Genomic DNA, 417,871 nt, shown 5'->3' on the forward strand with positions numbered 1-417,871 from the left:
AGCTTTTTGCCCCTTCCCTTTAGGTCCCTTAATTGAATTATGTCTGGGTTACAAAAACCAAACACTTGGAAAGGCAAACATAACCTCACAAATCATGTCCTATTTATGCCATCACAAGGCACAAACCAGGGAAAGAGGTGGGCAGCAGATCTGTTCCAGTTTTCAAGGTTGCATAAGTATGTAATGGTATAATATAAATACAATTTGCACACATTATTGCAATACGCACAATATGCACATATTATTGCAATATGTAAATATTAAATAAATAGGTCATACAGCGAACATTGAACCATTAAAAACAAAATCACCTTGATAAAATTGCATTTCATTTTTAAACTACAGTCTAGTGAGATAACCAGATTCATTAGCATTGCAAATTTCCCTGTTGGTGATATTGCTAGGACTGCCAGATCTCTGTCCTGAACTTTCAGAATATTGGCCTATTTCTCAAGGAGCATGGGAAGAGTAAAATTTCAAAATGGGCAGCTGGAGGGAAAGGGGGTAGGAATTTACCTATGCCTGAGAGGTTTTTGCCGCTTGGCCCTCCCTTCCATACCCCTCACCCTGCACCCTAAGGCACCAATTCCTGGGCTCTTCCTGTCCCAGCCCAGTGGCCTCTTTCCTTTAGCTTCCAGGCTTTGCTTGCTGTGACCTCAGGAGATCCTGCAACCCTACATATAACTGATTACTAATTTTGTAAAATGTCATTCACTTTAAATGACAAAATTTTATTTAGTTCCTGAGCACAAAAGGCATCAAGAAACATTCTAGTACAGTGGTACCTCGGGTTACATACGCTTCAGGTTACAGACTCCGCTAACCCATAAATATTACCTCAGGTTAAGAACTTTGCTTCAGGATGAGAACAGAAATCGTGCAGCGGCAGCGGGAGACCCCATTAGCTAAAGTGGTGCTTCAGGTTAAGAACGGTTTCAGGTTAAGAACAGACCTTCAGAACGAATTAAGTTCTTAACCCAAGGTACCACTGTACAAAAACCATCTGCATCCATACAAATGTACAGATATAAAATGTACAGACATTGGGGGGGGGGTTGCCTGTGTTAGATCGGTTGAGGTTTGGTGTCATTCCAGTGTGCAATATATTTTTGCAGGTACAAAATTTCCTGTTAATTTAAAAAAATAAATAAAACCACACTGATTTCAATTACAAAACAAAATAGCAAACTGAATGCTGTTGCTGGTCAATTTTGCTTTCTTTACGGAGCCTCTCTCCCTCTCTCTTGTTTTGTACATAGCAGCTTTCAGGTTAATAAACCAATCTTCATTAATAAGTAGAGAAACACAAATGGACAAGATTTTTGAAAACCAAACCAAACCCCAGCTAAATTCTGTTTTGTTCTTTGTGCAGGTAAACCTGCCTCTGCAAACCTTGTTAGTGTGGTAGATCCTACTATGCAAGCAAATACATTTCTAAAGAGAAACAATATTTGGTGTACAGTCCTCTGCATGTTTACTCAGAAGTTCCATTCTGTTTGGTGTGGCTTACTCCTTGGTAAACGTGCATAGTATTAAAACCTTATTTCCAGGAGCATACCTAACGAGACTTGTGAATAGCTGAAATGTGGTTTGTTATTAGCAATACTGCAATACAGTAAATGAGCATTGCCACAAAGAAATAAAAATGGAAAATGGATTGCTAAGGTTTATGATGGATATTCATAAATAACGACCAAGGTATTCATCAGCCACAATGTTTGCCTGGGGTGATGAACTGAACTATTGCGTAGCTTCCATTTTCAGCATCTTTACCTTCACAAAGTGATTTATTGGGAATTGTTTGGGCTATGGTTTTTAGGGGATAACCTTTACGTATGGTAGTGCAGCGCTACATAATTTACTGTTTTGTGTATTTTGCCTATGCTCAGCCTAGAGATGGCGAGATGAACTGTAAAGTTCTATTTCGAAAAGTTTAAATAGAACTGTGAACGACTTCATTCCCTTTTGCCAAAACTCTGGAGGTGGCAGCAGCATCTGGATGGGCCTCTCTACTCGTGATCCAAAGGTGATACCGCTGTCAGGGGCCTGGGCACAATGATAAGCTTCACCTCTAATGAGGCTTCCAATACTCTGAGCTGAGAGTTCTTTCTGACCTTATAGAACCTTGGACATGACATCATCTCATGTTCGGTTTGTGGTACCACATCAAAGCTCCTATTGGATGCATTCGTGCATGTGTGTAACTGCAATTTTAAGGGTTGGGGAGACATAATTGAGCTTGCAATGGGTCAGAGAAATGTGTAAAGACTAGTATTGGTATGAGGAACAAACTGAAATGAAATGCAGTAAGTATGTGTTCTCATTTATGCCGATGAGCTTTCAGTGAGCCCCACAAAAGAAATATTCTTGGGTTTGAATCCAGAGAAGTTTCTTCTGTTGAAGGAATCAAGTTTCTCAGAGGGAGAAAGGTTCTCTGTAGGGGCAAGGTTCTCTGGATTCAACCCTCTGTTGAAAAACACAGTAACTGGAAACCAAAGCTATAAAGTAAATACAAATAACAGATGTCTTGTTGTTCAAACAATTATGTATATTCAAAGTCATAAATCTGAAATATAGCATTTGACAGTATCCCTTTCATATTAATTTAAAATACAAAGAACATTTTTAAAAAAGCATTCTATCCCCAAACCACAGCAAAATAGAAGGGAAAACCAGAGCTAAAATATTAAGTGGATTTCAGTTCAAAATCCATTTTATATTGCACAATCCATGGCAAACAGCATTTCAACTTTTAACATTAAATTTGCAATGCTTCTCAATTCAAAACAATACACCCCTAGCCCTTAAATTATCCGGAGCTTTGGGCTGGGTTGTCACCAATATGCTGATGACACTCAGCTCTATCTGCTGATGGATGGCCACACCGACTCGGCCCCGAACACACTGACCAGATGCTTGGAAGCTGTGGCTGGATGGTTTCGTGGGAGCCGATTGAAATTAAATCCTTCAAAGACAGAGGTCCTATGGCTGGGTCGGGATGGCATGGGGATGAGGGACCAACTCCCTTCTCTTGCGGGGGCCCAATTAGTGCCATTGCCTTCCGTTAAGAGTTTGGGTGTAATCCTTGACGCCTCCCTTTCCATGGAGGCGCAAGTTACAGCAACAGCCAAGGCGACATTTTTCCACCTTCGCCGCATCAAGCAGTTGGTCCCTTACCTTTCCCGCCCCGACCTGGCCACAGTGATCCATGTGACGGTCATCTCCAGGCTTGACTACTGTAATTTGCTCTATGCGGGGCTGCCCTTGAAGCTGTCCCAGAAACTCCAGCGGGTGCAGAATGCTGCAGCGAGGCTCCTCACGGGGTCTCTGCCATGGGAGCATATTCACCCAGTGCTTTTCAAGCTGCACTGGCTCCCGGTGGAGTACAGGATCAGATTTAAGGTGCTGCTTTTGACCTTTAAAGCCCTTCATGGCCTAGGACCCTCATACCTACGGGACTGCCTCTCCCGGTATGCCTCATGGAGAGCCTCAAGGTCCATAAATAGCAACACCCTAGTAGTCCCGGGCCCCAAGGAAGTTAGATTGGCTTCAACCAGAGCCAGGGCCTCTGGCTCTGGTCTGGTGGAACGCTCTGCCTCATGAGACCAGGGCCCTGCAGGATCTGATTTCTTTCCGCAGGGCCTGCAAGACAGAGTTGTTCCGCCTGGCCTTTGGCTTGGAGCCAATTTGATTCCCTCCCTCTCTTTTTCCTTTTCCTTCTCCTCCTGCAATGAGGCTACATTTTAATATTTGAATGTTTCAATATTTTAATGTTGTATTTTTAATTTTCTTTTTAAGTTGTAATCATTTAACTTGTTTTTATTATTGCTTGTAAGCCGCTCTGAGCCCGGCCTTGGCTGGGGAGGGCGGGGTATAAATAAAAATTATTATTATTATTATTATTATTATTAAATAATAACACCATTCAATAATGAAATGGCAAATGCACAATTTATACTCTATTGCTTCTACTTCTTCATTTCCTTCTACATTTTCATCTCAACCGTGTCAGGCATCGCGCAGATCTGTATGTAACTATACCAGCAATATACGTGGGAGGAGGGGAGTTGTATAATGAACACAACCACTGCTTCTCTGTGGCACTGATATAGCCCTGCACAAGTACTTGCATAATGTTGCCGTACAATTTAACTAAGCCACTATTCTTGTATCACACAGCCTTAACTGACAGAACAAATACTGTGCTGTACATAAGGGGATAGAAAAGATGTGAAGTAGGAGAATAGCTGGCAATGTGATATGTACTCGGCTAAAACATATTATGGATGGAGCCAAGCTATTATAGCTGTGCTATAGCAACTTTCATCCCCGGACAATTTAGCTCCTTTCTCCTTTCCCCACCATGAATCATTGAGTTGGATTCAATCTAAATTAGTTGCACATATGTCTAATTGAAAACAGTGTGAAAAGTTAGTAATGACTTAAGTTCCACTGATTTCAGTTTGGAAGCAACTGCAAGTAACTTAGTCTTAATTCATTCCTTTTTTTTAAAGGACTAGACAGGATGCCAAAACATTTACAGATGCAAAAACCTTTTTTTTAATTGGTTGCTCTTTTAATTGAATGCATCTAGAGAGTAAAACAGCTTAAGTCTTTCCTACAGCACATATTGCACGCTTTCTTAAAGTTTCTGCATGGGGAAGAGATACTAGGCTTAACAGATGTGTTAGGCAATCTCAAGTAGGACCCTGTCCTAAATATCCTGGCCGTTGTAACGTGGAAGGTCTTATCTAGATCATACAATAATTGCTTAAGAAAGTACCTCCTCTACTTAGTTTTTTCCACAAATTTCATTACATATCCATAGTTCCCCTATTGTCATAGAAACATTGACCTTGGCACTGCAGTTTAATAGTGTTCAGAAGGAAGTGTCCAAATTTCTCAAAGTTTACTGTGGTCAATAATAAATTCATCAATACTGATTATCTATGGCAGGAATGCCTTCATTCCTATGATAATTCTTGCCAGAAAAAGTTTCAAAAAAAGTTACTTTGGGGGAAAATGGGGTGGGGAGTAGCTTGCTTCTTACAAAAATAGAAGGAAAGCATTTTGTGTTTCCCTAAAAATATCTATGAAATAAAGCAATTTTTAAAGTCTCAAGTTATTCTCACTTATTTTCAGACACAAAATATTTGTAAACTGCAATCCTATACTCACCTGGGAATAAGCACCATTAAATCAATAGAACTTACTTTTTCAGTAGATTTATCTAGGATTCAAACTCAGGCATTTTTTATCTTTTCTATCAGCAGTTCTTATTTGAACTGCTCCTGATACAAGAATAGTTGAAATAATTAACTAGCTGTTATTTCAGTGATTTCCATGTCTGACCAATTTTATTTGTATTGGCATATCTTAAAGCATTCACCACACACTTCCTTCTACTCTTGCAGTTAGGTGGAATTATTACTACACATCTTGTATCCCTATGGTTCATATTCCTGTCTATTGCTGTCATATACGCCAGCCCTAATAATTTTCATCAGTGTATTTGGCCAGCAATGGCAAAATAAAACGCTGGTGCAACTTTTGAGTTTGTTGATTTTAAGCATTCATAGTTTTAGAATTAGGCTAAGGTAGTGTTTGTTGTCCCCCCTTTTGGTAATATTACACAAAGTTTTGTCAGTATGGGAGGTAGCCATGTTGAGTCTTGTTTTTATTCTTCACTTAAAAAAATAGAAACTAAAAATTGTGTCTATAAAAACAAGTGCTTTAAGGAAATATTCTGCAGATATGATTTTCATGGCCATATTATGCACTATTACTGGATAGATTTTTACTAAATTATGAAATGGTAAAACGAATTTAGGAAAAGAAACTCCTTGTGAATATGCTGCGGTTTAAAAGTAAGGTTTCCTTTTACTAATTCCAAAGCTGGCTTCTGCTACATGCATCAGTGGGAAATAGTTAATCTCACTGAAATCAATGCAGGTCACTTCCACACGACACATTTAGGCTTCAAGGACCAATGAAGTTACAAAATGACCTTTACCACAAAGGACCAAGATCAAGCAGGTGAATTTCCTCTTAAGGCACAGATTAATGTAAGCAGACTTTTATGAAGACTGCAAACAAGTTAAATAGGCACGTCATCTAGAGTCCTTTTCCTGCCATGTGTAGTATGTGATCAAACAGCAACAAAATCTGTCTAATCACTTTCTTCCTGCATAGAAAGGTTGACTGGAGTAAATATGTCCATGTTAAAATATACTATGATTTTGCAGAATTGAATTTTAATTTCATTCCTTTTGCAGCATTTTTTTAAAAAAATGAGACGCAGAAGCAGCGACATATAAAAATAGTTATATATATATACGCTTCCAGTGTAGGTTTTCTTCTCATTATGAAAATAGCTAGCACATATGTGTGTGTAGAGAGTCTTATTGGGACCACAGTGAAAACAAAGGGTTAAACCTTACCCCCATTCCATGGTCCTGATCTGTCTCCCTTGCTCTCACCAATATCTACTGGTTAAAGTAAAGAAAACACAATAGGGAACCTGAATAAATCAAAAGAAGATGTCCTGTTTCTTAGCCCTTTTTACAATGCGTATCCGGATTATGAACAATTTTGCATCAAATGCAGCATTGCATAGCTTAGGTTGTTTAAATAAACAAAATGGCTTTTGAACAAGCACCTGCAGTCCAGAATCGTTAGTGTTCCTATGAAAGTTACGTTCCTTTATATCTACACTTACATGTAATCGTGGCTTCAGAATTATTGCATGACTCTTATGAGGGCTCCCAACGCATCTTTGATTTTAGTGCTTATGTGTATATAAATAATAGTGTCTCTTAAAAATATAAATTGAAAACATACAGTATATAAATATTACATTCAAGGATCTGGAAAATCGCTTCCATCGTAGATCACTGGGCGCTGAACAGATAAGTGGTAAAAGACGTTTTTTGAGATAAACCTGTTGGGAAAAAGCAATAGCCGAAACATTAGCTGAGCCTAAACTGTGTGCATGTGTATGCAGACGAAGAAAATGTATACCTATGAACATGCTCAAACTTTATGAGGTATCCAGTGAGAGGAAGCACTGCATTTTGGGAAAAACAGCAGGAGGGAGCAGTAGGAGGATACCAGGTTGCTTTCTATTACGCTCTGTCAACTAATGCAGATGGAAGATAGGGTGTGCTTGCAAGGACAGTACATACATGTGCTAGGTGTGGAAAGTCAAGTTTAAATTGGGCTCTATTTGTGAAATAAAGAAGAAGAAGGCAGGCTGCCCAATTTGGCCCCTTTGGCAGTTTTTGGCTGGCCACCCCCACCCCGCAGTCCCTCACCTGATGTCATATTATGATGTCATGAGTGCACTCCTGATTGTCCCTTTGCAGTGGGACATGCATTTGGCACTGTTTAAAATCTGGTGCTGAATGCAGGCGCCACTGAGATTGGTTCCACTCAGGAGTGCCGTGATCCAAATCCAGCTGCAAGGTGTGGGGATTGCATTCGGCGCTGAATTTGAACCACAAGGGTTCAGAGAGAATAAGGAGCGTGCCTTTTGAATCCCCTTCAGAAACAGAACACACAAAATGCTACAGGAGACAAATGACTGCTCATTCCACTTCATATACTCCAGCTGCACCTACCTAGAAAAAGTGTTGTCAAATATGAGGATGTAGATACCAGTATTTCTGACTTTCACCTGCCCTCTGATGGTTTCCTTATGGGAATTGCACCGGATCATGGGAATAAGAACCTGCAAGAGACACACCGGAACAAAAATTGTCTACAGGAACTTTGCCAAATGAATGGTCAAATGAATAAAGATCTCTTTAAAGGGCATGGTTTATATCAATTAAGTTAATAATTAACAGATTATGTGTATATTTTGCAGCAACTTGATAAAGGAAGTCTTTTGAGACCCTTGAATGGAGGAAACCCCTAACTCTAGATGGTTTATGAACAAGTTAAAAAGCTTTTTGAAAGTCCACGTACACTATGCCAGTTGCTTCACCTCTATCTGTTAACACTATCAAAGAACTCCTAACAGGTTCATAAGACCTGTCTCATGCTCCAGCAAAGCGTGTTTTTCTATATACTTGGTTATTTTACATTTAACAATACTTCCCACCAGTTTTCCTGGGACAGAAGTTAAGCTAACCAGCTTGTAACTTCCAGGACTGTCCCCCTCCCCCAGTTCCCATTGTAAAAATTGGTGTTACATTGGCTACGTTTTAGGTATGAAAGCTGATCTGAGGGGCAAGTTACATATTTTTGTTAGAAATTTTGTTAGCAATTTCACATTTGACATCACCCCTATGAAGAAGTTGCCTTACTTTACACTGATCCAGAGGAGCATCTTCTGATTCTTGGTACACCACGCTGAACGATATGCTTTTGGGGTCTGATGAAAATACCCAGCTTATTGTAAGGCCACTTTCCTCCACAGTGATGGGAATAACGCTGTAAGTATTTGACTTAATGAACAGTTCTCTGTTAGCTTCTCCAAACTTTAGAATTTCCTCTACGGTTAGAGGCAGCCTTAGCCTGAAGAAAACAAACGAACACATGACAGAACTGTATCTGATTGACGACGCACATGACACATGGGCTCTGAGTGTACATGTCCCTTTTGTGCATTCTTTACTGCAGAAACATTTGTGCACTGTGAATCTCAGACTCGAGACCAGTTTTACAATATACAAATCTAAGGGAACCCATTGCGTGTTTCCTTCATGTTTTCTCAGCGAGTCCCACATGATGTGAAAGGAAAACATAATTGTTCTTCATGGTCTCTGTGCAGTTACAAATACTGGGTTGAATTCAACTTACTCAGAGAAGACCCACTGAAATTAATTGATGGGATATACAATCCATGGGATCTATACCTCCACAGAGCAGCATTCAGAAACTTGTGAGTCTGTGAGCCCTGCTCCCAAAAAGGGAAACTTTGTGCCTCTGTGTGGTTCAGGTATGGGGTTAAGGCTCTTTTTAAAGATTTTTTTAAAAAAAAAAACAACCACATGAGCGACAGCAATAAGGGAACTCCCTTTAGAGTTTCAGATTTTTTCACCTCAGAATAATTTTTTTACCTCATATCCAATTCATCTCTCCGTTGGCTTTTTCTTCAAAAAGAGAAAGAAATAGAAAGGAAAGAGGGGACTCCATGCAGCCAAAATCTCTGACACATATATGAGCTTTGCTCACCTGAGCAGAATGTATAGGACTGCACCGCTGATTTTTAAAAAAAATAATTAAAGACTAAACAATGGATTTTGCTTACATCAGTTCTCCTGACTTCAGCAAGCATATCTCTGCATCCTGGGCCATTTGCAAGTCATCGGTCTCATCAAAAGTTGAGGAATTATAGGTGCTGTTTCTGAGGCAAAGGGATAAAGGAGATCATTAAACATTCTTCAAAATGGTACAGAGCAATCTTTAATGTTTATTTAAAAAATTTATGCCCGGACTCAAATATGCAGTAGATTACAATAAATATTTTCAAAGCACAAAACCAAGTTGAATTAAAAATGTATCAAATGACAAACCTAAAAAAAACACACAAGAAAATGGCAATAGCAGAATGTAGCAACAGCTGAGCCAAGTTGAACCTCTCTAAGGAGGAAATTCGATAGCTCCAAAATATATCCAGCTTTCACAACTGAATTTTATGACTTTCTTAAACTGACCTAGACCCCGTCTGGTAGAAAGGATGGCTAGAACTCAACAGTACAATCCTACTGTACAAGTCTACTGAAAAGTAGGTCCACTGAATCCAGTGTAGTTTATTCCCACATGTATAGAATTACATCCATAAAGACAGTGGATCAAACCAAGGTATCTTTGTTAGCTAGACTACAGGGCTGACTAGTTTCTTTGGGGAAATCCTAATGAAAGGAAATAAGCAGTAAAACCTCCCTCCCACCCCTCAGGGGGAAGAGAAACTGATTACAGTGGTACCTCAGATTACATACACTTCAGGTTACAGACTTCGCTAACCCAGAAAGAGTGCTTCAGGTTAAGAACTTGCTTCAGGATGAGAACAGAAATTGTGCTCCAGCGGCGCGACAGCAGCAGGAGGCCCCATTAGCTAAAGTGGTGCTTCAGGTTAAGAACAGTTTCAGGTTAAGTACGGACCTCTGGACCGAATTAAGTACTTAACCTGAGGTACCACTGTATTTAAGGGACAAAGAGCAGTTTATTCATCAGTAATTGCTGCAGTCTGGATCAAGAGAATACAATAATGGTCTGAATTTGCAAAAAGGAAGCATTCAGTTTAAAGGCACAGGAAGCCAGAAACATCTTAGCAGGGCTTTCCCTGTCCACACTAGAAAAACTTATGCTGCAATCCATCCCCACTCCACCACACACAGTGTGGAAGCACCCTGGTAACATTCACTATAGTAATGCAAACTCCTTAATTAACACTGCATAAAACATACTCTCGTAGACAAAAAACTATGGAGTCAAGTGTTAAGACTAAATTCTTTCTTTGCAACACACAGTTGATCTATATTGGCTGTGTAACGAATAGGAAGGAACATGACTTGTTAGTCCCAGGAATACTATACTCCTTGCATAGGACAACTTGAGTTTTTCTGATATCCCATAAAAGCTTTTTATTGCAAAGAGGCTACGGGAAGTTACAGTGTGGTGGTAATTTGTGTTGGTTCTTGTCCACCAGTGTCTGCAGTAATCAAACTATTGTGTTTGGTCACTACTATTTTGAATATTCGTAAGAACGTTTGTGAAATAAATCCATTTCGGGGGGGGGACACTGAGTAAACAATCTGCTTCAATATATTTTAACCCATTTGACTTAAAAAGCAGATTAGCTGTAGCATCACTAGATGGCAGTGGATTACTAAGGTGCCTTAGTTTGCACACTGATATTCACACATTTCCACACTGTGGAACCAATTCTGGCTCCCAACCACATCTCCCTAGTGTGTTTCTGAATGTTTGGGGATGAATATCTCCCCATCATCATTTGTTTGCTGCAACATATGCCCTTACAAGGCTGCAGAACCCACACAAAGTAATCTTCATTAAAATCTTGAATAAACTAGGCTTTCCGGTTCGAACGAAAAACAGACACCCTTCAAGACAGTCAATTTATTGTGTTGCATGGCACTTTATATAGCTGTCAGAACAGCTTCACATAGATTAACTGGTCCATTTACAAATGAAGCCCACACTGCAACCTATTCTACAAACTACAATAAAATGATTTCTTCTAGCCTAATTTTGGCAGGGGGAGCGGATCCTGGCAGCGGGGAGAAGACCTCTATGAGCAGACACATACCTGTGGGCATTTTGGGGACTTTAATGACTTCGCTGTGGTCCTAATCTGGATCACACACCCACACCCCGTGCTAGCAATTTCTATAGGAAAAAGCTCCCATTGAATGGGAGATGATTTTTACATGCCGATTGCCAGCACAGGGGCTATCCAATCTGGATTGGGACCCTCACATGGGATAAAGGGTTAACGTTTTTTGCCCTCATGCCTGAGCACTGATTTACACCCTTTGGGAAACACTGCTCTATATAGCCTCTGGATGTGCAAAGATTCAGTGAGTATTTGATATTGAGCATCAGTATTTGCTATCAGTAAAGAATGCAGTAGCAGTCAATGTTTGACAGCTAGTTTGCAGTGCACTCACATTTTTCACATGTAGCTGGCATGTCAGTACATGACAGCTGACATGAGTCAATTTTGGCAATATTTCCCTCTGTCTGCCTTAATCAGATAATCTGCATGATGTACTCATACTGTGCTTGATGCTGACAGATCTTTGGGGAATGAGCACTAGTAAGGCAGGGACGTGGGTGGCGCTGTGGTCTAAACCACTGAGCCTCTTGGGCTTGCTAATCGGAAGGACGGCGGTTCGAATCCCCATTACAGGATGAGCTCCCGTTGTTCTGTCCCAGCTCCTGCCAACCTAGCAATTTGAAAGCATGCCAGTGCAAGTAGATAAATAGGTACGGCTGCAATGGGAAGGTAAACAGCGTTTCCATGCACTCTGGTTTCTGTCACGGAGTTCCATTGTGCCAGTAGCAGTTCAGTCCTGCTGGCCACATGACCCAGAAAGCTGCCTGCGGACAAACGCCGGCTCCCTTGGCCTGAAAGCGAAATAAGCGCTACAACCCCATAGTTGCCTTTGACTGGACTTTACCGTTCAGGGGTCCTTTACCTTTTTTTTTTTTTTTTACTAGTAAGGCCTTCAAGGTATCTGAACACTTTTTAGTCATTTTGCACACCTTAGCTAAAAAAAGCAAGTTTCAGATGTCAAGACTTAAACAATTTAGAAGAACAGATAACAATCATCTTAGTCTGTGGGTTTTTTGTGGCTTTTACATTTAAAAAAACAGCTGTGTCAAAGGAAACAGATCATATGTGATATGTTTCACTGCAGAAAAGTAGGTCAGCACTATGGTTTATCTTAGGCCTAATCCTGCTTGAGGTAGCAAACCTTTGTCTGGGCTGTATAACTTTAGAGTTCAAATAGCTTGGAATAACTGAACGCTGCTCCATACAAAAATATGTTTTATGCATTTCTTTATCATGTCTTTAATACATAGGCAACTCCCAATTTATGTGGGGGTTATGTTCCGAGGTACTGCATGTGTGAGGGAAATCGCATATATTTGAAAAACCATTGGAAAAGCCTGCAAACACCCTATAAATATCTGGAAACCCCTGAAAACACCTTTAAAAAACAGCAGCAGTTACCAGATGCCAAACTCCACATACCCTCCCACATTTCTCTGATAAATAGGGAAATCCTATTCCATAATCATCATCATAATAATTCTATTATTAATATCCTGCCCATCTGACTGGGTTGCCCCAGTCACTCTGGGTGGCTTCCAACATATATAAAAACATTTAAAAGACATTTTTTAAAAAACTTCCCTATTCAGGGCTGCTTTCAGATGCCTTCTAAAGGTTACTTCTCTCCTTGGCTCAGGAGTCGCATAACTCCATACCCTCCAACATGAAAATAGGGACCCCCTAAGTAAAAGCGGGGCATTCCGGGATCAAATCAGAAACCAGAACAGCTTCTGTAAATCCAGGACCGTCCCTGGAAAATAGGGGCACTTGGGGGGGGGGGTCTGCTCCACCCTCTAAACCTCCTTGCTCAAACATCAACTCTCCATAGGCCTCAATGGTCAGTGCAAGGGCTGGGATTGCACTTGCAAAGGTTCATGGGATTGTTAGGCGTTGTTTTCCCACAATTTTTTTTGCCCTTTCTGGGCTCTACTAGGGCCATTTTTGCAATTTTTAAATTCACTCTCAGGTTCGGCGCAACCAGGCATCAATTGGACGTGCGTAAATGGGGAGTTGTGGGACGCGGGTGGCACTGTGGGTTAAACCACAGAGCCTAGGACTTGCCAATCAGAAGGTCGGCAGTTCGAATCCCCGCAACAGGGTGAGCTCCCATTGCTCGGTCCCTGCTCCTGCCAACCTAGCAGTTCAAAAGCACGTCAAAGTGCAAGTAGATAAATAGGTATCTGGCGGGAAGGTAAACGGCGTTTCTGTGCGTTGCTCTGGTTCGCCAGAAGCAGCTTAGTCAGGAGCAAGGACCCAGCAACGGCAACTCACCCCGTCGTGGGGATTCGAACCACCGACCTCCTGATCGGCAAGTCCTAGGCTCTGTGGTTTAACCCACAGCGCCACCCGCATCCCTTTATTCATTCAGCCGTACCTTTATTCATTCATTTATTTATATGAGAATACCTTGGCAGCGTACATTAAAATATGATGAACCGCAAAAATAAATAAATCAAAATTCAAATAAACTAATCCGTAGCTGGGCTCACACTTCAGGAAAAGCCAGTGTGAGGAAGTTCTAAGCAAGCATTGAAAACCTGACACAGGATGGCAAAATATTGCGCTGCTTCATGTAAAACTTGCCGAGGGCTAATCTGAGCAAACTCATAATTTTATCCTCTACGTCTGGCATTCTACAGCACTAGTAATTTTATTGTTATGGTTCTCTATTTTGTTTGGTATTATATTGCAATATTTTTAATATATTTGTGCAGAGTTTCTTTCTGAACACAGCTCACTGACTGCAATAAAGGGACTGAGGGGTGCAGTCACCTCAGGCAGGTGATTTTGGGTGTCATGAAAGGGCAGCAGATGCTTAGTTATTTATTATTTTATTTTTACTGCCAGGCAGGGGACAAAATAATTGTGGGATTTTTATTTTTATTTTGCCTCAGGTGCCAAAGTGACATCAACTGACCATGCACTGGTCAGCCCTGGTTGCACATATTTTGGGATATAGATCTACATATTAGCTTTATTTTCACCCCTAGTCTGGCAGCATAGGCAATGCTCTCTCTTCTACACTGCTTTGTGGTTTTGTCTGATGTATAAAAGGAAGAAATCGCTGAAAGGAAACTCCAGAGGCGGCAGCTCTAATAAATACGCATAACCACCACTGCCTCGAGCTGACACCTGAATTTGAGTCTCATCTCTTGCACTGACTGCTGCAAGGTATGTAGTTATCTGCTCTTGCCTCAGGTGGAAAACTATCCCATCTTTGTAAACATTAGGTTGTGGCGGGGACCAGTTGGTTCCTCTAGTAAGCCCCTTGAAAGCTAACTTAAGTAGCTTTCAAGTTAGAAATAGGTTAATTTTCTTCACCAAGAGGTTTCTTCTGGGGGCATATATTATTATTCGAGTTTTCCCATCTACCAGAGATTTGTTGTTGTTTAGTCATTTAGTTGTGTCCGACTCTTCGTGACTCCATGGACCAGAGCACGCCAGGCACTCCTGTCCTCCACTGCCTCCCACATTTTGGTCAGACTCATTCTGGTAGCTTCAAGAACACTGTCCAACCATCTCGTCCTCTGTCGTCCCCTTCTCCTTGTGCCCTCCATCTTTCCCAACCTCAGGGTCTTTTCCAGGGAGTCTTCTCTTCTCATGAGGTGGCCAAAGTACTGGAGCCTCAGCTTCAGGATCTGTCCTTCCAGTGAGCACTCAGGGCTGATTTCCTTAAGAATGGAGAGGTTTGATCTTCTTGCAGTCCATGGGACTCTCGACCAGAGATAGGCACAAACAAATCGAGATATTGTTGGTACATTCACTGTCATTGTTTTCAGCCTGCAAATGATATGTAACTGATTACATTTCCACCTCCTTTGCATCTGCTGGAAACCACAGGAGGGGAGAGTTGCCCATGTGCTCAAATCCTGCTTGCAGGTTTCCCACAGGCCACTGTAGTTGGCCACTGTGAGAACAGGATGCTGGAATAGATGGGCATTGGCCTGATCCAGCAGGCTCTTCTTATGTTTCCTTTGCATTGAGATGAATGGGGTGGAATAATGTAATGGCTTTGTGCAAATTATATAAGTTATGTCCTTTTGCCACAACGAACAGCAAGACAAAGAATGTTGTTTCTGGCAAATGACGAACTGCAGCAAAAGGGAAACAGCGTGGCATGCAGCAAATACAGAGTGGAAATGGAAAATGATGCCTTCTTACTTTTTGGACAGTAGATAGTCTGACCTATTTACATAGCTTCCTATTAGCCATGTGACACAATAAGGAAGAACCATGACTACACAAAACAACACAAAATTGCCACTGTTTCCCCCAAACCCCCACAAAATTCTTTCCGTGGGATTGTTTGGCTCTGCTACATTAGATTGCTAGTTTTACTCTTTTAATATGAATATTCTTTTCTGTCGATGAGTCATATTCTAGCTCGATTTGGGAAATGCTGTTTCTTTCAGGGTCCAGGTCAACTTCGTTATCGTGAAAACACAGCTTGTGAAGTACACCCGGATTGTGAAGTACGGCTCTTTAACTCCTTTCACTCAATACTGACATGGGATTGATGGCTGCAGCTGCCTTTTCATGAGTATACTTTCTGGTATTATTTAGTCACAGATAACTTTGTGGTTTTGGTTACAGATAGGTAGCCGTGTTGGTCTGCCATAGTCAAAACAAAAAAAATTCCTTCCAGTAGCACCTTAAAGACCAACTAAGTTAGTTCTTGGTATGAGCTTTCGTGTGCATGCACGCTTCTTCAGACTTCTTCTTCAGAAAAAGCATGCATGCTTTTCCCTGTAAGACCTATTGCAGTCGTTAAGAGTCATCAACACGCTCATCACAGCTATCTGCCAATCACCCATTCCCACCACCCTTCTGAGTAATACCCCTCACCACCTTCTCACTATATAGAAGGGTCTGGTAACTTCTGTTTCAGTGTATCTGAAGAAGTGTGCATGCACACGAAAGCTCATACCAAGAACTAACTTAGTTGGTCTTTAAGGTGCTACTGGAAGGAATTTTGTTTGTTTGTGGTTTTGCTATTACTAGCGTTTGAAAAGCCATTTGAAAAGCACTGTGCTATGAAAGAAATGAAACGCTAAAGCCTTGCCTTGCAATGAGATCCTATCTCTGGTAATTTATTGCCTGTCATCTATACCATCAGCTTCAAGAAAGTGACACACAAGTAAAGAGAAGCTAACATTGAAATGTATTTGTTTATCATTAACTCGCTGGTATCCCAAATGCCACACCAACAAATACAAATTAGAATCATTATCTGGGGCACTGTGTCATGGACTGGTTGGATGCAAAGGAATGGCGGGAGGAACCAGTTGGGGAAACTCCCCCCCCCAAGGGAAGACTCAGAGCCTGGGGATTGGTGGTGGGGCCACAATGACTGGTCAGAGGGAGAAGACTGGGAGGAGGTGGTGTCAGAAGCTGAAGAGCTAACAGGGCTTAGTGAGCTGGGAGAGTCTGTGGGAGAGAGGAGTCCAAAATCAGAGGCAGAAGCTGAAGCAGAGAAGGAGGGAGGCCAAGAGGGAGAGATGAGTTGGGCTGCTGAAGAGCCTTTCTTGCTGCGACAAGCTGTCCTCCTTACTAGACTCCCAGAACCAGATGAGGCAAGAAAAGGGCAGAGAAATTGGCACAGGCTCTGACTGTTTGATTGCTTGGGGGGAAACCCTGAAGAGGAGGGAACTTACACAGCTGTGAGGAGGTAGGGACTTTCCATCTCGGCAACAGATCCATGGGGCAAGACCTTCCAGGGATGAGCTGCTGTTCTCATCAGGCCTGAGACTCCGCCAAGTTTGTTCAGATCATGTCCTTGCTAATAAAGAGTTAGCTCCAACTTGCATAGTGTGATTTACTGCCAGTTTGTTCCTGACACATTACCAGTTAAATCAGGAATGTGGAACCTGTGGCCTTCCAGGTGTTGATGGACTTCAACTCTCATCAGCCCCGGCCAGTGGTCAAGGTTGCAGTCCAGCCATGTCTGGAAGACCACAGAATGCCTGTTCCTGAATTAAATAGTTCCATTCAAATGGTGCAGATGGCCAGTTTACTTATTGACTTGCCACTCCTGCTTGGCAGGAGGGGATTCTGGCAACCCAGTTCCAAACTCCCTTGTGATACTGAGCCTGTGTGGCATCATATGGAGAATAGTAGCTAGAGTAAGATGTTGGGGAGTCAAAGAAAGAACAGCTAAAAGTGCCGGGATGATTGTGATAAAAATGAATTGGAAGAGGCAAAGACGCCATGCAACGTAAGTGGCCTACAGTTTGACTCAATTAATTTTTTTATTTATTCCATTTAGAGCCTGCCTCTCCTCCAAGGAACTCAAGGTGGCATATGTTGTTTCCCCCCTTTGAATTTTATCTTCACAACCCTGTGAGTTAGGTAAGGCTGAGAGATACGGAGTGGTCCAAGAACACCAGTGAGCTTTGGGGCTGAGTGGGGATTTGCACCCAAGTAATGTACCTTGGTCCAGTCCAAAACTTGATCCCCAGTAGATTAAGCATGCTGCCCCAAGAATTTTATTATCAGTGCAGTGTATGTTCTGCAATTTTGCACCAGTGCTGTGCAAGATCAAAATATGGAATCATGTGCAGAATTCAGCATCCTAAGAACCTCTGCATGTTTTGGTTTTTTTTAAATGATACATGAAAGTAGATTAAAAGGATACTGGGAAATGGGATGCATGGCTGAGAGTTCCAGCCCACAAAAGGCAGAATTTCTGCTTCTTACATATCAGTGATATCTCCCTGAGGCTGCTGGCAGTACATTTTGAAAAATAAGCAGTATGTACAAATGTGCACACTTTATACAGTCTTGCTTGGATGTGGTTTTCATTGGTGTATAATTATGGCTGGGTCTTAAAAAGTTTTTAGTGCAGAATGATGTTCATTAATCCCTGCCCACCTGTCAAAATCCTTTGTGCAACTTTGCAAGTTTGCCTCCTGCTCCCTCTGTAAACTCCTAATCTCAGAGGTTTAAAAGGGTAGTGTGGGGAGGCTGGCAAAGGCTTTAAGATAGTCCCTGTGCTCCTGTTTCAGACTGAAATGGCAGTGTGGGGACTGCCTTAAAGCCATTTGCAAAAGTGCTCTTTGAAACAGACCCTTTCACCTTTAAATGAGAAGAGTGGCAGCTGCTTCAAACAGTGCTTTTGCAAAACACTTTAAAGCAGCCTTGGAGACAGAAATGGAAGCATGGGGACTGCCTTCATGTGCTTTGCAAAAGTATTGTTTGAAGCAGCTCACATTTCTGTGTTGGTGACAGCAGGGTGGGTGGGTGAGACTACTCTCCCCCCTGCCCACAATACCACTGATGCCACAACCTGCCTGCTCAAAGAAAAAGAATGAGTTGCTTCAAACAGCATTTTTGCAAACGGCTTTGATCCCTACTCATCAATGATGTCCACAGACCAGAGGTTTCCCACTCCTGGTTTACATGATCACTTTTCTTGGGGTGGAAGAGATTTTTTTTTTAAATCCCCCTACCTTGACAGGTCTTGTGGCCTTCTTAAATTAATTTAAAATTTTGAATTTAGCCCTTGAACAAGTATATCACAAAACAGAGGTTTAAAGCAGCTCAGGGGCTGCTACCTCAAGATAACCAGAGTGTGGAAAACAAGCTGTCTACCTGAATCTTACTGTTGTTGCTAATGACGGTTTTCAATAGACTGTGCTCAATGCTTAATACAGTGGCACCTTGGTTCTCAAACACCTTGCTACTCAAACAACTAGGAACCCAAACACTGCAAACCCAGAAGTGTTCCGGTTTGCAAACTTTTTTTGGAAGCCGAATGTGCTCCGTTTTGAGTGTTACGCTTCCGATTTGAGTACCACACTTCCATTTTGAGTGTTCCGCTGAGGTCTGTCTGTTCTTGCTATTTGTTTTGTGTTTTTGCAACTCTCTTTTTTGTTTTTGTGACTGGGTGGAACCCAGTTCAGCTATTGATTGATTGTGTGTGTGACTGCAGTTTATTGCTTTCACTTTAAGGATCCATGGTCTCGTTAGATAGTAAAATTGATTTTAAATTGTTGTTTTAAGGGTTGTTTTTAAAAGTCTAGAGCAGATTAATCCATTTTGCATTACTTTCTATGGGAAAGCGTGCCTTGGTTTTGGAACGCTTTGGTTTTGGAGCGGACTTTCAGAACGGATTAAGTTTAAGAACCAAGGTACCACTGTACAAACACTTCCAAGAGTTCGAAACTCAGCCCAAGCAACACTGGCTTGAATCTACCGATCTACATCTTACATCTCAAAAGTTAGCTTACATGGGCTTCCTCCCCACACAGTGGTAGATAATGCAAACACAACCGTAGATGGGGGTATATGCAGTACATAATCAGGGCTTATATCATGTCCCTTGTCAATGATTATGTGGTTTCATCACAGAGCAAGTTAAATTTAAGAGTTTTGTAGCAATGTAGAGAGACATTACAATCTACCTACTGAGACAATTTTCAAATGTGTGTGTTTTACAGGTATTTGAGAAAGCAGGCTACATGGCTACCGACGATGATTATTTTGCTGAATACCCCAACACCACATTTCAGAACGATGAAAGCGCACACAAGACGTTTACAGCGTTTAGCAGCGTCTTCCTGGTCTGCATGTATTCATTTGCCTGTATCTTTGGAGTCTCAGGGAACACTTTGGTTCTTATCATTTTCATCTTCTATGAAAAAGTAAAGGTGTTGACGGATGTATTTCTGGTGAGCTTGGCTGTCGCTGACTTGTGTTTTCTTTGCACATTGCCATTCTGGGCTTATTCTGCTGCTAAGGAGTGGATCTTTTACACTTTGCCGTGTCAAATCATCCGAGGCCTCTACACCTTGAATCTGTACGGTTCCATGCTAACCCTCACCTGCTTAACCATTGACAGGTATTTTGCTATCGTCCAAGCCACCAAAGCACACATCAGCCAAGCCAAAAGAATAGTCTGGGGTAAAACGGTTTGCGTTTTGGTTTGGGTGCTTTCCTTGCTATTTGCTTTGCCACAATTTTTATTTAGCACACAAAAGGAGTATAGCAAAAAGGTATGCATTGCGGAATACCCTTCAAATTCTTTGCAGATGCTCACCGAAGCAATTCAAATGACTCTTGGATACTTCTGCCCTATGCTGGTCATGGTTCTTTGCTACTCAATCATCACAAAAACTTTACTCTACGCAAAGGGCTTCCGCAAGCAGAAATCCTTAAAAATAATATTTGCCATCGTCGTGGTGTTCATTTTTACACAGACGCCCTATAACATCTTGAAACTCATTCGTGCTGCGGACCAGAGCGTCATAATGGACAACGGATTCCGGTTTGAATACGCTTTGATCGTAACGGAAGCCATTGCTTATTTCCACAGTTGCCTCAACCCTGTTCTCTATTTCTTTATCGGTTTGAAGTTTAGGAGGAACCTGGTAAAAATCCTTAAAAAGCTTGGATGTGCTAAACATGAACAAACCAGGAAGCCATGCCAAACTACAGATGATGATTGCTCAAAATCCTGCATCGCCACACAGAACGCAGAGGAAACAAGCATGTATCCATTGTAAGAGGATCTTCAAAACCGTGTCTTTTGCTGAGCTTCAGTTTTAGTCGCCCTGGGCATTCGTGCGAGCAAAAGCAACAGGCAGAATCTCCTCAACATAGCTAACCTGTTTGTAAAGTTGGTGAAAGCTTCCCTACAAGCAAACTTTGCAGAATCTCATTGCCACCCTGATTCTTATGCTAGAGGCATCTTATGAGAAGAGACTCATTTCATACAATCCTTAAAAATGTTCCAACATACCTACACTCAATCCCACAGATAATGTATGTTTGTATGCTTGTATATTCGCAATATGTGTGTATTAATGCTGAATTATTTTAATAATAAAAACTTTTCCAAAAAGAAAAAAAGACTCAATTGCGTTAAGGTATACAGCAGCTATAGAAGAGATGCTGAATGGAGTTTAGGTTGTCACTTAGCATTTAACGTTATTTTAAGGAATTCCCAGTGGGAAGCTGCACCCTCTGCTTCCTAGGAAGAACATACTGGTAAGGAGATGGCCCTCTTGTCCCTGGTAAAGGCTTCATTTACTCTGCCCTCTCTGTGTCTCTCCCCCCCCCTTTGCATCATGCTTATTAGATTGTGAGCCAGTGGGCCGGGACTATCTTTTAACCTGTGTACAGCGCTTAGAAAACATTGAGTACTTTATGAATATTTAATCATGATAGTTTGCAATTCAAAGCTGGTCATGAAAGCACAGTTTGAAAAAGCATGAATGGCGGACACACTTTTCACGTGGTTGGCATGCAAGAACTTGCAAACCATGCTTTTACTTGCTTTGGCTCACCATATGAATCTTTCTTTATATAAATAAATATAGATGTTCATGGAGAACAAAAAACACACACAGTGTTTGTGTCTCTTGTCTTTTCTTGTGTCAAGGAGTTCCATAGCTCAGCTTTCTCAAACTAAGAACAAACATTTGCTCTGGAGGCACTGTGACATAACCCCCAATTTTAGGCACAACTTGCTCATCCAGAGGCTTTAAATGTAGAAGGCTTTTTATACTATATTTCACCTTTCCCACTCCCCACAGAACTCTGAAAGTATTTTTTACCCATTTCCTGCAATTTCTTCTTCCATTCCCCTTCCACAATTGTCTTGTACCTTACCCCACCCTCCTCTCCTTTCAACCTTCCTCCCAGGTCCTTTTCCATTCACCTCTTCCTCCTAAAATAGCTTTTCTCTCTAATCCCCTTCCTTTCTATGCCCAGTTAATCATCACCACCTCAGAATATTAGGCTATAATCTCTCTTCCTAATCTCCTTCAGTACCTTCTCTGGCACTTTTCCCTCAGTGCAGAGAAGCCTCTCCCCCTCCCACAAACTCCTCTGTTTCCGGGGCACCTTGACGCAGCCTAGAAGGAGTTGCTAGGGTTGGCATCAGTCTAATCAAAAGGCTACAGCATAGCTATGGGGCAGGGAAGGACAGCCAACTCATGAGGCAACAAGCAGGAAAGTGGCTTGCGGCCCACTGGTAGTCCCCCAGTCTACTGTTTTGAGGAACAGTGAGTTAAAGGGAGGAAAACTTCATGTCCCCTTCTTCCCCCACAGCTCTTTGAACTCCACCAAACACTGGGAGGCATCTCCTAGCCTTCCAGAGGTTTTTTTCCCCAGGGGCCTCAAGTAGTTGCAGAGAAGGGAAGCTTACCTTCAGTGAACTTAACTTAGAATCCAAGCCACAATACAGTAGACCCACTAATTTTCCCTCCAGCCACCAGTCTGAGATTTACCCTTCTTTTGGTTTCTCTGCCCAGTTTTCCTTTTTTATTTTACTCACAAAACTCTCTCTTTTTTAACTTTACTCCAAAACCGAAAAAGAATTACAAACATCAAATTCAAAATCCATATTCGTTTTGTAACATAAGAATATTACATATTTGACTAGATTAAAATATACCTAATTGCTATAGACTTCCCTTTGCTATATATAAATGCAACGCAACTAGAAATATTAGAAATTTTTATAAATTCGCCTATACCCCCCACTCCCCTTCACCCATTTGTGATCTCAATATTTTTTTAAACTTCTATCTTGTTGTGTTGTTGTAGCTTAATAATTATTCAATTGATTCTTTTATTATTTCCTTGCTTACCCCTGCACATTTTACACATTATCTATTAATGTTCCAGTTCTGGAACCATATTTTTTCATGTATTCCTTCACTCCATCCCACTCTTTAATTATTCTCTGTTTTGAATGGCCTCTAATGATTGCCATCAATTTTACCATTTCCACAAATTTTCTCCCCCTTCCAATTCTTCGCGATCAATATTCTGGCCGCTGCTGTTGTGTAAAGGAATACATTTTTCTTATCTCTGGGGATGTCATTAGATATTCTTATCTCTGGGGATGTCATTAGATACCCTGGTAAAAGGCCTGGAAACAATGCCTTATGAGGAACGGCTAAGGGAGCTGGGCATGTTTAGCCTGGAGAAGAGGAGGTTAAGGGGTGATATGATAGCCATGTTCAAATATAGAAAAGGATGTCACATAGAGGAGGGAGAAAGGTTGTTTTCTGCTGCTCCAGAGAAGCGGACACAGAGCAATGGATCCAAACTACAAGAAAAAAGATTCCACCTAAACATTAGGAAGAACATCCTGACAGTAAGAGCTGTTTGACAGTGGAATTTGCTGCCAAGGAGTGTGGTGAAGTCTCCTTCTTTGGAGGTCTTTAAGCAGAGGCTTGACAACCATATGTCAGGAGTGCTCTGATGGTGTTTCCTGCTTGGCAGGGGGTTGGACTCGATGGCCCTTGTGGTCTCTTCCAACTCTATGATTCTATGATTCTGTGATTAGGCCTAACAGAAAAGCCTCTGGCATTTTGATAAACGAAATCTGAAATAGTTTTTTCAGTTCCTCATATACCTCGTTCCGTTTTTATTTTTTTTACAATTTTACATCCCCACCATGTATGATAAAAGGTTGCTTTACTCACAAAACTCATTCAGTCAGCAGTTTTGCCACTGGCATCAAAACTTTGCTCTTTTGGTGTGAGCAAGCAAAAAAGGGAAGGGAGATTTGTGTGAGGCAGACACTTTGGGCAGGAAATGTGTGCTGACAAATGAAACGGCGAACCTGAAGCCTTGTCACTCTTAACCAGAAGTGTCTGTGGCATTCTCATGCCAGCTTCCTGTCTGACATTCAGCAGGCTGCTTCACATTGTGGAAACGAACAAACACTGCAATGCTGGGCACTTTGATACAGTTCTGATATGAGCAAGGCGGACAGGAATTATTAACAGTGTTTACAGCAGGGACTATGACTCCCATCATCCATGACCACTAGCCATGCTGGCAGAGCTGATGGGCCCAACATCTGGAGAGCCACTGGCTCCCCAACCCTGGTTCATAGGATTATAAACCCTGAAGGAATCAATGAGCCATACTAGTTCATACTTCTGTGGGCTACACGTTTAATTTTCCTTACGTAGGGTGAAACTACACGTTACCTTGGCAGAAGGAATGGGACTTGATTACACATGCCAATTCCTGCCTCCAAATGCTACCCCCCCTCAGCCACCCCCACAAGCCTTGATGAGCTCTGGTCTAGTTTATAAGCCTGACTGTGGGGAGGGAAACCTTTAAAACTGGGATTGCTAACCTTGACCGGGCCCATGGGCATATTTGCAAACTGTGGACACTGCTGTGGACACCAAAGGCACACTCCTCATTGCCAGTGGTTAGACTTGAACAAGTGTGTTTTCACTTTCTTCTTGGGTGATCTTCCTCAAGAGTGCAGCTGGGGAGGCAAGAGTTAACCTTCCTTCCCCAGCTACACTCTCCCGTGGACAACGGAGGGCTCTTTACCAGTGGAATAGCATGGGCAGGGCCACAGGGGCAGTTACTGGGGGGTGTAAAACTCTTAGGGGCACAAAATTTTAAAGAAAAAAAATAGTACAGTGGTACCTCAGGTAACATACGCTTCAGGTTACATACGCTTCAGGTTACAGACTCCACTAACCCAGAAATAGTGCTTCAGGTTAATAATAATAATAATAATAATAAATTTTATTTATATCCCGCCCTCCCCAGCCGAAGCCGGGCTCAGGGCGGCTAACACCAATCAAATATTAAACAGTCAAATAATCACACATTCTAAAAATTTCATTATAAAATTAATTAAAGTCAAATTAATGGCAACCGATTAAGCAAAGTTCTGTGCAGGTTGCCAGAAGAGGGAGTCAGGCTGCGCCCTGACCAAAGGCCTGGTGGAACAACTCTGTCTTACAGGCCCTGCGGAAAGATGTCAGATCCCGCAGGGCCCTAGTCTCTTGTGACAGAGCGTTCCACCAGATTGGAGCTGCAGGTTAAGAACTTTGCTTCAGAATGAGAACAGAAATTGTGCTCCGGCAGCGCGGCAGCAGCAGGAGGCCCCATTAGCTAAAGTGGTGCTTCAGGTTAAGAACAGTTTCAGGTTAAGAACGGACCTCCGGAATGAATTAAGTACTTAACCTGAGGTACCACTGTAGTAGTAATAATAAATAAAAAATAGTGCACCCTCTGCCTCACACAGAAAATCTCCCCATGTTCGCATGGGTAGACTGAGGAGAGGATTTGGGTGATGGCTGATTGCTATGGCGCCCTCTGCATAGGTTGAGCTATTGCCCCTTCATTCCAGCCTATCGGATGAGCGGTGCCAAGGATACTTGCCCTGGGCACCAGAAATCCATGCTGCGCCACTGCCCTTTACAAGCCTAATCTACTTTGGAACAGATTGTGTGTGTGTGTGTACACATGTGTATAAATTATGCTTACTCACAGATCGGTTATACCATGGTCCAAAGATTCTTCTTCAGTTTGGCTTTCATTGTGAACTGAGTTGTCTTCCTTTATCTGGCCCACTTCCTCGTCGGTGATTATATCAAACACGGCATCATCTGTGGGTTTAGAGGCTTCATTTGTAACTGTACCACAACAAAGGACACAAAACAAGAAAGTGTTATTATGCTGCATATAAAGTAAGACAATGTAATTTCTCAGTGTTCATTATAGACTTATGGGACTTGAAGAAGAAGAAGAAGAAGAAGAAGAAGAAGAAGAAGAAGAAGAAGAAGAAGAAGAAGAAGAATTAGGGGAGGAGGATTTTGGATTTGATATCCCGCTTTATCACTACCCTAGGGAGTCTCAAAGCAGCTAACATTCTCCTTTTCCTTCCTCCCCCACAACAAACACTCTGTGAGGTGAGTGGGGCTGAGAGACTTCAGAGAAGTGTGACTGGCCCAAGGTCACCCAGCAGCTGCATGTGGAGGAGCGGGGAAGCGAACCTGGTTCCCCAGATTATGAGTCTATCGCTCTTAACCACTACACCACACTGGCTCTCTGGACATCAAGCGCTGCCATCTGTACCAAAGCAGACACAACGATAGAATATGAGCTGAAGTCCACAGCAGATTCTTTTCCAGGAAATTTAATCCCATTTATACACAGGAAGGACTCACCCATAACTCTATGGACCAGGGACAATGGTGAGGCTAGCAGGCTTGATGGTGGTTCTTCTTGGCTTGCATTTGATCCAGAATCAACTGAGATGGCACTTGCCTTTTTAAAGCAAGCCCGGCAACAGCGCTCCTTCTTGCCAGTATGCTCTGACATGGCATAGTTGTTGCAGCAGTAGTAGCAGAAAATGCGCCCACACATTCTAAAAATAATGGAATTTTAAAAGAGAAAAGAAAAGAGTTCTTCATGTCAAAATGAAGGCATTTAAGGGATACAATATCCAACATGCAGAAAGCAACATTCTTCATAATATTGCCAATCTGGATTCCCTTTGAAGTCAATGGAAGAAAACTGTGTTTTATCCAACATTGAGTAAATCCATTGAAATTAACAGACATGACTAATTTAGGCCCATTCATTTTGATGGGTCTACTCTGAGTGTAATGTAATTGGATGCTGAGTTAAATATACACCTGAAAGGCCAACTATATCAACCCATTCCCCAAACCAACAATCCTCTATAAAGTAATTCCTTTATATAACATTGGAGAGAGATTAATGGTGAAGCAAACCAGTGATAATTTGGATTGTCATTTTTTCCAGATTGAGATGGGGTCGAGTCTGGAAAGATCTCCATATCCACACAAACAATGCTTTTGTCCCACAGTCTTCTCAAACAGAAACCACAAATGCATTATGAATGCCAATTAAGGTAGAATTTGCTGTAATTCCAAGTGATGCTCTTTACAATGGCACTATTTAGAAAAGTCACCCCTACAAACTGACCTGCAATGATGGCGGCGATTCATCCAGCCAAATTCTTTCTTACAGTCTAGGCAACAGCTTACTTCCGCATCACCAAGCCATCTTTGTGCTGCAGTGAGTTTCTGCTGGAATTCCAAAGCATCCGACTTCTGCCAAAGGGCATCCTTGTCTCTTTAAAAGGTGTGCATAAAGAACAATTCATCATCTGTGAGTTTAGGTTTTAATAATTTAACCCCAGCCCATCACAGGAAAAACAAATTTCCCCTATTAAGGCAAATATCATTTAAATACAATGGATTCTTAGCTAAAATTCTGGTTGGACGCCATGCTTGTGTGTTTGCAAGCATTCCATATATGACACTGAGCAAGACCATGTGGGTGGGTACAAAAGGAAGACAGCCCATATAAACAAAATATAGCCTCTCAAGACCATTTCCCTCTACTGTTGCTGGCTGTGCTTCAATCTTTCACTTTTATAAGATCTAAATAATAATAATACATTATCTATTGCATTTTATCATGAAGAAACTCTGAAGGTCTGCCAGAGAACTGAAAGGAGGAGGGAGGGTAGCACCGGCAGCCACAAATAATCGCCTGGCTAGCAGATCAAGCCAACATTTGTGAACCCACATGGCAAGCAGTTTTGGAAACTGAGAAGAGTGTCAGAAACAGTTTGTGAAATGGTGTTGGGGTGAGGTGAGAATCAGTTATCTTAAAGTGGTTTTTTTGTTTTAAACAGATGAACCACAGCACTAGAGAGCCAGGGCCATTATGGTTCCTACAATGAGATGGTTTTAAACGTTACAGTTTTAGTAGGAACACAGGGCATGTTAGTAACACGTACCGATAACATGTGAAGTAGACTCATAATTATGATCGAGTAATGATTACAAATGTCAAAAAGGTCAAAATCTCCCATCTTTATACCATTTCAGACCTTTGTTAACAACAATAACAACAACAGAAACAAAAGTGCAACCGCATGCATGTTTACTTGGAATCAAGTCGCACTAGTTTCAATGGGACTTATTTCCAGGAAAGTGGGAATAAATCAGGGAGGGTAAACCTGTAAAGATGAGCAAAAACTACACACATATATGAAAGGGAGACTTATTAAACATGCATTGCTCAAATTTCTTTAGGCCTTCTGTGTTAGATATTGTTTGGGGGGGGGATGTATTTCTCTGTTTAAAATGTCAAGTGTGACCCACAAACCACAGGACTTAACAAGTGCTGAAGTAATTGCAAAATATGTGGTGAAGATGTATCATTAAGAAGCAAGGTGTGATGCCACTGCCGAGAGAACATTACATTGCATAGAATCTACCACAGTTGCACAGGAAACAGAAACAAAGATGGTTCAGTTTGCAAGTAGCCAGTTCTTCTAAATGCCACCAGCAAAGTAACTGAGAACGTAAATGAGTAAAGCTTCTCGGATGGGGTGCACTATTGGCCTCACCACAAACCCTGGGGTCATATTCGTGCTGGAGGTGTGTTGAGCTAGTGATACAAGCAAATTGGCCAGTGCAAAGATTTAGGAGCCGGTGGCCTTAGCTATGCTCCACCATTAGAATCGGAAACCCACAATTTTTTTTTCATGAAACACTAGGGCAGTGGTGGGCCCGTGGTCCTCAGAAGTTGGACCCCTCCAAACCAGCCCCATCTTTCCTGGATGATGTCAGGGGCTGGAAAGTTCAAGTTGCAGCAGTGCCGAATTTAAAAAAGGGGTCACTTTTTGATGCAAAGGACAAATCAGGAGTACACTTCAGAGTGTGCTCCTGACCCTTTCCTTTGAAACTGAGTCACCAGGTGTCGTGGTGATGCTGGGTGATTGACAGAGGGCGGGCCTCGACCACCTGTCAAAATGGCCTGTGGGTTGTCTGTAGGAGCTTTGGATCCAGCCGTTTAGCTGGATCAGATTTGCGGCTCATGCACTAGGGCTTGGTTCTCCAGCTTGCATTTTCCATGGCCCAGACTGCTATTTGATCCATGCGATGGTCATCTCCAGGCTTGACTACTGTAATTCGCTCTATGCGGGGCTGCCCTTGAAGCTGTCCCAGAAACTCCAGCGGGTAGAGAATGCTGCAGCGAGGCTCCTCACGGGGTCTCTGCCATGGGAGCATATTCACCCAGTGCTTTTCAAGCTGCACTGGCTCCCGGTGGAGTACAGGGTCAGATTTAAGGTGCTGCTTTTGACCTTTAAAGCCCTTCACGGCCTAGGACCCTCGTACCTACGGGACCGCCTCTCCTGGTATGCCCCACGGAGAGCCTCAAGGTCCATAAATAACAACACCCTAGTGGTCCCAGGCCCTAAGGAAGTTAGATTGGCTTCAACCAGAGCCAGGGCCTTTTCAACTCTGGCTCCGGCCTGGTGGAACGCTCTGCCTCATGAGACCAGGGCCCTGCAGGATCTGATTTCTTTCCGCAGGGCCTGTAAGACAGAGTTGTTCCGCCTGGCCTTTGGCTTGGAGCCAATTTGATTCCCTCCCTCTCTCTTTTTTTTCTTTCTTTTCCTTCTCCTCCTGCGATGAGGCTACATTTTAATATTTTAATGTTCCATTATTTTAATGTTGTATTTTATTTTTGTTTTTAAGTTGTAATCATTCATCTTGTTTTTATTATTGCTTGTAAGCTGCTCTGAGCCCGGCCTTGGCTGGGGAGGGCGGGGTATAAATAATAAAATTATTATTATTATTATTATTATTTTCTATGGTCACTGCTAGATTTTTTGCAGAGGCTGCAAAGAGCCAGAGGTCTACTGTTCCTGCTGAATTAGTATAGATGTAACACTAGGTATCACTTCACAATACAGTGGTACCGCTACTTACGCGCACCTCTGCTTACGTATACTTCGGGAAACGCACACGGCAAACCCAGAAGTGTTTTTCCGGGTTTCGCCCCATGCGCATGTGCAGAAGTGCTCTACCGCACCGTGCGCATGCACAGAACAGGCACCTCCTATTGCGAAAACCTTGGAATCTGACCAGAACTCCGGAACAGATACCGTCCACAAGCGGAGGTACCATTGTACATAGATGAGCTACCATTAGTGCAATTTTTTACTCCTTTTTTCCCCTTAAATAACAACAAAAAATAGCTTAATAGAAGCCTTAGTCTTAAGAAGATTCCCTACATATTAAAAAAGGTAAAGGACCCCTAGATGTTTAAGTCCAGTCAAAGGCGACTATGGGGTTGTGGTCTCATCTCACTTTCAGGCTGAGGGAGATGACGTTTGCCCACAGCTTTCCAGGTCATGTTGCCAGCATGACTAAACTGCTTCTGGGGCAACGGAACACTGTGACGGAAACCAGAGCGCATGGAAATGCTGTTTCCCTTCCCGCTGCAGTGGTACCTATTCATCTACTTGTACTGGCACGCTTTTGAACTGCTAGGTTGGCAGGAGCTGGGATAAAGCAATGGGAGCTCACTCCATCACGCAGATTTGAACTGCCAACCTTTGGATCGGCAAGCCCAAGAGGCTCAGTGTTTTAGATCACAGCTCCACCTGCGTCCCTTTTTCCTTACATATTAAGGATTGCACAAATGCAGTTAACTTGCACTGTTTTCGTGCAGGCATAGAGAAGCTTGAGCAGCCTCAGGACCATGGGAGTGGAGGGAGACATTTAACTATCCTTCCCTGCGACAACCCCTCTCTGAAACTGCTGTTCGCATTTCGAGGGGAGCACCGATTGTTGCTAAGGGAAGCTTGCCCTGAAATGCAAACAGCAGCTTTGGAGAGCTGATCTTCACTGGATTTTGCCAGGAAACTGAATAGTAGCTTGCATGAAGGTAGGCAATTTATGTTGATTTCCTGAGTTAGTTTCACCTTTGATATTAATGGCGAAATGACAAAGAAATGAGCACATGTATTTCCCCCATCTTCCACTGGAGTGAATGGGGGCATTGGAAGCGTGGGAGCTTCCATCGCCTGCAGAAGATCACTGGATCAGAGACACTGGTTGATCTAAAACTCCACAGGGCATTGATGTGAATGAGGAGCTCCATGCAAATAATCCACTAGCATTTGAGAAGAGCAGGGTAAGCGCCTGCTGCACAATATTCTACACTCACATTGGAACCACATGGCGCTTTGGTTTTTAAAATTCTGTGTCAAAAAATACTAAATCAAATAAATCCTACATGTGAAAGAGGTTTCAATCAACAGGTGACCACAGGTTGGGACATGAGCGCCACCTTGTGGTTTACAGGCAAAAGCGCTGCTTTCAATGTTTTTTCGAAGTCCCTCCCTCCACTGGAACTCAAGTTTCAATTATGGCAAGCCAAAGAAGGGGAAATCAGACACTGCAACAGCAATAGCCAAGGGGACACACACAGATTCTCTCTGCAAATTGCCTGAAGGGTTTTTGGATCCCCTAACTGCTGGTGGTGCCAGCCCTCATTGAGGGTGCAACCTGCAGTATCTTGATAATACTTCCTATCAGTGAATACTTCCTACCAGCACTGCTGCCACCATGTCTCCTGAGCACCTAGGGCTCAAGTAACAACTCTGGCCTTTCTAAAGGTAGAACAGTATCATATCCATATCTTTAACAGCCTTGTGGCTGCAAGGCATTACTCAGTAACAGCGTTTCCTGCCCTGCCAGGAACTGCTGTGATCCAGCAAGTGGGTCTTCATACTGAGTTATGGAGAAGGTCAAAAGTTTGAACCACTGCAGGCCCAAGGAAGCAAAGACCGTTCCTAAATAACATCTTGCTTCCTTGGAGCTGTGGTTGAAGTATTACACTTGGTTAAGGGTTTGGATAGGGACGTGGGTGGTGCTGTGGGTTAAACCACAGAGCCTAGGACTTGCCGATCAGAAGGTCAGTGGTTCAAATCCCCGCGACGGGGTGAGCTCCCGTTGCTCGGTCCCTGCTCCTGCCAACCTAGCAGTTCGAAAGCACGGCAAAGTCCAAGTAGATAAATAGGTAACGCTCCGGCGGGAAGGTAAACGGCATTTCTGTGCGGTCCTCCGGTTCGCCAGAAGCAGCTGAGTAATGCTGACCACATGACCCGGAAGCTGTATGCCGGCTCCCTCGGCTAATAAAGTGAGATGAGCGCCGCAACCCCAGAGACGGCCATGACTGGACCTAATGGTCAGGGGTCCCTTTACCTTTTAAGGGTTTAGAAAGTCTGTCACTTCCAGCATTCCACAAAAGACCATAATCATGATTATCCTAATATCCTAAACACCATTTGCTAAGGAGTAAACCCAACTGAGATCAGTAGGAGTTACTTCTGATTTTGCTTGTTTAGGCTTACACTATATTTTTTTCTTTAGTTCTGCTGCAGAACGTGCCAAGGATCAAAAGACAAGATTTTTCCATCCAGGTTAGAAATATTTAACAATGAGGCTACCAACCTGAGAAGTTCAATTAACCGTTCTTCAAGGAACTGCTTTGTTCTTGTTAGGTCATCGAGTTCAGCCAGTAATTTCCTTTCGTTGCTTTCTTGGTTTGCTCTCGTCTTGCTGAGTTTCTCGCAGTAGTCTTGAATTTGCTCATTTGCTTTGTTGACTTCCATTTGAGCCCTTAAATATATATATATATCTATAATCTTTAACCATTCCTGACCTCAGTCATACCTCAATTAGTACTATGATTAATGTCTTTCCCACATAGCACAGCTATATCACAACACTGTTTCTAGTTTTCCTTCATTCTCAAGCGCATATAATGAATCATTAGAACCATGGCAGGTTTAAAAAAAAATAATGCTAGCTGTGGAGGAGAGAGCTTGTTTTTCATCTGGGGAAAAAAATGTAATTTTCATATATTAGACTTTTTAGATCTGGAGTCTTATTCTTTGTGCTGCAAACCTCAGCTGTTGCTGTGCTGAGGTCTCCTGAAACACCAACAGCCAGCTGTTTGTTGGTGCTAACAGAGAGCCCTGCATTGCATTTTGGAGTCCTGACAATCAGTAGATAGGTGGGCCTCAAAGTGCTATGACATCAGGTGTAGGGCAGGTGAGTGTGGCTTGACCAAAATGGCCTGGTGGGCCAAATGGAAATGTCTGGTGGAGCTAATTGGGCCCATGGGTCAGAGGTTGCCCACCCATGCTGAAAGATAAATCGGTATTACCATACTTTTCTGTGTACAGTGGTACCTCGGGTTAAGTACTTAATTCGTTCCGGAGGTCTGTTCTTAACCTGAAACTGTTCTTAACCTGAAGCATCATTTTAGCTAATGGGGCCTCCTGTTGCCACCGCTGCGCGATTTCTGTTCTTATCCTGAAGCAAAGTTCTTAACCTGAAGCACTATTTCTGGGTTAGCGGAGTGTGTAACCTGAAGCGTATGTAACCTGAAGCGTATGTAACCTGAGGTACCACTGTATTAGACAATGTATAGATGGTATATTACACCAGTGAAATTAGCTAAAATGTATAAGACAAATAATTAATGTTGGAAATGTAAAGAAAAAGAAGGAACATTTTATCATATATGGTGGGAATGTAAAAAAGTAAAGAACTTCTGGGAAATGATATATAATGAGATGAAAAAGATGTTGAAATATACATGTTTTTAAAAAACCAGAAGCATTTTTACTTGGTATTATAGGTCAGGACATTAATAGGCAAGATGTTAAATTGTTTTTATATGCAACAACTGCAGCAAGAGTATTGTTAGCCCAGAAATGGAAACAAAAAGAAATTCCGACGAAAGAAGAATGGCAGACGAAATTAATGGATTATGCAGAATTGGACAAAATGACAGGAAGGATTCGAAACCTGTGGGACCAGAGATTTACAGAAGATTGGAAGAAGTATATGAATTATTTGAAGAGCAACGGTAATCAACAAATTACAAGACGTTTTGTAAGGAGAAATACACAAAGTGTTACAAAGTAGAAAAAGAGAGAGATAAGAAATGCATACTGAGAGATTAGATTGGAAAATTTTCAGACAGGATTGATGGAAGTCAAAAATTTGAATAAGATGTATGTTCAATTACTGTTGAGAATGATATGTTAGAAAAAAAACTAATAAAAATCTATATATATAAAAAAGACAAGGTTTTTTTAACTGTAAAAGAAGGATATAAATTGGGGTGGGGGTGGGTAGTCTTATACACGGATAGTGATTTTTCTGATGCTGGCGATTGGTTGCAGGCATGAGTCGGAGCTTGTCAGCTGTGATTGGGTGGGAGAATGGAGTCTGCTGAGACTGCTGCTGTGGATTGGCTAGCGCTGCGGCAGTTGGGCGTGCAAATGCGGCTACTGTCAGTTCACCGGCAGATGCTCTGTTGCTTCTTCTGCATGTTTTGGTAGCGTTTATCAGCCAGGTGAGTGTTTTCTGGCATCCCCCCTGCAAATACCTGAAAAGCTTTGGGCATTCCCCCCCAAAAAACTCAACAACTTTGGGGGCAATCCTCCCCCCAAAAAGCTGAACAACTCTTGGCCGTCTCCCCCCACTTTCTAAAATTGTAGCCCCCCAAAATAGGGATCATGTTATACAGGGGGGCGGGTAATAGACGGAAAAATACGGTAATATCCTCCCGTACCGATTATGGTGAGGTTGAGGTTAAGCAATAGCAGCTTGCCTAAGGCCACTTAGCGAATTCAGGGCAAAAAGATTTAACGGAGAACTTTCTGATTTGTAGCTTAGCCTCCTATTGGTCACTACGCTACATCAGCTCTCTTTGCAAGATTTAAAACTTTTTATATAAAAAACAACAGGATAAACAAAGTTTCTACCTTTTTAGGTCTTCTTTAAGCTGTGTCACCTCCTCATCTCTTTTTTGCTGGGCTGCTTTGTACTCTGTCACCTGATCCATGGCCAGGTCCAATTCCGTGCACAGATCTCTTTTCACAGCCTAGGAAGATGATTTTAAAAAGGTAAATAACAAAGAGATGTATAGAAGGCTTTTCAGATTCCATTCAAAATCTTTAATAAATTTGCTGAGATCTGCATGGATGTGGTTGCAGGGTATATTCAAAGTGTTAACCTTTTGTTATCACCAAAGCCTTATAGATTTTCTAAGTAACAATTTTCCTGTATTTTCCCCAAATGGCTAGCAAAAGCTATATCTAAGTAACCACAGCTCAGTAATCACCAACAGTGGAAGCAGAAATGCTGTGTAATCCAAGCGCTATAGGTAGAATGCAAACTAATGGACACCCCATGACAGAGCAACATGTTTTTCCAAGTTTTTTTTTAAAGAATTGTTATAGTTTTATGAACTGATAAAGCAATTTTAAAAATACATTCAACACAATATAAAACGATAAAAACTATAACAATTCTTAAAAACAACAACACACTTGTAAAAACGTTGCTTTTTGCCCTTTTAGCTGCAATCAAGTGTACAAAAAGAGTCAAAACACAATTAAAACACAAACTAAAAACTCAATGGGTTGAGTTTGGAAAGCTAAAATCCAGATGGCTATATTCGTGCTGCAGTCTGATTTTCCAGTGTTTGGGCACCTGTTTCAACCAGAGGGCAAAAGGATATCAGCTGGACCCTGGGGTGATGGCAGGGTGATTAATAATAATAATAATAATAATAATAATAATAATAATAATAATAATAATTTATTTATATCCCACCCTCCCCGGCCAAAGCCGGGCTCAGGGCGGCTAACAAAATAAAATAAGACAACATTTTAAAATCATTTCATTAAAAAAAATACTTCAAATCAAATTGATGGCAACCATTGGGTAGAGTTCTGTGAGGATTGCCAAAGGAGGGAGTCAGGCTGTGCCCTGGCCAAAGGCCTGGTGGAACAGCTCTGTCTTGCAGGCCCTGCGGAAAGATGTCAAGTCCCGCAGGGCCCTAGTCTCTTGTGACAGATGATGTTACAGGGTGATCTATATGCATAAGGGAGATGATATGCCAAGTTTTATGCAGCTTGAAAACAGGGTTCAAGGGCATATTATTTGTTTTTAAAAAATATGTATGCAAGCACAGAACATGCTGGCTTGCACCTCTGTATCTTGGCCGTAGCTTCACCCCACCCACTTTTGATGTATTCAGGTTCCTGTCTGTTAAGTGTCGGTGCATATTCACCATTGAAGCACACTGTCAGCCTCAGAGACAGAGTTGCTTCCGTGAGTTTCTTATTTCAATCAGATCATGGACCAACCTGCAGTTCTTTGAGTGCTTCCTTTGCGACATGTGCTTGCTGGCTTTGCTCTTCAACTTCCCGCTTTAATTTTTCGCAGTCTTCACTGAGAGCCTGGCAGGACCCATAAAACACACATCAGCGTTGATTATTATTACTACAGTGGTGCCTTGCAAGACGAAATTAATTCGTTCCGCAAGTTTTTTCGTCTTGCGAGTTTTTCGTCTTGCGAAGCACGGTTTCCCATAGGAATGCATTAAAAATCAATTAATGCGTTCCTATGGAGACCGCTTGCCAGGCTGGCGGTGCGGAGAAGGGCTTTTCTCCCCACCGCAAGCCTTCAGCACAGGTCCGAGAACAGAGGGGAAGGCGCGCAGCGCTTCTCCTCTGTTCCCGGGACTTGCGGTGGGAGGAGGGTTTTTCCTCCCCACCGCCAACATTCAGAACAGCATTCTGAATGTTGGCGGTGGGGAGGAAAGCCCTCCTCCCACCGCAAGCCTTCAGGACAGGTCCGGGAACAGAGGGGAAGGCGCGCAGCGCTTCTCCTCTGTTCCCGGGACTTGCGGTGGGAGGAGGGTTTTTCCTCCCCACTGCCAACATTCAGAACAGCATTCTGAATGTTGGCGGTGGGGAGGAAAGCCCTCCTCCCACCGCAAGCCTTCAGGACAGGTCCGGGAACAGAGGGGAAGGCGCGCAGCGCTTCTCCTCTGTTCCCGGGACTTGCGGTGGGAGGAGGGTTTTTCCTCCCCACTGCCAACATTCAGAACAGCATTCTGAATGTTGGCGGTGGGGAGGAAAGCCCTCCTCCCACCGCAAGCCTTCAGGACAGGTCCGGGAACAGAGGGGAAGGCGCGCAGCGCTTCTCCTCTGTTCCCGGGACTTGCGGTGGGAGGAGGGTTTTTCCTCCCCACCGCCAACATTCAGAACAGCATTCTGAATGTTGGCGGTGGGGAGGAAAGCCCTCCTCCCACCGCAAGCCTTCAGGACAGGTCCGGGAACAGAGGGGAAGGCGCGCAGCGCTTCTCCTCTGTTCCCGGGACTTGCGGTGGGAGGAGGGTTTTTCCTCCCCACCGCCAACATTCAGAACAGCATTCTGAATGTTGGCGGTAGGGAGGAAAGCCCTCCTCCCACCGCAAGCCTTCGGAGGAGGCTGGCGATGGGGCGGAGAGCTCTCCGCCCCATCGCCAGGCTTCGGAGGAGGTCCGAGGACAGTGGGGAAGACGCGCTGCACTTCCCCGCTGTCCCTGGAGATTTCCCTATGGGCTTTCGTCTTGCGAAGGAAGCCCATAGGGAAATTCGTTTTGCGAAGCGCCTCCAAAACGGAAAACCCTTTCGTCTAGCGGGTTTTTCGTCTTGCGAGGCGTTCGTCTTGCGGGGCACCACTGTATTATTTTTAAAAAGAAGTTATCCGTTTGTCAAAACAAAGAGTTACACGGTTCCTCCCCTTCTTAAAGCTACATGCTTTAATAAATCTGAGGTTAACTATCACCCTTTTCAAGTATTCAAAAGCATGTGTGTGTGTGTTTTAGAGGGGGTGCCAAACTGAGCTTCTAAGGATACTCTGCTGAATATGCTTTGATACACAGGTCGCGATCAGGAGCACTGAGAAGACAAGGGTTGATAATGGGGGAGGCGTTTAGACAGATTCAGCCAAAACATGCTGTGAAGTCCTTTTCCAGGCCTTCATGCTAAATGTGCAAACACCAGGAGTGGAGGTGGTGGGGCCAATATGCAGGGATATCTGGTGAGAGATGTATTCCCCCTCCCCACTTTTCTACATACCTCAGGCCCAGTCGCTGTGCCAGCTTGGATCTGGCACAGGGATTGGGCCCAATCTGCCAACCACCCCAAATTTAGCTGCTGTGAGTGACCAGGTTACAGATGCAGCAGTAGCTCTGCCATTCCACAGAGCCTGGGCGGTGGCGGCGACAAATTTAGATTGCAAGTTTTCAATGCTTTTAATTCTTCATTTGAGGATTCTTATAACCATGACACTATAAAACAACCACTAAAGGTAAAGGGACCCCTGACCATTAGGTCCAGTTGTGGCCAACTCTGGGGTTGTGGTGCTCATCTTGCTTTATTGGCCGAGGGAGCCGGCGTACAGCTTCCGGGTCATGTGGCTAGCATGACTAAGCCGCTTCTGGAAAACCAGAGCAGCACACAGAAACACCGTTTACCTTCCTGCTGGAGTGGTACCTATTTATCTACTTGCACTTTGACATGCTTTCGAACTGCTAGGTGGGCAGGAGCAAAGACCGAGCAACGGGAGCTCACCCTGTCGTGGGGATTTGAACCGCCGACCTTCTGATCGGCAAGTCCTAGGCTCTGTGGTTTAACCTACAGCGCCACCTGCGTCCCAATACAACCATTACACAGGTCTAATCAGAAGTGCTTCTGAAATCAACAGGATGCATTCTCAGGAAAGTGTGTGCAGGGTCTTATTTTAGCAAAAAGGACTCATTTACGTTAATTTACCTTAAGTTTTGTTTGGTGGTTTATGATTTCTGTGCTCAGCTGAAACTTGACTGCAGACAGCTCCTCTTTGCTGGTCTCTTGCAGCTTCTGGTGATGTTTCTCTGCCATCTCCAGCTGAGTTTGCAGGCTCGGGAGAGCTGCGTTGCAAACCCTAGACTCTTCCAGTTTGCTTTCCAATTCCTGTTTCTCCTGAGTGAGTCTTGAGAGATCAAGCTGAAGCTCCTCACGTTCTCTGGTGGCTTTATCCTTGGCAGTTCTGAGTTCCTCCATGAGCTGGGACAGTTTCTCTTCTGCCTCTGCCTTTTCAGATGTCAGACTGCAGATCTGAATGCCAAGCTCAGCCATGTCCGTGTTGGTCCTGTGGAGGAGGTCTTTGATCTCCACGTTTTCTGCATTAACTGCTTCCAAACACTGCTTGGCCTTGGACAGCTCCTCTGTGAGGCTCAGCACGTTCTCCTCCAGCTCCACCTTCTGCTGGGCTTCCTGGTCCCTCTTCTTTTGCAGCACTTCCTCTCGTTGGCGACACTGAAGCATTTCCTTCACGTGTTTTCTGTTGAGGACTTCGCCTTGCTCTTTCAGCTGCTGGACCAGGGTCTTTTGCTCGCTCAGAACAGCCCTTCCAACACCCAACTCTTCCTGCAGCTTCTGCTGCTCTGCTGCTGCCTGTCGAAGCTTGGCTTGAAGGTCCACCATTTCCTCCTGAAGTCTCAACACCTCTGCCTGGTTGAGACGCAACTGTTCCTCCGAAAGGGCCAGTCTTGAAGCCAGTTCTTTGGCTTCAATCTCCTGACAAGATGCCTGTTCCAACTGGGCATTCTCCACAGAAGCCTTCTCAGAAACAAGAGACTCAATCACCTTTGTCTGATGGAGGCAAGTTTTTTCTGCGTTTGCCTTTTCTGCCTCCAGGGCTTCCATCTTTTTCCTGCACCTCTCCGACTGTCCTTGTAGCTCCTTGCACTGGCTCTCCAAGTCTTGTAATGCTTCCTCTTTCTCTTTGAGCTGCAACTTCAGAGATCCTTCATATTCCCTTGAGGAGGACAGGCTCTTTTCCACCTGCAGGCCATGCTCTTTGGTGTTCTGGAGCTCTGTTTGCAGCGCAGTTAAGGACTCTTTGGAAGCTTCTTCACTTTTTTTCAGTTCTTGGTAATCAGCCTGCAGGGCATCCAGCTTTTCTCCCAGAACTTGGTTTTGCCTTGTCGCATTCTGCAGGTTTTCATCCAGCAGCTTGTTCTGTCCCCGGAGTTTCTTCTCCTTTTCATCCACGGACACCACAGAATCTTCAATCTGGCTTTGGAGCTGTTTCTCGGAGGCTCTCAGTCTGGCAACCTCAGCCTCCAGAGAAGATTGAGAAGCATCCAACTCTCTTTGCTTCGCTTCTAGCTTCTGATTGGTTTGCTGCAGCTTTGCATTGTGAGACTTGAGCTTCTCGTTTCCTTCAGAGATCATTCTCAGTGAGGAGCTTTGTTCTGTGGCCTGTTCCTCCATTCTTTCTATTGCCTTTCTGAGATGCTCTCTTTCAGAAATAAGTTCTCTCTTTTGCTCTTCTAAGCTCTTCACTGTTTGACTTAGTTTTGAAAGCTGAATTTCCCTAAGTCCAAGTTGCTCCATCGTGTTTTTTACTTCTTCTTCCATTGTTGTTTTTGTAAGCGTGACCAAACCCTCAAGTTTTGTCTTCTCTTTCTTTTCCTCTTCAAGGCTTTTTTCCAAGGATTTTATGGAATCCAACAAACCTTTCAACTGGATTTGAAGATCAGCCACCTCATTGCCCTTTGCTGTTAATGCCTTCTGAAGGTCCGCCATTTTGGTTGCCATAGTTTCCAGATCACCACAAAGTTTTTCAGATTCTTCCTTGCAGTTGACAGTGAGGTTTGTCAGTTTCGATTCAAACTCTTTCTGTGCCTCCTCCTTTAACTGAAGTTGCTCTTCTGTGATCTTAAGCAGAGAAAGGTGTTTATTATTTAACTCCTCAGCATTGGCCTTTGCCTCTTCCGCTTCATTAAGCTTCTTCAGCAAATCCTCAATCTTCAGTGCAGACTCAAACTGACTGGTGGCTTGTTGTGCCTTTTCATTCATTAGAGCACTGGCTTTGGCGACAAGCTCTTCATTCTTCTGCTCTCCTGACTGCAATTTGGCCAGAAGCTCACTGATGTGGACATCCTTCGTGGACACCAAAGCCCTTGCAGCTTCCAGCTCTTGGTTCGAGAGAAGAAGCTTTGAGTCAGAATCCTTTTTCCCAGACTCCAGTTCCTCCAGCCTTGCACAGTATTCTTTTTGCTTCTCAACTGCATTCAGTTCTAATGTCTGCAGGCACTTCTGGAGGTCCTGAATGGTGTCCTGAGTGCAGTGGGAGATCTCACGCTGTTTCTCCACCTCCCCCATCATTTTCGTTAGCCTGGAGTTCTCCTCGCTGATATTCCTGCTCTTCTCTCTTTCTGTTTGCGCTTGCTGCTTCTCAAAGCTGATGGCCGCCTGGAGCTCCTGGTTTTCCTTTTCTAGATGCTGGATCCGATCCTGCAGTTCTTTCTGCCGCAGTTCTGCCTGGTCCAGCTCCACGTGTAGCTCATCAAGGCCCTCAAGAGGCTCAGCAGTTAAAAAGCTATTCCCATTGGGGCTGGAGGGGATCTCTTGGGTCTAAGAAAATCAGAAGAAAAATGGTTTTAGTTAGAAGAAGAGATGCCTCTTTGGTGTATATATAGTATATTCAGCATTTGAAATCCACCTCAGATTAGTATGAAGAAGCCTCTGGCTGGGAAATCATCACAATATACAATTAAACCAAAACAGTAGGGCTATTATTTGCATCAAGTTACAATGGCATGCAGCTAAATGAGGAACACAGAGTGAGTTCCTCTCAGGTGACCAATTAGAAAAATAACATCAAGTGGATTCTACCATAATTTCCGCTTCGTATGTTCAGTCTAATGGTAAGGGGTCATTACACATAAGGAAGACTAACAGTAGCACTATTGCTGCTCTTATAAGGAAATGCTGCTGTGGCGTTTGCCTCCTAGGTGGGTCATAAGGAAAGGGTTAAGTGAGTGTGATGTGATTGGGGAGAGAGAAACTGATAGGAGGAGTTAGAGTCGGTGTCGTGTGGAAGTTAGTTGAGAGTTGGGGAGTTGGAGAAGGAAGAGGGAGGATAAGTCTGTGGGTTAGTCGAGTTGTGTTGTGTTGTGTGGGAGTGAGAGGAATTGTTAGGTGGAGTCTGATAGTTAGTTAGGATAATCAGTTTGAAGTTGTTAGGGATGTATAGGACATTAAAGGAACTAAGATTTAAGTAACTGACAAGAAAAATTAACTGAAACCATAAACTTGTTCATGCCTATAAAAATAAACTTGATTATTTGTTAATGTTAACAACTGTCTGGACTCCGTGTGTACCCAAGAGAAATGGGTTGGTGGCAGCGAAGAGGCAATGACAGTGGTGGCACAGGGATCAATAGACCATCAAACGTCCGGGGACCCCGTGCGATCGCCACAGTTGCACATGTAGTCATTTGTCAATATAATTACCTGCAAATAGCTGCTCACCAAACTACTCATGCTTGAAGTGCGGCTTGGAGGCCTCCACTGGTAAGCTGAGGAGCCAAATGAAGGCAATGTTCTCCTGCAAATGGAAGAGGGTTTTAATTATTTTAGAAAGTAAGAAACCACCGCTGCTACCATGCACATATTTTGAACAGCTTCCTCTCTGAAATTATCTACTAAAAGTACATCCCTCCATTTGCTCTGGCTTGGCATTATTAGCCCCCGTTACAATGTGAGGTGCTGCTTTCTGCCTAGCAGCACTATACATGGAAAATAAAATTTCCTGGACTAAACCATCAAAGCATCAAATTTGTACATACAATAATGGAACAGAGAGGGGCTGACCCTCAAAGTTCCACAAAAGCTGAGCCTGAATGCTCTTCAGAAGCAGGGTAATAATTTGCATTTGCGCTGCTGGTTCCAAACTGCTGGGGAAATCAGAGTTCACATTATAATTTATCCTATTTTTGTGGTGAGGTTTTAAATTGAAGTCCTTGGTGTATAGGGGCATAGAAACGGAGGGTAGATATTGATAAGGGTTCATCCCAAAGGTGCAGATTCCTTTGTGGTCAACTCTTTGGAGACCTCGTGCCAATGGTGGGTGGAAATGTAGGAAAAGGTAGGCAGGGCAACGGCTACATTCTGGCCAAGTGAAAGTCAGCAGTTTCTATACACACAATCTGCCATCCAGGAAAGCAAAAGGCATTACTGCAGTTCAAGGACACAGCCCAGCCAGGCAAAAGCACATGAGGAGGGAAGAGAGCAGGGCCAGTGATTACTGTGGCCCAGAGAGTCACATTCAACCTGCAGACCAGAGGTTCCCATCCCTGATACAGATAAATAAGATGCAATGTGTTGTATGTGGGGCTGCCTTTGAAGACATCTTGGAAACTGCAACTGCTGCACAATTCAGCAGACGGGGCTTTTCCAATGGTGGCCCCCCATTTATGGAAGGCTTTCTCAGGGAGGCATGCCTAGAGTCATCATTCTCTGCTTTGGGGCACCATGCAAAAACATTCTAGGTCTTCCAGGCTTTTGCATATTAATCTCCCGTTTTTCTTTTAGTGGGGTTAAGTTGGATCTGCTCTTTTTTCTTTTTCTTTTTTAGATTATTTTATTCTTGTTTTTCCACTTTTTAAATGTTAATAATGATGTTGATGCTGTTCCAACTTGCAGGACAATGCAATTCATAGTACTTCAATTATACCCCATGTACACAAAGCTATTTATAATGCTTATGAACTATGGCCATACACTGCAAATGGCAACGAAGAGGGACATGTTATCTCTTCCACTGGATAAAATAAATTAACATCAGCATAATGAAGCTTGAAGAGATTTGCTATCTATTAATAAAAGGGAAAAAATGATGGGGAAAATGTGTTGTGACCTTTATTTCCATTAAGAGGAACTTATTCACTGCCCAGGAAGCCCCTCAGAATTAATGCACCTCTTATTCAATTGTCGCAAGTCAGATGACATGAGCAGGAGATGCTATCTCGCTGCAAGAGGTGGATGCAACACACCAAGTTGTATAAATTCATAACCATGATTAAAAAGAGTATCATTAGGTCTAGAAGCAAATCTATTTTCTGCTGTCCTTCTGGTGGTCTCATCTGACATGACACATTAGAAGGACTTCATAGAACATTGATGGGGTGGCAAGGGGATCAGTATAATAGCCACAGTGAAATTTCATCTGACCCACGAATCAAATACTGAAGTTTTAATATATTCTAAAGTCCCAAAATCGAATACTGAAGTTTTAATATATTCTAAAGTCCCCAAATGTTTTATTAAAGCTGTCAGATGGCAATGGTGGTTGCTCGTGAGTAACCAGGCAGGACTCTGTCTTTTACAGGTTTTATTTTGGTGCAAAACTATTTACAGTGCAGAACCACAAGTTCATGTCTGCCTCAATCGCTAGCAGAATCCGAGAGTGGTTCCTTCTGAGTCCTCCCCCAATATAAGAACTTAGTCACCCCCAGCCGTTTCCTTCCTTCTTTGCGTTTCGCCCCTCTGCGCAAGGTGGGCGACGGAAGAGGCGTGTTTCCATCCTGGCCGTCTTGGCCAGGAGCGGTGCTGAGGCTCCCCGCAGCATCCTCTAGCCCTTTCCCCTCCTTTACCTTGGAGGTGTGGCTTTCCCCACCCTCAGACTGAGGAGGGGTGGCGCTGGGGCTCCCAGGAGCATCCTCTGGTCCCTTCCCCTCTTCCCCACTGGAGGCATGGCTTTCTCCACCGCAGGAAGAGGAACTGCTTCGCAAGATTTTTGTTTTTTTTTAATAGAATATTTATTAAGATTTTTTAAAGTATTACAATAAAAATGAAAAAAAAGAAAGGAAAAAAGTAAGACGTTGGACATAACATTATGTTTGCTGACTGGGAACAGTTGTGGACCACCGGTATGAAATTTACGGCATGTAATGCCTTAAGAGAGAATATTATGAAAATGATATACAGGTGGTACATGACCCCAGTCAAGCTCGCAAAAATCTATCATTTGCCCGATAATAAATGTTGGAAATGTAAAGAAACCGAAGGTACATTCTTTCACCTTTGGTGGACGTGCCCAAGGATCAAGGCTTTCTGGGAAATGATCTATAATGAAATGAAAAAGGTATTTAAATATACCTTCCTGAAGAAACCAGATGCCTTCCTTCTGGGCATTGTCGGCCAATTGATGTTAAAGAAGGACAGAACTTTTTTTATGTATGCCACAACAGCAGCAAGAATACTTATTGCAAAGTATTGGAAGACACAAGATCTACCCACTTTGGAAGAATGGCAGAAGGTGATGGACTATATGGGACTGGCAGAAATGACTGGCAGAATCCGAGACCAGGGAGAAGAGTTGGTGGAAGAAGATTGGAAGAAATTTAAAGACTACCTACAGAAATATTGCTTCGCAAGATTTTCGGAGGTGCCCTGTATCTCAACGGCCCCTCCCTTCCCTGTTCCGATGGCAGTCCCCTGACAAAAGCATACAAAGTATAGAAATGTTTCCACCTTAGCAGCTGGTTTGTATTACCTGGCAAAGGTGGGCCATGCTGAGTCTAAGTCATAGCCTCTAGACACCAGATCAAATTGAACCTCTGTGAGTTCGTAGAGGTGACCGACAATATCAGAGCTCATTTTTGAATTCAGGAAGGGACTTCTTGCATAGTACCAGTCACTAAAGAAACAAGGATTGCAGTAAGTAAGCAAAAAGCTCATATTGATAATCGTCAACAAGTTGCAAGAGAATATCAGGGCTACAGCATTGCTGATTATGTATTTCCCCCAAATGCTGTGTGGTTCCATTTTTATCGCAGCTGTTCTACCACAAATGAAAGAGCTGCTCCACAGGGAATCCTTGCATGAGTACACAGCATACAATTCTACAAAACGAGTTGAAATGAAGTCCCAGTGAAAAGGATGGAGGAGACTTCAGGTGAAATCCTAACCTCTCCCTCCACTCTGTGGAGCAGAGGGGTCACGGCTGCATCCGTAACCCTTGCACTCATGGAAGAAGGGGCAGGGGCAGTATGATCGGTCCTGGATCGCACAGCAGCAGTGAGACTGCCTCAGGACCAGCTGATCCTGGCCTGGCTCAACCCCGCCCCATCCTTGGAATGTTGTGTTTGGGGGTTTTCTATTGGCTCCCACTGACAAGGATTCCACCAGCGAGTCACCCTCCTGCACACCTGGAAGCTGGCAGGAGATCAACCAAGCCAGGACCCATCACAGGCTTAATGGAAGACATTTAGACTGTATGCAGCACACTTGCTTGCACGCCCCACATATTTCACACATTCTGTTTACTTCATTCCCCTGGGTGACATTTAGGGAACACAGAGACAGTCTTTTCCCCTTGCATCCTGCAACAATATTTGAGAGATATCAATATTCTTTTCAGTATTGACATCTTTAGTTACTAGGGGCTATAAAAATAAATGTAACCACAACAGATGTTTTGAAGGACATTTCACCGTTGCAAAGTAACAGTGAATGTGTCCAAGATCAGCTCTTTAAAACTAGATGCAAATTTTACTCCCCACCCCCATTAAGAAATACCTCCCCAACGACACGCTCACACCAATAGAGATCCCCAGTCTGTGAGATATGAAATCAACTAACAACTCTCAGTCAATTAACTGGCTAGTTAGAGTCATCAATTTAAACTGGGAAGCACGTTAAAAAACAAACAAACGAATTGTTAACTGGTCTTAATGTCACTTATAAGATGGTGCCCACTTACTGCAATACATCACAAAAAAGGGACTCCCCTTTTAGTGTGAAAGTATTGTTCTGTGTGCAAATTAAAAAAATTAATCAGAGTGAAGCTCAGATTTTTTAAAGCAGGAGACAGTTCTATAATGGATTGCGTCATGAGGTTCGTTTACTTTTGCAAGTTGTGATGATGGCCAGCAGCTTAAATAGCTCTAAAGGGTGGGGGCGGCAGCATACCTCTGAACACCAATCGCTACAGGCATGTGGCTCCACCACCGGGAGACACAGAACCCTGGACTAGATAGGGTGTCAGATCCAGAAGGGCTTGCGTTATGTTAGAGACAATTTCGTCTAAAGACAATGGGTTCATCGTGCACCTGACATAATAGGTGTTGGCCTCCAAAGTTTGTAGCATTTTAAAAAGACTTTATGTCCTTTTCTAAAGCAGGCTTTCAGAGGAATAAGTCATTCTCACATCTGTAATCACTGCTACAATAAAACGGATAACCAAATGATTTTCTCAAAAGTCCCTGGCCACCAGCCAATTAAAACCACACACTTGGTGGTTCCTGTTAATGGTTCACCACTTCCCATTCCCACCGTTGCAATTCCCATTTCCTCTTTTCACCTTCTCGGTTTTCTTAGCAGAACGCAAAGCTACTAATAGAGACAGTTGTTATAAAACCGCTGTAACATTTGGTACATATCCTATAAATAGTGAACAAAACAACAGCAACATTTACCTTGTTACTTTGGTATTCATAAAACACTGCTGCAAAGTGTCTGCAAGCCTTTGGTGCACTAAGGAGTAACGGATAAATGCCCTTCCCTTACCAAGGGATGTTCTCAGCTGGGGGTGGAAAAGACAATCACAGAAAAAAGTGATTATTATTTCATAATGATCAGTAATAATAATACAGTAATAATAATAATAATAATAATAATAATAATAATAATAATAATAATAATAATTTATTTGTACCCTGCCCTCCGCAGCCGGAGCTAGGCTCAGAGCGGCTAACATTATATAAATAATACAATATACATAAAAACAAGCAATCAATCAATTAAAAATGCACCCCAAAATTAATTCAAATAAATTAAAGTTAAAGTTAAAACTGGACAAATGACAATCCTCAGGTTAAAATTGCAAGTGGTTAATATTTGCCAGGACCAACTGTTTCCACTGATGTTATAAGGACCTATGAGTGGCTTCCTTTGCACTTGTTCTTATACAAAGAGAAAATGAGTCAGACTGAACCCTGACCAAAGGCCTGGTGGAACAGCTCAGTCTTGCAGGCCCTGTGGAAGGATGTCAAATCTTGCAGGGTCCTGGTCTCTTGTGAGAGAGCGTTACACCAGGCCAGGGCCACATTCTACCCAGCAAGTGTTTAGCATTAAAAACCAGAAGTCAGCAAGGTAATCTCTAGTCTTACATTGATGGGGCTGGAGTTGTTAGACAATTACGAACCTAGGTTCTTATTTTTTTGCAAGCAAGTGGGGAGCTTGCCTGAAGTCTAGGCCACATCAACATTGTCAAAACCTAACTGAGAAGAGAAAGCACTGGGGTCTCAAATGAAAATTCAGCCTTCTCAGGATATTGGAAAGGTTCTCTCCCACCTCCCCCTGCAACTTAATCCTTGGAGAAGATGGATGAAAATGTTATCTGTAGAAATCATGGTACTTTCACACATCGCCATTCTCCACACGGATCATATCTAAACACCTCTGCATTTTACTCAAGAAGGTCAGGGGAAACATTAGTCACCCATTTCCATGCAGTTCTCCCTTTGCCATTGAAGTGGGAGAGTCTAGTGAAGCTGGGGGTGGTTTTCAAGAGCTATTGGGCCAGATTCAACTAAACAGCCATGGGAGCAGGAGCCAGAACAAAGAGTCCAACTAGTGCAGCGGCAGCCACCACAGAAAAGGCCCATTCTTGTGCTGTGGCCCTTTGGACATCTCGCAGAGGAGGCAAACAGTGAAGGGCCTCAGATGAATATCACAGAATTTGGGTTGGTTCATATTGGGAGAGGCGGTCCTTGAAGTATTGGAAACGTGCATTTTACAAATTTTGCTGCATTAAATGTGCATCCTGTAGTTGACCTCCTTCGTAATGTTTTATTTTGAAATCTTAAGATAAAATTTTAGTTTCCTGTTAATTATGTTGCTCTGAATGTATATTTTATATTTGAGATTTTCCCCCTTAAAAATATAAAGTAGTACAGAAATGAAATTAATAATAATAATAATAAGATTCTTCTAAATACTATGCTCCTCTAGCTCATTATGTTTAACCCTTCTCAACTTGGTTTCACCATGATATTCATCTATTGGACCTTGCAACTCCTGTTTGTATACATGAAATCAAAGATTTACTAGCAGACTTAGCAAACATATCTCTAACCCCCTAAGAAGCATCCTCTTAACTAATCTAATAATAATAATAATAATTTATTATTTATACCCCGCCCATCTGGCTGAGTTTCCCCAGCCACTCTGGGCGGCTCCCAATCAGTGTTAAAAACAGTACAGCATTACATATTAAAAACTTCCCTGAACAGGGCTGCCTTAAGATGTCTTCTGAATGTCAGGTAATTCTTTATCTCTTTGACATCTGATGGGAGGGCGTTCCACAGTGCGGGTGCCACTACCGAGAAGGCCCTCTGTCTGGTTCCCTGTAGCCTCACTTCTCGCAATGAGGGAACCGCCAGAAGGCCCTCGGCGCTGGATCTCAGTGTCCGGGCTGAACTATGGGGGTGGAGACGCTCCTTCAGGTATACAGGACTGAGGCCATTTAGGGCTTTAAAGGTCAGCACCAACACTTTGAATCGTGCTCGGAAACGTACTGGGAGCCAATGCAGATCTCTCAGAACCGGTGTTATGTGGTCCCGGCGGCCACTCCCAGTCACCAGTCTAGCTGCCGCATTCTGGATTAATTGCAGCTTCCGGGTCACCTTCAAAGGTAGCCCCACGTAGAGTGCGTTGCAGTAGTCCAAGCGTGAGATAATCTATCATTTTACAGCAAGCAGCTGTGGGTGACTCTCCATAGACTTGCCACTTATTCTTGCTATCCTTCTCAAATGGCAAAGATGGAGGAACTTTTAAGCTGAAACAAAAGAGTAGCCTAGCTCTGGTAGGCTTCAGGCCTGAAGAACAGAATAGAAATCTACTAACTAATATGGGATGGGTGTATAATGCCACCTACAGGCCTAAGCACTGAGTTTGGAAAAAATCTTGCCTAAATGAAGGTGGGAAGCTGTCAATAAGAATATGGAGAAAGCACTGCAGGAGACTGAATGGGTGGTTCAAGACAGATAATTCTCCTTCAATACAGAAAAAAGAAAGAGTAGGCAAATTCATGAAAGCTCGCTTTATCAAGGGCAGCCACTGCCAACCTTGTGCCCTCCAGATGTTTTGGACAGCACAATCCTGGAATAGATTATTAATCTTTTGTTCTTCTTTTAAACTATAACATCACTATCCCTTGAACTACAATTTGGGGGTCCTCCTCTGTTCCCTCGGCCCTTAAAGCGAGATGAGCGCCGAAACCCCAGAGTCGGTCATGACTGGACCTAATTGTCAGGGGTCCCTTTACTTTTACCTCTGTTAACGAAACTGCTGTAATGTCCCATTCATTGCAATGTCCTTGCTACCTATTGCCAGGTAAGCCTGCTGGGGGGAGATAAGGACAGCTGTCCTTGAGAAGAAAGAACAGCTCAATTCAGTATAATTTTGGGGGGGTTTCTCATCACACTGAAAAATATGCAGGGGCCCTTTTTACTGTCTTTATGGATCGAAAGGTAGCTTCCGAGTTCCATCTCCAGGGTTAAGCTATGGCCTGGACAACATTCGTGCTGATGATAAAAGACTTTTCTATCTCATGAATGTTTGCATAGTAAGTCTTTTACAGATTAGATGTGGCAATCACCGACAGCTCACCCAGGATATCCTCATGTCAAAGGGAGTTAAGCAAGGCTTCTTAATCTGTTCTTAAATGAACTTGAAAATGTCTTAAATGACCAAAACCAAGCAATAGGAAAGCTTCTATTCTATTTTATACCAATGATGCTGTTATTCTTTCCACTCCAAACCCAGGATAAGGCAGCTATTATCTTAAGTTTTCATCTTATTGTAAGCTCAATTGTCCAAAGATCAGCTAGACAATAAAATATTTTAGTATTTTAAAAGAAGTTTTCGCAGTGTAGTTGGGTGTTAAACCACTAAATTATAGAATAGATTAAAATTTCCACTGTTTAGGGGTGGTATTCTTGGGCTACACATAACGCCCTTGCTTCTTAGGAAGCTTCAGTCAGTCATTCTACTACATAGTTTCTTTTACACCAAAGGGGGTCAGTATATTCCTGAGGCTATTCATTGTCAGTGCTCATACAGCAGCTGTGTAAAGGAGCTGAGAAGGGAGTGTCATCAAATTGAAAATGCAACCAAGCTATTTTTTCATGTGTTTCTTTAAATATGCCAAGTTATATTCTTAGAAGCAGGGCAGTGCCCTTTTGAGAGCTTGGTTAGCAGTCTTAAAGCTTTGGCTTAAGATCTTTAAGATGGTAGCAGGGCTGCCTAAGTATTTGCCTGAGGATAGCCACTGTAGACAAAGTCTGTTGTCTCAAAAAGTGTGTTGCGCTGAACTGTGAAACCCTATTCCCTTCTTCAAATGGGATTTGATTCTGCATTAGGCCCAGTGAAGAAAAGCCTCCGGGATATTTCCTTACAACGCCTTTTGGCTCACTCATGCGCAACCTGAACGGGACATCACCCCGTCTCGGGGATTCGAACCGCTGACCTTCTGATCGGCAAGTCCTAGGCTCTGTGGTTTAACCCACAGTGCCACCCGCGTCCCTCTATATAATAGATAGATAAGGGTAAAAGATGCAGTAAATTTAATCTTAAAGATGGAACCCATGGAGGGAGAGAAGCGGTCTAAGGGTTTGAAAGAACTCTGCATCTTAATGTTGGAAATCGTTTTGTTTTATATGTATAAAATCTTTTCAAAAATTCAATATCTATCTATATTAAAAGAGAAATCCTGTGCAAAATGACGGATCTTCAGGAATTGGTGGAAGGCTTCATATTAAGGAGCCTAGATAACAGGACCACTGGCATATACAGCTTCTGCTCCAGCATCACCCATCTAAGTTAGACTGGCCTGTCAGAACGTTATGCTGCATGGCCCCAATGACAGATCCATGCACTTAACTTACTTCTGAAATAGATTTCACAAAGCGTATTCCATCATTGGCTCCTTTAACCTTTGCCAGACAGTCGCAGAAATAATCCCAGTAGTCTTTCCGATTGCCCAGTAAGCTGGACTTTTCTTTCTGGTCAAACTTTGGAAGAGAAAAGGGGAAAGGGTAACTTCAAATGGATGATTTGCCAAAACATTGGTTGCTCTCTTTGTAAGCATTCAGAGAAAAGTGAAGTGTGTTCCCACCAATAACCGCTGGGATTTCTGAACAGACCTAAAAGCCACTGGTTGAATTAACATAGGCTAACACTGCCAATATGAAACGTATGTTTATAAATACTATGGAAACAGACAGTGCAACAAAGCTGTTAGACCTAAAAATGGTTATCCCAGATTCAGCAACTAGTTTAATCAGCATACTGACCAAACTACATGTCATTCTCCTGACTTGAACATCATGGGCAAGCATCATGAACTGGTTTTAGTTGAACAAGCGTAAGATGTTCATTTGTGTCACAGAATTCAATGAAAGACAACACAAATTGTGTCTGAACCAGTTTGCACAGCCCCATTCTGGAGGGTTGCGGGTTTTGTTGGTCATTGCAGAATGCAAGAGAACCCAGGGAATTATTTTTACATACTTAATCCTGTAAATTATTCTGTTTTAATGAACGAGATTTAGAATACATAGCAACATGTATCGTTATGGTTCTAAGGCAAAAGGGTGCACTTTCAAAGACAAGTTACACAATATTCCAATAGTAATAATAATATTAATAATGTTCCTTGACCTTTTAACACATTTTAATATGTAGATTTTCCTTGACCAGTTCCCTGGTTAACAACTCTTAATATGTATTCTGGTTATCAGCCTCTTCATTTAGCTACTTTAAGGGAAAGCTCTCAGGAAATAGTCCGCTTGTAAATGCTAACACTACTTACTTGCAAAAGGTATTCTAACTTGTAGGAAAATTTGTGCAAACTGATAGAGTCATCTGTAATTGGTTCTCCTACTTCTGTAAATTCTTTGTTCAGTTCTGTAACAGCATCTTTAGAGAAAAACACAAAGCACCATTTGTGAATTTAAACAGGAACAATGTGAATAACTGAAACAATAATCTCTTTTATGTCCATCAATATATTTTATGTTTCATACAGCGTCTTACACAGGGTCAAGAGTTCAAGCGACATAAAATGCCACAAATGGAGGAAAAAATACATTGGTCAGGGCAATACTGGTGTGAACTTGGCAAGAGTTGCCTAATAAAGGTTCGGAGAAAGAAGTATTTAACCACAGCTCCTGGTTCAGATGACAAACAAAGCTGTAGCTAACCAAAAGCAGAAATTAACATTTCCAAACTCCTTCTAGCCATGGGACAGGAGAAGTGAGTGAGGACACAAACCCAAGTTTCATTCTGGTTCATTCCCCTTGTGATAACTTAAGATGTCCAAACACAGCCACTGATTTCACCTAGATCACATTGTACCTACATTTTAAGAAGTAACTTTCCCTATGCTCTGGTTTAAGGCTAGAAAGCTGAACAGGGAGTGTGAGAAGTTCCCACTGAAACGTTCCCTTCAGCAGGTCTGAAACGGACCACCTGAGACATCATTGGCATGATTACCGTATTTTTCGCTCTATAACACGCACCAGACCATAACACGCATGTAGTTTTTAGAAGAAAACAAGAAAAAAAAATATTCTAAACGAAACAGTGGATGTATGATTTTTGTGGTTCATGCTGTGGCCACAGACATGTGATCTGACAGTGAGTTTGGAGTAGCCCAATGCAAAAATCCTGAGGATCCATGTGGATCCATGCTTTGTAACCACGTTTTTGCACCACTGCGACCCCAGGCAACAGTGGGTGCGTGATTTTTTTGGTGCAAGATGTAGCCATGGACATGCTATGTGATCTGATGGTGAATTTGGGGTGACCCAGTGCAAAAATCCTGAGGATCCATGTGGATCCGTGCTTTGTAACCACATTTTAAGTGGGGAGGGAAGGAAAAGCACTCAAGGGACAAGGAGCATGTGTAGGGTGTGTGGAGAAGGATGCTGCTAATAATGCTATTTAGCGAGCTGAGTGGGGAGGAGAGAGGGACAGAGAGCCTGCTTGCTTTGAAGGAGCCAACCGGACAGGAGCCGCTTACACTCGTGTAAGCAGCTCCTCTCCTCTCCCGCTTTGCTCCTTTAAAGCAAGCAGGATCTCTGTCCTTCTCTCCTCCCCACTCAGCGGCTGTTCTCCCGCTTTGCTGTTTCAAAGCAAGCCATGGAGGAGGGAAGGAAGGGGAACCATGGATCCTCTGCTCACGACTGCAGCAGATCCCCCCCGCCACCCATAGGCATTCCCTCCATAACACGCACAGACATTTCCCCTTACTTTCTAGGAGGAAAAAAGTAGTGTTATGGTGCAAAAAATACGGTATTTATTATTTCAGAGATGCATATCCTGTCTTTTGCACATGCCTCAAGGCAGTTAACAAAAATGGCAATGTTTTTGATACCACACACAGGCTGCTGAAACCTGAGCGCAATAGCTCCCTGTGCAAATTGTCTCTACACTTAAAAAAACTAGGGTGGAAGAAATGGAGCATTTGTGGTAGCCTGGAGAAAACAGCCAATTTGAATGGCAAGCAATTTCACATGATTCTATGTTTTATTCTGCTTTTATCATTTACCCCGCTTCAATTGCTTTATGCTGTGTAGCTGTCTATAAATTAATTCATTTAACCACAACAATTATTGCCCTCTGTTTCTTGTAGCCTCTGTCCCAACACAACAACATTCCTGTCTCTCTTTTTCCCACAGAAGCACAAATTCACAGCACGATACAACGAATGAGTCAATCACACCCAGGCAGTATTTTACCCTGCAAATCCCGAATAATCCTCTGCAGCTGACTTTCTTCACCACTTCTGGCCATTGCTGAAAGCAAAGGTGCACCACTCGACTCCTCAGCCAGCTATGCAAAGAGGGCAAAATTTGTATGGTTGGTGGGCATTTGGTTAGCAGCTATTAGTTGTCTTCGCAGCATCTGCAAGGGAAGGGAAGAGAAAGATTTCGTATTTACAAATTCTGCTACAGGCAGCTATTATGGTATTTCTGATTTTTAAATCATGATTACTGCACTATACTTTATAACATTTTTGTTGGTCTAATAAAGGTAGTGCCCTCATATGGATCATCAACAATACCTTTATTTTTTCTTATCAGTGGAACAATTTTCTTCCTTCTCTGTTCATTCAGTGGAAATCTAAATTGAGCCACTGCATAGAAGTGAACGTCAAAAGAGAAACAACTCATAGCTCATTCACTTTTAGATTCGATGGTAGTTTTCAGTGTCCCACCCCCATACTCCCTGGAATGTGCCTTCGATGTGTTCAAAGAGGTTGCACTCATAATGGAAAATTTGGGTTTTACAAGGGGCTCCCAAAGTCAGTGATCCACCAGAGGTGAGGTTCATCACCTGCGACACAATCAAAAAGGCCACAGTAGTCAGGTGACTGCTCACATGGCGAGCAGCGGTAGTAGTCAGAAGTATGATAAGTCATGCAATGTTATAGCCACACCAGGAGCTGCCAGATTAAAATTAGAACTTTGCACTTTTTGTTTAAAACTATAAATCAATGCCAACAACTGTAAATATGTGTTTCAGACGATACGGACCACCATCCCAGCAACCACTAAGTTTAATAAATAATAAAATAAAAATACTGTCAGAGGCCATTGATTGTTGTTGTTGTTGCTGCTGCTGCTGTTGTCGTTAAAATTTATGTACCACCCTATACCTGCAGATTTCAGGGCGGTTCACATTAATAAGAGATATGCAGTGTTCGAAACTCCCATTGTTCTAGGCACATTTTGCAACAGGGAATTTCATTAAGGCGAGCAGTTTCAGAGCTCTGGGCGCAGTACTGCACCTAAGATTTCAGAGTAAAACTGCAGAGTGGAAGGAAGGGAAGACCCTTTTTGCTAAAGACTGGAGAAGAGACCCTCTTAAGAATATTAGGGGGGTGAGCAGGGGAAGGACTAGACCATGTGAAAAATGAACATAATATTTTAGCTGCATTCATTGATTTTCAGCTTTGTATTCTTGTTATTTAAAAATGTGCCTAGACTGTTGTTGCACCCGTAACCTCGGTTTCAGCTGCTATTTAGCTCCCAGCTTTCATATCTCAGCTTCTAACACTAGAGCTAGGTGCTTTGTAACTGACCTTAGACAAGTGGCAGATAGAAGAAACAACACCATCTGTCAGAAGCAAGATTTAAATGCATCTCTCCCCCAACTCTTACTACAGAATCACAGTTACTCTTAAAGATAGTGGGGGAGATGTGGGAGCACCCCACTTTAAAAAGGAGAGCACATGGGAAGGAGAGAGAAAGTGACTCACTGGGACTGCTGCCTGGAAGTCACTCAGGACCACTGCTTCCCTCACTTACTTCGAGGCAGCAGACCTGAGCGAGGGAAGGCCAATGTATTTATTTTGTAGCAGCCCGCATAAACGTGGTAAATGTATTCATTGATGCATAGAGACTGCCTGACACTTCCCCTATGACGTTTCTTGCGGAGTTCTCTACTTTAGCCCCCCACTTGTAAAAGTTTACATCCAGCAAAGTTGTCGTAAACCTAAATGCAATTAAAGACAATCAAGCAAAATGTAATTTAAAAAAAATCTAAATCATAAGCAGGCAGTGTAAGTAGCAGATGAAAACACAGCCTAGTTCATGAACAAAATAAATCTCAAAACTCCTTTCTTTAAGGCACATGGTTCACAGCTTGCTTGCATACAGAGGGGTAACACCACCCTCAGAGTTTCACATCACACTATTTCAACCACAATATAGTAACTAGTTGAAACGTGCTTGAAATGTAATTTTAAGATCTGCTTCTGGTACTTTATCTTGCTGTGATCACTTTCCTCAGGAAAAAGAACTTTGTTAAATTCTCAACCACTTCTTGGCTTCCTCCAAAATCACCAACAAAATGTGTTTTTATGGTATCTCAAGTTGGGGATCTGACTCATTTTTACTGAAGGGTGCACCGTTTTTTAGTTTAAGGAGAGAATAAACTCCTGACTGTTAAACCTTTGACACATTAGCAACATTTTTATTCCATCCCCTCTGCTGAGAGATTGTCTTGAACCTTAAAAATGCACCCAACTGGGGCATCTCTTCCATACCACCATTAGCCCTGCTCACTTTTGAAGCCTGGGAAATGGGATGTTTCATCTGTGACAATGGAAAGCCTGAAACTGAGAGGAGCGATAACATCTTGAACCCAGCATCAAGACCTTATATGCACTGCTCAGATAGATAGGAATAAGGTCGCTTTTGCATCTTCAGTCTGCAGCAAAATTCAGCTACATATAAAAGGCAGTTAGCTGGGGGATTTTTGAATTTTTTAAAAAAGAACGCAAACTGCATAGCAAACAGGTGATACAATTCCAGAAGGAAATTATTATACCTGTATTTCAGACGTGAATCTTAAGAATGGTATACATGGAGTTATACAATAACTTCACTGTTTTGGCAGAGGCTAGCAACACCCTGTCATCTGGCAGAAACTAGGCCAGCAGGATTAGTAGGCCGCTGAATGTTTACATGTCAGCATTTTTAAAATCTAACAAGGTGGAACACATTTTTAGACTCACCAGCAGCTTCCCCCAAGTCCTTTCTAACAAATTAATTGCAAAAATCAAAGCTAACTTTCTTTGAAATGAAGACATTTAAGTGGAAATAAAAAAGTTGCTACTTTTTGGCACTTCTCCAAAAAGTAAATAATCCGATGACTAGGAGTTAAAAGTATACAGCTGCTAAGAAACAGAATGACAGCATGACAGAGTCAGTGTGATGTTATGGTTAGAGCACTGGACTTGGACCAGAACCAAATCCTCACTCAAGTTACGAAGCTAACCAGGTTGGGTTTATAGCCCCTGTCTCTCAGCCTAACACTTCTCACAGGGTTGTTGTTAAGAATAAAGGGAGGATCATATGCCCAAACTCCATGCACAAGAGGCAGAAGATAAGTGTAACAATAATCAAATACATGGGGGAAGAAAGCAGAACTTTTGTTTCTGAAGTGGCTGTCTTCAAGAAATTATGTGCGACACAACAGAAAAAATGTGCGACACAACAGCTGGGAAGGAAATGAGATCGAGGTTGCTGAGACAGTGAGCAATGGGAGGCTTACAGAACAGTGGCGTAGTGTGGGGGTGCAGGGGGGGCCGGCCGCAACATCTGGGGGTTAGGGTTAGGGGGCGCAAATCCACGGGTTAGGGGGCGCAAATCCACGGGTTAGGGGGTGCAAATTACTTGCCTTGCCCCGGGTGCTGACAACCCATGCTACGCCACTGTTATAGAATCAGAAATCTTGTGGGAACAGTTGCCATTTTTTGGACCCTTTGAAGCTTAGAATCATGGAATTGCAGAGTTGCAAGGGGATCCTGAGGGAAATCTAGTCCAACCCCCCCGCAATGCAGGGATCTCAACTAAGCTTCTCGACTTACTTCCGAGTTAAGCACATGCACAGGATCAACATGAAACCCAGCCAGATGGGCGGGGTATAAATAATAAAATGATTACTATTATTATTATTATGAAGCCCATTTTGTTTGCTGCTGTCGTTCCTCTACTGTTGATATATTACCATCCAGCCTGCGTTGAGGGGCAGTTTAGGAGAAGTGGACAGCCTTTTTTGGACATTTCGGTTATTGCCCCAGTTGTGGTTTGGGCCTGTTAGCCCACAACAGAAAGGGATGAGCAGCTGATTCTGAGTATTTTATATGCCTGGGGAGCAGGGTGGGCTGGCTGCCAGAGAATGCCTTTAGTTTGCATCTTCTCGTTTGCCCTGCAAAAAAGCAAAACAAAACCAAACCAAAAAAGGCACCTCACCCTGCCCCACACTCTTTGTTTACTGTTTCCTATGACAGATCTCAACGAGACACGAAAAACACTCGTTTTTATTTTTCCACCCTCCTCAGCTGCGCCTGTTAGACAACCTCCTGGATGCTCTCCCACGGGAGTTATAAATAAAAGGCATCGCATCCCCGACCCACTTTGGGAGGGTTAAAACACAATCGAAGTGATTTCGTCGCTAAGAAGATTCTGATTATTATTCTTATTATTTCCACACACACCCCAGGAACTCGAAGTGAAAGGCAGGAAGGCAGATCAGCTGCTTTTAAGATTAAAAAATAAAATAAAAAGAGATGGCGTGAAATTATTGGATTATTTTTTTCCCCCTTTTCACTTCAGCTTATTATCAAAGTGACATCCTTTTCTCGCTAGGGGAGAAGAGACATAAATCTTTCCCAGGAAGCTGGGAAAAGAGCAGCAGCAACAAGTGGAAATAAAAAATAAAAAAAAGTTATTGGTTTTAAAGTTACCCTCACCACCCCACAAAAAAATAATATATACCCTCCTGCGCTGCCCAGTGGGCCTGAGAGCCACTTTTTCCTGACAAGACGCCGGAAATACAAGGGCAGCCAAGGCCGCCTGGGCAAAGGGGAGAGATGCACCGCGACCCTGTCAGAAAGAACAAAGTACGTTACCTCGAACGTAAGGCGGCCATGACATAGGGAGACGCTCCTTGGCGTTTTCCTACAACTCCCATGATTCCCCGGAGGCCTGCAAACTCCCATGATGCCTCTCGGCTGCCCTCCTGTTGTTGTTGTTGTTGTTTTTAATTTAACCCTTTCACCGCATTCGCTGATGTTTATTTATTTTTTCTAACTTTTTTCAATTTTTATTTTCAATGCAAAATTACAACAAAAGTTACAAACATTGAGTCCGAAATAAAGCTATACAAACAGAAAGAAAGAAAGAAAGAAAGAAAGAAAGAAAGAAAGAAAGAAAGAAAGAAAGAAAGAAAGACACACAAAAAAGAAGAAAAAAAGAAGAAAAAGCACACATCTACAAATAAAACCATATCTTCATTCTAATCTAGTCATTACATACATATACACATATTGACTTCCTTCCTTTGTTCTAAGACCTCAAAATTGTTACTCTTTCTAAATTGTTGTGTCTAATGTAGATTACCTCTATCTTTATACTTTTAACATCATTTTTCTTTAACCCTGCAAAGCATCATTCATTACATACCGATATGCTTACTCCAGAACAATGTTTTTTCATATACTCTTTAGCGCATTCCCATTCTTTTAATAATTTCTGGTCCGATTGTCCTCTTATGAATGCTGTGAGCCTTGCCAGATTTATATATTCTGACAACCGTTTATATATTTTTATATATACCTGACAACCAAAGGAAAGTATTCCTTTATGCAATGACAGCTGTCAGGATGCTTATAGCAAAAAACTGGAAAGGGAAAAAATATATATTAATAAAAGAATGGCAAATTAAATTTTGTGAATGCATTCGCTGGTGTTTAATATCCCCCTGCCCTTCCCTCACAGACGAGAGTTTTCGAGACTGTATAGACGGCAATGGAAGGATTTGTTTTTTGCAGTAGTACAGGCTTGCCAGTGCAGCCTTAAACGTTTCTATTCAGTAGCAAGTCACCTTTTGAGTACAGCAGGGCTTTGCTCCCGTTATGATGGCGTAGGGCTGCTTTTGGACTACAACTCCCATCATCCCTAGCTAGTAGGAGTGGTGGTCAGGGATGATGGGAACTGTAGTCCAAAAAACCCCAAAAAACTGCTGGAGACCCAAGTTTGCTAAGCGCTGGCCTATGGGGTTGTAGTCTGAGCTTGGGGCTTTGGGGGACTGAGGGGTAGTGCCAAAGGCTCCACTGAAAATGTTTTGTTTTTATTTTGTAAAATTTATATGCCGCTTGATTATTTATGTTTTTAAAAAACCGCACACACCTCAAAGGGGTTTACAATATGAAACGATAAAATGGAGACAATCCAGTGTCTTACTTTAAAACACACAGAAGTTAAAATACTAAAACAGATTAAAATTACCTAGACTTTGCAAGCATCTGGGTAGGCTTGGACAGCTGTGAGTCCGAAATGACTCCCAGGCTGTGCACATGGTCCTTTAGGGGCACAGTTACCCCATTAACTAACTAATTAATATTAGTTAACATTAACTAACATTAGTCCCATTAAGGACTAGGGCTGCATTGGGCAGCCACTCTGGGAAATGGAAAGCCTGGGGCGGGAAAAGGAGAAAGTAAATGAGTAAAAGGAGTGAGGGACATATCATGGAAGGTCTTCAATCTCTGGAGGAGAATGACCAGAGGAGATGTTGAAAGAAAAAGAATGATAAAAGGTTAAAATTTTTAAAGATAAAAATAAACTGGAAATAAACAGGAGCAGGATAAGAGCGGGAAAATGGTCCATGAATGCGAAAGGAACAGAGATGGGTGGTGGGGACTTTTATTACATTTATATTCCACCTTTCCTTCTCTTGGTTTTATTCTCACAACAACCCTGTGAGGCAGGTTGGACTAAGACCTTCTGACCAGGCCAAGGTGAACATTGTGGCCGACTGGGAATTTGAACTTGGGTCTCCTATTTTGACAGGCTAACGTGCACACACTGGCTTGTGTTATGCGTTGTTACGTAAAATTGTAATCTGCAGGTAAAACTTTGGGAGATGTTTATTTTTTCTATGACTCAACAAAGAGTGTATTTCATTCATCTCTGACTGAGGAACATACATGTAGTTCAGTATAGGCCAGTAATGCATCAAGTTCCATGTCTTGATTGTTCTCTTTTAACCATGCATCTGTGACAGGAATTTTGAGGTCTTAGATATATGGAAATGTTCCTAAATGTACTAACCAAGCACGTACATAGATCAGCACAGGAAGACCAACCTGGAACCATTTTGATTCCTAAACTGAGCAAATGTTTTCTCTACAAGGTCAAAATGGGAAACCTCCCCATTGTCTCTTTCCTCACAAATCCTGTCTGAAGGGCACATTTAAGATGTCAATAGGGTGTGAGCCTGTGACCTGGCCCAGGAACTAAGTATTTATCATTACAAAAGACTGGCCAGGCTACCCAGGCAATCCAATCAAGTAACCTGCCAGACAGGAGAAAAACAACATTCAAATTTCTGTTTTAAGACTGCCTTTTTTGTGATGTAGGTATGATGTATCTGAGGGTTGGTCTTAGGTTACATCCCTTCTGTGATGTATGTATGATGTTTCTGGGGGTGGTCTTGATCTACAGGGTGGGAATTTCAAAAGTCTTTATAAAGCCTTGCGCGCCATTTTTCTGGGTTCCTCCTCTCTCCTGCGGGTGAGGGGAGCACCCTGTTGCAACAGATCAATAAAGATCAAGCTTACTAGCTGCTTTGCTTCTTAATATTCTCTGGTTGGCCTCTGTTATCTTCTCCTACCAATAGGGAACCTATGTAAGGACTCTATATGGGCTCTTGGATACCCCATAAGGGAAAAGGGCAATTTTTGTTTACAACACATAAAGAAAAAATAAAACCTGTCTAACACTTCCCGTGACTTATTCTCACTTTTTGTTGTCCAGTGTAGGGTGTGGGCTGCCCAGTTCTTCTTTTCTTTTGACTTCTCTTTTTCTTTTCTCCCTTTCAGTCATGGCAGTTTCAGGTAAACTTGACGCTATTGTTACTGCTGTTTGGTCAGGATAAGTCCCTCCCGACACCTTCAGAGTTTGTTACTCAAGTTAATAGGACAGCCTTGCGCTTTTCCAAGGTTACTTTCATTGCAAAGCTTTCAGTGAAGGCTGAAGAAGCTTCAGATATACATATGGCTTTTGACATTTGAGGTGTATATTTTTAGCACCCACCTTTGTTCTTTTTAAAGTCTGAATAGTTTTGTTTTGCAAATTTCAGCCAACAGTCACAGATCTCTCTTGTATCATTGCTACAGTATATGCTTGGAAAGAAGTGATAAGCATTAAAATCCAGTTGGGTTGTGGGAAGCTGTGGATTCTCAAGAAAAATGTTTATGAAAACTAGGAACGGAAACCATACGGTATCAAGTTGATAAGATGTACTGTGGTCCCTCACCACACATGCTGGATGTCCTTGACCATCTTAACATCTTGTGGTGAGCAGTCACAGACGTTTGCTTTGCTTTTCAACTAGCAAAAGCAATCCTCAGGTTGTTTACTAGTATTTTCCTGCGTTTAAAACATGTATCCAGAGCTTAAGGAGAAAACTTGTACAGTGGTACCTCGGGTTACATACGCTTCAGGTTACAGACTCCGCTAACCAAAAAATAGTGCTTCAGGTTAAGAACTTTGCTTCAGGATGAGAACAGAAATTGTGCTCTGGCGGCGCGGCAGCAGCAGGAGGCCCCATTAGCTAAAGTGGTGCTTCAGGTTAAGAACAGTTTCAGGTTAAATACGGACCTCTGGAACGAATTAAGTACTTAACCTGAGGTACCACTGTATAACACTCTTTTCATGTACTGCTGCTGTAGGGAATGCACTAGCAAAGCAGACCACTTTGCCCACTGGGGGGGTGGGGTGTTAACTTTGACAGCTGGGCAGGACCGCCCACGTATCAGTCACCTGCCATGATGGCAGATGATTGACAGATGGGTGGTCCTGCCCACCTGTCAAAGTTGGCCTGCAGCGATACTGATCTCATACCCTCCAACATTTCTCCAATGAAAATAGGGATGTCTCATTCCATAATGATAATTTTACTATTTATACCACACACATCTTACTGGGTTGCCCCAGCCACTCCAGAAAGCTTCCAACATGTATAAAACCGTAATAAAAAATTAAACAGTTTTTTTTAAAGCTTACCTATACAGGATTGCCTTCAGGTGGCTTGGGGGAGTTGGTCGGATAACTCCGTACCCTCCAATGTTTTTCCAATGAAAATAGGAACATCCTACCATACCCGCCAACATTTTTCCAATGAAAATAGGGACACCCTAGGGAAAAGTGGGACATTCCAGGATCAAGTCAGAAACCAGGATGGCTTCTCTAAATCAGGGACATCCCTGGAAAATAGGGACACTTGGGAGAGTCTGTGATCTGGCCCAGTGGACAAAAACTGTTCTCCACACCACACCCATTTAGGTCTGGTTTTGGGATGGAATTGGTCTTGGTTGCTTTATGAATTACCTTTGTTGGAAATGTAAACAGGGAGTATGGTCCCAATCCTATTGCTCAATTTCACGGTGGCTTTTGATACCATTGGTACTTTCCTGGATCAGATCTATGGACTGGGAGTTGTGGAGACTGGGCACGGCAAGACTGTTTCAACTTGTGTCTGCAGGGCAGATTTCAGAGAGTAGCATTGGGTGACTGTACCTCAGCAATTATACAGTACAGAGGTACCTCGGGTTACAGACGCTTCAGGTTACAGACTCCGCTAACTCAGAAATAGTGCCTTGGATTAAGAACTTTGCTTCAGGATGAGAACAGAAATTGCGTAGCAGCGGCAGCGGGAGGCCCCATTAGCTAAAGTGGTACCTCAGGTTAAGAACGGTTTCAGGTTAAGAACAGACCTCCAGAACAAATTAAGTTCTTAACCAGAGGTACCACTGTATAGGATACTGCCATAGGATATTGTTTTGTCCAATGCAATTTAGCACCTATATGAAGGCACTGTTAGAAGTAATGAGGAGATTTAGGGGGAGATGTCATAAAGAAGTTGATGGCAGCTCTGTTTCTCAGAGCTAGTTACTTACACCTAGTTACATCTCTGTCAAGGGTTTCTGTGCATGACATGAAGGGGCTGGAACACCAGGTATGTTCATTCCTGGAAAGAAATGACTTGGCCACTGTAACCAATGTACTGATAACCTCCAGGTTTGACTACTGTTATTCACTGTGTGTTGGGCTGCCCTTAAGGTTACCTTGGAGGCTGCAGGTGGTGGAGAACACAGTAGCGAGCTGGGACATCTGGCCATGCACGCAACATCTGAGAGGAAACACCTGCAGTGGCTGAAAGTTTGCTACTGAAGCAGGCTTAAGGTGTTTTTATTAACATACAGTGATACCTCGGGTTAAGTACTTAATTCGTTCCAGAGGTCCGTACTTAACCTGAAACTATACTTAACCTGAAGCACCACTTTAGCTAATGGGGCCTCCTGCTGCTGCCGCGCCGCCGGAGCACGATTTCTGTTCTCATCCTGAAGCAAAGTTCTTAAACTGAAGCACCATTTTTTTTGGTTAGCGGAGTCTGTAACCTGAAGTGTATGTAACCTGAAGCGTATGTAACCCGAGGTACCACTGTATAAAGTTCTAAAGAACTTGGGATCAGATTACCTGAAAGAACACCTTCCTCCACACAGGCCTGCTAGATCACTATGATCTTCTGAGGATTCACTTTTTTGTTTATTGCTACCCTGAACAATTTGGTTATAATCAACAAACCCAGCCACCTCACGGTCCACTTGCAACTTCAGGTCATTTACAAATGTTTAAAAGCACAGGCCCCAATGCCAGTCCTTGGGGGACCCGACTTTTCATATCCCTCCATTGAACTGTTGAGCTACTACACTTCTTCCTGTTCTAGAACCCAGGGCCGGCCTACCCATGAGGCAAGGTCAGAGAACTGCCTCAGGTGGCAGTATCCACAGGGACAGCAGATTCTCCAGGGAATTCATTGTCTGCTACTGCTGCTGTCTTGGGAGGATTAGCCCTAAGATAATTAAACTATTTGGGGACAAAAAAAAAAAAAAGAAAAAATTGTCCAGTAGCACCTTATAGACCAACTAAGTTTGGTCTGGTATAAGCTTTTGTGTGCATGCACAGTTCTGCATATACACACGAAAGCTTATACCAGAACAAACTTAGTTGGTCTATAAGGTGCTACTGGACAATTTTTTATTTTTTTATTTTTACTTTGACTGTGTCAGACCAACACGGCTACCTACCTGAATCTGTTTGGGGATATGTTGACTGGCAGTACCTGTGACCAGAGCCCATGTCCAAGCATAAAATGCCGCTCAAAAACCACATCTTCCGTTTTCAAAAACACTTTATTAGGAACAGGGGAAAAAACAACCCAACACAATGCAATTTTTAAAATAATGCTATTTTCCCTTACTTGTTCATTGTACTTATGGAGTATGCATTTTAAACCCTTTTCATTATGGAAACTGTGAAGGTTAAAATACCTTAAATCGGAACTGAACAGCTTTCTACAATTATCAGACATTCATAATGCAAAAGTACAGATCTTTAATATATATATCTGTTCCAGTAACAAGAAGCCGAAAGCACCAGCCTGAAGATGACGAGTGAGACCTCGTCGAAACGTCGCCTAGACACCCCAACTTTTACACGGGAAGACACCCGAGGACACCAAAACCTGCATTCCTGTACCCGTGAAAATCTACGAAAGCAAATATATATATATATATATATATATATATGAAGGTTTCGTAGCAACTCTATATATGCTGTATCACTGTAGAACTAAACAAGTTTTGAGAGGTTATATTGTGGAAGGGTTTGCCACCATTTCAAGTGAACCCAAAGAGTTCAACCACTGTGCTGCAAATTAGTAGTTGGTTTTCTTAATGGTCAAACCCTTACCCTTACTCTGAATGAAAACTTCAGCCTGCATTTGGAAAACAAAAAACTGCCTTATGCTGAGTTGGACATTCGGTCTTTCTCTTTAGCTCAGCTTTGTCTGCATTAACAGAAAGGACTCCTCCAGACAGTGGTCTTCTTACCAGCCCTGCCTGAAAAAGCCAGGGACTGAACATGAAACCTTTTGCATGTAAAACATTTGCTTCTACTACTGCACTATAGCACTTTTCCTTCAGATTTGTCCATGTATAACAGCACATAGACAAAACTCTGCTCTTCCTAATTTCTGCATGCAAGATTTGAATTCATGTCCGGGAGTTTCCATGTCTTTGTAGCTATGTTGGGTCAAATATGCAATTGCATATGGCTGTTTATTGTGGGATGGGAGCTCCTCGTGTATGCAAGTTTTTGCAGGTTCCTTGGCATCAAAATGGCAACCTGCATCTCCTCCGCACCACTATTTCACCTGGATTTAGCCTTTCTGAGATCCCCCCCCAATTAGTTAAAAAATAGCAACACATGTTGCTGCAACACCCATTCAATATCTTAGCGACATATTTACAATATTTAACCCCCCCCCCATTGTCTGGAAACACCTTGCTTCTAATATCTCAAGTTTTGATTTATCACACGACAATACTTGGATCATTTAAACATTTCAAGGATTAGAGTAATATTTGACTATTTGAAAACAAAAAGACGGTCGATTTATCCTGTATGGAAACAGATTCTTATTTACAGTTCTGAAATTTTTAGCAGAGGTAAAGACGGAGAAAAGACTGGTCCCCAATATTTGTTATTGGCAAAACAGAAGCAATTCCAAGCATGATATTCTCTTCCCTCCTCTGGAGAAGAAGAAGAAGAAGATGTTGCAAATTGACAGTTGTTGTTGTGGTCATTCATCTATTTGTTAGGCTGGCTGGGTCAATGAGACTCTCCCTTTTGCAGGCGGCCTTTGCTTCAGTACATTGATGCATCCTCGTAGGGGCTCATGTGAAAAGAATGAGCTCTGGGGCTGGAAGGTGGGATCCTGCTGTGGCAAGGGGAATAATGCTTGTACAGGAGTTTCAGGTGCCTTCTGAATTTCACTCCGACGAAGACGTAGAGCACCGGGTTGAGGCAGCAGTGGCCATAGGCTATTTTGCGGCTGATGTCGAAAGCAAAGAAAACTTGCCTGTACTGTTCACAGGGTAGGACAATGTACTGCTGAAAGGACAAAACGTACACAGAACCAAGCACGTTATAAGGTGCCCAGCTCAGGAAAAAGACCAGCACTATAGCAAATATGAGCCTTACGGTCCGGTGCCTCCTTTGAGACCGCTGTCGAAGCAGGATCTTCAGCATCCTTATGTAACAAAATGCAATGATCACGAAGGAAAATAAGAAGAAGGCAGATTGCTGGCCCAATTCCACCAGCTTCCAAATAGATTCTCCTTCGTAGTCGCAGTACTGTTTGTCATTGTGAGGTATTACACGGGTAAAAATAATCTCAGGAACCACAACTAACACGCTGCACACCCAAATGGCCAAACTCAACAGTTTTCCGCACCTTTTCGTCTGAGTTCTTAGTGATGACAAGGGATCCACCACAGCCAGGTACCGGAGGACTGTCATTATGGTCAGGAAGATGACACCACCATAGTAGCTGACAGAGAAAATGGCGGTCACAGCTTTGCAGAGGAAATCGCCAAAAATCCATCCGTAATAATTGTACACAATCCAGAAAGGGAGCGTGCAAGAGAAAGTCAAGTCAGTGATGCAAAGGTTCACGATGAAGAGGTTTGTTAAGGAGGTGAGGCTTTCGTATTTCATTACGACGCACAAGACAAGGCTATTTCCTAGCAGGCTGAAGAGAAAAATGAGAGAATACAGGATGCTGGTAAACATATTCGTAATTGTGGAAACAGACCCCATCTCGCACACATTAGACTCGACTGAAGGATAATTTGCTGGATCATAATCTGGGGTTGCCTCAAGCATATAGTCCATCGGTTCCATCTTCTGGATGGGCTTGTCCACTTCTGAAGCTGTGGATAAAAACCCCTCCAAGCAAGGAACTTTCACTGCGGTCAGTGGAAAACTGAAAAAGACATCAGAACACCAGAAACAAATATACAAACTTCAAAACAGGTAGTGAAACTTAATCGGTTCTGCTCTTGTACCAAGTTAGCTGTACTAAATATACCGTATTTTTCGCTCTATAACCCGCACCCGACCATAACACGCACATAGTTTTTAGAGAAGGAAAACAAGAAAAAAATATTCTAAATGAAACAGTGGATGTATGATTTTTGTGGTTCATGCTGTGGCCACAGACATGTGATCTGACAGTGAGTTTGGAGTAGCCCAATGCAAAAATCCTGAGGATCCTTTGTAACCACGTTTTAAGTGGGGAGGGAAGGAAAAGCACTCAAGGGACAAGGAGCATGTGTGGGGTGGGTGGAGAAGGATGCTGCTAATAATGAAGAAGAGGGGTATAAGGGGAGAAGGCTCCTCTCCTCTCCCGCTTTGCTCCTTTAAAGCAAGCAGGCTCTGCTTTTCTCCCTCCTCCCCGCTCATCCCCGGCTTAGCGAGCTGAAAAACTTTGCTGCTATTTAGCTAGCTGAGTGAGGAGAGAGGAGTGTAAGGAGTGTAAGTGTACAAGTGTAAGCGGCTCCTCTCCTCTCCCGCCTTGCTCCTTTAAAGAAGCAGGCTCTCTGTCCCTCTCTCATCCCCACTCAGCGGCTCTTCTCCCGCTTTGCTGTTTCCAGCGGCGTAGCGTGGGTAGTCAGCACCCGGGGCAAGGCAAGTAATTTGCGCCCCCTAACCCGGGGCAAGGCAAGTAATTTGCGCCCCCTAACCCCTAACCTGCCGCCGCTGCCAGCTTCTTCTTGCTGCTGCCTGGTCTGGTCTGGTGTGGTTCTCTCCCGCGTTCAGCGCTGCGCTGGGCGGCCACTGCACTGTCCCTCCCCCAGATAGTCCCTCGCTCTCTCTCCACACCGCACGCTTGGCACCCACCCCTTCCACAGTGGGCGGTGACCCGGCAGCTCGGATCGGATTCGCACAGCCAGCACTGCAGTGAGAGAGAGTGAGTGAGCCAGGTAGGGGCAGAGAGCTGCGAGTGCGAGCGCGCCCCCCCCAGATGTTGCGCCCGGTGCGGCCAGCCCCCCTGCACCCCCCACGCTACGCCACTGCCTGTTTCAAAGCGAGCCATGGAGGAGGGAAGGAAGGTGAACCATGGATCCTCTGCTCACGACTGCAGCAGATCCCCCCCACGACCCGTAGGCATATTAGACTGCCCTGCCCTCACCAGCCCTGAGAGTAGATGTGTGAAAACTGGAGCTGCTATGTCTCTGAGTAAGCCTGTTGCCCAGGCCCCAATGGAGATGACTATAATTAAGTGATGTGTAAATTGTAGGGGGGGATGGTAGTGACCACACTGGAAGCCCCGGTGAGTGGCACCTCCTGGGAGGGGGCAGAGCGCAGACAAAGTAGATGTCAATTCCAGGGAGCCCTGCTAGAATGCATAAGCTTCAGCAATTGCCTGAGAATTCAGGATATTATTGCCTGGTGCTATCTCTGAGTGCCTGTTGTTTTTGTCCATGGAGTTTTCTTGGCAGGGATACTGGAGTGGCTTGCCGGTTCCTGCTCCAGGTGGATCACATTTGGTCAAATCTCTCCACTATGACCTGTCCATCTTGGGTGGCCCTGGACGGCATACCTCATAGCTTCTCTGAGTTATTCAAGCCCCTTCGCTCCAGCAAGGCAGTGATCCATGAAGGGGAAGTGAGAGCTGGACCATAAAGAAGGCTGATCGCCAAAGAATGGATGCTTCTGAATTATGGTGCTGGAGGAGACCCTTGAGAGTCCCATGGACTGCAAGAAGATCAAACCTCTCCATTCTGAAGGAAATCAGCCCTGAGTGCTCACTGGAAGGACAGATCGTGAAGCTGAGGCTCCAATACTTTGGCCACCTCATGAGAAGAGAAGACTCCCTGGAAAAGACCCTGATGTTGGGAAAGATGGAGGGCACAAGGAGAAGGGGATGGCAGAGGATGAGATGGTTGGACAGTGTTCTCGAAGCTACCAGTATGAGTTTGACCAAACTGCGGGGGGCAGTGGAAGACAAGAGTGCCTGGCATGCTCTGGTGCATGGGGTCACGAAGAGTCGGACACGACTAAATGACTAAACAACAACAAACCAAGAGCAACACTTTCCAGAGGCAATTGCTGCTGGTGATGCACATTTTTTGGCCTACCTCCAACCTTGGCCTCCATTCTCACACTCCACCACATGAGGGGTGACTTTGGTTCCTCTCCCCTGTTCTTGTGTGTGTGTTTTTAACATTGCTAATCCTCTTGCTGACATAACATGACATTTGGTCCCAGGAGGACTATCCAAAGACTCAGGCACTAACTGGCATGATCTATGGAGCATCAGAATCACCACCATGAGTCAGTTTAGAAAGAACCGAAGAAGTTAAGAACAGAAACCAATGAAATAGATAGGGCCAAGATAGCTGATTTCAAGATGAGTCAGTTTCAAAGGAATTGAAGAAGTTACAGAAAGCAAGCCACATAACCGCAGAAAATAGAAAGGAACAAGATACAGCACATACAATGCATCCACGAAATGGGGAAACGTATAGTTGTGCATCTGATTGTTTAAAGAAAGGCCTTGTTGTAATAATAATGTTATGAGTTGGGGGTGCTAGACTTGCCCTAAACTCCTGGGACCAGTGGGCGCTAGAATTTAATTAAGATCAGAGCGTCAAAACTGTGCTAGAGCTGTGTGTATTTAAGCTGTGTACAAGATGCTTCTGATCATCATGTTTAAAAAGCTAATTAAGCTAGGATTAGCCTCATGCTGTGAGAATAATAATAGTAATTTATTATTTATACCCCGCCTATCTGGCTGGGTTTCCCCAGCCACTCTGGGCAGCTCCCAACAGAATATTAAAAACACAATAAAACATCAAACATTAAAAACTTCCCTAAACAGGTCTGCCTTCATATGTCTTCTAAAAGTAGGATAGTTGTTTATTTCCTTGAGATCTGATGGGAGAGCGTTCCACAGGGCGGGCGCCACTACCAAGAAAGTTCTCTGCCTGGTTCCCTGTAGCCTCACATCTCGCAAAGAGGGAACCACCAGAAGGCCCTCAGAGCTGGACCTCATTGTCCTGGCTGAACGATGGGGGTGGAGACGCTCCTTCAGGTATACTGGGCTGAGGACGTTTAGGGCTTGAAAGGTCAGCACCAACACATTGAATTGTGCTCGGAAACGTACTAGGAGCCAATGTAGGTCTGACCTTTAAAGCCCTAAACGGCCTCGGTCCAGTATACCTGAAGGAGCGTCTCCACCCCCATCGTTCTGCCTGGACGCTGAGGTCCAGCGCCGAGGGCCTTCTGGCGGTTCCCTCATTGCGAGAAGCAAAGCTACAGGGAACCAGGCAGAGGGCCTTCTCGGTAGTGGCGCCCACCCTGTGGAACGCCCTTCCAGCAGATGTCAAAGCGATAAACAACTACCTGACATTCAGAAGACATCTTAAGGCAGCCCTGTTCAGGGAAGTTTTTAACGTGTGATATTTTACTGTATTTTTGTTTTTTATGGAAGCCGCCCAGAGTGGCTGGGGAGGCCCAGCCAGATGGGCGGGGTATAAATAATAAATTATTATTATTATTATTATTATTATTATTATTATTATTATTATTTCAGGACTGGTGTTATATGGTCTCAGCGGCCACTCCCAGTCATCAGTCTAGCTGTGAGGTGATAGCTTGGGGGTAATGAGCCATTAAGGGTACAAAGCATCAAAGATACTCATGCAACATTTGTTTTCCATGTTGCCTCCCATATTTTTAAAGACCTGACTAGTCTTTTACAGACTTGAAGCTCAGTCTCAGGGGCAGTCTATCCAGCGTTGACTGGCAAATGGCTGTTTCGCTGCTGGTCTGTGGAGTGATTTCACGATGCCCCTATGAGGACCATCCCAAGGCAATTTACTGCCCGAGGCAAAGGAAAAGAGGGCAAATGCTTGCCCTGCATTTGCTGGTTGCTCTGTCTTGCCCTTCCACCCCCTGCACTCCCTGGCATTTGGCCCAAAGGCTGTTGTTTGGCCTACCTGTGCCCACCAGCCCATATACAATGTCAAGCATGGGGCACATAAAGACACAGCTGGGCATAAATTGGGTTTGCAGGCCCTGCCAATCACCTAAGTGGCAGGAACTGCAAAGCTTCCCGGCCAGCGTTTTGGAAGCCCCAGTCACCTACTGATGGCCAAGGCATCTCCGCACAGCACTCTATAAAAACAAGTCACCCAACATCACGTGATGTCATGTGACTGACACCCACCTGTCGAACTTGTCACTGGACGTTGAGGGGGAGGGGAGGAGATGGTGATCCAGTCCTCTGGTCAGTTGCAGTTCTCTGCCCCTACAGCAAGGAAGTCATTTCCTGCCTTAAAAAATAAATATTGCACCAAAGCACAAAACACAAAATAAGAAAGAGATTTTTAAAAAGAACAAGCAAGTTACAGTCTTGCTTGCTGTTGTTCCAAAAAGGAAACAAATACAGAAAAGTCACATTTCAGAAATATCAGCAGCTGGGAGGAATTATTTCAGGAATTGACTGCCTAAAGTACTGGTTTCAGTTTTGCTCTTCATCATAAGAAGCACAAACCACTTTATTCTCGCCCAGCAGAGAGGTTTGTGGAATGAAAATTATAGTCCGAAGCAAACATTTACTTCTGAGTAAACATACTCGTGATGTTGAGCACGGAGAGCGAGACCGCAAGGTTTTTGGGTGACTATATTGCTTTATTACATGTCATGATGCAGAACCACAATTTTAATTTTGCATCCTATTGATTTTATTCATTTACTTACATTATTTATGCCCTGCTTTTTAAGGCGAGCCTCCACAAAGAGGCTTACAATATCTTAATGAATACAAAATATAATTTGTCAGAGCGATCCAATCTTTCAGTCGGGAGCATTAGAGCAAAGTGACAGGTCCAAAGACCTGCCACTCTTGACAAGCAGGGTGCAAGATTGAGGTGGGGTCTGGAGAGAGGAAGAGAAATTCAATTCAGTTGTATCTAAAGACAAAGTCATCTGATTTGCCCTTCCCAAAAGGTATGCAAGTATGCAAAGTATGCAAGTATGCAGTATGCAAACCAAAGCCCAGCCATCTGTCAAAACTAACACTTCAGTACTACATGCTGAAAATGGAAGTAGCATTAAAATGCATTACAGTAGGGAAACATCTAGGCAGAGATGAGCACATTAGGGGAAATTGTATACTGGGGAAAATTCTGTTCCGAATGCTGATGACGTTCCATGATGTGTTGGGGTTTTTTTAAAGCAAACTAATGTGGAAATGGGATGCGGGTGCCACTGTGGGTTAAACTGCAGATCCTAGGACTTGCTGATCAAAAGGCTGGCAGTTCAAATCCCTGCAACGGGGTGAGCTCCTGTTGCTCAGTCCCTGCTCCTGCCAACCTAGCAGTTTGAAAGCATGTCAAAGTGCAAGTAGATAAATAGGTACCGCTCCAGCGGGAAGGTAAACGGCGTTTCCGTGCGCTGCTCTGGTTTGCCAGAAGCGGCTTAGTCATGCTGGCCACATGACCTGGAAGCTGTACGCTGGCTCCCTCGGCCAATAAAGCGAGATGAGCGCCGCAACCCCAGAGTCGGCCACAACTGGAACTAATGGTCAGGGGTCCCTTTACCTTTACCTTTAATGTGGAATGGAGAAACTGAGAAAAATGAAATGGACAGATTCATGCATCCTGGATAGAGATGGCTGATTCCTTCCCACCCTGTTTTGCTACACCAGCTTGGCAAGCATATCAGAGAAACCCAAATTTCAGGCCCCTTTGAGGAGCCATGATGTTTGGGGTCTAGCTCCGTTTTGGGGCTCTCTGGTATAGGTCCCATCAGTAGCTTTCCACATGCAAAGGTCCACCACCATGAGCGTTGATTCTTTTGACCAGCAGAGTCTGGCAAAGAGACACCTATATGCCACCTATGCACACACACACACACACACACACACACACACACACCACCATCGTGGGAACAGGATTGTGCTGTAAGGCACTCTCATTACTGAACAATTTCATAAGAGTAATCCATTTAGAATTACAAAAAAACAACAACTAAGAGGTAGCCGTTAAAAACAAAACCCAGTACACTTTAATAAAAGCAAAATTGAATTTAAAACAGCTGTAAACAGAGCACAGATCTCTAATTAAATGCCGATTGGTATAGCAACATTGTCAAAAAGCCTGTTTAAAAGACAATAGCCCTTGGGTGTCCTTGTTGAGAGAAGAGTGATGAGCATTCAGTGTGGAGCATTCATTAGGTTCAGAAACTGCTACATGCTGGCTGTTTTGCTGGAGAGAGGGGGGCGAGGAACTGAGATCTTTCTCATTGCTTCCTCTGTTGTTTGTAAGCAGCAACATCGGATTGCTTCTAATCTAATGTCTAGTTACGAAATTCTAGCAATATATATATATTATTGTTGTTTAATCATTTAGTCGTGTCCGACTCTTTGTGACCCCATGGACCAGAGCACGCCAGGCACTTCTGTCTTCCACTGCCTCCCGCAGTTTGGTCAAACTCATGCTGGTAGCTTCAAGAACACCGTCCAACCATCTTGTCCTCTGTCGTCCCCTTCTCCTTGTGCCCTCCATCTTTCCCAACATCAGGGTCTTTTCCAGGGAGTCTTCTCTTCTCATGAGGTGGCCAAAGTATTGGAGCCTCAGCTTCAGGATCTGTCCTTTCAGTGAGCACTCAGGACTGATTTCCTTCAGAATGGATACGTTTGATCTTCTTGCAGTCCATGGGACTCTCAAGAGTCTCCTCCAGCACCATAATTCAAAAGCATCAATTCTTCGGTGATCAGCCTTCTTTATGGCCCAGCTCTCACTTCCACACATCACTACTGGGAAAACCATAGCTTTAACTATAAGTGCCTTTGTTGGCAAGGTTATGTCTCTGCTTTTTAAGATGCTGTCTAGGTTTGTCATTGCTTTTCTCCCAAGAAGCAGGGATCTTTTAATTTCATGGCTGCTGTCACCATCTGCGGTGATCATGGAGCCCAAGAAAGTAAAACCTCTCACTGCCTCCATTTCTTCCCCTTCTATTTGCCAGGAGGTGATGGGACCAGTGGCCATGATCTTCGCTGTTTTTTTGATGTTGAGCTTCAAACCATATTTTGTTTCACTCCTCTTTCACCCTCATTAAAAGGTTCTTTAATTCCTCCTCACTTTCTGCCATCAATGTTTTGTCATCTGCATATCTGAGGTTGTTGATATTTCTTCCGGCAATCTTAATTCTGGCTAGGGATTCATCCAGCCCAGCCTTTCGCAATGTGTGTGTGTGTGTGTGTGTGTGTGTGTGTGTATTCTATTGGAGTGCCATAGCAGCTCCAGGGAGCAATTTAAATTCTGAAAATTGCATAGGGAAAAGATGCGGTTGACTTCATTCTCGGAGCTACTCAAAACTGATCAAAATTGGAGAGGCTTTTAAGTGAGAAAAGAAAAGGCAGGAGATCAGTTGATAGTGCTGAGCTGCCCTTCCCAGCACAAGGTAGTGGTGTACAATTTGCATTGTGTTAGCAACTTGGAAAGTTTCTGCACAAGAATCAGCCCATGACAGAATAGTCTCAGGGAAACCTTTCATGGATGTGTTGACATTCCATCACATGCTTTTCAGAAGAGAACTGGAGGAGACTGTGGGCTGCTGCCTTTGGCAATAGTCACACAGGCACGGAATGGAACCCATACATTTGGCAATCTGCTAGTAACCAAAACTCTCTTTGGTGAATGTCAGAGCTAGACTGTCAGCTGCAGACTGAGGTGAGCTAAGGGCTATGGGAGAAAGCCAGGACTGAGGGTGACAACAGGAGGGCAGAATCAAGAAGCAAGACAGATGTCAAGATTGACAAGCAAGCCAGACTTCAGGAAGACCTTAGCCCCCTTCAGCTAGTCAACCTGAACCCACAAGGGCAAAAATTGTGTAAGGCGGGGTATGTGCTGTTCCTTCCCCCCATCCCCACAGGGGGCACACCCTGATGCCCTCATATGTTTACCACAGAGGTGTGAAGGACACTTCCAAACACATTCAGCAAATCAGTAACCCTACTTAGGATGGACTTAGAAGGCCCCTTCAGCATTTGCTACTCAGTAAGAGAAGGTTGGGTTGGAGTGGGTGCACCTGGTACAGAAGGGAATCTTGTGGGTGGGGCCATTGATATGCATCTCAAGCTTCTACAAAATTTTTGCCATTGTGGGTTCGGGTTGAGCTGTTGTTGCCCAAGAAACAGGAAAAAGGAAGCCTCCTTCCTTTCCAGGAGAAGCCAATGACAATTGACTAACTAATGACTCACATATCAGTCCAGGGCCTAAACATCATAAGCTGCCTACGCCGATGCTGCAACAAGCAGTTGAGTGGCCAACTGCGCAGCACCCAAAATTTCCCAGTTTGAGCCCCGACAGCTCTTGTCAGGGAAATAGGGTTTCTACAACTTAATATGGCCTCCTGCCCAACTGATTGCTCACCCTACTATTTCTTTAGGTCCTGAAATGAAGGCTTGAAATAAATTTCCCCAAAGTGTCTGCAAGCAGAAAAGATAGAAGGATCTGTCCATTTCAGTTCTTATTCTTTCAATCTTAAATCCGGTTCTCCATGTCTCTGCAGCAGCTTGCATTAAACAACAACAACTTCATGAAAATTCACCAGTATTTTAGTGTGGATTTTTCCTAATAAACATCTTTTTGTATGCAGTTTTGACGGATGTACACATCTTTGCAAGCATCTCCCCCTTATATAGTGCATTTTCGTATGTTGTTTTCACTAATCTATAAATTTCTTATGCACACTTTCCCTAATATATACATCTTGCAAACATTGGTTGGAGAACTTTATCACAAAGTTTGAATAAGTGTGAATTTTGTAGGATGGCTCCGTTTTGGTTCTCATATTGTTCCGGAAAGTGCAAACTTGATCGATTTGGCTTCACATGCAACTGAATTGAATTTCTCTCTCTCTCCCCCCCCCCATCCCTACTCCTGCTCATGCAAATTTCACACTAAGAAATGAATCCAGAGAAACGATGATTGATTATAGGGGAAATAAATGTCATTGCACTATAGCAAAGCATGTGACAGGAATGGGATTGGGCTATGGCATTAAGGAAATGCTTGCTCAGATGTGACACTGCATTGCATGGTAAACTCTTGGTGGTGTGGGAACTCTATGTGTGCATGTAAATTGGTACATGTACAAGAAGCCTTTGGATCAGAGTCAGGATTTTGGGAAGACTGGGTTTGAGCTGCATTAAAATGATATTTTGAGCAGACTTCATGCTCAGGACCTGCGGATGGGTGCAGATGAACAGGAGAAGTTCACCATCAACATTGCTAAATCATAGACAAGCAGTGAAATAGCAGCGTGTCATTTCCTGGCTCGCCCGTATTGCACAAGAACTCTAGAAGGTGGTGTGTTGCAATATCAGGCCGCATAAACACTGACCCATTTGTAGCACACATGCAGTTTGTTTCAATCTGGAATTGTTCATGCCTGACCCCAGCATTCTGCTTTCAATCTAGATTGATTCTATTTATATATATATATAATTTTTATTAATTTTTCTTTTTTACAATTTAAAGCACTAATTTTTACATCCTTAAAATATCAATGACTTCCCTCCTTCTCTTTCCATGGCTCATTTTACATATCATAAATCCCTGGATATTTTACAGAAACTATGTTGCTGTTTATTCATTTAGTTGTGTCCAACCCTTTGTGAATCCATGGACCGGAGCACGCCAGGCACTCCTGTCTTCCACTGGATTTGATATCCTGCTTTATCACTACCCGAAGGAGTCTCAAAGCATCGCTCTTAACCACTACACCACACTGGCATCCCGCAGTTTGGTCAAACTCATGCTGGTAGCTTTGAGAACGCTGTCCAACCATCTCATCCTTTGTCGTCCCCTTCTCCTTGTGCCACAGAAACTATACCATTCAGCATTCCATTATTACATCCATCATAACTTATTTACACTGTTGAATTTATCTTAATGCTGCCAGCATTTTCAGCTGTACACAGTTATTTCCCATATATTCAAAAAACGTTTTCCAATCTTTTCTAAACGTATTGGGCTAACGAAACATGGGCCACAATAGTGGCATACATAAATAACCTTTTTTGAAACCTGGGAATTTCATTCTGAATTATCCCCAACAGAAAGGACTCTGGCTTTTTGGGGGAAAGTACTTGTAAACATTTTTTTCAATTCACTATGGATCATTTCCCAATACTCTTTTACCCTTTTACAAGCCCACTATGTATGAAGGAACTTTCCCTCAACCTCTTTGCATTTTCAGCACTTATCTGATTCAGTCTTATACACCTTAGCAAGCCTTTTTTCTTTTAAAGAACCCCTGACAGTTAAGTCCAGTAGCGAGTGACTCGGGTTGCGGCGCTCATCTTGCTTTACTGGCTGAGGGAGCCGACGTTTGTCCAAGCCTACTCAGAATTAAATACCATCTGTAAATCATTTTCAAGTAGATCTCCTTCAAAGAATAACATGCTGTGAGCTTCAAATTACTTTTTTCCAGAGTTTTCCTCAGAGGTTAAAATCTATATTGTGACCTATATCTATTGCCCAGTGTGTCGATCTAGATTGATTCTAGAGCTTGCTGTCAACAAGGGTACATGCGGTTAGATTACTTCATATGAAATTTAGAATCCTTCTCTTCGTTAGGTTATCCATGCCTTTTCTTCCCTGTACATGTCCCAGGTGACTGAAGAAAGGAAGTAGTGATTGCAATCTTGGTATATGCTCACCTACATCATCAGCTATCTTCTCCCCAGTTACCTTTCTCATTCCACCTTTCTCCTTGAACCCATGATCTATTTTTTTTTTTTAAAGTTGATCAGTAGGAACAAAGTTAACACTGATGAGCTAATGGTTTATGAATGTTACGATGACCAGACTGGCAGAAACAATAACATCAATACTATGAAATTATTACCTGAATACTCTGGATTCTCTGATTACAATCCAGACAACTGTGTGAGTTAGTTTCATTCACTCTTGACTCACCGGCAACAGGCTAGAAAACCACATTTGAAACTGAGCAGGTTTTCAAAAGGGATTTATGCCATGGCATGGGCTATTAAAACGGGTTGCCAACAATTATACTGGGACTCCTCAAGACCATTTTTAGTTCATCTAAGAAAGGTCTTTTGGTCCTGATCAATGATTTTATATCTTCAGTGAAGGATCAGTGGCGTCTCATGATGCTGCATTGTATCTTATGCATTGTCTTTCCTCTTGCACACAGTAATGTGAGAGCGTCTGGGCTACTATATTTTAGGATGTACTTGCTTATCTGCTACTTTCCAAATCACTATTTTCACCTCCGGTCTCCAGTCAGAGTTTTGCAATTCCACACTTGTGTAATTCGGACAAAGAGTCATTGCAAGACTCCTTTTCCAGATGCTGCTCTTTACCACATGGTCTATGGAAGCTTCTGATGTATTTGAAAAGGCTGGATGTCTACAATGGAGTCCGCTGCTCTGAGGAATCTCCTCCAAAAGATCTACAAAGCACATGCAGGATATTGTGATGTATGGGAGACCTTTGCGAACTCTACCAAAAATGTTCTGGTGATGTCTCAACTGCAAAGCACAATGTGGGGAAGGGCGGAAGAGAAAACATTGGGATGGGATGTTGAGAGCTGAGATAGTGTTGTGCCACAAAGACAGCCTACGCATGAGAATAAGCCTAGACAACACAGATGAGGACAGAAATCCTAGCAGGGAATCACTGGTCCTTAAGAAGGGATAACCAACCTTGGCTTGTAAAGCTAAAGGTAAAGGACCCCTGGACAGTTAAGTCCAGTTGGGACGCAGGTGGCGCTGTGGTCTAAACCACTGAGCCTCTTGGACTTGCAGATCAGAAGGTCGGCGGTTCGAATGCCCGCGATGGAGTGAGCTCCCGTTGCTCTGTCCAACTCCTGCCAACCTAGCAGTTTGAAAGTACACCAGTGCAAGTAGATAAATAGGTACTGCTGTGGCAGGAAGGTAATGGTGTTTCTGTGTGCTCTGGTTTCCATCACAGTGTCCCATTGTGCCAGAAGCGGTTTAGTCATGCTGGCCACATGACCTGGAAAGCTGTCTGTGGACAAACGCCGGCTCCCTCAGCCTGAAAGCGAGATGAGCACCACAACCCCATAGTTGCCTTTGACTGGACTTAACCGTCCAGGGGTCCTTTACCTTGCATAACATGATGAAGATGTCAACCCAGTGTAAAGCAATGTTTTTTAAAAAGTGAATGTAGTGCTAGGAAAATAAAACTACCAACAACATGATGCCATTATAGAAATCTATGCTGTAACTCCACTTGGAATATGGTAGACATTTCTGTCCACCTCACCTCAGAAAAGGTATTTTAGAGCTGGGAAAGGAGTGAGAGGAAATGGCTGTACAGTGGTACCTCAGGTTACATACGCTTCAGGTTACAGACTCCGCTAACCCAGAAATAGTACCTCGGGTTAAGAACTTTGCTTCAAGATGAGAACAGAAATCGCGCGGCGGCACGGCAGCAGGAGGAGGCCCCATTAGCTAAAGTGGTGCTTCAGGTTAAGAACAGTTTCAGGTTAAGAACGGACCTCCAGAATGAATTAAGTATGTAACCAGAGGTACTACTGTACTCTTAACTCCACATTTGGAGAAAGTATGCCTGAGAATTAGAAGTGGGCAGAGCACTATTGCACTCATATCTTGTTTGCAGATTTCCTATAGGCAACCTGGTTGGCCACAGTGAGAAAGAACAGGATGCTGGACTTCATTGACTTTTGGCCAGAACTGGCGGGGCTCTTCTCATGTAATTAACCAGAGTGGACATGCAAGAAGCCAAGGAGGTTCTACCAGGGGCAACTCCTGAGAACTGCTTGGTCAAGGGACAGAGGCTTCTAAGTAGCTTCACTATGGAGGGAAAGCGAGAACTATTTAAATAACTGAACTGCGTATAGATCAAGGGGGACTTGGTTAAATTAAAGCAATTCAATTCAATTCAAGCAGTTCAATTAAAGCAATTTATGTTAATTATAAACGGGACTGCTTCAACCCCATGGGTGCAGCTTGATTCAGCTTCCTTAATACCTTTTTTACAAGCACTTCCCTTTTTGCGCCATTCCTGGGCAGCTATTCGTAAAATTGATAATGCATTTCTTAGAGTGACTTTTCAGAGGTAGGGGAGTTGGCACAATAAACCACGCCTTGGGGTCCCACCCCCCAATTCCTTTTCTTAATCACTGCAGTTCTGAGATGACAATAGATACCTCCAGTACAGGGAGTGGAAACCCAAGGGCTATTCTGTATGAGGGATTTGATAAATAAAAAACCCTGACTCAAGTCAGATCTTCTATGAATGCTTTGCTGACAAGGGGGAAGGACCTTCCTTCTCAAATATTTGAATATTTGAGAATGCAGTCATCTGAGCATCTGAAGATATCAGCATCCCTGTTGTACAAGTTATTTAACATCTCTGTGGGACCATCACTGAGGGGCTTGTGAGGGTGATCTGGGTATACAAATAGATGAATCTGTCTGAATCTACACAAGAAGCTTCACTCAAGCTTCTATTGGATTGGCAGTGGACTTCCGTGAGGCTATCGCATATGCGGAAAAATAGCTTCACCACTAACCACTATGTTGGCGAGCTTGTGGCTATAAAGGCACATTTTTCCATGTGTGGTGGGAGAAAGTAGCATCTAATAATAATAATAATAATAATAATAATAATAATAATAATAATAATAATATTTTATTTATACCCCGCCCTCTCCAGTCGAGGCCGGGCTCAGGGTGGCTAACAACCAATAATAAAAACAAGTTGATTGAAATACAACTTAAAAAAACAAGTTTAAATACAACATTAAAACATTAAAATGCAGCCTCATCACAGGAGGAGAAAGGAAAAAAAGAGGGGGAGGGAATCAAATTGGCTCCAAGCCAAAGGCCAGGCAGAACAACTCTGTCTTACAGGCCCTGTGGAAAGAAATCAGATCCTGCAGGGCCCTGGTCTCATGAGGCAGAGCGTTCCACCAGGCCAGTGTTGAAAAAGCCCTGGCTCTGGTTGAGGCTAATCTGACTTCCTTAGGGCCCGGGACCACTAGGGTGTTGCTGTTTATGGACCTTGAGGTCCTCCATGGGGACCTTAGCAATCAATATTAGCTGATCTCTCAGCCCCACACTCCAGATACAGTATTGGCACACCTAGCCAATGAAAGCAGTTTAAACCCTACTTTTCTCCATGAAAGATTGGTAGCATGGCTGTTAGCTGCAGCCAGACTTGAGATCGCTCAGCACAGGAAAGTCGTCTCCCTCCCCCAGCCCCTCTCATGAAGGGGGTTTAAGAAAGTGTGGGGTCACACCTAACACATCATCAGAGGGTGCATAGCAGGGGTGGTGGCGGCAGGCAATGAAACACGACCCCTTTGACATTATACGGTTCCCTTTCATATGTTCCCTAAACATGACTAGCGCACAACCCAAAACCCCAACAACACACACCGTTTTGTGGTGAGGCAAGCTGGTTAGCGTGTGATTTCCTGCTTCTACAGCCGTATTAGGCACACTTATTGTGGGTCCCTTCAAGAATTTTCCTCTCACTAAAATGTGCATAATTGAGATGGATCTTTTTACCTACCTGCATGGACAATAAATGCTCTACACGGTTGTTAATGGTTTTCTACATTGTTATTTTGCATAACATACTGATTTTTTTATATATATATAGAGAGAAAATCTAATAAGCAATTAAAAAACCTCAAAAAGGAGCTAAGGAGAGAAGCATCCTCTTGCCAGTATGAAGGCTCCATACTGTCCCACCGAGCTTTCATTGATCCCAAAGGGGCATTATATGGCCTAAAAGATAAAGATAAAGGGACCCCTCACCATTAGGTCCAGTTGTGGCCGACTCTGGGGTTGCGGCGCTCACCTTGGCTTACTGGCCAAGGGAGCCAGCGTACAGCTTCCATGTCAAGTGGCCAGCATGACTAAGCCGCTTCTGGCGAACCAGAGCAGCGCACAGAAACACCATTTACCTTCCCACCAGAGCAGTACCTATTTATCTACTTGCACTTGGGTGTGCTTTCGAACTGCTAGGTTGGCAGGAGCAGGGACCGAGCAATGGGAGCTTACCCCGTCGCGGGGATTCGAACTGCCGACCTTCTGATTGGCAAGTTAAACCACAGAACCACCCGCATCCCTATTATATGGCCTAGTACAGCTCAAAGAGATGCATTTGGTGAGCTGCACAAACCTAATATCAGCTGGTAATGAATAATTTTGCAACACTAAAAGCCCAGTTTTTGGTAAAAGGTGAACACATCTCTGGGGCATACAGTTCTATCAGTAGCGCTGAGGAGTGTGGCTGACAGCCAGACCTATGGGTATAGGGTGGTAAAGAAATTATCATCGTCATCGTCATCATCATCTTAGGACAAGTGGTCCCTTAAGAAATCTGGTTCCAAATTGTTTAGAAGTTTAAATGCAAAACCTTGAACTACATTCAGTAACATATCAAAAGACAATGCAGCTCCCTCAGCAAATGTATTTTATTTATCAATAAACACATCAAGGGCACAATAGAGTTGTTTTATCCCAGTTTCTTAATGATGATCATTGACCATGATAACAAAGGTTAGATTTTCAGAGGAAATTTTTCTAAGAAAATGCCTGAGATTTTTCATTTTCTCTCCCCAAAAGAGAAAAGGCCACTTTGCAGAATTTTCTCTTACTACTCTCCACTATTTTTTGTGACAGCAGCCACCCTCCTCCTCTCCTACAAAGCCATGGATTGCTGATTGGTCCAGGGTATTGTTTTTTTATTATTATTTATTTAATTCATACTCAAACAAAGAAAAAAACAGGGCAAGAATACAAACAGAACAGTAATAAAGACAATATTAGACAATATTCCAAATCCTGAAGTCCGTGCAGGCCCGACAGGACGGCTTCTTCTTATTCGCTTCGGCGGCCGGCAGAGGCTGCCCCTCCGCGGGTTTTTCAGCCCCGGCCATCGAGGCGGAGAAGGGGAAAGGGAAAGCAGGCGCCGGTCGGGACGTGCTGGGGCTGGGCGCCGCCATGTTGGGTGCGCGCAAAGCATGCTGGGCCAGAAGGGGGAAAGGAGGCTGAGAGTGGTTGTCAATGGCAACTCCAGTAGGCCGCTTCCCCTTTTCCTGTTTACGCTGCAGTCTTCTTTGGCTTGCCACGCCTGCGGGCTCTCTTCCTGCCAACGCTGCCAATGACAGATCTTAAAATCTTGGTGTCGGTGAGATTCGGAAATCGCAGCACCTTGCGCCTGCTGGAACTCCTGCGCGGAGCGGGTTGTGTCTTGCTCCTTGTGAAGTAGGGCGAAATGTGAGGAGTGTTGCAAGCCGGTGCAGAGGCAGAAGGTCTGGCCGAGATGGTAGAGCACGGCTCCTCTGTCAGGGGTGTCTTCCTAACCCAGTGGAACACCAGTATCATGCGCCTCTTAGATGGGTTGGACATGCTGAAGAAGGTGCCGGAGACCCAAAGACCAGGGTGACTTCAAAGCGGAGGACGCAGCAGGCAGTTCCCTCTCAATGGGGCCAAATCCAAGCAAATGTTAGCTCCAGTCCTGTTAAATCGATCCAGCAATAAGGAACGTTAAATAAGGAATTAATTCCTCAGGCAGTATGAAAAGACTCTACTGTATGTGGCTTTTCAATAGTAGGGAGCTCCCGACTACTGCCACTGTTGACAGCCTGTTGCCCCTTAAATCTGCTTGAATGGGTTATGTCACAATGGTTCCTCAAGCCTTCATCAGGTGTTTGTGAGCATGAAAATGCTGTTAGGAGTTTCAGCAATGAAGGCTCAGGCATAACACACTGTTTGAAAGTCTGAACATTTCCTCTTTTTTTATTTAAGAAAATTTATATGCCATTTTATGATTTATATACAAATTATTAGGAGAGTAAGTTAAAAATATACTGTAGTTTATTCACTTATAGGCTAGTTTACATACTTTATTCCTTCTTATACTTCTATCCCACCTTTCCTCCACAGAGCATATACACTTCTGCCTCCACCTCCTCCATTTTATCCTGACAGCAATATTGTGAGCTAGGGCCATAGCTCAGTGGTAGAACAACTGCTTAGCATGCAGAAGGCATCAGGTCCAGTCCCCAGCATCTCCTGGTGGGACTGGGAGAGATCCTGCCTGAAATCTTCTTTTAAAATTATTATTATTATTATTATTATTATTATTATTATTATTATTATTATTATTTTCATTAAAAATTATTATTTTACAGAATAATAATTATTCTGTAAATATTATTATTTTAATAAAGATTTTCTTATTTTAAATAATAATAATAATAATAATAATAATAATAATAATAATAATAATAATTTATTATTTATACCCCGCCCATCTGGCTGTTTCCCCAGCCACTCTGGGCGGCCCCGATCAAGTGTTAAAAACAGTACAGTGTTAAATATTAAAAACTTCCCTGTACAGGGCTGCCTTCAGATGTATTTTAAAGAAAGGATAGCTGCTTATTTCCTCTACATCTGAAGGGAGGGTGTTCCACAGGGTGGGCGCCACCACCGAGAAGGCCCTCTGTCTGGTTCCCTGTAACCTCACTTCTCGCAATGAGGGAACCGCCAGAAGGCCCTCGGAGCTGGACCTCAGTGTCCGGGCTGAGCGATGGGGGTGGAGACGCTCCTTCAGGTATACAGCACTGAGGCCGTTTAGGGCTTTAAAGGTCAGACCAACACTTTGAATTGTGCTCAGAAACGTACTGGGAGCCAATGCAGATCTCTCAGAACCGGTGTTATGTGGTCCCAGTGGCCACTCCCAGTCACCAGTCTAGCTGTTCGAAGTACATTTAGAACGAGAGGCTGCAGACACAGGACTGCCAGTATTCTCACTTCGCCTTGTATTTCCAGTTCCTGACTCAGCTTCATAGTTTAGTTTCCCCCATCAAACATGTTTGCCAGCCAATGCCTTATTAATCCTAGTTCTATAACTTGAGTGTATTTACATGTATGACACTGAATTGATTCTATGGACTGCAGATTCTTTTCGTTTGCTCGTTTCCTTTGGATTATACGTACAGGCTATAATAACTGCACTTGCTACCATCCACATGAATGTTACAATCATGTATGTTTTTAAAAAATATTTTATATGTAAAAGAAGAAATGGTTTACAATTATTTACATACAAGCTTTTTTTTAACGGAAAAACACATTTGCATGACAATCAGAGCTTGAGACCCTGGAAATTGGCAGAGTCAGTGGAAGTAATTGGGAACACTTCCAGTGCTTAATTACTGCATGATAGCCTGCTATTAAAAGCTTGGGAATACAGCCAAGGACAATGAAAAGTGGCAGTCCTATGCAGAATTAGTATTTATCAATAAACACATCAAAGGCACATTAGAGTTGTTTTATCCCCGTTTCTTAATGATGATCATTGACCATGATAACAAAGCTTAGATTTTCAGAGGAAATTTTCCTAAGAAAATGCCTGAGATTTTTCATTTTCTCTCCCCAAAAGAGAAAAGGCCACTTTGCAGAATTTTCTCTTACTACTCTCTACTATTTTTTGTGACAGCAGCCACCCTCCTCTTCTCCTACAAAGCCATGGAATGCTGATTGGTCCAGGGTATTGCTTTTTTTATTATTCATTTAATTCATACTCAAACAAAGAAATAAACAAGGCAAGAATACAACCAGAACAGTAATAAAGACAATATTAGACAATATTCCAAATCCTGAAGTCCGTGCAGGCCCGAAAGGGCGGCGGCTTCTTATTCGGTTCGGCGGCCAGCAGAGGCTGCCCCTCTGCAGGTTTTTCAGCTCCGGCCGTCGAGGCGGAGAAGGGGAAAGGGAAAGCGGGCGCCAGTCGAGACGTGCTGGGCACCGCCATGTTGGGTGCGTGCAATGGTAACTCCAGTAGGCCGCTTCCCCTTTTCCTGTTTATGCTGGAGTCTTCTTTGGCTTGCCACGCCTGCGGGCTCTCTTCCGGCCAACGCTGCCAATGACAGATCTTAAAATCTTGGTGTCGGTGAGATTCGGAAATCGCAGCACCTTGCGCCTGCTGGACCTCCTGAGTGGAGCGGGTTGTGTCTTGCTCCTCGTGAAGTAGGGCGAAATGTGAGGAGTGTTGCAAGCCGGTGCAGAGGCAGAAGGTCTGGCCAAGATGGTAGAGGACGGCTCCTCTGCCAGGGGCATCTTCCTAACCCAGTGGAACACCAGTATCATACGCCTCTTAGATGGGTTGGACATGCTGAAGAAGGTGCTGGACCAGGGGTGACTTCAAGACCAGGGTGACTTCAAAGCGGAGGACGCAGCAGACAGTTCCCTATCAATGGTGCCAAATCCAAGCAGATGTTAGCTCCAGTCCTGTTAAATCGATCCAGCAATTAGGAACGTTAAATAAGGAATTAATTCCTCAGGCAGTATGAAAAGACTCTATGTGGCTTTTCAATAGCGGGGAGCTCCCAACTACTGCCACTGTTGGCAGCCTGTTGCCCCTTAAATCTGCTTGAATGGGTTATGTCACAATGGTTCCTTAAGCCTTCATCAGGTGTTTGTGAGCATGAAAATGCTGTTAGGAGTTTCAGCAATGAAGGCTCAGGCATAACACACTGTTTGAAAGTCTGAACATTTCCTCTTTTTTTATTTAACAAAAATTATATGCCACTTTAATAATCTATATACAAATTATTAGAAGAGTAAGTTAAAAATATACTGTAGTTTATTCACTTATAGGCTAGTTTACATACTTTATTCCTTCTTATACTTCTATCCCACCTTTCCTCCACAGAGCATATACACTTCTGCCTCCACCTTCTCCATTTTATCCTGACAGCAATATTGTGAGCTAGGGCCATAGCTCAGTGGTAGAACAACTGCTTAGCATGCAGAAGGCATCAGGTTCAGTTCATCTCCTGGTGGGACTGGGAGAGATCCTGCCTGAAATCTTCTTTTAAAATTATTCTTATTATTCCTATTATTCCTATTATTATTATTATTATTATTATTATTATTATTATTATTATTATTATTATTATTTTAATAAAGATTTTCTTATTTTACAGAATAATAATAATAATAGCAATAATAATAATAATAATAATAATAATAATAATAATAATAATAATAATAATAATAATTTATTATTTATACCCCGCCCATCTGGCTGAATTTCCCCAGCCACTCTGGGCGGCCCCAATCAAGTGTTAAAAACAGTAGAGTGTTAAATATTAAAAACTTCCCTGTACAGGGCTGCCTTCATATCTATTTTAAAGAAAGGATAGCTGCTTATTTCCTCCACATCTGAAGGGAGGGTGTTCCACAGGGTGGGCGCCACCACCGAGAAGGCCCTCTGTCTGGTTCCCTGTAACCTCACTTCTCGCAATGAGGGAACCGCCAGAAGGCCCTCGGAGCTGGACCCCAGTGTCCGGGCTGAGCGATGGGGGTGGAGACGGTCCTTCAGGTATACTGGACCGAGGCCGTTTAGGGCTTTAAAGGTCAGCACCAATACTTTGAATTGTGCTCAGAAATGTACTGGGAGCCAATGCAGATCTCTCAGAACCGGTGTTATGTGGTCCCGGTGGCCACTCCCAGTCACCAGTCTAGCTGTTCGAAGTACATTTAGAATGAGAGGCTGCAGACACAGGACTGCCAGTGTTCTCACTTCGCCTTGTATTTCCAGTTCCTGACTCAGCTTCATAGTTTCCCCCATCAAACATGTTTGCCAGCCAATGCCTTATTAATCCTAGTTCTATAACTGAGTGTATTTACATGTATGACACTGAATTGATTCTATGGACTGCAGATACTTTTAGTTTGCTCATTTCCTTTAGATTATACGTACAGGCTATAATAACTGCACTTGTTACCATCCACATGAATGTTACAATCATGTATGTTTTTTAACAATATTTTATATGTAAAAGAAGAAATGGTTTACAATTATTTACATACAAGCTTTATTATTTACAAGCAGAACAGTAATAAAGACAATATTAGACAATATTCCAGCTCCTAAAGTCCGTGCAGGCCCGACAGGGCGGCTTCTTCTTATTTGGTTCGGCGGCCGTCGAGGCTGCCCCTCTGCAGGTTTTTCAGCCCCGGCCATCGAGGCGGAGAAGGGGAAAGGGAAAGCAGGCGCCGGTCGGGACGTGCTGGGGCTGGGCGCCGCCATGTTGGGTGCGCGCAAAGCATGCTGGGCCAGAAGGGGAAAAAGGAGGCTGAGAGTGGTTGTCAATGGCAACTCCAGTAGGCCGCTTCCCCTTTTCCCGTTTACGCTGGAGTCTTCTTTGGCTTGCCACGCCTGCGGGCTCTCTTCCGGCCAACGCTGCCAATGACAGATCTTAAAATCTTGGTGTCGGTGAGATTCGGAAATCGCAGCACCTTGCGCCTGCTGGACCTCCTGAGCGGAGCGGGTTGTGTCTTGCTCCTTGTGAAGTAGGGCGAAATGTGAGGAGTGTTGCAAGCCGGTGCAGAGGCAGAAGGTCTGGCCGAGATGGTAGAGCACGGCTCCTCTGTCAGGGGCGTCTTCCTAACCCAGTGGAACACCAGTATCATACGCCTCTTAGATGGGTTGGACATGCTGAAGAAGGTGCCGGAGACCCAAAGACCAGGGTGACTTCAAAGCGGAGGACGCAGCAGGCAGTTCCCTCTCAATGGGGCCAAATCCAAGCAAATGTTAGCTCCAGTCCTGTTAAATCGATCCAGCAATAAGGAACGTTAAATAAGGAATTAATTCCTCAGGCAGTATGAAAAGACTCTATGTGGCTTTTCAATAGCGGGGAGCTCCCAACTACTGCCACTGTTGACAGCCTGTTGCCCCTTAAATCTGCTTGAATGGGTTATGTCACAATGGTTCCTTAAGCCTTCATCAGGTGTTTGTGAGCATGAAAATGCTGTTGGGAGTTTCAGCAATGAAGGCTCAGGCATAACACACTGTTTGAAAGTCTGAACATTTCCTCTTTTTTTATTTAAGAAAATTTATATGCCATTTTATAATTTATATACAAATTATTAGGAGAGTAAGTTAAAAATATACTGTAGTTTATTCACTTATAGGCTAGTTTACATACTTTATTCCTTCTTATACTTCTATCCCACCTTTCCTCCACAGAGCATATACACCTCTGCCTCCACCTTCTCCATTTTATCCTGACAGCAATATTGTAAGCTAGGGCCATAGCTCAGTGGTAGAACAACTGCTTAGCATGCAGAAGGCATCAGGTTCAGTCCCCAGCATCTCCTGGTGGGACTGGGAGAGATCCTGCCTGAAATATTCTTCTTCTTCTTCTTCTTCTTCTTCTTCTTCTTCTTCCTCTTCTTCTTCTTCTTCTTCTATTAAAGATTTTCTTGTTCTGCATTGGATTAATAATAATAATAATCCTGCTCCCTGATAAAACTTCAACAATAAAGATTGCTTTAAATAAAGAACTGGGATTTTGGAGTTCACCTATTTCAAAGGGCCATCTGTTGGAGTTTGCATGGGCAGCAGGATTTTCCTTGTGTAGCTGGTTGTTGTTGTTTTAATGCCAGGCTGCTTCTAGGTCACTTGGGAGACGCTGTGTCTCCTTGCCCTCTTCCCACCGAGAGCAGGGGTGTTTGGTCCAGTGTGTCATTTCTTAACAAGTGGCTTCCATGTGGGGAAGGACGTTCGTGTGGGTTCTGCTGCAGAGTGTGGGCAGGCAGCAGGAGAGATCAGGCGGGAAAGCCACTTTGAGAAGGAGCAGCTTGCACCCTGCACCCAAAGGCACCCCACCCTTAACTTCTCCTGGGAAGATACAGTCAGCCCAGGACATCCATATTCTCTCCTCCTAGGCCTTTTCACTGCTTCTCCTTCTTGCTACCCAACCTCTTTCTTCCTGCCTCTGCTCATCCAACACCCCACCCCCTGACAGTCCTGGATCACTCTGGGTCACCTCACCTGACCCACAGCAATCCGGGGCTGCCTCCATCTGATTCAGGTGAACCATGAATCCCCCAGAATAGGCCCCATTCAGTTCTGGATTCAGCCCAGTCTGGTGCGCAACCCCCATGTATACCTTACTAGTGAGATAAATATTTGCATCCAGCCATCTGTTATATGACAGGCACTGAAACTGCCTTGTCTCCCTGTACAGTGGTACCTCGGGTTACATACGCTTCAGGTTACAGACTCCGCTAACCCAGAAATAGTGCTTCAGGTTAAAAACTTTGCTTCAGGATGAGAACAGAAATTGTGGTCCAACGACTGGTTCAAGTCCTACCTTCCAGGGCAGGAGAAAACAAGCTTCTTTCCTCTTCCATATGACAGCCCTTGAAATATCTGAAGATAGCTATCATATCTCCTCTAAGTTTCCAAAAGGCGGTGCTTTTGGTGGAGGTGCCAGTACTCGTCTCTTGATAGAAGCTCATGTTCAGTTCTGATAAATTACATCAAATTCTATTGTCTCTGAAAACCAAAACACTTTTCAAACCATTCACCAGGTTAATCGACATGGAGAAAGAAATCCCGTTTCAACTTTTCCCACTAATGAAGTCAAAGAAGATATTTGGCCACAAGGATATGGACAGCTCACAACGGTCTGATAGCTTATGTCAGAAATGAAAGCATGTTGTGGTTGATTGATTAAATTTCTTTCTTATTTATTAAGATACTCCTTGATCGGAGTAGACTATAATGGTTTTCTTTGCTTGTTTAATTACCGGTATATGCTCCTAACAAGCAGAAAGCTGAATTCTTCAAAACTATAGAAGAGAAACTCTTTGATATTTGATGGCAAATTAATAATGATGGGTGACTTTAAGGGTGTGGTGTCCCTAGATTTAGACTGATCTATAATAAAATCAGACTCTAAAGAAGGGAAACTACCTAATGCTTTTTTCGACATGGTGGCCAACATGGATCTAACTGATATTTGGTGTCTCAGACACCCACTGGTCTGGGAATCCACTTTTTTCTCAAACGCAACAATTCTTCAAGTAGAATAGAGTTGTAATGGGCTTTGAAAGACCTGACAACTAGAGTAAAAAAGGTTGAGATCCAACCAAGGACGTTATCAGATCTCAATGGTATTCTGATGACCATGGCAAGCTAAATGATGTGATACTACATCATATAGAAATTGTTAATAAGGGAATATGTTCCCTACAAGAATTTTTCAACCTCAACCTTAATAAAGGAACAGATCTAAACATGGTTTGGGATGCCAGTAAGGCGGTAATGAGAGGTTTTTTAATCAAACAAAGTGCATGCATATACACCCACACCCACCTCCACACACCACAGAGGCTTGAATTTTGCTAGTCCAAAGATGGAAAATGAGCGAGATCCCTAGTAAAGAAGACTGGCAATTTAAGATGATAGAATTTGCAGAAGCAGCAGGTTTAACATAGAATAAGAGGGCAAGAAGAATCTTTATTCAAAGAAGAGTGGAAATTTTTTACTGAATATTTAGAAAACAATTGTGTACAATTGAAAACGCTGGCAGTGTTTAGATAAATTCAACAGTATGGTAAATATTTGAAGGATGTAAAATGGAGAAATTATTAGATTTGCTATAGTAAAATATGCAGGAATGATGATAAGTAAAATGAACCATGAAAGGGGAAGGAGGGAAGTCAATTGTTACATCATATTATGTAAAATGTTTATTTTGACTGAACAAATTAATAAAAATTGTTGTTTTTTTAATGCTAAATAATTTTATTTCATTTTTAACGGGGATAGGGAAGGTATGTATGTAGGAAGACACTCTCGGGAGATTTATGCCTTTACAAAATGAAAAACGTACATTTGTGGCAGTTTTTTTTACAAACTGTGATGGGTTAAGGGGCTGCTTGTGCGTAAATGGCTGAGTTCTTAAATCCTGCAATCAGTTTCTAAACTCTCCCCGTCCGCGGAGCCATGGGCGCATGGCTACCTCAATCGCTGGCAGAATCCGTCAGTGGGCGCTTCCGGAATTTGCGCCAACATAGGAGTTCCTTAACGGAAACTCTCCTTTTGGAACCTCTGCGTGACAGTTCCCTGCGCGGAGTGGGCGTCCCCAGCGGAGGTCCTGAAACCTCTCCGCTGTTCTCACTGGAAGTATCTTGGAGCCATCCCTCCGACTGAGTTTCTGCGGGAACTCTCTCTCTCCTCCTGCTGGTTCCTTCCTGAGCATCCGAGGGTCTCCTAGCCTCCTTGAGCCCTTCCACCACCTGACTCTCCGATGGCAGTTCCCTGACACAAACCAATTCAACATATTCCACTGGTGAGAGCAGATACCTCAGTCAACAATTTAGCTGCTGCATTCTGCACAGACTGAAGCTTCTGAATTTAAGCCAAGGGAAACCTCACATAGAGAGCATTGCAGTAACCCAGCCTTGAGATCACCGATGCCAAGACTGCACTTGCCATGCTTGCCTCAGCTTTGGGAGCAAGCAATTTTCCACCAAGTGAAAGGGAAAATAGTTAACCCTCAGGAAAATTGCCCCCATCTTCTTCCCTCCCCAGAACGGAATTTCATTTCATTTTTTTTAAAAGCTCCTGCTCATTTGTTTATATAAAACTTTATTCTATCATCAAACCAAATCTCAATAAGGTCAGTAAGTGGACAGAAGATCCTGACTAGAATATAAACAATCTCTGGCCAGGGAGTTTGCAGAGTAAAATATACAGGATACAAATGAAGGACTAACTGTGGACTGGCAGACTTGCAGAAGAGAACCAATTGACCTCTGGAGAATCAGGAAACATTACAAATAGACAGTAAGGCACAAAGGTTGGCAAGGAAGGAAGGAAGGAAGGAAAGAAGGAAGGAAGGAAGGAAGGAAGGAAGGAAGGAAGGAAGGAAGGAAGGAAGGAAGGAAGGAAGGGAGGGAGGGGGCTGGCTTATGGCAGAGGAGACCAGACAAAGTAACATGTCCACTAAGTGGGAAGTAGCGATGGAAGAGCTGGCTGCATTTCCATGAACGTTTGAGTCTAAGCTCTAGGTACTATCAGTATTGCCAGAACTAAGTATTGGTACAGAAGCCCCACAGCCATCAATGTATTTAAGATTATTCGTCCTGTCTTAAAAAGCTTAGGGTATGTAAAAGTCAGGCACTGAAAGATTGGCTTATAGCACATCCCTGTTATTCTCCTAGAAGTATACAGTATTTGCTTCTGGTAGAGGTCTAAGTTTGAATTTTCACAGAAAATTTAACATTTCCATTCGGTGCACTAAAAATATGGTGGAAGAGAACACTAAAAAACACTTACTGTCTATGAGAAGAGGAGCAGCCTCCAGCCAAAAACAGATATAAAACCCAGCACGGAATTTCAGAGGTAGTGTGATTCTCCTCAGAAACCTGTGCTGGAATCCAGTGGTGGAGAAAAATAGGGTTGCCATACACCTAGGGATTCCTGGACATGTCCTCTTTTGGGGGTCCTACACGCCCATGCAGAGGAAATTTTTTCTTCCTCTGTCGTCCCCTTCTCCTTGTGCCCTCCATCTTTCCCAACATCAGAGTCTTTTCCAGGGAGTCTTCTCTTCTCATGAGGTGGCCAAAGTATTGGAGCCTTTGGAGAAGGAGACGACAGAGGATGAAATGGTTGGACAGTGTTCTCGAAGCAACAAACATGAGTCTGACCAAACTGTGGGAGGCAGTGGAAGACAGGAGTGCCTGGCGTGCTCTGGTCCATGGGGTCACGAAGAGTCGGACACAACTAAACGACTAAACAACAACAACAACAACATCCATATTAAAACTGTATTTTAGTGGGGAATGGCAAACCACAACATATCCAGTTTACTACATGCTACAGTTTGTAGTATCAGCATCTCTGCAGATTTTGGACAATGTCACGGGTCATTTTAAAGGACATATAGGTGCATTTTTGATCACTGAGGTCAAGGCAGAAAACAACCCTGTAATCATGCTGTAGTCTACATTGTTCAATTTCTTGTGAAAGATGACTAAGGGCCTCACCCAGAAGAGTTTTGCAGAAGGATATCATTGCAAATAGAACTCAGATCCTGAGTGTGGCAGCAATTGTCACTGGGCTGTTTTAAAGGCCATTGTGCAAGATTTGGGCTTGACTTTTTAACCTTATCCACAAAAGAAGTGAAACATCTATCTTTGATGTTTCCCCCACTGTCATAATAAAAACTCCCCTGGCTGGACATACATATATATGCATGCAATTGTTTATTTGAGTATTTGCTCACTGAAAGTTACACTATGGACTCAGCTACATTCGTCAAGAAATAGCATTTTGAATGCGTTATAAACATGCAACACCAGATGGCGCTATAGAGCACAAAACGTTTCTATGCGATTTTACATAGTGCTTTTTTCCCTTTTGTTATAATAATTTAATTTATCAGTTATTTATAGCATCCCCCCCTCCCGTGTGTAGATCCACCATTAGTTTGTTTAAGGGGCACATGACCTAGAGGTTAAGAGAAAAGTCATACGCAGAGGACAATGAGTTGTATTATCCAAAACAGAAGTGTGCGTTTGCTTTGCATCCCTACAATCTTGGGTTCAGTCCCAGGCAGCTCTGCCTAGGGCAGGGAGACCCCCTTGCTTGACATGCTGGAGAGGTGCTGCCAGTCATTGCATGCAAACGATAAACCAGTATCAGGCAGCTTCCAGTCTTTCTAAATCTGAATTCTACCATTAGGTTTTGATGAGTATAAATGCAGGTATGTTTTCTTAAGCAATAATATTTTTAATGTGTGCACACATTTTCAGTTCCCTGTTTTTTCAAATCTAACAACGATATTGACAATATAAGCAAATCAATTAGCGGCTAACTACGCGGTTTTATATTATAAAAATGTCCTAGGTGTGTCGGGGATTGAACTTGAACCCTTCCAACTGCAACGTATGTGCTCAACCGTGTGCCCAAATCCTCTCTATCCCTTCTGCTGTATCTGTTGTCACTCATGTTAGACATAAGCCTGATTGTTTTACTGAAGCTGGTAAACCTGGTTGGGTTGTCCACATGGGAATGTTTGTGTGCCTCCTCCTCGAGATGTCCGGAGGGTGGCATCACGAGAACTGGGCCTTCTCTGCAGTAGCTCCCCATCTGTGGGATGCTCTCCCCGGGGAAGTTCTCCTGGTGCCTTCATTATTACACACCTTTAGGCGGCAGGCAAAAATGTTCCTTTTTAACTGGGCCTTTGGTTGATCCGTTTTTATTATTGTCAGGGGTTCAGAAGCAGAGGCACAGGGGAAAGAGGAAGCGGAGAGCGAAGGAGAACAATCCGAGGGCAGCGTAGGTGAAGATGACAGTGGGGGAAGAGAGTCCATGAGTCTGTCCAGTGATTCGGAAGATTCCCAGAAGGGAGCACCGCTAGCCAGAGCAAGGGGGGTCCCGGGAGGGACGCACCAGAAGCAAGGGACCAGCGGTGACTCCCAAAGCAGCAGCTGGAGATCGGGACCAGTTTCCCCACCAGAGCGTAGCGGGGGGGAAGAGTCCCATGTGTCAGGACCGGCTTTCCCTCCAGGGGAAAGAGAAGATGAGTCAGGGCTGACCACGCCCCTATCGCTGAGTGAGGGAACAGAGGGGAAGTCAGATCCAGCGAGCCCCCCCGAAGGGGGAAGCAGTGACAGAAGCAGCGTAACGGTCAGGAGGAAAGTTGCCGGCTGGGCGCGCATGCCAAGTTCAAATGCACAGGTGCGCGGGACAGCTGGGAGCGAGGATTGGGAGCCAGGTCCTAAAGCACGCCGGAGGCAGGGGGAAGAATCCGGGGACTCTTCAGCATCAGAAGAGTCCAGAAAGGGCAACACCCCGGCGGGCAGACGGACCCAGAGGAGAAAGGAGCAAAGGAGGAGGTGGAGCAAGGCTAGGGTCTTGAACTGGTGTCTGGGGGAAGGAGATTCAGACGGAGCTTCAGCGGTCTAGGGTTGAGACGTAGAGCTGCGCGCCGCGGCTTTGGAATGGAAACTGAACCTTAATAAAGACTTTTGTATATAACAAGAACTGGCGTTGGTCCTCTGTGAGCTGGGACCTTGGGCAGCTCTGACAATTATGTATTTTGTAGATTTATATCTTGCTTTTATTCTGTGAACCGCCCTGAGGCCCCTGGGTAAAGGGTGTTATATAAATTCAATAAACAAAAAGCAAAAAACAATAATGTTCCTGTTTAAGGAGAAGACAGGATCAGTTTGCAAAAGGAATGTTTTAAACTTGATTGGATTGAGGCATTCACAAAGTAAAGGAATGATTGAACTCTGATTAATAAGAATACAGAATAAGAATAATAAGAACACAGAGGCTTAAACCAGCAAGACTCTGGAAAGGGTGCGTATAATATTCTCTCTGTGCCTCTAGCCCCCTCGGCCCAGGTCCTTTTATTCACAAAAGAACTTTTTACAGAGTGTTCGAAAGAACCAATCAGATTTCTTCTGAGCATTTCAACAAACCCACGTGGGGAGAAGTTAAACCACCAAAACTAATTAACAGAACTACAAAGGAGTCCATTTGGCAACCCCGGAGGTGATAAACAAGCAATATACATGATAAGCCCCTTCATGGATCACTGCCTTGCCGTGGCGAAGGTGGCTTGATTAACTCAGAGAAGCTATGAACTATGCCGAGCAGGGCACCCAAGATGAACAGGTCATAGTGGAGAGTTTTGACCAAACGTGATCCACCTGGAGGAGGAACCGGCAAGCCACTCCAGTATCCCTGCCAAGAAAACTCCATGGACAAAGACAATAGGCATATAAAAGTTATGACTCCTAGAACTCCCAGAAGTGCAAGCTGGATTTCGAAGGGGCAGAGGAACCAGAGACCAAATTGCAAACATGCGCTGGATTATGGAGAAAGCTAGAGAGTTCCAGAAAGACATCTACTTCTGCTTCATTGACTATGCAAAAGCCTTTGACTGTGTCAACCACAGCAAACTATGGCAAGTTCTTAAAGAAATGGGAGTGGCCTGATCACCTCATCTGTCTCCTGAGAAATCTCTATGTGGGACAAGAAGCTACAGTTAGAACTGGATATGGAACAACTGATTGGTTCAAAATTGGGAAAGGAGTACGACAAGGCTGTATATTGTCTCCCTGCTTATTTAACTTATATGAAGAATTCATGCGAAAGGCGGGGCTGGATGAATCTGAAGCCGGAATTAAGATTGCCGGAAGAAATATCAACAACCTCAGATATGCAGATGACACAACCTTGATGGCAGAAAGTGAGGAGGAATTAAAGAACCTTTTAATGAGGGTGAAAGATGAGAGCGCAAAATATGGTCTGAAGCTCAACATCAAAAAAACGAAGATCATGGCCACTGGTCCCATCACCTCCTGGCAAAGAGAAGGGGAAGAAATGGAGGCAGTGAGAGATTTTACTTTCTTGGGCTCCATGATCACTGCAGATGGTGACAGCAGTCACGAAATTAAAAGACGCCTGCTCCTTGGGAGAAAGGTGATGGCAAACCTAGACAGCGTCTTAAAAAGCAGAGACATCATCTTGCCAACAAAGGTATAGTTAAAGCCATGGTTTTCCCAGTAGTGATGTATGGAAGTGAGAGCTGGACCATCAAGAAGGCTGATCGCTGAAGAATTGATGCTTTTGAATTATGGTGCTGGAGGAGACTCTTGAGAGTCCCATGGACTGCAAGAAGATCAAACGTATCCATTCTTAAGGAAGTCAGCCCTGAGTGCTCACTGGAAGGACAGATCGTGAAGCTGAGGCTCCAATACTTTGGCCACCTCATGAGAAGAGAAGACTCCCTGGAAAAGACCCTGATGTTGGGAAAGATGGAGGGCACAAGGAGAAGGGGAGGACAGAGGGCGAGATGGTTGGACAGTGTTCTCAAAGCTACAAACACAAGTCTGACCAAACTGCGGGAGGCAGTGGAAGACAGGAGTGCCTGGCGTGCTCTGGTCCATGGGGTCACAAAGAGTCGGACACAACAACATACATGATAAGGAAGATGGCCAGGAGGAGAACAATCATTATCACCTTCATGTGAGATCTGTTTCCTGGCCCTAAGATTAACACCCTAGGATTAACATATTAGAAAGCTACTTCAAAGAAGCTTGCCCACTATCTTTCATGACCCAGGAGCTTGCCTGGCGAAGCAACTGGGCTGTGTCAGTGACTTGTGAAGAGAGAGAAATGGGCAGTAGAGGAAATGGCCAGAGATGCAGAGGGTTGTGGGATTTGATCAGAAATTGTTGTCAATGTATCAAACCCAGTCAACACAATGCATTCATCGTGGACACAATGGCTTGATGCATATTTTATAACTCCTCATTGTAATGCCATCTGATCCCACACTCTGGATATTTGCACTCCTACATTGGATTATTCATTATTTAGAATCCCAAAGGCTCCCTGTGTAGCAACTAAAACAAGGCAGTCCCTACCTGCAAGCATACAATCTTAATAATGATAATAATAATAAGAAAAAAGATACACAAGGGGGAACGGATGGGAGGGAAGATGACAAACTCAAACTTGACTCTACCAATTCTTAAACTGTTGTTCTTCTAATGGCCAACTGGCACAATTCAGAAGCAGGAGGTGTGTGATACAGCTGGTCTTTGGGCAAAGCTGATGGCACAAGACCTGCATAATATTAACACAGGTTATCCACACCTGGATCAAACCTCATCTCTTGGCAGTTTCCATGAACACGGCGACTGAAAGCGATATGCAATGGTCCTTCAGTGAGGTCATTTTCAGAAAACGAGACATTTTTCACTCACTTCTTACTAAGCATTCATTTTCAGCATAGGAAAGGATAAATCCTTTCAAAATCTAGGCACAGAATCTTGCTTTGTCGCAAAATCAGTGACTTTCTTCTCATCAGCGTGAAACACAGATTGGTGAGTATTCGTTTTTTCTGTTAGTATCAGGTGGCGCTGTGGGTTAAAGCCTCAGCGCCTAGGACTTGCTGATCGAAAGGTCGGCGGTTTGAATCCCTGCTGCGGGGTGCGCTCCCGCTGCTCGGTCCCAGCGCCTGCCAACCTAGCAGTTCGAAAGCACCTCCGGGTGCAAGTAGATAAATAGGGACCGCTTACCAGCGGGAAGGTAAACGGCGTTTCCGTGTGCAGCTCTGGCTCGCCAGAGCAGCGATGTCACACTGGGCATGTGACCCGGAAGTGTCTCCGGACAGCGCTGGCCCCTGGCCTCTTAAGTGAGATGGGCGCACAATCCCAGAGTCTGTCAAGACTGGCCCGTACGGGCAGGTGTACCTTTACCTTTACCTTTACTATCACCATTAAATGTATAAAGAATAGTAAATGTATGATCAAGAAATATCTCAGAAAGAGTCATTTGTGTGCTAACCCAAAAGAATCTTTATTTGAATACAGTATCAGTGGAAAAACTCATTTGGATCTGGGATTAGGAGGGGGCTTGAGGAAAATACAACTGATTAACAAGTGTTTGACATGTCTAGTATGTCATATTTCATTTCCTGCCCCAGAATCTACTAATCTTATCTATCTCTAATTCTATCTGTATATCATCTGTATACAGTATCTAATTCTATCTGTATCAACATCTACATCTCTAACTCAAAATGAGCATAGATTTTATAGAGTCTCTCAAATGCTACATTCTATAGTTCAAAGGGAGTAAGTTTATTGAGAAGGTCCTTAAATGATGTGATTTATATTTTGAATCAATACAGTTCCCCTAGAATAAGTTGGGCTCCATATGTCCTATATATTTAAAACAGTATTACACCACTTTAAACAATATCCTCACACTCCCTATCTTTGTCACATTCTGAGCTCTCACCCTCATGACAGGACAAAGAAAAGGGGCCACCAATTGAAGTTTTCTAATTTCCCCCCGTCCATGGTCCTGTCCTTTGCTTGCCAACATGCAGAAGCTGTGGCAAAGGAATTGGGGGAGTGGGTTTGAGGTGAAAAGCGAATCTGAAGGTTACTGGACTGCAGAGCCGAAATCGCCTAAGGGGGTGTGATGGTAAGGAAAAGGTCCCACGTGCCCTATGAAAAACAAAAGGAGCAGAGGACAGCGAGGAATGGAAAGTTTGTTCTAGCTCTCAGCTTGTCCCTTTGGTTGAGACTGAGGGACTCATCTTCACCCTTGGAAAGTGGCATAGCAAGGGTTGCTGGCATCTGGGGTATGCAACCTGCCTGCCTGCGCAGAGGGGAGCCTGACCAGCTGACGTGGCCCTTGGTGAGGCCCGCAGAGAGGAGCACTGGCAAGGCTGCACTCAGGGGTTGCCCCTTGCCTGCCCCCTCCATCTGTGCCTGCTCACCTTGGGTCTGGGCTGCTCCTGCCGCTTTCCAGGGAGTTCATCGCACCAGGAAGGGACCAAGCGCCTCTGTGGTTGACGGCCTTTGCCAGTGATACAGCGGTGAGGCCAGACCAGCAGGCAAGCGCGGGGCTTGCTGGGATGTGACTGGGCAGCAGTGGCGGCCCCTTAACAGGTTGTGCAACCCAGGAGGAGAGGCACGAGAATCAGCCCCACCCGAAATGCGCACAAAGCAACCACCCCTCTCATACCCCCCACACTACGCCAATGGTGTAGATAATAGCTAACTAGGTAGACCAATGTTCTGATTCAGTAAAAGGCGATTTCCCAGGTACCAGTGAAGACATTCAGGAGAAGAAGGTGGCCAGATTATTAGAACATTATTCAGTAAGACCACAATTTATTCACATCTGACTTGTGCACTTTCAGTTTTACATACATTGCATGGGGTGGAAAATGGGCAGGGAAAAATAATTTTGGCAATCCCACCCACCACAGACTATGTGTGATTTTGACTGTACAGTTGTACCTTGGAAGTCGAACTGAATCCGTTCCGGAAGTCCATTCGACTTCCAAAATGTTTGGAAACCAAAGCACAGCTTCTGATGGGCTGCAGGAAGCTCCTGCAACCCATCGGAAGTCCCAATGGATGTTCGGCTTCCAAAAGAACGTTCGAAAACCGGAACGCTCACTTCTGAATTTTGATCGCTCGGGAGCCAATTTGTTTGGGAGCCAAGGCATTTGAGATTCAAGGTACGACTGAATGTGACTATATAGTCACATGTATTTGACTATATTATGGTTTTCGGTGCAACCCCCAAAATGTAATCCTCATGTAAACTGGGGGATTACTGTATGCCTATATTTTAAAATCAGTTTATTCCATATCTCTCACTCCTTTAACCTTTGTTGTTAATACCTAGCCTGTTAGGCTTCATATTGATTGTCTTCAGCAGACTAAATACTCAAGATCATCACTTATTAAAATACATAGTTACATATTTTATTGTTGTTTCTTGTATCATGTAGGTATTTCTTATTCCTTGACTGAGAAGATGAACAATTCTTCCATGATGCCAGATTATGGGATAACAACAACTTTTGACTATAATATTGAGGCAGGCCTAGTCTACAGCCATGCTGTGGAAGCATTTGCAACTAATTTTCTGCCACCGTTTTACTCTTTGGTGTTCATATTTGGCCTGTTGGGCAACTCACTGGTGGTGCTGATCCTGATCAGATACAAGAAGCTCAAGAGCATGACTGATATCTACCTGCTCAATTTAGCCATCTCGGACTTGCTTGTCATCATCTCACTCCCATTTTGGGCTTATTATGCAGGGCACGAGTGGATATTTGGAGATGCAATGTGCAAAATTCTCTTTTGGATCTATTACATAGGTTTCTACTGCGGAAGTTTTTTCATAATCCTTTTGACTATCGATAGATACCTGGCCATCATCCACGCAGTGTTCGCATTAAAAGCCAGGACGATCACCTATGGCACCCTCACAAGCGTCGTCACTTGGGTGGTGGTCTTATTAGCCTCTGTGCCAGAATTTGTATTTCACCATGCTCAAAAGGCAAATGAGTCATACGAATGTACCATTCATTATCCCTCAGAAAATGAAAAAGTATGGAAGCAATTTCTAACTTTAATGAAGTTCATTTTAGGCCTAGCCATTCCTGCAGTCATTATTATCTTCTGTTACCTGCGGATTATCATGATTTTGATTAAGGGTAGAAATCAGAGAAAGCAGAAGGCTGTCAAGCTTATTGCTGTGATCATGATTGTTTATTTCCTCTTCTGGATGCCATACAACACCACTCTTTTGTTGCAGACCTTTCAGGATTCATTTTTTTCATCTAACTCAGAGAATAATATTGAGAACAAGTTATTTGTAGCCATTTCTGTGACAGAGACAATTGCTGCGATCCACTGTTGTATCAACCCTGTGATCTATGCCTTTGTGGGGGGGAAATTTAGGAAACATCTCTCCACCTTTTTCCAAAAGTGTATGTTCCTCCTCTCTATAAGATCTGCCCAGGCCAGGCTCACCCTAACTTAGAAAGGTCTACTTCCTACACAACTGCAACAGATGAAATTTCTATGGGTTTGTGAAGTGATTTCCAGTTGTGTTTGTATGTCTTTTCCTTCCTAACTATTTAGTTGGTATATCTGGGAGAAGTATGTTACCCTTCCAAGTGGGAGAGGAAAACGATAACCTGTGTCCTTAGATTATTGGTCTATTAACCCAGTATTGTCTACTTGGATAAGCAGCAATTGATCATGGACTCCAGGCTGAGTTTTTCTTAAGTCCTGCTACCAGAAGGCCCTATAAGGGAAGATGTCAAGGACTGAAGTTGGAACCTTCTGCATGGAAAGCACCATTGAGTTCAATGGAACTTTCTCCCAGTTCACCTTGTATATAACTGTAGTCATGCTGATCCTAATAAATTCTGTATAGTGCCACTTTTGGGAGAGTGTATTTTATTAGGGATTAACACAGCTGTCTGGCTTTTTGCACCCTCCTTTGGAAGTGTATTTCTAGGGAATGTCATGATGAGCTCTTTTTCACACTGCTTGCAACCATGGTTTTTAAAATATTTATATTTTATTGAAAACTTTCAGTAGAGAAATAAAGTAAACATTTTTGAGGAAAAGCCAACACAACGCAAAACAAAGAGAAAAGTACTTGAAACTGTGGTACAATACAGTAGGTAAGTATTACCAAAGCTTTTTTTTTTCAGGCGGAACATTCCAGAACTCGATTCCAGCACACCTCAGGTGGGCGCCATTGCTATTGTAACAGAATGAGGGAGGAATTCATGTTGAGTTCCGGCATCTCTTTTTCTAGAAAAAGAGCACTGAGGTATAAACTTATTAAAAAGTCATTATGATTTTTATAAAGCAATCCAAATGCCATTAAAGGTAAAGGACCCCTGGACAGTTAGGTCCAGTCAAAGGCGACTGTGGGATTGCAGCGTTCATCTTGCTTTCAGGCTGAGGGAGCCGGCATTTGTTCACAGACAGCTTTCTGGGTCATGTGGCCAGCCCGACAAACTGCTTCTGGTGCAATAGGACACTGTGACGAGTGCCAGAGCGCATGAAACACCATTTGCCTTCCTGACACAGTATTGCCTATTTATCTCTTTGCCCTGGTGTGCTTTCAAAATGCTAGGTTGGCAGAAGCTGGGATGGAGCAACAGAAGCTCACCCCGACACACGGATTTGAACCGCCAACCTTCTGATCGGCAAGCCCAAGAGGCTCAGTGGTTTAGACCACAGCACCACCCATGTCCAGATGTCGTTATACTTATCCTTACACAATCTACATCTAAAAGCAATCTGTTTTTATGTTGCAAGTGTAGTTATATATTCTGTCCATCGTTCAAAGGCAGCCATGGTATTATCTTTCCAGAATGTCAATCTAAGTCTTTTAGCAGAAGTAAGGGCACAAAGACTCTGTTTTTGTTGACCTGCCATCAAACCACATACAGGCAACCTATGATTTGCCTGGGGGTTGTGTTCTGGGTGATTGCGTGTGTTGACAGAGCATGCAAATGCCCGCTCTGCCATGCCCCCGTATACAGTGGTACCTCTGGTTACAGATGCTTCAGGTTACAGACGCTTCAGGTTACAGACTCCGCTAACCCAGAAATAGTACCTCGGGTGTAGTGGTTAAGAGCGATAGACTCGTAATCTGGTGAACCGGGTTCGCCTCTCCTCTCCTCCACATGCAGCTGCTGGGTGACCTTGAGCTAGTCACACTTCTCTGAAGTCTCTCAGCCCCACTCACCTCACAGAGTGTTTGTTGTGGGGGAGAAAGGGAAAGGAGAATGTTAGCCGCTTTGAGACTCCTTCGGGTAGTGATAAAGCGGGATATCAAATCCAAACTCTTCTTCTTCTTCTTCTTCTTCTCCCTCCGTCATAGGAGCACCCCACCTGTGTTGCTGTTCCAGCACAGTCCACTCTGCACGATCGAGAAATTCCTCAACTTGCCTTAGAGCTCAAAATGTGGCCACGCAGGCCTCAAGTTGCTGTACCTTCTCTTCCAGCAAGGCAACCAGTTTGCAGTTGCTATGGTTATAGTTTTGCATGTTCTCAAGCTGGATGACAAACACGGCACAGGTGTTGCAAGTCACAGCAGCAGCAGCTCCCTCGCCCTCCATATCTCTTGGTCCTATGCACACTGTGAGGACTATACAGCTGCAAATAACATGTTTAAAGTGTGTTTTTAGTGCAATATACAAAGTGATGGTGATGATGGGTCTTATGGAAAATTCAATGTATTTTAAAAAACGCTTTAAAAAAGCATTTTCAGAACGTGTTTTTTTTAATGTGTATAGATTCCACCTGAGACAGCACTCTGGGCCTCCTCCACTAAGCGCCCTTGCAAATGTCCTTGTTTATGAGTCCTGTTCACAAGCTCCTCCCCCTCTGACCATGTGCTCTAGCAGAGCATGCAGCCACTCCCACAAACTGTCAATCAAGTCTCCAAACAGCTCAGACAAACTACCAGCCTTAATCCAAAAGACACACGCTCACTCTCTTCATTCTTGTCCACAAGTCCCTTGCAAATGCCCATGCTTACAAGTGCCGTTCACAAATGATCAGTTGCATACATATATGTGTATATCTAGCCTGAGGAGTTTGCAATTCTATTCTGACAGTGGGGAAAACATCGAAGACAGAAAATTAATGTCTGTTGTGGATAAAGGTTAAAGAGGTTAAGCCAAAAGCTTGCACCATGGCAGTTTAAGTGAGCCAGTAACAATTGCTGCACCACTCAAGTTCTGAGTCCAATAGGTTTCCGCAAAAGTCTTTCCTGGGTGGTGCCCTTAGTCATCTTTCAACAGAAATTGAATAATGTCGAGTACAGCATGTTGACAGGGTTGTTTTCTGCCTTGACCTCAGTGACCAAAATTGCATCTATATGTCCTTTACAAATGATGGGTGACGTCTTGGAAATCTGCAGAGATGTGGATATTTCCAGCTATAGCACCTATTAAACTGGATATAACTCTGATTTGCCATTTCCCCAGGAAAATACAGTTTTAATATGGATAGGACTTAAAGATAATAATAATAATAGAATCCTGTCTTTATCTTACCATGTCATTATCTCGCGGGGAAACCACATGTGTAAGGGAGTTACAGCAGTCACATTAAAAAAACACAACAACTAAAGTTTTGGGAAGATGCAGTTGTGAATGGAGGAGCTTCTGATGGGTGGAGAGAGAGGCAGCAGGATTCTTTGCCTTTCCCCTTCCGACTACTTTTTCTGCTCCATCAATCACCAACTACATTCTCTCCTGGTTGGATTCTAGGGCAGGTTCATGAGAATAAGCCTTGCTCGGAGTTTTGACCTTGCCGTTCCCCTTGTCAAACAAGAAAACACTAATCATGGTTTGATGTACCTTAATGGCTTAAGATCTCTTCTCCAAAGAAGCCAAAAGTTTAGGAATATGAGCAGTTCCATTGAATTTTGTGGTGCTTTACATGGAGAAATTCCAACTTCACATCTTCATTTATAGGGCCATATTTTTACTTTAGGGAACATGGCAACCCTATGAATGGGGATTCAAACCCTGCTCTCCCAGTTCCTCGTCCAACACTCTAACCTTTGCTATACACTGGCTAGTTGCTGATATCGCCTTCTTTTGGGTTACAGGTAAGTAGCCGTGTTGGTCTGCCGTAGTCGGGGAAAAAATCCTTCCAGTAGCACCTTAAAGGCAAAGGTAAAGGGACCCCTGACCATTAGGTCCAGTCGTGGCTGACTCTGGCATTGCAGCGCTCATCTCGCTTTATTGGCCGAGGGAGCCGGCCAGCATGACTAAGCCACTTCTGGCGAACCAGAGCAGCGCATGGAAATGCCGTTTACCTTCCCGCTGGAGTGGTACCTATTTATCTACTTGCACTTTGACGTGTTTCGAACTGCTAGGTTGGCAGGAGCTGGGACCGAGCAACGGAAACTCACTCTTGTCACAGGGATTTGAACCGCCGACCTTCTGATCGGCAAGTCCTAGGCTCTGTGGTTTAACCCACAGCGCCACCCACGTCTTTTTCCTGTAAGACCAATTGCAGTCGTTAACAGTCGTCAACAGGTTTACCATACCTATCAGCCAATCACCCATTCCCACCACCCTTCTGAGTAATACCCCTCCCCACCCTCACACTATATCTAAGGGTCTGGTGGCTTCTGTTTCAGTGTATTTGAAGAAGTGTGCATGCACACGGAAGTTCATACCAATAACAAACTTAGTTGGTCTCTAAGGTGCTACTGGAAGGAATTTTTTATTTTGTTTCGACTTCTTTTGAGTGACTGCTGTTGGAATACTGGATAAATCTGATTGCATAGCTATTTAAGTATTATGGACACACAGCAAGGAAAAAAGTGGTCCTGCTGCTGTTCCTACGGTCATTTTAAACTAGGCAGTTTCTTGCACCAACTTCACTAGCCTATGGTAGGGAATACATTTATGAAATGGGATGTCTTTGTCACGCTTAGTATTGCAGTATTTGCCACGGTGGGTGGTGTTCAAGTGAAGAGTCATTTTCAGAAAAAGAGACATTATTCTTTCACTTGTTGCTAAACAGTCAGTGGTGGAACTGTGTACTCTAATTCAGGAAATGATACGCTCCTTTGAAATCTAGGCACAGAATCTTGCTTTGTCACAAAACCCGTGATTTTCTCATCAACAAGAAGAACAGATTGGTGAGTATTCATATTTCTATTATTATGTGTTATCGATACACAGCTCATAAATAAACTTTATTTGGAGTCAAAAACTTACTTGGACTAGGAGGAGACTTGACTATTTATTTTTTTAAAATCACAATTTCATGCCCTGCTCTGGAAAGTACCGATATTATCTATGTCTCAAAGAGAGCATGTATAGAATCAGTAAGAAGCGACCTCAGCATAGTTCACAGAAAATGGGCTTATTGATTAGGTCCTTATATAATGCAACTTATATTTTAAACCAATACAGTTCTGGTGGAATAAGTTGGGCTTCATTTGCTTTGTATATATAAAACAGTATTATGCCACTTTAAAGAGTCACGGCTACCCCCCAAAGTTCCCTGGAAACTGTAGTTTGTTAAAGGTGCCGACGGTTGTTAGGAGGCTCCTGTTCTCCTGACAGTGCTATAGTTTCCAGAGATCCCTCTCACAGAGCTACAATTCCTGGAGTGGTTTAATAATCAATTCTTCTTCCCAGGGTTTTCTGGAACCTATAGCACTGTCAGGGAAACGGGGTCTCATAACAACTGTCAGCATTCTTAAAAAACTACCATTCCCAGAATTCCTATTGTTGTTGCTGCTGCTGCTATAGCATCCTTCATCTGAAGATCACAGGGTGGTTTACAGCATAAAGTTTACAGCATAAAGTAGTACGATACTTCTTTAAATGCATAGTGCAGAAGTGGCCTTGCTTTAAATTTATCACATTTTATAGCCATTCGGTGACTTTGAAGGGAGTATTATAAGATCAAGTGCATATCAAACCCCAGTTCTAAACATAGTTACTTGTTGGAAGTGTGTGCTAAAGTGTGCTAAAGTGTCGCAGAAATTCATCTTCATTCTCAGCTTCTCCACATCCCTTAATTTTGTTGCGCTGTGAGCTCTCCCACTCAAGACAGGACAAAGAGAGAGAATCATCCTGGTGATCTGGAGAAGGATGGGACCTACAGTGAAGGTTTTTGACAATGGTCCTGCCCTTTGCTTGCCAGGATTAGCATGCTGTGGAGATGGCTTCAGGGCAGAAGTTGGTGGCGGTGAAAAAAGGAATTGGAGGTTGCTGAACTGGGAGACACAAGCAAGGGTGGTCAAGGGTTAGGCAAGGTTAGGTCCCAAGTGCCGTATGAGAAAGAGAAGCGGTGAGGAACTTCCCATCTTCAGTCACAGCTACTCTCACCAACTGACTGGGCCCCTTCCCCCTGTGAGGAAGACTAGGAGGAACATCAGTCCTAGGGGTGATGGTATCAACTGTGAGAAAAAGTTTGCCAATTCCAGCTAGCTCCCAGAAGACCACACCCTGTAAGACTAATAGCTTCTGTCTTTGCTTCCGCCACTTCCTGGAAGGTTGGGTTGCCACACAATTTCTCAGGGACCAAGAAGCCCTGTCCTGTTTTTCTGAAATATGCACAACCCATTTATATCCAAGCTGATCATTCCAAGAATCTTGTAACATCAAGAATTCGGTTTCTGAATCTGCCTGTTTTCTTATTCCTTTCCCATCCCCTTTTCCTTTCATGTTGTGCCTTCTTAGATTTTTAAGCTTGAAGGCAGAACAGTGTTATTTTTATTCACCCATAAGCTACACTGGGATCCTATCTGGCTCAAAACAGGGGTATAAGTCTTCTGAATCAATCAGGATACCCTTTGTGTCCCGCCAACAACACTTCACCACCCTTCACTAGTTCATCATAATGAGTTATTAAGACAACAGATTGCATTGAACCAGCATGTTGAGTCTTTGTTGGTGAGACTGCAAGCTCCAGAGCAGTTTCTCTTACCCATTTTTGGAACTGTAGGTACAATTCACTACATTTCTGCAATAGTTTGAATTGGGTTTTTTAAAAGTTCTCACTAAAATTATTAAACACCTTAGTCCTTCTTTCTTTTATTACACACGTTCTGCATGCAATTTGACCTAATATACACATATCTGCAAGGAATTTTGCTTAATACAAAGCATTTTGTGTATTGTTGTCAATAATATCTGGATTTCTATGCACACTGTCTCCTAACATGTGCCCACATCTCTTGACTGAAGAACTGCATTGCAAAATGTGGGACAGTGTTCATTTTGAAGGAGACCTGTGTTTCAGTTCATGCATTATTTTGAGAAGTCTGAATCAAGGCGGTTTGCAAACCAATTCCCATACCCACCCCCACTGTGCCTGGTGGGTGGCAAACCTCAGGGTCTTGTGTTTCCCATCAGTTTTGGAACCTGGAATATAAACTATTACAGCTTGGAATCTAGCATGCTACAAGCATAGCCAAAATATCTCCGACAAACACAAGCAGGTTTAAATCTCATCAAGTTTGCAGAAGTTGCAGATTGAAGTGATATTTGATAATATTATGGGCTGGTTAGAGTCAACAGCTTGTGGCTCGTATTGCTGGGAGGAAAGCCCCAGACCTTCATCCTGAAATGCAAATATTTGTTAACTTAAGATAAAAACAGAAAGGAAGGCCTATTTTTAAGTTCTTTTTGCATGAACATTTGAATGGAAAGGGTGTGGTCTGCTGTGTACCCTTCTGCCTCACTGGAAAGGGTGTATTGTTGTTGTTTTGCTATAGCTAGCCAAAGACTAATAGGGTGAGTGCTTCACTTCTATGTGTAGGGGAGCTGAATTCAAAGTCCTGTTGACCCAGAAATACTATTTTCTGGGCTAAGAGTGGATTTTAAGACTGGAACCCTAGATTGCGCTGCAAGCATGGAGCTCCCAGATCTGTGTTTGCTGCCAGGTATTGATTTGAAAATCTGGGAGAAGTACAGAGGAAAAGGAAGGGTTTGACTGATGGATGTGCGCCATCAAGACATTCAGATCACACATACACTCACCACATGTGCATATTCACCACACACGGAGCACACACAAACAAGCAGAGAACTCACATATTGTCACACAGGCATAGACAGCCACGAACACACACAAAAGCAAAACAAAACAGGAAGAAACCCTTCCCACTCCAGTGATGGGGTGATGCTGATATTGCTTTTTTTCTTTTCTTTGCACAAATCTTTCACATTGGGAGATAAAGAATCTTGTGCATTAAAGATAATCTGTGCTCATTACAGTATCGCTATACGCGATCTTGCTTTAAATCCTGTTTGCTCTTGCGAAACCTTTGGGGCCTTCATACAGCTTCATTTCCTATCAGTGCAAATCCTATACCTTTAGGGTGAGAACCTGCAACTTGTCGTCCCGCAGATGTTCAGGGTGGAGGGAGCTGCCCCACGTTGGTGGTGCTATAGAACGAGTGCCCTTTCAGACAGCAGTAATAGGGTAACATTGGGGAAGCGTCAGGGGAAAAAATGAATGAAGTACACTGATGTGTTGACAGTCCACCACGAATGCACTATTATTGTGCCAATGACACGTTGCAGAATTCATCCACAAAACCACCAGTCTGGAGCTGCCCAATGCTGTGAGGGCTAGCAGGCAACTTTGTCTGGCTCAGCGGGCTGGATCTGGCTTGCCGAACACAGTCTACGCATTCCTGTCCTACACCCAGACTTGGACCAAAGTCTCCCCTTCCCTGCCATTCCACAGAAACTGCTGGATGTACATGAAGGACTTGTAGCCAACTTGTTTTTAGAACTCTTGCTCCTCCTATAGACACCCAACTTTTTATCATTTCTTACAGTTGGCAGCCGAGAAAACCGAATCAGCAGCATTGAGCATTTCCCGAACAGCTGCTCTAAGATTTGCACAGCTCACGACAGTGATTTGGAATTGCAAGGGAAATAAACTGACTGTTTCAATAGTCAGGAGAGGTTTGGGTAATCAAAGTCCTTGAATTCTCACCTCCTGTGCTGGATTTTACCAATTGCAGGGTAAGTGATACTAACATTTTACTCAGAAGCTACATGCCTTGGCTATCACAAAAGCCAGATACCACGATACAGAACTCTGAATGAAGGAAGGAAACAGGTCCCAAATCTAGAGACACTTTTCCAGGAGAAAGCCCAACATTGAATTCAATGGGACTTATGGACACATATTGGTTTACCCAGTCCTATAGACACCCAACTTTTTATCATTTCTTACAGTTGGTGGCCGAGAAAACAGAACGATACTAACATTTTACCTATATCGTGTTATCGTGTTTTTAATATTCTGTTGGGAGCCGCCCAGAGTGGGGTATAAATAAATAAATTAGTAGTAGTAGTAGTAGTAGTTACATGCCTTGGCTATCACAAAAGCCAGATACCACTATACAGAACTCCGAGTGAATGAAGGAAACAGGTCCCAACCCTATAGATATTTATCCAGGAGAAAGCCCAGCACTGAATTCAAATTTCCAGTGTTATATCTCCCATGCCATATGGCAGAAATGAAGCTCCGTAGTAGGCCATTTGCTTTAGAGGCAGAAGTTCCCTGTTTCCATCCCTGATCACTTCAGATAGAAAAGACTCCTGCCTGAATCCTTTGAGAGCTCTTACGGTTGGATAGACCAATGATCAAATTCAGTATAGGGCAGTTTCCTGGCTAACAGTGAAGACATTCCGGGGGAGAAGCTGGTCAGACAGACATTTAGAGGATTTTATGCCAATATCTTAACATGAGTTTATTCTCCATATTTTGCCACTGCTTTACTCTTTATTGTTTGCATTTAGCCTGCCGGACAATACAGTGGTACCTCGGGTTACATACACTTCAGGTTACAGACTCCGCTAACCCAAAAATATTACCTCGGGTTAAGAACTTTGCTTCAGGATGAGAACAGAAATCGCACGGCAGCAGTGCAGCAGCAGGAGGCCCCATTAGCTAAAGTGGTGCTTCAGGTTAAGAACAGTTTCAGGTTAAGAACAGACCCCCGGAACAAATTAAGTAAGTAACCAGAGATACCACTGTATACCGATCCTCATCAACAGACTATATATTTAGCATTATAACTGATTAAAATACTTGGTTTAATTGTCATTGTTGTTTCTTATTTCATGTATATAGATTCCTCATATTCAGTGACAGAGAAGATGGATGATTATTCCACGATGCCAGATTATGGGATAACAACAACTTTTGACTATGCGGGTCTAGAACAGCCAGTCACTGACAAAAATGTGAAAGGATTCACCTCTTACTTTGTGCCACCGCTTTACTCTTTGGTGTTCATATTTGGCCTGCTGGGCAACGCACTGGTGGTGCTGATCCTCATCAGATATAAGAAGCTCAAGAGCATGACTGATATCTACCTGCTCAATTTAGCCATCTCGGACCTGCTTTTCATCATCTCACTCCCATTTTGGGCTCATTATGCGACCCGTGAGTGGTTTGTATTTGGAAATACAATGTGCAAAATTCTCTCGGGGGTCTATTGTGTAGGCTTTTACAGCGGAAGTTTTTTTATCATCCTTTTGACTATCGATAGATACCTGGCCATCGTCCACGCAGTGTTCGCATTAAAAGCCAGGACGATCACCTATGGCACCCTCACAAGCGTCGTCACGTGGGTTGTGGCCTTATTCGCCTCTGTGCCAGAATTTGTATTTCACCATGTTCAAAAGGCAAATGAGTCATACGAATGTACCATTCATTATCCCTTAGAAAATGAAAATGTATGGAAGCAATTTCTAACTTTAATGAAGTTCATTTTGGGCCTAGCCATTCCTGCAGTCATTATTATCTTCTGTTACCTGCGGATTATCATGATTTTGATTAAGGGTAGAAATCAGAGAAAGCAGAAGGCTTTCAAGCTTATTGCTGTGATCATGGTTGTTTTTTTCCTCTTCTGGATGCCATACAACATTGCCCTCTTGCTGCGGACCTTTCAAGATTCATTTTTTTCATTTAACTCAGAGAATAATATTGAGGGCAAGGTAGCTTTCGGTGTTGAAGTCACAAGAGTAATTGCTCTGATTCACTGTTGCATCAACCCTGTGATTTATGCCTTTCTGGGCGAAAAATTTCGGAAATATACCTCTATATTTTTCCAAAAGTGCTTGTTAGCGCCTCTCTGTAGGCTCTGCCCAGGTCGCAATTATCCTATTTTGGAACGGTCTACTTCCTCCTATATAAGTTCAACAGAACATGAAATTTCTATTGGTTTGTGAAGTGGTTTCCTGTTGTCTTTGTCCATCTTTTCTTTCTAAACACTTGGTTAGGATTGCCATATGTCCAGGATTTCCAGGACATTGCCAGAAGATAATAATAATAATAATAAATTTTATTTATATCCCGCCCTCCCCAGCCGAAGCCGGGCTCAGGGCTGCTAACAACAATAAAATAATACAACATTCTAAAATCATTCATTATAAAATCAAATCAAATTGTTGGCAACCATTGGGCTAGAGTTCTGTGAAGACTGCCAAAGGAGTGAGTGGAACAGCTCTGTCTTGCAGCCCCTGCGGAAAGATGTCAAGTCCCACAAGGCCCTAGTCTCTTCTGACAGAGCGTTCCACCAGATTGGAGCCACAGCCAAAAAAGCCCTGGCTCTAGTTGAGGCCAGCCTAACCTCTCTGTGGCCTGGGACCTTCAAAATGTTTTTGTTTGAAGACCGTAAGTTCCTCTGTGGGACATACCAGGAGAGGCGGTCCAGTAGGTACGAGGGTCCTAGGCCGTATAGATAGCAGTGTCCAGGAAGAAATCGCTTAAATGTCCAGGCAAATCCATACGTATGGCAATTCATGTCGGAAGTCTAGTTTGGGGCAAGTTTTCTTAAAGCTGCTTCTTCGTTTTTGAGATTTTGCAAAAGCTCAACAACTCTTGCGTCTGGATTTTCACATTTTGAAATATGCCAATCCTATGTTGGTATATCTGACCCAAGTATGTCAGACTGCTAAGGGGAAGATGAAGATCTGGTGAGACATATTTTGATGTACTACAATTCCTGTTATGATAGGTGGTGAAAAACTGCTCACGCAAATTGTTGAAAAATCCTGAGCTTGTAGAAATAAATGCCGAACTCTCGCTTTGGAAGTCAGTTGTATCAGGAAAGTGAAGACAATTCCTATCAAATTTCTCTCAATAGGAGATGCAGAAATGGATCATGAAGCCCAGGATGTTAATGAGTTATCTCTGCCATTATCTGGTCTTCCAATATAGGTAAAGGTAAAGGGAGCCCTGACCATTAGGCCCAGTCGTGGCACTCATCTGGGGTTGTGGCACTCATCTCGCTTTATTGGCCAAGGGACCGGCGTACAGCTTCCGGGTCATGTGGCCAGCATGACTAAGCCCCTTCTGGCGAACCAAAGCAGTGCACGGAAACACCGTTCACCTTCCCGCTGGAGCGGTACCTATTTATCTACTTGCACTTTGAGGTGCTTTCGAACTGCTAGGTTGGCAGGAGCAGGGACTGAGCAATGGGAGCTCACCCCGTCGCAGGGATTTGAACCGCCGACCTTCTGATCGGCAAGTCCTAGGCTCTGTGGTTTAACCCACAGTGCCACCTGTGTCCCTCTTCCAATATAGGGAGACATTAAGTCCTGGACAGGTTCATATGGACATCTGAAGCAGCCTAACTGGACCAGAACATTGGTCCATTATTAACCCAATACCTGCATAGGCTGCAGCTGATGCAGGACTTCAGGCTGAGTTTTTCTCAAGTCCTGCTACCAGAAGGCCCTATAAGGGAAGATGTCAAGGACTGAAGTTAGAACATTTAAGCACCACCAAATTCAATGGAACCTCCTCCCAGTTCACTCTGTATATAACTGCAGTCACGCTGATTCTAATAAATTCTGTATTATGCCACCTTTGGGAGAGTGTATATTATTTTATAATAGATCAGCACAGGAGCTGTTTGTCATCCTGGGGTTTTGGGAAATGTCATCATGGGCTCCTGTACCACCTACACCTCTGTCAGGTGCTGCTCATATTCCTAAACTTTTGGCTTCTTTGGAGAAGAGATCTTAAGCCATTAAGGTATATCAAACCATGATTAGTGTTTTCTTGTTTGACAAAGGGAACGGCAAGGTCAAAACTCTGAGCAAGGCTTATTCTCATGAACCTGCCCTGGAATCCAACCAGGAGAGAATGTAGTTGGGGATAGATGGAGCAGAAAAAGTAGTTGGAAGGGGGAAAGGCAAAGAATCCTGCTGCCTCTCTCTCCACCCATCAGAAGCTCCTCCATTCACAACTGCATCTTCCCAAAACTTTAGTTGTTGTTGTTGTTTTAATGTGACTGCTGTAACTCCCTTACACAGTTGGTTACCCGCGAGATAATGACATGGTAAGATAAAGACAGGATTCTATTATTATTATTTTTAAGTCCTATCCATATTAAAACTGTATTTTCCTGGGGGAATGGCAAATCAGAGTTATATCCAGTTTAATAGGTGCTATAGTTGGAAATATCCACATCTCTGCAGATTTCAAGGATGTCACCCATCATTTGTAAAGGACATATAGATGCAATTTTGGTCACTGAGGTCAAGGCAGAAAACAACCCTGTCAACATGCTGTACTTGACATTATTCAATTTCTGTTGAAAGATGACTAAGGGCACCACCCAGGAAAGACTTTTGCGGAAGCCTATTGGACTCAGATAGTCCTTCTCCCAGAACTTGCTCCAAGTACCGTGATGCCCAGGATGATCAATAGTTCCTCTGTTACCTGATCTTCTGCCAGAGGGAGACATTAAGCCCTGGATAGGTGCATATGAACATTCGAAGCTACCATTGGTAGTGTTAGATTCTGGGTACATTAACCCAATATTGTCTACTTGGATAAGCAGCAACTGATCCTGGACTTCAGGCTGAGTTTTTCTCAAGTCCTGCTAGCAGAAGGCCCTATAAGGGAAGATGTCAAGGACTGAAGTTGGAACCTTCTGCATGCAAAGCACCATTGAGTTCAATGGAACTTACTCCTCCTTTACTCTATATACAACTGCAGCCATGCTGACCCTAATAAATTGTGTACTGTGCTATCTTTGGGAGAGTCTGCATTATTTCACAATGCATTAATACAGCTGTTTGCCTTTTTACACCTTTAGAAGACACCTGAAGGCAGCCCTGTATAGAGAAGTTTTTTTAAAAAATAATAATGTGTTATTATTTTTTTATATAGTTTGGAAGATGCCTAGAGTGGCTTGGGCAACCCAGTCAGATGGATGGGGTATAAACAGTAAAATTATTATTATTATTATTATGGAATTGGACATCCCTATTTTCATCAGATAGATGTTGGAGAGTATGATGACCTATGAAGAAATGTTGCAGCATTTGGGGATTTTTAGTTTAGAGCAGTGATTCCCAACCTTTTTTTGGCCATGGCCCACCTAAGCATCTGTCAGGAGTCCAGGTTCCCAGCTTGATAACACAGTAAGCATAGCTAATAAAAAGGAGGATTTATTGCAAAAACAAACAGATGGCTCTGGACAGCTCTGACAAAGCCGCCGGCATCATTATTCAAGATGACCCCTCTGAAGACCCCTTCTGAGTTTTGCAAAATATATTGAACTTGCATATCTTACATCTTTTGTTTTGCTTCTTGTCTAACAGCCCTCCCCTTAGCCGACTCTTAGGAGGGACTGGATCAGCTCCAATCTTTTCCTGTTCTGACAGACTACTTCCTTCTCTGTTCCCGCCTGTTGGAACTTCCCGAGAACTTTGGCTGGGTTCCCTCCCCCTCTCAGTCATTCCCTTATCATCCAGCATTCCAAGGGGTGGGGGAGTTGGCACTAGCCAATGCTCAGCCTGCATAAGAGTTAACTCTCTCTGTACCTGGCTGCTTTCTTCAGTTGGCTGCAAACCTTCACTGGGAGCTGTCTCATTCATGACGGCATCTGTAAAATCCTGGTGTGCCCCTCCCCGGTGACATATAATTCTTATTATTCAAAAAGTGAACTCCTATTCATGTGGAGGAAGCCTAAAAGACCATTAGTTGTTAATAACTCATTCTCGAATTGCTCCCCTTAAAAATCAAATTGCCCCCCCTGTGCGTCGTGTGCCCCATGTTGGGAACCAAAGGTTTAGAGGAAGGCAAGTAAGATAGAAGAGGAGACATGACTGTCAGAGACATGGCCGGCAGAGAGGACTCAGCAGAGGGGGAGGAAGAGGCAGAGGAAAACAGGAACTTGGTTCATTCACACCACGAAAGTGAGATAAGCCCTTCTCACTCTGGATTGCTGCCTGTAAGTTTTCGCAGCAGCACAGAGATGAGGGAGCAGGATGCAGGTGGTCGTAGGAGGGAGGTGTGACCAATTTGGGTGGTCCATCCCTGCCACTTAATGGATCCTCCCTGCAAGCGATTAGAACCAGAAAGTAAGACCAGCAGGAAGTGGGGACGGGCTTGGTGTATATCTGGCCTTGGGAAGGGCCAGAAGCCAATCGAGACAACTGACTCCGACGGTGAGGTATGAGTTGTGGGAAGCTCGGATTGCTGAAAGCCCGTTGTTGATAAATAAACCTCAACTAGTCAAACTGCCGGTGTGTCGTGTCTTGTGTGGGAGAAGTGCTAAACCTGACATGAAGACAAGTAGAAAGAGAAAGGTTTCTCTCCGTTTCTCATAGTAAGAGAACTCGTGGATGTCAAATGGAGCAGAATGTTTGAAGATTCGGGACAGATGAAATAAAGCACTTCTTCGTGAGGTGTGTAGTTAAATCATGGAACACATTCCTGCAGGAGGCAGTGATGGCCACCAAATTCATGGAGAGGGCTATTGAAGGCTACTAGCCAAGTGGCTATGCTCTGTCTCCACAGTTAGAGGAAGCAATGCTTCTCAATCCCAGTTTCAGGGAACGGCAAGGGGTGAGGAGAGTGCTTTGGTGCTTCATCCAACCAAGTCTCCGTTATACATGGCAGGTCAAGTCCTCCATCCACGATCAAGTCATGGATGGCAGTGGTCTTATTGACCTAGCATTGCACAGCAACACATTCAGGTCATGTGGGTTTCCCTTGTTGATTCCAGTATCCATCCGGTCAAGACTAGACCCGGAGGCAGGGATAGTCTTCAAACAATGACTAAGCCTGCCTCCTTGGTAATGACATGGTCTGGTCTTAGCGTAACTCCTCCTCCTGCCCATGATCACTGAGATTGGATGTCCCAGTGCATTCCCCCCTGTGGAACTTGCGCCAGCCATTCTATTGGCTGGGGCCCACTCCCAGGCAGCCCTGATCCCGCCTCTTAAAAACAAAATGCAAACTATACAACAACCAATAAAACAATAAAAATAAACAGCAGTTATGCTAAAACCAATCCCCAACCAGACATCCATCTCACCCACCCCAAAAGAGTAAAAAGGGGGGAAAATAAGAAAAAACTTAAAGTGCCACCGACTGCTTAAGGACATTTTAAAACACATAAAATCCCGTATAAACAGTCCTGTGATACTTCATTTGATTGCTTTTGGTATTTTTGCGATTCAGCCTAAACAGCAACTCAAAATTGTGCAACGAAAGTCTAGTAAGATACTTTGCAGTTTTCAAAATCCTCTGCAGGGGTACGGAAACAGATGTTGCTGACCAGACAAATCATTACTGTTAGAATAAGGGAACTATTTCTTGATTTTAAGGAGTCACGTTTGTCCACTAGAAATTTGCAGAACAAACTTTTCTACCCACAGGAAAGGGCTGTTTGTTTCTGGTTTCTACAACGTGCCTGTTCAAAATAATCCAGCTTTCACCATCCTATCTTAAAGGCAAGCACCTTTGTAAATTGGTGAGTTAATCTGAGTAATGCAGGGGGGGGGGTTGCATTGGTGTGAATTTTGTGCCTGGCTTTGTACGTTTCCTCCTTCCTTCCCCACCTTTTCTTCTCTTTGTATTTTGTCCTTTTCAATTGTAAGCTTGAGGATTGTGATGGTGTTATTTTAATCTACCTGTAAACCATTTTGGGAGCCTCTAGTTTGAAGAGGTGATGGTATAAATCTTCTGAATCAATCAGTACATCCCTTGTGTCCCCACCGAAACATTTCATGACTCTTGGCTAGTTCATAATAATGAGTGACTAAGATAACAAATTGCATTGAACCAGCATGTTGTATCTTTGCAGCTAAGACTGCAACCTCCAGAGGAGTTTCTCCTACTCATTTTTGGAACTGTAAGTACAATTCACTACATTTCTGCATCAGCTTGTAATTTTTTTCAAACACGTTCTCATTAAAATTCTCAAACACCTCCGTCCTTCTTTCTTTTACACGTTCTGCATGCATGACCTAACTTCCTGACATTAGCAAGCAATTTTAGCTTAATATTATGCATTTTGTATATTATTGTCACAAATATATGAATTTGCACACACATAGTCTCCTAACGGGACGCGGGTGGCGCTGTGGGTTAAAGCCTCAGCGCCTAGGGCTTGCCGATCGAAAGGTCGGCGGTTCGAATCCCCGCGGCGGGGTGCGCTCCCGCTGCTCGGTCCCAGCGCCTGCCAACCTAGCAGTTCGAAAGCACCCTCGGGTGCAAGTAGATAAATAGGGACCGCTTACTAGCGGGAAGGTAAACGGCGTTTCCGTGTGCAGCTCTGGCTCGCCAGAGCAGCGATGTCACGCTGGCCACGTGACCCGGAAGTGTCTTCAGACAGCGCTGGCCCCTGGCCTCTTGAGTGAGATGGGCGCACAACCCCAGAGTCTGGCAAGACTGGCCCGTACGGGCAGGGGTACCTCTACCTTTACTAGTCTCCTAACATGGGACACGGGTGGCGCTGTGGGTTAAACCACAGAGCCCAGGACTTGCCAATCAGAAGGTCGGCGGTTCGAATCCCCGCGATGGGGTGAGCTCCCGTTGCTCAGTCCCTGCTCCTGCCCACCTAGCAGTTCAAAAGCACGTCAAAGTGCAAGTAGATAAATAGGTACCAATATGGCGGGAAGGTAAACGGCGTTTCTGTGCGCTGCTCTGGTTTCACCAGAAGTGGCTTGGTCATGCTGACCACATGACCCAGAAGCTGTACGCTGGCTCCCTCGGCCAGTAAAGCAAGATGAGCACTGCAACCCCAGAGTCGGCCACGACTGGACCTAATGGTCAGGGGCCCCTTTAGCTTTACCTTTAGTCTCCTAACATATGCCTTTTGCCCACGTTTTTTGATTGGAGAACTGCATTGCAAACTTTGGAAAAGTGTGAATTTTGAAGGAGACCTGCATTTCAGCTCATGCATTATTTTGGGAAGTCTGAATCACAATGGTTTGCAAACTCAACCAATTTTCTCCCCCATCCGTTTTGTGGGTGGCAAACCTCAGCACCTTGTATTTTTCATCAGTTTGGGAATCTGGAATATATAATATTACAGTTTGGAACATCAAAATATCAAAAATATTCAAAACAGCCAAAATATCACTGACAAACACAAGCAGGTTTAAATCTCATCAGTTTTGCAGAAGATCTAGATGGGGGAAATGTATTAATATGAATGTCTGCTAGTTGGAGTCAACTGGAATTGTTTGTGGCTCTTATTGTTGGAAGGAAAGCCCTAGAGGCCTAGACCTTCGTCCTGAAATGCAGATATTTGTTAACTGAACAGAGAAGGACAGAAAGGAAGACCTATTTTTAAGATACTTCTGCATGATCTTTTGAAAGGAGGGGCAGGAAAAGGAAATTAACCCTGTGGTACAGTCTACTGAGCAGCCATCTGCCAGACTGGAAAAGGGGCACATTTTAGCCTGCCCTGCAATCAAGACTCCAATTGATCAGTCAAGCTAGCAAGCAGTTTGGCAGATGTTCTGCTGGCATTGTTTTCTATAACTAATAGGGTGAGTGCTTCAAAGTACCATGGTTTTATTTGAATTGACTTCCTTCATCTCATTCAGTCCTTTATTGCGCGTTGGGGGTGAAAGAATCTGTCGGTTTTGGTTTCTCAGTTATTCAGTCCTAGATGCAGTTCTTCTTTGTGATTAAAAACAAAACCAATCCTCGTGAAAATTCTTCAGAATTTTAGTGCGAATTCCTCCTAACAAACCATTAATTTTTTTACAATCAGTTTTGAATAACATACACATTTTTGCAAGCATTTTCCCCGTTTTGTAACTAGTTCAACAAACGTGTTTGTTTTTATAGGCACTTTCCCCCGATTTATGCATTTTTATTAGTATTGTTTGGCTGAAGAACTGCATCACAAAAATTCAAATATGTGGATTTTGAAGGCTGGAAGATTTTCGGTTCTCGTAATGTTTTGGAAAGTGTGAATTTGATAATTTCTGCTTTAAATGGAAACCAAATAAAATTTACCCTTCATCCCTAATTGCGATGAAGCCCAATTTGGAATGCCCAGTGGTATTACATATGGCTGCATGTGGATGTAACTTGTCCTATCTATCTCATGGGATAGTTGCACAAATAAAAGGAACAAGAATGGTGGAGCATACTGCTTAACCAAGAGGATGGGAACTCTGTCAACCTCCTAAATTAGCTTTGAGTGTGGGAATCAATATCCTTTAGAGCTAAGTCTGGTTAGTGTTAGAATGATGGCTTTCTCAGTTGTGGTTCCAATGAAATAAGGTCAGGAAAGCAATGAAATCTTAATAGGCAGCCCTATTTGGGAAAGTTTTTAATACTTGATGTTTTACTATGTTTTTATATATGCTGTAAGCCGCTCAGAGTGGCTGCGGAAACCCAGCCAGATGGGTGGGGTATAAATAATAAAATTATTATTAAAAATTATTAGTAGTGATTTTGCCAAGTCCTTGAGCCCTAGTCTGCTGGGGCTGCAATGACTTTTGGCCAGGGATGGGGAAAGTGGCCTCCCATTTCCCCAGACATTTGGCCAAGTTGGCTGGGGCAGGTGGAAGTTGACATTCAATAACATCTGGAGAGCTAACCAGCCACTCCAGTTTTGGATATTTCCTCCCACTTTTGTTATGATGAGGCTTTGTCGACGCAATTCCCAGCCTTGTATTTTTGCTGTGCATCCCACCTTCGTGACTTCCTTAGTGAAATGCAGGATGAACATCGTAACATAAATCAATACTGTATGATAAAGCTGTGGCTGCAGACCTCAGTGTGACAGCAGAAAACCCCTGGGAATTTCTTCTTCTTTGCTAGAACTCCGCATCTCTAATTCTAGACTGAGTGAAGCTTTTTTGGTTCAGCTGCAATGGCAGGCAGCGATAATATAGTAGCATTGGGGAAGGATCAGGGAACAACTGATAAAAGACACTGATGTGTTGACAGTCCACCACGAATGCACTATTATTGTGCCAATGACATGTTGCAGAATTAATCCACAAAACCACCAGTCTGGAGCTGGCTAAAGCTACGAGGGCGACTTTGTCTGGTTTGGTGGGCTGGATCTGGCTTGGCGAACACAGTCTACACATTCCTGTCGTACACCCAGACTTGGACCAAAGTCTCCCCTTCCCTGCCATTCCACGGAAACTGCTGGATATACATGAAGGACTTGCAGCCAGCCTGTTTTTAGAACTCCTGCTCCTCCTGTAGACAACCAACTTTTTATCATTTCTTACAGCTGGCGGCCGAGAAAACAGAATCAGCAGCATTGAGCATCTGCTCTAAGATTTGCACAGCTCACGACAGTGATTTGGAATTGCAAGGGAAATAAACTGGCTGTTTCAATAGTCAGGAGAGGTTTGGGTAATCCACGTCCTTGAATTCTCACCTCCTGTGCTGGATTTTACCAATTGCAGGGTAAGTGATACTAACATTTTACTTAGAAGCTACATGCCTTGGCTACCACAAAAGCCAGATACCACTATTCAGAACTCTGAATGAATGAGGGAAACAGGTCCTAATTCTATAGACACTTTTCCAGGAGAAAGCCCAGCATTGAATTGATTCTAGGGGATTTGCTGCTCAGACAGCCATTTAGAAAGTTTTATGCCAGTATCTTCACATGAGTTTATTCCCCATCTTTTGTCACTGCTTTAATATTTATCATTTATATTTAGTCTGCTGGACGATACACTAATCCACAGCAATAAACCACATATTTAGCATTATCACGGATTAAAATACATGGTTTAATTCTTAACATCAGTGCATTCCCCATTTTCTGTCACTGCTTTAATCTTTGTTGTTTATATTTGGCTATATACTGATCCTCATCAGCAGACTAAATATTCAATATTATCATTCATCAAAAATACATTATTTTGCTGTTTTATTTCATTGTTGTTTCTTATATCATCTACATAGATTCTTCATATTCTGTGACAAGCAAGATGGACAATTTTTCCATGATGCCAGATGATGAAACAACTTTTGACTATGGTCCGGATACATCCCCAGTTCACAGCGAGAAGGGGAAAACATTTGCGTCTAATTTTGTGCCACCGCTCTACTCTCTGGTGTTCATATTTGGCCTGCTGGGCAACGCACTGGTGGTGCTGATCCTCATCAGATATAAGAAGCTCAAGAACATGACCGATATCTACCTGCTCAATTTAGCCATCTCAGACTTGCTTTTTATCTTCTCGCTCCCATTTTGGGCTTATTATGCAGCCCGCGAGTGGGTATTTGGAGACGCAATGTGCAAAATTCTCTCTGGGGTCTATTGTGTAGGCTTCTACAGCGGAAGTTTTTTTATCATCCTTTTGACAATTGATAGATACCTAGCCATCGTCCACGCAGTGTTCGCTTTAAAAGCCAGGACGATCACCTATGGCACCCTCACAAGTGTCGTCACGTGGGTTGTGGCCTTATTCGCCTCGGTGCCAGAATTTGTATTTCACCATGTTCAAAAGGAATCAGGGAAGCACAAATGTACCATTCATTATCCTTCAAAACATGAAAATGATTGGAAGCAATTTTTAACTTTAATGAGGGTTGTCTTGGGCCTAGCACTTCCCGCAGTCATCATTGTCTTCTGTTACATGCAGATTATAAAGATTTTGATTAAGGGTAGAAATGAGAGAAAGCAGAAGGCTGTCAAGCTTATTTCTGTCATCATGATTGTTTACTTCCTTTTATGGATGCCATACAACATCACCCTTTTGTTGCAGACCTATCAAGATTCAATTTTCTCATGTGGCTTAAAAAATGATTGTGAGGGAAAGTTATCTGTAGCCATTGGGGTGACAGAGATCATTGCGATGATCCACTGTTGCATCAACCCTGGGATCTATGCCTTTGTGGGGGAGAAATTTAGGAAATATCTCTCTATTTTTTCCCAGAGGTGTATGTTAGCTCTTCTCTGCACAGGTCGTGGTCACCCTAGTTTAGACCGGTCTACTTCGTCCTATACCAGTTCAACAGAACATGACCTTTCTGTTGGTTTGTGAAGTGATTTCCAGTTTTATTTGCAAATAGTTTCGTTGGTATGTCTGGGAGAAGTATGCCAGACTGCTAAGGGGGAGAGAGAAATGATGGCCTATGATCTTTAGAAGGACACCATTTCATCGCCCCTTCCCACTTAGAAATCTCATGGGGGAAGGAAGCAGGCAGATTTGGTGAGACACATTCTGGTCTCACTATTATAGGTGTTGCATAACCACTCACACAAATGACTGAAAAGATTGTGCATGTATAAATAGAAACCAGTTGTGTTTGGAAGGTGAAGACACTTCATATAGGACTTCTTTCAATATGAGATACAGAATCTGATCCAAGGACCATGAAGCACAGGATGTTAATTAAATACCTCCATCAACATTTGGTCTTCCTTGGTAGGTTCATATGAGCATTTGAAGCTGTCTTAGGTGATCCATTAACCCATTACTTTCTACTTAGATAGGCAGCAGTTGATCCAGGGCTTCAGATTGTGTTTTTCTGCTACCATAGGATCATTTAACTGAAGTGAAGCTGGAACTTCCTCCATGTTAAGCACCACCAAATTCAATGGAACCAACTCCCAGTGAACTCTGTATACAACTGCAGTCATGCTGATCCTAATAAATTTTGTATTATGCCACCTTTGGGAGAGTGTATATTATTTTATAATAGACCAACACTGTTGCTTGCCTGTTTGGAATCCTCCTTGGGAGTGGGATTACAGGGAACGGCATGATGAGATCCTGTACTTCCTATACCACTGTCTGTCACTACTCGTACTTCTAAACTTTTGGCTCCTTTGGAGAACAGATCTTAAGCCATTAAGGTACATCAAACCATTATTTACTTCTTCTTGTCTGACAAAGGGTATGAGAAGGTCAGTACCCTGCACAAAATGTAAACAGAGAATCCTTTGCATTGGTCCAGGAACAAGCTCCAATCCTACTTGCTAGATGTATGCCTTCTGCGTGCAGTTCAAGTAGTGGATGGAGGGGAATATTCTTCCACCAGTTCTACTGAAGGAATGGGTTTCTGTGCAGTCAGTCTGAAACGGGACCCAAAATCCACATTTTTCCTTCTCCAAGGGAGCATTTCTAAAATGCATTAACTTAAGCTCTTGAGTCAATGTATAAACAGAAAGCCAGCTGTATAAACAAGTACTCAAAGCCCTCTCCTTTATCAGTCCGTGACGGCAATGGATGGCCTTGACAGTTCTGAGTAGAGCAGGGATGGCATGTCTGGGTCTTATCTTACATCCTGACCACAAAGACGCACAGACTTTGCCAGGTCTGACAAGAGACCCGGGAACGGTGCCAGGAGTGCTCTTAGAGTTGGTGACCTCCTGCCCCAAGATAAGAGTATAGGAACAGGAACAACCTTTTATGGTCAAGAGGGCCGGAACAGGAACAACTGTTTATGGTCATGGATGTCAACTTACGTGTATAAGCTGACGTGGTTGGATTCCTGGGAAGGGGGGAGAGGGTGCCTGGAAGATTGAGACCTGTTCCACTTTTCTCTGCTTTCACATATGAAGATACAGTACATACTCGTAGACCATGTAGTTCAGCATCCTGTTCTCATAGAATCATGGAATTGGAAGGGAACCTGAGGATCATCTAGACCAACCCACTGCAATGCAGCAATATCCCCCTAATAGGGATTGAACCTGAGACTTTGGCCTTATCAGCATCATGCCTTACCCAACTGAGCTATCCAGCAAATTATGCAGTCGAGTTTCCTGCATTTGGAAAAATCACAGGGGTCAGCATACCTGGAGTGCGATGAATGAGCCTTACCCTGGAAGAACCACCTTCATGTGCAAACTGTCTGCATGAAATGTTTAGTTTCCTTGTTTAAAACATTTCCGTAGCATCCTTCAATTAAATAGTTTTTAAATATTTAATTTAGATCCTGCCCCATGTCATGAAGGAACGCATAAATCCAAGAACCATGCAGGTGGGATGAAAGCCATTTGTTGTGTGAGTCCTGTGTGGTATTATTACTCAGGTTTTGATATTTGGGAGCTTTCACCTGTGACATGGGATCCCCTGCTGGTTAGAGAGGCATAGATGAATTGGGCCCAAGTCACCACCTCATACGTGGTAACTACAGAGCCAGCCCAAGACATTTTGCCACCTGAGGCGAACCACAAAATGGTACACACACCCTGCCAGGGAAGAAGGAACAAGGGGAATTAAAGATCTACCTTGGGTTCAAAAGTGGGAGGAGACCACCAGTGCCTCCTACTTGCCAAGAGGCTGCTATAGAGGCAGCAGAGGTGGTCTCTAAGGTGCATTCTGCAGCCGTTGCTACCCCTGTGGCGGCAGCAGTGGGGTGTGCATTTCTTGGGAGGTCAGATCTGCTGCCCCTGTGGATCCCGCCACCCGAGGCAGCCATCCCACCTTGCTTCATAGGTGGGCTGGCCCTGGGTAACTGAGCTTCTCTTCTGAAGATCTCTGCTGCCTAATGGTGATGCTTTTATACAGGGAGAGTCTTTTAAAAGAGACCCCATGAAACATGTGTACTCTGTATCTACGGAGCCTCTTTTAAAGGACCCGCCCTGTATATGAGGATCTCCTAGTGAAGGGCCATTAGACTATTGTTCTCTATATGATCCCAAAAACTGTTTGAGGCATTTTCTCCTCTCTCATATGTTATGCCCAAACCCCTTCCTTACAGGGGGGAGGGAGGTTTTTACACCAGCCAGAAGAACAAGGCTTTTTCTGCTTGCTTAGATGTTACAGTAAAAATGGGCCTCTCTCTCTCTGGAATGTCTGGCTTAGGCAGGTAGAAGATAAGAGCAAAGTTGAATGGGTGTTGTTGTAACCCCAGACAGGGGGAGGCTGAAAAGGAGGAGGCAAACTGAAAAGGAGGAGGGTAACACAAGAACAGTGGCGTAGCGTGGGTTGTCAGCACCCGGGGCAAGGCAAGTAATTTGCGCCCCCTAACCAGTGGATTTTAGTAGGGGCAGAGAGCTGCGAGTGCGAGCGCGCCCCCCCAGATGTTGCACCCGGTGCGGCCGGCCCCCCTGCACCCCCCACGCTACGCCACTGCACAAGAAACAAAGCCCCATCTTATTGCTATTAGTGTAAATCACATGTTTTACATGTGAACACATGTCTATGCATTCTAAGGGGTATAAAAAGTGGGCGCACCCTTACTGGGCTGTGCAGGTTGCGAGCTTATCGCTCTGTACCTTTGTTCTGGATATTTCAAATAAAACCCTGTTAATAACCTGCAAGGACGTTTTGCAGCTTTGTGTGAATCTATGCTTCGGGGACCCAATAGCAGATATGGAACAGGTCCAACACTAGGTTTAGGCTTATTAATTTTTTTAAGACAAGCAACTCACTGAAAGACCATGTTGAAAGAATCATCCTCAATCTGGGCGACCCAGAGATGTTGCTGAAGTTTGGGGCCTCTGGTTTAGTGAGCACTTCTTGCATATTAAGCTTATACTTCATGGATTACTGAGACTCTTATATGAAGACACTGGGCCAGACGACACGGGGAGTGTTTGTTGTTGTTTTTTAAGTGGGTTAAATGAACAACCACATGTTCATGTTCACTTCTGGTTCAGGAGTGATATCCTTATCAGAATCCGCTGAGTGAGAAACCTTTTAACAGAACCCCTTAAAGTGAGCACTTGTCAGACAACCTTTCAAGGCAGGCAGTTTTGAAGACCACCTCGGAAATACTTTGTGAACAGTCCTGTGAGTTGATGGGAATGGATTTTTGGCAATTATTTGATTTGGCAACATAAACTGTAACTCAAAATTGTGCAATGAAAGTCTAGCAAGATGCTGTACTTCAGTTTTCAAAACCATCTGTAGTAGTACAGAAATAGCTTTTGCTGACCAAATGATTCCTGTTAGAAGGGAACTAGTCTTGATTTTGAGCAGCAATGTTTGGTGGCTAGAAATTTGCAGAACAATTCCTTCTTCACAGAGAAAAGGGCTATTTCTTACTTTCTGCTTTTTACAATGTTCCTGTTCCAAAGAATCTAGCTGTCGCCACCATCTTTTAAAAGCAAGCAACTTTGTAGATTGGTAAGTTAATTTAAGGGGGGGAGCACATGCCTTTATGTGAATAAACAGTGAAAAAGTCAACATAGATAGGAATGCTGCACGAATTTCTAAGCCTGTAAATTGACCAAGATGTAAAATATGTGAATATTGATATTAATGAACCAGTTAAAACTTTCCTGTTATGTTCATATTGTTCAGAACACTGGAATTCCATAGTCAGTTTTTGTAATCAAAGTCCTTTAATTTTCACATCCATTGCTAGATTTTACCAATGGTGCTAACATTTAAACTAATATACATGCCTTGGCTGCTTTTAATTGACACAAAAAATCGGGTCAATTAAAAACCTGCTTTTAATTGACCCAAATATCACTTTCCAGTACTCTTGAATGTGCAGATGAAGCTAAAGCTCCAATCCTATAGCCAGTTACCCATGCGTAAGCCCCACTGAATTCAATGTATATGTACAGGATTGCCCAGTGAATGTACAACTTGCCCCAGTTGGAGCTGATCCATTTACACAATTTCAGTGATGTGAAAGCAGAGTTTTGAAATTAGTATCAGCCTAGATCTTAAAACACTATCCGGAGGAAATGAATATGAAGGCGGAGTATTTTGAAAGTCGATCAGAGTTTTGTTTGTTTTGTTTTTAAAGTAAAGTAATATTCTGGATAGGTTAGCCAAAGTCTAATGAAAGCAGGACTTCTGCACTTTAATAGTCGTGTAAATGACCCTGAATATTAATTTATTAATTAATAAAATGTATACATCACTTGGTTGCAAAAAACAAACAAAAAGAAAACCAACACTCAAAGTGGTTTTGTATTATTAATATGAGGTTTTATAATACAAAAAGGAGTAAAGGACCCCTGGACGGTTAAGTCCAGTCAAAGGCAACTTTAAAAGTTACTGAAATGTGGTGTCCACTATTTGTGGTTTAGCAGCTGTGCCGGACATACAGTATCTATAATAAAACATGCCCTTGTTTTTAAATCTTTGAGACATATTTCTCCTTTTTGTTCTGCACTTCTGGGTACTTCCTTTTTCATGTTGTTTTCTCATTTCTGTAGTATCGTTTGTTGCCAAAGGCAACTGACATGCTGTAAAATGGCTGTTTTAACCATGTTTACTCAGAAGTTAATCCCACTGAATTCAGTGAGGCTTTCTCCCTGGTAAGTAGGGTTAGGATTTCAACCTTAACCTGCTTCCTGTTGTGAATTTTTAACTCATTATCGCTCCTTTCACTTGGTTAGAAGTGATCACTTTGCTATCTGCATATTTTGTTACTACTCCTTAAAGTCGTCTATTTCCCCCCAAAGTGGGAAGAACCAGCTGGATTCAACTGCCTATTTTTGACCACCCAAAGTCTTCATTTTCAATTAAATTTTAAATCCCTCTCAACATCAAACCATCCTTTTCTGCTGCCTAGCAGCATCTCTGCCCAATTGGCAGCATCTCTGATGTATTTCAGGCAGGATTCTCTCTCAACCCTGCCTGGAGACACCAGCGACTGAACCCGAGACCTTCTCCATGCAAAACCGATGCTGTAACACTGAGTTTTGGCCCTTCCAGAACTTTATACTGAACTACAATCCTAACCCCATTTATCTGGGAGTAAACACAGGTGGCGCTGTGGGTTAAACCACAGAGCCTAGGACTTGCCGATCAGAAAGTCAGCGGTTCGAATCCCCGTGACGGGGTGAGCTCCCTGCCAACCTAGCAGTTCGAAAACACGTCAAAGTGCAAGTAGATAAATAGGTATCACTCCGGCGGGAAGGTAAACGGCGTTTCCGTGAGCTGCTCTGGTTCGCCAGAAGCGGCTTAGTCATGCTGGCCACATAAAGCGAGATGAGCGCCGCAACCCCAGAGTCGGTCACGACTGGACCTAATGGTCAGGGGTCCCTTTACCTTTACCTTAAACCCCACTGAATTCAGTGGGAGCTACTTCTGAGCAGATAGTTTGGTTTGTAGCCATAGAAGGCTTTGGTGATGTGCTCTTAAAGTCACTTCATTCCTTTTGTTTTTAAGGTGTCATAAGAGTCTTCTGTTTGTGCAGAAGACTAACTGAGTGATCTGTTTGTTTATGCTGGAAGGGAACCCGAAGGAATGCAGTTGATTTGCAAATATCTGTTGGTGATTTTTGTGTCTATTGTGTGCTACACAAAAGAGAACATATATTTCTGCATGAACAAAAGACAAAATGGTACACAGACTTGTGCAATTGGAGGTTAACAGAAAATACCAGTTGAAAGTGGGAATGAATGGCAGAATGGATTGAGGTGTGTTTGAACATCGCTAACCAATAAAGACATTCAGTGGGAGAAGGTGGTCAGAAACACAATCAGAGCATTATAGGCAAATATGTTAACATCTGCAGGGCTCTGTCTCGGGTTTGCTGTTGTTCAACATCATTATAAACAACTTGGATGATGGTGTTCAGGGGATTCTTATCAAATTTGCAGATGACACCAAACTGGAAGGGGTAGGCAATGCCGCAGAAGATAGAAGTATATTTCAAGCTGACCTAAGCAGATTGGAGAACTGGGCTAAAACTAACAAAACAAATATCAAGAGGGTCAAATGTATGGTTCTAATCTTAGGCAGGAAGAACCAGCCACACAAATATAAGATGGGAGACACCTGGCTTGCCAGGAGCACATATGAAAAGGATCAAGGGTCTTAGTAGATCACAAGCTTAACACGAGTCTAGAGTGTGATGCAGCAGCAAAAAAAAAAAGCTAATGCTATTCTAGGCTGCATCAAAAGAAGTCTAAAGTCCAGAGGCTAGGAACCAAACCAATGCATTCAAGTTAAAAGGACAGGACATTTCAACTAAACACCAGAGAGTTTACTGACAGCGTGAGCTGTTTGACAGTGGAACAGGCTCTGAGAGATAGTGGTCTCTCCTTCTGTGGAGATTTTCAAGGAGAGGTTGACATGTGTGATCTAGTTGAGATTCCTGCATTGCAGAGGGTTTGACTATATGCCTCTATGATTCTATGATCCATTTCCCCCTCCCAGTTTTTTGTGTGTTTCTTTACGCTTATTCTTTATTCTTAATATTTAGACTGTCCGCCAATATCTTGAATCTCATAAGCAGACTTGTTTGCCAGTATCTTGATTCTCATAAGCAGACTGAATATTCAACATTAGCAATAGTTTTTTTAAATAAATAAATTATATGTTACAATAAAGTTTCATGCTGATATCCTATATGATGTATGTGAATTCTTTATTCTCAGGGAGGAAGATGGACGATTATATTGATTTGCCAGAAGATTATTATCTAACCACATCTTATTACTATGATACAGACGTAGCCCCAGTCCGCATCATGGCGGGGGAATCATTTGCGTCTTATGTTGTGCCACCGCTTTACTCTCTTGTGTTCATATTTGGCCTGTTGGGCAACTCACTGGTGCTGCTGATTCTCATCAGATACAAGAAGCTCAAGAACATGACCGATATCTACCTGCTCAATTTAGCCATCTCGGACTTGCTTTTTATCTTCTCGCTCCCATTTTGGGCTCATTACGCAGCCCGCCAGTGGGTATTTGGAGACGCAATGTGCAAAATTCTCTCTGGGGTCTATTGTGTAGGCTTCTACAGCGGAAGTTTTTTTATCATCCTTTTGACAATTGATAGATACCTAGCCATCGTCCACGCCGTGTTCGCATTAAAAGCCAGGACAATCACCTATGGCACCTTCACAAGCGTCGTCACTTGGGTTGTGGCCTTATTCGCCTCGGTGCCAGAATTTGTATTTCACCATGTTCAAACGGAATCTGGGAAGCACACATGTACCATTCATTATCCTTCAAAACATGAAAATGATTGGAAGCAATTTTTAACTTTAATGAGGGTTGTCTTGGGCCTAGCTCTTCCCGCAGTCATCATTGTCTTCTGTTACATGCAGATTATAAAGATTTTGATTAAGGGTAGAAATGAGAGAAAGCAGAAGGCTGTCAAGCTTATTTCTGTCATCATGATTGTTTACTTCCTTTTATGGATGCCATACAACATCACACTTTTGTTACAGACCTATCAAGATTCAATTTTCTCATGTGGCTTAAAAAATGATTGTGAGGGAAAGTTATCTGTAGCCATTGCTGTGACAGAGATCATTGCGATGATCCACTGTTGCATCAACCCTGTGATCTATGCCTTTGTGGGGGAGAAATTTAGGAAATATATCTCTATTTTTTCCCAGAGGTGTATGTTAGCTGTTCTCTGTACAGGTCGTGATCACCCTAGTTTAGACCGGTCTACTTCCTCCTACATGAGTACGACAGAACATGACATTTCTGTTGGTTTGTAAAGTGATTTCCAGTTGTGTGCTCTTTTAGTTTGTGTGCCTCTGTTTAGTTGTCATGCCTAAGGAGCAGGGGACTATCATGATGAACTCCTGCACATTAAAATTTATAAATATACTACTGCCAGGCTAGGCATGGTCAAATCTGTCAGTTTTCAATTTAAGCAAGTTTCTGATTTTTCCATTGTTATGTTTTGTTCTCTACATTTCCACAGCAGTTTGTGATTTTTAAAAAAATATAATTTCACCAGCATTTCCACTAATATCTTTTCTGTGCCATTTCTCCTAGCATAAACATTTTTGCAAATTGATTTTCTGTAATAGAATGCACTTTCATATGCCATTTTCACTAATGTGTGCATTCTAATGGACATTTTACATCCTAGCCTATGCATTTTTGTATGCATTAATTGGCCGAAGAAGTGAACTGCAAAATTTGGAAAAATGCACCTTTTCAAGGGTCTTGGTTCTTTCATTGCATTTGAAAGAACAAATTAAGTAGCCTTGTCCGAAAATGTGAACTGAATCTAATTTCTCCCCAATCCTTACAGATAGCACAGATCTGGGGAAATGTTTTGTTAGATTAGAAGAAATTAAAATTAAAATGCTGGTGGATTTTCTGGAGAAAATATATGCTGCGGGGAAGACTGTCTCACAAACCCGCAGATCGTCCGTGATCTGTCAGCTTGCATCAAGGTGCGAGTGGCAGGGATGCTGGGTCTAAGGGCAAAGAGCAACTGGCACTCTCCAAAGCGACTCCTACATGTAAGAGACACCTGTTTTTCATAATTATAAGATTGGGTGTGGGGGGGGGGACCAGGCATGTTCCAGATGGAGGAGAAAAAAGAAAAAAACCCTGCTAAATTATACAGTCGTTGGATGTTGAATTTCAGACTTTGAACAGACTCTCATCTTAAAACGTGGATTAAGGAGGTGAGCAACCACTATCTTTCCACACTTGCTATATTACATCATGATTTGGCGAAGCTCAGCCAGAAAGAATTTAATTACTTGAACGAAACACAAGAGGCGGAAATTATAACTGAATGCATGATATACAGCCCTCAAAAACTCTAAGAGAAGTTGGCAAAACCAGATGCAGTGGGTTGTCAGCACCCGGGGCAAGGCAAGTAATTTGCACCCCCTAACCCATGGATTTGCGCCCCCTAACCCGTGGATTTGCGCCCCCTAACCCTAAGCCCCAGATGTTGCGCCCGGTGCGGCCGGCCCCCCCTGCACCCCCCACACTACGCCACTGACCAGATGGAAACAAAATGGCGATCATTATTGCGCTTTTACAAAAAAAAGGGGGATTCTTATGGAAAAGAGCTCCTTTGGACTTAGGGTGTACTGTATTTCGTTCCAAAAGACATCTGCTTGTATAGATTATTTTTATGAATTATTGTGGACAGAAATTGTTGACAGAAAGACGGAGAGCGCTGGATCCCTGCCAGCTCTTCTAGGGCCCAGAAGAGTTTGGGGTGTGTGTGTCCTGTTGTTCTTGGAGGAATTTAAGTAATTTTCATATAATATGCAGCTGGGAAGCACGTCTCCCAATACAGCAATATATACAGACATATACGGACATCAGCTCATTAAAAGACATCGGGGGAGAAATTGTTGATTGGCCATTTATAAACTTTACCTTTGGAATGAAGCCCGGTGTCTTTAATGAGAACTTGACTAACAAAAGAGTGATAAGAGGACTGAATACCAAATAACTGGACAGTGAATAAGATGATGTAAAAAATGCCTATTGTGGGTTAACTTTGCTACAGAAGATGCGAGCCACAGAAGATGCGAGCCACAGAAACAACAGCTGATTAGACTGAGAATAAAAATGGATAATATTAGTTTTGAATTTGAAAAATACTGAAAATGCAGAGACATGAATGAGGATGATTATCTCTAGACATCTGTAACATGGGAAGTCCCAATAAATTTTTGATAATTGGAATATATAATTGGTGTATTGTTATTATTGTAATTTGGATTGATTTGCTTTAATTTGTCATTAATTGGAAGATTGTTATTGAAAATGAATATTTTTTTTAACAAAATAAAATATATGCTGTGAACTGATGTAGAAATGTGGACAGATGAGAAATGAGAAAAATGAGAAAATGGGGAAAAATTTGCACTTACCTTTTAAAGTGGTATCATTTCTATTCCCTCTCGCTTCAATATTTGCATGTTACAGTGTGCTGTTGTCATTATTCATCTACTGTGCCTTAAAAATGCCTTTTTTTAAAAAAAAATGCACTTTCTTCTACTGCAAAGATCTTCCCTTTGTGAAAGATCTGGAATAGATTCTCAATATTTTTATTTTTTTGGCATGTACAATCCCACTTTCTATGTGGAAGGGGTAGGGGTTGATGGGCATGGTTTTGGAGACACCTGTTTTGTGCCACTTCCATTTGACTGGTGCAAGCTGTCAGTATGTGAGCTATTTAGTTCAGAGGAGAGTTCAGGGATGAGCTGTAGTGGGCTATGGGGTTTCATGGAGACTTCAAGAGGCAAGCTCAGATGTAACTTAGTGTCAGTAGTTATCTAAATGTGCAGTGTCATTCCTGTGCATTAAAAACAACAACACAATGACCGCTCCCCGCTTAAAACGGGGGGTGGGGCACCCTTTGCGTGGACGCGTGCAGCCCCTAGATCTGGAGCGGCTCCAACAGCATAGGCTTGGCTTTGCCTTCCCTCAGGTGGGATACCTGGAGGTCTCCGCCTACCTCAGTCAGTTGTCCAATCCCACCTGGGGGAAGCGTTGCCAAGGAGACCAGGCCAGGTAGGGGAGGGATTACCTGCCCACACAACAGAGGGAGGATCTTACATGGGAATCCTCACTTGGCTCCAGAGCCAAGATGTAACTTAGTGTCAGTAGTTATCTAAATGTGCAGTGTCATTCCTGTGCATTAAAAACAACAACACAAAACTAACACATGTTGTTGATATCCATTTGTCTCCATTGCTGGGGGTGAAGTCAAACCACTGTGTTCACACCATCCAGGTGACCCCCCCTGGGGTGCAAGCCTGGGCAGTGTGTATGGAAGTTCTGGGTTGCCCGGATGACAAGACCCCTCTCTTGGCCTTGCTGATATGGTCCAAAGAAGAGCAATGTATTTAGCACCAGCTTAGCTGCAGGACTTGTCAGAAGAAGGTGTACAAAGCACCATCCAACCATCATTGGGACTCCACTCTGGATTTGTGTAGGGTTTACTCCTTAGACCTTTGTTCTCCCGAACGTATCCTGCAAAGCAGCGGAAGTTTAGGATCAGAGCTTTTCGCCTAACCTCTTCTAATCTCCTATACTTCCAAATGGTTAGAATTCTGGAATACTAGGCTTCCTGTACTGCCCTCACTCCCACAAAAGGGCTATCTCAGCATACATCCTCGTGACTAACATCTACTGGCTAGAGGAACAGGAGGGTACATAAGGGATGTGACCATAGCAACAGGACTTTTCTCAAATTGGGCACCACCCACCATTAATCTGGAAGTGGGGAAAAACAGAATCGGCTCCAAAATCACTCTTTAAAAGGTGGGATCAAAAAGCAACTGTGCCAGTATACATGGTAAGGGTGGAAAGCCCTGAGAGAACCTAAAACGCCAGAGATTCACACTTCTCTAGCTACTTAGAGATGCAGTCATACTGCTGAAGCTTGGGGCATTTGGTCAAGTGAGTACTTGCTGTGCATTAAGGCAGGGCCGGAGGAAGGGGGGTTGAGTGGGTGAGGGCCACCTGGGGTGTCACCACTGAGGGGGGAGACAAAATGCCAGGTGGCACTAGTTATGTACTGAAGTTCTCACCCTGGGCCAGCAGGGGGATACTGTAGATAGTTATGCAAATAAGGGATCGAAAGTGACGTTCAGTGATTGGATAGTTGTTACAGTAACGTTGTACTGGAGCTCTATATAAGCAGGCTGACTGAACCCTTCAGTTCAGTTCTGTCCTGGCCTGTGAATAAACAAGAGCTGTTTGAAGAATCGCTGTGTCGTCTGATATGTTCACCCACAACTTAACAGCACTCACCGCCCCTGAGCCACACGTCCAGGCGGTCCGCCCTCTGCCTCCCCCCCAGCTGTAGGGCGGCTGAGTGGGAGGAGGCAGGCAGACTCCAGAGGCCCCGCGGTGCGCCCTGCCCCTATGTGCAGCTCGCCCTGCCCTGGGTGCACCACTCCAGGTGCCTGAGCAACCTTCCTCCGCCGCTGCATTAAGGCCAGCCTTCAAGGACTTCTGAGACTCTTGCATGAACATTGGGCAAGGCAGCTCTGAAGACCGCCTCGGAAGTCTTATATAAGCAGCTCTGCAAGTTCTTTGGAGTGTGTTAAATGAACAACCAGATGCTGATGATACCATTATCAGTAATCCACAGAGTGAAAAACCCTTAAATGGAACCCATTTCCTATGTGAAAAAAATATGTGGTTTCATAAAGACATTGAACAGCAAAATTGATAGATGAAGATTTTTCTTCGTTGTATTTTTGTGTTTTACAGCATGGGCTGTAATCCAAGTTTGTGCAATTGAAGTCCGCGGAGGAGTAAGATGCACTGCAGTTTTTAAAATCCTCTGCTGAGTTTTGCTAGCCTGCTAAACAATTATTTTTAGAAGGAGGGAACTGTTTCTTTATCTTTTTTTTTTTAAGAAAGGAGAAACATTTGTTCACTATAAATTTGCAGAACAAGTATTTCTTCACACAGGAAGGTGTTTTTTTTTACAACGTGCCTGATCACCAGCATCACTGAAAAGCAAGCAATTGTAAATTGGTAAGTAAATTTAAGTTGGGGGGGTTTGCATTTATATATATTAATTATAAGCAAAAAAAGAGTTAACAATGATTAGGAATGATGCATGAAAGTAACCTACCTGGATGTAAAAAAGGCAGTTATTACAAACCCTGAAAACTGACGATTAATATTGATGACCCTTTCTTTACGTTCATATTGTTCAGAAAAAAAGCCATAAAGACCGAATTGGGTTTTTCTGCCATTTAAAAAAATTATCTTTGGCTAGATGCAGTTAATAGTTTTTCAGTAGCTTGAATGCGATATGAAAGAGCTATTGTTTCTTGTTTCTTCTCTGCAGTGAGGTATCCAATCAGATAGTTGTCCCAAATTTTGACAAGAGAATACGCAAGGCTGTGGGCGGTTGCTCCCCAGGCAAAAATAGCAAAATTCTTTCCTCTTTAAATCTTGGGTGTCATTTATTCACGTGCATATGCAGACTGAGGGCCATTTCACAACAAAATTTAAAAATTCCTTCCAGTAGCACCTTAGAGACCAACTAAGTTTGTTATACACTGAAACAGAAGTGTATCTGAAGAAGTGTGAATGCACATGAAAGCTCATACCAATAACAAACTTAGTTGGGTCTCAAAGGTGCTACTGGAAGGAATTTTTTTATTTTGTTTCGACTACAGCAGACCAACACAGCTACCTACCTGTAACTACTCCGATGTGAGTAATACTGCAAAAAATGTGCATCTAATAGTGTACAACTTTCTTGGTTATCATAGCAGGCTGCCGCAGGTACATGCCTTTCACATGACGGTGTAAATATGGACCACGTGCTATTTTCTGATATTTTGTTAATAGGGAAGTTTGCTGTTTAACTGTGTGTCATTTTAAATGCATGGTACGATAACGATTTTGAATGAAAAAGAGGAGTCTTACTATTGGATCAGCAAAATGCCCATCACTTTGGGCACCAGAGGAGAGACCTGAATGTTGCCGGGAAACCTGTGGACATCTATGCGCTCCACTTGTGGGCACATCTCCCCATGGAATTCGTGCTAGGAAGGGCAGGCTATTCGGCAAGCAGATTTTGCCCTCGCTCCAACAACGCCCCCTAAAATGTTGCAGGGTTTTCCCATAGGAATGAATGGCTACTATCTGTTTAAGTGGAATAAATTAAAGGGAAGCCATAGCTATCTGCTCCCTGCACCTCGGCATCCTAGCCTTCAGGGGAAATGACTGTAGCTCAGAGAGTGTGTGTCTGTTTTCCATGTAAAAGGTCCCAGGTCTGATCTCTGGCATCTCTGGTTGGTGATGGAAATAACCCTTTATGAAAACCCTGTCAGTGTAGTACTGAACTAGATAGTATTTGTTTGTGTAGTACTGAACTAGATAGTATTAATGGTCTGATTTGGCATTAGGAAGCTTCCTTTTTCATTTTTTTTAAATTCAAAATTATAACAAGACATATTATCCAAAAACATATCATCCTTGTTTTCCCCCCCCCATTTTTCCTCCCTCCCCCTCCCACACAAACCCCCCACCCCACCCCCCGACTTCCCTCAGTTCCAGTCTTTGGTTTCTCTGAGACTGCTGTTTTCTGCATGTTACAAAGTTGTATAGATCCTCAAACTATTTAGCTGATATTATCAATAAAAGGTTTGTGAATGTTTATTCAAAACCTGCCAAGCAGTCCAGTTCGCTTTGTTGCGTCTTCAGATACTTTGTAAAGGATTCCCATTCATCCTTAAAGTCACAGTTATCCTTGTCCTGTAGCTTATATGTCAGTTTTGCCAGTTCTGCATAGTCCATCAATTTTTCTTGCCATGATTCTTTAGTTGGGGTTTCTTCAGTCTTCCATCCTTATGATACCAGAACTCTCGCGGCCGTTGTCGCATACATGAAGATGTTTTTCAACTTTTTTGACAGGTCTTTCCCCACAATCCCCAACAAAAATGCCTCGGGTTTTTAAACAAATGTTAAATGGAACATTTTCTTCAATTTGTTGTATATCGTTTCCCAAATTTTTAAAATTACCTTACAATCCCACCACATATGATAAAATGTCCCCTCCTTTTCCTTACACTTCCAACATATCTTTGAACTAGTTTTGTACATTTTCCCTAACTGCATTGGAGCATTAGGAAGCTTCCTATACTCTCATCAAAGCCTTCATTTACACAGGCTTCATAGCTCCATCCTGGGTTTTCCAATCCTGCTTTGGTGCTGTTTTTCTAGAAAAGTTGGTGCCAGAACTCACCACGAACTTCTCCCGTGTTCTCTTAGAATGGCAACGGCACCCACCTGAGAGGTGCCAGAGCTGAGATCCGATGAGCTGGCTGAAAAAGGAAAAGCCCTGGTTCTAGCATTGGTTATTTAGAATGAGCGTGAGCTATGAGCCACGGTCTTCCCAGTCACACCCCAACTTTAAAGCTGCTACATGTCTATCAAGCACAACGCTAACTCAGTGTTCAAAGACAGAGGTGAGAAAGTGGAATGATTTAGTTGCAAACCAGGCATAGCTGTCAAATTTCCCCTTTTCTTGAGAGGAATCCTATTCAGAATAAGGGAATTTCCCTTAAAAAAGGGGAAAAGTTAACAGCTATGAAACCAGGCCGCATCCAGTTCACCTTTGGGTCCATTCACCACAGTGCTTGAAGTGGGAAGAAAAAGAGGGTGTGTTAGTATTTTGTCTGCTTTTCGTTTCGTTCTGTTTTTGATCTGTTTGGAAAGAATTAGGGTGGCATCCCACTCCGTGCCAACCAACTGTGAGCACTGCATTTAAGGAAAGGGGTCAGGAGTGTCTCACCCATTATATCTCAAACGCAATGCACTTATTGCTATTCTCTTTCTAGCCAACTCTATGGTTATGAACTCTATGGTCCATAACATGATGACAATCATTGGGCCAAGCATACTAGAGTGGAGGCCCCAGAAGGAAGCCCCACTGAGTTCAAACATGTATTAGAACTGGTCGGCTTCTGACTGTTCTAAGAAAGGGTTTACTAGGTCTATGTACTAAGTAAAGGTAAAGGTAAAGGGACCCCTGACCATTAAGTCCCATTACAGATGACTCTGGGGTTGCGGTGCTCATCTCGTTTTACTGGCCGAGGGAGCCGGCGTTTGTCCGCAGACAGCTTCCAGGTCATGTGGCCAGCAGGACTAAGCCGCTTCTGGTGAAGCATAGCAGCGCACGGAAACGCCGTTTACCTTCCTGCTGGAACGATACCTATTTATCTACTTGCACTTGACGTGCTTTCGAACTGCTAGGTTGGCAGGAGCTCACCCCGTCGTGGGGATTCGAACCGCCGACCTTCTGATCGGCAAGCCCTAGGCTCTGTGGTTTAGACCACAGCGCCACCCGCGTCCCTTATGTACTAAGTATGCATGGTAAAATCAGCAGCCTCTTTGCTAAAAAAGAAAGGGGTGGGTGACAGATTTTATACCATTGCTGTCACCATTATAAAGTGAAAACAAACACAACGCGGTTAGAACGTGGTGCTGATAATGCCAAGGTTTCAGGTTCAATCCTCATATTGGACAGCTGCATATTCCTGCACTGCAGGGGGTTAGACTAGATGATCCTCAGGGTCCCTTCCAACTCTACAATTCTATGCTTCTAACAAATGCTGCTAAAACACAAGGCCTGTTTTGCAATTGGAAATACTCGAAAACAAGCCTCTCAGCCTCGCTGAAAATGTTGCCTTCCTCCCTACGGAAATCTGAAATATCATCCTTGCAAAAGCACCATTATCTTTGAGTCACAGCTTCTCTAACCAACCCCACCCTGTGTTCTGTGATATGGAGATAACGAGGTATCTTACACAGTTGTGAGGAAGATTACGTGTGTGTGTGTGTGTGTGTGTGTGTGTGTGTGTGTGTGTGTGTGTAACACTTTCAATACCCTCACTTGCTGTAACTGCAATATCTATTGAATATTTATTGCTATTTACTTTGCCCTGGTTACTTCAGGTTGAAAATTCTACATTGTGTACACTGAATATTCTAGTTACACTGTTGAGATTCTCCTAGAGGAAAGGTGGCCAGCATATACCTTCAGTTTTGAAAGTGTACAAAGCCAAAATAGTTACCAAGATTAGGTGCAGACTTCTGCTTTGGATACTGGGGATTAATGAATCCCTGCGGGGAAAGATCTTTTGTATCCCATATATGCAGCTAATGAAATTGGTAGCAAGCATTTGTTCTTTGGAAACAATGGTACAGTCTCTTTCAATGGGTTATTGGCACCACCAATATCTATCCCCCTTAGATTTGGGCTATGAATCCCTGGCTTTGCTTGATGATGATTCCTCCTGGCTCAAGCTAGTTAACAGCCATGTTAACACTATCAGCTGTTGACCACCCCATCTTCTGCCGCTTTGGTTAGAAAAACCAGCTGCCTGCATTAAAGAAAGACTTCTGGATCTTAGCTTGCAAAATTAATTTGCTCTGGCAAATGAGGTTTGCCCACCTCTATACATCAAACCTAGACAGCATCTTAAAAAGCAGAGACATCACCTTGCCAACAAAGGCCCGTATAGTTAAAGCTATGGTTTTCCCAGTAGTGATGTATGGAAGTGAGAGCTGGACCATAAAGAAGGCTGATTGCTGAAGAATTGATGCTTTTGAATTATGGTGCTGGAGGAGACTCTTGAGAGTCCCATGGACTGCAAGAAGATCAAACCTATCCATTCTGAAGGAAATCAGCCCTGAGTGCTCACTGGAAGGACAGATCCTGAAGCTGAGGCTCCAATACCTCATGAGAAGAGAAGACTCCCTGGAAAAGACCCTGATGTTGGGAAAGATGGAGGGCACAAGGAGAAGGGGATGACAGAGGACGAGATGGTTGGACAGTGTTCTTGAAGCTACCAGCATGAGTTTGGCCAAACTGCGGGAGGCAGTGGAAGACAGGAGTGCCTGGTATGCTCTGGTCCATGGGGTCACGAAGAGTCAGACACGACTAAATGACTAAACAACAACAACATACATTGAATGCAACCTAGCATTAATTATTTGCATGACTGGTGTTTAGCAACATTAAATATTCCTAGAGAGAGTCTAGTCAGTGGCTATGCTCAATGTTTTGTCTTCAGCATTTATGGAAGGTTGATGCACTTGTCTATCTTGGCACATGAGTTTGCAAAAGCGGGTCAGTCAAAATTTTAGCATGTGTTATTAATTAATTAACAGGAAACTCTGGGAACTGCAGTTCTGGAAGTAGGGATGGAATGGTCTGTGTGTGTGTGTGTGTGTGTGTGTGTGTGTGTGTGTACCTAACTGATAATTCTTTGCATACTCATTAAACTACTGTTCCCATGAATCTTTGCAGAACACCATCACAGTTAAACTGGTATAGAGGCCATTATCAGGAGGCGTTTTGCTGATCATTTCCTTGGGAAAATGTATGTGCACAGACATGAAGGCAATTTAAACTATTACGTTCAATCCATTCCTGACACAGAAAGACATCTTTCCCATAGAAAGCATATGCATTTTAAGAGTGGAAATGTAACCATTGGAACAGTTGCTCCATGGCTGTTTACGTGGCTAGGATTGCACCATAAATCTTCAGTTAAATTATTGCAACAGTGCCTTCTTTCTGATTTTGTTAGTTCATTTCTGTAGCCTCACTGTGCCATCTTTTCACAAGAATTCATTATTCATGCTCATGTAGGATGCACTGCACAAACATCTCTTTTTGAAAGTTATAAAGGTACAGTCTACCAACCAAGAACAACACTTCCAATAATAATAATAATTAATAATAATTATTATTTATTATTTATACCCCGCCCATCTGGCTGGGTTTCCCCAGCCACTCTGGGCGGCTTCCAACAGAATATTAAAATACAATAGTCTATTAAACATTAAAGCTTCCCTAAACAGGGCTGCCTTCAGATGTCTTCTAAAAGCCTAGTAGTTGTTTTTCTCCTTGACATCTGGTGGGAGGGCGTTCCACAGGGCGGGTGCCACTACGAAGAAGGCCCTCTGCCTGCTTCCCTGTAACTTGGCTTCTCGCAGTGAGGGAACTGTCAGAAGGCCCTTGGCACTGGAGCTCAGTGTCCAGGCAGAACGATAGGGGTGGAGACGCTCCTTCTGGTATACTGGACCAAGGCCATTTAGGGCTTTAAAGGTCAGCACCAACACTTTGAATTGTGCTCGGAAACGTACTGGGAGCCAGTGTAGGTCTTTCAAGACTGGTGTTATGTGGGCTTGGCGGCCGCTCCCAGTCACCAGTCTAGCTACCGCATTCTGGATTAGTTGTAGTTTCTGGCTCAGCTTCAAAGGTAGCTCCATGTAGAGCGCATTGCAGTAGCCCAAGCAGGAGATAACTAAAGCATGCACCACTCTGGCAAGACAGTCCACGGGCAGGTAGGGCCTCAGAATTGACCGGTGCCTCCATGGACAGCTGTGAGTCCAAAATGACTCCCAGGCTGCGCACCTGGTCCTTCAGGGGCACAGTTCCCCCATTCAGGACTCAGGACCGGGGAGTCCTCCACACCTGCCCGCCTCCTGTCCCCCCAAAAACAGTACTTCTGTCTTGTCAGGAGTCAACCTCAATCCGTTAGTCGCCATCCATCCTCCGACCGCCTCCAGACACTCACACAGGACCTTCACTGCCTTCACTGGTTCTGATTTGAAAGAGAGGTAGAGCTGGGTATCATCTGCATACTGATGAACACCCAGCTTCCAAGAGTTTTAGGGCTGCTTCAGAAATTATCTAGGTAACAAATGAGCATGTCCTGATGAGTATGTTCTACAGCAGGGATGATAAACCTATGAGCCACATTTGCACCTAGCAAATGTGCCTGTCCTGATATGAGGACATTCTGTAACAGAGATGGTGAATCTCTGACCCTCCAGATGTTGTTGTACTGCAGCACCCAAGCCTTCATCATGCCAGCTGAAGATGATGAGTCAACAACCTCTGGAGGCACAGAGGTTTCCCATCAGCGTGGTGTAGGAAGCCATGACCAATTGTTTATTCCTGTGCCATGGAGTTGCAGGAAACATTTATTTCCAAACACAAATAGTAGGGCAAAGAACTGCAAAAAGTATTTCGGGAGTCCTAAGGAGGTTGAGATTTGGCTTCCATCAGCAGCCCTTTGTGCAACGTGGCAAAGTGCTCTTGAAACCAAGTCAGTTCTTTCTCTTGCTGCTGATTTTTAACTAAAGCAGCCTCGGGAAACTTTTAAAGTTCGAATTAAGGGGCACCTTGATTTGTTTAACTCAAAATTCACACACACCAGCTTTCCCCCCCCGTGTGTAGGGCAGGAAAGTAAAAACTAAAAAGTAAGGGGAAATGTGTGTGTGTCTTATGGGGTGAATGCAGGCTGCGCAGCGCTCCCTCTCGCTGTTCTAGCTTCTGGCTTAGCCGTGCGAAGCCTCCTCAGGGCAGTGGGAGCCTTCATCCTGCTGCCCTGAGGCTTCACACAGCTATCCCAAGAACCCAGAACAGCCTTCATCCCGGGCTGCCCTTTCCCTCCCCAGGGAAAAGCCTGCAAGTGCCGCACACATGCTCCACGCGGCTCGTGAAAGGGAGCGCTGAGCAGAGCCTGGGATGCATACCGGTTATGCTCAGCGCTCCCTTTAAAGAATTTTTTTTTCTTGCATTCATCCTCTAAGAACTTGGTGCGTCTTATGGTCAGGAGCGAAAAAATATGGCAGTTGGGTGGGGAACAGATTATTTTATTTAATAACATTGATTTACTGGCTTGGTTGTAGAAGGGTTAAGTAGCCCCTATCTCTACCATTCTTTACTCAAACCAGCTGTAAGGCAGGGTGGGGTTCAGGCTGGCTCTGCTCTAGGAATGAACACAAGAGTTCTAAAGCTGCTTTGGCAAGGAACTAGCAGAAACTGAGCCCTTGTATAGTGGCTGGCGGCCCCTATGCCGCAAGATGCTGCTTGACTTCTAGGGGGTCCAGCCTTCTCCAGTAATCTCCTACTGAGACGGACTTCTTCCGCAGTGGATCCCTCCCAGATGGGTGGGGAAGCAATGGCTCTGCACATTCATCTGGTGCAGTGGTTCTCGGGCTGCTCCTGTGTGTTAGAATCATAGAATCATAGAGTTGGAAGAGACCACAAGGGCCATCGAGTCCAACCCCCTGCCAAGCAGGAAACACCATCAAAGCACTCCTGACATATGGTTGTCAAGCCTCTGCTTAAAGACCTCCAAAGAAGGAGACTCCACCACACTCCTTGGCAGCAAATTCCACTGTCGAACAGCTCTTGCTGTCAGGATGTTCTTCCTAAAGTTTAGGTGGAATCTTCTTTCTTGTAGTTTGGATCCATTGCTCCGTGTCCGCTTCTCTGGAGCAGCAGAAAACAACCTTTCTCCCTCCTCTATGTGACATCCTTTTATATATTTGAACATGGCTATCATATCACCCCTTAACCTCCTCTTCTCCAGGCTAAACATGCCCAGCTCCCTTAGCCATTCCTCATAAGGCATCGTTTCCAGGCCTTTGACCATTTTGGTTGCCCTCCTCTGGACACGTTCCAGTTTGTCAGTGTCCTTCTTGAACTGTGGTGCCCAGAACTGGACACAGTACTCCAGGTGAGGTCTGACCAGAGCAGAATACAGTGGCACTATTACTTCCCTTGATCTAGATGCTATACTCCTATTGATGCAGCCCAGAATTGCAGTGTTGCCACCCTGCTTTCAGGGTTGGAGTGTTCACTTTCATCACCCAGTGAACAGGCACCTGACTCTTGCTTCCTGACGCACACTAGCTGGTCAGACCAATGCCGGCAGCAGCAACTGCTTGCAAGCTAAGGAAAGGCGGCATGACGACAGAGAAATGGGTGGAGGGACAGAGGGAAAAGGCCTGAGGTGTTGTTCGGAGGAAATCTGAAAGTGTGACAAACCGTTAATCTGTGACCAACATAACATTTGTAAGCTTTTTTAAAAAAAATATTTTGCATTTTAGCTATTATTATCTGAACTTCGACTAACGTTAAACTATTTGTGTGTTCCCTATAGAAACAGTATTTTTTTAAAATGCCACAGGTAGTTTAAATGCTTTATTTTTCTTGTGTGACCAACATAACAGTTTCGCAAAATGGATCATTTATCTGTAACTTGGCTCATTGTTTTCTCTAAACATATGAATAAAACACTTCACCTGCAGCAATAAGAGCATATGCTTCATTATGGATTATCTGAAAAACATATGTGATGAACAGACAACGTTAGTCGGTTTTAAAGAGGCTTTGTGATAGTTAAAGGTGTATTGTAAAAAGAAATAGAGATGAAAGGATAATATTAATTGGCAATATATCGAAAATGCATAACAAATAGAAAATATGGATGATTGGTGGAGGAGCTGGTGGAAGTACAAAAACTGGAAATTTGAGAACATGGTTGTGTTGATCAATTTGTAAAAGAAAATTTAATAAAAACTTATTATAAAAAAGAGCATATGCTTCATTACTTACAGTAATGTTTATTGGAAACAGTAGGAAAAAAGGTTTCCTGGCAAATGACCTGCAGCCATCAGAACAGGACAATTCACTGCTGGGCACCCACAAACAAATGCCTCCAAATTAAGTGCAGAGGACATTTAGCTATGTATTCACAAGCTGAAGTCAGCATCAAGTCCAAGTTGGAAGTGCTAATGGGAATTTACACTTAACCATGGGCATCACCCTTATGAGTTGTTTCGTTTCAAGCCAGCATCATTTGCAGGGCAGGCAAAAGTCCCTTTTTAAGCAGAGGATTTTACACTAATCAACATCATAGCATATCGCCTGGTGAACAATTTTTATTTTCCATTTCCCAGTCTCAAACTCTGCAGAGTTCCCAGGCGACACCAGAACTTCAGTGGCCATTTCTGCTTCTTTCAGGGGTGATCACATTGCCCACTGGGACATTATTCCCCGTGTTTGTACTGTTTTGCTTTAAATGGTGTTAAAAAGTAATTTACACCTTGTGTTCAAGACTGCCTTCAACCTTTTGCAGGGTTGTAACTGTTCCCAGAGGCAAGGCGAGAAACCTTCAGCTGGAGGTGAGTACTTGTATTTCTAGGTCAATAGTGTCGAACTTCTGCCCTTTGGGCCAACCTGGGCCTACCAGGCTTCTCCATTTGGTCTGTCAGGCCATTTGGGGCAAGCCAGAGCCACCTGCACTACACCTGATGTCATAAAAGGTAAAGGGACCCCTGACCATTAGGCCCAGTCGTGGCCGACTCTGGGGTTGCGGTGCTCATCTCGCTTTGTTAGCCGAGGGAGCCGGCATACAGCTTCCGGGTCATGTGGCCAGCATGACAAAGCCGCTTCTGGCAAACCAGAGCAGCGCATGGAAACGCCGTTTACCTTCCCGCCGGAGCAGTACCTATTTATCTACTTGCACTTTGAAGTTCTTTCGAACTGCTAGGTTGGCAGGAGCAGGGACCGAGCAACGGGAGCTCACCCCGTCATGGGGATTCAAACCACCGACCTTCTGATCGGCAAGTCCTAGGCCCTGTGGTTTAACCCACAGTGCCACCCCTTACCTGATGTCATACTGGTAAGGAAAAAGCTTGACCAGAAGGGCACAGCTTGCCCAAAGCCACTCTGTGCCGCTCCCAACAACCAGCCAAGCCTTTGGGGACCCAGCGCTAAGCACATTTGCTCTCCCTGGAGGACTTAGGACTTTCAAATTTCAGTGGCGCCCTGTGCAATGCCAAAATTCGGTGCTCCCTGCCTCACACCTTCCGTTCTAAGTCATTGTTGTGCCCCCCTTCCAGCTTGGTGCTCATTGTGGGCAAAGTGGTTGCACTCCCTTATATTCACCTCTGGGAGATGGATGCTTCTGAGGTCATGGGCAGCAACACAGAGGAGGAATTAAGAAACGGGGAAATGGAGTAAGCAAAAAAAGGGTGATGCGGCAAACACACGTTACAAGGCATGTAAGCGATTAAAAAACCACTTTTCGCATCACCATCGATTACCGTCTTTTTCGCCCCATAGGACGCGCTTTTTCCCCTCCAAAAATGTGTGCGTCCTATAGGGTGAATGCAGGCTTTCGCTGAAGCCTGGAGAGCGAGAGGCATCGGTGCGCACCGACCCCTCTCGCTCTCCAGGCTTCAGGAAGCTATGCGCAAGCCTTGCAAGCCCGGCGGGAGGTCCCGCGGGTTCACAAGGCTTGCGGGCAGCAGCCTGCAGCCCGAAGCAGAGGGAGCCCTCCGGAGGGCGCCCCGTGCTTCGGGTGGGTGTCCGCAAGCCTTGTGCACAAGACTTGGGGCAGCAGCCGCGGCTGGGAAGGGGGAATTTTTTAAAAAATTCATTCCCCCCCAAAAAAAAACCTGAGGTGTGCCCTACAGGATGAAAAATACGGTACTTGATTTTAGTTCCAGAAAAATAACATATCACCTAGTGACAGTAGAAATGTTGTGTGGTTCCTACCCAAAAAATGAAGGAAGGAGCAAACCACAAGGCAAAGCTTGAGATAGTGTGTGGTTAAGCCCTCTGTCCTTCGACCACATTCAAGCTTGAAAAATGTAACTATAGCTCCTCCAAATGGCAAGAAAAGTAGTTGCAATGTAGACTCTTCCGTTTCTACACGGCTGACTACTAAAGAAATCCTCAGCGAAATTTTGCCCAGTGACATACTGTACACATTTACTAACACTCTTTGTCAGGGAGTGGGGTGGGAGGAGACAACACTTTTCACAAGATAACCATTTCATGTTGATTTTTCTGAGCTTAGTTACAGCTACTGGGCATCCAACAGTTTCTTCACGTTTTGTTAAGATATCTTTCTGGGCTGTACAAAATTTTGGTCAACATCCAAGGGTGATTTCATATGGCCATCTTTTTTGAGTGACTTTAATGAAAATGAAACTACTATATACTAACAATGGTGAAGATGCTTTCATACGGCCTCTTTCATTTTGGATACAGTACGACACTTTATTCAACAGAGGATGCTCATTTGTTAAACTGTAAGTGATCGATGTGGAGTGATGCGATGGGTTTCTAAGGTTTACAGTAGACTACCTCTAATTTCTCTCTCACTTCACGATTGTAATTATGTACAAAATATATGTACTGTGCAATGTGGGATTCAGAATGTGCTGAAACAGTATAAACAGTATAATGGAAAGAATGGCATTTTGGCAATAGGCTCACTGATTATAATCACTCCTATGCAACTGTTTCTGCACAGAAACACAACGCTGTTATTATTGAGTTGCATAATTGCATATCTGTAGATTGGTGAAGTCCCAGCAGTTGTTGATCTTTAATAAGTGTGTGCTTAGCCCAAACATGAAAACATCTGCATGAACAAAATCTATTATTTTCTGTATTTTGATTTCTCCCCTCCTGCGTTGCAAGTTCAATATATTCTCCTATGTATGGAAACCAGCATTTTATGATTACAGTGCATGCAGTGTGGATGCGTAAATATAAATGAGCATATCTTCTACAATTGCAGGGAACAAGATGCCTACTGCTACCAGCACAGCAGACTACTACGAAGATGTAACAACCACAGAATACGTTTATGACGAAACAGCAGAACCATGCCTAAGTGCCAGGGTTAATGAATTTGCTTCCCGGTTCCTGCCACCGCTTTACTCTTTGGTGCTCATATTTGGCTTGCTGGGCAACGCACTGGTGGTGCTGATCCTCATCAGATATAAGAAGCTCAAGAGCATGACTGATATCTACCTGCTCAATTTAGCCATCTCGGACCTGCTTTTCATCTTCACACTCCCATTTTGGGCTTATTACGCAGCGCACCAGTGGGTATTTGGAGATGCAATGTGCAAAATTCTCTCTGGGATCTATTACGTAGGCTTCTACAGCGGAAGTTTTTTCATCATCCTTTTGACCATCGATCGATATCTAGCCATCGTCCATGCCGTGTTTGCATTAAAAGCCCGGACAGTTACCTATGGCATCCTCACAAGCGTTGTCATGTGGGGCGTGGCAGTCCTAGCCTCTGTGCCGGTAATGGTCTTTAACAGGTTACAAAAGGAAGACAATCGCTCAGTGTGCACTCCTCATTTTTCTTATGAAAATCAGATTGTCTGGAACCAGTTCTTTACACTGAAAATGAACCTTATAGGCCTGATCTTCCCAATGATCGTCATGACCTTCTGCTATGCACGGATCATAAACACTCTAATGAAATGCAGGAATGACAAGAAGAGCAAAGCGGTCCGGCTGATTTTTATCATCATGATAGTTTACTTCATTTTTTGGGCCCCATACAACATTGTTCTTCTGCTACAGACATTCCAAGATGCATTTGATCTCAGCAACTGTGCCTCCATTAGTAATTTGGCTATAGCGGCGCAAGCGACAGAAACAATAGCAATGGCACACTGCTGCATCAATCCTGTGATCTACGCTTTTGCTGGCGAGAAGTTCAGAAAATATGTTTGCAGCCTTTTCCGAAAGCATGTGGCTCTCCACCTTCCGAAAATATGCCTCTCTCTGTATACAGAGCCCCTGGAACGTGCCAGTTCTACATACTCCCAGTCTACTGGGGAGCATGACATGTCGGCAGTGTTGTAGTGGCTTTCCAGAGAGAAAAAGTAAAATTTACTTCTACCAGTGCAACTTACCAGATCCATTTGAGCTTTGCAGTCTAAACTCAGTTTAAAAGGGCTGAGTTGCTTCCGACAAAAGCTGCTTTTATGGCAAGAGAGAAGATCTGGGTCGGATATATACTGTAATTGCTTGGCTTACGTCAGCTCAGAAGCTGAGTGATAAACAAATGTTACGTGCAAGGACACTGGAGATGTTATGAACATCACCAGGGGTTTAATATCAAGCACATTTTATACGCTGCTCTCGGTTGCATTTGAAATCCATGTGTGTCTTTTTTAAGATAGGCAAATGTATGCCAAATCTAATCTTACACGAATGTCTGCACAAATTAGCATGCTATAGTTCCTTGCACAAGTTTGGATTTGCATTTGATATCCCGCCTTTCACTCCCCTTCAGGAGTCTCAAAGCGGCTAACATTCTCCTTTCCCTTCCTCCCCCACAACAAACACTCTGTGAGGTGAGTGGGGCTGAGAGACTTCAAAGAAGTGTGACTGGCCCAAGGTCACCCAGCAGCTGCATGTGGAGGAGCGGAGACGCGAACCCGGTTCCCCAGATTACCAGACTACCACTCTTAACCACTACACCACACTGTGAGCCTATTGCTCTGTCCTTAAGGACACTGAACACCCTGCTCCCACACCCAGTTTGTTTTCTGCATTAACAGACAAAAACCATGTCTTCATTTCACCACCTGTAGCTAGAATGTTGGAAGGGAGCAATGGCTATCTAGCGCCTTCCTGCTTAACATGATCATCCACTTTCCGGTCCCCGACAGATCAAACTATGCATCTAAACTATGTTGCATCTGAAGCAAAGGGAAGGTAGGTGCACTGAGAAAACAGCAGAGTAAATAGCAGTGTAATTTCCTTCCCAGTTCCAACCATGGCAAACTGAGCCACTGGCACGCAGACAACCTACCCGCCAACTCTTCCCAAGGAAATTATACTGGGTGCAGGATCATTGCACTTAACGTCTGGTCTAATGTTGGTTTGAGGCCTTGTACTGTTACGATGCCGCAAGCCTGAATGGAAGTACTTTTCCTCGACAGCTTCTGCAGACGCGCGCATACACACACACACACACACACACACACACACACACACACACACAGAGAGAGAGAGATGGATTATCATTTGGGGAATGTACAGTTGTACCTTGGTTTTTGTATAGCTTAGTTCTCGAACGTTTTGGCTCCCAAATGTTGCAAACTTGGAAGTGAGTGTTCTGGTTTACGAACTGTTTTTGGAAGCCAAACTTCTTACGGGGCTTCCGTGTCTTCCAATTGGCTGCAGGAGCTTCCTGAAGCCGATCAGAAGCCACACTTTGGTTTTGGAAGTCGAACGGACTTCCGGAACAGATTCCGTTCGACTTCCAAGGTACGACTGTATTAGGCTGGGCCTGGAACAGGTATACAGTGGTACCTCAGGTTACATACGCTTCAGGTTACAGACTCCGCTAACCCAAAAATAGTACTTCAGGTTAAGAACTTTGCTTCAGGATGAGAACAGAAATCGTGCTCCAGCGGCACAGTGGCAGCAGGAGGCCCCATTAGCTAAAGTGGTGCTTCAGGTTAAGAACAGTTGCAGGTTAAGAACGGACCTCTGGAACGAATTAAGTTCTTAACCTGAGGTACCACTGTATACATAAAATCTGCCTCCAACTCCTATGGGGAAAATAATGAAGTGCGGTTGCTGTGAACCCCCATACTGTATTTCCCATTCACTACTTCAGCATCAAATTGCTGTATATTAAAGCCCTATATAATGTCGATTAAATCCTTCCTCTCCCAATAATGATGTTTGCCATCTTTTTATTTCCCCAACATGTTTTTCTGGAGTCACCTCTGTCACACAGCTAGAAACTTAACCAAGACTGCATGGGGTGGTGGAAGTAAAAGTGCAGGTCCCCAAACATACCCTGCTTATCATAATATTCTTTTCCCAGAACATATAATATAGTCAGTACCTAATAGCTCTTTTCTTTTGTTTTCCTCAGGGACCAACACTCATTGTGTGGGAAATGGTTATTATTTATTAAATGTATACCCCACCCTTCTTCCCCAAAGGAGCCCAGGGAGGCAAACACCCAAACTAATTAAATCTCTGCAAACAATTGCAATGCAGATGCAGACTGGGAAATATCTCTACAGTGGTACCTTAGTATGTTCTGGGAGTCCGTTCGACTCCTGAAACCGTTTGAAAACCAAGGTGCGGCTTCCGATTGGCTGCAGGAGCTTCCTGCACTCAAGCGGAAGCCGCGTCGGATGTTCGGCTTCTGAAAAACGTTCACAAACCAGAGCACTTCCAGGTTTGTGGCGTTCAGGAGCCGATTTGCTTGGGAGCCAAGCAGTTTGAGTACCAAGGTAGCGCTGTACTTAAAAGTACTTTTGGAAAAGGAAGGTCTTCACTAGGTGCCAAAGAGACAACAGAGACAGTGCCTGTCTAATATTTAAGGGGAGGGAATTCTGAAGGGCACAACCTTATAATGTGCAGAACAGTCCTCCCGATAAGATGGTATCTTTAGGAGGCCCTCACCTGCAGTGATTGGTCGGGTGAGACAATCTTTTAGGAATCCTTGTCCCAAGCTGTATAGCAGGCATAGGCAAACACGGCCCTCCAGATGTTTTGGGACTACAACTCCCATGATCCCTAGCTAACAGGACCAGTGAGGGATTACGGGAACTGTAGTCCGAAAACATCTGGAGGGCCGAGTTTGCCTATGTCTATAGGGCTTTCTAGAGATCAGTATAGAGCTTTCTACACTCTCCAGATGGGTAACTGGATAACCCAACATGTTTATTTTCACTTCAGAACAGCAGAGCTGTTTTACCAAACCAAGACAGCTTTGAGAACATCCTGTCAGGCCAGTGGCCCATCCAGACCACCATGCCGGTCTTACTGTGGCCAACCAGATGTTTATGGGAAGTGTTGCAGGACCCCCCCCCAAATCATTCAGTTTGTACAAACTCGACACACTCACACATGACATACGTGAGCTTCTGTTATACAGTAAATTCAAAGAAAATCAACCATACATCGGATCGGCACCGTTCCACTTTTATTTTACTCCATGAAGGAAGGACTACAAAATGGGGAAGGTTTGATAGAGGGCAGCCATAATCCCTCGAGCGTACCAACATGTCCACAGGAACCCTACCCAGTTGGCATGCCAACCTTGATGGTCCCAGACAGAAGACCATCACACTCACAAAGGACCTGCATATGGGAGTGGATTCAGCACGGACGGAAACAAAGGACAATGATCAGATCTTCCCTCTGGGGGCAGGAAACTGCAAACTCCCCTTTGTCCTCTGGAAATTACTCACGGGGAGGGGGGAAGGTGGAACAGGCTAGGTGACAAGACACTCAGGTTACCACCACAACTCCTCCCTCAACCCCTCCTCTTTGTGATGTGTCCATGATGTAGTCATGATGTAGTTATGATGCAGTCTTGGGGGTGTAGCATGGGGGATTCGTAGCTAATAAAAGTTGGGGTCTTCTTTTGTTTAGGGCTTCCATCATGTTTCACCTGGTGGCAGGTGGGAGTTCTGTCGCGACAGTCTTCAATAAAGACCAAGCCTACTGACTGCTGTTTTGCTCTGGTATTCCTGGCTGGTATCCTTGTTTTTTTGTCCAAGGGAGCCCTCAGATTTCTCCGTTAACAGAAGACCATAAGCAGGAGATGAGCTTGATAGCACTTACTCCTGCAATTGGCATTCAAATTACTGCCTCCAGCTGTGGAGACAGATAAGTAAAGAAGCAGCTAGTTGCCCTTTTCAAATACTTTTGCCAATTACTCCATCCCGATTATGCCTCACCAACACTATAACTGAAGACTTTCGTTGAAGTCTCTCTGGTTCAACTCTGACTGACCGAAGAACCACAGGCCTGTTCTTTGCTGCCCTTTTGCCATCTTCCTCTGGCTCTCCCACCAGATACCAGAGCCTACCGTTCTCCTAGCTTCCTTGGTCTACCATAGGGTTACCAGATGTCCCCGGTTCCCGGGGACAGCCCCTGGATTGGCAAATCTGCAAATTCCGCCCCTGGAATGTCCCCAGATTTGCAAATCTGTCCCCGGGAAAACGTGGCAGCAGCAGACTGGAGCCAGCCTGGTAGTGCAGTTGGCTCTGGCTGGCTTCAGGAGCTGCTTGCTACTCTGGCACCTGCCATTTTTCCTCACTGGAAGTCCCCATATGATGTGTCTTGTGTGCAACACACCATATGGGGACTTCGGGTGAGGAAAAATGGCAGGCACCATGGCAGTGAGCAGCTCCTGGAGCCAACTGCACTACCAGGCTGGCTCCGGACTGCTGAGGCTGCCACAGCTGCCCCCACTGCCAAAGGGGAACCGGGGACGCCTTGCGGTACAGATCCCTATGTTTTGACTGATTGAGGGCAGCCATTGCCCATTTTTTTAAACACTGCACATTACGTTTCACAGGGTTGGAAAGAAACGCTTTGCACCTTGCCTGGCAGAGAAACCGCACACCTTGAGCCCCTCCTGGGCAACGGCCACCCACCTGCTACTCCCGAGCCTCTCCCGATCTGTCAAAACAAAGGGGGAAGGGGGCAGGAGATTGGGGAAGGCTCGGGAGTCACAGGCAGGTGGTGCACCATTGCACAGTTTTTTAAAAACTCTGCGCATTTATGTTTCACAGGGTGAAAAAGAAGGGCTTTGCACCTTCATACAATATACATGTGTGCTTGGGCCCAGGGTCTTTTGTCTCACCACCCCCACTACTGACTCCCTGTTGTTACTCAGCTTCAAAAAAAAAAAAAAGTGTCTCTGGATTCATTGAAAAAAAATCTTGTAGCCATAGTCTAGCACCAACCAATCACACTGTCCAATCAAACATTCTAAACCTGCAACCACCAATTGGAATATGGATCCTTCTTTTGCATACGGAGAGTCCTAGACAGAAGACTCCTCCTCCCACATCAAATTCATCACAATACAAATGGCAGAATGTTAAAACCAGTGGTTCTCAAAGGGTTTGGCAGGAGATATTCCCGCATTGCAGGGGGTTGGACTACATGATCCTTGTGTTCCCTTCCAACTCTACAATTCTATGATTCCATGATTTAACATTTCAGCATGGTATAGTATAGTATCAAAATATTTTTTTAATTTGCAGAATATGGATAGGTATCTTTTCAAAATTAGATGCAAGTGCATCAAGTTATACCGAGGACAATCCTACTTGTGTTTTCCAATGTTATTTCTTATCAATAAAAAAAATTGGTGTGTTGTGCCGTAAGCAAATTTTTATTGTGAAAGTGTGGCTCAGAGAAAAAAAGTTTGAGAACCACTGTGTTGAATAATACCCATTAAACCACGGTTTGAACAAACAAGGCTTCTTCACACAACCTCACAAAGAGCTTCTTGACTTCTCACCACTGATACTTAGCAAAAGCCTTAAAACCGGCAAATGCGCAGCTCCCATCCGTCCTCTTAGCTGGGAGCTGGGCTGCCCACAATGAACCGAAACAAGCTCCCAAACCAGGGCGTACTTCGGTAATATGCCCCCTCACCCCACGCTCCCAATATTTGTTATTTTCACAATAATTCCTTTTGGTACATGAAATATACTCGGAGTCCAGTGTGGATTTCATGCTCTTTCTTCAGCTCATAGTAGTGAGGAATGGAAGTTCCCCCCGAAATGTCTGCTTTGTATACATTATTTACACAATGGGCCCCACCTGATTGGCTAATTCCGGAATACTCCTGTAGGCTAATCAGATTGCGGATTCACTTGCACCTGGAGCTGGATTGGGTGGCTCCTGCGGACCAATCAGACTAATGCATTCCGAATCCTATTGTTCTAAGACCAATCAGACTTCTGCAATTTGGATCCTATTCAACTCAGTACATAACAGTACAGTTGCTTTTTTATAGATCTTCTCAGTAGCTACCCATATATGTATAGGCTTTATTAATTATTACTATTAGCCCCCTCCGCTCGGCACCCTGCACCGGGAAACCGCCAGCACCGCCCTAAAATCGTGCGCTGCTCTAAACAAAAACCAGGATCCTATGATTCTAAGAAAATATGCCCAACAAAACTGCATGATCAAGTGACTTCCGCGCGCGCGGTAGGACCCCACCCCCCCTGCTAAAGCACCACGGGCTTGTGCTCCACGCTTCCTTCCACGAATAATAAAACAAAGCATTATTATTATTAATATTATTATTATATACCCCGCCCATCTGGATGGGTTTACCCAGCTATTCTGGGCGGCTGCCAACAAAACACGAGCACGGCGTGGAGCTCGGCCGCGCATTCACACGTGAACCAAACACGTGAACACCGCTCCTCCCTTAGCGATGTACTTCACAAGCCTCCTAGGCAAGAGGGGATTGCCCGGCGGCTGCCGCTCCCACGCTGAGCTTTTGCACCCGGCGCCTCCCTTTCCGCGACGTCGAAAACCACCTGTGTATTTTTAAAAGGGGCCGCACTATCTCTCTCACTCGCGCGCGGCTTTCCGGCTCTCGTCCCTAAAGCGAGGCGCCGCGAGAAGCACCGAAGGAGTTAACAACATCAATAAAAAACGCAGGGCGGGGAAAGGGCGCGCGCTCGCTCGCTCGCGAGAGAAGCGCTGAGGCGTCATTCACGCATGCGCACTTCCGGCTCCTCGTCTTTTCCCGCCAGCCTTCGGGAGGTTATGATTCTGGGTCCCTCTGAGGGGAGGAAGGAAGCGGCGGCGGAGAGCTGAGGCGACGGGGTAAGCGGAAGGGGAGCGTCGCCTCGGCCTTTTTTCGCCCCTGTGGTAGGCGGGCACCCCCACCCCGTCACACTTCTTCGCCCTCCCAGCCCAATTTGCCTCAGTCGCGGTCGGGGCTTTCGGTTATGAGCCGTTCGAGGCAAGGAGAGGCTGAGGGGGGAGCGGAGGCCTCCCAGGGCTCCCAAACCCCATCGCAAGGAAGAGCTTTCTGAGGTCTTCGGTGGGGGCTCCTTTCCCCGGATGGCCGCGATACTTTGGCTGAGATTCCCGGGTTGGGCTAGATGACCCTTGGGGGTCCCCCTCCCGCTCTCCAGTTCTATGATTCACGCACCCAAACCAAGCAGGAGGGAACTTCGCTGTGCAGCACAATGCCTGCCTTGTCCTTTTACCTGCCATGTGATGTGCGGGGCAGGTGGCCGTGGGTTCGTCCCACTGTATCCCCACAACCTGGCTGCCTGGTGCACTTGAGGGCAATGCACCTTTCCTTGCAAAAGGCGGTGCAGGATGCTAGACTAAGATGGGCCTTTGACCCCGACCCAGCAGGGCTCTTCTTTGGTTCTTAAACAAGGGGTCAACAAACTTTTTCAGTAGGGGGCCGGTCCACTATCCCTAAGACCTTGTGGGGGGCCGGACTACAGTCATATCTTGGGTTGAAGTCGCTTCAGGTTAAGCCTTTTTGGGTTGCGCTCCATGGCGACCCAGAAGTAACGGAGCGCGTTACTTCCGGGTTTCGCCGCACGCGCAGACCCTCAAAATGACGCCGTGCACGTGCGTGGAAGTGGCGGATCGCGACTCACGCACGCATGGATGCGGCTTGCGTTCGCTTCAGGATGCGAATGGGGCTCTGGAACGGATCCCGTTCGCATCCAGAGGTACCCCTGTATATTTTGAAAAAATTATAATGAACAAATTTCTGTGCCCCACAAATAACCAAGAGATGCATTTTAAATAAAAGCACACATTCTACTCATGTAAAAACACGATGATTCCCGGACCGTCCGCAGCCCGGATTTAGAAAGTGATTGGGCTGGATCTGGCACCCAGGCCTTAGTTTGCCTACCCATGTTCTTATCTCTGCTTAGCTTGGAACCAGCTGGTACCTAGAGCAGTGGTTCCCAACCTTTTTTTGGCCATGCCCCACCTAAGCATCTCTAAAATCCTGATGCCCCCGCTCCTGTCACATATAATACTTACTACAGTATTCAAAGGGGACGCGGGTGGCGCTGTGGGTTAAACCACAGAGCCTAGGACTTGCCGATCAGAAGGTTGGCGGTTCGAATCCCCGCGACGGGATGAGCTCCCGTTGCTCAGTCCCTGTTCCTGCCAACCTAGCAGTTCGAAAGCACGTCAACGTGCAAGTAGATAAATAGGTACCGTTCCGGCGGGAAGGTAAACGGCGTTTCCGTGCGCTGCTCTGGTTCACCAGAAGCGGCTTAGTCATGCTGGCCACATGATTCGGAAGCTGTACGCCGGCTCCCTCGGCCAATAAAGCGAGATGAGCATCGCAACTCCAGAGTCGGCCATGACTGGCCATTAACCTGGTCTAAACAAGCTTCCAAATTGCTCCCCCCCCCTTGGGAACCATGGGCCTCGACATAAGATTATGCCTAAGATACACCTGGCCATTGTTTGTGCTTGCCTGTGGGGTTTGGAGCCAACAGCAGCCTCCTGTTTTCTTTCCTCAATGTATGGCAGAGTTAGTGGACAGGTGTCGTCAAGCACCTGGCCTTCAGCAGCAGTTCCACCTGAAGGGGGATTGTTGGGAAGTTGCAACATCCTTGCCTTGCCTGCCACATCAGGCTACATTGGGGCGCAAGCCTGGGCAATAAGTGTGCCTACATCCTGAACTGCCCAGACAACAAACAAGTGCGGGCTGTATATTCTCATAAAGTATTTTATGAATAACTGATAGGAATATAAATGAAGAGAACTAATCAGGAGTAGTCCCCCTTAGTAAGGTAGACATTGTGATTTTCGTCAAATGGGTTGTTACTGTATTTTAAAGTAAGCAGAAAACAGGTGCTTCCTAACAGCCAATGTAGTTTGGTAAAAATTGGTCTGTACCATAGTATCCGCATGCATAGGTTTCCACTAGCAACTGATTTTCCCACTAATCTGGTCATCATAGTTTTCCTTTCTAAATAAAGCTAAATCTGCTTTCCTATTTCTTCATTAGTTGAACAATGAAAAATAGCAAGGAACCATATTTTGTGAAGTTTATAAAGTCTGCAGAAAACTCAGAATTTTTCCTTCAGGCTCTTGAGGTAAGCTTATTTAGTATGTGGAGTTGGTCTGTGAATGTAATGTGATCAATGAATATCATTTTATATGTATTTTAAATATTAAGGTTTGTGTGTTGAAAAAGTAAATAGCAATTTTATGGTTTATCTCACTGTAAACAAAGCACAAATTGTAGTCAAGTTTTGCTTTATGACTTGTCTCTTGTAGTTTGTCTGGAGAACGTAAACAACAAGCCCTGGTTCAGATGTAATTCTAAGCTAAACTATGGTTTAGTGCAGCAGCTGCAATTTTCTCTCTGAGAACCTAGATGTTTGTAGTAGGCTATGGTTTGGCTTACAGTTATTTATGAACTGGCCCAATATTTTGAATTGAATGTGAAGATGTTTTTAGTAAGTATCACCAAGTACAGGCATATGTCAGTGCAACCACCGTTTATATTCAAAGAAACTGTTTGCAAATCTACAGAATACTTGCCTACTGCTTTTGTTATATTTTGCAGTCCATCAAAGAATTTCAGTCAGAAGAATCTCTCCAGATTCTTGAAAATACAGCTGCACTGAGGATACAAGAGAATGACAAATCCCTTTATATTTGTGATCAGTTCAATGGCATTGTTTTTAATCACCTTCAGAAGGTTTGTGTTTTATTTACATAGTGACTTTGTTAATGCAGTATCTTGATAAATTCTAAAAGAATTAAAATCTGTTCATGTAATTAACACACACACTAATGTTATCGGGTGGGGAGGGAAGTGGATGTAGATGTATCTCACTTCTGTTTTTAATTATTTCATGGAGAGCAGATTTATGTGACTATTTCTGTATGTTCCTGTGGGAATCAAGTGTAGACTAGCACAGTGTTCTGCATGATGTTGTTAGACTCCAGCTCCCATCATCCTCTGCCAGCTTAGCCAGTGGTCAGGGATGATGGGAGTTGGAGTCCACCAACATCTGAGGACCCAACATTGAAGAACACTGGACTAGCAGAACCTAATTGGATACTGGGGGTTTAAATGGGATGAAGAATAGATGGTTTATATGTCATTATTTGCCTTCTGAAATGATCCAGTGTCATCTGATTGACACTGTATATTGTTAGTATTGCAAAATATGTATTGACACACAATCATAGATTTGTAGAGTTGGAAGTCACCCTAAGGATCATCTAGTCCAAACCCCTGCAATGCAGGAATATGCAGCTGTCTCATTTGGGGATCAATCCTGCAACCTTGGCAACAAACTCGTCTGACCCCCTCCTTTGGCAATCCTCACAGAACTCTAGCCCAATGGTTGCCATTAATCTGATTTTAATTGATTTTATAATGAAATGATTTTAGAATGTTGTATCATTTTAATGTTGTTAGCCACTCTGAGCCTGGCTTCGGGTGGGGAGGGCAGGATATAAATAAAATTTTATTATTATTTGATCTTTTTTTTAGGCGTGCCATGTGTATTGGGAATGTGGGAGAACAGTTTTTCTAAGGGAAAAGTTCCTATTTACCGTCTTGTTTTGTCTTATCTCTTGTTTCAGCTTGGTTGCAGAATTGTTGGACCACAAGTAGTTGTCTACTGTATGCAGAACCAGCGATGTGTGCCAAGGGCCGACCATCCAGTATTTAATATGACAATGGCTGATGTAACTGTATCCTGTACAAGCCTTCAAAAAGAAACTAGGGTAATTCTTTTTTATTGGTGTGTTTTGAAGAGTTGGGTGTTCATCTTATTGTAAGCATCTAGTCATAACCAGGAGTCAAATTGTCTTTCGATATGTCACCATTTCAGCTAAATAGATAGATTTGCCATAGATGCTTTGAAATCAAGATCAGAAGGGCCAAAACTCTTCAGTGCAGCAAAAACATTACCTTGCTTAAAACATCATTGATAAATGTCTAATTTTGTAAACCACATCAATTTTATACCTTAAGAAAATATATTCCATTGCCCTTCTCTTTGATTTAGGAATGCTTAATATGTAACACAAATCTGTTCTTTGCTAATTTATACATATTAATAGTACTTGTGCTTTTCTTTTGACAGTGGGGAAACTTTGTCAGACATTTTAAGATTATCGTGAATCTTCCCTGTCTTTTTCCGCAGTCTGAAAATACCTACTTTGAGTCTGTTATTTTATGTATTTATTGAAACATTTATGTACCACCTTTCATCCAATCTGGATTTAAGGATGTTGTTCAACAAAAATGTGCATCACAGACATGTTTTTTATTTTTATTTTTGCTTTTCCTTGAATCATCTTAAGTCTGCCAGTATTGTCTACTAAATGCGCTGTGCACACCTGACACTATTTCAGCTGTACTTCTGTTAGCTTTATGATACCATATTATTGTTTTTGTTTATAGTGTTTTGCTAATCCTCATTTGATTTCCTTTGTCTTGGTTTATTTTCATTTGCTGCTGTTTTTTCTCTTTCGTAGGAAGAGGTCCACAAGTATGTGCAGATGATGGGCGGCCGTGTATATAGAGATCTTAATGTGTCAGTAACACATCTTATAGCTGGAGAAGTTGGAAGCAAGAAATATTTAGTCGCTGCTAACTTTAAAAAACCCATTTTGCTTCCCTCTTGGGTAAAAGCATTGTGGGATAAATCCCAACATAGGTAAGACTACATTCATGCAATTAGAAAAGTACCTGTAATACTACTTGCAGTGTTTGAAACTCCCATTGTTCTGGGTGCATTTTGTGACAGGGAATTTCATTAGCGCAAGCCGTTTCTGAGCTCTGGGCGCATAAGATTTCATATTAAAACTGCAGAGTGGAAGGAAAGGAGGACCTTTTTCTGCCTCCCCACTTCCAGCTACTCTCTGAAGGTTGGAGAAGAAATCATCTTAAGAATATTAGAGGGGTGAGCAGTGGAAGGACTAGGCCATGTGAAAAATTCTGAGCTATGGTACGGTATTCTCCAAATAGTAATTTAAACTTATATGTTAGTGATCATGTTGCAAAGTGCAAGCTTCACACCACTGACATAAAAAAGACATACTGTATTGTTCTTTACTTGGATTTATAGGAGAAGGTTTAAACACCTAAGAATGATGATATATCCTTGACTCTGTTGCATAGCCATTAAATTCTGTACTGGCTTTACTTACTCACGCACAACTCTGTTTTTCTGCTAATGAAGAGAAATGGCAAGACATACTTTTATTGCTCTTGTTCCCAACAGGATGCTTAGATATACAGACATCAATATGGGAGACTACCTATGCCCTTTGTTTCTTGGTTGTACAATCTGTGTGACTGGTTTAAGCAGTGCAGACAGAAAAGCAGTCCAGCGTATTACTATTGAGAATGGTGGTCAGTATACAGGGCAACTTAAGATGAATGAATGTACCCATCTTATTGTTCAAGAACCAAAAGGTAATTTATTAAAAAAAATTAAAATGTATTTGTTGAGTTCAGGAGGATCCTTGTATTTGTGTAAAATAATTTGGTTTCACAACTTGAATGCAGACAGGACTTCTACTGTAGTTTTAATTTGACATGCTGCAAAACATGTCAAGTAGCAAGCTATTTATGCTGCCATCTATGGTGTGCTGTCTGACAAATCAATGAACAGAGTCCTCATGGCAACAAAAATGCCACGCAATCTATTGTTCACAAGCACTTCCAGCATTCCTTTCCTTCCCTTCTCCTTCCTCTCCATGGAGACTGGGAGTGAGCCTCTTCCGTTTTCACTCCGTATAGAGAAGAATTTTCAGTATCAAGGGTTAGGGAATATCTCACATAAACGGAAGGAAATTGTTTCTCTTTTCCCAAAGGAAGGACACTAAAAAAACCCCACTGAACTACTTCATTACTTTGGAAAAATGGAAAATACTTTTTCAAGTACTCTCCCAAGCAACCATTTTCTTCCCTCTGCACTCTGTGTTAGGGGTAGATACCCCTTTTGAAGTTGAGGACCACATTATCTTGGAGGGAAAACAGTTGTGGGCACATACTGCTGGTGCATGAGCCCAGAGCTGCAGTGAGTAGGACCAAACTTGGAAAGGAGATGGAGCACAACTTCACTCTCTTTACCATATCTCTCATCTCCTTCATGTGTTCATTTTCTCTCTCCCCACTCTATACACAAGCATGCAACCTCATTCATCGTCCATTCATTTCACCACCATTATTGGCAAGTACATAGAGGGATGCCAGAGGGCAAACAGGTAAGAAGGGCCTTATTGCCCATGGACTGAAGGCTGCCCACCTATCGTATCACTAACTGGACTGAATTTGGCCAAATTTAGAACAGCTTTTTCCAGAAAAATATATAAAATCTGCATATGGTTTGGCCAGAGAGTGTACAGTGGTACCTCAGATTACAGATGCTTCAGGTTACAGACTCCGCTAACCCAGAAATAGTAACTTGGGTTAAGAAATTTGCTTCAGGATGAGAACAGAAATCATGCGGCGGCAGTGGGAGGCCCCGTTAGCTAAAGTAGTGCTTCAGGTTAAGAACGAACCTCCAGAACGAATTAAGTTCTTAACCCGAGGTACCACTGTAATAGAATCAGGCATATGTATATCTTTGAGTAACAGCAGCGTGCTAGATTGAAAACAATAAATGAAGGCTGCCATGTATTTGCGCGTTTGGACATAGGTTCTATTGAAACTGAGAAATATCATCTGGATGCAAATTGACTGTGTTAAAATCACAGTTGCTCATTAAAAAAAAGAGTTGTTTTCTGCTAGCTGTGTTTTATTTCCTGCATAGCCAAAATGGTTAACCAACATTTAAATAGTTGCGGTTTGACTGCAATGCTTTGTTTCTTCAGGTTTTCTCTTGAGGCTGTATTTAAATCTTGGGTGCTGTATCGCCCCAAACAGAAATTAAGAAACAAAAGTTTGCTATTTTTTTAAAAGATGCTAGAATATCTGTCCCTGTATATTTATCTGAGGAATTTATTTTAATATTAACTTGAACTGTATTTGTTTTTGTACTTGGGAAAGGGCAGAAATATGAATGCGCAAGAAGGTGGAATGTCCACTGCATTTCAGTCCAGTGGTTTTTTGACAGCATTGAGAAGGGATTTTGCCAGGATGAATCCATGTATACAGTTGACCTTAAAGCAAAGCAAGAAAGTGCACCAAGCACATCAACCCCTACTAGCCTAACTTGCAAGCCCGATAGTAAGTATTAAGTTCTGTAATGTGTTAACTTCTCTATGAACAGAAAAATTAGAAACCTTTATATTATTATGATTTGATTTATCACTTTTAATGTCTATTTTTGCCGACTTTTTGGCTCATAAACTTTGACAACCTTTTACTAGTCTAGGGTGTGTGTGTTTTTTTGGAGGGGGGGATGTTTGGAGCCCAAGGCAAGAGCATCCTTGTTGAGTTTTTCAAGTAGGCTTGCAAAAAAATGTTGTTTAAGGATCCAGCCATGGCTTCCCTGAGCCTGTTGGTATCTCTCTGCTGTGTATGGCCGGTGTTGTTTGGGCTTTATAATAATCCACACTTTGAGAATGAGCTTGCTGTTAGTATGCAGGATGAGTACAGTATCCTGCCATAGTCTTGCCATAGTTCCATGGAGAAAACAAGGCCTGTGGTTGTTAGTAAACTGAGGATTAAATGCATGCAGAGTACTGATTCAGTAGTAAAAATCCCTTGTATTGTGTTCATTGGGCTATACTTGCCAGTAAGTGTGCTAGGATTGCAACCTTAAGTGTTAAAATAATTCTTCCATATATTGTTTTTGTTCCATATTTAAATCCCTGTATGAAATACTGTATGGAATCCTTAAAATATATTTAGAATAATAGAATCATGGAGTTGTAGAGTTGGAAGGGACCACAAGGGTCATCTAGTCCAACCCCCTGCAATGCAGGAATCTTTTGCCCAATGTGGGACTTGAACCCACAACCCTGAGATTGAGAGTCCCATGCTCTTCCAACTGAGCTATCCTAGCTTGAAAAACAAGAATTCCCTTAAATTTCTTGTCACTTCTTTCTTTGGTCCACATTCCCTCCTTAAGGACAGAAGAAAATTCATAACTTAGGAAATAATTATTTTGAGTAATCTGTCTTCTTGGAGGGACCCTGAATAAACCTTATGTAATGGTTATATGGCATTACTCGTGCGTAGGTTGCCGCCACTCCTGGCTAGGTTGCCTGGTTAAACCTTTTCCTGGCTGGACAGCCCTTCACTTCGTGGCTGTTTCAGTCGCTAGCAGAATCCGTCAGTGGGCGTTTCTTGAACTTCTTCCAGCAAATAAGTTCTTTGACGCCAAGTCTACGCCTACTTTCCCTGCGCGGAAGTCTTCTGCGTAGGGTGGGTGTGGGTAGCGGAGGACCTGTGCTCTCCCCGCTGGTCTCCGGCAAGGAGTCCTGGAGCCCCCTCGCCGATTCCCCCATCTGCCCCCCTTTATCCCTGGTGTTACGCTGATTTCCTTCCCCAGCTGATGAGCTCCCTCTCTCCCTGCTGGGCCCTTCTCCGGCATCACTTGGGAGCCTTGCCTCCACCTCTGGCTCCGATGTCAGTTCCCTGACGCCTTAGGAAGCAGAAAGTGAGTTCTGTCTGTATACGATAGCAGACCCCTATATTCAGTGTGATAGAACTGAGCTAGTAGTTAATAAATGGTAAAATAAATAATAACCTTGGCATTTTACCCTTTTTTCTTATACCAAAATAAAAGGTAGTAGATATAACATTTTCCCGAAATAACTCTTAACTTTTGTCTCTATCTGTATTTTATTCAAAGGTCGAACACTCTCAGATGTCAGCCACATTTCAAATATTAATTTAAGCAGTGTTAATGAAACTTCTTGTAATTCTACTATGAATAGCAGGCTGGATCCCTCTTCAGATGACCTGAACAGCTTGGATACAAGTTCTTTGCAAGCACCTGAAGATTTACTAGATGGATGCAGAGTATGTCTAACTGTGCATGTGCATATTACCCAAGTAATAAATGTTGTTGGTGATGGTACTGATGATGAGAATGCAGACATTTGGACACCTCAAACTATATAGTTTGTGAGTTTTGCTGAGCAGAAGTAGGTATTAAATTCATGAGTGACTTGCTTGGGAGCATTGCTGTCCTAAAGTCAGGACAGGCAGCTAAAGGTATTAAGATGATCTCCTAGGACACCACTCACATAGTTTAGCTGCTTCCTTTGTAGTTTTCCTTGTAATGGAATTAAACGCAGTCAAGATTAATTGTCTTCATGCATCTGGTTACTAATAATTGTAAAAGTTGACAATCAGTAGGAGACATAGGTACAGGAAGTGATGTGTACTGAACAGTGACTTACAGATTTAGTAGTGGAAGCTGCTGGAGAGAATTTAAAATAAAGCTCCGACTGAATTTGGAGTTTCAATGTGCCAGTAAACCATGATTTTTCTCTACCCTTTCTTGTAGATTTACCTTTGTGGCTTTAGTGGCAGAAAATTAGATAAGATGAGAAAGCTTATTAACTCCGGAGGTGGTGTTCGTTTTAATCAACTCAATGAAGATGTGACACATGTCATTGTGGGTGACTATGATGATGATGAACTTAAACTGTTTTTGAAGAAGACCACACAGAGGTACTGATAATAACATGTCTTGTAGTGTAATCCTAAAGGGACATGGGTAGTTTTGTGGTTTAAACCACTGAGCCTCTTGGGCTTTATAATCCAAAGGTCAGCGGTTTTAATCCATGCAAAAGGTTGAGCTCCCATTGCTCTTTCCCAGCTTCTGTCAACCTATCAGTTTGAAAGCACGCCAGTGTGAGTAGATAAATAGGTACCGCTGTGGCGGGAAGGTAAATTGCATTTCTGTGTGTTCTGGCACTCGTCACAGTGTTCCGTTGTGCCAGAAGCAGTTTAGTCATGCTAGCCGCATGACCCAGAAAGCTGTCTGTGGACAAATGCTGGCTGCTTCGGCCTGAAGCGAGATGAACATCCATAGTCACCTTTGACTGGACTTAACTGTCCAGGGGTCCTTTACCTTTACCTTTTCTTAGTGTAATCCTATACATATCTATAGGGACATGGGTGGTGCTGTGCTCTAAACCACTGAGCCTCTTGGGCTTGGCTATCAGAAGGTCAGTGGTTTGAATCCCCGTGATGGGGTGAGCTCCCGTTGCTTGGTGCCAACTCCTGTCAACCTAGCAGTTCGAAAGCACTCCAGAAAGTTCAAGTAGATAAATAGATATCGCTCTGGTGGAAAGATAAACGGCGTTTCTGTGCACTGCTCTGGTTTCGGTGTTCCGTTGCGCCAGAAGCAGCTTAGTCAATGTGCCTACATGACCTGGAAAAAGCTGTCTGCTGACAAACGCCAGCTCCCTTGACCTGTAAAGCGAGATGAGTGCCGTAACCCCAGAGTCGTCTGTGACTGAACTTAACTGTCAGGGGTCCTTTATCTTTACCTTTTATACATATCTACTCAAAAGTAAGTCCTGTTGTATTCTCTGGAATATACTCCCAGGTAATGGGTATAGGATGGGAGCCTTAACTTCTGCCAGCATATGGCCCTTATATTAAAGTATTTATAACAATAAATTGTCTCCCCATTGCATATCCTTCTGTGTGCAATGATTCACATTTTGAAGTGTGTATTTCAGTGTAAATTACTGAAAAGTTTTTAGAGAGTTAAATGAAAGTGATTGTATTACGGGCTTTATTCTCTGTAACAGTGCTCCTCTCCAAAGAAGTAAATGTAAGCACTCTGATTTCACTTGAACATACAGGGACAGAAACATGGATTGTGACTGCAGATCATGTATTACACACCTTTTCCCAAGATAACAATTCTTTATTCTTACAGTATCAAAGGGTGTGTTTTGGACACATCTCTGTGTGTCACTTCTTTCTATTTTAAAAATTCTCCCTGTCTGTGCTTCATTGCAGCAATGTAAAATATGGTTGCTCCTTTATGGAAGCCTATAGCCTCCTGCCCATAGTAACTTAATTTTTTGTCTTATAGGCCATATATTGTGACAGCAAAATGGTTGTTGGAATGCTTTAGAAAAGGTTATTTACTACCTGAGGATCAGTACACTTCGGCAAACTACCAGCCACTTGACAGTCCAGTTTTAGAGCAGCCTATCTTTCCAAAAAGAAGCAGTCTTTCAAAGAAAGAAGTTGTGAGAACAGTGCAGGCTCCAGAAGCAGACGAAGCTCTACTGTCTCAGTATTCAGCTAATGAGTCCACAGTAGGTAAGATTGCTACGCAATGTAGCCTCTTCTCTTTGTCCCACTGTTGCCTCTTCTCCTTGTTCCAGTATCCCCATCTATCTCCAGCTCCCTTATGTTGACCTCCCTCACTATTCCTCCAGAACATCACAATTTATCTTACCCTTAGAGCCTGTGTAAAATTTCCCAGATTTTCCATCTCTAGTTGGCCTGTTTCTTTTCATTTGCCACTGCATTCCTTTGGCTTTCTGCCACCTCTGTTAATTGTTCTCTGAGGACTTGCTTTTCAATCATCTCCCTATTTTGCCTCCCTTCCCTCAGTCACCCTGATTCTTAGGAAAACTAAGTGGCAAATATAGCCCATCTTGTGGAACCTCTTCATATTTTTCATTTAAAAACATGCATTTTGCTTCTAAAATGTGGGGCATGATTTCCTTGGTGCTACTTCGGCTGCTACACAATCACATTTTTTAATAAAAAAAACTGGGGCTTACTAAAGAGTTCAGCATTTGCTCTTTTAAAAAAATTAGTTTTTATTAAAGATTTTCTTGTGCTACAAAACAGACAAATAAGCAGAGGAAAGTACAGTTGGGGGGGAGGGAGGGAGAGAGATGGGGGCTGCTGTTCTTTCATTCTACACAAGTGGGGCTATATCAGCATCATGTGGATAGGTCCTTTGTTTATATATATTGACATTGCGAGAGGTTAGGGGGGGTCCAGAACTTGGTTGGTTGTGTTCAGTTGGTTACAGTGTGGCTTGTTTGTATGTTGGAGGGGCGTAAGTCTTGACGTCAGTATTTGCTGAAATGAAAGACAGTTGTGTGGAAGAAGTGCTTGGTGGATTGCAATAATTAAAGAAGGTAACTTCTTGAATGTGTAAAGAAGTGATAGGACTCCAATTCAACATCTCTTCAGCCTAGTAACTTGGAGAACGTTTTCTCATTTTCACGGTCAACACATCTTCACTTTAATATTTGTTTTGAAGCAACATTTTCCCCTCTTCCAGTTGATGCCAATAACTACAGTGATATTGATCACACTGCCTTACGAGAAGAGAAAGAGTTCAGTGCCAGCCATGGTTCCTTGGCAGACACTTCTACAGTCATTGAAGGAGCCTTGTTCAACAGAAAGAGGTTCATCCTTCTGGGTTTTGGTAAAGAGGATGAATCCTGCATGAGGCCTCTGATTGAAGAGAATGGTGGGAAGGTTCTGCCTCAACAAAGTAAAGCTATTGCTGACTATGCTGTGGTTCCTCTACTTGGCTACAACGTGGAATCAACTGTAGGAGACGTGGTTACAAATACATGGCTGGTAAGTGTAAGTCATAGGATAATACATGGAATGTGCACAAAAATAAGGTTGTCAGTAAAGAAAAATGTTGCTGCTAACTTTAAATTTGCACTGAGGGATGGCATATGCCAAAATAATATGTGCGCGCGCGCTCTCTCTCTCTCTCTCTCTCTCTCTCTCTCACACACACACACACACACACACACACACACATACACACACAGAGAGAGAGAACCTCACTAAATTAGGAATCTTAAATATGTATTTTATGTGTTTGTTCTAATTATCCCTGTTCCAATCACAAAAATCTTGTACTGCAGATATTTGATCTGCCCACATTCATAAACTGAACCCAGAGACTCACTGGAAGACGGTTAACAAATGTCATCCAGCAATTGCTACAGTTAATTGCTTGATACATCTGAATAAAGCAGATGAATTGTGGTGCCAAATATTATGACAATTACAAAACAATAAATAGTAGCTTTATGTACTGAACCATAGTTTAATTTCCCAGTTGCGTTAAACAACTAGACAGCTACCAAATAAATATGTGTAACAGCATTACTACAGTCCCAGAAATTTGGATATAGAGTGTATTGCACTGTCTCCCAAGATGGATGGATTCCAGCAACATTGTATATAGAGTACAGTGGCTTGTTGTCTCAGAACTTCTGTATTGTAGTTGAAAGAACGTCTAGGTTATTGGTTAATCTTTATTTCCTCATCTTTAGGTGACGTGTGTGGAACAGCAGTCCCTATTAGATCCCCAATCGAGTCCACTTTTCACACCTGTGCCAGTGAAGGAAGGAAACACTCCGTTACAACAATGTGTATTGTCTTTCAGTCAGTTTAATGGGGCAGAAAGAGATTCTTTAATATATTTGGCACATTTGCTTGGGGCAAGGTATGTAGTTATGTTTTTATTTTTTTTTGTTAATTTTGTACAATCAAGTTGTAATGTTTCACCTCCGAAATATCAAAAGGGTAAGAATCTGTTGCTCAGAGCCATGGCCCACCACAATTTTATACATCTATAAATACAGAATACGTACAAAAATACAGAACAGTTTAACATATTTCATCAAACAACACACCTAAAAAGGAACAAAAAAAGCAAGACTTTCCCTCTGATACAAGAGGGACGCAACCCTCCCCATAAATTAATTCATAGATTTTGGAGAGAGGAGAAAACGTGTAAGTTTTTTTAAAAAAATAAATCAACTCAGCGATGGAAATTGCTGTTGAAATGTACTTACTGTAATTTATCACTTTAAATCACTGTGTTTGTCTTAAGGAGGCGAGCATATTGTGAGCATATATGAAGTAGCGTTCAGATCTTATTGTAAGGTTAATGTAGTGTGGCTTGGTATGGAAATGTCGCCTGGCTTTGATTACAGAGTGCAAGAATTCTTTGTGAGAAAAGCCAACCCAAGGAAAGGAATGCTTGTCAGCACCCACCTGGTGGTGAAAGAGCCGGAAGGTTCGAAGTATGAAGCAGCCAAGAAGTGGAACCTTCCTGCTGTTACCATGGCTTGGCTGCTGGAGTCTGCAAGGACAGGAAAGAAGCCTGACGACAGCAAGTTCCTGATTGACAATGTAGACACTGAAGGTTGGTTCATTTGAAGCTTTGTAGGTGTGTTCAGTAGCATGATTGCGTAAGGCAGACGTATTCTGTGCATACTAATCCTGAGCATCTACTGGCAGCATATTGATATGTGAAATGCTATGAGTGATCCAACATTAGTCACTCTTGGGAGCAGAGCCATTGAAATCAATGGACCTAAGTTATTTATGTGGCCCTAGACTCCATTCTTGGAGCTGTTCAGTATTGAGACTGTAAGATTTTAAGAGTGATTTTTTATGAGCTTAGAACTTTTACATGGTGCTTCCTAATCTATGCAATATGGATTCCTTGTTTCAATAAATAAAATATTTAAAATGATGAATATGAGTTGCAATTTGACTCTGCTCACTTGGATAAATTATCTGTGTGCCCCCCCCCCCCCGCAAACCCCTGGCTAACCAGGGCAAACATATAAGTGACCACTCATCACCCTAATTTCCACACAGCCCTCACTATAAGCGGAATTCCTTTCCCCTCCCTCCACCCCCCCCCACGTCTTGGTAGCATAGGTGCTGAATTGCACAGTCCTTCACAGTTATAAGACACAACCAGAAAAGGCCTAGAATGTTCACTTCCATCTGTGAAAGCAGAAAAGCAGTGTTAGCATTGGTCTTCTGCTGGTAGGTCAGGACCCACTATTGGTTCAGATCTTTACCAAAGATGGGTTGTAGCATCATCCCTAGCACCATACAAAAGCTGAAAAATGTGTTAGCTAAAAGAACCTAATTAGATGCTCTATTACAAAAACTGTATTCAAAAGAAATAAGTAAAAAAATAATGATGGTGCTTTAATTTTATTTTTATTTTTTACTCAACAAAAACAAGTGTGTTTCACAAATCATCCAGCTGAGGCAGAGGTGGATTCTGCATCTCCAAATACACGTGACCATCCCAGCAGTCTCCTTGAAATTGGGAGAAGAACAGCTGTGACACCTCTGGATATGAATCGGTTCCAGAGTAAAGCTTTCCAGAGGGTTGTCTCACATCATATTGGTAACAAGCCAAGCCCTTCTCAAGCGGGGAAACCAGTACAGAAGGAACCATCCCTGCATCTTGACACACCATCTAAATTTTTATCTAAAGACAAGCTGTTCAAACCTTCTTTTGATGTAAAGGTAAAATACCTTGCAAATCTCTTGCAAAGCCTCCCTCCTTTATCCCCTTCCTTTCTATTCCCAGTTTATTTATTAGATGACGACTATGATTATGATTGAATTAGAAGGAATGTGTAAACTACCTTTAATAACTTGTAAAACATTTTTATCGCACGAACATCCCTTTGAGCAGAGAACCTATGCACAGTTAAATGAGTGCGTTTTAATTGCTTTTCAGGATGCGCTAGCAGCTTTGGAAACTCCAGGGAGCTCCGATCCACGAAAAAGGAAACTGAGTACTCCTCTTTCAGAAGTCATTGGCAGGAACTTAAAAGTGGCTTTGGCAAACAGCACTCGGCAAGCAGCTGCTCTCACTGCAAGCCCTCCGTTGAAAGTCGCAACTCAGCAAGTGGTAGGCTTGGGTTTTAGATTGATTGGGCATATATAGCATAAATTGGGTACAGAAAGATTGGTTAAATGCAGCAGAATTCAAATTGCATTTGGAAGTAAGCATGGCTCAGTGGGGGGAGGAGGGATGTGACCATGGTTGTGTATCAACTGGAAGAAGTGAAATTACACACTTTGGTTCTAATCTGCAAACCAGCCATGGGCTCCGCCTGTACTTCCTGAACATGTAGATGACCAGTGTTGTCTCATTTGACATTGCCAATCACTTGTTATCAATAGGCAGTGGAAGGGGTCACCTCAATTCACTCCCACCCCACCCCACCCCAAATCCTTTAACCCGCTCACATGTCCTTTTAAGATCAGTGGAAACAGTTGGTCTTGGCAAGTATCAATCACCCTCCATTCCAGCCTGATAATTGCCACCTGCCCAGGTTTTAACTTGTCTGAATTAATTTTAAGATGTATTGTAATTGATTTCTGTTTTTATGCATATTGTGTTGTTTTTATAATGTTAGCTGCTCTGAGCTTGGCCTTGGCTGGAGAGGGCAGGATACAAAATATATATATATTATTATTATTATAATTATTAACAAATAATCAGTGCTGTCATAACTGGCACTACATTTCTAGAGATACCTTCATGAATTTGGTATTGCTGAACTATTGCATTGAAGGAGAAAGGAAGGAGAATAACTTTTCTTTCATTACATTACAAACAAAGTGAATTCACCCTTGAAAATGTGACCCTGAACTAGTAAAGGTAAAGGTACCCCTGCCCATACGGGCCAGTCTTGACAGACTCTGGGGTTGTGCGCTCATCTCACTTAAGAGGCCGGGAGCCAGCGCTGTCCGCAGACACTTCCGGGTCACGTGGCCAGTGTGACATCGCTGCTTTGGCGAGCCAGCACCAGCGCAGCACATGGAAACGCCGTTTACCTTCCCGCTATAAAGCGGTCCCTATTTATCTACTTGCACTTAGGGGTGCTTTCGAACTGCTAGGTGGGTAGGAGCAGGGACCTAAAGATGGGAGCTCACCCCGCCATGGGGATTCAAACCGCCAACCATACGATTGGCAAGTCCTAGGCACTGAGGTTTTACCCACAGCGCCATCCTGTCCCATGACCCTGAACTACATTTCTGCTAATTCTACTTTGAACAGGAAGAGGAGCCAAAGCCTCTAGCTGATGTTGTCATATGTGTGAGTAAGAAGCTCAGTAAAAAGCAGAGCGAGCTGAATGCCATTGCTGCTTCCCTTGGAGCAGATTACAGGTACGTGCAGTTAACAGAATTCTTCACTGATAAGACTTTGACATCTAGCTCTTGAAATTATTATAGTGATTCAAGTGCCTGAAATTTTCTAGTTGCTATACAAAGATAAAAAGCAGTAATGGTCCTGCCCTCAGGTTTACAGTCTAGTACACATAATTCAAAAAGGAAAATGGAGGGAGGAATTTGAGGGTAAGGCAATTTATTTCACTGGTCTGGTTCACAAGTCACACTGAACCATAGGTAAAATAAATTGTGGTTTTATGTGAATGAACAGTATGCTGGTGCATATTCCTCACCCCTGCTGCACTGGTGGAAAAACAGCCATTATCTGCTTGTGTCATCCGAACCTTGGACTCATGGTTTGTTTCTAAACAAACCATGAGCAGAAGCTAAGGAAGAAGGAAACCTATAACTAGATCTAGGTTGAATAGAGATCTCAGATTTACTGTATCTGAATGAAAATGGAGTATGATTTGGAACTCCGTAAAGAACTCTTCACTGAGCCTATCAATACAGAAAGCTCAGTATATACTATTATGGTGATATCTGACACTTGCTAGACTTAATAAAATTCACGTAGATGCATGTTTCTGGTGTTGGAAGCCTTCAGCTATAAATGCCAATTTCTTACATATGTGGTCGGAATGCCAGATGACGTGACTTTTAGAGACAAATAATTGGTGTTACATGGCTATGATTGGGATTAAGCTCTATGCTGATTTAATGGATAGGGCCTGATGTGTCAAAGAATATGAAATCTCTAATAACAAATTTATTATTCTCAAAAAAAGTGGGTGTATAAATGGAAAAACCCACAAGCTCCATCTAGATGGGAATGATAAGAGATGGACAAATTAATAGATATGATGCATATGAGAAGCATTCAGCATTCAGAATACTATATTTGTTGATAAGTGGCTGTGTCTTGTAAGTTATTGGAATAAATGCAATGGAAGCTTGAGACTTTCTGTGATTGTTTTGTGTAACTTGCAGACCATAAATCTATCCTGTAACTCATTTGAGAACCTATTTTCTAAAAGATTGAATAAATAAATTAATTAAATTTGTTCCAGTTTTTGAATGTAACACAGTGAATAACCATGGGAAGGGCCATTGTTCACTGGTACAGCATCTACTTTGCATACAGAAGGTCCCAGGTTCAGGCTCTGGCATTGGCTGGAAATATCTTCTGCCTGAACCCTGGAGTGCCGTAAAATGTGACTTTTCAGTTTGAATTACCAGATGGACATTTATTTTATGTTCCTGAAAAATATATCATGGTCTCGAAGGACGGTTTTAAATCACCATATTTGTCGACTGATTGATTCTTTAAAAAAAACATTGGCATATTTACCATAGAAAATGATAAGCATCCCTGGTCTTCTCAAGGTGAGGCATGTGGACCCTCCTGCATGTGAAAATGGTGGATGTTATTTCTAAGAGCTGTTCCAGTTTGGGGTGTATGCAGGTGTTAGGAATGTTGAGTTGGTATCATGATAACCACAAGTCACCCCCCCCCCCATTCCCAGAACTGGAAATCACTTAACGTGGAGTTTAACATGTCTTTCATATCTTTTAGGTGGTGCTTTGATGAAACTGTAACTCATTTCATCTACCAGGGAAGGCAAAATGATAGTAACCGGGAATACAAATCTGCTAAAGAAAGGGGCATACATGTAGTGTCAGAACACTGGCTTTTGGAGGTATGGAGAAACAGGTTTTTCCTAACACAAGGATGGGGAAAAGGGAAGGTTGCACAACATGTCATTACTGACTTCTTTTTTTAATGTGAATTGAATCTGTTTTAAAAATCGGGCATATATGGGGTGACAGCCTACATTAATCACATTAAGGCTAAAGTCAATTGATTTCAGTGAGCCTACTCTGAGTTTAATTGGATATCATTCATAAGCAGTGTTCTGTGCATGCCAGTCTACATGCAGTATAAGGGTTCAGCAAATGAAGTGCCATGTGTGCTACTTCTGTTTCATATATCTATCAATGTAGCTTGGCAATATTTGCGCTTACACTGCAGTTCTTCTAAGGTCCATCTGTATTTCAAAAGCTTGATTGTCTTTCAGCAAGACTTGTCACTTGCTGCTTGTCTGCTACTAAGTATGTTGCTGAAGCACTGTGCTAAAAGAGAATGAGGTGAAAGTGCTATTAAGTGAGAAACGCAGCCTCTGAGTCAGCGGTTGCCAATATGGCGGCCACCATATTTTGTTAGATTCAAAGTATCATTGTCCCTTACTATTGGATATGCTAGCTAGGGGCTGAGGACAGTTGGAAGCCCAGCATCTAGAGAGCACCACATTGGCAACTTGTACTCTTGAGTAATATACAGTGAAACCTCATGTTACGTACTGTCCTCTTTACGAATACTTTGGGTAACGAACTCCGCTAACCTGGAAGTAGATGCCCCTAGTTGCGAACTTGTGGCAAAGCAGCAGCAGCAGGAGGAGGCCCCATTAGCGAAAGCACGCCTCATGTTAAGAAAGGTTTCGGCTTAAGAACAGACCTCCAGAACGAATTAAGTTCATAACTGGAGGTCCCACTATATTTGTGATTTTAAGGGCAGTGCTGTTTCCATTGGTGTGGCAGTACTAAGAAGCCAGTGATTGGCATGGAATCAAAAAGGAAATAATAAAAGACCCTGCAAAGTAGCAGCCAGAAATACATACACTGTAAACAGCACATTTTCCTGGATATCTGTTGTTGTTGTTTAGTCGTTTAGTTGTGTCCGACTCTTCGTGACCCCATGGACCAGAGCACGCCAGGCACTCCTGTCTTCCACTGCCTCCTGCAATGCCTCTATTCCTCTACTATTCAGCCCTTCAGTTCATTTCCTGTCTTTCTTTCAGCTCTCCAAAGTGTATTTGTCTTCCAACTCAGGTGTCTCTCATCTCTCTTGTCTTCCTGTCCTTAGTTACTTGTGTAGCTCCCAGTTCGAGTTCCCCCATTCATCTATCCTCTTGCTCCATTGCCTTGGATAGGCTTTTCCTTTTACTTTAAAGCCTCTGTTTATCACTTAATTGCTATAATTTTTAAGTGGTGCGCAGGCAACTCACAATTTACACTAGGGTTACATTTCACACTTCTGTGCATGTAACTGAAATTGCTTATATGGGGAGCACACTGGTGAGTCCTCCTGGCCCGCGAGGAGACCTTCCCCAGAGCCCAAAGAGGACATCCTCTTTGGGCTTTGGAGAGGGTTTTCTTGCAAGCCAGAGGCATAGTGGGCTTTTGCTGAGGCCTCCCGCCGGACAGCTGATGTGCAGGGTAGAGCAGCCGCCGCCGCTGCTTCCCCACATGTCAACTGTGCAAGCCGCGCTGTCCCTGCGACTTGTGTGGCTTGCGGGGATGCAGTGGCTGCTGATGCTTCTGTACCCCACATGTCAGCTGTTAGGTGGGAGGCCTTCGCAAAGCCTCCTGTGTCTTTGCCTTGTGAAGAGACCCTCCCCAGAGGGCCCCCCCCCAAATCCCTGGTAACAGAGAATAAACATTTCACGCATCCAGTGAAACAGTTTCTAGTTCATGAAAGCCTATGCAGCAGCAAAATGGTTAATTTTTAAGGTGCCACAGGATTGTTTGTTTTACCAACAAAGTAACATTTTCAAGGAACATATTTATTGTTGGCTGGGCAGAAAAAGAAATGTTTCCTTAACAAAAATAAAATAAAATTGCTCACTTCCTTGCTCTAAGTTTGTAGCATTAATTCCTCTCCCTACTAACTCTTTCCAGAGTGCACAAGAATATAAACGGCTGCCTGAATCTCTCTATCCTTACACATATAACCCTAAAATGAGTTTGAATATTAGTGGTATTCAAGATGACAGATTCTCAGATCGGCTAGATTCATCTGAAAAAACAGGGAAGGAAGACGAGGTATGGTAGATTCAATTTGTGTGTGTATGTGTGTTTTAAAATCATGGTAACCTTAACCTGGATGAATAAATAACAGAACAGTGAATGGCTTCCTGCAATTGTTTTCACTTAGATTATGCTAATTCTGTAATCTAATAAATGCCAAAAGTTTCAATTTATTGTAGATATGGCAGTTAGTGTTCACAACATTATGAAAGTAAAAGGACTAAACTAATTGACTGCTATATGACCACATTCAGCTACTTGGAGGAAAGGCCAGAGCTTAATGGTAGAATATCTGTGGTGCATGTAGGTCAGCCCCAGAATCTCCAGGTAGGAATCTCCAGATCCCTGGTGATCTCTCTGTCAGTGTAGACCACAAGTGGGGACCCTCCATATGTTGTTTGCCTTCACCTTCACCTTTCCCCAGTTAGAATGGCCAGTGTTCAGGGGACATAGAAATTGCAGCCCAGACACATTTGGGGGGGGCCATCGGTTCCCCATTCGTAGTGTAGACAATACAGTGGTACCTCGGATTACAGACGCTTCAGGTTACAAATCCCGCTAACCCAGAAATAGTATCTCAGGTTAAGAACTTTACTTCAAGATGAGAACAGAAATCACACGGTGGCAGCAGGAGGCCCCATTAGCTAAAGTGGAACCTCAGGTTAAGAACAGTTTCAGGTTAAGAACGGCCCTCTAGAACGAATTACGTTCATAACCCGAGGTACCACTGTACTGAACGAGATGAGCCATTGGTCTGACTTGGTACAAGGCAACTTCCTGTGTTAATGTCATAGTGACAACCTGGAAGTAGATGTACTTTTGTTGGACTTTTGAATGTTTTTGTTGGGTTTATTAGTAAAGTTTGTATACAGTTCTCCTTGCATCAAATAATGAACATGGGACTAGTTGCCATACTTTTTTCTGTTCTGAGATATGACTTGTGTAAGACCTGAACATCAACTGTTTCAGAAAATGTCGTTGGATACTAATGATGTAGAAGATGTTGCTGTGGATCAAGTGACTAAGGCAGCTTCTGTCGAAAAAGAAAATGCATCAAAAGGAGGTAACTGTTTGTGTGCATTATTGTATGGTTTGGCATCTACCATCCATTTTTGCCATATGCTGAAGATCCACTTCTTTACGCAGACCTTTTGGAACCCACCCTGTTCTTGTGATTGTAATCTGTTTTTAATGTTGTATTTTTAATTTGTGTGACCCACCCCTGCGACCTTAGGATGAGGGGCAGGATTTTCAGGGAGTTCTTGAAATGTACGGAATATGGAAGGGCAAAGCATGCGTAACTAATAAGCAGCGTAGAAGGGGCCCACGTGGCTTTTATTACATGGCATTTGACATATTTTAAGTAGAAAGAGCTGTTGTTTATTTACATTTCTTTTGAACTCCAGTTTTAACACAGACACTGGAAATGAGGGAGAACTTTCAAAGGCAGCTACAGGAAATCATGACTGCAACATCTCTAGCAAAGTTTCAAGGACAAAGAAAATCTTTGTCTAGGAACGGCTTTGACAATTCTCCGACAACTCCAGATGGCCCTCGTTCTGTTCGTAATGGCCGTAGCCGAGTCTTGGAAGCCCTAAGGTACTATGTGACATGTGAAGACATCTTGAATTTCTAGGCTACCATCCTAGGAAGCTACGCATAGGCAGCCAGAGGGGTCTTCTGAGGTTTTTGCTGCAGCTGCTTGTGTGACTGGATGACAAATTTCTAAACGGAAAAGTGACTTGTCTGATCAGCTGCGCAAGTGTCTGCAACAGAAACTTTAAATGCCCAGCTGTGAATGCAGTTCTCCCATGCTAGTGCACAGGAGACTAACTTATCCCATTGGCTGCATTGTAACCGAAGTCCAGCTAACCTAAGCTTGTTCTAACCCAATATGTTTCATTACTGTTGCACAAGGTTAGGGAAGCCTCTACAGATGTTGCTGGACTTCAAACTGCCAACAACTCCAGTAAAGCATGGCTGAAAACCAGGGCCAGAGGTTTTCCAACTGCCCTAGAGAGAACTCTGCATACCTACTAAAGCAGTGCACATCCTCATTGTTCATTTTGGTCCTTAGGCAGTCACACCAGGTAGCAATGGATGTCAACACAGAGCCATCACAGAGTGAACAGATTGTTTGGGATGACCCCACTGCAAGAGAAGAGAGGGCAAGGCTTGCTAGTAACCTTCAGTGGCCCAGCAGCCCCTCACAGTGTTCTGAACAAATTCAACCCATTGCAGTAAATGCTGGAGACCTCTCGCTTACAAAATCCTTTACCGATACGGAAATTGCTGAAATGGGTAAGAAGAGAAAACAGTGTGATTGAGTTGAAATAGCTGGTTTTCATGTTTTAAAAAAATCCCTGGATTTTGCTCACTTAAGACTGTAGATGTGTAGTTGTCTTATTGAAGGTTTCCCTGTTTTTGTTTTGTTTTTAAATGCTGCATGTTTGGGGGGAGTCTAGGTTAGAATTAAGCTCAGGCATATTTTCTATATATAATGAAGATTTCCTTTGTGTAGTGGAGTCCAAAGTCATGTGAGTCTCCACCACTAGTACAATGATAAGAATCCATTAACAGTTTTGCCATCTGATGTACAATTACAGTGGTGCCCCGCAAGACGAATGCCTCGCAAGACGAAAAACCCGCAAGACGAAAGGGTTTTTCGGTTTTTGCGACGCTTCGCTAGACGATTTTCCCTATGGGCTTGCATCGCAAGACGAAAGCCCATAGGGAAATCTCGGGGACCTTTTTTTAAATGCTGGCGGTGGGGAGCAAAGCCTTTTCCCCCCCTCCGGACTTCAGAAGAGGTCCAGGAAGGCCGGCGGGGGCGAAAGGCTTTGCTCCCCACCGCCAGCATTTTAAAAGCGGTCCGGGATAGCAGGGAATCGCTTCCCGCTATCCCGGACGGCTTTTGAAGGCAGGCGGGGGGAGCAAAGACTTTTGCCCCCTGCCCGCCTTGGGAAGAGGTCCTGGACCTCTTCCCAAGGCGGGCGGGGGGCAAAAGTCTTTGCTCCCCCCTGCCTGCCTTTCCGGGAGAACGGGAAGGCCTTTTCCGCTCTCCCGGAAAGGCAGGCAGGGGGGAGCAAAGACTTTTGCCCCCCGCCCACCTTGGGAAGAGGTCCAGGACCTCTTCCCAAGGCGGGCAGGGGGCAAAAGTCTTTGTCCCCCTGCCTGCCTTCCCGGGGGCTTTTAAATCGCCCCGGGACAGCTGAGAATTCCTCCGCTGTTCCGGGGCGATTTTAAAATGCTGGCGGGCAGCAGCGAAGGCTTCGCTGCCGCCCGCCAGCATTTTAAAAGCCCCCGGGACTGTCCCGGGAAGGCAGGCGGGGGGGGGAAGCAAAGACTTTCGCCCCCGCCAGCCTTCAGAAGAGGTCGGGGGACAGACTGTCCCCAGACCTGGTCTGAAGGCGGTTCGGTTTCCATAGGAACGCATTAATTGATTTTTAATGCATTCCTATGGGAAACCGTGCTTCGCAAGACGAAAAACTCGCAAGACGAAAAGACTTGCGGAACGAATTAATTTCGTCTTGCGAGGCACCACTGTATTATTATTTTTTGCTAGGCCCAATCTAATCATTACACAGTTTTGTTGCTACCAGGAATTGTGTATTCCAGTGTAGAGTAGTTTGTTGTCAACTAACTATATACTTGCTTTGTGTCAGAGGATACCAATGATGATCCATTTAAAAAAAACACCCTTGCTTTTTTTATTCATGTATATTTGAAATACCTTCTTCACACCAAATATTTAGGGTAGGAAGGAGTTGAGAAATTGGCCTTAAGGATGTGTCTGGGACAGAATATTGGGGGGGGGGGCGCAAAGGAAAGGTTGAAGCTGTCTTAGGTATCCAGGGATGGAAGGAGGGCTTGATTAACCAAATGTTCCAGGGATGGAAGGTATCCAGGGATGGAAGGAGGGCTTGATTAACCAAATGTTCACATGACAGAATTATGAATAAGAGATTTTTTTATACTTTGTATGGTTTATGTGTCACTTCAAAAGTATTAAGGATACATGATAATTTTGTTCTACAGTTAGTCTCTTCTCATGTGTAGGCAAACACAGGCGACTCCCAATCTAGGCTCATCCGAATGATGTGTGATCACGCACACTTGCATTGCACTGAACCAGAAAGTAGCCCCGAAACTTCATAAAAAGGGGTGGAGCAGGCTTACATGTGCTCTACCGACACACATGGGGGTCTGGAACGGAACCCCTGTGTAAAACAAGGGTTTCCTGTAAGTTTAGGCTGCAGTCTTTATCATTTATTGGCTATTTAAACCAACAGGGGTACATGTTTTTGAGGTTCTGATTTAAATAATACATTATTTTCTCTCTCCTTTTCATTTTCTGCTTGGCTTCCTTTGAGAACTGTTTAGTTTTATATTTGCCTGCTTTAGTGATTTGATGGGGTTTTTTTTGCTTTGTAGAAATTGATGAACCTGCAAAAACAGATTGGGTTGAGGTCCCAAAGCTTCCAGGCTGTAGAAATCTAGAAATCCCCATGAAAGAAGATAATCTGATCCCAACTCCGCTGGCTCCTGCCATTGCCTTTCCTTTGGCAAATCCTCCTGTGGCTCCTCAGCCGAAAACAAATGTATGCCTTATGACAGTTTGCTGATTCATATATTAATATTTGCATTCAGAAGTTATACTCCAGTGTTCGTTTGAACTTTCATTTGAAGTTGTTATTAGTTTAATGTTAACATACAGATAATAGATTGCAGCAGACAGTAATTATTTTATCCCCGTGGCTTCTTGGCAATTAATTTAAATCCCATATGCAACCTGCTTTTTCCTGCCAGCTCAAGAATAATGGAGCGGTTGAAGGAAATAGGAAGTACCTGTGATTTGTTCTGTTAAAATAATTGCATTATGGGGACTAGGAATGATTTTTGCAAAGATTTCAAGGGTCTGACATACTGGTTAAAATATCTGGAGGTATTTAATTTCATGTAGTGCTCGTTGACTTTGTGCTACCTGCTAAATTACTGTATAATGCATATTTCATAGAGATGGACTTCAGCTCTGATACATTCAGCTACACTTGATCAGAATAAATAGCTTCTACTGTATACCTTGCCATTTAGTAGAGACTCGGGCAAAGATATCGAAGTGATTTTTTAAAATAACAAATTTGTAACTCAAGTCTTTCTAGGGGCTTATCATACAGGTTTTTAAAAAATGTGACTGAATTAAATGGATAATGGGACAAACTGTTGGGAATCAATGACATCTTTTCGTCCTTTCCTCTTTTCCCCAAACTTACCTTTTCAGGTCATTAGAGTAGACCAAATGACTGCTGAAGAACCAAAAAAAGAGTACAGATTCCAGCTATCTTCTGTTCGCCCTCAGGCACGGATTGATTATTACCATATGATTGAAGAGCTGGGTAAGAAATCGGTGACCAGAGCATACTGGGGGGCTCCATCTGGTGGTGGTGGTTGTGTGTGGCTCAGTGGCGTAGCATGGGGGGGTGCAGGGGGGGCCGGCCACACCGGGCGCAACATCTGGGAGTTAGGGTTAGGGGGCGCAAATCCACGGGTTAGGGGGCGCAAATTACTTGCCTTGCCCCGGGTGCTGACAACCCACGCTACGCCACTGGTGTGGCTTACAAAACACCTCATCACTTTCTATGTCTGACCTTCCTCTAGTGGGAATTGCTTGTAAAAATAACTATATTTAAAATCCATTCTTTAGGTGGAGTGGTGCTTGAGAAGCAGTGCTTTGACCCTAGGTGTACCCACACAATAGTGGGGCACCCTATTGGCAATGAGAAATTCTTGGCCTCAATGGCAGCTGGAAAGTGGGTACTTCATTGCTCCTACCTGGATGCATGCAGAACAGTACAACGCTTTCTACCGGTATGGCATACTTTTAAGTAAATTTTAGTCTGTTTTAAAAACTCTTTTACTGTTGTATTTGTATTTGTTTTTAAATGTGCACCCTGCTTTTCCCCCACATCTGTGTCACAAAGCAGCTTACAAAATGAAAACCAGACAATATACAAAATTCAAAACTTAAATATCAGAGATTAAAACATCAGAACACCATTGATGGTGCAAAAGCATAAATGAAGCTGATATAATTTACAAAAGCAGCATGTGGTCGGAAAGCAAATGATGTGGTCTGGGCAGTGTCTAGATGGGAAACTGTACCAATGCTGCCTTGAGTTCCATGGAATAAAGGCAGGGATATACATGAGGGGAAAACAATGAACCAAAATATTGCCTTACCTCAATGTCTTAAATGACTGAATCCCACTTTAATTAGCTACTCCATGGATTTAAGCTGAGAATTCATTATTTAGGTTGAGTGGTGCTTGAACTTGGGTAATTTAAAAGCATACTTTCCCTTTAAAAAAATATCTCAAAGGCCACCCAGTACAAATGTTACATGTATTTTATTTGTTTATAAACTATAGGTTGCTTGTTTTGGGGATTTTTCTTGTTTCATGTTGTTGACTGAATTGCAGTGAATAAGAGACTTTCCACCCATTAGGAGGAAGATTTTGAATGGGGAAGTAATTCCATACTCAGTGCTGCATCTGAAATAACTGAATCCCAGAAGAATTTAGCAGTTGCAGCAATGAGGTGGAGGAAAATAATACAAAGACGGCGAGAGGAAGCTGGCATTACTGAGGTATTTTTCCTGACGAGTAGTTGGTTTTTTGAAAGTAGCTCTCAGCTTTTTATTTATTGATTGAATAAATGACACTTTGTGGCTGTAAAGAGAGATGCAATTCATTTTTATCTAATTTTTTAAAATTGAAAATATTCCTTTCCTGAACAAAATAAAGTGAATAAAGAATTAAAAAGGTATGCTCTATCACTATATCGTCAAGAGATGTACTTCAGTATAGTAAAACAGCATTCTGACTTACTAACGTTAGGCATTCTAACTTGTTAAACTACTTTTAAAAAATGTGTCGCTAAACTTAGTTTGTAGCATGTGTTCATGTGTATTAATATTAATAGCTCTATTTTTATAGGGGGCATTTCGTGGTTGGAAAGTTATTTTGAATGTTGACCCAGCCAAGGAAGCAGGCTTCAAGCGTCTTCTAGAATCAGGTGGAGCAAAGGCATGTATTCTGTTCATTTGCCAGTATTGATGCCAGTGGGCGTTGAATTGCTGCTTTCTGCATAAGAACATAGTATCTTAAGATTTCGTATTAGATCAGAATGACGAATTGTTACAAAGCAAGGAACTGGTTGTGTCACCAGAAACTTTTCGTCCTGTGATGCATCACACATCCATTAAGTGTACTCCAATGTTATTTTTCCATTAATTTTCTGTTATAAGTTTTGTTGTGTCCATTGTTCCAGATCCACTTGGGGGCGGGAGGAGAAATCAATCAGTATTTTTGTTTTACAAATAAGTATTATGTAAAAATTGAGCAAATAATTTAGGCAGGTGCGGGGAACCTTTGGCCTTCCAGATGTTGAACTACAATTCTCATCATCACTATCCATGACCATGCTCACTGGGGCTGATATGAGTTGTAGTTCAGCTACATCTGGAGGGTTAAAGTGTTATTCACACCTCTCTCCAGCTTCTGAAACACAAACATCTGTGTGTGTGTGTGTGTGTGTGTGTGTGTGTGCAGTTATCTATAATGACAATGGTTATTTTACCAACCTTTTTTCTATTTCAATCTCTCCAAATTTGTGTAACTAAAAAAATGGCAAGAGATATTTTAAAAAGTATTTGAAATAATAATAAACCAAGACTTAAAGCTAATATACTCATGATGGGGAGAAATGGAGGTTTGTTTGTGACAAATTTGCAATTGTATTATATGTACAAACTCATATAGTGGTACCTCGGGTTAAGTACTTAATTCGTTCTGGAGGTTCGTTCTTAACCTGAAACTGTTCTTAACCTGAAGCACCACATTAGCTAATGGGGCCTCCTGCTGCCGCCCCGCCGCTGGAGCACGATTTCTGTTCTCATCCTGAAGCAAAGTTCTTAACCCGAGGTACTATTTCTGGGTTAGCCGAGTCTAACCTGAAGTGTATGTAACCCAAGATAACACTGTATATGTATATGAGGGAGGAAATGGAAGAAACCATTGCATGAAATGGAGCAGGGGAATAGGGCTAATAAAAATAATAATTTTCTGGTACTCAGTTGGCTTGATTGATGTGGGATTGATATAAATATCTGGTAAACCCAACTATATTTCCTCCATAATTGCTATGAGCTGCATCCAGATTACCGCTTTAAAAATTGGAGAATTTGTTAAATACAAGGATCTAATAAGAAGATATGATTGAATTCTCAATTGTTGGAAATACCTGGTATTCGGGAAAGCTGAATATTTTCAAGTAATGGGTGAATACCCTCTTAACAGAACAGGTAGATTTTTGTCTGTATAATTCAGACTAGGGTAGCCATTTGCTAGGTTCTTTGTGGCAAGTAATTTACTGACAGACCCCTCAATTACGCATTCTCTCCTTAGCCATTGGCTTTGAGACTGGATACAAGACAGTTGTCACAGGCTCAAAAATAGTTTCGGAAGCTGCATGTGACATGGAGGACTACCACCCTTTGCACTGTGCTGTAATATTGTGCAGTATCAATGGCACTTGTCCAGCCAATTTCCTTCCTAGTATTCTGGGAGAGTGGAAAATATGTTCAGAGATAGGGTAAGGTGTCAGAGGAACAGAGTCATGGGGGCTTAGCCACGTGGAGATGTTGCACAACCACTGCACCCTATTTTGACAACGTAACAGTTAATATGGTCTCGATTTTGCATGCCACTTCCAGGGCCATTCTGGAAGCTGCAAGCAGGGCTGCCGGTTCACCTTCTGAAATTCTGCTGGCAAGGCTAGTTTAAATGTTAATAGTACGCATGTACCATATATATATATATATATATATATATATATGCTTTCGTAGATTTTCACGGGTACAGGAATGCAGGTTTTGGTGTCCTCGGGTGTCTTCCCGTGTAAAAGTTGGGGTGTCTAGGCGACGTTTCGACGAGGTCTCACTCGTCATCTTCAGGCTGGTGCTTTCGGCTTCTTGTTACTGGAACAGAGCAGGATCTCAGTGTTTGAGTTCCTATAAATACTGTTGAGGGGGTGTGGTGTATAGCCTCCAATGTTCTGGGCAGAGAGGAAGTTCCCAGGCTAGTGTGCCTTTTCTTCTTTTGTTCCTTAATTACTTGAGGGATATCTTGAGTGATTTCTTGAGTGATATCCTGAGTGCCACTTAGGTGGGTCATTAGGTGTGGATTAGTTGCTAAAGTCTTTGTGTCTTGACCTCTTGAACTTTGTGAAGAGTTTTTCTGAGAAGATGGCTGTACTGCACTTAGTTGTGCTCTGGCTTGGCTTCGTGTATAGGGGCGAGCTGTGGTTTTGTGGCCTGTGTCAGCCAGATCTGTGTAGGGATTGCAGGGGGGTGCAGCATCCGGAGGTGCCACCATGGTTTGGCTACTGGATGGTGTCTGTAATTTATCTGTGGAGAGGGTCTGGGTTTGGGTCTGGTGTGGTTGATTGGTGATGGCGTTCTGTGTGCCTCTGGATCTGGTGTCAGTTTTTGTGGGGAGGGCTAATTTCCAGATGTCTGGCAAGCGGGAAACACCCTCACAACATGAACAAGCGTGACGACACATCCCGCTTGCCAGACATCTGGAAATTAGCCCTCCCCACAAAAACTGACACCAGATCCAGAGGCACACAGAACGCCATCACCAATCAACCACACCAGACCCAAACCCAGACCCTCTCCACAGATAAATTACAGACACCATCCAGTAGCCAAACCATGGTGGCACCTCCGGATGCTGCACCCCCCTGCAATCCCTACACAGATATGGCTGACACAGGCCACAAAACCACAGCTCGCCCCTATACACGAAGCCAAGCCAGAGCACAACTAAGTGCAGTACAGCCATCTTCTCAGAAAAACTCTTCACAAAGTTCAAGAGGTCAAGACACAAAGACTTTAGCAACTAATCCACACCTAATGACCCACCTAAGTGGTACTCAGGATATCACTCAAGAAATCACTCAAGATATCCCTCAAGTAATTAAGGAACAAAAGAAGAAAAGGCACACTAGCCTGGGAACTTCCTCTCTGCCCAGAACATTGGAGGCTATACACCACACCCCCTCAACAGTATTTATAGGAACTCAAACACTGAGATCCTGCTCTGTTCCAGTAACAAGAAGCCGAAAGCACCAGCCTGAAGATGACGAGTGAGACCTCGTCGAAACGTCGCCTAGACACCCCAACTTTTACACGGGAAGACACCCGAGGACACCAAAACCTGCATATATATATATATATATATATATATATATATATATATATATATATAAAAATTCGGTGTACCATATATATAAGTAATTCGGTGTCTCTGTGTTTGAAATTACAGGTGCTGCCTGCTCATTCTGCCTCTGTCTTTAGAGAAGCCACCCATCTTTTTGCCGATTTTAACAAACTGAAGCCAGAGGATTTAAGAGTTAATTTAGGAGAGGCTTCTGCTCATGGAGTGAACTGCCTGAAGCCAGAATACATTGCTGACTATCTTATACAGGTCTGCATGCCAGTAGCACAGTGTGACTTTTGTTACTTTTAAGAAAACTTGCCGCATCTCAAAAATCAAAGCTGTTGCAGCAACTATGTGCAGAATTTTGTGTGCCTAGGGCAAGGATTAGGAAACCTGGGGCAATTCCCAGTGGCAGTAGTCAGCATGGCCAATGGTTGGAGGTGATGTGAGTTGTAAATCAGGAACACCAGGAGGACCACAGGTTTCCCATAAGGACTTTCCCTTTGTATGACCAATAGGAAAGCTGTGTGTGTGGCGGTAGAAAAAGATAGAAAACCTGTTGCCTACCCAAGGCTATGGATTGTGCCTCGGGTGCAGAGATTGTGATGATTACGTTGCTCTTGACCCATTTTCTTCAGCTTAAAACATGACATTTCAAGACAGCTGGATGTTGTCTTTTTCTTTGCCAGAGCTGGTTAGAACCTGAAGCAAAAAGGGCCAGGTCTGCAGACAGGGCAGACTTTAGCCAGTATTCCTGCTGAAATGCTAGGGTAATAAGTAGGGAAAGAGAATGTCTGATAATGAATTCAAGGGTGTGAAAATTGAGAGGAAAACTTAAAAGCCAGAAGCATGTGTTCCTATTGTGGGTTGGTATGCATGGGTTGGTAACGGGCCTTAAGAATGTCCTAGGTAAGAGAAATGTGGGACTAGTGATGGTTTGGATCTTTAAAAAACTAAAATCTTGTTTTGAAGGAGCAACCACCTCAAATGGACGGTTATCGTTTGCTGGTATGAAGATAGACAGCAGCTTCTGGCAGAGAACATGAAACCGGGTTATCTTAGAAGCAGATATCTCCTGAAGAAACTCGCCTGATAAAGCAAGTCTGAGTATGTTGATACCTTAAAAATATTTTTTCAAATTTCTATTTATACTTGTTTTCTTTCCACATAAAAAGGTCATTAAATGTTTTTGTAATATTTTGTGTATATTGCTTTTAAAATGAAATTTGGTTGCTCAGAAACTAGACTCCACTGATTTTTGCTGCCAGGGTAAACTGGGTTGTTTGAATATTTTAAATTTATTCTTTTATTTTCTTAGTAGATTTATGTCCCTTTGTGTGGAGCCCAGTCAAGCTTCCCCATAGCATATTTTCATCCCTTTTCGGCTGCTTTTACATTTACTTTTAGAATAAAGGATGCTGGACTTAGTGTGAAGGTTGGTTCTGCTCAGCTGGAGGTCAGTGATGGAGGATTCCTCCATTTCTGGAGGCTGGACTTTCAGAACCTTCTACGTGTAGGAGCTCCCTCAGTTCTGGAATGTACAGCATTCCTAATAAATTCTAGAAGCCAGGCACTTCAGTATATTGAATGAAATGCAGTATGTTTAATAAGAAGCATAGGAGGGCATTTACTCTCAGTGCAGAACTTTTCCTAGCCCCTGCCCTATTCAGTCACTATTTGCATTATGAGGCAACAAGAGACTGCTGGCCTTTAGCCCCTGCCCTCATACTTAATAATAATAATTTTATTATCTATACCCCACCCATCTGGCTGGGTTTCCCCAGCCACTCTGGGCAGCTTACAGCATATGTAATTTTTTTTAAAAAGCATCAAACATTAAACATTTCCTGATTCTTAAGGGCAATAATCGACAGCAGCAAAACTGCTGTACTTTAGGCTGCCCATGTAGGTATCTCATTGCTGATTGCAGTAAACAGATGGAAAGCCAGGAGCCATTTGACAATGAGAGCAGGGCTAAAGGTGTGCCCTGGAAACTGCTTGCTACTCGCAGAGTAATGATTGAAAAAGGCTCAGCTAGTGCAACCTGACACACGCTTTGAGGGGAGGAAATAAGTGTATTGTATCCCACTTTCCAAATGTTGCTGGGTAGAATGCTTCTCTTCAGGATTTCAGCTGCTCCATTCCACCACCACCCCTTCCTTAATTGTGCTCAGTCATCTTGGGTTTATTGGGAGTGAAATCAGCTTTCCCCCCCTTAATATATTGATTTTCCATTGATTTATTTTGACAGCACTCACTTCTGTCACCAGGGACATTTCCCCCCTAACTCCCTTTTTTTGCTATTCTGCTGGAGAGGAAATGACCTGTTCATACTTTGAGGTTCTTTCTACAAAATTTAAGATCTGTAAGCCACTCTCCCTCCTTCCTATGAAAACATCCAGATTCATTCTGCCAAGCAGCTCCTCTCAACATTCCATGCCATTTATCCTAATTGGACTGTTGTTGGAGGGACTCCCCACCCCCCACCCCATAGACTACCTAACCACTGTGAGAACAAGATACTGCATTAGATGGATCTTTGGCCTGATAAACAGGGCTCTTACGTTCTTAAAGGAAAATAGTGTCGCATAGTTCAGAAGTCGCTATGTAGTTAGTATGACCAAGGGGTGTTAAGACACATGTTAACAATAAACAGTTCCTTATTCTAAACCAGAGATGGGGGACCTGTGACCTTAACCCCAATGTTGTTGGGATTCTAATTCTCATAAACACTAGAATGATCAACCACAAGGGGCGGTAGGAGTGTGCCCCAGGAACATATTGAGGGCCACATGTTCCCCCATCCTGGCTTTAAACATACACTTAAAAACAGTAGATCATACAAGAGGGATAACAAACAGTGTGAACATAAGTTTATTTCATTCAGGGAGTTTACAAAAAAATAATAATGATAATTGATCTTAAGTAATTTCCATGCAAAACCCAAAAACCTTGTTAATACAATTAGAGCTGCACAGTTAATCACATAAAACCAGAAAGGGGATGCATAAAGATTGAAAACTCAACCATGCCTTCTTGCAAAGTCCATTGTTACATGATCCATACATTTAAATAATGTTTTGTAAAGAAGCCTTCTATAGCAGTAGCAAAATACTGTAATGAAAAAGTTGAATAAGGTGACAGAATCAGCCACCAGATGTTGGCCGATTAGTTATATGTTGTGCACTTCTATAGCACCTTCCATCAGGAAAACTCAAAAGCATTTTACAATGAAGTCAGCCTCACAACACCCCTGTGAGGTAGGGAAGCATTATCTTTACAGCCTAGAAAACAGAGGCACAACAAGACTTCCATCCACTCCTATGCCATACTTGCAGCAGACTATGCTTTCATCCTTGCAATGGTTTGGGATCAGATTCTTTTCATTGATGTTCATGGACTTGCCTTGGGCAAGTATGTTAACATTTTAAGTCGAAGCAAGTGGTCTATATACCAGCAACGTTTATGGTAATTCATATTCTAATAGAAATGTCAAACTTTTTTTAGTTCTTAAAGTTACTTTATATATATTTAGAAGTAACTAATCTTTCATTTTAGTAACCCCCATTTACCTAATCGCAGCTTGAAGGCTCTTGAGGTTCATATTTGCAGAGATGATACATCATCCTAAAGTATTTCTTCCTATTGTTACTTTCCTCTGAGAACTATTCTACAGATTTGGCAGAATAGGAATGACAGAATTCTAAAGTTCATATTACAGGTTGGGTGCACTTTTCAAATACTCTCCTCTATATGAAGCTTCATATAGGGCCTGGCAACACCCTATATATTTTTGTTTTCTTATGGGGAATGTGGAGGATCATTAAAAATACAAGCCACCCACCCCTGCACATAGAGTTGGTATGATTTATTCTGAATTTTCTGAATCCTCAATTAGCAATTCAAGTATTTTTCTGCAGTTCCTTTTTAGTATCTGTGTTGTTTCAGACACATTGAATAAAAATGCAGTTTTATAGCTGCACCAGTGCTTTGGGACAAGATTACCTCAAGGATGAAGTGAATCAATTCCTGGGCACTTTTATGTAGGTATTATGTAAAATAAGGATATTGCTTTCCAGGATAGAATTCTTTTACATTTTGCACCTTTTAGTCTTACTCCCCAGGAAAGTTTCATTTAATGCTTACTACCACCTTGCTTTAAAAACAGCTTCATGAAAACTATCAGTTCTGACTCTATAGTTATCTAGGCCTAGGCACAGTTTATCCAAAATAATGCAGATTTTGTTTCACTCTTCTAACATTACTCGCAGTCGTCCACACTTTCAGCTATAACATGGATTATCAGGGATGCAGCAGTCTAAGGCCTCATCACTAAACTTTTCCACATACAGTTCCCACTGAAGTCAAGTATTAAGAGTATATAGAAGACACTGTCTATGCAGACATGGCTTTAACAGTACAGCCTGACAGGTGGTGGTGGGAAGCTGAGGAATGACCCTGCTCACCTGATGCTAACATACTGGATCTCATATCTGAATGGGAGCCTATGCATGTAGAACCCAATACCTCCAAGTCCTTGGAGTAAAAATTGTGCTGTTTGGGCCTATGCAGGTTGGGCAATATGCACATAGTCTCCTATTCAAATGAGACTCCAAATATACAGGTATCAAGCAGATGCACCAGCAGTGCAAGGGCACTCATGACCCCCTAAAGTTTGTGAGCGCTGCTGTTAGAGCCACATCTGCATAAAGCTTGCATTGCAACCACACCATTATATCATTTGTACAGACGCCTCTGAAAGTGATGCAAAGGCTCTCAGGCACTCCTAATGCTTCCATGGAATGAACACCCACTCCATAGGATCTCTTTACCATGCATCACAGATGCATTAAAAATGATCCAACCATGTTTGGAATAAAAAGCTCCACCATCAACACATATTTCTTGTTATGCTATCAAAAGTCCAGATCAAAACCCTATTTTATTTAAGCCTGGCTTATTTGACCCTCACATTCCTTTCTTTGCATGAAGTTGGCTTTCAAGTGCTTTACTGAATAGGTTACTACTATTACGCCTGCTTTGAACAAGATGATGTCATGAACATTATAAAGTGTCAATAATGCAGTAATACAACTAAATATTTTTATGACCAATTACAAATATGGTGCACGTTCTGCCAAAAGTCAGTCTTACGTCCATTCACAGAATAGCTACCGGAACACAAATAGAAAATGGATTGCACGAGACAAGGTTTGATTTCAGGGATAGAAATGTTCCTATTTGTGCTCGCTTCGGCAGCACATATACTAGAAATGTTCCTGTTGGGGCGTTTCTGAAATTTAGTGTGTGGCTGCTAGAAACAAAAAGCAGGGCCAGATTCTTCATGCTAATAACTAAAACTTCACCATGAAAGTTTACCAAAAATGAACTGGCAACAGATGTCAAGAAAGAACCATTACTCACTTCCAATCTCAATATGCCTAAATTAATCTTCCTTTCCTTTAAGCCTATGGATCATAAGCTGTAAAGCAGTTCTGTAACAGGATGTATCCCATCATATAGGTAAAATAGGCATACATAAGGATCCAGCAACTTCACACAGACTGCCTCTATGCATATTGGCCTACCAAGGAAGTAGGACTACACTTTGTCCTAAAAGCGATTCAGCAGTATGAAAAGAACTATATGACATGTTTCTTTGAGCTGTATCTTGGGTTTTGGAAAACATTTGTGACTTAGAGACAATTCAGAGGCCTAGTGCTTCAATGGCCTGATTTACACGTCATGTTAAACCATAGTTAAAACTGGTTTATTGTGAATATGCTTTGTTTCCCCTCACATCTGCTGCTGCCAGGAAACAAGCCAGGCCCTTGAATTTTCAAGATGCTTGAACGAATGATTGGGATTAGTTTCCCCAGAAATGCACTCTAAGCAGTAAGTTAAGAATCTTGGTTACTGCTCATTGTTTGCAGAGAAATGGGTAAGAACCCTTGGTGGAGCTTTTCATAATTTTTCAGCATTGTGCACCAGTGTGCTGTACACTCACATTAAACCAGGGTTTGTTTTTAACAGTAGTTGAATGTGAATGTGTACTGGGCCAATGGAATCAAGTTCTTCTATGTGAAATATTTCTCTTTGAGGCTTCAGACTCTAAGGAATGGACAGCCAACATGGTACCTCAAGATGCTGTTCCAGCTCCCACCAGTCCCAGCCAGCATGTCCAATGGCTACCCCTGATCTAGGACTTCAGAAGGCTGTCCAACTGGGATTAGTGATTGTAATCAGCGGCTCTGATTACAAACCTCAGCACTTCTAGTTCCTCACCATAGCAAGCAATCAGCTTACTTGCTCCTTCCCATTAGTTTGTGGCTTTTCTTAATAGTAGTATAGGAGTGAGGTAGACAGTAACCAGACAAAGCTAAACGAAGATCACTCTTCATTAGCAACAGCTGCTTTGAAGTCCCAATTCTGTGCACATCTACTCAGAAGTAAACCACGCCGAGTTCAATGGAACTTACTCCCATGTCATGTATAAAAAATTGCAACCTCGAGTTTCAGCTTCATGATCATTTATCAGCTTTGCCATGCTCAGTTTAAATGACATAGCATCATAACTAAATGTACAGATTCATTAGACTCCAGAAGCCATGTACATTGCCATGTATTATATTTATTAATGTTACAATGTTATTTTGCTTTGTCGACCATGCCCAAGAACTCAAGTGAAGATACAAAGGACAGCTTCATCTTACTGTAACATACGGTATATTAAAACTTGATTCATGTGTAGTAACAACCTTCATAAAATGCCAAAGTTGCGATTTTAAGTTTTTGCTATGTCATTAAGTGACATACATATACACATAATCTTTAGCTTTAATACCCTGCCAATGTTTTGTTGGCGAAGAAATACACTTTGAGGAAGATACAACTCAACGGTGTCAGCTGTAGATTTACTTCAGTGATATAGACATCTAGTGGCCTAGCTTTACAAAAGGCAACTATTTAGTAGCGTTTTCTTTCAATTATGCCAAGCAATTCTTTGATCACAAAGCCAATGCAATTCTAGGCAGAGGGGGAAAGTTCGTTACCCAGAATATTAATCATTTCACATCATAGCCAGTCGTCAATTGCAAAGTCACCCCGTGTTTATAACTAAAGCTGTTTCCTATGAATGTATTTTACCTACCCATCTCACAAAGCTGTATGCTCTGAGGATGTCTGAATTCCTGCTCAAGAGTCAAGAAAGCAACAGGACTCTTGAAAAGACACAGTAGCAGCAGCAGCCACATCAAGATCTAGTTGAGAAGAAAATTTAGGGAGGATTACCTTCTGTACCCCAGGTATCTCTTTGGGAGTTGGTTTGAATTCTATTCACGATCAGTGTCATACTGTACAGTAAAGCACAAATCTTAGCATATAAGTGTTATTGTACTAGTATCTCTCCAAATGTCACACAGCTGGTCAGAAGACTGATCTTTGACTGAAGTTTTCACTTAATCTTTGGGCAACAGACAAAAAACTGTCATAAGTGCAACACATTTCCAGAATATTTCCATGTTTCAACCAGTAAGAAACCACAACAAATGACATTTTTCACTAGACATATAATTACTTCCATCCTGCAAATACAATAGTGTGTGCGACCAACAGCTGATACTTGCCATAATACATTGTTAAGGTTAAGTATACGGCTTGAATTTTTCAAAAATGAGCTCCACAGACTAGGGGCGCATAGACATTTGTTGGCCATTGAATGCAAATCTACAGAAATCCTAGTCACTTGAAAATAAAGAAAAAATAATGTATGGATAGTCTGCATAATCCATACTGCTACTTGACTATGCTGCAATTTCTCAAGCCAAAAAAAGGCATTTTTTTTAAAAAAAAATAAGAGTTTACATAGATGAAACCAGTTAATATACGCAGACTAGTATACCTAAGTTTTCTATCTGGATGGATATTTATTTTCTGGAAACCTAAATTGAAACATAACCCAAACAAACAGCTCAACACTACACTGCATATTTTTGAAAGTGGTATATGCTAGAGGTTCCTAGTAAGTTATGGCTACATATGAAAGGATGGAATAATAAATGGGGGCACAGGACAAATTGCTCATTTAAGGTCACTTAAATTTGTCATTTAGAATAAATCAGAACCCAGATGGCTGACTTCTGCAGGATTTCTGAGAGGAATCCAGTAGAGCTGGTTTCGAGTTTCAGATGGCCACTAAAGAGTTGTAACCTTTTCCAGAAGTTGTGATCCACATGGTGTCCACAATGAGTGCAGCAAGTCTGAGGTAGTCAACCCTTACGAAGGCTCAGTATCTGAACATAAAAAAATTTGAAATAACCACTGGCTGCCGATAGCTTTTGCAGAGTAATCAAAACACTGGGGACTCTTGTTTGACCAGTTACATTAATTTCCCTCATATCCAAAAGAAATGTCAGATGTACCAAATTAAGCATACTTCCATAGAGCAAATCACTTACGTCAAAGAGGTCTGCACTTGTTGCAGTAGATCCAGCAGATATAAGACGGCATGTTCATAATAGGTGGTTTAGTTACCTTAGACTGGAAAGGTATCAAATAACCATTCCTTAATTGTAATGTGTGTACAGCTTTACTGATCCCCAAGCACAGCATATTGGTTGTCTAGCTGAAGTTTAGTTGCCTGGGATTTTGAAACCTCATCCCTACCTCTAGTTTTGTGTTTTACTACTTCAAAGCTCTTCTCCATTTCTTTATCCCTAAGGGAAAATAAATGTAATCAGTAACTGTCTTACACACACTTGCCCCTTAGTAATATTATTTCAATGGCACTAGTTTTGGTTGCAAAGTTCCATGGCTAGGGCCACTGACAGAATGGATATATGGCCCAGAACCCAGGGGGCTATTGTAGCTTCTGCATGTTAAGTGGGATATTTCTTTGAACACAAAGCCTCAATGGCATTAACACAAACTGCTTTCAAAACACCACTAGCAGATTATCTTCTTTTTTAAAAAAAACAAGTTCAAAGCTATGCTGAAGAGTGTGTTAGTGGTAGAGTTTGCTGAACTGTGGCCATAAACAAACATGCTACTTCACACTCCCAGAGGTTTGAACACTGCAATACCATAACAATTGTAAATATTTTAAAGTAACTGTTCGAAAGCATTGGCCTATATCCAAAAAAAACCGTACAACTAGTTCTGCATGCCCAAGAGAGGTTTAAGGAAAGCCTCTTTCGAAATGGGGTGCTCAAGTTTCAAAAACAGTTTGTGATATGGCACTGGGTGTATGTGTGTGTCTGACAGTCAAAGAAAAGCATTCCACCAAGCACGCCCAAGGCCTTGGGAGCCCTTAAAGTAGCTCTCAGGACCACAGTCACAATCTCAGGGTTAGTGAGAGATTGTAATGAATGTCCTGCAAATGCCATCTTTGTTAACATACTTTGTTCCACAGGCAGACAAAATTGCAACAGGGCTTAAGCTGTAGTTTAGCCGAGCAAGTCAACTCTGAGGCATAACATTATTTCTTCTGCTGAGATAAGAAAAGCACTGAAGTCCTGCAAATGGCACACTGAATTTAAGATCCACACAGGACTGTGATTTGTTATGTGGAATTGGCACACATCATGCCTTTCAGCATTCTACCACCCAACCCCTCGGAACACTTTCCTGTAAAACAAATTAAAAGCCTCTTGACCAAACTTATGCAGGCAGTGCTCCTAGAATAACATATCTGCAATTAAAATCCACTTGCTTCTTCTGGTGCAAATAACACCACAAACTTGTTTATGGTCTCAGTGGACAGGTTTATGAAGCTTTGAACCAATGATTAGGGGGGGGGAAGAGATTTTAAAGCAGATGTGCAGAGTCCTATTACTATACTTACTTTCTAGTATCTACATGCTTGGCAGTGGCCTGCAACGATGGGAATTGTGTATCACTATAAATCTCTGGGGGTCCTTGTGGCACTTTCCTTGTTCTAGTTTCTCTTGCTCCGGGTGGCCTATATACTCCACTGGACTGGACTGGCTCTGGGGTTTCTGCAAATAAGACAGAAAGAGCATTAGAAATAGTCATGTGTAATTAGATTAATATGAAGGACTCTGCTGTTTTTTAACCATCTTGGTATACTTCGATTATTAGATGAACCTGTTATAATATTCCAGTTTAATATATTCAGTCTGGATTTAAACAATCATCTGGTGTAAAGGAGTACTGCTAGCAGGCAGCATATAATCAAAGCTAATTTTAAAAAATATCCCAACTGCTTTTTTCAGGAGTAATGATAAATCATGGTTTGTTGTTACATCTATGTTCTCTTTCCTTCAAGAGTAACCTGAAACTTCTATTTTCAGTTCAGAGCAAACTATTGTCTCCCTGCTTTTGCCAAATATGGAAACTGATACCTTACAGAAATTAGCTCACAAACTGGGATATCAGACACAGTGAGAAATGTGGTTTATTCCAAACTACAAATGGAAACTTCAAATTTCCTCTTTTTTGAGTGAAAAAAGGAAGGCAAGGGGGAAGTACGCGAATCCACCTAAATGTTGTGTGGTGCTGTGTCTGGCAAGCCGCTTCCTGTTCTTTTTTTTTTTTTAATTAGCCACACCAAGAAAATATTTATTAGTATACATCAGCATTCGAAAACAGCTCGGCGCCAGTCACATTTTGTGACTGGCAACCGGCCTTTTTCGACTGGAGAAGCCACACTGCCAAGCAAATCACCTGGTGTGCAGGGTAGCGTGGCAGCAAAAAAGAAAGTGCTCAAACCCCAGGTCCCAGGAGCTACATGGCACCTAGCTTTCCTATCCCAGTTTCTAACACTGGACATAAGGGCATCTTGTCTATGCATGAGAAAAACAAATTTTTGCACATCCTTTTTAAGCAGAGGCAAATACAACTATGTATACTACCAAGGTAAGCAACAGTAATCTTATGGACTGCTTTCACTATCTCCCTGTAATACTATGATTTTCCTCTCAAATGAAGAAATGTTTAACAAATAGTAACTGTTAGGAATTCTGGCACCTAGGGAGCTTGAATTTTTCTTTTAGCTCTTGGTATTACAGCAGGAACAACACCCTACACCTATTGAGTGATGGCTATACTGCATCACACACACTTACTTACCCTTGCATTGGTAAACAATGCTTTAATTTTAACAAACCAGATTACTTTCCCTCTCCTTAGTTCTTGTTTCACTTTTTCCATAGAAGACCAACCTTATTAATTTGTATGAATCATGCTACCTAACACTGAGATGTTTGTATCCTGCAATTAAATTTTGAGAAGCAATGGGAAGCTCAAATAACAGAAAGCCCAATACAAGCCATTTCAATCAATATACCTTTAAAATAAACAGCGAAAAAACCAACAACTCACCAATAATTTCAGCAACAGGTGTCTGTGTAGGAGCAGATCTATTCCAAGGACCTGACAACTTATCCATACCCCCACCTGGTTCTTCACTGTTATCCCTTGGCTCTTCCCTCTTTTCACCATCTTCATCATCTTTTTCACTGAAATAAAAACGAAGGTGAAATACATGCTCATCATTTTCGTAAAGCAAGAATGTATGACACCATGCACATTTTGCATATTATGACATTAAGTACAGTTCTCCACCCTGTGTGAATATACAAAAGTATCAGCAGAGTCTGGCAATTTAAAAAATGGGCCTGTAGTTAGGAAAGGAGGGACAAAGATTTAGAATTACACAACTCAAGGGATAGCAAAGGCAAATAATTCCAATATAATTCTGCCCATATCTGTTTTAAGAGATGTTTTAAACAGCATATTACCCAGCAAAAGGAAGTACAGTAGACAACCACAGTTTAGTTCTTTAGGTTTGACAATTACTGAGAAGTGACAGAACACCCATAAACATGTTTAAAGTATTCAAGTGCTTTCTAAGCCATACAAAACAGCAGAACTTCAAGGAAACATTTTATAAAAGTGGCTAAGATGCACAGATTGTGCTGATCGCTTCAAGCCATTCTGTGGCAAGTCCAGGGATATGACTTTGTTAGTGCCTTTTCTTCAGCTATTAAGCTGTTGTATGTTAGGCTGAAATAACTCGTGAGGCTGCAAGTAATATCTCTATCAGTGAGGCACATTCAGAAAGTTGATGAGTACAATTATATTTTAACAAGTGTGTCTTTTTAAGACAGTAATACCTAATTTGCATGGAATGAACTCTGAGACCACTGTAGTCAATTACTTCTTCTTGCTCAAATTCCTTCCACTCATCCTCCTCCTGTAAGAGAGACAAACATCATGTAGACTCATTATCTGCTCTTAACAGAAGGCAACCAGCACAATAAGCTCTAAAATTATTGTGCAATATAAAAAACAAAAAAGATATTAAATTGTACAATAGTAAAAAAAACCCTCACAGAATGCAAATATTTCTATTTCTTTGCAATGAAGTAAACACTGCCTACTTTAGGAGCACATAATACATTTCAAGTTTCCAAAGAATTTCACATCCATTTCTTATTTCTAATTAATATACATGATTACCTCAATTCTAACATATTAGCTTAAGCTAGTAAAGAAGAGTGCATATAACTTGTGTTTCTGCCTAAGCATTTTGTTTTTATTATCCAACCTGGCCCTATTGGAATAGACATTAATAACACTTTGCACTTATTTCCTAATATATTCAAGCCCCTTCATGGCAGGCATGATTACAGTGTACGATGTGTGCAAGTGTGGGTTCATACACTAGTGAAGTTTCCCCATGATGCAGTGGAATCCTTGAGTCTACAGGAAATAGTTTGGATCCAAAGACCCTGCAGTTTAGCTTGAGCAAGAGGTGGTGGGAAAATAGGCTCTTCTTGGCTCTCTGGAATTAGCTTTTTGAGGACTAGAGATAGTGGAGAGAAAATTGGCAACAACACCCTCTCATGCAAGTGGAAGGGCTTTCCACTTTGGATCCATGCCACTGTCTTCCTTTAAATTTCTGCCATCTATTAAGCAGAGGATTAAATTTCAGCTGGAAAGTTATTATCTACGGCCAACAGATCTTACCCAAGAAAAAAATACTGATCTGAAAAGTATTTGCTAACAGGAAATCTACACTCCTATCTTCCCAAAAAATGAGACACAGATGGACGGCATTCTAGATAGGTAGTCCATCAAAGCAACACTCTTTCAGTAGATGGGTCCATCTTTTATTACCTATACAATGGTACCTCGGGTTAAGTACTTAATTCATTCTGGAGGTCCGTTCTTAACCTGAAACTGTTCTTAACCTGAAGCATCACTTTAGCTAATGGGGCCTCCTGCTGCTGCCCCGCCGCTGGAGCACGATTTCTGTTCTCATCCTGAAGCAAAGTTCTTAACCCGAGGTAATATTTCTGGGTTAGCGGAGTCTGTAACCTGAAGCGTATGTAACCCGAGGCACCACTGTATACTCATACCAATTATTCTTATAGTGTTCATGCTTATGTAGCCAAAGCAGCACCACCAAAGCACATTGGCAGATCAGAGTAACTTTGATGTATGGGTATGTACCAAAAAATCTATAGGGAAAAATCTATAGGTGGACCCCAAAGAAGCACCCTGAGTTGCACAGAACATTGTGAGAGAAGGGAAAGAACCTAACAGCACATCCCCATTAGAAAATATTGCAACTTTTTTTTTGGGGGGGGGGTTAGCCTAGAGAAAAGGCACATGAGGTGACATGGTGTAAATCTGAAAAACTGCATAGCATGGACAATTTCTCACTCTCTGAAAACTTGTGGACATCCAATGAAGCTGAATTAGGGACGGATAAAGTATTCCTTCATGCAGTGTATAGTATAAAACTAACTTGTTCCAACAGGAGGCAAGTGATGGCCACCAACTTATATAGCTTAAATAAGGATTGGACCAATTAAAAGAGAATAAGGCTAGCAATGGCTACTAGCTGTGATTGCTCTGCCTCCATTCTTGGAGGCAAGAATGCTTCTGAACACCAGTTGCTGGAAGCCACAGGAGGAAAGTGCTCTTGTGTTTGGATCCTGCTTGCTGGTTTCCTATAGGAACCTGGTTGGCGAGTTTGAGAACAGTATGCTGGACGAGGTGGGTCTTTGTCCTGATTTAGCAGGCTCTTCTAAAGAGGTGGATATAGGATAGAGTGGCTTGAACAGGAGACAAGACACACAGATATATTAAAGGACAGAAAGAAGCATCTGATTGCTTGGACAGGCCTCCTGGTTCACACGGAAAATCTGTTTTTCAGTGTCCCCAGGGACCAGCTGCTCAGTGTTGGGGGAGAAGGGATTGAAAGAGACCAAAACAAACATTCCATACCACAGCATTTTGTTGCAGCCCCACCTACGGCTCCCTAATGTGGATTTCTCACCAAACTTATTCCCTCATCTTCAAAAATCATTGCAATGTTGTCCAAACATTTGATCTAGAATCACTGCATTAGGTTAAGAGCAGCCTGCTAAGTCGGGCGAATGGGCTGTCTAGTCCAGCATCCTATTCTCACAGTGGCCACCCAACCACAAGAAGATGAGCCTCAATGTGACAATGGCCAAACGTAGAATATTAGAGATATATTAAAAAAACAACACCTCTGCCCTGTCCTTGAGGAGCCTTATGAAAACTGCAGTGTCTCAAATATTGAAAGCTACTGACCAGATAAAACAAGGATACAGCATTGTGTGTAAAAACCTCATGTGCCAGTGAGAGCTGTTTAATCCATGTTACACAGCTCCAATGCAACTGAATGAAGTACTTCGGGAACCATTTTTGAAAGGCAATGAAAAGCCCCGGAAGAAGTTGCATTACCATGTTACTTCTACGGCTGAAGCTAAGCACTCAGTGGAAGAACTGGACGATTACACAGGGGAAAAAACTATCCCTGCCTGCCAGCATGAAGGCACAGCTCAAGGGAGAGAGCCACGGCCTCAGTTACTACGGACATGCCTCAAATGAACAGAGGCTGCTGGGAACAAAGCAGTTTATGCAAACTCCGGCGCCGTTACAAAAGAGCGAGAACGTGCCGGGGGTTGCGTGGGTGGGGGCGCAAGACGACTATTTCAAGCCCAGTGATTTGGGCTCCACATCGGGCATCGCTAAATACGAGAGTCCTAAACTCTGCCCTCGTTCCCACCCCCCACCCCATCCGCTAGAAGGGAGGGTCAAGGAGTGACCGATGGGTGCGACTTCCACGCGCCCCACGCCAAGGCCACGGCGGCCGGGCTGACCCCGCAGAGGCGCCCTCTGCTGACAGGAAGTCACCAACGCCCACAGGAAGCAGATAATTCCCTACTTCTCTCTCTCTCACCGCCATCCCCCCCCCCCCACACGCCGCCCCATGACTGGTCATGCTGGAACCCACCCGGCTCAGACCCGCACCCGCCTGCTCACCTTAATCCCGCCCTTCGTCGCGGCGGCGTTGGCATTGGAGGCCGTCCCGGAGCCGCCCTCGCCCTGCCGGCTCCCCCCGCCCCCACCCCCGCCCGAAGCGTTGGCAGGGGCGTTGTGCGAGGCAGCCGAGGAGGCGGCCGTTGCCGCGGCGGCCCCCCGGCTGCTCTTCTCTTTCCGCTTCTTCTTGTCCCGCTTGGCGAAAAAGTCGTCCAAGCTCCTTTCCTCAGTCTCGGCCATGGCGGCGGCGGCGGCGGCTCCTCCTCGCGCTCCGGTTCAAACCGGTTGCGGCTGACGGGACGTGTCTTCCTCGCGCCTGACGGCGGTTGGGCGCCTACCAAGCCGACGCGCTGCGCCGGGGGGAGTGAAGGAGGGAGGGAAGGCGAGCGAGCGACCCCCCTCACAGGTGCCCACCAAACAGCAGCCCTCACGTGCGCCTCAACGGGGGTGGCAGTCGCTCGCCCCTTCCGCGGGAGGCGAATGGTACAGTCCTCAAACCGCCAGCTGCCCGCGCGCCGGACGCCTCTCTCTCTCCCTCCTCAGTTCACGCGGCGACGGCGGCAGCGGCTTCCGCTCTCCACGTTGGTGGCCGCCGCTTGACACAGCCAAAGGAAAAGTGGGGGCGAGGGAAGATCGGAGGGGGAGGCGGAGCCAAGCGGCAGGAGCTTTTTCTAACGTGGCACCTTATTGGGCATGGCGGCGCAGAGGCGGGAGGCCGCGCGCGCCTCCTTCCGCCGGGGCCAACCCGCCCAAAGGGAACAAACGGCCCGGGAGCCAATGAGAGGCAAAGGAGGCCTGGGTGACGAGGTTTGGGTGCGGCAGAAGCGTCAACAGCCCCGTTTGTGATTGGCCCGGCGGCCCGGAATGTGGGAGGAGAGAGGAGGAGGAGGGAGTGCGCTTGCGCGAAGTCGACGCCTTTGGGCGCTCCGGGAGTGACGAGGCAGTACAGCGCGAGCAGATGTTCGTTAGGGGCCAGGCTTTGATCTCTGTTGTTTCTGCTCTCCCTCAGCGCAGAGATAGCGGGCCTTGGTTCTGCGCGCGCTTTTTTTTAACTCGTTGTCCTTCTGAGGGGAGCGCGTTGAGCCTTCGAGATGCTGCCGCCCTCCCCTTCTGACGGGATTCGGCAGCTGCGCACGACAGGCAGAAACGCAACCGGTGCAGCTGCGCCCCTTGCCTCTTGTGAGGGAGAAAAACCGCACCTGCGGGGTTGGCTTATTTAGGGTATTTATATCCTTCTCCTCAGCCAAAAAGACTCCCGCAACGACTTATGAGGAATTAAAGCAATACGCTCCCTTACAATCTTAAAATGAAAAAGGAATACAACGCCCAAGAGGACAGGGGAAAATAAATCTCAAAAGTTTAAGCACCAATTTCTAGAGACAGTTGTTGCTATGCCGACCAGCTGGCAGAGTTAAGAGGCAGAAGGTGCCAGCAGAGCTGGGCCTCCAGCAGAGTGGATGCATGAACCAAGTTCCTCTCTTGCCCTGAGACAGGGTGATGGAATGCCTCTGCTCAGGTGATAGTTGAGGGTGAGGAGGCCTGATGGAATGAGTTGCCATAAGATTGGAGAATTGTAAAGTTGGAAGGGGTCCCAAGGCCCATCTGGTCCAACTCACTGAAGGTTTCTAAATAGAGGTTGAATGGCCATTGGTCATGGAGGCATTGCAGGGAGTTGGACCAGATTACATTAGATATTTGAAGATGGCAACAACTCATATCTCCTCTCAGTCTCTGCTTTACCAGGCTGAATGTACCCAACTTCCTCAACCATTCCTCATAAGGCTTGATTTTCAGACCCTTGATCATCTTGGCCACCCACTGCACAAACTCTAGATCCTTAAATTATGGCGCCAAGAACAGGACACAGTACTCCAGGTGTTGTCTGACCAAGGTACTATGACTTCACACCATACATTGTTGATGTAGCCTACAATAGCATTAGCTATTTTTACTACTGCATCACACTGTTGACTCACATTAAACTTGTGGTCTACTTATACTCCTAGATCCTTTTCATAGGTACTTCTGGCAAGCCAGACACTATTGTGTGAAGGACTCAATAGCTGCAAAAAACTTGTTGGTTAATTAAATGTAGACTTGTTTAGTCTCAGTTCCAATTTAAGTGTGTCCTTGAAGTGTTTCCTGAAGTATACATTTTTATCTAGGTAAAGGAAAAGCCCTGGACAAACAGTGAACCCATTACCAGTCCCAGCACCTAAGTTGAGTAAAGCTCCTCTGAGCAGGTGTGTAATATGCTATCTAAAGTGGCAGGTGAGGGCCAACCATGAATAAATTTACTTGCAATTAACACAGTGATCTTCTGATATTTGCAAGTAAATTTACTGTTAATCCTTGTACTTTTTGTTCTGTTATGTAAGCAACACAAGGACAAAGCAGGACCCCAAAGGGCAAGTCATAATGAAGCAAAAAGCAACAAGCTTAGCTGCAAAAAGTAGATTTTCACAAAATGGATTCACCTGTGTTTGGTGTGGCTTCTGCTAGTTAATGTGCATATGATTGTAGTCTAAATAGGCAAATTTAGTAAGCTGCTGTCCTGATACCAGGGCTCCCCCCCCTCCGAGCTCAACAACTCAGTTCCAGCACCTCTCAAGTGGGCACCATTGCCATTATAAGAGAACAACGGAGGAATTCATGGTGAGTTATGGCACCTCTTTTTCTAGAAAAATAGCACTGCCTGATACTATTGGTCAGTTAGCAAAATTCTACACCGCTGTTCCCTTAGGATTCAGAGAATGCCTCTGCCCAACTTGTTCAGTAACGAATGTGGCTTTAGCAATTAAAACTAATCCATAAGATAAGGCTGTAAGATACAATAAGTAGCACTAGCAGGGACTTTGATAGGCTGCAATTTCTTTAAGCATTTTTCTAACTGATGTTTTTTCTAAAATCAACTTTTTGAAATTTCTTAAGTCATGTTTGGGTTGTTGTTTTTTTAGCCTTTTCTGCACCAACTTTATGTGCAACAGATTGCGATTTCTTTTATAGTATGGACATGGCTCCTATTTGCTAGTTTGTTTAGAAACGCATTTGAAGACAGTGCTTTTTGTGGAGACCTTACTGCTTAAAAGCAACAAGGAAAGCTAATAAGGTTCATGAGAAAGACATTCTTTAATTGGGCCCATAAGCTCATGCCTTTTGTGAAATTACTTTGGGGCTTTATAGTCAAAGCAGGTCTGCAGAGTAGTTTGGAGGAATGTATATACCTGTGTTAAGGCCACAACATTGAACTCAGCAGGTCTTACTGCTGACTAGACATGTAGAATTGTGCTGTGGGTAAGTCTGCATTCTCCATCTTCCAAGCCTTAAAACTGACTAAATACTGTACAGCCTTGTGGTGTCAATATCAAGAAAACTTTTCTCCTACTTTTTGGGTGTGCTGCTTAGCATCCAGCCCGAAGTAGAGTTCTGAAGAACTAGAAAGCTTGCTTATAATTTTGTGACATTTTGGTTGGTCCTAGTTAAGGTATTTTCCAACTGTGGATTTTGAAGTCTTTAGAATGGATCACAACTTTCCATGCTTTTTAGTGTCTAGTTTTGCTAGTGACCCTGGGGCTAAGGGCTCTTCAGAGAATTCCAGGAAAATTATAGTATGGTTTAAACGATTTTCATCCAGTATCCTGCCCTCCCTCCTTTGGCCATATTAATATATCTTCACAATTATATAGCTTGCCTCTACTATTTATGCTCTCCTTTTTGTGAAAACTCTTGCATACTTTCAGTAAAGTGAAAGACCTACTGCCACGGTATTGGCATCAAAGCATTAATTGTTTGGGTATAGAACTGTTGCTTTTTCTACACCTGGCCTGAATTTAGATAAACTAAAGGAATAAATCCCACACATCCGCAGAGTGGACCTATTGTGTGCACATTCCTCAGAGATCCAAATTAAGCCTTTTTCTTGTATGGGAAAAATAATTTAAATATTAAGGCATTGTTGTAAACTGTGATGTGGTTGTGAATGTGTGCACAGGAGTTTTGTGCACCATGATGAGAGATGGACAGATGGGAAGCAGCTGAGAAGTATTACTGGTACTGGGTGACTCAGTGTGAGTTGTGTGACAAGCACCAAATTTGAGAGGATTAGTGTTGTGGCCTAGAATGTATTGTGGGATCAAGGTGACTGAGCTTCCATCTAGTGCTGTTGACGATACTCTTGTCTGTTACAAAACTGCTTGTGTTATTTAATTCTATCAGTTTTCTCTTTTAGATTGACATGTTCAAATCAAACTTAGTTAGACTCAAAATGTTTCCAGTGATCAGACAAAAAGTATTCCCATTGTCATTTAGTAGTATAGTGCAGCCCTCCCCAACCTGGTGCCCTGCAGTTGTTTTGGACTACAACTCTCACCAGGAATGATGGGAGTTGTAGATCAAAACAGCTGGAGGGCACCAAGCTGGGGAAAGCTGGTGCAGTGAGACAGTACTAGGGCAGTGTGTGTCTGTTTACAGTGTTCTAAAAGAATATATGGGATCCAAGCCACTGTATCTGTTATTTCATATTATTTTGTAGTAGTTGTGCTGTACTTACTGTTTGAATGTTGTGAGCCACTTTAAGCACAATTTTGTAGGAAAGTAGCATAGAAATAAACACATGTTGTTGTTGTTGTTGATGGTGATGATGGCCCTCTCTGAATCTAGACATTATTTTGAGATTTCATAGCTTCAATAAACCCTTTCTAAAGGTCAAAATAGGTGAGATGTGGGAAACCTGGGATCAGATCTTCAGGTGTCTTTTTCAAACTTCCAAAGTAACCATCACATCAGAGGAGTTGAAGTGGATCAGAGGCATGTCACGGGGACGGGGGGGGGGGGAGGATTAAGGTATACTGCTGCTTCCCATCCCCCGCAGACATACAAAGCTTTTCTCTGTACTGTTTTCTCAATAGAAATCTCTTTTTCTCTTCCATGCCCTGCCCCCCCATTGCTATTTGCTTCAGTAGTGAAAACAGATGGGTCTATACTGTAACTGTGTGTTTCCTCAGTGGGGTAACAGCAACTTGAAGAAGGGAGAATTTAGATCAGGAAATGGGAACATGGGCAGGTAAGGGGATAAACTACTCCAAGTCCTGTGCCATACTGGCTGGGACTGGTGCAAATTGGAGTCCATCTTATGGATGGCCACAGGTTCTTCAGCTTTGTTCTATAATTTAGCAAATATATCAGAGATCCAGTCATGTCTCATGTAATTTGGCTAGGTTCATGTTCTAGAACACACCCTCAGTTAAATCAGGGGACTGGCTAGACTTAAAGGCCCCCTCCCTTACCATTGATCCATATGAACTGAGAGTGTAGCCTAGTAAACACTCAATGCTCTTTTGCAGCCATGCATTGCAGAATGCGATCAGGTATGGTGGACAAATGGAACTCCAGATAACCTTCTAAGGAACTTCAGGAGTGTCCAGAATACAATTTGCAAGTCTCCTCTGGTAAAACAGGGGACTTTAGAAAGTATTACTCTTGTGGCCTGATCTTTTGTGCCTTTGCTTTTTTAAAAAAAAGTCAAGCTGAAATCAGTGAGATATATTCTCAAGTGAGTGTTGACAAGAATGCAGGATCATAGTTTTTTTCCAGCAGTTTTTTATATTAAAAAAGAGCCATCAAGTTGAACTGATATTTTATTCTATAATCACATAGGAAGTTTTGAAACCTGTAAGCGAAGCAATCATACGTGGGGATGCCTAGTGCAGACGGTCAAGCTGTGGCCTACTGAAGTTGATGAATCAAGTTGGAGTAGGCTGCATTGGCTTTCATCATTTCCATGGACACTTTTGCCAGTGAGATCATCCTGTGCTTTGAGCAACAATAATTGTCTTCTGAAGACAACAAATTTGAAAATCAGCTGAAAAGTTAAACAAAAACAACACTATCATTATTTGACCAAACTGCGGGAGGCAGTGGAAGACAGGAGTGCCTGGCGTGCTCTGGTCCATGGGGTCACGAAGAGTCGGACACGACTAAACGACTAAACAATAAAATCATTATTTCTCCAAAGATAAGCAGACCCTTAACAGTACAAATTGATTTGATGCAGTTTTGGCAAGATGAGCAACAAAATGACGCGCACAAACACACACACACTTTGTATAAGTCAGCTTTGTGGTTGCAAGTAGAAAGGTTATCACATGCATGATTAAATAGATGCACATATGCAGTGAATATGTGGGCTTCAAGGTCTGGGATGACTATTCTAATCCAAGTTGTCCTTTGTGTTTTTATCAAAGTAGTGGATTCAGAGTTTTTTTTGTGGGGGCGAAAATATGTTCTTCCTAATGAAGAGAGTGGATGTTAAATCCAGCCAAGACTGATAGGAAAAATTCAGACCAGGTCTTCATGAGTCAGAAAAGAAATACACTTGTTTGGAAATCAAATTTTCCAGTGAAAAGGGCAGCTTTTTCTGGCATATTACAGATGAGAATTCCATTTATGGTAAACCAAAAGCTAGCTGTTCTGCGTAATGTTTCCCATGGAAGACATTATTATTTTTAAGAGGGAAATTTTTTTTGTTCTTGGTTAGTGTTTGAAACCGTATCCTGAACTACTGGTATATGTTAAAAGTCGTTTTTGCTCTGCAGCCAAATCCTCATACATTGCTGTTTTGGTTGTTCATGCCGTTTAGTGTGCTTTATTCAACCACTTTTTGTTGGTAGTTTGGGCTCCACTGCAGACACTAAGCTAGTATGAATCAATGCTTTAAAAAAATAATAATGTAAAAAACTGTTGCCTTCAGGTGTCTCAGGGGGCGGATAACTCCATACCTGCCAATATTTCTCCAATGAAAATAGGGACGTCCTAAGGAAAAGCGAGACATTCTGGGGTCAAATTAGAAACTGGGAAAACTTCTCTAAATCTGGAAGATAGGGACACTTGGAGGGTCTGCAGTCTATACTCAAGAGGGAAAGAATTAAGCCATAACATATGTAAGGATGGGAAGTTGCCAAGATAGATTCCGATGTAAATTGTATGTCATATGATCTTAATGTAAATAGTAAACTTTTTTTTTTAAAGAAAGCTTTGGGGAACCCCATTGCTTGCAAAAATGCCCAAAAAGTATAAGAAAAAATCCGGAGGAACCCACTTCTCAAAATAGCACAGTGAGGACTACTGTAATCATATTTAATGGTCATGGAATGCTGACTGTTTGGGTAAGGGGTGTGGAAAACTGGAGTGGGGGAGAGGGGAATGGCATGTTGATTTTATTTATATTTTGGTATATTAATGAACATTTAATACATTAATGTGAGCTGAGATACTTTTGATTAAGTAGTAAATGGCGTATATCCTGGAAAAGTGCATGGCTGGCTGGCTGGAACTCTGGACAGGAGCATTTTATGCTGCAGCTTTTGTTTCAGGTCCACTTGCAGCACTCTTTGCAGAGACCACAAGGAGCAGCCAAAATCAAAGAGGCCCATTTTTTTGGCAAGAGTGTCGCCTGTTGTGAAAATGGCGCAGCTCTAGGAAACTTTAAGCCATGATGTGGTTTTGACCGGCCTTCTGAGCCAAGCAACAGGCAATGGTACTGTTTGAGCTTCACTGCTGCCAGTTGGGGAGAACTTTGCCATCAAGACTTGAGCCTCTTCCACCCACCCCTTCCTTCAGAGGCCTAAAATTTAAATCTGAAGAGAGGCAGTACTGGAATGACTGGATTGTGCCTGCTGTTTCTGGGGAAGGTGGCGAGTGAGTGGAGAATCTGGTCTGGCCATACCTTGTAAAGAGGAATTGTTCACATATGACTTAGGAATGGAGTATATCTATGAGTTCAGTCAACTAGTAGCCGTATTTCCAAATCTGTAACTGAGGCATCAGTTGCACAACAGAATGAAGTTGTTGGCAATGTAATATTATAATGTAGCAATGCTAATATTTGCTAGATCCTGCTTGATTTATCCTTTTGTGTCCACTCTGATTGATTCTCCTCTGGGCACAAAGAAGCGATTATGCAGGCAAGACACAATTCACCATACAAAGAAATACCTGCTCTCTTCTTTGTCTAGAAGGCAGTGATACGCAGTGATATCTTTCTCCAGCTGTGTTTTAATGGACAGCAGAGTTTCGCGATCCCTCTGCTGCTGCTCAGTCTCCGCACGGATTTCTCCTACTTCTGCTTCCAGCTTGGTGATGACAGAACCTAAATTCTGAAGCTCTATGTCATGCCAGTGCTTGGCATCATAGAGGGAGTTCTCCAAACCTCTCTTCTGCAAGGACAATAAAATCCTGTTGTAATGTAATATTGTAATGTGTATATATATATATATATATATATATATATATATATATATAAATATAAATAAATAACAAAAAAATTCCTTCCAGTAGCACCTTAAAGACCAACAGTCTTTAAGGTCTTTAAGGTGCTACTGGAAGGAATTGTTTTGTTTTGACTATGGCAGACCAACACTGCTACCTATCTGTGTGTGTGTATATATATATATATATATATATATATATTAAATATATATATATATTTAATATGTATGTAATAAAAAGGCTAATACATATTTTTGGCCTGCCCAACTTGTGCTCTACTAAGGTAAACTTAGCAACCATGTAGTGTGGCATATGATAAGACAGTGGAGGGCTGCATTTGGTGGTTATAAGCTGGGGAGGTCCGGTGTAGGTTTTCATAGGTGAGAATGCTGAAGTTTGTAACCTTGGCATGTGGAGTGGGACCCCTGAACCTTGTCATCTTTCTTTCTTGACAATAGTTCCACACACTAGTTGGCCAGTAATTTTGGAAACGAGAGAGGTTAACAAGTGGTGTCTGGAACATTGAGAGGAGCTGTTGGCAATGAGGAGCATGTGTACAAATACTTGAATCCATGTTATAGAGTCTTTGCAGAATGCAACCATTCTGACAGAGGCCTTGTTTGCATGCAACACTAAGCCAAATCGTAGCTTAGGGAGAACAATTAAGCATGCAGGTATCCAGACAGGTATGCTTATCCCTACTATTGCTATGCTACCCAAAGGTAAGCCGTGGTTTGGCTTAGCATTTTGTGTGAACCCAGCCTTGTGGGTTTCCCCCAAACAAACCACAAGCAGTAAACTGAGCAGCACAAATTGGTTCAGCTCATGGTTCATTGTGAGCAAGACAATCACATGTAATTAATAATAAAGTGATAAAACATCAAACATTAAAAACTTTTCTAAACAGGGCTGCCTTCAGATGTCTTCTAAAAGTCAGATAGTTGTTTATTTCCTTGACATCTGATGGCAGGGCTTTCCACTACCGAGAAGGCCCTCTACTTGGTTCTCTGTATCTTCACTTCTTGCAGTGAGGGAACTGCCAGAAGACCCTCAGAGCTGGACCTCAGTGTCCGGGCTGAACGATGGGGATGGAGATGCTCCTTCAGGTATACTGGGCTGAGGCAGTTTAGGTCAGCACCAACACTTTGAATTGTGCTCGAAAATGTACTGAGATGTCTAAATGCAGTTGTTTTTTTCTGGGGGTACGCATACCCCTAAACATTTTGTGAATCTTTAAGTTTGGCCTCATTGAGGGGCAGTATTTCAATTTTAGTAAGAAAATGAGAGCACCCCTAAACATTTTTTTTTAAGGAAAAAAGCATCTAAATGTAACACTAAGCCACACTGTGGCTTTGCTTCAAGTGGTGTGGCAGAAGCAGGACTGGTGGAGGAGTGAAGCAGCCATAGTTTTTGCTTTGAGTACCTGCACCCTCGCTCTGTGTCTTTGGCCATTATGTTTGTCATTGCATGCAAACTAGGCCACAATCCTGAAAAGAACCAAAGGGGCATTACTGATTTCAGTGGAAGAAATTTAAACACTTGCTTAATGCTCCTACTGGAATCACTCGTAAACAGTTATAAGTCACCTTTCCAGCTTGTACCCTAAGTTTTATAGCTATAAAAACTGTTTTGAAAAGTGGAGTTTTCAAGCCTTGATGCCCACAAGAAGCGTGTGGTTGCAATTATATTGGATGAACAATGGTTTGTTGAACACATTTAAAAATATCTGCTGCAATCCTATGCACATTTAGGTAAAGGTAAAGGGACCCCTGGGGACACAGGTGGCGCTGTGGGTTAAAGCCTCAGCGCCTAGGACTTGCTGATCGAAAGGTCGGCGGTTCGAATCCCTGCTGCGGGGTGCGCTCCCGCTGCTCGGTCCCAGCGCCTGCCAACCTAGCAGTTCGAAAGCACCTCCGGGTGCAAGTAGATAAATAGGGACCGCTTACCAGCGGGAAGGTAAACGGCGTTTCCGTGTGCAGCTCTGGCTCGCCAGAGCAGCGATGTCACACTGGCCATGTGACCCGGAAGTGTCTCCGGACAGCGCTGGCCCCTGGCCTCTTAAGTGAGATGGGCGCACAACCCCAGAGTCTGTCAAGACTGGCCCGTACGGGCAGGGGTACCTTTACCTTTACCTTTAAAGGGACCCCTGACCATTAGGTCCAGTCGTGATCGACTCTGGGGTTGCGGCGCTCATCTCACTTTATTGGCCGAGGGAGCCGGCGTACAGCTTCCGGGTCATGTGGCCAGCAGGACTAAGCCGCTTCTGGCGAACCAGAGCAGCGCACGGAAACGCCGTTTACCTTCCCGTTGGAGCGGTACCTATTTATCTACTTGCACTTTGATATGCTTTCAAACTGCAAGCTTGGCAGGAGCAGGGACCGAGCAATGGGAGCTCACCCTGTCACGGGGATTCGAACAGCCAACCTTCTGATCAGCAAGTCCTAGGCTCTGTGGTTTAACCCACAGCGCCACCCGCACATTTACTGGGGAATAATTTCCATTGAAATCAGTGGCTTACTTCTGAGAAATCATACAGAAGGATTGCACTGATTCTCTTATAGCATAAGGTGTCAAACCCATATACAAATAGGAATCTGTTCATCCTGGAAACAAAAGCCTTGCACCTATAAACAGATACCATTTCTCATTTCTGACTCACCAGAGTTCTCAGTGATTCAGTCTCTGCTTGCAGGCTTTGGATTTTGCAAGCTGTTTCATGAAACTCTACCCTCAGGGATTCAACCAGTTCCTCCTCTTGTGTCCGTACAGATGGTGCTGTTTCTGTGGCTTGCTGACAACATTTAACAGTGACGAACGGGAAAAAATGCAGATTCTTATTTGCTGTTCTGTTATGCCAGGCATCCCTAAACTCAGCCCTCCAAGTGTTTTGGGACTACAATTTCCATCATCCCTAGTTAACAGGACCAGTGGTCAGGGATGATGGGAATTGTGGTCCCAAAACATTTGGAGGGGCCGAGTTTGGGGCTGCCTGCGTTACACAAATATATCATATACAATTCAGAAGAAAAGCTGCTGGGATTTTAAATCCATCACTTTCTCCTCCGTTTACAGTATATACTGGTATATAAATATTACTCTTGGTTGACCGTGCTGATTGGAAAAAATGGAGGGGAGCGTTATTTCATGGAGTAATTTGGGCAGTATTATTTTTAAGCTTCCCACACACATAATGAATGGGCAGTCCATGCTTGGTAAGCCTGCCTTTATTGGAGAGGTGCTCCATCTCCCTAATCATTTTACTTTGAAAGCCTATGCATGTCTACTAAAACACAAAGCCCATTGAGATAAATGGGACTTACTCCCTGACAAATGTATATAAGATTGCAGTCTTAGTTACTCTTACCTTGTTTTGTTCTTACCTTGGTGTGGAGCAAGGCGCCAGTCTCAGTTCGGTTCCTTTCAATATCTTTCTCCCAATGAATCCGGATTTTTTCCAGTATGTCATCCAGGCCTGTTCCAATGGGAGTATCTAGTTCTTCCAGTGGTGAGACAGCAAGCTGCTTGTAAAGCATCTTGACATCCTGAAAACCACCCACATAAATAAATGGGCGGCACCCATTGAGATTCTAGCAAAAGGAACAATTTCCATTGATGCAACTGCGTAGACGTCATTCGTGGCTACTGCAGCCTTACTTGATTTCTCGTTGTTTGTTTTCTACAAATAGTCACTCAAATGTAAATGCACTACAGTCAAACCTTGGTTCCCGAACACCTCCGTTATTGTACATTTCGGTTCCCGAACTCTGAAAACCCGGAAGTAAATGCTCTGGTTTTCAAACATTTTTCGGAACCCGAACGTCTGACGCGGCTTCCGCTTGAGTGCAAGAAGCTCTTGCAACCTGTCAGAAGCTGCGCCTCTGTTGTCTAATGTTTCAGAAGTCGAACAGTCTTCCAGAATGGATTACGCTTGACAACCGAGGTTTGACTGTATGTGGGAAATTGCAGTCAAGCATACGGCTAGTTAATGCATGAAGGGGTTAAGATCATAGAACTCAATTAGGAACTCAGAGGTGACTTTTTCTCTTCCTTTCCTCACTCTTTTCGTGCCATGTAACTGACCAGGAAGGATGTGTCTGAGCTTCATCCCAGCTCAGACTGCATGCTTGAAACTGTATTTTGTACCCAAGAGTATTCCATTTGTGTTCTCCTTGCTGCTGCATAAAACAGTGCATGAATCAGACCTTTGGATTTTGTAAGTAAAGCTTTTAAAGTGTGTGCCTTTTAAAGTTCATTGCCATAGGATAGTGAGAGGATCAAGTGCCGTTTGCAAAGTAAATGGGATATATAAAAGGCTCTAGCAGCCTATATTCCCCACGCTGTACTACTGCTTAACTCTGTGATTGTTTTAAACTTTGCTGGGGGCGCTCTCCCCCTGGGTCAGATCTGTTTCCCCCTACAAAATGCTCGTATTCTGATTGGACTTACTGATGGTGTTACTGTTCACAAATGAAATTATTTTCTTCCTAGCCTGTGATAGACATGGCTAGTTGATGTAGAAAGTGTTTCTCATGGGAAGTCTGTGGTTTTTGGTTTTTTTAGTGTATCTGGGTCATTTCACGGGACCATCTCAATTCCATCAACCTTGATGACTGTGTTGATGATGAAATAGTAACCTAGGTGCTCTGCCATAGCCCCAGATTCTAAAGTGCAGTGCAGTTCATTACTGTTCATATATTATCAAAAGTAAGTCACATTCAGTTTATTGGGACATACTTCCAGGTAGTTGCATATAGGATTGCAGCCTTAGCATGCCATTGTCACTGGGGTTTTTTGTATCCTTTGTCATGGCCTACTAAATTGAGGGAGTCTGCCATGGCTGCTGTGTTGGGGTGTGTTTTATATACTGTATTCATGTTTTTACCAAATTTTGTGATTTGCCTTAGGAGGGTCTTGCTGTGAAAGATGACATATAAGTAGGGATGTTGGAGAATATTATCAGAAATGGAAGCAGGAATGGAAATTGCCACAATTTGCATGTTTGTTGGAGGTAAGGAATGGAAATCACACAAATAAACACCAGCGGTATTCATTGCCATATTTTTTCAGTCCACAATTTTTATATAAAAATTACGTCATTTTTTTTGCATTCTTGACATTTCTCTTCCATTGAAATTATGTAATTTCGATGAATGCAGGACAGGCTGGGAATCACAGCCTCCTTGCATTATGTAGAGTTCTTTAGATATTTCAGCTGGTATGAATAGGAGATAAAGAATTATTTGCAGGATCCCTTCCTTCTGTTTCCAGTTTGCTTGGTAGAAGGCTTTTTAAAAAAATTGTTTAAACTAGAAGCTAGTAGTCTGGGTTTCTATGCTGGCCATGGAGAAGCATACCCATACAGAAACACAGGATACTAGCCCCTGGAATAGTAGTAAAAAAATAAAGTTCAGGTTAATAACTTTTGTGGGGAAAATTTACAGGGCTGTTTTTAGCCCCTATGGTTTTATGAACAAGAGGCAACCTTGCATACATAAAAACCTACATTTCTGTAGAGAGAGCACCCCACGATCAAGGTGTTTCCCAGGCAGCATGTAAAAGCTAAGCTTATCAGTGCACAAAAAGCTTAACCCCTTGGAGAGAGCAGAGGCGTCATAACCTGAATGTAGCTGAAGTGTTTTTTTCCCAGATGTTCGGCTATAAGGTTATATGAATGTGGACTTTCACGTATGTTTAAATAGTACTGTGTCACACAGAAGTAAAAATAGCAAAATATGTCAGAGCCTGCTTATTGTTTTGAGATATAGGCATTAAGTTAAGCTTATGCAAAAAACAAATACAAAAAAACCACCAATTAAGAGCCCTGCACTGTGACATTAATCGCAAAGTTCAATAATAAACACTATTTCTGGCAGAAGTTAGCCTTCGTGTGGATAGAAGCCAGTGAGTCACCTAAAAAGATAAGCTCTAGCCATATGCTGTTCTCAGCTCCAACTTACCTCTTCATGATTCTTTGACAGTAAAGTTAATTCTTCTTTCATGTTTTCGATCTGGCTCTCCAGATCCACCTTGGTCAAATTAGCATCATCAATCACTTTATAGAGAGAATTAATTTCATCTTCCACTGCCTTTCGGAACGGTTGCTCATTTTCATACCTGCAGAAGAAATGGACAGCATGTTGGGACACTGCAGCCCAGAGCTCAGTCTTCTGGCAGATGCATTTGTTACAGGAATAGGAAACCTGTCACCTTTCAGATGTTATTAGACTCCAACTCCCACCCTCCCCACCTGGCATATCCAGTGGCAATGGGTGTCTGGGAGGTGTTAGTCTGGGAAGAGGGCAAATCCTCTGAAGCAGCCACCAAGTTGTGAAACTCCCTCCTCACAGAGGCATATCTGGTTCATTCGCTATACAGTCAAACCTTGGTTGTCGAACGTAATCCGTTCTGGAAGACTGTTCAACTTCTGAAATGTTCGACAACCGAGGCATGGCTTCTGATTGGTTGCAAGAGCTTCTTGCACTCAAGCGGAAGCTGCATCAGACGTTCAAGTTCCAAAAAAATGTTTGAAAAGCATTTACTTCCAGGTTTTTGGCATTCGTGAACTAAAATATACGATAACAGAGATATTCAGGAACCGAGGTTTGAGTGTATAGCTTTCGGCAAATTCCAAGGACATATCTCTCTACCCTGGCCTTTGTCATCTGAGATGTGTGTTTTAAGGGACTATCCTGTTCCTGTGACTGTAATCAACTTTCACTGTTCTTAGTACTTAATCTTAAATTGTTGTAACGGCTGGTGGAGAGCAAGTAATGATGATTATGATAATATTACCAATGTACCACAGTCAAAAGCTCTGTCCCACTGATAGATGGCCTATGAATTGATTCCTTTCATTAGGATTAACCCTTCTACTATTATTCCCAGTCTGAATCTTTCCCCCTCTTCTTTCTCATATCAAGGAAGAGAAAATTGACCTACGAGAGATTACCTGTCCTTAACATCTTCGGCACAGGCTTGAATATTTTCTGTCTGTAACATAAGCCGGGCATTTTCCATGACTGCATCGCCGACCTAGAAGAGTTGAAGCAGTCAAATATAAATAACAAATACAATCTGTATCCGGAACCGGGTCCTTCATAGGACCAGACTGAATTTAATCAGCTCTGGACACCTTGGTGAATACTCAGTAGATTTCTTGTTGGTTGATACGCGTTAACCAGTGGCTTCATGCGAGTCTGTGAAAGCGCTGTGGCAGTGTAGAAAAAATAATTGGAGTATCATGGTGAGCTATTGAGGAAGGAAGTGTCTTGCTGCATGACACAGTTGCCAGAAGGAGTAGCTTAAAACAACCTGGAGCTGGATAAAATTGCTATAAATTGTTGTGGTGATTTGGAGGTTTACCGTAATCTGAAATCAAGCTGGATTTGAGTTTGTTGGATTATTATATTATTGATGTCTGTTCTGTACAATTTTATTAGTACTATTGCTTAATACAAGTTTGTCATGGCCTTTGGCTAGAATGATAAGCTTGTGAAATATGTTGATGATTATTTGCTGGCATTGTTTCTACTTGTACGTGGCTATGGGAGCAAATGCTTAAAGGGAGGGTATCATATATTTATTACAATATACTGTGAATATATTTGCATATAGGAATGCAGTGGGTACCATCTTGAGAGTGATATAAAGGGCAGATGGCCAGTATGTTGCAGTTTTTCTTCCTCTAACATAGTATTAGTTGGAGGGAGACATTTGGGGAGGGCAGTGGAATGGCATGGTGTAGGAATTATTACTTTTTACTCTTGATAGGTATGGGTAAGAATTTTGACTATTTGCATTTAAAGGCGAACCTACATAGTTCTCTGTTTCAGAAAGAATATCCAAACTGAAACAACCATCCTGCAAAATTTTCTCTGAATTTTGCAGTGCAGTTCTCCAGCCAAGTAATGTGTACAAAAAGACATATACTAGTGTGAGGTGTGCCTAAAAATGCACATAATAGTGAAAATAACATGGGATTATACATTATATTAGCAGGGATTGTTTTGTAAAATGGAGTCTATTAGGCAAAATTGCATTAAAAAAGTTTGTCCTGCTCTGCTGTTAGTGCTCCAACAGCAGTAATACAAAAAAGAGGAATTCCAGATAGATGCTTCTCAGGGTCCCTTCTAACTCCACAATTCTATGCTTCTATGATTCTGCAACATCCAAAGCCCCCTCTCCCAGTCCCCATAATCGTGGGGGAAATTGCACCAGCCTGGAGCTAGTGTAGTTACTTTCTCTACCCACCACTGTTCTTTCAGCCTGACTGGACCTAGAGCAGGCAAGATTTTGAATTTGGTGGTTCCTCTGCCTCATATTATCCTTTCCACCTTCCTTTTAGCATTGCCCTGACAATGTGGTGCTTGCCATCTGCAATTTTTATAAGTATTTGCATCAAAAACTGTAGTTAAAATGAAATTAATCCTGCTGCCCAAACAATTTGTGTCCTTTAAAACATTTTCATCTATCAAATCCTACAGCCTTATTTTAAACCCATTCTTCCCACCTGGGATCCCCAGGGTTTGGAAATATGACTGCAGTAAACTGTGTCAGGATTTTTAAAAAGGGAATTAAAAATATGCATTTTCACACTTTACGGCTAACAAAAATAACACTTACATTTCCCTTGTGTAATACTAACTGCTTCAGCAGTAAACCTCTCTTGGGAGGGGGAACTGGAATTAGATGGAGATTTTCGTTAATTATTTTTCTCAGCTCACTTTCTTCTAAACTAGAAGGAAGGCTGCAATTTGTAACACCTTGTTCTCAGGTTCAGAGAGAAGTGCCATCTTTTAATTTGGTGCATTGACTACACAGCTGTCCTGCTGACTCTTGAGAATATTTTTTTATCAAAAAGCTCTCTTTGGACTGTTTAATAATGCAACCAGAATTCAAATCTCATGGGCCAATTCTCTCTCTCTCTCTCTCTCTCTCTCTCTCTCTCTCTCTCTCTCTCTCTCTCTCTCTCTCTTTTGCACGCGCGTACACACACACACACACACACACACACACACACAAAGATTTGCAGCAGCTTCCCACAGTATCTAACTATGGTGGAATAGCCCTACAAGTTTTCAGCAACTGCAAACCACTCGCTCACAGGATTCATGCTGTTTCCTGCATGCAGATTTGGCCTTCTGCACAGCTTCCTTTGTCTGCATGGACTTAGGAGGTTGCTTGGGGACACATCCACACCATACATTTAAAGCACTATGATGCCGCCTTAATCATGGCTCCCCCCAAAGAATTCTGGGAGGTGTCATTAAGAGTTTGTCGAAGGTGCTGGAAGTTGCTAGGCAGCCCATATTCCCCTTCCCGAGCTACAATTCCTAGAGTGGTTTAATCATCCCTCTTCACAGGGAACCCTGGAGATTTGAGAAGGTGAATAGGGGTCACTGCTCCCTTAACAAACTGCAGCTCCCAGGATTCTTTGGGGCAACCCATGTCTGCTTAAAGTGGTATCACACTTTAAATGTATGGTGTGAATGTGGCCTGGGTCAGGGGACAAAACCTAGTGGTTTCTGTCTGTTCTGCCTGTAAAACCTGGTGCAAATTCTGCCTGTTAACCTAAGGGAGTGATGGGGAACCTGTGACCCTGCAGATGATGTTCCAGCAGCCCCAGCCAGGATGGCCAATGGTCATTAATAATGATGATGCTATTACAGTGGTGCCTCGCAAGACGAAATTAATTCGTTCCGCAAGTTTTTTCTTCTTGCGAGTTTTTCGTCTTGCGAAGCACGGTTTCCCATAGGAATGCATTAAAAATCAATTAATGCGTTCCTATGGAGACCGTTTGCCAGGCTGGCGGTGCGGAGAAGGGCTTTTCTCCCCACCGCAAGCCTTCAGCACAGGTACGGGAACAGAGGGGAAGGCGCACAGCGCTTCTCCTCTGTTCCCGGGGCTTGCGGTGGGAGGAGGGTTTTTCCTCCCCACCGCCAACATTCAGAACAGCATTCTGAATGTTGGCGGTGGGAAGGAAAACCCTCCTCCCGCCGCCAGCCTTCGGAGGAGCCTTCCAAAGCCTGGCGGGGGGAGAAGGGCTCTCCGCCCCACCGCCAGCCTTCGGAGGAGCCTTCCGAATCCTGGCGGGGGGAGGAGGTCTCTCCGCCCCACCGCCAGCCTTCGGAGGAGGTCCAAGGACAGTGGGGAAGACGCGCTGCACTTCCCCGCTGTCCCGGAGATTTCCCTATGGTCTTTCGTCTTGCGAAGGAAGCCCATAGGGAAATTCGTTTTGCGAAGCGCCTCCAAAACGGAAAACCCTTTCGTCTAGTGGGTTTTCCGTCTTGCGAGGCGCTCGTCTTGCGGGGCACCACTGTATTTGTACCCACCCATATGACTGGGCTGCCCCAGCCACTCTAGGCAGCTTCCAACATATATAAAAACATAAAGGTAAAGGTAAAGGGACCCCTGACCGTTAGGTCTAGTCACAGACGACTCTGGGGTTGTGGCGCTCATCTCGCTTGACTGGCCAAGGGAGCCTGCGTACAGCTCCGGGTCATGTGGCCAGCAGGACTAAGCCGCTTCTGGCGAACCAGAGCAGCGCACAGAAACACCAGAGCGGTACCTATTTATCTACTTGCACTTTGATGTGCTTTCGAACTGCTAGGTTGGCAGGAGCAGGGACTGAGCAACGGGAGCTCACCCTGTCGCGGGGTTTCGAACCACCAACCTTGTGATCGGCAAGCCCTAGGCTCTGTGGTTTAACCCACAGCGCCACCCGCGTCCCTTATGTAAAAACATAATAAACCATTAAACCTTAAAAAGATTCCCTATTTGATGATGGGAGTTGCAACATCTGGAGGGCTACAGGTTCATTTTACAGAATATCCTTTAAAGAAGAAAGCCCCCCCCCCCCTGTCCCTGCAGGAAGAAAGCCACCAAACTTAACTGGTTTGTTGAATTGCTTTATTAGAAAATAATATATATATACACAGCCTGACTGTTATGCCTCCCTCTTTTCATGTGCCTGTTCCATTGGCACTTTAATTTATTTGTGATAGCTACTACTTACACCGAGTTCTGCTGGTGATTTTGACTAGCTTAAAATCAACAAATTGTGGCTTGCTATTCAATACTTCATTATAGTGCTGTTTGTACTAATAAAATGAATTGTCAGGAATTTAGTATGGTTGTACTGATTGTTGAAACAGTTTGTTCTGTGATTTTGTTAGCTTTGTTTGAATAGCTGCTCTTTTTAGTTGAACTTGACTGCTGTGCAATGTTGTTAGGAGTGTTCATGCACTTATTTATACCTCGAGTCCCTTTGAGTGCAGCATATGCTGCAATAAGGCTTGTAAATCAGCCTTACTTGACTGGTAATGTGTGCCTCTAGAACAGTTTCTCCCTCACTCCATCCCACAACTTCTGGAAGCAGAGAGGCTTCACTCGGAATGTTTTCAGAATATGTAAAGACAGCAGTCCCAGCCTCTGAGGATTTTACAGAACTTCATTTCTGTCCGAGCATATTGGAAGGCGGTGGACCCAGAGCAATGACTCAGGCAGAGACGCAACAGGCACCCACCTCTCAGGGCCAGTAATGTTGCTGTAACTCTGCATTGGGGCACAGTGGTGCACAGCAGAGACTGGTCCATTAGGGTGAATCAGGAACTCCCTCACCAACCTCAGTCTGTCTGAGGTTCAGGGGGATGCAGTAACAGCCACCTTCCTCTTCATCAGTCATCCTCTTTTTGTGGCATGGGTATTCCTTTTGCGTTCAGAATGCACAACATCGTTGGCAACAAAGCGCCAGCCCTTATTCCCCACCCCCACCCCGCCTTCCAATTGAACCTAAATTTACCCCTTTCTGTGGAAAATCAAGTAAAATTTAAAAAGCATTGCCAGTAATAACCCATTTGTGAGATCTATGCAGCCCATTTACAGTACAAAGCACTCTTACCTCCCTCCCTGTATTATTATTATTAATTTATATACTGCCCTATATCCGCACATCTCAGGGCAGTTTACAGGACTGCTTATAGGACTGAAGCCTTTTAAAATAATAGCAATAATAATGAACATTAACATTTTATATGCGAACAGGACTGTGTTGAGAAGATGAGTGTACAATGATTTAACATAATTTACAGATAATTGACATCGAATCATCTAGGAAATGCACCTGACAGTGAGATGCTATGGAAGTCTATTCAGAAGCAAGTTCAATTGGATTTATTCTTGGGTTAGTTTAGTGTGTATAGGCTAAATGCAGGCTAAATGCAGAGTTATGATTCAAGTATTTTACTGCTTGTGTGGAAAGTGGTGCTCTTAGTCCCAGCTGAATTAATCCAGAATAATTGAGGACTTTTCTATTTCTGTCTCGTGGGGGTGGAGTGGAGTGGAAAGAAGTGACCGGAGGGTGTAGTGCCCACATCGCACTTTGAGCATTCCAAATGTGTCCATGGGCCCTAAAAGGTCGGTTTCCCTGACCCTCGAGCCTATTCACCAAAACATTCCCAAGAAATTGTATTAGAGTAGAGCAGTAGTTTTCAACCTTTTTGAGTCCATGGCTCCCTTGACCAACTGCATTCTTTCTATGGCACCCCTGTGGGGCTCAGGAGCCCAGTTGTGTCACCCCTTGCCTGCAGAGCTGGCAGCCCCTCACCCCTTTTTGAACACCCTCCCTTGTGGAGTGTTCCCTCAGCCTCCTCTCCTCTCCCCTCTCCTTGGGGGTCCCATGGTCTTGGAACTGCCCGCCTCACCACCACCCCAAAGAGAGGTGCCTCCTCACACTGCCCCACAGGGGCCTGGGAAGCACCCCTTGGCCAGACCCAGAGGTACCATTCACTTGGGGAGCTTGTAGCCAGGGCTGCTGCAACAAACAGCTGTGCAAGCCTTTGGGAGGCAGAGATGTAAGAGGGCATCAGAGGAAGGGAGGGAAGGAAAGAGGGGCAGAGGCCAGTGTTGCCCACGGCACCCCTATCATTCAAGGCACCTCAGGATGCCATGGCACACTGGTTGAAAACCACTGGACTAGAGGCATCCAGGACTGCAGTATTTCCGCAAGATTTACAAGGTGACCATAGTGCTGCAGCAATGCTGATTCAATATAGGCGTGCCTTCCTAGTGTTTGTAGGGTCATAATTTTTTATTTATTTTGCCCTTTTGCCTCTTGCACTATGTATGATCATGCTTTAATTTCATAAGATAGTTGGGTTGTGTTGGGAGTTTTTTTTTAAGGCAGTTTTATAAAATGGGTAAAAATGTCCACAAATTTTAGATGAAAAAACGTCTTTCTTTGTTTGCAAAGACCTTGACTGAAAAGTTCCCCTCCCTGCTAAACATTGTGTAAGGAGTGGAAGAAACGCCTTGCCATTAAAAAAATAAAATAGACCTTGCTTTTGGAAAATATGATGAATGAAAGAAGCAAATAGCACTCAGATGGTATTTCCTCATTACAAACAGCATCAAGCTGGCAATGAGATAACACCAAGAGGATAAACTTGCTGTTTTGGCAGCGTTTCTTTCGTAGTTTTGCTCCTAAATGTAACGACTGCTCTGAGGAGAATTGGCTGACTACGCCAAAGAGGGGAGAGAGAGCTTTCCATTCTTCCCCTCTTGTGCATGAACCTCCTCAGGGCAATTCCCATACATAATGCATTCCCTACACACACACACACACACAGTGAAATGATGTTAATTACCATGAAGATAAAAATTTAAATGTGCCAGGCAGGGTAGCTCTACCCTAGCACGAGGCTGCGTTCTTATCATTGGCATCAGAAACCCTTTGTTCTGGTTAACGATTCGTTTGTCTTTGTCTTTCTTGCCAGTTTTCATACTCACTTGGTGGTAGATGGTCTCCCAGCTCTCTCTCAGGGCTCCCCAGTTGTTGGCGCTGGAAGATTTCTTGTTCAGGTAAACACGGATGCGGTCTTCGAGCTCCTGGTTGACCTGCTCTAAAGCTCTCACCTTTTCAATGTAGTCCACCAGGCACCCATTCAGGCTCTCGTAAGATAGGCCCCGTCCTCTTTCCAGCCCCTGGGGCAATGGGACAGTAGAGCAAGAGCTACGGAGGCCTTGTAAGAAGACGCTGCTTATACCCAGAGCTCTGCGGGACACACGGGTGCCCAGGCTGCTGACACCTCCCGTTGGCACAATTCCCACATAAACCCCCGACGGCCTGGACAGGCTGCCTGCCCCACCGATGCTAACCCTACGGCTGGCGGTGCCCGCGCTCTCCGCTGCAGACGTAGAGGGCTGCTGCCCCAGAAAGGAAGCCCTGCGTCTTGTGAAGGGCATGCTGCACCTCGGACTACCTGCACTAAATGAGCAGCCTCTTCCCTACGTGCCCCTCTGCTGCTGCTGCTGCTGCAGCCGGCGGGTCGAGATCTGCAGAGCGAAGCAGGATTTGGAGGAGGGCTCATTATCTGTGCTCTGTCCCGAGAGCTTCTGGGACATTTCTCATTGTCTTTGGCTGCGTACCACAGGCGTGTTTGTTGGAAACAATTGTTCGGGCCTTTCCCCTCGGTCAGCAATCTATTTCATGAGAATGATCTGTCTGTTGCAAGAGCAGCACATGGAAAGGACAATGTGGTCCAGAGCCTCAATTTGGGCTGGGTAGGGGGCGAGGAGAGATAATTTCTTCCACGTTTAAATGCTGCCTTTCTCTGGGCTTCCAAATGCAGGGTTTACGTGTACTGGCATGAGTCCAGCTCACAGAGATGCCTCTTATATGCCAGGAGCAGCTCTAGCTGAATTTAAGCGAGCAGCACTGCTTGTACCGTCCCATCTGATCCTGAGCATCAAAAGTCCTCCTGGCTGTTGACACATGAATGATCATTTTTGAAAAGTGGAGTAGAAGCTTGAAGCAAACTGGCCTGCTGCCACGTTGTGTGTGTGTGTTGCTATTGTTTCTATGATTGACAGGGACGACCCACCAGCCTAACACTTTCACAATGATAAGAAAGCAATAAGTAAGTGAAAACTGGCCAATTCTTCATTAAGTCTCTTGTCACTTATTTTGGGGTTCCTTCATATTTTTGCTGGTGACAGAGGTACAAAATACATTCCTACCCACAGAGATACATTGATCATGTGTGATGAAGGGAACAGGCAGGAGGTGGACTAGGCTCCAAATTCAGCCCTGGTCTTATTTTATGGATGCCTCACTATCTCTAGGCCTTAGCTCCACATCTCTAAAATGGGAATAACAATCTCCCTCATTTGGTTGTTGTAAGATCAGATACAATGAAAACTGAAAGTGTAGCCTTTGTGAATAAAAATTATAAATAGTACAGGAACAACCTCGCTTGATGAGTCCCGAACCCTCTTAGTTTTACAGACCAGAGCGCTCAAAAGAAAGCAAGTTGCTTAGCAGTGTTTGGGACTGGCAGGAAGGGTATATGTCCCCTAATCCACTCTAAAGAACATGATAAAATTAGCTTAAAATCTGTAACAACACAAAACGTCAAGCAAGATGTAACTAAAAGCTGATTTAGAATCAGAGCTAAATAAAAATTGGATTTTGGAAGCTGTTGGGAAGGCTGGCATAACAATTCCATCGAGCCACGCTGTTAGAGGCTCACCAAGTGGAATATTTTCTGAGCCTGGCTGCCTATTTGCCTATATGGCAGAGCGTGGCGTCTTGCCTGGCTTGTCAGCCCAATCCCTTAATGCTCAGAGAATGCTCTGTCAGCACGCAGTTTAGTCACAGCACAATGTTTTTGTGGAAGAGGGATAGCTGTCTTTTTTGTTCCATGGCTCAACCCAAAAGAATGCCAGGCTATAGCCTAGTATATCAGCAAAGGCTCCTGCGCTTGCTCAATCTTGTGAAAGGGAGGAGAGAAGGGAACAGAGAATGATGTGCTAAAAAAAAAACCCCTCGCTTGGTTACATGCAAGTGGAGTACAAATTAAAAGCATCTAGCAAAGGCGACAAAAGGAACTGGTTCAGCAGGCGTTTTTGCTTAGAAATCACTTTTATTTTATAAAGCTGGAGTTTGGTCTGTAAAGTTTTTAATCACACTTATAAAAAAGAGGTCGATAATTCTTGTGGGGGGGGGAAGCTCAAAAGGTTGCTCATAATTCAAGGTTACACAAAGGTTATATTTATAATATATATATTTATATATATATATAGATTTATATATAGATTTTGGAGACAATGGAGATTGGACTGCAAGTACAAGTCATATTTCGGACACTTGCTCATGTCCTGCAAATAGCGTTTCTTGACAGAAAGGGTTAACAAGGACCATGCCGGTGTCCCTGTAATCACCATTAGCTGGGGAGCGCGGCTCAGACAGGTGGTCCTACAGGGGAAAAGGTCAGGGGAGAGAAAGGGAAGAAAATATTAAGCTTCAGAAACACAGTAAGGGACAGTCAACATGGTAGAATTTGCAAGTCTTGAAAAATATCCAGTATCCAGTCAACCAATGGTTCAGTATGGCCAAAGCAAAGCGTTAAAAAATGTAATACGCAGGATTCACTGGTCTGAGCTAAGGGTGAGACAGAAACGTCAGTGTCCCCTTAGAGAAAGGTGGTTCCTTTATACTAAGAATTGGAGGCCTGTGACTTTCCAGATGTTGCAGTTCTCCAGCCCACATTAGCCCCATGCAACTTGGCCAAAGGTCAGGGATGATGGGAGTTGTAGTCATTTGAAAAACGTGAAATTGTATAATTGTTAGATCCATGCTAGGTGATGGAATCAACTGTGACTGCTGATTTTCGTGTCGTGTCCTTTTCGTGAACATTCTAGCAGCTGAAAAATCTCTCAACAGCAAATTGTTCATAAATAGCCCGGCTCCTTGGAAGAAAGTGTGGAAACCCTCACATAGAGATTGGGATAGCAGGGGCTGAGTAGGGAAGCCTGGTGGGAAGGAGGCAGGAAAGCTTAAAGGCAGGATAGTGGCTGAAACAAACAAAAAAGACTGAGCAGGTTATCAGCTGAGAAACAGAACCTGAGGGAAGTGTGGAGAAACTGGAAACCAAAAGAAAAGAGGGGGGAGGGGACAGATATACAGAGCAAGGATTGGGAACCTGTGGTGCTCTAAAAACAACTTGAGGACCACTGGTTCTCCATCCCTGTATAAACAGAGATGGGGCTGTGGGAAAAATCTGACAGAGAAGGTGGTTTGGACGGTGTGGGGAAGATCAGAATGAAACTGGGTAAATTAAGATGGCTAACGGAAGTCAGTGGGGCTGGGGCAAAACACCCCTTGGTGTGAGGGTAGCCATTTATGCACCCAAAAAGAGGGCCAAAGAGGACATTTATTTGCACATGCTACATAATGGAGCAACATAATGGGAGGGGGGTTTCCAGCTACCCCACCCTTTGCCCTTGGAAGCCTGGTAAGAAGCTGCTGCAGAAGGGACTGTGGCAACCTCATGGGAGGTGTATTTCTAGGACCAAGGTGAAACTGTGAAGCTCCCTTGTTTTTGCTATTGTATGCTGGGTGTTGTTTAAGTAATACTGTTATATGGGTAGCATTGAAATGTGTTTTTTTGGTATGCTATTATATTTGCCATTGTTTTGATGTGTCATTATGTAATTTTTTGTGGCATTTGCTTGAGATGCACACCTGTTTCTTTGTAGCATGCTGCTTTCAGCATATATATATTTTTCTTGTGGAAAAGTGGCATACAAATTAAATGAATGAATGACTGGATGAGATGCAAATTTAGAAGCAATTTGAATAGAAACACAATTCCTCTCAGTATAGTGAGAAAGATGTGACCAGGTGTACCAGCTCAGTCCAGTGCTACAGATGGGTCACTTCAAGGCCCCTGGTCTCCATTTGTTCTTTACTCTTAAAAGGATTTCGACTGGACAGCTCTTTGAGTTGAGTACTCTCCTCTGTAAAGTAGGACACAAGGCCACCCTGTCTTGGTCCAGGAGGAGTCTATATGCTGGTAACAGGAGGGGCATCAACAGAAATGGGAAGCTGGACACTATGTGCAGGGAAGCCAAGAAGGCATGTTTGCAAAGAGTAGCATCTGAGGGGGTCCATGTGCCTTTCAGAACCGCTTAAAAGGGAAAGTTCTGCCAGTTACCTCTCCTATCATTAGGGCCCTGTGAGTTCACAACGCTATGTGAGAGCCAAGCAGAGTGGCTAAAATCCGCTTCTTGATATGAACTACCTGGGAGGTTCACTGCCAGCAGAGTTCAGATCTTACCTCTGAGGTTTCAAGGGACTGTATCTCTCTGGGTAATTCTACAGCATGCCTGTTGAAGTAGTCCATAGTGATAGCATTGTTCCAATAGCTCAGGTTGGTTTCTGGGTTTGATGTCTTCTTCTTTCTCCGCATGCAGCAGATGGTGAGCAGGACAGCTGTTGACACAAACATGTTTGAGAGTGTGCTTGTGCAACAATGGGAAATTAGTTGGCGGTGGCTTGCGTAATAGACTGTATATTGTAATAGATTACCCCCCATTGTCTGTGGGTTGCATGCATAGATCTGTGAAAAGTTCACATTGTGGTTCATGTACCACTGGAAGATGCGACATTTGATGAATTAAGAACACCATGCAAGACCACCTAATGTTTTCATGTTTCACCATGCAAGACCACCTAATGTTTTCACGTTCTGAATCAAAGAGATGTAAGAATATAAGAAGAGCCCTGCTGGGTCAGAGCAATCTAGGCCACCACACCTTGCTTCTCACAGTGACCAATCAGATGCCTCTGGGAAGCTCACAGGAAGAACAAAAGCACAGTCCTCTGATTCAGGACAGGAAAAAAATGAAGTGCTTTTTCATGCAGCACTTAGTGGCATTCCATCCCAGAACAGGTAGTTAGACACCAACTTGGATGGCTTTAGAAGAGGCAGATTCATGGAAGAGAAGGCTATGTTCTACCTCCCCTATTGGAGGCAGTATGAATGCCAGTTACTGAGTAAACAGGTGAGAAGACTGCTGTTGTGCTCAGGTCCTCCTTTTGGGCTTCCCATAGGCATCTGGTTGGGCACTGGGAGAAGAGGATGCTGGACTGGATGGGCCAGACCAAAACACATAATTGCTTGTTCCCTTCCTGCCTTTTGAATCCTGCCAGTGGCTTTGGAAACATACAGTGGAGTATTTATCCAAGGTGTGTTGTTTGTAATGAAGCAAACTGCTGACAATGCTCGACACTGTTCCTATAGGCCAAAGGGACCAGTGTGTTCACAACTTGTTTCCAGGAAATACACTCAAAAACAGAGTAATGGTGTTTTTCAAACTTGGGCCCCCAGCTGTTGTTGGACTACAGCTCCCATCATCCCTGACCATGTTAGCTAGGGATGATGGGAGTTTTAGTCCAACAACAGCTGGGGACCCAAGTTTGGGAAACTCCAGTGTAATATGTAGAATTTATATTATAACTTTAATGGTGGAAGGAGGGTAAAGATTACTTAAAGCCTTCCTCCTCCAGCCATTTTTCTGTTTGAAATTCAGTGCAGCTGTTTTTCCAGCTGTGGGAAGAAAATATGTAACTCTCCCCACCCACTGGTGGAAAAGCAGCTGGGAAGGGGGGGTGCAAGTGGGGAATAGGCAGAAGGAAAGGGGTTAAGCTGCCCCTCCTTCCTCCTCACCATTCCTTTCCATAGCTGCTTTTCATTAGAAATCTGTTGGGCTGCTTCATGTACCTGCTGTGTAATGCTTGGCCCAAATACCGCTCTCAGTCTTAGTAGTATCAGAGGTCACGTGTTCCATTCTAATTTCTTAAGCGTCTACGATTCTCTGGATAACACAGCACACAGCAAAGGCTAAGCCTTGAGTTAATATTACCAGCAGGGCCACTATAATCAGGTCTCACAGCAGGCGCCATCCTTAACACAAAATACTGAGAGAGAGTGCTGGCATAATCGTATCTGTTTTGATTTGGATCAAGAGATGCCTTATCTTCTTATTACTACTGAAAAAGCTTCAAAATCTGGGCAATTTCATCTAAGCCAGTCATAATCACTTCGCTAGGCTAGTCATCCTCTTTTGCATTGCATAGCTGTGGAAAATCATATGGGTAGGAACTGCATGTTAGCTGCACAATATTAAATCTCTGCCCTGCCTACTGTCTTCCTGTGATGCTCATCAGGTGTCATGCCTTTAGTGTGGCAGCACCTGTGCTTTGGAACTCCCTAGGCAAGTGCTATCATTGGATTCTTTCAAACGCCTGGTGATAATGTTGCTGTTTCGGCAGGCCAAGTCAGACACATGATGAATTGCGTGTTTGATTGTGCTTCACTGTTTTTAGATGTTGCGTTGACAGCTTTTAAATGTTTCAAATAGGTTTTTATTTTATTTTTCATCGTATTGTTTATTATAGATATGTTTGCTGCCCAGGGCTCCTTTGGGAAGAAGTGCTGGGCAGAAATTTGATAAATAAATCAACTCTAGCATACTAGCACGGGCACAGGAAGCAGCTATTGCTGCTAAAAGTCTCAAGGCTTGCTTCCTGTTGGGCGATGCTGGCAAGACATTTCTGCATCTAGTGAAGTTTAAACACAACTGTGAGCTTCTCCTTTGTTACTGGTTGTAACAATCAGTGGGCCTCTAGGCACACATGTAAAAAGGAGAAGCTGTCGTGGGCACCACACACACGTTGCAGAATGTCGCACCCACACCATACATTTAAAGTCAATTTAATGCCCATGTAAAGCACAGGGTTGGGATGCGGGTGGCACTGTGGGTTAAACCACAGAGCCTAGGACTTGCCAATCAGAAGGTCGGCGGTTCGATTCCCCACGACGGGGTGAGCTCCTGTTGCTCGGTCCCTGCTTCTGCCAACCTAGCAGTTCGAAAGCACATCAAAGTGCAAGTAGATAAATAGGTACCACTCCGGCGGGAAGGTAAACGGCGTTTCCGTGCACTGCTCTGCTTTGCCAGAAGCGGCTTAGTCATGCTGGCCACACCGGCTCCCTTGGCCAATAAAGCGAGATGAGCATGCAACCCCGGTCGGTCACAACTGGACCTAATGGTCAGGGGTCCCTTTACCTTTAAAACACAGGATTTCCCTGCAAAGAATCCTCGGAGCTGCAGTTTATCCCTCGAAGAGCTACAATTCCTTTCACCCTTAACAAACTACAGCCCCCAGGGTTCTTTGCGGGGAAAGCCATACGCTTTAAATGTATGGTGTGGATGTGACCCTCTGTCTAATGGCTGCAAGAGAATGCTTCTTACAAGCCTAATTTCAGTTGGACCCTGTGGGTGCCAGTGATGGCCTCTGGGCGCATGAGCGCCCACAGGTGCCAGGTTGGGTGACCCCTATGTTACTCTAGTTTCTCACTTGTGCAACCAAATTGCAGGGTCTCTATTAGCCTGGGAAATAATGGGTTGAATTCTGGGAGGAGAGCCTTCAAACAGAAGTGCTTACTCCAGGGAAACTTTTGAACCATAACTGTGCATTGTTCTGTACACCGATTATCTAAAATAGTGATTATGAATGCTTTTTAAATACATTTATATTCTGTCTTTCCTTCATGAAGCTCAAAGGAGCATGCATGATTTCCCCACCTCCTTTTACCCTCCCAACAGCTCAGTGAAGTAGGTTAGGTTCAGAGACAGTGACTGGCCCAAAATTTCACAGTGAGCTTCAAGGCTGAAGGTAAAGTTGAACCCAAGTACTGCCCCCACCCCTACTCGGCTTAGCCCAATGCTCTAACCATTATACCACATACTTGCTCTTTCAAAGAAAAGATGTGGTAAAAAAAACAGCTTTAGGGACGGGTCCACAGCATATAAAACACATCTATTCTTGATGCAATATCCTACACCTAGGCTGTTAGTTACATGGGCAGACTAAACAGACCCTGTGAAAAAGGCAGATTCCTTTCTCTCTAGGAGCTTGTCCAAGGAAAACACTTCAAGAACTACCCAAGAGCCATAATTTTAATCTTAGATTTGTAAATGAACAATATTGGCTGGTGTGGTGGGGGTGGGGGAGCAAATGCTGGTAGGTCAAAGACCCTTTGAATAGTTTGACGACTAAAGCCACTGTAAATAAGTCTTGTTGCACACTAGGTTCTGCTTGTGACCTTCCCATCGGCATTTAGTTGGCCACTGTGGCTACATGTGATAGGAGGTTTCTTTGTATTTATGCATGGCATTTTTAGCCCACCTTTCTTTCAAGGAGCTACCTTGCAGCATACGTGGGCCTCCCCAGCCCCATTTTATCCTCACAAACAACCCTCTGAGGTAGGCTAGGCTGAGAAGTGACAATTGGCCAAAGGCCACCTCGTGAACTTTGTAGCTGAGTTGGGATTTGAATTCTGGGCTCCCAGGTCATAGTCTGGGACTAATAACCACTATGCCCCACTGCTCATCAGGGATTCAAATGAACGTTTCCCACCTCACCATATAAATTATGGACGTTTTACCAGTGCGTAGGGGGTCAGAGTTCTGTTTAAAGTAACAGGGAGCACTGGGGGGGGGGGGGAGGCTGTTAATCAGAACAGTTGATTTAGTTCCTGCTTTATTCAAAGGAAAAGGTGTGTGTCTGCTACAAATCTCTTTGTTGAATTAATAGAAATATAGTTATTACTCCTGTCACATTCAAAACTGCAGGCTATTATACGCCTACCACAATGCTTAAGACGGGCTCTTTGCTTCCATTTATCCGGTGCCATTCATTTAATTCCTACTGTACAAATCTTAGTCCCCAAGCAAACAAACAGATGTGTAGGCAAGGAGTCCCAGGGTGGCAATGAAAAGCACTTGGTACGTAAGTGCCCACTTAGAGAAGAATTCATCCCCTAGAATTGATCTTCTTTCAGGGCTTATTTATGCAGTCGCTGTTGAGTCAGGATCAACAATATTTGGAATGACATCCTGGGGTTCTTAGGAAATGCCCTTTCAACTACATCTTGCCTTTGCTCCAAGGAGATCAAGGCAGCTTACATGGGTCTCCCCTCCCCCATGTTATTCTAGCAATCGTCATGTGGGGCAGGTTATACCGAGAGAGAGAATGACTGGCCCGAGGTCAGTCCCCATCTTCATAAACCACTGCGTTAAGTCACACCCATCTGCTCAAGTCACTTACCACGGGGTTGGACTAAATGACCCTCATGGTCCCTTCAAATTGTGTGCCAATAGTACACAGCCATAGCTTGTCTTTTGTAGATGGTGCAGTTTTGGGTTCATAAGCAACAGCACTCTGAGAATTCAGATCACTATTAATATAGATGATTTGTGTGCTTTCTTCTTCTGCCCTCAAAGAATCCCTATATTAGGCGGAGGAGGGGGGAAGGGTATCTGAAAATACTTTCACCTAGAGTCCTAGACAGACCATTCTGAATGGCTTAGATACTTAATTACACAGCTTGTGTTATGGTGGATAGAAGTTTTGCAGCTAAATCTCTGTGTAAGCCTTTGGAAAATGTTAGGTTTGATGTTTGTCAAATTATGTTGCCAGAAAAGCATCAGGTTTGCCTCCGGTGGGCTGGAAAGACAGATTCGTTGCATCTAAGCCACAGTGATTGCTTTGTTTTTTTTATTCTCAAGTGGAATGGCAGTAAACATGAACCCCAAACTTAAAAGTATGAAAGTTGCATGTGTGGGGTGCATATTGGTTAGTTGGGGTTAGATGACCAGTAATTTACCACACAGGGTTTCCAAATGGAAAGTGATTTTAATGTAAATGGTACAGAGCTGCATCATATTACAGGCTTGGATGTTTCAAACCAATGGAAATTCCCAATATAGGCTCCAGTCTTTCACAGGACAGACCACAGCTCAGTGGCAGACCACATGCTTTGAACCATGGCTAAGAATGTAATTCTGGACTTCTCCAATTACAGATTTAAAGTGGCAGGGCTGAGAAAGACTTCGGTTTGGTGGTCCCCAAGAAATCACTGGAGAGACACCTGTGTGACCAGGAATTGGCTCACTCCTGAAGAGCTGAATCCACTTAGCTTGATGGCTCTGGGTCTTCCTACATCAGCGTTTCTAGGACAGCCAGGTAAGTTAGACAGCAATCTGCAGAATGTCAAAGTAGCTGACTTACACTTCCTCCATTGATATGGATCATGCTGGCTGATATGAAAGCAGCTGCTGCAGACCTCTCCTAATGTGGTGTGGAGAATTAGATAAGTGTAAAAGCTGCTTCAAGGTTCTGCGGCAATACACTTCAATTTGAGGCAGCCTGGCTTCCATTGCAGTGTCAAAACACATCTAAACTGCATTCACTACTTAAAAGGAGCACTGCTGACCTATGAGCCAAAGTGCAAATGCACGCTAAGTGAGTGTAAGCGTCAAATAAGGTTAAACATGTCTTGCTGGGGGGGGGGGGAGACATGTGTCTAAGTTATAATCCTAAGCAAACTTACTAGGGAATAAGCCCCATTGAGCAAAATGGATCTATCTCTGAATAAATAGGCTTGCAAAGTGAGTTGGATAGAGAAAGCACAGGGTTGCGTAGAAGGCAATCCATGCGAAGACACCATACTAAAGCTGTACTGTAATGGTGATCTTCACCTGCAGCCTATCTCAGTGGCAAGGCTTATCCTTCAGATGCTAAGAAGGGCCAGATGCTTCTCCTGAATTTCAGTGGTGGTGGTGAGGAATCCGAAACCCAATCATAACTTAACCAATTGCTGATATACTGAGTTAATAAAAGCAGGAGGAGGGCTCAAGTGTTCTGAGGATGTGAAATACAGTGGAACCTCGTGTTACGTACCGTCCCCCTTGCGAACGCTGCAGGTTACGAGCTCCACTAGCCCGGAAGTAGATGCTCCCAGTTGTGACCTTCACCCCGAGATGCGAGTGGAAGTTGCATGCCAGCAGCAGCGGGAGGCTCCATTACCGAAAGCGCGCCTCATATTATGAGCGGTTTCGGGTTACAAACGGACCTCCGGAACAGATTAAGTTGGTAACCGGAGGTACCACTGTATGAGCTAGAGCAGGATCCAAAGGAACACACCACATGTATCTTTGGTATTCTACTGATACTTCCACACCCCAAGCTGGCCTCCATTTCACATGAGCATTAATGGCTAAATTAATTCACAGTCATGAATTGAAGTTACAGCTTTCCCACCCTCCTTTTTTATATCACATCAGCCTTTAGTTACAGCAGTAGGTTTCTTTTTTCCTTAAAAGGTCTGGATTCCAAGAGCTTGGAGAAGTTTTTCAAAGTGATTGTGCTGAACATTTTGCTACGATTCAAGGCAGCAAGGAGGACATAAAACCCACTGGAATTGTGACACGATGAAAATGCATTTTTATGGTTAAGAACTGAATGCCACTTAGCGCTTCTCTGCTGAGCATGTACAGTAAGTACTAGTTAAATAGAGGACATATTTTCCAGGGTTTCTCTGTACTTCCTAATGCATTGGTCAAAACCACACAGATTTTGGGAACTACTTCTTCATTCCCTGGCTGGCCAAACCAACTGGCCTGAGCGGACAATAATGGGCTGAACATGTGCTTTGCGTGATGTGGTCTTTCACAATTTGGCTGCTCTCATGATTTGGCTGGGACTCTGTAGATTTTGCTCTGAAAAGAGAGAATTCCTGTGGATGGTTGTACCTCCCCCTGTGCTGTTTTAACCCTGGAAAATGCTTCTTCTGAAATTCCATTCTTTGGTTACATTTATGGATATGGGGACTTATGTTGAACACTGTGCAAAAAATCTCCACCTTCCTGATTTCTATATACTTTATTCCCTTTTGCCTAGAATTGCGCAGGCAAAAGGACACTGATACAGAATTTCACTGTTCAGTTAATCCCACACTCCCCACCACTTCTTTGTGATGGGAAGATTAGCCACATTTCTTTTCAAGTGGAAATATGGCTGCCACAACCCTTTAATTTGATTAGAGAATGGCCATGTGGTATTATTCTCAATTGTGTGAGCTTTTAAAAAGGCACCAGGACAAGAAGCAGAACATGAACAGAGGCACCTGGATAAACTATTGTAGGAGCGAGATCCAGTTGGAAAGCTAGACCCAACCAAACTATGGAAATTCTAAGGCTACCAGTCAGTAAAATGTTGACTTTCCATATCTGGGCAGGCATGTTTCCTAGGAAATTTTATCTTGCAGTCTTAAAATATCAACACAATGAGGGACTCCGTTTGAATCGCAACCACTGGCATCACCAGGGTAGGAATTTGAGATAAGTCAGTGTGGTATAGTGCTGAGTGTGTTGGACCTGAGAGACCTGAGTTCAAACCTTTGTTTAACTGTGAATCAGGCGCACCAACTAGCGGGGGCCGGGAGGGGAAATTTTCAAGGGGGCGGTTGGGCCCTCTCATAATTCCCTGGTGGCCATGTGCAGATGTTGTGGGGCATTCTTGTGTCACGTGCAAGCCGTGGGGCGTGCACGAGTGATGTCAGCCCACCCTGGGTGTGCCGACATGCCACAGGGTGTGATGTTGTGCAAGGTGGCACACTTGCACTGGATTGTCTTAGGCACACTGTTACCCCATAGGGTTATAGTCAAGGAAAAATGGAAAGAGGAAGAAGCTCCCTGGAAGAGAGGTAGCATATAAACATGAGGATGTAACAATAATCAGTTGAGGGCCCTGCACAGCAGAATGAGCAAGAAAGACCCCAGATACAGTAGGGCTGTCTTATCAGTTTGAAGTACATAAAGTACTAACACATTGATAGCTAAATGCCCTTCTTCCAATAATTAAGTTCAGGGTCTAAGAATTCCTTAACTGCACAGTCGCACAGCTGTGTACCATTTGTGCACCTATATGTCTATTTTTCATTGTGGTTGTCACAATAATCCTGTACTGTATTTGATGTACTGCCTGCCAGTCAAATAAACTGAAGTTTACTGTGTCATGTTTTGCTTCCTGTGCCATTAACGTGCTGACTGGTAGCTACCACGTAGACTTTAAAAATAAAAAATGTGCGCAACAATAAACCTGCAAATTGGTCAGACAAAAGGTTGACTCTATTTGCCTTGTGTCCTGAAGGTGGCAGCAACCTCCCTACTTACATGACCCATTTGTCAGGTGATCTGCCTTGGAGCCTACAGTTGCAGCTGTGCTGCGATGCTGAATATGAAATTGCACTCTTTTGGCAAGAACATATTTTCAGGAAAACCAAAGCATTCTGCCTTGGGATCATGTACAAGGGAGCTGCAACTGGTCTGTCCATCAGGGGGAGCAAGTAATTTATTTCACATTACCATGACAAGAAAAGTGACTTGTCGGGGTGGGCATTTGTACCACATCTGGTATGTAATGCATGCCTTTCAACTTCAGAGATGATGGGGAAGCAGCCTGCAGAGTTAGCAGAGCCAAGGAAAGATTATACTATGATTATTGTCATTATCTTATTATCCTGATGCGGCACCATGCATGGCACCTGCCTTGCGAAGCGTCCCATCCCCTGAATTACAATTGGACAGGAAGGGTGTAGCTCGTGAGAGAACGAGCTGTTCAGGGAAACAGAAAGTCAAACAGAACAGTCCAGCTGCTGACTTGAGAAATATGCTAATACAGCAACATCTGGCCCAAAAAGCCATTTACAGGCTGGAGACAGAAACGAGCTTCTAAAAAAGTTGAACTGACACACACAAAAATTTGCTGTCCGTGGCATATTCTTTTGTCCCATTGTTATCTGGACAAGAGAAGTTGGGAAGCATTTGAACCGCTACCCAAACCCTCCAAGGACTATGAATGAGCCAGAAGCTGGACCATTCAGCTGTTGGCATTATATTAAGACTGTTTTGGGATCTGACATGGTTGCCTCTTGATCCAAAAGTGAACAAAGCATGGCACATATTTGTCTAGGCCAGTGTTTCCCAACCTTGGGCCGCCAGCTGTTTTTGGACTACAATTCCCATCATCCCTTGCTAGTCAGGGATGATGGGAGTTGTAGTTCAAAAACAGCTGGAGGCCCAAGGTTGGGAAACACTGGCCTAGACTACTACCACCTCTTAAGAGTTTTCTGTCACTAGCAATTCCTCTCACATAAAGTGAGCAGGATGTGGCTGCCTCATCAGCCACACAGAATGAGACAAACAGGTAGTGCTTACTGTGCTCTGCCACTTATCTATGTTTCCATCCCTGTTATGAAGGTATGCCGCAGAAGAGGTAGATCACTGTTTCAGTCCATCCTGGCAACCTCTCAGTCTTGCAGAAGATACAAACTAATTGTATCTGCAAGGCCAGACATCACTACATGTTCCATCTCCAGCCCGGATCACACACCATGATATTACGATTTGGGAGGTAATGGCAATTGATACTAAAATCCCAGCAGCCATTTATAGGGAATTCCACAGCCTGCTATTCAGCTTGGTGTGGGAGAACTGAAATTGCAGTGCTTCAAGTATCTCCACAACCAGATCCCTTAATCTCCCCTGATGGACTAGTACTAGCTATAATTAACTCCCATGAAGTAATATTCATCAAGTAGAAGAGAAAAAATAATTAGACCCAACAGTGTTTGCATGACCAACTGGGAAAAGTAATCCAGCCAGTGCTCTTTCCCTTCTTAATGCTATATGTGATATAGTTCATTGGGAGCGCTAGACTTGTAAGTCCCAGATCACCAGTTTTCATTCTAAAAGAGTACCTTTCTAGCATTTGTAGAACCTGAGATAGGAGGCAAAACACACAGGCACTATTCTTCTCATAAGAGTACCAGCCAGCTGTAAAAGGCACGTTTTACCAGCAAACCCAATTATGTAGAAATGCCTTGCTTTTGAAAAAAAAGCAACTATCCAATCCCCAGCATCCAGTTTTCAAGCACCTGAAGATTCAAGGCTCTTCCGTGACATTAGATATACATAACACAAGGATGGAGTATCACAAACATCTACCACAGAAAGTATGACAAAAAAAGAAGTCAACTTACAGCATGAGGATATGGGCACACTGATGGCCAAAATGATCCATGCTATATCCACTTTGCTGAGACAAATGGTTGCCCTGTGCTGGGGCTTGTTTTCCTCTGAGGCGTGAGAAATGTTTCCTGGCATACCAGGCTTCCGGGTCCCAGCGGGTACCAATCTGTTTAGGAAGTTTCCTGTTGCTGTTGAAGTGGAACTCGGCATCCACGTGGAGGGCTCTGCGCTTGGCAAGTTGGCACGTCCAGAGGGATTCAGTGCGGTAGATGTTTCATTTGGGTTCCTTGTTGTATGCGAGGAAGAAACATCAGCATCAATGCCCGTTTGACCAGAGTGACCAAATGCTGCTGCTGCTGTTGCAGTCCCAGGGCTGGCAAAAAAAGGTCCCTGGTTTGTAGTTTGGCTCGAGGGTACCCAAGAGTCATTTTTGCCCAGAATATCCCATATGCCATACCGCTGGGGTTTAGAAGGCACTGTCACCATTTCAGGAGCAGCTGATGGGGCATTTGCTGGGGTGGCGAGACCTGTTTCCTGCGTAACCAGTTCGGATGAGCTCCCCTTCCCTGTCGTGTTAAGGCCTCCCAAGGTATCACTGTGGAAAGATGCAAGTGAGTCTGTTGTGGTTACCAGCATGGTGCCATTACTACGACTGTGGGCTGTGGACTGAGACTGAAAGGGATGATCTGGAGACCAGTTCCTCACAGTCGGGGGAGAGTGCTGCCCCGTCTTTCGATAAGGCTCTGTAAATTCTGTGGAATTGCCGTTGATAACCTGAGAGACATTCACTTGGGGGAGAGTCTTTTCGGAAAACAGAGCACTCTGGTTGTTTAAGTGATATGGTTCTTTGTTGCCAATGGGATGGCTGCTGGTTGATTCCTTCTGGCCAATAGAAGGAGTGTAAGTCTCCACTGAGCTAGCGGGATGAAAGTTTGCAAGGGATGCTGTGGGCAAGAGTTTGGTGGTGTGACGGCCTTTGTGTCCAGGAGTCATCCCCATAGCTGAGATATTGCTATTGTCTGTCAGGAGGCCCCAAGATGATGCCAAGCTGGGAAACGGTGCCTGAACTGCAAACACGAGTTCTTCTGTCAGTGCCAAAATCAGTAGAACGCCTGCAAGGAGAGAGATTGCAGTGAAGAAAACCAAAGCATAGCAAACTGGCATAAAATCAGAATGGCAGGTTTGGGACTGAGGTGACGGCAACAGAAGCTCACTCCCTGCATTGCAGTTGGGTCATTTGTACACAAGGTTGTATGCTTGCCAAACATATATTCCAGTACAGAATATGAAACCCACAGAATTTCAGCTTTGATTAAAAAAATTCTACATGTATAAAGTATTAATGGCAGTGCAGAAATGCCATTTCTTACCCTTATTCTCATTCTCTCTCTCTCTCTCTCTCTCTCTCTCTCTCTCTCTGTGTGTGTGTGTGTGTGTGTGTGTGTGTAAAGTTTCATTTATTTTAAACAATTATGGCTCAGTCTTCAACTACACAGGTTAGGACAGAGCATGTGAGGGTATCCTGCTTCATCCTCACAAAAGGTAGGTTTTGCGGAGAGAGAGACACAGACAGACACAGAGTGGGGAGGCAAGGCCACCTGGTGAGTTTCATGTGAGCAGGTATTCGAACCCAGATCTTCTTAGGCCCAGTCTAACACTCAAAGTACTTTACAACAGTTACTCACCACACTGTGCAGAAAACACACAACCTTGCAAATCTCAAAATGCTAATTTCTGTTGACCAGAGCCAGGATGGCCAGCAGGTTGGATCTGGGCCTATAGCAATTATACTGGGCACCTGACAATTCAAACCCACCCTTTCACTCATAAGGCAATACAGCACAACACTGGCAGGTTGTAAGGAATGGAGATAGTTTACACTTTATCACAATACCTCTCTCTTTTTTTTGGATTTTGAAGCAGGGTTTGAGCACACACAATTTATAACTGAAACGGTTAGAAGGCACCACTGTTATATTGGCCTTGCTCTACCTAGAAAGAGGTCAGCTTGTTGTATATCAAGATACATTTCTGGTGTCCAGAACACTGTCTGTAGAACGAAGTAGAACAAATGTAGAAACTGGCTAGGACTGCCCCTGTTTACAAGTCCAGTTTAAAGATACAGAACCATACAAAGAGGAGTCGGATTTTCTTGCCAACACCTGGATAGCAGATTGAGTAAGCTACACATGCCACCTGGTTTGAGTCTTCCTGCCTGCCCAACCAGGATGAGATGTATTGCATTTCTATTTAAATTACAGTAATTGTTTTAAATTTCCATCTATGCCTAGCATTTAGCATGTGCACTTTTTATGCAAATGTGTTCCAGTTTCTCCTCTTTTTTAAAAGTGATGCATGTCCCTCTTGTGTATGTGTGTGTGATATGCAAGTAGCCACCCTACTCCTGGTTCCAGATAATGCCATATAACATATGGAGAAGAGAAGCCAGAGGTAAATGTAGGACAAGGAATACCTTTAGTTAAAGCGCATCCAGATGGCTCAAGTAAATGAGATGTGTCATGCATGACAGTAGAAAGCAAAAGGAGAACGAACCATACGGTCAAGCTAGAGGGAAAATTCCGTCACAGTGTGGCAATCAGTTATCATCTGAGCGTGAAAGCAAAACATAGCCGCTGAACTTTCTCCAGCAGAAATCTTTCTGAGCTCTGTAGCACAGGTCCACACCTACCAAAATTGTGTCTCCATTTAACACTAACTCTGAGACTTCGGAGGAAGAACAGGTACCCTCAAAATCTTAGACAAACATTTACTTTGTGACCCCCCAACAAGCTACTACTTTGCATTAAGTATCTGACTACCACTGAGGACACTGGATGCTTCTAGACAGCATCTGTGGAGCAATTTGGCATTCTGTCTCAAGGTCATTTTAGGACACATTTCTCTTCAGATCACTGGTTTAATACAACACAGCAGCTCCTCCACAGTTATGAGGGCTTAAGGGGGGGCAGCTGTCCAACCTGATCTCACAGAAGCTTCAAACTTGTGCTTCAGAGAATATTCATCCCTTGTATATTATGAATAAGCACAGGGAAATTAAGAACAGAATCTGAGAAGCATTGTTTGATTACTTATCTCAATGGGTTGTTTACTCTTATATTCCAGATATCACACCTCCCAGACAATGGAAGGACCAGGAGGACATCTGTATTTCCCACATCAATGCATTGATGTTTATTTACTTAGAAGTACAACGAACCATTTCCCTAAAACTGTGTACATGCTATGCCTTTAAAGTACATTCAAAACACACGGTTTCCCTCAAAGAGTTCTGAGCACTGTAATTTGTTGAGGGTTGCTGGAAATTGTAACTCTGGGAGAGGTAAACTATAGGGCCCAGAATTCTTTGAGGGGGAAATGTGTTTCACATGCACTTTAAAGGTAGTGTGTGTGCAGCCTTCATTTGTTTTAATACTGTGACATTAACAAAAAACCCAAATTTCCGCCAACAGTGTTGGGAACTGCACTCTGCCATGAACCTTTTCCAACTCGGGAGGACAAAGTGGGGGGTGGGGGTGGATTTTCTAGCCTTGTCTTCCATGGTTCTGCCCATACTTCCAGAATCCAAAGCTTCATCTGCCAACCCCCATTACTGGGCCTACATGACAGCTCCTCACCATTTGCTTGGTACTGGAGCAAATCTTGCTACTGCTCCTTAGCAATGCTATTCCAGATCTCCTATGTCACCAGCCATAATCAAAGAAGAGTTCACTGTCACAGAAGGGGAGTCAATGTAAGCTCATTTCCTTAGAACAGGTGTGGGCAATCTGACTTGGATGTTGTTGGAGTCAAACACCCAGCGTTCCTGATTCTTGGCCATGCAGGCAGAGGTTGATGGGATTTGAGAGTCCCTAGTTTAAAATATTTCTTCTTATAAGCTAAAAAGTGTATTTTGCCAGCAGCATAGCGTGGTTTGCCGACGACCAGGGCGCGGAGGGGAATGGAACCCCTGCGCCAGCTCAGTCCTTGATGCTGACGCTGCCAGAGCGCCCCCTATAAAGCCAAGTGGGGCCACACTTTGCCACTTGCGGGGGGTTAGCCAATGTGGCCCTTGGCAGGTGAAACCTGTGGAGAGGAGGGCAGGGCTGGGAGTCGCCCCTTCCCCACCTTCATCCTAGCCCGCTCACTGTCTGGGGAGCATGTCGAGTGAGCAAGCGCTGGCCAGGCAGCCATTCAGCAAGGGGGCCACAGATGTGGTGGGAAGGCCAGGCTGGGCTCCAGGGCCCAGAGACACCGCTCAGCATCAGGCAGGGAAGGATGGGGAACTTGGGGTGAGCCCTGCCAGGACGTTCCTGGGTGGGATGGCGATCCTCGCAAGAGCCAAACCTTTGTGGGGGCACCTTGTTTGTGCCCCCTCAAAATTGCATGCCCGTGGCCACAGCCCCCTTGCCCCACCCATGCCCTGATTTTAGGGCCTTGCTAGACTGAATATTGCAGCCAAGGTGCTTCTCAGTTTTATGGATGAAGCACCTAGGGCTGTGCTTTTAACACCCAAAGGCGTGTGTGAGGGAAAGAAAACCTTCCCCACCCCCTCCAACTGAATAATGGACCATTGCAAAGTCAAGTAGGGAAGGGGCACAATTACCTGCATCCCCCTTTTATGTTTAATTTTTAACACACACACCCCCCCGATTTATGCAGGAATGGGGCAAATAAACATTTCTACCATGGCTGGCCCAAAATATTTTTGGTGCCTAAGACAGCAGTAGATAACATCCTCCTCCCAATTAAGGTACATAGTACCTAAGGCTGGCTATATTTTGGTACTTGAAGCAGGAAAAAAACCACCTCCTTTGCAGTAAAGATACTACCACAACACATTAAATTTCTTGACAGTAAAAACTGTCTGTCTGAGAGCCAGCACCTCTTGTCAAATGATAGGACCAGTCCTATGATCATTTTTAGAGTGCTCCTTAAGGCTGGTTGATTTAGATTGATGCTGGCTGTGTGCAGCCACTAACAAAAAGTCCTCACAAGTTTATTAACACTCCCCAGCCAGGCAGCAGCATGAGTTTATATGGGAGGTTATGAAAGTTCATAGCATCAGGTTGACTTGTCAAGTAGAGGGCTTTTTTTCTGCTTTTGTTTCAGTTGTATATCAAAGTACTTGGGCACTTCCCAACAAGTCCTATGACTTTGGACCAAGTCCGAATTGTCAAAAACCCATTGGAAACATTTACTGCTTGTGCAGGCATTTTTCCACGGTGAACAATTACGCACAAAGAGTTCAGCCTTGCATTCCAAAGCCAAGAGTCTCTTCAACCCCCACCCACCTCAGTCTCATCCTCTGATCTCAGACATGATGATGACAGGATAAACACAGCCTCCTTGATCAGTGGGGCTTCAAAAGCATTGTTGCTCTGGGAAGTCAAGAGCAGATCTTTTTTGTGCTCACATACCTCACCCGTGGCATTCAATTAGGGAAGAAAAGCTACCTGCCTGGAGCAAATAAATTTTTTGTCTTTGTACTGTTGACTGGCTTTGCATGCGCTCGGATCCTGCTCTCCACCATCCATCCAGGCAGGCAAGAGGCATCATCTAAATTCAAGGACACATTCCAGCGAGGCCAAAAACACTCATGGAGGGTGTGAAGTAGCTCTGTTGAGTGTGGCCTGGGAAGAGGGGGTGTAACTCAGGAGAAGAGTCCCATTTATCCTCTGGGCCTGAGATTCCCCAACCTTGCCTATATGCTGTCTCACCTTGAAGTAAGCCCCATTGAACCTAACAGGATTTACTTCTGGGTAGACATGGACAGGATTGTGCCAGGAGTGCACTGAGTGCAATTTTACACATCTTCCTTCAGTGCCGTTTGCAAGAGATCAGAATGAGGTGGCCTTCTAGCCCTTGTTTGGTTTTGGGACCAATCTACATGTTTACTTCTGAGGTGATACAGTGCATGGGATGCAGCTTTGCCGCCTGATATTGATATGGGGTGTCATTTGTCTGAAATGAACCATACGTGAAAATTACCTAAGCAAACAAAACCTCTCAAAATCATTGGGTTCCCCTAAATACCCCTGATGTAATTCTGGAGATTTTCACTTGGGACTATTTCAACAACCTAATGGACAACCTGGGGCCCTTCAGAGCTTGTTGGACAACAGTTCCCATCATTCCTGATCTCTGGACACACTGGATGGGTCTGATGGGAGTTGCAGCCCAACAAGAAGATCTGGAGGGCCCTAGGTTGGCCAACCTTCAGATAGGAGTTCCCTTACATAAAGCACTCAGCTAATGACATACTAAGAAGAAAAGTTATTTGTCCTCCCAGTGCCCTGCCTAGACCCTTTTTTGTTATTTGCCCATGGGACCAAGAATGGGCGTATCCCAGTTAATATTTCATAGGTGTCAATCTAGGAATGCGATAGCCATGATCTTCATTTATATCTTATGCTCCTCAGGGCAGTTCACAACATAAGCAATGCCAATTCCATAAAACAATTACAAACACACACAGGGTTAGTACTTAAAATAATCACCGTTGATTCAAATGGCTGCAACCCTGGGAATAAACTACTTTGTTTCTGAGTAAACATACATAGGATTGGGCTGATCAAGTCTGATAAAGCCCATCTCATAGTAACATGTAAACTGAGTGGGGGCTAGCTGGGGCAGAGGACAAAAGAAAGCCATTCACCCTACAGCATGAACAAAATCTTGCTTTCTCAAAAGTATGGGAAATCAAAATATTTCCAATATATATACAGCTCATCATAGGAAACAAGCACTATTCAGCTCAAGCACAGCACTCTCTTGACAAAGCACTTTCAACAATTAAACCCGTTAGAGGAGCCATCAGCCCTGTTGCTAAGAAGGTGAATTTTTAGCCAAGCTTTAAGGCGAGTCAGTTCATAAATCAAGAAATTCAGTTCCCTCTCAGACTGTCAAGCAATAGGAACAATAGAGATTACAAACAGAACATTAACATGAAGAGGCAGGCAGGCAGTCTCCCCATTCATTCTCACGGTAAGCTGAAAGAAAGCAAGATTCTGTGGAAATAACAGAGGGTTCAGAAACGCCGATTGAGAAAAACATTCAGACAACTGAATAGCTGACCCTTCAGAAAATGATCATGGGGAATTAAATCGCCTTGTAATTACTGAACGGAGGAGGTCAAATAGGAGAAAAGTGAGATGAGACTGATCAGATTGCGCTAGGTAATAAAATTACTCACCTGAAAATATCATTTGGACTTGTCAGCAGACATTCTCACCTACTCACATCATGTAGGCTAGGAAGCTTCATATTTTAGTAATTAAAAAATAAATAAAGGAAGTGGCTTGTGCCTGCTAAGCCACTACTTCGCCGGAGGAGAGTTTTGCTGCTAATGCTGGGATGGCTTGGGAGCAAAGACGACAGGCACACAGTACGCAGGCGTGTCTTGCAGGAATGTGAGGCTTGGTGCCTGCTCCTTTGTGCAATAGTTTTGCAAAAGGCAAGGAAAGCTTATTAGTTACTGAGCCTTATTTGCTCCCCTGCTGAGCTGCTTTGTATTCCAGCTTGGGTTTTTTCCACTCCGACATACACACTTGCAGTGCCAGACTCAGATGCTGCTACACAAAAGATCCCCTGACTGCTCTGGTTTGCTGGGAAGGAAGCATTAGCCTCTCAGTGACACATCCTGATGCCTTGGACTAATTTCCTATTTTAAGGTGGAATACTGCTCATACTCTGACATGTAATTTGGCTACACACGCAGCTGGATTTTACACACTGAGAGATTGTTTTCTAGACCTGTTCTCTTTAGATATTTGAAATCTGGGTTTTTGTTTTTTTTAAAAAGGGGGGAAATGAAACTCTGAATTGCCTTCTGACATGATCTTTCTCTCTCTGGTTCCAATCCTGAACAGTATTTCCTTCATAGTGAAGAATGTTCCAACATTCTGCTTTGAGGATTGTGTGGAATCAACCTATATCCTAGAGATTATTGTTCTCACTGATGGTGTAGTCAGTCCAGTTATCTCCAACCTTGGGTTCTCAATGCTGTTAGACTACAATTCCTATCATCCTTGACCATTAGATAAGCTACTAGGATGACAAGAGTTGCAGTCCAACAACATCTGGAGACCCAAGGTTTGAAGAACACTGGTGGAGGTCAGGGATGGGGAACCAGTGGTTGTCTAGATGGTGTTAGCCTTTAGGTCCCATCCTTGATCACTGGCCATGTATGTTCCTGGAGCTCCTTGGTATTTTAAATTATATAACCCATATGATTAACATAACTGACCCCTCCCATTCTCCTTCTGTGTTATTTCTTCAGTAAAAAAACCCCCAGATCTTTAGCATGTGAAAAGATAATGATGATGAATTCAATTTTTAACCACTCTTCACCATGTGGTCTGAGGATAAAGGTAAAGGGACCCTTGACCATTAGGTCCAGTCATGGCCGACTCTGGGGTTGTGGCATTCATCTCGCTTTATTGGCTGAGGGAGCCGGCGTACAGCTTCCAGGTCATGTGGCCAGCATGACTAAGCCGCTGCTGGCAAACCAGAGAAGCGCATGGAAACACTGTTTACCTTCCCACCAGAGTGATACCTATTTATCTACTTGCACTTTGACATGCTTTTGAACTGCTAGGTTGGCAGGAGCAGGGACTGAGCAACGGGAGCTCACCCCGTCGCGGGGATTCAAATCGCCAACCTTCCGATCGGCAAGCCCAAGGCTCAGTGGTTTAGACCACAGTGCTACCTGCGTCCCAATCTGAGGATAGGTTCCAGTAAATTAAACATACAATATTATAATGCTAGAAAGCAAATTACAGTCACAAGTATAGGGCAAGTCCTAAAAAACTATCTCTCAAGTGTCAAAGGCCAGGTAAAGAAGTGCACCTTCAGTACACAATGGAAACTCAATAGTGAAGGCACCAAACATACCTCTGGGGAGGGAATTCCGTAACATGGGGAGAATGCCTTCTCCTGGTTCAACCCCTCAAACTTCTGTGGGCAGTGGAACTACTAAGTGGGCACCCACTCTTCTGAACTGATCAGTGCACTGGGCAAGAAAGAATATTTCAATATGCAATTTTGATTCTCTGAAGGTATCTCATGTTTTGTATAGCTTTGAAATTTTCATGCTGTTAGATCAATACTTGAGGAATTAGAAGTTGAATCTGTTAATTACCCAGATGCATACAGACTAATTAGAGACCAAGGAGTGTAGGGAAACCAACAAAAGTAGCTTCAGGTTGCATTCCTTTAGCTACTAACCTCCCGAGGAGACATATATAGGATTGGCAGAGTCAGACGCATATACAGTATAATCCAGGGGTCAGCAAGAATTCCCGGGCATGGGTGGTATCACTCCCACAGAGATCCTCCGTGGGACAGACCGGCGCAGCGCAACACCGGAAATTGCGTTAGCGCATGCCCAGATGCTGAAAATCACGCCTGGGCAGAAGCAATTTCCGGCGCCGTGGAAGAGAGTCCCCGTGTAATGCTGTGCCGATTTAGTGCAGTACGTGGGGACTCACCAAACGGGCGGTTAAGTTCAGGGGCTGCTCGTGGGCTGCTTTCGGCCCATGGGCCTTAGGTTGATAATCCTTCGTATGTCTACTCAGAAGTAAGCTGCATTACATTGTCTTACTCACAGGTAAATGCACAGTGGATTACAGCCTTAATCCCATTGATTTCTGTGGTTTTAAATCTGTAATCATTACAGGTTTAATCCTATAGAGATCAATGGGATTAAGGTAGAAATGTAATGGATGTAATGCAATGGGCTTAACACTGTGATGTATTTGTATGGTGTAATGGATCAGGGCCAAGGTAGGCTGCCTATATCAGTGGAAGCTTATTATGCCCCCCCTGCACATTTTGTTAAAATAAGAGCAGCATATACCCACCTTCTTCCAAACTGGGGAAGGAGGTGTAGGCAAGAGAAGCCCAGAAGCCTAAGAAAACACTGTCAAATGAGAGAAGTTGTGAAACTTCCTACTGAGAAAGCTCTGGCCAATTATTTGGCTGGAGCAAGTGTCCAGTCATTTCTTATTAGCCTTAATGACTCAAGAACCATTTCCCCCCTCCTACATCATTAGAAAATTAAGTCATCTGGTTGCAATGGGGCTAAGGGAAAAGGACAGTGAAGAAAACGAAGAAAAGCAATGTCTTGACGACCTTGTCTATGGTGTAATTTTCTATATACATGTATGATGGACACCTGAGACACAACCTATAAAGGTGCAACCCTGGTGTAGACAGAGTTGGTGTGGATTTTAATTCTCCAATTCAACTCTCACTTCCACTAGGACAGATAGTGGCCTCTAGCCATCTAAATATTGTTGGACTCCCAACTCCCACCAGCCCCAACTAGCACAGCTAATGACCTGAGATGATGGGAACTGTAGTTCTTGTATAGTCCCAGGGATATGGGAGCTATAGTTCTCCACCCCTGTACTAGGAATCCACTGGCTGGCCACAGACAAGCCACTGCCCTTTAGCCTCAGGCCTCTCCAGGTGGATAATGAATCTTGCCTACCTTATAGCACTGCTAGGAGGATTACATAGATCATTCTCCTCCAACCTGGTGTCTTCCAGATGCCTTGAACTATAATCCCTGGCCACTAGTCAAGCTGGCTGCTGATGGGAACTGCAGTCCAAAACATCTGGAGGGCACCAAGTTCAGGAAAACAGACACACGTGTGAAGTGCTCTGAATACACAAGTACTTTATTAATGCCAAGTTTTATGACGATTCTGTAAGAATATTCCAAATTGAGCAAGGCTAGTCATAGCTGCAATGCGGCTATTCAGAGGCAAAAATATCCACATTTGATGGAAATATGCACATGCACAGGGTGAAAGGGCATCTGAGTGATGCATGTTTGTGCGTGAATAGGGGGGAAATGGGTATGTCATTTCCGGTTTCTCTGAAGTTCTCATTTTCCAGTCTAAAGTTCAGTTCTCCACATTTCCGCATCAGTTTGCATTTTTAAAAAATCTTCATGATAATTCAACAGTATTTTAATGTGAATTTCTCCCAATATACACATTTTTGGTGTTATTTTCACTAATATATCCAGTTTTGCACACGTATCTCAAGAGCTGCATTGCAAAATTCAGAGGTATAAATCTTGTGCTTTGGTTCACATATTCTTTTGGAATGTGCACACTAGGTAGATTCACCTTTAAATATGAACTGAATTGGACTTCTCCCCCATTCCTCTCTGAGTGAATCATCCCTAGCTCTTCTTTGTTCAAATAACACCTGCCCTTTCTAGTTTTCTACTCTATAAAACCCATTCTCCTTTTTAGCCATTACATGGCAGCATTTCGGTTGTCAGGATGCTGTTGCCAAGGGAGATAGAATAGATGTGCAGCTATTTTTTCTTCTACCACCACTTAGATTTGCTGTTGCTATTTACCTGACAGTGTGGCCTTTGGCTGTTGAGTGCATCACAGTTAACGCTCTAAGGCATTTTGGAGGAATCGTGGCAATGGCATAATGGCTCCCCAGGATGAAGGACCCTATTGGGTGAAGGGTTTTGTTTTATGTCACAGAGGCTGACTCAGAATGTGAAAGGAAGTGGCAGTATAAGGGTAGGAAAGAATCAAAGAGAAAGTAAAAGTGGGTTTGGTTGCCTTATCTTTACCATTTCGGACATCTAAATATGACCGTTCACATGCATCTGAAATGTGTGAATCAGGGGTGGGAAATGTCAGTTCCAGGGCCTGGTGACAAGGTGTAGAGACAAGACACTTGCAAAAATCTCCAGTCTAGAGGGGTCCCACGTTGCGTGTACGTACACACACACACACACACACACACACACACACACACACACACAGTCTTCCAATGTCTCCCCAAGGAAATTTGACCTTTTAGAGGAAAGTTTTTCCCCTCCAGATTAGAATGTTTGCCTGCTGGTTGGTTTTCCTTCTAGCCTGCCCAGCCTCTTGTGAGACCACAAAAAACCTGTGTGCACCCACTCAGTCTGTTGTCTAGATGTTAACCACAGATGGGCAAATTCTGGGCCACATCGTATGAGTCTTTCTCTTTAAACCAGATTTGGATTGGAGAGCCCCTCATATAGAAGACTGTCCTTTGCCACAAGAGACACATGGACACCAAGGTAGAATTGCAGAACTTCTACAGGAGCCTACTCATTGTCTGGGCCTCAGTGATTTTATATCTCCTGAAGACTTTCACCTAAAGGAAGAAATTCACTGGAGAAGCATTCATAGAGGAGAGAAATCACAAAGGCAACATGCTACAGCAGAATTTGAAAAGGGACTTGACAATTTGGCCTCCTAATAGTATGTGTCACTGCAGGTGTTACTAATACAGGGGCAATCACATCTCATTCTTCTGAAGGTCGGATGATCACTACAGGTATCATAAGTTATTCCTCTACCACTTGATAAAGAGGACAACACAAGTGGTAAAGGAACAGATAGATTTTTGCCTTCCTCTGAAGACAGATACTGAACTAGAATAACGGATTGCCTAAGCTGACGCAGTAAATTGTGTGCTTTTACATAGAGCAACTTCAGAGAGAACACTGGAACTGCTTCTGCTAATGAGGGCTAAAGTGCTTGGCATTTTAATAGAGAACCTTTATGATCCATTACTTGATTAATTAGATTTGGTAGTTGAGGGCTGAGAATACTGAAATAGCATCTGAGGTACCTCCACAATATCTGCTCTGCTGATTCCATGTGGCTGATAAACTAAAAATTCTTGATTCAATATGCAACCAAGCTGTGATTTATTTGGCAATATATTCTGTTTGACTGGTGGTTTATGTTTCCAGTGAGAAATGAATTCTCTTTTTGTAATTCGTTTAACTGTCCTTCACTACCACAGCACATTTCCCTTAGATATCAGAGTGCCTTGTGTGAATATTCATTAGCTAGGAGATGCTAAGGGCACGATCCAGTCAAACTTAAGCACTTTTAATTCTAACAGATTTCAGTAGGTGATATATACATTTGCTTAACTTGAGCTGAAATCTGTGGAGATTTTTATTTTCTAGATGCTCTATTTTTTATTAAACTTAAAAAAATATTAATTGGATGGATTCCAGTTGGTGCCTCTGCACTAACGGAAGGGCTATTGATTCATTTATAGCATCTGCTAATGGAAGAGGAGAGGAAATGCTTTTTTGCCCATTCCTTCTTCCACCTAACCTCTCCTGCACATCCCCCCCCCCTATTCTGGAGGATCCAACCATTCTCTGGAGCTGATTTTCAGGGGAAGGGGGTAGATGCTACAAGGGGAGAGAACACAGGAAGATGTCTTATATTGAATTCGACTATTGCTTCATCTAACCCAGTATTGTCTACACTGACTAGAGGTGATTTCAGGCAGGGGACATCTTCCTACCTGAAGCTGAACCTGGGACAAGTAAGCAGGACAAGTGCTCTGACACTGAGCTATGACACTTACCCCAAAATTGCCTCCCCTTTTCTTTCATTGCTGGGTCCTTCTGAGAAATCAAAAGCTCTTCCCCGAGTGCAAGGGCACTCACTGGATTCCACCCAACTATTTTACTGTCATCTCAGGGACCATTATATTATGGAGAAATGCTGCAGAGCAGTAACAAATCAATCTGGCTTACAAAATGAATATGTAGGATACACAAACAAACTTCTTAACTATAAGTCATAAAACAAAAAATAGACTAACAATGAAACTTAAATTTTCAGTGTTGAAGAATGCATTTGTTTCTATAATGTTTTATGTTGTGAACTGCCCTGTGATCTTCAGACAGAGAGTGGTATACAAATTTAATAAATACTATTAAGGTAAAGGTAAATGACCCCTGGACGGTTAAGTCCAGTCAAAGGTGACTATGGGGTTGTGGCACTCATCTCACTTTCAGGCCGAGGGAACTGGTGTTTGTCCACAGACAGCTTTCCAGGTCATGTGGCCAGCATGACTAAACCGCTTCTAGCACAACGCGACACCATGACGGAAGCCAGAGCGCATGGAAACAACGTTTACCTTCCTGCCACAGCAACACCTATTTATCAACTTGCACTGGTGTGCTTCCGAACTGCTAGGTTGGCAGAAGCTGGGACAGAGCAATGGGAATCAAACCGCTGACCTTCCGATTAGCAAGCCCAAGAGGCTCAGTGGTTTAGACCACAGTGCCACACACAGACAAATAGCAGAGAAATACTACTACTACTACTACTACTACTGATATTAACAATAATACCACGTAATCTAGCTTGAAAGAATCCCTCTATGCAAACTCAAGAGATTGTGACCATGTCAGGCAGCCAGATAAATTATGTTTTATTGGTAAGAAGTCTTATATTGGACTCTGATTCTTCCTCCTTCCTCCTCCAGTTTGGAAGGTTTTGCTTCTCTTTTAGATGAACCACAGCTTGCTGTGCCATTTGAACTTGATAAATTGGCTACTCCATGGATGGGAAACTTCAGGCTTGGAAGCCCAATGCAGCCCTCCATACCTCTCAATCTGGCCCTTGGGACTCTCACTGGGCCCCTCCAAAGGCAACTACACACACTGGCTGTGATCTGCACTCTCCTCAAGTGTTTCTGTCTAATGTGTCCTTGAACTGTGACAGTGCCCCTTGCTTGCCTGGATGGAGGATGGAAAGATGTGAGTGTGAGGAAACCTTGTATTTTTGCCTATTAAACAAAGGTTTATTTAATTATTCTACCCCCTTTTGCTTCTGGTCCTGCTATTGGCATGTGGCCCTTGGAAGGCTTTCCAGGTGGGAATGCAATCATCAGGATGAGAAAGGTTCCCACTCCAGCTCTACTCCATATCACGACTCTTTACAACCAGTGTGGGGAACCTTTGCCCCTCCAGATGCTTCTGAACCACAACTCCATCATCCCTGGCCACTGGCCATGCTTGCTACAGCTGATGGGAGCTATAGTTCAACAACATCTGGAAGGTCAAAGGTTCCCTACCCCTGCTTTACAATAAGGAATATTGAATTTAGACTTTTTCTTTTTTACAAATAGCATGGTAAACATAGTATCATCTGAAATCTTGTTTGGTTAATTTGTTTAGCACTGATTCGCAGGGGAAGCCATCAAAAAATCCACAAAACATTAAAACACAAGCCTTCAGTTAACCACAACTTTCCATGATGGAATACTCTCCAAACAAAACATCAAGGTGTCTTTGCACAACCCGTTTTTACCGCTTTGCTCCCTGCTCTTGGTTTTTTTACTGCCCTCATGCTGCACACTATTGATTTTTCATTGAAATCCTGGAAACATTAGCCATGTACTTGGAACATTCTGCTTCTCTTAGTTCTGAAAGGCTGCCTGTGGACTAGAAATAAAAACAGCTAAAGCCAAATGGGTATCAGAGGAGGGATTCATAAATATGAGGAACTCAGGACTCAGCTACATGTACAAGGGAAATGTGTAGCACAGCCTTCTGGGACTAGAGCACTTCAGGATGCAGGTGACCAACTGCATGACTGAGTGGTGCCTCCAAATCAACCATGGGTTCTTGGGCAGACTGTTCTGTGAATATGGATGAAATGCAATTCAGTTTGCATTTAAAGGCGAACCTACCTAATTTGCACGAAACAATATATGAACCAAAACACAGCCATCTTTCAAAATCTACATTTCTCCAGCAAAGCAGTGTGCACAGAAATGGGTAAAGTGTGCATAAAAATGTATAAATTCGTGGAAATAACATAACAATACACCAGGGAGAGTTGCTTTGCAAAAATGTGCATTATTACACAAGATTAAATGCAATGTGTGCATTAGGAGAAATTCAAAAAAAAATGCTGATGAATTTCCTTGACGGTTATTTCTGCAGTTAAGAACCTATTATAAAACACTGAATAGGACATGACAAAATACCAAAATTAAAACATTACAAACGAAAATCAAATGCAAACTACAATAAAGATAACTGCATACTGATAAAACATTAGCAATAAAAATTAAACAGAAAACTGCAATAAAGGTTCCACATATCATTAGCAACAATTTATTTATTTTTGAATGCATATCCTGCCATTCCTCCCTAATGAGCCTTCTGAGATAGAAGCTGCACTCTCTCCCTGCAGTACCATTTCCCAATCTTCCGCTTCACTCTCAAGCATTCCCACTAACCATAACACAGCAAATCCCCAGCCAACCATTGGTCACAAAGCAAACATCTGGGGTCAGATCCCGACTAAGTTAGTTGTGCTTAATTCCTGTTGAAAGAGACGGGGTTCAAGTTACATCATGGTTAGCCTGTCCTATTGATTTCAATGGGGCCTGAGACCAGTCGGCAGGCTGCTTATTCAATGTTTGCTCACACGTTGAGCACAATGATATTTACTTTGGGGTAAATGTGCATGAGATTTCACTGAGCCTCTGGAGCCAACTCAGAGGGCCCCAGGAGGCTGCAATGTGTGATCCTTCTGAATGTCTGGCTCTGCTTTCAAATGAGACCTCCCCACACACACTTTCTTATTCTCTGTTAACACCAAGGAATCTTCAAAAGCTTTATTGATTTTAGGGAATAGATACTAATGTCTCCATTTGCAAAGGACCGTTTCATCCATTAATCAATTAATCAAAAATGACTTTATTTCTGTATTGATCTACTGCTACCACCCTTGTTACAGGCCTCTCTGAATTATTACTATGCAATAATAAGAGCTGTGCAATTAAGAGTGGAGCAAACCTAATGACAAATTATAAACTGGGGATTTCAGTGGTTTGAACCAATTGCAATTAACCCTGCTGCCGAAGAGTGGATACGCAGGCATTTCCTGCCCCCCGCATTAACTACACAAAATGTACCAAGTGTAAAGTGGTGTGTGTGAAGAACTGAAACAAATAGGGGAGTCATGTCAGGCAGATGCTCCATTCATCCCCTTGCCTGAACTGAAGTGTCCAGATCCGATCGGGGCTGTGCGCCACAAGCAAAACAGTGACGCGTGCTTATGCCCCAGGGACATCAATGCAGCACAGCCGCATCCCACTGATCTCAACAGCAGTTGACACATGTGCGATCATCACATTCAAGAGATCAAGCCCAACAGGTGGAGGTTTCATATAATCTGAATTGCCTCAGCCACTTTCCCTTTCTTGTCTTTAAAGATTTTAATTGAGGTAATTTACGCTACACCCACAAATCTAAAAGTGAAGTTGATAGCTATTTTTTCACTGTAGCTTTCCTAAAACAGGCAAATAAACTTCAAGCACATTTCCCTCTCTCTTTTTAAAATTTATTCACCTCTCTGACAAAGGCTGCGTAACAGCATTTGCAGTTTCAGTATGAAAAACGGAAAACATTCTGCAGCATGTGAGTGAATGATTTCCCCCGGAGGCTCCCAGATTTGGTTCACTTGAAAAATTAAAACTCAGAAGCAGCAGAAGACAGGTCTGAGATGCAGTTACACTTTTCAGTGGAGACCAAGTCCTTCCCCTTGGTTGCAAGCCATTGAGTGGTGGGAGCGATGTGAAAGGGTTTAAATGCTCATGTGGAACCAGTCCTAAATGGGCTTAGCTTTCTCTGAACTGTGCTCAAACGCACTGGTCCAATGGAGAGCACTAGCGGCTGGTGGGCATTGTTGCTCCCTGGGCTTCCCAACAGCATGCATCGCTGCCGGTCACTGAGAGGGGAAGGGGCTGCCTTAAGAGAGAATATTATGAAAATGATTTACAGGTGGTACATGACCCCAGTCAAGCTTGCAAAAATCTATCATTTGCCCGATAATAAACGTTGGAAATGTAAAGAAACTGAGGGTACATTCTTTCACCTTTGGTGGACGTGCCCAAGGATTAAGGCTTTCTGGGAAATGATCTATAATGAAATGAAAAAGGTATTTAAATATATCTTTCTGAAGAAACCAGAGGCCTTTCTCCTGGGCATGGTAGGCCAATTGGTGTCAAAGAAGGACAGAACTTTTTTTATGTATGCTACAACAGCAGCAAGGATACTCATCGCAAAGCATTGGAAGACACAAGATCTACCCACTCTGGAAGAATGGCAGATGAAGGTGATAGACTATATGGGACTGGCAGAAATGACTGGCAGAATCTGAGACCAGGGAAAAGAGTCGGCGGAAGAAGATTGGAAGAAATTTAAAGATTATCTTCAGAAATATTGCAAAATTAAAGAATGTTAGAATGATGTTGGATAGAAATTAAGTGGTTTCCAGCTGTAATGTTTTAAGAGATATGGAAAATAAGATTTGGGAATAAGCAAAATTAATGGCGAGAATTAATAATTTGCTGAGTCAACAATTTGAACTGGAATATAAGGAAGGGAGGTATGAGGAGGTCTGGAAAATAAGTTAAAAGAAAATAAGTAAATGGAAATTTTATGGGTTTTTATTTTTTTGTGTTTTTTTGTATTTTATGTATTATGTATTTTTGTTGTTTTTTCTTTTTGTTTTACAACGTATTTCTTTTGAGAAAGTTTAATAAATATTTATTAAAAAAAAGAGAGGGGAAGGGGCAAGACGGTGGGGAATTCAGCACAGCATGGGAACAGCAGTAGGGGCATCAGGTTGGCTCTGCTGCTGCATCTTCACTGTGCCAAGCTCCCCGCTGCCTTGCCCCTTGCTCTCCCCTGCCCTTGGTAACACTGGGAAGCCAGGTGAGCTGCCCTGACCTTGCTGCTCCTCTGGCAACTACTGGTGGAGGGGCAACTGGGGAGGAAGGCAGCTCCAGGCCCCTTTTTGGAGGAAGGGCAATAGCATTACCTGCTGGAGCGGCAGGATAACCAATGGTCCCTCCTTGCTCTGGCAGGTGCATGAAGTTGTAATGAGGCTTTTACGTTTTACTATTGTTTATGGCAGTTCAGTATACGAGAAGTCAGAGAATGAGGCCTGTGTCTTAGTATATTGGTTGATCCTAATTAACAGGGTGTTATGCTATGTATTAGGGATGCGGGTGGCGCTGTGGGTTAAACCACAGAGCCTAGGACTTGCTGATCAGAAGGTCAGCGGTTCTAATCTCTGCGACGGGGTGAGCTCCCATTGCTTGGTCCCTGCTCCTGCCCACCTAGCAGTTCAAAAGCACATCAAAGTGCAAGTAGATAAATAGGTACCGCTCCGGCGGGAAGGTAAATGGTGTTTCCGTGCGCTGCTCTGGTTCGCCAGAAGTGGCTTAGTCATGCTGGCCACATGACCCAGAAGCTGTATGCCGGCTCCCTTGGCCAATAAAGCGAGATGAGCGCCGCAACCCCAGAGTTGGTAACGACTGGACCTAATGGTCAGGGGTCTCCCTTTACCTTTATGCTATGTATTGTTGCACTCTCTCTCTCTCTCTCTCTCTCTGTGTGTGTAATGAAACAACACTTGCCTGCATTTTGGACCCTCCTGCACATCAGACTCCACCCCTGAACCAAGCCCAAATGTATTCTTAATTATGTGCTAGTTATGGGTGGAAGGAGGGGAGTGAGGAAGATAGGGATCAGGGGTGTCTTTTGCAATTGCTTCCTTGCTAGGCTACGGAGAACATTTAACGGTACAAAAATGCAGTGCTATCTTTTCCCTGCTAACATGCGCCTGGTGTTACAGGCTATTTATTGTACCTTTATTCAAAAAGTATCCCTGCTGGGAGCTGTCTATGAACATTTGCTTGCTGCCAATTCCTCTGCCAGAAGCACGTAGATGGACCTTACGACTATTTCCTCAAGGTAACCTTGGCCACAAGATATTTATCAGCAAGGGTAATAAAATGTAAAACAGAAAAGGGGAGGGAGAACAAACAGCCAGTTGTCTAACCCTCACAGTTTATGTCTGTAAATTATCAGTTAATAACCAGGCATGCCAAGCTAATCTAATCCAGTCTTCACCAACCTGGTGCCCTCCAGTATTGGACAACAACTTCCACCAGTGAGGCTGTATAGTCCAATATGTCTGGAGGGCACCAAGTGCATAATGAAAGTAGCACGGCATAAGACACATTTTTAAAGTTAGGTCTGAAATATATATATATATATATATATATATATGCTTTCGTAGATTTTCACGGGTACAGGAATGCAGGTTTTGGTGTCCTCGGGTGTCTTCCCGTGTAAAAGTTGGGGTGTCTAGGCGACGTTTCGACGAGGTCTCACTCGTCATCTTCAGGCTGGTGCTTTCGGCTTCTTGTTACTGGAACAGAGCAGGATCTCAGTGTTTGAGTTCCTATAAATACTGTTGAGGGGGTGTGGTGTATAGCCTCCAATGTTCTGGGCAGAGAGGAAGTTCCCAGGCTAGTGTGCCTTTTCTTCTTTTGTTCCTTAATTACTTGAGGGATATCTTGAGTGATTTCTTGAGTGATATCCTGAGTACCACTTAGGTGGGTCATTAGGTGTGGATTAGTTGCTAAAGTCTTTGTGTCTTGACCTCTTGAACTTTGTGAAGAGTTTTTCTGAGAAGATTCCAAATTGCTCTTTAACATGGAACATCACCACAAGAGAATAATCATGGAAGCCATCGAGATAGAGAAACACCCTCACAACATGAACAAGCGTGACGACACATCCCGCTTGCCAGACATCTGGAAATTAGCCCTCCCCACAAAAACTGACACCAGATCCAGAGGCACACAGAACGCTATCACCAATCAACCACACCAGACCCAAACCCAGACCCTCTCCACAGATAAATTACAGACACCATCCAGTAGCCAAACCATGGTGGCACCTCCGGATGCTGCACCCCCCTGCAATCCCTACACAGATCTGGCTGACACAGGCCACAAAACCACAGCTCGCCCCTATACACGAAGCCAAGCCAGAGCACAACTAAGTGCAGTACAGCCATCTTCTCAGAAAAACTCTTCACAAAGTTCAAGAGGTCAAGACACAAAGACTTTAGCAACTAATCCACACCTAATGACCCACCTAAGTGGTACTCAGGATATCACTCAAGAAATCACTCAAGATATCCCTCAAGTAATTAAGGAACAAAAGAAGAAAAGGCACACTAGCCTGGGAACTTCCTCTCTGCCCAGAACATTGGAGGCTATACACCACACCCCCTCAACAGTATTTATAGGAACTCAAACACTGAGATCCTGCTCTGTTCCAGTAACAAGAAGCCGAAAGCACCAGCCTGAAGATGACGAGTGAGACCTCGTCGAAACGTCGCCTAGACACCCCAACTTTTACACGGGAAGACACCCGAGGACACCAAAACCTGCATTCCTGTACCCGTGAAAATCTACGAAAGCATATATATATATATATATATATATATATATATATATATATAAGCATATATATATATATGCTTATATATATGTGCACACAAAATGGACCAAGTGCTGTTATGCTAACAAAGAAAAGACCAAATATCATTTGAAAGCAAAATATCTAGGCTTGAATGTACATGTGGCAAACCTAGGCAGTGGCAGCATTCTGAGGCCACAGCCTCACCAAACATTCAATGATCCTGGGAACTGTAGTTTGTTAAGGGTGTTGAGAGTTAGGAGACCCTATTCCCCTCACAGAGCTTTAATTTCCAGAGTTCCTTGGGAAGAAGGCTCAATTGTTAAACTACTTCGGGAATTGTGGCTTTGAGGGGTCTCCTAACACCTCTCAGCATTCTTAGTGAACTAATGATAATAATAATAAATTTTATTTATACCCTACCCTCCCCAGCCAAGACCAGGCTCAGGGTGGCTAACGCCAAATATAAAAACAATTGATTGAAATACAGCTTAAAAAACAAGATTAAAATGCAACATTAAAACATTAAAATGCAGCCACATTTCAGTGGAAACTCAATCAAAAACTTTTTGGGGGGATGAAAACGTCAAGTCTTCACCAAGGCTAACTATCCAGACTGGTCCTACATGGGCCAGAAAAAAGCCAGGGAAGTCCCCAAATAGGAGTTCCAACACAGAAGGAGAAAGGGAAAAAGAAAGAGGGGGAGGGAAACAAATTGATTCCAAGCCAAAGGCCAGGCGGGCATATCGGGAGAGATGGTCCCGTAGGTACGAGGGTCCTAGGCTGTGAAGGACTACAGTTCCCATAATTCTTTGGGGCAAGCCATGACAGTTAAAGTGGTATCATAGTGCTTTAAATACATGGTGTGGATGCAGCCTGAGGTGAGCCAGGGCATTCCTGCATCTGCACAGTCCTGACCTCACTGCCACCCAGCCTCACCCCTGCCCCATCCAGGTAAGCTACAGCGGCAATGGTGGGAGGGCAGCTTTGTGGTTCTGCCCCACCATGCTGACCAATGCTGCTTTAAAACAAAACGAACTGATTTGAGGGTGTCTTGATTACAATCTCTCTCTCCCCCCCTGCCCCCAGGATGGAAGCTTACCCTATGGCAGGAAGATCTATCCATCACACTTGTATTTCAGCCTGAAGCTGCATACCCACATGGAGCTATTTTGCTTTATCTTAACAACAACCTTCTGTGGTAGTTACAGATAGGTAGCCGTGTTGGTCTGCCATAGTCAAAACAAAAAAAAACCTTCCAGTAGCACCTTAAAGACCAACTAAGTTAGTTCTTGGGTATGAGCTTTCGTGTGCATGAACACTTCTTCAGATACACACTTCTTCAGATATCTGAAGAAGTGTGCATGCACATGAAAGCTCATACCAAGAACTAACTTAGTTGGTCTTTAAGGTGCTACTGGAAGGTTTTTTTTGTTTTGACTTCTGTGGTAGGTTAGACTGAGAGGTAGTACGTGATTCACCAAAGGCCACCCAGTGATCAGGATTTGAATCCAAGTCTGCCTACCCCAAGTCAAACACTCTTTCCTATGAGCTTGTTGATTCTTTCTAATTTGATTGCTTTTAGATCACAATGGGTGCAAGACGTATTTATTTTCTCATTAATTGCAAAACCATATGGATCAGGTTCCATCTGTCCCTGAGTGGAATCTCCCTTCTCCCCACCCGCTCCAATATACATACAGTATACATATACATATATACATATACACACACACTTATTTTCTCTGCTTTCAGAAACTCTTACTGCATTAGCTTTTCCTTTGTCAGGGTTGTATCTCTGACAGCAAATTGTCAAGCAAACAAAACCTTCTTGCCAGCGCTGTAGCTCTTATCTCTTATAGTCAGTCTCACAGTCCAGACTGCAGCTGAAATTGTCAGGAAAACTCTTGGCCCAAGCAAGCCAAATACTCTCAATTGATATTATAATAATTATGTCACATGAATTTTGCAGCAGACCACAGATGTCTTAGCCATGCAGATCAGCCAGGCAACTGGGGGAAAAGATGTTGCACAGACAAGTGCTCTTTCATTGCTGTTGCTGAAAGCCAAACTGGACCATGTGTATATTATTCTGTTTTGGACATGTGAGCGTGGGTAGCTTTTTAATTTGTTCTATCCATAGAGTTTCGGTAGGTGAGCAGCAATCTATTAATAACACATTTTTAATTACCAATTACCAATCAAAATGAAGCAAGCAGATAAGCCTCAGCTATATACTGTACTGTAGATGAAACAGATGTGGGCTGTAACAAATGTTGCAATGTGTAGGGCTCCTGATTCTAGCCACCCAGGGACACTGCCTTTCCATATATTGTACTCTATTCCATTCTGCACACCCTTCAGTTCTCATTGAAAGGCAAGCCTACCCAATTTGCATATTCTGAAACAAGATGTGGACTGAAACACACCTATCCTTTGCAATTTGCATTTCTCCAGGTTTTCCAATGAGGTTCCTTCTGCCACGCAATTTGTATAATATGCATATACTACAGGAAGTGTGCATTAAAAATGCATATGCAAGTGAAAATAACAGTCTCAAATCTTCCATTTTTGGGCAAGGTGATTGAGCGAGTGGTTGCTGAACAACTCCAGGCACACCTGGAAGAAGCGGACCATTTGGATCCCTTCCAGTCGGGATTCAGGCCTCATCATGGGACTGAAACTGCCTTGGTCGCACTGGTTGATGATCTCCAGCGGGCTAGGGACAAAGGTGAGAGCTGTTTCCTAGTTCTGCTGGATCTCTCAGCGGCTTTTGACACCATTGACCATAACATCCTTCTGGACTGTCTAGAGGGGCTGGGAGCTGGGGGCACTGTTATACAGTGGTTCCGCTCCTTCCTCCTGGGCCGTGTTCAGAAAGTGGTGGTGGGGGTTGAGTGTTCAGACCCCTGGGCTCTCACTTGTGGGGTGCCTCAGGGTTCTGTCCTCTCCCCCATGCTTTTCAACATCTACATGCAGCCACTGGGAGAGATCATCAGGGGGGTTTGGGCTGGGTGTTCATCAGTATGCAGATGATACCCAGCTCTACCTCTCTTTCAAATCAGAACCAGTGAAGGCGGTGAAGGTCCTGTGTGAGTGTCATGAGGCGGATGGAGGATGGATGGCGGTTAACAGATTGAGGTTGAATTCTGACAAGACAGAAGTACTGTTTTGGGGGGACAGGAGGCGGGGTGGGTATGGAGGACTCGCTGGTCCTGAATGGGGTAACTGTGCCCCTGAAGGACCAGGTGCGCAGCCTGGGGGTCATTCTGGACTCACAGCTGTCCATGGAGATGCAGGTCAATTCTGTGTCCAGGGCAGCTGTTTATCAGTTCAATCTGGTATGCAAGCTGAGACCCTACCTGCCCGCAGACTGTCTCGCCAGAGTAGTGCATGCTCTAGTTATCTCTCGCTTGGACTACTGCAATGCGCTCTATGTGGGGCTACCTTTGAAGGTGACCTGGAAACTACAACTAATCCAGAATGCGGCAGCTAGACTGGTGACTGGGAGTGGCCGCCAAGACCATATAACACCGGTCTTGAAAGACCTACACTGGCTCCCAGTATGTTTCTGAGCACAATTCAAAGTGTTGGTGCTGACCTTCAAAGCCCTAAATGGCCTCGGTCCTGAAGAAGCGTCTCCACCCCCATCGTTCTGCCCGGCCACTGAGGTCCAGCACCGAGGGCCTTCTGGCGGTTCCCTCACTGCGAGAAGCCAAGTTACAGGGAACCAGGCAGAGGGCCTTCTCGGTAATGGCACCCGCCCTGTGGAAAACACCCTCCCACCAGATGTCAAAGAGAAAAATAACTACTAAACTTTTAGAAGACATCTGAAGGCAGCCCTGTTTAAGGAAGCTTTTAATGTTTAATAGGTTATTGTATTTTAGTGTTTTGTTGGAAGCCGCCCAGAGTGGCTGGGGAAACCCATTCATAGAGAAATGAATTGAAGACTGGAAAAATGAGACACAGAGAAATGAAATTGACAGATCTGCACCTGCACCTCAATAGTCAGTCAGTATTCCACACCCACTGAGCATGCTCAGTCCTCTCTGGTCTACTTTGGGTGGTGAAATTATCTCCTCTAGCAAACATGGGGAATGCAGCCATTAATATTTCTCATGCTGTACACCCTCCTTTTTTAATGTACGGTAAGTCACATTAGGTTACTGTGTGTCACAAGCTATAATAAATAATAATAATAATAATAATAATAATAATACAATGTGATTTTATCCTTTCTACCTGCAACTCTTTTATTGATTGCTTGTTTTTTGAGATTGCTTATATATTATATTTTGAGCACTGCTTTAGGGAAAAGACAGGGTATACATTCCCTAAATAAACAGAAATGTTGGGCTCAAGCTATCGGAAGCTTTCTTGGTAATAAACAAGCACCCTACATTTTGTTAGGAAAGCAGGAAGCTAATGCTGATATTGCTGGCACATATGCTCCCACCCCTGTCAAAAACTGTGTGTCAATTTAAGCTTCCAAGCAGTCATCAAGGGCAGTCCCAGGTAGAGGAGTAACACTGACAGGCTGACTGCATGCATATTTATGTCCCGCTGCTCCCTCAGGTGCAGCACAGCAGCTCCCATTTAAGCTAATAGGCCCAGCACAAGAATAATGGCAGGTAGGTAGACAAATTAATAAAGGAGATTTAGCACTGCAGGCTCTTAGTGGGTGGGCAGCACTTTCATTTAAAAATAAATATAATATTATTTAGAAAGCCCACAGCCCCACAGCCTGCAGGGCGAGGCAGAATAATTCCATTATAAAAACATTAGAAACATTTGAAGTGTAGAATACCAAAGAAACGAGGAACAAAGGGAATCCAAGTCCAGGAGAAGGCCGAAGTGGATGCCAGTAAGAGAGGAAACCTCTTACAAAGAACATTCAGATTATTTTATTAAAAATCAGCATGAATGGTTTTTTTCTTTTAAGAGAGAGAGAATAGACTTTGTGTGCATTCATGACAGGCTATTTTGTTGGAAATTCAAGTTTTCATCATGCTGAAAAGAAAGAAATAACCCACGTAGGTGAACTGTGGTCCCGGAATGATGGGATGCTGAAGTCTTGATTAGGACTGGGCCTCTGAAGCACATTAAGCCTCTCAAGAGGTCAGCCTTTGAGGTTAATTGCAAAATGCTACATATTCCACAAGGATGCAGTTGTTTGGCACTGGTAAACATGTGCCAAATGTTCAGTCCCTTCTCAAAAATGCACTAAAGGGATGAAGTACACTGTTCCTGCTCACGTCAATTTTAGGAATCACAGAGACCTCATTTAGGCTTTATACTTGTCAAGTAGCTTATGGACCCAGGTGAACCAGGGTTGTGTTTTTGCATGAAACACAATTGGCTGCAATTGGTACTTTGAATTACAGTAAGCAATATTCTCAAATACCAGATGCTATAATAAGAACCAGCTATCGATTTCAATTAGCTGAACTTTAAAAGAAGTGTTATAACGCATACTGAATCAGGGATCATTTTTGATCATGTTCTCATGTGGAAGGCAAGTTGGCCTAACATTATGTCTTCTTACACAATGAGCCGGAAACCAGTTATACGCTCAGCTGACTGTGGGCGATTATAGGGGCTGTTTACCAAGTGGTGACTAACCAGAGTGTCAAGGCCAGCCCAATACATTTTGCCGCCCATGTTGAAGGGCAACGCCCTCCCCATTGCACAAAAGAAGTCAAAACTATTTTCAACACGGGTGATCTGCAGTATCCTTAAGGCAGCGAGCTGTCCTCGCAACACCTCACTGCCACCCACTCCACCAACCATCTGCCACCTGCTTAATGGTAGGGCCGGCCCTGCATAATTTTATGTTAATTGTGCACCATATCCGAAATAAGAACAGCCTACTGGATCAGGCGAATGACCCATACAGTCCAGCATCCTGTTCTCACAGTGGCCAACCAACCAGCCCGCAGAAGGTGAACACCACCTTCTTCTCCCATGGTTTCCAGCAACTGGTATTTGAAAGCATTGCTGCCTCCAACTGTGAAGGCAAAGCATGGCATCATGGCTAGTAAAAAAGGTAAAGGTAAAGGACCCTGGATGGTTAAGTCCAGTCAAAGGTGACTATGGGGTTGCGGCACTCATCTCACTTTCAGGTCGTAACGTAATGTGTTACCAACTACCCTTACAGCTTAAGTACCTTACAGACCACTTCTTGTACCATCCTCCCTGCCCCCTAACATCTGGTGCAGATACTCTTCTTTGTGTCCCAGCTAAGATGGGGGCTTGGCTGATAGGGACAAGGGCCTTTTCCAATGGTTGTGTTCTTTGCCCTGAAATGCTTGATTGACAGCCCTCTTCTCCTACTGTGTCTCACTGGATGGTAAAAACATTTTTTTATTCCAGCAGGCCTCTGTTTTAACGAGTAGATAATTTCCTATCCTATCTTATGCCTTTGCTTCATCTGTTGAACCTCTCTTCACCTTATCCTATTTGTATCTTAGCATGATTGTCATTGTATTTTATAATTGGTTTTAACTGTTGTAAACCCACCTGGGTGGCATGTAAGAATTGGAAGGGCAGGATAGAAATCCGTATATCAAACAAACAAACAAACAAATAAATAAATACATAAAGTTGGCTGGCAAGAAACTGATGTAAATGGGAACGCATGAGAATGTGTGTCTGGATGTGGGTATCTGACTCTCCAGCAATTTGCAGAACAGTACATTTTAGCATCACACAGAGTCATTATGATTGCACATTCGGCGTATTTTTCTATATATCAAATCTATAAAGTCAACATCTGATCTGGATGTATGATTTAGCATCTAGGCAACTAATGGCTAACGTAGTATACTGAGGATAAGTGAGTTGGCCCATGCTTATCTTTAAGGCAGCAAATGATAGCAGTTTCATAAACAGACATGCCCCCGCTTCCTTAACTGCTTCACTCCCTGCTAAAAGCCAGGTCAAAAGTGGTCCTTTAATATGTAAAATCCAGGGCCTGAGTGTAAAATGTAGAGCCATCCACTGACTGTAATATAATGTGTCATAAGAAGTAAGTAGCCTTCTGGTTTGAAGGAAGGCTGATAGGCAGTACAAGGCTATTTTACACATGTCAGAGGTAATAAATCTATAGGCTGCCTGCAGGCCTTAGATCCTGATAGAAACACATTATGTGATGTTAAATGTCTCTGTTTTTTTAATGCTATTGACTCTTTTCAAGAAGGTCTTTGCTATCAAGCTGGAAGAATTCCTGTTTATGCTGGTTTGCGTTCTAGCTTTATTATGCACAGAATGATTGCATTAATCAGTTTTCAATTAGGAACAGCTAAGGGGAATAGATCGCCATACCAGCTTTGCTTATGACTCCTCAATTTAAAAAGATCATCCCCAGGAGGAGGAGGAGAGGGTAGAGAGAGTCTTTAATTGACTCCCCCAGCTCCTGAATAGAATGCATATGTTATTTTTTAGGATATGTGCAAGTCTGCATTCATCAGGCTGCAGCTCAGTGGTGGAATATCTGGCTTGAATGCCAAATTGCCCAGAATTCAATCCCTGGCTGGGAAGGATTCCTGCCTGAAACCTTGGGAGAGCTCCCACCAGTCAGTGTAGACAATCCTGAGCTACATGGACCAATGGTCTGACTGGGTATATGGCTGCTTCCTATGGTTCCTAATGATATTGTTATGGTCTGATCCCGTAAGCCACCATGCTGTGTTAAGACTGGGCACTATGGCTGTTGTGCCTGGGAAGTGCCACAAACTCTGTGATATTGCCCTGAATAGGTAACCCAACTCAATGCATCACAGGGGCACAACAGGGTACTTTGTTTGTGTTGTTAATCCCCATCAGTGGGCTGGTTTAGGCTAGTAGGGTATAGTCATTCAGTGGGGAGCTAGGAGGAGGGAGCTCTCCTTGGAAGCTTAACATTCCTGGAATCTTAGCACCTTGTGTAAGGTGAACTGAACTTACGTGTATGTCTGGCTAACCAGGAAGTGGGTAGGAACTGAGTTCATGTACATATTGCATTATTTGCTATATATTTATTCTGACTGCAGGGCTTTGTCCTTTGAGTTTTGGATAATAAATTCACCAGTTGTCCTCTTGCTTGACTGAAGCACCCAGCACTTGGAACTTTTAGACTGGCTGACTACAAAACTGCAAGCCATATTGTCTATTTTTCCTCTCTACAGACTCAGAAGGATTATTGCATTGTTTGTGTGTTAAACAAATGACCTATGTGTTTAGCTCTTTGTGGGCAATTGCCGCATTGGCTTGAATAATTATGGTTCCAATGAAAGAATTCTTTTCACCTTAAATACTGGCAAGTTTTATTCCACCCAAGCCTCAAAGGACCCCCAGAGGAAGGGATCACACTGTTGCATGGCAACATTGGCCTACCATCTCCCATATCGAGCCCTTTGTTTACTGCAATTGTCATCTGAGACTATTATTCTCCTTATCTTAACGGGAAGGTGCCATGGGTTATTACTATGGTGTTGAAAGTGCAGGGTATAAATGCAAGAAATTAACTTAAGCACAAAAACCCTTGTAGTAAGGTGCAGCAAATTGGGGGTTGCAGTGACTCCATTATGCAAGACTCCATTAAGCCAGCACAGAACAAGGCTGGTGTGTGGCAGAGGACAGCTTTGCTATGCAGCACAGTTAGGGATGGGGAAGACATTTGATGCATTTAAGCATTTAAAGGAGAATCTACCTGCTCTGTACTTTCCAAAACAATATGCAACGCAGAACACAGGCAACCTTCAAAATTAGCACTTCTCCAGATTTTGCAATGACATTTTCCAGTGTGGCATAGTGGTTAGAGTGATGGACTAGGACCTGAGAGACCACAGTGCAAATTCCCACCCAGACATGAAGCTGACCTTGGGCCAGTCACTGGTTCTCAGCCTTAACCTACCCCACAGGGTTGTGGTGGGATTAAATGAGGAGGGGGAGAACCATGTCTGCCACCTTGAGCTCCTTGGAGAAAAAGGTGGGATATAAATGCAGTAAATTACTAATAAGTGGTCTGAAGAAAAAACAACAACCCAAAAAGCCGCACACTAAGGTAATGTGGGTATAGAAATGCATAGTTAGTGAAAATTGCATTATATTGGGGAAAACACGCTTTGCAAAAATGTGGATACTAGGCAAATTGTAAATAGTAGCATATTAGAATTCCACACTAAAACTCTTACAAATTTTCACAAGGACTTAAAACAGACACACACATATACTGCAAACTGATACGGAAATGTGGAGAACTTAAGGATGGGAAACAGAGAAACAGAAATTGACTGATTCTCCCATCCTTGAAAAAGTTATTCCCACACCACAGAACTACCATTGCTGATGCAATGACATCAAACCAATAAATGATGGCAAGAGACGTCTCAGCACCTTCTGAATTGAATTTCTCCCACATCCCTAACTTGTGGTGGTAAAATTTATTTGATACCTGCACATCCTTGACTCACCAGTTACCTGCTGCATTTGTCACAACAAAATCCTCCTCCTACCAAGAATGGGAGCTGAGGGCTCCACTATAGCTCAATATGTGAGATTAACCACCACACCCTGAAACAGGTGTGTTTATGGCCCAAGACCATCTTAAGCTGGGGCAGCAATGAGTTGTTCCCACTGCAGGTCAGTCCCAAGATACTAGCTGCCACACAACCATCTCCTCTTGTTTGGGTTTCTGCTGATGTGTTTCCTTTCTGTCCCATTGCTGAATCAAGTCTGTGCAGTGAATAATAAATACAGCTTCCTTTTCTATTAAAGCCTTCCCAGGCATTAACCCTCACACTCTCAGTGTTATCTTTATCAGATCTTAAGCATATGGTCTGATGGGCTTTGTGGCTGGCTAGCTATTTGTATGTGTACTTTTGCATTAGTTTCCAAGAAACGAATGCTATACAGTGGTACCTCGGGTTAAGTACTTAATTCATTCCGGAGGTCCGTTCTTAACCTGAAACTGTTCTTAACCTGAAGCATCACTTAAACTAATAGGGCCTCCTGCTGCCACTGGAGCACGATTTCTGTTCTCATCCTGAAGCAAAGTTCTTAACCCAAGCTACTATTTCTGGGTTAACGGAGTCTGTAACCTGAAGCATATATAACCCGAGATACCACTGTATTTCGCCTTCCCACTTAGTCATTTTGAAAATCTGCACCTTCTTCCAAAGCCCACAAATTATGCATTGCCAAAAAATAAGGTTTGCATAGAAATCACATATATTAATTTTTGTGTGCAGAAGCACGTTTTTAAATAATTACTATCATTTACACAGGACTTCAAACACAATACATCTTATAACTGTGGAAAAAAACTTACTTGTCTTCTTTCTGCATGGTGGGCAACTTCAAGGCCCTTGCTGTTTCTGAATTTACATTGATATTTTCAGTATTAATTTCTGACTAATATCGCTGGTTGTTTTCCTAATTGTACAGCATAAATGCGCATATGCTATGATTTAAAATGCAGCAACAATAATAAACGTTTGATTAGAAATCATTTCTATTTCTATTCCAATTTTAAAAATTCACAACAAGAGCTCTCTTAACACCTAAACCGGGATGACCTTTAGGAGGAAATTACTTGCTATGTTTAACTCAGAACCCACCCACCCACCTCCCTCCCAGTCTCCCATTAAATACAAATTCCTCCGTGGCCATGTTGGAGCCTTTTCTATGAGACCAGCGCACATTGCAGATTGGCCATGCCTTTCGAGAGTGTTTTAGGCTCGCTTTTATTTAATTTTTTTTGGCACCACTTTTTCACTCAGAGGGAAAAAAGACAAGAGGAATGTGTGCTGTGATGCTGAACTTTGAAAAACAACCTGACCTTTACAGCTGAGTTGGTGCTCTTTCCTTTGCTTGGTTCTCCCCTGCACACCTGAGTGGAGCTAAGAAGCAAAACAATTCCGGAATCCAGAAGGCCAAGGAGTGGGTCTTCTAAAGATAATGGGAGTGGAATGAAACACAGATGCTAAGAGAACCACATCTTATTTCATCTCTAATAAATAAGAGTTAATGGGAAGGTTTACACTACTGGGACAGAGCAACCCTATGCCCAAATTACACTCGGGCAGGAGACACGCCACTGCAATGCTGGTAGCAGGACTGCTGTATCCAGTACATGCTCACCCTGGGGAGGGAGGGAAGGAGAAAATATAAGAAGGGGTGGGAAAATGCAGACCCCTCCCTCAGTGTCCTTGGAAACTAGGCCACATACCGAGTAGCATCTAAGCCACATACCCAGTAGGATCTAGCCTTGTGGCACTGGCATCACCATCACTTACTGCAATGATGCAGGGTTGGTGCAGGGAGGCAGAAATAATAAAATAAAATACCCCACCCAATCTGGCTGGGTTTCCCCAGCCACTCTGGGCGGCTTCCATCAAAAGATTAAAATTACATTAAAACATCAGTCATTAAAAACTTCCCTAAACAGGGCTGCCTTCGGATGTCTTCTAAACGTCAGATAGTTGTTTATTTCTTACTATTCAAAAAGATATAAAACTATACAAAACATACAACCATACAATTAAAAGATACAAAACTATACAACAACTATACAGCAAGGTTGGGGTAGTGCAGGAGCACTGGTGAAAACACCAGATTGGCTCCATCCATGTGCCTACCTTGCTTTCTCCTCACACCATTCAAGAATGGAGCAGGGTCAGGTCTATGGTGCCAGCTTTTTCCATACTGCCTCCTCCTGCACATACCACCACTCAAAGACTATGCTGGTACTGTTGCCTATATGACATCCATTTCCAGATGCGGCCAATGAAATGATGATGATGGGCCATGGCCTCAGGACACAAACAAACCACGCAATTCATGCATACCCGCTTCCCTGTCTCTCACACACAGATCACACAAACATCTCTTCTTCTCTCGCACATTCCAGGGTAAAACACCGGAAGAATGGAGCGGGCCAATTTCCCCCAAAGAATGAGAAAAATTGTGTCTGTACATTTTGCCTCATATGTTAAGTTCCAAAAATTGCTAGAAATAGTTTTTGAATAGAAGCTGGGGATCTGGGGATTGTGGTTTACCCCAGGGGCACCAAAGAAAGCCTTTGCACTGCCATGGTGCCCAAGATGTTGACACATTTAAGGCAAGGAAAATGGCTGCATGAGGCTCTCAGGCTGTGATTTAATGTGGGCTTGTGATTTAATGCCTAATGAAGAAGACATGTTTTTAAAATTATCAGAAGGAGGCAAGATTTTTTTTTTTTTAATACCAGCATTGTTTTGAATTTGCAAATTCCTCTGCCACTCAACTCCAGTGGGGGACTTAGGGAGTGTGCATCTAGTAGGATGTCTAAAGAGCAGCAAATTGATCTTCTCCATGCCCACCTCTGGTGCTGAAAGTCTCTTAGGGATCAATGTGATGCAACACTTGCTGGAGTGACAACAGATAAAATGCATTTGGGACACACTTTGGATAATTTTTATGGGAAAGTCTATCTTTCCCCAGGCACTCAAGGGGAAAGCAGACTCAGTGCAGTGGGTTAGTTAACAGCATTACTCCAAACTCATCTAATTAAAGGTCTGCCTAGAACTCTAAGCACGGAAGAGAAAATACATATAAATGACAATGATATATTGGGGAGCTGTGGAACACAACAATGTTTTCAGAGGGCAGACTATAGTTCGGGGAGAGTAGTTGCCAATCCCAATCGGCTATTTGTTCAGACTTTCCCCTGACCTATCCCAGGTGTTCAGAGCAGGTTACAATATATCTCATTTTATCCTCATAGCAACTGTGCGAGGAAGATTGGACAAACAAGCAAAGAGATGTTGGCTCCCCAGAGCCACCCATTTACCTGGATGGGTAAACAAGGATTTGTACTTCAGTCTATGTTCATCCCAAGAGCTCTGAGAGATAGAAGCGGAGCGAGACCCCTTGGCAGTTATTTGCATAGATGTGCAAAGAAAGGTATCTTGCAGAAGGGATGCAACTGTGTGAAAATAAGGTTCCTTTTGAATATTGAAGGGACTGAACAGCTAAGGAGCCAAGAAGGTACACGGAGCAAAAAATAACACACACCAATAGAAAATAACACACACCTAACACACACCAGTTGCCGGGGGAGGGTGTCGGGGGCTAAGAGAGTATATTGCCAGTACAACACCTGGTTACTAAGTAAGGTAAAGGTAAAGGGACCCCTGACCATTAGGTCCAGTCGTGACCGACTCTGGGGTTGCGGCGCTCATCTCGCTTTATTCGCTGAGGGAGCCGGCGTACAGCTTCCGGATTATGTGGCCAGCATGACTAAGCTGCTTCTAGCGAACCAGAGCAGCGCATGGAAACGCTGCTTACCTTCCCACCAGAGCGGTACCTATTTATCTACTTGCACTTTGACGTGCTTTCGAACTGCTAGGTTGGCAGGAGCAGGGACCGAGCAACGGGAGCTCAACCGGTCGCGGGGATTCGAACCGCCGACCTTCTGGACTCTGGTTTAACCCACAGCGCCACCTGCGTCCCCGGTTACTAAGTATCTCCCCATAAATTACCCTATCCAACATTGGGGGACATAAGGCTGAAACTGGAGGGCAGTTTTTGCATAGCGCTAAATAGCTCAGCTTCTCCCTGATCTTTCTTTTACTACAACATATAGAACCGAGATATCTGAGCCAGCCCTGTCTGGCAACTTCCGTGCTCTTTCCCTTTTTTTCATGCTTTATGTTTCCACACACATTTCTGCATGCAGAGTAACTGAATGATTCATAACATAACAAGAGTCATAACATATCCATAGCTTGGCTAACAGTTGGAAGAGTTAGCAAGTTATGACTAAGCAATTTGGCTGGTCAACAAAGACAAGAAATAAAAGTGCTGCGTTTTTGTTTTGTTTTTGATAGTATGTTTCTCTGTCTCACTTCCAGTTCAGAAGCAAAGCCTATAAGTATATCATGTCTAAGATGGGTTTTATTTAATTTCCTCCCACCCCCAACACTCCTTTTTTAAATACAGATTTATAATACATTAAACACTTGGAAGCCAAACTTGATTTTGCTTTTAACTTAACTTGGCATTTTTCATCTTTACTGAAGCCAATGTTCTTTCTGCTAGCTGAGGTTTAAAATTAGCATACTGCTACTGAAGGCATTTAAAATGTTGATTCCTTATTCTTGGAGAAATTTAACTTCTGTTTATACAACTTGCTCCCCATGTACATTCTGTTTCCAATCTGCCATTTGCTAAACCATCTGGACTGGCATTTGGGCCCATTTTGGTAGCATCCCCTTCTTTAGGAAATGTATGAAGTGCATGTACAGTGATGAAATTGACTGTCACGGCTTGGTGTAGCAATTGCACAGAATTTAAAGCTGATGTTCTTGAGCCATCATGACTATCACACTCTTGGGTGCCTTTGATTAGCAGTGAGAATCACTGGTAACCAGGGTTCATGCCAGTGCCTAGCAAAGAGTTCCTACACGACTTGATCACATATTTATAGCCAGATACATGGAAATACCTGGCGAAGGAGAGAACCTGTAACAGGTGTGAAAATGGTACATCATTTAACATAAGGCCAATCGGGACTGGCTCAAGAAACTTTGCTGACTGAGGTGGAACAGCAAAGGGTCTCCTGCTCCCCAAATCAAGGTACATAATACCCAAGGCTAGCTAAGTCATTTTGGCCCCTGAGCCAGAACATCTCACAAGCACCTCTTCCATGGAGTAAAAATGCAATAATGAATAGAAATCAATTTGTTGCCCTTTCTTATCACCCTAAATAAGCTGTCTGGGGCAGCTTTCTCACTCTGCCCAATAGTAGGGCCTGCCCGGTTTCTGACCACAGCACAACCTTCTCTCCTCATACCCTAACAAGCAAAACAATGATCAAATTGTAGGAAGGTATATGGAAATTTGGCTGTATGTCAACGCCCACATTATAGACCTTGGACATTTTCTGGGGCCTTCCACTTCCTGCCTTTAAATAATGCAGTTTCTAAATGGAAAGATGAAAGGTGATGGACCTTTTAATTTGTCTACATCTTTAATTAGGGTATGTACTATTGAAGCAGCTAGTACAATTATTTCCACTAAATGAAAGTCAGGACACTGGTGGGAAGTGCTGGATTTCATGGATGTTTTCATTCCCAGTTGTTCTGATCTCCTTTAATATTCTCTTGAAGTAATTCTCACTCCTATGCATATTCACGCCATTACTTTTAATCTTGGGCCATTCATTTGCCTTGACATAAAAAGTAATTTGAAAACCCCCTTAACAAAGAGTGTGTTCTTTCCATTTATCTCATAATTCGCTGAGGATAAAGGCAACTTTCTAACAGATCAAATTGTGAAGAACCTTCTGCTGGATATATTATAAATAGATCATAGCAAAGAGGTTAATCTTTTATCAGCTCAAAAACTGACAGACTAGTGCTTTGCTGTTTTCCTTCAAGCTGGCTTAGCAAATTTCCTTAATTCAAACCTAGAGGAGCTGTTAAAAATGGTTCAAACAGATCCCTTATGCTACCTACAAATGAGTATTTCCTTGGAGTAATTCTTTCTAAATCTTTCTGTAAATAAAGAAAACTGACTGACCCCAACAGAAAGCCAATTTACATATTATGCAGAACAGAGCAGACTGAGGACCAAACTATATACGGTATATCAGAGACCTATGAATGTTTCTATGATGTGTTTGTTGTTAAAAGCAGCTATTGGGGTGGGGGAAAGAGAATTGGGTCATGAGCACAAGGTATGTGTGGGGAGGAGCCCCTGCAGCCCCTTTTCACACTGCCCCCTGGGCATCTGTTAGGGGTGGGCAAATCAATTGTCAATTTTGGTTTCTCTGCTTCTCATTTTTCCAGTCTTAAATTTGGTTCTCCACATTTACAAGTCAGTTTGTGCTAATTCATCCATATTTTAGTGTGACGATTTCCAAACATACATTTTTCTATGCAATTTCACCAATATAATGCATTTTTGTATGTAATTTTCACCAATATATTCATTTTATGCACACTTTACCCTAGCATATGCAGCTTTATACCCATTACTTGGTTGGAGAACTGCATTGGAAAGTGTGAATTAGTGATTAATATTTAAATGTGAACTGAAAGAAATTTATCCCTTCTTATCTGTTACATTAGCTAAGGAAGTGAAAACATGTATGCACAAGGCTAAGCCTCCTCTGCTCTATGCCATGGTCCCAATCCAAATCCCCTCACAGCATTTTTTAACAGGGGGCCGGGCCTTGAAAGATAAGAGAAATAAAGTCATGCATCTGCAATGTCACATCTACTTGGCCCTGAGGTGGCAGAATTCTTGGCCAGTTCCACTTCAGACTATAAAAGTGTGTGTTTGTATTTTTGAAAGTTTCCCCACATTATATAAAAATTATGCTTGCATGCAGTAGCAAATCAAAGAGAAAAGTTCCAGATTCATGAGTCTACTACAGATTTTTGGTTTGCCGTTTTCACATGGAGGAGCGTTCAAACATATGACACATACTTCACGTCCCACCCGTTCCAAACCATTGCTACCTCATCCTGAGAAAAATATGTAAATTGGTTCTAAGAATATGTAAAACTGTTGAGCATAATTGAGAAAGAGAACCCAGCTTCCTGAAATATATAAAAAAGGGGGGGGGGATACACTGATGACTCTGATGCTGACTCTTCCTTACACTGATTAGCAAATCAGTTTCTGACTGGAGATAATTTATAATATCCTTCAACATTTCATATGATGTGCTGGGAGGGGAAGAGGTCGCATCTTTCCTGGAGTAAATCTCAGTTGGCAGTTACAGAATGTTCAAGCTTGTGAAAAGGCCAATTAAGGCATTATTGGCTGATGGGCCTCAGCACTTTGGATGGCTTTTAAAGGGCCTTGGAAAATTAGCTCTGCCGTCGTTCAATGCACATGGGTTTTCTTCAGGGAGGTCCACAAATGGATCCTCTTTCTGAAAAGCTCTGCTTCCATGATTGAAACGGCAAAGCCTGGGTTATTTTCCTAATTATGAGTTCAGGGAACTGATCTGTCTGCAATAACTGCACCCATCCTTCACTCGATGCTTCGCTCTTGTTAACATGGCGTGTAAAACAATTGAAGTGGGCAAGAATTCACATGATTAAGGAACATAGGAAACTGTCTTATATCAAGTCAGAACATTGGCCCATCCAGCTCTACATAGATTGGCACTAATTATCCAGGATTTCAGACAAGGTTCTCTTTCAGCACGTCTTGGAGATGCTGAGGATTGAACCCAAGACCTTCTGTGTGCAAAGCAGATGCTCTACCACGAAACTACAGCCCTCCCCAAAGCACATTTAGATTTGTGTTGGGATGTGGCCAAATTGTTTGATCATCTGGGTTATTTCAGGAACAGTCTCAGTCTCTCTCTCTCTTCTCACATGCTTGCACACACAGACGAACAAAGCAGATGCTGTCAGTGGACTCTTTGGGCCAGTGTATACACATGCCTACACATCACTCGGTCCTCAATCCTCGATTTCCCATCAAGGTGAACTGCCTCTGCTGAATACAGTTAGGTGTTTTTTGTTCTTTGTTTTTAAAAAGAATTGTTGTGCTCACCTCATACAAATCACTATCAGGAACTTGGTTGTGCTGAGTCAGACATTGTTTCCATGAGTTTTGAGTATTTTAGCCAGATGTGAACAGTATTGTGTCTGAGAGGTGGCCGAAGCACACACCAGTGATGTCTGACCTGCAGCGACCCTTTCGTATGTAGAATTCATCCCTTGATGCAGAAATGCTCATTATGTCTCTCTTGGACTAGTATTTGTGCATGTACGTTACACGCCAACCCTGAAATTAAAGGAAATGCGAGTGTGCCTAGGTGAATCACAAAGGCCATAACCCAACAATGAGATGCAATCCTGTGCATGTTTGCATGGAGGTACGTATCACTGGCTTCAATGGAGCCTACATGGAAGCACAGGACTGCAGCCCTCTGATTCTGATGGATTTAAACATAGGAACAAAAGGAGCTGCTTTATACCAAGTCAGACCAACGGCTCACCTAACTCAAAATTGTGTACACTGACAGGCAGCAGATCTCCAGGGTTTTAGGCAGGGGTCCCTCCCAGCCCTACCTGAAGATGCTGGAGAGGGAATCTGGGACCTTCTGCATGCAATGCAGATGCTCTTCCACTGAGCTAAGCACACCTAACTTTGCGTTGTAATGTGGCCTATTTGCTCATTTGGATTATTTCATGAGCAATCTCTCATGTCTGCATGCACAGACAGAACACCTATATTTGTGTGTATATATACTGAGAGAGGAATACTTACTGGTAACATGCACATATACACAGATATGTGTACATATAATATACATTTGTGTGCATAAATATAGCCCCGGACCCCCAGGTATAGGGCGGTTTGGAATTCAATAAATAATAATAAATTCTGATAATTGTAATTATGAAATCATTTTGTCCACAATTTCCATTAAGAAATTATACACACACACACACACACACACACACACACACACACACACACACACATATACATACACACCCCAATTCATCAGAGTGTTACAAGAAATCAAAATGGCAAGAGTGCAATTGGTGAAGACTAAACAATGCAAGCAAACAAACCAAGCCCAACCACACTCTGCATTTTAATACATCCAGGATGCAAAAGGAGAAACAAAAGCAGATTCTGAAAGGTATTCAGCATTGTTTTCTTCCAAGCCTCTACAGGCTGGACTTCCTAACGCAGAAATTACTCCTATGCTTGTTAGGTCATACAAAGGAAAAGCGCTTTTTCTTTGTCTAGTTGGGCTCTCTGCCTAGTTAGAGAATTGGAGCCAGTCACTTTCATTTCTCTCCATTGTTCAGCCAGTGAATGAAAAGAATTCAGTACCTGAATATAAAAATACTGTAAACCCTTTGGAACAGGGAAAGCCAAGCTGGTGCCCAATGGATGTGGCTTGTCTGCAACTCCCATTAGCCCTTTCTAGCATGACCATGGATCAGAGATGGGCACTGCAAACCAGCAACATCTAGAGGGCTCCACAATGGCTTCCCCTGCTTCACAGTGATATGGATGTTGCCCTGTTTTTAAAAGGATAACCCATTCAAATATATCTATATCCCAACTCTAGTCATTTCATGGGTTTTGAATGGGGGGTGGAAGGGAAGCTGACCAGTTTCTACTGAAAGTTAAGCCCTAAGGCCACCTGCTGAATTAATAGTGAGGTCGGTGAGATCTGAATAGGGGATGTTCATAACTGATGTTCACTATACAACACTAGTTCTTAAAGGACTATAATTGAATGCTTCAGGGGCTGAGACCAGCAGTCCTTCAGATTTGAAATGGACACAATTAAAATGTGATAGCAGATGAGACCAGGTGTGTTCGCCCTCCTGACAGCATGCGGAACAAATGGCATTGTTATTATATGGTGAAGGATGAGGTTGTGGTTGAACAGAGCAAGTCCATCCTTCATTTTGCAAGGTGTGGGCTACAGGGAATACGACAGATTGCGTCAGCCTGCAGTGTACAGCTGGCAGCCCGTCTTCTCATTCAGCTATCAATATAAATAAGGAGAGATTAAAAGTAGGGTGATACTCTATTACTGAACAATCTGCAGTTGCTGAAAGTGTGTGGAAACTCTGAAGTGGCAGAAATGTAGGCAGAATGGGAGGGGAGATCATCCCTAACATTGGACAGGGCAAAAATGTTTCACACAGATCACTCAAATAGCCTTGTCACATTTTCAAGTCCCATTGTTTTCAGTACACCATTCTCTCCCATTTGAATCAGCAGGTGGCCTAAAAGCAGCTAACTTTGGCCGGGTTGCTGTCAAAGTCTTTAGTACTAGCCCAAGAGGGGAGAATGTGGTTGCACTCAAGACCCACTTGTGGGCTTCCCATCAACACCTGCCTGGTCACTGTGAGAACACAATGCAAGATTAGGTGGGTCTTGGGTCTGATTCAGAATTGGTCTTCATATGTTCTTATGTTGGTACATTAAACAGTGGTTTGCAACAACATCCCTCAATCTGGTGCCCTACAGATATGGTTAGACTCCCATCAGCCCCAGCCAGCATGGCGAATGGTCAGGGAGATGTCCAATGACATTCTGAGGGTCACAGATTCTCCACCTTTGCAATGTAGGGACCCCAAAAAACTACAAATGTTTGTAATGGTTCAAGAAGCAAGAAATCTTTGTTTTTCACAATTAGCAAGGTTATGTACTTTCACACTTGAGCACATCATTTAAAGGAGTTGTAAAATGGGGATTCAACAGGAAAGGTTCACGGGTCATTGGCACACAATATATCTTGTTTTCTAGTGTTTCCTCCCCCTCTCAAACAGAAATGTGCAAGAAATGGCATATGGTTCCTGTAATTCTCATAAATTCAAAATTACCCCAATTATGAAACATGGACATCATTAAAAAGAAATGACCGTGCAATTATCTTCCGAATGCCACTGTCACTGTGCTGACAATTTAATTAAAGCTACTGTGCCTTAAGTTATAATTAGCTTCTACCAATACAGGAGAAGCAGACTTTAAAATTCTCAAGTGGCACTAATCAAAACATATCTGTGTATTGTTACATAGGGGTTGAAATGATTAACACATTTTATCAATCCTAAAGATATGACAATTATCATCTTTAACAAGAGTCTCCATACCAGCTTTATTTGTAAAGTAACAAAAAATCAAACTTCCACGATAAAAACAGAGCATGGCCCCAATAAATTACAGGGAATATTAAAACTTGTTTAATCGTCTCCTCCGTTTAGCTGTGGTTATTTGTGTTCGCTGATGTTTTAAGAATTCTCATTTTTAGTTTAAATAATGTATTTTATTAAATTATTTATCTTGTACTAGAGATGTTGGAGAATTCCAACAAAATGGGAGCAGAAATTGCCAAAGCTCATTCATTCCATGTCTGGAATGGAAAACAATCCAGTGAATAGGATCGAGTAGTTGCTGCTGCTGTTAGCTTCCAAGTGCTATGTCCCTCTGCCCCACTTTGCATTGCATTTCCTTTGCAATGAAATGAATGGGGCAAAATAATGCAATTTGGGCAATATATATGTAATTAATTACGGAAGTTATGCGATTTTGACAAAGTGGACAGTGAAACGAATAACGTAGCTTTTGGCAGAAGATGAACAGCAGTGGAATGGAAACAGCGCTGCTTGTGATGAATACATGGCAGAACAGAAAACGTTGCCTTCTTACATCTTTGTGTTATATATCCCACAGTGGTACTGATAGCAATGAAGGACAAGCTATAAAACAAACAAACAAGGTTCTAGAGGAACATACCTAGGACAAATGGGTATCCTTTGGAGCAGGGCTAGGGAAGCCCTGGCCCTCTAGATGTAGCTGCACACCAATTGCCATTAATCCATGAGCAGCATGGCAAATGGTTCACAACTCCTGCCCTGCCCGACCAAGAAGGTCTGAAGAACCATAGATCCCCATTCCTGCTTTAGAGAATTCTTGCCACCACTACCTTTGCTACCACTGTTTTCTCCTACCTCCTGCCCCAAGGGAGTTTGGGAAGCCTTGTGGTGGTAGTGGGAAGGGGAGAAAGCTGCAAGGGCTATGGTGGGGCTGATGGCTTGGGCTGAGCAGGACCATTATTTTCTCCATTATTTTGAGAGCAAGAGGCAAAAGAGAGCGAAATAGAGTGGAACCAGTACAGTGCTGCTCACTGGAGAGAAATCAGGGAGGGAGTGGAGAAGGAGACAAAGGGGGAGAGCAGTCAAATCATGGTGATCTTCTGTAGAATGGGACTTCCTGCATTATTTAATGTCTAGAAATGAACTCTTGTCTAAACTTTTCATGGTAATAATTGGAGCTGCCTATGTATATGGACAACTGCAGAAAAATGCAGGCTGTGATAGTGGGTGTATAATCCTAAGAATCCCCAGACTCGTGCTTTTTTAAAAAAAAAAAAACCAAGTTTCTAGACCCTGTGATTTTGAGGATATGCTTGAAAGTGTGTGGTAATTCCTCATGACTCTAGGGTTGCAAAGTACTTTTTGCTGTAGTTAGAGGGCAAGGACTCATGGCCCTACATAGATTTTTGTCCCTCTGTTAATCTGTAGAAGCACAGAACTAATGCAACAGAGTAAGTAAATTTTGTTTGCATGTTGTAGTGTACGTGAGTCACAAATTTAATATTTCATGGGTGCAGAATGTAAGTTACCATGGCACAGATTCCCCCTCCCATCCCCTGTCCTGACAACGATCCAGTCCTTTCCTGTCCCACTGCAGTTAAGAGCAGCAAGTCTTCCAATTCTCCTTAGCCAAACTCTTGGCCATGATGACTGAATTGAAATACAAACGACTAACAATGTCAAACCTTTATAAAGTGCCACTTTATAAATTTACAGATTACAACCAGTCGCACCGTTCTTTGATGGAAGTGGCTGCTGCTTCAGCAAAACCAAGGCCAATTTGGCAGCGGCCGAAGAGCCACTTCTCAAGGCAAGGGAAAGTGAAGAGGCAGAGCAAAGTGAACACAGACAGCTTTTGACCTTCTGCTCTGCACTTTTACTGCCTTCCTCTGAGGAAGCGAGTGATTCCAACATAACCTTGGCCTGCCTTTCGTAGGCACACCTGAACTGCACTGCTTAGCAGACAACAGAGAAACCACGGAAGTGAGACGGGCTCACAATTCAAGCAAAGAGTCTGGCAGCCTTTTAGGAGCTTTTCCAAGTCACTGTCTTTGCTAACCCGCCCTTCTCAGAAGCATAATTAGGGCAATGTCTAAGGTGTTCCTAATCTTAATGAGCCACTTTCGTGGCAGATGTGCAAGAGGTAACACCTTTAGTTTTCCATCTTGGAACAAACTTTGTTTTTCAACAGAGTGCTTTGTAAGTGGCACACTGAAGAAGCAGGTACATCGATAGTCTTAACCTGGGGGCAGCCAACAATGTCCCTGGTCTACAACTGCCATAAGTCCAAGCCATCACTGCCAATGGTTGGGGACGATTAGAACTGTAGCCCAACAATACCTGGAGGGCTACCTACTGTTATAGGCTTGTTACTGAGCAACAATGTGCAGAGTGGGAGGCCAGCCAACCAGAATTGACTCTGAAGTGTACTTGCCTGGAGGCAGAGTCAGGTCCAGTCCTAGGGCTGGGCAAACAGCAATCCGTGTGTTCAGGGAATCCAATGATCATGCATTCAAGGGGAACAGGAAGCAGCAAGGTTGAGACAGGAACTGCAAGCATTGTTATCAGTATCTGACTGCTGCTGGAAGCTCTGCTTAAGAAGGCTGAAGCCAGCTGGTTCTCATCAGCACCTTCACCTCTGAGTCCTTGAAGGCTGAGCAGCTGCAGGTGAAATCATTCCCCCTTCTCCCCCTTCAGGTTGCTGTCCAGCAGGCAAAACTGACTCCTGGCCCATGACACTTACACTGTTAAGTTGTGGGTGAACATAGCAGACGACACAGTGATTCTTCAAACAGCTCTTGTTTATTCAGAGGCCAGAACAGAACTGAGCTGAAGGGCTCAGTCAGCCTGCTTCTATAGAGCTCCAGTACGTTACTGTAGCAACTTTCTAAAACTATCCAATTACTGAACGTCACGTTTGATCCTTCATTTGCATAACTATCTGGCCCAGGGTGAGAGCTTCAGTACATAATATACACCTTAAGTTCTCTTGGTAAGTACAGAACATCCCAAGTGTGGAACATTTGGAGCAGGAACATGGGGATTACTGAGGATTTAAACACTCCACATCTGCTGAACACATCAAATGAACTTCCAGGTGCACTGAATTTTCGCTGCCTGTCTCGTGTTTCTAACATATCATGTCCTTGGATGTATGTGACCATTTGGTTGTATTTTCTATATTCCTTGTCATGCTTAAAGATGCTGCATAGTATTGTTTAAGGATTCTGGATATTGACAAGAATTTAGAGCGTTCAGACCACACCTGGAGTACTCCACACCTGGGGTAATTGTGGGCACCACATTTTCAGAACAAGATGATCAAGGGTCTGGAAACCAAGCCTTAAGATGAAAGGTTGAGGGAACTGGGGATGTTTAGCCTGGTGAAGAGGTGATTGAAAGGAGATATAATAACCATCTTCAAATATCTAAAGGACCGTCACATGGAGGATAGAGCAAGCTTGTTTTCTCCTGCTCTGGAGGCTGGGACCAAAACAAATGAATTCAAGTTACAAGAAAGGAGATTCCCAACTAAACATCAGAAAGGACTTTCTGATGGTAAAAGCTTTTTGACAGTGGAACATATTACTTAGAAGGTGTTGGACTCTCTTTCTTTGGAGGTTTTAAAGCAGAGGTTGGACGGCCACCTGCCATGGATGCTTTACTTGAGATTACAGCAATGCAGGGGGTACCTTCAAAGTCCACAATTCTATGAAAATGTAGTAGCAGTTCATGAAATGACACAATTGTACTTCTGCCCAAAGACCGCATGGCTACATAAGCTGTTGTTATTTGCAATTGCCATGTGTTGACAATCAAATCAAACTAATTCATACACATACAAAATGGACATTGGTTAATATCTGTTGATCTGAATTCACGCCAGTGGGGGTCAAAAGACTGCTATGCTGGGGAAAGTTTAAGGACCGCCCACTCCCAGATTCTGCTAGCGACTGAGAAGACATGGATTTGAGATGCTCTGCACTGTAAATGTTTTGTACAGATATTAAAGCCTTGAAAAGACCAGTGGGAGTCTTGCCTGTTCGCTCTCGAGCAACCACGCCGACACACACATATAGCAAGTATCATTATGTCAACGGCATATTTACGGGTGTCAATTTCACAAAGAGCGTACACCAACCAACTGCCAAAACAGCCACTATCTTTTCTGATCACCTAGTTGGAATAATGTAGACAGGTACAAAACAAGCAGACAAGCTCCCAATGGCCACAATTTAAATGGCAAGCAGATAAGTTTGGGGGCCAAAGGAACTCATCTTCAAATATATTTGCATACTGCATGCAAGATATATTAGTGCAGCAGGTCAGATATTCTGGAACTTTAATGACACCAATATCCAGCCGCAGAAAGTCCTGTGATGACATGGACTAGGAAAAAATGCTGCTGCAGTTATGGAAATCCCTCCTGGATGCAGCTGCAGTTCTGTCCAGGGGAGCTGCTTGTGTGATGGGAACCTGCCATAAATTCACATATCCAGCTCCAAGTGATTATGATTTAAATCTCCACATAGTAGTCAGTGTGAAAGGCAACCTCATCTTGCAGCTTGTTACTGAGAGAAGGTGCTTAAGCAACCGAGGTTCCTGCAGGGCATCAGTTTTGGCAGATGTCTCCATAAAAGTCCCTAAGCCAGAAATTCTCACTGGCAGACAGCAACATTAGTCAAGACTAAATTCTGCAAGGAGCCCCATTCAAAGAGTTCTTGGTAGAAGATCTGCAGTCACTGTCACATTTATTGCCTTAAAGGGGGGGGGGGAGAGCAGCCAGCTACCTCTTCCGACTACACTGATTATCTTTTTCTGCTCTTATACTGGCTGCATGCCAATGAGTACAAAAGAAGGATGTAAGGACAGGAAGGAGTAAGCTGTGGTGCTGTCCTTTGGCTGACATGCTGTTTTAAAGATTACATGCAGCTTTCTGCAATCACAAGGATTCAGTAAGCACAGATATTTCATACAATGCAAGCACCAGATCACCTGTTGTTTGGGTAACCTTAAGGTCACTGAGCATTCACAGCAGGAGAACAGCATGGCTTGGGATCATTTGTTTTATCAGCTTCCCTCCCATGCTGTCCCACAACTCCAGGGTATCTGTTGAAATCATCAGGATTTCTTTCTTTTGATTTGTTTGTCTGCAACCTCATTTGCTCAGTTGCTGTGTCATCTGTGGGTTCCTTTGCATCTTCATCTATCCATCTAGTTATTTGACACTTGCACTGGGATCTGAGAAGAACGCCCCACAAAGGGGGCTCCCAATTCTTCTTTTCCAGTGCATTTTCAACTCTTCCATTTCAGCCAATCATAGCACTTGGTACTTCTTGTATTTGGTACTTTTATGGTGACAGAAAAAGGTACCAAGTACAAAAAGCACTGAATCATAGCTAGAAAGGAAGAATCAGGATTGTATTTCAATTCAAGCTGTGGCTGCAAAGGAACAATTCTTCCCGATTCCTCCTTTGAAGTTGAGTCACATGATGCCGTATGATATGAGGTGATTGACAGGTGACTTACCACTCACATGTCAAAGTGACCTGTGGAGGGTGGGGCAGTTCAGGATCTGGCAGCCAGTTTGGTCAGTGGCCAGGAATTATTAGAGCTGTGGTCCAAAACATTGGCTACCTGATCACTAACGTATCAATTATATAGCTCCTTTCACAAGAACTACCTGCAATCATCTGCACTGAATAAGAGGGAAAAGCAGTGATGAGAACAGAGGGAATCATCCCAACAAAATGTAATAGTGTAGTCAGATATTATAGATGTTCTGGGGGCTTGGGATTGACCACATCTAAGCTTAAGAAGCGAGCACCCCATAATTTATGGTGCTATTTTAATTTGCAGCAGCCAATATTCCCAAACTGAAAGTTCTTTAATCATCCCACTTATCTCATAGCTACGGATTTTCACTCCTTGGGGATAGCAAAGGCCACAAGTCAATTGAAGAGCAAGAATGTGTAACTAAATGAAACCACAAATTGTAATAAGTGTAAATGATTTCAAGCCTGCTGCTATACATTTGCTGCCACAAGATTCTTTGTTAACATTTACTAGAGCTGGGGGGTAATTTTGTTCAGTCTGCATTGTAAAGAAAACCAATCTAATTCACTGCTCCTAGATCAGGATCTCAGAACAGAGCTATCAGTTGGATTACACTTTTTTTCTTTTTTCCTATTTTTGGTGCAATTTTGGTTTGTTTATTTTAAAAAATGCACAAAATATATACAACAGTGTATTTTAGAGGAAGGGTAAGTACAAAATGCATACAATTTAAATTTGATTTCCCCCCGTGTGTTTTTTAAAGTTCATAAATAACAAGATAGAACAGACCCATGATTGGGCACCTGTAAAACTGATACAGAAGAAAAATAGGCTGACATCTGCTCTATATTTTGGAAAGTTGTTCATTATGCATTTGGACACCTCTTTAAAATATGATCACCAAACTTTGTATAATCATTCTTGAGATAAAGGAGAAGTTTGTTGTCTATGTTTGGACACAATCAGACATCATTTTGAATAAAATGGAGAACTTAATATTCCAAAACTGCACTGATTTTTTTGTTTCTTCTAACTCCTGAGCAATGCTGGGAATGAGGCTGGTAGTTTGTTTTTAAAATCTCTGTTTTGCAATTTCCCCAATATTTACCATCTCCATAAATGTTCATTTACATAAACAATGTTGTTAACTGTGCAACTGTAGGCAGAAAATAAGCTTGACTTTAACCCACTTTAGAAATATTGGGGATACGGCTTTTCTTACACCTAATCTTTCTTTTCTTAATGCATTGATGCTGCAGGGTTGGCAAGGTGAAGCGTTCAACATGCTTGATTAATTGTTATTAATGTGATTTTATTCTTTATTGGCTAAACATGAGGGAAATGTTGATTGGCTGGGGAAAAGGAAAGTTAAATACAATTTGTCTTCCTCTATATTCCCATTGATCTAGTCACACCATGTTATCCATTTCCCATTAAGATTCTATCTGGACTGCACCTCATTTTAGAGGTAGACTTGGCAAATCAATTTGTGGTTCTTAAACAAGGCCTTCTATTTGCACACTGAGAAGAAGAATTAATAATGCAAGTATGTTGTTTTGTCTTCAGCTGTGACATGACATGCCTAAGGTATGTTACGTCACAGACAAAGTGCCACTTACACTGGATTGGATCCCAATAAAGTCAGTCACATGAAATCATTGGGCAGTTAGTCATGACTAATTCACATCCCACTCATTTCAATGGCCCCAAAGCATAGATCCATCCTACTGCAATTTAGAGTCTTGCTGTAAGGGGTTAGTGAAATCACTTTTGTGACTAGCAACTTCAGTACTACTGTTTTTAAAGGTAAAGGGACCCCTGACCATTAGGTCCAGTCGTGACCGCCGGAGCGGTACCTATTTATCTACTTGCACTTTGACGTGGTTTCAAACTGCTAGGTTGGCAGGAACTACCGTATTTACTCAAATCTAATGCTCACCTTTTTTGGCCAAATTACGTTGCAAAAATTAAGGTGCATGTTAGATTTGATGGCAAATTTATGTTTGCCAGCAAATACTTTTTTTGGTCTCAAGGTTCTGAAAACTGAGGTGTGCATTAGATTCGATGGCACATTAGACTTGAGTAAATGCAGTATTTCAAATATATCTACATATTAGAACTCATTCACACAAAGTTAACTTGAATGGAACAAATCCAAAACCACTTTTAAAGTTTATACTATGAAACACTTGCTTTTTATTACATGCACAATGTTAATATGGATTTGGTTATTCAGAAATCCTAATAAACATGAAGGATGTAGGGACGATGGCTATTCTTTAGCAGAAGCATGTGGGATTCAGCATCTTGCAGAATGGTGTCTTCAGCCAATAAAAAGAGTGCAATCATCACTTCTCCCTTGTCAAGACATGAATGAGTATTTGCCTCAAATGTGCAGGTTTTTCTCAACTGCAAATTGTATCAGGTGGGGGGAGCCGATAACTAATGGAATCAATTGAGAAGGAATTTAACCCTTTCCTTCCTCTGAGGAAGGAAAATCTCTTCCCCTGAAGCAGGTATTTGCTGGAGTAGTGGTGAAATAGTTCACTGGCACCAAGAGGTGACCCCCCCCCCCCAAGCAAACACCAACTGCATAGTAGGAATTTTCCTCAGGATCACAGCAGGGAACAAGAGAATTTATTTCCCTCTCTATGCCAGATCTGATTCTGCTCAACTGATGTCATTTATTTACTGGGGAAACCCCCCCTGCACATTAGATTTAAAGTCACAATTAACATCATGTATACATTGGCCTTCAATCCACCCCCACCCCCGCCTTTAACATTCCTCACTCAAAGCAAGTTTCATTTCACAGATACTTTATTTTAAATCTGGTCAAATTAAGCTAAGATTATCTCACATCACAGGTAAGGATTTTCTAGAAAAACATTTCAAGGTAGCCTGAGAAGATGGAGCATTGGTGGTTTGGCTCTTTCAACCAGTTCTGCTGAAATAATTACACCTGACAATGGGCTTTTTGTAATCCAATAGCGCTCAAAAATGGAGAAGTAAGCAGCTTGAGGCAAAGCTATACAGGGAAAATTTCTCATCTGTTCTTTGTACTTTTGAATGTCAAATGTGCAGCATGCCAGCCTCAGCATTAGTCATCTATAAAGATGTTGTGTCCAGTCAGCCCTCACAAAGGCAAAATTACAACTCCAGGATGTATCTACAAGTACACACACTTGGATAACATGTTTGTAGGGAAAAATTCAAAGCAGCATTACACACAATTTCAGTCGTGTGCTCCCACTGAATTCCATGACAATCATCTGGCTAAAGTCCTATTGGGTTTTTTTAAAGTGCTTGATTATTTTTCTCTCTTTAACAAAGAATTTATATCTCTTAAGATGCTCAAGGGGGGAAAGACAGCAGCAATCTAAAGGTTTCAAAGATGGTATTTGTCAGAATTTTTGCAATTAAAAAGATGCATCCCCCTTGCTTCTTGCATGTGCCTGAGCCCGTATCTCATATTCCATGGTATTTAAAGCAATATGTACATGCATTTGGCTGGAGAAAGATAATACCAATGGAAAAGGGGAAATTGCTACATAACCACCTCATAAATAAGTGAAATTTCTCAACTGGACTTATTCCTGGGGGCAAAATCCATATCATATATGCCTATTTCTAATTCAGGCAGGAGCCAATCATTGCCATCTATGGCCAGAAGGGAGTTGTCAATGAATTTAATCTAATGAAATATTTTAAGCTTATATGGAAAGTCCTGATCAAGTAAAATGCCAGGAAACATCTTCAGGGAAATCAAAAGCAATAAGATGAGTGATATTTCAGAAAGGAGATTTCTGTACATTCCAGCTTGTAAGTGGCACCTAAGCCGAGATGCTGTATATGGAAAGGATCAACACAAATCCTGCAGTTTAGGGAAGGCATACTTTTATCCAGCTCAGATCAGTGTAAATAAAAGTTGGGGAAGCTTTTTTTCAACCTGAGGGACACGTTCCTTCATAGACAATGTTATTGGTCACAGAGTTGTTGGCAGGGGCAGAGTCAACAGAAGGTGTTGCCAGTGGCAAAAGTGGGCCCGAGCAATGGTTGTGGCTCTTCCATTTGTACTGTACGCTTTCAGCGTACTTTCCAGCATACTTCCATTTGTTCTTTGCAGCCACACAAAAGCCAGCATTTTCTCCACACACCTCCACTCACATATCTCTGGGTCTGGGCTAGCCAGAGTCATTGTTGTTGCTGTTTAGTCGTTTAGTCGTGTCCGACTCTTCATGACCCCATGGACCAGAGCACGCCAGGCACTTCTGTCTTCCACTGCCTTCTGCAATTTAGTCAAACTCATGCTGGTAGCTTCAAGAACACTATCCAACCATCTAGTCCTCTGTCGTCTCCTTTTCCTTGTGCCCTCCATCTTTCCCAACATCAGGGTGTTTTCCAGGGAGTCTTCTCCTCTCATGAGGTAGCCAAAGTATTGGAGTCTCAGCTTCAGGAGCTGTCCTTCCAGTGAGCATTCAGGGCTGATTTCCTTAAGAATGGATAGGTTTGATCTTCTTGCAGTCCATGGGACTCTCAAGAGTCTCCTCCAGCACCATAATTCAAAAACATCAATTCTTCGGCGATCAGCCTTCTTTATGTCAAAAACATGTTCCAGCTAAGCAAAGACACCTGAGGAGAGCATGGAGCAGGGTTTGGCTTGGGGAGAATTCTGACCTACACAAAGAGGCCTGGAGGGCTGCATATGACCCTGGGCCTCAGGTTCCGCATCCCCACTACAAAATGATTGGAAATCACTCTGAGTCACTTAGCCCAATTGTGTATCCCAAAGTGAGAATTATCCACCCACCAGCTCTCTACGGATTAACATGTGCAATCCAAGCCACAGTACATTATGCATAGGAAGGAGGAGCAGCACAGAGTGCCACTGGAAAACAGATTCCTCATGATGATTCGTGTAAGAGAGCCAATGGATAGAGCCATATAGTTGCATGTTACTTGAAGGCCTATTTATTGCATGTCATAAAATGTAGCGGTTGCAGCAAATCATCATAAGGACAATGCAATGTATATAAGAACACAAATCAGGAAATATGGTGTAGCTACCCCCAAGGCTGATTTACATGAGATTAATTAAAATGTAGAATAATGCATGAACAGCAGAAGAAGTTTAAAGGTTCATACAATATCCTAATGCGCTCAGCAGTCCGACAGCTAATTTAGGATTTCTGCCATGGATTAGTCCCCAGCCAATCCAAGTTCACCTTTCCAGTAAACCACACTCTTAATCAGATCACTAATGTCATAGTTTGAGATGAATTCCTTCCCTATATGGAGGAACTTATTTGGGTTCCAGACCTTAAATGGCCAGATTACAGTGATCCTTTGTTACACAGGCTTGGATTTGAAAGGTTTGATTAATCTGATGCACTGGCTAGCCGGAGAAGAAAACCTCCAGACACTTCGGCTTAGGAACTAACCAGCGTGGCGAGCTTTAATTAGTTCTGACGTGTCTGGTTGTCAGACAGACATCAGAAGGTAAGCGTGCTGGGTATTTTCTTTAAAAATGATTAAACTAACAGGGTTTGATGATCTACCCAGTGCTACACTGATTTTTAAAATCAATAATGTATATATCAAGTCTAATCCTTAATCACAGTTGGAGAGGGAAGACCCTACTTCAAATCTCACTTTGGTCTGAATGTTATGGTAGATGACCCTAGACACACAGTTTGAGATTCAGCCCTTCACTTGTGAGTTCTGAAACAGGCTGGTACTTTCTGTGCTATTGCCACTCAGTCCTACTGGGCTATTATGAGCATGATATGATGCGAAGTGCTTTGACCACCTCCCCCAAAGCAGTATAGAAGTGCATCGCCATCTTTATACATTTGGAGAACCAGGATTAATCCAAGGTATTTTGCTAGCTGTAACAAAGGTGTTCTCCACCTACCCACCCCCATATTCCCATGTAGAGAAGATGACCAGACTGGCAATATAGTATTAGTAAAACTCTGGCATCAGGACAGTGTTCCCCACCACACCTGACAGCTGCAGACTACTTTAGAGGGTTCAGGGCAGGTAGTGTGGCATGCACAACTCCACGCTCCAACAGAGTGGAATGACTAGGGAGCCCAAAAGGAACAGCTGGGGTGCTGCTGCTGCCATCCCAACCATACACAACATCTGCTGCTTGAGGCAACTGCTTCACTGCACCTAATGAGACAGTCTTCTGAATCAGGCCAAATCTCCAATTATCTTAGATTCAAGTTTTGCATCATATCTAATCCCACCCAATGTCAGATTAATCCTTGTTACATGTGAACAGTAGCAAGCATGTACAATTTGCAATGCAATCTATGTACGGAGACACTGCTGTGTGCACTCAGGAGCCAAAACAAAAAGATGAGTTACACTTCCTAAGCAATGCTATTAGGGACTGGCAGGAGGCTGATGAGTGTTCACTGGGCGAAGGGAACTGGAGTCTGACTCGGGAGAGGGGGCCAGTGGATACCTGTACCAGCCTGGAGGCAACAATGAGAGACAGGGGAAGCTTCAGAGCTGGAGGAAGAGGAAGAAGACGCAGGCCAGGCAAGTGAGGGGCTGGGTGTTTCCCCACTCTCTCCTATGACACTGTCTCCCAGAACCAGGCAAAATTTGTAGTGAGAAGAGCAAAATCAGCTTCCATGCAGGTGTAGTCTCCAGCCGTTGAGGGACAGTATGTAAACTGATAGAGGGGGAGTAGTCCCCAGTTGCTGCAGCTGCTCCACACAGGGTGGACCTGGGAATAGCTGCCTAGTCACGTAGGCCTCCAGAGTTGCAGAAGTGACTGTGTTGCTTTTGACAATGAGGAGTTAACTCTCTGCCATGTGCATTCTTTTGGGTTGGAAAGCGCTACTGACACTTACCACCACAACCCCGTTTTCCTGCCATATAGAGATAATGTTGCATCAGCGAATATGTGCACCATGTGTGTAGTGGCTCTGAGGGAGAGGCTTATACTTTTCCAAAACGCAAAATACACACGCCTGCCCCTGACGCAATGGCCCTTCAGTTAATCAGCTTCTTTGAGCCTGAGGGAACATGAAGCGTTTTCTCCACAGTTATGCAGTAATTGGTTTAGCAATAATTACAGATCCCAAACAGGATGCAGAAGGTATAGGCAAGAAAAGGGTGCTGTGAGGTAAGGGCCAGGTAAAGCAGAGTTTGGTGGTGCGGTGCAGGCGGTGCGGAATTCAACCAGAGTGATGCTGAGCTGGAGCTTCGCTCTGATTGGCTGTGGGTACAGCTAGCCAAAAGGGGTATGGCGACAGCACTTTTGAGAGGGGAAAAGAAAAGGAGTTATGGTTCTTGGCATTCAGCTGGATAACCGTATAATCTCTGAGCTGTGTAAAACTCGCTCTGAGGGAATATTTACAACCAGAGAAGGCAGTCTTTGAGCTGGAGGGTTTGACTGAAAGACAGTGGTTGTTGTGTTTTAAGGGTATACAGACAGACACACGAGAACTGGGAAGTTGAATTTTGGGAGAGAAGTGGAGTTTTAGGGGGATGCTGTTTTTAAACCCCAATTCAGTAGGAATGGGATATATATTCTAGTGAGAGAAGAATAACCCCAAACCGGTTAGAAGGTGTGATATAATGAGTCTACTAGGGGAGCCTTACGTGTGAGATTTCTAAAGGTGGGGAATCTGAAAGGCAATAGCACAGAAAGTACCAGCCTGTTTCAGAACTCACAAGTTATTGAAACCTAAGCCAGAACATCTCTGTGTTAAGTGTAAGTGACTGAAGTAAATCTAAGCTGTACATTTACCATCTTACCATCCAATTGAGCAGCTGTGACAACTACTGGATTATATAGAGAGTTTAATGATTCTTTGAAGGTTTCCAACTCCCAAAATATTACTGTTAACCATTCTTGAAATAAATCCCTTTTTCTGTTTAACTTCCATAAGTTTCATTTTAAAAATTATATAGCCAGAAGTACAGTGGGCATGCTACAGATGCCAATGGCTACTACATCGTGATGGCTATATGCTGCCTCCAGGATCTGAATAGGAGTCGCTGGTGAACAACACTGAAAGGAGGTTATTACCTTTTTGACCTGTTTCCTAGGGGCATTTGTTGTGGAAAAAATGATACTGGATTAGACTGGCCTTTGGTCTGGTCTGACAGGGCTCTCCTGATATTCTTATATTCATGTTGAGATCCAGTTGTAAAAAACATCCAAATGAGTGAACATCCAAATGAGTGAAGAATGTGCTTTTGGCACCTTTGCTTTGATGCCTCAAGTGTAGCCTGCCATCTGGACAAAAGGGTGATGCTGCAGCAGGAGAAGCTACATCTACTCCTGTTCTCCCTTTCACATCCTTGTTAAAGACACAGGATCTCTGTCCTGTAGGCAATCTAACAATCCTATGCTATCTTCAGGTGCCCTCCAGGTATCATCTTGCAGTCCGTTCATGATGATTTGTGCTCAACATGCTATCAGGGTGGTCACATACAATTTCACTTCCAATAGCTCTTGCACCTGCAAAAGTTTTGGGATGGTCACACTTCTTCATTTCCAGTCAGTGCATATCTGGTAACTCCTTGCTGAAATCCATTAACTCTTCATAACACAAATGTTCTGCTTTTTTCTGCTCACCTGCACTGTGGCCCTTGCGAAGAGCATTAATGTGCTAGCACTAGGGAAGCACTGCAGAACAACCAATAAAGCAGAATAAATCCACCACAATTGTTGTGTCAAGAAGATGCTGCAGAATACACATGCAATAAAACACTAGTCTGGAGGGGACTGCATTCTCCATAGTTGCCTTCTTCTACCCCTATATAGCATCAGCAGCACAGGGGCTGATCTAAATCACCCATATTCTCATTAGACAATGACTGTTGAGTGGTTAAGGGCTCTTTTGTGCATGCATATACATCACCTGATGCCTCACATACTCAGCAATACTGTACATCATCACTTGATCTCTAAATGTGCACACAGCACCATCAGAATGTATTGTGTATGAAATAATGAAAGCCTTTCCCCATGGACCTCTGAGCAGCACACACGGTTCTGTTCTTCCTCCATCTTGTTCTCACAATAATTCTACATGGTTGGTTAGGCTGAGAGAGAAAAAGAGAGGGATCGGCTCCAGTTCATCCAGTGTGTTTGATGGTTGAGTGGGGATTTGAACCTGAGTCCTCCTGATCCAAGCCTGACAATCTAACCATGACCTCACATGAATGAAGAGCATGCAAGTAAATCATCCTGAACACACTGTCTGAGACCGTTTCTGTACGAGGAAGGAGTCTGGAAAAACATTTCATGGAAAGGAGATCTTGCAGAAAGAAATAACCGAGGCAAGAATGAGCTCTCATGGGTGGGGAAATAAACTCCATGTGAATAAGAAAAGTTATTTTAGTTCATTGTATCAGCAACAGATAACACACCTTATTGCTCCTGAAGTCCTATTAAACATTTCATACATCCAAATTGGCCCATGCCAATTTTTGAGCAGTACCGTTCCCTATGTTAAGCATTTAAACCTTTTATTGGCTTGGAAGGCAGCTTGCATTTAAAGTCACAGAAGCGTTATGTATTTGAACAATACTGTTATAAGAGTGCGCAAAAAGAGAAGATTTTGACCCTGTCAGCCACCATGACAGTAGAGTTGGGCTTCTACAACAACAGAAAATCAATGTAGGGATATTTCTTTCCACCAAAGATAATTCAATTTGTCTACTGCAGGGTCATACAATGAACTGAGTCACTATTTACTGTGGTACCTCTGGTTGCGAAGGGGATTCATTCTGGAGCCCGTTCGCAACCTGAAAAGCCCGCAACCTGAAACGCCGTATCTGCATAGGTAAGCAGCGTGATTTGGCGCTTGTGCACATGTGCGAAGTGCGATTCAGCGCTTCTGTGCATGCGTGAGCGGCGAAACCCGGAAGTAACCCTTTCCGGTGCTTCTGGGTCGCCGCGGGACGCAGCCTGAAAAAACGTAACATGAAGCAAACGTAACATGAGGTATGACTGTATATACATTGTCAGAGGGCTGGCGTCCCAATGTTTCGAAACTAGACTCCAGTATTCCTCAGAAAATAACCTGTAACTTCCTTGTGTGGATGTCATTGCTATGAGAACCATTTGCATTTTTAATTCTCTTTCTAAACTAGTCTTCAGCAGAAAAGCTAAACAACAGCGAGACTCTTAGGGTGGGGCTTGAATCTCTTAGTAAATATGGGTGGCACAATTCAGCTTGCTTAGGAGTAGTAGAAGTGATTTGCATTAAGTAAAAATGTCTTCTCAATGTTTATATAGTGCTATGAGTTGTTCTGCAGGCTCACTTGAGCCAACTGACCACGATTTCCACTATTTTTGCAATTACTAGGGGGAAAAGCAAGTACAAAGAACCATATATTTCTTATACTCCATATTAAGATCACCCTCACTCTTCACAGAGCACATGGAATGTTTGTTGGAACCCAATGTCACACATTTCTTAATAGCTGTGTAGAACTCAACTTAGTCATTTGTATTATCAAATTAAAGAACAAGTTCTGTGATCTGGGTTTCCTTTTTGTTTGAATTTCAGAAGATGTGTGAAAAAGCAGCCATTGTAATATAGAAGTTACAGTGACTGCCAAAACTGCAGATATCTGGGGGTGACAGATAAAAAAAATGATTCCAGGTCCTTCTTGTATAGTCAAATTACCTGCTTCAAACCCTTTCCTCACAGCATTGTGGCAGCCTAAGGAAAACTGGGGGTAAGGGATATTGTATGGTACCCGGAACTCACTGGAGAAAGAAGAGAATTAATGTGACACATGATGCTGATGATGTGCAACAGTACATCTGAAATGAGTAAGAGTTTATTTGATTTGATATTTACGCAGCACAGCCCTCTACATTATTTTATAGCGGCCCAGAATGCCCAGGGGCACCCACTTAGTTGAAAGTGCTCCCCTATTAAAATCTTACACATGAACAGTTAATACATAAGGGGAAAGGCAAGCTTCCAGAGACAAGCAGCCCATTTCTTCCTTTTTCCATTTGATTTTTTTCATGTTTATGTAAACAAGCACAAAGCAAAGCAAAAATGCAAGCAGAGCAAACACAAACAACCAAATATTTTAGGCATTTAAATGAGAACACTTGTCAAAAGAGTACATTAACTCCAAGAGCATTCATCCCCTACTGTTTCCCATCTTTGCAGAGATACCAAAGAAAAGCACGCCTCTCTCTCAGGTAAACATGTTGAACGAAAATGGGGTCCGTGAGAGGACTGCACTCAATGCCTGCCTAAATTCAGCCTCCGAGGGTCTGTTCAGACAACTGCGCTGTACTGTCAGCCTCTGCTGATTTGCAGCAGCGTTGGAACCCTGCGCTCTGTTTAATAAGTACGAAGAACGATGTAAAAAATGAACGGGGTGGAGAAGGGAAACCATGAAGCAGAATTCTCAAAATGCCACCATGTATAGAATCAGGATATTTTAATTTAAATCTATGTATCTGTCTTCTTGCTAGCATTCATGCACTCACAAAACTGACAATCCAGAATCAGCCTAGCCTTGTGTCGCACTGGAAAATTGATTAAGATAGGATATTTAATGAAAGCTTTTAATTAGGATGAACTCTAAAGTGCCTTCATCATGCCTAGCCAGTTGCTTTGTGGCACGTTCAACAAGGGGATGGAGGAACAAAGACAATGTGTGTGTGTGTGATCTCCTTACATGATAGATATAGATATATGCACACACAGAGAGTAGATAAGAGGTGGGTGTGTACGTGCAAAGCTAGGTAACTCACTGGTTACATGCATCTATTTTTAGATTCTGTCACAGTAAAGGATCATTAAACGTGACTTTAGCTATTCTACATCCATCTTGCTTAGCAAGAAGTCCCCAACCCTGTCCAAAGCATTCATTCTTTTTCTGTTTTGCTGGATTCTGGTGATTATACAGAGAACAGAGTGCCTTCATAGCAATGAAACCCCTTCAGTCATACTCAGGTCTCTCTAGGGTTCAGTTTTTCTTTTTCCTGCTATGCTAGGTTTTTTATTTTTTTAAACTAAAACCTTACGAAAAGTAAACAAAGCAACTATATCCATTGTATTTTGAAGAAATGTTGTGCCACTGCTGTCTTGTAGATTCTAGAAAGGCAAAGAACTTGCGGTAACAGCTCAAGGCATTTTGCTACTTGAAACAGAGTCCAAATAGCATCCCCACCCACCACAAAAGGTATCATTTAAATAGTATTGCTGCACCATTCAGACACCAAGTCCTACTTTCATGACACTACCCTGCCACCCACCTACGGCAGCTTGCTTCACCTTACTGCATAGCAGGAGACCCTCGTGATCTCTCATTCAGCCTCTTAATGGAGTTTATAGAACTGCAATTGTCCTTCAGTGCTCTCCCATGATGCCATCTGAATACCTCTACTCTAAGGCTATCAATAAGGCTATCAGTGGCTATTAACCACAATGGCTATGATCTGCCTCCATGGTCAGGGGCAGAAATTCTTCTGAATACCAGTTGCTGGAAACCACAGGCGGGAAGAGTGTCTTTGCACTCAGGCTTCCCACAGGGATCTTGGTGGTCACAGTGGGAACAAGATGCTAGACTAGATGGGCCACTGGCCTGATCTAACAGACTCTTCTTATAGTCTTACGCTCCCTATACCTGGGAAGCCATTACAATTAGATGATGCCAACTGCAGAGCTACAGATGAACTATGCACAAGTTTAGTCTGTGAGGAGGTTAGATTGCTTCAACCATTAGTATGTGGAAAATATAACAGAGGTGGATAATCCTTGCCTTAAAACATAGGAGTCAGTAATTTTGTGAGCCTAAGGGGGCCGGGAATCACAGCCAGAATCTAAACACATGTACTGTACCCTGATAAGGTATTTAATTGTATTACTCCTTGGTGAACAATTGCATAGAACTCTTCTTGCAAACCTTGGATTTCCACAAATAAAAGAGCTAGCAGAACATTCAGAGAGTGGAAGGTGGCACTGCCTGCCCCTCTCAGCCACAGCCCTGCTGAGAATGCTCATTTCAACGAATTCACATACCTATAATACAAAGTAGGCACACAGCACCTTTCAAGACAAGCGCCACGCCACTCACGGTTCTTTCTAGACATATCGGGCCCAACATCAGCACATGGGATCCTCGTGTGGCGGCCCACTGCCCTGGTGCCTGCTTATCTGGCCACCCTCCACCAGGACCACTGACCAGGACCTCCAGCACTTGTGCAAGTTGACTGGTGGCCACCCCACCATACTGTCTCTCCCACACAATGCCCATGCATAGAAGTTGCTCACATGGAGCCCTCCAAGTGTTGTTGGACTTACAACGCCTATCATTCCTGACGGCTGGCTATGTTGGGTAAGGCTGATGGGAGTTGTAGTCCAACAATATCTGGAAAGCACCATATTGGCTATTCCTGCCATCTAGTTCAATGTGGGAACTTCTGCAGTACGAGGTAATCTTCCCCTGGCAAAATTTAGGGGGGCAGCCATATGAAAGGAGCCCTACTGATTTTGGCAGGCTCTACTTCACTGGAGGTTTGTAAGCAGAGGTTGGATGGCTACCTGTCATGGATGCTTTAGTTGAGATTCCTACATTGCAGGGGGTTGGACTAGATGACCCTTGGAGCCCCTTCCCAGGCTACAGCTCTATGAGTCAATGATTACAGTTTAATGGGGGGGGGATTAAGCTTGGGGCTGGCCTTGCTCAACATAGGTGGTTCCAGACCTCCCTGAAAGAGATTATTTTGCCATGCAGCCAAACGTAATTCAAAATTAAAGGAGCAGAAACCGCCGGGAACTCCTCTGCTACCAATCGTGGTGCCTTTTCTTTCTTTCTAAGGTGTCACAATTTGAACACAAATTACAAATAGCCTCAGGGCAGTGTACTGAAGCTGATCAGAATAAAGCTCAGCAAAAACAAACCCTTTGCCTGTTAGGAGCCATTGGGAGCATCATCCATATTAAAGCTGAACTGCTGATTTGCCACCCGAGCTTTACCAATATCCTCTCTGCCAGAGTGACCTTTTCAAGGTTTCTGTTATGCTATGTGATATTCTCCCAATATTACCAATGTATACAGAAGGGCTGCCCATCAAAACCAGTCAACTGGGGCTTTATCAAAGCATTATCTAGAGAGGTACAGAAACAGGCTGAGCAACATTTATCAAATAGAGTAATACAACCTTTAAAGTAAGCCTCCAATGGGTGGTTGCTACATGAGTAGAATACAAATGCAGTTTCCTTTGCATGTCATTTGAGTTAGGAGAATTTGCCAAGAAATTCCCTCTAGTCAAATTTATTTCAGGTCCAATAAACAGATGCCAGTGCAACACACACCAGCCATTCACAACATCATTATGAAGGTATGAGATACTTTATACTGAGTTGAAGAAATAATCTAATGAGCTCACAGAATCACAGAACTGTAGAGTTGGGAGGGACCATAAGGATCATTTAGTTCAATGCAGGAATCTTTCACCCAAAGTGGGGCTCAAACCCACAACCCTGAGATTAAGAATCTCATGCTCAGCTCAGTTTTGTCAGTTCTGACTGGCAGAAAATTTCAAACTCACTTCCCAGGGTCTCAGGGAAATGAGGTACTAGGAACTGAATCTGAAGCCTCAAGTCCATCACAAAGGTGTGTCCTATGGGTTACAGTCTGGGCTTTGTCTGAGAGAGCTAAATCATAAGTCCAGATTTGGGAGATGTTGAGCCAAACCACTAAGCCAGTGTGGTTTAGTGGTTAAGAGCTGTAGACTCGTAATCTGGTGAACCGGGTTCACGTCTCTGTTCCTCCACATGCAGCTGCTGGGTGACCTTGGGCTAGTCACACTTCTTTGAAGTCTCTCAGCCCCACTCACCTCACAGAGTGTTTGTTGTGGGGGAGGAAGAGAAAGGAGAATGTTAGCCACTTTGAGACTCCTTCAGGTAGTGATAAAGCGGGATATCAAATCCAAACTCCTCTTCTTCTTCTTGGCTTTGCTATCTCCTCTTTAGAAGCCTACACTTTTGCTCATTTGTGTTTCGGTTAGCACTATGTGCAAATGAGGACAATGTGTTCTACTACAAATATACACAGAGGGTCAGATCAGGACATTGTGCTGACTGAGGCAGAATAACAAATGGTGCCCCTCTTCCAAAGTCAAAAATATATAGCATCCAACAATGGCCAAGTTATTTGGCACCTAAGACAGAAAACTCCACAAGTGCCTTGCCCTGAGAAACACAGTTTTGACTGGGACTAGAACTTTATGTCCTCTTCTCAGAGACACTTAGCTCTTGGTATTGACAAATTTATCCTGGACTTCCAATTTGACAATGGAACTTGTGTCTTCTTTCAACAATGTAAGCTGATGGCATTTACTAAGTTAGGTGTGTGTGTGTGTGTGTGTGTGTGTGTGTGTAATGAGGGAGACAGCTTCACCTTACCACTAAGGGCGCTCCATAATGAGGGATCCACCACTGAGAACATCCTGTTGTGTGTTAGCATGAACATAACAGCAATATTTGTTCGTGTAAGTTTGTGATGTTCTGTGTGAGTTTGCAGTTGAGGATGAGAGACAAAGACTTGGAAATTATTTACCCATGTATGCCAGGCATACGATTAATGGTATTGTTTGAAATGTTGTGTGTGTATGAGTGTGTGTGTGCAATTGACCAAATACAGGCACATGCGCGCACACACAATCTACTTAAATGTTCTTCAATAATTGCTGGCACAGTTCAATAATAATTATGGATAATTTCAGTGAATATACTTTGCTATGGGGGGGAATACATTTTAGCTAAAGCAACCTCAATCAGTTTATGGTTAATTCTTCATATTTTCATTTCCTGCCCCTCCCATCATTTGAACTATCCTGCCATGTTACTATGGTAACAACTATTGCCAAGATTTCCCGTAAATGAAAGGCAGGGAAGTGAGAGGGAGGAGAGGCAAAGTAGCCATAAAACTGACGCAGTTCATATGAATACTTGCCCTCGAGGAAGTATTATCTCTAAGGCCTGACATACAAACTGCTTCATAAGAGAAAGGCGGATTCATGGCAGGCATGCTAAAATATCTGTATGCTAGACTCTGAACAATTGGATTAAATATTTGATTGCAAAAATATTTGAGGGCATTTCACAATGAATAACAGATGTAATCATTTTTCCTGCTTTATTTGTATCACATGATTTAATTCCTCCATTAAAAACAAAACAAAACCTCCATATAAAAATCTAGATGAAAGCCTTCTAGTCTGCTCTGTGGAGGGAATGGTTTTGCATGATTAGGAATGCAACCATGTGAGCTTCCACCTGCCATTTGAAATGGTACAGGACTGAGCCATAGAGCCAAGGGGGAAGCAGCAATCATATGAGAACTGTAACTTAGACAGAACAGCTTGTAAGGCTAGGTTTTCCAATCTTACAGTTATGGAAAGACGCCCCAAGCTGTCTGATAGAATTAAGAAATTGATTATTGAGAAACTGATTGCAATCAAGTTTAACAGAAGTACCGAAGTAATTGCTTGAAAAACATTCTCATTATATGATTGGCTGGCCAACTATTTTAGCAAAACCCCCCCAAAAACAACAACTTGTTTGTGATGGAAGCCATAATGGAAATGGATCTTTGAAAACATGGGCTTGACCTTTATGAACAAAAGGTAAAAAAAAAATATCCTTGTTTTCCCAGATGGAAGGAAAAAGCTAACATCTGTAGCTTCTAGCACAAAGAGCTGAGCTGTTTCTACCCACTAATTGCTGCAATTGGTTTGAAGTGCAAGAGGGGACAAGGAAGGAGGAAGGAGATTATATGTAGCCCATCTGCAGCCAACATCTGCCAAGGGGGAATAAGACTGTAGTAAAAAGAGTCTTGGATTGATACAGCTAAATACAGAGAGGTGGGGCTGCTTGATTCAAGGTGGCTAATTAAATGTGACTATTTTAAGCAGCAGCTCTCAGTACATTTACCTGAAGTCTGTTCCCGCGGAATCAGTGAGGTCCAATCGAGAATCTTTCCTTCTTGTACACAGGTAATAAAACTGAAATAAATAACTCCATTATCTGCCAGTTGCACCCATGACACTCTCTCTGTGTGCGTGGACTGCACCACCAAGCTGAGGGGCATGGATATAGACTTGACATGCCACAGCCACCAGTGGCCTCCACCTCATGCATGGTCTTTGGGGCTGCAGGGGTGGGGACGTAGACCTAATTTTTGCTCTTGGTATGAATAGGCAGCACAGAAGGTCAAGAGCAGGATCGGGGTCACTGTAGACAGGAGTTGGTTTGATGTGTGATCGCTTGCCGTACTAGGATATGCCTTAGGAGGTGTGTGTGGTTTTACACACAGAATCACAGAACTGTAAAGTTGGAAGGGAACATGAGGGTCATCAAGTCCAACCTCCTTCAATGCAGGAATCTTTTGATCAACGTGAGGCTCAAACCCATGACTCTGAGGTTAAGTGTTTCATGCTCTGCCGACTGAGCTATCCCAGATGAAGACATGCACACACCCTCCTGGGAAGTGTATCCCATTCATTACTGTTGATAAGTGGGTCAGATAATTGCCACAGCCGAGCCCTACTGTCTGAGCATACCCAGGACCCTTACTGTGTCCATATGCAAGGGGCCACTGTGTTAGTGAGGTCATGATTTTATTTCCATGAAATTGCACCCAGGATTCTCAATTAATGCATTTAGACTAGGAATGGGAGAATCTGGAATTCTGGTTTTTCTCTGTTTCTAATTTTTCCAATCTTAAATTCAGTTCTCCACATTTCCAGGTCAGTTCCTTGGGTGCAGTTGTTGTTTTTTTAATCCCATAAAAATTCATCAGTGTGTTAGTGTGCATTTCTCCTAATGTACTCACATTAGTGTGCATTTCTCCTAATGTACTCACATTTTTATCTGTAAGTTTGCCTAATATAAAGGTAAAGGGACCCCTGACCATTAGGTCCAGTCGTGACCAACTCTGGGGTTGCAGCGCTCATCTCGCTTTATTGGCTGAGGGAGCCGGCGTACAGCTTCCGGGTCATGTGGCCAGCATGACTAAGCCGCTTCTGGCGAACCAGAGCAGCGGACGGAAACACTGTTTACCTTCCCGCCGGAGCGGTACCTATTTATCTACTTGCACTTTGATGTGCTTTCGAATTGCTAGGTGGGCAGGAGCAGGGACCAAGCAACGGGAGCTCACCCCGTCACGGGGATTCGAACCGCCGACCTTCTGATCAGCAAGTCCTAGGCTCTGTGGTTTAACCCACAATGCCACCCATATCCCACATATTTTTTTTGCAAAGGTACACCCCCTAATGCATTCTCTATGACCATTATACCTCAGTATATGCATTTCTGTACACATCACTTGGCTGGAATTTCTGCCCCATCCCTAATGTAGACAAAGCTCTTCCAAGGAATAGCCCAATTTACTGGAAGCTGGTGGGCTCCAGAAACCAAAAAAGAAAGAAGAGACTCTCACCCATTTTTCTTTCCTTCAAAATAGGCTTTTGATGAAACATTTGCATCAAGCAGCATGGACACCTCTTTACATCATTCCTTTCAAGGGAAGGATAATTCTGAGAGTTTCCCGTCCTGTGTTGCTGAGTACGCTCATTGGTGGAAAGCTGATTGACTGCTGTTATGAAACTTCACCAGCTTTAAAGTCTTTTTTTAAGACTCTTCTCTGTCACCTCTGATTTATTAAAGTTTCATTACAGGAGGAAAAGAATCCTATTGATTTACAGCAGTTTTTAGAGTTATGATTGGAGTGTTCAAATTCACGAACAAGAGAAATGTTCCAGCTGTGCAAAAATATATTGCTTTCCAGAGAAATATTAATAATACATCTGTTGCTGCTGAGATCTTTATACTTTCGAGAGTGGGGATAGAGTTGTAATATGTTTACAAGGATAGCTGATAAAAATCACCTGAGGTGTTTTGGTTTCGGTTTAATCATGCTATAACTTTTAATGTCTAAAGTTCTTTGAGAAGTCCAAACGCTCTGATAATCATTCAGTTATTTCAGCATATTATCTATGCACCACTCCTCCCCACAGTGGCACAAGAGGTCTACAGCCATGTTTTTCAAAATGTGTTTAGGAAAACCTATTTATTGGATCATATTGTATTTAGAGAGCTGATATTCCGCTTTCCAAGAGATTTACAAATGGAGATTAAAATGAAATTATTGCAACACAGAACCATTTTGCAAAAAAAAAAAAAAGACAAATGAAAGAAAACAGCATAAAACAACTGAACCTACTGACAATTCAGAATCACTCTGAATTCTCATCTGCAAAAAATAATTTATCTCTGGAACATGAGTTTCTTGGTTTCAAATAGCTCAAATAACCTTTGCTCAACCAGTTTGCAGATTTGAGGGTCCCTGTCCTCTCTTTCTTTGACTTTTTATGAATTCTTTTGCAAACCATACTGTAAGGCATGAAAGGGTCTCATCTCCATTCTTACTAAGATCCTCTTGGATCTTAAATTTGAAACTGGTTGCTCTGCACTTAAAGCCTGGGAGACGGATTGCAATATTACAATCACTGATACTTAGTGGTAACATCTATGGTATTGTTCCCATTCGCAAGCGACATAAAGGTATGCTGAAACTGATTTATCACTGGCACTTAACACCAGTAAAGCTCAGCTATATTCATAACTCACTATCCCTATTTTGCTGGAGAGGCTGAGGACCTCAGGGGTCATATTTGCCTGTGGTGGGCATGTGAAAGAGTAGAGAGCTTTAGGGCTTAATTTTTTTATATCATTGGATAGGTTATCAGCCAAACACTTATTCCTGACTTAGCTCTCCTCTCCATTGAAAAAACAACTGCATTCAGTAAAGAATTGTATAAGGAACAGATCTCATATATGTTAATGGCAGCAAGATTATTATATGGTAGGAAGTGGAGGACACAAATGGTGCCAACAACAAATGGATGGATTGACTAATGCTGGGCTTTTGCTTTAGTGGCCAAAATGACCCATTTCATAAAGACAAAAGAGACAAGGTAGTTCTGAGGGGGGGGGGAATAAAAGGTAAAGGTACCCCTGCCCATATGGGCCAGTCTTGACAGACTCTAGGGTTGTGCACTCATCTCACTCTAGAGGCCGGGAGCCAGCGCTGTACGCAGACACTTCCGGGTCACGTGGCCAGCGTGACGAAGCTGCTCTGGCGAACCGGCACCAGAGCAGCACACGGAAACGCCGTTTACCTTCCCGCTATAAAGCGGTACCTATTTATCTACTTTCACTTAAGGGTGCTTTCGAACTGCTAGGTGGGCAGGAGCTGGGACCGAATGACAGGAGCTCACCCCGCCGTGAGGATTTCAACCGCTGACCATGCAATCAGCAAGTCCTAGGCACTGATGTTTTACCCACAGTGCCACCCGCGTCCCGAGGGGGGGGGGAAATAGAAGCCATTTATTGATCATTGCAAGCTAAAAATTGTTACTTCCACAACTAAGGGAAAATTTAGGTTACGCTAAATGGACTATTTTGCTATTCTTCAACTTCCTCTTATTATTCAATATCTTAATAATGGTTCATGAATTCTTGATGCCTTCAGCAATGGGGAACTCTTGAGTTTTATCACTGTGCAACTGCACTCACTACATAATATTGCCCTCCGCCCCTGCCCAGACAGAAAACGAATCAAAACTTGGAAGAGTGAGGGGAGCCTCACAAATTGGCTAATAGAGGAATGAAAAGTCCCAAGATTTAAAAGGGAGACATAACTTTTCTATAAACCATCTGAGTTGCATGCAATTTATTGGAGACCGGCAGCTCTAATATTCTATGAACTCTTTCTGAAAGTACAAATAAGATATGACATGAAGACTTTTGGGAGTGTGCGAATTTCCAACTTCTCTCAAGCACTTCTGCAATGATTCATAGCTCCAAAGGACTCCGGCTATCATGCTGTTTAGTCTTATATTCTTCCAGGCTGAGAAATGCAGTTGAACACTTGTTAGCAGCATGGGAGACCTCCAGGCTGAAAGTGGCAGTGAGATTCAAGTCTATTGAGCTATCTATTAAGAACTGTCACAGCAGATTGCTACAAAGTTTTGCCTGTAATTGCAGTGCATGCTTAAGGCCAGATGTGTTCAGAACTGTATGGAGAAACTTCCAGCTAGGTACCATGGAAAAGTTAGAACTCTAGAGGAATACCAAATTGTGCACATCAATGCAACCCATGTGGATTGACTGAATCACCATACTAATTGAGGTTTTTGGTGGGAAGGAGTGGTGAATATGAGCTGAAGGGGGTGAAGAAATGCAGGATGGCTACATTTTGCAGTGACAACATATATGGGTACCGTAGGACGACAGAAGCTTGCCACAATCTCTGATTAGTTATGCATTGAAATCTGCCTCCTATTATGCTTCCTGATAATGGAGAGGCTTATAAGAGCACTTTCACTGCCATCAAGCCATTTCATAGAAAGTAGCTCTCATTCCTCTGCGTACATCACATTTTGTCTACAGAAAAGAGGCACTTCCTATGAACCGTTTCTTATACCCAATAAAAGCTTGGTGCTGGCTATCTGTGTGCTACTGGGCTTGATTAAAGGGGTTGGTAATGGTTTATAGGGGGACACGGGTGGCGCTGTGGGTTAAACCACAGAGCCTAGGACTTGCCGATCAGAAGGTCGGCGGTTCGAATCTCCACAACAGGATGAGCTTCCGTTGCTCGGTCCCTGCTCCTGCCAACCTAGCAGTTCAAAAGCACGTCGAAGTGCAAGTAGATAAATAGGTACCGCTCTGGAAGGAAGGTAAACGGCGTTTCCATGCACTGCTCTGGTTTGCCAGAAGTGGCTTAGTCATGCTGGCCACATGACCCGGAAGCTGTACGTCGGCTCCCTTGGCCAATAAAGCGAGATGAGCGCCGCAACCCCAGAGTCGGTCCTGACTGGACCTAATGGTCAGGGGTCTCTTTACCTTTAATAGTTTATAAACCCCAAATGAGTCAGGGTCCAAATATCTGAAGGAGCACATACTCCAGTGCCAGCCAATTCAATGCTTAAGATTGGAGGGTAAGTGGGTAGGCTTTGCTTGTGGTCACTGCCAAGATTCATGGAGCTGGAAAGTTCAGAAAGGTCCATGTGGTGGGGCCTCAGCTTTGGAATTATCTCCCCCCCCCAGGTGTGTCTGTCTTTCACACTGCTGCTTTTCAGACGTCAACTGAATATATTTTTATTTACCCAGGGTTTTACAGTTTGATACTGTGATAAGGAGGGGTTCAAGCCACAGCAGCAATGCATGACTTGATGTTGTAGTGATTTATTATTTAATTTTTTAGCTTGGATGTGCATTTATAGATATTTGATATATTTGGCTTTCGTGCTTGTTGTATATCATCCATTGCTCCTTTAGAGAAAGGGCAGTTCACAAGCACCCTAAATAAATACTCTAAATAAAAGCCAGGTGCCACAGATGTCAGTGGCTAATGGCATATTTACAGTGATGCTTAAATCCATTTCCCCCATTTCCTACATACATTATTCAGTAATCACATAGGCTGGAATATACATTCATTTATAAAATAGCTCTCCTTCACTTCTGATTCTGAGCTGACAGCATTCACACATGCAGTGGGAGAGAGGTTGAAAGACACTTTTAGTGCCATGTATGAAAATAGGCCAGTGTTTCCCAACCAGTGTTACGCGGCACACTAGTGTGCCGCGAGACGTTGCCTGGTGTGCCGTGGGAGGGAGGCGGGCGAGTCGGGCGGCGAGAGGCCTTAGGCGCCCTGCAGAAAGGCGTCCTCTTTGTGGGTGGGTTCTCCCCCCTCCCTTAGCGCATCGTATTTAGTTGGGGATTCTGGAGAGGGGGGCGGGGGCGCGCTGGCCCCGAGCGGAACAGACGCACCGTCGTTCCCACCTCCCTCTCCTCAGTAGCTCCGAGCCGACTGACTGAGGGTGGGACGCGGCCAGCGGCGTCCTCTCTCTCTCTCTCCGCCTCCCAGCACCGCTTTTCCCGAGGTGGGCGCGCGCCTAAGGCTGAATGGGAGCAGCCTGGAGGCTTGGCGGCCTCTCAGCGGCTCATGACGGGCGTCCCCGAGGCGGGAGGTGCTGAGCAGGGGCTCTGCGAGAGGGCGCGAGGGATGCGTGGTGGTGCCTGCGCGCGCGTGACTTAAGAGGGCAGCCTGCTGCCTCTCCTCTCTCTCCCCTCCCTCCCCTCATGGGCACGGAGTCCCCGGCACAGCTTGGCGCTACTACAGCTACAGCTGCTGCTGCTCCTGCTTGGATGAAGGCGGCTGCTTCTTCCTAACACCCAGCCTCTGAGGGACCGCAGTCTCCCACCTTTTTTTTTTTTTTTGGCGGGATGCTGAGGTAAAGGATCCCCTCGCGCGCGGGCGGGCATCTCTTTGGGCAGGGCGCGTGTGGAGGCTTAAGGTGGGGAGTGTGGAGGGGTTGCCGCTTGTGAGGGGAGGGTTCATATTGTATTGGGCTGCGGTGTGGGCCACACGGCTCTTCAATGGCCAGCCCGCGGAGGAACATTGAGTTGGAGCATTTCGAGGAGAGGGACAAAAGGCGCACTGAATAAAGTATTTTATAATTTTTCATATTTCTGTTTACTTACTATTTCATAATAAAGTAATTATAAAATACTTTCTTTGTGTTTATTTGATTCCTATTAAAGAGAGTTACTTTATATATAGTCAATATAGGCACAGAGTTAATTTTTTAAACATTTTCTAATGGTGGTGTGCCTCGAGATTTTTTTCATGAAACAAGTGTGCCTTTGCCCAAAAAAGGTTGGGAAACACTGAAATAGGCTACTGCATATGTAAATCTTCTATTAGATGATGAACTTGTACTAATATGTCTGCCATAAGATGAACTTATTGTACTGCTTTGGTTCCCAGCATAAGGAATCTGCATTGGCAAATTGCAAGTGTATGGAGGATATGCATTAAAGAAAGCTACCCTTTCTCATTAATCTTGAAAGAGCATTCCTTTGGCTCTTTTTATAAATGTGTCAGAATGAGCATAAAAGTGAAGATGCCTTCTGTCAAGATACTATCATGCTGAGAACTGTGGGCAAATGCAGGGATTTGCCTGTCTGCTCACAAGACCAGCCAATGCCATCATGTAGGAGTCAATCAGCTTTTAATGCTAAACTTAATGACATGGTTTTAAAACATGGTATACAAATCTATACTCTCAGCCTCTTTTTAATAGCCTACGCCTGTGAATATTTTGGCTAGGTTGCAAAACTTCCCAAATGTATCTGTGGTTTTAGAGTGACATTGAATACAATTCACCACCATTAATTCTATTTCAGCAAAGCAGTTTTGCCACTCCTTGCTGCACCGTAAGTCAGGTTTGATGGTTTGGGGTACAATACAGAGTCAGGGAAGTCTCTGCTGTGCAGAGCAAAACAAATACAAATTGTAAAGGCCTGCCTATATGTATTTATGCAACCTTTCGCCTGCTCATTTTGCACACACGCGGATATGATACCCTTAATGTTACATCCCATTCTGGATGAATATGATAGAATAACGCCAGTTTAAAGTTGGAATCAGCACAAGATCTTTGCCCTGTCTGCATCTGCTTTGGAATTGTTTTTAAAATGTTTTTGATGTATTGTCACTTTTTTTTGCCACCCTGGGCAGCTTTGAGATATAAATTTAATAACCAAACCAAACAGCACATGTGGTACAGAGAAAGGCATCAGCCAGACTGAAGTTGTGTCAATATCGTGGTATTAGTGTACAAGTGGGTCACACAGATCCATTCCTTTTGTGTCTGCATTTGTATACTTTTGTCTATACAAAAGCACTTTACATTTCTTTTGTCTCTGATACCTATACACTGACATTTCCCACGGGGTAGTGTTTGCTGGGAAGTTACCACATGGTTGTGTGTTGCCCCTTTCTTCTCAATCACTAGTTTCACACTCTCAGGTACCCTCCATTAACTTTTCCCTTATGGGGCATGCACACAAGTATTTCCTTGTTGACAGTCTGGGGGTGTGGTGCAGGGTTGGGGAAATAGCTGCTGAGCAAAACAAAAAACATGTGAGGAGACATTTGGAAGCTACAATATGACCAGCATAGATTTCTCATGTTCCTCAATTTGGAAACAATGACCAGATAATACCCACACATTTGAACAAACAGAGTTCAACCATGTATTTATGGCTGTAAAATTAATGTGTGTAGGGGGGGGGGGGAACCTTTTACCAAGAAAGTGAAGAAATGGTACCCAAAATGGAAACATTTATGGGAATCGCAACATGCTTGATTTTTATATATGAATTGTCTCCTTCTCCAGAGGCAAAGAAATTTGAGACAATGTCCTTCAGAATCATCACAAGTGCTGTCTTCTTTGTCCCTGAAGAAGGTGATACACCAAAATGCTCTGGGCATTTTGCATTTCCTGTAAATGTTTCCACTTTGAACATTCTTTCAAGGCTTTGTCTCCTTCTAGGGTCTTTCAGCCCTCTTGGTGCTGCCACCTCCTTTTTCTTCTCAGAAAATCTGTTATAAAAACTGCAGTGTGTTAAATGGGGATGAATGAATATTCCAATTACAGTTTCCTTCAGTTTCTCCTTTCTCCCAACCTAAATTCAGTTCTCCACACCTTTTTCAGCTATTTGCATTATTTAAAAGTCCTCATGAAAAGTCATCAGCATTTTATTAATAATTTCTCCAAATATACACATTTTTGTACGCAGTTTTATGCATTTCTGCAAGAAATGTATGCAAATATAATGCATTTTGGCATGTTGTTTTAGAAATGTATGGCGAGTGTGGCACTCTATCCCCTAATATATGCTAACACATTGTTTGGTTGAAGAACTGCATCACAAATTTGGGGAAAGTATAAATTTAGAAAGATGACTGACTGGTTCACATGTGCCTTCAAAATGTGTGGATAAAGTAGCTTCTCATTAAAATTCAAACAAAATAAAATTTATCCCCATCCCTAGTTACAAAGAGCAAGCTTTGAAGTCAGTCATACGTGCAATTATCCAAACTCCAAATATTATGCTCATTGGCTTTGAGGAATAGAAAACTGTTATGCATTACACATGCCTGCTTGAAATTCAAAGAATTGGTGTCTTAAGAAGTGTAAACTTTTGAGACAAGAGGAGACATGCCCAGTTTCACTGAAGTCTAACGGTTACATTCTGCTATCAATTATGTATGCGCAAATCGCACTGACTTTAGCAAGCCTTATGCATGTGTCACTAAGCGCAGGAATGCAGCCTTCTGCATTACTTAAAAACACTATTTGACATGATCAAAGAAATCTGAAAACGCAGCTGGATTTCTGCTATGAAACTGGTTCATGCATAGGAAGAATATGAAAGCAATGCTGATTGGGAGAAAAACATCAACAACCAACTTTTCCAGATAGGAAGAGGAACATCCTGCTGTTTTTTATGAGCGGACTGTCACCAAGTCATATAACTCATTCCTTATTGTTTCCTTCTAAGCTAGCTAGATCCAAAGGAGCTTTGGACGTGGAATGCAGCACTCCCAGAGGCAGATTCAAATATAAAGTAAAGCTGACAGAATAAATAGTGAAGATGTCACCACTCATGATGTTTTTTGCCTAGCGTTATATTTTCCTCTCAAACAGAAAGTGACATCCTTTGCTTTTTGAATATCAAAAACTCCAAAAATATATCAAACAGCAGCCTAAATGTGTTGCTGAATGGTCTACATTTATTACTGCTCTGATTGTGTATTCTAAATATAGAAAAACTAAGGAGCTTTCAGCTTGGCCTACCAGAAAAACTAAATTCAGTGAGCAGCTCATATTATGGAAATACATTATCCATATAACGGCTAATAATAATTGCTCCCTTCCTAGTGGCTTTTCTGTATAGAAGAAAAGATATTGTTGCACATCATCCCAATCTCTGAGTGATGCAAGATTTCAGGGAGTCCAGGTGCTTACCCACGGTTTGGGTTTCCTTTGAGAATGAGGCACAGTGGAGACTGTGGTGGAACTCCACAAAACTGGAAGTAGTGTCCCGGTTTGCAAACTTTCCCTCAGTCTAAGAACGGAAGCCAAATGGTGGAAGGGCACTGGCGGTGGGAGTGTGCCTTGGTTTAAGTACCATTTTGGTTTAAGAACGGACTTCCAGAACAGATTAAGTTCGCAAACCGAGGTACCACTGTATATACAACCTGAGCCTATGATGGAGAGGTTAACAGCATTACCACCCCAAAGGGTATTGTTTCTCCCATAGCCACAGCCTTGGATTCAAACAGATATCATATATTGTTCTGTCTCTCTGTTTTCTCCCAGATTACTGCTTTACATATAGGTCCCATGGCTGCAAAAATGTACTCCAAACGCTGGCTTTGTCTGTTGAGGCTCTTGCACTGAGCCCCTTAATCCCCCACCACATCACCAGGAACCTAGTTTGACTATTTCCAAGAATAAGAAGACTTGATTAGCTTTTAGCACTTGCTCCAGGGATTAGAAGGGTCTGGCATATAGCTTAACACCCCAAACTCATAACAATAAAGACCCACAGGGCGGTGGAGGGGGGAGCAATTTCACAGAGGTAATGCTTAATTGTTAAACCTCAAGAGGAGAAAGGTTTAAGCAGCCCCTTCCCCTGTGTGCAATCATGGCCTCCTTGGCTATATGTTGTTTTGTTTTTTAAAGCCAGTGAAACACTGGATTGGAGTGAGACACTGAACTGGATTGGTTATTAGTATGAAGGGGGAATCACATGATTACCGGTGCCATTGCTGGTGTTGGACATGGTGTGTGGGACTGCCTTCAGTCATTCACGTATTACTATAGTCATCCGCAGTGAAGAAGCCTGCATGCAACCAATGTGGACATCTAAGCGAGGCCACTCTTCCCTTCAGTAATCGTGTGATTGCTCCTTCCTGCAACTAACATATGGATTCACAGATGAGAGAATGTTTTCACTGTTTTAAGAATATTTTAACTATAACTGCTTTAGATGCTTTCAACCATGTTTTCACTGTTTTTAGATTTTTTTATTGTTTTGATGAGGGTGTGTTTGCCATCCTGGGGTCCTTCGGTAGGAAAGGCAGGATATAAGTTCAATAAATAATAATAATGAAGAACTTCGTTGAACTTAATTCTTATTCAAATTAATGGAATGTAAGTCATGACTAGCTTTCCCCATTGATTTCAATAGGAGCTAAGTCACCTATCCTAGGCTGCAATCCTATATACTTTATCTGAAAATAAGTCTAACATAAACTTGGTGGGGCTTACTTCTGAGTAGATATGCATAGGCTTATGCTGTTAAGTCTGGATCCAACCCACTATGCGAAGCTTTGCCCGCAAACACCTCACACTGCACAACTGTTTAGTCCTGCTTAACTCCAAAGAACCTGGATGGGAGCTTAATTTCACAGTCACTTAAAGTCTCCCCCCCCCCCCAAAAAAATTCACTATTATACATTCAGTTTCAGCCACCCATGGAGAAAGAAAGCACAACAAACATCTATACTGAATTATTATGGTTCAAGCTGCAGGGCTTAATCACCATATTAGGGGTGCGTTGTTTTTTAAACTCTCCTTACAAAGCCAGCCGCTTAATGAAAGTAGCAAATGTAGCATAATATGTGTCTGGTGGCAAATGAAGGAAAGCTGTAGACACATGTTCACTTTAATTGACGCTTATCAACAAAAGCCCTTGTAGTGGTTTCAAGATGTTAATCAACGTACCTATTTTGAAATTTTGGTTTCCCTCTCCCCATTCTTCTTATTTATGCATAGAAGGTATATCCACCAGAGAAATGTTGAAAATACAATGTACAGCTTCTATTCTGTGCATGCTTACTGAGGATTAAGAATAACAGCCTAACTCCCCATAAGAGTTCACAGATGCATTCTTTTTAAATGATCATAATAATTAAAAATTAAGTTACCATTAGATAGCTACAACAGATCCCTGCCACCCTAGCTACTGGTAGGCTTCAAACTAGAAATGTGCATGGCTGGGAGGGCACTGGACGCAGGGCAACCCTACCATTAGGCAAAGTGAGGAATCCACCTCATGTGGCCGGTGCTGGAGGGCAACAGCTGCAACGCCTAACTGTTCCTCCTGAATGCCCCACCATTCCTCTCTGTTGTGACATCGTCTTTTATGTGGTGAAAGATGCTCTCCTTTCACTAATGTTGAATTAAGATTTGGCTGCCAGTTCAGCTGGCTACTGTATATGGAATGGTAGAGGGACATGTGTCTCCTTCCCTTCTCCTGATCGAGAGCAGAGGGGTCAATTGTAGGGTGTCCCTTTGCAAGCAGGTTCTCTGCAGGGAAGCCACTTGCAAAGGAGCAACCTGAAGGTGTGATGCCTCTACAGCTGGTGCACACAGGCATCAATCCTGTGTGAGGTACCTGTTCAGGGATGGAATGCCAGGAAGGAGGGAGTACAGGTGGTTGTGGGCTTCTACCTTCTCCCAGGAAGACACAGTCTGAGCCTCTACATGCAGTTTTTCCAAACACTGCCTGCTTTTCCTTCCTGCCTGATGCCCCACCCCCAGAGCCTTGGGTCCTTATGGGCCATGCATCCTGACCAACAGAGATCCATGAGTGTCTCTACCCAACTTGGCCAATGCCCAAATCCCTGTGAATAGGTCCAATTTTAAGCTAGGGGCATGGACCTGGAGTGAATCTGGTGCAAAGCCATATTGGATGGGGTTATAGGGAGACTGTATAGATGTCCTGTTGTGGCCCATTGTAATGCTTGCATGAACCCATGTGTATTCCTGCAGATGAGTGGGAGGGGAGGGAGGGAGGTGGTAAATTTATGAGAATCTTTCATGGAAGAATGCTGTGACACCATCCTGAAACTTGTTATCACTCAGCAGAAAGATCAAGCCTACATTTCTCACTGAAACTTCTCTTCCACTCTGATAGCATTTTCGCTGGGACTCTGGCATCGTTTAACATTACATGTTGAACCAATGGGCCTCGGTTTCCCTATAAATGTGGCCAAGATCATGGACTAGGGTGATATCTTTATAGCTGCTATTTTATGTGAACTAGTAACCAGTTTCAGAAAACCCAGTAAACATTTTTACTACGAGAGAGAGATAGAGAGAGAGACTGTGTTTCACAGAGCAACATTAAGCCAGCTTCCTTGAGGATTAAAGTTCCAGAATAAAAACCTTCTAACTCTATTCATGTCTAATATGTTCTTACTCTTTATGAATGGTAACTGGAGTGTGTGAAGAGCAATTGGAACAAGCCCATTAAAGTAGAAAGTCTGCCTAGCAGGCATAAACAAACTAGTTTATTGGAAATTAAACAGACATATAGATCATCTCTTTGCTGTAAGGGACAAAGAACACTTTTACAATAGCTCCAAACAAATATACTGCACAAATTCTTCTCCCTGCTCCCAGACTAGCTTTAGTGATAGAATGAAACAATTCTGCTCCATTGTACAGATAGTACAAAAAAATTAGCTTGTTCATTCACTCACCCTGCGCTGAAATTCACATTTTTAAAAAAGTTGTATTTTAATAACAAGTTGTGCCACTTTCACTGTTTATATGACAACACATCAGTACTTTTTTTTGTCACTGAAATCCCTGAGAGGATCTCTGTATTTTTTATCTCTTTTCTGTTCTTGAAAAGCTTATACAATAAAAGCCCAAAGCAAATCTTGCAATCAGGGACATTGACAGAAAGGGCTGACACATCTTTTATATTCTGCTTCCAATACTTTTTAGAAACCTAGAAGCTTGTTCTCAAAAGCCATGCAAAAATCAATGAATGTTTCAGTCTGTGACTTACATCTGCATAAGACACATCATTTGCAATATGTATCACCACATGACAACAACCCGCTTCTACCTGGTTGACAGTTTTGCAGGCTCACCCACCAAAAAGCAAAGAAAGCTGAAAGGGACTGCCAGAATTGAGGAGCTGCTGGGTGATCCATTGTTTATCTCTGCTTTTTGATCTCCTACCAGTGCAACCCCTAGCATGTCTAATCAGAGTGAGTCCTACTGAATTCATTGGGGCTTTCTCCCAGGTAAATGGCACTACAATTGCAGCACTATATTGCTATCCCTGCCCTAACCTGCCAACTGCATGCATGCATGCATCAGCTGAAGTAGATTCTGGCTTATGAATGCAAAGACTAAGATTCATTAATGCTTGTTTTTTGTAGCCTATGTATCTGAATTACACTTGGGAAAAGGCTGAAGCTCAGTGGTAGAGCATCTGCTTTGGAAGTAGACTGTCCCAGTTTCAATTGCTGGCATCTCCAGGAATGTCTCCTATTTGAAGTCAAGGAAGAAGCCTCTGCTAGTCAGGTAATACTGAGCAAGGTGAACCAATAAAGCAGCTTGCTATGCTCAGATGAAGTGAATTACATCAGTAATAATAATATACTAATCACTTATGTGCAGATGAAGTAAATTTTAGGTGCATTATAGAAAGTACTGCATTCACCAGTGCTTGCATTAGCATTAGCTGGCGATGTAATATTTTCATTAGCTCAAACTCTATTAAATTATCTTGTGGTGGTGAATATAACAGTAAATAGAAAAACATCTTAATCTGTGCTGCTTTCATAAATGGGTTGGGAATGACCCTCATAAACTAACTTGAAATCCTCTTTTCGGAAATGATTTTCAACCTCTCTTGCAAAAAGATGAGTACATCCTATGTATCCATTCAGACTGTGTGAATTATGAACATGTGAAAATAACTTTCAGCCATACCATAGCTCCATAAATACATAATCCCTATATAGATTACTGCTGACTAGAAACATTCCATCACTATGTAAAAAATGAACACAAAAGAATTCCTAATAACCATAGCAGTTAAAACACCTAATAACTTTTAATGGAATTAGATAGCATGGCATGTAGCTTGCAGAAAGTAATTTGATGACATGAATCAAGGTTTGGATATAAAACATTTATCAACAGATAAAACCTACTAAACTAAACTAAACTAAAGGAACTGAGTACATATTTATCCCCTTTAATTTTACTTTGTTTAGCAGCTCTAAAGCTAAACAAACTCTTGATTTGCAAACATGCAAAGTACAGCTACTATGACAACAATAAAACTAGTAGATTATATCTGAGAGTTCAGAATCAAAAACAAGTCCTGCAGGGAACAGAGGGACACCTTAAAATTAGAAATGTCAAAGAAGTTAATATTATTAGAAATATGAATTTGGAGAACTGCTAAATAGGTGATATAATGAAATTCAGTTAGAGGGGATTCGAGGAAGTCAGTTATCAATGTAATGAAACTAGGATTTGGAAGTAATAATTCTGTTTTTCTTTGTTTTTGTGTATTGTAATGTTTTTCTTTTCTCTTGTATCTTTTTTATGTGATAAGTGTGAAAACCAATAAAAAAATTTTTGAAAATAAAAATAAAATTAGAAATGTGACCTGATGTACAGCTGCTACAAAAAGTAAGAAATACACATCTGGCTCTGTTCTCCCCCATCATAACATCTGGTAGAATTTACCTGCATCCTATTGTGTTTTCAGGCCCCATTCCCATCTTCCTCAGAGGAAAACTCATGGGAGGTGGAGACAACTTTTGGGGAAATTGCTGTTCTCAGCTCTCAGACCCAAACTGGAGCGTGTAGTACGTACTGCCATCTTCCTCAGACTCAAGACAATGCTCTTAATAAAGCCCCCATCACTTCCATGCTGCAGGAACCAATGACTGCGCCACCATTCTGCTGAATCAACAGTTCTATACAGCACAGAAGGAAATGCTCTAACCAGAATCTTAGACACTCCTTTGTCCAGGATCTGGATGTGACTCTGCCTTTCCTGATGACACCTTGTTTGTAAGTGCCAGTGCCAAAGACCACTCACCGCCTCAACCTCAATCCTTGCTGGGACTGGACACCTATGCCTGGCATTATACTGCTTCTCCTCTTTATCACTGAGAACGGGGGGGGGGGGGAGAGAACATTGGCACACAGTTACGTTCTAACACTATGGAGGAGCTGGGAATTTCGATTTGCAGCCACAGTTTTATTTATTTTATATATATCCCTTAATCATCAAAAGCTCTAAGCAGTTATCAGAGGAAATCATGCACTTGGCAGCATCCAGGCATTTAGCAACATGGCTAGGTTGTCCCTAGTAGTTCAGACAACTGCTGTAAGAGAAATTGGCAGAGATCCAACTCTAAGACACATGGGCCCATTCATTTGCTATCACCACTAGCTTGCCCTTAAAAGAAAACAATTTAACAGCTTAACCTTGAGCCCAAGAAAGGGGAAGAAAGGGATAAGGTGGGTTGTGTGAGATGAACAATGGAAGGAAAAATACAATAAATTTTGATGAACATTAAGAGGGGAGAGGAGGGGCAAGAGTAGCATCACTCATATCCAAAGTAAGTACGCCTAAAATAGAGAGAAAATGTCAAAGTATTCAGATGACTGTCTACTTACTAAGCAGTTGGCAATAGAGGACTTGTAAACTTCTCTTCATGGTATCATCTGCTCCAGGTTGTCCTGCAGTTTATTCATGATTCTGTCTAGGAGATGAAGAAGAAGAACAGTATATGAATAAGTTTGTTTCTTGTTTGTTTTTGTGTTTGTTTGTTTGTTTGTTAAGGAGCTATCCTGGTCTATGTGGCCTCTTTGGCCTTACAAGCAGCTAAAAAGAAACATAATCAGAAATTGTCGAAATAGGTTGCAGAGTCCCTGTGTCGTACTTGGTTGACCAAGTTGCCAACCGTGAGTTTTTAAAAAATAAGGTATGTGAATGAAAATGAAGCAGACAACTGAGTATTTCTGCTGCTGGGTCTCTTTATAATACAGATTGGGAGCCATTCATCAAGGGTGTTTATTGTGAGATGGGTGCTCCTCATGCATGCTCATTTTTTTGGCAATGCTGGTATAAAAATGCCAGCCCCCATCTGCAAGACCACATATCCCCCACCCCAGAACGGTTTTCATAACCATCTGTCTGTTGTTTCTTACAGAGAATTAGTATCACCACTCCTCCCACCCACCCGGTAATTTTGGTATTTGGCATGCATCCAACCAATTCATAACGATCTCTGAGCAGTTCCACGAGGCACCCAAGAAATATATAACAAAGCTTATAGGTGACTGTTGTGTTCAGATCCTTATCACCAAAACACATGGATCCAAAGAAGAATTACATTAGTTTCATGAAGCCACAGGGGTTTTAAGACTTATTTTTATTGGGGGGAAACCAAGGGAAATTTGAAAAAACAGTTGGGAGGCAGCTAAATAAAGCAGGGTGGCGGTGTTTTTGTGTGTCAAACATTTCACTGGAATCTGTGTAAGCCTATGCAGGTCTTTGAATCCTAGCCGTTATCTTTTGTCATTGCAACCAGATCCAGAAAGCCTCCACCAGCATCTATCAAAGAGCTTTACTGCAGAGCCTGCCACTTCAGGCTGAAGAGCCAACTCTTGAAGAAAAAAAAGTTAACAATCTTTAGGCACTTGATAGCTTTTATTTCTCATAAGAACTTCTCTCCCTGTCTTCCAACTCAAGGCGTTTGCAAGCTATTCCAATGCACTCCACTATAATTCCTTCGGAGCTTATTTAAGAGATGATCTTGAAGGCATCTGCACTACAAGCCAAACCAATAAACAGCACTCCGCCACTGATTAAATGCCAGGAGTTTATGAAAGCAGGAGGACCAAATTTGATTTGTAGATGGAAGTCTCCTAGGATTGCCACTTTTATTAGCTCCATTTGCCTGCAGAAGAGGCGAGACATTCACTTATGCTATCACTTTACAGCTATTTATACACATGGTGACAAAGAATACTCTCATTTGGATATCTCCCTTCTCTCTTCCTGATCTCAATTTCATTTTAAAACTGGTTGTGAATGTGAAAATGGTTCAATATTTCCTTAAGGGAAGACATCATTTTCACTTAAATAAAATAATATTTACTTATGTTCCATTGATCTTGTGCATAAAGCGAGTTATCCTGAAGGTAAATAGTTTCAAAGAAGGGCTTTTAAATATTAAGAGAGCAGCCCAAAGTTCCTGAGGAGGTCTGCTGAGGAGCAGTTAGACATTGTGGACCTTCCCCTCCATTAGCAGAAGGGGAAGTCCACAGACGGAAGTGGTCCATTTGAGTCCTTTTCGCAGAGGAGGAAACCTCTGCCATCGTTCCCACCACCTCATAGATGTATTTCAATATGAATTTCAATATGAATTTTCATTCAGATTTTTTAAAAAAATGCAAATGAATGCAAAACCAGGACGTAACAGGCTTATGAACATGTGAAGCTGACACAGACTAGAAGTAGACTGATCAATCCATCAGATCCACCCTCACTCAGATCCTATGTGTACTGGGGTGTATATGCATAGTCCCTGTGCAGGAATTCCTATTCATGTACAGAAAGAAGGGGCAGGGCTCACCCCCCCCCATATATATTTCTTCACAAGCAGCCCTGTTTAAGGAAGTTTTTAATGTTTGATGTTTTATTCTGTTTTTAATCTGTTGGGAGCCATCCAGAGTGGATGGGAGGACCAGCTGGATGGGTGGGGTATAAACAATAAATAAATTATTATTATTATGTCATCTAAGAGGTGGTCTGTCCACATCAAGCTGGCTTTAAAAGCAGGGGTGGGAGGCATTTTTCAGCCTGAGGGCCACCATTTCCTTCTAGGGTACCTTTTGGTGGTGGCCTGTGGGGAGGACCAATGAATATAAAATTTACCTTTGTACAGCAGACTAGATGGTTCACACACACACACATGCCTCTCTGCCCTCCATCGAGGCAGTTTAAACGCATGAGCAAGGTCCAAGTTTTACCCAGGTAAAACACTCAACAAGGATACAAAGAAGACCCAGTGGAGTAGGCTTACCATATTTCAAAAAGTAAAAATCCAGACATCCCCAAAATTGTTGATTTTTTAAAAAAAATCTTTTTATTAAGTTTCAGTTACAACATCAAAGAAAGAAAAAAAGAAAACCAAAAAAGAACACAAAAGACAAGACAACAATTTCAAAAAGAAAAAAGGGAGAACAAGAAGAAAAAATATCCACACCTAACACCAGAGAACATCAATCTCTGTTACAATTCTATATCTTATTCTTTAAAACTGTATATATTTAGGTATTTAGATCTTTCTTCTACACCCCTGTTGACCTCCTTCCCTCCCGATTTCGGGCTTCTTGATGAAAGGAAATTTTCCATTTTCTGCAGCTAATAATTATTGATGGTTTGCGCATCGTAAGTTTTATAACAGACCTGCTATAGTTTTTAGATTTCTATAGTTTCCTTCAATGTATACCATAAATTTATTCCAATCACTAATAAACTTTGTATTTTTTTGGTTTCTAATTTTTTGCGTCATTTTTGCTAATTCAAATTGTTGATTTTTTTAAAGGGGAAAGTTAACCCTTATGTGTAAGAACGCAGCTAGCTACCATAACTAGTGCACCTCTGGCCACTGATGCCCTGCTTTCTGTGGCCCCCCTTCAAACCTGCTCTCCCTTCCCACCGCTGGCTACAAGGAGCCTGCCTAGCCTCCTGCAACCATAGCGTCACCTCCAGCCAAGAGTGGGGGGTAGGGAGAGCCTATTCCGCTAGCGCTAGAGGCCACCCAACCTCCCTGGATCACAGAGTTCATGGAGAGTGAAAGCGATGCTTTCGCTTCTGATTTCCGGAATAACACACACGCGCTTGCACACAAGCCCATGTTGCCTCCCTTTTACCTGTAGGAGACGGTGGGAGTTGTTGCGCAGGAATGCTCACACCTTGTAGTCAGATGGGCAGGCTCGAAGATGTAAACAGTGGGTCTAGGCCCCTCGGAAAGGTGTGCCAGGTGCTGGCACTGAGGTTGTGGCAAGAGCCCACCACGCTCAGGACACTGTGCTGGGACAACTGAGCCTTGGAGAAGCGGTTCCTGGATGGGGTGGCCATGCAGAGTCAAGTGAGGGAGGCAGCAGCCAGCGCCAACAGCAGCAGCGCCACGGGTGGCTGGAGCTCTCGCCATGCACGCCGCAAAAAGGTGGGGGAACCCTGGGGGGGAACAATCCTGGACACTATTTTAGGCATCCGATTTCCATACAGGTCCGGAATTTTCCAGACATATGGCAAGCCTATAGTGGAGGGGTGTGGCCAGGGAAGAAGGGGTGTGGCTTGAGGACAGTCCTGGGGGCCAGAAAGTTGAGGTTCCCCATTCTTGCTTTAAATGTGCAAAAAGGAGGATTGTACTAATATATACAACCCTGTGAATAAACATTCTAAAGCCTTAGACATGAATTTACTAACTAAGTACAGTGATACCTCGGGTTAAGTACTTAATTCGTTCCGGAGGTCCATTCTTAACCTGAAACTGTTCTTAACCTGAGATACTATTTCTGGGTTACTGGAGAATATAACCTGAAGAGTATGTAACCTGAAGCGTATGTAACCCGAGGTACCACTGTAGCTTCACTTTGAGGAGAGACGGGGTATAGTTATAGCAGGCTTATTTTTCCCTGTTTATTCCTGCCACAGATGCCTTGTGGTGACCATCAAAATACAGCCAGCTATTAACATGCACTAACCTGCAGTGTTGCTTGGCTTTTGCCTGCAAAAGGCAGACTAAATTTTCAATTCATGTGAACAACCCTGCATACCATTCTATATTAATCACTATTAGGAATACAGTATCTATATCTAAGAGCTCACTGCCATTTATTTGCGTGTATTTACTATTCCCAATGCATGACTGCCTCTTGCATTTAAGCAACTACTGTCGATTGCACTATGTAATAATGTATAAGTTGTTGTGCTAGTTTTTATTGTATTTAAATAGGAGTTGGATAATTTATTGATTTCTGAGAGGCAAGAACAGGCTTGTGCACAAATAAGAACCATAAGACATTTGGGTTGGAAATGTCAGTCTTTCTTCTGCCAACAGCTGAAAAAACCAGATCACTTAACGGTCATGAACCTTACTTAAAACTCCATGAAATAAATCGAGTAAGATCCTTTGGGTCAAATCCTACTCTGGCTTTATAGCTTATAAATATAAGTGAAGTCATTCAGTTGAGCAGACGGGGATCCTTTTGGGTAAAATATTAAAAGTGAAGTTACTTTTGAAAGTAATACAGAACGGGATGAAGAAAGAAAACAAAGCAGATTGGAAGGGAAGAAAAGGCTTGCAAGGCTACACCAAAATTTATCAAATGCTAGTAAAGCAACATAAGCATGGCTTTTCTAAGGCTGCAAACCTGTAACTGGGATTACGGATGGGCAAATCTGTCAACCTGGGTTTCTCTCACTTTCTCATTTTTCCAATCTTAAATTTAGTTCTCCCCAGTTCTGATTCAGTTTGCATTTTTATTTTTACTAAACTAGCAGTTTAGTGTCAATTTCTCCTAATATGCATATATTTGTATGCAGTTTTGCCTTATACATATTTTTGAAAATATTATTTTTCCACAATATACTGAATTTTTGTATGTTATTTTTCACCAACACATGCTTTTATGAACACTTGATCCTAGTATATGCATATTTGTGCAAATCACTTGGCTGGAGAATTGCATTGTGAAATTTGGAGAATTGCAAATGCTGAAGGCTGCCTGCATTCCAATTTGCATTCTGTTTCGGAAAGGGAAAATTAGGGGGATTCACCTTTAAATTTTAATCAAATTTCTTCCCCATCCCTTCCTATGAGTAAATCACATTGAACTAAATGGGGCTTACTTCTGAGCAACCATCTTTAGGGTCCTGAATATCTGTGAAAGCAGAAATGATGTTTATTTCCTACATATATCCCCCCCACCCCACAGCTTTCAGCTTTCTCATACTGTGACATTTTTCTCATGCAAATGGCACAATTTTGCTGAAAACAGAAAGCCAGAAATGGAAATAAAGGAAATAAAGAATGACATTAATTAGTTTTAATGCTTTGCACGCAAAAAGGAAGGAAAAGCCAGGTGCAACAATTTTGAAATCATAAATATTTCAGCATTTGGAATCTGCCCTCCTGGGTGGGTATACTTGAAAAAAATTAAGCTACCAGTTTTTTGGAACAGCAAACACAATACAAAAATACAGTTCTCAAGAAGAAGGGGGAGAGACTATCTCCATTAACAGCAAACAAAAGAAAAAAAGAGTATCGTTATGCATTTCAGCTCATAACTGCATTTCCAACAGATAAAATCCATCTGAGATTACAGAAATCTTCATGTGAACAAGATTAAGAGAGGGAATAGTTTCTATGAGCTTCAGAACCGAATGCACTACAATTCGCCTCAACTAATGCAAGGGTGACTGTGGACAAATGAGGGCTTCAGTCAACTGGTTTTGACTTCCCAGATCAAATGGATTGTGTACATATTTGGAAGAAGGACTAAAAATGTGGAAATCAATTTGCATTTTAATCTCTGGTTTTGTGTAAATGGGATCTGTTCATCTGCTTGTACGACCCAGCTTTCCGAACGTGGGGTGAAGGGTACTTTCTCTGACTAAGCAGCTCAAAGGTTGGACTATCCACATGTGCAACAGGGAAGTGCTTTGTTCTTCAAAGCTAATGTCAGAGACGATTAGAGACCTCTTTTTGATGTTATGTGTGAGACCTAAGGAGACAGAGGTATTAAAATAATAATAGCAGCTGCTTAATGCAAAGGTAAGCAACTTGTGGCCCTGCAGATTTGTTACACTCCAGCTCCCACAAGTCCCAGCCAGCACAGCCAACAGTCAGGAATTCTGGGAGCAGTTGTTCAGCAACATCAGAAGGGCATTGCCTATGTTGGCCTTAAAACACCGTATTTTTTGCTCCATAAGACACACTTTTTTCTTCCTAAAAAGTAAGGGGAAATGTCCTTGTGTCTTATGGAGCGAATGTGTGGAGCTGAATTGCCCAGGGGAGAAAAGCAGATCATGCTTCTTCTTCTTCTTCTTCTTCTTCTTCTTCTTCTTCTTCTTCTTCTTCTTCTTCTTCTTCTTGAAAGAGGGAAGTGGCTGTTGAAACAAAGCCGCTGATCAGCAAGCGATCGGGAGCAAGATAAGGGACGCTAGCAATAAAGGAGGCTGCCTGGGAGCGGGGAGGTAAAGACAGCAAACTTGCAAGGAGAGGAGACAGGAAGACTAAAGTAATGAGGAGAGAAATTAGAAGAAAAGGAGGGGCAAAAAACTGCTCCAGCTAAGGAAAAGACACTAAGGCAAACAAGAGGGAAGTGGGTGTTGAAAGGAAGCAGCTGATCGGTAAGCGATCGGGAGGGAGATAAGGGACGCTAGCGATAAAGGAGACTGCCTGGGAGGGGGGAGGTAAAAGCCCATGGATCCTCAGGGATTTTTGCATTGGGTCACCCCAAATTCACCATCAGATCACATAGCATATCCATGGCTACAGCCTGCACCAAAAAAAGCACGCACCCACTGTTTTGTTCAGAATATTTCTTTCCTTGTTTTTCTCCTCTAAAAACTAGGTGCGTCTTATGGTCAGGTGCGTCTTATGGAGCGAAGAATACGGTCTATGCCATAGATAATCTATTAATCGCTGAATGAGCTATAGGAATGATTACCTTAAATGTTCTTTCTAATCCTAACAGCTGCATCTACTGTGTATAAATATACACCTGATGATAAATGGATGTGTGAAATCTCCATGCAGAGCCAAGTTATTGTCTTCAGCAACGAGTGATTTCCATCCTGTGCCCCACACTGAACTCTGGCTAAATTAAAGAGGACAGCTAAGACATAATGATGAATAGAAAACAAAAGAGTCCAGTGGAGCTGACAGGTCCCCAACACTGCGTCGTTCATTATGTCTGAAGGAGGAAGATGCCAACAGTGTCTTAGATCAAAGGAAAACAGATGAAAACAAAAAGTCACTGCGCATTATAAACTAGGTATTATGGCTGAGCTAGAACATTCTCCTTCACATCTAGCTCTAGGGATTGTTTTTTGAAAATCTTTAATAAAAACTATTGAAAATATATGCAAGAGCATTCAGTTGTGTGAGCCTTGCAACCAGCATCTCAAGCCTACATCATTCAGGGTCCTGAAAACAGAAATCAGCAGAATTATGGAAAAGATTACTGAGACCAGCAACAAAATGCTGCAGTGTGGAGAATGTCTGCTTAAGACCCTCAATGTCCCTCCCATTTTTCCATTCCTTGCAACAGTCCATTAGCATTATTCACACACTAAGCATACACAGTCCTCATTGGACTGTTTATGGGGGGGGGGTTTTGGTGGGGTGTCTCCCCTTTATTTCTGGTGGCGGTCCTGAATTTTTTTGATCTTCCTGCACAATCTTGAATAAAATTCTAGAATAAAAATTCTTCCCAAGGTGGTTCACATTATAGTACAAGAAAACAATAAACAACATTTAAGAATCTTAACAAAACAAACCCATACAGTGGTGCCCTGCAAGACGAACGCCTCGCAAGACGAAAAACCCGCTAGACGAAAGGGTTTTCCGTTTTGGAGGCGCTTCGCAAAACGAATTTCCCTATGGGCTTCCTTCGCAAGACGAAAGCCCATAGGGAAATCTCCAGGGACAGCGGGGAAGTGCAGCGCGTCTTCCCCACTGTCCTCGGACCTCCTCCGAAGCCTGGCGATGGGGCGGAGAGCTCTCCGCCCCATCGCCAGCCTCCTCCGAAGGCTTGCGGTGGGAGGAGGGCTTTCCTCCCTACCGCCAACATTCAGAATGCTGTTCTGAATGTTGGCGGTGGGGAGGAAAAACCCTCCTCCCACCGCAAGTCCCGGGAACAGAGGAGAAGCGCTGCGCGCCTTCCCCTCTGTTCCCGGACCTGTCCTGAAGGCTTGCGGTGGGAGGAGGGCTTTCCTCCCCACCGCCAACATTCAGAATGCTGTTCTGAATGTTGGCGGTGGGGAGGAAAAACCCTCCTCCCACCGCAAGTCCCGGGAACAGAGGAGAAGCGCTGCGCGCCTTCCCCTCTGTTCCCGGACCTGTCCTGAAGGCTTGCGGTGGGAGGAGGGCTTTCCTCCCCACCGCCAACATTCAGAATGCTGTTCTGAATGTTGGCGGTGGGGAGGAAAAACCCTCCTCCCACCGCAAGTCCCGGGAACAGAGGAGAAGCGCTGCGCGCCTTCCCCTCTGTTCTCGGACCTGTGCTGAAGGCTTGCGGTGGGGAGAAAAGCCCTTCTCCGCACCGCCAGCCTGGCAAGCGGTCTCCATAGGAACGCATTAATTGATTTTTAATGCATTCCTATGGAAAACCGTGCTTCGCAAGACGAAAAACTCGCAAGACGAAAAAACTTGCGGAACGAATTAATTTCGTCTTGCGAGGCACCACTGTATTATTAAAACTAGCAATACAGCCACCAAGACCAGACCACACAATCAGAGCCACAGCAGCTATTAGTTTATGTAAGCCAAGGTAACATGGTTTTTAAAGCTTGTATAAAAATATCCATGGATGAGGACTCCCTAATAGCATGACAGTATTCCAAGATTGTGGGGCCACCACCCAAAAAGCCCTGACGCATGTGCTTGCCAGCCTAACTTCCTTTGTAACGTGCACGTTTATAATTACTTTGTTCAGTATATGAGTATGTCCTGCTTGAAATGCTTAGCTGCATTACAAATTTATCAACATCCCCCATCTCCGAATTTGTTCCCCATATTGGAATGTTAAATCAGATCCTGCACATGAGTAGTCATTGTTCACCATGTGTACATAAACATCTGCTTCATCAACACCTATGAAAAAGTTATTCTGTGCTTGTTAACTGCTTATTCTTATTTCACTGGTTGCTCAGCTCACCCTATCCAGTAGTCTTTTCTTGGGTGAGTATTTTCTCTATTCTCTGGTTGGTTTCTTGCAAACCTTTTAGTTGGCTGCCAAAATACGATATCCCGCTTAATATTTACAGTGCCCCAAATTGTAAATCCCGCAGGGGGTTGCGAAGCCCTGTGGGCCAGCTGTCCAGGTGTTTAGCAAGTGTGAGGGGCTCTACAAATGTACCAGTGTATACCTACCATGGTGAATTGTATGCCTGGAGCAGGGCATGCTTGGCACGCACGTTGTGACCTAAACACACCCACCCTTGTTTTTCCTGGGAATTGGCAGCTACCCCTTTTAAGTCCGTAGTGTAGGCAAGCCCCAATAATGTCAAGTTTTAATTTGTTCTGATTTCAGGGGTGGGGGCCCCTAAAACAAATTTGCAGCCATCAAGAATTTTTCTGCACTACTTTCTACCTATCACACTGAATGGTCTGATCTCTGATTTAAGCTCAAACCTCCCTTTCAGCTCTACGTTCACATTCGGGCTCATAAACAAAGCATCAGAGCTGGCCTTGCAAATAAGGGGCCCATGACCCGACACAAGATTCAAAGTCTCCGTGTGATTAAATCTAATATATTCAATGTGCGATAAAACGCTCTGTCTTCAGATGTGACAAACGTGCTCAGGAGCCTTTCATCACGTTCACTTTAAAGGAATACCGTATCACCCAGCAGATGTAAAATGTCTCCTTTATGTAAATAATTCCCTTTTATGCTTCAAAACCCATCTTTATGATTTTGTTTCTTTCTTTATGACAAAAAAAACTAAAGCTGCAGATGCACCATTGTAAAAAGGAGGTGATGGGAGGAGGCAACTTGCAGTTGAGGTTAAAAACCGACAGGTTGCAACCTGAAGGTGTTTCCGCCCCCTCCTGCACATTTCCCCTTTAAATTCACTACTAGATCTGGAGACGAGGAAGGAATTGTTTCTCTCTCACCTTTTCTGCTCTCAATTTGGGGGCCTTTGAAAACTGCTCAAGTAGAAAAGGAACAAAAAGAGAATGGCAGGGAAGTGTGGATGAAAAGGCTCTGCCTGCAGCCTTCTCTGGCCTTCAAAATGAGGGCGGGTGACCTACTCACAGCTCTCTTTCTGGCAGGTCTGAGACTCCTAACCTTTCCCCCCAACCCCTGAAAAGCTGCCAGTCAATCAAAATCAGCAAAGTGACCAGTCAGTTAAAAAAGAAACCCTTGATGTGATACTGCTACCCCCCTTCCCATCCTTTCCAATATGCTTCACAGTATTGAATTCCATCCCCCACCTCAATTGACTCAACAAGTACTGGGCATTATTGATTATTTATTTTGCTCTTAATTATTCACCATTAGCAAATCTGTTTGAACCAGTTCCCAGTGGGAGTTGCATCTGAACATCAATTGCAGTTAAGGGCTGCAGTTCTACTCCAGCAACCCCCACCCCTGTCTATGGGGGCTTCTGTTTGTCTGGCAGTTTGCAGAATGAAAGATGAAGGATGATTCCCCATCTGTATCTGAAGGTTTCTCCCTTTCATCAGGGCCCCTGATGGGACTATCAGAAGAAGCTGAGAAGCTCATAAGCAGATCTGCCTATATTATGCAGATTGTCTACAGATGAAATAAGCCATTAACTTGTATTAGAGGAAGGGGAGGAACTACTATGCTATGGCTGTGTAAATCCTATTTTATGGGTTGGATCACCCAACAAATTCAGGGTACACATACAAACTAAGAGAGACTTTTGTTATGTTTTCACAGGCCAGGATAAATAGACTATAGGTTGCTGAAGACAATAGACATATTTGGACCTCTGAATACGCTCTGTCACGACTGCTTCTATGTTTAAGATACAGGTTTATTTTGTGGGTAGTTAGCGCTGTGGTTTAAACCACTGTGCTGCTTGGACTTGCCGATCGGAAGGTTGGCGGTTCGAGGCCTCGCGACGGGGTGAGCTCCCGTTGTTCAGTCCCATCTCCTGCCAACCTAGCAGTTCGAAAGCATGCAATGCAAGTAGATAAATAGGTACCGCTCCAGCGGGAAGGTAAACGGTGTTTCCGTGCGCTGCTCTGGCTTCGCCAGAAGCGGCTTAGTCATGCTGGCCACATGACCCGGAAATACTGTCTGCAGAAGCGGACAAACGCCGGCTCTCTCGGCCAGTAAAGCGAAATGAGCGCCGCAACTCCAGAGTCATTTGTGACTGGACTTAACTGTCAGGGGTCCCTTTACCTTTTACTAGCATGCTGAGCTGACAAGGCATTGTTGTGAAATGTTGCGTTGGTATTGTCTTGTTGTGGATGAAAGTTTGGATGAAGAGATGGGGCAGAAATCCAGTTCAATTCAGTTCACATTTAAAGGCCGCTTTACTGAATTCACACCAAAATAATACACAAGGCAAAACACAACCATCCCTTGAAATTTGCCCTTCCTTGAATTTTTGCAATTCAAAAGCCAAGTCATGTATACACTAGGCAAAATTACATACAATACTGTTTATATTCAAAGAAATTTGCATAAAAATACAAAATAAAAACACAAAATGCATAATAACAAAAACACAAACAAAACAAAACAAAACATTAATACAGAGCTCCCAACAAAGACATTTAAAAGGACACAGAATGTTCATTAGGCAAAAGCCGGATTGAAGAAGGTGGTTTTCACCTGGCGCCTAAAGATGTATAATGAAGGTACCAGGCAAGCCTCCCTGGGGAGAGGGTTCCACAAATGGGTAGCTACTGCAGAAAAGGCCCATTCTCATGTTGTCACCCTCCAGACGTCTCGTGGAGGAGGCCCACAAAGAAGGGCCTCTGATGATGTTCACAGGATCCAGGCCAGTTCATTAGACACACTATTTTGTGATTTTGAAACATCGGAGCCTGAACATTGGGACCTTACAGACATTCCATTTGGGATTAATGAACCCTTGGTTCCTTACTGTATAGGATGGTGGCTTGTTTGTGATATTCAGATAAACTTACATAGCTCAGACTGGAGCCTTCTGACATGACACTGCTCCCCCCCCCTTGTTTACACAAAGGGAGACTTTAACGTGAAAGCCATCTAATAATGCAATCAATAAGTATGAAGTGGTGTAGAATCATGAAATCTGCAATAAATCTTTCATCCTCACTAGGATTTCAGTTGAACAGTCAGATTTGCTTCTTCAAGGTAACCGAAATGGATATTAAAAAAAAAAGTTTTCCTTTGAATTATTCTTTCCATAACAGCTATTTACTCTTGGAAAGAACATCAGTCACGTTGAACACTGAGAGCATTTCTAGGCAATTGTTTTATTGCGTGATGGATGTGTAGTTATTACTCAGCTGTTGTGGGGGGATACAAATGTTTCTCCCTGCAGTTGCTCTCCTGAGATGGCAAAATTGTATCTTCTTTTCATTCAAGCAGCAATTTTTATTTCTGGGGAAATGTGATTCTCTTCCACCCAGTCAGCTCTTGCTTCATTTTCTGTTTCATTGCAATGCTGTGTGGACTCCTGATGTTTGAGTATCAACATAAGTATCTATTGACCAGTGCTTATGACATCATGCACCACAAGCAGCCAGTATAGTGGTACCTTGGTTCTCAAACTTAATCCGTTCTGGAAGTCTGTTCCAAAACCAAAGCACTCCAAAACCAAGACGTGCTTTCCCATAGAAAGTAATGCAAAATGGATTAATCCATTCCAGACTTTTAAAAACAACCCCTAAAACAGCAATTTAACACAAATTTTTACTATCTAACCAGACCATTGGGCCATAAAATGAAAGCAATAAACTGCAGTCACACAATCAATCAATCAATAGCTGAACTGGGTTCCACACAGTCACAAAAACAAAAAAGAGAGTTGCAAAACGGAAAATAAATAGCAAAAACAGACAGACCTCAGCGTAATACTCAAAACGGAAGCGTAACACTCAAAACAGAGCATGTTCGGCATCTGAAAAAAGTTCGCAAACTGGAACACACACTTCCGGGTTTGCAGTGTTTGGGTTCAAGTAGTTTGAGTACCAAGGCGTTTGAGAACCAAGGTACCACTGTATAGCATACTAACCCTGCCTGACTGCACAATTTTAAAAATGCTTTACAATATTTATTTTTAAAAATATTTATCTTTATACATGCCTTATGCTCCAGACATTTGAATGCTAAGCAGCTCTTATTGTGTCATTCCAGTGCATGAATTACTAATGAAGCCTTAGAAAACAAAATCACTCCCAAATCACCACCTAACTAGGAACCACAGAAAAAAATCACACCAATATTCTGCTGTTTTATAATCTCCTTTACAAAGACAAAGATCATACTTTTGTTGTATGATCCTATCTCCAATCCTAGTTGGCGGGGGGGGGGGGGGAATGGCAGAGACTACAGGGCTATTTTCTGGAGCAGGAACAGTGGACTTTTTCTTTTTAATCTTTTTGTGTCATCTGGAATGGAAAATCTCTGATTCCAACCTCCCACACCACTATCCTGTGAAATGATTACAACCTGTGCTCCGACTGCAAGCAAGATGGATGGATAGATGAATTCACATATACAACAGTTGTGTCATGGAGATTAAGGTTGTGCCTTGACCTCTGCCTCGCAGTTTAAGCCTCTTTTTAATGGAAGCACTTTACTGCCTTTCCTATAATCACGCACTCAATATAGCCAGAAGAGGCGGGGAAATAAAGTGAACTCAAAATATGACTTATTCTGCCTTGGAGGGCTGTGTGACCAACATATAGAGAAAAGGAGGGTATTGTACTGGTGTGTCTTTCTGACATTTCATAAAAAGGTTTATTATGGCCTCCCCTACATTGGGAATGCCCTTTATTTATCTCAACCTTGAGCTCCAGGGTTAGATGTCAAAGGAAGCTATTCCCTTCTAAAAAACAACGGATCATAAGTCAATGGCCTAGTCATAAATAATTCCTATTTTATACAGCACAATAGTTTGTACACCATTAGAAATATGACGAGAGGAAATGAGATGCTGCAGCTAAAAATGGGAAGGTATAATTTCCATGAATTGATTCATTCTCAAATTATAAATGTATGCTCTATTTTAGTTATTGTACCTCAAATGCTGTAGTTCATTTTGAAAATATATGTGGGTTTCCCCCCAGATCAATCGGGAGAATCCCAAATAAATGTAAATATCAGACCAACTTATCTCCTTGGCTTTTACTGAGTATTATTCACTTGCTGTGCAATGTTGAATAATCCTGGTTCTCTCTATGTCAACATAACAAATTAGCTTCAGATACTTGGACAAGAGATGAATAAGTAAAGAGAAGTGTTTGTGTGCAAGACCATTTTAATAAAGCTTTGCAAGTTAAGGTTTAGTTCTAAATAATAAGATTTGTGGAACTGCAATGTGGATTTAGTCCCATGACTGTTGTGTGATTCCCTACCTCCCTTTCCACCCTGTTGCTTTGTCCATTTAGCAAGGCCTGCTTTTTACTGGGAAAGTGGCTCTGTTTTCTTTCTATAGGCACTGACACATGTCAAAAGTACAGCTAAGCCTGACAAAATTGCATCTGGAAAGGAATAAAAACTTTTCAACAGCAATGTTTGCTGCATACTTTACTTTTGTGACTTTAAATCTCTGCTGGGGTTCTCATCAAAGAGTATTTGCCCCAAACTTGGATCTTGGCATCCAGTAATTCTCCCTTCTATATTTTCTTCTTGCACCAACATGTTTGCCTTTGAAAATTAAAGCTGTGGCTCCAAGCAGTGACTTTAGTGAGAGATTGGAAGCCATCTGGGCAACCACTCTAAAGCTCAGCTCAGGGAGAAGGAACATGTCATCCCCCACTCCCCTTCAAATATGGGCTACAAACGTCCAAACCTTTGCCCCCAAGCGCAACCCTAATGGCACCATTGTGTTCTGTCTGTAAAACAGGAGGACACAACTTGTTCAGGAACAGATATTGGAACCTTGTCTGCAGTCATTTTTCTCAGTTCAGCTAACGTTGCATGATGTGATTATGTCAAAGCACATGGAAGATGCTGTCCAAACTGGGTGGAACTCCCCTCTGCTAGAAGTGTCCACAAGCTGCACAAATTGCAAGCATGGAAGCGGATGCTGGAAAAGGGTTGAACGGGGGGTTACATGTCACCTTTCATGAATGTATTCAGACCTTGCACTAATGCATTCAACTGTATTAGTGTCTAATGCAGGAGCATGTTCTTTTATTATTTATCTTTTCCTTATGCCTGCAGAAAAGCCCAACCTTGGAAAGTCTTTGATGAAGCAACACGCCTTCGTACACCGTTAACAAATTTTACTATAGTCATTATCGGGCATACAAAAAAAAAAAATGCACAGAACCACCAAATGAATGACATATAAAAGAGGAAGAAAGAAAATCCTTTTAAGAGGAAGATTACTTAAAAAGAAATTAGTTAAAACATATGTTTAATGATTTATGCTAAGACTTTTGGAACAAATGCAATAATTATATGTAAACCCGCACTAAGCCTTTATTACCGCTCCTTTGGGGAGCAATTATTAATCCATTCCTTTAATTGCAAAAAGTGATTTGCCAAAGAGAAGTGAAAAGGAACCTGTACAATTTGTGGTCCTAATATTAAGATGGCATTGTGTGATGATGAAAGAAGATAATGAAGTGAAATAAATAAATAAACCCTTCATTTGTTTCTAAATACAGCTGTTATGGGTTTTTTCTATTGTTGTGTAACTAAACTAATCACAATCCTTTGTTAGGGGCAATTGTGTTTTTACTCATCTGGGCTAATCAAAGAGGCCATCTGTTATTTCACAGGTAATTGGCACTCTGAAGTCCCAAAGGCCTGTGAAGTATCTTGAGGAAACAAAAAGTTGACACATCTGTTCCTACCAGGTACAGCAAGGACCTGGCCATGATCTAAAGAGTAGTGCTTTTGAGCTTGGCATTCATTTCATTTATTTATTTAACAAAATGCACAGGCTGCTTAATAATAATACTCAAGTTTTAGTACTACATGTCCAGAAGAATGTATGAAATGTGGAACAGAAGCACTGTAACTAGACTTATATAGCAGGATGCTGAGATGGAAATTGACAAAAGCTGCTCTGCTTTGGGGGAAACCCAAGTTCAGCCTTGCGGGGTGTGAGTGTTTCTAGGAAATCTACTTGTGAGGAAGCCTTGGGCTGTTTGATGTCTTCATTTCTAAACCAAAATGCATTTCTCATTTTGCAGTTCTCATGGGGAACCTATGGTCCTGCAGATGTTGTTGAACTCCAACTTCCATCAGCCCCAGACAGCACAGCCAATGGTTTATGGGATTATGGGATCTGTAGTCCAGCAAAATCTGGAGGTCCATAGGTTGCCCACCCCTGACAGAGCAGGTTAGATCCACCTACAACAAACTCTGTGGCCCATTAATAGATTATTATCATTTCTGAAGTTGAAAGCTCAGCTGGTGCCTACCAACTGAGGTCAATTCTGTGCTATCTGAGCTAAGGGGCACAGTTAATGCTACATGTGAATGATTTTTTTCTGTTTAGAAAGTCAATTGGTGGATTGTACCTGTGTTTACAGAACAGAATGGATTATGGAGAATAACTAGCCACAGAATGAGAGGTATAAAGCGGAACTGTGGGGGTAGTGTACTATAGAAAGGCACGTGATTGAAGGGATAAAGCTGGTGGGAAGAAACCTGATGGTAAGGGCATCTCTTAGGGTTGCCAACATTGTTTCTGGATACCTCTGATGCCTATAACACCAGGATAACAGACATAAAAACCACAAGGTAAAGCCTTCCTAAATTCTGCATTTCCATGACAAGATGATGTTCAATTTTCATATGCCCTAAAGATATAGGACAGTGACCGGGAACCATAGGTCCTCCAGTTGTTGTTGAACTACAACTACCCTCAGTCCCTTACAATCATAGTCAATTGTAAGAGATGGTGGGAGTTGTTGTCTTTCAATACGTAGAGGTCTGCAGGCTCCCCATCCTTGATGTAGGGGACTGCAGATATTAAAAGATTATGGGACTTCTTTGTTCCTACTTCACCTACAAAACTACAACTCCTTGACTAAGATCTGTTTAAATTAGATTGAATAAGATACAGAGGCCAACAACTCTAAGTATGACTAACATTGGATAATACCTGGAACATTTATCAAGGGGGAAATGTCACCAGATACCACAAAAATCTCATGTAAAAACAAAGAAACAAACAAACAACACACACAAAGGACACAATCCACTAATATGTTCTCTCCATTAGTCCAATTAACATGAATGGGAGATGGTCAAGAGCATAGAAGATTGACTGGTGGGTTGCGTCCATTCAGCAATAACCATTCAGTGCTGGATTTCCTTTATCTGTAGAGAACCAAAAGTACTGTACCATAAAGGCACCCTAAAAAGCTAGTTAAATCTTGAGGCTTGACCTTATAGCCTTAAAATAAGTTATATTATTTGAGTTCCTGATTAACTAGAGATGTGTACGTCAAATGATTTTAAAGTTTTCTAGGTGGGAAGGAAACACAATACAAAGGAAGAAGATTGGCAAAAAAGATAACACAATTTCTTTGGGGAGATGAACTGAGATGCTGCCAATCAGATTTTGACAATATATCATTTTGACGAGTCTAGATATTAATCCCCTCAAGAGATTCTGAATTAGAGTATTAGTAGACACAACCATATTATGTATGTATCAGCCACCTGCTCCCATTGCATTAGCAGTATAGCGTAAGGATTTGAAGTGTGTAAGTGTGTGTGAGAGAGGGGGAGGGGGAGATACACTTTGGTTTTTCATTCTTTTAAAATAAACTCAATTAAAAACCAATCTACCAAGCTCCAAATTCACCACGACATTTTCTTGGCTTGTTTGTTGTGCTTAAGATTGATGTACAGCGCTGTCCATTTGTGTTATCTGGGGATGCCTGAGCTGAGAGAAACCATGTAGAAATGCTCGACTGCTTAACATAACAACATATCTGGCTGGTGGTAGAGGAGGAGGGGAATTGAACAGCTACAGACAAAGCAAGATTTCCCCTTCAGGGAGAAATAAGGACAACAGTCCATGATTTTGAGAGACCTGATATAATAGATGACAAAGAAATTAAACATTGAAATTGTGATGAGAGAACGGTTGCAAATGAGCTTATGTAATAGGCTCTTGAACTATTTGAAAACAGTGATGTTTTTCTGGTAGGGATGGAATTTTCTGAAAATCTCAAAGTTGATCTTATCTGCATGCATTCTTTCTAATTCCCATCTTGCCCTCTGATCTCACAAATAATAAAATTTTATTTTTATCAGTTCCACTAAAACCACTAACAATTATGCATCTTATGCACACTATAAATATCCTATTATATGCATACTTTACACATATGCCTTCCAGGTTACCTAAAGTAACTAGCATACAACATTTACAGTTACATACAACAATGCATATAAATAAATGGGGCAGTTATAAGACCTCTACTGAAAAGCCCTCTCTGAATCCCACCTTACTGGATAATTATCGTCCAGTCTCCAACATTTAATTTCTGGGCAAGGTACTAGAATGTGTAGTGGCATCTCAGCTCCCAGGGTTTCTGAATTTTTACATTGTGAACCACCCTGTGATCTTCAGATGAAGGGTGGTATACAAAATAGATAGATTAGATAGATAGATAGATAGATAGATAGATAGATAGATAGATAATGGATAGATAGACAGATGGATTATCTAGATCCAGTTCAATCCTGTTTCAGCCTGGTTGTGGGGCAGGGATGGCTTTGACCACCTTGGTGGATGACTTACATTGCGAATTGGACAGGGAGACTGTGTCCCTGCTGGTTATGCTGGACCTTTCTAGAGATGCCAGACTGGCTTCCTTCTTCTCATGCTTCTTTCAGCAGCTGAAGACTGTTTCATTCCAACGGGCTTTTGAGAAATGACTTTTGTTTTAAGAAAAGGACTTTTAATAGTGCTGTGCTGTTTTTACAACCTGCATATTAACAGATTTGTTTTTACATTGGTTTAATTCTCTTACTTTAATTAAACTATCACCTTTTATTTGTTTTTAGCGTTATGCCTTTCATCTGTTGTTTTACTTTGTGTAGGCCACCTTGAGTCCCAGTCGGGGGGAAAGGTGGGATATTAACAAGAACAACAACAACAACATCATATTAATTGGGGCTGTGCACCAGATTTGGCTGAGTCCCAAGCCAAACTGGGTGTATTTGAAGGGATTAAAGGGTTGAGGTGGGTTAAAGGACAGCCACTGATTGCTGTAGGACAGACTGCATGGCCCAGGATGATTTGGGGGTGTCAGGGGGCAGGGAATAGGCAGGAAGAAAAGGCAGGCATTAAGCAGGAAAACCCACGCCAAGACGCAACCTGACTGCCACTTTTGTCTTCCTAGGAGACTTTTCCGACTCTCCTTCTTGCCTGACACGCCATTCCTGAAGCAGCACATCACAGGATTGATGCCTCCTTGCATCAATCCTGCATAGTGCAAGGTGCTCCTACAGAAAAGCCACTTGCAAAGCAGCACCATATAGGATTGATGCCTCCATGCAACAGCTGTTGTGAAACTGTCAATTCCAGCACCCCCCTGCAGACACCCCTAGCAGCCCTCTGGATTCCGTCCTGTGATATGGAGGGTTTGGAGTAAAGCGTCTATGAAATATTGCATTTGTTTTATTCCATTATGAAAAGCTGTTGACAAACAACAGGAAGCTCAAAGGCAAATAGGATCAAGAGGATGGAAGACTGGGTTTAGGAAACTGAGGGCTAAATTGTGAAGATAGGAGGGCAAATATTGGATGGAGAAGTAGTGGGATTTAGAGACAAAATTAAGTTAAAGAGAGCACACAGTGAAATTCCAAAGAAAGAAAACTTTTTATTGGGCATTGATTGCTGTGGAAACAATGCTAAGAAAGGGTAAAGTGGGGTGGCTTAGTAATGCTTAAACTAAGTAGGATAAAATGACGACAAAATGTGAGTACGAAATGTTGTAAATTAAGAATGAACTTTAGCTTCAACAAGCTGCATTGAGGATGAAGGACTACTTCCCAGTTTAAAGGTTCTCTGCAAATCACTGCTGTGTCTGAAAATATCTTGTTGGTATAATGAATACTTGAAACTAGCTCTACAGTAGTGTGTACTACATTTACTCAAGAATCTCAGAACTAATAATATGTGCTAGGCTGCAATCCTACAGTGCGCTCACTAGCTGCCTCTGTGTGGAGACAACAGATGAGTCATCACTGGGGATTGAAGGATCTGTCAATTTCAGTACTTTTGGTTTCTCATTTTTCCAGTCTTAAATTCAGTTCTCCATATTTCTGCACATTTTTAAAAAATCCTCATGAAAATTCTTCAGTACTTTAATGTGAATTTCTATTAATAAACACATTCTTGAATGCACCTAGACTAACATACCCATGTCTGCAAGCAACTCCTCCAATGATATGCTATTTTCACCACCAGCATAGTCCCTAATTGGTGGGCTGTAGAAATTAAATCACTAACTTTCATAGTTTGAACATTCACAGTAATTTAGCTCCATGATCCAGAGTCAGACACATCTAGCAGTAAAAATAAAACAAAAAGAGCCCAATTAGCATTTGTTCAATGTCTTATTTATTACCTTTCCTTTTTGTGGTCTTTGCTACTTTAGTGTCAGGTTGACTTATAGCAGAATTAGCTATGGAGATGCTATTTCAGGTAACCATTCCATTGTACTAGAATCGCTGTGCTTAAGAGATTGATCCTGCTAACCATCCCCAAATGGTAACAAGCAAGACAAAAATGGAAACGTGCAGAATTGCCAACCTTTGATTGCAGATGAAAGACGTCTTCATTCAAGTCATTAACGCTTGAACAATATCGTACCATAAAAGCCAGTAATGAACGAGGTAACTTAAAAGCACTATAGATGTGGGGAAGGCTACAAAAATAACGGTTATCCCACATAAGTTAAAATGTCGTTTTCCTCCTCACACTTCTAGCTTCATTGCACAAAGAGTTTACTTTGCATTATGCAAGTAAACAAAAACCAACCCAATTATAAAGCACAGTTAATTCTGCCTCCATATTTAGTTATCCATGGCTATAATATACCTATGAGATGCCAAGTGAGGAAATGCTGCTAATTGGTTGTTGTTATGTAGTTTACCTTTTACCATGAAAAACATATAATAGGGATGAGAATCCTATTTCACCAGGGAAATGCGTGCTCAACCATCCAACATCACAATTAACTGTTGAAGGAATCTAAGCTGTTTTGGTGGTTGCTACCAGGCCCATATGGGCCACTTGGCCCGGGCCTCAGATTCCAAAGAGGGCCTTGGTCACCATATTCACAATCGCAGGGGATTCACTGGGGTGAACATGGAGGCGCAAATGCAGCGGTGGCAGATTCCCTGCGACCATGGATGGCAGCGCAAGAGAAAAGCTTCCCTGGGGTAGGGCCTGCGATTGGCTCCGCAGAGGAACGCGGAACGGGCGCTGGGTGGGTGGAGGCGACCAAGGCTCCAGCAGCCAGCGCGCCACAAACGTGATGGTGGACCATGTTTCTCATGCTGCTAAAAGTTGGTTAGTTTTTGTTTGAAATCTTGTTTGCCAAAAATTAAAACCACACGTACCTTAAAGATAAATATGTTGGCTTTCTTATCGCTAATTTTTTTTGGAAAATGATGGAAAATTGATGAAGATGTGGCCATTTGTTTAAAATTTTGTTGACTAGGCCAGGAATATTACTTACACCCGAGGAGTACATATAGCTCAATGAGGATAATATTTGGTGTAAACCATGTTTTTTAAAGAAATAGTGGCTTATGACCAATAGTGGCTTTCTCACAAGCATACATCTTTTTTAAGAGTAGAATAAGAAGACAGAGAAGTTTAATAATTTAATAAGTCAAATTTGTCTACTTAAAAATATTTTTTAAATACATTATTGAACTATTAAAAATTGTATAATACATTTTAAAATGAATAAAGTATTTATTGTAAAATGTATTTAAAATTATAATACATTATTAAAAAAATCACGTTATATATTTTTACAGATCAGTTCCGTAGCCTTAAAATAAAATTATTTGTCAGCATAACTTTAGTGAAAATTATTTATATACTTACTTATTTATAAGACTTCAGTTATCCCCAGGGTAAAAAAAGGGGGGGCACATTATCTACCTGGCCCAGGCCTCTGCCTGGTTCTGCAAGGCCCTGGTTGCTACTAAATAAATGAAGTTAGTATAGCCCATACAGAGCTAGATGGACCAGTGGTATAAGTCAGCTTCCTTGTATCTAACATGGCGCTCTGTGTTTGTGAGTGAAAGGTTGAATCAGATGTACTTGGTGTGCTATAGCCCTTGTGTGGTCATTGCCAAGAAAGAAAGCCCTAGAAGCCAAGGAGGAGGAGGAGATGGGGAGGGATCTGCACTGTGCTGACCTCCCTACTGCCTCCACCACCCTCTCTCCCTCCCAGTAAGGAGCAGCAACCCATCTGCCAGGAAGCTGATATGGTGCCCCACCCAGTAAGCTGCTGCTGGGCTTTGGATGGAGCACAGCCCCTGGCAGGAATTGGTGCTGCCAGGTAAGTGGGGAAAGAAGGGGAAGGGAACGGGGTGACAAAGAAGAGCTCACAGTATGGTTGGTATCAGAGAGATCTCTGGAGCCCTCATACTCCTGATGACATCAATCAACTTGCATGGCAACAAAAATAATTTATCTGAGATGGGCCAATTCTAAACAGAGCAGTGAAGCAGAGTTTGCTCATCACTAGTGTCAGAGCCACCCGTCTGGTCCCAGCTCACAAGAGACCCAATTCCAATCCGGTTTATTTACAGAAAGTCTTTATTGAAGATCATGGTTGCGTTTACATTCCATCTTTGTGACTCTACGTCTGTACCGTTAGATCGCTGAAGTACCCTCTGAATCTGTCCCGCCTCGGCACCAATTTAAGAGGCTTGTGCTGGACCACCTCTTCCTCTCCTTCCTTTTCCGCAGGGTCTTTCTGCCCCCCTGGGTTCCCCCTCGCCGGGACTCGCCCAAGGCTGAATCCTCTGACGCCTCCGCCCCCCTCCTTCTCGCTTTGGGGCCGGGCTCCTCCCCAGGGCTCTCCTCACTTCCGCGCGCCTCTACATTTGAACTTGGCGCGCGTACGTTGCTTCTGACCTTTCTCTCGACCGCTACACTGCTCCCGGTGCTACTCTCCACCCCTTCCGGCTGAGCGTCCTGCTCCGATTTTCTCCCCCTGTCTCCTTCACGCTCTGCTCCCTCTGACACCCTGGTAACTCCACCCCCTTCACTCCGTTCCGGCTGAGAAGCTGGCTCCTGTGTCCTACTCCTACTGAGGCTTCTCCCTTCGCTCCCCTGTTCCTCCCTGCTTCCCCCTTGGTCCCCCTTTGGTCTGACCAGGGGGGCTCCCTTCTGGGAGTCTTCTGACTCACTGGACAAACTCATGGACGACCTTTGGTCATCGTCATCCTCCTCCTCATCTCTCTGGGATTCTTCCCCCTCGCTCTCTGTCTCCTCCCCCATCTGCTCTTCTCTCCCTGAAACCCTGACAACTAGCTCCCCCATCTTAAAGACAGCATCTTAAAAATTGAAGAATTGATGCTTTTGAATTATGGTGCTGGAGGAGACTCTTGAGAGTCCCGTGGACTGCAAGAAGATCAAACCTATCCATTCTGAAGGAAATCAGCCCTGAGTGTTCACTGGAAGGACTGATCGTGAAGCTGAGGCTCCAATACTTTGGCCACGTCATGAGAAGAGAAGACTCGCTGGAAAAGACCCTGATGTTGGGAAAGATGGAGGTCACAAGGAGAAGGAGACGACAGAGGATGACATGGTTGGATAGTGTTCTTGAAGCTACCAGCATGAGTTTGACTAAATTGCGGGAGGCAGTGGGAGACAGAAGTGCTTGGCGTGCTCTGGTCCATGGGGTCTCGAAGAGTCGGACACGACTAAACGACTAAACAACAACAAGCTCCCCCATAGCTCAGGAACCAATTCACCCATCTGGCTTCTTATGTGGAAAGGAACCTAGAGAGTTTGCTTTCTTGGCAGAAGCACATCACCTTTATCAGATGTGAACTGCTGGAGCTGGGGTGGGGCAGGGAGAAGAAATATATGTAAAGGAAAGGGTATTGATTTTTCTGCATATCGAGCTATTATTCCTTTCTCACATCAAAGGGAAAGTAAAAAGTGGTGCAACTGTAAAGGAAGGTTAATTACTGAGAAGATTTAATTCCAGTCTCTTAATTAAAATGGCTGACATACATAACATGGACTCAAGCCCCTGGCAGAGAATATGTCCATTAGAGAAATTATTCCTTGCAGTAGCTGTCCTGCAAAAACAAAGGCAACAGCAATGGTGCCAAACAGGATGTCAGGATGCATCTCAGTTCTCCCCACTGCTTCATGCCAGTTGGCTGGATTTTACTACAAAACCTTGCTTAGTAGCTAATGTCGGTGTTACAAACCGATATATGAAAGCTAGGAGCTAAATGGCACCTTTAACCTAGGTTATGGGCACAACAGAATGTCTAGGCATGATTTTTTTAAATAACAAGAATACAAAGCTGAAAATGAATGAACTGCAGCTAAAATATTGTGTTCATTTTTCATATGGTCTAGTCCTTCCCCTACCCACCCCCCCTAATATTCTTAAGAGGATCTCTTCTCCAGTCTTCAGAGAGTAACTGGAAGTAGGGAAGCAGAAAAAGGTCCTCCTTTCCTTCCACTCTGCAGTTTTAATCTGAAATCTTACGCGCAGTACTGTGCTCAGAGCTCAGAAACTGCTCACGCTAATGAAATCCCCTGTTGCAAAATGTGCCTAGAACAATGGGAGTTTCAAACACTGGCTAAGGTAATGTTTAATTGTTGCTTTATTGTTAGGTACCAACAGGCATACAAGAAATAAACAATAGTCTGACCATAGTGCTCTGATATTTTTCTTACTGGTGCACTGCTCATTAATAAGCAATTCAAATGAGCCCTCAAGGTCAGCTCACACCTACCTGGTGCCAGCCTGATGCTAAGACCAACATTTGCTCTCTTTTTGCACGTGTGTAGGGAGAGAGGGAGAGAGAGTTTTGAATGTCACCAGTGAAAGATAAAGAACTTGAGCATTTGGAACTAATTAGAAGGAAGCAGGCTTGAAGAGCTGCAAAAGTATGTTGCTATTGTGCTAGGAAATATGTGACCTTCCTATCTATTCATCCTGTACATTTGTGGATGACTCCAGACCAGCGTGGGATTTAGAGCAGTGAGGGCGGTCCCCCGGCAAAGGGAGCTCAGCCGAGGGGGTACAAATTCTTCTTCTTCTTCTTCTTCTTCTTCTTCTTCTTCTTCTTCTTCTTCTTCCATAAACCTATATTTATATGGGTACCTATTAAAAGTTGGTGGGGTGCCAAATTTTGTCCTCACTCAGGACACCATATTACCAAAGCCCACCCCATCTCCAGTCTGATAGTGGTCTTGACATGGTTAGCCAGATAAGGTTGCCTTATCCTGTGGTATGTATATATCAACTTCCTTCCTGTGGTAGTAAAAATTATTCTTTGATTTGTTCCTACATCGAAGACACACTTCTGTATTTTTGAGATTAGTCTGTCATTACAGAATTAAAGATGTATATTCATTCTGCAGTTCAACTCTAGGAACACATACAGCTAGTTTTAAAAACCATGTTTTTAAAATTAGCATATAATGCAAGAGCACAATAGGGTGGTGGCAGTTCAGAGATTAACTGATTTATCCGGCATGAGGTCTTTCTAGATGGCACACATGTAATGGACTGAGAAAATTGAAGGTATGCACATGGATGAAATTAATGAACAGCTGGGAGGAGGAATATGTTCCTGCTGCAGCATCTCCAGTGCAACAAAAATAACTGAACCACAGGATCCCCCTTCCAAATTGCAGCTGTGTACAGAAGTCTCCATGGCAACAACAGGAATAACCCCAAGTAGATGCCAACCATTTATCAGAAAGGATCGTACAAAAACATTATCAAAGATGATCAAGAAATTATCCTAGGGTCATGCGACCTCCTTTCAGCAAGTTGTATGCGCACAAAAACCCTTTCCTCCTCAGATATCCCAGGAGAACTACTGTGAAAAAGCAAAAAGTTAAACCAAAGCTAGGGAGGGGTGAAATCTACAAATTTCTGACACTTTCCTGTAATGTAATTAATTTTCATATGCTACTTTCACTTACATATGCATTTCTGTGCACACCTTACCCTAGTATACACATTTTCATGCACATTACCCGGCAGGGGAACTGCACTGCAAAATTCAGAGAAGTGTGAATTTCAAAGGATGGTTGTGTTTCAGTTTGCGTATTGTTTATAAAGTGCAAAATATATAGGCTCACCTTTAAATGTGAACTGAACTGAATTCCTAATAAAATCTGGAGTTTATAGTCTTCCATAAATGTGATAGAGTCAAACCAATTACATTGCCCTAGTTGTCCTATACTACTCTAATTTCAGATCATCCTTTAGCATCACTTCTGATGGTCATGTTTTACTTATAAAGTTTTGCATACAATCCACTTATCTTCAGTGGATGATGTCATGCTAAACAATAACTTAAAAATGTGACCTCTACAAATCCATGCTCACATAAAATTCATGAATGTAGTATTACTTTTAAAATGACCGAAAGAAAATCTATTTGGATTAAAGCAGTCTTCTTCAGCAGCAGCATCTCACATCCATCTTTAGACGCCTCTTCAAATTGTCTCCATCGTTCTCTGTTTGCGTAAGTGGTCGTCCCCTTGGTCAGTATAACTTCAGAACTGCATTGCCCCAATCTAGTCTTGCTTGGTTGTTTAGAACCCAAAGCTTGCTAATATAAGACTCTCTCAGCATTACTTAAACTCTGACCTCATAGACCTGGATTTTTAAAAAAGCTCCTGGTTAATTCACTCCTTGCTTTTACAGGTGACCCTTCCAGCAATGTCATCTACAGCCAATTATAATAATAAATTTCATGCTATTGACAACTGCTCACTAAGCTGTGCCCAGCTGTTTCTGTATCAATTCATGTGTCTAGAGCACAAGTAGATTTTCAACCTTCAGGAGGATTTCAGATTTAACATCTTATTCCAGGCCCCAGGGGTGGGCGAGGAATGGTCTCCTTTCTTCTTAAAATGTCTTTCTTCCCACCCTCCCCTCTCTGAGACAGCATGTGATGTTTACTGTCCCTTATGTGAACTGAACAAGGCCAAAAGACACATTTTTTCCCACCAGAAATTAAATAATTTTAAGCTACAATTGGAAGTATATGTTCCTGGGAATAGGGCTACAACCCTATATCTAGTTATCTAAAAGTAAACTCAGTGTTACTTACTTCTGAATACAGTGGTACCTCGGGTTACATACGCTTCAGGTTACATACACTTCAGGTTACAGACTCCGCTAACCCAGAAGCAGTACCTTGGGTTAAGAACTTTGCTTCAGGATGAGAACAGAAATTGTGTCCCAACGGCATGGCAGCAGCGGGAGGCCCTATTAGCTAAAGTGGTGCTTCAGGTTAAGAACAGTTTCAGGTTAAGAATGGACCACCGGAACGAATTAAGTATGTAACCAAAGGTACCACAGTAAACACATATAGGTTTGGACTGGTAGGGTCCACTGAAAACAGTGGGGCTTACGTCATGTTAGTTCTCGTTTCATTATGTGGGCAGAAATGTCCTTGATCAAGTAAACAGAGGATTTATCTACTTGGCTGAACACCAATCGTGACAACAATAATAATGATAACTCACCCTGAGGCTATGTCATGGACTAGCTGGATGCAGAGGAGGCAACCCTTAGGGGAACCCCCAAGGCAACCCCCAGGGGAAGAAGGCTCAGAGCCAGGGGACTGGTGGTGAGACAATGATGAGTAGTCAGAGGGAGCAGACTGGGAGGAGGAGCTGTTGGAATGCTGGTAACAGCAAATACCATACTTAGGACTGGTGTTACCCAAACCCTGTCATTAGCATCCAGGCTAGTTCTGGGGAGCTACCATTTATATTTCCCATAATGTCGTGGAGTGAAGCTATATTAGCACATTGTGGGAAATTAAAATGCCCGCCACCTCTGTCAGCTGCAGCTGCTGTCTCGCTTCCAATTCTGTGAGTACAACCTCCACATCACAGAGACTACTGTGGAGCACCAGTCTGTAACACAAATGTTAACAGCCACAAACAAAGAGAACAAGTACAAAAGTTGCTCTTATAACCCATGCTGTACACTCCCTGTCTTGGTTAGTATTGCCACAGACTACATTAGGTCTGCTTTTATTCCTGTGTTAACAAATGCCAGCCATACGCTTGGCACTTAGAGGCATACAGTGAAAAACATGTGCCTCTTTCTTTGGTGCAGCTGTGTGAGGAAAGAAGGAGGCCAAATGTCTAGAATCCCGAACAGCACATTTGTAAGGAAATTTGAAAATAATTTGAGTGTTCCACAATTGCTTTGCTGAGACAACAGGAAAAAATGGCAACTAAAGCTCACAGGAGACCCATTTGTTTCATTTGTGTTTACAACTGTTCATTCAGAGTGCTCCACAGCCAAGCCGCGATATTGGAACATAAATTAATTTACTACAATTCTGATGTGAGATGGAAAGATTAATGTAATGTGTATCCAAAGGGAATTCCCACTACATGCTGTTTGCCAGAATCCATAGAAACCAGCCCTTTTCATGCTGTAACACATTGCTGTATTGTGGCTGCTGTGATTCCTTAGCAACAGAGCTACTTTTCTGTACAACCCAACACATATAATGCATTCCAGACATAAGTAGTAGGACTTGTAATTTTTGAGTGAAGAGTGGGAGAAAAACAAAAACTGGAGGTCTTTGTTGTATCTTAAATTGTATCCTTTCCCTGAGTATATTGGAGGTGGAGACTTTCACAGTACCAAAAACGAAGACACAGATTTAAGGGGGTGGAAGCATATTCTAATTTAGAAATAACTGTTATAATTTAAACAGAAATACAGTGCATAGCTGTGAAGGCTGTAAACAAGTGATCTGTATACCAGCTCAGCCTGTTGATGGGCAACTTCCAAACCCCTTCTCTCCCTTCTTATCATTAGGCAAAGTGAGGCAACCACCTCAGGCAGCAGGTGTTGGGAAGGGGTTAGCATCCCCCTCTATTTGAGGACTGAGATTTGTGGACCATGCAGCCTGTCTTGTACCTAGTTCTCCAAACTACCCTGCTTCCCTCAGTTTCTGTGGAGGACGCTATTTCGTTGCCCACATTGACTTTTTTCTGGGGAATGGGATCACCATCTTGTCTTCTGCATCAGGTGGCAGAACATCCTGGGCTGACCCTGCTTCTTCCAGTTTTGTTTTGTTTTAATTGGTCTTGGACCAGACAGTCATTCAAACAGAGGATCCCTTCAATGAGAGGGGTCACTTCTGTAAAGTAGACCTATGGTCGCTTTACTCATGCTTAGGAAGAAAGGTGGGTCACAAAGGCATTTAATGAATAAAAGTGCTGTAATTCAAAAAATAAATACCTATTAAAAACCACAGCTACTTTGGAAGGACAACTGCACAACAACACTGTTCTCACCTGTCTCTTGAAAGTGTACAACACATTCTTCAGAACTGGGCTGCCACTACTGAGAAAAAAAATTAATCGGAGGAAGGGAACCTATGCCAGCCAGCATGACAAAGGTCAGGAATGATGATAATCAAAGTGCAACAACATTTGGAGGGTCACGGGTTCCCAGTCCCTGTTCTTTTACTACCAGATGCCAATAGGAGCTGATCGAAGTACAGTAATGGGAAAGCAACATTATTCTATATTAGCCATTTAACATTTGGTGTGTACAAAGTTTCAAACGAATAAACCTATTCGGTATCTTGGCATCTTTTTTTAACTGCCTCTTCTCATTTACTAAAAGTTATTAATGAGCCATCTCAAAACCCAGGTAAAATGTGCCACTGGGGAATTCTCTAAATAGAAAAAAAGCATTCAGTCTTCTCCACCAATGTGTTTTTTTACAGCATAAGCTGAGGAATGAATGATACTACCATGTGCTACCCATACATTCTATGTGACATACCTTTTATCACTTGACCGCCACAGCACTTTACTAAATCCCAGTCCCTTGTAAAAGGCTTGACTTTTCAGTGGAACAATAGCTGGCTATATAAGAGGGAATATACTTTGCTGAACCATGCAGTCTAATTTCAGAAAGCAGTAAACATTTGAAACCCAGACCTCAAAATCCTTTAATCTGACAGCTGTGAGTCACACATGTTTATAAAGAATATTTAGGTGCTGAGATTGCTCTATTCAAACAACAATAATATAAAACTGCTGTTTAAGTAAATCATTAAAACAATATGAAATACAGGCACACAAATATGCATGCAAAGGCAAATCTATAAAGGAAGAGAATATTAAACCAACAATTGTACTGGTGCAATATTCCTTTATAGCATTTCCTTCCCCAGACAATTCATACTACGTCAAGCCAGGATTGCAGTAACTATCAGTAAAATAAGACCTGACAAACCCATCCAAAAGCCAGGTTTCAAATGGCTCTTTGCCACAGAAAAATGGCCTTACAGTGAGTGAGCATGCTGTGTGAATCCATCTTATTCAGATGCAGCACAAGAGAGACTCAATGGAACAGGATGCCTCTGTTTTCCCAATACATTGCAAATATCATATCCATAACAGTGATCTAGTCAAAGGCCGATCCTTATTTAGTCAAAACAGCACAATCCATGCACAAGAGGAAGATGTCAGCATGTTCTGGGGGAACCCAAAGTTCGTAAATGTACAAAAAATAAAAGCCTTTCATTTTTTTTAAAAAAAACTAATTGGAGGGAATCCCCAAAACATCCAAATGAGGACTGAACATGCTCAGTGGGCACAGAATGCTGATTATTGTGAGAATAGAATATTCTTCTGAACAGGTGCATTTTAATACTGCCACATTTTGCATTGTTTGTACAACCCTTATACATATAACACTTGTATAGAAGCACAAATATGGATTTGTCAGTCTTTTACACTGTTATCTTTTAGATGCCAATTTAAAACTTTCCTATTTATCCAAACTTTTGGTGAACTGATACGCAGCTGATACTACTATTTGTATTATCCTTTATTGATTATTTCACTTACATTATAAACCATCCTGGAGGCCTAGTCTTGGCACTGCGGTGGCTTATACACAGTTTGTAAGTATATGTAGCAGCAGGTCTACATACACTTACCTGAAAGTGAGTCTCATTGAATCCAGTTACTTCTAGGATTGCCCTGTAAACAAATTAGTGATTGCTACCAACCCTCTCAATAAGTTTGCTGATAGGACAATTAGTCATTGCAGACAAACAAGCTTCAGCTTCTTTTCGATGTCTCAAAGTACGTATAAAAAGATAGTTACACAAATACACAAGGAAATTCGTTCCGAACTGAAAACAAAGGCTATTTGAACCTAGAGACAATTTCACACACTATTTTTTTTCATCCCGGGGCTACCAGCTATAATGTAGCCATCCAAACCACTTCCAGGATCCTCTATCCTGAAACCACAATCTGTTCAAGGGCGGCTTTGATCTAACTGTGGCTGGCTAAGTAGTTTCACGTATTAAAGAATTAACAATGATGCTGCTCATCTTCCTCCCTTCTAAGTCTGCACTCCTGAGCATCAAACGTTATCTCCTTGACAAGTGGCACCATGGTTATTCAGGGCATCATAATAGAACAGTCTGCCATTAATTCAGGAGGTAAGGCTGCAGTACAAATCCTACCAGCAAACAGAAAAGCCAGCCAATAGCCATCAAGCTAGCTCTCTGACTTGTCAGGGGAAATAAGAGCCATCACTAAATTTCCAAGCAAGCAGACAAGATGTTGCTTAGTATTAGGCTGAGACAGAATTAAACGCTTTAAGAGATAGAAAATCTGAATGAAACCCATCATCTGTTTATAACTGTACCATTTCTAAGTTGCATTACCTCATAGTGCTAAGTGGAATTACTAGAACTCCAACTAAACGTCTTTTCATTTGCAACAAAATACAATAGCAGCATAGGGCTGGTTCCCTACATGTGATCCCTGGGAGCTGAATGTGTGAACTGACTCCATGGGAAAGAGTTAAACTTGAGGTGAAAGTTCTAGCTAAGGTTTGATATCCACAATGGCTCATTCACATTGGTTGCAGTCATCATGTCATTAATTTGCATGTGCACCCACAGTCCATTATTAGAGGCTTTCTTTACACTTAGAGACAGAGGGTGACATCTGGTTAACTCCACCTGTTTGTGCAATGGAAATCCACACGTGTTACAGGATTTTCAGTTTATCTTATTCTTTCCTCCAGTCCCCCTCTGCACTCCCCCAAATGTGCTCCAAAGAGTCCCACAACTCTCTGCAAAAAATCTTTGGGGTGCAGGCTTCTGTAGAGAAGAGGGGAGGGAGGAGTAACCCCACTGCATGAGTGAACTCCTGCTTGTGTTATGTTGCATCTCATCCTGTAGATATAAAAGGATTCCCCAGATATCCTTGCCTTTTAAGCCAGAATTTCAAGCCTGCAAAGGCTGTCTTTCCAACAACCATTACAATGTATTTTGAGTAGAGGTAGCCTATGCAGGTCCGTCAGCAAGAAGAAATACTCCATGGCGATTGCATTGGACCTTGGAAAACAAAATTAATTGATGAAAGCCAGGAATAGGAAAACTGGTGTCCTGTAGTCCAGGCAATTCTGTCCCTTGATATGCCGTCACTCCCATGGACCCATGTAATTCTTCTGGCTGGCTGACCTGTACAGGCTACCTCTACCCAAAATATATTAGATTTTTCATTTCTCTCACCTTCTGACCAATGAGCTCAACACTACACACATGGTTCTCTCCCCCACTCCCATTTTTCTTCTCAAAACAACCATGTGAGGTGGGTTAGACTAAGACAGTGACTTCCCCAGGGTTACCCAGGGAGATTTGTGGATGAGTGAGGAGTTCGGCATGGGTCTCTCCAGTCCTAGTCCATTTCACACTGGCCCCTGTTAATTAAAAATGAAGTAACTTGTGACAAGACTAAAACGATTAAACTCTGTATTGATTGGCTAAAAGATCTAACTGGGATCAAGCATATTTCTACAAAGAAAACAAAACAATCTTCTCATTTTTACAGTTCCTCAAAATTGCCCTGGTACACGACAGCATCATTTGTTGTACAGAGCTGCAGCAGGAAAATCAGAAGGATTTAAAAAAACACAAAAGCAAAACTAGGCCATTCTTTGCTCAAGGCATGCTCTAAAAAAAAAGTAATACATGTTTTGCGTGGAAAATTCTGTTTTAAAAACATTTCATGGCAGGGTTTCATCCCTTTTACTTGCTTCACTTTTCAGCATTAAGGTAGAAAATGGGGGTTATTTTTGACAGCATGCCCATTAATCAAAGGGTCTGTGAAGCCCGGAACATATTTTAGCTGATCATTACCAGAATGTCTTTGCTAGCTGAGGATCAAATTAGAGCCTAAACCATTTTTTTCCATCCTGGATGTCACCAGTGAAAAGCCCATGCTTTTTCAGATTAGTACAGCTATATCCAATAACACCAGTTTGACACGGAACATAAGACCAACTTCAGTCTCGGTTCAGGCCTGGTTTGGAGACTGAATCAGCCTTGGTTACCCTGTGAGATGACCTTTATTAAGAGAGGGACCATCTCAATGGCTTTTGATGCTACTGACTATATACTCCTAGATCAAATGTGTGGGATAGGTATTGGATGCACCATATTATGGTGGCATAACTCTTACCTGCATGGCTGAGTAAAGGATCCCTGGATGGTTAAGTCCAGTCAAAGGCAACTATGAGGTGCGGTGCTCATCTCATTTCAGGCCAAGGGAGCCGGTGTTTGTCCACCTACAACTTTCTGGGTCATGTGGCCAGCATGACTCAACAGCTACTGGCGCACGGAGGACCGTGACAAGTGCCAGAGCGCATGGAAATACAGGACACTATTTTGTCCCCATTACTATTTAACATCTGCATGAAGCAACTGGGAGCAATCATGAGGAGTTCTGGAGCACAGTATCATCAGTACACACTTGACATACAGCTTTGCTTCCCCATAAGATCTAATCAGGGGTGGATGTGCAAGAGCTGGACCAGAATAGGCTGCTGATGAGGCAGGTGGTTGTCAGAACAGGACAGCTCTGCTAAAATGTCTGTATTGGCTCCCCACATGCTACCACACATTAAGGTTCTTGTATTACTACCCCTTACATCCCAGTCTCATCATGGGGATCATCTGGAGGAGCATCATTGGTTGTTCCCCAAGCCTGACGGGCTTCAACTAGAAGTGGGACACTTTGTGTCACCAGCCCCATGCTGTGGAACACTTTTACAGCAGAGATTCAGAAGGCATCCTTGCTACTGACATTTCTAGAAGACTTTTTTCTTTTATGCTGACAGACCTATTCCACTTTTTCCCCCTCCCCAACATGAGCCAATCATTTTTATAATCATTTTGTATAGTTTTATGTATCTTCTGTTTTATTGCATTTGTAGAAACTGTTTTACACCACCTTGATATTTTATGAGTGGTGTGTGTGTGTGAAAATAGGATGCTGCCACATACTGAGTAAGATAATCAGGCAATCTCTTTCAGCATTGTCTACACTGACTGGCAGTGGCTCTCCAGGGTTTTAGGCAGGAGTCTTTGACCCAGACCTATCTGGAGGTTCTGGGGATTGAACCTGGGATCTTTTGCCTGCAAAATAGATGCTCTACCACGGAGTTATGGGCTGCAGGAGCAGGCATTGCAAACAGAAGAAAAGAAAAGAAAAGAAAAGAAAAGAAAAGAAAAGCACATTTTATCAGGAATGGGATGGAAGAGGATACACACAACAGCAGTACAAAGGACAAATTCCATGTATGCCAGCAGCTAAGGTGCACAGTGAGGTAGCACAATTGGAGAGCATATATAGTGTCATCATGTCACATCTGAACTGGTTTGATTGCCAGGTTGCTAGAAGCTGGTGTTGGGGAAAATGCAGCAGAACAGTCTAAAAGGATTTCTTTTCCAAGCCAGTGACTGGAAATGACAGATGGATCACTGAAGAAATGCAAACATTCCCTCGATGGCTCCCTTTACTAAAAATTAGGATGCAGCTCGAAGCAGTTACAGGAGGGAGCATGATAGTCTCACTGGAAAAACTGAGAAGGGCACAGTTTTATTTTTATTATTCAGACCTTAGAGCATCATTATAGACAACTGCTTTTGCATATACAACTAAACAATGATACACAGAACAGGAAATAAAAGGAATTCAATGACTGTCAGCATATTCCTATCCCTTTTTACATAGAAGCGTGTCCCACTGAGTTAATTAGGACTTACACCCTCATACATATAGTAAGGTCTGCCACCTCCGCATATTAATATTCCGTTAAAGTTAACTAATCCCAAATGGCTTGCCAGCCATTTGGTATTTAATACAGTGCCCCAACTGGGGTCTTAATGGTCCCAGAAGACAACCAGCATATATCACATACTGTAAGAAATCAACAACACAAATGCTGCTGCTTCTGTTCATGAGGACTGTACTGTCTGAGAGCCACAGTAAAAGTTATGGACAAGGATGGGGCGGGGGTGTTCCACGTTAAAATCCCTACACAGCCACAAAGCTCACTAGGTAACTGTTAAAAAGGAACGTATTGGCCACTCATATGCTACCAGGTGCCTAAAGGTGTATAATGAAGGCAGCAGGTGAACTTCCCTGGAGAGAGCATTCGACAGACAGGGAGCCACTCATGAAGGGTGCCCTGATCACCCACAGTCAGAATATGAAACCAGGTTGCCCCATTCTCTTCTTGATCTTGGGAGTCTCCAAGGCAAAAGTCGCAGTAATTGTTGGGCAAGGCCAAACCATCCAGACCTTTCTTGGATTTCTGCTCTTCAGACTTCTGTGATACAGGTGTGGGGGGCTGCAAGTCTTACTTGTCTTCCCCCTCTTCCTCAGTAGGTGGGAGTGCACATAGTGGTAACTCAGCCCAGGATGGTTCTTGTAACACTTCCCATAGGTTGAGGCATACGATTGTCTCCCAAAATGGCTACATCCAGCTTTTTCTGGGCACTCCCAACTCCTTTGCCCTTGACATTGCCTTTACCTCGGCATTTTGGCATGTCTTCTTCATAGTCCTCATCATCTAATAAATCATCAGGTTCCAGGTTCATTTCCCTTGTGTGGCTACTGGCAACAGGAATCTCGCCAAGGCTGTCTTCATCAGTATGAGGGTCGGGCAGACTGCACTCTTCATGAGAGTCCGTCCTCAAAAGGGCCTCCAGGCTGCTGCCATCCTGAAAGATCACAACCTCTTTCTTGAGGGTCTGCTCAGTGTCTGGTTTAATGGAAAGGAAGGAAAGCCTTGGATCCTCAGGAGGGTGAGCGCGACATTTTTCCCACCCGCGCCAAGCTGGGTAGGAATAGAGCTGGCCAGATGCCAAACCTGGCTCCCTGCGCCGCTTCTCCATCCATATGTAGCAGTTACTCTGTGTCACTCCAGTCTGCGAGTCCAGAAATGGTGATCAAATACTTCTCTCAGCGCACAGTCGGGCACTGTAGTTGTGGCACTGCTCCATCGTGTCCTTATAATATTGTTCGCCAAGGAGCTTCACCACATTCTGTACCACCGCTGCCATTTTCCCCTCGCCTTTTTCTTTGCCCTGCTCCCAAGGGCAAGACAACCAGATGCTGGGTAGACTTCAGGCATAGGGCAAGATACTCTGTTCCTTTAGGGAAGATCTACATTGGGAAGCTTGCCTTTGCTGACACTGCAAAGGACTTAATTCAGGCATATTTGTATGCTGCCTTGAAGGCCTAAGTGGTGAAAAGTGAGGTATAAATGTTAAGTAACTATTAAATAATGAGTGCTAGGACAAATGAATGAATGAATATTACTGCCTTTGTAGATAATTAAGCTTTCAAAATGGTGACAGTCTCCTGAATCTGATTCTAGCCTTTACTGATTGTTCCCCAGCCTCCCTCTAATGAATGGACAGAACCACTAATTCCTGTTTCTTCCTAATTTTAATCTGTCTCCATCAGTTGCCATGCTTTGAACCAACAAGAAAATTCACGTACAGCTTGCAAAACCATGATTAATTGATTATGCGAAGTAAGTGTTCCTTCTGTCATTGGCAGATATAGCAGGGCTTGTCTCAGAATTCAGAAGCCATTAAGGGAGAAGTTTTATTGAAGCTGTCACACTGCAATATTCCAGAGGGTCTTTCCTAAGCTGCCATACAAAGCAAACAATAATAAAAACCAAAAAGATTGAGAGAGAGCTCAGCTATCACTGAACAAGGATTTTGCCTATTTTGTTTTCCATTGCAATTCACATAGAACACAAAGAAGGTGCTTGGAGAAAGGGAAACAGTCTCTCTCTCTCTCTCTCTCTCTCTCTCTCTCACTCTCTCTCTCTCTCTCTCTCTCTCTCTCTGTGTGTGTGTGTGTGTGTGTGTGTGTGTGTGTGTGTGTGTGTCCATCCCCTCTTGGTACTTGATGGACTGGTCCCTTGGAACCACATGTGGCAGTCAAGTGAAAAATACAGCAGCAATGAAGCAGCTTTAGTTTACACTAAGGATTTTATTAGCAGCTTAGCAGCCCCAGAGCTAAGCTCTGATGGAACAGACAATCTGTCTTCCTTGATGTTTCTTGGGAGCAAAGGAAACAGCAGGGGAACACATAAATCTAAGCAAGATTCATAAATAACTAGAGCCTCAGCCATAGGTCAAAGGGAAGGGTCATCAAAAGAATCTTTTCTAAAGTAAAAACCAAGCCCAGGTGTTAATCCTAATTGCACTAAATTAGACTGTCACAATCTGAGCATATGCTTGTAAACCTTTTGGGAACGGGGAAATGTCTCCTATTTTGTGGTTGCTATTCACCCTGAGCCCTTGAGACCAGGCTGACTCAAAATCAAGACCAGCCAATACAGTTCTGTATGTATGGAATTTAGGCCTGGGTGGGCCACTCTATTTCTAGTCTATATCAGTTTCTCAAGTGTTCAATAATAGGTTTGTTTGGGTAGGGGGCTTTCCAACGAGCAGTATAGAACAATATGGAGTCTTGGTGGACTGTTTAATTCCCGCCCCGCCCCCAGCTACAATTGTAATTCCAGAGAATTCAAATTACAATACAGTAACATACAACTTTAAAAACAAGCAAAAAAATAAAGTTAATAATCAGTATGAATACTCATTGCAATGGATGTGCCATCTTCAACCACAAATCCACAGACAGGCCGCGGACCACGTGAATGAAGGTTATGGACCACTGGGAACCCCTGATACAGAGGCATAAATCCTCAGCTCTCCCTTACCCAGGACTTTATTACCATTTGATGGTATGAAAAATCTAAAGCTCGGTAACAAAAAATAAGCATGAATCTGAGGGGTATGTTGTTGAGACCATCGTGGAACTTAAGAAGACTTCCTAAACTTCACAGTGAGCTTGAAAATTAACTGAGTCAGATCTGCCAGAGGATATAATAGTGAAAATAATGATTAAAAAAGCAGTATAAAGTGGTACTTCAGTTTTTGAACGTAATTCGTTCCGGAAGACTGTTGGAGTTCTGAAACATTCGAAAACCAAAAACTCAATACGGAAACTCAATACGGAAGCTGCGTTTCATGTTCAACTTCCAAGGCATGTTCAAAAACCGAAGCATTTACTTCCAGGTTTACAGTGTTCAAAAACTGAAATGTTCATCAACGGAGACGTTCGAAAACCGAGGTACCACTGTATTAGGGGAAATCATGCAGGTCAGGCAAAACTGCATTGAAATATGCCTATTAGGATAGATTTGCACTAAGGTGCTGATGAATTTTCATGAGGACTATGTTTTTAATGCAAACCGATTAGGAAATGTGGAAAACTGAACTTAAGAGTGGAAAAATGAGAAACTGAGAGAGAAGAGGGGGTTAAATTGCCTGGTACAAGATAAGCAAAGAGGCTGAAATTGTCTCTTCCACCACTACCTTTCCACATACAATGGAAAATGAGGGGAAGATAATGTGCAGGCCAGGTTATTGCCATGTGGTGAAGAGTAGAGAAGAGATTTCTGATGTTTCTAGCAAGGGAGAGAAGTCAATCAGGGCTCCATTCCTTCCTCTGTGGTCTGAGGTTTTCAGCAGTTGGGATGGTTGTCACTATTTTCCCTTTCCCCCTTGCTAGAAATTTCAGCAAAATGTTTTATTACTTGCCATAAGCAAAATAAGATATCTAGTGCTTCTGCTAAGAGGGGAGCATAGGCTGTGTCTGCTGGTAAATAAAAATGCTTCATGAGCCTTTGTGTGTTTTCCTTAATTCCACTGCATCTTCTTGGCATCCAGAAATCTATTTTAATCATCAGTGTGTTCCAGCACACACCAGTATATCTAAGCATTGGTGGCTGGCAGATACATTGCATTGTATTGGTCTTTCCTTCCTTCAATAATTTTATTAGCACGTAAACAAAACCATTATGAAAATATTGGTCGTTCAAGTATGATTATACACTCCCTTAAGACGCTCTCTGGCAAGGTAGTGTAGCGTCTATGCTCTGAGTGAATTCAGTGGGAATTGAATATGCTTCTTATTAGGCTGCTGTTAAGAAACAAACTACTCAGAGAATCACTTGGTTAATTAACTTAAGCACTGGGGATAATAAAAAGCTTCATTCAACCATTTTGAATGTACTCTTTCATGCACATTGCAACACTCTCCTCTTATTAGGGCTAAAGCTGAAGGAGGCAAAAAAATCAATAAGTAATGGGCTGGAGATGAGGAGGGAAATGAGAGCAACATGTATGATCCTTGATGGTGCAAAGAGAGTCATGTGTTGCACAGAAGCTCTTGTGAATGTGGCACATGCTAGAAAAGAGAATGGTGGCAACTGCACAGTCCAGTAGCACAAGGGAAAGGAAGGGAACTGTTGTACACAAACTGCACATGTAAGCAAGATGTTTGGCAAGGCTCCTCCAAGATTATTTGGAAGGGCTAACTAGACAATACTTGGTTCAGACAGGGATTGATGCTTTAAGTAACTTTCATTGGGAATGAAACCCCAGATTTGTTCCAACCCTATGATTATAAAGCCCTTGTACAGCAAGCCCTCTTAATCCATGTGCAGCTTTACACATCACTTCACGCTAGAGCTAGCACACAAAATAAAAGATCTCCTGAACAGGTTGCCCCATCCTTGTACCAGAAACCTTAATCCATTCTTACCAGTCGGTGCAGCCATAATTAAATCTGCCAGCTTTGTACTTGCCTTTGTTATGGAAAATTGCCAGGGAGATTACAATAGCCACAACACAACAACAGCAAAATTAAATTATCCATTGTTTGGGTCTCCTTTGAGCACACCCGCGCTATACTTGCCCAGACTGCAATGCAGAGAAAGAGCTTTTAGTACGATAACTTACTCCAGCATGATGAAAGGCACTGAAGTTTCATTACACACAAACAAGCAAATCCCTGCTTAGGATTCTGTACAGTGCATTGTTCTTTGCTGCTGTCACTACTTTCCGCCCCGGTGGGGTGCAGCTTCTGGCAGCTCTAAGAAGCAGACACTATAATTATTACATGTGAGTGAATAAGCGGCCTTAACTGTTGAAGCATTGCCCTCAAGAGCAATGCAGGACGGCTGAACGGGTCTGGAAAAAGATGTGAAATGGTTTATTTACAGGCTTGTTGAAGTTAAGAATTTACAGCAACTCAGTGCCAAGTTGGTTGATTTAACCTGCATCAGACAGATTGAAAACATCTGAGAACTGGTGTAGGAATGATTCAAATTGCTTTGGAAGGGGCACAATTTATCTCAGTAACCTCTGCACTTGAGCATAAAGGATGGCTGCATGTTGGACTGTCCTAGCTCAGGATTAACAAATCTGTCTATTTACCCATGATTCTATTCTTTAAAAACAAAAAACAAAAAACCTTCTGAAAATAGCCTATTTTGATAAATTAAAACTGCGTCCCAACATTTGGTGAACTGCAAAATCTGATTGATGGCTAGGTTCTGATCCACACATTAGTCGGAGAGGTACAGATCAGGTCATTCTGTAGAAGAGTTCACATAGGTGAAATTCCTCAAGCTCCCCTGGTGCTAGCCTGCCCTTTCCTTTTCTCTCGCTTCCCCTCCGCTGTGTTTGTCCATTCCAACTGGCACAAACAATGATTTATTTTGGTAAGCCTTATTCCCAGCTGGGTGGTTTTTCATGCAAATCCAAAGGGTGACACAGTGGTATTGGACTGTATTTTGTGATTATAATTTCTTTTAGAGATTAAAAGGACGATCTGCGCTACATTAAAAAACAACAGCCTAATCTGTCCACAGTGTGAATACTTCAGGAGCTCACAGCCCTGTTTCTTCCATATTGGGTTTGTTCGTATATACAGCTGCCCTTGCTCAAGCCACCATGATCATGCGAAGCAGAGCAGTGCCACCCCTCAAGTGAAGGCTCCAAAGGCCACAAATGGAAACTCTGGGTCAGTGCCACCAGCAAGCCCTGTGTGCTGCCCAAATGCTTATACAGGGACCGGGTTCATCTGAATTCGATTTATAGGGGTGGCAGAAAGCCAGTGTAGTTTTATTTCTCCAGCAACCAAAAAGGCAGAGAAAGAAAGCCATGCTGACAAAGCTCTGGGACAGCCTTTTTAGCAAAGAATAGCTTGCTGCTATGTCAGTGCACGGTTTATTTCTAATCTAGCAATAGTTTAAAGACATTTAGGGTCAGGTAGAAAGCAGTGGAAACCCTTCAAAACAAGAGCATGAAGGCTGAAGCAAGCTGTACGTGGACAAGGTGCTAGCAACATGGTCACTCAGTGAACAATTGTGGTATGGATAGCATGGGAATCTGAATTAATCCCTTGTGGGTCTTCCAAAATGGTGGCAATAAATCATCCATCCATGTACAGTGTGTGAATACTGAAACACAATTAAGAGGAAGGGAAGGAAAGAGATTGTACTCACTCAGGGCCTTCTATAGTAACACCTCCTGACTCACAGCAGGTGTGCCATTTTTGCAGGGCCATGGGAGCCGAGCCCCTCCCCCCAATTTTCACTAAGGGAGCTGGGCACCCTCAATATTCTGCAGCCAGTTGGGCCTTCCCACAGCTGCAACTTGGGCCCATCAGGCCTTTCGGAGAGTGCAACAGCCCCATCAGGCCTCATCCCATCGCATGATTTCACACACACACTGCGCCTCCCAATGTTGGGCAGAACGCAGCACGCCTGCACAGGAGAATAACTGGGAGATGAATTGCCCAACAAGCAAGTGAACAACTGGCTTAATACCCAACCAATCTGTTATGTTATTTCTAACAAAGATTCTGGAGGAAGCAAGCAGAGGATCTCATGCCATTGGAGGCCTCGGTTTTGGCCAAGGAAGATGAATTGAGGACTTTGGTTTCAAAGATATTAACAAAAGATGTCACAGGAAAGATTGCCATCCTTAGGGCAGTTTGGGATAGAGATGCAGGGAAGGAAATTCAATTTCCTAGTCAAAGAGTGAAACTGCTAGAAAGTGAAATTGCTGCAATCTGTCTCCATATACCAGAGAAAATAGCTTAAAAGCAATCCACATATGGTATTATATATACCCCAGTGAGATTAACATATATGCTAGTGTTGGAGGGGTTGTGGTCAGGAGATCGTTTATATTTAACTGCAGTTACACAGGCAGTGAGGTTTGGAGATAAGCAACTCAAGGAAATGAGCACTGTAAATGGGCAAACAACTGTTGAAAACTGGTATTACATTCATGGTTTTACTTAAAGCGGGATGGTAGAGTATTTAAGGGCTCAATTAGATTCATGATAGTTGATGCCAGACCTGTGGTAACACAACTGAGGAAGAGAAAATAGGTCTCCTACTTTAAATGTCTGGAACAGTAAACTTTGGGAAATCACCACTGTAGAGAAGCTTACATATCAAGCCCATGGTCAAGAAGAGACAAGTGAAACAGAACACATTTTCTGTCCTGAATGGAGTTGTTTTATTTTTCATATTAATAAGTACACTTTGAGCTCTGTATGCCACGATTTGGAAAAAATAATAATGATTCAAATGCCAGGAGAATTAATCTCAGCTGATGTTTTCCATGATGCTTTAAATCCCTTTGTTTAATGAATATGATTATGGTGATTGTTTTCTTCTGCACTGGACCCGTAATAAGAAAACAACAACATTATGTTACTTCAGCTGTCACAACATTGTAGTTGTCAAGCCTTTTTTTTTGGGGGGGGGGGTTATTTGTTTATATCAAAACACTTTTGAAAAAAGGGTATGAAGTATGAAAGCTGTAACAATAAAAATTAAAATATTTGTGTGTTTGTTTTTGTTGCCAAAAGTAACAGGGACAAATTTCAGAAAGAGAGATAAAGTAAACACAAGTTGCTTGGTGACTCATCAAACCAACTCAAACAGAATTACCCTGGTTCAGGAAAGCTGAACCGTAGGGTCACAACTAGGAAACTTCTCTGCCACTAAGAATAAATAAATAACAACACAAGGAAATATCCACCTCTTTTGCATCATATAAATGAATCCTTTCTCCCCCTAAAACCCAGATCCATATATGGGATGTTTTGCTGCACATTTTGGTGATCACTTGGTGGCTGAGAAGACACAGCTACTCTGCATTCTTATAGAAAAAAATTTGCCACTTGCTCCCTATCCGATTGTCAGCTAGACACAAGCTTATAATACATATATGTTATGCTGTCAAACCATCAGATGGATATGGACTGGCCATAAACTCATCACAGTATCACATGCGGCAGTTCAAACAGAATGGGACTTTTCTGCACCCAATAGTCCCTGCTTTTCTGTCATAAAGTAGTTCATTGGCCGTTCTCCAAGAGAAAGCCAAGCCTGCAGATTCAGCTTAGAGAAGTAGATCATGTGTTATAGGCTATGAAAACAGCTGGCAACTAAACATACTTACATAAAGGTAAAGGGACCCCTGACCATTAGGTCCAGTCGCGGACGACTCTGGGGTTGCGGCGCTCATCTCGCTTTATTGGCCGAAGGAGCCGGCGTACAGCTTCCGGGACATGTGGCCAGCATGACTAAGCCGCTTCTGGCGAACCAGAGCAGCACACAGAAACGCCGTTTACCTTCCCGCCGGAGTGGTACCTATTTATCTACTTGCACTTTGACGTGCTTTCAAACTGCTAGGTTGGCAGGAAAAACATACTTACATAATGTTTAGTAAAGCAATATAACATTCTCAAAGGGAAGAACTAGATTTAAAACAACACACCATGAAATCTGGAAAATCAAGACACCAAAGCAGAGGGGCAAACTGATACCAATGTACTATTAAAATAAGCTTGGGTGACGCACGGTTCAAAGTGACAAATTCCTGACAATAATGATAATAATAATAATTTATTTGTATGCTGCCCATCTGACTGGGTTGTCCCAGCCACTCTGGGCAGCTTCCAGCATATATAAAAACATAGTAAAACCTTTAAAAGCTTCCCTATACAGGGCTGCCTTCAGATGTTTCCTAAATGTTATATAATTACTCATCTCCTTAACATCTGATGGGAGGGCATTCCACAGGGTGGGAGCCACTACTGAGAAGGCCCTATAAAAGGAAGCTGAATTCAAAGCTTAGGGGTCACTATTGTAAAATATGTTTTAGGAGTGGCAAGCAGAAGGCTTTTCAGTAACCACTCTGAAAGAGCAGGAAGGTAGGTAAGGCAGAAGACACTCTCTCAAGTGTCCCAGACCCAGGTTATAAAGGGTTTTAAATGTAGGTACCAGCACCTTGAATTGGGCCTGGGAGGGGAGGGGAGACACAGGCAACTCATGGAGGTCATACAAAATAGTTTTTGTGTGTTATATGCTGCTGAATTCTGTACAGCATTTTCTGAACCACATTCAAGAATAGCACCATGTAGAGTGCTTTATAGTGGTCCAATGGGGAAGTTACCAAGGCATGCACAACAGTGAAAAGATCCCTTTTCCCAGGAAGGGTAGTAGGCAGATCACCCAAAACTAATAATGGTGAGAATGTGTTCAAGTCAAATGTGGACAATGAGTTCAAGAGCTAGATGGAAAACTTAAAAGTAATTTTCAACATGACTGAACTCTTATTTCAAATTATAAAGATGAACTTGAGAAAACTGTGGTGGCAGACCCCTACTTATACTGATGCATTTTCTTGCATTAATCTTGAATAATTCTCTTTGAGAAAAAAACAGTTTCAGAACATCTTATTTAAAAGGACTTTAAAAAATCTGTAATGAGATGCCCACAATTGCTTGCACCCAAGGCAGAAACCTTTAATAAAGGTCAATTAAATGGAATCATCATATTACATTTTTTGTCAGTTTAATTAAGCTCTATATGCTGGTTAGTTTCTGTAAAAAAAACAAAAACCAACCCTTAAACTTTTCTGTGAAAGAAGAGGATAATATTAAGGCTCTATTTCTACTTGACAACAAGAATCCAGTGCTTTTATCCAGATCTTTTCATGATACCTTCATATTCTAGCAATGCTCAATCTGAATGACTCATTTGATATATAAGCAGACAAACAATAGCAGCACTGAGGTTTTGCAGCCTTTCAAGGCAGACAGCTTCAACCCAAGCAAACAGAACGAATGACATAATGGGGGTAAGAATTAAACTTTTCTTTATAGGTTTTCTTATCCTACAGATGCTCAGCTTCTATCAACAAGAATTTGATGGCATTATTAAAAAATCGCAGGTGCCTGCAGAAAGCAGGCTATGAATGTCTCAAGGCAGCACTTACAGCTTTTGTAGCTGAGCCCAAATGAGCTTCTCGGCGAGGTGGTTGCCTCTCTGAGCAATAAAGCTGGCAGTAGGTTTGATGTAACAAACAACAAGACTGGGAAATCTCCTAGGCAATTCATGCTTAATTTAAGAATTTGGACTGGAGGCCCAACACATCTGCGTCCTTCAATTTAGAACTATAAAGACACTATAAAGAGGCACTCTGAAGAAATGAATAAATATTCTTTTAGGAATGAATAATAGGGCTGCCTGGTGTCCTGTACCCAACATCTTGATTTCTGGGAAATCACTGGATATTGTTAGTGTGTCACAATAGACAGCAATTGGCAGAGTAGAAGTTTGACAAGGCTTGGAGACAGAAATTGCTACAATAATTAATGCCACCTGCAGTGCTAGATGCAAAGATGTTTTCTGAGCTTCTGAAGGGGCAGGTGCCATTTTCCAGTTGAGAACTAGTAATATTGGAGAGCAGGCATGGTGTGGTGCCCTGCTGGTGTTGTTGGGACTCCAACTCCCATCAGTCTTAGGCACTGATCAGGGTTGAGAGGAGTTCTAGTCTAACAGCATCTACAGGTCCAAAGATTCCTGATTCTTCTTGCGGTGGATACATGGCTTGTGGAGGTCTGAGCCCCAATCCCTTCTCTGTGATATTAATTGCCTTAGGCAACTCACTGTCTCTCATGCTGGCCTAGAGGACCGTAACTATCAGTAAAGCATGCCACATTTTAAAGGTCTATTTAAGTATATTCTAATTAATTAAGTTTTCTACATCCCTCCTCCACACACACCTTGATGTATACACACTTGATGGAAAATCCCAATCTATTCTAAGAACTGAATGTCAACAATTCCCAAGCTATCCGGAACTACTCATAGGAACAGCAGCGTACCAATGAAGATATTTTCCCCGTATTGGGGGCCATCTGAATCTCCGATTATCCAAGCAGGAGGCAGAGCTGAATCATTACCACTATCTCGTTATTGCTCACCTGACAATAAAACTTAAAAAAAAAAATGTTCTCCTCTGATTTTATTTCCAGTCACCCTGACCTCAAAAGATTGTGGATGCTGAATGGTGGGGGATTCGTGACAAAGGGAAATATTTCTTCACACACGCCATAATTAAAAAATTGAACATTTTACCACAGAATGTGGTGATGGCCACCAAGTCATCTGGAAGTTTTTTCCACAGCATCATAGGGAACACACCACCTCCTCAATTTCTGCCTGTCACTTTGCTGTTAAAGGCACAGAATTCCTGGCTGGGGAAAATGTTGCGGTCCTCCACCTATTTGCCTGTAGTCTCCCAACATAACTTCCCTTATGGGAACTTCCTCTCACAAGCTGGCCTGAAGAAAAAGACTGCAAAATGGAACTGCATTGCAAAATATAAATCTTGTCTATAGCCTGACATCTTGCATGAGCTTCATGTGGAGAAAACGTCAACATCAGGGTGCCTTGGCGAGGTTCAGGACAACAGCTTATTAAACTTACTGACACTGGTATACAACCTACTCAAAAGAGAGACAAGAGTAGTATGTGGTGCATAATTATTTCATGATTTATGTGAGATTGAAATGGATGTGTTTCCTAGAGTAAGGGAGGTTTCTCTATGGCTGCATTAGTTAACTGTAAAATCACAAAGGACTGTGAGCCATTTTCATTTCATTTTCATTTTAATATGAATCTACCTGGGAACTGTAAGTTGCTAAGGGTGCTAGGAACTGTAGTTCTGAAGTCAGCATCTTAACAATCTTAACAATTCTCCATGGCTGTTAGTAGAAGACTAATGCTTTTACATGTATGGTATCTTTCACATGGATTTAAAAAAAAAAAACGAGCTGTGAGGGGGGAAATTGACCTCACTGATCAAATTTTTGGCTTGGACACTGGAATGGAAGGCAGGCAGATACAACTGCTTTGCAGGTTGGATTCAGCCTCCAGTGAGACATGCCCTTTCTAAGCTATTTTTGTCTGATGCAGGATGGAAGCAATCTGTGCCTGCTCTAGCTGATGAGCCAACCTGACAGCCAGCCTACAGAAAGATACTTCTCTTAGTTTTCTATATGGAGTCCCTGCTGTAGCCAAGCTCAAGCCTTTTGCCAGCTTTGGGTTTTGAAGGCTTGCAAGGTGACAGACTTAGCCTGAAGACACGCTACTCAAGTCAGCTCCAATAACCGAAGCGGGACTATAAATAGACCATTATGTCCATTGGCAGGTTTCCATGCTAAGAGATGCAAGAGATGGTTGTGGGCAAATCAACAGGTGGCACTCTTCCCTCAGAATATCTTAACGGTGTAGCACCGTGACAAAGGTATTAAGCTACAAGAAGTTCCTTCCAGCCTTTGGAAATAGAATTGTTATGTTTGGTCAGGTAACCTTCTGATCACAACATCCATGGCTTAATAAAAACATTAATCTACCCAGGCGGATTCATGTGAATGCAGTAACATTATTGACTTGCCACCTACGAAGGGCACATATGTTTTCTGTATGAACATCCTCTTTGTGTAGAAAAATGTGTGTCTATCATAAGTGTCTGAAGTGCAGTGCAAGTGTTTTTCACACTACAACTCTATGGGATCAAGTAGATGCATAGTAGTGGTAGAAAGACTACAGTGGTACCTCGGGTTAAGTACTTAATTCGTTCCGGATGTCCGTTCTTAACCTGAAACTGTTTTTAACCTGAAGCACCACTTTAGCTAATGGGGCCTCCTGTTTAGGACCAGATTACCTGAAAGATTGCCCCCTCCTGCATATAACTTCCTGAACATTAAGATCTTCTTTAGATGCCCTGTTCTAGGTTCACATATCAAGCAAAGTAGAGCAGGTGGATATCAAGAAGAGGGCCTTTTCAGTGGTGGCACCTCAACTACGGAGAAACCTCCTTGGAGATTTGCCTGGCACCTTTTATATGGTATTTTCAGTAACAAGTAAAGTCTTTATCCATTTAAGTTTTTTGTTTTAAATCTGGGGTGGCAAGAATTTTGAGTTGTGCTTATTTTGTTTATTTGTGTTGACTACATAACACGCACAATGCCCTGGTCATAACACAGCCTGCTGGAAGAAAAGAAGCATCACCAATCTGGGAGAGCAATATGTTTTCCTCAATAGCCTAAGCATTCATATGCTACTTTTTCCCTCATTTCATCAATCTGTTCATTGCTTGCACAAATGATACTTCAACCAGAAAAAGAAAAAGAAAACCAAAACGAAGGATTCAGTCTAAAAGGGAAAAGGGGTGGGGGGTAAAACAAACAGATATGTATGAAAAACTTCCCTTCAAGTAAAGCAAATAGCTATTTTAGCTCTTAGAAGCATTGTATTACACATTCCATCATAAGCTTGATTCACTGTGCAAAACAATCATTACTCCTTAGAGAAAGGTGCCAAGAGGTTAGCACCCAGTGGAGATAAAACCCAAGGAATGAATTTATTAGAGATTTCTCCCAGCCTGCATACTGCCACTTTATGGCATGCCTAGTGAATTACACAACAGTGCTGCATTGAACTACCAACTACTCTTTTGTGGAATAAGTATACAATGGTGCAGTTGACCCTGGACTTAATGTTTCTGCAGGGTTCTTTGCATAGTAACGCATACTTCACTTAACAATAAAATGTGATAAGCCAGACCTGGAGAATTTGGGGGGGGGGCTCCTGCTCAATCTGCTGAGTGGAGCTCTGGACTTTAGGTCAAAAGTCCAGTCCTGAAAGTACCGTTCAAGTATACCAAAAGAATATAGCCAACCTTGTGGCGTAATCAAGAATCACAATGAAAAAGCAATGAAGCAATTTTTGTTGATGCTGTTGTCTGCAGGGTAGCCACATGGCCAATACAGTGCAAACAACAGCAGTATAGCACAGTAGTTTAATGTGAAAAGTCAAAGCTCTAATATTTCTCTAAGTAAGAACACCCTTTTTAGAAATTTATTCCTTCAATGTCATTCTACCTACAAGGGACCTGTGTTCAGTGAATCACTCAAAGTTTTCACTTATTAAAAATGAGGCCAGTTACAAAGCATTGCCCTCACCCAGAACACTTGCACTGGATTTTTGAAACAACCAGCAAAATGATCAAGGAAATGAGGGGTGCCTTTTGAGACTGCTAAAAACGTTAATGAAATGCACTCCCCTCCCCATTTGGGCTCTGTCTGAATTAATAGTAATTAATGCAGTTTGGGTGAACTGAAGTACTGTAATAATTAATTAATCTGGCTTGTTGACATTTAGAAGTTATTCTGAATACATATCTTTGTTGAAAGTGATGTTAAAGAGCCTTAACCACTGGCTTTTGTTTTTTAAATAGAAACAGATGTAATCTTTGATTTGTCTCTAGAGTGCAATTTGTGAAGAAAAGCAGACACCCAGGGTTAATAACTGCGTAACTGCGGTGTCTGGTATTTAAAGAATTGATTTTGAACTATTTTTATTTGACAGCAAACTATAAGAGCGTTCTATTTAAGTTACGCAACACAGTACAAAATGAACTTAAGTCAATGCACTGCTCACGTCCAAGCCTTTCACATTTAGTGATAAACACGTAGGCCTTGATCCAGAGATCCTTACCCACCCAGTAGCAGACCGAACATATGTTGGTGCATGTCAGCCTTTGTGCCTTGCCAAATGGATGGATGTCAACTTTGGGTGAGAAACAGGGAAGTTGCTAACAGTATTCTGCTCCCACCCAGGACTTTCCCAAGAGGCAATTGACAATATGGGCAGCAGATGTGCTTTTGATTCAGCTCTTGTCAAGCTATGAGTGAGCATGTCTTCAGGGATGGCTCAGTCGGTACAGCAGGAGAGTCTTCATCTCAGGGCCATGGGTTCAAGCCCCACAATGGACAAAAGATTCCTGCATTGCAAGGGGTTGGACTACATGATCCTTGTGGTGCCTCCCAACTCCACAATTCTATGATTCTCTATCCAAGCCTGGAAGTTGTTTTCCTTCTCCAAGGAACATGTGTTAACATCCATGCCTCTGAATAAGAAGGGGATTGCACAGAGAGGCTCTTCCCATCCATTCCATGTATGGACTGCCCTTGTTGGTTTACAATGGCCATATTTGCATTTAAGTAATGTTTCCACATGGACTGCAAGAAGATCAAACCTATCCATTCTTAAGGAAATCAGCCCTGAGTGCTCACTGGAAGGACAGATCCTGAAGCTGAGGCTCCAATACTTTGGCCACCTCATGAGAAGAGAAGACTCCCTGGAAAAGACCCTGAGGTTGGGAAAGATGGAGGGCACAAGGAGAAGGGGACGACAGAGGACGAGATGGTTGGACAGTGTTCTCGAAGCTACCAGCATGAGTTTGAGCAAACTGCGGGAGGCAGTGAAATACAGGAGGGCCTGGCGTGCTCTGGTCCATGGGGTCACGAAGAGTCGGACACGACTAAACGACTAAACAACAACAAATGTTTCCACAATCTTCCTTCGAAACTCTGTTCTTTCTGATCTATAGAATTCTGGGCACTATGGTTTACTAAGGGTTGCTGGGAATTGTAACTGTGAGGGGTAAACTGCACTGCTCAGAATTCTTTGAGGGAGGGAATGTGTTTCAAATGTGCTTTAAAGGTATTGTGTGCATACAGCCTAGAAGTACAATAAAAAAGGGAAGTCCTATTGAGGCCTGCTCTTGCTGAACTATCGCCTGGCAGCAGCTGTTCCGTCAGACTGCCTCAATGGAAAAGATAGGAAGGACAATCCAGGTGAGAGACTACCTCCATCAGGTGCCTCATGCCCCTGGATTGTTTCTATGCCAGCTGGTCATTATAAGAACTCTTTAAGAATCAGTGCTCGAGTTTGTTTTCATCCGCTCTTCCCTCTCTGTCTCCTTTTCCTTGTGTTTCATGCTTTTTAGATTGCAAACCTGCAGGCAAGGGTCACCTTGTTTTAATTGATTTTGTGTAAGCTACCCTTGGAGCCTTTTTGGCTGAAGAATGGGGTACAAATGGTTGAAATAAATAAAAAGTAAGCCAAATACTCCCATGTAAGTATCTACAGAATTGCAGCCACAACTGGAGTAAGTCAATGGTGCTTTTTCTGAGTAGATATATAAAGGATTGCTCCGTTAAAATATCCTATCTGCAATCGGTTAACTCCTGTAATCATTATATCAGTTTTGGAAAGCGCAATTAGTGAAGCATATATAAATAAAAGAAAACAAATTAAGCCACATGGAGACCAAAGTAAATGTTAAAATCTTCAATGTAGCAGTTTTAGATTTGATTTTCATTTTATATTATGGAAATTATTTTTAGATTATGTATTAAATAATTTGCTTAAGCCTGTCAGAATCTGTTCAAACTAGTAAACAATTTTCTTTAAGGGAGTTTGACCTTCATAGATTCAGAACAGATCTTTTCATTTAATAATTTTAATTTTTTTAAAAAAAGTCTGGTGTGTAAAATTAACATCTTGGTGGTTTTATTTATTGCTGGTAAAATTAAAGACAAATCTATTTGCAAAACAGGTCACAAAGATACAATCAAACACTACTTACACTATGTTATGGTCTTCTTTTTCTTCTCTCTCTTTAGATCTGCTCACATACTTTATTAGGCCTCTGCTTCTCAAAAATGCAGCAAATTCTTTGCTGGGGATTTAAATCTCAGCTAAACAAACTTAACTGATGCTGAGCTGACTTAGCAACCCTTGGAGCAGATCACAGCTATTCACCAGTTTAAGCTTGGAATGCAAGACATGCAAGGCTGTGTTTTATTTAATTTAAACACTTCTGCTCCTAATCTGGAACAGAACAAAGAAAAATGTTCCCAGTGGAGAGCTCCTCTGCCAAGCCTCATGCAATTCTCTCTTGGGCACATCTGCCTTCAAGGTAGAAAATCAAAGAGTTGGAAGGTAGGAATGGTGGAATAATGCGATTCAGTTTGCGTGTAAACCCTAAACTATCTATTTTGCATGTTCTGAAACAATATAGAGGACTGAAACACAGATCTCCTTCGAAATTCACACTTAAGACAAATTTAACAATGCAGTTCTCTAAACATTTGAAAAAATGCACCTGGAGTGGGAAATGTGAGTATAAATGAATATATTCATGAAAATAACATACAAAATATACCGTATTTTTTGCACCATAACACTCACTTTTTTCCTCCTAGAAAGCAAGGGGAAATGTCTGTGCGTGTTATGGAGGAAATGCCTACGGGTGGCATGCCTACGGATTTTCCTCCTCTAAAAACTACGTGCGTGTTATGGTCGGGTGCGTGTTATAGAGCGAAAAATACGGTACATTATATTCGGAGAAACTACTTGCAAAATGTGTACGTTAGTCTGTTCCACCTTCCGCACACGAGTAACATAAAGGAAAAAAATTGTTAACATTTCTTTTAAAATAACACAGCAATTTTGTCCTTTGCAAAAGAATAAAGAAGGCTCCGTTGTCACCAGATGTAATTATATAATGATGCAATGCCTGTTCCCCAACTGCTATGAGACTCGGATACTATGCACAGGGACAGGGAACTTAATGAATCTCAGCTAAGCATCACTAGCTGCCATTGAGCAGCCCAACTTGTGCAAATTAATCCTTTAAATGCCCCTGGACAGGCAGCATATGCCCAGCAAATTGTAACTCACAACTATGTAGCCACTGGACAGGCCATTCCAGCTGCTCCTGGTGACCATGTTGAAAAGGAATCAAGTACATGCCAAACGAAGCAGCCCCAGCAAGGCCTACAGAGGGGTTGATACCACATGACCTCTGACACCTCTTGCATCTCACTTACTGCAGATTCCTGCATCTTCTGCTGCATGTGAAAGAATCTGGTCTATGTTCGGTAATGGTCATACCAAATTAAGAAACAAACTGACCTGTGAATGGGTAGAAAAGCTTGTTTCAATCTGTGCAAACCTAAAGTTTTTAGAAGTCCATGAGAAAAATGACAAAGAGGAAGAAGAAATAGAAACTGATATCAGTAGTTCAGAAAATTAGATAGAATAAACTGCATGTATATGTTGTGTTGTATGTATATATTCCTTTTTAAAAAAAAGCACTACTCAAAGGGTAGACCTTCTATGGAGCTTAAATATTGAGGTGGACCTTAACTTTATTTGCTGTTGGTGCTAAGGGGCAAATCTGATTATTATTTATGTTGATGGTTTTGTGGGGTCAGAAATGATTATTGATCCTGTTTTTATATAGAATAACCAGCTACGATATATTCACTTCTGTATAAATTGTGCTTGCTAAATGTAATGCTGTCTCTGTTTCCCTGTTGGAGAATCTATCAAGAGTGTTATGCTAAGGAAAGCAGTTTGCAGTCAATCAATCTGGTCTTTTGAAGTTGAATCTCTCCTTTGTCTTCTTATTCAGCTCAATAAAATTGTCTTGGATTCTCTCTGTTTTTGGCATTTATTGACTTTCTATGGCAAAGACAGTTCAGGGTTTGAAAGGAGACCTGACAGTTTCTTGCTTTTTTTGTTGTTGCTGCTTTTGAGGGATAGTTACCTATTTTATTGCAAGCATAATACTTTTTATCTACACTGTGTTTCACACAATTTGTAAAACTACTCCTCACTGAACTTTTTTTCAATGTTTCCAAAATTTCCATTTTTTTTCTGGAAAAAACAGGAGGAAACGTTTTTTCCTCATAATTTCACATCTCTAGTTGGTAGTCTGGGACATAGCAGGGATGGGCAAATAAAATTTCCTCTCAATTCTGGCACATAAGTTCTTATGAAAACCTATCAGCATTTTAGTGTCAATTTCTTTCAATATACATATTTTTGTATGCAGTTTTGCCTAAGGCACTTTTTTGCAAAATTTCCCCCTAATGTAATGCATTTTTCCACCAATATGTACACTTTTGTACACAATCCCTTTCTTCAAATGACTTTTAGGGTATGGAAGAGATGGTGTTCACACTTAGCTCTGCCTACATCCCCTTTAATTCCTATATTGAACCACCCATCCTTCTGCCTTACAGATAAGTATGTACAATATAAACTATGGAAGGCATAGTTTATATAGTTTTTCTATAGGGCATGGGTGGGCAAACTAAGGCCTGGGGGCCAGATCCGGCCCGGGAATCAGTGTGTTTTTGCATGAGTAGAATGTGTGCTTTTATTTAAAATGCATTTGTGGGTTATTTGTGGGGCATAGGAATTCGTTCATTATTTTTAAAAAATAGCCCAGCACCCCACAAGGTCTGAGGGACAGTGGACTGGCCCCCTGCTGAAAACCCTGGTGTAGGGTTTTATCTGGGGGTTTTTTTTTCATTCAGATTAAAGCAGCAGGCAATTCAAAAACTATTCATAACATCACTTGGGAATCAATATCCCATATCTATATAGAATCTGGACTGCAGTGTCACAAATCAAGGAGAATCAAATGGTTTCCACTACAGTACACGGCATGTCATCTAGCTTTGCAATTATTTGCCGTAACCCTGGAGCAAGATTCTCAGATACTTCAGAAGACTACAAATTTAAAACAGTGAAGCACTGGGACTCCTGGTGGGGCTGAACAAGAATGAACAGCACATGCTTTATATCTCTCTGATAGTTTGAATGTGCCTTGCAGTGGCTACATTCTTCCTTCTCTGTGCCAGAGCATCTGATTTGCTTGAAGAAGATCCTGGTTCAATAATAATAATAATAATAATAATAATTTATTATTTATACCCCGCCCATCTGGCTGGGCCTCCCCAGCCACTCTGGGCGGCTTCCATAAAAACCAAAAATACAGTAAAATCACACGTTAAAAACTTCCCTGAACAGGGCTGCCTTAAGATGTCTTCTGAATGTCAGGTAGTTGTTTATTGCTTTGACATCTGCTGGAAGGGCGTTAGATAATGACTGTAACTTCCAGGTAGGGTTGGACCATCCCCTGTCTGAAACCCTGGAGAGCTGCTACCAGTCACCTTAGATAATACTGAGCTAGATGGATCAATGATAAGCGTGCAGCAGGCAGCTTCTTACGCTCCTATGAGTAATTCCTACTGAACCAAACACAAGTGGCAGGTCCTGCTGTAGGAGAATGCTGCCATGGAACGCTCTGTCTTTGGTCTTAGCTGACTTCATGTAACACTTTTTGGGGGGGTGAGCTCTTCCAACTGCATTTATTACAAATATTTCATTTTAGTTGTAGCCAAGACTGTGTCCTGCACTGAAAGAAATACTGTTTTCTCTGTTTCTTTTAAATGCCCTCTCAGCTTACTTTTCACACGGGCAGTTAACTTTCATATAATTCATCGTTAGAACATGGCCACAGAAATCTCTGCAGCCCCAGCCATTACAAAAAGAATGGATTATATATTTTCGGGTGTTTTTTCTTTAGCTTTTCTGTTATCTGAAGAACTCTGCCATCTCACTGGCACCATTAAATCTTTAGAAGACATCTGAAGGCAGCCCTGTATTGGGAAGTTTTAAATGTTTGGCATTTCATTATGTTTTTATATGTATTGGAGCTGCCCAGAGTGGCTGGGACAACCCAGCCAGATGGACGGGTCATAAATAAAATGATTATTATGATTAAGCTGACGATGAAATAGAAATGATGTGAAATAAGTTTCTTACCACAAATAATCAGTACTCATTAAACGTTACTCATTATCAGTACTCATTAAATTTTATAAAATATGCATATTTAAAGACTATGGGTACAAAGCTATGCACACTAACCTGGGACATGGAAGGAAACTCCATTGAAAACTACTGGATTTATTTTTTTTAAATGTACAGAAATGTGCTACACATTTCAACATGTTCAATGGGGTTTACTTGCAGGTCAGCTTGCGAAGGATTGTAGCCCAATCACCAGTCTAGCTGCCACATTCTGGATTAGTTGCAGTTTCTGAGTCACCTTCAAAGGTAGCTCCATGCAGAATGTACTGCAGTAGTCCAAGTGGGAGATTACCAGCATAAGTACCACTCTGGCGGGACAGTTTGTGGGCAGGTAGGGTCTCAGCCAGCATACCAGATGGAGCTGGTAGACAGCTGCCCTGGATACAGAATTGACCTGCGCCTCCATGGACAGCTGTGAGTCCAAAATGACTCCCAGGCTAAGCACCTGGTCCTTCAGGGGCAGTTACCCTATTCAGGACCAGGGGGTTCCCCATACTCACCTACCTTGTCCCCCCAAAACAGTACTTCTGTCTTGTTTGGATTATTAAATCTACTCAATGTGCCCCTTTAATTGACTTTCCAGGTGGCTTTGAGAGGATGGTAACATTGGGTTTACCATGCAGCTTGAGATTGCCTCTATACGTAGTAAGATTTTAAGTACTTCTCATGTGGTTAGCAGTTGTCTGAATACACACAAAGCCAATGTATACTTTTCATTAACGCCATTGGACTTTGGAGCATGGCCCAAATGACACTCAATTGTAATGATGAGAGATTCCAATTCACTCCCCTTTTCTGTATTCATTGTGCAAAGTGCTTCTGTCAGGACAATTCATTTACAGAAACAATGGGTGGAAATCAACAGCAAACCAACGAGCAAAAAACACTCGTTCAATTTTCTTCCTTCAATTCTGCATTTTAAAAGTGAAGTTCTTAAAAAGAATAGATGATTATCTCTACAAAGTGTCAGTTTTCTTGCAAGACATGAAAACAGTAATAAAGGATCAACATCCAAATGACCGATGTGTGAATTTTAGAGACTGCAGTAATCACTTGCAACCAACGTAAATTACAGTGGCGGTAATTTATCATCCATTAATATGCACTGCTCCTTGAAATGACACGAGAAAAAGAGCTGAAACATTGGTATCAGTACTGTAGCTATTGAGGATCTTTACTGAATTACTTTTAGAAGAGATTGCAACTAAGGATATCTCCAGACTCACTATTTGCAGGAGGGACTCAAGTACATATGAAATGTAAGCTCATGCAACTGAGGTGGCTTAACCACTTTCTCACCCTCGTCCAACAAATCCACTCATTTTCTTGACTTACTGCAGTGAGGAAAGTAATGGGGAAATGCACTGAAAAGTGTACAATGAATCAATGATTAATGGGAAGACATGTAAACACTCTGCAACCAAAACAGGATGAATGTTCATTGCAGTTTAACTTCCTTACAAACCAATCAGAATAAGTGGGGATTAATACCTGGCCAATGAAACTGTATTTTAAGAGCGGTAGTCTCGTAATCTGGGGAACCGGGTTCAATTCCCCACTCCTCCACATGCAGCTGCTGGGTGACCTTGGGCCAGTCACACTTCTCTGAAGTCTCTCAGCCTCACTCACCTCACAGAGTGTTTGTTGTGGGGGAGGAAGGGAAAGGAGATTGTTAGCCGCTTTGAGACTCCTTAGGGTAGTGGTAAAGCGTGATATAAAATTCAAACTCTTCTTCTTCTATCTTGCAAGCTTTTATGGTTGCAAAGAGACCTGTTCTTCAAGATTGGAAGGCCAAACATCACCATTCACTTCTCAGTGGTCAGAAGATCTCACTGCCCTTTCTATGTTTGAGTATGTATCTTAAATTGCCAATCTCATTTCAATATCTATTTGGGAATATGGACAATTTATACGAATTATATATGTTAAAGTCAGGCCTGATGGGTTGTCTTTATTGTTAATGTGAGCTGTTTCTTTGTTTTTGTTCTTTTTGCATAATAAAATATATTTTAAAAATATAATAACAATATTGCACTTGGCACTACATTTTTTCTAGGTTATAAGAAATGGCTGATTACACTTTTAGAAGATGTCCATTTCCCCGTGGTCCACCTTGGGTCCTTATGAGAGAAAAACAGACCATTGCTAAAGGAAGGAATAATTTTCCTGGCTGTTCTTCTGTCTGTCCTTGAAATTGTCTTGTGAATCTAAACCCCATGACTAATAGTAGTAATGCTAGGAAAAGAAATCTCTGCCCAGGAACTAAAAAATATAATAAAAGGTAATGGGAATGGTGTTCAAGACTTATTGTCCACTTTTGTTAACAATACTGGCCTTGATAAGTCACTGATGTGATTAATCATCAAGTGGTTCCTTTTATCTGTGTTGTGTACTGTTTGTGATGGAAAGGCCACATAATCACCAACTCCCCCATAATTATTTCTGCCCCTAGGCATTATTGCTCAGTGATCATAAAATGTGCTAAAAACTGCCACCCTTGAGAAAGTGAAAGACTCTGGTCAGTGCTTCCTTACCGATAAGAAAGCTCAGTCCTATAGGTCACAAGTCAATAATTCCACAATAAAAGGGCATTCGTACACTCAGTTCAAAAAATACAGGTGTCAATGCTCGGCTCAATTTGTTAAGTAACTAGCAAACATGACACTCATTTATCATGTAGTTTGCACATCTGGCCTTATTAAAAAACATCCAGAACTAACAAATTTTGCAGCTTATAGGAACATATGCAATAAAGCAGGATGTCATCACTGGGGCATCTTGAAATTATGGAATGCTGTTTCCATCATTTCCCACAATTGAATAGATGATGTAAACAGATGTTAAGGTTCAAAGCCAATACTGATTGGGTTTGTAGCAAGAAGCTAAAAATTATTTCTCCTAGATTTCAGTCAAAGATTAAATTATTCAGATACTCATGCATACTCACATAGTTGATGAGATTCATGCAGTGGCATAGAGAGCAGCAAAAGAAAAACTTTGCCTTTGCATAATATTAACACAAGCAGAATGATAATTCAAGATTGAAGGAACTGAGTGACAAAGAATTATGAATTAAAGCACTGGATGTAAACTTTCACAGTCCAAGCCAGATTTGTTTTTTTTTCTAAGGTGTAACATCTAGAGCTTTGCCTTCCCTCTGCAACAGTTTAAGTTACTATGTATTATTGATTTGAGAGAGAATGGGCAGTAGTTTTGTTCTTGAGAAAGTAGTTGTGAAGTGCTTGCTAGTCACTGCACCACTTATGAGGTTCAGCCTTACACATTCAGCCTATGTTGAAAGTCTAACTGCTCTTGGAAACTGGTGATGTCTAGGAGAGCTTTGCAATAAATCCATCCATCTGGTGGGAAGACTATGGCAGTCTCTGTCACATTCATAACTGTGACTACCATTTATTGCCAAGCCTTGACTACTCTAATGTACTATAGATTTCCCATTACAGCCTCATGCATCCTTAGAATATCCCAGTGTAGTCACTACTCCGTTCAGAAAATCAGAAGCGCATCAGTCAATAATTCTTAACTGGGAGATGAAAGAAATCCAAGGGTTCTAAGAAAATGTTTGACTTGATCCCAATGCATTTGGAGTAATTATTAAGTTCGCATTTAAAAGTAAGCCTTCTGAATCCAAACTTTCTGAAACTATACACAATCCAATAAACAGACATCTTTTGACATCCACACTTTTCCAAATTCTGCAATGCAGCTCTCCAGCCAAGTAATGCGTACAAAAATGCATATACTACAATAAAATATGCACAAAATGCATATATCAGTGACAATAACATGCAAAAATGCATTGCATTTGTTGGAAATCATTTTGCAAAAATGTGTACAGGCAACTCCCCATTTACACGGGGGTTACATTTCGAGGTCCCGCAGTTTAAGTGAAACTGCATATATTTGAAACACCATTGGAAAAGCCGGCAAACACCCGCTAAACCTCTGGAGACCCTTGAAAAACACTTTTTAAAAACCAGCAGGGCTCCTGGGATTGCACTTGCAAAGGCTCATGGGATTGCTAGGCACTGTTTTCATGCCTTTTTTGTCCTTTCTGGGCTCTTTTAGGGCCATTTTTAAAGTCACTTCCAGGGTCAGCACAATCACATGTAAACTGGACGTGCACAAATTTGTTGCTACCTCTATATTAGGAGAAAGTCATACTAAAATGCTGATGAATTTTCATGAGGATTTTATTTGTAAGAAATGCAAGTTGATACAGAACTGTGAAGAACTGAATTTAAGACTGGATAAACAAGAAACGGAGAGAAACTCGAATTAACAGATTCAGCCACTCATGCTTTGAAATAGCTGCCACTGCAGTGTGCATAAAACTGTAGCCTTTGACTCTTCCTTAGGGAACTACAAAACATCGATTTTTAAGACATATCATAGACTCTTCTTCAAGGAACTCTTTTAAATCTTTTACAAACATGCTGGATTAAAACAATAAATTATTAACTAGCACCTTTTTGACTTTTGATCCCCTTTTATTCAAGAGTCACCACAGACAATAACTCACTCCCATCTCTGGTGTTTTCCCCTCTAAAATGTCTTTTAAGGATACTTTGCAGCTTCCATTCTTGAAAGAATTGTAGGCAGCAGTTCAAGCTAACATGCTCATTCTGGTACCAGGTCTGACCATTACTAATGCTGCACTAGACAGGCTTTTCCTGGTAAAACACGCCCACTACAATCCTGCACTTAGAAACTGCCTTCATTTCCCCCTGCCACTGGATGAGGTGCCCTATCCATGTCAGCATCGCCCTTGAGCCAGTGTACCAACTGGACTCATGCACCACAGCCCCGACAGGGCTAGGCGAGCTGGGTAGCACTGCCGGAGACCTCCTTTCCCACAGGAACTGGTCACAGTGCTGTGGACTCACAGCTTGGAGCTGAGAGCACCGGATTCACTGTCTCAATAATGCAGTCGTTGTGCAGCAGCGTTTTGCAGAGTCTTGCAGAGTATAAACCACTCGGAGAGCAGCTCTGTAAAATATCCTCCTTTATTCTATAACTACAGCTATAATACAAACTATATACAGAGCTAAATATTCTGAGCATACATCAATGCTACTCTGAGTGCCTGCAGCTGCTCTTAGCAGCAATCTTATCTCTAAATACTATCTCTTGCACTCACTCTCCGACAAACTGACTGACTCTCTCTCTCTCACACAGAGACTCACTCACTTGACTAATTAAGTAGAGAGCAGTACATTGCTCCTCCTCTCTGTAGAGTCAGCAGAGACCTCAGGAGATTCTTGGGTATGGGAGGGGTGAAATCTCCTCATCCTCCCCCATTTCATCCGACTATTCAAGAATCTTTAACATAACTGCAATTTGCACACACACTCCAAAAGTTGTTCTCTGCTTACAACCTTGGTTACATACTTGCAGGCATCTCTCTCCCCCCTTATCTAAGACACTTTATCACATCATTAAACAGTTACTTCAACCTTTCTGTGTCTATTAGGAAAGAGTTAAAACATAAACCTCAACCTGTAGTTTACACAAAATACACATTGTGAATACACAAATGAATAAGCAGCTTCTGGAAAAATCTTCACATACATTTCTTCCTTTCAAATACAAATTGACATTTCTAATTAGGCAGATTTGAACAAACCACTTTAAACACATGCTTGCTCCTTCAATCCTGATCCTTCAAATGTCAGGTAAGGAAATAAATGCAGCGTTTTGTGCCACTACTCTCAGCACACTTCATGCTAGGTTTAAAAACCCCACCAGAGTTGCATGTGACCGCAGCCTTTGCAAACTCTTCAGAAAACCTTTTCGGTGGTACCCCCTTGGTTGTTCTCTCAGATCTGCGCAAAACTCTCTGATCCTCTTGTTCTGGTGCTTCCTCCTCTTTGGGAGAATGGGGAGCTAAAGTATATGAAGCTGCTAAGTCTGAATCAGCGTCAGACTCATCTGAGGCTTTTGGGCTCTGATAATCTGTGCCATCATCTGGAACTACATTGGCATCAGAATTATCAATCACATCAGAACTTGCCTCCTTCTTAACTTTCTTTGCCCCTTTTGCACCATCATCACAAATGGGATGGCACTGAAAAACGCCAACTTTGTCCCATTGTGGATTGTCATCAATGCTCCTGGTCAGCCTTATGGTTTTCGTGTCTGTGATCAGGACACGATAAGACCCTTTCTCATATCCTAGGAAAATACCATGTTCTCCACGCTTACTCAGTTTGTCACCCTGCAAGGTGTGCACCCAAACCTCCGAACCAAAAATTTTAAAGTGCTTCACACATGGCTTTCTTCCGTGAAGCATCTCATATGGGGTGCAATTTATACTAGACTGGTACCTCCTGTTATACACGTAACAGAAAAACGAAAGAGCTTCGGCCCAAAAAGGATTGGGCAGCCCCGAATCATGTAACAGTGTTCTGATTCCTTGCTGCAGGGTCTGGTTCAATCTCTCACATAAACCATTCTGCCAGGGTGATCTGGGCGTGGCGGTCCTATGCTCAATGCCCTGTTCAGAAAGAAAAGCCTCAAACTCTTCGGAACAAAACTCTCCACCCCTGTCAGTGAAAAGACAATGTACATTCTCATTATGTACATTTCTGAGCCATTTACAAAACTGACGAAACTTAGTAAAAGCTTCAGACTTTTTCTGCAGCATATAGACCCATGCATATTTAGAGTAGGAGTCTATCAAAACCATGAAAAACCTTGAATTGCCTCTAGAGAGCGCTAGAGGCCCCACTAAGTCTGCATGAATGACTTCGTATGGTTTCTTGGCCTCTCTCCCAGACTCTGTACCTTTGGGAGCTTGCCTTGCCTTACTCTGAGCACAAGAAACACATTTCATGTGGTAGGGACATTCTTTCAGCTTCATACCCTGAACCATATCAGGCATTTTTGCCACAGCCTGGAAATTCAAATGCCCATAAACACGGTGGTAATAATGAATACATTGGTCATGCATCTTCCCATTCTTATCAATAGACAAATTGCAACACTCTTTCTCAGTTGCTTCTGCAGTACCTGTACCTGAAACAAAAGGCAATTGATACAGACCATTTACACATGTTGCATATAGAATAAGCTTGCCATCTCGACGAATTTCACAGCGAGATTTAGCAAACACCACCTTAAAACCCTGATGATCAAGCTGGGAAACGCTCAACAAATTGTCCTGAACATCAGGCGCATACAGGACATTCTGAATTGTTGCATTCAGGCTCTTTAAGAACACAGTTCCCTTAGCCTCACTCGTGAGAAGTGTCCCATCTGCTTGATGAATTTCTTTCTCTTGTTTCTGAAGCTGAACAAAGAGATTTTTATCTTTGGCTACGTGGTTGGTACAGCCAGAGTCGATCACGAAGAAACTCCGCCCACGTTGACTGCAGCAGCGAGAGAGCAAAACCTTTGAAGTAGCAGGTGCTTGGGGATTTCGTCCTCCTCCCCCTCTGCCTCTGAAGTTTCCCTTTTTCTTTGAAGATTTCTTGCAGCACTGGAAGCTCAAATGGCCTTGTGCTCCACATGAAAAGCACCGCTTCAACTTTAGTGCTTTAACAGCAGCAGTTTCACTTTCACTTTCCCCTGCTGAAGACTTAGGCACATTTTCAGGCACATTTTTAACAGCACCATTGTCCCGGCTTTCTCTAACAGCCTGTCTGTGATCCCACTCATTCAAGAGCACGCTAGACACATAATCTTCTGTTAGCCGGTCAGAAGGCAGTGTAGAAATCTGGGCAGCTACTCCATCATAAGAATCATCTAGGCTATTTATCATCAGCATTGCAAACACAGCCTCTGAAATAGCCAGGTCTCGCTGAACAAGGTCCTGTCTGAGACGCTTTAACTGAGATAGATGGCTAGGCAAATCACCACCTTTCTCCAACTGCAACCTGCACAGCTTCTTGAAGAAAATCACACTGGAACCAGCATTTTGTCTCAGATGCATATCTCTCAACTTATGCCAAACAGCTTGTGCAGTCTCTTGACCCTCTAAGTTTACCAGCAAGTGGTCTGAAACACTCAAAACAATTGTCCCTCGGGCTTTCATATCTGCAGCATGCCACTCAGCCCGAACATCATCATCTTTATCTGGAGAGTCATCTTCTATGGTGTGAAATAGCTTTTCCCTCTGTAAAAGCGCTTTCATCTTAACTTGCCAAACTGCATAGTTTTCAGGCGTGAGGAGGGGAAAGGACATAGCCATCTGGCCAGAATGTGCACAGGCCATGTCTGCTATTACTTAGAGCAAGACACTTCCCTCGTGCAAACACAGATAAAGCCTTGGACTTCTTCAGCCACTCTCTCCCCCACTCAAAGCGCAATTAACGGGCAAACAGGAATGCTATCTTCTTTCTTGGGCAGTCAGCAACATACCTCAAGCAGCAGCAACAGCAACAGCGGCAGCTTGAGCACTCTGCTCTAACACAGCTCTGCTTCTAGGCACCACAAATCAGTCCAGCATGCAGCCTCCATTCCGCCGTCCAGCGATCAGCAACAGACACCTCTGGCGACTGGGACGACTGGGATGACTGGAACAACGACTGGTCAGATGACTGGGCCCATAACCGATGTCAGCATCGCCCTTGAGCCAGTGTACCAACTGGACTCATGCACCACAGCCCCGACAGGGCTAGGCGAGCTGGGTAGCACTGCCGGAGACCTCCTTTCCCACAGGAACTGGTCACAGTGCTGTGGACTCACAGCTTGGAGCTGAGAGCACCGGATTCACTGTCTCAATAATGCAGTCGTTGCGCAGCAGCGTTTTGCAGAATCTTGCAGAGTATAAACCACTCGGAGAGCAGCTCTGTAAAATATCCTCCTTTATTCTATAACTACAGCTATAATACAAACTATATACAGAGCTAAATATTCTGAGCATACATCAATGCTACTCTGAGTGCCTGCAGCTGCTCTTAGCAGCAATCTTATCTCTAAATACTATCTCTTGCACTCACTCTCCGACAAACTGACTGACTCTCTCTCTCACACACAGAGACTCACTCACTTGACTAATTAAGTAGAGAGCAGTACATTGCTCCTCCTCTCTGTAGAGTCAGCAGAGACCTCAGGAGATTCTTGGGTATGGGAGGGGTGAAATCTCCTCAATCCACTTCCATATAACCCATGAATCAGCTGTTTACTAGCTTGGGCAGGCTATTTGTAGTCAGAAAGAAATGGTGGCAAGCATTACAGTCTCTTTATGTTGATGTTTTTCAACTCTTCTTGCACCATAAAATGCCTTGGTCATTTAGTTATAGCACTCCATAATAAATCACCCAAGTGTTGCCAGTCTGCATGCACTATTAATTCTTTGGCAAGAGTTAAGCAAACTGAAAATTAAACTGAATTAGGCTGCTGTTTCATTTTTAGAAAATCTAAATCTAAAAACAGCTGTGGGGACTTAATGAACAAATTACATTGATTTTAGAAACGTATACTGTGCCCACTTACCGAAAGGAGGGGAGGGAACCCTAACAAGGTTGTAATTTAGGTGGGGGAGGGACACCTATAGAGAGATTATGGGCTCTTCTTTTTTCCATGTCTCATGCTTTCTGTCAGATCCTGGGAAGGTTATCTGGGCATCTGTCAGGGCTAGATTCTAATGACTTTACTGAGCTGGTACAGAAGAAACCTGCCCAGCCGTGTTCACCAACATTAAACAAGACATTAGAAACCATTCATCTGGTTAGGTTGTAAAAAATCTGTCTGTCTACATCAAACTGTAATGCAGGGTAATGTGTCACCAATGGAATAACTAGAGTAGAGTTCAACATGATTAGTTAGGGAAGATGGCTCAGTGGCTAAGGAGTGGATGCAGAAAATACTGGGCACCCCTAGACTGAAATCCTTGTTCACTACAAAATTTCCACTTAGGCATGATTACAAAAGGTATACTTGATTATTTTTAAAAAAATCAAAAAAATCCTGTAGCTTAAGATCAAAGTTAAAGTATTTCATGTTGGCTTAAGCTCCACCAAGCGAGAAAATTAGAAGCTAAGGCTGACGTCTTAACATACATGCCCTATGATCAGTCATGTTGTGGAATGTCACAAAGTACACTTGCTTACAACTTATCCTACATACAACTGCATTGTCCATTGGTCTTTTACATCCCGAATCCTAATGGAGAAGACAGAGTGCCTGAGACCAGCAGAAATGGACCACATTGTCTTGGTCCTCTCCTGCACTCCTCTTGGTTGATCCATGCCATCTGCTGCTTACAACAAGGTCTGGTGTAATTTGAAATTTGGCACACTCACAGATCTCATCAGGTAGATGATAGACCATATATGCCAAAGTTCTAATTATTGGCATAGCAGGTATCGGGGGTTTTTAAGTTAAGGGTGGGGAACCTCCAGCCCATGGGCCTGATTAAGCCCTGCAGGTCTTCCAGTTTGGCCCATCAGGCCACTTCATATGAGACATCAGGTGTGGAGAAGGTAAGCATGCAGCTGAACCAAAAGCGGGACTGTTAGGTCTTGCAAAACTACGTACATGGCACTGCCAAAACCCAGTAAGACATGCAGGCAAAAACAGATCACCTGACATTACAGTCAGATATAGGTTACCATGAAAGAATGTCATTTTTTAAAAAAAAACTACTCCCCTTAACTAAAGGGGCATTTCCTTAATAGGAGAACCCTCAGAATCACTTATCATCCAATCACACCCACACACTATGACCTGGAAGTGTCTTCGGACAGCGCTGGCTCCCGGCCTCTTAAGTGAGATGAGCGCACAACCCTAGAGTCGGACACGACTGGCCCGTACGGGCAGGGGTACCTTTACCTTTAAGTCGTAACAGCTCATTAGGCTGAAAGTCAAAGTATACCCATTTTATCTGTAGCTGAATATGGCATGAGAACTGGGACATTTGAACTCACAATGTTTTTGGACATTAGCCCTCCTTTATCACAGCCCTCCTCTCTGCCATTCAACCAACATGTGGAGGGGAATGCACTACTGCTGCCTGAACTCCTTCCCCAACTTCCATATGGCCAAACACCACCGTGTATTGAGATAAATGCAAAAATGGACCCAACAATAAAAGGGAGAGAACTCACAACTGGAAACTCTGGCAAAATCACAGTTCCCCATCATGCATAAAATCCTCATGAGAGCACAGTTATACAGTATATGTGTTCTATATAGTCTTTATATTCTGTTGAGGGCCAGCTTATTTGCAGGCAGTATTTCTGGGCTAAAAACCAACAACCTGATTTTATAAACAGCTGAAAAATATTCAACAGGAAACACATCCCCAATGGAATACAAAAAAAGAAGAAGTAAAAGTGCTGAGTATTACATTCAAGCATCAACCAGCACTGAAGAACAATAGCAAATTAGCCTTTTGATGTCAAAGTCTCAGAAGCATATGCAATATCTTATTAGAAAGGGTTACAACTTTATATAAGTGGCCAAAGGCGGAAATGAGTAATGAGAGGTTAAACTAAGGATAAAACTGTTTAAAAAACCACACACACCAAGGAAAGGGTTCATGCCATTAGTTCTTTTAACACTTCGGTGAATTATGGTCTCATTATATAAACACTTTTTAATTAGAGTCTGTTATATCCCCAACGGGTTTGTTATCCATGTCAGATTTCAGGATATTAGGTATCAAAATGACTAAGAGCTTATGCAACTTGCATGAAATGTGGAAGTGATGTTCCTGCTTCCTCCCTTTAATGATTTCCCTAAATCTGTTCTCTCCTCTGAGTAGCCACATCAAGGTTACACTGTTGTGCACTCAAATGGGAAAGCTATCAGTTTTAATTTGTAGCCAGTGTACTGCAGCGATTTATGAAGCTGCCTGCTTTTTTTAAAGAAATAGATAAATAGAAGCTGGAGATGGCAGCCAAGAAATGTGATTGAAGGCAGTCCGGCTGGGCATTCACTGGACTGTCTTCCATAGTACCCAAAATAAAGCAGGCAGCTCTAGGTAGTATTCAATGCAAGCAGTACTCACATTAAACACACTGAAATTAACAGACACAGCTAACTTAGGTCCCTTAACTTCAGTGGGTCTACTCTTGAGTGGAACTTTGTTGGATACAATCCTCTGAAGATACCTCATATACCAATACACAGAGTACATTATCCAAGGATCCTAGGACCAGTCTCTATTGTCATAAGGATGAGCTGGTAAACTACTTGTAGCAGTGCTATTTTTATTTTATTTTATTTTTTATATCCCACCTTTCTTTCAATGTGTTTATGCAGTATACATGATTCCTCTTCCTTTATCCTCACAACAACCTAGGCTATTTTGAGAGAAACTGGCTGGCCCTAGGTCATCCAGCAAGCTTCATGACTGAGTAGGAATCAGTACCTGGATCTCCCTCGTCCTAGTTCAACACTTCAACCATTAAACCACATGGATCTGGATAGGGACTGGATTTGGGATTCGTAGTCCTTTGGATCCAAAAATCCGTGGCTCAAATGGAGCCAGAATTGTCTTCCCCAACTTGCCATCAAAAGCAAAGGCCTCCTATAAACCCCAAATCAAAAATTGCCCAACAGCACCACTGTTCTCAAGGACCTCTTCCAGTCAATGTTTCATCCTGCATGCTGCAATACTGTCTCTGCTTGCCTCCCTCCCACAACCGATACCATTAATGGGAAAGCTCATGTTAAATGTGTATGTGGCAGTTTGGCCCTGAGAGGGTAAAATAATGCTCTGCTGGGTTTTATTAAAAAATGGAAGAGTAGGGGAAAGATGAGCTGTCAGCCTAAGCCACTTATTTGAAAGTATGTTCCACTGAAATGCAGACAGTTTAGGACCACATAAATATGTTTAGAATTGTGGTGCAACACCATGTTCTTTGCCAAGGATATTTAGCTGAACAAAATGTGCTGGTTTCTCATCAGTGAGCTGCAGTAAATTTTCATTCTTTTACAGGACACAAGGAGTTCAAAGAGACAGAAGATCCAGATTAAAACAAAGCAGGATAAAGCCACAGCGATCACCAGACAGTGAAGCCTAATTAGCCAGAGAGACTGCAAGAGAGTAATTTTGGCAGCCCTAAAAGAAAATGAAAAACAGGTGCCAAACACTAGCTGAGAAAACACAATAGTGATAAATGCAAGTGAAGGAGTGAAAGTTTTTTAAGGAAAGAAATTACTCAAATCTGGTTTGGCTTCTTCGAGAGAAAAATGGAATGGGAGCAGTCGAGAACCTTCTTTGCAATCTCCCCAGAAATACATCAATATCATTCTGAAACCTACAGCACTGTTACAATTACACTTTTGAGAGAAAAAGAGAGCAAGTATGACAGTATGGAGACTGGAGGTGGACAAATGTTGTCCCCATCTTCAAAAATGTGTGACAAGAAGACCCAGGTAACTACAGACCAGTCAGCTTGATGTCTATACCAGGAAAGATCCTAGAGAACATAATTAAACAGTTGGTCTGTGAGCACTTAAAAAAGGGTGCTGTGATCATGAAGACCCAGCATGTGTTTCTCAAAAACAAATCACGCCATTTCTTTCTTTTTAAAAAAATGTGAGATACAAGCTTGATAGATCAGAGGAATACTGTGGACACAGGATATCTTGCTTTCAGTAAGGCTTTTGACAAGGTCCTTTGGGGACAAGTTGGTAAAATGTGGGTTGGAAGAGGTAACTGTAAGGTGGATTTGTAGCTAGTTGACTCACTAATGATTCACAAATGCTCACTAATGGTTCCTCATCATCCTGGAACAAGTAGGGTGCTGCAGATTCTGCCCTGGGCCCATTGTTGTTCAACATCTTTATAAGCAACTTGAATGAAGGAATTGAGAGGATTCTCATCCAATTTGCAGATGACACCAAACTGGGAGGAACAGCTAACACCACAGAAGACAGAATCAGGATTCAACCCGACCTTAACAGATCAGAGAACTGGGCCCAAACTAACAAAATGAATCTCATTAGGACAAATGTATGGTTCTACACTGAGGGAGGAAGAACCATCTGCACAAATATAAGATGGGGACACATGTGAAAAGGATCTAGGGGTCTTCGTAGACCACAAGATTAATATGAGTTAATAGTGTGATGAAGCAGCAAAAAAAAAAGCTAATGCTATTCTAGGCTGCATCAATAAAAGTATAGTATCCAGATCAAGGTAGTACCACACTTGGAATACTGAGTCCAGTTCTGGGCACCACAATTTAAGAAGTATATTGATAAGCTAGAATCTGTGAAGGCAACCAAGACGATCAAGGAAACCAAGCCTTATGAGGAACAGTTGAGGGAGTTGGGGATGTTTAGTCTCAAAAAGAGTAGACAGAGATGATATGATAGCCATCTTCAGATATCTCAAGGGCTGTCACATGGAAGATGGAGCAAGCTTGTTTTCTCCTGCTATGCAGGGTGACAAGGAAGGAGATTCCTGCTAAACATCAGGAAGAACTTTCTGACAGTAAAATCTGTTTGACAGTGGAACACACTCTTTTGGAAGATAGTGGTCTCCTTCCTTGGAGGTTTTTAAACAGAGATTGGATGGCCATCTGTCATGGATGCTTTAGTTGAAATTCCTGCATTGCAGGGGGTTGGACTAGATCACGCTTTGGGACCCTTCCCACTCTATAATTCTATGATTCTAAGTTTTATTGGATTATACCCTGCAAGGTGAATGAGGGTTAGTAGCTGCTGGTCTAGATTCTATATCCAGACTCGCTAAGGGTGTGGTTTGTTTTCTCATTGTTAAGTCAATTTTCTCCCCACTGTTAAAGCCATTTTCTTAAAAGTGAGATTCTGTTGTTTACAGTAGGGTAAACTCTCCATCCTCTCTCATTCACAATTATCTGTTCCTTGCCTAGGAGATTGCAGGAAGAAAGATAGAAACTAGTTTAGTTAGACAAGAGAAGGGAGATCCAATTTATATCATTTTGCTCACTATTATCCCCTCTTACCCATACCGGACAGCATTACACAAGGGAAAGAGAGTTGAGGAGAGCAGCTTGACTGATAGTAGGTAATCTGGTTTTGACTTGTCTCATCAAGAGCCATCCCACCCACCCAGACTCAAAAGTTGCCTACTATGGATGTAGAAGCTTAACTTCCTAATGGAAGGGCCAAGGGCCACAACAGAATGTGAGATGAAGGGATCAAATCTGTTGCTGCTTATAAGCCATATTGCTTATAAGTCGTTTATATCAGAAGCAGTACAAAGGCAAGTGGAGAGACAAAGGTCAGTCAATGAGAACTTTCCACTTCAACAAGATGCCTACTGTGTGTTTCAATCAGAAAATACAATGGACAAAATTAGAGAGGTGAACAGTACAAGGTGACTGACTCTCTCTATAGTTATTCTTAGCATGGCTTAAAAATAAATAAATCACCCCACAACACTCTCTCTTGAAAACTTGCAGGATGGAAAGGATAATGCAGTGAAAAGCTAAACCCACAAAAAACAAATATAGACCATTTAAGAGATTGTGTGTGTGTACATGTACTATAGGTGGTGGAGAAATCTGGTTTGGTCTGCATCCCCTACATAACTCAAACTTCCCAAAAACAATGCATGAACTGAAACACAGGTATCCTACAAATTTGGCAGCTGCTGCAAAAAGATGGAAGGCAGCCAGGCCAGGAACAGAATGGGCTTAACATACATAGCTGTCAAGTGTCCCTTATTTCAAGGGACAGTCTCTTATTCCAGCGCCATGTCCCGCTGCTGTCCCTTATTGATGGATGTCCCTTAAAAGAAATTTCAAAGGAAGCAGCTCCTCTCCCTCCCTCCCTGCCGGCCAGGGAGGAGGGAGGCTCCAACTGTGTTGCTTGGCTGTGTTGCTCACCCAATAAGAAGTCTAAGAACGACTGGGGGATGGAGCTTCCATGCCTTGTGTGTGGCTAGTTAATGCAAGCCGAGGGGTTTTTTGAATGCTGGATGCCATTTTGTTGCATGTGCTGCAGCAAACCTTGCAGTGCAAAGCTAGGTCGGCGAGCCATATTAAGTTGAGGCTGCATAGGCCTTGTGGTGCATGTGATTCAGATTCTAGTCAGTTGAACCTCTGGTTACAAAGTTGGTTGAACAGTGTTCTCGAAGCTACCAGAATGTGTTTGACCAGACTGCAGGAGGACAGGAAGACTGGAGTGCCTGGAACAGGTGAGGCTGCAAGTCCCTTATTTTGGCTGCTGGTCCCTTATTTTCAAATCTGTAAGTTGACAGCTATGTATAACATAGCCCTTCTGGTTCCACCCCCACAAAGGATCTATGTGGCAGCATGCCCTGCTTCTTTCCTGGTCCAGGTACAACATCACCACACACCTAAACCCTGCCAGATGAGGGTGGGTAAATTAACTACTGAAAGTGATGATGTATACCTGCAGACTTACTTGGCCAACAGGCCTAATAAAGTACAACATGTCACATACTCTCTTCCTTAAATAGTGTAACAATCCACACTCATCCTTTTCACCCCAGATATAAGAGAAACAAGAAATGAGCAATTGGTCAAGTCTGATTTCTTCAGAAATAAATGAATGCTGATCTCTAGACGGACCACCCATCAGCCTGGTTGTGGGAGGCTTGTTGATGCCCTTATGGTCCTCCAGACCTTCCTGCTCAAAGTGGAAAGGTCAGGGGTGAAGCTTTCTACATGACCAGACATTTATAAATGCCTGAAGAGTGTTCCTGTTTATTAAGGAATAGGCAAATTGATATTATATGAAGAAATGGACTTCCTTCATCACTTTCAGTGTTAAGTAGACTTGTTGTTCGTTTTAAACTGGTGGAATATAAAGTGAAATTGTACTTCACTTAACAAAAATTTGCTTTTGTAAAATCATTAAACTTAAAAAAAAAAAATCTCTTACCCATGCAGAAAACGTTCCTCTTTAGACAGAAACACACATCCAGGCTTGGCTGTTTTATTTCCCTATTCCCAAATAATTCCTGGACATGAAGGCCTCCCCATTTGCCTTAATGAATTTCCTACATGCAAAAAGAGCATTCCCCCCCCCCCACGCTACTGGAATAATTGGGGGGGGGGTGATAAATTATCTTTGTGTGCGCACCGGAGCACTAATGCCTACAGCAGATTGCCGGGTAAGAATGTAACAATATACCTCAGTGAAATATTAATTATCGCTAATTTCCTGTAACCACGTTCAAGCTCATCAAGATTAACCTAGATAGGGTTTATGTTACATCTGTCTACAGTTTGCTTAATTCACTGGAGTCCCTAGTTGCAATCTTGCATTAATTAAGAGACAGCATTTTTAAAACATTACAAGGATATCATGCGGTTGGAGCAGTATTTGCCAGATTTTTTTTTAATTATGTGAATAAATTGTACTTTTTTGGTTAACTAGTGAAAAATTCCATTTACTAGATTACAGTATCACTTTTGAGAGCTAAAGGAAAATGCTTAAATCACAATCTGGTCAAAAGGTAAATGCCTTTTTCTACTGATTCTAACTGAAGAGCTTTAAGCATGTGCTTACCGTACCTTTCCTACTGCAGTCAGTATAACCTCAGATTACTTATGGTAACTCAGGCTAGACTGTGTCCTTTCATTTATGATAGCAAAAAGACCTCTGTTGGTTTTAGGTGTTTATAAAAGGTTACATTTTACAGTTATAATTGGAGGCAAAGGTTAACATTTCCACAGCTCACAGGTGTAAGAATAAATTAGAGGGGGGGGAGCCAGAGAGAAATTTTAGATATAAAACATTATCAGGGACATAAGGTTAAAGAATTGTGTATACAGTTGTACCTCGGGTTACATATGCTTCAGGTTACAGACTCCGCTAACCTAGAAATAGTGCTTCAGGTTAAGAACTTTGCTTCAGGATAAGAACAGAAATCATGCTCCGGAGGCGTGGCGGCAGCAGGATGCCCCATTAGCTAAAGTGGTGCTTCAGGTTAAGAACAGTTTCAGGTTAAGAACGGACCTCCGGAATGAATTAAGTACTTAACCCGAGGTACCACTGTAATGCACATGCTTCCCATCAACACTGCCTCTTTAGAACAAGTCTTGCTGATAATAAAAAGAAGGCCATGGTGACATTGTTCTAGCTATAGCTCACCTTTATAGGCAGATAGAAAAGTAGACAAGCTCCTTCTGAGTGTTGCATTGTAACAAGATAGACTTTTCTCCAACGGTCACTCATCCTGGTATTATCCTGGCCCCCATTTCTTTAATTGCTTGGAGATTTAAACTTTTCTCTTCAGGCAGAGTATTCTGGGTGTTTCTTGCTGACTGTCCTAGGTCATTCACTAGTGCTTGTAACTGAAGTTTAGCCAATGGAGAGAACACCAACTGTTCTGCTGTTTACATCAGGGATAGACAACAAGATATCCTCCAGATGTCACTGGGCTGTCATCATCCCTGACCGCTGGCCATACTGGCTGAACCTTATTTATTTATTATTTAATTTATATACCGCCCTATACCTGGAGGTCTCAGGGTGGTTCACAGACTGGGAACTGAATGTCCAACAATATCTGGAAGGTGCTGTTTTGGCTGCCCCTGGTGTATATCATCACTGTATATATGGATTAAGAAACATAAATAAAAAATCTCTGGTTTCCTAAGTAGCTTAAAGCCTGGTCCTATACATCTCTACTTGCAAGTAAGTCCCTTCTAATTTTAGTGTTCCATTCTTCACAGAAACAAACTTGCCTTTGTCTACAGGACCCAAAATTAAAGCAGAGCAGTTCAGAGACAGAGCAAATCCCAAACAAGGTTAACCCATAGGTCTTCCGTATATGAAAACCCAATGATTAAATTCTCAAGGCTCTGAGCTTTATCTGTAGCTTCTTCCCTTTCATCAGTTTCTTTGAGGCCAATATGCCTTATATTAGTAAGATAGCTACATGAGAGTTAAAGCACAAAACATTTCATATCACACACTGGCTTTGTTGATAAATCCGTACAGTAACATCTGCTTTGGGAACATTGGAACTTCCGAAATGAAGCCCTTCATGATTTGTCTTATGAAGGATTAATGACTTCTAACTTATCCTCATGAGACAAGAGGGAAGTGAAAGGTGTGTGTGTGTGTGTGTGTGTGTGTGTGTGTGTGTGTGCATGTATGTGCTGGAGAAAAGAGAGAAAACATCTTAGTTGCTATCTCAATCACTTCACTTCAGGCATCACGTTCTGCAAAAAAGCCAAACTTACCACTAGGGATGCAGGAGTGAAGAGGCTAAATTATGAAAGACACTCTGGCTGCTACTGTTTAAAGAAGAAAGATTATGGCGAGACCACTTCCAATTACGCAAGATATACATCAAGACAAATGACATAATGTGAGCCATGCTCTGTATTGACGCTCTGGGGCCTATTGGTTGGTATTTTTTAATGACTAGTGGCCAATGGTCAGGAAACAGCTGGAGCTCTCTTTAGTGTTCTGGATAGGAGAAGAACAGGAGCATTTCTAAAATGAGGTGAGGATGAGGGACAGAGAGATATGAAGGGAAAGGGGCTCCCTTAGGGGTGATGAGGTGGCTCCTCAGGGATCTGACATGGGGATTTGCTGATGGTAGGAATGCTACGCTCAACTTGCATATTTGCAAATAAACTAAAATATTGAAAAACACTGTAAGAGGTTTCTCCTTCCAACGGAAGTCAGACTTCACTAAGCCCTGCCCAGAGCTGGTGACAAGAGCTTGCATGGTCAAGCATCTGCTGAGGGACCTCAACACTGGCAAGAGACTCCTGGAACTGCTGCAGCGAGAAAGTAGATTTATTGACAGAGGGTGCTCACTGACAGTATCTTGCCCAAGGGGAGGGGGGAGCTCAAAAACCTGCAGTTTACACAGCCCTTGGACCTTCTCACCACGCAGAAAAGAATTTTTCTGATAATTCATTTAATTATTTATGTGTATAGCTCCTGCAATATACATGACACTTGATAGAATAACATACGGAAGAAAATGCGGGTGGGCGGAGGAGACAAGTTCCTGTCTGGATAGGCTCACAAGCTAAATTTTAGGGGAGGGTGATACAGAATAGGGAAGGGCAAGCTAGGAAAGGGAGGGAGGGAGGAGCAAAAGGGGAACAGGGTGATTATAGCCAACTGAAATCAAACATCACACCTAAGTATCATTGCACATATCTTATCACTGCCTTAAAATGCAGCTAGCCCACGGTGGTCCAATCTGCGGCCAGAGGGCAACATGAGGCCCCTGAGGCCTTTTTGGCAGCCCTTGGCAACATTTCACACACACCCCAGACCTCCTGCTGCCTTCACAAAGCCAGGGAAGTGAGGCATTGGGCTTTGGGAAGGAGGGCTCTCACAGGGTCCTAGAGTCCTCCCGTCTTCTTCCCAAAGCATATTTAGCACTTTCTCAGCTTTGGGAAGGAGATGGGAGAACTCTAGAACCCTGTCAGAGCCTCACACCTCCTTCCCAAAGCCTAGCACCTAACTTAGCCAGCTTTGGAAAGGCAGTGTGAGGGTTGAGCAGTGGCATAAAAATGCCCCCATTTCACACGACAAGGCAGTGTACTGCCTGCAGCTTCCATATCAAAGTATTCTTGCAGCCCACTTGGTATGAAAAGTTGGGGTGTTCCGAACTAGGCCATCCTTTTCCTCAATTCAGTTCAAAGCTCGTTTGGGGGGAAATACATGAAAACACAGCATTTCTTAGGTAACAACAAGATAAATATGGATTGTGATTAACATCGTGTGTACACCACTTCCCAAACCAGCAGTGGGAGTGCACAGAATGAGGAGTATGTACACAACCTCCGTATCCATTAAAAAATGTCCATAGGAACACAAATCATAGCTCTCTCAATTTCGAACAATGGCATACAAAGCCTTCTTTCAAAAAAACCTGGATCCTTCCCGCCAAACGTGTCAGCACCATCCTGTGAATATCTCCAACATATATTTCTACTATTCTTGTATATCTTAACCCTCAGTCAATATGGTGTCAGTGAGACACCATTGATACAGTATTTTTTGAAGATTTCCCTTCATGAACGAGAAGCTCTGGAAAGTGCTATACAGAATAAAAAAGTATTGTTTTAAAGTAGACACTGTTCAGTGTTTACAAAACATACATTTTATATCAACCAATAAACAGTGTCTCAATCTGAGTCCTAAGTTGTCACTGCAATACATTTTGGGTCTGTTTAAAAAAAAAAAATCTTAAGCACTAACAGTGTGAAAGACTATCCTTACCACTTTTCAACAGCTGCACTTCAATGCTGTTAAGTGACTGCATAAAACCCAGAAGAGCCAGGAAATGGAGTAACAACTATTCTCAATTGTCTCGTACACAGTATCATCTCTTCCACAGTGAACTGAATTTAAAGCACCACCATTTGGCCTGAGTACATGCCAACTTCAGGAAAATGCAAGTACTGTGTTTATTTCTAGACTCTCAGCAAATCTTCCAGAATCAATGGGTAATTCTGAAAAGATGCTGGTGAAAGCATTTTGTACTTATTCCAGCAACATTTCTTTATTATTGTCCTCATTGTGCAAGCCCATAGTCTGGAGATAGGATGCTTTATGTGCCACAAGCTATGCATCTCCATTTATATGAGACCAGGGACACTGGAGGATGTTCGATTCAGGGAGAATGATTCAAGGAGAGCACAAGCAGGGAACCAACTGTGCGCCCTCTTAACCAGGAAGAGTCAGGTAATGAAAAACACAAATTCTCTCACATTGCCCTTGACTTTTCAGGTGCTTCATGGTTGCTGGCCCAGGGCAATACCTGTACACTGTTGAGTTGGAGGACAAAATGATACCTGTAGAATCCAGCAAGACTCTCAGCTGGAATCTTATATCAACTGGAGACAGTTGGCTAACTTAAGAGACTCAAGGGAATAGGAGCAGGGTGCCTGCCCTCCATTATCTGCCTCCTGAGGCAACTGCTTTGCTTTGCCTAATGGTAGATCTGGTCTCCTGGCTTGTGGCTATGGTACTAGGGGAGAAAAGCAGCAATGGAAACAGCTTGGGATTTGTCACCATCCAGCTTTCAGCAGAGGCCCCTTCCTTTCTCAACTTCTACCACAGGCACTTATGAACAAGCCATCTTGCCCTTGTAATTGTCTTTCCTGTTTTACTGTGGCCCCATCTGCACTATATATTTAAAGCAGTATCATACCACTTTAAAGAGTAATAGCTTCCCCAGTGCATCCTGAGAACTGTAGTCTGTTAGAGGTGCTGAGACTTGTGAGCAGACCCCTGTTCCCTTTATACAGCTAGAATGAGTTCCCTAGGAAAAAGAGTTGGCTATTAAACTACTCTGGCAATTGCAGCTCTATAAGGGGAGTAGGGGTCTCCTAAAAACTTTAACAAACTACAGTTCCCAGGGTTTTTTTTTGTTTTTTTTGAAGAAACCATGGCTGTTTATAGTAGTATAATAATGCTTTTAAAATATAGTGCAGATGGGGCCTCTGACATGTTTACTGGTGCTTATTGTTGTAACAATCTAATGAAAACTGCATTGTGAGGCCCACCTCAAAAGCCTTGCATAAATATCACAAGACATAAGTCAAGGATGAGGAACTGGTGGCTTTCCAAAAGTTATTGGACTAAAATTCCCATCATCCCTAATCACTGACTGTGCTGGCCAGAGGTCAAAGAAAATCCAGAGGGACACAAGTCCTCTACCCCAGTCTTAAAAAGAAAAATGCTGTATTTTTCAGTATATTGGGTCACTTGCTGCAAGATGAAATCAGAAGCGAGGTAAGGGTCTCACTACCTATTTCTCCAGAGATTCTTTTCCTAACCTTTAACTCACTTATACACAAAGTATAGCACAGTAAAAAAATCATGCCCTGGCTCCTCAGTCAACACAGGGCACTTCCATTTCCAGATGGGTTGCTGCAAGAATGAGGGAGGTTGTGGTTAAACAAGCCAGATGATGTTGATTCAGAACACTCAACTAGAAAATTACTGTTAGCCACCTGTAAAACGTCTGGAAAGGATAGACTAGTAGCCCTGGATGGCTGTGATAGCACCACGGGCATCTAACAGGATGGGATCATGACATGTGACCCAAAGCACCTCAAGTCCTTTCCCACCTTTTTAATGTTTATTTTTCTCCTTAGAGCTTGAGCATTCACTGAAACATAGGCTTCCTACTTTAAAAAGCAAACAAACTATTCCCTGCCCATAACAGAGCAGTTTCACGTCTTCAGCACAAGTGGTGATGAAGCAACCTGCAATGAGCTTGGAATTGGAAAATAAAGACTATTTTTCTCCTAACTTTGAAAATCAGTAGGTTTCTTCTAGGGCAAACTGCAAGCCAATTTGGACCCTAATGTGCCCCACAATTATGTCATCAGGAACATTACTGATCCGTTGGCCACCCCAATGTCTCTCCAAGGCCTCATCTCAAGGGTGAGGAACCTTTTTCTGCCCAAGGGCCATATTCCCTTCTGGGCAGCATTCTGGAGGCCACATGCCAGTGATGTGAAGGCTGGTATCTACACATACTCACATGCCTCTCTGTCTTCCATCCAATCAATCAAGAGGCATTATCAGAGTTCAAGGGTGTGCTCCAGCCAATCAAGGATGGTGTGGAGTACCAGTGAGGGTTGTGTCCTGGGGAAGGGTGTAACCTACAAACTCCCTCCCACTTACATGTCTGTTTAGTCCAGAAGCCTCCAGCTGACTCTGGTACTACAGCACATTACCAAGAATGCCAGAATCAATGGCTATACTGGGTGTAACAGGGATGTTGTTATCATTATATTCAACCAGTGTCACACCCCTACCCTCCAAAAACATGCAAACATCCACCTTATTGCTCTCCCTCACGAGCACAAAGAACAATAAAAAATCATGACCATAAACATACCTTGGAGCAAGATGTGTAAAAGCTCTCTGTCACACTTTTATTCTCATCGTCCATTGATTCTACCGTTTCTCATTTGTGGTGATGGGTTATTCTTTGTCTTGCTTTCAAGATTATTGTCAATTGAGACAAGCTGAAAAGTCAAAAGAAAGTGTGATTATGTCCTGTTACTTAGCCACACTGCATTCTGCACAGTGTTCCATCCAAATAGAATCTCCCCGGATAGATCACCTTCCGTTCAATTGGCCACAACAATTTTGTGGGCCATTGATCTTAAATGGGAGCTTATCAACTTCTCTGGTGGTTTCCAGAAAATGAAATCCATCCATATTTCAGAACACACTGTTACAATTCAGGTGTTGATAGATCTGAAAAGCTAATTCCTCTATATTCTGAAAGTTCTTTTTTTTAATAGCATCTAGAACATATAAAGTGGATATAAGCAAAGTGTCAACATCAGATAGCTGAGTAATGCTTATGATAGGGCTATTAAGTAGGGTGGCCACATGTCCTACATCACAGCAGACAATCCTATGTTTGAAGAAGTTGTCTATTTGAAGGACTGTCCAGTCAAAGACTGGTTTCATGATAAAAGAGGGTATTCTCTGTGGCAACCCCAGCAGAGTAAACTTTCATGGTGAAGGGAGAGCAAGAAATAATTTACAATTCAATAACTGAACTGAATTTGTTAACAGCCTTAGCAGCAGCATTCTGAACCAAGTCTTATTTCTACTCACACTTCAAATGCAGCCCTTTGTAGAGCCCACTGCAGGAATTCAAGCACTAAGCCTTTTATTTACCTGTCCAAATCTCCAGTCACCAGGAATGAGTGCAGTTAGTGTACCACCCTACACGAGACAACAGCCCTCTTGGCCACATATGACATCTGAACATTTAGATAGGGTGGTAGCTAAATGGCAGGGCCTCTGCTTTGCATGCAGAAGGTCCCAGGCTCAATCTCTAGCATCTCCAGGTAGCCCTGAACACTGAGTGGACAATAATGAGCTAGATGGACCAATGATCTGACTCAGTGCAAGGCAGTTTCCTATGACCATGCAAGGTTCAGAAGAACCCTTTAACTAAGCACTAAAATGAGCAGTAGGGAGTTGCAAATGGTGACATAGAATGTTCAACTGAGATATTGTCAAATCTGCACTCTGATCATTATAAGATATGTCAGAGAATGGAATATATCAATGGGGCAACATGCATCGTGGAAGGAGGGGAGGAATCGTCTCAAAGGAGTTTAAACAAGCCAAAGAGTTTGTATAAAGCCATCTGGAACCATATGCTGCCTAGTTGCTCAGTAAAATGAATTAATTACTTTGATGAGGCACATACTTCAATCAGAAGACAATAAAATATCAAATCCTTTGAATCCTGCCTCATAAAGACACCAGATGACATCATGAAATACAGTATTATTGTTGAATGCTTCAGTATTACAGGGCTCCCTAACTGTAACACAGGCATCTCCCCACTTCCATGCAATAAGCACCCAATTCCCACTGACACATGCACTGAAAAGAGAACCAAAGGGGCAGGGCAGGGGTGGAACAGTGCGGAATGGAGGTGGGTGGGAGAGAAACGAGGGAATTCCCACTTGTGTGCATTCCGGTGGCGTGTGCAGTAGCCCAGAATGGAATCCTCATATAAGTTGGGGATTCCCCTGTATTTATAGAACAGAGATCTTTTTCAAGCTCGCTTTTAACAAATGTGCACAGCACTTGGCCCAACAAAAACTATTTTTCTCAAACGGGGTGGGGGATAAAAATGTCTGCATTCTTACAAGCACACAGCTTTAAGAAAAAAAAATTGAGAACATGAACAACAGTTTGTAAACTGGAAGGTCAACTCTTTCAAAAAACAAAAGCATTTTAAAATCTCAGTATTTTTAGTCAATTGCGTAATTTTCAATTGTTTGAAAGATGTACCACAAGGCATTGTATATCTGCAGTGCTGTAGCAAGAATATACCAACTATAGCTCTGACTCTACTAGAAGATAACTAAAGGAAACGATTCTTCCTGTGCTTTCCTGGAATTTTCACAAAAAATGCTATCTCCTTCTAGCATAATAAATCACAGTGCCTACAGCCTATACAGTAGGAGGATGTTTTGACAAGGATTCCTTATGATGCTATTGCATCTGCCTTGTCAAGACGCTGAGATGCCTTGTGAAAAGGAGGGAGCTTCCTTGTCTGGTAACGTCTCCAAAAAGAAAAGGGGGGGGGGGACTGGCAAGGTGTTCTAAGACTGAGAGAGAGCTTGCTGTAATGTAGATGCTATTTTGAATGGTGAAAGTTCACCAAAACAACACTGTGGGCTTGAGTGGCAGCCAACCTCTATAGCTAACTTACTGCAGATGCACAGAGGGGAGGAATCTCAGGCTTGGCAACGTAATGCAGCCTTCCAAGCTTCTAACTGGCCTCACTTCAAACCTTGGGTGTTTTTACCTGGCTGGATTCCTGAAAATTCTCGTTTTTCTGTATGCAAGAGGGTGTGTGAGTGTGTGTCTAAACTAGCCTCTTCTACAAAGGTAACATTGAAATTTATTCTTCTGCCCTCTTTTGCCTTTTGGCATGCCCACCACTGGCAACGTTCCCCCACAGAAAGTCACCTAGAGTATAATGTGGCCCTGAGGGTGAAAAGGCCAGTACTGTAAACCCATTGCTGTAATGGGGACACTACTTTTGATCACAACACAAGGAGAACCCTGATAAAATCAAGTCACACAGCACTGCAGTGCTACAGGACAAAAGGGCATCAACCAGGTGAGCACTTCAGTATCGCTCAAAGTCTTGCCTAAGCTGAGGGCCACTTCTCCATAAAAAAGGAGGGGGAACTTAGCTCCCCTTACTCAGAGAAGTTAGAAACAAACTTTGCAGACCCAACAGTTGACAAATATCCCCTTCCCTTTTGAGGTGGATCAGTTGCCTTTCAAAAGTGAGTGATCTTCTTCCACTGCAGAACATGGTAACTCTCTGAACACCACTTGTTACGAATCACAAGTGGAAAGAGTGATGATGTACTTGGGTCCTGCTCCTGGGCTTCCCACAGGCATCTGGTTGGCCACTGTGAGAACTGGAAGCTGGACTAAAAGGCCTTTGGCCCGATACAGAAAGCTCTTATTCGTATTCAGTCCAGCTTGATTATCAACAGACTATGCCTTTCCACATCCTACTTGCAGCAGTGCCCATCTGATACTTCAAGTAATAAATGGCAGTTATTAAAGACATTCCTCACTGACTCCACTGAACTAGATCAGTCTCAAAACCAGATTTTGTTTTTTAACTTCTACTTTTTTCTGGGGAGATAACACGAAAATTTCTCTAATGGCTCTTCTGCTTGCTAGTGTAGCACCTTTGCCCTAGGTAATATATCACACCGAAGAAAGTACCACAGAAATTAATGGAGCAAAGGGCTGATTGACACATTAAGGTTTCTTCTAGCAGAGATAACGCGCAGAGCCATCTTCCTCATTTGTGGCAAAATAAAAACACACCTCACATATCACAAGTGACTGTGAATATATTGTTTTCTTATATGAAAAACTGCCATATAAGACACTGATCTTGTTTTCATGTAATGCTAAACCAAACTGTGGCTTAGTGTGAATGAGATGCTCCTGGCGAGATCTCCCTTCAGTTATTCTGATGCTGCACTGAAGAAGAAGAAGAAGAAGAAGAAGAAGAAGAAGAAGAAGAAGAAGAAGAAGAAGAAGAAGAAGAGTAGTAGTAGTAGTTTGGATTTGATATCCCGCCTTTCACTCCCCTTCAGGAGTCTCAAAGCGGCTAACATTCTCCTTTCCCTTCCTTCCCCACAACAAACACTCTGTGAGGTGAGTGGGGCTGAGAGACTTCAAAGAAGTGTGACTGGCCCAAGGTCACCCAGCAGCTGCATGTGGAGGAGCGGGGACTAAACTATGGTTTGACTTTGCATATCAATCAACATAGGTTTGTGGTTTAGCTCTCTAAGGCAAACCATAAGCTGTAAAACATAGGACCAACCTTAGTTAGAGCTCATGGGTTTGTCTGCAGAGAGCTAAACCCCGAGTCCAGGTTTGTAGGACACATTACCCTGACTTAGCAGAGCGCAGCAGGAGAATGACTGAAGGAGTAAACTGGTCACAAGCTCCTCTCTGTAAGCCTGCATGTTTGCTCCTAAGCCATGATTTGACTCAGTGTTATGTGCAAACTGAGCCATTGTCAAATAATTAATTTATAGAACTCCCTGCCATAAAGATATAGTGGTGACCACTGGTTGGTTATAAAACGGGGTTTGAAAAACATTCATGGAGGGCATATCTATCAGTCAAGTCATGACGGTTATATGAAATCTTCATGGTGGGGAGGAGGATTTGTTTTTCAGCATCACTCCCACTTTATTTCCTGTTGATTCCAGATACTGTTTTTTCTCTCTGCAAACAACCACGGTTTTGCACAACAGCCACAGTCCTAACATAAAACATGAAAAAGACGACAAATGAAAGTATGGTGTCATGGCTTCAAAGGCAACTACCGGTAACTTTAGTTTGGGGAAAGGGGGAAACTGGGAGTGGATGAAATGTGGAAAACAGAATGGGCAGAGTTTAAAGTGTGGATGCAATAATGCAGGAATATTGAGGAAGAACTGACAAAGAAGGATAATGTGCTGCCAGTACTGTGCACTATTTACATATCAAAGATATAATATTGCATATACCCTTAGTAAAACAGCTATCTAGATGGGCCCTAACTCCTTAGGAAATGTACTTAGGATTGTATCTAAACCACAATTAATTTTCCTTTGATTAAATCCGATGTATCTCATTGGAAATGTGAATTTATTATGACTGTAGCTTAAATTCTTGGAGATTGCATCCAAAGCTTCCATTATCATGCATTTATACATTTTGGTACACGTTTCCCTGTGCATTTTTTTTTGTACACATCATATAGGCTGTTATCTCCATTAATGCTTTTGCTCAATTTCTTCTCAATTCGTTGTTTCTTCTTCTCCTATAAAAATATAAATAACTCTTCCTAGTCATTTCTGATATATATACAAGCCAAGAACATGAGTTTACAAGTGTGAAGTAAGCTCTCAGCTCCTTAACTGGATTAGAAATTTTCTCAGTTGACGAATCCTTTTTAAAAAATCCTGTAGAATCCTTAGCATCTAAAGAATCCCTGAAAATCAGACTTACCAGAAATAAATTTACCATAATTAGCTTAGTGCCTGCGCATTCAAGATAACTTTGTACAAATATTTTCAAACAAGGATGGTCACAGGGGATAATTTATGGTAAGACTTGATGGTACAGTAACAGATGTTGCTGGAAGCCTTGATATTCTCAATGTAGCAAGCAATGCTGAAAACAAAATGCTAGAAATGAGAAAACAGAATATACTTTTTCTGAATCCTATAGAGCATTTGTTCTCAGTAGATAGGAAAATCAGTTAAAGAAAACCAGTTAAAGAACACTGCTGATGAAAAATTCACAGAAGTTTTTGAACACAGGATCATTTGGTTCTCTGAATTGGCGCTAAATAGGCAATGTGCCAACTTTTTCAGAGTTTGCTTAAAAAACAAAACAAAAACAGACATGTAACCTGGGATTGGAAGCTGTGGGAATCAGTTGAAAAATGACAGCATCATTTTTCAGAAACATCCCTACAGAATTATGTCCAGAAGCAAATCAACAGAGTTCCTCTTAAATATTACATTAATTTTTTTTGCAACATGGATCCAGTTTCATTATTTATTTATTTATTTAACGGGACACGGGTGGCGCTGTGGTTTAAACCTCTGTACCGCTTGGCCTTGCCGATCGGAAGGTCGGCAGTTCGAGGCCCTGCAACAAGGTGAGCTCCCGCTGTTCAGTTCCAGCTCCTGCCAACCTAGCAGTTCGAAAGCCCACAGTGCAAGTAGATAAATAGGTACCGCTCCGGCGGGAAGGTAAACTGCATTTCCGTGCGCTGCTCTGGCTTCACCAGAAGCGGCTTAGTCATGATGGCCTCATGACCTGGAAAAACTGTCTGCGGAAGCGGACAAACACCGGCTCCCTCGGCCTGTAAAGCAAGATGAGCGCTGCAACCCCAGAGTCATTCATGACTAGACTGTCAGGGGTCCCTTTACCTTTATTTATTTATTTTTTATTCAACTTATACACCTATACCTGGAGGTCTCAGGGCAGTTCACATCACAATCCTATCCATGAAGATTCAGAAGTGAATCCAACTGGGGGACTGGGGGGGGGGTTATTTTATACGATTTACCTGCCTAAGACTTGCAGCCTGTTCAAATAAGCTAATAGCATCCCCATTTTAAAATAAAATAAAATGTGAGCATGTTCTATGTGCACATAAACACACACATGCACACTAATGTTCTCTGCTCACATGATAGAAAACCTTTTCTGCTTGATTATACATTCCGCATTCCTACTGCACAGTTCATTTTATTTTGTTGCTTTTAATAACCTACTGTTTTATTTTGTGCTGCAGAGTACATTGTTCTGTTTTTTTAAAAAAAAATCTGTTGTAAAGTGCTTAGAAACCCATGATTAAAGATGAATTCATAAATATTTTAAACGAATAATAAACAAACAGCCATTGATCCTTGGAGAAATGTCTTCCACAGACACATACTCTGCAGTAATTATTAATACCCCTGAGCTTCAAGGAACCATTTGATTTTGGGTATGGGTGTGATGGCTAATGAAAAGTTAATTTCCCTTAAGATTTGGTCTTGCACTCACTGTATTCCATCTCACCACCCCTAACACACCCACCCACCTACCTTCACTTCCAGCTCAGCCAGTAGACCACAAGCCTCAAGGCTGTGGGTTCGAGCCCCACATGGGGCAAAAGATTCCCTCATTGCAGGGGTGAACTAGATGACCCCCAAGGTCCCTTCCCAACTCTACAATTTCCATGGAAATGTCTCCGTAGCTTGGTTGCTTCAGAGGGGTGTGCTTCTATCAGGGATGAAACGTTATGTGCTTTTAACCAGCTGTAGCAAAAAACCCCAACCCAACCCACTTGAAATTCGCTTTACAGAACAACAGGGTCTTTTTAACCCCCGGTTCATTTGGATATCCTGAGAACCCCTTTCCTCTTTCCGAAACCGCCTTTCAGTCGAGAGGCATTTCCCAGGTTTAAATTTAAACTGCCTGCTTAGCAAAAAATAATAATAATAATAATAATGACAATATATATTTCATGCCATCCTTTCTCCTCACCTTTCCTCATTTCCAAACCCGCCTTTCAGTCGAGAGGCATTTCCCAGGTTTAAATTTAGACTGTCTGCTTTGCAAACAATAATAACAAATAATAATAATGACAAGATATATTTCATGCCACCCTTTCTCCTCACATTTCCTCAGTCGAGAGGAATTTCCCAGGTTTAAATTTAAACTGCCTGCTTTGTAAATAATAAAATAATGATGATGGTGATGGTGATGAAGGTGACAAGATATATTTCATGCCGCCCTCAAAACCAGAAGAGCGAGGCGAAAAAGAAAAGAAAACCCAAGTCATATTTCCAACGCCTCACGGATCTCCCCCTCCTCTGCCTCTCTTAATTCTCACAAAGAGGGGGGGGGGGGAAACCCACGTAAAACGCGACCCACCCCCCTCAATCCGTCCGCAAGCCCCATCCTCGCCCCACAAAATTGGGGTTTCCACACACTTTCTGAGGGAATGACGGAGGACAACGTACGGCAGGGTCCCGAAAAGCAGCCTCCCCCCCTTTTTCCCCCTCACCACCTCAGATTTTACCTCAGGAGGAGCAGCGCCGCTGCGAAGATCCACCGCGGAGGAACCCGGCGATCTCCCGCCGCCGCCGCCGCCACGCGCGACGCAAGACGATGCTCCCCGGCAGCCCAGGAAGGCCAATAGCACATGTTGCCTCGCGTCCGTCACGTGGCAGGCGCTAGCCAATCCCTCGGCGGGTCCCGCTTCGCCGATTCCCCCCCCCCCAAGCCGCTCCCCCCCCCCTCCGCATCCCGGTTAGAATTCCCGGCTGTGAGAACGCACGAAAGATACCCTAGGAGTCGGGAGATTTCAATAGAATTAGATATCCTAGGGGCACTCTGAGGGTCATCTAGTCCAACCCCGAGGGATATGCAGCTGTCCGCCTCTAGCGGGGAATCGAACCTGCAGCCTCGGCATTATCAGCACCAGGTTCTACCCAGCCACGTAAGGCGTTTGCCCTCTTTGAATTGTTTTACTATAGCTGAGTTGGCGTCCAATGTTACATCAAATAATCAGGTATCTGGGCCAGCTGAATAGGCTGAGGGGATTTTTTGCGCTCAAATCGAATTTAGTCCCCAGAATATAAATGAAGTGTTTTTGTTTTTTTGCAACAGCAGGGACAAGTTATTATGGAGATTAGAGGCAGGATTATGCCAGAGCTGTATTGGATTAGCCATAATCGGGCCAAAATGGGAAGGCCCGTATTTAGCCATTGGTTGTGGTTTTTAAAAGATTTTAAAAGTTGATGAGTGAAACAGGTGCTGTCAATAAGCAGGAGGCCCTTCGGAAGAATATGTGCTAATTGGGAAGAGAAGCAACTTCCTTGGCAATATTGGGAGAGCTCAGCTGATGGATCATGAGACTCTTAATCTCAGGGTTGCATGGTGAGCAAAAGGTTCCTGCATTGCAGGGGGTTATTATTATTTATTAAATTTTCATGCCACACATTCATCTGACGATCTCAGGGCAGTTCACCGCATAAAAACACAAAATGAGATCTGCTGTCTCCAGATCTCACATCCCCTTTTCTATTCATGCTTTACAATAGTGGTTCTCAAAGGGTGCACCACACTGGTCCAGCAGGAGAGAATGGCAAGTGTGGCGAGAAGTTGCAAGGACAATCAAACATCTAAACGTTTCAGTGTAGTACAGTAGTACCTTGGATTAAGTACTTAATTTGTTCCAGAGGTCCGTTCTTAACCTGAAGCTGTTCTTAACCTGAAGCACCACTTTAGCTAATGGGGCCTCCTGCTGCCGCTGTGCCGCCGGAGGACGATTTCTGTTCTCATCCTGAAGCAAAGTTCTTAACCCAAGGTACTATTTCTGGGTTAGCAGAGCCTGTAACCTGAAGCATATGTAACCTGACGTGTATGTAACCCGAGGTACCACTGTACTGTATACGTCTTATAGTACATAGTAAGGCTTGTTTATAATTACATTTTGGGAATGATCCATATAACTGCATTAGACTAGATGACCCTGGCTGTCCCTTCCAACGCTACAGATTCTAAGATTCGTAAAACAGCCTGTCAGCTGGCTTGGGAAATGGGTGAAGAAAGGAGCCAGGTACATTAGAGGACTGCAGTCAAAACTTCCCGTCTTGGCTTCGGTTCTGATCTAGATCAAGTTCTTGAATCCACTTGTGGCGCTTAAATACACCATTTGAAGTACTGTACACGCCAGTTACTGCAGCACCATGTTGTTGTTGTTTAGTCGTTTAGTCGTGTCCGACTCTTCATGACCCCATGGACCAGAGCATGCCAGGCACTCCAGTCTTGCACTGCCTCCCACAGTTTGGTCAAACTCATGTTGGTAGCTTCAAGAACACTGTCCAACCATCTCGTTCTCTGTTGTCCTCTTCTCCTTGTGCCCTCAATCTTTCCTAACATCAGGGTCTTTTCCAGGGAGTCTTCTCATCTCATGAGGTCGCCAAAGTAAAGTACTGCAGCACCATGGGTAAAGGTAAAAGGGACCCCTGACCATTAGGTCCAGTCGTGGCCGACTCTGGGGTTGCGGCGCACATCTCGCTTTATTGGTCGAGGGAGCCGGCGTACAGCTTCCGGGTCATGTGGCCAGCATGGCTAAGCCGCTTCTGGCGAGCCAGAGCAGCACACGGAAATGCCATTTACCTTCCCACCGGAGTGGTACCTATTTATCTACTTGCACTTTGACATGCTTTCAAACTGCTAGGTTGGCAGGAGCAGGGACCGAGCAACGGGAGCTCACCCCGTCATGGGGATTCGAACCGCCTAGGCAAGTCCTAGGCTCTGTGGTTTAACCCACATGGTTTCCAGACCATAGGGGCTGTATGTGATTGTATCAAAGAGCAACATTTCTCAAACAAAACAAAATTCAAAGGAAGGGTCTAAGAGCTGCAGTGGTGAGACAGCTAAGCTACCATAATAGCATTTCTCATTATGAGTCTAATATAGAAGTCAATCAGGATTATCATAATAATCAAACAGAGGACTTAAGGGCATTATGAACAACATCAACTGATGACAATTCCACAGATACTTGAATCATTAACTGTTTCTGCAGATTGCTGTATGCTGGGCTAGGAGTGTCCTTGTAATGCTTCTTTTATTAGCGTGAACAATAAAACTACTCCGTTCTGCAAAAAAGGGGTATTCTGTTTTACTGGCCCCTTGATTACATTGATTGGGTGTGTAAGCTTCGCTGCAATGGCAATTTCCCAAGGTTTCCCGTACCAGAGATCTAAAGGAGCAGTCCTAGTGCACTTTCACAGCTGTGTTATCACAAATCTGGAAGCAACTAACATGGATCTAATCAAATCTTTAAATACTGTCTCCTGGTCACCACCCTCTGATTCAAACAGTAGGGCTGTGCAACCTCTTCATCTGAATTCTGAATACCCAAGTTAGGTGAGAATATTTGGACCAAAGCTGGGGCCCTTCAAAGAGAGCTTGCCTGAAGTGATCCAAAGTTAATACCCATCCCAACCTTCTCCTAAGCCACACAACCTGTATCCAAATAACACCAACTTCTGCTAGTTCTTTGAATAACAAAGAGTTGTCACTTCAATTCATCTAAGGAAGGAGGTTCATTGGGTTCATTGGGCCATTGGGTTCACCCTTTAAAGCTCAAAAGTTCTCTACAAGGGGTGGAGCCTGGTGGAGGTAGTCAGCATACAGAGGCCTCTGTTTGCTTCCAACCCTTGTTGGAGCAAATTGGTCACTTGGAGATGTCCATAGTGTGCCTGGCCTCGTTCTCTGTGGGATCCTGCATCAGACCAGAATCTTCTTTGGCGACCACTCGTAGCCGAGTAAGATTGTCTTCCATATACACGGTTTTAACAATGAGTCCGTAAGTGACTGTGGAGGCCAATTCTGGATCCACACGTCCTTCCACAGTGAGGACATAGGTTTCCGGGCGGGAGTTGATCACAGTGTGGATCTTAGCATGTTCCTCCCTTGCGTCCTGAGTTCAAGTGTCTTCAAAGCCCATGACACCTTTGGTAAAGGCTGTTCTCCAATTGGAGCACTCGCAGGCCAATGTTTCCTGGTTGTCAGTGTTTATACTACATTTTTTAAAGATTTGCCTTGAGACAGTCTTTAAACCTCTTTTGTTGACCACCAGCATTACGCTTTCCATTTTAAAGTTCGGAATAGAGTAGTTGCTTTGGAAGACACTCATCAGGCATCCGCACAACATGACCTAGTCCAACGAAGTTGATGTTGAAGAATCATTGTTTCAACACTGGTGATCTTTGTTTCTTCCGGTACACTGATATTAGTTCACCTGTCTTCCCAAGTGATGTGTAAAATTTCTCGGAGACCAGAGTATGACAGCCCATAAGGAGCATCACTTACCACCCTGCCCACACCATTCTGTACCAGCTGGACTAGCTGCAAGGGAAGCCCAACACAGGGTGTACAGTATTACAATAGTCTAAAAGAGAGGTAACTATCACATGTGTCACAATAGCCAAGTATTTCCTGTCCAGGGAAGGGCACAGTTGGTTCACCAGCTGAAGTTGGTGGCAGGCACTCTTCCTTGGACAAAGATCGTTCCAAGAACTGCCCTAAACTGCCTGTTCCCCCAGAGCAGGGTTTCCCAAACTTGGCTCTCCAGCTGCTTTTGGACTATAGTTCCCATAATCCCTGGCCACTGGTCCTGCTAGCCATGAATGATGGGAGTTGTAGTCTAAAATCAGCTGGAGACCCAAGTTTGGGAAACCCTGCCCTAGAGGGAGTGCAACCCCACCTAAAACAAGTGACCCTCCATTTTTTGACCTGGGAACCGTTCACCAGCATCTGGGTCTTAGCAAGATTCAGCTTCAGTCTACTGTAATGTACACCATGTGAACACGTTACCGACTTCTGCAATTGTCTGGGAGTTTGTTGAAAGGAAAAGTTGTGCCCCCCAGAGGAACATCCTTAGATCCTAACAATTCCGTCTGAATCCACAGCTTGTCTTTATATTTCAATTCACGCACACCCTCCCTTCTACTCCCCAAATGCTCTGGCTGCATTCATTACCTGCTGCTTTCTTGTCCATTACGCAGTACAAAGCAATCTGAAGTTAAACACAGACATTTGCATTTGGAAGGCAACACACTGTTTTAAATTTGTCTTTATATATAACGCAATGAGCCATTGTTCAGGGAAAACTGCAAATTAATAAATTCAAGTTCTCTCCATTGTTTGGCTGTGTCAGCACCACACTGGATTACTCCTGGGCTCCAGATACAACTTGCTTTGCATCACCAAGGGCTGGTGTTTGATGAAAAGAAAGTCTAAAGCACCCTGCACACAGAACTATTTGGTTCTTATTTTATATCACGTTGCACCACTTGTCCCGGGAGACCTGAGTTCAAATCCACATTCAGTGATAAAGCTCGCCAGGATCCATCTCTCTCATCCTAGTCTTCCTCAAAGAGTTTGTGAGTATAACATCAGCACCAATCAGAAGATTGGCGATTCGAATCCCCACGGCAGGGCGAGCTCCTGTTGTTCGGTCCCAGCTCCTGCCCACCTAGCAGTTCGAAAGCACGTCAAAGTGCAAGTAGATAAATAGGTACTGCTCCGGTGGGAAGGTAAATGGCATTTCTGTGCACTGCCAGAAGCGGCTTAGTCATGCTGGCCACATGACCCGGAAGCTGTCTGCGGACAAACGCTGGCTCCCTTGGCCTATAGAGCCAGATGAGCACACAACCCCAGAGTTGTTGGTGACTGGACCTAACGGTCAGGGGTACCTTTACCTTTTCCTTGTAAATGGATATTTTTATTTCAGTAGGTATCTGTACTAGATTTGAAACTGCTTTTATAAATTTGATTTTTTAATTGTTTCTATGTAGGTAATTGTTTTTTATGACTGCAATTATTCTGTTTTTTTTATATGCAAATGATTTCACAGTTCTGAGAAATCCATCTGTTAGTGTGATGGCACCTAAACTTTGGAACTGCCTGCCTACTGATGTCAGGCAAGCGCCTTTTTGGTGCCTGCTTGAAACATTTTTGTTTAGGCAAGTGTGCCCGGACAAAGACAGACATTACAGGCCTGCTCCTGGTTTTGACTCTAGACAGCTTTTTACGGTTTATGGATATCAATCATGGTCCGCAATGAAGGGCGAATAGCTTCATTTGAATGACCATACCATGAAAATCCTTTGAGTGAAATCTTTTGACTTTGAATAGGCTGCTTCAGATGCTGTTGGCCATTATTGTCCAGCGGGAAATCTTTCTTCGAGTTTAGCACATTATTCCAAGCCCAATAGCCCATATATGAAAACCATGTTTCACCACATTCTTTTTAGAGAATTCGCAACTCGTTTATGATGGTTTATTAGTGTTTCCTTTGAGGCATCTAACAACTGGTTTCCAGACTCCTCGGGGACCTAGCTGAGAAAGGAGGCATGGAAGTTAGCTAATGTAGCTCATATGGTTTAAATGGCTTGGATCTAGCGATGGGGGTGGAATTCTTCTTTGAGTCACGTTTTAACGTGAACCTACCCTGTTCACACTTCCTAAAACAATGCACGGACAAAAACAAAGCTATCCTTTGAAATCTGCACATCCTGCATTTTTTTTAAAACACATCTTTAATAATAAAAGGCCTGATCCAGAAATCATTGCACACAGCATCAGGCTACAAGAAGTTCTCTTCCTTTTGCTGCTCTAATCCTGCCATTCGGGAGATATGACAAGAGAATTTCTGTTGTCCCACCTACATCCAAACAGGCAATTGTCCCCATCTGCTTGGCAGTGCACTTGTAACTCTGAATCAACAAACAGTGTGTGCAAGTAAACAGCAGGATGTAGGCTTCTTCCTCTACCCAGTTGGGGTGAGTCATGCCTAGGAGGTTCATATCCAATGTGACTCACATTGGTTTTATGGGACAATAGTGCTCGCCCCAATAAAGCCATAGGGTTGGATCCAACTTACTTGGAGCAGAGCCACTTAAATTCATGGACCTGATTTAGTCATTAATTTCAATGGATCTACTGAGCATTTTTTAAAAACAACAACACACTAATAACACCTCTATGCCGTTTAATGTGTGAGACCCCAAAGCAGTTTGCAAATAAATAATAATAATAATAATAATAATAATAATAATAATAATACAGTGGTACCTCGGATTAAGTACTTAATTCGTTCCGGAGGTCTGTACTTAACCTGAAACTGTTCTTAACCTGAAGCACCACTTTAGCTAATGGGGCCTCCCGCTGCTGCTGCTCCGCCAGAGCACGATTTCTGTTCTCATCCTGAAGCAAAGTTCTTAACCTGAAGCACTATTTCTGGGTTAGCGGAGTCTGTAACCTGAAGCGTGTGTAACCTGAAGTGTATGTAACCTGAGGTACCACTGTAATAATAATAATCATATTTATTTATTTATTTATTTATTTATTTATTTATTTATACCCCGCCCCTTTGGCTGCGTTTCCCCAGCCACTCTGGGCAGCTCCCAAGAGAATATTAAAACACTCTAAAACATCAAACATTAAAAACTTCCCTAAACAGGGCTGCCTTCAGATGTCTTCTAAAATGCAGATAGTTGTTTATTTCCTTGACATCTGATGGGAGGGTGTTCCACAGGGCGGGTGCCACCACCGAGAAGGCCCTCTGCCTGGTTCCCTGTAGCTTCACTTCTCGCAGGGAGGGAACTGCCAGAAGGCCCTCAGAGCTAGACCTCAGTGTCCAGGCTGAATGATGGGGGTGGA

The 417,871-nt window shown here is 42.9% G+C and overlaps 9 protein-coding genes, 1 long non-coding RNA gene and 3 pseudogenes across 40 annotated transcripts; 7 read left to right on the forward strand and 6 right to left on the reverse strand.

Annotated features, from left to right (window-relative positions):
- Positions 1 to 6,525: 6,525 nt before the first annotated feature.
- Positions 6,526 to 59,129, reverse strand: FYCO1 (FYVE and coiled-coil domain autophagy adaptor 1). Of its 3 annotated transcripts, XM_081882907.1 has the most exons (19): positions 59,041 to 59,103; positions 54,685 to 54,956; positions 54,359 to 54,524; positions 52,429 to 52,535; positions 51,503 to 51,628; positions 47,030 to 47,136; positions 45,106 to 45,249; positions 42,063 to 42,156; positions 38,550 to 41,180; positions 36,093 to 36,185; positions 34,704 to 34,822; positions 32,374 to 32,541; positions 27,035 to 27,184; positions 26,251 to 26,450; positions 25,572 to 25,716; positions 9,257 to 9,352; positions 8,310 to 8,520; positions 7,620 to 7,729; positions 6,526 to 6,940 (listed from the first exon to the last, which is right to left on the reverse strand). In XM_081882907.1, the coding sequence occupies exons 3-19, from the start codon at positions 54,411 to 54,413 to the stop codon at positions 6,859 to 6,861; spliced, it is 4,638 nt and encodes a 1,545-aa protein (XP_081739033.1). In that variant the 5' UTR covers positions 54,414 to 54,524; positions 54,685 to 54,956; positions 59,041 to 59,103; the 3' UTR covers positions 6,526 to 6,858. The 3 variants fall into 3 exon arrangements, with proteins under 3 accessions (XP_081739033.1, XP_081739034.1, XP_081739032.1); XM_081882908.1 differs by lacking the exon at positions 54,685 to 54,956 and having other exon boundaries at positions 25,572 to 25,689; positions 59,041 to 59,129; XM_081882906.1 differs by lacking the exon at positions 54,685 to 54,956 and having other exon boundaries at positions 59,041 to 59,129.
- CXCR6 (C-X-C motif chemokine receptor 6) lies at positions 14,167 to 22,664 on the forward strand. 5 transcript variants are annotated; one of them, XM_081883036.1, is made up of 4 exons: positions 14,169 to 14,482; positions 15,724 to 15,863; positions 17,577 to 17,659; positions 19,750 to 21,672. In XM_081883036.1, the coding sequence occupies exon 4, from the start codon at positions 19,771 to 19,773 to the stop codon at positions 20,812 to 20,814; it is 1,044 nt and encodes a 347-aa protein (XP_081739162.1). In that variant the 5' UTR covers positions 14,169 to 14,482; positions 15,724 to 15,863; positions 17,577 to 17,659; positions 19,750 to 19,770; the 3' UTR covers positions 20,815 to 21,672. The 5 variants fall into 5 exon arrangements, with proteins under 5 accessions (XP_081739164.1, XP_081739162.1, XP_081739161.1 ...); XM_081883035.1 differs by having other exon boundaries at positions 15,724 to 15,783; XM_081883038.1 differs by lacking the exon at positions 17,577 to 17,659 and having other exon boundaries at positions 14,167 to 14,482; positions 15,724 to 15,783; positions 19,750 to 21,676.
- Positions 59,130 to 65,771: 6,642 nt separating the features above from the next.
- On the reverse strand, positions 65,772 to 68,059 carry XCR1 (X-C motif chemokine receptor 1). The gene has a single exon (XM_081882885.1). The coding sequence runs from the start codon at positions 67,940 to 67,942 to the stop codon at positions 66,905 to 66,907; it is 1,038 nt and encodes a 345-aa protein (XP_081739011.1). The 5' UTR covers positions 67,943 to 68,059; the 3' UTR covers positions 65,772 to 66,904.
- A 31,659-nt stretch (positions 68,060 to 99,718) lies between these two features.
- LOC309353606 (C-C chemokine receptor type 5 pseudogene) lies at positions 99,719 to 103,677 on the forward strand (annotated as a pseudogene). Its single transcript, XR_014173342.1, has 2 exons — positions 99,719 to 99,803; positions 102,236 to 103,677. The product of XR_014173342.1 is annotated as a C-C chemokine receptor type 5 pseudogene (transcript).
- A 3,869-nt stretch (positions 103,678 to 107,546) lies between these two features.
- Positions 107,547 to 125,682, forward strand: LOC309353603 (C-C chemokine receptor type 5 pseudogene; annotated as a pseudogene). Of its 8 annotated transcripts, XR_014173343.1 has the most exons (4): positions 107,547 to 107,925; positions 111,589 to 111,778; positions 112,562 to 112,775; positions 112,896 to 114,184. The product of XR_014173343.1 is annotated as a C-C chemokine receptor type 5 pseudogene (transcript). The 8 variants fall into 8 exon arrangements; XR_014173344.1 differs by lacking the exon at positions 112,562 to 112,775 and having other exon boundaries at positions 107,548 to 107,925; XR_014173345.1 differs by lacking the exon at positions 112,562 to 112,775 and having other exon boundaries at positions 107,549 to 107,925; positions 112,917 to 114,183.
- A 2,985-nt stretch (positions 125,683 to 128,667) lies between these two features.
- LOC309353604 (C-C chemokine receptor type 5-like) lies at positions 128,668 to 133,503 on the forward strand. Of its 4 annotated transcripts, none has more exons than XM_081883044.1 (3): positions 128,737 to 128,755; positions 129,043 to 129,091; positions 132,313 to 133,503. In XM_081883044.1, the coding sequence occupies exon 3, from the start codon at positions 132,321 to 132,323 to the stop codon at positions 133,386 to 133,388; it is 1,068 nt and encodes a 355-aa protein (XP_081739170.1). In that variant the 5' UTR covers positions 128,737 to 128,755; positions 129,043 to 129,091; positions 132,313 to 132,320; the 3' UTR covers positions 133,389 to 133,503. The 4 variants fall into 4 exon arrangements, with proteins under 4 accessions (XP_081739171.1, XP_081739170.1, XP_081739172.1 ...); XM_081883046.1 differs by lacking the exons at positions 128,737 to 128,755; positions 129,043 to 129,091 and adding exons at positions 128,764 to 128,780; positions 130,141 to 130,242; XM_081883043.1 differs by lacking the exon at positions 128,737 to 128,755 and adding an exon at positions 130,141 to 130,242 and having other exon boundaries at positions 128,768 to 129,091.
- Positions 133,504 to 136,564: 3,061 nt separating this feature from the next.
- LOC309353599 (C-C chemokine receptor type 5-like) lies at positions 136,565 to 250,311 on the forward strand. Of its 5 annotated transcripts, XM_081883033.1 has the most exons (4): positions 136,639 to 137,061; positions 138,030 to 138,150; positions 148,080 to 148,125; positions 150,537 to 152,010. In XM_081883033.1, the coding sequence occupies exon 4, from the start codon at positions 150,545 to 150,547 to the stop codon at positions 151,622 to 151,624; it is 1,080 nt and encodes a 359-aa protein (XP_081739159.1). In that variant the 5' UTR covers positions 136,639 to 137,061; positions 138,030 to 138,150; positions 148,080 to 148,125; positions 150,537 to 150,544; the 3' UTR covers positions 151,625 to 152,010. The 5 variants fall into 5 exon arrangements, 4 of the variants coding, with proteins under 4 accessions (XP_081739159.1, XP_081739157.1, XP_081739158.1 ...); XR_014161940.1 differs by lacking the exon at positions 150,537 to 152,010 and adding an exon at positions 250,251 to 250,311 and having other exon boundaries at positions 136,565 to 138,150; positions 148,080 to 148,256; XM_081883031.1 differs by lacking the exon at positions 136,639 to 137,061 and having other exon boundaries at positions 137,460 to 138,150.
- On the forward strand, positions 158,244 to 190,783 carry TOPBP1 (DNA topoisomerase II binding protein 1). Of its 2 annotated transcripts, none has more exons than XM_081882909.1 (28): positions 158,244 to 158,383; positions 160,560 to 160,647; positions 161,124 to 161,258; positions 162,155 to 162,298; positions 163,055 to 163,236; positions 163,804 to 163,997; positions 165,576 to 165,755; positions 167,329 to 167,498; positions 167,989 to 168,155; positions 169,537 to 169,769; positions 170,752 to 171,056; positions 171,770 to 171,942; positions 172,436 to 172,647; positions 173,488 to 173,777; positions 173,995 to 174,168; positions 175,324 to 175,433; positions 177,013 to 177,136; positions 179,175 to 179,318; positions 180,273 to 180,366; positions 180,710 to 180,902; positions 181,381 to 181,604; positions 183,738 to 183,904; positions 184,585 to 184,699; positions 185,008 to 185,171; positions 185,809 to 185,949; positions 186,299 to 186,388; positions 189,692 to 189,853; positions 190,559 to 190,783. In XM_081882909.1, the coding sequence occupies exons 2-28, from the start codon at positions 160,567 to 160,569 to the stop codon at positions 190,598 to 190,600; spliced, it is 4,410 nt and encodes a 1,469-aa protein (XP_081739035.1). In that variant the 5' UTR covers positions 158,244 to 158,383; positions 160,560 to 160,566; the 3' UTR covers positions 190,601 to 190,783. The 2 variants fall into 2 exon arrangements, with proteins under 2 accessions (XP_081739035.1, XP_081739036.1); XM_081882910.1 differs by lacking the exon at positions 158,244 to 158,383 and adding an exon at positions 158,410 to 158,428.
- On the reverse strand, positions 196,198 to 205,678 carry CDV3 (CDV3 homolog). Of its 2 annotated transcripts, none has more exons than XM_081883064.1 (5): positions 204,911 to 205,678; positions 201,721 to 201,800; positions 200,927 to 201,063; positions 199,428 to 199,581; positions 196,198 to 198,300 (listed from the first exon to the last, which is right to left on the reverse strand). In XM_081883064.1, the coding sequence occupies exons 1-5, from the start codon at positions 205,145 to 205,147 to the stop codon at positions 198,174 to 198,176; spliced, it is 735 nt and encodes a 244-aa protein (XP_081739190.1). In that variant the 5' UTR covers positions 205,148 to 205,678; the 3' UTR covers positions 196,198 to 198,173. The 2 variants fall into 2 exon arrangements, with proteins under 2 accessions (XP_081739190.1, XP_081739191.1); XM_081883065.1 differs by having other exon boundaries at positions 196,198 to 197,877; positions 204,911 to 205,677.
- BFSP2 (beaded filament structural protein 2) lies at positions 210,531 to 228,959 on the reverse strand. The gene is made up of 7 exons (XM_081883003.1): positions 226,958 to 228,959; positions 220,122 to 220,204; positions 219,130 to 219,286; positions 216,553 to 216,714; positions 215,832 to 215,963; positions 212,900 to 213,120; positions 210,531 to 210,767 (listed from the first exon to the last, which is right to left on the reverse strand). The coding sequence occupies exons 1-7, from the start codon at positions 227,411 to 227,413 to the stop codon at positions 210,764 to 210,766; spliced, it is 1,215 nt and encodes a 404-aa protein (XP_081739129.1). The 5' UTR covers positions 227,414 to 228,959; the 3' UTR covers positions 210,531 to 210,763.
- TMEM108 (transmembrane protein 108) lies at positions 229,073 to 410,838 on the reverse strand. 6 transcript variants are annotated; one of them, XM_081882996.1, is made up of 6 exons: positions 410,709 to 410,838; positions 402,951 to 403,080; positions 322,578 to 322,659; positions 241,900 to 243,000; positions 231,289 to 231,443; positions 229,073 to 229,424 (listed from the first exon to the last, which is right to left on the reverse strand). In XM_081882996.1, the coding sequence occupies exons 3-6, from the start codon at positions 322,615 to 322,617 to the stop codon at positions 229,302 to 229,304; spliced, it is 1,419 nt and encodes a 472-aa protein (XP_081739122.1). In that variant the 5' UTR covers positions 322,618 to 322,659; positions 402,951 to 403,080; positions 410,709 to 410,838; the 3' UTR covers positions 229,073 to 229,301. The 6 variants fall into 6 exon arrangements, with proteins under 6 accessions (XP_081739122.1, XP_081739121.1, XP_081739126.1 ...); XM_081882995.1 differs by having other exon boundaries at positions 322,578 to 322,663; XM_081883000.1 differs by lacking the exon at positions 241,900 to 243,000 and having other exon boundaries at positions 322,578 to 322,663.
- On the forward strand, positions 328,846 to 330,068 carry LOC309380822. The gene is made up of 2 exons (XR_014173162.1): positions 328,846 to 328,934; positions 329,679 to 330,068. It is a non-coding gene; the product is annotated as an uncharacterized lncRNA (long non-coding RNA).
- Positions 355,957 to 359,628, reverse strand: LOC309380841 (zinc finger protein ubi-d4 pseudogene; annotated as a pseudogene). Its single transcript has 2 exons — positions 358,616 to 359,628; positions 355,957 to 356,010 (listed from the first exon to the last, which is right to left on the reverse strand). The product of its transcript is annotated as a zinc finger protein ubi-d4 pseudogene (transcript).
- Positions 410,839 to 417,871: the final 7,033 nt, after the last annotated feature.

This window comes from Podarcis melisellensis (genome assembly GCF_964234715.1).
Source record: "Podarcis melisellensis genome assembly, chromosome: 12".
NCBI lineage: Eukaryota > Metazoa > Chordata > Lepidosauria > Squamata > Lacertidae > Podarcis > Podarcis melisellensis.

Bases quoted from the DNA above. Each gene is read 5' to 3' on its own strand.
- CDV3 (XM_081883064.1), bottom strand. From the start codon at position 205,147: ATGGCCGAGACTGAGGAAAGGAGCTTGGACGACTTTTTCGCCAAGCGG. The intron at 201,801-204,910 runs GTGAGCAGGCGG...TCTCTCTTACAG, and splicing joins CGACGAAGGGCGGGATTAAG to GAGGAGGATGAGTGGAAGGA. The intron at 199,582-200,926 runs GTGAGTTGTTGG...TCTTATTTGCAG, and splicing joins ACCTGTTGCTGAAATTATTG to AAACCCCAGAGCCAGTCCAG.
- TOPBP1 (XM_081882909.1), top strand. From the start codon at position 160,567: ATGAAAAATAGCAAGGAACCATATTTTGTGAAGTTTATAAAGTCTGCA. The intron at 174,169-175,323 runs GTAGGCTTGGGT...TACTTTGAACAG, and splicing joins AAGTCGCAACTCAGCAAGTG to GAAGAGGAGCCAAAGCCTCT. The intron at 180,367-180,709 runs GTAACTGTTTGT...TTTGAACTCCAG, and splicing joins AGAAAATGCATCAAAAGGAG to TTTTAACACAGACACTGGAA.
- LOC309353604 (XM_081883045.1), top strand. From the start codon at position 132,321: ATGGACGATTATATTGATTTGCCAGAAGATTATTATCTAACCACATCT.
- LOC309353599 (XM_081883030.1), top strand. From the start codon at position 148,023: ATGGTGTTAAAAAGTAATTTACACCTTGTGTTCAAGACTGCCTTCAAC. The intron at 148,126-150,536 runs GTGAGTACTTGT...CTACAATTGCAG, and splicing joins CGAGAAACCTTCAGCTGGAG to GGAACAAGATGCCTACTGCT.
- CXCR6 (XM_081883034.1), top strand. From the start codon at position 15,679: ATGAGTCATATTCTAGCTCGATTTGGGAAATGCTGTTTCTTTCAGGGT. The intron at 15,784-19,749 runs GTACGGCTCTTT...TGTGTTTTACAG, and splicing joins AAGTACACCCGGATTGTGAA to GTATTTGAGAAAGCAGGCTA.
- XCR1 (XM_081882885.1), bottom strand. From the start codon at position 67,942: ATGGAACCGATGGACTATATGCTTGAGGCAACCCCAGATTATGATCCA.
- FYCO1 (XM_081882906.1), bottom strand. From the start codon at position 54,413: ATGGCCAGAAGTGGTGAAGAAAGTCAGCTGCAGAGGATTATTCGGGAT. The intron at 36,186-38,549 runs GTAAATTAACGT...GGGTCCTGCCAG, and splicing joins ACCACCAAACAAAACTTAAG to GCTCTCAGTGAAGACTGCGA. The intron at 32,542-34,703 runs GTAGAAACTTTG...TATATATTTAAG, and splicing joins CTTAAAGAAGACCTAAAAAG to GGCTCAAATGGAAGTCAACA.
- TMEM108 (XM_081882996.1), bottom strand. From the start codon at position 322,617: ATGAAGAGAAGTTTACAAGTCCTCTATTGCCAACTGCTTA. The intron at 231,444-241,899 runs GTAAGTTGACTT...TTGTGTCAACAG, and splicing joins TGTGCCCATATCCTCATGCT to CTGTCCTGCTCACCATCTGC. The intron at 229,425-231,288 runs GTAAGATCTGAA...TTTCCCCTGTAG, and splicing joins AGTCCCTTGAAACCTCAGAG to GACCACCTGTCTGAGCCGCG.
- BFSP2 (XM_081883003.1), bottom strand. From the start codon at position 227,413: ATGCCCTTCACAAGACGCAGGGCTTCCTTTCTGGGGCAGCAGCCCTCT. The intron at 220,205-226,957 runs GTGAGTATGAAA...CAACTCTTCTAG, and splicing joins GGGAGACCATCTACCACCAA to GTCGGCGATGCAGTCATGGA. The intron at 213,121-215,831 runs GTGAGTCAGAAA...TTGTCCTTGCAG, and splicing joins CTGAATCACTGAGAACTCTG to AAGAGAGGTTTGGAGAACTC.